This window comes from Cydia fagiglandana, chromosome 26, assembly GCF_963556715.1.
Source record: "Cydia fagiglandana chromosome 26, ilCydFagi1.1, whole genome shotgun sequence".
Lineage (NCBI taxonomy): Eukaryota > Metazoa > Arthropoda > Insecta > Lepidoptera > Tortricidae > Cydia > Cydia fagiglandana.
In genome coordinates this window covers 7,939,800-8,464,963 of record NC_085957.1, presented here as the reverse complement: position 1 = coordinate 8,464,963, position 525,164 = coordinate 7,939,800, and the positions used below count along the sequence as shown (strand labels likewise).

At 39.9% G+C, this 525,164-nt stretch overlaps 13 protein-coding genes, 1 long non-coding RNA gene and 1 pseudogene across 16 annotated transcripts; 8 read left to right on the top strand and 7 right to left on the bottom strand.

Moving 5' to 3' along the window:
* Positions 1–36,408: 36,408 nt before the first annotated feature.
* Positions 36,409–51,314, bottom strand: LOC134677349 (filaggrin-like). Its single transcript, XM_063535784.1, has 3 exons — positions 51,285–51,314; positions 49,346–49,373; positions 36,409–47,351 (listed from the first exon to the last, which is right to left on the bottom strand). The coding sequence occupies exons 1-3, from the start codon at positions 51,312–51,314 to the stop codon at positions 36,409–36,411; spliced, it is 11,001 nt and encodes a 3,666-aa protein (XP_063391854.1).
* Positions 51,315–63,859: 12,545 nt separating this feature from the next.
* Positions 63,860–91,299, bottom strand: LOC134677446 (transcription factor 15). 2 transcript variants are annotated; one of them, XM_063535918.1, is made up of 7 exons: positions 91,215–91,299; positions 89,827–89,928; positions 88,346–88,426; positions 87,518–87,699; positions 85,864–85,953; positions 84,603–84,734; positions 63,860–63,989 (listed from the first exon to the last, which is right to left on the bottom strand). In XM_063535918.1, exons 1-7 carry the CDS (start codon positions 91,297–91,299, stop codon positions 63,897–63,899), a joined length of 765 nt encoding a protein of 254 aa, XP_063391988.1. In that variant the 3' UTR covers positions 63,860–63,896. The 2 variants fall into 2 exon arrangements, with proteins under 2 accessions (XP_063391988.1, XP_063391989.1); XM_063535919.1 differs by lacking the exon at positions 85,864–85,953.
* Positions 91,300–110,779: 19,480 nt separating this feature from the next.
* LOC134677348 (endoribonuclease Dcr-1) lies at positions 110,780–166,196 on the bottom strand. The gene is made up of 43 exons (XM_063535783.1): positions 166,172–166,196; positions 165,850–166,027; positions 164,596–164,755; positions 163,487–163,612; positions 162,500–162,623; positions 161,534–161,693; positions 160,784–160,924; positions 160,346–160,464; positions 158,733–159,565; positions 157,649–157,770; positions 156,888–156,992; positions 156,298–156,424; positions 155,179–155,723; positions 154,133–154,286; positions 151,891–151,996; positions 151,284–151,378; positions 150,664–150,757; positions 149,261–149,402; positions 148,542–148,658; positions 147,471–147,580; positions 146,246–146,433; positions 145,052–145,189; positions 142,560–142,738; positions 141,422–141,592; positions 139,395–139,521; positions 138,266–138,439; positions 137,442–137,559; positions 136,339–136,438; positions 133,670–133,755; positions 132,509–132,672; positions 128,841–129,380; positions 128,115–128,267; positions 127,106–127,237; positions 125,832–125,913; positions 124,823–124,989; positions 123,779–123,907; positions 122,965–123,052; positions 122,121–122,264; positions 120,903–121,032; positions 119,702–119,792; positions 115,603–115,711; positions 113,781–113,913; positions 110,780–111,583 (listed from the first exon to the last, which is right to left on the bottom strand). The coding sequence occupies exons 1-43, from the start codon at positions 166,194–166,196 to the stop codon at positions 111,427–111,429; spliced, it is 7,083 nt and encodes a 2,360-aa protein (XP_063391853.1). The 3' UTR covers positions 110,780–111,426.
* Positions 166,197–171,877: 5,681 nt separating this feature from the next.
* Positions 171,878–205,070, top strand: LOC134677473 (adenylyltransferase and sulfurtransferase MOCS3). The gene is made up of 11 exons (XM_063535955.1): positions 171,878–172,057; positions 174,051–174,139; positions 175,220–175,353; positions 176,204–176,324; positions 177,235–177,385; positions 178,782–178,868; positions 180,088–180,199; positions 187,248–187,358; positions 201,549–201,655; positions 203,379–203,659; positions 204,260–205,070. The coding sequence occupies exons 1-11, from the start codon at positions 171,956–171,958 to the stop codon at positions 204,843–204,845; spliced, it is 1,881 nt and encodes a 626-aa protein (XP_063392025.1). The 5' UTR covers positions 171,878–171,955; the 3' UTR covers positions 204,846–205,070.
* Positions 205,071–213,009: 7,939 nt separating this feature from the next.
* LOC134677388 (uncharacterized) lies at positions 213,010–220,021 on the bottom strand. The gene is made up of 2 exons (XM_063535834.1): positions 219,922–220,021; positions 213,010–216,473 (listed from the first exon to the last, which is right to left on the bottom strand). Exon 2 carries the CDS (start codon positions 216,465–216,467, stop codon positions 213,315–213,317), a length of 3,153 nt encoding a protein of 1,050 aa, XP_063391904.1. The 5' UTR covers positions 216,468–216,473; positions 219,922–220,021; the 3' UTR covers positions 213,010–213,314.
* Positions 220,022–225,207: 5,186 nt separating this feature from the next.
* On the bottom strand, positions 225,208–242,069 carry LOC134677420 (large ribosomal subunit protein uL4). Its single transcript, XM_063535877.1, has 11 exons — positions 241,949–242,069; positions 240,102–240,282; positions 239,072–239,153; positions 238,084–238,247; positions 237,543–237,667; positions 235,562–235,660; positions 233,769–233,904; positions 233,440–233,575; positions 231,349–231,508; positions 226,561–226,632; positions 225,208–225,359 (listed from the first exon to the last, which is right to left on the bottom strand). Exons 1-11 carry the CDS (start codon positions 241,949–241,951, stop codon positions 225,231–225,233), a joined length of 1,287 nt encoding a protein of 428 aa, XP_063391947.1. The 5' UTR covers positions 241,952–242,069; the 3' UTR covers positions 225,208–225,230.
* Positions 242,070–242,514: 445 nt separating this feature from the next.
* On the top strand, positions 242,515–244,235 carry LOC134677723 (uncharacterized). The gene is made up of 2 exons (XM_063536186.1): positions 242,515–242,647; positions 243,070–244,235. The coding sequence occupies exon 2, from the start codon at positions 243,074–243,076 to the stop codon at positions 244,043–244,045; it is 972 nt and encodes a 323-aa protein (XP_063392256.1). The 5' UTR covers positions 242,515–242,647; positions 243,070–243,073; the 3' UTR covers positions 244,046–244,235.
* A 391-nt stretch (positions 244,236–244,626) lies between these two features.
* Positions 244,627–419,783, top strand: LOC134677469 (la-related protein 1). The gene is made up of 28 exons (XM_063535951.1): positions 244,627–245,502; positions 289,154–289,283; positions 290,367–290,434; positions 337,123–337,245; positions 337,750–337,873; positions 375,442–375,558; positions 378,010–378,200; positions 382,624–382,811; positions 383,850–384,039; positions 385,778–386,044; positions 386,619–386,806; positions 387,247–387,354; positions 389,275–389,363; positions 390,622–390,716; positions 392,479–392,636; positions 393,192–393,345; positions 393,893–393,955; positions 394,903–395,034; positions 405,325–405,419; positions 406,921–407,028; positions 407,590–407,741; positions 408,263–408,371; positions 408,987–409,132; positions 409,963–410,096; positions 410,650–410,777; positions 411,249–411,340; positions 411,793–412,034; positions 413,449–419,783. The coding sequence occupies exons 1-27, from the start codon at positions 245,137–245,139 to the stop codon at positions 411,852–411,854; spliced, it is 3,777 nt and encodes a 1,258-aa protein (XP_063392021.1). The 5' UTR covers positions 244,627–245,136; the 3' UTR covers positions 411,855–412,034; positions 413,449–419,783.
* Positions 358,563–374,341, bottom strand: LOC134677499 (uncharacterized). Its single transcript, XR_010100027.1, has 3 exons — positions 373,855–374,341; positions 371,378–371,566; positions 358,563–358,898 (listed from the first exon to the last, which is right to left on the bottom strand). It is a non-coding gene; the product is annotated as an uncharacterized LOC134677499 (long non-coding RNA).
* A 3,485-nt stretch (positions 419,784–423,268) lies between the features above and the next one.
* On the bottom strand, positions 423,269–505,346 carry LOC134677383 (uncharacterized). 2 transcript variants are annotated; one of them, XM_063535825.1, is made up of 10 exons: positions 505,117–505,346; positions 504,267–504,485; positions 441,423–442,757; positions 440,029–440,083; positions 439,081–439,167; positions 436,465–437,733; positions 435,128–435,507; positions 433,763–433,878; positions 428,382–428,532; positions 423,269–423,734 (listed from the first exon to the last, which is right to left on the bottom strand). In XM_063535825.1, the coding sequence occupies exons 2-10, from the start codon at positions 504,267–504,269 to the stop codon at positions 423,546–423,548; spliced, it is 3,585 nt and encodes a 1,194-aa protein (XP_063391895.1). In that variant the 5' UTR covers positions 504,270–504,485; positions 505,117–505,346; the 3' UTR covers positions 423,269–423,545. The 2 variants fall into 2 exon arrangements, with proteins under 2 accessions (XP_063391895.1, XP_063391894.1); XM_063535824.1 differs by lacking the exons at positions 504,267–504,485; positions 505,117–505,346 and adding an exon at positions 444,150–444,629 and having other exon boundaries at positions 423,270–423,734.
* LOC134677706 (small ribosomal subunit protein mS35) lies at positions 445,449–446,920 on the top strand. The gene is made up of 2 exons (XM_063536170.1): positions 445,449–445,748; positions 446,092–446,920. The coding sequence occupies exons 1-2, from the start codon at positions 445,521–445,523 to the stop codon at positions 446,887–446,889; spliced, it is 1,026 nt and encodes a 341-aa protein (XP_063392240.1). The 5' UTR covers positions 445,449–445,520; the 3' UTR covers positions 446,890–446,920.
* On the top strand, positions 454,135–503,057 carry LOC134677479 (uncharacterized). The gene is made up of 15 exons (XM_063535961.1): positions 454,135–454,243; positions 458,680–458,748; positions 461,316–461,497; positions 463,501–463,639; positions 469,208–469,341; positions 470,916–471,712; positions 473,111–473,206; positions 473,691–473,786; positions 474,528–474,632; positions 475,560–475,670; positions 476,186–476,292; positions 488,624–488,793; positions 497,213–497,360; positions 497,590–497,735; positions 502,903–503,057. The coding sequence occupies exons 1-15, from the start codon at positions 454,150–454,152 to the stop codon at positions 503,053–503,055; spliced, it is 2,547 nt and encodes an 848-aa protein (XP_063392031.1). The 5' UTR covers positions 454,135–454,149; the 3' UTR covers positions 503,056–503,057.
* LOC134677358 (putative aminopeptidase W07G4.4) lies at positions 464,555–466,343 on the top strand. The gene has a single exon (XM_063535793.1). The coding sequence runs from the start codon at positions 464,793–464,795 to the stop codon at positions 466,326–466,328; it is 1,536 nt and encodes a 511-aa protein (XP_063391863.1). The 5' UTR covers positions 464,555–464,792; the 3' UTR covers positions 466,329–466,343.
* Positions 491,868–494,044, top strand: LOC134677696 (heat shock protein 70 B2-like; annotated as a pseudogene).
* Positions 505,347–522,772: 17,426 nt separating the features above from the next.
* Positions 522,773–524,536, top strand: LOC134677450 (uncharacterized). The gene is made up of 3 exons (XM_063535924.1): positions 522,773–522,896; positions 523,311–523,436; positions 524,021–524,536. The coding sequence occupies exons 1-3, from the start codon at positions 522,783–522,785 to the stop codon at positions 524,474–524,476; spliced, it is 696 nt and encodes a 231-aa protein (XP_063391994.1). The 5' UTR covers positions 522,773–522,782; the 3' UTR covers positions 524,477–524,536.
* The last annotated feature ends 628 nt before the right edge of the window (positions 524,537–525,164 follow it).

Here is a 525,164-nt window from a genome sequence, read left to right as displayed (position 1 = left end):
ATACATTTGATGTGCCCCTCCCCCGCAAAAAACGGCAGACTATTTTGTACCGAAAATTATAGATATGGCGTCTCCGTTGGTTATATCCTCTAAGGCTACAAACCTCAATTAGCTAATAATCGTTTGTCCTTATCTGCCATTTTGACTTATGTATTTGTAAGATAGGGATAAAACATAATTAAACTAAATAGGAGCGCTATGATGGATTTGTCACCATACCTATCATTAATCATTTAATGCGTGATATGACGACTATCTGATAAATGATATAATTCGGTATAAAGTCGCGAGGATAACGTATAAGTGACTAATGATAGCGTGACATGTTTTGAGGTTTTTAAAAATCAATTTTAAACTCAATGCCTTAAGGTGTATTTTAAAGAAAAGATGGTTAAATCACATTCTACCACTTATCCACATGTCATTGAGAGTTAAAAATTACTAGAGATGCAACGGATAGTTGTTTGGCCGGATACCGGATACCGGATATTCGGCCTGATCATCGGCCGGATATCCGGTATCCGGCCGCCGAATATTCGGCCAGCGGAACTATACCTACATTTCGGTTTTTCAGGTGCGCATTCTGCCGGTTTGACCTGTTTCCTAGTAAACGTTCGCGCGGACTCATTTCTAGGGTTGAAATGAGTGTGCGTGCAAGTCAGTGGAATGATTAAATTGTTTTAAAATAATAAACAAGTACGATTATGACCATATCTGTTTCTTAAATCCAATTTGTTTACTCCCAAATCAAGCAATGTTACTATCCGGTATCCGGCCGGATAATTAAATAATGGCCGGATAGGCCGGATACCGGATAGTAACCAGATATCCGGTGCATCTCTAAAAATTACCCACGGTTTGAGCTTTTTTTTGAGAAAAATCAATTCTAATTCTAAACAATTATAATAAAGCGTATTTTAATGAATAATTTAATTAATTGACATCCTATCACCACTTATCCATATGTATCATTGATAGTTAAAAGTTATCCATGGTTTAAGAGTTTGAAAAATAAATTCTAATTGAGTGTATTATAATACTTAAAAATATTATAAGGCGCTTTTAAAGTGAAACTTTTATTCCATCGCCTCAAATTTAACCGTCTTTAGCATGTTGCATTACAGCATTCTAAAGTTAGACCGTAAAAAGTCTGCAGCGATTTTGATAGCCCACGCAGTGAAAGTATCATTTTCAAACGTCAAACTTCTATGAAATTATGTCGTTTAAATAACACTTACACTGCGTGGGCTATCAAATCCACTGCAGACTTTTATTGGTGTGACTATACTTTATTTCTAGTACCTACTTAGAGTTCATAGTCTTTGAAATAAACTACATCATCGGACTAAAGTAGACTCGGCTACAATACTTAATTCAAGAAGGCTGATATTTGCTTGTAATGTCATACAAAATATTAAGGACAGTAGACCTTATTAACCTTAAATACGCTGATCTATCAAAATCAAATAAATAATTGTAGGTACAATCGCCCACACTGCTAAATGTACATCGGGATTATTACAAAAGGCATAAGGTCCACCGATGTACAGTCAGGAGTGTTTAGAAAAAGAAATAGTTTATTTGAAAATAAAACATGACCTAAACTGCAAAACGTAATTCAAGACCAAAAAAAGTAAGAAAATGTTGCCACTGCAATAATTTAAATAGTAAATTACTTTTGATAAATAATCACGCTAAGATAATTTATTTATTAGTAATTTTACTCCTACGATTTAAAAAAATACTTTTATTTGCTTTTTTTTACATAAATACAAGCCGCGCTAGTAAAAAGTGGCAACATTTTCTTACATTTTTTGGTATTGAATTACGTTTTGCAGTATACCTATAATAAATAAATAAATAAAAAGCCATTTATTGTCCCAACAAAACTTACAGCAACAAATCGAACAAAGAGAAAACAAAAAAGGTTACAGGTTACATAATAAGGTTAAAGTCCAATAGGGTTGTTGACTGTATATAAAATATAGAATATATGTAATATATTTAATTAACGAGATATACAAGGAGAAAATACTCCACCGACAAGAGGATACCTCTTAAATTGAAGAAGAAGAAGGGACAAGGAGAATATGTACATCTTATAGGTATGTACATCTTATTTTAATAAATAATTAGTAACACTAACTGTAGTGGTCGAGGCTTCCTAAACGCCAAAGATCTCCACAACCGAGAGGTGTACAATCTCAGGAATCATTTCCTCAACAACGAGTGTGGGGTGCATCGTGATGTGGTGGCAGTAGACAGGAACTCCTCTCCTTGGCAAACGAGAACTGGCACAAACCTGGTGGTACTAGGTACTCCGCAAGGCGGCATGGGAGAGTAACTGTCGTATTCGAACTTCAAGTTAGTCACAAGAGACGACACGTACTAGATCCATTCTCGATACGTTATAGTTTAGATATCAACTAGTTCTCTTTTGCAGCAATTCGGGCAACCAATGTCACTTTTACGTTAGATAGAGTAAGATAAGATATTTATTAGATGTGAATTAGATCTCTAAGTCATATCTTGTGGAAATCGTTCAAGAGTATCTCTAGAATCGCGCAAATGTCAAATTTGACAGGTTAGATCTTAAACAAATCGTTATCGTATCATGGTGATGTCAAAAGATGTCTATGGTGCTACACGGGCGGTTCTACAAGGCCCTCACGGGACCCGATGCGGACCTGGCCTATAACCGCGAACATCGAAGTTCGCAAATTGCGGGCATTTTTCTCTGTCACTCTAATTACGCCTTCTTTGGAGTAAAAGAGAAAGATCCCCGCAATTTGCGAATTTCGGTTTTCGCGGTAGCCCTTCTGCTCTTCGGCGAAATCGAGGGTTTTGCCTGTGCAATTGCGGACGAAGTTATCATGACGAATAACTACCGGAGATATATCCTGAAGGACGGTACGGTCGACATCTGTCGGGCATGCCGCCGTCCCGGAGAGTCACTCAGGCATATCATTTCGGGTAGTTCTCATCTTGCTAACATAATCTCGTAGGCCCCTAAAGTTTTATGAAAAACCGGCCAAGTGCAAGTCTAACTCACGTTTCTAGGGTTCCGTACATAAGTCCGACTCACGCTTGACTGCACATTTCTAATAGGTTTTCCTGTCATCTATAGGTAAAGAACTATTTTGTGTATTTTTTCAAAATTGTAGACCCAGTAGTTTCGTAAATAAGGGGAAATGGTCATATTTTGGTTATTTTCTTGAATAACTTCGAACCTATGTATTTTAAAATTATAAAAAAAAAACATGTCCATGTTGGGTTACTAACTTACATATATGTACCAAATTTCAACTTAATTGGTCCAATAGTTTCCGAGAAAATAGGCTGTGACAGACGGACAGACAGACAGACGCACGAGTGATCCTATAAGGGTTCCGTTTTTTCCTTTTGAGGTACGGAACTCTAAAAAGGAGGTCCCTGAGCAAGAAGTGGGGAGTTTATCTTTCCAGAGTTAGACCAAGAAAAGTCTGCAGCGATTTTTATAGCCCACGCAGTGCACGCGTACATAAGGTTACGGCTAGTGAAAATAGCTTACTGTGGGGAATTTATTATAATACCGGGTGCGGGTGTGGCCTGTAACACGAGCAAATAATTAAAACATAGATTGTACTCCTCAAACGGTGACACTTTTGTTTAACAACTTTTAAAAATTATGAAGTATTTAGACTCCCTATTTTTCATACAAATTAAATATTATCTTCATGGACGCCATTGCCACGCCATATCATTCTGATTGACGTTGCTTGTCACGCCTTAAACATAACAAAATTCGCAATACATTGCGTCTTAGAATAAACTTTAAAGTGAATTAAAAATCAAACCACAAGTTATTTTTAAAAGTCGTTGAACAAATGTTGGTAAGTATGAGGAGTAGGTACAGCCTACAAATTAATTTTTTGCTCATATTACATGCCACACCCGGTATAACACAATTAATTAATTAAACTATATATAATCTATGTATAAACTTTACTGTTAAATACTTAAATATGTCGGAGAGTAACTGTAATAATCTCTCGCACGAAATATTACGTGGACGTGAAAATTACGTAGAATCACAGAATAAATAATAGTACTAACTACAGAAGACTCACTCTATAACAAAACGCGTCTGTTACTGCTGTGTCTGTCAGCACAGATATAGCCGCTAGGTGGCGACAGCGCCACGCGCGGCTTATGGCAAACCCCAAAATTGGGGCCGAACGGATGGACTTTTAGCTACCTGTAGCAAAGCGACGAAATCGCGGAGTGAGACACGCCGTAGAATGGAGATTTGTTATGAAAAATGCCTTAATTGATACCTACAATTTATGGACCTGTGCAAGCGGCTAAGGCGAGGACGACTCAACAACGTCCGAGGCAAGAAATAGTCGTGACGAAAAAGCAAAATCGATAATAGAGAATATTACGCGAAAATCTGCGTAGGGGGCGCCACTATCACTATCTGTCATATTCTGCGGGTCTACCGCGAAACAAGGAAATCAATATTTTGTTATTGACTCTCTATGACTCTTAAATATTCGAGCGGTAAAGAGGCAGATAAATAAATTTAGATTTTCGCGTTTCCCGGTAGGCCCTTGTTAACAAGCCGCCTTGATGCATCAATGTAATGTTTTATTGTCTGTGAAAACTTGTCAAAAAGCAGTTTAAGGCACGCTTGTCTATGAATTTACTAGAGTCGGTAGTGCTGCACTCTGGCGGCAGAACGTTGCAGTAATATCCCCTATTTGTTTGAAAGTCGAGTAAGTAGTCTTCTTCCGTACATTTGATGTCGGCGGAAACGGTGAAAGACGCAGGGCCTAACCGCGAACCACGATCGACGTGTTGCCTCTTTGGCGCACTTGTAAATTCGTACGTAAGTGTGACAGGGAGGCAACACGTCGAACGTAGTTCGCGGTAGGCCTTTAAATGCACTGGAACGTTTAATTATACAGGGTAATTTTTGGACCGTTAGCCATATTGTGCGAGGTGATTCGGTAGGCCATACTAAACAACATTTTCTATGGGACCAACTCCGAAATCACAATTTCTTTTTGCCGTTTCGTAGATTTTGACCGTGTGGATGTCGACGTTTTCTATGGGGAGGCCAAATTTTTTTTTTGGGATTTCGGGGTTGGTCCCATAGAAAAAGTTGTTCAGTCTACCTAATCACTTCGCACAATATGGCTAACGGTCCAAAAATTACCCTGTAAAAGAAAAGTCAGCAACGATTTTGATAGCACACGCAGTGCAAGTGTTATTTTAAACGTCTAACTTCAAAATTATGACGTACATAACTAAGACTTCCACTGCCGTGTGCTATCAAAATCGTTACAGACTTCTCTTAGTGATATAATACGGGGTGTGGCCTGTAACATGAGCAAAAAATTAAACTGTAGGCTCATATTGACCAACATTTGTTCAGCGACTTTTATAAATAACTTGTGGTTTGATTTTTAATACACTTTAAAGTTTATTCTAAGACGCAATGTATTGCGAATTTTGTTATTTTTAAGGCGTGACAAGCAACGTCAATCACAATGATATGGCGTGGCGATGGCGTCAATTGAAGATACGAGTAATATTTGTTTTGTATGAAAAATAGGGAGTCTGAATACTTCATAATTTTTAAAAGTTGTAGAACAAAAGTGTCACCGTTTGAGGAGTACAATCTATGTTTTAATTATTTGCTCGTGTTACAGGCCACACCCGGTATATCACCTCTCTCTAAGTCTCTATGATGATAAAGATCTTGGCACGGGTGCGAAAATCCTGACTTCGGGCAAACTCGGCTCCGTTCGGCTCAGCATTGCTCCGAGAAATTATTAGGGTTGACACAACTTGACGTCCCTTTGCGTGCACGACCACAGATAAAATAATGGCTTGAATTTTGACAACCCCAAATAGCCGAAAGGGCTACGTCAGAAAGGGACAGCATGATCGACCTTGAACCGCTGTCAAACTTAGGTTTTGTAGGAAGATTCCCTTCTGTACGGCAGTACTATTAGTTATTCTGTGGTTTCGGTTCTAGAGTGCGACCACTTCGGCTATAACCGCGAAAATCGAAGTTCGCAAATTGTGGGGATTTTTCTCTGTCACTCTAATTACGCCTTCATTGGAGTAAAAGAGAAAGATCCCCGCAATTCGCGAATTACATTTTTCGCGGCAGCCGCTCTGAAGCCCCCTCCAGACTATGCGCGTGAATCGCAGGCGAAGCCGCGAACGCGAGTGTGGAGTCGATTTCGCTGTCTGCGAAAATCGACGCCACACTCGCGTTCGCGGCTTCGCCCGCGATTCACGCGCATAGTCTGGAGGGGGCTTGAGCTTGTGTGCTGTCAAACTTGAGAACTTCAACAGCATGAAAGCTATGTTTTCCTAGCATAGGGGTGCCATATATGGGGTCCCTTTGTTTCCCATAAAGTTTTAAGTCATAATGTATTGTTTGCCATATTATCGTTAGTCATAAAACTGAAACCGTTAACTTTTCAGGATTTTCGTAAGGTTATGCTGTAGATGGGTTAGGTTAGGTTAGGTTTGTTTTATGGCAATCCTGAAAAGTTACGCGTTTCTGAGAAAAACCAATTATGACTAACGAAAATTCGGACAAACAATACATTATGACTTAAAACTTTATGGGAAACAAAGGGACCCCATATATGGCACCCCTATGCTAGGAAAACATAGCTTTCATGCTGTTGAAGTTCTCAAGTTTGACAGCACACAAGCTCAAGCCCCCTCCAGACTATGCGCGTGAATCGCGGGCGAAGCCGCGAACGCGAGTGTGGCGTCGATTTTCGCAGACAGCGAAAAGTTACGCGTTTCTGAGAAAAACCAATTATGACTAACGAAAATTCGGACAAACAATACATTATGACTTAAAACTATTTGGGAAACAATAGAGACCCGCCATATATATATAGCGGCCGTATGGGGATACAAAATACTTGATAGTATTATAGTTCGTAGATTCGTAACTGAGCCCGGCGGCTAATCCTATTGTCTATTGTTAAGTAAAACCGCACGTGCTACTTGTTGGAACGTCTGTGTAGCCCTTAAGTAATTAATGTCTATGACATGATGCATTTTATGTAGGTCTGCGTTATCTATGATTCCGCCCTTTTTTGGCTCCGACCTTTGCCGAGCACACAACCCATGATGTGACAATTTTGATAATTTATTTCACCAAGTGAAAACTGATAATACACGATGTGAGTACTCGCTATCTGTTTATTTAATTGCCCTCCAACAATCGATCGCAGATGCTGTTTTTTCCTAGATTTATTTATTATTTATTTATTTATTTATTTATTATTTCAAATAACAAATTGCACCTAGATGACCTAGAAGCGGTCGAGTGACAATCTGTCACACTACTTACGTGCAAAAAAGGGTCATCCTTATTCTATTTGGCACCTGAGCGCAGGCTAGTCCAACGCTCAAAAAACCAGTGTAGGTGCGCTCTCCGATAACGCGCCTTTGTTACGCATCTCGATGACACATTTTAGACTGGTTCTGTAGTGTTCGACTCGCCGGCACTCAGTAACCGAAGTACGCAGGTTTTTATGCAGGTGGTGGTGGCACGTGGCACGAGCGGTTTTACTTAACAATAGACAATAGGATTAGCTCGGGCTCAGTTACGAACCTACGAACTATACACACATATTACTAGATCACTACTTGTAATAATGCAGGCAATGCCGCACACTTTGGGCATAACGCAGTTACGTGGGCGTTGCGCGACGGCCGTTAACCTGACAGAACACACACACTCATACATAATACTATCACTATTTGTAATGCAGAGAGTCCCTTGTGAATAAAATAGTTATTTACGATACAAGTGCGAAAAGAGGAAATTCGAAACAAGTGGCGATAAATTAAAACACGACCGAAGGGAGTGTTTTAAATCGACTCGAGTTGCGAATTACCTATTCGCACGTGTATCGTACAACGTTTTACAGTACATATGGCCCTTTAAACTTTTGACATCGCACGAAAAGTGGTATTTTACGCACTAGTGCGGGAAAATAGGACCATATGTACTGTAAAAGTTATTAAGGTGGTTCTATTTGCTCAAAAACAATACATCGGCAAAGAACAAAATGCAGACAGTTACGCAGCATGACATTTTTTTTAACAGTTATGGCATGGCATGACACTTGATAGAAGAGTATTTTTAAAACACAATTTAATATGAAATTACAGAATACAAAGTACGGCCAATACTCTGGCGCCAAACCTCTTTTGACACTTCTAACAATACTACTCCATCCATACCCTAGTGAGTATTATATTCTTTGATCCATACCATATTATTTTGTATGACTGGCATGACGGGTATGGAATGCCTTCTCATGAATGGTCAACTGCGTTGGTGTGGACACCTTGTACGCATGCCACCATCAAGATTGCCTAAAGTTGTGTTTTACTCCGAACTAGCTTCGGGTAAACGCAAGGCCGGTGGACAATATCTACGGTACAAGGACGTCCTGAAACGCCATCTGTCGGCCACCGGCATATCGTGTGAGTCGTGGGAGGAGCTTGCAACTCGGAGATCGGACTGGCAAACTGCGGTCAACACTGGTCTCAACGACTTCGAAAGTGCACGCCTCGAAGATCTTGACGCTAAGCGCCAGTTTCGAAAATCTCGGCCCAAGCCCTCCTACACATACACTTACGATTCAAATGGCGAGTTTCACGTTCGAGCCCATGCACGTCAGGCTTTACTGAATACCTGATACTGATATGTCCGGGTGTCGCCGTCGACGGATACGTCTGGGAGGACATCATCATCATCATCATCATCATTTTGTATAGAGATAAGGCCGTTATTAAAGTGTTTATTACGACAAATGTATAGTTAGATATCTATTTATTTGAAACTAGCTGTGCCCGCGGCTCCGCCCGCGTGGAATTCGATCTGTGTCAGTAAGCGGCTAATTTCTAATCCTAATTTCTCTCCCTCTCCCCTGGAGGCGGAACTTGAAGTAAAGATGACAGATGGATATTATGCTAGATGGATATGCAGTCAGATACAATATTTTACAATTACGTACTTTTACCACTAAATAAAACTACAATCCAAAATCAATAGTTTCGATATAAAAAAAATTCGGTATAAAAACGCAATTTGACAGACAGTTGTACATTTTTACTTTTAGTATGGAAATCGGTCACATCATTTTATCACGAAAATTGACAGTGCTACAGTAGTAACGTTGCAACAGAGTAATGCTGTTGTAGTCGCCATACATATTATTAGAAAGTGATTAAAAACGCGAGCGAAGCGAGAGCGAAAATATTTCGATATAAAAACGCAATTTGATAGATAGTTGTACATTTTTACTTTTAATATGGGAATCAGTCACATCATTTTATCACGAAAATTGACAGTGCTACAGCAGTAACGTTGCGACAGAGTAATGCTGCTGTAGTCGCCATACATTAGAAAGTTATTGAAAACGCGAGCGAAGCGAGCGCGAAAACTTTTCGATATAAAAACGCAATTTGATAGATAGTTGTGCATTTTTACTTTTAGTGTGGTAATCAGTTACATCATTTTATCACGAAAATCGACAGTGCTACAGCAGTAACGTTGCGACAGAGTAATGCTGCTGTAGCCGCCATACATTAGAAAGTTATTGAAAACGCGAGCGAAGCGAGCGCGAAAATATTTCGATATAATCACGCAATTTGATAGATATAGTTGTACATTTTTACTTTTAATATGGGAATCAGTCACATCATTTTATCACGAAAATCGACAGTGCTACAGCATTAACGTTGCGACAGAGTAATGCTACTGTCGTCGCCATACATCAGAAAGATATTGAAAACGCGAGCGAAGCGAGCGCGAAAATATTTCGATAGGTATAAAAACGCAATTTGACAGACAGTTGTACATTTTTACTTTTAATATGGGAATCAGTCACATCATTTTATCACGAAAATCGACAGTGCTACAGCAGTAACGTTGCGACGGAGTAATGCTACTGTAGTCGCCATACATTAGAAAGTGATTGAAAACGCGAGCGAAGCGAGCGCGAACTTTTTTCGATATAAAAACGCAATTAAGCTTGGATTTGGATCCACGTCCAAGTTTAATTAAGGTAGAAGATCAACTAAAGGCAGAAGACGTCGCGTAAGACCTTACGCCGAACTGCAAAAGAGTGGCTTGAAATCGAATCTATGCATGTAATCACGACTCTTCTACTGCTCGCTCTTTGGCTTCACTCGAAAGTGCTACTTCATAGGATGCTTTTAGTTTTCGGATATCACGGGGCCCCTTATAACACTTTGACAGTTAGGTCTCAGGATCGCGGCTAAGGAGCAACTCGGCTTGGCCGACAAATCTGGCGTGCATGAGAGCAAAATTCGCTATAAAATCGGTAACCTATGTCGAGAAAATCGGCTGGCCGCAAGCCCGAAAGCAAGATTTTTTTCCATGAGTTTAAGGGCCTCCGCGTAAGGTCAAATCGAAAGCCTACGTTGGAGATGTTCTTACGTACCCTCACTCTCTTACTTGATCCCTACGGCCCTTCGTTATTAGATGGGTACTTGTATGTACACGTATAAAAGTTTCATGTAGGTACCTACTCCAGGACGACTGCAGTGCTGATGCAGCCTGCGCTTTTTTTGCCTACGGTTTTGGTGCCCTAAGCAAGTGCTTATTTTGCTTAAAAGGGTTAATCCGGCACTGCAAATGACAGAGGTCAATGTTTTTTTTTCAAAGTACCCTAGTTGCATCTGTACGGTAAATTATACGGCTATTGCTGAACCAAAGATTTCCTTTGGTAGGATTGGTCCTTAAGGCCTAAGGATGGATTTAAAGCGCCCTCCAGACTATGCGCGTGAATCGCGGGCGAAGCCGCGAACGCGAGTGTGGAGTCTAGTTCGCTGATATGCGAAATCGACTCCAGACTCGCGTTCGCGGCTTCGCGCCGCGATTCGCGCACGAGTGTGGAGCGGGCTTAAGAAGTGGAGCCACCGCGATTTTTGATGTTAGTTTTTTGAGGTTTTGGCAGCTTCTGCTCTGGAGGAAAATAGGGTCTCAATCTTTATAGAGGCATTAATTATGCTACTATTCCAAGTTTGGTACCATATTCGTATGACTTAAGGATGCCAAATTCATTTTAGGACTCATATTTGCACGATAAAGATGTTAAACTACGTAAAATGAAATAAAAAAGTAAACATTAGAGTATTTATTTAAAAAAAATCTAACACAAAAAATAAAAAAAATGGCACAATGATTCCTAGCCCTCGTCCTCCAATACCTCTGGATCCAATTCTAATCATCTTCGATGAGTGCTTCGCGGTTCATTACACTGTAAAAAATATAAAACAATGATTACCCAAAAAAGTAGAAACAAACAAGCAAGCAAACTAAAAGCGAAAGTTATTCGAACATAAATGGGCGATTCTCAGAGATGACATTCGGTGCCTGACTTCGGTGCCAAAAATTTTTTTTAACTTATATAATATGCGAGTTTATTTCCTAAAATCTACCCTTAATATAAAAAAATATTGGTAGTGGAGGCCTCCATTAGAACCTTATAGTTTTCAAGATATTTGTGATTTAGAAAACACCGAAATCATGTGCAGGCACTGAAATCAATTTGCGTCACCGAATTCAATAATGCTTACACCAAAATCACATTTAGGTTTTATATCTCAATTATATAACTATTTTAATCATGTTTTTCAATCCTATTTGTTGATAAGTGATGTAACAAGGCTAATGATCTAGAAAGTTTACATAAATTTAATATATATAGACTAATAGATTTTTGGATTTTAAAATAACCAAATTACGGCTTGTAAATCAACATCTCTAGAAGATATCCCACACTATATGACTGGCCTCATATAATAGGGTGATGTGTGGTCCTGAAACGAGTTTCAGACATGTCGACATTGTCGGCCACAAATTCGCACATTATAATCATTTATTCATTGCATTATTATATCCATGAAGGAGAAGATGTTTGTTTCACGCAATTCGACCGCACACGCATCTAAAAAAAACTTATGTTACCTGCACCCGATAAACAAATACACTCTTGAGTGGTGTTCAATGCTCATTAAATATTTAATGTACTTATAAAGCAATGTGATGCAATACGGAAAACAAGTATTTTTTAATAAAAGAGTTTAAAAGCGTGAACTCCATCAATTTAAAACTATAATATTTGAAGTAGTCGAGTAATGCTTGAAGATCCAACTACCAATTAATTATGATCTCCAGCACCCTCAAACACTTGAGCTAAATTGTAACAAAGTTGTTGACAAAGACATAAGACATTGAGGATTGTTAAAACATTTGCTGTGTTCAATTTGTGTCTATGGCTATCCTTTAGAAATATCGATCAGTAGGTACGGAGGGGGGGGGGGGTTTCGGGGCCCTACCACCATCCTCTGGGCCCAAGTCAACCTCACCTGCTCGCGGTCCCCCTGCTGACAAACGGACGAGGCTATGGCGAAACGGCTTCTCCCGGCTCTGCCCGGGTTGCGCGGGTCAGATGGTAGTCGCCGCGTGTAAAAAGCCAAAACACCAAACAAAAATGGAAAGTCGAAGAAGAAAACGCACCACGGATAGGGCGCCGCCGCATAACGGCGCGCAGGGGGATCGCCCTACCCCTGCGATAAGTGGGCGAGGGCTACCGGGTCAAGGGCGGGCTCGGCCAAAGACGTTAGCCCGAAAGGTCCGCTTTGCCACGTGGAACCTTGGCACGCTGTCCGGGCGTTCCCGCGAGCTAGCCGACGTACTCGCCAGGCGGAGGGTGGCAGTGGCATTCCTGCAGGAGACTCGATGGAAAGGCAACAGGTCCCGGAACATCGGGAATGGATACAAGCTGATGTACACGGGCTCTCCGAGTGGGGACAACGGAGTGGGGGTGGTGCTCTCTGAGGAGTTCAGGGATAGCGTTTTGGACGTAAAGCGTATAAGCGACCGCCTTATGGTTGTGGAGGTGCTTATCGAAGGGGTCGTGACCAATTTGATAAGTGCCTACGCCCCACAGGCCGGTTGTAGCGATGCGGACAAGGCGATGTTCTGGGAGCATTTCGGGGAACTGCTGCAAAGCATCCCGTTGTCGCAGAGTGTTGTTGTGGGTGGCGACCTGAACGGTCATGTGGGTGAGAAGTGTGAGGAGTTTGGGCGTGTCCACGGTGGTTTTGGTTTCGGGAGCCGTAACCCCGAAGGGGAAGAAATTCTCCGGACGTGTACGGCTGCTGATCTAGCCGTCGTGAACACGTTTTTCAAAAAGAAATCCGAGCATCTGATCACCTACAGGAGCGGGAGGAGCGCCACTCAGATCGACTACTTTCTCACTCGGAGAGACTATATCGGCAAAGTAGCCACCTGTAAAGTCATACCGGGAGAGAGTCTCACTGCCCAACACCGTCCTTGTGATGGACCTGCTCGTCAAGCCCCGAGGCACATACCGGGAGCAGTGCCGCCCCCAAACCCGGTGGTGGCTGCTTGAAGGAACCAAGTCCCATGAGTTTGCTGCCGCTGTCAACGACCTCAGTGTTGTGACGGATGGCCATTCCGTACAGCAAATCTGGGATAGAACTCAGGCAGCCATCACACGGGCGGCGAAGGCGGTGCTGGGGGTGTCTAAAGGGGGTCGCAGGCTTGACAAGGAGACTTGGTGGTGGGACGCCACAGTCCAGAGGGAGACTAGGGAGAAAAAAGCCCTCTTTAAAAAGTGGCAAGCGTCCAGATCTCCTGAAGACCACGCGGCATACAGGGCTGCCAAACGTGCCACTAAACAAGCTGTAGCCAGAGCCAGACATAACCACTTGCGTCCTCTGTACGATAAGTTGGAGACGTCTGAGGGGCAGAAGTTCATTTATAAGTTGGCACGATCGAGGGTCAAAGCGGCGCAGGACATCTCCAAGTGCCGCTGCGTAAATGACCCTCACGGTAACCTGCTATGCGAGGATCGCGCGGTAAAGGAGAGATGGCGCTCTTACTTCCACAACCTGCTGAATAACCAGCACAAAGAGGTGCAACCTCCGGATCTCCCTCCGAATCAAGGACTAGTGCCACCGATAACGCCGGAGGAAGTCGAGGCGGCTCTTCGCCGCATGAAGAATCGGAAAGCTGTCGGAGCCGACGGAATCGCTATAGAGGTGTGGAAGTCGATGGGCTCTCAGGGTGTGAGCATACTCACTGATATTTATAACCGCATACTCCTCACCGGGAAGATACCCAACCAGTGGAGGCTGAGTATCATTACTCCAGTATTCAAAGGTAAGGGCTCGGTGCGGGAGTGTAGCAAGTATCGCGGTATAAAGGTTATGTCTCACACCATGAAGCTCTTTGAGCGCATAATCGATGCTCGGCTCCGACAGGAGTGTACAGTCTCGGAGTGTCAATATGGGTTTCGGCCAGGGTGCGGAACGATGGACCCTGTATTTGCCCTTAGGACCCTCATGGAGGGATACAGAGCAAAGAACACGCCTCTACATTTCCTGTTTCTGGACATGGAAAAGGCCTTTGACTGTGTCCCTCGTGAGATGATCTGGTGGGCGCTGCGGTCCAAGGCTGTACCTGAGGCCTATATTGACACTATCCGGGACATGTACCACGATTCTGATTCAATAGTCAGGACCGCTGTTGGTGACACCAACCCCTTCTCTGTCACTGTTGGAGTACATCAGGGCTCTGTGCTCAGCCCGTTTCTGTTTAGCGTGATATTAGACGCCCTGTCAGCCAGCATCCGAGACTACCATGAGCAGCCACCGTGGCTATTCATGTATGCTGATGATATCGCGCTGACAGACTCTGATAAGGGCCGACTTGTCCAGCGTGTGAACAGATGGAGGGGGTCGCTGGAGAACGGTGGTCTTAAACTAAATGTGGCGAAGACAGAGTACATGGCCTGCAATAGTACAGATCCTCTACCCGTCCGCATAGGCGTGGACATGGTCGAGCGCACGGATCAAGTTAAGTACCTAGGATCTGTACTTAGCACTACCGGGGACATCGACAGCGACGTCAAAGCCCGAATTTCCGCTGCTTGGGTCAAATGGCGGGAGATGACTGGGGTTATTTGTGACCCCAAAATGCCGATTAAGTTGAAGGGACAGGTCTATAAGACCATCATTAGACCTGCCCTTCTGTACGGCAGCGAGACTTGGCCTTTACTAGAGCGGCACAAGCAGGAACTGCGTGTCACGGAAATGAAGATGTTACGGTGGATGTGCGGAGTTTCACGCAAGGATCGCGTCCGAAACGCCCACATTCGGGGTAGTCTTGGCGTCCGTGACATCGCAGACAAACTGCAAGAGTGTCGCCTTCGTTGGTATGGCCACGTCTCGCGCAGACCGGCAAGTTACGTGGGTAACAAATGCCTGGCCATGCCGCCTCCTCCCGGTACGGGAAGAAGAGGCCGGCCCAAGAAGCGATGGCTTGATGTCGTCAAGGAGGACATGCGTGCCAACGGACTCACTACCAGGGATGCCGAAGATCGGGCAAAGTGGTCACGAAGGAGTCGGAAGGCGGACCCCGGGTCCTCGCGCCCCGCGCGGGGGCACAGCCGGGATTGACGCCAGGATGATGATGATGAGGTACGCTCAGTGCCTTTGAAGCGATCTCGACATTAGAATGCTATTTTATTTTTAATCCCTTGTTCTGCACATCGTGTCCCTTGGGTTCACCTTGCATAGTACTTACATACACACAAGTTATTTTAAAAGAAGTGGGATCTAATTGACTACATTTATTTAACATGGCTGACATGTTTAAAGGTATCGATGTGTAGGGCCTCCGGTGATACAGAGGACAACGAACATAATTTACTTAATTGGTTGGAAAAGAATATCAAGACAGGGAAAGAAACATTGGGTCTATACGTCTGGTTTAAAAAACTACTCATAGTGAACTAGTGATTTTGTGTACCTGTAACTAGCCGTAAGCCCTATCTATAAATATAAAACATTTAAGTAGTAAAAAGCCTTTAAAATTGAATTAGTTTTTATTCACATTTCAATATAAATATCAAAGTTAAAACGTTTGATAACAACGCCATCTGAGGGCTGCGAAGGGAATTAAGTACATAACACGTTACGCATTGACCGTCGAAGCATTATCAACAAGACACCTAACGTTCAAGTAAGTTACGTAAGAAATTCATAGATGGCGCTAAGATGTGGCATCAATCAAAAGTAAATCTTAAGTATGAGGCACAAGGTCTACATAGAGAATGGGTCGTTACGACTTTTGGTTCTGAAGTACCAAATGTCTGAGCTATGAAGCGTGTCTGAACTACTTCGTCAGGCCAAAATAAGCCTTGAGTAAAAGATGTAAGGTTAATTTTTATACATAATTTGTTGAACGTAGTCGTAAGTCGGACATGATTCTTGGAAGAAATGTCGGGATTAGGTATTTTACGCAGGTGCAGCGCAGGTGTGCTCGTAACTCGGACATAATTCTTGGAGGAAATGTCGGGGATACGCAGGTGCGACACAGGTGCTATGTCCGTATTAGCGTGTCCGAGATAGGGAAAAATCATATAAAAAGGCTGAGAGGAGAGGTCGCAAGTTAGTTTTATCTTCAGCATCCGGACCGACACCTGACTTTGGTTTTCATAAAGTGCGTCAAAATTACTGGTGAGTGGAAAAACTCTGTTCAATTTTCTAAGTGTTTGGCTTTATCGAGGGAAAGACTATGTCTTTGACTCATAGAGTTAATATTTGGAATTCGTATCTTTGTTTGGCATTGTGGAGGCAATGTTTTGTTTTCATAATGTTTAAACTTGGGTATTATTCGAGCGGAGTGTTTTCACTTTGCTATTAATTTTTAATAGGAGTTTTGTAACGAAGGTTTAGAGTCTAGTGAATACTCTGGTTATCTATCGTTGGCTTTCGAGGACGAATGTTTTCGAAAGGCTAGAGTTAGAAGATGTGTTATTGTTCGGACAGTGCGGGGTCAATACTTCGTAACGTTGGAATTTAATGCATCTGTACTGAGTATTTCACTATCATTTTGGGCCTTCTTGACATAGTAATCAATTAGATTCAGTTTAGTTATTTGTTTTAAATATAATGTCTATTATATGGCATTATTATTGAATAATTAAGGTTAATTGTTTCAAAATTGTACCTGAAAACTCCTAGACTATTTTTATATATTTCGAAACCAAATCAGTGTCTAGACAGACAGTTTGTCTAGCCTTTCATCTGTTATCCTAACGGTGACAAACGACAGATGGAAGGAGGTTTTTCCTATTTACCAAGATGAGGGTTGTCTTGGGGCTTATCTTTTTACCTACATAGAAAGCCAAATATCTCTCCCTCCTTGGTCTACCGATGTCCAGCTGTAGCTAGTAAAATGGGAGATTTCACGTGTGAATCATCTGGAGTAATCCGGGCTCATTTGAAACCTACAGTATTCGGGGACCTCGTATATTAAATATATTTATTTATACCATTCTTAGACACAATAGGGTCGTCCTACCCGAGTTGCCACCCGGTCTTTGTACCAAATGCCTCGGGGGGGGACAATAATACGAGCCTATAGGTTGAAATTCTCAGAATCGCTCGCTGAATGATTACAGCTTCTCGTAGGGACTACACTTGCGTATATTCCAAAGTACCAGGTCAATGGTAAGAATGAACTGTGCTTTGGTTATACTAGATTAGGGACAGTGGCTAGAGTTAGGGTAGAATCACACACTCATTAGTTGTTTTTTTAGGGTTCTTTTTAGTTCTAGTCTATAAAATTGATATGGTTGATATAATAATAATATATTTCTCTTTAAGGGTTTAAAAATATGGTTTCTTTATCCTAAAATATGTGTGTTTTAAAGGTGAAGGTTCTACTGTCTAAATCTTCCTATTTTCTAATTTATATGAGGATCATTAACGGTTTTATGGAATTTCTATTTTATATTTCTGGTTTTCTGGTGTGGAGGCGAGGTACTGAGTGGTTCAATCAGGTTTTCATGATCAATACTTAAATATCAAGCTGGGTTTAGGAGTACAGGCTGGTCTGAGATGGAAGGATCAAAGATTAGTTCTGTTTTAGGGACCCCTTTGGCAAGACAAGAGTAGTTCAATGGGAAAAGTTGAGTGAAATAATGCTCATCTTGATATTTCAGTTTTAATAAACATAATAATTAGCAAATAAACTCGGTACTTTGTTTAAACATCTAGATGACTAGGAATTCTGTTCAGATTATCAGTTCTGGGGAATGGGACTAAGGGATCAGTATCCCTAGCTTTTGAATATAAAAAGATATCAATCGGCGGGGTCCCCGGTAGCCCTCGGAGTGCCTCAAGGTTCAATTCTTGGTCCCTTCCTGTTTTTGGTATACATTAATGACTTACCAAAAGTTGTGCAAGATAGACATGATATAGTGTTATTTGCAGATGACACTTCCCTTATATTTAAAGTGGACAGAAAGGAAAATAGCTTCGAGAGCATTAATGACGCGCTATCTACCATTGTAAACTGGTTTACGGCAAACAATTTGCTTTTGAACGCCAAGAAAACCAAATGCATCAAGTTTACGCTACCTAACGTCAAGCAGGTAAATAACAGCAAGATTAAAATAAAAGGTGATACGCTGGAATTTGAGGACCGAACTGTTTTCCTGGGAGTCACTTTAGACTCCAAACTGCAATGGCATGCACATATAGGCACTCTAGCCGGAAAACTTAGTTCAGCAGCCTATGCAGTGAGGAGAATCAAACAGCTGACAAACGTAGAGACGGCCAGGCTGGTATACTTTAGTTACTTCCATAGTGTTATGTCTTATGGAATTCTGTTGTGGGGAAAAGCGGCAGATATTCAGACAATATTTGTGCTGCAAAAACGAGCTGTACGTTCCATCTATGGACTGGGCGCTCGAGTATCCCTAAGAGAGAAATTCAAAGAAGTTAACATTCTTACCGTTGCATCTCAATACATACTAGAGAATATTATGTATGTTCGGAAAAACATCCACGAATTCAAGGTTAACAGTGATATCCATAACTATAACACTAGAAACAAACATAAACTTGCTGTGCCCGCCCACCGCCTCCGTAAGGTTAGTACGTCTTTCGTCGGGAACTGTACACGTTTTTATAACAAAGTCCCCACTGATGTAGTGAATTTACCACTTCATAAATTTAAGTCGCACATTAAGCACTCCTTGTTACGTAAGGCGTACTACACTGTAAATGATTTTATAAACGATAGAGATGCTTTTAAGCCGGTAGCTTGATTTCATTAGTATAATAAGAATTAAATAAATATTGTTTTTTTTTTTTACATTGTGAATTAAATATGCTAGTGTCCAGTAGAATTGACACATGAGACAATGATGTTCTCGCTTGATTATATAATTTAATTTAATTTTAGTTTTGGACACTTGGAGACCTTATACATCTCTAAGTACATATTTATTTATTTGATTTTAATTTTTGATTGTACATACCTATATTTTTAATGTTTCTGACACTTAGAGACCTTTACATCTCTAAGTCAACTTAGGCTAGTAATTATGTGAAGCTATATTACTGTCTTTTTATGTAACATATGAGCACAAAATGCCGTGCCTTACAGCTACATGTTATTCCTATTTTAATATTAATATAGGCCGGTAGCTTGAACATGTCATGCTCGCTTAAAAGTCTTTGCTTACGGTGGCGTTGTTGATCGGGTCGCCACTTTCCCGAATGAAGGTTGAGGGAGGCGATGGCTGAGATACGCGTCATACTCGTGAACGGGTGCTGTTTGTGGAGACTGGTCTGTTAAGCTAACACGAGCTATTATACTTAGTAACTTTTATTAATTAATTACAGTGAGACGCCTCATTCTGTTCTCGTATGTTTCTTTTCTTTTAATGAATGTATTAATTATACAGGATATTGACTTTTGGAGACCCTATACATCTCTAAGGATAACTTAAACTATATAATCTTATAGTTCTGACACCTAGAGACATTTACTTACACCTCTAAATATTATAGATTTTTTTTGTGTGTTTTTTTATCTGTATTTTGTATGTAATTTGACATTAAGAGACCATATACATCTCTTAGTAATTGTAATACGTTAGATTGAATTGTTAGTTTTAATTTATAAAATTGTTGATGTTATTATTTTTGCTTTTATGTAAATTCAATGTTGACGTGTAAAAGTGCCCTTGTGGCCTATTTGCTGAATAAATGTTGATATTTGATATTTGATATTTGATATAAGTAATTTTGATGACTGATGGATACTTTGGCACTTCTCTTCATCATCATCTAGGTGCGCATAGGTTCCGGAGTGCTGGTCAAAGCCCGTCTGGCTAAAATGGTAGGCTAGGTGATCCGATTGATATTGTTATCGGACTAAGAGCTCCCAGACCTGTATCGAAATATGGAGGTAGTATGTGTGAGTAAATCACACGTCGTTTAGAAGATGTTAGTTAAATATAATTATCCTTAAAATGCTAGGGAGTAAATGAGCTTACCTCAGGAGTGCTGCCTCTATAGTACCCCGGGAGCTTAATAGGCGTAGCAGGATTTTACCAAAAACATTTTTAAATTCATATTATATTCATACCATTCGTATATTTATCAATAACGACAATACCTTGCCTTGAGATTTGTTGAATTTACTGTGTCTGAGACTCAATTAAAATACCCTTCAAATTATTCTTTAATACCATAATAAAACATATCTTCAGTACCATAATCATCTTTTTTTTACAATCTAGGTAAAGTAAAATAAATTGGAGTCCAAAATATAGCTGTTACTCATTAAAGAATCTAGGGTATCTCGGTTCACTTCAGAGGGGTCCTAACTACTAGACTAGACGATCACGTGGCCAATTATTAGTGTAATTAGGGAATTATGTATTTATATATTTATTTATATAGGTTAAGAGAGGGTGGAGAGTGACATACCTACTATGACATAATTTACTTACAAACATAATTTTACGTTTGTACAACGTAAATTAGTACAACAAACTAGTTTACAAAGCAGGATTTGAATTCAGTGATCACTTTTTTGATATCGGTGGTCAAAAAATCCACCGAAACCAGGGAAATCAACACCAGCGATATCAAAATTAATCGCTTTTTAGCAATTACAGAAATAGCATGAACGATACAGAGCAGATGTAATAATGGTGGATTTACGTACTTTCGATGACTTCTTAATCACTTACATAACGATAATTGCACTACAACTTTCGGAGTAAATTGCACCACCGATCTCAAAAAAACATAGGACCAAACCCAGCGAAGGACGGAGAAACGTTTAAAAAATCACTTTATTGTACTGTGACTGTACCTCTACTTTATTCAACGGTTAAGGCACAACTAAAGCATACTATGTTTGAGACACTGAGTTCCTGGTCTACAACTTTGAAGGAGTCCTGACATGTTTTGCAAATTACACCGATATCAGTCACTAGCCCGGGACACATCGTAAATTTGGTTTTATTCAATGTGTTGAGCAAACACATTATTGTGATATAAAGAATATGATAAGCTAACTAATACCCTATGCGTGAATACCCATAATAACTCCGATCTAATGCCCCATCTTGAGTAATATTTTTTTATTTCATAAAATCTGGGTGCGGGACACGCCCACCGAACATCATTTTTGGCATTTGAATTTCTTTTTCTTGTATTATATAAATAATAAATAAATAATTTGATAGTGTCCCAGACAGAATATAAGCTGAAGATCATGCCTAAATTAATTCAGATTTATTGAACAGTAAATTCAATCAATTACTGCCCCGGACACGTAAAAACGACCCTCCTGAGAAATGTCCAAATATACTTGGAATTATCGCAGTTGCCATTACAGGTCTTGCATAGGAGTGTGCATGGCATTCCTTCTCGCCTACAAGAACAACGGCCTCTACAGCTGTTCTTACATCCACATTTTACCAGCTCTCGCGCCGCATCCCAGATACTGTGCTGGGTTGTCCATATTGGCTGCCATTGTGCTTCCTTTTCAGTCCATCCCCAGTTTGATGGGGAGGGAATGTCGGGTGAGGAGTCAAAAGCTTGTCCCCATATATAACCTGGTTTACCAAGCAGGTTATATATGGGGACAAGCTTTTGACTCCTGCCTACCGGCTGCCCTAAGTGTATGCATTTTAACACATTCAACACCAAGAACCCGACTGTCGGGTACACTGTTCGTAGCGACTACGCGCTACATACGACGAAACCGTGGCTACGCGCTACGAGCGTAACCCGTAGCACTTAGTGGTATTGAATGTGTTAAGAGCATCTCTTGTGGGGGGGATATTCTTATTCTGTAAAGCCTTATTCTTTGCGGCACTGCAAAGCCCAATCAGTGCGAGTGCGAGGCAATGTGGTATATAACTACATACCTAAATATAATTGCGTATTATTTAAAATTCATATTACAACTAGCTGTTGCCCGCGACTTCGTCCGCGTGGAATGTTATCTTCAACATTTTACATCTTTAGTACCTATAATTTTCATATCCAAGCAATGTTGAAATTACTTTTCTTTTTTAGCAAGTTGTATGAAGTTTTAAGTCAAGTGGATTTTAATGTTGGTTGCTGAAATTACTTTTCTTATATTCTAATAATAGGTATGCCCTTATACAAAGATTCAAGTTCCACACTCACAAAATATCTGATCTTCATACAAACTTTCAACCCCTTTCTCACCACCTTAGGGGATGAATTTTCTAAAACGCTGAAATTAGTTTTCTTGTATTTTAATTTAATACCTTTTTACAAAGTTTCAAGTTCCAAGCTTAAAATTAAATTTGCACCCGAAGACGAACTTTCATTTCCTTTTTAACCCCCTTAGGGGTTAAAATTCCAAAAACGTTGCAATTACTTTTTTTGTAATCGGCTATTATGCCTTTTTAAGAAGTTTCAAAGCATTTGTAATGGAATCAAACATTCAACCCCTTTTTAACCCTGTTAAGGAATGAATTTTACAAAACGCTGAAATTACTTTTCCTGTCTTCTAATAATAGCCCTAAAAGTCCCGCGCTCGAAAAAAATTTTGATATCCATACAAACTTTCAACCCCTTTTTCACCACTTTAAGGGATGAATTTTCAAAAACGCTGAAATTAGTTTTCTTGTATTTTAATAATATATCTTTTTACGAAGTTTCGAATTCCTAGCTTAAAAGAAAACTTTAACCCCATACAAACTGTCATCCCCTTTTTAACCCCCTTAGGGATTGAATTTCTCAAAATCGCTTCTTATCTCTTGTACACTTTATAAATGTAATCTGGTGTGCAAATTTCAACTTTCTGGCTTTTGTAGTTTCGGCTCTGCGTTGATGAATCAGTCAGTCAGTCAGTCAGGACACTTGCATTTATATATATATAGAAGATTTATTTTTATTTTTTATTTTTACTATCTATTGACCTAAATATTATTTCAGAACTGACATTTAGACATTCGATTTAATCGAAAATGATACCAAACTTGACTTGTATACCTAAACCCTACGCAGTTATTAACCTCAGACTTTGTTAAGGCTAAACCCCCCCTCCCCCCACCTGCATGAAAAATTCAGGTGGATCCACTTCGTAAACCTATCTTAGGGATCCAAAGATCAATCCTGCCAAAGGAAATCTTTGGTTCAGCAAAAGCCGTATTCTTCGTTTTTTTGTAGTGTACCATTTCCACTAATCGGAATATACCTAATCATTTATGCTCTGGTTTAACTTATAATTAATTATTTAATATTTAGATTTTCTTTTATTTCACTCCTCTGTTTAAGTAGGTATTTATTTATCATTTCTAAGCGTCGGCAACCCTAGCTTTCTGCGGTGCGGGGAGCGGAGCGGCTCGCAGAAGGTCACTCCAATGTATTTTTGTGTAGGTATCAAAACGGTAGGTATTTGCGTTTTCTTTGAGAGATAAGTATCTGGGGCCCGATTTTTGAATTTCGAGCGTTGGATTTCGTCACTCGAAAATCGGTGGAAAACAGCGAAATGCTAATTCTTGAAATACGAGCGATAGAAATTGGGAATCGAGTGGTATTGACCACTCGTTTTCAATTCTATTAGTAGAATTTAAATGCCGGGTGCTGGAGATATTATTGAACGAAATACACGAAATCGAGCGGTCGAAATTCAAAAATCGGCCCCCTGTTCGTAAAAACTATTATATAATCTGTGGCTATAGTAAGGTGGTGGTACTAGTGCTTGACGTGCTAATGCCCAATAGATGACACCCTGCTATCTCTATTGACAATTACTTAAGTTTCAAGAATACATGTACAGGGACCGCGTCGAGCCCCAGTACCACCATTTTAGTTGCCGGGCACCGCTACAGAACGGACGCCTACGCCTGCTCGCGCTTGCGCCACCTAGCGGTCATATCTGTCGTAATGGACGAGTTTTGTAAATAGTGAACCTTCTGTACCTAGTAGTCCTAGTACTATTCTTGGCGAAATTAAATTTAGTACAATAAGGTCTGTTCCATATAGGGTTGCCAACTTTTTTTGAGTGAAATATAGTATTTTGCAAAATTACATATAAAATATATAGTACACTGAAAGAAAATATAGTACAGTCAAGGAGATGGTTTAAAATAAATGAAAAGTATACCAAATCTCGCGCGTGTCAGTAGGCGTGTGTAAAATCATGGGTTGGACTAGCAAAGGGGTTGCAGCCCTTAGAAAAAAAATTATGCGAGTGATGTTATTACGACACCTATTTTTCATGACGTTATCGTAGATTTCTACGTTAAAATAAGCATCTTTTATTTGAAACTTTTCTCTAAAATCAAAAATGGCCGAGATATTTAACCCGGAAGTTGAGAAAAATCTAGGACATTAAAATTACGATGGATGTTGTGTCATCATAATACCTATTTTTTGTTGTGTTATTCTAGAGAATACGCTAAAATAAGCATGTTTTGTAGGAAAAACTTTTCTTTAAAATCAAAAAAGGCCGAGTTGTTGGACTTTATATTTTAATATTTGAAGCCAGAGGCAACGAGCGAGCGAAACGAGCGAGCAAGACCTTCCTGGGCAGAGCCGACTTGGATATGGTTAGGTTAGAAGACTAAGGCGGGAGCAATGCTTAGTCTTCGAGGTAATTTTTTTCGACAACCCAAAAAACGTAATAGCACACATTACACAGCAACTTTCGTGTCAATATCCCAACTTTCGGGTCAAATATCTCGGCCATTTTTGACTTATTTTTCCTACAAAACATGCATATTTTAGCGTATTCTCTACGATAACACATTAAAAAAATAAGCGTTATAATGACACATCATCCATCGAAATTTTCCAAGTCCTAGACTTTTACCAACTTTCGGGTGAAATATCTTGGCCATTTTCGATTTTAGAGAAAAGTTTTTCCTACATAACATGCTTATTTTAGCGTTTTGATTGAAATTTTCCTACGATTCCTATACATTTTGCACTTTTGGTCTAAAATTTTCTTTTTTTGCACCCCCTTTGCTTTAGGCCGACCCATTGTTCCTATTATAATCCTTATTACTTTGATCATTATCAGATTATCATTTTGGTCATCCATTTCAATTAAGTAGTTTGACATATTATTTCAATTTACTTCGTCGATGCAAAGTTACAAAATTCTGAAACTTCATATCACAAGATGAAAAAATCGTTGACAGTTGGCTGAGCGATGTATATGAGGACGTGACAGTGACACTGTTAGATATGTACACTATGCATGTGTGAGTGCGCGCCGCTGTGTTTGTATTAACTTGTTCTGTAATGCATAAAATAAATGAGTGTTAAACTAGCTCGCTTGTTTGATGGTCGTGCACCCTCCCGTAGCACCCCCTTGCGCAGATCTAACACGTGGCGACGTTCGGACTCGCGTTTAAAATATAATTATGGCCACGGGAGCAACGTTTGGCGTTCTTTCGACCTTTGATCACACTTCGCAGGACTGGGTCAGCTATAAATCTCGGTTAAGTCAGTGGTTTATTGCCAACGACATAAATGAGCAGACCGATAAGTCCGCGGTCAGGCGAAGAGCGATTTTATTAAGTGCATTAAGCGAATCGTCGTTTAAGTTAGCTAGTGACCTGGCATTGCCCAGCAAAGTGGAAGAATTGGAGTACGTAAAATTAATCAAAATCCTCGACGATCACTTCACTCCAAAGCGACTCGGCTTCGCGGAGAAGTCTACCTTCTATTCGGCAACGCAACGGCCAGGTGAAAGTCACACTTAGTGGGCAGCCAGGATTAGAGGATTGGCGGCACATTGCGGGTTTAAGAATTTGGAAGAAGCCTTGCTGGATAAATTTATCATGGGCATGGTGGCGGGACACGAAAAGGATAAGCTGTTCGCACAGAATCAACTGGAGCTGACCCTGGCCAAGGCTATCGACTTGGCAGAGAGCGTACGGTGCGCGCGCCGCGCCACCGCCGCGCAGGCTCCGGGGGCGAGCGCAACGGGCGCCAGCGCTGACGCAGCGGCAGCGGGCTCGGACTCCGTGTTCAACATCTCCAAAAAAGAAAAGTGCAATGTTTGCGGGTTTACCAATCATAAATCTAATCAATGCGGCTACAAAAACTATAAGTGCAAAAAATGTAATAGAAAAGGACATTTGCGTAAAATGTGCACGTTCAAGGACACAGTGAAATTCGTCGAAGAAGGGTTTGAGGACGAAGGAGATGACGGTAAGCAATTTTACAATATTCGGTGCGTAAAGGGCAAGCCCATGACGGAGCGGGTCCGGATCGGTGATCTGTTTTTGGAGTTCGAAATAGATAGTGGAGCAGGGGGCCCCTTGTTTCCCATAAAGTTTTAAGCCATAATGTATTGTTTGACATATTATCGTTAGTCATAAAACTAAAACCGTTAACTTTTCAGGGTTTTCCTAAGGTTATGCTATAGATGGGTTAGGTTAGGTTAGGTTTGTTTTGTGGCAATCCTGAAAAGTTACGCGTTTCTGAGAAAAACCAATTATGACTAACGAAAATTCGGACAAACAATACATTATGACTTAAAAATATTTGGGAAACAATAGAGACCCGTGGAGCAGCGGTAAGCGTGATTACTGAAAGTTTTTATAATTCCCATTTTAAAGAATTGCCATTGTCGAACCCAAGCAAAAAATTATATAATTATTCGATCCAGGTTATTACAACGTTAGGTGTTATTACTGTACCTATTTCGTATAACGAAGAAACCCATTTGATATCCATATATGTGGTTAAGAAGGGGGGGCCGCCTATTCTTGGCAGGAATTTTATTCGCGCATTTAACTTGGAGCTGGCGCGGGCGGACCGCGCCGTGCACGCCGTGAACGCCGTAACCGCGCCGCCTGGGCGCACCGAGCAACATTGTGACCAAAATATTATTGATGAATTGTCTTTAAAGTTCCCGCAGGTCTTTTCAGGCAATCTAGGGAAATTTAATAAGTACACCGTCGATTTGCACCTAAAACCGGACGCTAAGCCGATCTTCTTCAAAGCTAGACAGGTGCCTTATGCTTTAAAGGAAAAGATAGATAAAGAGTTAGATAGGTTAATTGGGTTAGGTATTTTAGAACCCATTCAACACTCAGACTATGCGTCACCGATAGTACCAGCTTTGAAGAAAGACGGTAGCATAAGGTTATGTGCCGACTACTCCGTCACTATTAATAAACAGTTATTAATAGATCAATATCCTTTGCCTTTGTCACTCCACCCCCCCGACTTACTTAACCTTACCTAACCTTACATAAACACCCCCCTTTATATTTACCCCTAAAATATGGCCATGTGATCGTCTAGTTAGTAGTTAGGACCCCTCGAAGCGAACCGCAGTAACCTCAAATTCTTTAATGAGTATCAGCTAAATTTTGGACTCAGATTCTATTTATTACTACCTAGGGTTTTATTAACAGCTATTTATGATAATGAAATAACTAATAATGAAAGTGAGAAATAATTTAAGGAAGATCAAGTTATGGAATAATTCAATAAAATTTATTAGTGTAATGTAAATGGAGTTGTAATTTTATATAATGTATTTAAGTATTGCAGCGTATATGATGATATAAATATATAAAAATGTTGTTGGTAAAATCCTGCTACGCCTATTAAGTTCCCGGGATAACATAGAAGTAGCACTCCTGAGATAAGCTCATTTACACCCTAGGATTTTAAGGATAATTACAGTTAACTAACTATCAACTTCTAAACGATGTGTGATTTATTCACACGTGCTACTCCGTATGCCCGATACAGGTCTGGGAACTCCTAGTCCGATTTGCAAGTATTAATCGGAACACCTACCCTATCATTTTAGCCGGAAGGGCTATGACCATCACTTCGTTACCTAAGCGCACCTAGATGATGATGAAAAGAAGTGACAAAGTATCCATCAGTCATCAATTTTACTATCTTTTTTATATTCAAAAGCTAGGGATGCTAATCCCTTAGTCCCATTCCCCAAAACTGTTAAATTAGACAGAATTCCTAGTTCTCTAGATGTATAAACAAAGTGCCGAGTTTATTTGCTATCTATTATGTCTAATCGAGGCCGAAATTGAGTATTCACTCAATTATATCCTTTGTACTGCTCCTGCCTGACAAAGGTTCCCTAAAGCAAACCGTTCTTTAATACCAGAATAGACTGCGTTCCTAAATCCAGCTGTTAAAAGAGTTTATGTTATATTACTCAGTACCTCATTCCTACACCAGACAACCAGAAATAAAAAATAGAAATAAAATTTTATAAAAACATTAATTATTTCCCCATATAAATTAGAATTTATGAAGATTTAGACAGTTAAACCCTTTGCCTTTTAAACACATATTTTAGGATAAGGAAACCATATTTTTAACCCTTAAGGAGAAATAAGTATATAACAACCATATCAATTTTATAGACCAGAACTAAAAAAAGAACGTTGATAGACAACAAAAAGTGTGTGATTCTACCCTAATCCTACCCTTTGTCCCTAATCTAGTACATTCAAAGCATAGTTCGTTCTTACCATAGACCTAATGCTTTGTTATATACGCAAGTGTAGTCCCTACGAGAAGCTGTAAAGTTCGGCAGGCGAAACCGATGAGGCAACCTACAGGCCGGTGTATTTGGCTCCCCCTCCTACGCCCGCGGGCATGGTGGTAGGAAGTAAGCCGCCCTATTCCATGTATATAAGTGGATCGGTACCCTAGGACACACACGCACCAATCAAGAGGAAAACTCTGCCGCAACAAAGACCGTAAGTGTAATACGACAGAAACCTCTCTCCGTAACCAGCACTAGTATGAACCAGAGCACCGAAATATATAAATATATTTAATAGGAGACCTAGTCTCAATTACTGTCGACTTCAGTGGGCAGGATTTACACCCAATGACGCGCACGTGACGTCCCCACATCCGTCTAAACAGCTGGACCTTGAGACTAGTGAGATAATTCGTCTCTTATGTTGATATAAAAGAGACGCCAAGTCCTCTCAAACTTGGAACAAAAGACTCCCAACCATCCAATCCTTTGGCACCGTTAGGCGGAGTGAATGATTAGCAGGACAAACTGTCAGTCCAAACAATGATCTGGCTTTAAAATAGCAAAAAGACCCCATAATAAAACACTAAAATAACTAAGTTTTCACAAAATCAAACTAACTAAACAAAGAAGTGAAATTCCCTTAAACACTGTTATCCATATTTAATGTTACGAGAATTTCTTCCCGTAAAATCAAACACAAACACTATTCCAAGAACCAGCTATGCAACGATATTGTCCCTGCATAACGTGACGGCACTTAGAAGACACAGTGTAGGAAACTTCACAATAACTAAAACCCCATACATGGCAGTAAAGAAACTCCACAAAAGTCTATGTCTAGCGTTACGACGATATTGTCCCCGCAAAACCAAACACAGACACAAATTCTAAGTTTCAATTTACCCGGATAGTTCCAAGTAAAAACAAACACATAGAAAAAGTAGCAGAGTAACTTCACTTACCAGTATTACGTTACGCCCGAAAACCAGAGTCACTGCTAGTCCGATGGTTGAAGAATGAATAATAATCCCGCTCGTTGGCTCGCTCCGGCCTTTTATACCTTTTTAATAGCGACAGGCGACTGGCGACTGGCGACTGGCGACTGGCGACTAGCGACTGGCGACTGGCGACAGGCGACTGGCGACATAACAATGGAATATTGGCGACAGGCGACTGGCGACTGGCGACTTAACAATGGAATATTAGCGACAGGCGACTGGCGACTGGCGACCAGCGACTGGCGACTAGCGACTGGCGACCGGCGACTGGCGACAGGCGACAGGCGACTGGCGACATAACAATGGAATATTGGCGACAGGCGACTGGCGACTGGCGACATAACAATGGAATATTGGCGACAGGCGACAGGCGACTGGCGACTAGCGACTGGCGACTGGCGACTGGCGACAGGCGACTGGCGACTGGCGACTAGCGACTGGCGACAGGCGACTGGCGACATAACAATGGAATATTGGCGACTGGCGACTGGCGACTGGCGACTGGCGACTAGCGACTGGTGACTGGCGACTGGCGACAGGCGACTGGCGACTAGCGACTGGCGACTGGCGACAGGCGACTGGCGACTGGCGACAGGCGACTGGCGACTGGCGACAGGCGACTGGCGACTGGCGACAGGCGACTGGCGACTGGCGACAGGCGACTGGCGACATAACAATGGAATATTGGCGACAGGCGACTGGCGACTGGCGACTAGCGACTGGCGACAGGCGACTGGCGACATAACAATGGAATATTGGCGACAGGCGACTGGCGACTGGCGACATAACAATGGAATATTGGTGACAGGCGACTGGCGACTGGCGACTAGCGACTGGCGACTGGCGACTGGCGACTGGCGACAGGCGACTGGCGACATAACAATGGAATATTGGCGACAGGCGACTGACGACTGGCGACTGGCGACTAGCGACTGGCGACAGGCGACTGGCGACATAACAATGGAATATTGGCGACAGGCGACTGGCGACTGGCGACTTAACAATGGAATATTGGCGACAGGCGACTGGCGACTGACGACTGGCGACTGGCGACTAGCGACTGGCGACTGGCGACTAGCGACTGGCGACCAGCGACTAGCGACTGGCGACTGGCGACAGGCGACTTATTAAGACAAACGTAAACCAAAAAGTACCAGGATACCAGAACTAAGGAAGAGGTCGTTTGCCTCGAAACCTATTAGCGACATGCAACGGACAACAGGTGATTTGTGTTTACCAAAAGTACCAGGATACCATAACTGAGGAAGAGGTCATTTGCCTCGAGGCTCGTAACGACACTCGATTCAAGAAGAAAGATCATAAACTCCATTTTATTTACTAAGCCATATTCCTTAAATATTACCGTTCACAATTGCTTACTGCAAAATAGAAATCATGTCCTTTTCGCTCACGCAGTTTAGAGAAAGACGGAACTATTTTCATTGACATTTACGCACACATAGACAGTAGCCGAGTAGATTGAACAGACTAAGCAATAATAAAAGAGAACGTTCGAAAACTCATCACGTACGAATTTGTAAGCATTAGTTTACTTTGAGATATTTTTAGTTTATTTCTGAAAAACGTTCCTGTATTGTAGTGTTTTATGTTTATTAGTATGAAATATATTATTTAAGACATCGGAAATTTACAGGATTAATTATTATAATATTTTACTTATCTTACGAATTTTAGATTTAATGTTTCGAAATCGTACTAAAGCATCAGCGTAACGGAACGTCGAGCTGTCATTAATGTCATTTGTCAACTTGAATATCAATTATTATTGTGGATAACTTTCCGATGGTTTATTTTGTTTATTTCTAACTTAAAATAAAGTTTAATAAAAAAAAATGTATGTGATAAGTAATAAACCATGGAATTAAATGCTTTAAGTTACAATTGTTCGAATATTTGATGGAATTATGAATGAAATATGCAACTCAAGAGAACTTTAGTACTACATGATATTTCTTTTTATTTTCATTGTTTTTTAATTAAAAATGAGGTCAAAACTAGGTAATAGACATACGACTAGTCACACCTTCGGTTAACGATTTGTTATCTAAACTACACGGGGGCGTCCAATTTAGTAAGATAGATTTATCTATGGCGTACAATCAATTCGTCCTTGGGGAAAAATCGCAAAATCTGACATGTATTAACACACACCGGGGGTTATTTAAATATACCAGGTTAGTTTTTGGGTTAGCGTGTGCACCTGCTATATTCCAGCGTGCCATGGAGTGCGTACTAGCGGGAATAGATGGAATCATTTTTTTATTAGATGATATTTTAATTACGGGCACAAATAAAACTCAACATAAAGAAAGGTTAACTGCGGTGTTGCAGCGTTTAGAAGACGCACAGTTAACTGTACAGATGAGCAAGTGCGAATTCTTCAAGGACGAAGTTGCTTATCTAGGTCACGTCATAGATAAACACGGGGTAAGGAAATCACCGGATAAGGTTAAGGCTATTTTAGAGGCGCCTAAACCCTTGAACGTAGCTCAGTTACAGTCTTTCTTAGGTCTAGCCAATTATTACCGAAATTTTGTACCGTCGGCATCCTCAATTTTAAGCCCATTGTACGATTTATTAAAAAAGAATACAAAATGGGACTGGACTTCTATCCACGATAACGCGTTTAACAAGGTAAAAACTATTCTTGCCTCTGATAGTACTTTAGCCCATTTTGACCCTAATGCTACTTTAATTTTGACAGTAGACGCCTCACCAGTGGGCTTGGGGTCCATTCTTTCACAACTGGGTCCCGACGGAGTGGAAAGACCTATATCTTACGCTTCCCGAACGCTTACGTCAGCAGAAAAAAAGTATGCGCAAATTCAGAAGGAAGCCACTGCCATTATTTTTGGAATTAGGCGGTTCCATCAGTACTTGTATGACACTGATTTAAACTTTCACGATTATTAAACAAAACGCCGGAGGTAAATCTTAAAACTTAAATACGCGATTAAGTCCCGTTGTGCAGTTTGATAGTACTTGTATGGTCGGTCAATTCCATTTGTGTTGCGAACGGACCACAAGCCCCTACTCTCAATATTCGGTCCGCATAAAGGCATCCCCGAAATATCCGCTAACAGACTGCAACGCTATGCGATATTTTTATCAGCCTATAATTATACTATTGAGTATATAACTAGTAAACAAAATAGTGCTGATTATCTATCGCGAGCGTGCCTTCCGACGCGGACGGCGGCAGGGGCGGGGGAAGCGGGGGAGGCGGGGCAGGCCGAGACTGAGGAATGTGAGGTAAGAACCGCTTACGTCAATTTTGTGGTTGAGGGTAGCTTGCCCGTGACGTTGACCGACCTGCAGCGCGAAACCGGCCGCGATAAGGTACTTAGCACGGTCAAGCATTATGTTATGAATGGGTGGCCTAGGAAGACTAATGATACAGAAATAAAACCATATTATTATTGTCGATCACAGTTATCGTATGAAAATGGATGTCTAATGCGAGGGCACAAGGTTGTCATTCCTTCGTCATTAAGGGATGTTATTTGTAAAGAATTACACAGCTCTCACTTCGGTATAGTGAAAATGAAAGCCGAGGCGCGTAAGCGATTGTGGTTCCCTGGCGTGGACGCCGCGCTGGAGCGGCTGGCGGGCGCGTGCACCGTGTGCGCCGCGTTGCGCGGCGCGCCGCCGCACGCGCCGCTGGCCAGCTGGCCGGTGCCCCCGCACCCATTTTATCGACTTCACATTGATTTTTTGGGCCCGTTCAATAATCACGTTTACCTTATTGTTGTTGACGCGTATAGCAAATGGGTCGAATGTTACAATATGTGTTCGTCATACGGGTCAAAAGCGGTTATTGAGCGGCTATGTGATTTTATGTCACGATTTGGCGTACCTCACACCTTAGTGAGCGACAATGGCACTTCTTTTACTTCTCACGACTTTAAATTGTTTTCCGATGCTAACGGTATAAAACATGTGTTCTCACCTGTTTATCATCCATCGAGTAACGGACAAGCGGAATCTTTTGTCAAGATAGTAAAAAAGGGGCCTTAAGGGAATTATATTAAGCAGTCAGAATAATAAACTCTTACAGGTAAAAATATGTAAATTTTTATTTGACTACAGGAACTCCAAAAACAGTACCACGGGTAAATCACCCGCCGAGTTACGCTACGTCTTACGTAGGCGAACAACGCGCGAACGCGGCGCGGCGAAAGCGGCCGCCGCCGCGCCGCGCCGCGCCGCGCCGCCTGACATTCGCGTGCAAATCGCGCCGCACCGCGTTCGCAACGAGATCGCTTACGTAGGACACTTCTATGGGCATCAAAGGATTGATTTCGCCGCGCCGCGCCGCGCCGCGTTCGCGCGTTGTTCGCCTACGTAAGACGTAGCGTTAGTATACGGCCGAGAGTTACGATCAAGATTAGATTTGATAAATCCGTTCGCACCGTCTCCTTCGTCCACAGACCTCATTGAAAATGTGGAACAACGTCAGTCCTTACAGGCTAAATATTACAAAGGAGTTCAGAGACCGTATTTTAAAATTAATGATAACGTGTGGCTAACTAAATACACGCATAATAATAAGAAAATCACTTGGATCGATGGTATCGTAAAAAAACAGATTGGAAAAGTTATGTACCAAATTTATGTACCAGAACTGGACTGCGAGGTAACCAGACACATCGATCAATTGAGGGCGCATCCATTCCCCATACAAAGCGTCAACTCGCAGTGGGATCCCGACGTCGTGCCGGACATACCGTCGTCATCGTCGTCGGAAGCCAATGCGCAGGCCGCTACTGCCGCGCCCGCGACTACGAGCCTTGGCGCTGCGACGCCTGCTGCTGGCGAGCACCCACCATCACAGCCAGAAGAGGGAGAGGGACTGGATGTAACTGCCAGACCAGTAGACCCAGACCCGGTTCAGGCCGGAGGTCCAACAACGCCAACTGCCGATTACGTCGCTAGGCGAAGATATGCGATCAGTCCTCAGTTCACCACTCCCCCGCAAGGGCAGGACACTAATAATTACGATACCGAGTGAATTACTAGTTTTAGGTTAAGGTCATTGTAATTGTAGTTTAGGTTAAGGTGATTGTAGTTGTAGGTACCTACTAAGGTATATTCCTAGCTATAAGGTGGAGGGATGTTAGATATGTACACTATGCATGTGTGAGTGCGCGCTGTGTTTGTATTAACTTGTTCTGTAATGCATAAAATAAATGAGTGTTAAACTAGCTCGCTTGTTTGATGGTCGTGCACCCTCCCGTAGCACCCCCTTGCGCAGATCTAACAGACACTGACAGTGTCACTTTTGACATATCACTCTTGACAGTAACATTGACATGTAGGTTCACGTTCAAGCATGCAACACTCGCGCTTGTTCAGTTTAAGAACTTTGAGTTATGTTGTTATTTCATATTTATAAAAAAAAAGCACAGCGTAAGGACCCATCGAAATATAGTATTTTTGCGTACTATATAGTATCCTAAAAATATATAGTACGCAAGGCCGAAATATAGTACAATACTATATTATACAATAGTACGGTTGGCAACCCTAGTTCCATATGAAATTGCAACAGAAAATCAGATAAAAAGGTCCTTATTGCACGTGAAGCATAAATTTGATAATAGCTAGTTTTTTAAAAGAAGGTGTATATATATTAAGACTTGTAAGATGACATCACGGGGTGGGGATTCTACCATAAGGTTTTATGAAAACAACAAAAGTCAAAAACATAATTTTATTTCCATAAGCAAATTAACGTTGAAGTTTTCTGACGATCGTGAACCGGATTATATTTGAACAGTCAATTATATAAGTATAAAAAACTCTAAACATATGTTGCAACAACTGGGTGTCATTCTGAATCCCTAAGAACTTTGTCCTAAAGTCACTTGCCCTAACTGGTTTGTCCTAATGGGCACATGCCCTAACAATCAATTGTCATAATGATTATTTTCCAGAATGTAAGGTTATGAAAAATGGTTAGGGTTTAGAACTTGCTGCCACAAAAGTAGGTTAGGTTAGGGTTAGAACTGCGATCCTCGCAAAAAAGAAAATATCCTTAATAACATTAGGATAAGTAATCAATAATTAGGGAAACCAAAAGTAGGGTTTTTAGTGTTAGGACAACTGATCATTATGTCAAACAATATTAGGGAATGTAAAGATAGGAGAATAGACTTTAGGGATTCAGATATAGATCCGCAACAACTAAACTCTGTATCTTTAGGTATTTACTAAATGAAAGTAAACAAAATCCACCCTCAAATGGCTCCTTAAGCCAGTTGAGGGTAGATGAAAATATAACACGATCAAATAATGTAGGTTAAAGTTAGGCCGTTCAGTGACTGATCCAGGCGGTTTTGTAATTGGTCGGTTAACCAATAAATGTTATAACTACCCGAAAATTTACAAATTATTTTTATTTAAATACCTATGTAGGTGCAGACTATAATCTTTAATTTAATATTTCTAGGAATTAATGACTTCCACTGTTTCAGAAGAACTAGATGAGGCAGAAGTCTTGCTGGCGTTTGAAGATTTAGAGTTGACGCTAGTCGTGCTACCATCGGCTCCAACGGAAGTCCTGCTTGACTGGTTGTCGGAAGAGCTGCCATCATCCACGCTGGCGTTCGCTGTTTCTGAAGTCTTCAGTCTTGAGGAACCGTCCGGGTTCTTCTCGATTAAAACTGACTTGTTGCTGTCAGATGCGGCTTTGTGAGCCGTCGCGGCGTTGTCTTTTATATTCCAGGATTCTGAGCTACCGTCAGCGTTATTTGAAGTGCCTTGGTTTTTGTTGTTACTGGAACTGCCGCTGCTTTCGGAAGCAGCGTCACCAGTGTTACGAATGTAAGTGTACTTTCCATCTTTTCCGATAGACTCGTATGATTGGTCGCGTGACTTCGATGCCGCGTCGCTCGCCGAAGCGTAGTCGCCGGTTGATCTCGAGCTACTTGAGCTACCATCATTGTTATTGTTGGTCATTTGGTTACGGTAGGAACCTGAGTTTCCACTTTGTTTAGAAGCTGCTGATCCGGTATCATTTGTTCTTAATACTGATTTCCCACCTTTCCCTATGGATTCATAATGTTTGTTGTGGGAGTTTGAAGCCTGTTTATCGGCTGAAGCGTTGGTGCCTTCAGAACTAGATTTACCGGAACCTTGAGGACCTTTGTAAGCGCTTTGGCCAATGTAGGTGCCTGAGTACCCGCTTTCTTTGGACGCGCCCGCTCTCTGGTCCGTACTTCTGACTGATTCTCCCGATTTTCCTACTGATTGATATTCCCGGTTATGGAAATCTGATGCCTGTTTATCTGCTGAAGCGTAGTTGCCTTCATTACTGGAGGTACCAGACCCATTTGGACCATCGTACTTGTTATTGTTATTATAGTTACCAGAATTGCGGTTTTCTGTCGACGCCCGTGCTCTTCTATCTAATGATTTGACGGATTCCCCGTTTTCCCCCACTGATTGGTACTCTTGGTTATGAGAGTCGGAAGCCTGTTTAGATATGCCAGCATTCTTTCCTCTGGAGCCCCAACGATTGTGGGACCCGTCCTTGCCTGAGCTAGTACCCTGGTCATTATGAGTACCCGAATATTGATTTTCTCGTGACGCGCTGGCTCGCTGGTCTACTGTTGTGACCGATTCTCCCTTTCTCCCTACAGATTTATATTTCTTGTCATGGGAGTCTGATGCCTGTTTATCAACAGAAGCATGTGTGCCTTTAGAATTATAGGTTCCAGATCCATATTTATTTGAGTAGGTGTTTTGGTTAACGTAATCACCAGAATTTCGAGTTTCTTTGGACGCGCCCGCTCTCTGGTCCGTACTTCTGACTAATTCTCCCGATTTTCCTACCGATTGATATTCCCGGTTATGGGAATCTGATGCTTGTTTATCTGCTGAAGCGTAGTTGCCTTCATTACTAGAGGTACCAGACCCATTTGGAGCATCGTACTTGTTGTTGTTATTGTAGTTACCAGAATTGCGGTTTTCTGTCGACGCCCGTTCCCCCGTATCTACTGATTTGACGGATTCGCCGTTTTCCCCCACTGATTGGTACTCTTGGTTGTGAGAGTCGGAAGCCTGTTTAGATATGCCAGCATTCTTTCCTCTGGAGCCCCAACTATTGTGGGACCCGTCCTTGCCTGAGCTAGTACCCTGGTCATTATGAGTACCCGAATATTGATTTTCTCGTGACGCGCTGGCTCGCTGGTCTACTGTTGTGACCGATTCTCCCTTTCTCCCTACAGATTTATATTTCTTGTCATGGGAGTCTGATGCCTGTTTATCAATAGAAGCATGTGTGCCTTTAGAATTATAGGTTCCAGATCCATATTTATTTGAGTAGGTGTTTTGGTTAATGTAATCACCAGAATTTCGAGTTTCTTTGGACGCTGCTGCTCCCTCATCTGATATTGTAACTGATTCTCTTTTATTTCCTACTAATTGATATTCTTTCTTATGGGAGTTTGACGCTGCACGGTCAGATGCCAAATCTTTAGAGTAGGTGTTGGAAGATTCATAGCCATCAGCATTAAGTTTAGTTTTCTGTTGCGAATGTGATTTCTCACTGCTATTATCCCGTGAGGCACTCGCGGCTTGCTCTTTGGCTCTGATCGAGGAATTGTGCTTATTTACTATCTTTACAACCTTGTCAATATATGCGGATACACCTTGGGAATTTCCTACTTGCTTATCAACGTGTCTATCGCTTTCGTATCCACCCTTACCGTCGACCACGGTCTTGTATCCCTTGTGAACGTCTTCGTAAGCAGATTTATCTGAAGCACTGCTTCCGTGTTCCTTCTGCACACGCGTTCCGCTCTTATCTTTTACGACTGATTTTGTATCTATCTCTGCAGATTTGCCCTCGCTTTCGCTGCGATGGTCTCCTTCTAAGCCCCAGCTGGAGTGGCCACCATGGCCGTCTGATGAAATCCCGTGGTCACCGTGGGTATACTGATGGCTGTCCTTCCTTGCAGCACTTTTAGCCGCTTCACTGGATCTAACCCAGGTTCCATCGTTTTTTGTTATCTTTAAAACCTTGTCACTGGCTGCGGATGAACCTTGGGATTTTCCTACTTGCCTTTCATGGCTTGTATCGCTTTTATATCCACCCTTGCCATCGGCCACGGTCTTGTATCGCTTGTGAGCGACGTCGTAAGCAGATTTATCTGAAGCACTGCTTCCCCTTTCCTTCTGCACACGCGTTCCTCTCTTATCTTTTACGACTATTTTTTTATCAAACTCTGCAGATTTGCCCTCGCTTTTGCTACGATGGTCTCCTTCTAAGCCCCAGCTGGAGTGGCCACCATGGCTGTCTGATGAAATCCCGTGGTCACCGTGGGTATACTGATGGCTGTCCTTCCTTGCAGCACTTTTAGCCGCTTCACTGGATCTAACCCAGGTTCCATCGTTTTTTGTTATCTTTAAAACCTTGTCACTGGCTGCGGATGAAACTTGGGATTTTCCTACTTTCCTTTCATGGCTTGTATCGCTTTTATATCCACCCTTGCCATCGGCCACGGTCTTGTATCGCTTGTGAGCGACGTCGTAAGCAGATTTATCTGAAGCACTGCTTCCCCTTTCCTTCTGCACACGCGTTCCTCTCTTATCTTTTACGACTATTTTTTTATCAAACTCTGCAGATTTGCCCTCGCTTTTGCTACGATGGTCTCCTTCTAAGCCCCAGCTGGAGTGGCCACCATGGCTGTCTGATGAAATCCCGTGGTCACCGTGGGTATACTGATGGCTGTCCTTCCTTGCAGCACTTTTAGCCGCTTCACTGGATCTAACCCAGGTTCCATCGTTTTTTGTTATCTTTAAAACCTTGTCACTGGCTGCGGATGAACCTGTGGATTTCCCTACATGCCTTTCATGGCTTGTATCGCTTTTATATCCACCCTTGCCATCGGCCACGGTCTTGTATCGCTTGTGAGCGACGTCGTAAGCAGATTTATCTGAAGCACTGCTTCCTCTTTCCTTCTGCACACGCGTTCCTCTCTTATCTTTTACGACTGATTTTTTATCAAACTCTGCAGATTTGCCCTCGCTTTTGCTACGATGGTCTCCTTCTAAGCCCCAGCTGGAGTGGCCACCATGGCTGTCTGATGAAATCCCGTGGTCACCGTGGGTATACTGATGGCTGTCCTTCCTTGCAGCACTTTTAGCCGCTTCACTGGATCTAACCCAGGTTCCATCGTTTTTTGTTATTTTCAAAACCATGTCACTGGCTGCGGATGATCCTTCTGTTTTTCCTACATGCCTTTCATGGCTTGTATCGCTTTTATATCCGCCCTTGCCATCGGCCACGGTCTTGTATCGCTTGTGAGCGACGTCGTAAGCAGATTTATCTGAAGCACTGCTTCCTCTTTCCTTCTGCACACGCGTTCCTCTCTTATCTTTTACGACTGATTTTTTATCTATCTCTGCAGATTTGCCCTCGCTTTCGCTGCGATGGTCTCCTTCTAAGCCCCAGCTGGAGTGGCCACCATGGCTGTCTGATGAAATCCCGTGGTCACCGTGGGTATACTGATGGCTGTCCTTCCTTGCAGCACTTTTAGCCGCTTCACTGGATCTAACCCAGGTTCCATCGTTTTTTGTTATCTTTAAAACCTTGTCACTGGCTGCGGATGAACCTTGGGATTTTCCTACTTTCCTTTCATGGCTTGTATCGCTTTTATATCCACCCTTGCCATCGGCCACGGTCTTGTATCGCTTGTGAGCGACGTCGTAAGCAGATTTATCTGAAGCACTGCTTCCCCTTTCCTTCTGCACACGCCTTCCTCTCTTATCTTTTACGACTATTTTTTTATCAAACTCTGCAGATTTGCCCTCGCTTTTGCTACGATGGTCTCCTTCTAAGCCCCAGCTGGAGTGGCCACCATGGCTGTCTGATGAAATCCCGTGGTCACCGTGGGTATACTGATGGCTGTCCTTCCTTGCAGCACTTTTAGCCGCTTCACTGGATCTAACCCAGGTTCCATCGTTTTTTGTTATCTTTAAAACCTTGTCACTGGCTGCGGATGAACCTGTGGATTTCCCTACATGCCTTTCATGGCTTGTATCGCTTTTATATCCACCCTTGCCATCGGCCACGGTCTTGTATCGCTTGTGAGCGACGTCGTAAGCAGATTTATCTGAAGCACTGCTTCCTCTTTCCTTCTGCACACGCGCTCCTCTCTTATCTTTTACGACTGATTTTTTATCAAACTCTGCAGATTTGCCCTCGCTTTCGCTGCGATGGTCTCCTTCTAATCCCCAGCTGGAGTGGCCACCATGGCTGTCTGATGAAATCCCGTGGTCACCGTGGGTATACTGATGGCTGTCCTTCCTTGCAGCACTTTTAGCCGCTTCACTGGATCTAACCCAGGTTCCATCGTTTTTTGTTATCTTTAAAACCTTGTCACTGGCTGCGGATGAACCTTGGGATTTTCCTACTTTCCTTTCATGGCTTGTATCGCTTTTATATCCACCCTTGCCATCGGCCACGGTCTTGTATCGCTTGTGAGCGACGTCGTAAGCAGATTTATCTGAAGCACTGCTTCCTCTTTCCTTCTGCACACGCGTTCCTCTCTTATCTTTTACGACTGATTTTTTATCAAACTCTGCAGATTTGCCCTCGCTTTCGCTGCGATGGTCTCCTTCTAATCCCCAGCTGGAGTGGCCACCATGGCTGTCTGATGAAATCCCGTGGTCACCGTGGGTATACTGATGGCTGTCCTTCCTTGCAGCACTTTTAGCCGCTTCACTGGATCTAACCCAGGTTCCATCGTTTTTTGTTATCTTTAAAACCTTGTCACTGGCTGCGGATGAACCTTGGGATTTTCCTACTTTCCTTTCATGGCTTGTATCGCTTTTATATCCACCCTTGCCATCGGCCACGGTCTTGTATCGCTTGTGAGCGACGTCGTAAGCAGATTTATCTGAAGCACTGCTTCCTCTTTCCTTCTGCACACGCGTTCCTCTCTTATCTTTTACGACTGATTTTTTATCAAACTCTGCAGATTTGCCCTCGCTTTTGCTACGATGGTCTCCTTCTAAGCCCCAGCTGGAGTGGCCACCATGGCTGTCTGATGAAATCCCGTGGTCACCGTGGGTATACTGATGGCTGTCCTTCCTTGCAGCACTTTTAGCCGCTTCACTGGATCTAACCCAGGTTCCATCGTTTTTTGTTATCTTTAAAACCTTGTCACTGGCTGCGGATGAACCTGTGGATTTCCCTACATGCCTTTCATGGCTTGTATCGCTTTTATATCCACCCTTGCCATCGGCCACGGTCTTGTATCGCTTGTGAGCGACGTCGTAAGCAGATTTATCTGAAGCACTGCTTCCTCTTTCCTTCTGCACACGCGTTCCTCTCTTATCTTTTACGACTGATTTTTTATCAAACTCTGCAGATTTGCCCTCGCTTTTGCTACGATGGTCTCCTTCTAAGCCCCAGCTGGAGTGGCCACCATGGCTGTCTGATGAAATCCCGTGGTCACCGTGGGTATACTGATGGCTGTCCTTCCTTGCAGCACTTTTAGCCGCTTCACTGGATCTAACCCAGGTTCCATCGTTTTTTGTTATCTTTAAAACCTTGTCACTGGCTGCGGATGAACCTGTGGATTTCCCTACATGCCTTTCATGGCTTGTATCGCTTTTATATCCACCCTTGCCATCGGCCACGGTCTTGTATCGCTTGTGAGCGACGTCGTAAGCAGATTTATCTGAAGCACTGCTTCCTCTTTCCTTCTGCACACGCGTTCCTCTCTTATCTTTTACGACTGATTTTTTATCAAACTCTGCAGATTTGCCCTCGCTTTCGCTGCGATGGTCTCCTTCTAATCCCCAGCTGGAGTGGCCACCATGGCTGTCTGATGAAATCCCGTGGTCACCGTGGGTATACTGATGGCTGTCCTTCCTTGCAGCACTTTTAGCCGCTTCACTGGATCTAACCCAGGTTCCATCGTTTTTTGTTATCTTTAAAACCTTGTCACTGGCTGCGGATGAACCTTGGGATTTTCCTACTTTCCTTTCATGGCTTGTATCGCTTTTATATCCACCCTTGCCATCGGCCACGGTCTTGTATCGCTTGTGAGCGACGTCGTAAGCAGATTTATCTGAAGCACTGCTTCCTCTTTCCTTCTGCACACGCGTTCCTCTCTTATCTTTTACGACTGATTTTTTATCAAACTCTGCAGATTTGCCCTCGCTTTCGCTGCGATGGTCTCCTTCTAATCCCCAGCTGGAGTGGCCACCATGGCTGTCTGATGAAATCCCGTGGTCACCGTGGGTATACTGATGGCTGTCCTTCCTTGCAGCACTTTTAGCCGCTTCACTGGATCTAACCCAGGTTCCATCGTTTTTTGTTATCTTTAAAACCTTGTCACTGGCTGCGGATGAACCTTGGGATTTTCCTACTTTCCTTTCATGGCTTGTATCGCTTTTATATCCACCCTTGCCATCGGCCACGGTCTTGTATCGCTTGTGAGCGACGTCGTAAGCAGATTTATCTGAAGCACTGCTTCCCCTTTCCTTCTGCACACGCGTTCCTCTCTTATCTTTTACGACTATTTTTTTATCAAACTCTGCAGATTTGCCCTCGCTTTTGCTACGATGGTCTCCTTCTAAGCCCCAGCTGGAGTGGCCACCATGGCTGTCTGATGAAATCCCGTGGTCGCCGTGGGTATACTGATGGCTGTCCTTCTTTGCAGCACTTTTAGCCGTTTCACTGGATCTAACCCAGGTTCCATCGTTTTTTCTTATCTTTAAAACCTTGTCACTGGCTGCGGATGAACCTTGGGATTTTCCTACTTGCCTTTCATGGCTTGTATCGCTTTTATATCCACCCTTGCCATCGGCCACGGTCTTGTATCGCTTGTGAGCGACGTCGTAAGCAGATTTATCTGAAGCACTGCTTCCCCTTTCCTTCTGCACACGCCTTCCTCTCTTATCTTTTACGACTATTTTTTTATCAAACTCTGCAGATTTGCCCTCGCTTTTGCTACGATGGTCTCCTTCTAAGCCCCAGCTGGAGTGGCCACCATGGCTGTCTGATGAAATCCCGTGGTCACCGTGGGTATACTGATGGCTGTCCTTCCTTGCAGCACTTTTAGCCGCTTCACTGGATCTAACCCAGGTTCCATCGTTTTTTGTTATCTTTAAAACCTTGTCACTGGCTGCGGATGAACCTGTGGATTTCCCTACATGCCTTTCATGGCTTGTATCGCTTTTATATCCACCCTTGCCATCGGCCACGGTCTTGTATCGCTTGTGAGCGACGTCGTAAGCAGATTTATCTGAAGCACTGCTTCCTCTTTCCTTCTGCACACGCGCTCCTCTCTTATCTTTTACGACTGATTTTTTATCAAACTCTGCAGATTTGCCCTCGCTTTCGCTGCGATGGTCTCCTTCTAATCCCCAGCTGGAGTGGCCACCATGGCTGTCTGATGAAATCCCGTGGTCACCGTGGGTATACTGATGGCTGTCCTTCCTTGCAGCACTTTTAGCCGCTTCACTGGATCTAACCCAGGTTCCATCGTTTTTTGTTATCTTTAAAACCTTGTCACTGGCTGCGGATGAACCTTGGGATTTTCCTACTTTCCTTTCATGGCTTGTATCGCTTTTATATCCACCCTTGCCATCGGCCACGGTCTTGTATCGCTTGTGAGCGACGTCGTAAGCAGATTTATCTGAAGCACTGCTTCCTCTTTCCTTCTGCACACGCGTTCCTCTCTTATCTTTTACGACTGATTTTTTATCAAACTCTGCAGATTTGCCCTCGCTTTCGCTGCGATGGTCTCCTTCTAATCCCCAGCTGGAGTGGCCACCATGGCTGTCTGATGAAATCCCGTGGTCACCGTGGGTATACTGATGGCTGTCCTTCCTTGCAGCACTTTTAGCCGCTTCACTGGATCTAACCCAGGTTCCATCGTTTTTTGTTATCTTTAAAACCTTGTCACTGGCTGCGGATGAACCTTGGGATTTTCCTACTTTCCTTTCATGGCTTGTATCGCTTTTATATCCACCCTTGCCATCGGCCACGGTCTTGTATCGCTTGTGAGCGACGTCGTAAGCAGATTTATCTGAAGCACTGCTTCCTCTTTCCTTCTGCACACGCGTTCCTCTCTTATCTTTTACGACTGATTTTTTATCAAACTCTGCAGATTTGCCCTCGCTTTTGCTACGATGGTCTCCTTCTAAGCCCCAGCTGGAGTGGCCACCATGGCTGTCTGATGAAATCCCGTGGTCACCGTGGGTATACTGATGGCTGTCCTTCCTTGCAGCACTTTTAGCCGCTTCACTGGATCTAACCCAGGTTCCATCGTTTTTTGTTATCTTTAAAACCTTGTCACTGGCTGCGGATGAACCTGTGGATTTCCCTACATGCCTTTCATGGCTTGTATCGCTTTTATATCCACCCTTGCCATCGGCCACGGTCTTGTATCGCTTGTGAGCGACGTCGTAAGCAGATTTATCTGAAGCACTGCTTCCTCTTTCCTTCTGCACACGCGTTCCTCTCTTATCTTTTACGACTGATTTTTTATCAAACTCTGCAGATTTGCCCTCGCTTTTGCTACGATGGTCTCCTTCTAAGCCCCAGCTGGAGTGGCCACCATGGCTGTCTGATGAAATCCCGTGGTCACCGTGGGTATACTGATGGCTGTCCTTCCTTGCAGCACTTTTAGCCGCTTCACTGGATCTAACCCAGGTTCCATCGTTTTTTGTTATCTTTAAAACCTTGTCACTGGCTGCGGATGAACCTGTGGATTTCCCTACATGCCTTTCATGGCTTGTATCGCTTTTATATCCACCCTTGCCATCGGCCACGGTCTTGTATCGCTTGTGAGCGACGTCGTAAGCAGATTTATCTGAAGCACTGCTTCCTCTTTCCTTCTGCACACGCGTTCCTCTCTTATCTTTTACGACTGATTTTTTATCAAACTCTGCAGATTTGCCCTCGCTTTCGCTGCGATGGTCTCCTTCTAATCCCCAGCTGGAGTGGCCACCATGGCTGTCTGATGAAATCCCGTGGTCACCGTGGGTATACTGATGGCTGTCCTTCCTTGCAGCACTTTTAGCCGCTTCACTGGATCTAACCCAGGTTCCATCGTTTTTTGTTATCTTTAAAACCTTGTCACTGGCTGCGGATGAACCTTGGGATTTTCCTACTTTCCTTTCATGGCTTGTATCGCTTTTATATCCACCCTTGCCATCGGCCACGGTCTTGTATCGCTTGTGAGCGACGTCGTAAGCAGATTTATCTGAAGCACTGCTTCCTCTTTCCTTCTGCACACGCGTTCCTCTCTTATCTTTTACGACTGATTTTTTATCAAACTCTGCAGATTTGCCCTCGCTTTCGCTGCGATGGTCTCCTTCTAATCCCCAGCTGGAGTGGCCACCATGGCTGTCTGATGAAATCCCGTGGTCACCGTGGGTATACTGATGGCTGTCCTTCCTTGCAGCACTTTTAGCCGCTTCACTGGATCTAACCCAGGTTCCATCGTTTTTTGTTATCTTTAAAACCTTGTCACTGGCTGCGGATGAACCTTGGGATTTTCCTACTTTCCTTTCATGGCTTGTATCGCTTTTATATCCACCCTTGCCATCGGCCACGGTCTTGTATCGCTTGTGAGCGACGTCGTAAGCAGATTTATCTGAAGCACTGCTTCCCCTTTCCTTCTGCACACGCGTTCCTCTCTTATCTTTTACGACTATTTTTTTATCAAACTCTGCAGATTTGCCCTCGCTTTTGCTACGATGGTCTCCTTCTAAGCCCCAGCTGGAGTGGCCACCATGGCTGTCTGATGAAATCCCGTGGTCGCCGTGGGTATACTGATGGCTGTCCTTCTTTGCAGCACTTTTAGCCGTTTCACTGGATCTAACCCAGGTTCCATCGTTTTTTCTTATCTTTAAAACCTTGTCACTGGCTGCGGATGAACCTTGGGATTTTCCTACTTGCCTTTCATGGCTTGTATCGCTTTTATATCCACCCTTGCCATCGGCCACGGTCTTGTATCGCTTGTGAGAGACGTCGTAAGCAGATTTATCTGAAGCACTGCTTCCCCTTTCCTTCTGCACACGCGTTCCTCTCTTATCTTTTACGACAATTTTTTTATCTATCTCTGCAGATTTGCCCTCGCTTTCGCTGCGATGGTCTCCGTCTAAGCCCCAGCTGGAGTGGCCACCATGGCCGTCTGATGAAATCCCGTGGTCGCCGTGGGTATACTGATGGCCTTCTTTCTCTTCAGCACTACTAAGTTTCTCATTGGATGTAACCCTGGTTCCATCTGGTCCGATTGAGGAGTAGCCTTTGTCTGACTGAGCAGACGCAAAATGACAGCTGGCTGCGTGGGTCCTGCTCGAGTGAGTGATCGTTGACCTCGGTCTGGGGAGCGGGATCAACGGGGGCAGGACCGGTGAGGCTGCAAAAATTCATTGTTCATTATTTAATTCCCTTTGAGTTCCAGGAATATAGAAGTCAGCCAAAAACTGCCTTGAGGTCTTAGTTAAGATTTAAATGGACAGCCTCTTTCGTTTGCCATTCGAAAGCTCTAGATTTGCCTGGACTTGAGGGAATGGAGTTCAAAACTCTTTTAAAGTGCGACACAAATATGTAGTGCACCTACTCGAGAAACTGAAAACGGAAAAAAATATAGATAGGTGCATACTACTTTTAAAAATACGTGTGATATCTCATTAGATTCGTCATGATGCCTAGAAAGATGTGTTCGAAGCGTGTATTATGTAGCACACTAAAAATATCAAAAGTCTTTAGATCTTTTTTGAAAGTACATATTTTTTATTTTCCTAATATCTCAAAATATTAATATTTAATACAACAGAATTAATATTACAAAAGAGGATGATATTTCCAATAAAACATTCCTTGCAGAACTGTATCTCGATTATTTATATTTTTTTATTCAACGCTCAGCACAGCCCTCCACGCCTAATTTTCGGGAAAAGCGCGCGGCACGATAAAGCGATTACGTAATATGAAATATAATTTTATTTTTTAGATTTAGTTTAAGTTTTGTAGGTTAGTTATTTAATTATGTTTTTTTAAGTATGTATATTATGTTCGTATGCACTAATAAATTAATAAAAGCTTGTAATAAAGTTTTAAAAGTATTAAATAATCATTGAAAATTAAAAAAAAAACATATGGTGTATTTAAAATATGTCAACAAATGTACTACTTGTAGATTTGTAGAAATTTATCTTAGTTATTATTTCAACAAGTTAGCAATAATTGTTAATTAACTTAGGAAGTTCGAGAAAATTTTGTTTATTAACAATTGCTTATTGGGAATATATTTGAAAATGAAATGAAAATGAAAATGAAAATGAAAAATTATTTATTTCCTTATTAAGCTTTTACAAATTGCCATCAGTGGTTGGGACTTCCTTTTAGGTGAGTGAACCTGTATCAGGGTGCCCCGCTCCTCCATAACTAAACAGTCTTGTTATTACTTATAGGAAATCTTATACATAAGCAAGTAACTTATTTTTATTTTATTTATAAACTACTTATAACTAATATATTCTATTTTATTTTATTTTTAAAGATTGTTTTAGGATTTTATGCTATTATTTAGTATTCTAAATTAACTACTAAGTTTATGATGAGGATATAACTATGAATGAATGAATGAGTGTATGTGTGTGTGTGTGTGTGTGTGTGTGTGTGTGTGTGTGTGTGTGTGTGTGTGTGTGTGTGTGTGTTTGTGTGTGTGTGTATGTGTGTGTATTTGATACATTTGATATATTATTGTATGTTTACTGTCGTAAATCTCGTTTAGGTTAATTATGTTTGGGTTAATTCTCTAACAGCTGTAATATAAACAAAAAAAAACAATTATAAATAAATAAATAAATAAATATTATAGGACATTCTTACACAGATTGACTAAGTCCCACGGTAAGCTCAAGAAGGCTTGTGTTGTGGGTACTCAGACAACGATACATATAATACACAAATACTTAAATACATAGAAAACACCCATGACTCAGGAACAAATATCTGTATCATCATACAAATAAATGCCCTTACTGCGATTCGAACCCAGTAAGGGCATTTATTTGTAATTATAAACTAAAATTAAAAACTACAATAAATCTACAACTAAAATAACTACTAAACTAAAATAACCTATAAATAAATTGCTTATTGTATTGTAATACGTGTTGAAATTAGGTCAACCCACTTCGCGAATTTCGATTGAGCTGAAATATTGCAATTTGCAATTATCATTACATTACGGTATATGATAAAACTTTTGAATGCAGTTTACCTTAGTAGTCCGCAATGTAACGTAGATTGCATGCAAGTAAGAAACATGCATAAGAATTAAATTTTCTTATGAAGGTTTTTAGAATGTTTTTAATTGGTTATCTCGGTGAAATAAACACTTACTTGGAAATGCACCAACAGCCACGAAAACCTGAAAAAAAAACTTTTTTATTTAATTATAAGTTTATTTATGTTTCTTTATTTTATTAGATTTAGTTTTGACAGTTTATATTTATTCATATTATAATTATTTTATGCTGTGATCTGCGGGGTAGGTAACGAGATAGGTACTTTATAATAATTGAAAATTAGACAGTATTTCGGGATTTTTTAGGGTTCCGTAGGTACCTCAAAAGGAAAAAAACGGAACCCTTATAGGATCACTCGTGCGTCTGTCGGTCTGTCCGTCTGTCACAGCCTATTTTCTCCGAAACTACTGAACCAATTAAGTTGAAATTTGGTACACATATGTAAGTTTGTGACCCAAAGACGGACATGTAACGTAAATAAGTGAATTTTAAACATGGGGGCCACTTTTGGGGGGTAAATGAGAAAATCAAAAAATTAAGTTTTTCAAACTATATCGTGTTACATATCAAATGAAAGAGCTCAATGTGAGAATCTCAAACATATTTTTTTTTAGAATAAACAGTTTAGAAGTAATTCAAGAAAATAGGCAAAAAATGACCATTCCCCCCCCCCTCTATCTCCGAAACTACTGGGTCTAAAATTTTGAAAAAAATACATACAATAGGTCTTTACCTATAGATGACAGGAAAACCTATTAGAAATATGTAGTCAAGCGTGAGTCGGACCAATTACTTAGTTTTTGATCCGACCCCTACGGGTTTTTTAAAGGCAATTACTCGCGTTTCACATATATATAAAAAATATATTGTTAAAAATTTAGTAATGTACGGAACCCTTGGAACGCGAGTCCGACTCGCACTTGGCCGGTTTTTTTTGAGTTAAGCGTCTGCGACGTTTGAGGTTAATATTTTTTTAAGTTTAGGTTCTAAGTCAATTTTATCATGATTAGAGCACTTTTTCCGACGGACATACCGTTTTCGAACTACAAGCAAAAAACTGAAAAATCAAATTAAATCATTTATTTACATACAATATATATACAGGGGTACAACTAAACGAAATTAATAACTAACTAACTAAAATCAAATATTTTTCCACACCTAGAATCGAGCTAACTCGCATTACACGAATTTAGAACCAAATGAAGGTAGGTTGATGTTATCCAGCTTGCTGGAAATTACTTAATTCCTGAAAATGATGATTAATTATGACTTTTGGACAAATTCGGCAAAAAAATGTGTGTAATTATAGTCCGATTTTAGGGTTCCGTACCCAAAGGGTAAAACGGGAACCTATTATACTAAGACTCCGCTGTCCGTCCGTCCGTCCGTCTGTCACCAGGCTGTATCTCACGAACCGTGAGAGAGTTGAAATTTTCACAGATGATGTATTTCTGTTGCCGCTATAACAACAAATTACTAAAAACAGAATAAAATAAAGATTTAAGTGGGGCTCCCATACAACAAACGTGATTTTTGACCGAAGTTAAGCAACGTCGGGCGGGGTCAGTACTTGGATGGGTAACCGATTTTTTTTCCTTTTTTTGCATTATGGTACGGAACCCTTCGTGCGCGAGCCCGATTCGCACTTGCCCGGTTTTTATTAGCATTAGAAAGAACTTCGCAGAAGTAAGCTTATGGTTCCAAATCCGGCACTTTTAGCGGCACTTTATGTATTGACCATGCTACATTAGATAATTAATAATTATTTAACAAATAACGAGCCTGATAATAACTGCACGCTTGCTTCTGTGGAGTTCTTTCTAATGCTAATAAAAACGAACTGTTGTAGGCTCGAAATACCCGAGTTTCAAAACGGAGATACACATAATAATAATTTCAGCCTATATACGTCCCACTGCTGGGCTCGGCACAGGCCTCTCATGCGCGAGAGGGCTTGGGCTATAGTCCCCACGAACCCCATGTGGATTGGGGATTCTATAAATATATAGATTAGTAAAATGAAAACTTACCACAGCCAATAAAGCCACCTCAGCCTTCATTTTGTGGACTGGAGTGCACCTTGTGGCCCTTACAATAGCTTTTTATACTAAATATAACAATGCAATTTACAGACAATAACAAGCATAAGTACCTATAAAACGAAATCTAATAAATGATAGCAAATAATATAATTCAATCCAAGTCAACAGGTTTCTTTGCAATGTCTGTTAAACACATTTTCTTTTGTAAGTTGTTGTTCTGAACAATTATGATTTATATTGTGTCTGACTTTATAGCTTTTTATAAATCTATTTAATTAATAAATGGTGATTACTTATAAGTCTAAACCTAAATTACTTAGCCTGAGGCATTGTTCCCAGGACACTTGCCGCGTTCCCCCTCTGTATAATGTTACACTATTAGGCTGACTCGTCATCATCTCAGCCTATATACGTCCCACTGCTGGGCACAGGCCTCCTCTCGAGCGCGAGAGGGCTTGGGCTATAGTCCCCACGCTAGCCCAATGCGGATTGGGGACTTCACATACACCTTTTGAATTTCTTCGCAGATGTATGCAGGTTTCCTCACGATGTTTTCCTTCACCGAAAAGCGACTGGTAAATATCAAATGATATTTCGTACATAAGTTCCGAAAAACTCATTGGTACGAGCCGGGGTTTGAACCCGCGACCTCCGGATTGCAAGTCGCACGCTCTTACCGCTAGGCCACCAGCGCTCTCATTAGGCTGACTGCCCGATTCGAACTTTGAGATACGTCAGTTAATAGATCGAGAAACGATATGGATTAGATATGTCAGTCTCAAAAGGGACGTTTTTGTTAGAAGAAACATCACATCTGACACTGACATATCTAATCCATATCGTTTCTCGATCTAATGACTGGCGTATCTTAAAGTTCAAATTGGGTCGTGAGTTTTTGCGCAAAAAATGCGCCTACTCGTAGGCCGCCAGACACCCAGACTATTGGTAGAAATTTCTTTTACGAGTTTTTAGGTGTCTGACGACCGAATGTTTCAAGTGCCGCAAATATATCATTCGTTTTCAAAAATGGATATTTGCGACACTTGTCTGCTTGGAGGATATAACCAACGGAGACGCCATGTCTAAAATTTTCGGTACAAAATAGTCTGCCGTTTTTTGCGGGGGAGGGGCACATCAAATGTATAGGTACGTCATGTCAGATAAACGTCAGTCCATACATATGGTTGACATGAGGTTGACCATTGGCCGCCTATTTTCGACAGAGGGGAACGCCTGTTAATGGCGGCTCCACTTGTCTGTCTTTTACTTATGTATGTATGTATGTATGTAAACACTTTATTGTACCATAAGACAGGTTAAACAAAACAGGATAAAAAAATTTCAGGACCATGGGGTCCCGGACATTTGGAAGGCGGAACCGAAGCTAAGCTTGCATGAGAATTTCTCCTGGAAATTTCCCATAATTGTGTAATTTTTGGGAATATTCTCCAATTTGCACATTGCTTGGGAAGGCTTGGGAAGTGATTTTCCGATGTCAAACATACTATGTACTCTTTGAAGGACGCATAAATATGTGACAACCTATTATTCTATGGCTCGATATCTACAAATAAGATTGTGTCAAAATGGTGTCAAATATTTTTGCGGCCCGAAGGCCATTATACTATTAAACGCCATTACTAGGTTTTTGGGTTTTTTTTTTCTAAGACAAAATAAAGATTGATAAGAAAAAATGATTTAATTCCCGAAAGGAAGTACAAGTCACCTGCAATAATATCTTATTCTTACACAATTGTGTAAAAAATTAAATCTTCGGGAATTAAATCATTTTTTCTTATCAATCTTTATTTTGTCTTAGAAAAAAAAATCCCTAAAACCTAGTAATGGCTTTTAATATTTTAAATCAATCAAATATGCATTTTTGCAAATATAAATAAATATATATATATATATATATTGGTAAATATGCATTATGTATAAGTACCACCTGTATTTATTACCTATGTTATACAAATAAATTTCTGATTCTGATTCTGATTCTGATGGGTCACCAGAATATTAGTCAACCGTGGCTCTTCTGATATATTGTGTCAGTGTTGTCTCCTGGCTGACGGGAAAAAATAATAACAATACTTGATTTAATCTAGGGTGACTGCTAGTTATTGGCCACTACATTAATTGGCCACTCTTAACAATAAGACTTCAATTGGCTTGTCTCTTTCTGATTTGTTAGGAGTGGCCATTCACTATAGCAGTCACCCTGCCTATTATAGGTCTATTTTGTGCAGATATAAAGTTAAATTGTGATGAATTAAATTAATTGTTTCCTTGTAAATGAGTAAAAACTTCAAAGACGCAGGTTAGTGTCTGGATCTGGTCCCGTAGAGCGCTATAAAACAAATTAGGAGGTTATTTTTGTACGGAGTAGGGTGACCATGCCGCAGGAGCATTCCGCGGGACTTTCCCGTGATAAATGCAAGTTTTATTTTAGCGATATTTCCGTATTATTAATTGTTGACGCATTTATGTAATCATTTCAAGTCCCTTTTCCAATATACAACGATATCTGATAAGTACATAACTTTCCTATGTACACTCTAGATAACAACTCTAGGTATACATAATACGAGTTTGTATAGGGGATTGGACTGTTCTCACGTTACTGACTCACGTTAGACCGGGTCGTGAACTTTCGGAGCTTCCGGCGCATCGTTTTCTAAGGAAACTTTCACGTGATCGCCTGTCATGTCATAGAAAAGTAACCTCCGGAAGCTCCGGCCCGGACACGGCCCGGTCTTACGTCAGTCATCCTTTAACATATCACAGCCATTCATCACTCGTAGTTCGTAACTATATGAATGACCTATGACTATGTATATGATGTCATATACGAAGTTAAAATCTTTCTCATACATTTTTGTCCCAAAATCTGTCAATAAAATCTGTTTATTCACAACTACATAAAAGCAAAATTACACACAATCACACAAGCTTACAGTAAAGACACTAAATGCATAGGTCAAACCAAACCCTACATGGGCTACATGGCGTATATTCGCAATGAGTGCAATGACAAAGTGTTGTAATGACATCGATAATGAGCAATTTCAACGAAAATATAATGTTTCTTTATGACACTCGCTCGCTCTTGTATCCACGTTGATGCAAAGTTAGCTTGGATTTACTCAACTCAACTCAACGCAATTCAACTCAATTCAAATAAATATAAACTATGTTACTGACTCAAAAGAACCAATATAATAATAACAGCATACTTAGGTACCTTCAGATCCACAGCGCAGGCTTCGTCATCATACAGCTAGCTCATCCACCTCAGGTCGAATTGAGGAATGTCCCGGGGAAAGCTGCGTGATGGTCACAGTAGCCAGCACGAGCCACATGGCCCCCGTGTCGAGGAAATCTTGTAAACAGGTACAGTCTGCGCTAATATCCGGCACACGATGGTACAGTCAATATAAAAAGGTAACCAAATAAACTATAGTGGCTCTGTGACGACCATAACTGTTAAGTGAATAATTTAAATGTAGGACGCCGCCATGTTTAAATTTTTCAAAAATGGAATCGACGAAAAAAATCAATTTAATCATTGCTCACAAAATTTCGGGGTATCCGGGCGTACAAAAGCATTTTTACCCTTGCTGAAATAAAGACCTTGGCTTTCGCTCGGTCAATAAAATATGCAATTGATATCCGCTAGGATTTTTCATATTTTTTTAAACGTATTTACATACGTTTGTTATAAATGCAAAATAAATAGAACTTTGTACCGATTAACTTGGTAAATTATCTTATTGACCCATTTAAAAATTACCCTGTATGTTTAATACACTTGTGCTAGTAATTGGTTTCGTAAACAGATGTCTATATCCGTCAGTGGTTTCCGCCGCGGGCCATGTGGTGCGGCACGGGAACCGAACCTGCACTTCAGCAGGCAATGGCCGCTAAAAATATAATAAATAAATAACCAGCCAAGTGCGAGTCGGACTCGCCCACCGAGGGTTCCGTACTTTTTAGTATTTGTTATAGCGGCTGCAGAAATACATCATCTGTGAAAATTTCAACTGTCTAGCTATCACGGTTCGTGAGATACAGCCTGGTGACAGACGGACGGACGCACGGACGGACAGCGGAGTCTTAGTAATAGGGTCCCGTTTTACCCTTTTGGTACGGAACTCTAAAAAACCGGGCAAGTGCGAGTCGGACTCGCGCACGAAGGGTTCCGTACCATAATGCAAAAAAAACAAACAAAAAAAAAAGCAAAAAAAAATACGGTCACCCATCCAAGTACTGACCACTCCCGACGTTGCTTAACTTTGGTCAAAAAGTAGTCTGCAATAGACTGAAAGGCCTATGAATGAATGTATGGGAGCCCCATTTAAATCTTTATTTTATTCTGTTTTTAGTATTTGTTGTTATAGCGGCAACAGAAATACATCATCTGTGAAAATTTCAACTATCTAGCTATCACGGTTCGTGAGATACAGCCTGGTGACAGACGGACGGACGGACGGACAGCGAAGTCTTAGAATAGGGTCCCGTTTTACCCTTTGGGTACGGAACCCTAAAAACGGTAAAAAATCACGCTCACATGTACAGAATCAAATTTTAGATTTATGGCGTCAACCGATCGAGCTCTTGAAATAAACAACTTGCCCCCAAACCTGCATACTAACATCGAAATTTGTCAATTTCGCATCCGCACGATCTGATGATTTGTCGATAAAATGATATCGATAAGTATATGCATATCTTAAGTACTATTTATTCTTTAATATTCCTGGTATCATTTTATTTGTCAATCTTATGTCAAGTTCGCAAGATTCTGGAGATCATGGTTCACGATATACAGGTGACAGACAGACGGACAGTGAAGTCTTATTGTTAGTAATATGGTCCCGTTTTTACCCTTTGGGTACGGAACCTTAAAAAAAAGAAATAATGGCTATCATCAACGACCGGTCTGGCCTAGTGGGTAGTGACTCTGCCTGTGAAGCCGATGGTCCTGGGTTCGAATCCCAGTAAGAGCATTTATTTGTGACGTACTATAATATTTATTTATTTATTATCTTCTATCATAAATGCGAAAGTAACTGTTTGTTCCCGCTTCGTGCATAAACCACTAAACCGATTTAGATGAAATTTGGTATGGAAATCGTTTGAGGTTCGGGGAATATCTAGGGTACTTTTTAGGGTTCCGTACCCAAAGGGTAAAACGGGACCCTATAACTAAGACTTCGCTGTCCGTCCGTCCGTCCGTCTGTCTGTCTGTCACCAGGCTGTATCTCACGAACCGTGATAGCTAGACAGTGAAATTTTCACAGATGATGTATTTCTGTTGCCGCTATAACAACAAATACTAAAAACTTCTGTTTTAAATAAATATTTAAATGGGGCTCCCATACAACAAACGTGATTTTTGACCAAAGTTAAGCAACGTCGGGCGTGGTCAGTACTTGGATGGGTGACCGATTTTTTTTTTGCTTTTTTTCGTTTTTTTGCATTATGGTACGGAACCCTTCGTGCGCGAGTCCGACTCGCACTTGCCCGGTTTTTTATCAATCCTCTAGATCAGCGGTCGCAACCTGCGGGCCGCATGCGGCTCGTGAACCTGTCACTTGCGGCCTGCGAGCCTCCCTGGCTATGTAACGGCAATGTCTGATAAAGTCATAAATATTAACAAAATGCGGCCCGCGTCAACTTACTCGCCGTTACCTACTATGTGGCCCTTGGCTGCTAAAAGGTTGCCGACCGCTGCTCTACATCATCAACATTATTCTGAAGCATAAGTGCGGAACTAGAACTAAACTGGGTCAAAAACATTCTGTGTTCGCGTCTTTCCTGTAGACATACACATGAGTTAAGGGCTATAAAGGTTAATTTTCTTATTTAACCCTTATCCACGTGAAAAAGTCCTCTTTTTATTTAGAGAACTATCCTCCTGAGGCCCAACGTCCTACCTATAGTACTTATTCAGTTCAATTAAATTTTAATAATATTCGATTGGAACAGAGTTGCTTTTGCCGTGTTTCGTTCAGTTCTTGAACAACGGAAAACGAGCTCTATTTCCTGCATTGTAGGTTCAAATTTCTGTGAAAAATTTTGCATTTTTCATTTGTATGGCTGGGCCTTAGGAGGCTATGATAAAATCATTACTTACATGCCCACAAGCTGTTAACTATTGCCCACAGGAGAGAAAACTAGCGTGTTCGCGCGAACTGTACATTTTTCTCTCCTGTGGGTGTATGTCTACAGGAAAGACGCGAACACAGAATGTTTTTGACCCAACCAAGTACTAAGGAAATCGGTAAATAAGAAACAACAAGGACTTGAAATATGTAGTAGGTATTTTATTTTATTATTTGGCACATCATTGCGAGATTCTTTGGTAAAACATTTGTATCTTCTTCTTCCTGGCGTTATCCCGGCATTTTGCCACGGCTCATAGGAGCCTGGGGTCCGCTTGACAACTAATCCCATGATTTGACGTAGGCACTAGTTTTTACGAAAGCGACTGCCATCTGACCTTCCAACCCAGAGGGGAAACTAGGCCTTATTAGGATTAGTCCGGTTTCCTCACGATGTTTTCCTTCACCGAAAAGCGACTGGCAAATATCAATTGATATTTCGTACATAAGTTCCGAAAAACTCATTGGTACGAGCCGGGGTTTGAACCCGCGACCTCCGGATTGAAAGTCGCACGCTCTTACCGCTAGGCCACCAGCGCTTCAAAAAGGTAAAACATTTACATCGAGACATTAAAAGAAAACTTAATTATACTCCCATCAACATTACATACACATACACGAGTTGGTACCTACACATTACTAATAGTTACTTAATACCCCCTTATTCATAAAACTTAACGGGCCTGATTTAGTTAAATCAAAGACATACCTATATGTAACTTCGTACTAGCAAAAAGAATAGATAGTATAGAGGGGTCCTGTCATTGTCAATTTTGTAGTCACGGTACATTTACTGCAGATGGCATACGATTAAAACTTAAAATAAAATTGAAAATATATAAAATAATCAAAATATGTTTACGGATAAATGATTCTTAATTTTTATTGTTCCATACTGACCCATGTTCTTTCACTGATATGTGTTAAAATTGTTAAATACCAAACGGTGTCGTTACCGCCATCTAACCGAGAATAGGCCAAAGGTAATGGCGCCATCTATTCGAGAATGACTTTTTCTTGGCCGTCCGAGGCACGTTTTTTTCTTAGACTTTATTTATCTTATACGGAGTTATATATATATCTGGTACTAGTATAAGATGAATAAAGTCTAAGGAAAAAAACGTGCCTCGGAAATCAAGAAAAAGTCATTCTCGGATAGACGCCGCACACACCTTTAGCCTATTCTCGGCTAGATGGCGTGGCGACACCGTTTTACATTTAACAATTTTAACACATAGATATCGGTGAATGAATATGGATCAAAATGATATAAAAATAATAAAATCATTTATCCACATATATACATTGTTTTTGATAAGTTTATACGTTCTCATTTTGAGTTTTAGGCGTGTGTCGATAGATGGCAGTAAATTTACTGTGACAGGACCCCTCTATACTATTCTTTTTGGTTAAATTATGTTTTATTCCTTTCTTACAAATACATAAGTCAAAATGACAGATAAGGACAAACGATTATTAGCTAATTGAGGCTTGTAGCGCGTTTATGAATAGGGGGGGTAAAGTTTAACTCTATTAAATCTAAAGTAAGGATGCTAAGCACTAAGAATTTCGGACAATGACCGGCCGTCTCGCATCTCTATCGCACGCGCATAATTACTGTCTTGCCCATGACACAGAATAAATAATAGTACTAGGTACAGAAGACTCACTCTCTAACAAAATGCGTCTGTTACGATCAGGACAGATATGGCCGCTAGGTGGCGACAGCACCACGCGCGGCTTATGGCTAGCCACCAAAATTGGTGTGGAACGGATGTACTGTTAGCTACCTGTAGCAAAGCGACGAAATCGAGGAGTGAGCCACGCCTGAGGGCCTACCGCGAACCACGTTCGACGTGTTGCCTCTCTATCGCACTTGTAAATTTGTACGTAAGTGTGACAGGGAGGCAACACGTCGAACGTGGTTCGCGGTAAGCCCTCTGTCCATGATGCCGGCGCGGCGGTCAATGTCACTGTGCGAGCGGGACAGCAATATAATTAATCGCGTACGATAGAGAAAGGACGTCGTGTCAATGTACGAAATTCTTCATGCTTTAGCATTCTTACTTTAAAGCAATCTTTTAGAGTTAGACCAAAAAAAGTCTGCAGCGACTTTGATAGCAGACGCAGTACAAGTATTATTTTAAACGTCAAACTTCTATGAATTTTTTTTTTAAACCATAATAAGTAACCTTTATTCAGAGACCAAACTTTTATATCCGCAACGCAGGCTTCGTCAGGGGTCTATGAAATTATAACTAGAGATGCCACGAATATTCGGCAACTATTCGGTATTCGGCCTATTCGGCCACTTTGCCGAATATTCGGTATTCGGCCGAATACCGAATATCTGTTACACCTACCTAAAAAGAAAAATTTCACAAAAAAATAACCAAAAACTTGTATATTTAATATCTAAAATGTATTTTTGGAAAGTGGTTATATAAGAAAGCAAGTTTTTGTACATTTGTTGATTCCAAAATATTTAATTTTTTATCATGGGTCTAATTTGATTGATTCTAACTACATGAATTAATTCTGTAATATAAAAGCCTCGGTAGAGAGTACCATTTTGTACCATTTGGAGTTGAAACTCTAGGTCCATGGGGTCCCAGCGCGCGTAAGTTGTTCGCAGAAATCGCGAAGCGTCTGGTTGACGTAACTGGTGACCGAAGAGCTGGCGGCTACCTCGCACAACGTATCAGTATTGCGATACAGCGGGGAAATGCCGCCAGCATCCTTGGTACAATGCCTCAGGGGCCTATTTTAGATTTAAGCTAGTTATTAATTTCGTTTAGTTGTACCACTGTATATAATAATATACCCAACTAGCAAATCTATGTGCTATAAAAGTTGAGAGCACGTTTTTATTTTCGCTTTTTGGTGCTATAAACGGTGTAAAAACAGTCGAATAAAAGTCCTGTAAGCGTTTACTCAACGCGAAAAGGCGCACTTATACAGACTAGAAGTGTTATAAAAATAGAGTAAGCGCTGTATAAGAAGCAAATCGATGCTGTAAGAGTTGAGTAAAAGTTGATATAAAGCGCTTCTAGTGTTTTAATAGCAACGATAGTGCTTTTATTCGATTATTTGTTCTATAAACATTATCAATTTGCTATTACTCAGTGAAAGTGTTCTATAAAAGCAGCCGCACTGCTTTTTCTCGGCAAAAATGTTTCGTAAAAGTAGCCGAATTGCTTTTACTCGGCATTTTAAATGTGTAAGAGTGCAGTAAATGCTTTTATTCAACAAATATGTGCTAAAAACGATCTCAGGTAAGCGATTATATTTCAATTATTTGATTAAGTTTGAGGCCTAATCGTCTTCACGTTATCTAATAAAACAAAAAGATACTTAAGTATTTTTTTACTGCTGTCATCCATGACATTTATTTTTACCGTGATTGTGTACATAAGTTTTTACTGTCTGTAAGTACACTTAATACAGTAAAACCTAGCGCGAAAAATACTTTATTGATAAAACCAAAGGCACTGGTTCATATATATTCATGGGCCGCCTATTTTCTTAAATTTCAATAAAAAAATATTAATTAAAATAAGTAAAAATTTGCTTACACGATCTAGTTTCTGTTATATCTCATTAATTCGACTATAAGTCGAGTAACTGCGTTTACTGCTACACTTATAGCACATGTTGTCGCCATGTTTATGGATTTATAGTCCGGTGGCCGACTGCATGAAACCCTACCTGATAAAAAAATAGAATAATCCTACTCTGTGGGGGTAGCTGACTTTTAGCAGCTTCAACTGCTCTTGGTCGGCCGTGGCTTAACTTGGCAAATTTTGCGCAAATGGCAAAAAAGTGGTACAAATATTCATCAAAAAAACAAAAGTGGTCAGCTACATCCTGTGTTGGCAGGTTCCTGTGTCCGACCGAATTTGTGGTACCACGTGAGCTACAATTTACTTCATAGAAAAATAGAATGTCACTTGTATGGTAAGATTGCTGCCATTCACATTTTTTTTAATGCGGACGGACTGCAAAAGCTATCACGCTAAGGTGAGGCCGACCAAGACATACGTCAACAAATTTAATGTAGGTATTACAATCAGTTTTTTTCATTCTATTTTTCGATGAGGTAAATTGTAGTTGTCACGTGGTACCACAAATTCGGTCGAACACAGGAACCTGCCAACACAGGATGTAGCTGACCACTTTTGTTTTGCTGTCCTCAAAGGCAGCTATCCTACCCTGCAAGTTTCATTCTATTATACGATGGGGTTTTTTTTTTTTGATGAATTTTTGTGCCACTATTTTGCCATTTACGCAAAATTTGCGAAATTAAGCCGTGGCCGACCAAGAGCAGTTGATGCTACTAAAAGTCAGCTACCCCTACAGAGTAGGATTTTCTATTTTTTTATCAGGTAGGGTTTCATGCAGTTGGCCACCGGACTATATTGAAACGTACAACATGGCTGACTTGTGCTGTTAATGTAGTTCAAAACTCTTTAAAAGTACTCTAAGCTGAATACATTTTGAATAAAACCTGTAAATACACTTCAGCTCCTATAACAGCGGTTTGAGCCCCATTACCCGAATTATGATATAAGCGCGCTGTTACAGCAGCATTGTTGCCAAATGGTTATTGGATTGCTTTTAATAGGCTTTTATAGCAACAGAGAAGAGAGTTGAGTAACAGTTGTATTAAAGCGCCTTATTCAGACAATTAGCTATTCTATAGCTGTTATATGATTTTAATAGAACAATTATGCTGAATAAAAGTGATTTAGTAGCGCTAATTCAGCATTTATTAAAAGGTGGAATAAAAGTGCTAAAAGATAGTGCTATAAACGTTTATACGACATGATTATAGCACTAATTAGCGAAAATTGCTAAATAGTCGAGTTAACCGCTATTATACGATATATTGGTGTTTCAACAACCGTAACTCGGCTGTTATACGATTACAGGCTGAGTAAATCAATTCTTATACGACTATTTTGCTAGTTGGGTATTGTTTGTAAATAAATGATTTCCATTCTGTTCAACATAAACATATATCTTAGCAAACATTGTGCTTTGTTGGCGAACAGTTTTCGTAATAATTGTGACTCATTAAGTACGCATGTTATGCCGAATATTCGGTCGCCGAATATTCGGTATTCGGCCGAGAGAGGGGGCCGAATATTCGGTATTCCGCCGAGAGAGGGGGCCGAATATTCGGTATTCGGTATTCGGCCAAATTCACTATTCGGGGCATCTCTAATTATAACGTATACAATGACACTTGCACTGCGTATGGTATCAAAATCGCTGCAGACTTTTGTTGCTCTAGATGCAGAGGGTCTACCGCGAACCATGTTCGACGAGTTGCCTCTCTGTCGCACTTGTAAATTCGTACGTAAGTGTGACAGAGAGGCTCAACTTCGAACGTGGTTCGCGGTAGGCTCTCTGCTCACAAACAAAATGAAAGGCGGAACTTTTTCCGTGTGTGTGTGTGTCCGTGCGTGTGTGCGTGATGTCTAGCTATTATACTAATTAATTTAAACTCAACTACTTACTTAATTAACAATAATATTTAATTTAACATTGCATTTCATAATTATACTATTTTTCAAACAGCTTGGTTACGGTGACAGATGTCGTCTCTGTACAATTTATAACCTTAAAATAAAACTCAAAATCTCGCAAAATTATTTTGAAATGTCACTTGTCACCGTAGGTACCCAATAAATTTGAAATATGTGTATGTACTATTATTTGCTTATTATATAGCTTATAAATAACATAAGTACGTTTCGAATACATTGCAAGTGACTAAAGTGAAAACATGCTAAATGTTTTTTGGCAAAAAGTGGCCTCAATTCCATTTTTTTTTCTTTAAAAAAAATATGAGATGTGTCACGTCGACACCCCTAATGAAACAGTAGGTATGTTGTATGATGTAGGTGTATTTGAGTGATTCCAAAAAGTTCAGTATGTCGGACATTTCCAAAAATGGATTCTAATGCGATGGAATTACCTCTATAGCCTCCTCCACACTCGTGCGCGAATCGCGGCGCGAAGCCGCGAACGTGAGTGTGGAGTCGATTTTCGCAGACAGCGAAATCGACTCCACACTCGCGTTCGCGGCTTCGCCCGCGATTCACGCGCATAGTCTGGAGGGGGCTAAAGGGTGATTTTCAGAATTAGCCGACAGGTTGAAGTAGTCAGAAACCTAAATATTTTTTATTACAATGCAAAAGATGACAGTTAAAAATACTACTGGGCAACAACATTTGGTATTACAATAAATTTATTTATTTAGAAATGTAACATTTAAGTAAGTAAAACGCGGCAAAAAAATATTTCTTCAATTATTTTTCAAAATATATAAAGAATTTTGAAGGAAATGTCATAGGGGCCCTCATTCGACGCGATTATAGTAACGTCGGAATCGTCTCAAGCTCTGGGTCTAGACCTAGGCCTAGAGCTAGGTCTTCAGGTTCTGTTCTGTTTTAAGCTCCAGCGCCCACACGTGCTGCGGCCAGCCCGTTCGACCGTTCCCTCTCTTCTCTGCTGTGCTCTGAAACAAAAGTAGCATGTTAGTTACACAGATCATTAGATAAGTTTTACAATAGACAAATACAAGGAGGAGGCCTATCACATATATACTTGGTCAAGCAGATCTAGTCAGTAGAAAAAGGCGGCAAATTTGAAAAATGTAGGCGCGAAGGGATATCGTCTCATAGAAAATTTGAATTTCGCGCCTTTTTCTACTGACAAGATTTGCTTGACCATCTATACTTTTTAAAACTATATTTCCATAGACAATGATTGGTCGGAAAACATTTAATTTCTTTTTAAAACGTATGCAAAGTTTCAGCTCAATCTCCACCCACACTAACACACTGACTAACTACTTAACCAACTCATACTATTGTTTTTCAAACCCGAAGGGTAGGATGACACCTCTTGTTTCAATTCAATTTTGCGAGATTTGATGTTTTTAATAGGTTATAAATTATATGGAAATGACAGGTGTCATCCTACCCTTCGAGTTTGAAAAATATTAGAACAGGGCAAGTTAAATTCAAATTCAAAATATATTTATTTCAATTTTTTTTTAATTTATTCAGAAACAAACAGTCATACATGGATTATGAACAAAATTTCAGAGACAATAAGAATAGACCTATAGTTTCATAACAAAAAAACATATAGATAGATAGGTTCGTGGCTATTACCTACATAAGAGAAAGACTTAATTTGTATTATTACAATTACTATACTAGAAATTTGTGAATCTATGATTTGATATTTCTGTCAAAAATACATTTTAAGTGCGTTAAGCAAGTTATAAATTTAGTTTAATTCAATATTTAAAAGCATTCATAAGTTGTGTTAGTGTACACTTAAAGAAGTCTACATCATTAAGTTTAAGGTTTTCATTAAATAGTTTACATGCGCGTTTGATGAATACGTTTCTACCGTAGCCAGTCCTGCAGAATGGTATAGAAAATTAATACTACAGGAGAGGCAGTATAGTGATCCCCTAGTGTGGCTCAGCCTGTGACGTGGGGATCTAAGCGAAATACAGAGTACCGACATGTCGCGGCTATTATTTTAACAGAATATATTATAATTATTATTAAAGTTACTAGATTAAAACTAAGAATACTACATTAAAACATCAAACATCAACATTTATTCAGCAAATAGGCCACAAGGGCACTTTTACACGTCAACATTGAATTTACATAAAAGCAAAAATAATAACATCAACAATTTTATAAAATAAAACTAACATAAATAAAAGCATGTAAAGAACAGCACCGACCATATTTCCCGTTTTCCACTAATAGATTTACGACCGTACCTGCAGCGTCTGCGCAGCGTCAAGCACGCGCGATTGTTTATTATAAAACCTGGGTGTTCTCATGCAGAGTGATTTCGTTATGACCTTATTTATGTCTGACGATACTCTGAAGAATACCTTTGACTATGGACCGAACTTTTTTTTTTCGAACGAATTTTTTTTAACCAATTCGGGGCTGGCTATATACAATTTCCAACATGACCTATTAGATACGTATTCAATTCACCCCTCAGAGTTTGTTCATGCAGACATAAAACAAGTATACCTAACCGGTTAAATATTTTTTTATGAACTCTTTTATTGCCGATTTTACTTTTTGCATGTCCACCAAGAACTTCTCGAGACCTTTCAATGGGCCTAAACTCAATGTGTCAATCGAAGAGTTCCTTTGGCTACCTTCCGACCGCATCATCAGATCAGCTCGCTCCATGTTAGCATATTATTGCATTGTCATCGGTAATATGCGAAATCTCAGCTCAGTCGGACAACCTTGTACTTAGTTCAAATTAAAGTTTGGCCGGGGACGGCAGCAAACGACGCCCAAATTACCAAGTGTCGCAAATACGTATTTTTGCAACCGAATTATGTATTTGCGGCACTTGCAATTGAAACTCTCGGTCCTTGGTCGTCAGACACCAAAAAACTAGTTAAAGAAATTTCTACCAAACTGGTCTGGGTGTCTGGCGACCTACGAGCTGCCCCTTTTTTTGCACAAAAACTCAGCCTCGCTATGCAGAGGGGGAACGCGGCCAGCGTCCTGGGAACAATGCCTCAGGCTAATTTAGGGCTAGATTTATGATTAATTTATTTTGTTATTTTAGTTGTAATACAATAAATGGCGGAATTAAAGTTACAATATTTGAATCACCATATATGTATGCACAGATGTATAGACGCACTGCGCAGTAAAGCTTAATAAAAGTGTGTAAAAATCAACATAACTACCTATTCATTTGATGCTTATTGAATTATATTTTCTACACGGTGTAACATGAGGAAACCGAATATTTTTAACCACGCATTTCTGAGGTCAAAAGAAGTAAAAAATGTAATATAAGTTTAGGTCAATTTCGCCAAAAAAAATTTTTTTTTTGTTTTTTTCAATTTTTTTAAATGTATTTGTACATAAATAATAAATGTTATTGGTAAACTTGTCACTTAAAATTGATTTTTAATTTTTTTTTCGTAGAACCTACTTTTTGCAAAGTGTTACTTGTCAGTTTTTGACATCTATCAATAAGGATATTTAGACTACGTCCCTTAAGCAGCAACATCACCATAAAAAAGGCCTTTTACACCATGTATTAAAGGTCATCTGCTTCCAGAAATATATACAGCCTTTGATTTGTAAATCAATGTATTCTGCTTTTCCAATTAATTAAACTTATATTATTTTAACAAAGAACCAGCCGTTACATCTCGATCATCTTTTTTTCTCTCGAATACCCGCCTGTTATTTTTTTATTAAAAATCAATTCTTACCTACATTTTATTTGTTTTATTTTTAAAGATCGCCAGTGTTGCTAACAGACGGCCATTCTGTTGTAGGAATGTCCCCATTCCGGTTAATGCTCGGCCATTCTACACAAGGCGTATGGCCTCATACAATTATTTTATATCTGTTAACAATCAAGAATTTATTTACAATAAACACGTTAACAAAACTAGTATTCCAAAATGTAACTTTAATCTTATACAATAAATCATTAATAAGCATATAAAAAAACTAAAATGAAATAAAACTTTCTATGGCAATGTATCACTTTGATATAACATAACGTTCATTATGCAAGCAATTATTTCAGAAATTGCACTCAATTTAATCACACAATTCTTCAGCGTAGACGTCGCTTCTTTGCGAGTGTGCACGTCACCGTCGACGAGATCACGCACTCCTTCTTATGTGTACACGTCACCGTAGACGAGATCACACACTCCTTATGTGTACACGTCACCGTAGACGAGATCACACACTCCTTCTTATGTGTACACGTCACCGTAGACGAGATCACACACTCCTTATGTGTACACGTCACCGTAGACGAGATCACACACTCCTTCTTATGTGTACACGTCACCGTAGACGAGATCACACACTCCTTATCTCATGTGTATCCGTCACCGTAGACAAGATCACACATACCTTCTTTGTTTTTAATGTGTATCCGTCACCGTAGACAAGATTACACATACCTTCTTTTTTTTAATGTGTGTCCGTCACCGTAGACAAGATCACACATACCTTCTTTTTTTTTTTATGTGTATCCGTCACCGTAGACAAGATCACACATTCCTTCTTACTCACGTCACCGTAGACGAGATCACACATTCCGTCTTATGTGTACACGTCGCCGTAGACGTGAGGACACACTCCAAACACTGAAAATAAACTCATGTCAGTTACAACTGGTAATACAATTAGTAGCAGACAACTAACAATTTCTTTTTCGTCACTTCTTCACTCAAAAGTAAATAATTATTTCATACCGAACAATAAAAATGAGGATAAGGTTATGATTCCACATTTAGCGTCAAACTTCTACTTTAATTTGCCTCACTAAACCTTTTTCATTTTCATTTTTAAATGTTGCGGCATTGATACAACTAGCATTTACTGCATAACAATTACAATTTATAGAATACCATAAAAACTCAGTCCCATTACTGTGTTTTTCCTCACAAGCTTGATAATAATTTACTTCAATTTTTAACACTCAAATAGAGAAATATTGTTGTTTATGGTGATCGGAATATAGACACTCTAAAAGATAATTCATCTACAAAGGAGCTATCAAGTATAATGAGAAGTTTTAACATGGCAATGCACATAAAAGCACCAACTAGGATTTATGTATTAATGTGTGCGTAATGCTAACTGACACCCACCAACTTGAATTATCAGATTATGACCTGTCACCTTAAACATTAATGAAATCAAGACTGGTACGACCTGGATTGAACTGAAAAGGATTTATTGTTGATTTAACATTCGAAAGTTTCATGATAGTATAAAGGCTCTGAGGCTCTCTTCTTTTGTGAAGTTATTAGCTCGAACAACGCTCAGGAAGCGTTTAATTATCCTGTGTCTTATTCAGACTTTTTTCGATCTGTGTTTTCCCATCATTATCATCATCATCATCATCGACAAAAGGGAATTAAGAGATTATCTGCCAAACAATAAACTCTTCAAAATTATGGTAAGATATTTAAAAAAGGTATACACAAATTGCAATAGCAAATATATATGTATCTTCTAATAATAATATATAAATGTAAAGCAACCTGGAATGTCATATACCCACGCAGGTACCAAATTTAGATCAGACAACAGATATAATTACTTTAAAAATGAATTATAAGATCTACCAATAATAATTAGTAAGATATAGGTAATGTACTATCCTACATTAATCATTTTATCGATTAAGTAATTTTAATAAGTTAACAACCAAACTAAATGTTGAGAATAGTCCATAATACGATGTTCTTAATGCCAACAGTAGTTGAGTAATAGTAAAACTTTTGGTATTGACGATATTTCAAGCGAACTAGTGAAGTTAAGTAGGTTATTTTTAAGCAGACCTCTTGCTCATGTACATTTATCCTTCAGTCAAGGCTTTTTCCCAGAACAGCTTAAAGCTTCGTTTGACGATCTTAAAGTAACGATCCCAATAATTACAGATCGTAGTTTTACAGTGTAATTACAGCACAATAGTGATTGTCCCAATAATATCAAAATTAATAGAAAAAGCTTTTTATTAACAAAAGACAATAATAACTTCCTTACTAAACATGATATTTTACACCCTGACCAATTTGGGTTCCGTAAAGGACTAAATCCAGAATTGGCTTATTTTGAATGTGTCAAATTTGTGACTCAAAACTTTAATAAGTCACCGATTATGGAAATTTTCCTCGACATGACAAAAGTATTTGACTTAATTGATCATGCCGAGCATCTCAATAAATTATATGCTAATGAAATTTAGAGGCCAGGCAAATGATTGACTTAAATCTTACTTAGCCAACAGAATGCAGTGTACGCAAATCAGTAAATTTGTTAAAACTAACAACCAAATTAATTACTAAAGTAGGTGCTACACTTATTTATTACTTAAGGGGGGAAGGGGATTTTTTTTCATTAATGATATTCAGATGGCGATACAACTATAATTTCAGTTAGTGGTCAAGATCAAAGTATGTATAAAACAGATATTTATAATGCCTTATCTGATACTAAATATTGGATAGAAAAATTAATAAGCTTCTTATTTAGCTCAGAAAACACAATTTATGCAATTCACTCATATGGAACAATACCTCGACAGCTCAACATTCATATAAATGACTATGCATTTCATAAAACAGGTAACATAAATTAAGTTCTTTGGTTTAAATTTCGATTCATTTTTAAATTGGAAGGACCATAACCACTCTGTCATAATGTTCAAGAATTGACCATTTCGTCTTGGCCTGCAAAAATTACGACTATCTGTTTCCTACGAAGCAGTCCTTATGGCTTATCACGGCTACGTCTCATCATACTTTAGCAAATGCTCCTATGGGGATCAGTTGTAAACCACTATTTAAATATTACTGTAAATCTGGCTTGTATGTATGTATATACTCAAAATCTGTAATTATCAAAAATCATATCCAAAACATTTCCAAGACCTTATGATATGTGCTCCGTCAACCCAAGAGCACAATATCTTACACCATCCACGCTGTATGACAGACATGCAGAAAAAATGCTTATATAAAGATATACAATAACTATACCTGTTCACATAATCACTTGGAGCCATAAGTTTAACAAACTTCCATTGGACTGGCTTCTAGATCACTGCTTTTATAATACTCGTAACATTACCTACTGATTATGTTGCTCATAAGGAGCGAACCAATTTTTTTTTTTTTTTTTTACTATTTGTAGGTACTCGCTGTGTGATATCTAAATGTTACTTTGTTTTAATTACTGTTGTCTATGATATACCTTGGTGGTATAGTTATTAAGTATACCTATTCTTTAATGTTCATTTATGTTTGCCATTTTGGCTCATGTACCTCGTAGTTTTATAAATGTAACTATGTTAATTTCTTATTAACGGTGTACTGCATGCTGCTTATAAACAGCTGAAGAAGGTGAAACGATTACACACTTAACCCAAGACACTTATTGTACCCTTTTTCTGCTAATAAATCATTTCTATTTGTACTCTCTTTTACTACTACGTTCGAACGTCTCATTTAACCTGTCAGCGTCATTTCGATAAGTAGTATGATGGGAAGATCATGAGTATTTTATTTTCCATTTTTGTATTATCGTTCGTAAGGCTACCCTGTGACAGCTTGAAGCGAAATCCAATGGAGAAATAAAAAGAAACATTATAGTGCTCATCAGCGTCATCAGCAGACTTATGATATCGGAACCAATCATACCGTCAATAACTAGATACATACATGTACCATTAACAAAACTTTACAGGACCTGATACTGGACCATACTGGGCATATCTATCCAAAAAAATAACAGTCTTCTAATTGTGGTCCACCGCATGTAATTTCCGAAAATCAAATTACATTCGTGAAGTTCGGTTTTAAGTACTTATGGTGCTAACATTCGTTCAAAATTGAGTAAAGCTATGCATTTTTATTCAGTATTTACGTCCTAATTTACATGGCGCTATAGGTTCAGCTTGTAAGTTAGTCTCTAATAACATATAAGGTGTACTAAGGTACTGGACTGGACAGCGCTCGTCCGCGACTACGTGACCCACAACCGCGACTAACAACTTCTCTATTCAACTGCAAGTGACACAAAGGAGCCAAGCAACGATTGCAATACAAGGAGCTACAAAAGACTTTTTATCGCCCGCTCAGAAGCCAAAGTGCAAATTGCAGCCGCCTACAACTCACTTAGAGCCACAACACCAGCTGCCCAACACGCATTATACGAGTAGCAGCAAAAACAGCTACTGTAAGTTAAAGCTATAGCTGAACCTCTTAACCAGTTTTATGTCACCTCAGCCTGGCTAAGCTAAGACTATGCAACCATTTTACAGCCATTCTATGTCTAAAGGTTATAAAGTAGGTGCTGAGTGTCGCCTGATTGTCTGCTGGGTTTGTATTTACACATTTGATCCTCAAAACAAACCTGATCGACTGATACATTAATTAAAAATTGTCATCCCCATTACTAAATTATTCATTGAAATATCAGCTTTATTGTGCAGACAAACGATGCAAGTTGTAATGAACTTACTGTATAAGATGTAACGTTAGTCTACCATACATTTCTATATTAATCAAGCTCACCGATCGCTGCATCACGGAAAACCCAAATAATGCTGATCCTCATTCACGTGTAATGGCCGTATATCACATGGGGTCAATTAACATTGGACCGGGCGTGAAAGCGAAAACAAGCGTTTCGTAAATTGCTAATATCTTGTAGTCTGCACTTGATATTTAGTGGGTAGTTTTCTTTTTAGCTTACTCGTAAATAATCTTACTAAAATCACTGAATGATATAAACAATCTATAATAGTCTATATACCTATCTTAAAACTTAGTCGTGTTTGTTATATTACAACACATAACTCGAGAACAGCTGACCCATTTTCATGGTTTTACTGTTTGATTTGTCTCCATCGGAATATCAGATAAACTATTTAAACAGTTAGAAATATTAGAACAAATTAAATTATTTTACTGAAAATATTTTAATTTGTTTTTATGTAGGCCTTGGTAACTTTCTCAGTATATGACATTTATTTCAGTTAATACCTATTAAAATAGACGTAAACAAAATTATAAAAGTAATTCATTGCCATAAGATTGCTCCTAGGGTAGTCCGACACGAAATTGTAGAAAATGATTGAGGGCGCCACTGCGCTTTAACAGACAACACATGATGCAACACGGGTCCATCCATCTCCTTTTGCCGCATAAGTTCGTCCTTCTTGTTGTTTGACGTTGACATATATAACTTTACATCGTAATTCAAACATGTACAATAGATAAATTTGATCATAAAATCACGTATTTCATTAATTGTACATCATCTCTGCGTGATTTATCAATATAAAATTATTTATTAAGAAATACTTTTCCAAAAATATCTTGAATTCAGATCACAATCCATCAACATGCAATTTCGGGCCAATCGCCTATAAAACATGTTTAATGTTATCTTCCGAGTTTAATTACATTTTGTTTTATTGAATTTGATGCTTACTATTTCTTTTCTTCATTTAATTAACTAAGTTGACACAGAAATATTTTAAAATAAAAATAATTATTTACACTGTTAGTCGGTGCGAAGTTTGCCGGGTCAGCTATAAAAGCCGAAACTAAGTTCACCTGAAAGGTAGCACGAACAGTCGAACACGACATTCACTGACAACGACATACGAAGTCGCCGGGTCAGCTAGTTAAATCATATTGTGGTACTTTATGCTGATAAAAGAAATACTTACCCATAACACCATCATCATTATAAAATGAATACTTACTTTTAATAAAATCAGGATAGCCAAGGGGGAACCTTAAATGATTTTATAATAACATAATTATGTACCTATTGCAAAATGTACCAGTTATCTGTTTAAGTGAAGAAATCCCAAATCATTTGAGCCCATTTTACAGAAGTATTTACTGGATAAGAGTTACCGTTCACTGCAAGAGTTTTTTTTTTTGGTGATCCTCCCGGAATAAACAGTACTTGAAACTGCATAATTATTAACTCTTTTTTTTTATACATAGTTTATTAAAATGTCTGTACAGTGTAGTTTATAAGGATAATACTTAATACTTATGTATAATTATGTAAAAGACAAATTGCTGTGCCCTTACAGGGTACTTAAGTCATATAACTATTGGCAATAAAATTGTTTGAAGTTGAAGTTAATCGCTTATCAAAAACGTCAATTCGTAAAATAGGTAACAAATATTAATCAGAAACACCTTTATTCCTTTATTTTTGTAATCTCAATACTTGTACCCTGTACAATGATTGTATATATTTTTTTATAATTTACTGGCACTACTTACATATGCCACTAATATTGTATTAGTGTATAGTTATTTTACACTACTCCAATATTATTTAATACAAGTGATATTCCTAATTGTAGGCGTGTAGTTGTTAAAATTTGTATGTAATCAAAATTAACACATACCTGAGGTTGTCTAAACGTTCTTACCACTTCGGATATATTAAAGGTCATCTGCTTCCAGAAATATATACAGCCTTTGATTTGTAAATCAATGTATTCTGCTTTTCCAATTAATTAAACTTATATTATTTTAACAAAGAACCAGCCGTTACATCTCGATCATCTTTTTTTCTCTCGAATACCCGCCTGTTATTTTTTTATTAAAAATCAATTCTTACCTACATTTTATTTGTTTTATTTTTAAAGATCGCCAGTGTTGCTAACACATGTAACAATAAAAACTTATTTTTTTTTTAATTAATAATATCTCTGAAACTAGGCGAATAGTTATCAAAAAAGTTTATAGGACATTTTTGTCTTTAAATATGATCAGGAATACACTGTTAAAATTATTCGGTTTACTCATGTTACACCGTGTATGTATACACAGATGTATAGGTGCGCACTGCGCAGTAAAGCTTAATAAAAGTGTGTAAAAATCAACATAACTACCTACTCGTTTGATGCTTATTGAATTATATTTTCTAGATAATAAGGGTGACAGCTGGCTACCAAACGCAAGTCAGAAAATTAGTAAAAATACACCGGTAACAGGAGGCCGATTAGGTTGGTGAGCATGTTTTCTGTTGACAGCGTCTATGCACCCCAAATGTCCTCCTTTATAAAACATATGGCAGAAACCATATCTTAACGGTGGAACCGTTCTCTAAGCACCATACTGGGCTGGCTGAGATGTAAGATCAGTATCGCCGTTATACGCGCCACCAGCATGTGTATCCGAGGCACACGCCACCGTTTTAAGTCGACCGCCAGGTGGCTTGGGTTCGACGACGGTGCCACCCTTCCACACATCGATTGAAACCACTTTTCTACCCTACCCACATATGTATTACCTAACCCTTTGCCTATGTACTTATGATTGTTTTAATGTAATAAATTTTTGTTGGAGAAATGTTTTCGTTTTGATCTTATTTAGATATGTTGTACATTTGAAAATAGCACTGTGATTCTATATCGATTCATAGAAAATCTTGTTAGAGTTAGACCAAGACAAGTTTGCAGCGATTTTGATAGCACACGCAGTGCAAGTGTTATTGTAATCGTCAAACTTCTATGAAATTAGGTATATATGAAGTATTAATAGGACTTAATTGTACTGCGTATGCTATCAAAATCGTTACAGTTTTTTTTTTGGTCTAACTCGAACCATATTATTGGAACCATTGTGTCTCCATATCGGTTGATAGAAAATCATGTTGCATGTTGTGTTTGACGACCGGTCTGGCCTAGTGGGTAGTGACCCTGCCTGCGAAGCCGATGGTCCTGGGTTCGAATCCCAGTAAGGGCATTTATTTGTATGATGATACCAGGTATTATTGTTCCTGAGTCATGGGTGTTTTCTATGTATTTAAGTATTTGTATATTATATATATCGTTGTCTGAGTACCCACAACACAAGCCTTCTTGAGCTTACTGTGGGACAATCTGTGTAAGAATGTCCTATAATATTTATTTATTTATTTATTTATGTCGTCAGAGAAATTGCAAGTTTATTTATTTAGCGCAAATACTAACACAGCTTTACAAGTCTTGTCAAAAGTAAAATGCGCATATCATATGAGCATGTGTCATCAAGTGCGTCATAGAACATATGTTGGCATTCGATATGCCATTATGTTATTTGTTAAATTAATTAGATACCTACCTAGAGGTACCTAACTACCTACTGCATCTGAACAACATTAAAATAGAATAGAAATTCATTTAATCAAGTAGGTAGGTTTTTAGTTTTACAATCTCTTTTGAATCGTCAAAAGCAGGTATACCTGCATACAAAAAAAGTATATTTCGTACATAAGTTCCGAAAAACTCATTGGCACAAGCCGGGGTTTGAATCCGCGACCTCCGGATTAAAAGACGTACGATCTTACCGCTAGGCCATACTTTTCCAAACTACTACCTACTACAAACATCTCAATTATCATAAAGCAACATATCAAATCACCTAACAACCAAAACCCCTGTTCCAATAAGCCACGTGCCTCCAATTTTAAAACGATTACACGCCTCATAAACAAAGCATTTAAAAAAAACGTGTAACCAAATCTATGGACAAAAACTTTTACACAAACAGTTTAGAAATTGCTTACACATGTTGGCTGTGTACGCACGACCGTAGTCTAGAAAAAGTAGTGTAAAAAAATGGCTCCCGTTTCGGTATCGGTCTTTTGGGAGTCGACGTATTTTTGGATAGATTTTACTATTGTTTTAATTGATAACGATACAACAGTATGAATACCCCTGTGTCCCTTCTTTAAAAATAGTCTTACCGCTATGATTATGATAATTATTTGCGTTAATTTTGAGTCCCTTCTTTACATAAGTACTTATCTACTTACTATACGGTCAATTTTAATTTCTGAGCCGCTACGTACCTACCTTAGGGGTCATCCATTAATTACGTCACACGTTTAGGGGGAGGGAGGGGGTCAAGAAAATGTGACATATTGTGACATGGGGGAGGGGGGAGACACAAACTTTGTGACGTCACTTTAACTTCATCAGTAACCGAACATTTATTTAAATTATTTAGTTCGCTGTACATTTAAATAACAAGTTTTTAAAACGAAAATAGTTTTTAATCGTTTAATTTTCTTTCCTAAGCAGTTTTGGGTTATAAAATTACTAATATTTATATCGTTAAAAATATTTTGATAAAATATTAATAATACTTAGGTACTTACTTAATTCGATTTGGCGATTTCGTAGAAAAAATGTGACGTCACACTAGGGGGGGAGGGGTTTGCCAAATGTGACCAAGTGTGACAAGGGGGGGGGAGGGGTCAAAAAACCTAGAAATTGGTGTGACGTAATTAATGGATGACCCCTTATCACATTAATATCAAGAAGTATGTAGAATATCAAAAATCCGTTACAAAAGTGATTGTTAACCAAGGGGTAAGTAAAAATCACTCATTCCAATCGGGGTAATAGTCCAAGGCTGAAATTGTGCCTTTCACCCGAGTTAAGCACTCTACTTTTCATTTCGAATACAAGAAAAATCCAATCCTATCATGTTTTGGCAATAGTGTTTTTTTTTAAATGTATAATTTATTTACATGCAATATATATACAGTGGTACTACTAAACGAAATTAATAACTAGCTTAAATCTAAAATAGGCCCCTGAGGCATTGTACCAACGATAGTGATTTGAAGTTTGAAGTTCCAAATGCCTATAATTTCTTGACTACTGTTGAATAATATTACTTATTATTAGTTATTACTTTCATATCATCGTTGAGGTAATAAAGAAAATGTGGTTATTGTTAGCAATTGCGCCATTTGTGCAATAATCCAATTGTTCCCTTACACACACGTTTGTAAACATCCCTTATGTTTACAAAAACAACATAACTGCTGAAATGATAACTGCTTATAATGGTACGTGACGTATGTGGACTAAGATGCAACTGTGTAAACCAGGGATCGGACTCGCACTGAGAGAAAAGTACAACAAAAACACACTTAAAATGACAAAAATAAACTTAATCCGGGGACAAGGAGAGTTAACTAATAGGAACAAATTGACTTTTGCAATTTCTATTAGTTCTTGCAGTTTCTATTATCTGTTTGTTGAAATTATATTTGGGATGACTGAGCTGTTTGTAGAAATAAATAAACTTTACAGATATAGTGAAACGTCCATAATTATTACTTGAACTTCATTTTTTCCCCTGTTCGTTTTTTTTAGCATTAGAAAGAACTTGCAAGAAGGTAAGCGATCTTGACATGTCTTTTAATTGAAAAACGCTTTTTAAAAATCAAAAACTATTACTAATGAAAGCAGAAGAATATAAATGATCGTATTAGATTCATAATTGTTACACATTTGCCGTAATTTATTTTTAAAATGTGTTTTTCAATTAAAAGACACATCAAGATTGTTTACCTTATTTCTAATGCTAAAAAAAACGAATTATAGTACCTACAGAACTGTTTTTAGGGTTCCGTACCCAAAGGGTAAAACGGGACCCTATTACTAAGACTTCGCTGTCCGTCCGTCCGTCCGTCCGTCCGTCCGTCCGTTCGTCCGTCTGTCTGTCACCAGGCTGTATCTCACGAACCGTGATAGCTAGACAGTTGAAATTTTCACAGATGATGTATTTCTGTTGCCGCTATAACAACAAATACTAAAACAGAATAAAATAAAGATTTAAATGGGGCTCCCATACAACAAACGTGATTTTTGACCAAAGTTAAGCAACGTCGGGAGTGGTCAGTACTGGGATGGGTGACCGTTTTTTTTTGTATATGGTACGGAACCCTTCGTGCGCGAGTCCGACTCGCACTTGCCCGGTTTTTTTTTTAATTCCTGGTGATGATTTTTCTCTCAGTGCGGTTTTTTGCAAAATCTTCGAAATAATCAGATTTTTCGATTATTTCATACTCGAAAATGTAGGACTCAGTTGTTGAACCTAATTACTCCAATTAGAAATGAAAATGTCTAGGAGGGATTAAAAGACAAAAATGCGCGTTTTCCCAGAGATAAGACCTATTAGCTAGATCGATTTATCGTCATAAAATATACCTATGTCAAATTTCATCGAAATCGTTAGAGCCGTTTCCGAGATCCCCGAAATATATATAAATGTATATAAATAAACAAGAATTGCTCGTTAAAGGTATAAGGTAAATAACAAAGAACGAAATAATACAATTTTCGTTCCCATACAAAAAATACTAGTATCCGATCCCTGGGGTAAACTATGTAGGTGTGTGTGTGTGTGTTTGCACAATGGAAACTTACTTACATTTTAATGAAATATGAGTTTGAACTGTTTTATTCTTTGGTATAAGTATAGTATTATGACGTCAGCCATTTTGCAATGTGTTATCAAATTAGTTGCTTTGCGTTTGTCCTCGCAGATTGTTAACCAAGGGATGAAAGGCACTGATATCTGTCGAGGTAGTTTGACGCTCGAAAGCAGTGAGAGCCAATAGTCCGGGGCTGAAATGATGTCTTTCACCCGAGTTTTAAACACTCTACTTTTCATTTCGAATACGAAAAAAGTAAAATGCATGTGTTTTTTTTAAAAACAAGACTAACTATACATTTTCATAGTATTTTTTTAGGGTACTTTCAATTAACAATTTAGGCAAAAGTATCGGTATTTATGGAATGGGGAGTCAAATATCAGAATGGAAATTTGTTAACAAATCCATTTACACCCAAATTTTAATTGATAATCGTAAAACAAATTTATAAAATCGTACTTGGAACCTAAAATGCAGAAACATATCATTTTCTGCACACCTTTTAGAACAACAATGACCCTCTTTCAGAGCATGAGAAATGAAAAATCCATTTTCCACATTATTAGTGAATTTTCCGAACAGGAAGGATAAAAATACATTTCACAACGAGTGAAATAGTCCAAACGCGATATAATTACGGCGATTGGTAATAAAGTTCCGAGGCCATGTGGCTTCGTTATTATATTAGATTAGATAGCAGGGGCGTCTGGTTTGCGCACTCTCGCGATTGCTACCGCAGACAAATAGGAATGATGAAAAATTCCCGGTACCGTAAAACTATAATACTTTGCCCTTTAACATAACTTTGCCCACCGCGTCACAATTCAGTAAAAGAGAAATATCTTAAAAGTAGTTATTTTATGGTACGATTTCCTCTTGAAAGTATTGTTTAAGGTAAAGGCACCTATTACCGTGCTAGTTAAGGAACTTTTCAAAAGAGATCCAAAAATTAAGGGTATCAATGCTGTCTAACAGCCAGGAATATTTTTTTTACATCAGAGCATTTAATGAACTTTCCGTTTCACACGTTTTTGGATTCATTTTGGCTTATTATATGTATTAAAATATTTTTTGAAGCCAAAATGACCCAATCTTCTATTACCGTGGCAAGGGACAGGCAGTGATTCTATTATCGTGAATTGAGCTTTCATTACCGAGGGTACAATTGGCATGATTTTTCTGCACTCGTTAATAGAAACCAAACTCAAAATTCGAAACCTAATACCGAGGGTTAAAACAATAATAATGACGTGGGTTCTGTATATTATGTTTGTGCCATTAAGTTTAATAATGACACATAAATAAAAAATAAAACTATAGGAGTATGTTTAAAAATACCAAAAATACAATACCAAATAGTCACTCGGTAATAAATAACTCTTTAAGAGCCTATTACCGACCCATTCGATATTTGTCTGGGTCGGTAATAGATTTCTATACATTCTATCACCGAGGGTAATCTGATCATACCATCGGTAATAGGCTTAATTTGGAGTTTGATTAAACCTATTCCGACCCATAAAAAGAATAAAACACAGATGGTTCTTCAAATAAAATCAAACACGTATATTACAAGCTTCTTGTAAAGAGAAAATCACATAACAAGTAAATTTTAGGGTTTATCTCATAATAAAAAAAAGTTGACAGATTAAGGGTTCCCATAGAAACAAGGAAATCGGTGCTGAAGTTTTTGTTAAAAATTAAGGGTTAGTTGAATACTTACCATACCACGGAAATAGCTCTTTAATAGCGTGAATAGATCAAGATTGGAATAAATAAAAGAAATTATAAAACTGATAATTTGTACCAAAACTAAAGAGTAAATAACAAAACTACCACTTTTTCTATTACCGTGGCATACCACGGAATTACTTACCACAGAAGTAATTGGCGCCTATCACCGCTGTATTTTATTTTCCATTTTAAACGTATTTCCCGGTCAAAAACTAAGTTAAAAGTAATTCAAAATCGTGTAGAAAACAATACACAACCTCTTAAAAGGCATTGCACTAGTTTATTTGCCATAACTATTACGTAAAACACTAAGTAAGATTGGAGTGCACTTAACTGCGGTGTCACGCGTCTGTATGGAATAACCGGCTCTTGCGCCGCCGTCGCACAAACTGACGAATCGCGAGTTTTTGTTACCCTCACACAAATGCACACTAATGGGCACGATAGACCAATGAATGAGCTTGTTTTGTGTATGCTTTATTTCTTAGGGAATAAATCTGTTTGCTTGCAAAATGCGTATTTGTAAACACCGCGGTGTTAGACGTCGATTTTGATACCCGCGTTAATAGCCGCCGTTACCTTAATATTTTAGATAGTTTTGCCCCTTAGGCTATTCCACTTATTTTGTTTGGCCTAATATTTATTTACTTCATATTTGTTTTTAGGATTCCGTAGTCAACTAGGAACCCTTATAGTTTCGCCATGTCAGTTTGTCTGTCTCTCCGAGGTTGTGCTCCGTGATCGTTACTGCTAGAAAGCTGTGGCATGGATATATATACTCGTATAAATCAACCAATCCGAAAAGGTCGTAAAATAAAATCTAAAAAACATTGTAGGAAGTACATTGTTACGAATTTCAGGGCGATTCTCAGAGATGACATTCGGTGCCTGACTTCGGTGCCAAATTTTTTTTTAACTTATATAATATGCAAGTTTATTTCCTAAAATCTACCCTTAATATAAAAAATATTGGTAGTGGAGGCCTCCATTAGAACCTTATAGTTATCAAGATATTTGAGATTTAAAAAACACCGAAATCATGTGCAGGCACTGAAATCAATTTGCGTCACCGAATTCAATAATGCTTACACCAAAATCACATTTAGGTTTTATATATCAATTATATAATTATTTTAATCATATTTTTCAATCCTATTTGTTGATAAGCGATGTAACAAGGCTAATGATCTTGAAAGCTTACATAAATTTAATAGATATAGACTCAAGAATTTAAAATAACCAAATTATGGCTTGTAAATCAACATCTCTAGAAGATATCCCACACTATATGACTGGCCTCATATAATAGGGTGATGTGTGGCCCTGAAACGAGTTTCAGACATGTCGACATTGTCGACCACAAATTCGCACATTAGGTATAATCATTTATTCATTGCATTATTATATCCATGAAGGAGAAGATGTTTGTTTCACGCAATCCGACCGCACACGCATCTAAAAAAAACTTATGTTACCTGCACCCGATAAACAATACACTCTTGAGTGATATTCAATGCTCATTAAATATTTAATGTACTTATAAAGCAATGTGACGCAATACGGAAAACAAGTATTTTTTTAATAAAAGAGTTTAAAAGCGTGAACTCCGTCAATTTAAAACTATAATATTTGAAGTAGTCGAGTAATGCTTGAAGATCCAATTACCAATAAATTATGATCTCCAGCAGCCTCAAACACTTGAGCTAAATTGTAACAAAGTTGTTGACAAAGACATAAGACATTGAGGACTGATAAAACATTTGCTGTGTTCAATTTGTGTCTATGGCTATCCTTTAGAAATATCGATCAGTAGGTACGCTCAGTGCCTTTGAAGCGATCTCGACATTAGAATGCTATTTTATTTTTAATCCCTTGTTCTGTACATCCTGTCCCTTGGGTTCACCTTGCATAGTACTTTACATACACAAGTTATTTTAAAAGAAGTGGGATCTAATTGACTACATTTATTTAACATGGCTGACATGTTTAAATGTGTAAAGGTCGAGGTGTAGGGCCTCCGGTGATACAGAGGACGACGAACATAATTTACTTAATTGGTTGGAAAAGAATATCAAGACAGAGAAAGAAACATTGGGTCTATACGTCTGGTTTAAAAAACTACTCATGGTGAACTAGTGATTTTGTGTACCTACTATGACATAATTTACTTACGAACATAATTTTACGTTTGTACAACGTATCTTTCACTTTTTAGACATGATAAATTAGTACAACAAACTAGTTTACAAAGCAGGATTTGAATTCAGTGATCACTTTTTTGATATCGGTGGTCAAAAAATCCACCGAAACCAGGGAAATCAACACCAGCGATATCAAAATTAATCGCTTTTTAGTGATTACAGAAATAGCATGAACGATACAGAGGAGATGTAATAATGGTGGATTTACGTACTTTCGATGACTTCTTAATCACTTACATAACGATAATTGCACTAAAACTTTCGGAGTAAATTGCACCACCGATCTCAAAAAAACATAGGACCAAACCCAGCGAAGGACGGAGAAACGTTTAAAAAATCACTTTATTGTACTGTGACTGTACCTCTACTTTATTCAACGGTTAAGGCACAACTAAAGCATACTATGTTTGAGACACTGAGTTCCTGGTCTACAACTTTGAAGGAGTACTGACATGTTTTGCAAATTACACCGATATCAGTCACTAGCCCGGGACACATCGTAAATTTGGATTTATTCAATGTGTTGAGCAAACACATTATTGTGATATAAAGAATATGATAAGCTAACTAATACCCTATGCGTGAATACCTATAATAACTCCGATCTAATGCCCCATCTTGAGTAATATTTTTTTGTTTCATAAAATCTGGGTGCGGGACACGCCCACCGAACATCATTTTTGGCATTTGGATTTCTTTTTCTTGTATTATATAAATAATAAATAAATAATTTGATAGTGTTCCAGACAGAATATAAGCTGAAGATCATGCCTAAATTAATTCAGATTTATTGAACAGTAAATTCAATCAATTACTGCCCCGGACACGTAAAAACGGCCCTCCTGAGAAATGCCCTTCAACGGTTTCTCATCATTTTAGCCAAGTTTTACCCCCTCTCTTCTAGTGGCTCACCATAAAAGAAATATTGGCAGTCTTTTTTTTTCGAAGTACCCGTAATTTCGCCCCTTAGGAACCGAGGTGAAGCGATGTTTCACGTATCATCCGATATAGACAGACTACAGGAATGTACGTATATACCTAAATATGTACTTACTCGTATATAGGAAGTTGACCAACTTTTGTTTAAAAATCTGTGTTTAACCTACAATAATCCCAGCGACGCCGCGTGCGCCGAAGCGGCGCCGCCTACACTTGAGCCGCGCATGTGCAAGATAACGGTTCCCGAGAGAAACACTCTCAATTACTGCGCCAGATTTATACTTATATGTAGCATAAGTGCGGTAAGGTCGATTATTTCAAATAGCTTCGATAATGACTTAAAATACAATAATTTTAAAACACCATGGAAAATTTAATTACCCTGACACGCTCTTATTCTCTTAACAATAAAGTCGCATCAAGATCATTTTGAACACCTGGCCCGCTTAGCAACTTCTGTTGCTGACTGTACCTACTTGCCAAACAGTCGTAGACGAAAAGAATACTGAACTTAAGAGCCAACAGGAGTGGTCACTTCTCCATACAAACGTACTCCTCGTTTTCCTCCGTGGTTTTTGAAGCTAGAGCAATGTTTTTTTCAACACAGATTAATATTGTCAATATCTGTGTCGGACCGTTTTGCATTTTTTTATGTTTTTGTTTTTTAAGGCGCTAGAGCCCTTCAAAAATGGCCAATATGGCCTAATTGACTATGCCGCAATGAGAGGCGTGGCGTTCAAAACTGATATCAATTAGCCAAAAAAGCAAAACGGTCCGACACAGATAATTTCATAATCATTAAATTTAGATTTCCAAATTTGGTTACGATTGGTTAAGTTTTGGAGGAGGAAACAGAGGAGTACGAAACCTCGATTTTTGAGATTTTTACGCAGGATTTTTCGCCTTGTCCTTATCGCACTACTTTTAGGTGCCGCTTCCGTTAGCGAGACGGGTATATTTACCTAAAATATTTAAAACTCAGCTCCTGTTTCGTCTTAAGTACCTAATAAGGGAATAAAGGATGGCCCACGCTAGACGGGCCGGGACCGGGCCGTATCTTCCGGCGCTTCATTTTCTATGGAAAACACCACGTGATCACCGATCAGCAGTCTATATCTATATCCTAAAACCGATTTTGTAATATTACAGGTAACACACACGATCGACACGAGTTGCGAAGCTCAGCCCTGAAGCCTCCTGCCAGCTCCCAGTCTGTCTGCCGGACCGGACCCTAATCTCCTTGAGGAGGTAGGAGAAGTAGGAGGATAGGATGACCATCCGAAGCGTTGTGTCAGGATAAACATTTTTCTATGTGACTCGGGCTCACACGAGACGACGCCCAGGATCGCAATCGGAAAAGCAAGTAGGAAAGCGGACCCTGGCAAAAGCCGGGATAAAGCTAGGTAGAAGAAGACTCTGGGTAAGGAATCCAAGAAATCATCAAGTCACCTGTGCATCAGCTCTCCGGCGCGGTGGCGCGTGATGCAGCTCAGCTCTGAAGCCTCCAGCAGGCTCCCCATCCGTCTCCAGGACCTTGAGGAGGTAGGAGATATAGGAGGTGGCCAGCCGAAGCGTTTTGATCTGAAAAGAGGGGGGATGTTAGTGGCGGGCGATTAAAACATGAATAAATCGGGAGCACAGCGTTTTTAAAAACGCTCTTCTAGTGAATTAGGCCGCGTAGCCAACATGGCAATCGATTACGCTCCGTAGCGATCGAAATGCAACTGTCACTGTCGCACTAATATAGAAGAGTGATAGAGAGACAAAAAGCGATTGTCACTTTGGCTAGGCCGGCAGCATTGCATGCCATTAATAGACCTGTTTGTGTAAATTGGTGTACGAACGCGAGAGTTTAAAGTGTTATAAAAATACGTACTTAATTGAAAATTAACTGATAGCAAAAAAAATAACCTCATCGATAGTTGCATGGGATAATTTACGTTACATTGCGGCATTTGATTGATCGATTGAATTTGTTGCATGTCCTTAGCCGGCAATTATCTAAAATGACATTCTATTTGTTGATAGGTCGATAGAGGCCTAAATAGCAATGCACCGAGGAGAAGTTTCTGTTGCGAAACGTCTATGAAGAATATTCTCTGGAACTTAAATTTAATAAACAATCTAATCGTGTCAAGACCGACGTAGACACATGCCGTTTTATATATTTCGCCTGCGCGCTTTACTGTTATGTGGCGTGTAATATTATATATTACACAAAACGTTAAAGTTCTCATGGGAACATTCTCACAGAGAACTTTCTAAATTTCTTTCATTTAATTTCTCTGAAATTTCCGAGAACATTTCTGCAATTTGTACATTGCTAGGCCTAAAGCGCCACTTTCTCGCCAAGATTTAGACCAGCGGTCGGCCACCAGCGGCCCGCGGGCCGCATGCGTCCCGCCAACCTCTCGCTTGCGGCCCGCGAGCCTCCCTGGCTATTTTGTATGTAGTCTGACGATCGACAATGTCTGCTAAAGTCACAAAAATTTCCAAAGTGCGGCCCGCGTCATCTTCGTTAACTACTATGTGGCCCTTGGCTGCTAAAAGGTTGCCGACCGCTGATTTAGACCATCTATTACCATATTTCCGAGCAGTGGCTAAAATAGCTAATTTTCTAGCTTTTGCTTACAATCGAGCGAAAACGCTGCGTTCGTATCATCCGCATATGAACTTAAATCTCATTACAATAAGGTTGATATTGACCAACCTTGGATAGCTTAGTGTCGGGCGCGACGCGCGGGATGCGTGCGCGTAGCAGCGAGAACGCAGCGTTCACGCCGGCCGATCGCACTGCCGTCTGCCAGAGAGGTCATAATCACTGATTTAAACTTTCACGATTTATCACATTATTAAATTGTAGAACGGTACTTAATCGCGTGTTTAAGTTTTAAGATTTACCTCCGACGTTTCGAGGGCGTTGTCCCTGTGGTCTCGGAGAAGACTGGCTCAAGTTGACATCAACATCTAGCCGCGCGAGTGTTTCGAACTACCCGCACTTGGTCTTGTTTATCTTGGTTTTGCGCACTATTAGGGATGTTACTCTGACGACAGACAACGCTAACGATATTCGATTTAGCCAGTCTTCTCCGAGACCACGGGGACAACGCTGTCGTCGAAACGTCGGAGGCAAATCTTAAAACTTAAATACGTTATTAAGTCCCGTTGTACAATTTAATAAGGTCATAATCAGACACAGCGAAGAGCTGGAGTCCGTCTAAAGCGCTTCATACACCTTTAAGTAAGGTGTGTGAAAGGCTTAAGCCAACTGTGCACAGACTTTGCAGCGATAAAGTGTGAAAATGCTATTATACACGTGATTATTTCATTAAAATTTGATTTTTATAGTAGCGCTCCCACACTTTGTGGCTGCCAAGTTGGTGTAGAGTTAGCTGAGACGGATTCTAGCTCTAGTATACAAACACAAACACAACACAAGAAGACGTATTACCAATAAATAACAAAAAAAAATCTGATAGATCACTGTACAGTATTTAATTTTTTTTCTGAAAACGCACTTGTGTTGTGTCAGCCTTTATAAAACAGTAGGATAAATAACTTGGATGTAATAAAGTAACATTTGGCAGACGGCAGTTGCAGAGCGTAGTTTTATTATATTAACGGAAGAGTGAACTTGGGGCCTTAAAAGACATTGATAACTTCAGAATAGTTATTTACGGTACAAATACGAAAAATAGGAAATTAGCAATGAGTTGCGAATTTTAAAACACGACCGAAGGGATGTTTAAAATCGAATTATACGAGTTGCGAATTATCTATTCGCACGTTGCGTATAATACGTTTACAGTACATATAAATTTTCGACGTAGTTACAAATCCACAGGCTATACTAGCTTTATACAACACTTTAAACTCTCGCGTTTTGTACACATATTAAATTACACAAACGGGTCTACCGCGATATAATTTCATTGTTTTTACCTTTAATTCCGACGTTTCAGCTGAGTTGCACCAGCTGTGGTCACGGAAAGACTGACGTCCCAACAAATGTCAATGGAGATATTAATTAAATTAAATATTCCTTTAATAAAACACCACCAACCACCATTACCATTAAGTCACAATTAAGTCTTTCCGTGACCACAGCTGGTACAACTCAGCTGAAACGTCGGAATTAAAGGTAAAAACAATGAAACACTTTAAACTCTCGCGTTTTGTACACATCTTTAATTACACAAACGGGTCTACCGCGATATAATTTCATAGTTTTTACCTTTAATTCCGTTCCCGTTCGTTCTTTAATTTTGTTTTTTTCAGCTGAAACGTCGGAATTAAAGGTAAAAACAAAGAAATTATATAGCGGTAGACCCGATTGTGTAATTAAATATATATACTAGCTTTACCTTAGATAGCTTGGTGTCAGGCGGCACATTCGGTATACACTCCCGTAGATCCGTAAAGGCGGTGTTGATGCTCTGCGTGCGCCGGCGCTCCTTCTTGTTGGCCGTGCTGCGGCGCTTGACGACGCGGACGAAGGAGGGGGCCGAGGGGCGGGGGTAGCGGGGGAGCTGGAGCTCGCAGTCCACTGTATAAAAGAGTCAATATTTTTTCACTATGAAAAAAAAATGTTTTGTAATGATCACCCGAGGCAGAGGCGGGTTACTTCATTCAACTTCAGTACTTTTTGTACCGAAGGTTACTGAAATAGCAAGACACGTTCGTACGTTTCCGCGAAGATACGATGGACAATAATTATCCACTAGATACCTACAACTACATCTGTATCAAAATGCTTCTTCTTTCCTTATGCGCACTGCCAAGGAATGGAATTCCTTGCCGGCGTCTATATTTCCGTGTTCTTATAACCCGGCAACCTTCAAATCAAGAGTGAACAGGCACCTTCTGGGCGAGCTCGCTCCATCGTAGGCCACGTCTACGCCTCGGCTAGTCTGTGGCCATGAGTAAGCCCATTCATAATAATAAATAAAAAATCCCAAATACAGGCGTGGTTCACTCCGCGATTTCGTCGCTTTGCTACAGCTAGCTAAAAGTACATCCATTCCACCCCAATTTTGGGGAAAGCCATAAGCCGCGCGTGGCGTTGTCGCCACCTAGCGGCCATATCTGTGCTGATCGTAACAGACGCGTTTTGTTAGAGAGTGAGTCTTCTGTACCTAGTACTATTATTTATTCTGTGCCAAATATGAAACGTATGTATGTTGACAGCTCACCTGTATTGTTCTGAATGTAGTTCTGATGTATGTTCTGGAAACCGTCGTATGGCTCGTTTGACATGTTCACGTCGTCGTAACCTGTCAAACATGTTTGTTTTGGGGTTACTTTGGATACAGAGGTCATTGACCGCGACCGATGTCTTTTGGAATTGTACAGTCAGAGTCAAAAGTAAAGGATGAGACTACGCGTCAAAATTATCTACCATTCTCCGATAGCTTAACCCTTTTCCAGGCCGCACCAATCTACAAGATTTTCAAAAATCCAAATATATATTAGACTCTAATAATTCAGAGTATTACATAGAGTATTGTTCTTTTGGTGGTGGTTTGTTATATTTATTTGCGTATTTATTTTTGCGGTGGGAGGGTGGGAACATTAATTGCATGTAAAAAATACGCAAGTAAGTATAACGGGTTAGCACTGATTGACTAGCACGTTATCTTTTGCGCGGATTAGCAAAGTAATATTTTGGTTTTAATCCAAATATATTCCAATTAGTCCACCTTTGATGATTCATTTGAAAACAAGACACATTTCCCGAAAGTACAACCTGATTTGAATCTTAAATCGGAATGCTAAATTTGAAATTCTAGTAGCCCGTATGTGGCCGATAAATCGTACTATACCTGGAGAAGGGATAACAAAATGAAACATGCCTCTATGCGTAGAACAATTGCAGGAAATAATTTTGAACGATAACTATAAAACCCAATGTCTTAGGGCCTACCGCATACACGGTGTAACATGAGGAAACCGAATAATTTTAACCACGCATTTCTGAGGTCAAAAATGTAATATGAGTTTAGGTCAATTTCGCCAAAAAATAATTTTTTTTTGTTTTGTTTTATCATTTTTTTAAATGTATTTGTACATAAAAATTAATGTTATTGGTAAACTTGTCACTTAAAATTGTTTAAGTGACAAGTTTACCAATAACATTAAAATTGATTTTTACTTTTTTTTTTTTCGTAAAACCTACTTTTTGCAAAGTGTTACTTGTCACTTTTTGACATCAATCAATAAGGATAGGTATTTAAACTACGTCCTATAGCAGTAACATCACCATCAAAAAGGCCTTTTACACTATGTAACAATAAAAACTTGTTTTTTTTTTTAATTAATATTATCTCTGAAACTACGTGAATTTCAAAAAAGTTTATAGGACATTTATGTCTCTAAATATGATCAGGAATACGCTGTTAAAATTATTCGGTTTCCTCATGTTACACCGTGTATATTGAAAAACGTTATACTCTGGCGGATCCACTTTGTCAGTAGAAAAAATCTCAAAATTCGTTTTTTTATGGAAGGTCAGGGTTGTCCTAGATGTCCTAGGGTTTCCCGCCTACATTTTATAAGCCGCGTTTTTATGGCTCTACATATAAGATCGTGTCAGACGTTTTATCGGCCTTCGTCGTGTAACATATTATTGCAGGCGACTGTTCCAAACGTAATGATGTATGTATGTCAGTCTTACCGTAGCTCCTGGAGATGTAGTGCTGGTTATCGTGGTACACGTCCCGGGCGTCGAACTCGGGCTCCACCCCGGGCCAGTACACTCCGCCGTCCATGGGGCTTCCTACAACAACAGTTAAGACGAAACAGGAGCTGAGTTTTAAATATTTTAGGTAAATATACCCGTCTCGCTAACGGAAGCGGCACCTAAAAGTAGTGCGATAAGGACAAGGCGAAAAATCCTGCGTAAAAATCTCAAAAATCGAGGTTTCGTATTCCTCTGTTTCCTCCTCCAAAACTTAACCAATCGTAACCAAATTTGGAAATCTAAATAATTATGAAATTATATGTGTCGGACCGTTTTGCTTTTTTGGCTAATTGATATCACTTTTGAATGCCACGCCTCTCATTGCGGCATAGTCAATTAGGCCATTTTGGCCATTTTTGAAGGGCTCTAGCGCCTTAAAAAACAAAAATATCAAAAAAAACAAAACGGTCCAACACAGATATTGACAATATTAATCTGTGTTAAAAAAATCATTGCTCTAGCTTCAAAAACCACGGAGGAAAACGAGGAGGACGTTTGTATGGAGAAATGACCACTCCTGTTGGCTCTTAAACGTCAATACTCGGTGGTGGTGCCGCCGCCGTACAATCGAAATTACGTCAGTGGGGAGACACTCCTGACTTCGGGAAAACTCGGCTCCGTTCGGCTCAGCATTGCTCAGCATTGGTTGACACAACTTGACGTCCCCTTGCGTGCACGACCACAAATAAGATAATTTCTTGAATTTTGACAAACCTAAATAGTCGAAAGGGATAGTGCCATAAGTTAGGGATATCATGATTCGTCCCTGAACCGCTGTCAAACTTCGGTTTTGTAGGAACTGTCCTTTCTGTACGGTAGAACTATTATTTATTCTGTGGTTTCGTTGTTTAAGATGGGACACTCTCGCAACACACCGATTCTCGAATGTGTACATATACATATGTAGTGCATAATTGTTTTCCATCGTATTTTCTCGGAAACGTTCGTATTCGTCATGCTACTTCAGTCAACCTCAGTACTTTTTGTACCGAGACTGACTGAAGTAGAAAGACACGTTCGTAATCTAATTATGCATTACATATGTACCAAGTTTCAGGTAATTTAAGCATGCAGTTTTAAAATGAGAACGTAACTTGGACTGTATGGCGGCGGCTAGGTTCGTGCGACTCTCAAGTGTGTACCTATATGTTTTCATTTCTTCATTATTCATAAAATACATCACTATACCATAAAACAAAAATGTTTGTTTGCATTACTTTGTATGTTCACGATAAACTCAAAAACTACTGAACGGATTTTCATGCGGTTTTCACCTATTAATAGAGTGTTTCATGAGGAAGGTTTAGGTATAATTTTATTACCTTGATGACTAGGCGGACAATAGAAGGGAGGCTCATATCGGTCGAAGCCTTCGTCCGAGGGAGAGATGCTACCGTAGCTCGACATCCTGTGAACAAAAACAACTATTACAGTCCATCTACATTACGACACCGGGTGCTATAATAAGCACATTACGTAACTACGTCGAAAATGTAAAGGGTATGTACTGTAAAACGTTGTACGATACACGTGCGAATAGTTAATTCGCAAGTCTTGTAGATTTATAACACTCTACGGTCGTGTTTTAAAATTCACCACTCGTTGCGAATTTCCTATTTTTCGCACTTTTGTGGATAAAATGCAACTTTCATCAGTTTTTGTCAAATAAAGAGAGCCTTTACGAACTAGGGTAGTGAAAAAAAATTCACGCTAAGAGAATGATAAATTTTTTCGACGATACACGAACGACGCCCAAGTAACACACAAGCAGGATAATAGAGTAAAATTATCATCTTATTCAAATTAAGATTGCATAAATTTTGTGTATATGCGGTGGAAATTACTAAATTCGGAATAAGAAAATATGTGGGCCTAGTGGGGCCTTTATACCAATAAATGCTGAATAAATTTTGCATAGTATCGGTTTTGCATATTAAAGCTGAATAATACTTATTTCTTACACAGTTACTCAGACATTATTCAGCTTAAAGCATTTGTGGTTACTAAAAGCTGCATAATAGCAGCATTAGCAGCAATTAGCTGTATATATTCTGTGTTGTATGATTTTAAGCAGACAATATTAAGAAAAATGTGATAGTGGCTACTAAATGCTGAAAAGAAGCGTCGGTGAAGACTTTCAACTGTATAAAAGCGGTTGCAGTTTCTGTTTTAACGCTAGTTTTTGAATAAAGGTGGACGCTATTACTGGAAGCTGTAATAAAATCCACATATTATTTGTTATTCAGTAGCTGCATATATGGGTTCATTATGGCTTTTATTGACATAACGTCTGAATAATAAATACTAAAACAACACTTATACTTCAGTTATAGCGATTTTAGTACACATATACTATATTTTCTTGCTAAAAGCTGCAAAATGAACGCAATGAGAAGCGCTATTCAAACTACTGCTTAGTATCAACAAGTGCGCAGTGGAGAGGGTTCCGCAGCTTTATACACGGTCAACAGTGCTACTTGAGTCTGATTGCTTTGAGCTTGAGCGTGTTTTTATTTTATTTTGAACGCATCAAGAATAAATACGCATATTCTTTAATCCAACCATTATTTAAAAAATCGAGGTCTAGTTTTCTTAACAATTCTCTTCGATTGGTTATTTTACACAAGATGCATTGTCCTTTTAATTAGAGATGCACCGGATATCTGGTTACTATCCGGCCTATCCGGCCACTATTTCACTATCCGGCCGGATACCGGATAGTGACCTTCTATTCGGCCGGATACCGGATAGTAACATTGCATGATTTCGGAGTAAACAAATTGGATTTAAGAAACAGACACGGTCATAATCGTACTTGTTTATTATTTTAAAACAATTTAATCATTCCACTGACTTGCACGCGCACTCATTTCGAACCTAGAAATGAGTCCGCGCGAACGTTTACTAGGAAACAGGTCAAACCTGCAGAATGCGCACCTGAAAAACCGAAATGTAGGTATAGTTCCGCCGGCCGAATATCCGGCGGCCGGATACCGGATATTCGGCCAGTGTCCAGGCCGGATATCCGGTATCTGGCCAAACAACTATCCGTTGCATCTCTACTTTTAATGACGTAAAACAATTGCTAGTTACCATCGTAAACACTGTTAACTGACCATTTTCATACCTTACTGCAACGAGATAAAGTTTACCAATGGCCATTTAAGGTTGTTGTTAGTTGGCAAACAATGTGTCAAATGCTAGTTATTCATATTGTTGCATTAAAAAGTTGTAGACTGGACTGGGTATGAGAAAAATAAAATAATCACCCTCATAGCGAAATCGATTCTCCTGTCGATTTTGAACAGACTGTTTTTAGTTTTCAAGTGGGTCTACTCATACCCATCCCACACTATACTCGTACTCATACCTAAACAATACTGCCCATATCAAACTATACTTAATTGTACTCATACCCGTGATACCCGCTACTAATATGAATGAATGAATGATATACCCTCACCTTCGCACCTATACCATATTCATATTCATGCCATACTCGTAACCATACCATACTCATACTATATACATCTTCGTACTCACGTCGTACATCGTTGCGTTACCTTTACCTACTACATATGTGTCGGAACTGATAACGGAAAAAATAACTGTGTAAACTGCCGTGCCCCCAGATTTATCATATAACTTATATATTATATCGCGTTTATAATATTAGTGGGAAGTAGGATTGAATATTGCCCGTGTTACATACCTATAATGTTTTATCATCAAAGTAGTGAGGACCTATGTGGTTTTTACTATTTGTGTATAGAACCCTAATAGGCTTTAAGATTGAGAAAACAATTACTATTATACTGATGTTATTCAAAACTTGTTGTGTTAAGACCATTATTATCTAACATGTTGCTTAGTAACGCGAATAATGTGAATGCTTATTCAGAAATTAGCACAATAATAGCTGTGGCAGCAGCTTATATTCAGCACAGTCGGACGCCATTACGGTTGCTCACTTTCTAACCTCTACAATTATATAGGAATTGAAAATGAACTGAAAAACCCATTTTATTCATTTATAAAACTAGTTTTATCGTAGCATAACTTGTTAAAGTACATTTTCTATCACTAAAACATCTAAACACCGCAGAAAAATTACAAATTTAAATGTGGAGTAGTAAATTTTGTATATTTACTTTTGAAACGGTGCATTATTGTATATATATATTAACAGTAAAGTCGCATGCGCAATGAAATTTAAGTTATGTAAACATCAAATAAATATATGGGTGATGTCTTCCTTATTTTGTAAGTTTTCACTGCAGAAACTACACTTTGACACGAGTTCACAAATTAAAATGGAAGACAAATCATTGATTTAACACAAATATCTGAATATATTTTCTGTAAAAATGCACTTTGGAACCAAAAGCTTCATAACGTGTGAATAACTGATTCATTGTGTACAAAGCTGGATAACTTTGGTTTAAAAGCGGTATATAAGCTTTTGACAGCCTCTATACAAGTGTTATTCAGCGATTCAATGTGTGGGCACACACTTATATAGCTATTACATTACTGTTATTCAGAAATAAGCGGCGTGGGCACTGCCCACTTTGCGCCCAAACCTTCTGTATAACGTCTGTATTAGCGCTTATTCAGCTGTTATACAGCTACCTTATTCAGCATTAAGTACGGCATTCTCTATTATTCAAACAATATTCAGCTACGTTGTGTTACTTGGTATCGATTGTAAGGTTAAAATAAAGTACCGTAAAATGGGGTGAGTTGGGTGAAATTTGACTTTCAAACCTCGATAAAATTTTATTTTTACATGTAAAAACTGAATGGTGTATATAATAAGTGGTTCGGACGTTTGTATTTTAGTTTGTATTTTATTTTGGGTAGTTCCATTTCATAACTTTGACGATAAAGAGGAAAACCCCCCTCACCCCGTAGTGCCTCGTATCAAAATCACAATCAAAAGTATTTATTGCAAACATATTACATAATATTAGGGGTGAGAGGGTTTTTCATACAAAGGTGATTTTGGAAGATTGTTGGATCGATTTTTTTTTATGCGTATTACTATAGCCCCATTTTAAATTGGAATACATTATTTTTGTAGCAGTAGCTTTAAAATCCCTTCTCACCCCCCTCTCAAACCTTCTCTCCCCATTCATAACCCAACTCTCCCCGCGAAACTTACCCCGTTTTACGGTAGTAAAACTTAAATAAAAAATGATGCGTTTAAAAAGTAATTTACAGCAGCCTAGTGTACCATGAGTAGCAGTTACAAGTGGCACTTGAAACAGCTGAGATACTAATTATAAACTACGGCGCCACGGTATCAGTCAAGAGCTGCGTTCATCTCCATCCATTTAGTTTTTTAACCAACTACGACAAAGGCAAAAGGGTTATGATTTAAGATAGATAAGATATATTTGGACAGTGGGACACCAAAGTAAGCTATAGGAAAAAAAAAGATATATTTGGGTCAAACAGAAAACTGTGTTACGTCTTTCCTGTAGACATACACAAGAGTTAAGGGCTATAAAGGTTAAAAAGGAGTGAAAAACGTCCAGTTCGCGCTAACACACTAGTTTTCTCCCCTGTGGACAATAGTTAACAGCTTGTGGGCATGTAAGTAATGATTTTATCATAGTTCTCTAAATAAAAGGAGGACCTTTTCACGTGGATAAGGGTTAAATAAGAAAATTAACCTTTATAGCCCTTAACAGTTAAGGGTTACTCTTGTGTATGTCTACAGGAAAGACGTAACACAGTTTTCTGGTTGGCCCATTTAGTCGTGAAGGCACAGGCGTCATCGGGCTGGTAGCCTGGTCTCAGATCCAGAGGCTCAACCAATTCACACATGCGACTTATGCGGCAAGAAATGCTGTGCAGCTATAGGCTTGTATAGCCATAGCACAGAATAATTAATAGAGATGAAACGGATAGTTGTTTGGCCGGATACCGGATATCCGGCCAGGGCACTGGCCGAATATCCGGTATCCGGCCGCCGGATATTCGGCCGGCGGAACTATACCTACATTTCGGTTTTTCAGGTGCGCATTCTGTAGGTTTGACCTGTTTCCTAGTAAACGTTCGCGCGGACTCATTTCTAGGTTCAAAATGAGTGCGCGTGCAAGTCAGTGGAATGGTTAAATTGTTTTAAAATAATAAACAAGTACGATTAAGACCGTGTCTGTTTCTTAAATCCAATTTGTTTTCTCCGAAATCAAGCAATGTTACTATCCGGTATCCGGCCGGATAGAAGTTCACTATCATGTATCCGGCCGGATAGTAAAATACAGGCCGAATACCGGATAGTAACCGGATATCCGGTGCATCTCTAATAATTAATAGTATAGTCCGACAACGGCGACCTTTACAAATTCCTCTGATGAGCACGTATATGGCTCGCAAAACCGAACTTAGTTTTAAACGTCCTAAATGTCCGTACTGCCGTACAGAAAGGAAACTTCCTACAAAAACGAAGTTTGACAGCGGTTCAGGGTTGACTCATGCTGTCCCTTTCTAATATACCTATGGCAGTATCCCTTTCGGCTATTTGGGGTTGATCAAGTGATTATCTTATCTGTGGTCGTGCACGCAAAAGGAAGTCATGTGGTGCCAACCCTAATAATGCTCGGAGCAATGCTGAGCCGAGCGGAGCCGAGTTTGACCGAAGTTAGGAGTTTCGCACCCCTGGCCATAGACGGAAATGCATGGGCCGTCGCAACCGCTCTTGACACAGCGTTCCAACAATCATCCGTCAGGGATGCAGTGCCCATTCATGATGATTCGTGACGATCACAAAACATGTACGAACATGTACAGACAACAACAGCAAGAAAAGAATAAATCATTAAGTGTGCATCACGAAATGGACCCAACTGATATTGCCGGGCTGAAAACTGATGCTGTGACCCCACCAGCCCTTATTATTATGCTTTACAATCCTCATACATTGCTTTACATGCGATTCGGGAAATGAATTAGAGATGCTCTAGATATGATATAGTAAAGATACATATGTGACGTTCCACGGCAAAAGGTACCTGGCGGTTGGCGCTTACGCTATTATTAACGCCGCTCCAATATTATTGCGGCTGCCATAAGGTACCTTTTCCCGTGGAACGTCACGTATCTTTACTATTTCATATCTAGTGCATCTCTAATTCATTTCCTGAATCGAGCCGATACGCCGTAGAAAAATCACACATTTTGATCTTTTTTAGCGAATTTTTACTACTGTAGTTGAATGTTTTTGTTTTAAAAAATCCAGGAAACTTAGTAGGTCATGTGTTGAACTGACCATCAGATTCATATTTTTTATATAGGTAGGTATAACTACTGTATTTTTCAAATATATATTTCACAGACTTCATTAAAATCGTCCTAGAGGAATATTTGTTTCATTAGGTTATGGGCCCAGGGTGAGCAGTGTCGTGGTCTTCAAAAACGCAAAGATGTGTGAGCCCTTCGACGACCCAGGCAGAATTTGATGTACCAGACTAGCAGAGCAATATACATATTATACAATGTTTTATTCTAAACAGAAAATAATTTATTTCATAGGAAAGAGACAGTAGAAAAACAAATAAATAACTTATGAACTAAATACATCTATAAATAATACTAAATTAAAACTAACAACCCTAAATATATCTAAAATAAAATAAGGAATATAAAAGTACTCAAAGAGGCCTCCCCGCGCTACCCCTGGCGCAAAGGTGCCCATCACACTCGCTGCGTTACCGCGTTGAATTGCGAATTTATTATTCTAAATCATATCACTACACCTTATAGTTAAAACAAAGCAAAGTCCTCCGCCACGTCTGTCTGCGTGTTTGTTTGGTCGCGATAAACTCAAAAACTACTGAACCGATTTTCATGCGGTTTTCACTAATCGATAGAATGATTCTTGAAGAAGATTTGTGTAATTTTTTAACCCGTGCAAAGCCGGGGGAGGTCGCTAGTATGTATTTAAATCCCAGGAAGTAACAATATTATGGCCGCCAACATGTCAAATGTAAACACACAAATATTTTATAAAACGTGGCTCACACGTGTGACAGTCCATGGCACAACGAACTTGAACCTTATGGTTATGACGTTAAAGACTAATTTCCTTCAAATGACAAGATTATATGTGATGTATCCAGTTTTGGCCAAAAGGGCGTATTTTGTAAGATAAAACGAGATGCTTATTACGTTTCTTTTCCATTCTTTTCTTACGTCAGTGTTTAGATCATAAAGATTTTTAGGCAGCATAGTTTTTAGAGGAATAGTTCATTTGAATCGAGACAAAAATTATACATATAATATAGTTAGACCGTAAAAAGTCTGCAGCGATTTTGAAAGCCCACGCAGTGGAAGTGTCATTTTAAACGTCAAACTTCTATGAAATTATGACGTATATATAACACTTCCACTGCGTGGGCTATCAAATCCGCTGCAGACTTTTATTGGTGCGACTATATATACATACATACGCATAGGTTCTAACTACGAACACGTGCATTTTTAGTTTAGTTAAAGATTGGAGACGAAAAAAAGAAAAAAATTATGTATCTAACCAGGTAATAAATAAATATTTTTTGCACACACACACACACACACGCATTTTTGCACATAGTGCTACTTTCCCCCACTAGTGCGGGAAAGAGCACTTTCCGTGCGTATGTCGAAAGTTTCAAGGACTATATGTACTACTGTAAAACGTTGTACAGTAAGCCAAGAAAGTAGTTTACCACTTTTCGACTCTATCAATTAGATAATAGAATCGAAAAGTGGTAAACTACTTTCTTGGCTGACCGTACGATACACGTACGGATAGGTAATTCGCAACTCGTATTAATTTAAACTCCACACACACACACACACACACACACACGCACACGGACGCACGCGCACACACACACACACACACACACACACACACACACACACACACACACACACACACACACACACACACACACACGCACACAACACACACCTTTTGGTCATGTTAAATAAATTAAATAATAAGGTGCATTAACTCACTCGACTCTGCCCACTTAGGTATTCTACCTCCTTATAATGCAAAACGTAAGTAATTCAAGACCAAAAAAAGTAAACATTGATGCCACTTTTTACTAGAGTGTCTTGTATTTATGTAAAAATAAGTAAATAAAAGTACTTTTTTTAAATAGTAGGAGTAAAATTACGAATAAATAATTTATCTTATAGCGTGATTATTTATCAAAAGGAATTTACTGTTTTACAAACAAATTATTGCAATGGCAACATTGTCTTACTTTTTTTGGTCTTGAATACGTATTGCAGTGCAATAATAACGTGATTTAATAGTCAATCAGTGCTAACCCATCATACTATTTTGCGTATTTTTACATGAAATTAATGTTAGCCCACGCCGAAAATAAAATACGCAAATAATTGACTAGCACGTTATTATTTCCCGGATTAGCAAAGCGATGAGCTTTTTTGTTTTAATTAATATGAATTAAGAGTAGCAACCCCTTATTCCATTAATTACTATAGTTCGTTTTTTTAGCATTAGAAATAAGGTAAACAATCTTGATGTGTATTTTAATTGAAAAACACATTTTAAAAATAAGTTACGGCAAATATGTAACAATTATGAATCTAATACGATCATTTATATACTTCTGCTTTCATAAGTAAATAGTTTTTGATTTTTAAAAAGCTTTTTTGAATTAAAAGACATGTCAAGATCGCTTAATACCTTCTTTCGAGTTCTTTCTAATGCTAAAAAAAAACGAACTATTATAGTACTTAGGTATCTGGGTATAAGTTAACATATAAAAAAAATGATACCTACTAAAGAAAATTGCTTACCTCGATTGAAAGCACAATCTGGGCCAAAAAATATATTCACCAACCCAACCACATTTTTACCACATCACTATTAAAACACAATCACTTTCAAATTTTGGAACACCAGTTTTCATAAATTATAAAGCGACTCACACACGCACCCACAAACTTTTTAAAATTTTTTGTTTCGAAAATCGTAGCGCGGTTATAGGCGGATAGTTTGACAGGTATTTTTTTTAAATCGTAGCGCAGCGATCTGCCAGTTTGACAGGTAACTCGGTGACCGCGGATTCGGGACTGGCTGGATTTTTTGGCCCACTCTCTGGAGGCGGGGCGTAGATAACCAAGTTAATAGAATGCGGGAACGAAACGCTTTAAGCGCCATTTGTGATTAGCAATGGGCGGTGAGATTGGGAGGGGAATAATCTATGTAAAACCTTCCAACTATAGAGATCCCTTATAGGGATAAGTAAGTTTGCCTTTGCACTTCCATTACCTACTGTATATTTTTGTAATCCTGTTTATTTTTGTAAAATTGTGGTGTGTAGGTACTATAAAGTGATTAATTACTACTATAGTCCAATATTGCAACTATGGTCCACAAGTTTAAAAGGAAATTAAGTATCAATACCAATGTTCCTTTTGGTTTACTGCGACTTTTTTCTTCCATTTACAAACATACCTTGTCTTATAGTTCGTGTTTTAGCATTATAATCCACTAACTTTGTCGATTTTTGTAACCTGGCTCTTTTGCGTCAAATCCGGTAGTTCTGATTTTTTGCAGGCTTGTTTATGATGTTGGTCCAATGAATAATCCAAGTTTGTGACTTCAAGCGCCGAACGCAATTTTGTCAAAAATCGAATAAACTGCAATTATTTTTAGATTTGGGCGATTGTAACCCTAAAGTACTCATAAGACCGTGTCAAGGTTGTCATCATCATCATCTCAGCCATAAGACGTCCACTGCTGAACATAGGCCTCCCACTTGAACCTCCATTCGTACCGGTTGGAAGCGACCCGCATCCAGCGTCCTCCGGCGACCTTAACAAGGTCGTCTGTCCATCTTTGTGGTGTCCTACGCTACACTTGCTAGTGCGTGGTCTCCACTCGAGCACTTTTTGACCCCATCGGCCATCTTCTCTGCGCGCAATGTCTGCGTCAAGGTTGTGTGTGTGTGTGTGTGTGTGTGTGTATGTGTGTGTGTGTGTGTGTGTGTGTGTGTGTGTGTGTGTGTGTGTGTGTGTGTAAATACCTACTCTTAACAATAAAGTCGCGCCAAGATCATTTTGAACACCTCGCCCGCTTAGCAACTTCTGCTGCTGAATATACATACCTACAGAGATACACTAGGTCCCTGTATATTGTCAAAAACATACAATTGGTACACGAACTTAGAAATCAGCATCCCCCTTTCTCCCACTTTTGTGCCTTTTACAACATTTTAAGTTACAACTTAAAAATAGAGGGCCTACCGCGACCCACGTTCAACGTGTTGCCTCTCTGTCGCACTTGTAAATTCGTACGTAAGTGTGACAGGGAGGCAACACGTCGAATGTGCTTCGCGGTAGGCCCTGAATCCCGCCCCATACCTAATATCTTCTATTGGTCAAACTCTTATCCCTTCCTTACAAAACTGCTCTTCAAACCAATCTGAACTCTAATACTACCAACATTAGATCGAAAATAAATTCCTAAGGTCTTGTATATAATTCTAAAAGTCACTTTGCAATCTAACGTGACATTTGAATTTGAACCGTAAAGTGTAACGAATAGGGATACATTTGCAACTACTTGGTAAAGTGAGATACGCGTTTGCGGAAGTTATTTGTTGATGTCTAATGAGCGAGTTGGATTGTGCGGCAAGTGATTTTGAACTTTAAAGCGCTAAGATTATGGTAGGTTTTAAAATAAAAGATAAGTATAGTAAGAGAGATATGAGGACAGAGGCAACCACGAACCATGAACGATGTTTTGCTACTCTGTCTCTGTCGCACTTACGAATGAATTTACAGGTGCGATAGAGGCTAAACTTCGTAAGTGGTTTGCATTAGGGTTTGTTTTGACGTGAAACGTTTTACACATCAACAAAATAATAGAAGTAAGTATATTATAATATAACTGTGGGCAGAGAATAAATAATAGTACTACCGTACAGAAAGGACACTTCCTACAAAACCGAAGTTTGACAGCGGTTCAGGGTCGAATCATGCTATCTAATGTATGACACTATCCCTTTCGGCTATTTAGGGTTGTCAAAATTCAAGTCATTATATTATCTGTGTTCGTTCACGCAAAAGGACGTTAAGTGGTCTCATCCCTAATAAATCTAATAATTGCTCGGAGCAATGCTGAGCCGAACGGAGCCGAGTTTGCCCGAAAGCACGGAATAAATAATAGTACTAGGTATAGAAGACTCACTCTCCAACAAAATGCGCCTGTTACGATCAGCACAGATATGGCCGCTAGGTGGCGACAGCGCCACGCGCGGCTTATGGCTTTACCCAAAATTGATGTGGAACGGATGTACTTTTAGCTACCTGTAGCAAAGCGACGAAATCGCGGAGTGAGCCACGCCTGCCGAAAGGGGGACTGTCTCCCCACTGGTGTGGATGTAAATGTAAAAAAAAAATGAAAAATTATATATTTAGGTAAAGGTTTCGTTTTAACAATACAGTTAATGGAGTCTCCTAGTAAGTATAATATACCTGTGACAGGAGACCCCGCTCTTCCCAGCTAACATTTTTGTTCTAACAATTTATTCGTTATACATTAAAAATTTTATTTAGTTTAGTGTAATCTAATCTAAAAACTACCTTACTTACACTAACTTAAGCTAAAATATAATCATTTTTATTATTATTAAGTGTGTGCGTGTGTGTATGTGTGTGTGTGTGTGTGTGTGTGTGTGTGTGTGTGTGTGTGTGTGTGTGTGTGTGTGTGTGTGTGTGTGTGTGTATAGATAGATACATAATTATTTATAGCATTGTAAAGTCTGGCAGATTGTAAAGTCTGGCAGAATGTAAAGTCTGGCAGAATGTAAACCTCGATGATTGCAATGGATTCTTCGTATTTTCATATACCTACTTGGTATTTCGTAATCGCTTTATTTTAAAGAACAAATATGGTTCACTATACAATATATGTACAGTCGCCATCAGATATATCGGAGCGGCCAAGGCGCTCACAAATATCTATACACGCCTCTACTTTCGAGGCGTGTTCAGATATTGTGAACACCTTGGCCGCTCAGATATATCTGATAGAGACTGTACACAAACAAATATCTATACACGCCTCTACTGTCGAGGCGTGTTCAGATATTGTGAACACCTTGGCCGCTCAGATATATCTGATAGAGACTGTACAGTACTTCTAAATAATAATTATTAAATTATCCTACCGCAGTAATTTCACTCTAAATCAAATTGTGTGGCTATCATCCAGATCATTAACACGATAACTCCATCGAGTGATTGTCCCTAGCTCAAGGGTTCCCAATCTTTTGTTTATGGTGCCCCTTTATTTATTTTTTCTGCGAGACGCACGCAGCTCTTTTGCATGTGTGTGCGCACAGTTTATCACACAGTTTAGGGCATTTCTCAGGAGGGCCGTTTTTACGTGTCCGGGGCAATAATTGATTGAATTTACTGTTCAATAATTCTGAATTAATTTAGGCATGATCTTCAGCTTATATTCTGTCTGGGACACTATCAAATTATTTATTTATTATTTATATAATACAAGAAAAAGAAATTCAAATGCCAAAAATGATGTTCGGTGGGCGTGTCCCGCACCCAGATTTTATGAAACAAAAAATTATTACTCAAGATGGGGCATTAGATCGGAGTTATTATGGGTATTCACGCATAGGGTATTAGTTAGCTTATCATATTCTTTATATCACCATAATGTGTTTGCTCAACACATTAATAAAACCAAATTTACGATGTGTCCCGGGCTAGTGACTGATATCGGTGTAATTTGCAAAACATGTTAGTACTCCTTCAAAGTTGTAGACCAGGAACTCAGTGTCTCATACATAGTATGCTTTAGTTGTGCCTTAACCGTTGAATAAAGTAGAGGTACAGCTCCAGTACAATAAAGTGATTTTTTAAACGTTTCTCCGTCCTTCGCTGGGTTTGGTCCTATGTTTTTTTGAGATCGGTGGTGCAATTTACTCCGAAAGTTTTAGTGCAATTATCGTTATGTAAGTGATTAAGAAGTCATCGAAAGTACGTAAATCCACCATTATTACATCTCCTCTGTATCGTTCATGCTATTTCTGTAATTGCTAAAAAGCGATTAATTTTGATATCGCTGGTGTTGATTTCCCTGGCTTCGGTGGATTTTTTGACCACCGATATCAAAAAAGTGATCACTGAATTCAAATCCTGCTTTGTAAACTAGTTTGTTGTACTAATTTATAATGTCTAAAAGTGAAAGATACGTTGTACAATCGTAAAAATATTTTTGTAAGTAAATTATGTCATAGTAGGTATAGGTGAACCAGGATCTATTGAGGGTGCGCCATGTTACGGAAATTTGTTGGTACTAATTTCTAGCAATGGCAACAATTTTAATAATAGACAACATCTACCCTCTATGATAGTTGTCAATATTGACAATGTAAACATTGCTTTGTCTAGTTTCGTGTGAATTATTATTAGACTGCAATAATCATGCCGAAAGTTTTAGATTTTACAGAGAAAAAAGTTGTAAATAGTGTATATAGTTATTTATTGGAAGAAAAAACGTGCGGGAGAGGAATTTCTTCCATTAGAAAACATAACGAAATTAGCATCTGAATTGACGGGTAAGTTTCAAACTTATGGACAAATGTCACTATAGTCAGGTCGTCACGATTTGGTTGATGTCTTGTAATAATTTGATTTGTGTGTTAGGTGTATCGCATGCATCGGTATCACGGATTGCTTTTGTTCCAAACGCACTGTTGTCATATAATGACAAAGAAAAAAAAAGTGACTACCACGAGTTCTTGAATAAAGATAATTTAAAAAAGTGGGTCACAGAAAAACTTATTCCCAATCTCGACAAAAATGCCTGTGTTGTCATGGACAACGCAAGATATCTTTCTTTTCAGGTCAATAAAGCACCTAACACTCAATGGAAGAAGGGAACAATTGTCAAATGGCACGATGACAATAATATTAGTGATCCGCGAAAAGCAACTATAGCCACTTTGCTAGTTATCGTGAGGAAAAATAAGCCCGATTCGCACTTATTAAAGTTGTCGGAATAAAACAAAAATCATCGGCCAATTTCCATTGTCCCCACTTTACAAATTGTTGCTATATAAAATTCAAAACGAGCGCCCTCTTGACAATACTCCCAAAGTTCTGGTTTACCTTTACACAAAATCACTAGTTCACTATGAGTAGTTTTTTAAACCAGACGTATAGACCCAATGTTTCTTTCTCTGTCTTGATATTCTTTTCCAACCAATTAAGTAAATTATGTTCGTTCGTTCCTCTGTATCACCGGAGGTCCTACACCTCGATACCTTTAAACATGTCAGCCATGTTAAATAAATGTAGTCAATTAGATTCCACTTCTTTTATAATAACTTGTGTATGTAAGTACTATGCAAGGTGAACCCAAGGGATAGGATGTACAGAACAAGGGATTAAAAATAAAATAGCATTCTAATGTCGAGATCGCTTCAAAGGCACTGAGCGTACCTACTGATCGATATTTCTAAAGGATAGCCATAGACACAAATTGAAGACAGCAAATGTTTTAACAATCCTCAATGTCTTATGTCTTTGTCAACAACTTTGTTACAATTTAGCTCAAGTGTTTGAGGGTGCTGGAGATCATAATTAATTGGTAATTAGATCTTCAAGCATTACTCGACTACTTCAAATATTATAGTTTTAAATTGACGGAGTTCACGCTTTTAAACTCTTTTATTAAAAAAATACTTGTTTTCCGTATTGCATCATATTGCTTTATAAGTACATTAAATATTTAATGAGCATTGAACACCACTCAAGAGTGTATTGTTTATCGGGTGCAGGTAACATAAGTTTTTTTTAGATGCGTGTGCGGTCGGATTGCGTGAAACAAACATCTTCTCCTTCATGGATATAATAATGCAATGAATAAATGATTATAATGTGCGAATTTGTGGTCGACAATGTCGACATGTCTGAAACTCGTTTCAAGACCACACATCATCCTATTATATGAGGCCAGTCATATAGTGTGGGATATCTTCTAGAGATGTTGATTTAGTCATATAGACGTAATTTGGTTATTTTAAAATCTTGAGTCTATATCTATTAAATTTATGTAAGCTTTCGAGATCATTAGCATTGTTACATCGCTTATCAACAAATAGGATTGAAAAATATGATTAAAATAATTATATAATTGAGATATAAAACCTAAATGTGATTTTGGTGTTAGCATTATTGAATTCGGTGACGCAAATTGATTTCAGTGCCTGCACATGATTTCGGTGTTTTTTAAAATATCTTGAAAACTATAAGGTTCTAATGGAGGCCTCCACTACCAATATTTTTTATATTAAGGGTAGATTTTAGGAAATAAACTAGCATATTATATAAGTTAAAAAAAAATTTTGGCACCGAAGTCAGGCACCGAATGTCATCTCTGAGAATCGCCCTTTACAAAAATACGTTACTTAATCTTGGGGGGAAAACCACGGTCTCGGTGCCGAATACAGGCAAATAGTTTACACTCACATGATTCATGCAACTGTGGCTGCGAGCTGTCACCCTTATTTTCACATAATAATAGAGGTCACTGAAAAATAGCAATCATGTGAGTGGTTATGGTTGGTACCTAAATGTAGTACATATTTACAAGTTCTCCATATTCTATGTAGACGAGCATAGTATAGTTTTGTTCTTTTCGGCGTCGAGAGCCTGGGCCCGTGTGGTCCCGGCGATCTGAGTCTCTTTGGAGACCTTTCAAAGAGCTCAGGGACGCAACTGGGGACCAGAAAGCCGGCAGTTACCTCGCTCAACGCATCAGTCTGACGGTTCAGCCACAGATTATATAATAGTTCTTACGAATAGATACTTATCTCTCAAACAAAACGCAAATACCTACCGTTTTGATACCTACACAAAAAATACAATGGAGTGCCTTCAACGCGCCGCTCCCCGCACCGCGCGCACCGGCACAACGCTAGGGTTGCTGACGCTTAGAAATGATAAATAAATACCTACTTAAACAGCGGAGTGGAATAAAAGGAAAGCTAAATCTTAAATTATACATAATATTCCGATTATGCGTGTTTGTGAAATAGTCATTTTAAAAGGTCATATGTCCCTGCAGTAACCGCAGTGTTTACGCCGTTTTATAAACCGCGCAATAATCCCAGCAAGAATTAGTTTTAAAACTTCGTGTAATTTAAAACCAGATAGAGATTAATGTTACACAATAAAGAAAAATAATAGAAACCCCATGAATACAGGTAATTAATTATAAGTTAAACAGAGCAAAAATGAGTAGGCACTTTCCGGTGTAAAGTTAACTTACTGTCGTTAAAATAAACATTTACCAAAATAAATTATAAATTTGCTACCTATTTCAAATAGATAGTTATCTAAAACTATACATTTGTCATACATAATAAACATTACATTTTTTTTTACAATTACATGTTTAATTAAAGAAATTCAATAGTAGGTACTACGTAGCTTGTAACTATCGTAAAAATTGACAGTGCGGCGCGCGGTGACGTGCGTACGCGAGCGCGTGTGGCAACCAACAACCAACTGGCTTGCTTTTCTACCGTGAACGGGAGCAGATTCGTAGGTATTAAACCGAGCTCGCGCGGAGAGTTCCATAGGCCTGGTTCAGCGTGGTAACACAGCCAGCATCTTCGGGACCTAGCCGCAGGAGCCTTTTTAGGATTCCGTAGCAAAATGGCAAAAAACGGAACCCTTATAGATTCGTCATGTCTGTCTGTCTGTCTGTCTGTCTGTCCGTCCGTATGTCACAGCCACTTTTTTCCGAAACTATAAGAACTATACTGTTGAAACTTGGTAAGTAGATGTATTCTGTGAACCGCAGTAAGATTTTCAGACAAAAATAGAAAAAAAACAATAAATTTTTGGGGTTCCCCATACTTAGAACTGAAACTCAATTTTTTTTTTTCATCAAACCCATACGTGTGGGGTATCTATGGATAGGTCTTCAAAAATGATATTGAGGTTTCTAATATCATTTTTTTTCTAAACTGAAAACTGTTTGCGCGAGAGACAACTTCCAAAGTGGTAAAAAGTGTGTGTAATTTCTAAAAGAGGGGAAATGATAAAACTAAAAAAAATATATGATATACATTACCATGCAAACTTCCACCGAAAATTGGTTTGAACGAGATCTAGTCAGTAGCTTTTTTTTTAACGTCATAAATCGTAAACCGCAATTTTATTATGTTACTTGCTGCTACGGAACCCTTCATGGGCGAGTCCGACTCGCACTTGGCCGCTGTTTTAGATTTAGTTTAGTTTTATTTTGGAATAGTATTTAGATTAATTGTAATTTTAAGTTGTTTTTATTTATTGTTTTTGACATGTTTTTGTACCTAACCTATGATATGAAACTTCTGCGACTTGCACATTACTAGTTGTGACACACAGTTTGGGAACCCCTGCCCTAACTCGATTATTGCAGAGCGTAACTCAATAACGACGATAACTTAAAAATGAGCGCGGTGTCGAATTAGGGGGAGGGTTTGTTATGACAGTATACCCAGGGGTTAGATTGACTGTCATTAGTTTAGCAATTATCAGACGCCCACAGATAAGATTCCAGTTTTAATAATCATAAGTAACTTATTATCTTATTTTCTAAAAAAAATACTAATATCTATATATATAGTTAGTTTTTTTAGCAATTAGAAAGAAGGTAAGCGATCTTGACATGTCTTTTAATTGAAAAACGCTTTTTAAAAATCAGTAGCTATTTCTTATGAAAGCAGAAGATTACAAATGATCGTATTAGATTCATAATAGTTACATATTTGCCGTGACTTATTTTTAAAATGTGTTTTTCAATTAAAAGACACATCAAGATTGTTTACCTTATTCCTACGTCAAAATTACGTCATTGTTTTTATGACGATTTTTTTTTACCCTTTTCGAAAACTTTTGGCTGTGCTGTGGCGGCGAACAATTATTTCATAACACGACAGGCGTGCCTTACGCCATATAATATTTTTTATTTATTTTATTTATTTAACCAACTTACATTTACAGCAAATTGCCAAACATGAAAGTTATAGGTCACAGTACAAAAATATAAAATGATTAATTACATAAATAGCATTTTGTTAAATTATAAGATAAACACGTATACATTTCAGTTTATAGGTAGGTCAATTTAAATTTTAATATACTTACATTAATTTTGATACACATATTGAGCACATATTACACCTAACATGACATGCACAGGTAAAAAGTAATCTAATACTGTATTGTGGTAGGAGTGTTAATTGACTCCAATATGGTGGCACGCCTGTCGTGTCATACGCCACACGTTAAAAACATTGACACGCCTGTTGTGCTATCGGCACCGAAACGGTTCATGATTCGGTCAAATTGTGTTTTTTGAAAAACTAATTATAGCCAGCATTCTATGAATGTAGTATGATACCTTTGGGTATGGTGCTTTACGCAGGCTAGCGTCCCGTCCCCTCCCCCTGACGCAACCCCCCCCTTTTAGCATAAATATGTCCCGATTGGGAGTTTTTTTTTTGTTTTTTGGGGAAAGTATACAATATAGGAAAAAAGTGTCAATGAAAGAAATGTTCCCTATTAAATTCTAAACAAAAAAGGTTATATTCATTTTTTTGATACGACGCACCATATTCATGTTATGGCTAGATGAACTTCGACAAAATTTAACCGTTGCAAAACTTGCAGAAGATCAATATGACATAGTACGTGATAGTACTAAAAGAAATCATACAGGACAGTAACCTTGCAAGCCTATTTTCCGTATAAGATTTTTTTCAGTACTATCACGTACTAACTTATAATGAACTTCAACAAGTTAATACATGAATATGGTGAGTCTTACTAAAAAGTTGTATATAACCTTTTTTGTTTAAAATTTATTAAGGATTATTTCTTACCTTGACACTTATTTCCTAACTCTAATACTTTTCTCAAAAATAAAAAAAACCGTAAACCGGGACATATTTCATGCTAAAAGGGGGGGTTGCGTCAGGGGGAGGGGGAGGGACGCTAGTGTGCGTAAAGCACCATACCCAAAGGTATCATACTACATTCATAGAATGCTGGCTATAATTAGTTTATCTTGCCCATACATTAGAACATAATTTAACCGAATCATCAAATCTAATGCCATGAAAAAACAACACGGAAACTAGACAATAGCAGGGATGCGAAACTCCTGACTTCGGGCAAACTCGACTCCGTTCGGTTTGGCATTGCTTCGAGCAATTATTAGGGTTGACACAACTTGACGTCCCTTAGCGTGCACGACCACTGTTAAGATAATGACCTGAATTTTGACAATCCTAAATAGCCGGATAGTACCATACATAAACAAGTTTTTGGCAAAAATTTCATTTTTGATACAAGCTTTTATCGCTGACTGTACTTTTCTTTCCACAGGGAACTAATACTCATAGAGACAATTCTAAAAACCCCAAACACAATTAGGTTTCGTTGTTTTATCACAGAGTTTCTATGGCCACCTCCGGTCTCCATCATCAGATCAGCTCGATGACACCATAATATTGCATTTTCACCCGACTTACTACGTATGTATGCAAAATTTCAGGAAGTGGATCAAATTTAACTTGCAAGATTTGATTACACACAGACAGACAGACAACGGTCAGGTGAAAGTAAATAAAAGCTTGTAAAAAAGGGATATCACGATTCGACCCTGAACCGCTGTCAAACTTCGGTTTTGTAGGAAATTTCTTTTCTGTACGGTAGTACTATTACTTTTTCTGTCGTTACACCTGATTCTACGCAAAGACCTCTCTCCGCTCGGTTGATAAATAAAACTCTTAATACATTACACAATTTATTTACATTTCATATTCATATAAACGCACACGTTACAAAAATTAGTTACAGCAATATTTATAAAAGTTACAATATTATAAATTTTATTATAATTACAATACTTCGAAAAATAATAATGTTACCCCTCCTAAGGCCATACAAATGGAAAATGCAAAATTTGCCACTGAAATTTGAACTTACAATAGCTATTTGTTTTACAAGGGGGCAAAGTTGTTGTTTAACCGCTCGTGCTAATATTGATACCTGAGCAAGAGAAAGATTCCAAAATTGACCTACGAGCGTAGCGAGTGGTTCGGAAATGGAGTCGAGCGTTGTGAGGGTTTCAACGCACGAGGGTTAAACAAAATTTGCCCCCGAGTGACACACAATAATTTTCACCACACTAACCCGAAGCAATTACATATTAAATGTAAAATATCAAACAAAATCAAATCCAAATGAATGTTATTGAATATTTATCATCCAAAGTCATCATTTAAAAGTCAATTCTACCCAGCAAACATAAGACAACAACTCAAAATATTTCAAAACATTTGATTTGATTAAAATGCAACTTTGCTATCAGTTTTTGAAGTGCAAAGTAAGCCTCCGAGCTTCCGAGCTGGTGTGGTGAAAATAGTGTTGATAGGTTTTCTGCCTTGAAAGTTTCACGCTCTAAAACAAGTTTCAGTGTTGTTTATGCCTCTTAAGGTGCCTTAGGGCGCACCTGGCCGCCGTGCCCTTGGCGATCCGGTAGTTGCGCCCTACGCCCTTGAAGGCGCCTCGACCGAATACTTCCACACACACCCGGACTCGCCTCCCGTCGGCGAGACGCTCTGGTTTGCTGTAATTATAAAAACATGAGGTTACTGTAGGCAAAGAGAATATATAGTATAGGGGTCCACTAAAAAAATAAACACGTATAAAATTATTAAAAAAATTTATATATATATGGATAAATGATTTTATTTTATATCATTTTGACCCATGTTCTGACTGATATCTATGTGTTAAAATTGTTAAATATGAAACGGTGTCGTCACGCCATCTAGCCGAGCATAGGCCAAAGGTGTGTGCGCCATCTATGCGAGAATGACTATTTCTTGATTTCCGAGGCACGTTTTTTCCTTAGACTTTATTCATCTTCTACGAAGTTACATATGTCTCAATTAGGGTTTCCGCGATCGAGTTTTTGACTAGATGGCAGCACCGTGGCGAGAGGTCTAGCTGTCAATCCACCAGTCATGTTTAACCATGTTTTTAGGGTTCCGTACCCAAAGGGTAAAACGGGACCCTATTACTAAGACTTCGCTGTCCGTCCGTCCGTCCGTCCGTCCGTCCGTCCGTCCGTCCGTCCGTCCGTCCGTCCGTCTGTCCGTCTGTCCGTCTGTCTGTCACCAGGCTGTATCCCACGAACCGTGATAGCTAGACAGTTGAAATTTTCACAGATGATGTATTTCTGTTGCCGCTATAACAACAAATACTAAAAATAGAATAAAATAAAGATTTAAGCGGGGCTCCCATACAGCAAACGTGATTTTTGACCAATGTTAAGCAACGTCGGGCGTGGTCAGTACTTGGATGGGTGACCGTTTTCTTTTTGCATTTTATTCCGTTTTTTTTTTTGGTTTATGGTACGGAACCTTTCGTGCGCGAGTCCGACTCGCACTTACCCGGTTTTTTTTTATTGGTGGATTTTGACAGCAGCTGTCAAAAAGACCTCTCATTAGCCACTTTCAGAGTTTAACAATAACACTTTGGTTTACTGCGACATAAAAGCATATTGCTTGTGTCAGCGCAACCTAACGTGTATACACGGTGGCTGAAAAATAACTGCATTCCCGTTGCCAGGGAGGTTTTGGAATTATACTGAGCAACTTTTACTATGGAACCAGCCTCTAAATCATGAAAGAAAATCACCCTTCCATAGAAAATACCTAACCTAAGAACTGATGTAAAAAGTAATGAAATAAATGCATTACAATTGTATTTTTCATGACAAAAAAATCATCCTTTCTTAGAAAATACCTATAGTTCGTTTTTTTAGCATTAGAAAGAACTTGCAAGAAGGTAAGCGATCTTCATGTCTTTTAATTGAAAAAACGCTTTTTAAAAATCAAAAACGATTAATTATGAAAGCAGAAGAATATAAATGATCGTATTAGATTCATAATTGTTACATAAATGCCGTAACTTATTTTTAAAACGTGTTTTTTAATTAAAAGACACATCAAGATTGTTTACCTTATTTTTAATGCTAAAAAAACGAACTATAACCTAAGAACTGATGTTAAAAGTAATGAAATAAATGCATTTGTATTGTATTGTATTGAAAATGGACCAGCCAAAATGCGTGAAATAGCCAAATTTTCACATCGATCTCCGTGTTGGTGTCATAGTTAGTAAAAGTCTCATATTATTTATTCGACCGAAGACCGGTCTGGCCTAGTGGGTAGTGACCCTGCCTGCGAAGCCGATGGTCCTGGGTTCGAATCCCAGTAAGGGCATTTATTTGTGTGATGAACACTAATATTTGTTCCTGAGTCATGGGTGTTTTCTATGTATATAAGTATGTATTTATCTATATAAGTATGTATATCGTCGCCTAGCACCCATAGTACAAGCTTTGCTTAGTTTGGGGCTAGGTTGATCTGTGTAAGATGTCCACCAATATTTATTATTATTTATTTTATTCATCATCTTTCTTAGGCTAGGGTTTTTATAATATGAATATAAAAGTAAAATATAAAAACACTTACAAAACAACAAAAATACATATAAACACATTATAAAAAACCTAACCTAGGGTGCCGCCAGCAGCGGGGCAAGGCCCAAGCTACCGGTGGTCAGGGCTGCAGAGAGAGGAACCGACGTACTATCCGCGCCGTGTCCAAGATCACCGCCTTCTGCATCTGTCCCTTGATCCAACCACCTAGCGAGAGTCTCTCGAGATGTTTGTCGAGACTCTTCGCTATTAAACCGTTCACTTTATTATTATTATTATTTATTATTCTGTAGTTGGGGGGAGGGGGGGGTCTTACCCGAACTTGGCGGTGTCGGGCTCCGCCTCGAGCAGCTCCCGCACGGGGGACTTGGGCGCGGCCGCGGAGAACGCCTCCAGCTCCGCGCCCATCAGCCGCTCGTACGAGCCCCACACCGCCGCCAGCGACATGCCTGCCGACAACAAACAACATTAAACAATTAAAAAAAAAAATTATTCATAATAATAATAACTCCACGGCCGACTTCGGCCACGGCGACTGCTGTCAACTCCGTTGCTGTCGTTGGTGTGCTCGCAAGTGGCTGATGTAGCCGATCTTGTTAGTAAAAGTTCGCGAACATTGCGGGCATGTGAGCACACCGTTAACATAGTTATACGGTATTGCCGCAGGTGGTCTGGCTTTTATTCTATCGCGCTTGGCGTCAAGCTCTAAGCGCCGCCGAGATTCATAATCTGTTATCTTGGCATTTATTGCAGCCCGCCATTCCGTACGCATGGCTGCCTGCTGCTCCCATCGCGAGGGCTCTACGCCACACTTCTTCATGTGACGCTTAAGCACATCTTTGTACCTGAGGAATTGGCCGCCCTGTTTCCGCTTGCCCTCCTCAAGCTCAGAATAAAAGATGTGCTTAGCCACACGCTGGTCGTTCATCCGCGACACGACAAATAAGAGCCCATTAGGGATCATCCATTAATTACGTCACACGAATTTCTGGGTTTTTTGACCCCTCCCCCCCTCCTTGTCACACTTGGTCACATTTTACAAATCCCTCCCCACCTGGTGTGATGTCACATTTTAAACAATTTTTTTTTCTATTTGTTTTCAACGAAATCTACAATACTAACTCGGCATTATTTTTTTAATAAAAAAATATTTTTGGTAAAAGAAATATTAGTAATTTTATAACACAAAACCAATTAGGAACGAAAATTACCTACTTCCAAAACCTCAATATTTAAATGTACCTACAGCGAATAAAAAAATATAAATTAATTTTCGGTTACTGATGAATAGTGATGAAGTTAAAATGACGTCACAATGTTTGTGACTCCCCCCTCCCCCATGTCACAACATGTCACATTTTCCTGACCCCCTCCCACCCCCTAAACGTGTGACGTAATTAATGGATGACCCCTTAACGTGCACACTAGCGCCACTGCCAAATAATCGTGAATGTTTAAATTTAACGACAGGCCGCGTAGCTAAGACGCCGATTGCTTACGCTCCGTAGCGATCGAAACGCAACTGTCACTGTCGCACTAATATGGAAGAGTGATATATGTAGAGCAGCGGTCGGCAACCAGCGGCCCGCGGGCCGCTCACTCGTGGCCCGCGAGCCTCCTTGGCTATTTTGTTTGTAATATTGACAAACGACAATGACTGACAAAGTCATAAATACTAACAAAGTGCGGCCCGCGTCCACTTCGTTAACTGATATGTGACCCTTGGCTGCTAAAAGGTTGCCGACCGCTGATATAGAGACATAATGCTTTTCGTCATAAATCGTAAACCGCAATTTCATTATGTTACTTGCTGCTACGGAACCCTTCATGGGCGAGCCCGACTCGCACTTGGCCGCTTTTTATGTTGCTGGATTCGTCAATCTGTGCGTACAAAGTTAAAACGGCCGATTTTGATTTGAGTTCATATTCGTAGGTATGATGTGACAAATCATACAACTGCGAAGTATGCTACTTACCAGAATCTAGAATTATGCACCTGCTTATAGACTCGAGGAGCTCTTCTAGAGCCTTGGGGACCTCCACATCGGCTATACCTTAACACCTCATTAGTAGCTTCTACAAAATATTTGTATAGGTGTGACGTGAAAAATCATACAGCTGCGAAGTATGCTACTTACCGGAGTCAAGAAATATGGCGCCCGCTATGGACTCGAAGAGGTCTCCTAGAGCCTTGGGGACCTCCACATCTTCAGCTTGCTCCAGCTCGTCCTCGTGAATCAGGTAGTGCTGCAAATACGTCATAAATTATAATCAAAAAACCTATTTATTGTAGAATGTATGTGTATGCTTACTATAGCATAAGAAATGGTATCGTCTTGGGTCGTCCCATTCGTTTTTCGTCAAGTTCTTAAATTAGTCCTATTCTGCTTTCGTCACTCATTCTACATTCGTCACAATCGTCGGTGGCTTTCAATGTAGAATGAGTGACGAAAGCAGAACAGGACTAATTTAAGAACTTGACGAAAAACGAATGGGACGACCCAAGACGATACCTAAGAAATAATCGTGACCACAAATTTGACAGCCTTATATTTCGTGTGGTAAGTAAAAGTAAGTAAGTAGTATAGTAGAATTAGGATTGTTCATTTTTTTTCAAATGTTCTCTTTCGAAAACCATTTCGAGATATAAGGTTTTTAAACAGTTTCCGACATTTGCTGCGATATAATAATTGAGGATTGAAGATATTTCAACAAATATCCTTATGACCTTAGTTTGACCTTCTGTCGGGCTGAATGTAAAGTCATTGCATAATAAAAGTTATCGAACCGTAGTAAATAAATCCGTCACTCACGTATTGTCAAAGTTATCATTGTCATCGATTGTCATAACAAAATTTTTCAGTTAAACCGCTGCGCTTGTTTGTTACAATTTGATTTATAACTAATACCTAAACAGTAAATTTCATTGCTTAATAATACTTATATCAAAAACCTTGTTCCTATGTGTGGGAATGATTCACAAAAATAATAGTTCGAATCCACGAAGACCTACGACGTGAAAGATGGTGCCGTGAATTAAACTTGGAATACCTACCTACTTCCCGTGTTACACACAGTATTGCTGTGAGAATCACGTTGATGTAAGTATAAAATTAATATTAATTTACTACAATTAAGTATTTAAAAGCTCACTTTATTGGTAGGGTCGTGGTATCTATTTATTTTCTGTGGTAATGTAGCCAGAGTATCTAAAGGCAAACCGTTAAACAGAGATGGTGCCTACTGGAAAGAAGGAATATACAAGAATACATAGCCATACTCAAAATTCAGCCTGAAACTGCTTTAAAAAGATATAATTTCTAATTTCCAGGTACATGTTGCAGTTCAAGCTGCTGATATCATGGTGGACAAGACTTAATAAAGAGTTGTGAATAATAAAACATGTTTTTGTTTACCTACTTTTTTATTAATTTGGGAAATATGTTATATATGTTTCCAAAAAAAAATAGTAACTTTACATTAAATGTATGTTTATCATGTTCTGCACGAGCATCTGACAATGATGGCTTCTTGTTGACCATCCAGAAGAGAAGTGTATGGTTTGTTATTTACTCTGTTCCCAGGCATTATTTACGGTCGTAAAGTATTACGACGATTAATAATTAATATGACGTTCGTTTCAATATAAAATGCTCAACTTTGTTCTGGGCCCAAGTGCAGTTACATATATCACAGCTGTATCTAAATAGGAATCACGATGACCTGAAATAATAGGATATAATTAGCAAAATTGGCATGTTCCTAATATAGTAGTATAAGTATGTAGTACAATATCCAAACAATGGTGACAAGCCGGCAGAAAGCACCCACTGGGTGCTAAGTTACCTTTAGCAATGGACGCTTGTAACGATTTTATGAATCCAATCTTCTTACAAATCGAATCAGTTAAAATATATATGATGTAGGTAACTTACATTTGTATTTTTGCTCCCTTGATTTCAGCCAAGTTATGGTTGGAGTTGGATGCTATATGGATACATACTCCAATAAAACTAAGTTATATTATATAACTTAGGCAGATTTCTGGAATCAGCTTTCTCAAATTTATAGCGTAGGTATTTTGAAATTAATGATTCAAAATAAACGAGTTTTCCATTCCAGACGATTGTTATTTATAAAAACTCGTGACACTGACATTGTCGACAGGTGACATTACAATCAATTGACAATGACAACTATTTTTTTAATGCTTGTTGTTGCTTGTGCATTATCCTAATCAGCCGACGACATGTAATTTACGAGAAGTCGTATCTCATATTTTCAATAAATTATAAATATTCAACCGAGCCACGAATAACTAAATCATTCAAATTGGTATCTTAAATTAACCTATATTTTCAGAAAATAAAATAAAAATGGGGGTCTAAAAAAAATGAACAATCCTAATTGGCTGGAAGTAACAGTTATATTGTATGTATGTATGTATGTATGTATGTAAAAACTTTATTGTACATAAGACAGGTTAAGATACAATTAAAAGAAAGTATACAATGTACAAAGGCGAACTTATCCCTAAAAGGGATCTCTTCCAGTCAACCTTTGAGCAATTGAGAGTAGACAAATGAAAATGACAGACAAACGAACACATGTACAGAAAAGTAAATTATGGTTCATTTTTTACCCAAGTAAATAATTAAAACCTATTGTCCCATTTTAAAACAAAAATGGCAAGAAAGCAGGTTAATTGGGTAATCAAGGTGTAATTTAAGTGTCTAGAAGTTAAAAAGTTTAATTTCGAATATCAGTATAACCACAGAATAAGTAATAGTACTACCATACAGAAATAACACTTCCTACAAAACCGGTTTGACAGCGATTCAAGGACAAATCATACTGTCCCTTTCTATCCCATTCGGATATTTAGGGTTGTCAAAATTCAAGTCATTATCTTATCTGTGGTCAAACACACAAAGGGACGTTGAGTGGTGCAAACCCTAATAATTGCTCGGAGCAATGCTGAGCCGAACGGAGCCGAGAAGGCCCAAAAGGTGTTCCTTTCAGGCCCCCCTGGGGCTGTTTGGGACCTAAACTGAATCGCAATAAGGGCATCATGGTAAGGCCCCTGTGCGCTGTTTATCAAAAGCTTGTAACTTGTAATACAAGTGAAAGTCCCTTTTTGACAGCTTTAGTTAGAACTTTCACTAGTATTACAAGTTACAAGCTTTTGATAAACAATGCACTGGTATAATCTGGTAATGCATCGGCATACAAACCTCCTCAAGGTTTTGCCCACGATGGGTCTTGTAATAATAATTTACTTTATTTAGCTTATTGCTCAATAAAAAAAAAAAAAAAAACCAAAGATGTTTCTACTTCGCCCTCCTCATCGTCACCGGCTAGCATGAGTCGCATTCTCGCGCGCGTTTCCATACATCTAGCGCGACTTGAATTATGGACTCGCGCGAGAACGCAAATCATGCTAGCCGGTCTGGTATAACCAGGGGTGCGAACTCGGCTCCGTTCGGCTCAGCATTGCTCCGAGCCTTAGCCGAGCCTTACCCAATAATCTCACGGTCCACAACGTTAAGCTTGCTAAAAATGATAACTACCGTCTAATTTAAGTTCATTTTTTGTTGTAGTTTCCCTCTTTTATTGTATGATTGTATTTTGTAATCTGTGTTGAAGTGCGTGTTGTCACTCGTCTAGTTTTAGTTTAGATGTAGATTAGTTTTAAGTCAGGTACCCACTGAAAATCAGCGTCATGGCTTGCCGTGGCATTATGCTGAGTGGGGGGGATCCTGTTTAGCATCTAAGTAGTTTATGTAACTTGTTCTGTGTGTTATTCTATACCCAGATGTTAAATAAATGTATTTCTTCTTCTTCTTCTTCAATTATTAGGGTTGACACCACTTGACGTCCCTTTGTACCCCAACCACAGATAAGATAATAGCTCGAATTTTGACAACCCTAAATAGCCGAAAGGGATAGTGCCATACATTATAGAGGGACAGCATGATTCGACCCTGAACCGCTGTCAAACTTCGGTTGTGTAGGAAGTTTCCTTTCTGTACGGTAGTAGTATTACTTAGGCCCCCCCCCCCCCCACATCTAGCGTCTTTCGAGCGTCGACGTCTGGTCAGCGCTATGGAAAATGACGTCGCCGCGCAGTTGCGTCGACGTTGCGTCGACGTTCCGCCATAGAGTTGTAGACGCCGACGCTCGAAAGACGCTAGATGTGGGGGGGGCCTTATTCTCTGGTATAACCAAAGATTGTACCTCCTCGCTGATGGAGTGCCCATTTTCCTCCTGTATCCTGACGTAGCGCGTCAGCACCTCGTTAAGCCCGGGTGACATGTGGCGGAAGTACCTGTGACAACAATTAATTTAACCTCTAGCCGCCCATACGTCAAACCTTGCCAAGCAAAATGAAATTTTATTTTGTCAACACAAAGTTCAAATTAGAATGGAACAGGAGACCTTTTTATAGGTCTCTGGGCGGCTATAGGTTAAGGTGGTATGGTAGTATTCGAATCCTGGTAAGGGCATTTATTTGTGATGAACACAAATATTGTTTCTGAGTCATGGGTGTATAGGGTATTTGACTACTAGTCAAATCAGTTTCTTTTTTCGGACTCTCAAAATTATTTGCTACTATGGAATTTATATGAAACACTAACATGTGACGTCACAATCAAATTACCTACTCTTTATTTGACGACCGGTCTGGCCTAGTGGGTAGTGACCCTGCCTGCGAAGCCGATGGTCCTGGGTTCGAATCCCAGTAAGGGCATTTATTTGTATGATGATACAGATATTTGTTCCTGAGTCATGGGTGTTTTCTATGTATTTAAGTATTTGTATATTATATATATCGTTGTCTGAGTACCCACAACACAAGCCTTCTTGAGCTTACTGTGGGACTTAGTCAATCTGTGTAAGAATGTCCTATAATATTTATTTATTTATTTATAGTTTTATACGGGTTTTAAAATAGAAATTGTGTCTAAAAATAACTGCTGTCTACGTTTCTCTATTAATCTTCTGGTGCTTTATTTCATGCATGGTGTAAAATAATTTATTTTAAATACAGTCAAATACCCTATTCTAATATGTATATAGGTATGTATTTATCTATATACCTATATATGTATATCGTCGCCGAGCACCCATAGTACAAGCTTTGCTTAGTCTGGGGCTAGGTTTATCTGTTAAAAAAACCGGCCAGGTGCGAGTCGCACTCGTCCACCGAGGGTTCCGTACTTTTTAGTCTTTGTTGTTACAGCGGCAACAGAAATGCATCATCTGTAAAAATGACAACTAGCAAGTGTCTATTATAGTTCATTAGATACAGCCTGGTGACAGACGGACGGATAGTGGAGTCTTAGTAATAGGGTCTCTTTGGGAACGGAGCTCTAAAAACCGGCCAGGTGCGAGTCGGACTCGCCCACCGAGGGTTCTACACAGATTAGTAGCTCACTTGTGGAAGCCGTGTCGGGCGGCGAGAGTGGCGAAGATGGTGTTGTTGACGAGCGCCGAGCGCAGGTCGGTCAGGGCGCCGGGCGAGTGCCGGCGCGGGTCCTCATACAGGTGCCGCGTTATCAGGTAGTCTGCGAACAAACCACATTAAGACGAAACAGGAGTTGAGTTTTAAATATTTTAAGTAAATATAGGTACCCGTCTCGCTAACGGATGCGGCTCCTAAAACTAGTGCGATAAGGACAAGGCGAAAAATCCTGCGTAAAAATCTCAAAAATCTAGGTTTCGTACTCGACTGTTTCCTCCTCCAAAACTTAATCTGTGTTGAAAAAATCATTGCTCTAGAATCAAAACCCACGCAGGAAACAGTCGAGTACGTTTGTATGGAGAAATGACCACTCCTGTTGGCCCTTAACAATATACTCTGTCAAGCCATTTCCGTCATCATCATAAATTATTTATTTGCGTGAATAGGGTCAGATTACAGTTGTTATATAGGGTACATCGCCAATTATTAGCCAGTTTTCAATTACTGGCCACCTATACTAAAATGAATTCTGTGTATAGGTGAATAGAACTCATTTTTGTAAGAGGCGGCCAGTTATTGAACGAGTGGGTTGTGGATAAATTTCAGTTACTGGCCATTTTCCTTATACTGAAAATGAGTTTTATTTATCTGTAAATAGAATTCATTTTTGGAATAGGTGGCCAGTAATTGAAAACTGGCTAATAATTGGATTTTCGTACCTTATATACTAAAATGAACTTTGTTCACCTATAAATAGAAATCAAATTAAGTGGCCAGTAATTGGGGGGTGGCTAGTAATTGGCGATGTACCCTATACATAAAGTTTCTCCTAATTCAACCGTCCACAAACAGCATGCAAATATTTGTTATATTTCTTAAGCTAAGTATTTATTACATTATATACGTTATATCCTACATTATAGTAGTTTGTCAGTAGGAAAGAGCGACAAATTTACAGAACCGGACAATTGCGAGTCGGACTCGCCTACCGAGGGTTCCGGTTTTTGTTTACTAAGTTCCAAGGTTTCTCTACCGAATCAAAAGGTATTAAAGATAGAACTTATAAGGTTGTCTAGAAGAGATCGCTCTTTAGCGATAAGACCGCCTGTTGTCTGCCTCTACACTTAATCAATTGTTCTGTTCTTTTGTATCTCTTTACTGAGATGTGCCAATAAATATCTATCAACTTACCCAAAATGGCGTCACCTAGGAACTCGAGTCTCTGGTAACAGTCGGTGAGTCTGTTTCTCTGGTGTGACGCGTGTGTGAGCGCCTGCAGTAGGAGCGAGCGATCTTTGAAGCGGTACTGAAGGGTCCGCTCTAATGCGTCGTAGCCTGAAAAAAAAAACAATTATGAGATTCATGAAGATGGCCGATGGGGTCGAAAAGTGCTCGGGTGGAGACCACGGACTAGCAAGCGCAGCGTAGGACGTCCACCCACAAGATAGACGGACGACCTTGTTAAGGCCGTCGGAAGACGCTGGATGCGGGTCGCTTCCAACCGGTACGAATGGAGGTCCAAGGGGGAGGCCTATGTTCAGCAGTGGACGTCTTATGGCTGAGATAATGATGATGATGATGAGATTCATGCTAAAAATGTGGCGTCACTCAGAGCTTGAAGGATATTTCGCAGTTGAATGGTTTGTCCCTCGTGTGTTGTGTAGCGTGGCTTAATGACAGCATCCAGCTGGGCGATATATCACAGTAACGAACATGTATGTAGCACGGTGGGCGTAATCCACTGAACATCGGCTACAGTGCAGCGCGAGTTTTTTTTTTCTATCATATTTCGCATTTATATGATTTGTCCCTTTTGTATAGACAGCAAGTGGAAGAGTTAGCCCTATTCGTCATAAAGTATGCAGTTTTGCCTCTTCCTGTGAAGAGACTTATCGGACGTAGGATTACCGGATGTAACTAAGCAACGGCGAGGGCGGCCGCAGTGCTCCCAATATCGCATGCAGTGTCACACTGTCACTCAGTATGTAGCATATTTCACAGTTGCATGGGTTGTCCCTCATATGGCAAGACTTACCGGACAACATCTGCTCCAGCTCACTCTCGGGGTCGGCGATATAGCGCAGCAACGGCGAGGGCGGCGCCCGTAGCGCTCCAAACATCGGCTGCAAAAAAACAACCGTGATGAACAAAGTAATGACATGACAGAATCCGTAGTTTTCTTGGGAATACAATGACAAAAATTATAATGGGTATATAGAGCTCGAACGTTATAGAAAACTGCTAATAAATTTAAAAAGACAGACGACACGTTCTAGATTCTCGAAAGCGCTGCTAAGTATCATCGTTATTAATCCAATGTTAAAGTACTTAAAGTACAGTCACGGACTTTAATTGTTGAGTCATTTAGGGTCTACTTTACTTTGGATTGTTCATACCGTTAGTATTGACAGCCAAATTAGCTTGAACCTTAGATGGATCAACAGTTAAAGTGTGCGAACGTACGTATCAGTTCATTCTGTAAACTCTTTGTTTTTTCCGGAAAAAGTTTTGGGTATAGTGATAACTGCGGACTTAATGCATTATTCATAAAACGCCTGTTAACCATATATGGTTATAACACCAACTTACCAAAAAAACACTATGCCTTCCCATACTTCGCAGTCGCGTGACTTCTCTCTCGTGTGAACACAGCGGTCTTACAGGAAACATCTAACTTACCAGAAACCACTATCTATTATATTTTTAGGGCGCCAGCGAGCCGACTAGCCTAGTCGTTTTCATATGACTTAGAGTCTGTCTCTCGACGTCTTGCTCGTGACATACTTCGCAGTTGTATGGTTTGTCTCGCGTGTGATCACTGCAGAATTGTAAAACAATATCGAACTCACCAGAAACCACTGTCCGTTCTCTTTGTAGGGCGTCAGCGAGCCGACAGGCCGAGGAAGTTCATCATCATCATCTTCTTCTGATGACTCTGAGTCTGACTCACGCCGTGTTTTGCGGGCAGACTGTTTCTTCTGTTGGACAAAAAAAATACTACTATACGAATGTAACTCTTATCTGTTGCATTATACTAAACTAATGTGAACTGCTAAACTAATGAATGAATTAATGAAATGAATGATTTTTTTTATTTCAGGCCTATACATAAATACCTTAAAACTAGCATACATATTATATGAAAATATATTTTAAAACTAAACACTATAAATCACACTATGGTTGCGATGCATTACGTAATCCCGCAGTGTCAGCGAGCCGGCCGCGAAACCGCCGAAACTTGACATCCTTCGGCCAAAACTCCTCCTTAGTGAATGTCGCTAGATGTTCAGTCGGAACACACACCACAAACGAAATAAAATTCGCATTGTGTCGAGATTCCAACTTCGCGACCCTCAGGATAGATGACTAATGTGTACTATGTGTACTAATGTGTAACGAACACTAAAGATATTGTGTAAATAACTTAAGGGGTCATCCATTAATTACGTCACACGAATTTCTAGGTTTTTGACCCCTCCCCCCTCCTTGTCACACTTGGTCACATTTGGCAAACCCCTCCCCCCTAGTGTGTCGTCACATTTTTTCTACGAAATCGCCAAATCGAATTGAGTAAGTACCTAAGTATTATTAATATTTTATCAAAATATTTTTTACGATATAAATATTACTAATTTTATAACCCAAAACTGCTTAGGAAAGAAAATTAAACGAATAAAAATGATTATAGTTTTAAAAACTTGTTATTTAAATGTACAGCGAATAAAATAATTTAAATAAATTTTCGGTTACTGATGAAGTTAAAGTGACGTCACAAAGTTTGTGCCTCCCCCCTCCCCCATGTCACAATATGTCACATTTTCTTGACCCCCTCCCACCCCCTAAACGTGTGATGTAATTAATGGATGACCCCTAAGGCGCACACACATTACCTGCCAATCCTCTAGCTTCTCGACGGTGCCGTGGTCTGTGACCGGCACGGCATGTCGCGGCAGCACCCGGATCCCGAGCCAGGCCATGAAGAGCAGGGCTCCGCGGGGACCGCACTCCAGGAGGTACGCCCCTATTAGGGCTTCTACGCAGTCCGCTATTGATTTGTCTGCACAAAATAGCCACTAACGTAATTTAAGGACGTTTAATGGCCGCTTGCGGCTGCTAGCCGCTAACTGGTGAAGTTTGAAGATTTATGGCGTTCACAAACAAATTGCAAGCCTGAATCAGCTATGAATCATTCGTCTCTATGTAGTCATACCCCGAACACACCCCGAACGAAGGGCAAGAAAGACTGGTATTGAAATATGTTTAGGTATCCGCGTATTGAAATATGTTTAGATATCCGCGGTATATTATGCGCGCTTAATGCCGCGCCACGATATGATCCGACCGGACCGGTACAAGTTCGATCGATTGATCCGTGTAATTCTACTGTAACTTTAGTGTCATGTATTTACTTGTGTCGTCATCTTGTTTCTCTTTTTTGTATTGGGTGTATAAACTGTGTGTGTGTGTGTGTGTATTTTTGGCTTATTTTATGTTTCTTTCCTTTATGTTTTTTTTTGTCTGTTACCTTCCGAGATTATTTCTCACTTGATGGTCTCATCGGAAGGTCAGCGCAGTCGCCAGCAACATGCTGAGATGGGGCCATTTCGTGACACTTTATTTTTCACTATGTTTTTATCTATGTATGTCCATTGTCTGTGTGTTTACGAATAAAAAACTATTCTATTCTCTCTTGCTTGTGACCAGTTAGAACTGTTTGACCAGATGACGAATAGAAAACGAAAGTTTTTTGCAAATACGTTGTGACTTAATAGAACTTAAATATACTTGTGACGAATTGAAATAAATAATTTTGCTTTTGCCAGTGTGACCAGTTAGAACAACATTTTGGTGTGACGAGTTGATGCCTGAATCAAGTTGTATAATACGCCGTCGGGTTACCTGGGATGCTGTGCTGCGTGATGAGATTGTATGGGATGAAGCAGCCAGCCGGAGGTGCCTCCTGCACGCCCTCCGAGTCCACCTGTGAGGCAAGAAATAAACATAGCCATACCCTTGCTTAATTAATCACTAGAGTTAGATCCAGAGAAGTCTGCAGCGATTTTGATAGCACACGCAGTGCAAAAGTGTTCTTTTTAACGTCAAAATATGAAATTATGAGCAGATTTTGTAAACATTTTTCTGTTATGATCTTCTATTTATTATGGGTAATGAAATATACTGTTATTATCTGTCGTTCGGGGCCCTCTGAGGATGGGGCCCTGGGCACGGGCCCCGTGTGCCGTTTGGTAAAGACGGTACTGAGTATGGATCGTCATTTAGCTACGCACGCTGCATCGTAAAGACGTTTCATACTTTACAAAATCTGCGCTGCGTGAACTGCGTCGCCTGAGTCTCAACATACGCATGATTATGGCGACAATCCCAGTGTGGCCTTATGATAAGTAACCATTATCGCGTTAATCAACGGCGTTTCCCGTTAATGCGACCCCGGCTTTAAAAGGTTATACCCTTATACCAAAGAGAATTTGATATAGAGGCGGATTGTGAAAGTAATTTTTATAGCCACAGTAAATTTACACGAGCGATGGCGCCATACCTTTCGCCAATACTCGAGTAGATGGCGACACTTTTTGACATTTAACAAATTTAACACATATCAGTGAAAGAACAAGGATCAAAGTCAAATGGCGTTCTAAAAGTTTTAATCATGTGTCGAAAGTTGGCATTAAATTTACTGTGACTACAAAAATTACTTTGACAATCCGCCTCTATATTATGTATGTGTATGTATGTAGGTATATGTATTTTTATTAGGTTTGGTTATTTTATTTGCATGGTAACTTGTATGTTTTCTATGTATTTAGTGATAGGTTTCTTTCATTGTATTTGCAACACCTACTGACATATGTAAATTTATTAATTTCCGCTACCCAAAGGTTGTCTGGAAGAGATCGCTTTTTAGCGATAAGACCGCCTGTTGTTTACCTCTGCTCGTATTTCTGTTTTCTTTTGTATTGTCTTATTTAATTGAGGTGTGCAATAAAGAGTATTTGTATTGTATTGCGTTGCGCTGTGTTGCGTTGTGTTGCGTTGCGTTGCGTTGCGTTGCGTTGCGTTGCGTTGCGTTGCATTGCATTGTATTGCATTGCATTGCATTTTATTGCATTGCATTGTATTGTATTGTATATTACATTCTCTTTGGTTATACTTACAGGTGCGTGTGCCGCGGGCGGGGCTTTGTGGCAGGGCGGCAACCAGTTGTCGTGGGGTTCGAACTTGGACGCGATCATTCGCGCGCCGAGACGCTTGCGCAGGCCCAATCGGTATAGATTCAAGTTTGACACCTGACAAAGAATGTTAACGGTTAGTTTCAAAATAACAAATAATAACAGATGTTACAATACAGTATATTATACCAAAGATAATTTGAAATAGAGAGTTACTGTCATGGTAAATTATGTAGCTACAGTACATTTACTGCCATCTTTCGACAGAAGATTAAAACTGTTAGAACGCCATTTGACTTTGATCATTATTCGTTCACTGATGTGTGTTAACTTGTTAAATATTAATATTAACGCCATCTACTCGAGAGTAGGCTGAAGGTTATAACGCCATCGCTCGAAAAGATTGCACCATACCTTTGGCCTAGTGTGATTTAGAGCACTAAAGCGCCATCTATCGACCAGTGTGAACACTATCCCACCTGTTTACTCCTCATATGGCTCAGTTTCCCCTCATGCACGGTAGGGTGCGCGCAGTACGGAGCCGTGATGGCGAACTGCAGTCGTTCAAGTATAAACCGCCATCTATCGGCCAGTGTGAACACTATCCCACCTGTTTACTCCTCATATGGCTCAGTTTCCCCTCGTGCACGGTAGGGTGCGCGCAGTAGAGCCGTGATGGCGAACTGCAGTCGTTCAAGTATAAACCGCCATCTATCGGCCAGTGTGAACACTATCCCACCTGTTTACTCCTCATATGGTTCATTTCCCCTCGTGCACGGTAGGGTGCGCGCAGTACAGAGCCGTGATGAACTGCAGTCGTTCAAGTATAAACCGCCATCTATCGGGCAGTGTGAACACTATCCCACCTGTTTACTCTTCATATGGCTCAGTTTCCCCTCGTGCACGGTAGGGTGCGCGCAGTACAGAGCCATGATGGCGAACTGCAGTCGTTCAAGTATGAACCGCCATCTATCGGCCAGCGTGAACATTATACCTGTTTACTCCTCATATGGCTCAGTTTCCCCTCGTGCACGGTAGGGTGCGCGCAGTACAAGTAAGCCGTGATAGCGAACTTTAGGAAACTGTCTCCGATGGTCTCCAGTCGTTCAAGGTTGATGCCATCGTTCGCGTTAGACATCGTCAGCGCCTTAAAATAAATACATTCAAATATAGCCCGACAACAAATTGTAGAAATTAAAAACCGGTCAAGTGCGTGTCGGACTCGCCCACCGAGGGTTCCGTACTGTTTAGTATTTGTTGTAATAGCGGCAACAGAAATACATCATGTGTGAAAATTTCAACTGTCTAGCTATCACGGTTCGTGAGATACAGCCTGGTGACAGACGGACGGACAGCAGAGTCTTAGTAATAGGGTCCCATTTTACCCTTAGGGTGCGGAACCCTAAAAAGACATTCAAATATAGACCGACAAGAAATCGTAGAAATTAAAAAGTGGCAACGTCGTAGTGTCGTCCCGTTCCTTAGATTGATTCAAAATCATCATTTAAAAGTCAATTCAACCAGTAAACATAAGAAAACAACTCAAAATTGCATTTTATTAATTTGCCTCACGTGTGAATAAGATGCAACTTTGCTATCAGTTTTTGAGGTGCAAAATAAGCCTTTCCAAGCTGGTGTGGTGAAAAAAAACTTTTTTTGTAATTTGATAAATACTTTCAGCAATAAGCACAGTCTATTAAATGATTGTAAAATAAAATACCTGTAAAATAACACTAGGACTCGGCCCCGGATGTCCCTCCAGATTCGGCTGAAAATCAAAATCGAACTCCTTCCCATTCTGCCCCTTACTATCCTCATAATACGGCTTGAATTCCCTCACACCGACACGCTGCACTCTCTCCGCATAACTCTCCATAGTATCAAAACCTATATTCGAAACTTTCTCATTCATATACTCTGGCGAATCAATGTCAACATCTGTCATAGAGAAGCAGGTATATTTTTTAATTTCTTCCTCTGATAAACTATTTTTAAATTCGGCCAGTAACGATCGCTTGTTTTTCTCGATAGCTTCTAAGGTTATGGGTCCGTTTTCGATGTTTAAAAAGTCGTTTTTGTACGGGAATAGTTGGTCGAATCTGGTTTTTACTTCGTCGTCCGGTATTGGTTCGGTTTTTCGGCAATCCTTCAAAGGGTCGGGTAGGACGTCTGTGATTGGCTGATCTTGTGGTATTAAAAGGCCTTTTTGGATGATTTCTTGTTCGTGTTCGGCGACTGATTGTTGGAACTGTTGTAGGCACTGTAAGAAAAAAAGTTAGCTTTTAACCGTCGTATTTATACAAAAACATTATGCTGACGAAAAGGTGCAGTCAGCAGCAGAAGTTGCTAAGCGGGCGACGTGTTCAAAACATAGATATATATAATATGCAAAGATTACGTCTAAGCGAGCTGTCACTGTTACCACTTTTGTTTAGTGTACGATTAACAATGTGGCCCACCTTGCTGTAGCCATGTCGATAAACTATCGACATTTCTTGCAATTATTAAGTTACATAAACTGCTATTATAAAGCCATAATTTCGATAATAAGACTGCGCTTATCAAGCGCTGGTAGCCTAGCGGTAAGAGCGTGCGACTTTCAATTCGGAGGTTACAGTTTTAAACGTCGGCTCCTACCAATGAGTTTTTCGGAACTTATGTACGAAATATCATTTGATATTTACCGGTCGCGAAAACATCGTGAGGAAACCGGACTAGTCCCAATAAGGCCTAGTTTACCCTCTGGGTTGGAAGGTCAGATGGCAGTCGCTTTCGTAAAAACTAGTCATCGTCTAAATGAGCCCTTATTATTATTCTAAAATATACTAGTAACCTCTGTTACAACTTTCCATCCAAGGTTGAAGATTTGGGCAGATTGGACAATTCAGTATTCAGTAATTTATTGCTTTCTAAGGTACATTACATAAGGTGGTACATCAAAACAAGATCAGCTATGAGCCCTGCAAGGGCACTGCAATTTACACACTTAATAATTAGCTTAATAGCTAACAAGATGGAAGGATGTAGTGCTAAAGGACATGAGTGAGTGCAAGTTATCTGAGGACGATGTCGTGGACCGATTTTTGAATTTGGGCCACTCGGTTTCGTGTATTTCATTAAATAATATCTTTAATATTTGGCATTTAAATTCTACTAATAGAAATAAAATCGAGTGGTTAATACCATTAGATTCCAAATTTCGATCGTACGTATTTCAAACATTAGCATTTCGCCGTATTCCACCGACTTTCGAGTGACGAAATCGAGCGATCGATATTCAAAAAATCGGTTCCAGGGCGAAGTGGAGAAGGTTAAGGAGGAAAGCTGTTTACTCGCTCATTAAACTGTATAAGACTACTTCTGCCGATACGAATTTGTAATTGCATCCAAAAACCTATTTTGTAATCTTATCTTTGTTAAGTTTACTTTTACATACATCATTTATATTGTTATCTCGCGCTATATACATTATAGATTTATCAGGAGGTAATCTAGTAATCTGTGGATAATGTTGTCGGTCTCACACTTTATTATACTCTGTACTCTATTTCTGTGTTCGAACCATGCCAGGCCTATGGAACTCTCCGCGCGAGCTCGGATTTATACCTACGAATCTGCTCCCGTTCACGGTAGAAAAGCGAGCCAGTTGGTTGCCACACGCGCTCACGTACGCACGTCACCGCGCGCCGCACTGTCAATTTTTACGATAGTTACAAGCTACGTAGTTGGTACCTAATACCTACTATTGAATTTCTTTAATTAAACATGTAATGTTTGTTATGTATGACAAATGGATGGATGGATGGAATAAATGATTATGATTATTAATGTATAGTTTTAGATATCCATCTATTTGAAATAGGTAGCAAATTTTTAATTTATTTTGGTAAATGTTTATTTTAACGACAGTAAGTTAACTTTACACCGGAAAGTGCCTACTCATTTTTGCTCTGGTTAACTTATAATTAATTACCTGCATTCATGGGGTTTCTATTATCGAAGTTTTAAAACTAATTCTTGCTGGGATTATTGCGCGGTTTATAAAACGTCGTAAACACTGCGGTTACTGCAGGGACATATGACCTTTTAAAATGACTATTTCGCAAACACTAACGCATAATCGGAATATTAGGTATAATTTAAGATTTAGCTTTCCCATTATTTCACTCCGCTGTTTAAGTAGGTATTTATTTATCATTTCTAAGCGTCAGCAACCCTAGCGTTGTGCCGGTGCGCACGGTGCGGGGAGCGGCGGGTTGAAGGTCACTCCATTGTATTTTTGTGTAGGTATCATAACAGTAGGTATTTGCGTTTTGTTTGAGAGATAAGTATCTGTTCGTAAGAACTATTATATAATCTGTGACCCTGCGTGTTACTGTTTTTTGTCCCGAATAAATTGAAAAAAAATTGAAAAGCTGACCCCACCACCATGCGGGATGGATAGCTAGGAAGAGAGAGAGTAACCTCAGTGGGCGCGTCCCCGGCGCGCATGGCTCGCTGGTGCGCGGCGCGGTCCCGCGCGTCGTCCTCCGCGTCGGGCGCCGGCGCCGGCCGCGCCGCGCGCCGCTCCACGTCCACCGTGCGGGATGGATAGCTAGGTAGAGAGAGAGAGAGTAACCTCAGTGGGCGCGTCCCCGGCGCGCATGGCTCGCTTGTGCGCGGCGCGGTCCCGCGCGTCGTCCTCCGCGTCGGGCGCCGGCGCCGGCCGCGCCGCGCGCCGCTCCACGTCCACCGTGCGGGATGGATAGCTAGGTAGAGAGAGAGAGAGTAACCTCAGTGGGCGCGTCCCCGGCGCGCATGGCTCGCTTGTGCGCGGCGCGGTCCCGCGCGTCGTCCTCCGCGTCGGGCGCCGGCGCCGGCCGCGCCGCGCGCCGCTCCACGTCCACCGTGCGGGATGGATAGCTAGGTAGAGAGAGAGAGAGTAACCTCAGTGGGCGCGTCCCCGGCGCGCATGGCTCGCTTGTGCGCGGCGCGGTCCCGCGCGTCGTCCTCCGCGTCGGGCGCCGGCGCCGGCCGCGCCGCGCGCCGCTCCACGTCCACCGTGCGGGATGGATAGCTAGGTAGAGAGAGAGAGAGTAACCTCAGTGGGCGCGTCCCCGGCGCGCATGGCTCGCTTGTGCGCGGCGCGGTCCCGCGCGTCGTCCTCCGCGTCGGGCGCCGGCGCCGGCCGCGCCGCGCGCCGCTCCACGTCCACCGTGCGGGATGGATAGCTAGGTAGAGAGAGAGAGAGTAACCTCAGTGGGCGCGTCCCCGGCGCGCATGGCTCGCTTGTGCGCGGCGCGGTCCCGCGCGTCGTCCTCCGCGTCGGGCGCCGGCGCCGGCCGCGCCGCGCGCCGCTCCACGTCCACCGTGCGGGATGGATAGCTAGGTAGAGAGAGAGAGAGTAACCTCAGTGGGCGCGTCCCCGGCGCGCATGGCTCGCTTGTGCGCGGCGCGGTCCCGCGCGTCGTCCTCCGCGTCGGGCGCCGGCGCCGGCCGCGCCGCGCGCCGCTCCACGTCCACCGCCTCCGCCTCGTGCGCCGTCTTGTACTCTATGCGCACGCCCATCGCCGCTGGAAAAGAAGGCCCCTAAGCATAAACAGGCGTGGCTCGCTCCGCGATCTCGTCGCTTCGCTACAGGTAGCTAAAAGCACATCCGTTCGGCCCCAATTTTGGGGTTTGCCATAAGCCGCGCGTGGCGCTGTCGCCACCTAGCGGCCTATCTGTGCTGATCGTAACAGACGCGTTTTGTTAGAGAGTGAGTCTTCTGTACCTAGTACTATTATTTATTCTGTGGTATAAGGCCTAAGTGGACGCTCAAATTGGGCATGCATCGGGGCGAGGCGTGCGGCGTGCATGTTAAACAAATGCTCACGTATAAGAGCGACCTTAAACTACAAAACGTAATTCAAGACCAAAAAAAATAAGATAATGTTGCCACTGTAATAATTTGTTTGTAAAATAGTAAATTCCCTTTAATAAATAATCACGCTAAGATAATTTATTCATTAGTAATTTTACTCCTACGATTTAAAAAAGTACTTTTATTTACTTAGTTTTACATAAATACAAGACGCGCTAGTAAAAAGTGGCAACATTATCTTACATTTTTTGGTCTTGAATTACGTTTTGCAGTATAGTGCACGCTGCTCATATCACTTGTGAGCCCGACGCCACGCTGCACGCCCCGCCGAACGCTCCGCTCCGAGCGTCCATTCAGGCCTTACACTTCATAAAACTTTACGGGCCTGATTTAGCTAAATAATGTTTTATCTCTTTCTTACAAATACATAAGTCAAAATGACAGATAAAAACAAACAATTCATAACTAATTCAGGCCAATAATACATTTAATGAACTATGGGACTTTTACTATGGGACTCTCCCATAGGAAATTTCAACATCAGACCAGCAAAATGTATGAAACATCCAATTTTTTTTCGCGATTTCGGAGTTGGTCTCGTAGTTAAAGTTGCTCAGTATGACCCAAACATTAATGGGTCTCTTTCTTTGCCTTTCGTGCTGATACATACTGTATTTAATAAAGCAGACAATTATCAAACGCCATACCATTGCTTTTACTGCTACAGAACCCGCTTGTGTCCGTGTCGTCGCTATCTTCAGAGTTCAGATCTGAATCGTCTGTGTCAAAATCACTGAAAAATATTAAAACATTACGTACAACTGAAAATAAAAACCAGGCAAGTGCGAGTCGGACTCGCGCGCGAAGGGTTCCGTACCATAAAGCACAAAGAAAACGGAAAAAATGCAAAAAGATAACGGTCACCCATCCAAGTACTGACCACGCCCGACGTTGCTTAACTTTGGTCAAAAATGACGTTTGCTGTATGGGAGCCCCATTTAAATCTTTATTTTATTCTGTTTTTAGTATTTGTTGTTATAGCGGCAACAGAAATACATCATCTGTGAAAATTTCAACTGACTAGCTATATCTTCTTTCTATATCTTTTTTATGTTTCTCTGTTTAGTATAAGTTTTTATTTTGTGTTTGTGCTTACGAATAAAATTATTTCTATTTCTATTTCTATTTCTATTTCTATCACGGTTCGTGAGATACAGCCTGGTGACAGACAGACGGACGGACGGACAGCGAAGTCTTAGTAATAGGGTCCCGTTTTACCTTTTGGGTACGGAACCCTAAAAATTGGGTTATATACAGACATAGAAGTTTGGATGGATTGTGTGAAAGAGGATATGAGAAAGAAAAGAGTGAGTGCTGAGGACACGAAAGACAGAGGAGAATGGAAGAGAAAAACATGTTGTGCCGACCCCACATGACGTGGGACATGTTGGGGCAGGGGAAAGAAGAAGAAGATACAGACATAGAAGTTTTATTTTGTGGCAAAATAAAGTGATTGGCAAAACGAAATATCGACAAGTCTATTGTGGATATTCCCGTAACGTTATACTTAGGTATTTATTACATTTTATAAGAAGCTAGCTACCGCGAAATACACAACACATTTGATATCTTCTTCTCTTTTGATATATTGGTAGTTTTCTATTCTTTTGGCATTGTATACCACAGTTTATGTTATAATTTTTAAGTACTCAATATATGTAATCAAGTAATGATGTACCGCTTTGTGACTAATCTACAGCAAGTAGAATTTACTTACATATTTTTAATATGAATCTACCTTATCGATAACAGATTTATCGATGTTCCGTTTTCTTAAACACTCGTTTTTGCCACAAAAACTTTTATGTCTGGATATATATATATTGAATAAATCTCTTGAGGTGGGCTGCACCAAATCATATGTGATCACAATTTCCTCTTCCCTCCCCTCCGCTAGAGCTTTATACTACAGAATGTGTCATACTTATCTCCTAAGTTACCTTAAGTTATTATAATATAAAATAGCGCAGAATACAACTCTATTATGCTTCTCGATTCGTAGCATTTTATAAGTAAAATTGTACATATGTGTGGTGACCTCGCGCTCTTTGTAAACACTTCGTAATGCGGTGTATGCGTAGTCTGTGGTTATTTACATGATAGGACAAGTAAGGATGAATACAATAGTGTATAGTGTATTCATCCTTACTTGTCCTATCATGTAAACAACCACAGACTACGCAGACACCGCATTACGAAGTGTTACACGTGAATCATAAACAATACAATACAAATACTCTTTATTGCACACCTCAATAAAAGAAGACAATACAAAAGAAAACAGAAATACAGGCAGAGGTAAACAACAGGCGGTCTTATCGCTAAGAAGCGATCTCTTCCAGACAACCTTTGGGTAGCGGAAATTAATAAATTTACATATGTCAGTAGGTGTTGCAAATGCAATGAAAGAAACTTATCACTAAATACATCGAAAACAGACAAATTACCATGCAAAAAAAAAAAGAAACAGAATAAAAATACATATACAATACATAAACATACTTACATAGACATACATAAATAAATACATATATTATATATAATATAATAAAACAATGTTCTTGAACTGGATGACACCATTTGGTACCGATTTCACACGACAAGATGGTTTGGACACGTGGAAAGAATGTGTGAAAGAAGTCTAACAAAGACAGTGTATGAGGGAGAAGTAGAAGTGGGAGTTGGAAGGGGTAGACCTCGGCGGACTTTCTCTGATCAGATCGGGAAAATCCTGAAGGAAGGCCAGGTCAAGAGCACCCTAAACCGGCGAGCGTGTATGAGGAATGTTATGAAAGTGAAGGAAGCGAAAAGACGTATGTCAGGATCGTAGCAAGTGGAAATCCGTGGTCTCTGCCTACCCCTCCGGGAAATAGGCGTGATTACATGTATGTATGTATGTATATACAAAGATTACAGCCATGACTAGAATAGAATAGAATATCATTTAATCAAGTAGGATTTTACAATCGCTTTTGCATCGTCAAAGTACATTATAATTAATAAATTAAATTAAAAAATAAATAACAGCTTACACAATACGCAATTCAACAATTACAATTTACTACTGATAATACATTTCATAATAATTAATTCATTTATTAATAGACGGCCATGCGTGTTTATCATTAACATAATCTTCGACTGTGTAGGTAATATTATGCCTTATGCAGTAGACTAGTTTTGACATATTTTTTAAGTCCAGGAAATGGTAAATCCAGTGCCTCCCTTGGTAATTTATTAGTAAAAATAGTATAGTATAGTATTGGTAGTGTAGTTTTAGAAGTGGTAGTGTAGTATTTGTTATGAAGCGGTTTACCTCGACATGTAGGAACAGTCGCTGTCAGCCATGGAGAACGTTCGCGAAGGATTGAACTGGCTTTTCGGCTTCTGGACTGGGTCGCACCAGTTCGCACCGCCTATACACAACATAAATATATGTTATACGGGTACATGAAAAACTCCATAGTCTGTATCTTTAGGTCTTCGAGCAACACGGAAGGGAGGCGGCATTCGCACTATTTCCCCTCTGCCGAGGTACAAGATTAGCGCGTCAATCTAATCTAGCGCGGGTAATAAAACTAGTTGCACTTGGATTTTTCACTAGACCGAGTCCAGACGCGCGCGTGCACACTGCTGCACAAAAATGCCTGTTTGCTCGGTTTTTTGTTATAAAAAGAGGTCGGGGACATCAAATTTACAAAAAGAAAGTGTTACATTTCACATGTAATTGTTTTTTACATATCATACGTTAAATTACATTTAATACAATTATTATATTTTAGTCTCAAGTAATTTTTTTTTTGTGTTGCAATAAACGGTTTCCTATCTTATCTTATCTTAATTGTTGGATTTATCGATTTTGCTCGCTCAGTACAAATTGCGGATCGGTCGACCGACAAATCCGACTTCTCATCTCTCAGAATACAATGACATACTTCAACGAAAATGTGTTAGTGTGCGTGTTGTGACACTAGTCACTCGTCCGTACATACATAAAAAGAGATCGAGGTTTGCAAGATTTGTCTTTGACGTGTGTCATTTTCTATGTATTTGTGTCGTCATTACAGATTGGATTTTGTACGTAAGTGTGTGAGAAATGCGACTGTGTGCACCTTTCCCCCTGCGAAAAATGGCAGAAAGATTTGTACGGCGAGATATCGCTTGGGCCCCTCCCTTCCGACGTGTCGGAAGCCGGTGTTGCTCAAAGCTTTAGGTAATTAAATAAAAGTAAACAAACAATTTGTAAATTTTCGGTTAGTTATAACATTTAGGAGCACTTGCACCATCCCACTAACCCGGGGTTAAGTGGTTAAACCGTTAGCCCAGTGTCAAATTGTATTGGTAACCATGGTAACTCCAGGTTTAACCGGTTAGCACCGGGTTAGTGGTGCAAGTGGCCCTTAGTGGATCAGTACTCACCGGAAGCGGAAGTACAGAAGGTCAGGTTAGGAGGCAGCGGTTCCATAAACTCGTCGAACTCTGGCGGTTCCGGAATGGAGGACGCCATGTTGTTGTCCCACGTGCCGATCTCGAAGCCCTAAAACATACCAACACGGTGGAACCTCGGCAACGCGAATACGGAAGTGAAATAAATGTTAAGAGCCCATCAACGCGCACACTAGCGCCACTGCTAAATAATCGTGATTATTAATTTTAACGACAGGTATTTAAAAAAGAAGGCCGCTTCGCACTTTATTGTGTATTTCAGTACCTTTTGAATACATCAAACTAGTTTTTACGTTGCTGGATTCGTCAATCTATGTGTCGAAAGTTAAAACGTCCGTTTTTAGGGTTCCGTAGCCAAATGGCAAAAAACGGAACCCTTATAGATTCGTCATGTCTGTCTGTGTGTCTGTCCGTCCGTATGTCACAGCCACTTTTTGTTTTGAGTTCACATACTAGACTATTTCTGGGGTTTACCTGAACTTTTTTGGGGTTCCGTAGCCAAAGGGTAAATACGGGACCCTTTTATTAAGACTCTGCGATTACGGGGATTACTAAGACTCTGCTGTCCGTCTGTCTGTCACCACGCTGTAACCCATGAACGGTGATAGCTAGACAGATGAAATTTTCACAGAAGAAGCATTTCTGTTGCCGCTATAATAAAAAATACTAAAAACAATAAAATAAATATTTAAATGAAGCTCCCACACAACAAACGTGATTTTTAGCCGTTGTTTGCGTAATGGTACGGAACCCTCCGTGCGCGAGTCCGACTCGCACTTGTCCAGTTTTTAACTTACGCTCTCAGCATCCTCCTTCTCTTGCAGAATATCGTTGATAGTCTTCTCCTTGGGTTCTTCCGTCTCTCTCTGCTCCTCGTGTTCTCTCTCCCTCAGTTCGACTTCGTCTTCGTCTTTCGGTTCCACTTCGTTTTCTTTCCTTTTTTCGTTCTTCTCACAGTCAGCGCTTAGCACCTAAAAGTCGGTAATTAAATTATTTTTAATATTTATTGTATACTTCGTTTTTTTTAGCATTAGAAATAAGGTAAACAATCTTGATGAGTCTTTTTATTGAAAAACTCGTTTTAAAAATAAGTCACGGCAAATATGTAACAATTATGAATCTAATACGATCATTTATATTCTTCTGCTTTCATAAGTAATAGTTACTGATTTTTAAAAAGGGTTTTTCAATTAAAAGACATGTCAAGATAGCTTTTTTTTAGCATTAGAAAGAAGGCTTTCTAATGCTAAAAAAAACGAAATATTGGAAAGACATATCAGAAATAGAACAATAATAATCTAATTATTTCTGAAAGTTTTCTGAGAGAGTTGCGCCCTTATAAAAAAAACGGCCAAGTGCGAGTCGGACTCGCGTTTCTAGGGCTCCGTACATAAGTCCGCCTCACGCTTGACTGCACATTTGTAATAGGTTCTAAGGAATTATCTGACTGTTTTTTGCGGGCTCATTTATTTTTGTGAATTTCGAGGTTAGTTCGTTGTGGCAGTGGGGAGACACTCCTCACTTCGGTCGAACTCGGCTCCGCTCGGCTCAGCATTGCTCCGAGCAACTATTAGGGTTGGCACCACTTGACTTCCTTTTGCGTGCACGAGCACAGATAAGATAATCGGTTGAATTTTGACAACCCTAAGGGCCAGTTGCACCAACCACATTTGACAGACTGATCAACGTCAGCCTGCGCGCCCCGGCGCTTTACTATGAAACTTTCCATACATAACAATTTAGCGAACTCTTTAACGATACGAACAGTTTGGTGCAACCGACCCTAAATAGCCGAAAGGGATAGTGCCATATATTAGAAAGGGATATCATGATTCGACCTTGAACCGCTATCAAACTTCGGGTTTGTAGGAACTGTCCTTTCTGTACGGTAGTACTATTGTTTATTCCGTGGTTGTGGTGTCTTACCTCAGCTAGACTCCATCCGAAGTCAAGCGGTGGCCACTGGAACCCCGGCCCCACTCTCGGGACCCCTAGAGCGACCCCGGCCGCCACGCCACGACGTATCTCGTCCGCTATTAGCAGTGCGTTGATTCTGAGGACATAAATAATAATAACAAGATTTATTAGGGATCTCAAAACTACGACACGCAAGCTTGTGTGTGCTAACGTTTAGGTCATATCAGAGATATATATATAACTCCGTATAAGATAAATAAAGTCTAAGAAAAAAACGTGCCTCGGAAATCAAGAAAAAGTCATTCTCGAATAGATGGCGCACACACCTTTGGCCTATTCTCGGCTAGATGGCGTTGACGACACCGTTTGATATTTAACAATTTTAACACATATCAGTGAAAGAACATGGGTCAGTATGGAACAATAAAAATTAAAAATCATTTATCCGTAAACATATTTTGAATAATTTATAACTTTAAGTTTTAATCGTGTGTCGATAGATGGCAGTAAATGTACCGTGACTACAAAATTTACTTTGGCAATAGCCCTCTATACAATCTATTCTCTTTGGTCATATTAAGCAACTTTTACTATGGGACGTGTATGGGACCAACCCCGAAATCGCGAAAATAAAAATTAGGAAATTTCAACATCAGACCAGCAAAATGTATGAAAATCTAATTTATTTTCCGCGTTTTCGGGGATGGTCCCACAGTAAAAGTTGCTCAGTATAACCTAAACATTTGTATGTTTTGGTTTGTACGTTTGGGTTTGAGTAATTGCTTTTCGTTCAGTTACATACTGTATACATTTCTTTTATATTTTTATTTATTTTTTTAGTTTTAATCCTGTGTCGATAGATGGCAGTAAATTGACTGTGACTACAAAATATACTATGACAATAAGCCTCTATACACTTTATTATCTTTGCCTTAACTGACCTGACGGGCAGGGCTACGCCCTTGCGTGCGTGCGTGCGTGCGTGCTCAGCGTGCGTGCGTACTCAGCAATGGGCGCCTGAAGGCTAGAATGATGATGATGATATGTGTGTAGATATTAACCGACCTGTAGAGCACGCAGGGGAGGGCTACAGTGGCGCCGCGAAGGGGTGCACGGTGCACAGTTCTGGAACTAATATCTGCTTCTGGTCCAGTCGGTCGCGCTTGGCGCGCCGGGTGCGCTCTGACGACACGGGCAGGGCTACGCCCTTGCGTGCGTGCGTGCTCAGCGTGCGTGCATACTCAGCAATGGGCGACTGAAGGCTAGAATGATGATGATGTGTGTAGATATTAACCGACCTGTAGAGCACGCACGGTAGGGCTACAGTGGCGAACCACAGTGGCGCCGCGAAGGGGTGCACGGTGCACAGTTCTGGAACTAATATCTGCTTCTGGTCCAGTCGGTCGCGCTTGGCGCGCCGGGTGCGCTCTGACGACACGGGCAGGGCTACGCCCTTGCGTGCGTGCGTGCTCAGCGTGCGTGCATACTCAGCAATGGGCGACTGAAGGCTAGAATGATGATGATGTGTGTAGATATTAACCGACCTGTAGAGCACGCACGGTAGGGCTACAGTGGCGAACCACAGTGGCGCCGCGAAGGGGTGCACGGTGCACAGTTCTGGAACTAATATCTGCTTCTGGTCCAGTCGGTCGCGCTTGGCGCGCCGGGTGCGCTCTGACGACACGGGCAGGGCTACGCCCTTGCGTGCGTGCGTGCTCAGCGTGCGTGCATACTCAGCAATGGGCGACTGAAGGCTAGAATGATGATGATGTGTGTAGATATTAACCGACCTGTAGAGCACGCACGGTAGGGCTACAGTGGCGAACCGCAGTGGCGCCGCGAAGGGGTGCACGGTGCACAGTTCTGGAACTAATATCTGCTTCTGGTCCAGTCGGTCGCGCTTGGCGCGCCGGGTGCGCTCTGACGACACGGGCAGGGCTACGCCCTTGCGTGCGTGCGTGCTCAGCGTGCGTGCATACTCAGCAATGGGCGACTGAAGGCTAGAATGATGATGATGTGTGTAGATATTAACCGACCTGTAGAGCACGCACGGTAGGGCTACAGTGGCGAACCACAGTGGCGCCGCGAAGGGGTGCACGGTGCACAGTTCTGGAACTAATATCTGCTTCTGGTCCAGTCGGTCGCGCTTGGCGCGCCGGGTGCGTTCTGACGACACGGGCAGGGCTACGCCCTTGCGGTTCACGTATCTGAAAATAAATACTAATTAATATTTAAACTGATATGTAACGTCCCTGGGGTAAAGGTACCTTATGGCGGTTGGCGCTTACGCTATAATTAACGTCGCTCCAACATTATTGCAGCGCTATGCGACGTGAGGGCCAGCCGCCAAAAGGTACCTTTTTCCGTGGAACGTCACATATACTTAGATGGCATGAGATGTCGAAGCGCTCCGGAGGTCGCGGGTTCAAATCCCGGCTCGTACCAATGAGTTTTTCGGAACTTATGTACGAAATATCATTTGATATTTACCAACCGCTTTTCGGTGAAGGAAAACATCGTGAGGAAACCGGACTTATCCCAGTAAGGCCTAGTTTACCCTCTGGGTTGGCCGGTCAGATGGCAGTCGCTTTCGTAAAAAACTAGTGCCTCCAATTCTTGAGATTAATTGTCAAGCGGACCCCAGGCTCCCATGAGCCGTGGCAAAATGCCGGGATAACGCGAGGAACAAGAAGAATAGTCTCCGAAGCTTGTGTGTTGAACAGAATCTAGAGTCTGGGGTCAATCTTATCTTTATCTTACAGCTATCTTATCTTATCTTTGTCCTATCTTTGTCTTATTTACCTGGGCGTGAGCAGATTGAGCCGGGCACTAGTGTGGTCCACGTCCAACAGCGGCTGGTGCGGCTGTGTGAGTGTGACGCCATATTTGCTCTTGTAATAGTCACGGAAGCTTGTGTGCGTGTCCGATGGGAACTCAGAGTCTGGGGTCAATCTTATCTTATCTTTGTCCTATCTTTGTCTTATTTACCTGGGCGTGAGCAGATTGAGCCTGGCACTAGTGTGATCCACGTCCAACAGCGGCTGGTGCGGCTGTGTGAGTGTGACGCCATATTTGCTCTTGTAATAGTCACGGAAGCTTGTGTGCGTGTCCGACGGGAACTCAGAGTCTGGGGTCAATCTTATCTTTATCTTATCTTATCTTTATCTTATTTACCTGGGCGTGAGCAGATTGAGCCTGGCACTAGTGTGGTCCACGTCCAACAGAGGCTGGTGCGGCTGTGTGAGTGTGACGCCATATTTGCTCTTGTAATAGTCACGGAAGCTTGTGTGCGTGTCCGAAGGGAACTCAGAGTCTGGGGTCAGGTTGGAGCATATTTCGGCTACTAGGAAGAACTGGAAGAGATTTAAAAATAAATTAATAACATAAGTATAAAATAATAAATATTAGCTTTTAATCTTAGGGGTCATCCATTAATTACGTCACACGTTTAGGGGGAGGGAGGGGGTCAAGAAAATGTGACATATTGTGACATGGGGGAGGGGGGAGACACAAACTTTGTGACGTCACTATAACTTCATCAGTAACCGAAAATTTATTTAAATTATTTAGTTCGCTGTACATTTAAATAACAAGTTTTTAAAACGAAAATGGTTTTTATTCGTTTAATTTTCTTTCCTAAGCAGTTTTGGGTTATAAAATTACTAATATTTATATCGCCAAAAATATTTTAATAAATATGTAAAGGTGGTTGGATCAAGGGACAGATGCAGAAGGCGGTGATCTTGGACACGGCGCGGATAGTACGTCGGTTCCTCCCTCTGCAGCCCTGACCACCGGTAGCTTGGGCCTTGCCCCGCTGCTGGCGGCACCCTAGGTTAGGTTTTTTATAATGTGTTTATATGTATTTTTTATTGTTTTGTAAGTGTTTTTATATTTTACTTTTATATTCATATTATAAAAACCCTAGCCTAAGAAAAATGATGAATAAAGATTAATAATACTTATGTAGGTATTTACTTAATTCCATTTGGCGATTTCGTAGAAAAAATGTGACGTCACACTAGGGGGGGAGGGGTTTGCCAAATGTGACCAAGTGTGACAAGGGGGGCGAGGGGTCAAAAAACCTAGAAATTGGTGTGACGTAATTAATGGATGACCCCATTATGCCTTGAACATAAGTATCAAAATGCGTTTATTTCAAATTATGTATACATGTGCCTGCACTGCACGTCCTAGTTATAGTTTAGTTTTAAGAAACATTTGCTGTGCCCTAACAGGGTTCATGTGAGAACTTAACCTAATGTAATATCTGTCTTGTACCTACCACATGATTATTATGCAATAAATTATGAATTATGAGTTATGAGAAGACACAGTGATAAGCCTATTATTAACATTGCCTGTTCAATATATACATTTTGACCGCTTTATACTATGCAAGCTACTATACTCACTATGATCTCATAAAAATGCTACGATTATTATTCTCTGACATTTTACTTTACTGTATTTAATTTTTAATTTTTGTTATGATTGTTTTATATTTTCTATTTAATGCTTAATTATTATAATGAATTTTCTCTTTATTTATGTCAACTATAATTAATTATATATTACAATCTGACGATCTTTTTTTGCGATCATGTTATTTAGAAACATTTTGACGTTGATAATATTATTATTTTATTCTCAATAAGAAATAAATTAATCTACTTATATATCTTTAATCGATTGTTTTTTTTAAGTTGTATCTTTTACTGAGGTGTGCCGATAATCCATCCTGACTAGGGCATGCAGTACCGGTCCCGGTACCAAGAATTTCATTTCCCGGTTCTGGGCATGGCCGGAACCGGGATTCCCGGTTCTTCCCGGTTCTCAAGGCATCTTTTGATTACTTTTAAGAAATTGTTTCTGTTAGCGTACAATCTTTATGAATGACTTATTTTCATATAAATAATTGCATAAGAATTAATAAATGACTTATTTTATTATAAACAAACACTTAATTGGCGTTCCAACCTATTTTACGAAATTAACCGGCACACATAGGCTCCGCCTGGGCCGAGCCACACGGCCGTAGCGTAGTCGATGCACTCAACACTATATGACGGCACGGCCTGCCTTCACGAATGCCTACTTTACTAGGTTAATTTATCGGGTTATTTGGGTCCCCCGTTTCATAGCACCATTATTAAATGTTATATAATGTCCCGAGCTAAAGTACTAATACATTACTACTATTGAAATGGGAATAAATAGTCATATGATGAGAACCGGGAAGTACCGGTACCGGGTCTTCAGTACCGGTTCTTTTGATACCATAAAATTCCCGGGAATTCCCGGGAATATGAGAACCGGGAATTCCCGGGAGCATGCCCTAATCCTGACTATGCACGTCCTCACCTCGTTAACCTCGACCTACATTTTATTTAAATACCTAAAGATACAGTCCCTAGGCTTGTACGGGTCGAAAAGTGCTCGAGTGGAGACCACGGACTAGCAAGCGCAGCGTAGGACGTCCACCCACAAGATGGACAGACGACCTTGTTAAGGTCGCCGGAAGACGCTGGATGCGGGACGCTTCCAACCGGCACGTATGGAGGTCCAAGGGGGAGCCTATGTTCAGCAGTGGACGTCTTATGGCTGAGATGATGATGATGATGACAGTCCCTAGATGGCGCAACAATCGCGGAGCGTGGTGGTACCTGGGGTTGGTCCTGGTTGCGGTACCACGGTGTGACGACCGCCTCCCTGTATTTTTCAGGGTCAAACACGAAGGTTTCGCCGGGCTTCAGCAGTGGGTTGTCCATCTTCTTCACTTTTCTCTTGTCCTGGTTTTCTGACTGAAAACAAAAACGATATAATTTTTGTGCTCATCAGAGCTGTGTAGTGTGTAGTACACATGGTATAATAATATACTCCGCCTGGTACTCTCTTCCCGTCTTTTCTAGGTCACGTGACTGACACAAGCCTACGTCATCATGCGACAGCGCTGTAGGATAATATGCAATAGCGCTATACAAAGTGGCAATGTTATTGTGACGTAGACTTGTGTCACTCTGGGAAGAGAAGACCATATTTTATTAGACTATGGTAGTACAAAAACAACATTTTTTTTTAAATATACGAGTAGAAAACATCTGTTATTATACTTAGTGTCATCGTCTTTCCTCGCCCACACTTCGCCTTCCCCGGGCCGTTTTTCTTCGTTCTTCCCTGTTTCCGTCCATAGCACCGGTTTCTACATAAATACCATCTTAATAATATAAATACTCACTTTAGCGTCATCCTCCTTACTCGCCCACACTTCGCCTTCCCCGGGCCGTTTTTGGTCGTTCTTCCCTGTTTCCGTCCATAGCACCGGCTTCTACATAAATACCACCTTAATAATATAATAACTTTAGCGTCATCCTCCTTCCTCGTCCATACTTCGCCTTCCACAGGCCGTTTTTATTTGCCTCCACTTCGTTCTTCCCTGTTTCCGTCCATAGCACCGGCTTCTACATAAATACCACCTTAATAATATAATAACTTTAGCGTCATCCTCCGTCCTCGTCCACACTTCGCCTTCCCCTGGCCGTTTTTTCGTTCTTCCCTTCTTCCATCTTCTCTCCCATGTACTGCTAATATTTGTTATTAAACTACTGGCTTTGAATAATTTTACGGTTTAGACTCACTTGTTTTTGTCACTTGGTGTTGTTTGAATTCGATGAAAACTACTGGCTTCTACATGTTTAATAAAAAACAATAATAATTTAAACGTAATTTCTTACTTTCGTGTCATCGTCTTTCCTCGCCCAAACTTCGCCTACCCCGGGCCGTTTTTCTTCGTTCTTCCCTTCTTCCGTCCACAGCACGGGCTTCTACATAAACACCTTCTTAATAATATAAATACTCACTTTAGTGTCATCGTCTTTCCTCGCCCATACTTCGCCTTCCCCGGGCCGTTTTTCTTCGTTCTTCCCTTCTTCCGCCCACAGCACCGGTTTCTCTAGCTCGGCGTGCGCCTTTTCTTCTGTGTACTGATATATCTGCTCCAGGAACTTCCAGTCGATGTCCACTTTAGTGCTGCCGTCTGGTTTGTTTACTGTTACATTTTAATAGTATTTTGGTTTTTTTTTTATTATGAATGGGCTTACTCATGGCCACAGACTAGCCAAAGGCGTAGACGTGGCCTACGATGGAGCTCGCCCAGAAGGTGCCTGTTCACTTTTGATTTGAAGGTAACAGAATAGAGAAATATAGTAAAAATAGAGTGCTCACTACATACGAAGCGCTGGTGGCCTAGCGGTAAGAGCGTGCGACTTTGTTCGCGTTCAAATCCCGGCTCGTACCAATGAGTTTTTTTTTCATTTGATATTTACTAGTCACTTTTCGGTGAAGAAAAACATCGTGAGGAAACCGGACTAATCCCAATAAGGCCTAGTTTCCCCCCTGAGTTGGAAGGTCAAATGGCGGTGGATTTTTAAAAACTAGTGTTTACGTCAAATCCTGGGATTAGTTGTGAAGCGGACCCCAGGCTCCCATGAGCCGTGGCAAAATGCCGGGATGACGCGAGGAAGAAGAAGAAGAGTGCTCACTCCATATACACGGTGCAACATGAGGATACCGAATAATTTTAACCACGCATTTCTGAGGTCAAAAGTAGGAAAAAATGTAATATGAGTTTAAGTCAATTTCGCCAAAAAAAATTGTTATTTTGTTTTTTCAATTTTTTAAATGTATTTGTACATAAAAAATAAATGTTATTGGTAACGTTGTCACTTAAAATTGATTTTTACATTTTTTTTTTCGTAAAACCTACTTTTTGCAAAGTGTTACTTGTCACTTTTTGACATCTATCAATAAGGATATTTAGACTACGTCCCATAGCAGCAACATCACCATCAAACAGGCCTTTTACACTATGTAACAATAAAAACTTGTTTTTTTTTAATTAATATTATCTCTGAAACTAGGCGAATCTCAAAAAAGTTTATAGGACATTTTGTCTCTAAATATGATCAGGAATACGCTGTTAAAATTATTCGATTTCCTCATGTTACACCGTGTATCAGTTTTGGTACCAACACGACTATTATTTTCGCAGTGGACATCTAGCGTCGAGTAGCGGAATTATCGTACCTTTAACAGTGGGCACTACGTAGTAGTTGTTGTGTGTGCAGGCCTCCGGCTCGAGCGTCATGCCGCGCCGGCGCACGCGCAGCACGTCCGCGAACACGAAACGCATGAACCTGCGCACCATAGAAATAAAACCGGTCAAGTGCGAGTCGGACTCGCGTGCCAAAAGGGTTCCGTACATAAGTCCGACTCACGCTTGACTGCACATTTGAAAATTTTAAGCTCTTTTATTGTTATCCAAAATGAAATCAAAATGTTGTATTCGGTCACTTTTTCTTGTCGATAAATCGTATAGGTGCCGTGGACGAACACGGGAAACTATAAAAGCGCCCAATCCATTTGATAAAAATATAAATAAAAAAATATAAAATAATTTACAGTACAGTAAACTGTAAAAATAAGGGTGCACAAATCATCTCAAAAATATGTCCTATAGCTCTTATGTCAGTGAATTAAGGACATATTTTCGAATAAGTTGGCTACACCCATATTTTTACAGTTGACTGTACATATGCTGCTACTTTATCGCCCTAGCGCGGTAATTGGCATAAATTTAAAGGGTCATATGTACTGTATCTTCTCCGCCCTGGTTCCTGCGTATCTTCCACGAGCCATGGCATACGCCGGAACCAGGAAATCGAAGATCTAGTGGCCGAACCCAATATAGTAGGAGAAACGAAAGCCTCAAGACTCAGATGGCTCGGGCACGTGGTCCGTATGGGTGAAGATCGAGCGGTTTGGAGAGCGTACTCGGGCCGTCCGGATGGTCGACGACCGGTTGGGCGTCCTAGGTATCGCTGGTGCGATGAGGTCGTGAAAGATCTGAACGAGCTCGGTGCCGTCGATTGGACAGAAACGGCGCTAGACAGAGAAGCATGGCGTTCCTTAGTGTCAGAGGCCAAGATCCACTTCGGATCGCTGCGCCACGGCAGTAAGTAAGTATGTACTGTATAACATTGCACGATATATGTGCGAATAGATAATTCGCAACTCCCTTCGGTCGTGTTTCAATACTTTCAATTTAAAGCCACTCGTTGCGAATTTCCTACTTTTCGCACTTGTATCTTAATGTACCTCGTGATGAGTAGCTTCCTGCGCGGGCTGAGCCTGGTGTCGGCGTGCGCGGCGGGCGCCACGGTCACGCGCACCTCGCCGGACCGCGTGTACACCGGGAACGATGGGATCTGCAATCTGCGGAACATAAATAAATAAATAAATAAATATTATAGGACATTCTTACACAGATTGACTAAGTCCCACAGTAAGCTCAAGAAGGCTTGTGTTGTGGGTACTCAGACAACGATATATATAATACACAAATACTTAAATACATAGAAAACACCCATGACTCAGGAACAAATATCTGTATCATTATACAAATAAATGCCCTTACTGGGGTTCGAACCCAGGACCATCGGCTTCGCAGGCAGGGTCACTACCCACTAGGCCAGACCGGTCGTCAATATAACATATGCTGGTTTTATACTCTGTATCTTTAGGTATTTAAATAAAAGTAAACAAAATCTACCGATCAAGAGCTAGAACGAGACACGATCAAATAATGTAGGTTAAAGTCAGGTCGTTCAGTGACAGATCCAGGCGGTTTTGTATTTGGTTGGTTAACCAATAATGTTATAACTACCCGAAAATGTGGCTTAACTGTTACCTCGCTTGGAAGAGAACAATCTCACACCTGAGGGTGCCGAAGGCCGGGCAAAGTGGAGAAGATTGAGCAGGAAAGCGGACCCTGGCTCTAGGTCGGGACAACGCCAGGTTGAACAAGTAGAAGATACCTGTCCGGTTGTTGTACTCGCATGAGCACACCGCACGCTTGTCTCGCTAGCTGTGGCGCGTGGAGCCGCCTGCCCCTTGTGTTATACCGCTCGGGTAGCGCGCACCAGAGCGTGCAGGCTATAGCGTATAGCACGTTGCTACCTGTAACAAGTATTCAGAATAATCATTAACAAAACGAATAAGTACAGTCAAGTGTAAAAATATGGGTGTAGACAACTTCATTAACTCACATTATTGTAGACGGGTCTAACGCGGATTTCATTCAATTACCTCGATTTACCGACGTTTCGACACAGGTTTCACTGGTCGTGGTCGCGGCTGACTGATGTCCCAGCAAAATGTCAAAACATCGGTAAATCAAGGTGATTGAATAAAATTCGCGTTAGACCCGTCTATAGATGTGAGTTGATATGTGTTCAAAACGCGAAAGTTTAAAATATTATATGTAGACAATTTATTCAAAAATATGTCCCATAGTTCCCATTTCGTTGACATAAGAGCTAAGAGACATACATTCACAAGAGACATTCGCTGACATAAGAGACATACATTTTTTAGATAATTTGTGCACCCATATTTTTACATTTGACTGTACCACCGTACGGAATAAAAGGGTTCTGAGTTTGTATGGCGAGAACCGGGAATTACCGGTTCCGGTTCTGTATTTGTATAGAAAACCGGTACCGGAAGCACTCCCTACTTCCTACAACCTTCCTTAGAGAGCGATTCAGGAATCATGCTGTCCTTTTCTTATGTATGGCACTATCCCTTTCGGCTATTTAGGGTTGTCAAAATTCAGGTCATTATCTTATCTGTGGGCACGCAAAGGGACGTCAACTTGTGCCAACCTTAATAATTGCTCGGAGCAATGCTGAACCGATGAAATAGTGATGACTTACGGCTCCGAAACGTGGTCTTTCACTATCGGCCTCATCTCAAAATTCAAAGTCGCTCAACGAGCTATGGAGAGGGCTATGCTCGGAGTTTCTCTGCGTGATCGAATCAGAAATGAGGTGATACGTAGACGAACTAAACCGACATAGCCCACCGGATTAGCAAGCTGAAGTGGCAATGGGCAGGCCACATTGCGCGCAGAGAAGATGGCCGATGGGGTCGAAAAGTGCTCGAGTGGAGACCACGGACTAGCAAGCGCAGCGTAGGACGTCCACCCACAAGATGGACGGACGACCTTGTTAAGGTCGCCGGAAGACGCTGGATGCGGGTCGCTTCCAACCGGTACGAATGGAGGTCCAAGGGGGAGGCCTATGTTCAGCAGTGGACGTCTTGTGGCTGAGATGATGATGAATGCTGAACCGAACGGAGCCGAGAATGCCCGGAAGAATGAGTGTCGCCCTACTGCCATAACTTTGCGTGTTGAGAAAATATCGAACTGTAAACTTACTGGCAATTGGCTCTGTCTGTCCGTCTGTCTCTTCGGCCAGCTGCTCGTCCGTGGTGTCTACAATTGGCTCGCAGTTTGTGAAGGCTCGCGCTGTCTGAAATAAGAGGCATTCCTGTAATATCTCAAAGATATACGTCAATGATAGATAACTTTAAACCGACATTTTGCATTAACATAAGTACAGTCACCTGCAATAATATGTTACTCTTCGAACGCCGCAAAAATATGTGACACGCTCTTATGGCTCTACAAATAAGATCGTGTCAGATATTTATGCGGCCTTCGTTGTGTAACATATTATTGGAGGTGACTGTACCCATACCTTGTCTACATTCTTATTGATATGTACTCTAAAAGTTAAAAAAATACGAACGAACTTATCCCGATAGTTTTATCAAACCTGAGGGGTACTGTGACTGGTGTCACACTATACAATTTATAAACTTAAGGCGCCAAATCTCGCAAAATTGTATTGATTAGACATCTGTCAGCGTACCCTGTCTGTTTGATAAGATAAGATAAGATTTCTTTATTGTAAAAATACTAAACAATCAATAACTGTTTCCTCCCTTTAACAAATCAAAGAATTTTAACAAAAATCTATGTAAAACAATAGTTACCCTTTTATAATAGTATTGCCGCCTCTTCGTGGTGCCAGGCCTCGCGTCGGCCTCGGCGCAAGCTTCTAACTCACCCGCCTTGAAGTTCTCCTTGCCTAAAATAAAACAACAACATATTACAAATTAATCAAATCAATATAATCAATCTCTCTGCTTTGCCTAAAGGTTGACTGGTAGAGAATGCCTCATGGCATTAAGTCCGCCTTTTGTACTGTAAAGTTTTTTTTGTGCAATAAAGGTTAAATAAATATAACATTTTTGATAAAAGATTAGATGAAAACCGCATGAAAGTCAGTAGTTTTGGAGTTTATCGCGAGCATACAAAAAGACAGACGGTCGGAGGACTTTGTTTTATAACAGTGGTTCCTAAACTGGGGGTAATTACCCCCCGGGGGGGGGGGGTTAAAACTGGTATTTTACGGGGGTAATAAGCTAACCTAATTTAACAATACAATAAACGTACACGTTTCATGTTTTATTACCATTGGGAGGAGGGGTAAAATCAGGTTCCCTAGTTAATCATAGGGGTGACCGGACTGAAAAGGAACCACGAACCACTGTTTTATAAGGTGTAGTGATATTAGCCAACATGCCGCTATATAATTACCTATAGGCATCAGATGATCGTCGAGTTCCCCAGATTTGTGTAGTATCCTACACGCTTGCAACGCCGCCATTCTTCGCGCCAGCACTCGTGTCGGCATTGGGTGACCCTGTAACAAGTATAAATATTCAATTAAATTCAATTATTTATTTATTTTGAATCATAGATATCCATATAGTGTTAGTAGTACAACAAATATTGAAATTAATTAAGGTTAGTGACACACAATTACAATTTGCAAAATAATTTAATATACAAGTGACACAAAGATAGATAACACACAATACAATAAAATGGCAACTGGTCTGGTATAGCAGGTGCCTGTGAAGCCGGTGGTCCTGGGATCGAATCCCGGTAAGGGCATTTAGTTGTGTGATGAACACAAATATTAAAATTTGTTCCTGAGTCATAGTTGTTTTGAATGTATATAAGTATGTATAACGTCGCTTAGCACCCATAGTACAAGTTGGTACAAGTTGGTACAAGCCACGCGGGCTGCACGCCCGAGGCGGTGCGTATGTGGACTCGCTCGGTGCGGTATGAGAGAGCGAGGCGGATGTAGCGATTATAGCGAGTCTCACTAATGCAGCGATACTGACCACGATGTTGTATTTGACGGGGCAGTTGAGCGGCAGTCGCAGAGTGCACACCCACGCGGGCTGCACGCCCGAGGCGGTCTGTATGTGGACTCGCTCGGTGCGGTATGAGAGAGCGAGGCGGATGTAGCGATTATAGCGAGTCTCACTAATGCAGCGATACTGACCACGATGTTGTATTTGACGGGGCAGTTGAGCGGCAGTCGCAGAGTGCACACCCACGCGGGCTGCACGCCCGAGGCGGTCCGTATGTGGACTCGCTCGGTGCGGTATGAGAGAGCGAGGCGGATGTAGCGATTATAGCGAGTCTCACTAATGCAGCGATACTGACCACGATGTTGTATTTGACGGGGCAGTTGAGCGGCAGTCGCAGAGTGCACACCCACGCGGGCTGCACGCCCGAGGCGGTCCGTATGTGGACTCACTCGGTGCGGTATGAGAGAGCGAGGCGGATGTAGCGATTATAGCGAGTCTCACTAATGCAGCGATACTGACCACGATGTTGTATTTGACGGGGCAGTTGAGCGGCAGTCGCAGAGTGCACACCCACGCGGGCTGCACGCCCGAGGCGGTCCGTATGTGGACTCGCTCGGTGCGGTATGAGAGAGCGAGGCGGATGTAGCGATTATAGCGAGTCTCACTAATGCAGCGATACTGACCACGATGTTGTATTTGACGGGGCAGTTGAGCGGCAGTCGCAGAGTGCACACCCACGCGGGCTGCACGCCCGAGGCGGTCCGTATGTGGACTCGCTCGGTGCGGTATGAGAGAGCGAGGCGGATGTAGCGATTATAGCGAGTCTCACTAATGCAGCGATACTGACCACGATGTTGTATTTGACGGGGCAGTTGAGCGGCAGTCGCAGAGTGCACACCCACGCGGGCTGCACGCCCGAGGCGGTCCGTATGTGGACTCGCTCGGTGCGGTATGAGAGAGCGAGGCGGATGTAGCGATTATAGCGAGTCTCACTAATGCAGCGATACTGACCACGATGTTGTATTTGACGGGGCAGTTGAGCGGCAGTCGCAGAGTGCACACCCACGCGGGCTGCACGCCCGAGGCGGTCCGTATGTGGACTCGCTCGGTGCGGTAAGAGAGAGCGAGGCGAATGTAGCGATTATAGCGAGTCTCACTAATGCAGCGATACTGACCACGATGTTGTATTTGACGGGGCAGTTGAGCGGCAGTCGCAGAGTGCACACCCACGCGGGCTGCACGCCCGAGGCGGTGCGTATGTGGACTCGCTCGGTGCGGTATGAGAGAGCGAGGCGGATGTAGCGATTATAGCGAGTCTCACTAATGTAGCGATAGTGATACTGACCACGATGTTGTATTTGACGGGGCAGTTGAGCGGCAGTCGCAGAGTGCACACCCACGCGGGCTGCACGCCCGAGGCGGTGCGTATGTGGACTCGCTCGGTGCGGTATGAGAGAGCGAGGCGGATGTAGCGATTATAGCGAGTCTCACTAATGCAGCGATACTGACCACGATGTTGTATTTGACGGGGCAGTTGAGCGGCAGTCGCAGAGTGCACACCCACGCGGGCTGCACGCCCGAGGCGGTCCGTATGTGGACTCGCTCGGTGCGGTATGAGAGAGCGAGGCGGATGTAGCGATTATAGCGAGTCTCACTAATGCAGCGATACTGACCACGATGTTGTATTTGACGGGGCAGTTGAGCGGCAGTCGCAGAGTGCACACCCACGCGGGCTGCACGCCCGAGGCGGTGCGTATGTGGACGCGCTCGGTGCGGTATGAGGGAGCGAGACGGGTGAATGTGTCGGAGGGCAGTTTGCCGCAGTATCTAAAAAAGTTTGAGATGTGATGAGGAAAAAATCGAAAATAAGGAAATTATTAAGCTAATTATACGGCCAATTATTATTGATTGAAAATTCAAGTGAGTTGAAACTTTGGGGCCATGGGGGCCAACTGCGCGTCGACTGAACAAATACTTGTAGGGCCGCCTAATAGAGGCTTCTGGTGACCAGAGGGCTGGCCCCTATTTCGCACAGCGTATTATAGGTCGTTTTTTTAGCATTAGAAAGAACTTGTATGAAGGTAAGCGATCTTGACATGTCTTTTAATTGAAAAACGCTTTTTAAAAATCAGTAACTATTACTTATAAAAGCAGAAGAATATAGCTACACGAGCTTATTCCACCGTCCCCATTCTACCATCGGACTTTCAGACGCACGGCCGGTTTCCATCCTTACATGGTAGATATTCCACCAATTCGCACGAAGCGCTTTGCTTCTACTTTCCTTATGCGCACTGCCAAGGAATGGAATTCCTCGCCGGCGTCTATATTTCCGTGTTCTTATAACCCGGCAATCTTCAAATCAAGAGTGAACAGGCACCTTCTGGGCGAGCTCGCTCCATCGTAGGCCACGTCTACGCCTCGGCTAGTCTGTGGCCATGAGTAAGCCCATTCATAATAAAAAAAAATTAAAAAAAATGATCGTATTAGATTCATGATTGTTTCATATTTGCCGTAACTTATTTTTAAAATGTGTTTTTCAATTAAAAGACACATCAAGATTGTTTACTGAGCGATTGCGTAAACGAGCTATAGCATCGCCATACAGCGAGGAAATACGGCCAGCCTTTTGGCCACCTTGCCCGTTGCAACGCGCAATTTTGAGTTTTTATGTGCCTCAGCAAAGCTCGGTCTCCCAGATATTATATAATTGACTTACCTATTTATCAAAGCTATAGCGGAACTGAGGTCCACGCTAGCCACATCCTCTTTCTTGACCTCCTCACCACAACACTCCTTATCCACACCACTCCTCTTTCTATTACACTTATTACACTCTAAATTAGTTTCACTTTCACTTTCACCACTAGTTCTTATTTCACTAACTTTCGATTCTACGCTATCTTCTTTGGACTTTTCCTTTGAATCGGCATTTGTAATATCTTCATTATTTTTTATAAAATCATTATCTTCAGTTATTTGACTAATTATCTCTATAGATGTTCCTTTCTTGCTTTTGACTAGATATTCTTCATTTTGATTTTCAATATCTTTACTTATTACATCTTTATTATAATATTTATCATTATTATCATTGTTTTCCTTAACTGAATCATTTTCTTTATCAACTTCAACTTCTGTATCTTTTTCTAGGTTGGCCGAGGGAGAGTAGGGAATCACGAGCGCAGTGAAGGCATCTGCGTGATCTTCCTCTTGCTGTGGCGGCTCGTCCTGGATGCCGCAGCCGCATTTGCGGCTTATGATCTAGAAAAAAAAAACAGTCGTTCAAATTTAACAAAAAGGACCTGACTTCACAAAACAATAATGAACAATCCGTCTTTGGCCTTGGACCTGCGATTCGGATATATCTGTCGGCGGCCGATCGTAAGATCAGGCAGATCGTAATGTTCCTGTGTATTGTTTTGAGGATAGTCACATTAAACCAATATACATATAGGTAAGATAGGTTCGTTAGGCTGCTTCAGATGCTTCAGGTTCCGTCGACTTAGGGAACGAGTCATAGATTTTCCGTTTCACGATATGCCTAGGAATTTCATGATATGCCTGATCCATAGACTAGGAATCCTCTAGACCGAGTTTAGAGCAATTATTTTATGCAACCGATGATGCCGAAAATGCGGGGGTGCGATCGAAGACACGGACGTCACACAAAGACACTTTCGACTCGAACATGGAGTAAAATTACCGTATGCGTGGCAGAGGGGTTAGCGCGACTATGCTCGGTCTAGAGGATTCCTAGTCTATGGCCTGATCTTACGATCGGCCGCCGACATATCCGTCGTTCGTGTAATAAAACATGACAAGACATGATGGAAACCTGGTCGAGCTCCCGGTAGACTGCGACGTGTTGCAGCAGCTGCTGCGCGCGCGCCGCGCCCGCCAGCAGCGCGCACGCCGCGCGCGGCGCGCGTGCGCGCCCGCGGCACAGCCCGTGAGACCGATACCTGTAAAAAATAGTTATTTGTTTTACAAGGGGGCAAAGTTGTTGTTTAACCGCTCGTGCTAATATTGATACCCGAGCAAGCAAAAGATTCCAAAATTGAAGTACGAGCGTAGCGAGTGGTTCGAAAAATGGAATCTTGAGCGATGCAAGGATTTCAAAGCACGAGGGTAAAACAAAATTTGCCCCCGAGTGAAACACAAAATTTTTCACCACATCAACCCGAAGCAAATATTAAAATGTAAAATATCAAACAAAATCAAATCCAAATGAATGTTATTAAATATTTATCATTCAAAATCGTCATTTAAAAGTCAATTCTACCAGCAAACATAAGAAAACAACTCAAAATTTGCATTTCTTTACTTTGCCTCACATGTGAATAAAATGCAACTTTGCTATCAATTTTTGAAGTGCAAAGTAAGCCTTTCCGAGCTGGTGTGGTGAAAAGAATATAATAAACTCACGAAGTCGGCACGTCCCACCGTAGCACGAGATTGCACCGCGGCAGGTCAATGCCCTCCTCTAGAGCTGACGTCGCCAGCAGCAGGTTACAGTCGTGCATACGAAACCTGAGATATAAAAAGCTTATTTAGATCACCATCTTTGGTTTTTGCAATTTATTGAGAGGAATGGAATTATGAATTGAACTAAGCACGCACATTTATTGTTCTTAAAATTAGTATATTATCTCTTTGCCTGAGATACAGGATCATATTCCTAGTTCAGGTACAGGTAACAATGTACGTAAATTGTAAAAGTTCATGCACAATGTAACATTAGCAATAGGGTTTTTCTAATACATTATTCATATTCTTATTCCACACTTCACACTTTGAACGCCACACATATGGATGGCGTTGCATTGCCGCGCGAGTTACTTGACGCCTTTGGCGATCATAGGCGTATGGGCTGAAAGTTTCATGTATGCTACTCGTTTTTGTGTCCATAACGTCGCTACGATTCAATATATATATACATTCTCTGTTACTTCTAGAAAACAGTGCAGGATGCCTTAAATTCATGTTTATTTTATAATTTAAAATATAGTTTCATGACTGCAATTAAAATTTTGGAATAAGAAAGTAATGTACTCTCAGTGCGTTTTAGATAAAGGAAAGATCAGTCTGAATTGCCACTCTAGGACGAAACGGGTTGGGGTCCCTTTTTCAAGTTTGATTGTTTTTTTAATCTTTACCACAGCTCAAAATTAATCAAATATACTTACTTTTTCAGCGCGTCCTCGCGTGCACGCGCATGTCTTCTCAGCTCCGCGGTATCCGCGGCACCACCGCACGCTACATACTGCGCGTTCACACCGGACAGACGGGGTTCGAACCGGGACAAATCCTGCAATACAATTAACTTGTTAGTAAGTTACACATTTCGCAGTTGTATGGTTTGTCCCTGATGTGATTTATTTAAATAAGCTCCGCGGTGACCGCGGCACTGCTACAAGCAACATACTGCGCGCTTAACCGGACAGACGGGGTCGAACCGAGATAGATCCTGCAATTCATGTTCTAAAAAGTTACAATGAACTTGTTGGTGACATATTCGCAGTGGTATGGTTTGTCTCTAGTGTGGATTTGTTAAATTAGCAATCCTTACGAATCATTTTGTACTTATTTTACAGAGATAAGTCTCAGAGGCCTCCGGTTTACCAAACAGACTTTGTATCTCAATGTACGAGCTAGAAGGTCGTGTATACATATTGTTGGCACTTTGTCCGTGTCGATATTATACCTTGACTGTACACAGTGAACACAGATGGTGCAACTCAGCTGATACTGAATTTAAGGTAAAAACAATGATATTATATCGCGATAAACCCGTTCGTGTAATTATATACAGGATCATTTTTGGACCGTTAGCCATATTGTGCGAGGTGATTAGGTAGGCCATACTGAACAACTTTTTCTATGGGACCAACTCCGAAATCACAAAAATTTTTTTGCCCGCTTCATAGTTGGTTGAGTGGATGTCGACGTTTTCTATGGGAAGGCCAAATTTTTTTTGGGATTTCGGGGTTGGTCCCATAGAAAAAGTTGTTCAGTATGGCCTACCTAATCACCTCGCACAATATGGCTAACGGTCCAAAAATGACCCTGTATGTGTACAGTCAACAACAGAGCTATGAATACAGGCAAAGTGCCAAAAATATGTATACACGACCTTAATGTACAGGCAATAAAGTACTGTATACATATTTTTGACACTTTGCCTGTATTCATAGCTCTGTTGTTGACTGTACAAAACGGGAGTGTTTAAAGTGTTTTATTGTACACAGTAAAGAAACCTGCAGTACTCACCACAACAACTAGGAACATAATCTTCGCCATGATAGGTTCATTCATGAACACGATGCCACACAACGCGTCAGGGTTCATCTGGGCCTGCTGGTTCCGTACCACGTTCCTTTGGACCCTCCCCCGGCCCCGAACCCTGGGCATCCGTCTAGGGAACAGGAGCGACCGGGGATCCGTAAGATCCATTTCAGTTTTAACTTCGGTTGTTTCAATTTTTGTGTTAGATTCTTTGTTAACATCAAGTTTATTCAAATCTATACTTAAATCGTGTATTTCCTTTAAGTTAGCCTCGTAAGTATTAACTTTATCTTCGATTTTATTGCTTAGTGCTACAAAATCGCATTCTTCTATATCGTCTAACATCTTTTTCGTTAAATTTTTACTATCATTCTCTTTTTCTACGTCAATGTCATTAGTATTTATTTTATTATCATTCTGCTTTTCTTCATCTTCATTACTATTTATAGTGGTATAACCATTTAAAGTAATTTTATCATTAATATCATCTTTAGTTACATTATCTGTCTTTTCAGTTTGATTTTCATCATTATTTTTATCAGTTATCGCTTTTTCATCAGTTTTATCATTTTCACCGTCATTATTTTCAAATTGAGCTAATATTTCAATAAATCTGAGTACTTTTGGTGTGGAAAAAGTGGTAATCCTATCTAACTCAGAGTATTTAGAGAAAATTAGATCAGCGTAGCACCGGATTTTAACTAATACTGTAGTACATAGACAGAGTAGCAGGAAATGCCTTTCGTATGGAACTTTGATTTTGAGTTTCTCTAATTTAGTTAGCAGGGAAAATGCAGCTTTGTCGGCACCGTATGGACCTGTAAAAAAATATTATCTTAAGCGATTATATCATATTTGCTCCATTATATCCATGCTGAGTCGGGACCATTTCGTGGCTATTTACTTGTTCTGTTATGTAATGATATATGTTGTAATGTTAAGTGTAATTTATTTATTTATTTTTGTTCCTCTTTTTTTCTCTTTTGTCTGTTACCTATTTTTATGCCACGAATAAACTATTTCTTTTTCTATATATTTTAGATTAAGTCATAGCAAATTCGTATAATATTATGTTAAACAAAGAATATTTACTGATTGAAATCGTCAAAAATCCGGATGATAAATTAAAAATGCCAACAATTCTACAAATAAAATAATGGCAATCGGATCAAAAATATAAAAAAAATAAGAAAAAAAACCCAAAGGTCGTCTGCAACAGATAGCTATTTAGTGATAATACGTCGTGATGTCTGCCTCTATAAATTTTTAATCAATTGTTTTTCCTGCTGCTATTTCTTTTACTGAGTCATGGTAATAAAGAATATTCTATTCTTTTTGAAATAATATATAGTATTTTTCAAACACGAAGTGTACGGTGACTGGTATCATTTCCATACAATTCATAACCTTAAAACGCCAAACCTCCCAAAGTTGAATTGTGATGACACCTGTCACCCTTCGTGTTTATAAAATACAATAAAAGACTTACTGCCCGATTCGAACTTCAATCCTAATCCATATCGTTTCTAGATCTATTAACTGGCGTATCTTAAAATTAGAATCGGGCAATACGCTTAAAAATCCTAAAATAAACTTACCCAGCTCGTCCAAAACGTAGAGAAACTGCTTGAATATCAGCTTAGGATCAATTGTCGGGTTAGGGATATTCATAAACTCCTCATATAAATCCTCGCCATAGATTTCCGTGGGGTCGTACCTATCAAGAAATAATCTCTTTTAAAAACAAAGTTGCCACACTGGGTACAAACCATATAACTGCGAAATATGTAACCAATGGCGAATTTATGGGTAAATGCACTGTTGTACAAACATGGCTTAGGGTGGTATTCCACCAGTCCAATGTGTATTTGCATCTCATCACACATCACAATTAAATAGAACATAGATAATGTATATGTTATTTAATTTTTAAGTAAATAAATATTACTGTATGTCGTCACAAAGCGATTGTAAAATTCTATTATGAAAATAAATGACATGATATGATAATTGGACAAGTAGAATACCACCATTACCTGTGCTCCTCTAAGAACTCTGTCACATTGTTCACTGCGTTTCTCATGAAGGTGTCCAACTCCTCATAGTCGGAGCAGACGGGCCGGCTCACGGCGTATGCCACTATCAGCTCTTTGGGTTTACAGGGGGCGCCAGTGAACCTATAACAAGAGTAATATTAGTTGTCCTATCCTAATATGTATTATCAATTCTTTCGCCGTCCAAGCTAGTGGTCTTTGGAGTTTACTCAGTTTATTATCAGATACATTGACTGATTGACATTGATTATGACTATTGTGTCATGCAATATCTACTATTATTTCAGTAGATTTTAAGAAATTATCATGTAAATGTCGTTTACGGTTATCCCTATTCACCCCGCTATCCTTATTAACCCCGGTTAACGGTAACTAATTATTTAACAAAGAACAATAACATAATAGCACAGCCAATTATTTATTCAATTTAAGTTTTAGTTAGAACGATAAATAGATAGAAGATTACACATGATCACACGGTCGACAAACCATACACCTGCGAAGAATGTTGACAAAAATGAAAACGTACCTTTTCCTGCCTTCCATGTCTTCAGCCAGATAAATCTGGCTGCACAGCCTCTCCTCCAGCTCCCTGATGTTCCACTCCAGCTTGCTGTACATCTCGAACTCGTCGCGACAAACCATGCACCCGCGAAACATGTCGCGAGAAATCATACAGCTGGGTGACAAACCATACACCTGCGAATCATGCTAACAAAAATGAAACCATACCTTTTCCCGCCGTCCATGTCTTCAGCCAGATCCATCTGGCTGCACAGCCTCTCCTCCAGCCTCCTGATGTTCCACTCCAGCTTGCTGTACATCTCGAAGTCGTCCACGTTCTCACAAACACCGAACTCTTGTAGGCTGCCTTCGGTGATTTGTTTGGCACCTGTTTGGAAAAATTACAACATAATATAGAACACAATATAGATTTCTACAGATTGACATGTGTTTAATGTCTTTTATGCCCGCATGCCTTTCTTTCTTTTTCATGTAATTAAATAAATTTTGGGGACATCTTACACAGATCGACCTAGCCCCAAACTAAGCATAGCTTGTACTATGGGTACTAGGCGACGATATAAACATACTTATATAGATAAATATATACTTATATACATAGAAAACAACCATGACTCAGGAACAAATATCTGTGTTCATCACACAAATAAATGCCCTTACCGGGATTCGAACCCGGGACCATCGGCTTCGCAGGCAAGGTCACTACCCACTAGGCCAGACTGGTCGTCAATCGTCGTCGTCATGTACTCTGTTGTAGCGTTAAAATAGATGTATTTCTTCTTCTAGTTTATACACAACATTTGAATACTTCTATGTTCTTTGAGTTGCCAATTTTGAGTTGTTTTCTTATGTTTGCTGGTAGATTTGACTGTTAAATGATGATTTTGGGTGATAAATACATATTTAATAACATTCATTTGGATTTGATTTTGTTTGATATTTTACATTTAATATTTGCTTCGAGTTGATGTGATGAAAAATTTTGTGTTTCACTCGGGGGCAATTTTTTGTTTAACCCTCGTGCTTTGAAGCCCTCGCAACGCTCAAGATTCCATTTTTTTATATTAGCACGAGCGGTTAAACAGCACCTTTGTAACCCCTTTGTAAACCCTTGTAAAACAAATAACTATTAAATACAGTCAAATACTCTATTGCAAAAGTGCGTATACAGACATGATTCCTCCTTCTCATCAGGCGTGTTCTCAGCACCAGGGTCCGATCTCTTGGCGGGGAAGAGGGGGTACGTCAGCCCCAGGACCCGCGGCTGAGATGGACTCGACTTGTAGAGGTCCATTATCTGTTGAAGAATTGGTTTATTAAAAATCTGGAGAAGTAAGTAAACACTTCATTGTACGAAATAGAGAAATAAAGGTACTTTGATTTCTGGGTTTACTTTGATAAAAACTTTACTTCATGTTCAAACTTCATTTCTGAATGCACCCTTTGGATTGTTTTTTTTTTACGGTTGGCATGATTGAACGTCACTGTCAGTTTGTGATTTATGTCCGTGGGATCAAGCACGTAGAATGATGGGAAAAAAATTAAAATATCATCATCATCATCATCTCAGCCTCTATACGTCCCACTGCTGGGCACAGGCCTCCTCTCGAGCGCGAGAGGGCTTGGGCTATAGTCCCCACGCTAGCCCAATGCGGATTGGGGACTTCACATACAACTTTGAATTTCTTCGCAGATATATGCAGGTTTCCTCACGATGTTTTCCTTCACCGAAAAGCGACTGGTAAATATCAAATGATATTTCGTACATAAGTTCCTAAAAACTCATTGGTACGAGCCGGGGTTTGAACCCGCGACCTCCGGATTGTAAGTCGCACGCTCTTACCGCTAGGCCACCAGCGCATGTTTAACTTCCAATGTACAATTCTATATAGCAAATACATAATTGTGAACGGATTTTTTTATAATGATTTGAAAATTTTTACTTTTTCATACATTTTGGCTGATCAGTAGTCGACGTTTTCTATGGAAAACCCAAAAAAAAATTCCCCGATTTTAGAGTTGGTCCCTTAGTAAAAGTAGCTCAATTTAGCTAGTAAAATCAAACCCTGGATTTGAAGTCCCATGGTCAGACACATACTGTATAAATAAATGATTACATTAGAGGCGTGTTCAGATATTTGTATTGGCGATTGTACTTACTGTTTGCAAGTCTGCGTCGGTGTGCACTAGATGGCAGCTGTCAACGACTAGCACGTTTACCCTGGTCATGGTGATGACGCCGTCTTCAAGTAGCTGACGGAACACGGGGGAAGTGCACACTATCACCTGGGAGACAGAACAGAATCAGATATCAACCCAAATAATAACAATAGGTATAAATAATAAAAACCGGAAGAGAGCGCTGGTGGCCTAGCGGTAAGAGCGTGCGTCTTACAATCCGGAGGTCGCGGGTTCAAACCCCGGCTCGTACCAATGAGTTTTTGGGAACTTATGTACGAAATATCATTTGATATTTACCAGTCGCTTTTCGGTGAAGGAAAACATCGTGAGGAAACCTGCATACATCAGCGAAGAAATTCAAAGGTGTATGTGAAGTCCCCAATCCGCATTGGCCTAGCGTGGGGACTATGGCCCAAGCCCTCTCGCGCTCGAGAGGAGGCCTGTGCCCAGCAGTGGGACGTATATAGGTTGAGATAATGATGATGATGATGATGAATAAAAACCGGACAAGTGCGAGTCGGACTCGCATACGAAGGGTTCCGTACCATAATGCAAAAAAAGGCAACAAAAAAAAACGGTCACCCATCCAAGTACTGACCCCGCCCGACGTTGCTTAACTTCGGACAAAAATCAAGTTTGTTGTATGGGAGCCCCACTTAAATCTTTATTTTATTCTGTTTTTAGTATTTGTTGTTATAGCGGCAACAGAAATACATCATCTGTGAAAATTTCAACTGTCTAGCTATCACGGTTCGTGAGATACAGGCTGGTATTTTATTTTTCAAAAAACGTGTTCACACTACTATAGTTTTAAAGTAAAAATAAATATATAAACACATTGTTTTATTTTTATGCTTAAAATATATGAAATCACCTTCCAAATACAAAAAGAATTGTTCCTATACAGGGTGTCCCAGAATTCGACGTCAAGCCGTAAACGGATGATAGACCAAGTCATAACAGTTATCATAAAAATACAAAAAAACTCATGTTCTTTAAAAATTATGGTCACTTTAAAAATTCACTAAAAAATCCACACCCTGTAATGGTTCTTAAAGCATAATGGTTCTCAATAAGCACGTTCTCACCTCGTTAACCTCGACCTCCTGCGTCCAGTCTTCAATATCTCCATAAACACTCGCACTGGCAACAGCCAGATCAGTCAATATGCGGAGCTCATACGCTGCACAAGCGACCCGCGAGGCACGGGTCACGAACACGGAGCGCTGCTTCCCGGCTGAGAATGGTCTGCAATAAATATAAATACACCAATTTAATTAACTTTGAATATGGAGTATTACTGCAATGTCCTGCCGCCAGAGTGCAGCACTAATTTGTTTAGTAAACCATAGAGTAACTTATACACACTAGGCCTTAAACAGTTTTTTGACAAGTTATCACTATGACATTGATGGACCAAGGCGGTTTGTTTACAGGTGGCCTACCGCGAAACGCTAAAGTCGTATTTTCTTTATCTGCCTCTCTATCGAGCGAATAAGCAAGAGTGATAGAAAGGCAGAAACCGAACTCTCCATTGTCGTGTTTCACGGTAGGCCATGTGATTGACCTAGTGACGCATGATGTGTCATTGATAATGTCAATGAGGTTTGTTTACTGCAAAAAGGATAGATAGTATAGAGGGGTCCTGTCATTGTAAATTTTGTAGTCACAGTAAATTTACTGCCTTCTATCGACACACGACTAAAACTCAAAATGAAAACGTATAAAATGATCCAAAAATTTATATATACTGATTTATGATTTTATTATTTTTATATCACTTTGATCCATGTTCATTCACTGATATCTGTGTTAAAATTGTTAAATATGAAACGGTGTCGTCACGCCATCTAGCCGAGCATAGGCTAAAGGTGTGTGCAGCCTCTATCCGAGAATGATTTTTTCTTGATTTCCGAGGCACGTTTTTTCCTCAGACTTTATTCATCTTATACGAAGTTACATATGTCTTTCGTTTACTGTATGTGCTAATGGTGCCACCTTACGCAGAGCTTTGCCTAATATTCCCTATTGAATTTAACTGTCATACTTACTAATGTGCCATTTTTCAACCAAAAGGATACTTATTATTAATCAGTAATCAGTGTATTTATTCTCAACGACGGGACTTACGCACGTGCACGTCTACACCCATCAGGTGTGTACAGGCCTTAAGGACGTAACACACTATCGCACCGCGACCTCGGTGCGTCGCACCCATAAGTGAGAGCGAGAAAGAGATATCTGTATCTCGCTCTCACTTATGGGTGCGACGCACCAAGGTCGCGGTGCGCTAGTGTGTTACCACCCTTACATCAGCCTTTTTCCGTCTCCGTTCCACTCACCCCCTGATCTCATGCGCCTCCTCATGCAGCAGCCGCGTGGCCGTGAACGCCGCCAGCTCGGCCGCTATGGTGTTGCGGGTGCGGGCCGCGGCCGCCAGCCGAGCCCCGCCCTCCGCCGCGGTGAACCGGGACCAGGTGCCTTCCGTCTCCGTTCCACTCACCCCCTGGTCTCGTGCGCCTCCTCATGCAGCAGCCGCGTGGCCGTGAACGCCGCCAGCTCGGCCGCTATGGTGTTGCGGGTGCGGGCCGCGGCCGCCAGCCGAGCCCCGCCCTCCGCCGCGGTGAACCGGGACCAGTTGCCTTCCGTCTCCGTTCCACTCACCCCCTGGTCTCGTGCGCCTCCTCATGCAGCAGCCGCATGGCCGTGAACGCCGCCAGCTCGGCCGCTATGGTGTTGCGGGTGCGGGCCGCGGCCGCCAGCCGAGCCCCGCCCTCCGCCGCGGTGAACCGGGACCAGTTGCCTTCCGTCTCCGTTCCACTCACCCCCTGGTCTCGTGCGCCTCCTCATGCAGCAGCCGCGTGGCCGTGAACGCCGCCAGCTCGGCCGCTATGGTGTTGCGGGTGCGGGCCGCGGCCGCCAGCCGAGCCCCGCCCTCCGCCGCGGTGAACCGGGACCAGGTGCCTTCCGTCTCCGTTCCACTCACCCCCTGGTCTCGTGCGCCTCCTCATGCAGCAGCCGCGTGGCCGTGAACGCCGCCAGCTCGGCCGCTATGGTGTTGCGGGTGCGGGCCGCGGCCGCCAGCCGAGCCCCGCCCTCCGCCGCGGTGAACCGGGACCAGTTGCCTTCCGTCTCCGTTCCACTCACCCCCTGGTCTCGTGCGCCTCCTCATGCAGCAGCCGCATGGCCGTGAACGCCGCCAGCTCGGCCGCTATGGTGTTGCGGGTGCGGGCCGCGGTCGCCAGCCGAGCCCCGCCCTCCATCGCTGTGAACCGGGACCAGTTGCCTTCCGTCTCCGTTCCACTCACCCCCTGATCCTGTGCGCCTCCTCATGCAGCAGCCGCGTGGCCGTGAACGCCGCCAGCTCGGCCGCTATGGTGTTCCGGGTGCGGGCCGCGGCCGCCAGCCGAGCCCCGCCCTCCGCCGCGGTGAACCGGGACCAGTTGCCTTCCGTCTCCGTTCCACTCACCCCCTGGTCTCGTGCGCCTCCTCATGCAGCAGCCGCGTGGCCGTGAACGCCGCCAGCTCGGCCGCTATGGTGTTGCGGGTGCGGGCCGCGGCCGCCAGCCGAGCCCCGCCCTCCATCGCGGTGAACCGGGACCAGTTGCCTTCCGCCATCTTAAAGTTCCACAATATTAGTTTTAATACCAAAACCTCCGTGAGACACAGACATATTAAATATATTAAGAATAGGTCACTCACGTATTTTAAGTCGAAAAACGCTCGACTTGAACCGTCAATGCAAGCTCCTGATGACACTACTCGGTACGGAGTAAAATATTTCGAGCGCTTTTCGACTTAAAATACGTGAGTGACCCGTTTTTAATATATGTATGTATTTAATATCAATTTAAATAAAAAAAGGACTGATAAATTTATTAAATCAATCAGGACTAGGGCTTTCATTCCCGGTATTTCTAGATCCCGCGCTTTTTGTCAGTCCCGCTTGTTGCGGGATGACGAGCGCGGGACCCGCGGGATTTCCGGGACTGCATGCTGGAAGTTGCAGAAGTTAACTATATCGTCAGCCAGCGTTGGCCGAAACGTTAATGCAATTGAAAGTGTTGGCTATTAACCATTATAAATTGAATCGTAAACTGTAATCGTCCGTTACGGTTTAAGGTTCAATTTATTCGTCAGCCGCAGCCGCCTACCTTATTTGGGGCTGTCCATAAATTACGTCATCGATTTTTGACGATTTTGGACCCCCCCCCCCCTAAAATCATCCAAAAATCATGCTTCAAATCACCCCATTTCCTCCTACGTCATGCTACCATCATCCGATGTCCAGACCCGCCCCCCCCCCCCCATTTGAAATGACGTAATTTATGGATAGCCCCTAGCTCATCACCATCTCAAGCTAAATACTCTTAAGTCCATCATCAAGAAAGATACTCTTCACGCAAAAGCTTATCTAATACCTTTAGCCAAGCAAATCTTGTTAATTTATATATATTTCGGGGATCTCGGAAACGGCATCTGCTATATCGGGGTTTTCATCATCATCATCATCATCTCAGCCATAAGACGTCCAATTATTCTCAACGACGGGACTTACGAACGCGCACGTCTACCCACACGCATCAGGTGTGCACAGGCCTTATGGACGTAACACACTATCGCACCGCGACCTCGGTGACCTCGGATAAGTGAGAGCGAGATACAGATGTCTCTTTCTCGCTCTCACTTATGGGTGCGACGCACCAAGGTCGCGGTACAATAGTGTGTTACCACTTTTACACTTACCGGGGTTTTCGGGGGCGATAAATTTATCTAGCTAGGTCTTATCTCTTAAGCGTGCATTTTTGAGTTTTTATATGATCTCCCAGATATTTACTATTAGGGTTAATCAACTTTTTCTTGTCACTCGTTGCCATGGCTACGGTCTCCTGGGTCACTCTTAAAATCGTATTTATATGAACCAAACTTGCATTTGTGGTAGTTAAGGCTTTTCAAGCATGTTTTTAGAACATGATACAGCAGTTTTTCTAGCAAACTATGCTACTATTGTCTTCTGGCTGATGGGACAGAATAATAAGAAATAGTTGATTGACCCATTATTATTAGTAAAGCAGGCAGGCAGTTGAAAAAACTGATAATGCCTGTGTAGGGATGAATTTATAGTTTATCCAAAATATATTTAAATCACACTTTAAACTCTCGCGTTTTGTACACATATTTAATTACACCCGTAGACCCGTTTGTGTAATTAAATATATGTTTTAATCACTCGCGGACAGAGCGACCGATTTTATTATTAGATAATATTCAGTTGTATGAAATCTGTTCTGTGTAAGTAATCCTAGGGCAGCTGTAAGCGCTACGCGCCGTGCTGAACGGTCTAACGATCCGCCCTCGGCTGCAGCGCTGACAGCGATGTATTGTGCCTGTTTTACACAGGCGCAGTGAGCCCTTAGATACGAATATTGTTATCGTGGCTGTCTCACTAAGTTGCTTTTTCTGTTAAATTTGTATTTCTAAATAATTGTTTGGCTTTCGCTCTTACTCCTTCTATTTTATATAGGTGTGTATTGTGTACCGTTACGGAGAATAAATCGGTGTGCGAAAACGAACGCTTGGTGCCTATTATTTGCTCCTGCATCTGCACCCGTTACCACGCCTAGCACAACTCTACCTTCCACATCTATACCTGTATCCAGATTCAACCAAGTTTTCAGTGTTGAGTAGAATTTGCATTGTGGTTAATCTTTAAAAGCAATTCCTGGTTTTGTACCAATAACATCATCCGCATGAATTGTTCGAGATCCTTACACACCTCACCTTGCACATTTCAGGCTTAGTCAATCAATTTGATGTTCATTCACAGTTAACTTATGACAAGGCAGTATGGCTTCGAGCTTTACCCAGTCCAGATGGACTAAAAAAAAATCACAGTCAATATTGCTTGAATACCTAATTAAATCACATTACAAATATTTTTTAATTAATAACTACTTTTCAGTAGACAATATCAAACAAAACAATAAATTTTAATCTGTAAAACTACTCTTTGTACAAATTAACACATAAACAAACTAATAACAGATAAATAACCCCAAAATTACTTACTCTTACTTGTAAAAACATTGTACTGTGATTCGAAGCTCACCTTGGTAGCTTAATTTCTCTCCTTCCACAGAATCGTAGCACCTAACACTTTGTTTATACTAAACAATGTATAAAAAAGCCATTGTTTTACAGAAAATAATGGCTTTCGTTTACTTTACATGGTTACCGAGTAATGTACTTGTTTACACGAAAATTATCAAATATAACATCGTAACAAGACGCACACAACCTAGAGAATTGTATTATTGAGAAAAAAAGCTCTGAAAAATACGTAATCCTTGTAGAAATTTTGGAAAACTTTACAAGTTTACGAGCAAGAAATGTAAAATCGTACCGTAGCGAAGTTCGATGACATTTCAATCGGCGTTTGGCATTAAATTTCATGTTCGGGACATGCTTTTAATAGCGTGCGTTGAAATTGACAAGAACGTAATGAAGATGAAATCAAGCGCTTAAATAGTTTAGAAGCGTTTGGGGCATGGATCTAGTATATAACTGGAACAGGCATGAGGGGTGACAGGAAATGACCGAACGGGATATAATACAGTAAAATTATACATTTTGCGTTTGCGTCAAATCCGGTAGTTCTGATTTTTTGCAGGTATGTTTATGATGTTGGCCCAATGAATAATCCAAGTTTGTGACTTCGAGCGCCGAACGCAACTTTGTTAAAAATCGAATAAACCGCAATTTTTTTTAGATTTGGGCGATTATAACCCTAAAGTACTAGTTTTTGATAGTAACTTCCTAAGGCGTTTTTAAAGTAGACTAGATTTGCTACAATAAGGCACTAGAATTGTCTTTGTACATCTAATATGACGGTCAAGCAAATCTTGTCAGTAGAAAAAGGCGCGAAATTCAAATTTTCTATGAGACGATAACCCTTCGTGCCTACATTTTTCAAATTTGCCGCCTTTTTCTACTGACAAGATCTGCTTGACCAAGTATAGTTTCCGAGATAAAGCCTTTCAAAATTTTATAATTTTTATCAGTTCTTAGCTATAATATAAGGGTTATAGATGGTCAAGCAAATCTTGTCAGTAGAAAAAGGCGCGAAATTCAAATGTTCTATGGGACGACAACCCTTCGCGCCTACATTTTTTGAAATTTGCCGCCTTTTTCTACTGACAAGATCTGCTTGACCCAGTTTATGTAGGTAATTTATATGGAGTTCATCACCGCCACGTTCTATAAAATATTAATTTTTCATAAAAAAAAATGTATGAGTGCCTATTTTGAAAAAAAAAAATTTTTTTGGGTAATAAATATTTTGTCGAACGTGGCGGTGACGAATTCCATATAAATTACCTACCTAACACTTATAATATACCTAAGAACTGATGTAAAATTATAAAATTTTGAAAGGCTTTATCTCGGAAAATATTAGATGTACAGAGACAATTCTAGTGTCTTATTATAGAAAATTTAGTCTACTTTAAAAACGCCCTAGGAAGTTATTACCAAAAACCGGGCAAGTGCGAGTCGGACTCGCGCACGAAGGGTTCCTTACCATAAAGCAAAACAAAAAAAAACAAAAAAAATGCAAAAAAAAAACGGTCACCCATCCAAGTACTGACCACTCCCGACGTTGCTTAACTTTGGTCAAAAATCACGTTTGTTGTATGGGAGCCCCATTTAAATCTTTATTTTATTCTGTTTTTAGTATTTGTTGTTATAGTGGCAACAGAAATACATCATCTGTGAAAATTTCAACTGTCTAGCTATCACGGTTCGTGAGATACAGCCTGGTGACAGACGGACGGACGGACAGCGAAGTCTTAGTAATAGGGTCCCGTTTTACCCTTTGGGTACGGAACCCTAAAAACTAACACTTTAAGGTTATAATCGCCCAAATCTAAAAAAAAGTGCGGTTTATTCGATTTTTGACAAAGTTGCGTTCGGCGCTCGATGTTACAAGCTTGGATTATTCATTGGGCCAACATCATAAACATGCCTGCAAAAAATCAGAAACACCGGATTTGACGCAAAAGAGCCAGGTTACAAAATTCGACAAATTTACTGGATTAATAGTCTTATAAAACTTTCAGTAGGAGTGGCAGCAAAAGCGCTATTATTGTTTGTCCTTGTCACAGTCCCATATTTTTTTTTTATACCTCACCGTAAATTTAGTATGGATTATAGTAGGCAAGAAATAAATTCGACAAATCATAGTGTAGCATTGCGTATGTTTTGTCCCTCACGGAGGCACGCGTATAGCACATCTATAGGATCCTACCATCTATCGCAAAGCTTTCAAATATAAAAAAAAAAGTGTTAAATGTCAAATTGACACCTGTCAAACTACAAGCAGCGAACTCATGCGGATTTTAGAATAATATGTTTATTATTTATTAATTTTAAGCTTAATTTAATCACATAATGGAGTGTATAAGCATATTAGAACGGGAAATTGCCGATTTGCGCAAGACCTTAGCCGAGAAAGAAACCGAGCTGTGCGAAATTAAGAAGAAATGGTTATCGGTTCGTATTGTTTCCTTTTTGCTAACCAGTAAGTTTGTCTATCTGACCTGACTGGAGTTTTCCCCTCATCTAGTCGAAGGTTAGCTGGAAGAGATCCCTTATAGGGATAAGTTAGCCTTTGTACTTCCATTACTGTAATTTATTTTTGTAAACCTGTGTTGTGTACAATTAAGTGATTTCTACTACTACTACTACCTATTACAGTATGACTACAATGCTGTTGTGATGATAATTATGACAACTTACTCATTACTTGTAGTAATAGATAAATTAAAGATGGCAATAGAAATCTTTATTGCACACCTCAATAAAAAAAACAGGCCGCATAGCCAAGATGCCAATTGCTTACGCTCCGTAGCTTTTGAAATGCAACTGTCACTGTCGCACTAATATGGAAGAGTGATAGAGAGATATAAAGCTTTTCGCTGTCGAAGGGATAGCGGTTGTAACCTTGGCTAGGCAGGCAGTACAGGAAGAAAACAGCAACAGAAGTAGGAAACACAACAGGCGGTTTTATTGCTATAGTTTGTTTTTTTTTAGCATTAGAAAGAACTTTGCAGAAGTAAGCTTGTGGTTCCAAATCCGGCACTTTTAGCGGTATTCTCTCTCTCTCTTTAGCCTTTTTCTACCCTTCGGGTGTAGGCCTCCTTCATTTTACGCCATTTGTCACGGTCTTTTGCAACCTGAAGCCACTTCTTCCCCGCAGTCCTTTTGATGTTGTCGTCCCAACGCATCTTGGGTCTACTTTGGGGACGCTGTAACGTAGATACGTTACGTAACCTAGGTTACATTTATAAAATTAAATTAGATTGTAAAATAACTTATATGGCATTAAAATATAAATACTTTAATAATAATCACTTGTCTTAAATACACTAAAATAATATCACTTTAATATTATTTATACAAAACTGTTCCCTCTAATTGCGACTCACTGTACTTCGAGCAACACTCTTTTGTTCGACGTAAACCGGCTAGCGGCGTCCCCGTCCCGCGGACCCTCTCTCCGCGCGGGCCCGCGCGCCAATCGATCAGGGGAGGACAGATCTAGCTTTCGTCGCCGGCGCACGCTCGCTTGCCTTCGCGCAGCGACGTCTGTCGTGCCCGGCGAGAATGAATTTGTACGATTATATTTATTCATTCCGTTCCTGCACTCATTTAGTGCAAATGGAATCATTTTTTTTAGTGTTTAAAATCCCCTTTGGGGAGCCTAGTTACGGCTAAGACCGTAGCCGTGAAGACCAGCCGGCAGTTCCTGAGCGGCCCAGCTGACGTCCCTCAGCTCGTCCGTCTCCGTCTCCAAACCCGCAGTGGCTCCGGCAGCTTCAGGGGAGTACTTGCGTGGTGGAACTGTCCTCGGAGCAAAATCAGTACCGGCCTAGAACCCTACCCTACGACCTATTCGCGTGCTTGCGGCGGAGAATAAATTAGTTACTTTTCTTAACTCTTTGTTTAATTTCCTCTCCGCCTACCCGTAGCAACGCTCTTCCCCCCATGGTCGTCACTCGAGTAGTCGTTTAGCGGTATTAATTTGAAGTAAATTATATGTATTGACCATGCTACATTAGATAATTCAATAATTATTAACAATTAAAGAGCCTGATAAAAACTGCACACTTGCTTCTGTGGAGTTCTTTCTAATGCTAAAAAAACGAACTATATAAGTATATTTTAAATTTAAAATATTGATTTATTTTCATAACAAGCCTCTATATACAACAATGTTAAAACAATACTTACACAAAACCTAAAACTAAATTTAAATGGCATTATTGGTTAGGATTTAGGATATGCCCAGTCCGTACTAGAATTTAACTGGGAGAGAATGCTTTTGGCATCAAGTCCGCCTTTTGTGTGATAACTTTTCATTTTGTACAATAATGATTAAATACATAAATAGTGGAAATCCGTGGCCACTGCCTACCCCTTCGGGAAATAGGCGTGATTATATGTATGTATGTATGTACATCAATAGATGCTTTTTTTGTTGCAGAAACCGCAAGACAATCAGATGCAAGCGAACCCCAACGGGTTTCATGGCCAGGCCCATGTAGAACGTCTGCCCCGATGGGCAATAGAAAGGTAAGTTATGACCACAGACAAAACACCTCTAGACTGAGCATAGTCGCGCTACCCCCTCTGCCACGCATATGGTAATTTTACTCCATGTTCGAGTCGAAAATGTATTTGTGTGACGTCCGTGTCTTTGAACGGACCAATCACGGCACGGGACTTCGCTCACCTCGTCCCGCGCACCCCCGCATTTTTGGCATCATCGTTTGCATGAAATAATTGCTCTAAACTCGGTCTAGAGGATTCCTAGTCTATGGTTATGACCAAACCCTATCAAGGTTGCAGTTATTTTATTTTATGGCATTTCAGTTACTGGATTCAATTTAGTGATTAATCTAGAGATTGAGGTTTGCACTCTTCAGATACTTGTTGGCCCATTCACTGATTTTGCATACCTTCTTTCTAATGTTAAAAAAAAACGAACTATAGTATTTACATAAAACCTACAAACTTGTTGATGGTGTCTTTATTCGGAGACTTCAGTTCTTTTAAGCTGAGCTTAAAATAAAATGCACTTTAAAAACCGGACAAGGGTGAGTCGGACTCGCCCACCGAGGGTTCCGTACTTTTTAGTACATATTTGTTGTTATAGCGGCAACAGAAATACATCATCTGTGAAAATTTCAACTGTCTAGCTAGCACGGTTCGTGAGATACAGCCTGGTGACAGACGGACGGACAGTGGAGTCTTAGCAATATGGTCCCACTTTTACCCTTTGAGTACGGAACCCTAAAAAGCGCTACGACAAAGGACTCGACTTGGAAGTATTTTTTCCGCAGTCTCGTAAAAACGCGTAGAATTCTTCAGGCTCTATAGGGACCGTGCGCGTTGGAGGGTCTGCCATCTTGTGGCCTGAATCGGAAACATATGTGCACATGTACATCGCCAAAGCAAGTGCTACCACCTACTGTTCTCGTCGGTATGTTTCCTTATGCATAGTAGGTTCTGCCATCTTGTGGGCTACATCGGAAGCATAAACGTCACATTTACGCCTGGCGCCAAACATCTGACGGCTCCTATGCTGCCCCCTATAGTTCATGCACGTGGCCTATGTCTCGACTGTAATGTAATTTGACATAATATATACAGGTACAGCCGACAAATCCTGCTGCCCGAGATTGGTGTAGAAGGGCAGGCGGCGCTGCTGGCTGCTAAGGTGCTCCTGGTCGGAGCTGGTGGACTTGGCTGCCCGGCTGCCGCGTACCTAGCAGGCGCCGGTGTTGGTACGTATGGTGTACAGATACAGACAGACTGATGGGTCAGGCGCTGCTAGCTGCTAAGGTGCTGGTCGGAGCTGGTGGGCTTGGCTGCCCTGCTGCTGCGTACCTAGCAGGCGCTGGTGTTGGTACGTATGGTGTACAGATACAGACAGACTGATGGAGGGTCAAGTGCTGCTAGCTGCTAAGGTGCTTCTAGTCGGTGCGGGGGGGGGGGGGGGGGCTTCAGCTGCTCCGCTGCATATGTTATGGATATGGATGTGTATTATATTTATCGTCATCTGGCACCCACAACAGAAGCCTTATGCTCGTTACTGTAGGATTAGGCCGATTTGTCTAAGATCATATTAATTTAACCTAAAACGATTTTAACTCATACTTTTGTAACACACACTTTAATCGCGTAAAACTTATTATGAACTGACATTTCAAACGTAACGTTACAGTCAGACCAAGAATAGTCTGCAGCGGATTTGATAGCGCACGCAGTGAAAGTGTTATTTTAAACGTCAAACTTCTATGGAATTATGACGTATAAATGACACTTGCACTGCGTGGGCTATCAAAACCGCTGCAGACTTTGTTTGGGCCTACTCTAAATGTTTATGAATAAGAGGTTACTGTGGGATTAGGTCGATTTGTGTAAGATCATCCTATACCTTTTTTTTTAATGGCCTATACTGTGTCCCACTGCTGGGCAAAGGCCTCCCCTGTCTTTCGCCACTCGTCACGGCTTTGTGCATGCTCCCGCCAGTCGCCACAGAATGAGTCCAGGTCGTTTCGCCATCTCATTTTTGGTCTGCCTCTGCCTCGGGTGATCCTATACCTAGAATATTTATTTATTAATTATTTGCAGGTGAAATAGGCCTTGTGGACTACGACACCGTGGATGTGACCAACATTCACCGGCAGCTGTTACACGGGGAAATAGATCAGGGCACCAGCAAAGTGCAGTCAGCCGCTGCCGCTTTAAGGAGGTAGGTTTAAAAAGCGGCCAAGTGCGAGTCGGACTCGCGCACGAAGGGTTCCGTACCGTACCATAAAGCAAAAAAAGGCAAAAAAAAACGGTCACCCATCCAAGTACTGACCCCGCCCGACGTTGCTTAACTTCGGTCAAAAATCACGTTTGTTGTATGGGAGCCCCACTTAAATCTTTATTTTATTCTGTTTTTAGTATTTGTTGTTATAGCGGCAACAGAAATAATATCACGCTTCGTGAGATGCAGCCTGGTGACAGACAGACAGATAGACAGACGGACAGCGGAGTCTTAGTAATAGGGTCCCGTTTTACCCTTTGGGTACGGAACCCTAAAAAGGGAGTATTACTGCAATGTTCTGCCGCCAGAGTGCAGCACTTATTTGTTTAGTAAACCATAGAGTAACTTATACATACTAGGCCTTAAACAGCTTTCTGACAAGTTTTCACTATGACATTGATGCACCAAGGCGGTTTGTTTACTGGTGCCCTACCGCGAAACGCGAAAATCGAAATTTCTTTATCTGCCTCTCTATCGATCGAATAAGCAAGAGTGATAGAGAGGCAGAAACCGAACTTTCGATTGTCGTGTTTCACGGCAGGCCATGTGATTGACACGTGATGTGTCATTGATGACGTCAATGTGGTTTGTTTACTGTATGTACTAATGGTGCCACCTACGCAGAGCTTTGCCTAATATTCCCTATTGTAGTGTGTGTACTACGCCTTACTCACACACGTGCATAGCTTAGTATATAACGGCTTATACTTGTTACTCAAGAATAAACCTATATTCCATACTCTCGAGTTCTCCTTTAACGCCCCACCTCACATGGCGATCCTGCCAGGATTAGTGAAGTTGTACTGTATATGTAAAACGCGACAAAAAATATATATAATATTTTATGCAGGATAAACTCTAACGTGACGGTGACCACACACGATACGCAGTTGTCCTCTACCAACGCGCTGGACATCGTGGGTCGGTACCATATGGTGCTGGACTGCTCGGACAATGTACCGACTAGGTACCTTTTGAATGACGCTTGCTCTCTTACTAAGGTCAGTATCATATCAACCTGATAAAGTAATTCATAACACTCATAACGCTGACCACACACAACTGCTGTCCTCTATGCGCTTGACATCGTGGGTCGGTACCATATGGTACTGGATATGGTATGGTATGGTACCATATGGTTGCTCTCTTACTAAGGTCAGTATCAAACTAATAACACGATGAACACACACGATGTCCTCTACCAACTCGCTGGATAAGGGCGATCCCCCCCCCCCCCCCCCGGCCATCGGCTATAATATAGCCGCTATATCACCTCCCCCCCCCCTTTTCCCATCAGCTGGCGACGTTGTAGGTGCTGGACATCGTGGGTCGGTACCATATGGTACTGGACTGCTCGGACAATGTACCGACTAGGTACCTTTTGAATGACGCTTGCTCTCTTACTAAGGTCAGTGTCAACCTAATACATAACGGTGACCATACACGGTGTCCTCTATCAACTCGCTGGATAAGGGAGACCCCCCCCCCCCTAGGCCATCGGCTATATCACCTCTCCCCCCCTCTGGTCCATCAGCTGGCGACGTTTTTGGTGCTGGACATCGTGGGCCGGTACCATATGGTACTGGACTGCTCGGACAATGTGCCGACTAGGTACCTTTTGAACGACGCTTGCTCTCTTACTAATGTCAGTGTCAACCTAATACATAACGGTGACCATACACGATTTCCTCTACCAACTCGTTGGATAAAGAGTGAGTCATACCTGTTTTTAGTACAAAATATTGTACACAAAATCAATGAACAAATTTAATGGCCAATTCTACAGTCCTCTAGCTGATTGACCTTATTATGTAACCTGTAACCTTTTTTGTTTTCTCTTTGTTCGATTTGTTGCTGTAAGTTTTGTTGCGACAATAAATGACTTTTTTTTTTATTGATCGGCGTCTTCAAATCCAAGAGCGGCTGAGGTGCTCAAAACTATCTTTAAGCACTAACGCCTTGATAAAAGTGGCGTGTTCAGATATTTATGATATTTGACGACCGGTCTGGCCTAGTGCGTAGTGACCCTGCCTATGAAGCCGATGGTCCCGGGTTCGAATCCTGGTAAGGGCATTTATTTGTATGTATTATGATACAGATATTCGTTCCTGAGTCATGGTTGTTTTCTATGTATTTAAGTATTTATATATTATATATATCGTGGTCTGAGTACCCACAACACAAGCCTTCTTGAGCTAACCGTGGGGCTTAGTCAATTTGTGTAAAAATGTCCTATAATATTTATTTGTTTAATTTATTTATGAGTACCTTGTCCGATATATCTGATGGCGACAGTATATACTTACATGAAAGGGCCAATGGTTAACGTTTTATTTCCTGTATTATTCTCAATTGAAATAAAAGTAATAAATAATTTAGCTTTGAATTTGTTTGCAGCTGCCCCTTATATCCGGAAGTGCCTTAAAAATGGAGGGACAGCTCACGATATACGGATATCGAGCGCCGAAGGATCCCAACGAAAAGGTAACATTTCACTGTTAGCACAGAATAAATAATAGTACTAAGTACAGAAGACTCACTCTCTAACAAAACGCGTCTGTTACCATCAGGACAGATGTGGCCGCTAGGTGGCGACAGCGCCACGCGCGGCTTATGGCTAGCCACCAAAATTGGTGTGGAACGGATGTACTTTTAGCTACCTGTAGCATAGCGACGAAATCGCTGAGTGAGCCACGCCTGGTGTAAGGATATTTAACGTAACGTCTGGTTTAAAACGAATGTTGAATTAAAAAAAACCGACCAAGTGCGAGTCGGACTCGCGCACGAAGGGTTCCGTACCATTATTATTATTATTTGTATCTCCGTTACAAACTCTCGGGTTTTTTTTTAAGCCCGGTCATGATTATTATTATAGCCTCATTTATTCCTTAATACATTAAAAATAAGTACATAACAATTCGTAGATAATTTCACGTGCAAAATTAATCTAGATCTACAATTCATTCTGACAGTAAGTAAATTAAATATTTATATAATTTAATTAATGAATACTCTTTTTTTTAATTATTATTACCATTAGCTTATCTTATAGTTTTCGGGGGCCCTTGTGGATACACTTCGACCCATAGGGATCTTTTGTGCAATTACCCCTAGGAAAGATCCGTCAACTACTTAAGAGCTTTTCCCACCATATCCGTACCATTACTTAAAAAACGGCCAAAAAAATTACGTTTGTTTATGTGAGTCCCACTTAAATATATATTTTATTCTGCTTTTAGTATTTGTCGAAAACTCACTGGTACGAGCCGGGGTTTGAACCCGCGACCTCCGGATTAAACATCGCACGCTCTTACCTCTCTCTGTTTACATAGTTTTGTTGCAAGACTAGGGTATTTGACTAGGTACTAGTCAAATCAGTTTCTTTTTTCGAACTGACAAAACGATTTTGATGCTATGCAATTTACATGAAACACTAGCATGTGACGTATACGCGATTTAAAATAGAAATTGTGTCTAAAAATAACTGCTGTCTACGTTTCTCTATGAATCTGCTGGTGCTTTATTTCATGCGTGGTGTAAAATAATTTATTTTAAATACAGTAAACTGCGGAATGCGGGTCGCTTCCAACCGGCACGTATGGAGATCCAAGGGGGAGGCCTATGTTCAGCAGTGGACGTCTTAGGGCTGAGATGATGATGATGATGACAGTAAAATACCCTATTTTGTATTGTTTCTTAGCAGGAGGCATACCAGGGCCCGTGCTATAGATGCCTCTTCCCGTCCCCCCCACCCCCCGAAACGGTCGGCAGTTGCTCCGCCAATGGGGTGGCAGGGCCCGTACCCGGACTAATAGGTGAGCTACATACAAATTACAAATACTTACAAATTATTAATTGTTTGAATATGAGTGGTTATAAATGGTGGTAGGGTTAGTATTTGGTTACATCACAATTAGCCAGAATTTGACCTCTGACGCTCAATATGCATGTCATTCAAACCAATTAAAAATTTTATAATTTATGAACCTCCAGGTCTTTTTTATTGTATCTTTTGTTGTAGTACATCTTGTATTGTATTTTTGATATGTTTATATGACTGTTTGGTTTTCTCAATAAATTAAAAAAAAAATTATAGTAATGGCGATCCAAAGACATATATAACTTCGTATAAGATGAACAAATTCTAAGGAAAAAACGTGCCTCGGAAATCAAGAAAAAGTCATTCTCGGATAGATGCCGCACACACCTTTAACCTATCCTCGGCTAGATGGCGTGACGACACCGTTTCATATTTAACAATTTTAACACATAGATATCACTGAATGAACATGGTTCAAAATGATATAAATATAATAAAGTCATTTATCCATATAATACATTTTTTGATAATTTGATACGTTTTCATTTTGAGTTTAGTGTGTCGATAGATGGCAGTAAATTTACTGTGACTACAAAATTTACTATGACAGGACCCCTCTATACTATCTATATCTATTCTTTTTGGTCAGACTAAACAATAAGGATTAATAATAATTTAAAAAATTATAATTACAGGTCAATGTCATGCATATAGTATCAAGTTTACACATGTAGTGTATAATTATTTTCCGTATATTATTATATATTATATTACTATTGTCTGTATATTTAGGTATTTAAATAAAAGTAAACAAACAATTTTTACATTTTCAGGCAGTTATAACATTTATTGGTTAACCAACCAAATACATAACCGCCTGGATCTGTCACTGAACGACCTGACTTTAACCTACATTATTTGATCGTGTAATGATTTCATCTACCCTCAACTGGCTTAAGGAGCCATTTGAGGGTAGATTTTGTGTACTTTTATTTATATACCTAAAGATACAGAGTATACGTCTGTACAGTCCACGTCAATAATATGTTTACAATTTTCGCCTTATACTTTACATAGGAGTAAGTGCAAAAGTGTAAACAAATATTTTCACCTCAGAAGCTCGAACAAGGGTACTTTGCTTCTTAAAAACAGTGAGAAAAATGCGATTTTGCTCACTGAGTCATTTTGTCTCACTCAGTGAGCAAAATCGCATTTTGCTCACTGATTGAGACAAAATGAGTGAGCAAAATCGCATTTTGCTCACTGAGTGAGACAAAATGTCATTCAAGTGACCTTTATAGTCAAATGTCAATTAAACATGCGGGGTCTAATACAAGTTCGATATACATGGGTTCTATTATCTCTGTCCCTCTAGGTATGTTCTCACTGCTTAGGGTGAAAAATTTTGTGTACTACACGAGATCAAAGTTATTTACATCTCGTGCGCTTTTGAATCCCTTACTACGCTCAAGATTCTATCATCATCATATCATTTCTATTATAGAATCTTTCGCTTGCACGGGACTCAAAATAAGCACTCGAAGAAATATCAAACTTTGATCTCTTGTTGTACAAATAACTATTGACGTCGACTGTATAGTATGAATTATCTCAGATGATTTTTTAGAGTTCGGGTGCTAATCCGTTAAACAAAAGCATTTGTTTCTTTTAAGAGCGGTCTACAGCTCGTGACAAAGCAAACATGTCGTTTAAAAAGCGACTATCGTGATAGTATTAAGGTTTAAATTCATATGACAGCTTGTTCAGAGAACAATCAGGGTGGTCTTGTTTTTTGAGATAACAAAAACGTGTTATCTCCGTATGGGCTGATTCAAGAATTTGAACCATATAATAAGTATGGTAAATTTGATTTTTAAATGGGTTTGTTCCCGTTACTTACGTCGGGGCTATTAGCAGTAAGCATTGTAACCACTGCATAAAGGAAACAATATCTTTTGTTTAACAGATTAGGTGATTAAGCTTAAGTGGGATTGGGCTGGACATGTCTGCCGCATGCACCCTGAAAGGTGGGCCAAAATGGTTACGGAGTGGGACCCACGGAACACCATAAATGGTGCTGGCCGGAGTGCAGGCAGACCGAAAAGGAGATGGCGGGACGACTTGGACGCATTTTATCCGGATTGGCGGGAAACTACAAAAAACAGGGTCGAGTGGAGGAAACGAGGGGAGGCCTTTGCTCAGCAGTCTAACAAAAAAAAAAAACAATAATCACCTGAAATAGTGAATAGAATCAGGCGTTACTTTGCGGAAATCCATATTAATTAAAACCAAAATATTACTTTGCTAATCCGCGTAATAAGATAACGTGCTAGTCAATCAGTGCTAACCCGTTATACTTACTTGCGTATTTTTTGCATGCAATTAATGTTCCCACCCTCCCACCGCAAAAATAAATACGCAAATAAATATAACAAACCACCACCAAAAGAATAATACTCGACACGTGTTTCGCCTCTCTACGAGGCATCCTCAGGAGCTGTTGACGGTCTGACGTCCGGCAACGGAATGACGTGTCCAGAATGGTCGGCCATATTTATACCTTGACCACTCCCCCTACTGTGCAAGTGTGAGTGAGATGGAAAAATTCGTAATAACGGCGATGACGCAACATTCAATTGTTCGTTAAGAATCATGCCCCTATTGTTGTACCTAGTTATTTCCAGTTGTTCCAGAACACCCAAACGCAATCCCTTCTCACAAACATGCAAAACATCAAAAGAATGATTCTCAGATAAAGTGTGGCCTGTATCTAATAAGTGCTTTGCAAAATTGGATTTTTCTGGATGGTTATGTCTATATGACGCAACATGCTCTTTATACCTAGTAGTGAAATTACGGCCCGTTTGCCCCACATACACTTTATTACAATCGTCACAGGTAAGCTTATAAACTCCAGACTTTTTCCCATTCTCGATCTTATCTTTGCCATTACAAAGCTTTGAGCGCAAAGTGTTATTTGTCTTAAAGGCCACAGGAATGTCGTTAGACTTTAAAATATTGTAAATTGCATCAGACAACTTGCCAACATAAGTTATGCTCGCTTTATATTTCTTAATCGGTTCAGAGGATCGTGCCGCATACAACATAGTGTTGACTATAGTATTCTGCTTCTTTCTGATGATACCATCCACCACAGACTTATTGTAACCATTCGAAACTGCTAAGTGATAAATATTATTTAATTCAATCTGATAGTGTTCATCAGAAAGAGGCACAGTCAACATTCTATGCACATAACAATGAAAAGCAGCCAACTTATGCTGCCACGGATGCGTGGAAGAAGCCGGGATAACTGTATCGGTATGTGTAGGCTTACGGTAAATTCGGAACTGATGCCTGTTGTTTACTTTAGTGATTGTCAAATCCAGAAAATTCAGTGAGTTGTCTTGCTCTAGTTCCTTTTTAAACTTAATTTTTGGATGCTTACTATTAATTTCAGCAATAAATGCATCCAGCAGGCCCATACTACCCATCCAACAAATAATTAGATCATCCACGTATCTAAAATAGTATAATATGTTACTGTTGCCCACAATATGCTGGTTCTCAAAATGGTCCATAAAAATATCTGCCATTAAAGGACTTAGTGGTGAACCCATAGCCAAACCATCACTTTGCAAATAATACTGTCCCTCAAATCTAAAATAATTTTGTTTCATACAAATCGCTGTTAGATCTATCAATTCGTCTATTTCCCCTGGATGTAAACGTTGCCTTTCAAAAAGACCCTTAAGAATCTCCAAAGTCTCTCCATATGGCACATTTGTAAACAAACTGTCTACATCCAATGAAAGAAGAACAGCATTCTCTGGTATGTTAATGTCCTTAATCTTTTCTATTAACTGCAAGCTATTTTTCAAGCAATATTTCGGCTGGAACTGGGACTTGTTTCTTATAATGCAATTCAACCTTTTTGCCAGATTATAAGTTGGCGCACCCAAGTATGAGACCACTGGACGAACTGGGATATTATCCTTATGAATTTTGGGAAGTCCATAAAGAATAGGAGCTCGTGGATTCATAGGCACAACCATACTCTTCTGATGTTCGGTTTCAAAAACAAACGAAGAATTCTTAACTGCTTGTCTAAGATCTTTCTGGAACCCTGGAGTTGGGTCTCTGTGCAATCTCGAAAATCCATCACCTTGAATAAGGTCTAGTACTTTCTGATTATATTGTCCCTTCTCCATAATCACAATGCAGTTACCTTTGTCTGCCTTTGAAACCACCAAATCACTGTCTTGCACTTTCCGTTGTATAGATCTCAGCAGCAAACCATCAGAATCAATACTCCCACTCTGTGCTAGACCAGTACTCTTAATAACATTAGCTACCATGGTCTTTGTATCTACATCACCACGGCCCCGCACTATTGCAACCTCAGAATCCACTGCCAAATTTTCTAACGTTCTCTGAGTAATTTTTGTCTGGAAATTATACTTCAAACCTTTACCTAAAAGCCCAATTTCATTTTCTGAGAACTCCACATTAGTTAAATTCTTGACTCGAGGATGGAAATCATGATGAGTTGTTGGTTGCACATCCCTTCTTCTTAAAAACGAACCAGAACTCGACTCTGTTAACCTACACACCACACCACCACCTTCTGAACTTGCACACCAGATGTATACTACCCAGCTTAACAAATTGCATAGGTTAACAGAGTCGAGTTCTGGTTCGTTTTTAAGAAGAAGGGATGTGCAACCAACAACTCATCATGATTTCCATCCTCGAGTCAAGAATTTAACTAATGTGGAGTTCTCAGAAAATGAAATTGGGCTTTTAGGTAAAGGTTTGAAGTATAATTTCCAGACAAAAATTACTCAGAGAACGTTAGAAAATTTGGCAGTGGATTCTGAGGTTGCAATAGTGCGGGGCCGTGGTGATGTAGATACAAAGACCATGGTAGCTAATGTTATTAAGAGTACTGGTCTAGCACAGAGTGGGAGTATTGATTCTGATGGTTTGCTGCTGAGATCTATACAACGGAAAGTGCAAGACAGTGATTTGGTGGTTTCAAAGGCAGACAAAGGTAACTGCATTGTGATTATGGAGAAGGGACAATATAATCAGAAAGTACTAGACCTTATTCAAGGTGATGGATTTTCGAGATTGCACAGAGACCCAACTCCAGGGTTCCAGAAAGATCTTAGACAAGCAGTTAAGAATTCTTCGTTTGTTTTTGAAACCGAACATCAGAAGAGTATGGTTGTGCCTATGAATCCACGAGCTCCTATTCTTTATGGACTTCCCAAAATTCATAAGGATAATATCCCAGTTCGTCCAGTGGTCTCATACTTGGGTGCGCCAACTTATAATCTGGCAAAAAGGTTGAATTGCATTATAAGAAACAAGTCCCAGTTCCAGCCGAAATATTGCTTGAAAAATAGCTTGCAGTTAATAGAAAAGATTAAGGACATTAACATACCAGAGAATGCTGTTCTTCTTTCATTGGATGTAGACAGTTTGTTTACAAATGTGCCATATGGAGAGACTTTGGAGATTCTTAAGGGTCTTTTTGAAAGGCAACGTTTACATCCAGGGGAAATAGACGAATTGATAGATCTAACAGCGATTTGTATGAAACAAAATTATTTTAGATTTGAGGGACAGTATTATTTGCAAAGTGATGGTTTGGCTATGGGTTCACCACTAAGTCCTTTAATGGCAGATATTTTTATGGACCATTTTGAGAACCAGCATATTGTGGGCAACAGTAACATATTATACTATTTTAGATACGTGGATGATCTAATTATTTGTTGGATGGGTAGTATGGGCCTGCTGGATGCATTTATTGCTGAAATTAATAGTAAGCATCCAAAAATTAAGTTTAAAAAGGAACTAGAGCAAGACAACTCACTGAATTTTCTGGATTTGACAATCACTAAAGTAAACAACAGGCATCAGTTCCGAATTTACCGTAAGCCTACACATACCGATACAGTTATCCCGGCTTCTTCCACGCATCCGTGGCAGCATAAGTTGGCTGCTTTTCATTGTTATGTGCATAGAATGTTGACTGTGCCTCTTTCTGATGAACACTATCAGATTGAATTAAATAATATTTATCACTTAGCAGTTTCGAATGGTTACAATAAGTCTGTGGTGGATGGTATCATCAGAAAGAAGCAGAATACTATAGTCAACACTATGTTGTATGCGGCACGATCCTCTGAACCGATTAAGAAATATAAAGCGAGCATAACTTATGTTGGCAAGTTGTCTGATGCAATTTACAATATTTTAAAGTCTAACGACATTCCTGTGGCCTTTAAGACAAATAACACTTTGCGCTCAAAGCTTTGTAATGGCAAAGATAAGATCGAGAATGGGAAAAAGTCTGGAGTTTATAAGCTTACCTGTGACGATTGTAATAAAGTGTATGTGGGGCAAACGGGCCGTAATTTCACTACTAGGTATAAAGAGCATGTTGCGTCATATAGACATAACCATCCAGAAAAATCCAATTTTGCAAAGCACTTATTAGATACAGGCCACACTTTATCTGAGAATCATTCTTTTGATGTTTTGCATGTTTGTGAGAAGGGATTGCGTTTGGGTGTTCTGGAACAACTGGAAATAACTAGGTACAACAATAGGGGCATGATTCTTAACGAACAATTGAATGTTGCGTCATCGCCGTTATTACGAATTTTTCCATCTCACTCACACTTGCACAGTAGGGGGAGTGGTCAAGGTATAAATATGGCCGACCATTCTGGACACGTCATTCCGTTGCCGGACGTCAGACCGTCAACAGCTCCTGAGGATGCCTCGTAGAGAGGCGAAACACGTGTCGAGTATTATTCTTTTGGTGGTGGTTTGTTATATTTATTTGCGTATTTATTTTTGCGGTGGGAGGGTGGGAACATTAATTGCATGCAAAAAATACGCAAGTAAGTATAACGGGTTAGCACTGATTGACTAGCACGTTATCTTATTACGCGGATTAGCAAAGTAATATTTTGGTTTTAATAATCACCTGAGATTATTCATACTATACCACTATTTCGTTTCAGGCGTGCTACAAGCGCTGGAGGCCATTAAGCTTATAGTGGGTTATCCTCACAATAAGCTGTTAGTCGAGCGTATGCTTATCTTCGACGGCGATGACTGTACCTTCAGAAATGGTAAGTTTTGTATCCCTTGGAAACTTGCCGCCTCCATACAATCATCATTTTCAAACTTGGAGCATTTAGTACTTAACTAGAGATATCATGGCTGTCATTTTCTGTACGAAACAGTCTGCCGTACTACTCTATATATCTAAGATGGACTAATTACCTACCTAACCCTTATATTATATTATACCTAAGAACAGATGTAAAAAAGTAATGAATTTTTATGTATTTTCACCACACCAGCTCGGAAAGGCTTACTTTGCACTTCGAAAACTGATAGCAAAGTTGCATTTTATTCACATGTGAGACAAAGTAATCAAATGCAAATTTTGAGTTAGTTTCTTATGTTTGCTGGTAGAATTGACTTTTAAATGATGATTTTGGATGACAAATTTTTAATAACATTGATTTGGATTTGATTTGGTTTGATTTTGTTTGATATTTTACATTTAAAATTTGCTTCAGGTTGGTGTGGTGAAAAATTTTGTGTTTCACTCGGGGGCAAATTTTGTTTAACCCTCGTGCTTTGAAACCCTCGCAACGCTCAAGATTCCATTTTTCGAACCACTCGCTACGCTCGTGGTTCAATTTTGGAATCTTTCGCTTGCTCGGGTATCAATATTAGCACGAGCGGTTAAACAACAACTTTGCCCTCTTGTAAAACAAATAACTATTGTATATTTTATATGGAATAAATATTTTTTCACCTCAGCAGCTCGAACAAGGGTACTTTGCTTCTTAAAAAGAGTGAGCAAAATGCGATTTTGCTCACTGAGTGAGACAAAATGGGTGAGCAAAATCGCATTTTGCTCACTGAGTGAGACAAAATGTAATTCAAGTGACTTTTATAGTCAAATGTCATTTCAACATGCGGGGTCTAATACAAGTTCGATATACTTGGGTTCTATTATCTCTGTCCCTCTAGGTATGTTCTCACTGCTTAGGGTGAAAAATTTTGTGTACTACACGAGATCAAAGTTATTTACATCTCGTGCGGTTTTGAATCCCTTACGACGCTCAAGATTCTAATTTAGATTCACTCGCTACGCTCGTGAATCTATTATAGAATCTTTCGCTTGCACGGGAATCAAAATAAGCACTCGAAGAAATATCAAACTTTGATCTCTTGTTGTACAAATAACTATTTCACCACACCAGCTCGGAAAGCCTTACTTTGCACTTCAAAAACTGATAGCAAAGTTGCATTTTATTCACATGTGAGACAAAGTAAATAAATGCAAATGTTGAGTTGTTTTCTTATGTTTGCTGGTAAAATTGGCTTTTAAATGATGATTTTGAATGATAAATATGTAATAACATTTATTTGGATTTGATTTGGTTTGATTTTGTTTGATATTTTACATTTAATATTTGCTTCGGGTTAGTGTGGTGAAAAATTTTGTGTTTCACTCGGGGGCAAATTTTGTTTAACCCTCGTGCTTTGACACCCTCGCAACGCTCAAGATTCCATTTTTCGAACCACTCGCTACGCTCGTGGTTCAATTTTGGAATCTTTCGCTTGCTCGGGTATCAATATTAGCACGAGCGGTTAAACAACAACTTTGCCCCCTTGTAAAACAAATAACTATTATTTATTTATTTATAATCCAAACAAAATTACAGTGAAGTTATTGCACTTATCTCCCAAACTGCAGAACAGTTTGTTGGCAGAAAAACTAAGTCTACCCTCCACCATATTTGTAATCGTATACTAGTGTTATAAATATTAAAAGCCGAGCCACACCGGCTTGCGTGTGCGTGACGTGCGCGTGTGCGTGCGCTAAAATTGTTGGAGCCGCACACGCACACGTCACGCAAGCGGTGTGCCATCTCTCATAAGGATCTGTATACTACAACGCCACACGCGCACGTGCACGTCACGCACACGCAGCCTTCACCACCTCTTGGGTTGTAGGTTGTGGTTGTGTTGTGTTGGTTAGGTGTGTGTCATCTGCCGAAATCTTCACCACCTCTTGGGTTGTAGGTTGTGGTTGTGTTGTGTTGGCTAGGTGTGTGTCATCTGCCGAAATCTTCACCACCTCTTGGGTTGTAGGTTGTGGTTGTGTTGTGTTGGCTAGGTGTGTGTCATCTGCCGAAATCTTCACCACCTCTTGGGTTGTAGGTTGTGGTTGTGTTGTGTTGGTTAGGTGTGTGTCATGTTGGGTGTAGTGTTATATAGTTATGACGTTGTGTTGATATTATTATTGATTTATGTGACGTGATATATTTGTATATGGTTTGGGTTTGTTTAGGTGTGTTTGGGTGTGGTCACGTGTTGAAGAAGTAAAGAAATAAATAAATGAATAAATAAATAAATGAATAAATAAATAAATGAATAAATAAATAAATGAATAAATAATAAATGAATAAATAAATAAATAAACGAATAAATAAATAAATGAATAAATAAATAAATGAATAAATAAATAAATGAATAAATAAATAAAATGAATAAATAAATGAGTAAATTGTTTTTTTTTTTTGTTATTTTTTAAAGTTTTAAAGGCATTTTTTTTCACGTGTAACGTAGTAGTAGTAGTAGTAGTAACCTTACCCCTTCTTCTTCTTCTTCTTCTTTATTAGGGGCTATATAAGGCTCCAAAGCCTATGTATCACTGCGACCATTCCTGATCTATTGTGATCGCCACCTACTACAACTCTCGATCCAACCCTGCAACTTCAAATAGCTGCAGGATCTTTTTGGTTTCGAGAGACTTTACCTCCTCCGGGCGTAATATGTGTCCGCCCAAGATTAGGTCACGAGTACGCATTAGGCAAGGGCACTCTGTGAGGATGTGTAAGGGCGTCTCCTCTGCCTCCATGCAGAGTCTGCACCGCCCTATGTCACATTTCCCCATGGTGTGCATGTGCTTATTTAGGCCGCAGTGCCCGGTAAGCACCCTTACCAAGTTGCGCAGTTGGTTCCTAGACAGCGTTAAGGCGTTCGAGGACGCCTTTTTGCTGAAGGCCTTGATAAGCGCTTTGGAATGGTTCAAACCTGTTGTTTCTCTCCAGAGTTGAATGGTTTTGTAGTGACAGTAGGTCTTTAGGCTTCTCTCTAGCCGCGTTAGGCTTTTGGGGATACCACAAAAGGGCTCAGGACTGTAGTTCTTCCCCTTAGCCCCTGCTCGCGCGAGTTCGTCGGCCTTCTCGTTTCCTACGACACCCGCATGCCCCGGGACCCAACGTAGAACAACCTTGTTCCTGGCTCCAAGGTTGTTCAATAGTTGCCTGCAGTTCTCAACCAGCCTCGATGTGGTGCCATCGGAGGTTAGGGCTAAGAGTGCCGCCTGGCTATCCGAATGGATATAGATAGTATGGTTGCCGTAGTTGCTTTGCAGATTGATTGACGCACATTCCAGAATGGCGTATACCTCTGCCTGGAATATAGAGCAAAAACGTCCTAGGTTTAAGCTGATACTTTTCCTAGGCGCTTCACCGTATACTCCGCAGCCTACTTCAGATCCGGATTTGGAGCCATCAGTGTACCACCTCAGGCTTCCTTCTTTCCACTTGATTTGACTGTTTGACCAGTCCTCCCGTTTGGGGATTTCCACTGAGTAAAGTTTGAGTGGACAAAATTTGGGTGACATAGTGTCGGATGGCATCCCAAGAACAGGAATATCGTACACTGATTCCTTAAACAGTCTCAGAGTTTGCGATAACCAATTACCTCTCCTCGCGCCCGCTATTCTAAGCATACTAGATCTCGCCTCCAATTCTAGATGTAAGTGGAGGGGCGGTAGATTTAGTATGGCTTCTAGGGTTGCCGTCGGGGAGGATGACATGGCCCCAGTGACGATGACACAGGCAGTTCTTTGAAGGCTGCCAAGCTTCATCACTGTTACCTTCTGCGTCGTTTTCCTGTACCATGCTACAGAGGCGTAAGACACTATCGGCCTCACTATGGATGTGTACAGCCATAAGGCAATTTTGGGTTTTAGACCCCATCTGTTGCCTGCTAAACGACAGCATATTGCCAAGGCTGATCTGGCCTTTTGTATGGTTCCGTCCACATGTTTGTTCCAGGTCAGTTTCTGGTCCAGTGTTACCCCCAGATATTTGACCTCTGTTGAGAACGGAATAGTTTTACCATTCATGACAAGCGGTTTAAGTTTGTCCAGTTTCCTCTTGTTCGTGAATGGTACTATAATTGTCTTATCTGCATTGATAGACAATTCATTCTCTCCGCACCATGTATTTATGGTGTTGAGAGCCCTCTGCATAAGGTCTGATAAAGTACTTTGGCAGTTGCCCCTCACCGTCACAACAAGGTCGTCTGCGTACCCCTGAGTGTCGATTCGGAGTTCCGCCATCTTGTGCAGAAGTCCATCCACCGCGAGAGTCCAGAGCAAGGGAGATAGGACACCTCCCTGCGGGCAGCCTCTCGCAGTGGCCACTTCGAGTGTAGTGTTAAGCAAGTCTAGCCTAACCACTCTGCTTGAGAGCATGCTTTGCACCCAGCGGACAGTGGTGGAATCCACCTCCTTGGCCCTAAGCCCTTCCACCAGTATCCGAATGGGTGTATTATCAAAGGCGCCCTCAATATCTAAGAAGGCCGACATGGCTATGTCCTTGTCTTCCAAGGCCCTTTCCACTCTGTCAACTAGCTCCAGCAAGGCAGTCTCTGTAGATCTGCCCCTGCGGTAAGCATGTTGGCTGTCGTGTATGGGTTTTCTCAGAAGACAGCTCTCCCTGATATACTTATCGATTACCTTTTCCAAGGTTTTAAGGAGGAACGAGGAGAGGCTGATCGGTCTGAAGGACTTGGCTAAAGCGTAATCCTTCCTCCCAGCCTTTGGTATAAATAATACCTTGACCTTGTTCCACTGTTCTGGCAAGTGTCCCCAGGCATAACTAGCTCTGAAGATTCTAACCAAATGCGGGATTAGGACTTCAGCTCCTCGCTGCATTAGCACAGGGCTTACTCCGTCCAGGCCGCACGTCTTGTAAGGTTTGAAAGAGTTTATAGCCCACTTCACTATCCCGGGCCTTATGACGAGGGCAGCCTGCCTCCAGTCCTCCGGGCGAGGCCTATGCAAGCCTCTGAACACCTGGGACTCGTGCGCCTGTCCTGCCCCTGGGAAGTGAGTTTCAGCTAAGAGCTCCAAAGTCTCCGTCTCACTAGCAGTGAAGGAGCCATCATGCCTCCTGAGAAGGCCTACCTGATTGCTTCTAGCTTTGGAGAGTATCCTGTGAAGTCTCGCTCCTTGAGGCGTATTTTCAATTTCCTCGCAGAACCTCCTCCATGACGCTCTCTTAGCTTTCCTAATCTCTTTACTGTATTCATTTAGGGCTTTCCGATAGACCTCCCACTCCCCTGTCCTCTTAGCCCTATTGAATAACTTGCGTGTTTTGTCCCTGAGCCTCCTAAGGTTGGAGTTCCACCATGGGACCACACGTTTGGTAGTTTTGACCTTGGGAGCACAGTTTTCTTCAAAGGCACTTACAATGCCATTTGAGACCACCTCTACCGCAAGTTCTAAACTCTCCCGCGTTTTTATTACCTTCCCTACGGATTCCAGATTACGTTCTAGGCAGCTCCTGTAGCCTTCCCAGTCAGTCCTCCGGGGATCCCTGAAGGTGACCGTTTGAACGCTGAGAGAAAAAGATATATTAAAACAGATGTGTTTATGATCTGACAACGATTCTACATCACTTACCCTCCAGTTCTGAATATGCCTGGCTAGATTTGAAGATGCAAAAGTCAAGTCCAAAACCTCCTTCCTAACCCTAGTGACAAAGGTGGGTGAACATCCTATGTTTAGAATTTGGAAGTTATTGCATAGAAGAAAGTCATGTAGTAACTCACCCCTATCATTGATGTCGGTGCTCCCCCAGTTGGTGTGGTGGGCGTTGGCATCACATCCCACCAGTATTTCTGCGTTGTGTTTGCGGGCATAGTCGGCCACGGCTGTGAGTTCCGCAGAGGGGTCGTTCCTATCTCCAGGGAGGTATGCCGAACAGAGTATAACTCTCTGCCCGCTCCATCCCTTGAAATTTACATACGCTGCTACCAGGTCGTCGAGTTCAGTCCTAGTATGGTTGAGTTCCGCACCCAAGGTTCTTGAAGTAGTGCGAGGTCGACGTGTCCTGCAAGCCGGCTTTCAACAATAGCCGTGGCTGCTGCCGCATGGTGGATGTTTGCTTGCAGGACCCTCGCGGGTGCCGTAGGGCCAGGGAATTTTATTTGGCCCTCTTGGTGACCCGTTGTGGCCCTCCCCTGCCTCTCGCAACAGGAGTCCTTTGAGGCCCTCCTGTCACCGAGGTTATGGGTCTGGCCCTACCGGGTACCATGCCCCTCGTCATGCCCCTTGTGCCTCTAGCTGCCGGTTGCCCGCCCCCACGGCCACGAGAGCCCTGGGGTATGGGAGTTCGGCCGCTAGGTACCATGGTACTTGGCCCGGGAGCAGATTCCGCGAGGGGCTGGGGTTGCTGTTCCATCTGCTGTGCTGGGGGAGCGTTTGGCCCCCCTTTTAGTCGGAACAGCACCTTCTTAAAGCCAATCGCTACCTCCCCACGATTGGCCTTAAGAGTTTCGGCGGAAGGCTCATCCAGAGCGAAGGTGACCACCTTGCCACCTTGCTCAGCCTTCTCCCCGAGAACTTTCCAGAGTTCTGTATTCAGGCCAAAGTTCTGGACCCTGATCAGCGCCAAGGCTTCCTCCACTGAGGCCGCCTCGGACTCTGGAATGAAGGTGATGGCCGTGGCTGGTTTGGGCAATTCACCCTCCGGGATGACGGAGAGTTTCGCCTCCGGCCACGGCTTTAGGTTCGGGACCTCACTCACAAGCCAGTCCCTGCTAACCTGGTTGACACAGGTCACCAGTATCCAGCCTGTCTTGTGAATGAAGCCCAGAAACTGTGGTGCACCGCCCTTCGCATTCGCCCATTGGCTAACCATGGCGAGATTTAGGTGACGGTGGACCAACTTCATCTGGTCCTCACTCATAGGGTCCGAATTACGGATCCCTACTCGTGAGGACCCCGCTACCTCCCTGAAGCTCGGTTGCCGAGGCTCCCCTGAGGTTTCAGCGCGGAGTTTCGGGGCCTTTTTCACTGATCCCTGTGGAGATTCGTCCTCGGAGCGGACCCTTTTTACAGGGCCTTTCTCTTTGGCCGGCTTCTCCACAGCGATGTCCACCCAAGGCTTACGGGCCAATGACAGGGCTTGCTCTTTGGCTACCCCGTCGCCCATTAGCCTGCGGAACCTCTTGCGAGCGGCACCCGACATGCGTTTGAAACGCGGCTCCTTGGTCGAGGAGGTGTCGCCGGGCGCACCAGAGACGATGTCGTCTCTGTCGACCTCAGCTTCCCTCTCCCCTCCCTCGGAGCAAACCTCGGGCGTGCCAGGGGCTTCTACAGCCTCCTTCGCTCCGATACTACCTTCAGCCTGGATCAAGTCCAGAGCTGAGGACATGGCGTCAAAACTTTCTAGATTGTTACTACTTTCCATAAACGTCCCACGAGTAGCAAGGGAAATATTGGTCGCAGAACGGCAGAGCCCCGCTTGCCGACTGAAGGACTATATACTACTACGATTCGTCCCGGTTTCGTAGAGACGCCGTTAGAGACTGGTCTCGCCACCAGCCACGCATCCATCGGCACGGTACGTATGACACCTTGGATTGGCGGAGAGGAAATGGAGTAGGAAAGGGGAGCAAAAGGGGAAATTGGGAAGGGGAGGGATTAGAGAGAGGAGGGATAAAGATAGGAGTAAAGACGGGAAATGACTATTTGGATCACAGGATGTTAAGACGGGAGATAAGGTAGGGGAGAAGGATTACCTGGCGGGTGGGACTGTCACACCAGGTATGGCCCTCATACTTAGCTGCTAGTGGCCCGAGGTTGTTGGTAAATAGTGCGACGCTCGTTAAGACCACTAGCATTTCCAGGGTGTACGACCCACCCAGCAGTGAACCCCGGGTGGGTTCAACCCTGGTCCGCGGCGGCAGATCCAGGGCTGACGGGGACGTGTATGAAGGACTTGAGTGAGCAGACCTGTAGCCCAGCGTCGCAAACCTGAGCGTGCCTACCCCCTCCTACACCCCACCTTACCCCTTACCCCGTTTACTGTATGGGGCATTTCATATGAAGCGGACAGGAAAAAAAAAGTGAGGTTCCCGAATTTGTTTATATTTGGTTTAGTTCTTCTTCTAGTAGGTATAAAACCGGACGCCAAATATTTTTTATATATGACGTTTATTTTAAAAATTATGAGCTTTTCAAAAATTACCGTAATTGAAATTCCGATTTTTTGAAACTCGAATATCGAATAATTAAAATATATAACTTATTATTAAACCAAGCGTTTTGTATAGAATTTTTAATGATCTTTTCAGCGAAGAAATCAATTTTGAAAAATAAAAAGAAAATAATGGTTAAAACCGGAAGTAAACTTTTCGAAACCATTTTTCGAAAACTTTGACCAGTTTTTTTTTATTTTTTTTTATCTCAAAATATAGCCCTAAGTATGTACAAAATACACTAGAAGTTGCAGAATGGGATCTCCATTGGTTAAGACAATAGGTCAATAAATGTACATACATGTCGCCCTGAGTGCGACGTACCGTACTGGTATACATACATATAGCAGCTGTTTAGCTTATAAGAACATGTATTCAGTAAGACTGCTGGTAAATTCTAATCATAACATAATGAAATAAGAAAGTCAACAATTCTAACCAGTTTATTTCATAATTTTTATTATTTTACAATAAGAATCTATGCTAGAGCTCGTTCTTTTTACAAGAAGACCGTCAGTTTTCGGAATAAACGCATGAAACTTTTTTGTTCCTGGAATCGTGACTGCGGAATCAAACCTGGCCTGCAAAAATATCCTCTGACGTTGAATATCGTCTTTAAAGAGCAATAGTAGATTGCCGTTTGCTTCAAAGATGATTTTGCCCAGTCATACAATCGCATTGGTGAAATTATTGATCTACTTGGAGGTAACTGCAAACTTGCACGCGTCGCCAAACGTTTCAGGTTCCCTCCGAGACCGTCGAGGCCCTTTACCGTGAGATGTTGCGTGAAAATGTGCCTCTGCATTCGTATTAAAATCATCCTTGTAATAAATAAGATTAACAAAGTTAAACCTATTTTTAAAATGTTGTGAGGCACCATCGGTTATGTATGTATATGATTTTAGATGCAACTATTTATTTTTCTGAAAGGTGCTTGTGTAGTAATATCTGGTAAGCATAATAGGTAGCTGTGTCATGTTTTAAGTCATCGGAAATCATGACAATGCTGCCGTGTTTTATTTCAGTGCCATCTCTATAGTAATAAACCGAAGTTATGAGTGTAGCTTGGTCGTTATTCCAATGAAACGATTGGGCAGAATCTTGGACTACGAAACTGTAATTTTCTGCAAAATCACACACACTGTACGATGATTTCCCCTTCATCGATAGTCTTTTTTTTTTCTTAAATAAATACATATTATAGGACATTTTTACACAAATTGACTAAGCTCCACGGTAAGCTCAAGAAGGCTTGTGTTGTGGGTACTCAGACAACGATATATATAATATATAAATACTTAAATACATAGAAAACAACCATGACTCAGGAACAAATATCTGTATCATAATACAAATAAATGCCCTTATACCAGGATTCGAACCCGGGACCATCGGCTTCATTAGGCAGGGTCACTACCCACTAGGCCAGACCGGTCGTCTACCAGACAAGCATAATAGGTAGCTGTGTCAAAACATGACACAGCTATCTATTATGCTTACCAGATATTACTACACAAGCACCTTTCAGAAAAATAAATAATTGCATCTAAAATCATATACATACATAACCGATGGTGCCTCACAACATTTTAAAAATAGGTTTAACTTTGTTAATCTTATTTATTACAAGGATGATTTTAATACGAATGCAGAGGCACATTTTCACGCAACATCTCACGGTAAAGGGCCTCGACGGTCTCGGAGGGAACCTGAAACGTTTGGCGACGCGTGCAAGTTTGCAGTTACCTCCAAGTAGATCAATAATTTCACCAATGCGATTGTATGACTGGGCAAAATCATCTTTGAAGCAAACGGCAATCTACTATTGCTCTAAAGACGATATTCAACGTCAGAGGATATTTTTGCAGGCCAGGTTTGATTCCGCAGTCACGATTCCAGGAACAAAAAAGTTTCATGCGTTTATTCCGAAAACTGACGGTCTTCTTGTAAAAAGAACGAGCTCTAGCATAGATTCTTATTGTAAAATAATAAAAATTATGAAATAAACTGGTTAGAATTGTTGACTTTCTTATTTCATTATGTTATGATTAGAATTTACCAGCAGTCTTACTGAATACATGTTCTTATAAGCTAAACAGCTGCTATATGTATGTATACCAGTACGGTACGTCGCACTCAGGGCGACATGTATGTACATTTATTGACCTATTGTCTTAACCAATGGAGATCCCATTCTGCAACTTCTAGTGTATTTTGTACATACTTAGGGCTATATTTTGAGATAAAAAAAAATAAAAAAAAACTGGTCAAAGTTTTCGAAAAATGGTTTCGAAAAGTTTACTTCCGGTTTTAACCATTATTTTATTTTTATTTTTCAAAATTGATTTCTTCGCTGAAAAGATCATTAAAAATTCTATACAAAACGCTTGGTTTAATAATAAGTTATATATTTTAATTATTCGATATTCGAGTTTCAAAAAATCGGAATTTCAATTACGGTAATTTTTGAAAAGCTCATAATTTTTAAAATAAACGTCATATATAAAAAATATTTGGCGTCCGGTTTTATACCTACTAGAAGAAGAACTAAACCAAATATAAACAAATTCGGGAACCTCACTTTTTTTTCCTGTCCGCTTCATATGAAATGCCCCGTATGCCATGCACGTGTAACGTAGTAGAACCTAACCTAACTCTAATCTGTTAATTTCAAAGTTCATTAACATTAACTCATACATCGTAATGGCAATGTATAAAAATATTCCAAGTGTCGTGTTGCTGTGCGCGCGCTCTTATCTCGAAAATGCATTCTATACCGGTTCGGTCGATACTAATTATGTGCATATTGATTAGGTTTCAACTTGTTTTTATATCAAACATCAAACCTGTTTCGCCGGATGCAATTTAAGTGTTTATCTCGAGAATGCATTTCCGTTCGTGTGCGTACTAATTATGTGCATATTGATTAGGTTTCAACTTGTTTTTATATCAAACATCAAACCTGTTTCGCCGGATGCAATTTAAGTGTTTATCTCGAGAATGCATTTCCGTTCGTGTGCGTACTAATTATGTGCATATTGATTAGTTTTCAACTTGTTTTTATATCAAACATCAAACCTGTTTCGCCGGATGCAATTTAAGTGTTTATCTCGAGAATGCATTTCCGTTCGTGTGCGTACTAATTATGTGCATATTGATTAGGTTTCAACTTGTTTTTATATCAAACATCAAACCTGTTTCGCCGGATGCAATTTAAGTGTTTATCTCGAGAATGCATTTCCGTTCGTGTGCGTACTAATTATGTGCATATTGATTAGGTTTCAACTTGTTTTTATATCAAACATCAAACCTGTTTCGCCGGATGCAATTTAAGTGTTTATCTCGAGAATGCATTTCCGTTCGTGTGCGTAATAATTATGTGCATATTGATTAGTTTTCAACTTGTTTTTATATCAAACATCAAACCTGTTTCGCCGGATGCAATTTAAGTGTTTATCTCGAGAATGCATTTCCGTTCGTGTGCGTACTAATTATGTGCATATTGATTAGGTTTCAACTTGTTTTTATATCAAACATCAAACCTGTTTCGCCGGATGCAATTTAAGTGTTTATCTCGAGAATGCATTTCCGTTCGTGTGCGTACTAATTATGTGCATATTGATTAGGTTTCAACTTGTTTTTATATCAAACATCAAACCTGTTTCGCCGGATGCAATTTAAGTGTTTATCTCGAGAATGCATTTCCGTTCGTGTGCGTACTAATTATGTGCATATTGATTAGTTTTCAACTTGTTTTTATATCAAACATCAAACCTGTTTCGCCGGATGCAATTTAAGTGTTTATCTCGAGAATGCATTTCCGTTCGTGTGCGTACTAATTATGTGCATATTGATTAGGTTTCAACTTGTTTTTATATCAAACATCAAACCTGTTTCGCCGGATGCAATTTAAGTGTTTATCTCGAGAATGCATTTCCGTTCGTGTGCGTACTAATTATGTGCATATTGATTAGGTTTCAACTTGTTTTTATATCAAACATCAAACCTGTTTCGCCGGATGCAATTTAAGTGTTTATCTCGAGAATGCATTTCCGTTCGTGTGCGTACTAATTATGTGCATATTGATTAGGTTTCAACTTGTTTTTATATCAAACATCAAACCTGTTTCGCCGGATGCAATTTAAGTGTTTATCTCGAGAATGCATTTCCGTTCGTGTGCGTACTAATTATGTGCATATTGATTAGGTTTCAACTTGTTTTTATATCAAACATTAAACCTGTTTCGCCGGATGTCGTGTTGCACTCTTATCGATACTAATTATGTGCATATTGATTAGGTTTCAATGTTTAAAACCTGTTTCGCCGGATGCAATTAAAGTGTCGTATTGCGCTCTTATCTAGAAACTGCATTTCCGTGTTGGTGTTTGCATACTAATTAAGTGCATCCGTTTGATTGGCGCGTTATCTCATCTAGACTCGTAAAGTGCATTACCCCTATTATTCATTCATTATCCTACATTTTCACACTACACTTCAATAAAAAAATTAAAGATGATTACACGTGCGCTTTATTAATTGATTATACATTGTGTTGATTATACATGGATTATACAAGCTCTTATATTACTAAAGTTCAAAGTTATGTTGTTTCCACAATTTTTCCCAAGTGTGCGGCGGTATATTGATGAATCCCTGTAACTTCCAGTTGAATTCAAACTTGAGTGTCCTCTCGTCGGTTGCCTGTTTTGCCTGCGGCACCTTAGGGTTCCCCTAGATATGTCGACGCGGAATCGGCAAAATACGATAGGAAAAAGCTTTATGTCCGCGCAATAAGAGCGAAAAAGTCGTCGTTTGGCTCGGCTCGCGACGGCCGACGACGCCGGACGCGTCGACCGGTTTTTCGCTCTTATTGCGCGGACATAAAGCTTTTTCCTATCGGCTTTTGCCGAATGCGCGTCGATATATTTGGGGAGACCCTTACAGTACATTTCGATCGGGTAATTACTGCATGTGTACAGGGTACAATTGTACACATCACATCGATCCTTGTACTTGGCATCAGTTGACATGGGTACACGGCCCGCGAGCAACTTCCATTGTTCAAATTGGTTCTCGGTTAATTTACATTCATCCATTAAATATGCGTTTGTGTGCAACAAACCGGAAAAATTGAATGACGAGCCCGGTGTCAGTCCTGTGAGTCTGCAATAATTAAAATGACATTCTACCAGACTGTTCATGATCATTGTCTTGCCGGTGGAGGGGGGGCAAGAAAAATAAATTGTTTCGTTTTCCCGTTTTTGATGTAAAATGCATATATGTCGCGTTTGCAAATAGCGATATTTCAATTTTGTTGTTTGTTATTTTTTTTTTAACCATTCATCACATTGGTCAAAGTATTCTTCATTATTCAGTGTGGAATGTTTATTTTCCCATTTTTCTTTTGCACGATAAAATCTCTGCTTTATCGGTTCTTGAAATACCAAAATTCTTGCAATGTGGATGTATGTTTTGATCCGGTCCCCGTACTGCCTGGAACACATGAATTCGATCCCTTCAGGTGTTCTTGCAAGTACTTCCATAGCACTTGATTCTGAGAAAGCACCGTCTTGGCATAAAAGTAATATAATATTTGCATTTCCACAATAAATGTTGCCATTTTTTCCTGACTCCATGGAATATTCTGTACCGTCTTCCCTTCCGCATAGAATTTTCCCGTCTTGGGATTGTATTTCAATTCCATATTGCCATGGTCGTTTACGTATGTTGTTTGTATAGGCTTGACAAGGCGCATCCACCATTCTCTCGTTCCCGTCTTTATGTGCTGTGCTTTGAAGGCAAAATATTGTATTTCCAATTTCGGTACAATCATCTTTGTATGTCGCCTCCGTCCATTGATCGAGCCGGTCCACTCCACATGAATGTCCTGCGCACTGACAAGTTTTAATAATTTCTTCAGCAGTCTTTTTCATATTCCATTTTGATTTGTACAGTGAAACTCCGTCCGCGCAACGCAGAGTGCGCCGCCTGTTCGGCCTCCCCGACCATCACTCGGTTGATCGACTACGAGGCCTACTGCAAGGCGAAGGCCTCAGATAAGGTACTTTATATCACACTAGCTTTGCCCGCGACTTCGTCTGCGTGGAATTAGTTCCAGCAGTTGAAGTATAACGCCTGGATAAAATTGAATGGCAATTATTTTGAGCATAATATGCTTAATTGCTTACACCAATGGGGTTGGCCGGTGGAAGTTTTTAGCAGATGGCGCCATCATAGCTTGCCCCGTCAATCCCTAGAATTATGTCAAATTTTTGTTTTTTTAATACCCTGGATACCAGCCCTATAAGCCAGATCTCATAGAAAAAGGGGCAAGCTATGATGGCGCCATCTATGCAAACCTTTGATAGTTGCCAACCCCATTAATAGACAGGGATAGGTGCCTAGGCCACTCGGTCTGATGATTAGCTTGCTCACCTTTTCGAAATTCGCATATTCAAAATAAAGATAATTCTATACGTTCGTGATTTTATTATAGAATATTACGGGTTATAGTTCGTTTTTTTTAACATTAGAAAGAAGGTAAACAATCTTGATGTGTCTTTTAATTGAAAAACACGTTTTAAAAATAAGTTACGGCAAATATGTAACAATTATGAATCTAATACGATCATTTATATTCTTCTGCTTTCATAAGTAATAGTTTTTGTATTTTAATAAGCGTTTTTCAATTAAAAGACATGTCAAGATCGCTTACGTTCTTGCAAGTTCTTTCTAATGCTAAAAAAACGAACTAAAAAATTGCTTTTTAAAAATCAGTACCTATTACTTATGAAAGCAGAAGAATATTAAATGATCATATTAGATTCATAATAGTTACATATTTGCCGTGACTAATTCATAAAACGTGTTTTTCAATTAAAAGACATATCATATCATGATTGTTTATCTTTTTTCTAATGCTAAAAAAACGAACTAAATATAGGTACTCGCAACTAAAGCTCGTTCTCATGTTGTGCACAATAACACAAATGGCCGGTTATTAGGTTTCTTATATCAGTTATATTTCACACCATATTACAAGCTACAAAGTGTTACCATATAAATACATATGTATGTATAATTAATTGAATGTGTGTGTGAGTGTGCAAAGCAGATGTTCAAAATCGCGAATGTCAAAGGTAAGCTGAGTTTTTATATTAAAAATGAAATCATTTTATAGTTTTTCGTCACATCACATTCGCGGTATTGAATTTACTGTTTCTATATATTCGTGTATTATCAAAGACTTTGTTCCTTTCCTTGACTGGTTTATGTTGTTATTTTTTTATTCCGTGACCCAAGAGACCATATTGATACTCGGAGTAATTAACAATGGAGCCGCCATTAACAGGCATTCCCCTCTGTCGAAAATAGGCGGCCAATGGTCAACCATATGTATGGACTGACGTTTATCTGACATGACGTACCTATACATTTGATGTGCCCCTCCCCCGCAAAAAACGGCAGACTATTTTGTACCGAAAATTTTAGACATGGCGTCTCCGTTGTTAATTACTCCGAGTATTGATACATTGAACACAGTTTAGCAATTCAGATACATTTTTTTATGAACAAGAGTATATTCTACGTTTTGGTTGTTTACTAATATAAGTAATATATTATGTTACGACAATCATAATTATAATAAATTTTATATGGTTTTTTATTTTTCAATGATTTACATATGTGACCCAGGAGACATCATAATTGCAAGTTCAAAAAGTTAAAATATATATTTTTCTACTAATATGACGTAATTGATTCAATGTGTTCTTTTTTTTTAGAAAAAAGCCGACGCCAAAATCAAATCGCAACGTAGAAAAGAAGAGAAAGAAAAACGCATGTCCGGCCAAAGCTACTACGGCTTCCGGAGAGACAGGGACAGAGCGAAATGGGTCCAGGACGTGTTGAAGCAGGAGAGAAAGATGGGTCCGGCCTGCTCATCGCCGTTCTGTAAGAAAGGGATGGCGAGAAAGTGCCCGAGCTTTAGCGAGGATGTTAGGATGAAGATATTTGATTATTTTTGGAACGAGTTGGATTGGGCGGGGAAGAAGAATTTTGTACGGTTAGTACGGAATACCACTCATTCCACCTGACCAATTTCATTGTCCAATGTGCACTGCGTCTCGGTCCCTCATTAAGCAAAATGTGAGACGCAAATACACATTGGACCAAGATATTGGACGGATGGAATACCTTAGTACATGTATAGGTATTATAATTATTTAAAATGTAAGTAATTACATTATTTAAAAAGTAGCATACATAAACTATTGGTAGGCAACGCACATATGACGCCTTCGAGGCCACTAGCGACTCTGCATTAAGGTAAGGACGCTAAACACATTACATTAGTACATTAACCCGCGTTTTCCTATCTCTATCGCACGCGCGTAATTATTATATTGCCGTCCGCCCATAATGCCGGCGGCCAAGGACACTGTGCGAGGGGGATAGCAATATAATTATGCGCGTGCGACAGAGATAGGAACAGGCGGGTCAACGTACGAATTCTTCGTCCGTACTTTCTTTAGTGCCATTGAAGGCGTCTGTGCGTTGCCTACCTATTATATGGGGCCTGTCTATTTGATTAATTCATTCAAAATATATTAAAAAATTTGACTACGTTTTTGTATTTTTCATAATAGAATAAAACCTATTCCAGATCTCTAGTGGACAATATACCCGCGAAACGAAGAAGACTGAAACACAAAGGCGAAATATCGAGAAAAGGCGACTCCAAATTGTACCACCTTGTATACAACGACCAAAAACTGCCCGTCTGCCGAACAACCTTCCTCAACACTCTAGGAGTCAAAGAGGCTATGATCAGATGCTGGCTCGTCAAAGAAGATAGACCTAAAGAACCCAAAAAGCCTCTAAAAGCTTTAAACGTAGAAACATATATAGATAGTTTACCTAAAGTCGAAATTAAATGTCCATATTGCAAATCTACACCTATGTACAGTGATTTATTCTACTTAGATTTAAGTAGCGTTAAAAATCAGTACCAATTATATAATCATTATGTAAAAGATATGAAATTAAAAGGCTTGGTGCCGGCGTCTAGAAAGACGTTCTCTAAAGTATTTTTGGCAAAGAATTTAAAGATTTTTAAGCCCAAAAATGAGAGTGATGTGTGTGATATAGTGAGCCAGCATAATGTTATGAACAGTAGTTACCAATTGGACAATTTGAATTTGGATTTGGGACAGAGTGTTATTAATATTAATTATACTACACAATGGTGAACAAAATAGACGTTTATAATTTATATGATTGCTACATAATGCCTTCTTTATTTATATTTATTTAAATACCGTATCACTGTTGTCTCCCGGGTCACGCGACAACACCTTTGTCTCCTGGGTCACGCGACAACACCAACTCAAAATATTTTTGACTTTTGTTGATTAATTTAAATATGTACCTATTTGTATTGTATTTAATTGTATATAAAATGTAAATGACTGTAATTATATGTAGTTTTCTTTTAAATTATTGAGAATTGCCTTGCCCAATGGCCTGCATAGCGATTCAAAGGGAAACGCAGCCAGCCTTATGGGAACCTTTTCGCAGGGGTCGGACCTCGGTGATCTAGCCTAATATACCTATGAACTGAAATAGATGGCATATACTAAGAAACTATAGATGGTCAAGCAAATCTAGTCAGTAGAAAAAGGCGCGAAATTAAAATTTTGTATGAAACGATACCCCTTCGCGCCTAAATTTTTTAAATTTGCCGCCTTTGTCTACTGACAAGATCTGCTTGACCAACTTTAGATGTCAATACCACTATAGATTCCCAATTTCTGGTGCTCATATTTCAAAAATAGCATTTCGCCGTTTTCCACAGATTATCGAGTGACATAGAGCGCTCGGTATTCAAAAATCGGCCTTCTGCTCGCTCTTAGAGAATACTAGCGACACACCCCGGCTTCGCACGGGTTAACAAATTATACACCTAAACATCCTCAAGAATCACTCTATTGATAGGTGAAAACCGCATGAAAATCCGTTCAGTAGTTTTTGAGTTTATCGCGGACAAACATACAAGCACACAAATAGACAGACGCGGCGGGGGATTTTGTTTTATATAAGGTGCAGTGATGGCATTAAGTACCTACATATACCACAGAATAAATAATAGTACTAGGTACCTACAAAAGACTAACAAAACGCGTCTGTTACGATCAGGACAGATATGGCCGCTAGGTGGCAACAGCGCCACGCGCGGCTCATGGCTAACGACCATAATAGATAGTCAAGCGAATCTTGTCAGTAGAAAAAGGCGCGAAATTCAAGTTATCTATGAGACGATATCCCGTCGCGCCTACATTTTTCAAATTTGCCGCCTTTTTCTACTGACAAGATTTGCTTGACCAACTTTAGATGTTATTTTTATTTATACCGACTATCGTTCCTTTTTTTAGCATTAGAATTTGACGTGTCTTTTAATTGAAAATTGCTTTTTTAAAATCCAGAACTATTACTTATAAAAGTAAATAATCTTACATGATTCATAATTGGCTTCATGCATGAAGTTTAAATTTCAATCAAATATTTTTTATTCGGATGATTGTTACTATTATATCATGTTACAAATGCATTTCCGTTATTAAATTATCATTTAATTGTTTAAAATAATAAATAAAAAGTACTAAAATTTGCCCGCGAAAAGCTAGTGAACGTTACGTATTTGCCTTGACTTTTTCAAAAGTGTTTTTTCAATAAAAAGACAGGTCACGGTTGTTTACTACTTTACACTAGGTACACCATTTTTCTAATGCTAAAAAACGAACTATAAGGTAGATGAGGCATGTAACCCTAATTTAAAATGAAATATTATTTAAAAAAATCAGGATATTCGAATTTAAACTATCATCAACATTAAGCTAATAGGGTATTTGACTGTATTTAAAATAAATTATTTTACACCATGCGCGGAATAAAGCGCCAGAAGATTAAAAAAGAAAAGTAGACAGCAGTTATTTTTAGACACAATTTCTATTTTAAAACCCGTATAAAACTATATAGAGTAGGTAATTTGATTGTATTATATGTGTACGAAATAATTTAAATCAATGCCAAATTTGGTTTGGTTAGCAACATAGACTAGGAATCCTCTAGACCGAGTTTAGAGCAATTATTTCATGCAACCGATGATGCCAAAAATGCGGGGGTGCGCGGGACGAGGTGAGCGAAGTCCCGTGCCGTGATTGGTCCGTTCAAAGACACGAACGTCACACAAAGACACTTTCGACTGGAACATGGAGTAAAATTACCGTATGCGCAGAGGGGGTAGCGCGACTATGCTCAGTCTGGAGGATGTTTTGTCTGTGGTTAGCAATTACCCTTTCTCTTTTCTTCCCAGGACCTTGACCTGAAGATCTTGCCTCCCTCGCACCGTATCTCCGCGAGCGAGCTGCCCTGTCTCCTATCTCGCTCGCTCCTGGTCGACGTGCGAAGCGCTTCCGAGTTCACGATGTGCCATATAGATGGCGCTGTTAATTATCCTATAGATTCTCTTAGAGGGAATGTATTGGGTAAGTTACTGGAGGAAATACGGCAGAGAGATGGTCAAGGTAAGCCTATCTTTACTATTATCAAAGATATATGTAACTCCGTAAATAAAATCTAAGGAAAAAACGTGCCTCGGAAATCAAGAAAAAGTCATTCGACAAAAGTCATTCGGCTAGATAGCGTTGATGACACCGTTTGATACTCGTATATAACAAATTTAATACATATCTGTTAGGCTCACTTGCACCTTCCCACTAACCCGGGGTTAACCGGTTAAACCTGGAGTTACCATGGTTACCAGTACAATGTGACACTGGATTGACGGTTAAACCGCTTAACCCCGGGTTAGTGGGATGGTGCAATTAAGTGAACCTTAAAGATTAAAGATCATGGGTCAAACTCATACGGCGTTTTAAAAAAAAAGAAATTACCCGTATTGTTCTGTAATTTAAAAGACAAATACAATTGTGACGACCGGTCTAGCCTAGTGGGTGACCCTGCCTGTGAAGCCGATGGTCCTGGGTTCGAATCCCGGTATGGGCATTTATTTGTGTGATGAACACAAATATTTGTTCTGTTTCTTCCTGAGTCATGGCTGTTTCCTAAGTTTATAAATATGTGACGTCCCACGCGTAAAGGTACCTTATGGCGGTTGACGCTTACGCTATTATTAACGCCGCTCCAATATTATTGCGGCGCTATGCGACGTAAGCGCCAGCCGCCATAAGGTACCTTTTGCCGTGGAACGTCACATATGTATATCGTCGCCTAGCAGCCATAGTACAAGCTTTGCTTAGTTTGGAGCTAGGTTGATCTGTGTAAGATGTGCCCTAATATTTATTTAATTATTTCCAGTGACATTCATCTGCCGTCGCGGCAACGACTCTCAGATAGCAGCCAAGCTGGTGCTGGACGCTCTGCCGGACGACGCTGGACGCATCCGCGACGTCATCGGCGGTCTGCACGCGTGGGCTAAATACGTCGATCACGACTTCCCTGTTTATTAAATGGCTATATAAACTACAAACTAAGTTTTATCATAGATAATTTGAAATATAGAGTTACTGTCATGGTAAATTATGTAGCTTAGCTACAGTACTTTTACTGCCAGCTTTCGACAGAAGATTAAAACTGTTAGAACGTCATTTGACTTTGATCATTATTCTTTCACTGATACAGTGGCGGATTTGCAGTATTTGCCACCCTAGGCCCCAGGCCCTGTAGCCGCCCCTTTCACAGCACTCATAATATTGACTTATTTCTTGTTAACATCATTGAATTTTTTGTCATAATTTGCCGCCCCTAACATCTTGCCGCCCTAGGCCCGGGCCTACTTGGCCTTAAGGCAAATCCGCCACTGCACTGATATGTGTTAGTGTTACTTGTTAAATATTAATATTAACGCCATCTACCGAAAGTAGGCTGAAGGTTATGGCGACATCGCTCGAAAAGATTGCCCCATACCTTTGGCGTACAGTCGAATATGGTTCACTGTTCACTATGGCTCTGAATTACTCTGCAAAACGTAATTCAAGACCAAAAAAAGTAAGACAATGTTGCCACTGCAATAATTTGTTTGTAAAATAGTAAATTCCTTTTGATAAATAATCACGCTAAGATAAATTATTTATTCGTAATTTTACTCCTACGATTTAAAAAGGTACTTTTATTTACTTATTTTGACATAAATACGAGTACAAGACGCGCTAGTAAAAAGTGGCAACATAGTCTTACTTTTTTTGGTCTTGAATTACGTTTTACAGTTTTTTTTATAGTGGTAGTAATTTCTGACAATACTGAGGTTTTGTTGTGACAAGGACGATATATTAAGTGTTGCTGATTTCCAACGTTGTTCATTATAAGAGTACCATTATTATAAGATATTATATTATGTACAGTCAGCCAAGAAAGTGGTCTACCATTTTTCGACTCTATTATCCGATTGATAGAGTCGAAAAGTGGTAGACCACTTTCGTGGCTGACCGTACCTACCTACATTCATATTTATATACGTTTATAATATATTTTTTATGTATTTAAAGATTGAAAGGATCATCTTTTAATATTCTACCTTCCCCTAGGCCCACTTGCACCATTCCACTAACCCGGGGTTAACCGGTTAAACCTGGAGTTGCCATGGTTACCAGTACAATTTGATGCTAGTTTTACGATTTAACCGCTTAACCCCGGGTTAGTGGGGTGGTGCAAGTGGGCCTAAGTAGTCAAAATATAACAATTTATAATAAATCACGATGTTTTATTTATACTATTAAATAATTCATTAATTAAAAACTTTTCGGTCCTTATTTAGTAAAATGTTTTATCCCTTTCTTACAAATACATAAGTCAAAATGGCAGATAAGGACAAACGATTATTAGCTAATTGAGGTTTGTAGCGCGTTTATGAATAAGGGAAGTGCATAATTATTTTCCATCGTTGTAAGAAAGGGATAAAACATCATCATCATCATTCATCATTTCAGCCTATATATGTCCCACTGCTGAGCACAGGCCTCCTCTCATGCGCGAGAGGGCTTGGGCTATAGTCCCCACGCTAGCCCAATGCGGATTGGGGACTTCACATACACCTTTGAATTTCTTCGCAGATGTATGCAGGTTTCCTCACGATGTTTTCCTTCACCGAAAAGCTAGTGGTAAATATCAAATGATATTTCGTACATAAGTTCCGAAAAACTCATTGGTACGAGCCAGGATTTGAACCCGCGACCTCCGGATTGAAAGTCAGACGTCATATCCACTCGGCCACCACTGCTTTTTTTTTTATAATTAAAACATAATTTAGTAAATTTTTATGAATAATGGCAGGCGTGGCTCACTCCGCGATTTCGTCGCTTTGCTACAGGTAGCTAAAAGTACCGTTCGACCCCAATTTTGGGGTTTGCCATAAGCCGCGCGTGGCGCTGTCGCCACCTAGCGGCCATATCTGTGCTGATCGTGACAGACTCGTTTTGTTAGAGAGCGAGTCTTCTGTACCTAGTACTATTATTTATTCTGTGATAAAGGGTACGAAGAGTATGAATAAATAGGTACATTTGTAGGTACACTGTCGTACGAATATTAATAAAATATCATCTCTCTCTCTCTCTCTCTTTAGCCTTTTTTAGGGTTCCGTACCCAAAGGGTAAAACGGGACCCTATTACTAAGACTTCGCTGTCCGTCCGTCCGTCTGTCACCAGGCTGTATCTCACGAACCGTGATAGCTAGACAGTTGAAATTTTCACAGATGATGTATTTCTGTTGCCGCTATAACAACAAATACTAAAAACAGAATAAAAATAAAGATTTAAGTGGGGTTCCCATACAACAAACGTGATTTTTGACCAAAGTTAAGCAATGTCGGGCGTGGTCAGTACTTGGATGGGTGACCGTTTTCTTTTTGCATTTTTTTCCGTTTTTTTTTTTGCTTTATGGTACGGAACCCTTCGTGCGCGAGGCCGACTCGCACTTGCCCGGTTTTTTTTCTACCCTTCGGGTGTAGGCCTCCTTCATTTTACGCCCTTTTTCACGGTCTTGTGCAACCTGGAGCCACTTCTTCCCCGCAGTCCTTTTGATGTCGTCGGCCCAACGCATCTTGGGTCTACTTTGAGGACAGAAAATATCATATAGTATTTAGTAAAACAACTGTTCGGACCAATGAGTGTTTTATTACTGATGGATGTAGGTACAGTCGCCATCAGATATATCGGAGCGGCCAAGGTGTTCACAATATCTGAACACGCGCTCTAACGCCTTGACAATAGAGGCGTGTTCAGATATTTGTGAGATCCCTAGCCGCTCCGATATATCTGATGGCGACTGTACAGCGTCAACAGTCAATACATATTGATATAAAGATAAAAACTTATAACATCTAATTTAATCAAATAGGTAATCAAAATAAATGCATTGTCTAGCAAATGCATATTATATTTTATATCATTAGAGGCTGAAATTTTAATCACCACCCATACTCTGCGTAGTGACTTTATAGGTGTATAGGATAATCCGATAGCCAGTTCAGTAAATGGCCACCCTAGCCTCCTAAGGGCCTATTCATAAATTACGTCATTTCAAATTAGGGGGGGGGGGGTCTGAATTTGGATGATGGTAGCATGACGTAGGAGGAAACGGGGTCACTCGAAGCATGATTTCTGGATGATTATAGGGGGGGGGGGGGCAAAAATCGATGACGTAATTTATGGACAGCCCCTAAGGCCCAAGGTCCTACCTATAGTACCTCTTCAGTTCGATGAAATTTAAATCCTATTCAATTGGAACATAGTCGCTTTCGCTTTGCTTCGTTAAATTTTCCAACAACGCGAATTCAACTTTAATTTATAGAATATAGATTCAAAATTCAATGGCAAATTTTTGTATTTTCATTTGTAAGACTGGGCTAAAAATGAATTCTATTCACCTATAAACAGAATTCATTTTAGTATAAGGTGGCTAATAATTATTGAAAGCCGGCCAGTTATTGAAACTTTATACTAAAATGAATTCTGTCTATAGGTGGATAGAATTCATTTTCAGTTTAGGGCGGCTAGTTATTGACCGGTGGCCAGTTACTGGCGCATTATCCTACTGAACAAACTTTTATTATGGGACCCACGCCTAAATCGCGGAAAAAAAATTTGGCTGTCTTATATGTAGAAATCATACGTATGAAACAGCCAAGATATAGCAGAGTATAGCTGGTGATTAATTCATCCTGTATAATCTACAATAATAGATAACACACACACATATAACAACTTTCAAAAATACATAATATACAGGGTGGCCAAAAAAAGTGCCAAAAATTACTGAGCAACTTTTACTCTGAACAACCTAGATATCGCAAAAAAAAATTTACCCTTCCATAGAAAATGGACCAGCCAAAATGTATGAAACAGCCAAAAATTTTTTCGCGATTTCGGGGTTGGGCCCATAGTAAATGTTGCTCAGTATAATCCCAAAAGCTCCCTGGCAACGGGAATGCACTTATTTTTTGGCCACCGTGTATTAAAAATGGTAAATCCTATTTCTAAATCAGGGGTCACATAATTCGGACTATGGCTTATACGTTTATAAATAATTTAAAAGGAATCTCCGTTTGGATTACATTATATAACTTTATATAATTTTGGTGCCTTTATTTACTGACTCCTGAGGGCCTAGCCAAGATTCCAATCGTTAGCGCCGTAGCGAAACGGTAAACTCTCTCTATCACTCTTCCTTTAGTGCGACAGAGAGCTACACGACGCAAACGATTGGCATCTTGGCTACTTTGGCTAAGCACCCTGATCATATACCGGCGAAAATCGAAAATCGCTCCAACAGAGTGATAGAGAGGCAAATAGACGAGACATACTTTCGATGGTCGCAGTATAGGCCTTGTATATACAGATGTAGTGCATAATTGTTTTCCATCGTATTTTCTCGGAAACGTTCGTATTTGTCATGCTACTTCAGTCAACCTCAGTACTTTTTGTACCGAGACTGACTGAAATAGCAACACACGTTCGTACGTTTCCGTGAAAATACGATGGAAAACAATTATACACTACATAGGTATGTATAACGAGTATGAAATACTTATAAAATAAAGCCTATGGTTCTATTTTTTTTACATAAATACTTTAAAGGCGGCAATATATGTACTTTTCAAATATAAATCTATGTACTGCCGAGCAATGCCATAAATAGATATAAAGGGACAAAAATCACTAGATACCTACACTTTACTCACTTGAGGAAAGAATTCCTGGTTACATACATATTTTTGTCCCTTTGCGACATTTTTAATTTAAATTGTACAATTTTGCAAAAAAGCACCACATTTGCCAAAATTAATCACAGTAAGTACCTATAACATCAATTAACATATTAATTAAAACATTAATAATAAGTAACTATACGTATCTAACCTATAGTTCGGTTTTTTATCATTAAAATAAAGGTAAACAATCTTGACGTGTATTTTTTATTGAAAATACCTTTCAAAATAAGTTACGGCAAATATATTATGTAACAATTATGAATCTTATACGATTATTTACATTATTTTGCTTTCATAAGTAATAGCATAAAGTAATGTATAGGTAATAGTTACTGATTAAAAAAAAGCGTTTTTCAATTAAAAGACGTCAAGATCGCGTACTCTTTTTCCAATGCCAAAAAAACGGACTATATTTTATTTTATTATTAATTGCTCTTAAATCTTATTCTTCTTTGGACTGGCCAACATTCTACTTAAAATGGCCCTTGACGATGGTTTAGCACCTGATTCTCGATGATCAGCTTGAAATTCTATTTCATCATCATCATCATCACTATCAGTATCATCAATTATTTCAATGACAATATCATCATTATCATTCGACTCGTTTGCATTTTCATTTGCATCATTAGTTTTATTGTTATTGGAATTTAATTCATTTTCTTTTTGATTTTCAGTTGTTTCAATCGATCTATCTTTATCATTAATACCCTGACCTTGACTATCATCACTTGTTTCTCCATTTTCCGTTGATTCACTCTTTCCGTCTAGCAAATCTTCATCTATGTTTTCATCTGGTATATAAGTCATACTGTCGCCACATACCTCAAGTCTCAGAAGTTGTATATCGTGTTTTAAATTACTTCCCATTCCTTCACTAAACTCGTCTAAAATATCTTGAAGTTCAAAATGATAGGTATCGTTATCTTCATGTTTCTGTACATGGACTTCTACACGGACATCAAAGGAAGATACAGGGGCTAACTGGCTGTTGTAAGAGTCAGTGTCGCTATTCCAGGGCTCCACTGTACCTCCTCCGTTGGTCACTCTATTATTTACGTCTTGTGGGGTAATATCAGAGTTATAACCCTCAACATTAGTCTCTACATTATTTCGCTCTTGTGACACTTCTTCAGTTATCTGATTCTCTTCATCGTTTACGTCAGATTGAGGGACAACTTCTCCCGTATGACCTGGAACGTTAGATTCTACACTACTTGGTTCTTCGGTTCTCTGATTCTCTTCACATTGCGAACTATCTGCGCTCTGCTTGTGAATGGCTGCATGAGCCTCAAACTCTGAATATATGATATATTTTTTACAATAATCACAAAAGACACTGACCACAGTATCTTCGAGAATTGTTATCTCTTTCCCACTATTCCTCTGCTGTGATTCTGTAATGTCTCGAGAAGTTTCCTTAGAATTGGAGTTCTTTTGGATGTTTTGCAAAGCTCTGTTTATAAGTTCATCCTGCATACAGTTGAAAGTAACTGTTCTAAAACAATCGGGTCCATAGTCTTTATGGTCTTTCTCATGTTCCGTCAGAGCTACGGATGTGAAGAAGTATATATCGCAATCCGAGCAAAAGTGGCCTGGAGTCTGATTGTCCATACAAATATTATTATGACAGTGGCCTTCAACTTCTTTCGGACGAACGTACAGTTCACATTTGCCGCATTTGTACAGAGGTATTCCTGAAGCCATATTCGAGTTCATTTTAACCTGTCTAGTGTGCTGATATGTACTGGAAGACTTAATTCTGTCCGCGTGAGTTTCGGACAGGCCTTCAAACATGTCAGACCAATTGTCCAGCAATTTAGAAGGATGGAACTTTACTATTTTGTACTCATTGTTGTTGAGATGGTTCGAAGAGTGATCAGCGAAGCACTGGGCTTCGAAGGAGAATTGGCAGACGGAGCAGGTCTGCGATATGGGCCTGTAGCTAGGAAAGTGGTGGAGTTGAGCGTGCTCGATGGAAGCGTCGCACGTGGTCGCGGCTACTCCGCATTCCGCGCACTGATATATGATCAGTCCAGACACATTTTGCTCTCTCTCCCCTGCTTTCGAATCAAGTTCAGCTTTAGGACCAGATTTGCGTTTGCTTTCATAGTTTCCTGGGTGAGATGTGCTTTGGAACGATGAAGCTCTCCGCTGGGGCTTGGCCTTCGTAATGCTCGTGGGCAAATCAGCCAAATGCGCCCTATTCTCAGCTCTAAACATGCACCGAAGATTATCCAGCCTTTTCCACGCATCCTGATCAATTTTATGTCCTTTCAAGTAATGTGTATCCAGGCTTACGTCGGCGCCCGAAAAATCAGCTTCACACAATCTACAAGTGTTCGGCGTATATTTATTCTCCGCCTTTTCTTTTTGACTTATAAACCACGGGGCCTGACCACATTTGGTGTCAATATCTGTACGCACTAGCACGTTTCCGTTGTTAAAAAGAATTTGCTCAGGATTATCAATGATGTGTACATTCCCGTAATGTTTATAAATGCCTACAACGTATTTGCTACACAAACAACATGGATACTTCTCATGTTTTGTCTTGTTTCCTGTTTTAGGAGCATGAATTTCGCTTTTATGTTTGTTTAAAAGCGCTTCCGTGGTATACACTTGAACGCATTCTTGACAAGGAAATCTACCACTCAGTTCGGGTTCGCTCGCTCGGTCATTTTTAGAGTTAACTTTACTGCCACGCTCATCTTCATTCCCTTCAATGGACACTTTTTTTCTAATTGGAGTTCTTATATCAGACTGCCTGCGTTTTGGAGGCTGCGATGCAGGCAAATCGATCAAATGAGCCCCCTTCTCTGCCCTGAATACGTGTTTAAGGTTCTCTAACATATTCGGGTCAACCATATGAGTCGTCACATAATGGGTTTCCAAAAACTCTCGATTATTAAACGTAGTTTCCGCTTCGCATAGTCGGCAGGTGACGTCAGTGTACAGACTCATTTTTTCTTTCTCTTTTAAAAACCACGGAGCCTTCCCTTTCTCTGGGTTTATTGAAGAATGGACCAGCACGTTCCCATTGTCAAACATAATTTGTTCTGGATATTCTATACGATGTTTCGAGATATAATGGTCATAAATTCCGACGCGTTCTTTGTCGCAAAAAGCGCACTTAGATCTCGGAGACTTTGTTTTTTCTGCAGAGTTATTATGCTTTTTCAAATGTGTTTCAAGTGCCGCTTGAGAAGCGCCCATATACTCACACTCTTCGCATTCATAAACTTCAGTCACCACAAGCCTTTTACGCTTAACCGGGTGGTGTTTTTCAACGTGTCTTTTTAAATTCCCTGTGCTGACGTAACTTCGAGGACAAAGTTCACATTGATAAGTATTTACTTTTTCCGGAGTTTTACGTTTCCCGTTTAGTTTTTCTCGATTGCGGGATGTCCCAGATTCGTCGGTTTGCTCGAATTGGAGGCTGGAGAGGAGCGTCTGAATTGCGTCTGTGGGGGGGTCAGGTAAGTTGGCCAGTTGGGACAAGCCCTGGACCATACCGAAGGCGTCCATCAGGACGTGGCCCGCGACGGAGCCCTTGACGCAGGGCTCCAATTCCATCGACGCACCCATCTTGAGCTGTGGACAAACAAGACATCACATGATAAAACGAATGAAGATCTCTTCTCATTCTCTTGAGTAGAATTTAATATAACCAAACAACACAAAACATTAATATAGATAAACATACTTAAATACGTATAACCATAAACATACATACACATACATAAAAAAGTATATATTAAACAAAGAAACTACAGTAATCCCTAGATATGTAACTGGTAGGTATAGTTTTATTATACATTTTAGATTTAGATATTTATATATTCTCTTAATATTAAATTACATTATAAATTATGCTCGTATGATTTATATTATAAAGTGGTTAACTTTGTTTAGTAATATTTAATTCCAATTCATTGTTCGTATTAAGTTAAAACACCACACTAAGCCACATTCGAATAACATAGAATCCCATCCTCAAACTGATAAGCAGCACTTGATGATTTCAAGGACATTTATTTATATTTACTAGTGATGTACCGACTATTGATTTGGCCGACTAGCCGACTAATCGGCGCTCGGATGGCCGATTAGTCGGGCAGATCATTAGTTACGTCTAATTTCGGCTCAGATGCACTTAAAAAACTATCGTTTTACTCATTTCGTCGAGCTATTCATCATATTATAGTAGCGCTAAAAAGTAAAATAAATAAAAAATATCCTTAGGCTATATTTAGTAGTAGTAGTAAACACTTTATTGCACAAAACAAGTACATAACATAGAGAGAATACAGTAAATGTGTACAAAGATGAGATGAGATGTGTGTAAAGGGTATTTCATACGAAAACCGGACAATCGGACATAAGAAAGCGACCACACGGTCGATAATTCGAACAAGAGTTTTCGTAAGCCCTTAAGGTGAAAAGCTTTTAGTAAATTATTTGCTGTTTAATTCTTTTTGCCCTGTTTTTCTGTCACTTATAAAGTGCTTACTAATCGGCCATTTTTGCCGACTAATCGCCGACTACCAATGAGGCCGAACAGTCGACTTTCCCGACTAGTCGGCACATCCCTAAGGGCTCGGTTACACGTACCGAGTAGAGTGGCGAGACAGTAAAACGAAGTATGGAATTTTTACTCAGCCGAGTAACAATTTCATACTTCGTATTACTGTCTCGCCACTCTACTCGGTACGTGAGATCCTGGCATAATATTGACTCCTACTTCCTGTGCTATAGATAAGAGACCACAATACTTATTTGTAGACAGTGGCGGATTTGCCCTAAGGCACAGTAGGCCCGGGCCTAGGGCGGCAAGATATTTAGGGGCGGCAAATTGTGACAAAAAATTCGCTGATGGTAACAAGAAATACTCGTAGCTCAAAATGTAGTCAATATTATGGGTGCCTTGAAAGGGGCGGCTACAGGGCCTGAGGCCTAGGGCGGCAAAGACTGCAAATCCGCCCCTGTTTGTAGACACAATGTTATACATTTATAGGGTCCGTGCGCGTTGGAGGGTCTGCCATCTTGTTGCTTGAATCGAAAACATAAACATGTACATTGCCAAAGTAAGTGCTGCCATCTACGGTAGATTCTATCGTACGTTTTCTTATGCATAGTAGGTTCTGCCATTTTGTGGGCTACGTCGGAAGCATAAGCTGAACATTTACGCCTCGCGCCAAAAATCTGACGGCTCCTATGCTGCCCCCTATAGTTCATGTACGCTCCCTATATCTGTTCGGGTAATTCAGAATCACTTTTGAGTGTCGGATGATTTAAAAACCGGCCAAGTGCGAGTCGGACTCGCGTTCCAAGGGTTCCGTACATTACACAATTTTTAAAAATGTATTTTTTATGTGAAACGTGAGTGAAATCTCTTTAAAAAATCCGTAGGGGTCGGATCAAAAACTAAGTAATTAAGTCCGACTCACGCTTGACTGTACATTTCTAATAGGTTTTCCTGTCATCTATAGGTATAGACCTATAAGATGTATTTTTTTCAAAATTTTAGACCCAGTAGTTTCGGAGATAAAGGGGGGGGGAATAGTCATATTTTGCCTATTCTCTTGAATTACTTCTAAACTGTTTATTCGAAAATTATAAAAAAATATATTTGAGATCCTTACAATAAGCTCTTTTATTTGATATGTAACATGATATAGTTTGAAAAACTTTATTTTTTAATTTTCTCATTTACCCCCCAAAAGTGGCCCCCATGTTTAAAATTCATTTGTTTACGTTACGATTTTGGTAAGAAAAATAATGCAAAAATATAGTCAAAGGTAATGTCCAGTATTTTGATGTTGTTGAAATAAAGGTTAAGAACTTAAAAATCGAATATCTGGGAGACCGAGCGTCGCTTCGCTCGGAAAACATATAAAAACTCAAAAATGGGCGTTTTCCCAGAGATAAGACCGGGCTAGATCGATTTATCACCTCGAAAACCCCCATATAGCAAATTTCATCGAAATCGATAGAGTCGTTTCTGAGGTCCCCAAAATTTAGATTCACCCAGAATCAATAATATTTTCATGCAGGAACAGTACATAAGTACCACACTAAAATTGTACAGAATTAATTTTTCATCCTCATCACTATACCTACTTGTTTTTTTTTAGCATTAGAAAGAACTTGCAAGAAGGTAAGCGATCTTGACATGTCTTTTAATTGAAAAACGCTTTTTAAAAATCAAAAACTATTACTTATGAAAGCAGAAGAATATAAATGATCGTATTAGATTCATAATTGTTACATATTTGCCGTGACTTATTTTTAAAATGTGATTTTTCAATTAAAAGACACATCAAGATTGTTTACCTTATTTCTAATGCTAAAAAAACGAACTTATATGTAAAGAATGAGTTAAAATGAGAGTCCAAAGAAGATAATAAGAAGTTATAAAACTTACAAATTACCTTTATAACTTATAAGGTAAGTATGAAAATATCAACAAGCCAACTAAATACGAATTAAAGCCAATAAGAACTGTTTTTCATAGATCCGGTGTATAATTTTGTATAATTCTACAAAAAAATATTACCATAAACATCGAACACTAATGAAAAGAATATTTTGAGTTTTAATCTATATTTCGTTTTTTTTTAGCATTAGAAATAATGTAAACAATCTTAATGTCTTTTAATTGAAAATCACATTTTAAAAATAAGTCACGGCAAATATGTAACAATTATGAATCTAATACGATCATTTATATTCTTTTGCTTTCATAAGTAATAGTTATTGATTTTTAAGAAGTGTTTTTCAATTAAAAGACATGTCAAGATCGCTTACCTTCTTTCAAGTTCTTTCTAATGCTAAAACAAAACGAACTATAAATACTATAATGGTGGATTGCACGTCCCACGTCCCGCCACTCCCGAGTTCCACACAACAATGTTTCTGTTTGTGTTATCTGACAAGTTCAGACATGTGCATTGTGCACACACTTATTACTAACTACGTAAATCTATTTTACAACATTTATGTGTTATTGCTACAAAATAGTAAAGCAAACTTTAGTTACCTTGGCTTATCTGGATACCGGTCACAACATATTATTTAGATGCATTTATTACCAATTACAAAAGTTCGTAGAGCGATAGCGTTTGATAACAACCAAAGTTTGCAACGAAATGACAGAACAGAATGACAATGACATTTGGGATATATTATAAGTCTATGGGTATAACAGTGACGTCATTTTGTCCAATATCTATGGCCGCTCACAATCCCTTCGGATTTTTGGGTTGGGCGACATTTGCTTGATCTAGCCGTAACAGACTACCGCACCGCACGATACTATTTCTCGCTCTCACTTATGGGTGCAGCGCACCAAGGTCACGTAGCGGCGCGGTAGTCTGTTATGGCTAGTAATGCCAAAGCCCCTGATCTGCGAAATAGACTCCACACTGGCGTTCGTGGCTTCACGCACGATTGTGGAGGGTGCTCGGAATCAAGCAAATGCTGACTAGCCCTAAAATTCGGGTGCAGTTGTCGCACATAGCGCAAGCGCCATGCGTGAACCCATAGAGAATTCTAATCACTACGTTTTTAATGAAAAAACAGTCGTGGAATATAATTATGGGGCACAATACATTTCACGACTCTTCTCTTTCCAGACTACCATCTACCATGAAGTCCATGAAGCTCCGTGGCGTGAAGTGCGAAAGGGGGACACAGTATTTTTGACTTTCAAAAAACGGTTTAAGAATCTTCAATGATATTTATTTCATACCTTTCTAATCATGTGCCACATGCTGTTATTATTTAAAAAAATATTTTCACCACACAGGTTATGCCAAAGAGTAAAGTAAGTATAATAGGTAAAGAGAGCCCTCTTGAAGCATTTTATGGAAACTCATTTGAAAGAGCCATCTCTGATTCTCCCCCGAAACTAAGTATGTATGTGTGCGTGTACAACTACATATGCATCCATACGTGTACTTTCGTCCCACATAATATTAGGTCTACTTGGTCGGTTTAAAAGTCCATTTTTTGATTGGTTTCTTGTAACAAATAACTGTAATTGTTTACAAGAAGTCAAACAAAAAATGTACTTGTAAACCGCCCAAGTAGACCTAATATTATATAGAAAAGGTTTTAAAGAGTGGAATATAATAGAAACATAATAGTAAGTAATAGTAAAGTATTTTATTGCCTTCAATTTGGTATATACAGATAGTACCTATTACTAGCAGGAATCTACCGCTTGCAGCTTCTGACTCTATATCCATTGTCTAAGCAGGTACCTCCATAATATGCGCTCCAGTTTCTCCCACGACGTGTCTTTAGCGGAATCAAGACGCACGATTTTTTGCAGAATGTCATAGAACATGTTTGTCGTGACCAAAATTAAAATTGCACTATTATAGTTTCGAACTTATACACAGGTCCTTTTCATCGCTATTTGCAGTGAGCGCTAACGATGGAATTTTTCATTTTTCGTTCGAGAATATCTAAACCTCCCGGCATTTTCTTGAGCACTATTAAAAAATTTAAACCTCCAGTGGCTTATTTTATAAAGCTACAAGTTACAATTTACAAGCGGAAGTCTTGTTCTAATACATAGGGTTAGAAAGAGACTTCCGCTTGTAAATTGTAATTTGTAGCTTTATAAAATAGGCCACAGGTAGATAGATAGATAGATAGATAAATCATTTATTTGACAGCTGCAATGACACACAATATAATTTTAAACACATCATAACAGAAAGAAAAAACAATAATTATTACACTAACAAAGAAAATTGAGTTACAAAGAAAATAGCATAGAAATGAGTAGGTACAAAAGTAAAATTTCATAAAAGTAGGTAGGTAGTACAAACTGTGTGCGTTGCAGCAGGACAAAAGGGTCACGGCTCAGTGGTACGCTTCGCTCTTTCGAGCAAAGCACTGATTTTCTGCCGGAACCCAGGTCACAACAAATATTATATTTATGTAGAAGTATTTACGTACGTCGGAAACAATCGTACAGTGTAAGTGTGATATGTGCATGTCGTGTGATAATTTTTTGATAAAATACTTAGTTAGTAGGTAAAATCGACCCGTGTGTACTGTGTAAGTCTCCCAGTTGTGTGACACCAGCCTCACCATGTTATATCCTAAAATCTGCAACCAAATAGCCGAATGGAATCCCAGCGGTTTGTTTTTCAAGGAGAAGTTTTTTAAAGTGGTTTTTAAATGTTTTTTTGGATTTAAGTTGTCTTAAAGGCGGAGGGATATCATTCCAGCATTTGGTCGCGAGATAACGGAAACAACCGGTAAAGGCAATCGTCCTATGAGGGTGTACTTCTAAAATGCAACGTCGAGTAGATCTCGTGGCATATCGGTTGTGAAAAGAAGAAATATTTATTTTAGAGAATAGATATTCGGGTGAGTTGCAATTTATAACGCCAAAGAGAAGACAAGCAAGATGTAAATGTCTACGTGATGCCATATTCAGAGTCGAAGATTTGTTCAAAAACGGTGTGATATGGCTCCTTGGAGGAACTTTGTAGCAATATCGATAACACGCGTTTTGAACTCGTTGTATTAATCGACGAGTCTTTTGTTGCAGACGAGGCCCGTACACCAGATCGCCGTAGTTCAACTTAGACAATACGAGCGATTCGCATAATGTCAAGCGAACTTTTTCATCTAGAAGGTTTCTTACTTGATACAATACTTTCAATCTAAAGAAACATGATTTGGCTAGCTCCGCTATGTGCTTTTCAAACCTTAACTGGTTGTCTATTATTATACCCAGGTTTCTGGCCTCCTCTACTCGCTCTATTAATGAGCCTCTAATATTTAGTTGAGGGCTACCATCTAAGATTCGCGAAATTTGAGTTTTACTACCCAAAATCATAAACTTTGACTTAATAGGGTTTAGCAACAGACTGTTTTGTTCAGCCCAAGCGGAGATACTTTCGAGGTCTTCATTAATTTTATTAATTGAGTCAGGAAAGTCACAAGGACGGGCCGAGTAGTACATCTGAACATCATCCGCATACAAGTGATATTGACAATGCTCAATATTGTTAACGATGTCAGCGCTATATATAATAAACAGTAAGGGCCCGAGAATGGAGCCTTGTGGGACTCCGCGATTTAGGGGTCTAGAGTCAGACACCAACATAGTGCCATCGTTTTTAGCAATTTTAACTGACTGCATACGCCCAGCAAGGTAACTTCTAAACCACGAGAGTGACCCTAAATCTACACCGTAATAGATTAACTTAGATAGAAGCAAGTCAATATTTATGCAGTCGAACGCACGAGAAAAATCCAACAACACTAAGCAAGTACCCTTGCCTGAGTCTAGGCCATAAATAATATTGTCAAGAACGTCAATAAGTGCAGTTACAGTACCCATACCCAGGCAGGTGTTGTAATATTGGGAGGCTAATTTCCCTATTTAATGCTTGCTCCATTTTTAATCGGTTACACTTTAAAATTAATAGAGAATAATTATCTTATATAATTTGTTTACGAAATTTATTTTGGTCTGACAAGTAAACAACAGTTGCTAAGTAACCAACATTATAAATAAAGAAAGGTCTTGACAAACTAGGTATGTAACCTTCTCAATGTTGTATTCATGCCTTAAAATTGTATCAATTTTAAGTAGCTAACACACTACCGCACCGCACCAAGGTCATTGTGGGACGCACCCATAAGTAAAAGGGAGAAAGCGATATCCCTTTCTCCCTCTTACTTATGGGTGCGTCCCACAATGACCTTGGTGCGGTGCGATAGTGTGTTAGCTACTTTATAGTGACACATCTAAAGCGCCCTCCAGACTATGCGCGTGAATCGCGGGCGAAGCCGCGAACGCGAGTGTGGAGTCTAGTTCGCTGATATGCGAAATCGACTCCAGACTCGCGTTCGCGGCTTCGCGCCGCGATTCGCGCACGAGTGTGGAGCGGGCTTAATGACGTAGTTTGCATAATCGGAAGTCTGCTTTACGCAATTTTTCTTTCTTTCTAAATTGACGCCATCATCCGCCATCTTTACTGACGTTAACTATGTTCCGAGTGTCCCCCCCCCTGCGCTATCCTAGGAAACTAGAGCATAACCCAGGACAAGGGTCCAACCTTTTCTGTTCTCTTTCAAGGCGCAGCAACTAGTATCATTTCTCTCTCGCTCGTTAAAAATGCCGTTTGTCAAAAAAGGACAACCATACTGTTGACAAGGTGGACTTCAAATCAAGTGTTGCCTTTCTTGATGCGCCCAGTCTGTATATGTGTGCGTAAAAGCGTATATGTGTGCTCTTTTAGGGATGCGAAAAGTCGATTTTAGTCATGTTATATATCGATAAACGCTACACAGCGGAACAAAATAGCGATTAATTGAAGCTTCAATATCTTCGTTAAACATAAACATAATTGAAATGCTAATGGATAATGAATATATTATAATATAATAATATAGTTCAATTATTGCGGAACACCTATTTTAGGAGGTATTTATGTATTTTAATTAAATATCGGAACTTTCCCTTGGTTCCCTGCTGGGGCGTGACTATAAAATTGTGATCTGATAACCACAATAAAGAATAAAAGCGTTTTTGGTCATTTTAGGTATCGTTAAGCCTTTGAAGTAAAATTAAAATTGCAAGAAATGTCGATAGTTTATCGATATGACTTTATCGACATGGCTACAGCAACGTGGGCCTCATTGTTAATCGTACACTAAACAAAAGTGGCAACAGTGACAGCTGGCTGAGACTACGTCTCTATATATCATAAGTCTATGTGGGATAGCGGTGCCGTCATATAGCGGCCGTCTCCATACAAATACTACATCCATATTATTTAGTATGGAGTATGGAGACGGCCGCTATATGACGGCACCGCTATCCTAGGAAAACCGATCTTTAGGGCTCAGTTTTTGCCAATTTGCAGTGTTGTGTTACGTGTTGTTTTATTTTGCCTCGAACATACGCCCTCTAGTCTATATTCTAAAAACCGGGCAAGTGCGAGTTGGACTCGCGCACGAAGGGTTCCGTACCATAATGCAAAAAAAAAACGGTCACCCATCCAAGTACTGACCACTCCCGACGTTGCTTAACTTTGGTCAAAAATCACGTTTGTTGTGTGGGAGCCCCATTTAAATCTTTATTTTATTCTGTTTTTAGTATTTGTTGTTATAGCGGCAACAGAAATACATCATCTGTGAAAATTTCAACTGTCTAGCTATCACGGTTCGTGAGATACAGCCTGGTGACAGACGGACGGACGGACGGACGGACAGCGAAGTCTTAGTAATAGGGTCCCGTTTTACCCTTTGGGGACGGAACCCTAAAAATGGTCAAAAATGAAACACATGGTAGGTCTATAAAACTTAATTTATTCACTTCTTGGGCGCCGGCTTGGCCGCGGGCTTCTTGGCTTTCTTGTCGTCCTTGGCGGCCTTCTTTTTGGGCGGCGGCGGCGCGGTCTTCTTGGCTACCGGCTTTTTGGGCTTCTTGGCTACGGCGGCCTGGGACAGACAGATATTTTTACTTATAAACTAAGTAAATGATAACAATGGAGGTAGTCACGCTTGCATCGGTTTCTGCAGTTAATCTGTATCTTTAAGTATTTAAAAAAAAAGTAAACAAACAATTTCAACATTTTCGGGTAGTTATAACAATTATTGGTTAACCAACCAAATAAAAAAACGCCTGGATCAAACATTACATGATCAAATAAAGGTCGTTCTGTGACACCTTTATTTGATCATGTAATGTTTTCATCCACCCTCAACTGACGTTGCGTCGACGTCGGCCATAGAATTGTAGACGCCGACGCTCGAAAGACGCCAGATGTGGGGGGGCCCTTAAGGAGCCATTTGAGGGTAGATTTTGTTTACCATTGTTTAAATACCTATCATCATCATCATCATCTCAGCCATAAAACGTCCACTGCTGAACATAGGCCTCCCCCTAAATACCTATAGATACAGAGTATAGCTTAGGCTGGTATTCCACCTGTCTGTCAGTGCATCTCTCTCTCATGAAAGCAAAATGTTTGACGCAATACACATGGACAAAGAAATTGGATAGGTGGAATACCACCCTTCGACAAACTCTTCGTACACCTTTCTTAAATCAGGCGAGTCCACACAAAACAAGCCGCCTTGCGAGGAAATCGCCGCGCGAGGCACATCTACATAGACCAACCTTCGCATGTCCTTGCGAGGCGGCTTATTCTGTGTAGACCATATTCAGCAACTGACGAAGGATGCAGACTCTAAATACTTTCTTAACTAGCCTAAAACTAAATTATTTGTCTTCCACACGTCGACACACCAACGGACTGGAGTCCAAGTTGGTGTTTCCTAAGGGAAGTTCGCTCTACCCTCGACATTCGTAACTCGAACCGCACTGGCATGAAGAGTAAGGCTTTCGAGGGCTTTCTTTGCTTTATACCAGCGGTCGGCAACCTTTTAGCAGCCAAGGGCCAGATAGCAGTTAACGAAGTGGACGCGGGCCGCACTTTGATAATATTTATGACTTTATCAGACATTGTTATTTGTCAATACTACATACAAAATAGCCAGGGAGGCTCGCGGGCCGCAAGTGCGAGGTTCGCGGGCCGCGGGCGGGTTGCCGACCGCTGCTTTATACCAACCAACAGAACGAAACTTAAAATCCTGCTTAGGACATTTTATTTTGACAAGTGGTTACAAAGAGACTTACCTTAATAGCTTTCGTCCTCTTCTCCCTCAGCTTTTGTGCCTTAACTGCCTCATCGTCTGCGGGCAGCTTGATCTGAAACCAAGCTACACTTGTAGAAGAGTCTCATCATAATCTAACATGATAATGATAGGATTATCATCAGGAAGTGTCAACGTGAGAGTAATCATGGTTTTCATAACCCAATGCTCTGAAAAGAGAGTATCATCATTTCAAAAAGTACTAGAACTACAAGTACTAAAAAAAAACAACACAACAACAACAATAGTGAGGATGTTAAGTGCAAACACCTTTTTTTTCTTGATTAAAGCATGAAACTTGGCACAGTTGTTCCTTATATCAAATAAAGCCGATTTCGATCGGTAGCCCGAAGGAGCCCCCCCTCTGGGGCCCGAGAGGGGGGGGCAAAGTACCGCTCCGCCCGGCTTCATTCTTAAAATTCTAACAGGCCCCGTTAAGCTAATAGGTCATATTTGGTATCAATTTCGGATAAATCAATAACGTAGAATTCATTTCTGATATAAAAAAATTGCAATTTGTAGAAATTTTTTAAAAAAAAATTAAAAAATCTAATTTTTCAAGTGTAATATTTATTTTTTATTTAGTATCAAAATTAAACTGCCTGGTTTTTCTACATATAAAAAATATGACAATAAAGCCTATTTAATGCAGATTTTAAAAACGTAACTTTTCCTTACCTTTATTAAAAGAAAATTGCATAAAAAAAATCTTATATCGTCTCGCGCGGTGAATATCTTTTTACCGACATCGGCATCGTTATGGACAACATCCGAAGTACACACTCTGGAGACCGATTAAATGTATTGTTTGTTGTTGTAGATCCTTTATAGATCCTATTATAAAGATAGAAAAGTGTACAAATACTATTTTTTATGTGTCGTTCAGTAAAAAAAGGGACCTAGGAATAAATTATCATAGAGCCTCGCGTTTGTATAGAAGCATACTCGTATTTAATTAGTGTAAACCACTCCATGGACTCCATGGTCGCTATTCTCAATGAATAAGAAGTAAACTGTAAGTATTAAATATTTTTATTACATTATACCACACTTTAGTTTTGCGACTTGTGTATTAAAAAATACAATTTCTTCCCCCGGCACATGAATGCGTACATTTCATCATTCACGTATATAATATATGTCAGTTTCAACCATATTCTGGCCACAGCAGGGTTGTCAGAACAGTTTGGAAACAGTCATCTGCTCCTTGCTTCCATTCCCAAGAAGACAGACTGAGCAAGTTTAAAGAGGAACTAACGTCTGACCCCCAAGCCCCAAACATATAATTCTATCCTGATAAGGCTGCTTCTGTTTCAATAGTCTGTTCAAGTAAAGAATTATTTCAGGCATTTTTTTTATTATTTAGCAACGGCTTTATCAGTAAGGTATTCACTTTACAAGGCTATTTCACATATCATCATATGAAGTTATAATAAACTTTTGGCGAATGTTATTTATTAAATTTACTGATATTGCTCTATCCTGTAGGAGCTTGAATCCTTGTATCGGCCAAGCTAAAAAGGGTCTATGCTTAGATCTCACTTTTATACACCATATATTAAATGGGGAACCCGGTTCAAATCCTAGAAGGCATATATTTGTGTTTATCGTGAAAGCTTGTTCCTGAATTACCTATGGATGTTTTGAGTGTATTTATCAAATACATATTATCATATATATATATCATCTAGTCTTATTATCACAAGTCTTATTGAGCTTACAGTATTACAAGGTCGATCGAGAGAATGCTTGGAATACGAGTAAGACTCCTGGTGTTTCAGAGCCCGATAGAAATAAGAGTTAAATTTACCATGATGATAAGCTTCACTTATAACCACTGATATTTTAGTGAAACTCATTTCTTTAGCACTAGGTAAATCATTTTGAGACACTGTGTTGACAAAACTTCGAAGAGTTATAAGTCCTTATTTATGCCATCGCGAAATTGTGTAGAGAAACATGTTATAAGTGATGTTCCTCGTGAGGTTCCGAATACTCCAAGAACCATGAAGAGTCCGATTCATTTCATATGATGGCCCTAGTTGCAGATGCTGTAAAACAGTCATTGCAAGGTATTGATAAGCACAGTAGACATAGACGATGTAGTTATAGCAGCTAGACTAGATTCATGCGTACGAATATTTCCCCAACTACAGGATTTGTGGGCTCACGTTGACACAGTGGAAAACTCAATTATATCACATGTCACTCCATTGCATCCACAATAGGCCAGGGAATTCTATTTTTAAGCCAATAAAATTATCTATTCTGTAAGCTACTTAACTAAACTCTTTTATTTACCCTAAAAGAGTTGAAGTCTTACCCCTGTTTCGAGCATTCAGCTGAAAGGGTAGAAAAAGTGAGTTCAAAACATGGAACCTGTTCAGAGTTCAGCCATGCTACTACAAGGATCCAAGCTCTTACAAGATGGAGCAATAGCGGTGGCTAAAAGCATTCCCCTAAAATACTAAAATGAGGTATTATATGTTCGGTAATAAGTGCAATATTGAAGAAGACAAGTTACACCGGGATATTGAAATGAAGAGTTGTATAATGTTATACCTGTTCAAAAGGGAGCCGTATAAATGCCTCATTACGCGCAGTGTACCGTGTGGTTGATGTTTGGGATCAGACATTAGTTCGTCGTCAAACTTGCTCAGTCCGTCTTCTTGGGAATGGAAGCAAGGAGCAGATGACTGTTTCCAAACTGTTCTGACAACCCTGCTGTGGCCAGAATATGGTTGAAACTGACATATATACGTGAATTATGAAATGTATCCATTCATGTGTCGGGGGAAGGAATTGCATTAATACACAAGACGCAACATTAAAGTGTGGTATAATGTAATAAGTAAGCAGATTAAATAATACTTATAGTTTACTTCTTATTAATAGGGAATATTACGCAAAACTCTGCGTAGGTAGCGCCACTACCACTATCTGTCAATCACTAACAATCTGGGGGTCTGCCGCGAAACAAGAAAATCGAAGTTTCGTTGTCTAATCCCTCTATCACTCTTGCATATTCGATAAAGAGGCAGATAACTTAATTTCGATTTTCGTTTTTACCGATAGGCCCTGGTTAACAAACCGCCTTGATGCATCAATGTCATATTTTATTGTCTGTGAAAACTTGTCAAAAAACAGTTTAAGGTACAGTATGTATAAGTTAGTTTATGAATGTACTAGAGTCGGTAGTGCGGCACTTTGGCGGCAGAACATTGCAGTAATATCCCCTATTGAGAACAGCGACCATGGAATCCATGGAGTGGTTGGCACTAACTAAATACCTACGAGTATGCTTCTATACAAACGCGAGGCTCTGTGATAATTTTTTCCAAGGTCCCTTTTTTCACTGAACGACACATAAGAAAATATTTGTACGCTTTTCTATCTTTATCTATCTACAACAATAAACAATACTTTTAATCGGTCTCCAGAGTGTGTACTTCGGATGTTGTCTATATCGATTCCGATGTCGGTAAAAAGATATTCACCGGCGCGAGACGATATAAGATTTTTTTTATGCAATTTCCTCTTAATGAAGATATGTAAAAGTTATGTTTTTAAAATCTGCATTAAATAGGCTTTATCATCATATTTTTTCAATGTAGAAAAACTAGGCAGTTTAATTCTGACAATAAATAAGAAACAAAAATTAAACTTGAAAAATTAGATATTTTGAGTTTTTTTTTATTTTTTTCTACAAATTGCTAATTTTTTATACCAGAAATGAATTCTACGTTATTGATTTATCCGAAATTGATACCAAATATGACCTATTAGCTAAACGGGGCCTGTTAGAATTTTAAGAATGAAGCCGGGCGAGCGGTACTTTGACCCCCCCCTCTCCGGCCCCAGAGGGGGGGCTCCTTCGGGCTACCGATCGAAATCGGCTTGGTTTGATATAAGGAACAACTGTGCCAAGTTTCATGCTTTAATCAAGAAAAAAAAGGTTCGACCTTTTTTTGTCACTTAGAACCCTAGCTACAAGTACTAAAGAGTACTAGAAGTACTGGTAGTAGAGAATTTCGTTTTAGGCCCCCCCACATCTAGCGTCTTTCGAGCGTCGGCGTCTGTTCAGCGCTATGGAAAATGACGTCGCTGAGCAGTTGCGTCGACGCTGCGTCGACGTTGCGTCGAGCAGCGGCCATAGAATTGTAGACGCCGACGCTCGAAAGACGCCAGATGTGGGGGGGCCCTTAAGTAAGAATAATATTAGTAGCCTTTACTTGATTGATTTTTGATTAGGTTGTAACCAAATTGTTTATTGACTTTGTTTTTAGTTTTTATTTCCATCTGCAACCAGACTTAAGGTATTTGACTGTATTTAAATCAAATGATTTCACACCATGCATGGAATAAAGCACCAGATAATTATTAGCAAAACATAGATAGCAGTTACCTTTTCTTTAAATACTAGTTCTATTTAATAAATCGGATAGAAATATAAAATGTAGGCGAGTTGACCGTGACGTCACGATGTAATGTATAATATAAATTCCATATTAGCAAATCGTTTTGACAGTTCTAAAAAAAATGGTTTTACTAGCAGGGGCCCTATTGTAGCCATTCTCAAAGTGTGTTCCGCGGAACCCTAGGGTAAGGGTAGGGCAAAGCCTCTGTTGGGGCTCCGCGAAAATACTTGTAATAATAAAAAAAAAACCAGCTCTTGTATAGGTATATCTGGTCGACAGTGACGAACGAAAATATTTAATTTGGGGCTCCGTCAAATATTTCGCTGCCGTATTGTATTGTATGCGATACTCACGCCTCGCTTCTCAGCAAGCGCCAGCGCCTTCTGGTTAGCGCGCCTCTGCTGATCCAGCACCGCCTTGCGACGCAGCACCGCCGAGAACGGGTTAAGCCGCAGCATGGCGCGCGTGTTCGTCAGCGGATTCAATTTGCGTGTGGCGCGGACTACGCGCTTGCTGCAACGGAATACGGGTTAGAATCGCTTGCTGGTGGTGTGTAAGGTTACATGTGTGATAGGTACGGTCAGAAAGTGTCAACGTGTGAGTAATCATGGTTTTCATAACCCAATGCTCTGAAAGAGAGTATCATCATGCTAGATAGATAGGGTAGGTGTCGCTAGGGTCCCCCATACCCATACCCATATGGTGGATAGATTGGTGAATACAATACAATACAAATACTCTTTATTGCACACCTCAATAAAACAGAAATACAGGCAGAGGTAAACAAAGGTTAGCTGGAAGAGATCCCTTAACGGGATAAGTTCGCCTTTGTACACATTTATTGTATTCTCTCTGTGTTATGTACTTGTTTTGTGCAATAAAGTGTTTACTACTACTACTACTACTACAACAGGCGGTCTTATCGCTAAAAAGCGATCTCTTCCAGACAACCTTTGGGTAGCGGAAATTAATAAATTTACATATGTCAGTAGGTGTTGCAAATGCAATGAAAGAAACTTATCACTAAATACATCGAAAACAGACAAATTACCATACAAAAAATAAAAAATGGATATGTCGGCGGCCGATCGTAAGATCAGGCATATCGTGAAAAAGCCAAAGATTTTCACGTTTCACGATATGCCTAGTATCGTGAAACGTGAAAATCTTTGGCTCGTTCCCCGAGTCGACGGAGCCCCGTTACGCGGGGCTCCTATTTCTGGGCAGTTTGCCCTTCGGGCGTCAGAAGCAACCTAACGAACCTATCTTACCTATATATTAGTTTAATGTGACTATCCTCAAAACAATACACAGGAACATTACGATCTGCCTGATCTTACGATCGGCCGCCGACAGATAGATGTCAACTACGAAATAACTCGCAATTTGTTAAAACGGATGTATGGAGTTTACCACTCTTTCCTTACTTATATCTTTTTAAACCTCTAAGAGCCATACAAATGAAAAATCCAATCTGCCACTGAAATTTGAATCTCTATAGTTTGTTTTTTTTAGCATTAGAAAGAACTTGCAAGAAGATAAGCGATCTTGACATGTCTTTTAATTGAAAAACGCTTTAAAAATCAAAAACCATTACTTATGAAAGAAGAAGAATTTAAATGATCATATTAGATTCAATTGTTACATATTTGCCTTTTTAAAATGTGTTTTTCAATTAAAAGACACATCAAGATTGTTTACCTTATTTCTAATGCAAAAAAACGAACTATAGTGCAGGAAATTTTTAAATTTTTGTAAATTATACGAAACAAAAGAACTTGTGAAGCTTGTGTTGGAGCTTGTGAAGACCCTTTGCACCCCTGGCGTGCCATAGGATAACAACAACAAAAGAAACCTCTGTTCCAATTAAATATGGTTTAAATTTCATTGAAGTGGGCAGGCGTGACTCACTCCGCGATTCCGTCGGTTTGCTACAGGTAGCTAAAAGTGCATCCGCTCGACCCCAATTTTGGGGTTTGCCATAAGCCGCGCGTGGCGCTGTCGCCACCTAGCGGCCATATCTGTGCTGATCGTAACAGACGCGTTTTGTTAGAGTGAGTCTTCTGTACCTAGTACTATTTTTTATTGTGCCTTGGGCCTCAGTGGTGGCCGAGTGGATATGACGTCTGACTTTCAATCCGGAGGTCGCGTATTCAAATCCTGGCTCGTACCAATGAGTTTTTCGGAACTTACGTACGAAATATCATTTGATATTTACCACTAGCTTTCCGGTGAACGAAAAACATCGCGAAGAAACCTGCATACATCTGCGAAGAAATTCAAAGGTGTATGTGAAGTCGCCAATCCGCATTGGGCTAGCGTGGGGACTATAGCTCAAGCCCTCTCGCGCATGAGAGGAGGCCTGTGCTCAGCAGTGGGACGTATATAGGCTGAAATGATTATGATGAATGATTGGGCCTCAGGAGGCTATGATGGATACATACTTGGGCGCGCGCAGCACCTTGCGGATCTCCTCAGACTTGAGCAGGCGGGACAGGTCGGTGTTGGCCATCTTGGGCTGCGGCAGGTTGAAGTTCTTCTTCTCCTTGGAAGGTGTCTTCCATGAGCCGAACAGGGCGTCTGCACAAATAAATAATAGATATAATAACGTGCTGATAGATCGATCGCAGCGCCGGGCCGTGCTCGTCGACGTCACCATCCCCCATGATGAGAATTTCGTGAAGGCCGAGAAGGACAAGTCCAGCAAGTACCTAGACTTAGCTCACGAGATAACAGTCAGACCCTGGACACAAATGTCACAAAATAATCTTACCAAGACGGTCGAAGGCGGACTGCGTCCAGATGATGAAGCGGCCGACGTGGCCGCCGGGCGCCAGCGCCAGCAGGTTCAGCTTGTCGATGTTGATGAGGTCCACGCCGGGGATGTTGCGGAACGCCTTCGTCAGGCCCTGGACACAAATGTCACTTTAGTATAGAGAATGTAAGGTACAATTGATGTCTGGGAGGTCGTAAAGAATCATGCCTATCCATTTAAAATCTTAATTGGTGAAAGTTCAAGCTAATAACACCTTATAACCTTTTGAAGCCGTAATGTGGTCTAACATTTTGAAGTTATGTTCTATAACAGCGGTCGGCAACCTTTTAGCAGCCAAGGGCCACATAGTGGTTAACGAAGTTGACGCGGGCCGCACTTTGTTAATATTTATGACTTTATCAGACATTGTAGTTTGTCAAAAATAGCCAGGGAGGCTCGCGGGCCGCAAGTGAGCGGGCCGCTTGTTGCCGACCGCTATTCTATAATATGGATAGTTAGACATATATTCTTAGTTGCTTTATAAAGAAAGAAACTTTATTTCATATTACAACAATACTTTATGCAACGCCATGAGCCCTCTCGCGCATGAGAGGAGGCCTGTGCTCAGCAGTGGGACGTATATAGGCTGAAATGATGATGATGACTTTATACAACAACAATATTTGACGACTTTCTTTAACTTGATCAAGTGGCAATAAATTAAAAACTATCTTTTTGGGGGTTAGTAATATAATAATTATTTGTCTTCCACACGTCGACACACCAACGGACTGGGGTCCAAGTTGGTGTTTCCTAAGGGAAGTTCGCTCTACCCTCGACATTCGTAACTCGAACCGCATCGGCAGAAAGAGTAAGGCTTTCGAGGGCCACCTTTGTTTTATAACAACCTAAGTAAGTTATTCTACCTTATCATACAAGAAATAGTTGTAGTGAAAGAATAATTAGTGAACGATTCAAAAACAATGCATGTTCCATGTTTAACCCTTTAACCGCCAGAGTCAGATATATAAGACATTACATATCCAGCTCATTTCGCCAAAGTCTGATAAATAAGACAAAGATCTGATTTGGTTTTTACAGCACATTTATAACTCCCGTAACTATGCCAACCTTACTCCGCGTGGTACAATTACTGTCGGTGGCGACACGAGCACGCTCGATCAAAAATTGCTGGCGGTTAAAAGGTTAAAATAAAGTGACAACAAAAATTTCTACTTTAACAGGGGTGTGACGCGTATGGCAGCTACTTTAATATTTTGTGGGTCCCCACGAAACGAGCCATCTCGCGAGGAAATTGCCGCGCGAAGCAGTTAGGTCGGTGGAGACGTGCCTCGCTCGAGGCAATGCGTCTGAGGCACGCCTACACTGACAAGCTGTTTCGCGAGGCAATTTCCTCGCGAGGCGGCTCTTTCAGTGTGGACCCGCATATTGATTGATAAAGAATATTTACTTACTTACTTGATCAATTTAGTATCGTAGATAGATAGATTGAACTGTCATTTTAGTATCTCAGATATAAAAACAGTCCCTATTCCACCTATCCAATTTCTTTGTCCATTGTGTACTGCGTCTCACATTTTACGAGAGTGAGACGCTATGAATTTGGACAGGTGGAATACCACCCTTAGGGCCACCCCACATCTAGCGTCTTTCGAGCGTCGGCGTCTGGTCAGCGCTATGGAAATTGACGTCGCTGCGCAGTTGCGTCGAGCAGCGGCCATAGTTGTGGCCGCCGCTCGAAAGACGCTAGATGTGGGGTCGCCCTTAGGTTACGATGGTAGTATAAGTACCTGGTCCTTGTGGTAGACGATGAGAGGTCCGCGCTTCTGCACGCGGCGGCGGTTGCGCATCTTGCCCTTGCCGGCGCGCAGGCGCTGCGACTTGTATACCTGCCAAACACATAACACTTGCTTGATGATCATTCTAAATTTATTGTGGAGATAGGCGACGTTGTAACTGACAATAATTGTACAATGACATAAGTCGGTTCTGGGGCACTGTTGGAACGCAGTCAACCAAACCACAGAATAAATAATAGTACTAAGGACTGTATCGTTTGTTATGAATACAACTTTACTTAGCCGTTTTTCCTGGTATTATATTTTTATTAAAAAATTACACATATAGTTTAATTTGTGCTTTAATAATAAGTAACATTTCGTCCTGGGAGATCACGTAAAGCATATGGTTTGGACAATATTTACCCAATCCTCCCGATTAACTACAACGATTTTGGACAAATACTACAAGAAAATTTACGGTTTACGAACAAGACGAGATATTACACAAAAAAATCGTACTATGTAAACAGCAATTACATATGAATCGTAAAGCGAAACATCTGGGCATAGTCTAATCATTTCTTTTAGTTGGAAAAAAAGTTTTGGATCTGTGCTTGGTGGCCTTTTAGAGAATATGGCATGTTACTTACGACAACCCCGACTTTGGTATACAATATAACCATCATGGAGCGTTTCTATCGACCTGTTCTAGCCATGGTTCAACGCCATGAATGTCCGTTAGGCTTTGGATTTCCGTAGATTCTTTTAGCTGTTTCCCTCATTTCGCTGGCGTCAGAATTTGACGGGAATCCAAAATGTTGCATAAAAAGTCGTTTTCATGTAAAGATAAAAATTCACCACATTTATTCTGTGGATGTTCAATTGAGCAATCATGAAAAGGACACTTAGATGGCATATTTTGGCAGCATATTAACCTTTTGTTTCTTTAAATCGGACCAAGGAATCGGTGAAATAGTCTCAAATTAAGTTCGATAGGCTTGTCCGAATTACATTTGCTAGAGGGTATTAAAATCATCATAAAGTCCCTAAAATAAAATAAATGTAAAACCTTCTTATATCAGATATGGCTTAAAAATACCTCCAGATTATACCTTAAGAACATAGTAATACAAAATAATACACAGGTCAACAGTTAGACCAGGTTTTATCTGTATTTATAATAAACGATACAGTCCTTAAGTACAGAAGACTCACTCTCTAACAAAACGCGTCTGTTACGATCAGCACAGATATGGCCGCTAGGTGGCGACAGCGCCACGCGCGGCTTATGGCAAACCCCAAAATTGGGGCCGAACGGATGTACTTTTAGCTACCTGTAGCAAAGTGACGAAATCGCGGAGTGAGACAAGCCTGACCAAACACACTGCTCCTCGCTTCGCTCGTCGTCGCACCTATCTTGCCTCTATTCCTAACGCATTTAAAAGTTGTCAATTACTACCCTTCATATCTCCATAAGGGTTGATCTTAGAGAAAAATGATGACAAAAGATACTTATATTAACATTTCTTACATGATGAAGTAATAAAAAGTAGGTGTTGTGTTCGAAAAAAAAATGACACTGAAATTTTTTAAGTCCCAAGAATGGCCCCCTTTCCTATACCAGAACCCTCACTACTCGTAATAACAATGAATTGTTTTCTAAAGTCTATGTCGGAGAAGAAATGATCCAATCCGATTGTTGTCAAAAGAAGTTTCATCTTCCAACAATCTTGAGCTCCCAGAAATACATCTAGATCTGGGAGAGGAAAGTGTTGGGACTAATAAACTAACTCGCTGGATGGCGCCTTTTACTGCAATAGCCAGGTCCTCATAGAGCGAGCATACGCGCGAGGCAATTTCCTTGCGCACAAAACTGCCAGTGTAGACGTGCCTCGCGCGCGCTGCCTCGGCCGAGGCACATCTACACTGGCCGTTTTATCTGGACCCGGTCTGTCTGATAGATGTAGAGGTGTATATTAGATTGGCTTACCTTGAGGACATCAGACCAGGCCTTGACGCGTCGGAGGAAGATCACAGCATTCTTGGTCTTGTTGATCTCTTGGATCTTGTCTGACACCACCAGGGGCATCTCGGGCACCTTCTCAATGATGTGGCCTGCAAATAAAAACGGTTTTAGTAATCAAATCGTCTAATACTGGTATGAATATAAATAATAAATATAGTATTATGTTATTAATAAAAATATTGTGTCTTCCACACGTCGACACACCAACGGACTGAAGTCCAAGTTGGTGTTTCCTAAGGGAAGTTTGCTCTACCCTCGACATTCGTAACTCGAACCGCACGGGCGGGAAGAGTAAGGCTTTCGAGGGATCACTAATATTTTATACTTTTATCGGTCTTCGACACTGCTGCTAAGCATCCACAGCAGGTTCATTCTGTGTATTTGTGGATGAAGTTGTGCTGTCCTGTCCCCTATTTCACCACGGTGACAGGTGTTTATACATTTGATTCAGTTCTGCAGCCTGTTGCCCGTTGGCGTTCAATTCTCGGACAGGAATGTGTCTCACCTCGGGCCTGCACTAGGGCGGGCACGCCGGCAGCGGCGACGGCGGCGGCGACGGCGGCGCGGCGCAGGCGCAGGTTGACGCGGCGGTGCCAGCGGCGCCACGGCTTCGTGGGCGCGAACATGCGCCCCCCGCGGCACATGTTACCGAACGCGCCCTGGCCCGATCTGGGAAGCAAATTATACGGTCACATGGTTCCGAGTCAATTGATTACAAGCTTAAGATCAAAGTTTAAACTTGGATTATGATTCTGATTAAGGCCGAGGAATGATGAGCAATTTAATGCTCGAAAATCTCTAATATAAATATGGTTGCCCGCTAAAGTCCAGACCGCAACCTAAATACTATATTATTTAGCGCATTTGACATTAACATTATTTGGAATGATTCCTATTAATGAGACAATAGTCAGGTCCACAGAGGGCGAGCATACGCGCGAGGCAATTTCAATTTGCCTCGTGGGTATACTCGCTGTGTCGACCCTGCTAATCAATTTTACTCTACGTTTCATCACGATCACAACAATCATACCCACTCACATAAAACATACTTTGTTAGAAATTGTAGTAACAACTCTGCACCCGTGTCTGCTACAGAGCGGACCCAGAACGCCATGTCGCTACGTTTCTGTTGCACTAATCCGCAGTAACACTCAGAAGCATGGAGAAAGCTCACTGAACGTGGACATTTAGTGCGAACCCCACAATTTTGTTTGTTATTGAAGTATGAACCTATGTAGAGGCACATAATGAAGGCCTATCTATATTTCAAACTGCAATTTAATGTATTCTTTCCTAGTAATAATATTTAACTACTATTACAAGCTTTTTTTTGTGTTTATAATTTCATTTCGACGTAAACTATATGGAGGAGACAGGAAAAGTTATAAAAAATATTTAGACTTTATTGCACAGTAAAAAATATAGTGATAAAAGGCGGACTTGCTACACCGCATTGTCCGCATTCTCTACCAGTCTACAGTGTATCTTACCTGTGGGTACCACCACCACGGACACGGGGGATACGCGCTACGGCGCGACCGGTACCCCATGACTCAGCGCTAGTTTGGTGACCTGAGAAGAAAAGAACATCATGAGCACTTACATCAAATAAATAAGTGGTAGGTGGATACCTAGCCACGGTGCATCGGACGAGGCACATCTACACAGACCAAGTTGCTTCGCGCGGCTATTTATTTGCGAGGCTACTCTATTAATTGAGGTTAATCCTAACTTAACGAATATTAGAGTAACGAGTAGCCTCGTAAAGATATTGCCGCGCGCAAGGCAACTTGGTCTGTGTAGACGTGCCTCGTCCAATGTACCGTGGCTAGGGCTGCGTTTGCCTCGGACTAAGAACATCTACACTTCTACACAGACCGAGTTGCTTCGCCTATTGAGTGATTTCTAATCGCATTGTTAAGCAATAACACCATATTAGCCGGGTCCAGCTGTAACGGCCAGTGTAGACGTGCCTCACCAGAGGCAAAGCGGACGAGGCACATCTACTTACATTTGGCTTGAAAACTGAATATGTTTATCAAAGAAAACTGTAGTAACAACTCTGCACCCGTGTCTGCTACAGAGCGGACCCAGAACGCCATGTCGCTACGTCGCTGTTGCACTAATCCGCAGTAACACTCAGAAGCATGGAGAATGCTCACTGAACGTGGACATTTAGTGCATATCATCAAGTTAGAACAGGGGTCACCAAACTAGCGGACGGCCAAGCTATTTTATTTTTTCTGCTTTTCCGCGATAGTCATTTTATTTCAAAAACTGGACCCCTGAAGAAACTAATGTGACCCCTGAATTAGAATGTGAACTTGTTAATAAAAGAGGAAAGATCGAGATACAATAGTCTTTACGACAACAGTTTCAGGGGCCCATCTAGTTAGCAGCAAGTCACCGCCTCATTAACGTGTACAAACATTGTTATGGCAGGTGTCCAGACCTCCCAAAGGTCCGAGACCCCATGGTCCCGAGATACGGAAAGACAGAAATAACAATAATTATACATACCAGCCTCCTTGTTCACACTGTAAGGCTGCCTCGCGTTCTTAGACATGGACACATGCACATTGTTGACGAGGTCCGGGCGGATGGGCGCCTTGAACACGAACGGGAGCGGCAGGGCAGCCCCGGCAACCACCTCACTCTTCTCAGAGTAGACCGACACAAGCGGTCGGGCGACTGATAGACTCTGGAATTTAGAAATATTTTATTCTGGACATGTTTTGCTAATGTTGGGTGAGCAGGAGCCATAGAGCTAAACGCGAATGATAGGGAGACACTAGTATGGGATGTTAGGCCTGGAATAATATGTTTGACAATGACAAAATATTTGCAGATAGGTGAAATTATGCAATTAGCCATATGAAATTATCCTAGTATCCAAACAGCCAGTGTAGACATGCCTCGCGTGCGCCGCCTCTGCCGAGGCCAATCTACACAGACCATTTTGAGCGCGAGGAAATTGCCTCCCCGAGGCAATTGGTGAACCCAGCAAATGAAATATTTTTTCAATTTTATAAAATATCCCATCCCTGGAGCTAAAATAATTTCCTTCTTTTAATTGCTGTAGAAAATTTCTTGTTTCGAAACTTATCCAATTAATTGGAATTTATCTTTCTGCAACTCTGTATTTCTAGGCATACATTAACCCTTTATAAGGCATAAGGGTGTCAGGAATTATGCAAAATAGAACTCTATCACTTTAAAATAAAGTTCAAAATCAGGTGGGAAATATATTCCCTCTGCCTTATAAAGGCTTAAAAAAAAGGTTGTTTGTAGTAATCATTACTAGTAATGTGTTCCACACGTCGACACACTGCCAGACAGTAGCCTGTGCAGTGGTTCCTAAGGGAACTTTACTGTCCCCCTACATGTACCTGAAAGGCCCAATGAGGCTCAGCCAGGAAGAGTTCGGGGTTTACACAATATAAAGGTTAAATGGATATTATTGAATATCTATAATTGATTTATATTAACTAAAATCAATGTTGTGAATATTGAAGCACTATGTCTATTCTATGATTTCTATGTCAGTTCTGATAGATAATATAAGATTGAATACATAGAAAGATTAAATTGTTGAATGTTAACACTATTAGGTTAAAATCATAAAATAAAATATTTTTTAATATAAATCAATTGTAGAGGTAATTAAATGTTTTAATATAGACATAATATCTTAAAATCCAGTGATTATAAGTCAGTTGTAACATCATTGAAAGTTTTGTTTGGTTTTCGTGTGGCTTATTTTAATATAAAAGTGCAAGGTTAGACAACAAAACAATTATTTACATGGTATAGAGTGCTCTCCAGAAAATATCTCGTAAAGAATATATTTAACTTGGAAGTCAATGTTTAACTGTCTTTTGTTTTGTTACAAAATATCTGAAAGTAACGAAATTAATGAAAGAACCCTAACCTAACCTCAAAATTTTCGACTCAACCTCAAAGTATAACAAGACTGTAATTTCAAATAAAACTATTGGAACTTTGGGTAAAACCAAAAATATATCAATTTAGATTCTTTATTACACCAAATAGACCGAAACAAGCGTTTATTGGACTCAATTTTGGGGTATCATGCCATGATCACGCTGTGGTGTATACTTCCATCTTCCAGATATGCAAGCCAGAAAACTGTCTTGATTATTGAAAATTAACCACTTTCACAACTTAATTATCGATTAGTAACCGTGAGACACAATTAGATTGATGATATTTACACGAAATGACTCTCAAACACGTGGACCACTCACCATAGAAATGCCTTATTAAAATATCACTTGCACTTGTTTATTTCGCCCACTTTACAAGTTTAGTGTATGCAATCCACTTTAATTTGATAATAAACTTACCATTTCGCTATTTAGCGAAGATTTTCCTCCAAAAAACACTATATGCGGCGGCTCAGACCGTCCGCCATGCCACGGAGGAGTAAAAAGACCGGAACTGGAAAATTTTGACAGAACCTTTAAAGGGCAGTTACCAGGTGACAAAATAGAAAATTCAAATATAGACGGTCAAGCAAATCTTGTCAGTAGAAAAAGGCGCGAAATTCAAATTTTATATGGGACGATAACCCTTCGCGCCTACATTTTTCAAATTTGCCGCCTTTTTCTACTGACAAGATCTGCTTGACGCAGTATAATTATGTATGCAAATATATAAAAAATAATCAATAATTAATTTTTCTAACGAAATATTTCCATAATTAAAGCAACTAACAAGTTACTCTTTCCAACTTTTAAAGGAAATTATTTTTGAAGTTAAATTTACGAAAGCAATCTTGTTCCATGTATTTAGCTTTACAAGAGACAAAGAAAAAGATTTTATTTTCTGACATTTCACAGAGCCGAAGGCAAATTTGTGTTTCAGCCTATTTCTTTTGAAATGTTTTGTCATATTATTTGACTAGGTAAATGTCATAATTATAGATATGTCATTACCCATTTCATTTGTAAACAATTACAATTAAGTAAATATTTATCTTTTCTTTAACGATTCTACTCTCGAAATTGATAGCTATAAATCTTTCTGATCCAACTTCGAAATGCGTACGTATTTTAGTTCTTGAAGCTGAATATTCAGCATAAATACCTAAAACCATAGATTATTAGTTTAAGCCTAAAACTACTACCACATGGCTACAACTACCCACTAGGTACCTACTACTAGAGTATTTAATACCAAATTGAATCCTACCTTCAAATACATAGTCTAATAAAACATGGTCTTCTCTTCCCAGAGTGACACAGGCCTACGTCACAATAACATGGCCGCTATATATAGCGCTATAGCATATTATCATATAGCGCTGTCGCATGATGACGTAGGCTTGTGTCAGTCAGGTGACCTAGAAAAGACGGGAAGAGAGTACCAGGCGGAGTATATTATTATACCATGTTCAAATACCTAAATATATTTTCCACGGCTACTATTCTTATCAATACCTATTTAATAACTTTTATTATTGCAGAACAATGGAGACAAATACTTCAAAAAGCAGTCGAGACGACGGTATTGACCGTCCTATACCCCCAAACATAGAACTCCAAATACCGAACACAGACTCTGTAACTTCTCGTGAAATTGCCTCGCATTCTTTAGAAGCAGCGTCAGATGTCCAATCTCCAAGAAGTACAACCAGTCACTCAAGCCCCGAGACAATTAATGAAGAAAGAGCTTCTGTGACCACTCCGAATTATTCTGTGCCTCTTCTTTTAATCAGTGCACCCCCGTCTGTGGTAATACCCGCCACACATGAGTCACGGAGATGTGCTCTTAAGATTCAATCTCCGATTTCTTCCCAGCCATTAAAATCATTAAATTCAGCGACATTTCGCCAAGCCGAGAATGTACCTCAATCTTTGTTCATCCAAGCTTTATCCCGTTTGACCAATAGCGACACAGTGAATATTTCAGTTTTAAGCAATATGATGGCTAAATCACAGTATAGTGTGTTTGGTCAGAACGTAAAGCAGAATAATGCTGGTCCCAGACCAGGCGATCTGTCACCCCCTGATTCTTTGACAAGTGCGCCTCCATCTTATTCTTACGTCTTGCGACAAATGACAGTCAGGAGAAGACCAAGATTGATGGGAACGTTTATACCATCACCATCCTTTGTGCCACATTGCCCGCCTCCGAATTACAACGCGGCTTTCGACTTATATGTAGATAATGCCATGCCACCGCCACCTCGACTGCGACATCTTGGTTTCGGCCCTTGTCCCATCGTCTGCCCCGAATGTGGGTACTCAGGCATGAGCGTGGTAGTTTGTAAAATAACTATGTGTACGCATTTATGTGCTATAGTTCTTTGTTTATTTTGTTGTTGGATATGTGCACCTTTACCCTACTTGATGAGTTCTTGCAAAGACGTTTACCACTATTGCAGTAGCTGTCGTTATTTTTTGGGTATGTACTGCCCTACTAATACCTACAGCAGTTAATATTTCCTAAAGGATATTAATATAGTTAAATTCCTACATAAGTTCAGAATCTATTTACATAGTAAAAAATAGTTTCATTTAAATAATTTGAAATGAATATATTTTTTTGAGTAGGTATTGGGCGCTCTTTCATGACTACCATAGACAATTCAAATCACACGACATGAATATATTGAAATATTTAAATAAAAGACTTATGATGACTAAAGGTATTTTATTTTATGTGTTTAGTACGTAGAAGATAATTAATTAAATCTAAATAGTTAGGTATTTCACCATAATTTGCGCATTTTGCTCTATTGAATGATCGGTCCAAAATGATTTTCTATGTGCTGCGTTCTAATCCAAGATTTTTCACAAAATGATGAAGGACATTTATTGATGTTTTATATATATTTGGTTTTGATGCGCAAGTAAACAATAAATAGCTTTGTAATGAATATGATGGTAAACATAGGACTTCAAATTAACGTATAGCGACACAAATAAATTATTAATGCAAGATAAAATGAACGTAGCTATAATATTTTGTGTTTTAACGCCATCTAGCGATGAAATGTCGTCGGTGTAAGATTAGAAGTCACAGCCTTCCGCAAGTTCCGTGTGTGTTGCGGAAAAATCCCTTTTTGGGCGTCCGACCACATGTGTGAATTATGAACAAAATATGGTTCTTTAGTGAATTATTGTTCTAAATAGCCGATTTCAAAGTGAATTATACTCGGTATCGATAGATAAAGTGCGTGCGGACCGTTCAGTGTCGAAAAAAAGTTGGAACTCGACGGCGGAAGTGCATTTTTTCGATGTAAATACGGGCCATCCAGGGTCAGTCTGGTGCGCCGCAAGGATTTCTTGAATATTTCCAAGCAGTGTGCTGTTGTGTCGCGCTCGAGAGTCTCGCGTGTGGTTAAAGTAAATCTCGACCTTCACCGCGGGTTCGATCGGGTCACGTCCTGTGGGGGAATCGGGTCGCGATCTGCGGTACAGACGGCAGCATGCCGTCGTGTTGAGCAGCATGGAGGCGCGCTCGTGATCGTCGTTCGGCGCGGAGCGCGCGCCCGGGCTTATATAACGAGGGCAGCGGCTGCGGCGGCATGGCCGCGCGCGTGTCCGTCGAGGGCGCCGGGCCCTCGTACGCATCCGTGCTAAACTTTCGGGGAGCCGAAAGTAATAAGGAGAACATTGAGGCGCCTCCGCCGGGGGAGGTGCCGGAGGTGGTGGTGCGGCAGGTGGAGGTGGAGGAGGAGGAGGGCTTCGTGCCCGTGATAGCGCACGGGCGGAGGCCGGGCAAGCCGCGGCGCGAGCGGGAGCGCCGGGCGCCGCCGCGGCCGCACAAGGCAGGGCCTCAGCCGCCCACAGACCCCCAGGCGCCGCCGAACCCTGACCAACCGCAGCAGGAAGACGATGACCAGCCTAAGAAGTTTGTAGAAGCACCCATCCCAAAGGTCAACCCCTGGCAGGTCAGTAACATGTAAACAAACATGTTGTTATGCAGGTATTATGCAACTGGCAAATCCTAACCACAAATTGAACAATGCAGTTCTGATAAGACTTAAACCTTTATTTCATGATTGCCGAACTGTACAATACTTGTGCAACGCAAACATTTCATACTATTTACTACTTTTGAAAGCCGGCTGTCATTATGTACTAAAATTTATTTGATGTTTGACTAAAATGTAGAACTTTTTTCTAGAATAAAATACTGATTCGCATCTCATAATCTCAGAAGGCTATGAAAGGTTAAAAGTTGAACAAAACAATTTAGTTTCAGTTCAGTTGTGGCTATAGCCATACAATTATGAACCTTGTACTATTACCACCATGGACACAGTGAAATATGAATCATTGTTACCAAAGGGCCTTAACTTGTTATTAAATGCACTTATAGATTATCGGCGCAGTAATCATAATATTCACAATCATAACAATGTTATTGTAACTATTATTCTGCCGTTCTGAATATAAAAGGCCGTTAAAGTCTTTAGTAGTAGTAGATGTTAGAAGCCTTGTAGTTTTATGACAGTATAGCGTTTATTCATTTCATGACTGAGAGTTAGATGTGATAATCTTTCCCAATATATTTATTTTTTTATAACCTTATATCGGAAATAATTTTATACTATAACTATCGGTTTCCTTAATTTACGATGACCAATTCTGTGTGCCTTTGGGCAAAGGCCTCCCCCGACCTTCTCCACTCTTCCTTATTTTGTAGTAATCTGGTCCATATTTTAGTCCTTCCAGCCATGTCTTTGATTTCATCGGACCGTCTTTTAAATTGGCTACCTCTGTTTCTTTTATTTATTTATTTAATCTTTATTACACAAAAGAAAAATCTTATAGTACAAAAGGCGGACTTAATGCCATAAGGCATTCTCTACCAGTCAACCTTAAGGCTTAAGCCTTAAGGCTTTTATGTCCTCTAGGGTGCCATAGTGTTACAATTTTTCTCCATTTATCCCAATTTAATGTTTCCCAACAGCTGTCTGCAGTCCATAGTGTAACCCTTTTTTTTTTTTAATTCTGGCTTTTACTCCCTGCAACTTAGTACAGGATGAATTTGCCAATGTCTGTTGACAAGACTCTGCTAGACCTTTCTTTCAATTATAAAATAAGCAGCATTGTTGTTATTGCTACTCTTAACAATGGTATTCACAAACTGAAGGTGCTACTGCTGTCAACAAAAACGTAAATGATAGAGGCAGAAAGCTAAATCTACATGGCATTTGCAGTGGCAATGTCAGGGGTGCGAAACTCCTGACTTTGGCCAAACTCTGCTCCGCTCGGCTCAGCATTGCTCCGAGCAATTTTTAGGGTTAACACCACTTGACTTCCTTTTGCGTGCACGACCACAGATAAGATAATCACTTTAATTTGGACAACCCTAAATAGCTGAAAGGGATAGTGCCATATGTTAGAAAGGGATAGCATGATTCGACTCTAAACTGCTGTCAAGCTTCGGTTTTGTAGGAAGTTTCCTTTCTGTACGGTAGTACTATTATTTATTCTGTGGCAATGTCATCATTCATATCAAATTTGTTTGAAAAATATCTGGGTGGCCAAGCTTTGCTCGGAAAACGTATAAAAACGCAAAAATGCGCGTTTTCCCAGAGATAACACCTACCTAGATCGATTTTTCGCCCCCGAAAACCCCCATGTAGCAAATTTCATTGAAAAGATCCGTTTCCGAGATCCCCGATATATATATATATATATATACAAGAATTCCTTGAGATAAGTTATGACTCTCACACTTTGTTCTGTACCATCGGCCACACTGTTAACTGTACATTGGCGGACCTTATGCCTTCTGTAATAAGGTCCACCGATGTACAGTTAGGACTGTTGCTGTTTGTACAAGTCAGTGCAAAGTTAACATATGCGCTGTGGTAATTCCCCTTACATAGAATAAAATGTGATGTTTTGATTCAAAATGAACCATATCTGTTGGCAATAAGGGTGAATTCTAATTGCATACAAATGGTATCAATGTCCTATTGACTACCTACAATAAGTTGCCTTTTCCTTGAAAACATTAAAAATCTTAAAGTGGCCACTGATGAGCCTTCCAACAGTCCATATAGCGTGGCTGCAATCCAAAATCGCTCCGTGAATGTCAAAAACGTACAATGTTTAATATTAGGATACCGTCCATTTGGATGAATCCATTGTAACGGCATCCATTTGGAAGGTTCTACAGTGGCCTGCTTTACTGATCCTTGAAAACTTGGCATAAAATCTAAAATTATCCAACCAAATACAAAACGGCCTGGGTCTGATAACAGTGATAACTGAACTGACTTTAACGTCTTTAACCTACATTATTTGATCATGTAATGTTTGAATCTACCCTCAACTGGCTTTAAGGAGTCATTTGAGGGTGGATTTTGTTTACTTTTATTTAAATACCTAAAGATACAGACTATGTAATATATATTTTGGATATTTAGCAAACAATCTCAAATAAGAAGAAATATAACCTTTGCACCCATGTTTAATTTAAATGCAGCATGGTATTGAAATTTAAGATGTGTTTCAATAATAATGCAATTCAAGGTTATGTCATGTTTAGTAAGTGCAAAATAACTATAACCTCTAGCCGCCCATACGTCAAACCTTGCCAAGCAAAATGAAATTTTATTTTGTCAACACAAAGTTCAAATTAGAACGGAACAAGGGACCCTTTTTATGGGTCTCTGGGCGGCTAGAGGATAATATTATTGTCCAGGTATATCTATCTTAAAGCAAAATGCTTTTTGTAAATAATTTAAATCCTAACCTAAAAATGCAATGAAAATACTACTTTAGGTTAGGTGGATAGTTAACATAGTCCATCTAATCTAAGCGGACTCTGCATTGACTTTGCAGTAGCAAAATGTGGAAGTGGCACTATAAGCATCATATTTTCATAGGAGCTTGATGTTTATTGTCAAATGAGTCGCTTAACTTCAAACTCGGGTAAATCCATCTGTCAGATTATGCGATTTTGGTATTAAGAAAACGTAATAGGGTAGATATTTGCTGAGAGGGTCCAATGGATTAACCCGAGTTTGAAGTTAAGCGACACAAATATTGTGTTCCATGCAGTCAAAGTTTGTACAAAGTTAGCTATTAACTTATTTTTTTGAAGAAGAATAATATTTATATTTGAGAAAACCTTATTAACAATAAATATCAATATCCTGTGGCCCCACACTATATTTCGTTTTTTTTTTAGCATTAGAAATAAGGTAAACAATCTTGATGTGTCTTTTAATTGAAAAACACATTTTAAAAATAAGTTACGGCAAATATGTAACAATTATGAATTTAATACGATCATTTATATTCTTCTGCTTTCATAAGTAATAGTTTTAGATTTTTAAAAAGCGTTTTTCAATTAAAAGACGCGACAAGATTGCTTACCTTCTTGCAAGTTATTTCTAATGCTAAAAAAAACGAACTATAGGCTATGCCTGTGACGTGGCAGCAAGGTTCACAATTCGTAGGCAAAAGATTAAGAAAAAAACTAATAGGTAATAATTAAGGAAATTATGAAATTCAAAGAAAGAAAAAAGGGATGAAAAAAGATTTTGTGTGTGTGTGTAATGTATTATTGTGTATTTACAGAGTAATTTGTCCAAGTTGGCATGAATGAGTGAATAAAAGTATAATTTGTGTGTATAGTGTATGTCAAATAGTTGCAAGGTGAGGTGACAGAATGATAAATGACTTTCATTTTGTGCGCGAGCTCTGATGAAAATTGTGTTAGTTCATTTGTCCTATTTGTAAGAGTTATATTGAACTGATTTTTTTTCTTATTGACAAAGGTGCTTATTGACAAACTGTCAGGCCATTTGAAATTAGAATTCTTATTTACATACTATTTGTAAATGTGTATGTGATTTGTGATTTACTGCGAAAAAATTTATAAACTCTACGACCAATGGTCCATACCAGTGGTGGGCAAAGTACGGCCCGCGGGCCAGGTCCGGCCCGCGAAAGGGCACTATCTGGCCCGCCGCCAGTCATTAAAATAAAAATTATAATTTGGCCAGCAATATAATAAAAATACATTTTTGCTGTAAATCTGGCCCTCCTCTGAAATTCCTTCAAGTTTTGGCCTCTCATGAAGAAAGTTTGCCCACCACTGGTCCATACAATGTATATGACACATTGTATGGACTGACATTTAACTGACAAGGCTACTTTTACGTTACGTATACATTTGATGTGCCCCTCCCCCGTAAAAATCGGCAGACTGTGTCGTACAGAAAATTACAGACAAGGTGTCTCCATTTGGTTATATCCTCCAAGCCATATAACAAGTTTTTATATTTTTCCCTAAGCATAATTTCTAGCACTATAAAGTGATAATGAGGCTTGAATTGAGTATTTGACTATTAAGGCCTGTGCACATCGGCTGCGTGTGCGTGACGTGCCCGTGCGCGTGCGGCGTTGTAGTATACAGATCCTTATGAGAGATGTCACACCGCATGCGTGACGTGTGCGTGTGCGGCTCCAACATTTTAGCGCACGCGCACGTCACGCACACGCAAGCCGGTGTGGCTCGGCCTTTAATTTAAAACCCGTATGAAACAATAAAGAGTAGGTAATTTGATTGTGACGTCACATGCTAGTGTTTCATATAAATTCCATAGTAGCAAAATCGTTTTGACAGTTCCAAAAAAGGAACTGATTTGACTAGTAGTCAAATACCCTATTGAGAATTTCTTAGTACAAATAGGAGGATTTGGCGGATAAATTATAGTCCGTTTTTTTTAGCATTAGAAAGAACTTCGCAGAAGTAAGCTTGTGGTTCCAAATCCGGCACTTTTAGCGGTAATAATTTGAAGTAAATTATATGTATTGATAATTAGATAATTCAATAATTATTAACAATTAAAGAGCCTGTTAAAAACTGCACGCTTGCTTCTGTGGAGTTCTTTCTAATGCTAAAAAAAACGAACTATAGACGTGAGTTGAGTTCAGATAATTTTGAACCCCTCATCTGCGTACCTATTTCTGCTGTTGACTGTCCACTCGTACTAATTATTTGTCACACTTGGGAAATAATGTTGCACATTGTAACTGCAACTCTAAATATTCCCACCATGAGATGACAGTGGGCATTCCTGCAAGTCATTTGTGACGTTCCACGGCAAAAGGTACCTAATGGCGGCTGGCGCTTACGTCACATAGCGCCGCAATAATATTGGAGCGGCGTTAATAATAGCGTAAGCGCCAAGCGCCATAAGGTACCTTCCGTGGGACGTCACATTTACTCACTAATTTTTGCCACGAATAGTTCTGTCTGCTGATAAGTGACGCGTGCGCATATGTGGCAGCATGTGGCCGACTTGGAGGTTATGTCGCTATCGCTATCATACACCTATCTATATAGTTTCATAACGCACGATAAGATAAAAATTTGCTTTAAATTTGGACTATTTTCAAGACTTCTTGTGATATCATATTGTCAAAGTAAATTATGTAGTCTGTACATTTACTGCCATCTTTCGACACAAATCATAAACAACTTTTAGAACGCCATTTGATTTTGATCTTTATTTTTTCACTGTTATGTGTTAAATTTGTTAAATGTCAAAAAGTATCGCCATCTAGTCGAGAGTAGGCCAAAAGTATGGCGCTATGGCTCGAAAAGATGGCACCACACCTTTGGCCGAGTCGCCATCAGGATATATACGATGGCAAATGTACTTTCATATACAGCATGGCAAAAAAGAGTAGAAATTAAAAAGTGGCAACACTGTAGTGTCATCCCTTTCAAACCTTTTATATGAGAAAACGGGACGACACTACTTTTTTTTTTTTAATTATGAATGGGCTTACTCATGGCCACAGACTACTGTGTTGCCACTTTTTAATTTCTACTCTTTTTTGCCAAGCTTTAAACTTAAATTATAAAATATTTTAAACCGACTTCTAAGGAAGAGGTTTCCAATCATTAAATACTAATTTAGTGAGATACAACCGATAATCAGATCATTAAGATTATATTAACATAATAAATTAAATAATTATATCTAATCACGGGTTTTACCGGTGATTATCGTAATTAATTTACGGTTTTACTGCTACTCGTAAAAGCTTGTGACATACAGACAGACTATTCTCAGATCTCATTAGATTCTCTGTATACGCTGACCAACGGTTGTCTGGAAGAGATCGCGCTTTAGCGTGGAAGACCTCGCTCTTTAGCGATAAGACTGCCAGTTGTTTGTCTTTGTTTAAATAAATTGTTTTTCCTAAATCAATATTTATTATCTTTTACTAAGGGGTGCCAATGAAGAGAATCGATCTACAGACTCATCATCATCTCAACCATAAGACGTCCACTGCTGAACATAGGCCTCCCCCTTTTTTGGGGGGTGGATGCCATAATCGCCACGCTTGGCAGGCGGGTTGGCGATCACAGTCGAGTACACCGAATTTGAGGGACGCTGCTGCCCGTCCGCCGGTAGTCTTGGACGTGGTTTAAGGACATACCCGGGTCCTGGACGTAGTTTAAGGACATACCCGGGTCCCTACACCGGGTCCCTGTCTACAGACTACATAGTCTGTAATTCTGTATCTATCTACCTATCTTGTACCTGCGTTGGAAACGCTTGGTGCTCGATTCACGCCCCAATTTGAACTTTAAGATACGTCAGTTAATAGATCTAGAAAAGATATGGATATGTCAGTGTCAAACCAGTGTCGAAAGCGACATTTCTTCAAACAAATACGTCACTTTTGACACTGACATATCTAATCTACATCGTTTCCATATTTATTATTTGACGTATCTTAAAGATGGAATATAGCTGTCAAACTCTTACGCCGCGGACTAGACGCACGCGGCCTTATTTGGTCATATTTCTTTCAAATATGTATGTAAAAAAACCAATATAACCATAATGCAAAAAAAAAAAGCAAAAAAAAAACGGTCACCCATCCAAGTACTGACCCCTCCCGACGTTGCTTAACTTTGGTCAAAAATCACGTTTGTTGTATGGGAGCCCTATTTAAATCATTATTTTATTCTGTTTTTAGTATTTGTTGTTATAGCGGCAACAGAAATACATCATCTGTGAAAATTTCAACTGTCTAGCTATCACGGTTCGTGAGATACAGCCTGGTGACAGACGGACGGACGGACGGACGGACAGCGAAGTCTTAGTAATAGGGTCCCGTTTTACCCTTTGGGTACGGAACCCTAAAAAAACCTTGTCTAAATCATCTAATATACGCATGTGACACGTTTATTTAGCATTATTTTAGCACATTGTTTGTTACATAATATGTGACGTCCCACGGGTAAAGGTACCTTATGGCCGTTGGCACTTACGCTATTATTGACGCCGCTCCAATATTATTGCGGCGCTATGTGACGTAAGCGCCAGCCGCCATTAGGTACCTTTTGCCGTGTAACGTCACTTATGAAGTGTGAGTCGAGCGAAGGACGCAGATAACGGAAGTTCTAGCATTTATGCAATATTCGGCCTTCCTTATTGCGGTGAGCCACTTTCACTGTCTCATTCTCACTTTTGTTTTCACACCGATCGTTGACCATAGACAAAATATTTTAGTAATAGAGTTAGATCAAGATAAGTCTGCGACGATTTTGATAGCACGCGCAGTGCAAATGTTATTTTTAACGTCAAAGTTCTATGAAATTATGACGTATAAATTGACGACCGGTCTGGCCTAGTGGGTAGTGACCCTGCCTATGAAGCCGATGGTCCCGGGTTCGAATCCTGGTAAGGGCATTTATTTGTATTATAATACAGATATTTGTTCTAGAGTCGTGGTTGTTTTCTATGTACTTAAGTATTTATATATTATATATATCGTTGTCTGAGTACCCACAACACAAGCCTTCTTGAGCTTACCGTGGGGCTTAGTCAATTTGTGTAAAAATGTCCTATTAGGGTGGTTCACGTTTGTATGGGAAAAATTCAAACTCTAGCTAGAAGAAGCGGCACCCTCCCATTTTGTTACACTTGTTTTATTGACTAAATATGCCAAGTTTTGTAATCTTATCTCAACTACAAGGGGGTGCTCAAACACTTTGAAATTTTTCAAAGTTGTATGAAATCCAAAAAAATTAAGTTATTATTTTTTTGAGTTTTATGTAAGTAGTAGTTTTCACATTATTTGAAAGTGTGATTTAAAAGTTATTTGGTGAAAAACCATTTTTATTTCTATTTTTTATGATTTTTTTAGGTGAAATTCAAAAAATGTTACTTTTGAAAAATTATAAAAAATTGAAATAAAAATGTTTTTCTACTTAAAAACTTATAAATCACATGTGCAAATAATGTGAAAACAGATACTTAAATAAAATTTTGAATAATAAATACTTGTTTTTTTTGGTTTTCATACAACATACAAAATTTTCAAAGTGGTTGAGCACCCCCTTGTAGTTGAGATAAAATTACGAAACTTGGTGTATTTTATCAGCATAATAAGTGTAACAAAATAAGGGGGTGGCCCGTCGGAAAATAAAAAAAAATGTTTTTTGAACCAGCCTAATGTCCTATAATAAAAAAAAGCACAAGTGTGCAGAGTGTGCTATCAAAATCGTTGCGGACTTGTCTTGGCCTAACTGTAACACTAGGGCACAGTCGACGTCACAGATATGGTTACATTTTTCGCCTTATTACAAAGGAGTAAGGTGCAACAGTGTAAACATATCTTTGGCGTCGACTGTACAATAATCTTCATAAGTCATAAAAAAACCGGACAAGTGCGAGTCGGACTCGCGCACGAAGGGTTCCGTACCATAATGCAAAAAAAAAGCAAAAAAAAACGGTCACCCATCCAAGTACTGACCACTCCCGACGTTGCTTAACTTTGGTCAAAAATCACGTTTGTTGTATGGGAGCCCCATTTAAATCTTTATTTTATTCTGTTTTTAGTATTTGTTGTTATAGCGGCAACAGAAATACATCATCTGTGAAAATTTCAACTGTCTAGCTATCACGGTTCGTGAGATACAGCCTGGTGACAGACGGACGGACGGACGGACGGACGGACGGACGGACGGATAGCGAAGTCTTAGTAATAGGGTCCCGTTTTACCCTTTGGGTGCGGAACCCTAAAAAGCCTCCACAAGTAAGATTGTGTCTAAAGAAAGGACGCTGAGCACAAGGAATTTCATACACTGACCCGCCTGTTCCTATCTCTATATTAAGAAAATTTAGACTAATTAAAAGTCACTCAGTATTATAGAAAACTAGCCGAATGTAATTCGAAAGTGTAATTTTCTAAGTTTCGCCGCTGCCGAAATATTCGGCAGTTTTTTGGCCGAAAACACACCTGTGGCGAAACATCATTTTTTTGCCCCCTGCCGGGTGAGATGAGGAATCAGTACATAGAATTAATAATTTGGCACTGTCAATAAGAGCTAGAATTATTTGGCTATGGAATGTCTATTGACCGAGGTAAGGGACGCAAGTAATAAGTACACAGCCAAATGTCTCAGTTGGGATGACGCACTAACCAGTGGTAGGACTACCGGCTAAAACCACAAACAAACGAAAGCCCTCTCTGCCTTGTGGTGGTGATGGAGCGCTGCGGGGTCTCACATTTATTTTATTCCCCACCGTAAATTTACTATTTAAAGTGTGATTCTATGGAACTTGCGAACTATGTAAACAAACCGCCATATTGAAATTGTCTCTGAATCATGAATTTACTAGTGATTGTTTACATAGTTAGGAAGTTCCATAGAATTACACTTTAGTATGTAATATGTATTATGGTGGGCAACAAATAAATTCGACCAATCATAGTGTCGCATTGCGTATGTTTTTGGTCCCTCACGGACATAGATTTATAATATAAAGAGATACCTTCCAAGCGAGCTGTCACTGTTGCCACTTTTGTTTAGTGTACGATTAACAATGAGGCCCACCTTGCTGTAGCTATGTCGATAAAGTTATATCGATAAACTATCGACATTTCTTGCAATTTTAATTTTACTTCAAGGGTTTAACGATACCTAAAATGAACAAAAACGCTTTTATTCTTTATTGTGGTTATCAGATCAGAATTTTACAGTCACGCCCCAGGAGGGAACCAAGGGAAAGTTCAGATATTTAATTAAAATACATAAATACCTACTAAAATAGGTGTTCCGCAATAATTGAATTATTTTATTACATTATAATATATTCATTATCCATTAGCATTTCAATAAAATTATGTTTATGTTTAACGAAGATATTGAAGCTTCAATTAATCGACTTTTCACATCCCTAAAAGAGCACACATATACGCTTTTACGCACACATACACAACCTGGGTCTACCTAAACAGGGGACACCTGGATTTGAAGTCCATCTTGTCAACAGTATGGTTGTCCTTTTTTGACAAACGGCATTTTTAAAAGAGCGAGGAGAGAGAAATGATACTAGTTGCTGCGCCGTCAAAGAGAACAGAAAACGTAGGGGCCTTGCTCACGGAGGCTCGCGTATACCACTTCTATAGGATCCTACCTTCTACGCTCCTAGCAAACGACCACTAAACCACAAGACAAAGAATGACAGGAATAAGATGACCAACAAGGTCGTGACGTCACAGAGGCGTTGACATTACGTGACGCGGCACTGGATCACAGCCAGATTTACAGGGCATAAATCATAATGACGCGCGTGCGCAGGCGGACGTCCTTCGGTTTCAAGGCTTCGATCTAGATCTTCTGAGAAATATCCTATGATCTTATGATTCTTAACACATTCATTGCCATATTAAATATATTAAGAACGGGTCACTCACGTATTTTAAGTCGAAAAACGCTCGACATGTTTCACTCCGTACCGAGGAGTGTCATCAGGACGGTGTCGGTACGGAGTGAAACATGTCGAGCGTTTTTCGACTTAAAATACGTGAGTGACCCGTTCTTAATATATTTAATATGTCTGTGTCTAACGGAAGTTTTGTTACATTTATTGCCACCCAGCCAAACAAGACGTCCGCGCCAGGCCACAGCATCATAACTTAACTTTCAATGCAACGGTATACAATAGATCGGTAGGTAGATCTGCACTTTCTGCAGGTTATTGGTTAGCTGCCATACGCGTCCCGACCTCCCGACAAAACAGTCATTTTTGTAAAATGCTCTAATAAACCACTTCATCAACTGTGGCCTACATTTTTAAAACTGGTTACAAAATTGTAACGAACTTGATAAAATTTCTCACTTTCGTTACGACACTTGTAATTAGGTAATTAAAAACAAGTTATTGGCCATAAATGAATTATTTTCCTTGGAAGTTATCGATCTTTATATCACAAATACCTGATAATTCACATACTACCCTTCTTCTTCCTCGCCTTATCCCGGCACAAAAAGCATAGATAGTATAGAGGGGTCCTGTCATAGTAAATGTTGTAGTCACTGTAAATTTACTGCCATCTATCGACACACGACTATAACTCAAAATAAACACGTATAAAATTATCAAAAAAAATATTATGATTAAATGATTTTATTATTTTTATATCATTTTGACCCATGTTTATTCACTGATATCTATGTGTTAAAATTGTTAAATATGAAACAAAGGTGTGTGCGCCATCTATCCGAGAATGACTTTTTCTTGATTTCCGAGGCACGTTTTTTTCTTAGACTTTATTAGCGGAAGCAGTTATAAAGTTGACCCAAAATTTTTTTATTAAGCTATGAGCTTCATCACATATGTTCCTTGAGTAAGTCTAAGCATTTCAAGCCTGGGAGGCAATAAGAAATGTGTGTCTACTCGGATTTGTAATGGATTCAAACTTTCAACCCCTTTTTAACCCTGTTAGGGGATGAATTTTACAAAACGCTGAAATTACTTTTCCTGTCTTTTAAAAATATCCCCAAATAAAAAGATTCAAGTCCCGCGTTCGAAAAATTTTTTGATGTCCATACAAACTTTCAACCCCTTTTTCACCACCTTAGGGGATGAATTTTCAAAAACGCTGAAATTAGTTTTCTCGTATTTTAATAATATATCGTTTTACGAAGTTTCAAATTCCTAGCTTAAAATAAAACTTGAACCCCATACAAACTTTCATCCCCTTTTTAACCCCCTTAGGGGTTGAATTTCTCAAAATCGCTTCTTATCTCTTGTACACTTTATAAATGTAATCTAGTGTGCAAATTTCAACTTTCTATCTTTTGTAGTTTTGGCTCCGCGTAGCAAAAATCTCCAACCAAATTTTTCACCTTTTTACGTTTTTCTTGTAAAATTACTATGAAACTGAAAAAAACAAATATCAGCAATGAATTCTACGTCTTTGGTTTATACGCAAATGATACCAAACTTGCCCTAGTACCCACCAGGATCAGAATAGATTTTTTTTAAAGATGGCGGGTGGCGGCCGTCTCTGTATCCCACCCTCCCCCCCACCCCAGGCTAGAAATGCTTAGATTTACTCAAATATCAGATGTGATGAAGCTCATAGCTTAATAAAAAATTTTTAGGTTATGTATGGCAGCGTTACATAACTGACTCCAGTATATTAATCTTATACGAAGTGACATATGTCTTTGCCCGGCATTTCGCCACGGCTCATGGGAGCCTGTGGTCCGCTTGACGACTAATCACAAGAACTGACGTTATGTTTTACGAAAGCGACTGCCATCTGACCTTCCAACCCAGAGGGAAAACTAGGCATTATTGGTATTAGTCCGGTTCCCTCACGATGTTTTCCTTCATCGAAAAGCATCTGGTAAATATCAAATCATATTTCGTACAGTTCCGAAAAAACTCATTGGTACGAGCCGGGATTTGAAACCGCGACCTCCGGAGTGAAAGTCGCACGCTCTCGCTAGGCTACCACCGCTTTACTACACAATTTTATTGATTATTTTTAGGGTTCCGTACCTCAAAAGGAAAAAACGGAATCCTTATAGGATCACTCGTGCGTCTTTCTGTCTGTCCGTCTGTCACAGCTCACAGCCTAATATTTTCTCGGAAACTAACTGGGCCAATTAAGTTGAAATTTGGTACACATATGTAAATTAGTGACCCAAAGATGGACATGTGTTTTTATAATTTTAAAATACATAGGTTCGAAGTTATTTAAGAAAATAGCCAACACATGACCAAGCTTCCCCCCCTTTATCTCCGAAACTACTAGGTATAAAATTGTGAAAAATATGTAAGTATACACTAAGTAGTTCTTTACCTGTAGATGACAGGAAAACCTATTAGAAATGTGCAGTCAAGCGTGAGTCGGACTTATGTACGGAACCCTAGAAACGCGACTCACTCGCACTTGGCCGGTTTTTTCCGTGATGAGTTATGACAATTTGATTATTGTTCTACAGTAAGCTGTTCAAGCTAAGTGATCATTATGTCATCATTGCCATCTCTTAACATCCTTATTATTAGATCCAGTGCGAATAGTGAGATCATAAGTGATGTGGATTTGACCACGATGATTTTCACAAACGAAAAGTCAGCTTTGAGATTTATTATGAAAGCTGAGGTCGGTACCATTACGCCTACATTGTGTATGATATTTAATGTTAATTTTCACTTATGTTGCCAAGATGCTCATTTTGGTTGGAGACTTGGCATTTTCATCAAGTCCAGTAATTTCGACCATACATAATGCACTGGCCTCTAAGACTTATGTTGATATGAAAATTACAATTTAAAATGTCAAGGAATGTATTTGCTTTTGTTATAATATGAAGCATTTTTGTGAAACAAACATCACTGCACCTTATAAAACAAAGTCCCCCGCCGCGTCTGTCTATTTGTGTGTTTGTATGTTGTTCGCGATAAACTCAAAAACTACTGAACGGATTTTCATGCGGTTTTCACCTATCAATAGAGTGATTCTTGAGGAAGGTTTAGGTGCATAATTTGTTAACCCGTGCGAAGCCGGGGCGGGTTGCTAGTCATTCATACAATTATGCCGACAACTAAGCGCCTCAGTGGTGCGTTTTTAACGTGGCCAGCACGTTAAAATAAGCTTTTGGCAAAAAATCATTTTTGGTATAAGCTTTTATCACTGACTGTACTTTTCTTACGATTGACAACTAATACTCATCGAGACAATTCTAAAAACCCCTAACACAATTAGGATGCGTTGTTTCATCACAGAGTTCCTATTCCTATGGCCACCTCCTGTCTCCATCATCAGATCAGCTCGATGGTACCATAATATTGCATTGTCATCCGATTTATACATGCATGCAAAATTTCAGCTCAATCGGAAACCGGGAAGTGGATCAAATTTAACTTGCAAGATTTGATTACACACAGACAGACAGACACACAGACAACGGTCAGGTGAAACTAAATAAAAGCTTGTAATAGGTATGTAAGTGCAAGAGTGACGTGTGTTGTGACGATAAAAGCGCGACCAAGTTTGTGTGTGTGTGTGGCTTTCCAACTGAGAAGGGTCCTTATGCGTAATCTGCGATAAGGACGTTTCTATCAGGAATTCCAATTCAATCGCCCTTGAAGCTTAACCTTCTTTGTGGAAAGGTACAAATTACGATTATAAGATTTATAAGGTGCCTTCATTGACAGGCAGGGAGACATTCGGTAGGGCGCACGTACAAATAATCCAAATAGACTATTGAAGTTCGTGTCGTGATAAGGCGAGTTCGTCGAGAAAAAACACCGTTGTATCCGTAAATAAATGTTATTTTAAAAAACCGGCCAAGTGCGAGTTAGACTCGCGTTCCAAGGGTTTCGTACATTACCCAATATTAACAATGTATTTGTTTATGTGGAACGTGAATGAAATGTTTTTAAAAACCCATTAGGGGTCGGATCAAAATATAAGTGAGTCTGACTCACGCTCGACTGCACATTTCTAATATTGCTTTATTGTCAAGTGTCATCTAATAGGTAAATACTTATTTTGTCTACTAGAGACGCACTAAACAAAGTCTGCAGCGGATTTGATAGCCCACGCAGTGTAAGTGTTATGTATACGTCATAATTTCATAGAAGTTTGACGTTTAAAATGACACTTGCACTGCGTGGGCTATCAAAATCGCTGCAGACTTTTTACGGTCTGACTATATCCCTTTCGGCTATTTAGGGTTGTCAAAATTCAAGTCACTATCTTATCTGTGGTCGTGCACGCAAAGGGACGTCAAGTGTCAACCATAATAATTGCCCGGAACAATGCTGAGCCGAACGGAACCGAGTTTGCCCGAAGTCAGGAGTGTTTCCCACTGATAGAAGTCCGTAGTCCGTGTCTTCTATTTGAATCTGCAGCTAACTTAACGTCGCTCAGTCAGTTCTATATGCGGACAAAAATACTGACAGTTGACAAAGCAGCGGCTGATTGTAAGCTTGGACGGGTGCCAAACTAACAGTTTATTCTATATAACGTTTCTTAAATGGGGCATTATCTATGAAAAGGGACCTTATTGTCGATGGCGCTTACGCCGCACAGCGTCGCGCGGCATTGTATTTATATCGGAGCATCGTTAATAATGGCGTTAGCGCCATCGACAATAAGGTCCCTTTTAATAGATAACGTCACAAATTACTTCTTTAACGTCCCATTATTTAGACAGACCTGCAGCAATGGACATTCACCGTTCCATCGGACCACTAATGTCAATAAGTTTTTGGCGAAAATTTCATTTTTGGTACAAGCTTTTATCGCTGACTGTACTTTTCTTACGACAGACAACTAATACTCATCGAGACAATTCTAAAAACCCCTAACACAATCAGGTTGCGCTGTTTCATCACAGAGTTCCTATGGCCACCTCCTGTCTCCATCATCAGATCAGCTCGATGGTACCATAATATTGCATTGTCATCCAATTTATACATATGCATGCAAAATTTCAGCTCAATCGGAAACCGGGAAGTGCATCAAATTTAACTTGCAAGATTTGATTACAGACAGACAGACAACGGTCAGGTGAAACTAAATAAAAGCTTGTAAAAAGGAACCTACTTAAAGGTGGCCACTAACGAGCCTTCCAACAGTCCAAATAGCGTGGCTCCAATCCAAAATCGGTCCGTGAATGTCAAAAACTTACAATGTTTAATATTAGGATGCCATCCATTTGGATGAATTCATTGTAACGGCATCCATTTGGAATCCATTAGGGCGGCACGTATTGCAACCAATTATGTACAGAAGATTACGGCCGAAAGAATTTCCTAGATTCAACGGGCATTAGTATTGAACTTAGGGCACAGAATAAATAATAGCACTACCGTACAGAAAGGACACTTCCTACAAAACCGAAGTTTGACAGCGATTCAGGGTCGAATCATGCTATCCCTTTGTAACTTATGACACTATCCCTTTCGGCTATTAAGGGTTGTCAAAATTCAAGCCGCTACGGTATCTGTGGTTGTGCACGCAAAGGGATGTCAAATTGTGTCAACCATACTATAGTTCGTTTTTTTAGCATTAGAAAGAACTTGAAAGAAGGTAAGCGATCTTACCATGTCTTTTAATTGAAAAAAGCTTTTTAAAAATCAGTAACTATTACTTATGAAAGCAGAATAATAAAAAATGATTGTATTATTAGATGCATAATTGCTACATATTTGCCATAACTCATTTTTAAAATGTGTATGTCAATTAAAAGACACATCAAGATTGTTTACCTTATTTCTAATGCTAAAAAAAACGAACTATAATCGCTCGAAGCAATGCTGAGCCAAGTTTGCCCGAAGGGAAGAATTTTGCACCACTGCTTAGGGCTGCCACAATAGATCACTGCTTGGTCGATGTGGCACTCAAAAAGGCCCACAATACCACAGTAATAAGCTTGGACGGATGCCAAACAACCAGTTTATTCTATGTAACGTTTCTTAAATTACTTCTTTAACGTCCCATTATTTCGACAGACCAGCAAGCCTATTATGGACCGCTTTATCCACATTTATCCACGTGATAAAACAACTGTCACTTTTTAACTCTGCGGGATAGAAAGAGACGGACACCGTTTTATCACGCTGTCACGTAGACAAATACGACCATCATATCCGTACTGCTTTGTTAATATTTTGTTTATATCTGCGTCGGCGAATACGGATTACGATCTTGCCAAAACTGTTAGATCTTTGTAATAGCGTTCAACGAATCGTCAGTTGACACTGTTGCCAGTGTAGACCGTGGTATTACAAATTACAATTATTTAGATAAGAGGGGGCTAATGTCGGCTACACACGTAACTTTAAATTAGAGATGCCCCGAATAGTGAATTTGGCCGAATACCGAATACCTAATATTCGGCCCCCCCTCTCGGCCGAATACCGAATATTCGGCGAACGAATATTCGGCATGACATGCGAACATTTTGAGTCACAATTATTACGAAAACTGTTCGCCAACAAAGCACAACGTTTGCTAAGATATATTTTTATGATGACCCATGATAAAAATAAAATATTTTGGAATCAACAAATGCTCAAAAACTTGCCTTCGTATTTAAACACTTTCCAAGAGTACATTTTAAATATTAAAGATACCTAGTTCTTGGTTCTCTTGTTGTGTAATTTTTCTTTTTATGTAGGTGCAACAGATATTCGGTATTCGGCCGAATAATAGGCAACATTCGGCCGAATACTGAATATTCGGCAAAGTGGCCGAATAGGCCGAATACCGAATAGTTGCCGAATATTCGTGGCATTACGATAATCGACAACGATTTGTCATACACACGGTAGATAAAACTGCGCAAATCGGACTGCACAGATTAATCGCTACGATTTAAAGTTAACGTGTGTAGCCGGCCGGGGTAAGGCTAACGCAAAACTGTGAATTTTAACACATTTTACCGTGGTATTCTAGATAATTGAAATTTTCACAGATGATGTATTTCTATTGTCGCTATAACAACAAATACTAAAAAGTAGGAACCCTCGGTGGGTGAGACCGACTCGCCTCGGCTTTGTAGTTAATCTGCCCCCAGTCTTCAATAGTGTTGTGTCTCTATGTTAAATGTCTTAGAGTTAGACCAATAAAAGCCTGCAGCGGTTTTGATAGCCCCCGCAGTGCAAGTGTTATTTACAAGTCTCAATTTCATAGAAGTTCGACGTTTAAAATAACACTTGCATTGCGTGGGCTATCAAAATCGCTGCAAACTTTTCTTGGTCTAACTCTATCTATCGAACTGGTCGACCGATTGCACCAGAGAGCATCAATTTTCATAATGATAGTGACTCCGAACAATGCGGACAGCCTTGACAGACCGTTCAAAATAACCATCCGGCTAAATATAATAATGTTCACTGTTTACACCCCGTGACTAGTTGGCTGCGCGGCCAAGAGTAAGGTTAGATCTGATCTGATTTTCGATTAATTTCTCTGTTGCGTTACCCAAAGCAGCGGGGAGACCTGACTTCGGGCAAACTCGGCTTTGTTCGGCTCAGCATTGCTCCGAGCAATTGGTTGGCACTTGACGTCCTTTTGCACGAACACAGAATAATGATTTTGACAACCCTCAATAGCTAGACGGATACCATGATTCGTCCTTGTATCGCTGTCAAACTTCGGTTTTGTAGGAAGTGTCTTTTCTGTGCGGTAGTATTATTATTTATTCTGTTATGTAGGTTAAAGTCAGGTCGTTCAGTCAGTGACTGATCCAGGTGGTTTCGTATTTTATTGGTTAAAGGCCTGTGCACACTGGCTGCGTGTGCGTGACGTGCACGTGCGCGTGCGGCGTTGTAGTATACAGATCCTTATGAGAGATGGCACACCGCTTGCGTGACGTGTGCGTGTGCGGCTCCAACATTTTAGCGCACGCACACGCGCACGTCACGCACACGCAAGCCGGTGTGGCTCGGCCTTAATCAATAAATGTTATAACTACCCGAAAAATTACAAATTGTTTACTTTTATTGAAATACCTAAAGATACAGAGTATTGTGCAAGTGTGAAAAGCTACCGTTTCCGATGTATGTGCTGACTATTGACAGAACAAACATCAAGTTAACTAGGTTTGTAAAACTTTGTTGAACAACAAACATACAACATACAAGACTTGTGACGTATTCTTACGTACAAGTCTTTAACTCTTTATGCTAATATGTATAGTATTGTACTATTACGTCAATGAGTGTTCGCTGATTTAAAGTGTTTTCGTTAGTTAGTATGTTTAGGGCAAGTTTATTTTTAACATAAATCGGTTATCCCAAATTACAAACATTTCAATCTGGAGGTCGCGGGTTCCAAGCCCGGCTCGTACCAATGAGTTTTTCGGAACTTATGTACGAAATATCATTTAATATTTACCAGTTGCTTTTCGGTGAAGGAAAACCATCGTGAGGAAACCGGACTAATCCCAATAACGCTTAGTTTCCCCTCTGGGTTGGAAGGTCAGATGGTAGTCGCTTTCGTAAAAACTAGCGCCTACGTCAATTCTTGGGATTAGTTGTCAAGCGGACCCCAGGCTCCCCGTGGCAAAATGTCGGGATAACGCGAGGAAGAACAACAAACCGGCATTTATTTGCAGTTGCCTGTGGAAAGAAAAGTACAGTCCGCGATAAAAGCTTAAACGAAAAACTAAGTTTCTGCCAAAAACTTGTTTAGCATACTTAAACACCAAGCTACTAAGTAGTGTCACGTTATTACGAAATCAACTTATAAAAGGCGTAATACCTTTTTACATATACGAAGTGACATGTTATCGCTTCAATCTTGTAACAAAAAAACGGTTAAAAAGTACGATTCGAACTTTAAAGATACCAGAAGAAGATCTAGAAACGATATGGATTAGATATGTCAGTATCAAATCGTCGGCTGACAAGCAAAAGTCACTAACTTACACCATTGAAATTATTGGACAATAAACCGTGTTACAAGTGTAATAAAGTGCATTGTTACTTTAATTTTTTTATAGTACTTAGTGAATTTTGCTTGTCACCCGACGAAATGTAACGTTTCTTCAAACAAAAACATCACTTTTGACACTGATCTAATCCATATCGTTTCTAGAGCTATTAATTGACGTATCTTTAAGTTCGAATCCGGCAGATAGTCGCCGAAAGGCATTTGACCGACAGTGGGACATTAAAAAAAAGACAAAATGACATAACACGAGATAAAATGATTAGCATAATTCGTTACGTTAACTAATGGAGGGATGACCCAAAGAACCACTTGTCTTGTTCTAATAATCTGAATAGGTAATTAGGTAGAAAAACTAGAATAACTATAGATGTAGATGTCTGACTAGATCTCAAAAGTCCCAAAACCGACCTCGCGCGCGATGGGTTCCGTACCATAGCGTAAAAAACGGCAAATAAAATCACGTATGGGAGCCCCGCTTAAATATTTATTTTATTCGGCTTTTAGTAATATTTGTTGTTATAGCGGCAACAGAAAAATGTATATTATCTGTGAAAATTTCAACCGTCTAGCTATCAGTGTTCATGAGATACAGCCTGGTGACAGACAGACGGACAGCGGAGTCTTAGTAATAGGGTCCCGTTTTTATCCTAAAAATTAGTCATCTAGACCGTTTTTTGAAGTCAAAAATGTACTAAAAGAGTTTGTCGTGTTGCTGAATAAAATGAGGCTATAACCTAACTTCTATGTACTTAGGTATTTTTAGGGTTCCGTAGCCAAATGGCAAAAAACGGAACCCTTATTGATTTGTCATGTCTGTCTGTCTGTCCATCCATCCGTATGTCACAGCCACTTTTTTCCGAAACTATAAGAACTATACTGTTGATACTTGTTAAGTAGATGTATTGTGTGAACCGCATGATTTTTACACAAAAATAGAAAAAAAAAACACATTTTGGGGGTTCCCCATACTTAACTGAAATTCAAAAAATTTAGGTCTCTAAAAATAATATTGAGGTTTCTAAAATAATTTTTATAGTTTACGCGAGAGACACTTCCAGAGTGGTAAAATGCGTGCCCCCCCCCCTGTAACTTCTAAAATAAGAGAATGATAAAACTAAAAAAAATATATGATGTACATTACCATGCAAACTTCCACCGAAAAGGTTTGAACGAGATCTAGTAAGTATAGTTTTTTTAATACGTCGTAAATCGTAAACCGCACTTTTATTATGTTACTTGCTGCTACGGAACCCTTCATGGGCGAGTCCGACTCGCACTTGGCCGCTTTTTTTAGTGTCTACACATTGTGTATTACACCTTTAGGAATTATATTAATTAATAATCACAGGTATAGAGCTTTAGCACGCTAGTCCATCACGCTATAGTACCGTTATTTCCATTAATCCATACTATACTGCAAAACGTAATTCAAGACCAAAAAACCGGGCAAGTGCGAGTCAGACTCGCGCACGAAGGGTTCCGTACCATAATGCAAAAAAAAACAAAAAAAAAGCAAAAAAAAAACGGTCACTCATCCAAGTACTGACCCCTCCCGACGTTGCTTAACTTTGGTCAAAAATCACGTTTGTTGTATGGGAGCCCCATTTAAATCTTTATTTTATTCTGTTTTTAGTATTTGTTGTTATAGCGGCACGGCAACAGAAATACATCATCTGTGAAAATTTCAACTGTCTAGCTATCACGGTTCGTGAGATACAGCCTGGTGACAGACGGACGGACGGACAGCGAAGTCTTAGTAATAGGGTCCCGTTTTACCCTTTGGGTACGGAACCCTAAAAAGTAAGAAATGTTGCCACTTTTTTACTAGCGCGTCTTGTATTTATGTACAAATAAATAAATAAAAGTACTTTTTTAAATAGTAGCAGTAAAATTACTAATGAATAAATTATCTTAGCGTGATTATTTATCAAAAGGAATTTACAATTTTAGAAACAAATTATTGCAATGGCAACATTGTCTCACTTTTTTTGGTCTTGAATTACGTTTTGCAGTATAATATCAAAGACATATATAATTATATAACTTCGTGTAAGATGAATAAAGTCTAAGAAAAAATAGATGGCGCACACACCTTTGGCCTATGCTCGGCTAGATGGCGTGACGACACCGTTTCATATTTAAAAATATTAACACATAGATATCAGGGAATGAACATGGGTCAAAATGATATAAAAATAATAAAATAATTTATCCATATATACACATTTTATTGATAACTTTATACGTGTTTATTTTGAGTTTTAGTCGTGTGTCGATAGATGGCAGTAATTTTACAGTGACTACAAAATTTACTATGAGAGGACCCCTCTATTATACTAAAGCTTGAACACGCCAAAACGTGGGCACATAAAATTACAAATAAATAGAAAATAAAGGTCTAATGGAGCGAAATATATATTGAATATAATTGAAAATATTATAGTTTATCATGCTAATATACTAGACCAGTGGTTCTTAACCTGGGGGTAATTACCCCCGTGGGGGTAAAACTGGTATTTTACGGGGGTAATAAGCTAACCTAATATAACAATACAACAAACGTACACGTTTTATTTTTTATTACCATTGGGAGGAGGGGTAAAATCAGGTTCCCTAGTTAGTCATAGGGGTGACCGGACTGAAAAGGTTAAGAACCACTGTACTAGACTATCATTTCAGCCTCAGGATTTGACATGTCACAGACTTCGTGATGACCAGGACACAGGCACTTTGCACGACATGATTACTGTATGTTTAAGTAGTCCAAGCCAGAGTTATTTGCGGATAAGTTGATAATATAACTTTAACAGGTGTCTTTTTCAAATATTCATTGATATGGGCCCAGTCCATTGCCATCCGCCTTCATTTATTACCATCCCCCCAAAAGTACCCTTTTGGCATTGTCAGCATGTCCATCATGTTAATACCCTTTCGTCACTGTTATAGTGTAATGATAACACGATGAATGCTACCAAAATAGTAACTGTGAGCTGTGGCTTCTTTAAAATAGGTTTAGGTCATTTTCGCAAATGTTTCTTGCATATATTTCTATAGTCAATGTCCCTTATGCGAATCAATTAACGGCATCGCTTGATGCAATCACAAGTAGCTGGCTCAACCATAAATAATGGGGATACTTAGCATTATTTTTATCTTGCAATCTTCGGGAATGTATTAGCAACTCATAGAAGTCAAACTTTTTATTTTGTGTATTGCTTGAAGTATGTATTTCTATAGAACCATCGTCTAACACCTAACACGCTCAAATACGTTAAAAATGATCAAACGTTTTAATATCCTACATTTTGCATACAAATTTCATTTAGCACCACTATTTTGGGAGCAGATAAGCTCTTGCTAGCTCTTAATCTAACTTGACTTCTCTTTTTGTACATAAATTTGAGATATTTGTCCGTTTTTTGTAACATAAGAAAAATTAGGTTTCGGTCTTTATGTAAGAACGCTGTATGTTCCTAGTTTCTTTTTTTTTCTCATTTGTATCTCGTGTTTTTCTGCTTTCTGGTTGTCTTTCCATTCATTGACGTCTCCGCAACATTTCAAAAACACAAAAACTAATCGATCCTCGATATATTAACATTTTCACAAGTTTCCTTAGCCTAATCGACTTTTCCAATGCTATTGGTGCAAAGTGATTTCGCTCCGTTATTGTTTAAAGCAGGGACCGTATAACCGGTTTTATTAAATACCTGTATATAAACTGTCAAACGAATACCGGTTAAAATGTTATACCTATATTCGAATTAGAGGTATTGCTGTCATTCCGTTTTTGTCTTTATCGCTAAACTACACTAATTGACATAATGAAATACCGGTATTCATTAATACCTCAATAATAACAGGTATTCAGTATACCGGTAATGGTTATCGTATTTAATACCGGTATTCATTGCACTTGATCAAGAGTAACCAAAAACTTTGCGACAAGAGGTTAAAGTTTTTGTTAAGTCCTCATGCTAATATTGATCGCTGTACAAGCGAAATATTTCATAATTTATGAGCGTAGCAAGTGGTTCGAAATTGCGACCGTTTCAAAGCACGAGGTTAATGAATGAATTAGTGAAAAGAATTAACCCCAGAAAACATTTCCATATGAAATATGAGCGCCGCGCCGGCGCGCCGCCGCCGCCATCAAAATTTTCGCACCGCCGCCGCCGCCAAAATTTTCGCGTCGCCGCTGCCGACACTGCGCTATCGCCGTGGCATCGGCGTGACCTTGTTAGATACTAGAGTCTGTCTAAGCTAACTTTGCACCGATTTGAACAGAACAAAGTGAGGGAGTGTTATTATAATATAAACGTCATATTTTCATAGAAATTTGACATTAACGATGTAAATATCATCGTTCATCGTTCACACGTTGTCGTTGCAAATGCTATGCAGATTAGTTTGATCGGGAATTTATTGCTTTTATATAAGGTGCTAACAAATTAGGTACCGATATTTTAAGAGATGGTACTTTATTATATAAAAACAATTAACTTTAAATAGAAATCAAGAAAACTTTTCATATCATATTTTTGTTTTATTTACCGAACAAAAAAATAAATTAGAATTATTTTTAAAAATTTAATTAAAAATAATCATTACGTGCATTTAACCACATAAAGAAAAAATACATAGAGTGCTCATGCTCACTCCATACATCAGTTTTGGTACCAAAAATACTATTCTTTTCGTAGTCAACATCTAGTATCGAGTAACGGAATTATCAGTACTGCTACTTGACAATAGATGTTGCACCGACCGAAATGTCTAATGCTCAACAACTTTCAGCGAATATTAAACAAGGATTAACTGGAACTTATTTTCAACTCCTTCTGCTTTAATATTAGTTGTAAATAGTTGTTCAATACAATTTTCGTGAGTCGCGACATTTGAGACATCTAGTATCAAGTAGCGGTACTGATAATCCCGCTACTCGATGCTAAATGTCAACTACGAAAATAATAGTCTTTTTGGTACCAAAACTGATGTACGGAGTGAGCACTCTATGCTTACTATATTTGTCTATGATTTAACTGACAAGATGTTTAACACCTTCTGTTTTGTCAACAATTGTTTGTGTTAAATGTCATTATCATCAACGTGTCATTTCATTTATCAACGTGAAGTGGCCAGTTAAAAAGAGGACTCATTTAATTATCTCATTAACAGGGTGTTTTTACGTAGCAAATTTGTTTTCCAATTTTCTCAAAAAAACATAAAACCTAAATGTTTCATACTTAAATATATTCCAGGAGTCGAGTATTATCAGCTGTAAAAATTTTGGTAGCTAATTTGTTAGCACCTTATATTAAGTTCGGATATATAAATTTTTTGGCTAATATATATTAGACTGCATGCTTTCTCTTGTCTATGCTTAAGCTAAACATGTGGCAGTAGTTAGCGATTCGGTGGCCAGGCAATGTCAATGAATAAGAAATTGGTGATATGGAGCCTAACCTACTACGTCTATTCCAGAACATATCCTCAACAATTGCATGTAAAGGTATGAGCACGATAGTTGAAGTCACGCACACAACAACAAAATCATGTAATGACAGTGAGATTTTGAAATTAATATTCTTTTTAGGGTTCCGTATTTCGTACCAATATCAAGTTGATATCAACTGTAAAAAAGTTTCTTGAAGGTTTTTTTTTATAGGCTTTTAATATCGTACGTTTAAGTCGCATTCACTCATTGATTCATTCATACTATTTTTGCGATTAGTAGGTACTCTGTGCGAGCAGTGTGTGTAATCATTCACCTCTCCTGGCGATACGTACATAACCCTAAATAACTATTATATTTGACTATAGCTACCCGCACTGACTTCGCACGGATAACACAAAACCTTAACAAATTGTACACCTAAACTAAAGCTTCCTCAAAAATCTTTCTATTGATAGCTGAAATCCGCATGAAAATCAGTTGAGTAGGTTTTGAGTTCATCGTGAACATACATTCATATAGTTACAGACAGACGCGGCGGGGGACTTTGTTTTATAAGGTGTAGTGAATTAGTGATAGATTCAATTAACAGTAACCTCACAATATAAAGATGTTCATTGTGCTGCTTATCTACAGTTCATGGCATGAAAAACTTTTTTCCTACCATAATTCAATAAATAATCCTTGAAATTAAAAGGTTTGAATTATCTTCGCATAAACCAAGTTTTCAAGGCTACGCCGCCGATTCGCCGCCACCGCCAACCAATTTTGACCGGCGAACCGTCGCCGGCTAAATGCCTATCGGGCGGCGCTAGACGTGCGCGCCGGTCGAAAATAATTGGGCAACGGCGCGCCACCTAAAAATCCACGGCGGCGGCGTGGAATTTTTCAACTTTTCAATATTAAGACGTATAATGAAAAGTCATGCTTAACCCTTAAATCGACAAGGGAAAAAAAAATCTTAAAAACTGTGTTAGTATCATTTTTTTGGTGTTATTATCTTATTAGGTATGTGGTTGTTTATTGTAGAAAAATCATGAAAAAAATTTATTTATAATAGTTTCGAAAAAAACATAGGTATGACAAATATGTTGGATGTTGCCAGGTTCGGTGTAAATAAAAAGATACGCCGCATAATGAAAAGACGTCTAGTATTTTGGAGGTTGCCGAATATACAGTACTTTATATGCATGAGGTTTTTTTTTGTCAATATCATGTTTTTTTTAAATTAATATAGAATAATTGCATTTTAATTATAAATACACTTACTGATAATGTCAACTTATAAACTAAAGTAAAACCTATTATTTTTATATTTTTCCAAAAAGTTTATAGCTCGTAGGTGGTAAAATTTTACCAGTCATTGGCGTCATTTTATTAACATTAAATCAAACTTAGCGGGGCATCGTAGGATGCAGCAACATCTGAACAATGGTATACAATAATGCATGTAATTTTATCAATATTTTCGTAAGAAATTTCTTAAATGAAATCGGGTCTGTCTCTTGATGTCTTGATGAACGCACAGGAAAAAAAATCCGTAATAATATTTTTTTATCTATTTGGTTCATTACGTTGTAATACGACAAATAATGACTTAGTATGGTGTTGGTGCGACATAAAATAGTAGAAATTCAATTATATAACCAGAAAAATTCCGTAAGTACGTAATTATTGCCATTTTTAAGTAAGTATTTTACGTCAATAATGTGAGAGTTACCTACGAGCCCTGATGCAAATGATTTCGTCTAGTTCCGCGCAACAATTTTGTTTATTTTAATAAATTTTACACATGAACATATAATGACCCAGTAATGGGAACCATAATAGCAATGTTTAATGTAGTTTATTATGATCGTATAATAAAATTGCATGAGACTTTTATTGCTGAAAAAAAGGAGTTTTCAAAAACGTTGTCCAAATCATATTGTCCTCTCTTACAGCACTGCTGCATGCATGGGCTCGAAACAAAATTTTCAGTACATTGGCAGAGCCCTATTGCTTTCTCTGGTAATAGCCCTTTTCACATATGTTGTAATCCTACCCGTCAAAAAAAAAATCATTATTTTTTTTCTTTCAGTACAAACGGTATTTCTTGTATTTGGATTTAGTTATTGCAGAGTATTACCATATAAAATTAAATTACATTAGTATAAGCATTAAATATTAGTAATTTTTAAACAAAAACATTATTTTTGAACAAACGCGAGAACCTCAAAAAGTGGGGTCACCTGACGAAAACATATGCATCGGGGCTCGTAGGAAGTGGGGCCCGCAATAATTTTCAACTATTTCTTATCGGACTATAACCTATTACATATTTTAACGCTGCATAATACTGTCTTATAAAAAAATATTCGGCGCGAATTTTAAACTACCGGCGGCGGCGGCGGCGCGCGGACTCCTTATGGCGGCGGCGCGCACGTCTAATCGGCGCTCATATCTTTGAGATTATAAACTACATACATAATAAAATACAATTAAATCAACAATAAAAAAACAATTAAAAGAATCAAATGAACGCTATTAAATATTTATCCATCAAAATCATCACTTAACAGCTAATTTCACCAGCAACATGAAAACGGGCATTCTAAGATCCGAATCTTAAGTATTTACAACTTTACAAGCGGGCCGGACAATGTCCTTGACGAGTAGCGAAGGAACGAATCGTGGTACTACTACAACCGGTATTGGGACTTACTTATTACCGGTAATAGCTTTAGGAGTAAACTATCAAATAGTGGTATTTGTTGTCAATTGGCTAAACCGATAACACTATTGAATACCGGTATTCGAATACCTCTATCGGAGCTTAAGTGATATAAATACCCAAATTCAAATTACACCGGTTATACCTCAATAATAACCTGTAGTCAGAATACCGGTAACGGTCCCTGGTTTAAAGCTCGTTATCATGAAAACGAATCATACAATTGACAACTATTGTGGTATCATATGTTCCTCATACTATAGCGATTTTAATTTAAGTAAAGAAATAAAATTTAACCACCCTTTACAAAATTTATAAGCAAAAATGTGTGCCCACGTTTTGGCGTGTTCAAGCTTTATCTATTTTCCTTGCTAATATTAATGCAAAAGTGTGTTTGTCTTTTATCTCTTCACCCTTAAACCGCTGAACAGATTTAGTTGAAATTTGGTACTTATAGAGATAGTTTGAGTCCCAGGAAGGATAAAGGATAGGATCAACTGTCTAGCTATCACGGTTCATGAGATACAACCTGGTGACAGACAGATGGACGGACAGACGGATGGCGAAGTCTTAGTAATAGGGTCCCGTTTATTTTATACCCTTTGGGTACGGAAAACGTATAACTTTATTAGAATCCCGCGAAATTCGCATTTCGCACACCTAATAAAAGTCTAAATAAACTAAATATTACATCACTCAGCAACCTTGACATTACCGATGTACGGGTGTCGCTAAACATAGAACTGCTACTCAAACTGTTTACTACCTTATTACTTGTGATATACGGTTGAAATTAGACTGAGTGAGGGAAGATTGGGATGCTACATACGATTAAACTGTTTACTACCTTATCACCTTTGCGATACGGTTGAAATTAGACTGAGTGAGGGAATATTGGGATGCTACATACGATTAGGAGGTTATCACAGTGACAGTGAGGAGACCTTTCGGGCAAATTCGGCTCCGTTCGGCCAGTGGGGACACTCCTGACTTCGGTCGAACTCGGCTCCGCTCGGCTCAGCATTGCTCCGAGCAATTATCAGGGTTGGCACCACTTGACGTCCCTTTGCGTGCACGACCACAGATAAGATAAATTGAATTTTGACAACCCTTAATAGCCGAAAGCGATACTGCCATATATTAGAAAGGGATAGCATGACTCGACCCTGAATCGCTGTCAAACTTCGGGTTTGTAGGAAGTGTCCTTTCTGTACGGTAGTACTATTATTTCTTCTTTGCTCCGAGCAATTATTAGGGTTAGCACCACTTGACGTCCCTTTGCGGGCACGAGCACAGATAAGATAAATTGAATTTTGACAACCCTGAATAGTATGGTTGACACAACTTGACGTAAGTTGTGTCCTTGTGTCAACCATAATAATTGCTCGGAGCATTGCTGAGCCTAACGGAGCCGAGTTCGACCGAAGCGAGGAGTGTCAACCCACTGATAATACGCACATAGTATTGTCTCGCTCGCATCCAGTGTGATAATAAATAAATAAATAAATATTTAGGGACAATCTTACACAAATCGACCTAGCCCCAAACTAAGCAAAGCTTGTACTATGGGTACTAGACGACGATATACATACGTATATAGATAAATACATACTTATATACATAGAAAACAGCCATGACTCAGGAACAAATATCTATGTTCATCACACAAATAAATGCCCTTACCGGGATTCGAACCCGGGACCATCGGCTTCATAGGCAGGGTTACCCACTAGGCCAGACCGGTCGTCAAACCCGGTCGTCGGTGTGGTAACCGCCTATGGTCTATTTTAAAGTCTTGCATTATGTACACAAGTGTTAACTGTCTTATTACGATGTACTTTAGGCTTCAATCGATATTAAACTTTCGTGAGACATATTTTAAATTGTTTATACGACAACGGTTTCACTCACTTGAATTTTTAGTCGCTATTGGCGACATGTTTCGGGCCCGTCGGGGGTCCTTCCTCAGGCTCGAGTTCAGTGCACGAGTTGCAGCCGCCGCGAGCACTCGAGCAAGCGAGCGAGAAAAATTCAAGTGAGTGAAACCGTTGTCGTATAAACTACTTTAGGCTTATTTTAGTTTTATCCGGGATGAATCGCGTAAACATCTAGTGACGTGTTATCTCTGGTAACATGAAAATTTATGTTTTTAATTATTACCCGTTAAATTTTGGAGTTCCGCCACAGAAGAAATATTACTACTACCGTACAGAAAGGACACTTCCTACAAACCCGAAGTTTGACAGGGTTTCAGGGTCGAATCATGCTATCTCTTTCTAATATATAGCACTATCCCTATCGGCTATTTAGGGTTGTCAAAATTCAAGCCATAATCTTATCTGTGGTCGTGCACGCAAAGGGACGTCAAGTGGTGCCAACCCTGATAATTGCTCGGAGAAATGCTGAGCCGAACGGAGCCGAGTTTGCCCGAAGTCAGGAGTTTCGCACGCCTGACATCGCTCCGATGTGCAAGCGGGACGTCGCTATAATACGCGCATAGTACGCTAAAAATATGCCAGATGCTAAATGGGAAATTTTGGTGCCAAAGCGAGTGAAAATATGCCATATCTGGCATCATTTATGCCAAGTTGGCAACACTGTACAAGTGTTAACTGTCTTATTACGATGTACTTTAGGCTTATTTTAGTTTTATCCGGGATGAATCGCGTAAACATGTAGTGACGTGTTATCTCTGGTAACATGAAAATTTATGTTTTTAATTATTACCCGTTAAATTTTGGAGTTCCGCCCTAAATGAAAAATAATGAAATACATATTTATTTTGCGCTCGAACTCAGAGGAATCAGGAGCTATATAAGTGAGGGTTCTTTTTTAGGGTTCCGTACCCAAAGGGTAATTAAAACGGGACCCTGTTACTAAGACTTCACTGTCTGTCACCAAACTCACGAACCGTGATAGCTAGACAGTTGAAATTTTCACAGATGATGTATTTCTGTTGCCGCTATAACAACAAATACTAAAAAGTACCCACGGAACCCTCGGTGAGCGAGCCCGACTCGCACTTAACCGGCTTTTCTTAAATCCATGGAATCTAGACACGCGGCAGCGTGTCAAGCCAAGTTCAAGCAAAGGAACTGGCTAGCCAGCGCCGAGTGTAATATTACACGAACCATAATATTACACGAACCACTTGGTGCCACTTTTGACCCTTCTATAACTCAAAACATCTTTGACGTAAACACATAAAACTACGTGTGTATTATATCCATAAGAATATCTAGAAGCCCAAATTTCATGAAGCTAGCTCAAACGGTTATAAAGGTATGAAGGTCAAAAAGTCGTAAATTTTAAGACTGACTTATGACTTATAGTACCTAAACCTAACCTACTTCCAGATGACCTAGAAGGATGAAATTTGGAATCCAGCTTGGTTATTGTGTGTAACCGTAGGAAAAAATCTAAAAATAAAATAAAGTTAAAAAATAGAGGGGGTCCCCATACAAAAAAACCATTTTTTATTGGGACTGACACATTGTAACGTAGTACATTTTTCTAAATTCAAAATAAGTATTTTGGGTCGATTGAAAATTAAAAGAAAAATACCTCTTCTTATTTCAACGTTTTTAACGGTGTCCAAAACAAACCTCATTGATTGCATTTCTATGCATAATCTGTTGCATTCAGATGCATCTCTCGATGCTTATCTGTTGTCGGGGTTGTCATATGACTAAAATTAATTAAAACTTGAGATATTTATGTTGTCACTCCAGGAAAACTTTGTATGAAGTAGGTAGGATTTATAAGATAAAAAACAATTCCGATTTAAAACAAAACATAGAAATTACAGACTTACAAAGTGGCTCTGGAATGAAACAATATTAGATTAAATGGTAAAAATATATTTCTTAGGCTCAGGAGTGATATTGTCTAAATAATTCAGACAGAATTTTCGTGGGATTTGTGTCTTCAAGGGACTGCCACCCTACCTTTTGTTAATAGGGCTCTCAGGGACTCCATATTGGAGATCATTCGAGAATGATAGGCACATTTGATTTGGGAACCCCTCTGGGGACACTCGCTCGCAAGAGCCCAATTTGTGGGAAGACCACACTTTCGGCATGGTGGTCTGAAAGATGGAAACTGCTTGAGTCCTTCGGAAGCTCCACTGAGTGAGTAGAAATTAAATTTCGTGGTGATCGACTCCACAATGGCGCGAAACGTTGTGGGTTTGTTCTTAACCAAATTTTGGTTCTTTGCAGAGAGACTCCTGCTCGAGGGAAGGGAGCGCTCCGCCAGAAGGCTTAGCAGCTACCAGTGCGGTGAGCCAAATTTCCAATGGTTTCATCTCTTTTCTAGCGGCCATAAAGGGCGTAGGCTAATATAACCTTTTCTCGGTTTTCAGGAGCCGGGATTTACTGATTTATTCATTCATTTATTTCATTCGTTGAGTAATTTATCTCAAAAGCTTCAAAAATCCTAGAAGTCAATTTAGTTTTGGAGACCTCCTGGAGCGAAGAATTTAAACACGCCATCTACCTCTGCCACGTCATTTTGGTACCACGTGCGCGGCCCCTGAGCTCTACGTCACAGCTCAGCATCTAGCATCACCGGGGAAAGCAGCCTGTCACCCCGCTGCATCTGAGGAACGTTTAAATTCTGAGGTCGGTCCTTTCCATGATTTAATTTAGTAAGGCATCAGCGCCAGCTGCAAAGTTAGAGTAAATTTAGAATTTTGAGCAACCACTAAAGTAAGATAAAGACATTTGAAAATCCTGGTACATAGTATTTAGTATAAAATAAATTAGTTCTTAAATAAGTAGAATTCTGTGTGAAGCTTTATCCTGGACCTGTTAAGCGGCCCAGCTTTCCACTGAGCTAAGTTCTGAAATTAGGTGTCGTCAAATCAAGTTAAAGGTTCACATAGAAGTCAACAAGTTTAGATTTATCAACTAACATTCCATAGGCAAGATATTTAGGCTTAAATAAAGTTTCTATAATATAATTTGTGTTCACCTTTTTCATCTCCCAAAATAGGTTCCTATAGCAAGCAATTTAGACACCACATTTTTTATTAAGATTTAATTTCATTTTTTTTGTGCTAACGTGCTATAGCTTTCTTTGAACAAGCCGGAGCTTTGCAATATTATTTAACCCCTATAAAATAGCACGTTTCAACATAAGTACCTAAACCTAACCTACTTCCAGATGACCTAGAAGGATGAAATTTGGAATCCAGCTCGGTTATTGTGTGTAACCGTAGGAAAAAATCTAAAAATAAAATAAAGTTTAAAAATAGGGGGGGTCCCCATACAAACAAAACATTTTTTATTGGGACTGACATATAAGTACCTAAACCTAACCTACTTCCAGATGACCTAGAAGGATGAAATTTGGAATCCAGCTCGGTTATTGTGTGTAAGCGTAGGAAAAAATCTAAAAATAAAAAAAAGTTAAAAAATAGGGGGGGTCCCCATACAAAAAAAATATTTTTTTATTGTAGCGTTGGAACCGTTACAAGCAGTTTTTTAAACTACCCCAATATATGTATTATTATATTTGCTATATTAAAATAAAGTTTAGTCAAAAAATAAGTGGTGTCCCCATACAAAAAACTTGTAATACGCTCTAAACAACCGGCCAACGGTGTGTCGTCGGCGGCGCGCGGCACCACATAATTATACAAAGAACAGAAGTAAAAACCATACAGCGGAAACACAAGAAAAAACATTAAATCTCAATACCTGCCTAGTTTTCTTTACAAAAAGTATTGATATCCCACCAAAAACATAAATGTAAAAAAGGAGAGCCAAGTTCAATACAAAAATTATGCTTGGCTGTGGGGCTCGCCGCAAAAAGAATGGAGATCTAAATGAGTGCCACTGCCAAGTTTTATGCAAAATCCAAATATGTATTTATAGGAACAAAATAACATTATAAACAAGTATTAAACTCTATTTATTTGCTTTATTGGATACCTATAACAATTGCTGTTATTTAAAAAAATGTGAGATCTTAAAGTAGGTTAGATTTGGCTTGGCCAGATTTTATCAGAATTACAATATATATAAAATGATTGATGTAATGAAAACTGGCCAAGTCAAATCTAACCTACTTTAAGATCTCACATTTTTTTAAATAACAGCAATTGTTATAGGTATCCAATAAAGCAAAGAAATAGAGTTTAATACTTGTTTATAATGTTATTTTGTTCCTATAAATACATATTTGGATTTTGCATAGAACTTGGCAGTGGCACTCATTTAGATCTCCATTCTTTTTGCGGCGAGCCCCACAGCCAAGCATAATTTTTGTATTGAACTTGGCTCTCCTTTTTTACATTTATGTTTTTGGTGGGATACGTGACTCCTAAGGCCCTTTGCACACTTGCCGCGGTAGCCCCCCTGAAAACTCTTAGAGTAAAAGTCTAGTAATAGGTATTAGGTTTCTACTACACACACACACACACACACACTCACTAAAGCTCAGTAAACCCGGCCCATTTTACAGTCCTGCAGGAACGAGATTTACATATATGCTAGAGTAAGATGGCAATAGCTGAGGGGAATAAACTTCAATGGCCGGCTTATGGTAGTTATAACGTTTTCGTTTGGTACAGTCCATAGCCGCCATCTTTGGCAAAATGCCAGCGACTAGACTAGAAATTGGAAAAGTTTGTGTGAATCGTTATTGGGATAGGTGTAATGGCTCTTCTACACGATGGCCCAGCGCCGGCCACTCCAAGGGACGCAGCCATGCGGTAGAATGAGATAGCAATATCACTTGCTCCCTCTAAAGGTGGAGGATCGTGCCGCGACAGAGACAAGCGACCGCGACCATCACTTGACCATAGGCAACATATAAGCGACAGTTCGCGGCGAGACAGAGACGCGAGAGGTCTCTGTCTCCTTGCGTAACTGTCACATTTTACGTCAAAAATGTGACAGTTACGTAGGAAGTGGCGCCCTCAATATTTTTCTACAATTTCTTCTAGGCTCAGGGGCTCAGGAGACCCTTTTGCCAAAAACTAATAACCCGTTTTCCAGAAATTAATAACTTGCAGCAAACGGTCCACTTTTGTCCATTCACATTTGGCTCGTCGCCAGAAAAACACATTTCATTTCAAAATTAAAACTGCTGTTTGTCAACAGATTGCTGCAGTTTAGATTTTATTTTACAGACGCGATGTGGGGCCATCCATTAAGGGCCACTCGCACCATTCACTAACCCGGGGTTAACCGGTTAAACCTTTTTTTTTATCTACGTATTTTAAAAGGAACCTTTATCAAACGGGACATGTCGGCTCCGTTGGGCCTCTACACTACCTACATCACACACACATTACATTATCTAGTTTGTAACCGGTTAAACCTGGGGTTACCATGGTTACCAGTACAATTTGACACTGGGTTAGCCTTTTCACCGGTTAACCCCGGGATGGTGCAAGTAGCCCTAATTACATCACACGAATTTCTAGGTGTTTGACCCTCCCCCCCTCATTGTCACATTTGGCAAACCCCTATTAGGTTGTACCTATTATTAATATTTTACCAAAATATAAAAAAAAACACCCACAAGATGGACAGACGACCTTGTTAAGGCCGCCGGAAGACGCTGGATGCGGGTCGCTTCCAACCGGTACGAATGGAGGTCCAAGGGGGAGGCCTATGTTCAGCAGTGGACGTCTTATGGCTGAGATGATGATGATGATGATGATAAAAAAAAGAAATATTTGTAATTTTTAAACCCAAAATTGATAAGAAAAAAATTAAACGGCTAATGAAATAATTTCAATTAGGTAAAGCGACGTCACAAAGTTTGTGACTCCCCTCTCCCCTGTCACAACATGTCACATTTTCTTGACCCACCACCCCCTCCCTAAACGTGTGATGTAATTAATGGATGACCCCTGTGTGTGTTTTTTTGTACAAAAACGCCGGATCAACGAAATCTGAACTTCTGTCAAAAAAGTCATTCACTTAAATGCCAAAATTTTTATGACAGATCCTTTACCACAGAAGAAATAATAGTACTAACGTACAAGAAGGACATTTCCTACAAACCCGAAGTTTGACAGCGGTTCAGGGTCGAATCATGCTATCCCTGCCTAACTTATGGCACTATCCCTTTCAGCTATTTAGGGTTGTCAAAACTCAAGCCATTATCTGTGGCCGTGCACGCAAAGGGACGTCAAGTTGTGTCAATCTTAATAATTGCTCGGAGCAATGCTGAGCCGAACGCAGCCGAGTTTGCCCGAAGTCAGGAGTTTCGCATTCGCACCCCTGCTTAAATGCCAAAATTTTAATGACAGGCCCTCAGCTAAACTTCGTCACCTTGGAAACATTGGTGTAAATGTAAATCATTTTTCGTGTTCACATTGTTTGGCCAGGTGTTAAATACACACATTTACATAACCTTGGGAACATACGGAGTACCTAATACCAGGGGTGCGAAACTCCTGACTTCGGTCAAACTCGGCTCCGCTCGGCTCAGCATTGCTCCGAGCAATTATTAGGGTTGGCACCACTTGACTTCCTTTGCGTGCACGACCACAGATAAGATAATCACTTGAATTTTGACAACCCTAAATAGCCGAAAGGGATTGTGCCATATATTAGAAAGGGACAGCATGATTCGACCCTGAACCGCTGTCAAACTTCGGTTTTGTAAGAAGTTTCCTTTCTTTTAATTTTTAACAAGCAGAAACGTCTGCGAACGATGCTATTAAGCTTAGAATAAATTTAAAAGTGGAAAAATTACTGTCTTGGGTGAGACTTGAACTCACGGCCTCTACACAGACAAGACAATAATTTTTCCACTTTTAAATTTATTCTAAGTTTCCTTTCTGTAAGGTAGTACTATTAATTATTCTGTGCTAATACCTATAGGTAATAGCGTATAATTGTATGGTTGTGATGTCACCGTCATTTATTTGACGTGCAAGACTTTCGAGCAGTTTGTGCGGATTACCTATATGGAGCGAGCAGGAACTATAGGGGGCAGCACAGGAGCCGTCAGATTATTAGCGCGAGGCGTAAATGTGAAGTTTATGCTTCCGGCGTAGCCCACAAGATGGCAGAACCTACTATGCACAAGAAAACGTACGAGAACGGTAGATGGCAGCACTTGCTTTGGCAATGTACATATTTATGTTTCCGATTCAGGCCACAAGATGGTAGGCCCTCCAATGCGCACGGTCCCTATACCTAGTCTAGTCTAGCCAAACGTCATTTTGACTTGTGAGCGAGTGGTATGCGCTTACATAGCGGATGTATATCTGAATCCCTAAAGTCTTTTCTCCTATCTTTGCATTTCATAATATTGTTTGTCATAATGATCAGTTGTCCTAACACTAAAAACCCTAATTTTGGTTTCCCTATTATTGATTACTTATTCTAATAGCATAATTTTTCTTTTTTGCGAAGGTCGCAGTTCTAACCTAACCCACTTTTGTGACAGCAAGTTCTAACCTAGCCATTTTTCAGAACCATTACATTATGGAAAATAATCGTTATGACAATTGATCGTTAGTAACGATCAATTGTCATAACGATTATTATATTAACGATTATCGTTAGTAACGATCAATTGTCATAACGATTATTTTCCATAATGTAATGGTTCTGAAAAATGGTTAGCCCGTTAGGGCATGTGCCCATTAGGACAAACCAGTTAGAGCAAGTGACTTTAGGACAAACGTTGTTAGGGATTCAAAAGCACTTCCTACATAGCGATATCCCGCTCGAGCACAATGATAAAAGCGCCATCATAGGCCCTTAGTTTAACCTCTTAAGACCCAGAGTAATTTTTGCAGTTCTGAATTTAGAACCTTCTTGTATTCCATTATAGTTCAAAATTCGACTGTAATTTGTTATTTTTAAAGGAACTCAGGACTTAGGAGCTGGGATGTTGCGGATGCAGATTTTTTGACATCCGCGGATGCGGATGCGGATGTCAAGATTTGGTACTTAAAAAACGTCAAATATTACATTTTTAGCATATTTTATTTTAAAAAAAACCAAACGTTTAGAGTTTGAGCAAGAATATAGGTGCGTTTTATTTAATAAACAGTAACTCGGCCGACTTTTCGGGATCTAGACGATTTCGTTATATACGTATATAATGACGAAATTACCTAGCACTTACGCCGCCGGCGCCGCCACTAACACGTTCCTGTTAGTTAGGCTGTTACCGACTTGGTCGACATCCGCATCGATTTTATGCGGATGCGGATGTTACGCGGATGCGGATGCGAATATCTGCAACATCCCTGCTTAGGAGGTAACTTTACAAACTCAGTAAACAACATGATCGATGCAGGCCGCCGTTATCAGGCCGCTATCGCCAAGGCCACATAATCAGTTAGTTACGATTTACTTATAACATTTTATACGATTCCAGCCGCAGCTTTAAGTAATAATGATTTAAAAAACCGGCCAAGTGCGAGTCGGACTCGCCCACCGAGGGTGGCGTGCTTTTTAGTATTTGTTGTTATAGCGGCAACAGAAATACATCATCTGTGAAAATGTCAACTGTCTATACTACGTTTTTTTTAGCATTAGAAATTAGGTAAACAATCTTGATGTGTCTTTTAATTGAAAAACACATTTTAAAAATAAGTTACGGCAAATATGTAACAATTATGAATCTAATACGATCATTTATATTCTTCTGCTTTCATAAGTAAGTAAGTAGTTTTATATTTTTATAAAGCGTTTTTCAATTAAAAGACATGTCAAGATCGCTTACCTTCTTGCAAGTTCTTTCTAATGCTAAAAAAAAACGAACTATAGCTATCACGGTTTATGTCAGCCTGTTTGGGAGACGCTAGTGTGAGGTGGCTATAAGTATCCTTTCACCAGCGTTCAAAGTGTATACTTTGATGCCTTTAATGACTCATTATTATATTATACAGTGTGGAAAGATAAGTCGGGCCCTGGAGGGAAACTACCTTAAATCCTTAAGCTGGCTCATCTTACTTAAAGGAGACTTCCTTCAAAAAAAGAAACAAAACTGCATTTAAAGATTTTTTTTTCTTCAATTTGGCTTGTCTAAAAAATCTTTAGTACTAAATATTAGATTTTATGGATATTTTATACGACAGACGAGTGTACGACCTAATGTTTCTTGGAGAAATGTTATCAGTAACATTAACTGTATCGATTAGTAGAATAAAATTGCGAGTGTTTATTTTTTGGAATTTTTAGTCGGTTCGAGTCCCGGGCGAGGCGAGGAGGAAAACGCGCATTTTCGAGTTTTTATATGTTTTCTCAGCAAAGCTTGGTCTCCCAGGGGGCTGTCCATAAATTACGTCATCGATTTTTGACGTGTTTTGCCCCCCCCCCCCTATAATCATCCAAAAATCATGCTTCAAATGACATGACCCCATTTCCTTCTACTTCATGCTACCGTCATCCGATGTCCAGACCCCCCCCCCTAATTTGAAATGACGTAATTTATGAATAGCCCCCAGATATTAATTCATAATTTGCCTACTCAATATATATAACCTATATTGTTTCCTTCGCAATATCACAGATGAACGAATAAGCGCGAGCGAGAAGTCTAGTCGGTATTTTGTCCCGTTCTAGCAATAAAAAACGCTATAGGAGTCTTAAAGTTTTTGTGCGAGCGATCGTGGGGCCATGAGATCGGCGATAAGAACCAAGTGACATTGACATTTATATCTCTCGATATAAATGCATTCCTTTTGACATTTGCGTAAGATTTATGAATCTAATAACTTTAAACGAGCAATTCTTGTATATATGTATATTTTATATAAAAATGTATTATGTCAAAATTACAATAATTCAAATTATTAAAAACTACATAAGATTTACACACCAATAAAAGTAACGAGCAATTCCTGTATATATATTTAATATAAAAGAATATTTATCATGTCAAAATTACAATAATTCAAATTACAGTATGCTTATCCTAAAAACTACATAAGATTTACACACCAATAAAAGTAACTTTAAAAATACTACTACTATTTAATACTACCACTTACGTAATGGCGCAGCGACCCAAAATGATTCTTGGCCTCCGGCACGAGTGAACGCCAGTTGTCTCGATCCAGCGCAATGTCCCGCCAGTTATCGGCTTGAAGATCGCGTAAGTCCGCTTCAACCTCATCGCCCCAGCGATACCTGAGACACAGTATAATAAAGAGTACTAACGTACAGTATGGACACTCCCTGCCTCCCGTTGAAAGTGCCGCCCACCCGCTCTCGGTTACCTCACAGTTACCGGCTGGCAAGGACGCGACGACGCGGTGCGCAGAGCGGAGGTCACGTAAAATATTCAAATATGTATTAAACAAATATTTACAAAACCTATCAGATCACACTGAAAACAACACAATATCTATATGAACAAAAAATCATGTTTTCAACTTACGTAATATTTTGGTGGCCTGATTTCGTTACAAAAATTTTGTTACTTCGTTTATACCGATTCAAAATAGGAAACTATTGTATAAATCGAGCTTAGATACCCACCTTACAGCATAATACGATTCTTATTTATTCCTAATTCGTGCAATAAGTTTTGAGTCACTGAGGTCATCGAACTTGACAACAAAATGGCGAGAACCCTCGCACGTTTTATCTCACTCACACAAGCATAGTACGCGTTCACCTACACGAGCTTAGCTGTCCGCGTAGGAACGCGTTTGTTTCATACATTTGATCGCCAGTGTCCGGGGTGTGCCTGAGACGTCCGATCGTTCTTCGCCCTACCAAGCGTACCAGATATAGCTTTTTAGCGCCGCGATCCTCATTCATCCTTAATACGTGGCCGAGCCAGCGGAGGCGGTGGGCTTTTGTCTCGCCGGTAAAGGGGCCCACTGATTAACAGTCCGCCGGACGGTATCGGCCTGTCAGTTGTTCGGAAGTGTCAAAATTATGTTCTAACTGCCAGGCCGATACCGTCCGGCGGACTGTTAATCAGTGGGCCCCTTAATATTGGCCCCGCAACAAGATCGGAAGTTTTTACGGACCCTGAAACTGTCATCTGCTGTTCTCACAGGGCCCAGGATCTTTCTGAGGATTCTCCTCACTTCTAACTTTAAAAATAAACAGAGAAATGTAACATCACGTAAATCGCCTTCTTTATGGCCACACCGAGATAGTACAGCCATTTCGGTCTACATTGATAAAAAAAAATCAAGATGGTTGCCGCTTTTTGCCCAATATTAAAAAGGTCGACGACTCGTTGCATGGGCGTTTAGTGTAAAGGATTAATATAATATGTTCGTGATGTAATCCGAACTGTGATATTCGCTCAGTGGCGCCGCCCTGGCGGGTACGGGACACATTAATTACTTGGGACAGTTGGGGCTCAAAATTTGCACTTGCAGTCATAACCAACTTAGCACTCTTAGTGCCACTTCACTAACGTCACCATCTACTAACCCGGGGTTAACCGGTTAAACCGTTAACCCAGTGTTAAATTGTACTGGTAACCATGGCAACTCCAGGTTTAGCCAGTGAACCCCGGGTTAATGAATGGTGCAAGTGCCCCTTTTTGCGCTGATAACAGTGATAACTAAAGGATCTCGCAAAAGTTTGATGGACCTTATTGACATAAAAAGGACTCTAAAGAAAGGACGCTAAGTCGCTAACATCATTATATTCATTATATTGCTGTCGCGCTCGCACAGTGACATTGACAGCCGGCATCATGGGCGGGCCAGGGGTGCGAAACTCCTGACTTCGGTCACACTCGGCTCCGCTCGGCTCAGCATTGCTCCGAGCAATTATTAGGGTTGGCACCGCTTGACTTCCTTTTGCGTGCACTACCACAGATAAGATAATCACTTGATTTTTGACAACCCTAAATAGCCGGGATAGTGCCATATATTAGAAAGGGACAGCATGATTCGACCCTGAACCGCTGTCAAACTTTGTTTTTGTAGGAAGTTTCCTTTCTGTACGGTAGTACTATTATTTATTCTGTGGGCGGGCATATAATTACGCGCGTGCGAGATAGGAACAGGCGTTTCAATGTACGAAATCCCACGTGATAACTTGATAAGAGTCCTTTCGTTAAAGTTGGACTCAGAACGTCAGCATAACGTCACTGCCTCACTACTTCCTTTAACGTCACAATCACAATAATTAAGTTTTTTCAACAAAATTGCTCAACTCCTTAAAGCAGTAGTAGGTGGTCAAGCGAATTTAGATCTTATTTAATAAGACACAGAGTTCAGTTGGAATACATTAAACTAATTTGGCTGTAGAACTGGATATCACAAATCGATACAAGGTGGCAGTGGGTATGGTGCAAAGATAACGTGGTAGCGATTTTGGTTTGGACTTTGGAGACATAGAGTCGCCATTAGATATATTGGGGCGAAGCAGTGGTGAGACACTGCTCCCTTCAGGCAAACTCGGCTCGGCAAATTATTAGGGTTGGCACCATTTGACGTCCTTTTGCGTGCACGACCACAGAGGAGATAATCAGAATCACTTGAATTTTGACAACCCTAAATAGCCGAAAGGGATAAGTGCCATACATTGTAAAGAGATAGCACGATTTCGTCCTTGAATCGCTCTCAAACTTCGGTTTTGCAGGAATTGTCCTTTCTGTACGGTAGCAGAGCACTTATTTATTCTGTGCTAAAATTAAATTCCTTGACCGTACCTGTACATATACCCCCTTATACATACTAAAATTGACAAGCCGATATTAATAGTTTGTCCCTTTCCGACGTATTGGTATGATGGAAAGGGACAAACGATTATTATCGGCTAGTCAACTTTAGTAGACGTTTATGAATTTATAACGGGGATAGACGTTAGTTCCTAAAATTATACCCGCTTTAACCTCATCACTTGTACCATGCGCAAAACCACTTTTTGATACAGTAAAGCGAACTGGTTTGCTAAAACTCGATTTCGGTGCAGCTATAATAATTGACATGAAGTATGGAACTGCATCGAATTGCCGAATGTTGCGATAGTACTCTACTTGCAGTATAGAGGGCGTTGATTGTTCATTACCTTAGAGCATTTAATAACTGGAGTCGCCTTTAAGAGCTTACTCCTCTGCCAAACCCTTGCACAATTGATGCAAACTTTTGTATGGAAAAAGATAAGGAAAACATTTATAAGGAAAAGCTATACTTGGTGTTATTAAAGTATTATCCATTCTGATGCACAGTTTGTTTATACTGTTCATAGCAATTTATGTCTCGTGTAGTCTAGTCTAGTATATGTCAAAATATAAAAAATATTTGTTTAAATTTGAACTTTAACAGATGCTAATAGAGTTCAATATTATAACTTAACGAATGTTAACGTCACGTTCACGTTTGTGACGTTCTCAGAAAAAGATAAACATTTTTTGATCCCTCTGTCTTATTAAGTATGTATCTTACTTTTACAGAGCTCGTAAATTGCCGTATTATTTCTCTATTTTTGCTCTTACGATATAGGATTATGATATTTTTGTCAATACAATGTCACTTTAATGTACAATTTGTAGGGCCTGTGCACACCGGCTGTGTGTGCGTGACGTGCACGTGCGGCGTTGTAGTATACAGATCCTTATGAGAGACGGCACACCGCTTGCGTGACCTGTGCGTGAGCGGCTCCAACATTTTAGCGCACTTCACGCACACGCAACACGCGGTGTGCACAGGCCTGTATAAGATAGGATGTTTACAAATGTGATATGACAAACCATATTCTTCACACAGGTGCGAGGGGGCAGCACCGGAGTCCCGCCGCCGGCGCCTCCTGCGTTAGAAGAGAAGAGGTCGCCGCTGCAGCCCCAGCAGCAGGGCAGGGCGCAGCCCCCGCCGCTACCGGCGCCGATTGTTCAACCAGGTAACCGTATGGCACAGAATAAGTAATAATATTTTCACCTCAGCAGCTCGAACAAGGGTACTTTGCTTCTTAAAAACAGTGAGCAAAATGCGATTTGACTCGCTGAGTGAGACAAAATGACAATTAAGTGACCTTTATAGTCAAATTTCATTTCACCATCCGGGGTCTAATACACACTGAGAGAAAAATCATCACCAGGAATAAAAAAACAGTTCTGTACTGGGGGAAAAAATGAAGTTTTAGTAATAATTATGGACGTTTCACTATTTCTGTAAAGTTTATTTATTTCTACAAACAGCTCAGTAATCCCAAATATAATTTCAACAAACAGATAATAGAAATTGCAAGAACTAATAGAAATTGCAAAAGTCAATTTGTTCCTATTAGTTAACTCTCCTTGTCCCCGGATTAAGTTTATTTTTGTAATTCTAAGTGTATTTTTGTTGTACTTTTCTCTCAGTGCAAGTTCGAAATACTTGGGTTCTATTGCTTTGTCCCTTTCACACTGTTAGCAAAGAGAAACAGACAAAAAAAACTTAAAACAACGTTCAACGGTATATTTGACGGTTTATAATAGACCCCCGAAAACTTCAGACCGCATCGTTCCAAACCACGTACGAGTATGAATTTTTAATAATTAATTATCAAAAATAAAGTTTAATATTTGATAAATACTATATTATAGATATTTTATTGTACAATTAAAATAATGAATTAAAAAAATACACAGATTATCACGCAAAATTAATCATTTTTCTTTTAAGAATTTCTACCACAGTTGACAAATAGTACGTACCCGCAATTCGGACCGTATCTTACTTATTGTATATGACCGAATGTGTAATCTTCTTATTCCTGTAACTTATTTCGTGCACTACCTGTTTTTAAAAGTTTTCTATTCTTTATATCCTGCTATCCCAAGGTTGTCTGGAAGAGATCGCTTACAGCGATAAGACCGCCTGTTGCTACCATTATTTACACTGTAAATCTGTTATTTTATTTTTCTTTGTGGTGCAATAAAGAGTATTTACTTACTTACTTACTTATCTGTGTTGTGTTGTAACAGCTGCGTATTGTCAACAGAGCCAGCGGTGGCGCCGCCCAAGCCAGCCATCGTGAAGGCGCCCAAGATGCCGAAGGTCAACCAAAAGGTAAGGTCAACCAAAGCCCATGTTCACTATTCCTCATAGAGGTACAACAATATCCAGTGTTGCCAACTTGGCATAAATGATGCCAGATCTGGCATATTTTCACTCGCTTTGGCACCAAAACTTTCCATTTAGCATCTGGCATAATTTTTAGCATAATTTAGTCTAAGCCAAGTTTGCACCAACTTGGTAGCAACAATATGCGCCATCGCCTTATGTGGTTCATATTTTCATATGAATTTTGACTTTTGTGGACGGATGGACGTCAACGGACTATATAAAGTTGGTCAAGCAGATCTTGTCAGTAGAAAAAGCCGGTAAATTTGAAAAATGTATGTGCTTTAAGTGTCTAATAATTTCAAGTGATATTTTAGCATTTTTTAGCATAGGTGTTTCAAAAATCTTTGGCATAATTTTGGCATAATCTAGACATTAGCCTAGCATTTTTTCAAAATCCGAGTTGGCAACACTGACAATATCTAGAAAACGGGGGAGGGGCCAAATGACCAAACGAGATACACTTATAGAACTTTCAGTAGGAGTAGCAGAGAAAGTGGCATTATTGCTTGTCCTTGTCACAGTCTCACTTTTTGTTTGTTCCCCACCATAAATGTAGTATGGGTTATGGTGGGCAACAAGTAACCCGACCGAATTACGTAGATTGTTTTTGGTATGTTGTCAGGAATGTTAAAACGTGTTTTTAATATTGTCGCATTGCGTATGTTTTGTCCCTCACGGAGGCACGCGCACACCACTTCTATAGGATGCTACCTTCTATGGTCACACACCAGTTTTGGTGTCTACCAGTAGTAGTTGCCGCGCACCGCTACGGAACGGATGTCAGCTCGCGCGCCATCTATCGGTCATGTCTGTCGTAACAGACGCGTTTTGTTAGAGACTGAACCTTCTATACCTTGGTACTATTATTTATTCTGGGCTTTGAGCTCGTCGCGCTTCAAAGGGTTTTAACATTATAACCGGGTGTATAGATGTGCCGTGTGGTGGCCGGCTTTAGAATAGCGCCAACCTTCACATAGGATAGGGTGTCGTACGAGGCGACTAAGTCCACAAACGAAGTAAGAAGCTATTTTGTCACAGGGGAGATGGTCCTCTTAGCATTGTTTTGCAATCCATCTAGGAGAAGGATACTCCAAAATAAAACCCGGAATGGAGTTTCCGTAAGGCGCGAGTAGGGTCCAACCTGAAATATGCGGCAGATTCCTGCAGCTGACCTGTCTCCACACGTATTGGCTCGCCTTTCCTGTGGCATAAGACAATGAAGCCGAGAGGGTAATGCAGGTGCTGGGCATCCCTGCGTTTCCTTAATTCCGTCCCAGGCGTTGTAATGTATGTTACACCATAAATCGTCTGCAATAGACGTAAAGGCCAATGATGAGATGTAGAACCTCCATTTTTGGAAAACGGTTAGAATTATCATAAGCCAACCCTCAACTTCACACCTGATAGCTTCAGACCAGTTTTCAATAGCAGTTCCTTCGCCGATAATAACGATTGTAATTAAAGGTAATGGTGCTGGCGGCTGCGGTGCGGAAGCCCAAACCATCCAGCATATTATCCAAGACTGCCCTATAACGCGCTATGTCGCCGGTCCTCCCGAAGACCTGATCACCCTGAGCGACGAAGCCATAAAGTGGCTGAATGGTCTTAGTGTAGACATCTGATTATATTTGTTTCTATTTTTAAAATATGTTAGCCATACGATTAAATAAATTAAAGGTAATTAATACAATTAACGAGCCGACTGGCCCGTTTTCGATGCGGTTTGTGCAGAACATCCTCGTTGCGAGGCGGATCGCTTCCGTCGTTAGTTGTTATCGGGTAACCGGTTCGATTCCCGACACAGGTACAAAATACCTAGAGTTAGACTAAGAAAAGTCTGCAACGATTTTGATAGCACACGCAGTCCAAGTGTTATTTTAAACGTCAAACTTCTATGAAATTATGACGTCGGCCTGTTGGCGAATCTCTCGCTTGCGGCCCGCGAGCCTCCCTGGCTATTTTGTATGTAATATTGACAAACGACAATGTCTGCTAAAGTCACAAATATTACCAAAGTGCGGCCCGCGTCAACTTCGTCAACTACTATGTGGCCCTTGGCTGCTAAAAGGTTGCCGACCGCTGCTATATAGAATAGGACAATGTGTAAGCGCTATAACATAGTTGTACTAAACTGTGAACTCGATCGCAATCCATCTCGCTCTGGCACTGATGTATTGTTACGATAGAAAGAGAATGCGATCGAGTTTACGCAGTCGCTAACGTAAATGTCAAATGCCAACTCGTGGTAGCCGTGCTGAGGACCTACCGCGGACGTTCGACGTGTTGCCTCCCTGTCACACTTACGTACGAATTTACAAGTGCAACAGATAGGCAACACGGCCCTCTGCTCTGATAAAGTGATAAACGTCGCTCACAGTAACTGTGGAATATGCCCGATACGCGTCAATTCAATTGTTACTGAATAGTGATGGGACACGCTCGAGCGATTTTTTGCGATATTTTTTTTTATCGATTCGTTCTATGGGAAATCGTTAACTTTTTTTCAGTAGTAAGAGAATCGACTTTAAATTGAAAGTTTTGATAAGTTCAGTGAACTTTTCTTTATGAGTCACTCTGATAGTAGATTTTTTTGGGTACTTGGAAAAAGTTGTTTTCTACACTTGTCAAAATGGTTAGTGAAGCATTTTTTGATTTATTACGATTGAAGAACTAATAGTATTACATACTTATAATAAAATAATGCGCTGTATATGTATTCAAGTGAATAAATCATTCATTCATTTAAAAAAAGAATAATTATTACTGCCGGCAGATTTACCGTTAAAAAAGCAATTGCGGATATATTATTCAAAAATTTTTTTTTACTAAACGCAAAATGATACCGAAGTGGGCAAAGTGCAGTTAAGAAACTTGGTGATGGTGTTCTGCCTTTTCGCAGAACTATTTTTGGCGGAATTTCATTTGCCAACCAACATTTCGCCGACGTTTCACTTTGACAACTAACGATTAGCAAATTTTTGTATGACAACCTTTCAATTGGCAGAATTATTGTAAAGCAGATTATTATAACGCCTCTAAACTTTTGGGAGACTTATCATTTGTCAAATCTTTCATTTGGTCGAACAACTCTTGGACGAATAACGTTTCGTTGAAGCTACAGTTCGCTTTTCATACATTAGGCAAGTTACAAATAAGAAAAAGATATATACATACCAAACAATCAAAAATGGCCGAGTTGTTGTACTTTTTATAATGTATAATTTTAATAGTTGAAGCCAGTGGCAGCGAGCGAGCGAAGCGAGCGAGCAAGACCTTCCTGGGCAGAACCGACTTGGATATGGTTAGGTTAGAAGACTAAGGCGGGAGCTTTGCTCCCGCCTTAGTCTTCGAGGTTATTTTTTTTTCAACAACCCAAAAAACGTAATTACACAGCAACTTTCGGGTCAAATATCCCAACGTACGTGTCAAATATCTCGGCCATTTTTGATTTTAGAGAAAAGTTTATTAAGAAAGAAGTGATTATTTCATCAAAATCTTGTAAATTATTCTAAGTGTTTTGAAACCCCTATGTTTTATTCATTAAAAAAATCTATGATCCAGAAACGGCCCCCCTTTGGTACAGTACAGTCTGACTAAATGAAACAATTGGTAAACAATAAACAACTAAGTGTATATTATGCCAACTAAAACATTCTACCACATGAAAGTTGGCATTTTGAAAATTGACATTATAAAACACAGACCAAACGTTTAGTTGGTAAGTGTGCGGTTGGCAAATGAAAAAAAAAGATTTGAAAAGTTGGGAAATGAAAATTCGGCGAAATAAAATTCCGCCAAACGTGAGTTGGGAAGTGATAATCGGCCATACCATTTTCGGCGATAAATAAGAGAACCGACGTTAACTATGAAAAGGGTCCTAATCGTCGATGGCGCTTACGCCATTATCAACGATGCTCCGATATTAATACAATGCCGCGCGACGCTGTGCGGCGTAAGCGCCATCGACAATAAGGTCCCTTTTCATAGATAATGCCCCATATAATTATAATTAGTCATTAAAATACCTTTTGGCATGTATCACCAAGGGTTCTCTTATTTATCGCCGAAAATGGTATGGCCGATTATCACTTCCCAACTCACGTTTGGCGGAATTTTATTTCGCCAAATTTTCATTTCCCAACTTTTCAAATCTTTTTTTTTCATTTGCCAACCGCACACTTACCAACTAAACGTTTGGTCTGTGTTTTATAATGTCAATTTTCAAAATGCCAACTTTCATGTGGTAGAATGTTTTAGTTGGCATAATATACACTTAGTTGTTTATTGTTTACCAATTGTTTCATTTAGTCAGACTGTACTGTACCAAAGGGGGGCCGTTTCTGGATCATAGATTTTTTTAATGAATAAAACATAGGGGTTTCAAAACACTTAGAATAATTTACAAGATTTTGATGAAATAATCACTTCTTTCTTAATAAACTTTTCTCTAAAATCAAAAATGGCCGAGATATTTGACACGTACGTTGGGATATTTGACCCGAAAGTTGCTGTGTAATTACGTTTTTTGGGTTGTTGAAAAAAAAATAACCTCGAAGACTAAGGCGGGAGCAAAGCTCCCGCCTTAGTCTTCTAACCTAACCATATCCAAGTCGGTTCTGCCCAGGAAGGTCTTGCTCGCTCGCTTCGCTCGCTCGCTGCCACTGGCTTCAACTATTAAAATTATACATTATAAAAAGTACAACAACTCGGCCATTTTTGATTGTTTGGTATGTATATATCTTTTTCTTATTTGTAACTTGCCTAATGTATGAAAAGCGAACTGTAGCTTCAACGAAACGTTATTCGTCCAAGAGTTGTTCGACCAAATGAAAGATTTGACAAATGATAAGTCTCCCAAAAGTTTAGAGGCGTTATAATAATCTGCTTTACAATAATTCTGCCAATTGAAAGGTTGTCATACAAAAATTTGCTAATCGTTAGTTGTCAAAGTGAAACGTCGGCGAAATGTTGGTTGGCAAATGAAATTCCGCCAAAAATAGTTCTGCGAAAAGGCAGAACACCATCACGGTTCTCTTATTTATCGCCGAAAATGGTATGGCCGATTATCACTTCCCAACTCACGTTTGGCGGAATTTTATTTCGCCGAATTTTCATTTCCCAACTTTTCAAATCTTTTTTTTTCATTTGCCAACCGCACACTTACCAACTAAACGTTTGGTCTGTGTTTTATAATGTCAATTTTCAAAATGCCAACTTTCATGTGGTAGAATGTTTTAGTTGGCATAATATACACTTAGTTGTTTATTGTTTACCAATTGTTTCATTTAGTCAGACTGTACTGTACCAAAGGGGGGCCGTTTCTGGATCATAGATTTTTTTAATGAATAAAACATAGGGGTTTCAAAACACTTAGAATAATTTACAAGATTTTGATGAAATAATCACTTCTTTCTTAATAAACTTTTCTCTAAAATCAAAAATGGCCGAGATATTTGACACGTACGTTGGGATATTTGACCCGAAAGTTGCTGTGTAATTACGTTTTTTGGGTTGTTGAAAAAAAAATAACCTCGAAGACTAAGGCGGGAGCAAAGCTCCCGCCTTAGTCTTCTAACCTAACCATATCCAAGTCGGTTCTGCCCAGGAAGGTCTTGCTCGCTCGCTTCGCTCGCTCGCTGCCACTGGCTTCAACTATTAAAATTATACATTATAAAAAGTACAACAACTCGGCCATTTTTGATTGTTTGGTATGTATATATCTTTTTCTTATTTGTAACTTGCCTAATGTATGAAAAGCGAACTGTAGCTTCAACGAAACGTTATTCGTCCAAGAGTTGTTCGACCAAATGAAAGATTTGACAAATGATAAGTCTCCCAAAAGTTTAGAGGCGTTATAATAATCTGCTTTACAATAATTCTGCCAATTGAAAGGTTGTCATACAAAAATTTGCTAATCGTTAGTTGTCAAAGTGAAACGTCGGCGAAATGTTGGTTGGCAAATGAAATTCCGCCAAAAATAGTTCTGCGAAAAGGCAGAACACCATCACCAAGTTTCTTAACTGCACTTTGCCCACTTCGGTATCATTTTGCGTTTAGTAAAAAAAAATTTTTGAATAATATATCCGCAATTGCTTTTTTAACGGTAAATCTGCCGGCAGTAATAATTATTCTTTTTTTAAATGAATGAATGATTTATTCACTTGAATACATATACAGCGCATTATTTTATTATAAGTATGTAATACTATTAGTTCTTCAATCGTAATAAATCAAAAAATGCTTCACTAACCATTTTGACAAGTGTAGAAAACAACTTTTTCCAAGTACCCAAAAAAATCTACTATCAGAGTGACTCATAAAGAAAAGTTCACTGAACTTATCAAAACTTTCAATTTAAAGTCGATTCTCTTACTACTGAAAAAAAGTTAACGATTTCCCATAGAACGAATCGATAAAAAAAAATATCGCAAAAAATCGCTCGAGCGTGTCCCATCACTATTCAGTAACAATTGAATTGACGCGTATCGGGCATATTCCACAGTTACTGTGAGCGACGTTTATCACTTTATCAGAGCAGAGGGCCGTGTTGCCTATCTGTTGCACTTGTAAATTCGTACGTAAGTGTGACAGGGAGGCAACACGTCGAACGTCCGCGGTAGGTCCTCAGCACGGCTACCACGAGTTGGCATTTGACATTTACGTTAGCGACTGCGTAAACTCGATCGCATTCTCTTTCTATCGTAACAATACATCAGTGCCAGAGCGAGATGGATTGCGATCGAGTTCACAGTTTAGTACAACTATGTTATAGCGCTTACACATTGTCCTATTCTATATAGCAGCGGTCGGCAACCTTTTAGCAGCCAAGGGCCACATAGTAGTTGACGAAGTTGACGCGGGCCGCACTTTGGTAATATTTGTGACTTTAGCAGACATTGTCGTTTGTCAATATTACATACAAAATAGCCAGGGAGGCTCGCGGGCCGCAAGCGAGAGATTCGCCAACAGGCCGACGTCATAATTTCATAGAAGTTTGACGTTTAAAATAACACTTGGACTGCGTGTGCTATCAAAATCGTTGCAGACTTTTCTTAGTCTAACTCTAGGTATTTTGTACCTGTGTCGGGAATCGAACCGGTTACCCGATAACAACTAACGACGGAAGCGATCCGCCTCGCAACGAGGATGTTCTGCACAAACCGCATCGAAAACGGGCCAGTCGGCTCGTTAATTGTATTAATTACCTTTAATTACAATCGTTATTATCGGCGAAGGAACTGCTATTGAAAACTGGTCTGAAGCTATCAGGTGTGAAGTTGAGGGTTGGCTTATGATAATTCTAACCGTTTTCCAAAAATGGAGGTTCTACATCTCATCATTGGCCTTTACGTCTATTGCAGACGATTTATGGTGTAACATACATTACAACGCCTGGGACGGAATTAAGGAAACGCAGGGATGCCCAGCACCTGCATTACCCTCTCGGCTTCATTGTCTTATGCCACAGGAAAGGCGAGCCAATACGTGTGGAGACAGGTCAGCTGCAGGAATCTGCCGCATATTTCAGGTTGGACCCTACTCGCGCCTTACGGAAACTCCATTCCGGGTTTTATTTTGGAGTATCCTTCTCCTAGATGGATTGCAAAACAATGCTAAGAGGACCATCTCCCCTGTGACAAAATAGCTTCTTACTTCGTTTGTGGACTTAGTCGCCTCGTACGACACCCTATCCTATGTGAAGGTTGGCGCTATTCTAAAGCCGGCCACCACACGGCACATCTATACACCCGGTTATAATGTTAAAACCCTTTGAAGCGCTATGAAAAGGGACCTTATTGTCGATGGCGCTTACGCCGCACAGCGTCGCGCGGCATTGTATTAATATCGGAGCATCGTTGATAATGGCGTAAGCGCCATCGACGATTAGGACCCTTTTCATAGTTAACGTCACATATGTTTATTTACTGTCGCTGTGTTTTAACGACTTTTACTAATTCCATTTGACACAAGTTATTTGACAACATCAACTTTTAATTTCTTTTTTAAGAGAAAACTCATCAAGCTAATACTATCATAATTAAAACTTGCTCTCATGGCAGTTCAATTAAATTCTTATTATAATTCAATAAAGCCAACTTACTCGTAAATTCGTAATGTAAAATATAATGTTACAGAAATTAGCGTTATTGATAAAGTAATCTAATGCAAATTCACATTCGCGACGACCGGTCTGGCCTAGTGGGTAGTGACCCTGCCTATGAAGCCGATGGTTACGGGTTCGAATCCTGGTAAGGGCATTTATTTGTATGATGATACAGATATTATTTGTTCCTGAGTCATGGTTGTTTTCTATGTATTCTAAGTATTTATATATTATATATATCGTTGTCTGAGTACCCACAACACAAGCCTTGAGCTTACCGTGGGGCTTAGTCAATTTGTGTCAAAAATGTGTAATAATATTTATTTATTTATACATAATATCTTATTTTTTGAACCCTGGTAAGTGGTAAATTCTTTAGTACGTAGCGGCCTTGTGGGTTCAAATTCTAGTTCATAGTATATTTGCTAATGACGAAGCGCTGGTGGCCTAGCGGTGAGAGCGTGCGACTTGTAATATGGAGGTCGCGGGTTCAAATTCAAACCCCTGCTCGTACCAATGAGTTTTTCGGAACTTATGTGCGAAATATCATTTGATATTTACCAGTCGCTTTTCGGTGAAGGAAAATATCGTGAGGAAACCGGACTAGTCCCAATAAGGCCTAGTTTACCCTCTGGGTTGGAAGGTCAGATGGCAGGCGCTTTCGTAAAAACTAGTGCCTACGTCAAATCATGGGATTAGTTGTCAAGCGGACCCCAGGCTCTCATGAGCCGTGGCGAAATGCCGGGATAACGCGAGGAAGGAGAAGAGTATAACTGCTAATGTTTTTAGTTATATGGTTAACTTTCGACTATTTCGATATCTGTATGTTTGTCAATTTCTTTCTATACTGTAGAAGAGAACTTCTTCAATACAAAATTCACTTAGTGATTGCAAGTCCAGTGTTAAAGATAGTTTATCAGCTATATATTACGTCATCCTTGCATATCTGTAAAGGTTAAAATTACAATAAATTACTGTGTATCACATAACATATGATTGTCACATATAACATTTTCATTTAATTATGTTAATTATCATTAACGCCTTATTAGCGTTCGTCGTACGTGATATAAGTGAATTTTTAATTTTTTATACCAATAAAAGCTCACCGTAGCATATGGCCGCCTGAAATTCCAGAGGTCACATGCGCGTTTCCGACTCTTTATATAACCATTAGAAAATAAAATATAAACGAAACTAAATTTGACATTATTTCAAATATAGAGGAAATATTAATATGATAGTTTTTCATTATCATACTTAAATAATATAAGTGATGTTTGAAATTGAAGTTGATTAATTGTGACTTCCCACGGGTAAAAGTGGCTTATGGCGGTTGGCGCTTACGCTATTATTAACGCCGCTCCAATATTATTACGGGGCTATGCGAAGTAAGTGCCAGCCGCCACAAGGTACCTTTTGCCGTGGAACGTCACAATTATGAATGTTAACATATTTTCTCATTGAAATTCCTTTATTAATGTTAAGAAATTCGATATCATGTCTAATATCGAGGCACCTAAAGTAACAAATTTTAATAATAATCTTTAGTGTTCGTTAAGCTTAGAATAAAATTTAAAAGTGGAAAAATTACTGTCATGGTTGAGACTTGAACTCACGGCCTCTGGATCGATACTCCAGCGCACTACCATCTGAGCCACCAAGACCTCATCCCTAGTCCTCATCTTTTTTTTTTCCACTTTTAAATTTTATTCTAAGCCCCCCCCCCCCCACATCTGGCGTCTTTCGAGCGTCGGCGTCTACAATTCTATGACCGACGTCGACGCAACTGCGCAGCGACGTCATTTTCCATAGCGCTGACTAGACGCCGACAGACGCCGACGCTCGAAAGACGCTAGATGTGGGGGGCCCTAAGCTTAATATCATCGTTTGCAGACGTTTCTGCTTGTTAAAAATTAAAATAAATTCAGTGTTCGTGTCCCGATGTAGCACACGTATGTTCATTATACTTACTTACTTACTCCTCTGGCGCAGCGACCCAAAGTGTGTCTTGGCCTCCAACACGACTGCTCGCCACTGATCCCGGTCTTGTGCCGTGTCTCGCCATTATACATATATATTACGTGTATATTATTACGTGTATGTTCATTATACATATATATTATATATACTATTACATTTACTGTACTTATGTTATTAAATTGATCCTACACATAATCCGAATTAATTGATTTAATCTACATGTTGATTGTGAGTTTATATCCGATTTAGGTTTATTGACATTAACATATAACATAACACATAATAATAACATAATAATGCATAACGTATAATAAGATTAATAAGGGTAGGTTTAGGAGGTTAGTAATAGATGATTAATAAAAAATAAACTAACACACAAGCGATTGAATAAATTATATAAGCTGCTTTTAAATTAAAATAAACGCTTTCTAATCCGATTCACCCGTTTTAAGAGTTACGGTGCGACAGACAGACATACAAAGCAATCAAACTTATTTATCGATATAAAACCCCTCTTTTTGCGTTGGTGGTTAAAAACGCAATTAGTTTACGTATTTACTCGTCATATATTAATGAGTTAAACCTAGATTACAAAGAAGAGATTTTATGTGGCATTTTCCGCAAAATGTACCACAATAAGGGCCGATACAGACGGACTGCAACCCGACTGCCATTTGTATGGTATAACTGTGCTGTGCAGTCAGCCCCTAGGATGGGGATTAGGGCCCTAAGATGCAAAGAGATGTAATATATAAATATGGCTCTAATGAACAAATGATACCTTTGTATATCTAACCGTATTGAACCTCATTATGTTTGAGTAAAAAAAAACTTTATATTACCAGCTGGGTAACCATCAGATTCCTATGCTAAGTAGCTGAACTTTGTTATATTTAAATTACAAGTACTTTGATATATTTAAATTACATTCTATTCTTGAGGGGTACAATGCTTTAGTACCTTAGCTTTCGTCTCGTCCCGATTATATATTACTTCAAGTGTCGATTATATTAATATAAACCGGTAATCCATAACTTTTTGTTAAACCAGTCAGCGTGTCACATCACTACCAGTCGAGCGCCCAGCGCCACAGCAGACGGTCGCGCCGCGCGCCATTTTTAATTTCCCAAATTCGAATTCTTTTTAAAAACAAACAGTTCTATTTTCAAATCCGTCGCGTCCGAAGTTTGGGTGTTTTATAGTGCACGCGTTGGAATCCAGATTTGTTTTTGTGTTGTGTTTGTGAGTTTTATAGCGATAATAGTTCTTGTGACACAAATTGGATGGCAGTTTCATGGTTTTTAAATGCGCAGCGCTGAGTTTACATCAATATCCTTACGAAATGCGATAGAAGTTACGGTCGAGGTGTTTTATGTTGTTGTGTTTACTGGCGTGAAAAGTGTTTTTTAATCTCGAACTGTCGATCTAGCTTCGGCGGAGCGAAGTCGCTCCGTTATATTTGATTTTTTTAAATTGTGACACTAGCTGTGCCCGCGGTTTCGAATATGTAGCCAATACCCCTCACCCTTAGGGGTTGTAATGAAAAAAGGCTATGATGTGAGGAAGATGATCGCTTTAAAAATTGAAACGCGACAAAAGACGATATACTATAATTAATGTCTTGAAAACACTCTTTGTGTAGATATTTGTGAATACCTTGGCCGCTCCGATTTATTAGATGGCGAGTGTATATGCATATGCTAGGTGAACTTCAATGCAATACAACCTGCATTGATTACAGCAGCGGTTCTCAAACTTTTTTGGTGACGGAACCCTTTTGGATAGCGTAATGTTTGACACCGCCCCAAACAAAAAAAAATCGTTCGTCACTATTTAACTGTGGACCAGAGATATAGACGAGTTGGTTCATCATCCTCCTCGCGTTATCTCGGCATTTTTGCCACGGCTCATCGGAGCCTGGGGTCTGCTTGACAACTAATCCCAAGAATTGACGTAGGCACTGGTTTTTACGAAAGCTACTACCATCTGACCTTCCAACCCAAAGAGTAAACTAGGCCTCATTAGGATCAGCCCCATTTCCTCACGATGTTTTCTTTCACCAAAAAGCGACTGGTAAATATCAAATATTTCGTACATAAGTTCCGAAAAACTCATTGGTACGAGCCGGGGTTTGAACACGCGACCTCCGGATTGAAAGTCGCACGCTCTTACCGTTAGGCCACCAGCGCTCGATATAGAAGAGCTGATTATTGATTTGTTTTCGCTATTTCTTGTGGAGCCCCCACAGAGGCTTTGTAAAGCCCTACACTGAGAGAAAAATCATCACCAGGAATTAAAAAATAGTTCTGTACTGGGGGAAAAAATATAAAAATTTTACCTTCCAATAAAATTATTATTATGTTTCCTATCCACATCGGATATCTTCATTGAGAGAGTAACGCGATCGTTGACCAATGATGCCGCTAGCGTCTATGTAGTCGCTCCGCCCCACGCCGTGACGTAGTTCCGCTTCCACTTCCTGCGAACCGTTGCTCGCTTCCCGCCACTCGCCACCGCCATGTCATTGTTGAGGAGAAGTACCGTCGGCATAAAAGTAGCCTAGTAGCCTGCCAGGAAGGCATTACTCAGATATCCGATGTGGATAGGAAACATAATAATAATTTTATTGGAAGGTAAAATTTTTATATTATGTGTTCCGTACTCCACATCGGATATCTTCATTGAGACCTGTTTATTATCTCCTGGTGGCGAGTTAGCGGGCGCGCAAGCGATAGGGCTACACCTACTGTCATAGAACTCAGAGAACGAATAAATATGTATACACCATATTGCAACCCATGAAATCACAGTGACTCGTTATAATGTGAATTACAGGAAATTGAGAATTGAAATTGTAATCTCAGGTTCGAATCTGACTTAAACTGGTTTAAGAGAATTCTCATTCGAAATCGCATCCGATCCGCAGAATCTCGGCGAGTCATGTTCCCAATTAACATAAGCGAAAATATCGCTAAGTGAATAGCTTTCCAGCCAATTTAGTTATTAAGTACATCGTGGATCAAAAGCAATCGTAGGCGAGGCCGGCTTGGATGAGACTGTGGCTGAAAGAAATAAGCGAAGTGTCCCCTAACATTTTGTGTAATTCTCGCAAGGTGACGTACCCAGACTACCTACTTATACTGGGTCTATACTTTATTCCGGAGCTTCTAAGAGTCCAGTCGGTAAGACACGTTATCTGGTTTAGAGCCGAATTTCGGACACAAAATAATAGCGTTAAAGTTATCTATATAATTGCCCGGGCTACAGTGTAGTAGAGTAAGGTCATTGACCCTGCGGCCTGATGCTAACAGCAAAAGTGCGGCAGCTATTCTATCGTACTTCTTCTAACGTACCTAACGTTGTAGGGCTATTTAAATTAGGGCAAGTAGATGTCTCGCGTCCCAAGCTGGTGCTTTGGGAGGCGCTGGTCTCGCTATTAATGGCGTTGGAAGAAGGCATAGTGTCCGATAGTGGTTCATACACAGCACTTGTGAGAGGCTTATGAACGAGTATCGTTCTGAAAGCTAACATGGATAATAGAAATAGACGTCTGAGATAGCTCGCTACTTCACTGGATAGAGGTACCTGGCAGTTGATCTTATTTTTGATGCACCACAAATACCGTTTCTACATTGTGGCCGTACATGCAGCCTAGACAAGCGGACGATCTAGGGGCTCCCGTTACTGTTTTCTATACAAACACAGTACCGGAATCGGGAATATCCGGTTCTTCCATATTAGTGAGACAGTGACAGTTACGTTTCGTTCGCTACGTAGCGTTAGACCTTGGCATGTTATATGCATGCGCCAGTCACGCCAGTAGCGGACGTCACTCCTGATCCCGCCAGCTCGGTGTTGGAGCGTCCTATCTGACAGGAGGTACGCCTCATTCTTAAGGTCGTTGACTCGTAAGGGAGGGCGGTCTGACGTTGTGTTCACTAGGACCGCCAGTAAATTGCAAGCTTACCACAGCTGCTTTAAGACTCCTTATCACGCCGTCGCAGTACACAGACTAGGCTGGGAGGTGGAGACATCCATGCCAAGTCTCACAGGCAGCTGTCAAAGGTCGTGGTAGCAGTTCAATGAGTCTGTTAAGAAATACCGTGGCACAGTGCGAGGGCTCTCGAAAGCGGAGGCCGGCCAACAAGGCGCCTGTCAGGTGAAGACAGTCTCGGCGGCTGCTGGGCGCAGCTGCCACTCGGGCGCGCAGTGACTTCTTGATAAACCGTTGCCCTCGGGGGTTGTACCGACCTGGCAAGTAGCAAGCAACCAGCGCGACCAGTAGACGATCTGCTGGCATCAGCAGTTTTTGCGACAGCCGTAGTAACGGAAGGGATGTAGTGTCGCCGTCGTTTTATGTATACTGTACCGGTGCGGTTGTATGTTTACACTTCTGTCGTCAGCGCTGCAGATGCGGCCCGTTAACGGTTACTCTTCGCTGAAAGGGCCTTACCTCGTACATTGTCTACCAATATTGGAGATTGTAACGGACTGCTTGCATAAGATGAGGAAGAAAGTGGTGCGAGGCTTTCGGCAGCTCCGTGTTGCTGGGGACTGCGAAGGCTTCACCTTCCTCCATGAACTAAAGTTTGCGAATTTGAGACTGAACAGAAGGCATTGAGTCTCATTTCTGCGAGAAACTCTGCAGCAAGGCAGGCCTGTATGTCGCGAAAAAGAAAACTTTCAATCGGTGTGTTGTGCCGCGTGTCCCACGTGATGTCTAGGAGCGTGATGGTCTAATTCGCTTTATCCGAAGAGACACCCTATATCGAGTTAGTATAGGGCATCGAGTTAGTAGCATGCTTTTAAGGAAATCGAACTGATGAAATCAAGTCTAAAATCGATTTTGGCGCTTTGCGTAACAAAACTGTTTCGATAAAGTCGAATACAGACAGATGGAAACTGCTGGAGTCCTCCTGGCCCCTTTCTCTTAGCACCGGAAACTCAAGCTTGTTCAGGCGCAGCGGGTTTATTTGTCCCATTTTGTTTATTATGGCTTTTCGCACGAGTTCGTCTTTGTAAGACGGAACTTAAGCTGGAGAGCGCGAGCAAGTAGAGATAATTATGTGAAGTCTGCAGACCTTTTCGATGCCTTTCACCTCGGTTTCGAGCGGTCGCACAGGGCCTTGTCGCTAGCTGTTCTCCGGTTGGACCACTCCATGGCCTCGAGAAGTCGTAGGAGCTTCGAAGCGACACAGCGAAGTCGATCAGCACCTTTATGAAGCCCGGGAACACGACGTATTTTCCTCTGAGTATCGACATATCTTACCGCTTTCAACTCCGGGCAGTCGAGCCGCGCTAGGACGGGGCTCTTTACGACCTCGTCTGCCGTCGCCGGAGGATTCTTTAACCGAAACCAAGAGCTTAGCGGTCTGTTCGTGCTGTACCATACCATACCTATACCTGCACCATAGCTATAGGCGCCTGCGTACCTCAATGGAACCATGTGGACAGGACAAAACTGATACTGTGGCGCCCAGCGAGCAAGGGACGACATCGTCGTAGTTGCAGCATCGGTGGACAGCATCGGCGTGATTGTGGCAACCGCCGCCGCTCGGGAGGCGCCGGTGCGTGAAGCTAGGGGCGCCATCGTGGCGGCCGGCTCGGGGGGGGGGGGGTGGGGCACCGGTGCCTGAGGCCGGGCGGCTCATGGCGGCCGCCACTGGTTCGGGAAGCGCTGGTGCGTGAGGCGAGGACCCATAGTGGCGGCCCGCTCTAGAGGCGTTGTCGCGTGAGGCGGGCGGCTCCATCGTGGCGGCCGCCGCCACCGGCTCGGGAGGCGCCGGTGCGTGCGGCGAGAGGCGCCATCGTGGCGGCCAGCTCGGGAGGCACCGGTGCATGAGGCGGTCGCCGTCTGGCTGGCTGGTCTGGGAGGCACTGCTGTGAGGCGAGAGGCGCCATCGTGGCGGCCAGCTCGAGAGGCGCCAGTGCGCAGGTGGTGGTGCCATCGTGGCGGGCGGCATCATCGTGGCGGGCAGCGCCATTGTGGCAGCCGCCGCCGCCGCGTCGATGCGTAATGCGAGAGGCGCCATCGTGGCGGCCAGCTCGGGGGGCAGGCGGTGTCATCGAGCGGGCGGCGCCATCATGGCGGCCACCGTCGCCAGGCTCAGGTGCGAGAGGCGCCGTCGTGGCGGCCAGCTCGACAGGCGCCGGTGCGCGTGACGGACGTTACCGGCACGGGAGGCGCCGATGGCTAGGCTCGTAGTTGCACGCATCATCACGGCGACGCTGTTGCCCTCGGCGGTGCCATCGTGGTGGCCACCACCGGCGCGTAGGTCACCAGCGACGTCATGACGGCCGGCAACCAACGCGGCGATCGTCGCTGTACTCGTAGCCTTTCCACTGCTTACACGTAACTTACCTTCCTTCCGCTCGAGCAGTCGGGACGCAGAAGCGGTCCGCCTTCACCTTGGCGCGATCCACCCGCGATGCGCCCGCAGCTGCAGGAGCGGGCGTGTGACGCGCAGAGCCACGCGGATCTCTCGGAGTCCCGCTGGACTGGAAGCGTCCGCACCGCAACTGCAGCAATAGGAGCGGGCGTGTAACGTCTCGCGGAGTCCCGCGGACTGGAGGCGTACGCACCGTGACTGCAGCAACAGGAGCGGGCGTGTGACGTCTCTCGGAGTCCCGCGGACTGGAGGCGTCCGCACAGCGACTGCAGCAGCAGGAGCGGGCGTGTGACGCCTCTCGGAGTCCCGCGGACTGGAGGCGTCCGCACCGCGACTGCAGCAACAGGAGCGGGCGTGTGACGTCTCTCGGAGTCCCGCGGACTGGAGGCGTCCGCACCGCGACTGCAGCAACAGGAGCGGGCGTGTGACGTCTCTCGGAGTCCCGCGGACTGGAGGCGTCCACACCGCGACTGCAGCAACAGGAGCGGGCGTGTGACGTCTCTCGGAGTCCCGCGGACTGGAGGCGTCCGCACCGCGACTGCAGCAACAGGAGCGGGCGTGTGACGTCTCTCGGAGTCCCGCGGACTGGAGGCGTCCGCACCGCGACTGGAGGCGTCCGCACCGCGACTGCAGCAACAGGAGCGGGCGTGTGACGTCTCTCCGAGTCCTGCGGACTGGAGGCGTCCACCGTGGCCCGCAGCGGCGCGGTGTCTCGGAGTCACCTTGGACGACAGCAGAAGACGCGGCGCGCGCGGGCGGGGGCGGGCGCCGGGCCCGCGCCCCCGCGCCGGGGGACGGGGCGCCCCGGTCGCGCCGCAACTAACAACACGAGGTACTCCCAGGCTACTGCCTGAGAACCCTCCTTTAGTGACGAAGTAACTTCTGAACGCCAATAAAATTAGAATATCTTAAACTGGCTCACCGGATGGTTCGAGACAATCCAAACCTCCTTATCAGCGAAGCGCGGCGCCCGAAAGCAGCGCGCGCAGGCCGTCCGCCGCCGCGCCGCCGCCGCCGCCGCAGGCACGATGACCGCACGTTCCCTCTCCGATGCGGAGCGACTTGTTACGTCTTGTTAACAAAAACCACTGACGCACTTCCTACTTCGATCTCGAAAATGCGAGTTAACGGTAACGATTTTAGCAGCATGGAATGTGAAAATTAATTTAGCAAGAAAAAAGTGGGTAGAATCGAAAAGCACCGTTCGATGACTTCGATCGCGAGACCGCCAAAAGACTAATAGTGGCGATCTCTGCCATATCTCACTATTTAATCGACCGAGCTTTGGATCGGAAATGTTAAAGCACCATGCTGCAAAAATATACGCAAAAAATATTTGCGGACCATCGGTCAAGACGGTCGACGAAACAATGACATGGCGGTGGCGAGTGGCGGGAAGCGAGCAACGGTTCGCAGGAAGTGGAAGCGGAACTACGTCACGGCGTGGGGCGGAGCGACTACATAGACGCTAGCGGCATCATTGGTCAACGATCGCGTTACTCTCTCAATGAAGATATCCGATGTGGAGTACGGAACACATAATAAAGTTTTAGTAATAATTATGGACGATTCAGTATTTCTGTAAAGTTTATTTATTTCTACAAACAGCTCAGTAATCCCAAATATAATTTCAACAAACAGTTAATAGAAATTGCAAGAACTAATAGAAATTGCAAAAGTCAATTTGTTCCTATTAGTTAACTCTCCTTGTCCCCGGATTAAGTTTATTTTTGTAATTCTAAGTGTGTTTTTGTTGTACTTTTCTCTCAGTGTAGGGGTGCCGCGGAGCACACTTTGAGAATGGCTGGATTACAATATGTCACGTATTGCTATAGGAACACATTAGTAGTTCAGTCGTATCTGGACTATCAGGTTAAACCAGACATTTGCAGTTAGATTCGCTATCATTTGACGACCGGTCTGGCCTAGTGGGTCCTTGGGTAGTGATCCTGCTTATGAAGCCGATGGTCCCGGGTTCGAATCCCGGTAAGGGCCGCCATACACGGACTGCTTTGAGCAGTCGGTGCCAACAGCTTCAAGCGGTCGCCGTTGGGTGATCTGCAGTTTCAATACAAAATCGTCATTCGCAATACGCGAACCGCTCAAGCAGTTGCAAGTTGCAACTGCTTCGGGTGCGGTGAAATTTCATCATGCGGTCAAACTGCAAAAGCAGTCCGTGTATGTTGATCACTGGGTTACTGCTCGAGCAGTCCGTGTATGGCGGCTATAAGGGCATTTATTTGTTGTGACTAAAGCCGACCACGATATCGGCCTGTCAGTTAGAACAAAAATTTGACAGTTCCGAACAACTGACCGGCCGATATCGTCCGGCGGACTGTTAGTCAGTGGTCGGCTTAACATAGGTGTAGATTGAGAGTTTAAGAAACGCCCGTCAGTCGGACATTATTCTTGCTCGTTACTATAATTGCCGTATTTTCACGTAGTCATTAAAACGTAACGCCTCAGTACCTCGTGCATCCGTTGGTCACGTAACACAGGTATAAACTATACTCATTTTTGGCCGAACTAAAGAAAGATGACTGATTTGCTCTGTATAATCCTTCGTGTATGAATGAATTGCCAGACTTAAGGGGGTACCTGCCTGAGGATACAAGTTATGAATCGTATCTCCTACTTTTGCACAACAGATAGAATTATTTTAAGGCAAACGACTATCGTATCTTCAATCTTTTATCTCCTTTAGTGTCTACCGGATTTTGAAGGAAATGAATACTTGTTTTTTTTTTATGATTTTTTAAACATTGTCTAAAAACACTTTTGTATCTCGATTGCTGAGAAAGATAATTATACGAAATCTACTTATTTGGGTTCGTCTTTGACGTATTTAAAAATTTGTGTAGGGTTTCAATTTAAACTAATTAACACAAAAGTTATAGCCAGGAAACCAAACTAAAAAACTTTGGTCTAAAATTGTTCAACTTTGATGCCAAATATCTCGAAGACAATGAACTGTGAAGTAAATATGGTCATAGTCATAGTCATAGTCATAGTCATTTATTCATAGAACAATATACATTGCGTTTGAATTGGTATACTATAATATAATGCTTAAAGCCGTTGTTGTTATATGATAAGCTACAAAAAACATTAGAAAACTAAGGGATTCAGATCGAAGGTCATTGGGGCATGGGATACCCTTAAGTGGCAGTGGGCGAGCCACATTGCTCGCAGAACCAATGGCCGATGGGGCAAAAAGGTCCTCGAGTGGTGACCACGTAGACGTCTTTCGGTAGAGATGATGGACCCTCGCGTAATACAAATAGTGGAAGGAAGGCTTTTTAGGGTTCCGTACCCAAAGGGTAAAACGGGACCCTATTACTGAGACTTCGCTGTCCGTCCGTCCGTCCGTCTGTCTGTCACCAGGCTGTATCTCACGAACCGTGATAGCTAGACAGTTGAAATTTTCACAGATGATGTATTTCTGTTGCCGCTATAACAACAAATACTAAAAACAGAATAAAATAAAGATTTAAATGGGGCTCCCATACAACAAACGTGATTTTTGACCAAAGTTAAGCAACGTCGGGCGTGGTCAGTACTTGGATGGGTGACCGTTTTTTTTTTTGCTTTTTTTTGGGTTTTTTTTGGTACGGAACCCTTGGTGCGCGAGTCCGACTCGCACTTGCCCGGTTTTTTGGTAGGTCTTCCTGCACAACGTTTATCAAGAACGATGACATAAAACAAACAGGCCCACTAACATTGGCCAGTGTGATGGCCATATGGGAACCTCCGTAAATTGGTAAAGAATTGCTCTGTGGTATCAACCGTGACTAGACAAGCTTTGTGTATAAATAGTGTTGGCGTGCAACCAAACTCTCAAACATTCTATATTATTGGGCTACAATCTACAATACAACGGGATTTAACCTCGTGAGACCCAGAATATACAATTTGCACGATTATGTACAGTCGCCATCAGATATATCGGAGCGGCCAAGGTGTTCACAATATCTGAACACGCACTCTATAACGCCTTGACAATAAAGGCGTGTTCAGATATTTGTGAGCACCTTGGCCGCCCCGATATATCTGATGGTGACTGTACATTGTAATGTACATTCAGTCTCAGGAGGTTAATACAAACAGCAACACTGTTAACTGTCCATCGGTGGACCTTAAGGCTTGGCCACACACAGAGCGCGACGCAGCGCCGCGTCCGCGCCGCGTGATGCCGACGCGAAGCCTGGTCAAACAGGGCGCGCGCCGATCGCGCCGGCCTCACGCTCTCAACACGCCCTCAAGGCGCGCGTGAACGCGGCGCACCGCTCGCTGCCTAACGTCCGATCCTACTGATGTGACCTTGCGCGACGCGGCGGGCCGCCGCGTTCGCTCGGCGCAGCGCTGCGCACGCGCCGCGCGGACGCAAGGGGCCGCGCGGCGCGGGGCGCGACAGAAGCGGGGCGTGATACCGGCGGGACGCAGTAGCGATGTGACGAGTCCACTTTTTTTCGATTCGAATCATTCGAATCGATTCGGCCACTGATCCGAGTTGAAATTCGAACTGACTCGACTCGACGGTTTGCGTGGTTCGCGACAAGGTCACGGGCCGCGGAGCCGCAAACGAGTCAAGCGGCAGTTGTTGTAAACAGAACCTTCAGGACACCGAATTAAGGTTTATTTTTCAATGGCCATACTACCAGTGAACTCGACTCGGGATGCCGAATCAAGCGGCAGTTGTTGTAAAAAGAACCTTCGGGCTACGGAATTAAGGTTTATTTTTGAATGGTCATAGTACCACTCAACTCGAATTGAAACGGCGAATCAAGCGGCAGTTGTTGTAAAAAGAACCTTCGGGCTATCGAATTAAGGTTTATTTTTGAATGGCCTTAGCGTAGCGTTGACTCGGCTCGGAGAGTTGGTGAATTGGCGATTCATTCGCCGAGTCAGCGGATCGGATACCAAGTTACCAGTCAGTTTAGTGGCCGAGTTGATTCGGATTGCCAATAGTCTTGATTCGAATCAACTCATCTGTAGGTTGATTCGGATTATTCGAATCAGATAACTCGACTCGCCCATCGCTAGGACGCAGTCTGTTTGACGTCGGTAACCTGTTAGCATGTGCCGCGGTCGCGCGGCGTGGACGCGGCGCGGACGCGGCGCTGCGTCGCGCTCTGTATGTGGCCAAGCCTTTATGCCTTTTGTGATAAGGTTTACGAACGGTCAGTTAACAGTGTGGGCGCGATCGTGCTATCATAAAATTTATGATACGATCAAGACTATTTAATAGTCTTGATCGTTTAACTAATTAATTTATTAGTTTATCGTAACTTTTTTGCAAAAAATAAAAGCAAAGTCAGGCGTGGCTCACTCCGCGATTTCGTCGCTTTGCTACGGGTAGCTAAAAGTACATCCGTTCCACACCAATTTTACTGGTGGACTGGCAAATATTGAACGATATTTAGTACATAAGTTCCGAAAACTCATTGGTACAAGCAGGGGTTTGAACCCGCGACCTCCGGATTGAAAGTCGCACGCTCTTACCGCTAGGCCACCAGTGCTTCGTTAGTTAGTAGTTAAGTACAGTCGCCATCAGATATATCGGAGCGTCCAAGGTGTGCACAATATCTGAACACGCACTCTAACGCCTTGACAATAGAGGCGTGCTCAGATATTAATGACCACCTTGGCCGCTCCGATATATCTGATGGCGACTGTAATATGTATAAACCTGCTAGCACTAATTCATACACTAAATTAATGTTATGAATATTAGTCTATCAGATTTCGCAACACCCAATTGAAGGCCAACAAATTTTATACATTACTTGTTGCGCAATATTAACGGTTATAATGTCGATTTTAAGGCCAATACACCATGCTACAAAATAGAAAATACAGACAAGTGGTGTCACAGTTTTTTTAGCATTAGAAAGAAGTACAAAGAAGGTAAGCGATCTTGACATGTTTTTTAATTGAAAAACGCTTTTGAAAAATCAGTAACTATTTAAACTATTACTTATGAAAGCAGAAGAATATAAATGATCGTATTAGATTCATAATTGTTACATATTTGCAGAAACATATTTACAAAACGTGTTTTTCAATTAAAAGACACATCAAGGAGCATTCCACGGGCTGTCCAGTACAAACGCATTTTATTTCCTGTGTTGCGACTTTTTTCTAGGCATTTAAAGCAGGCGATTATTTTTCTGTGCATGGTTTTGACCATTTGTCATAGAAAAGGAAACTCTTATACCTTTAAATCTTCAGAAACTTCGCGTTTGTACGGGACAACGGTAGACAATTTCATGGAATGCTCCTCAAGATTGTTTACCTTTTTTCTCATGCTAAAAAAAAACAAATTATAATAACTGGAGTCGCCTTTAAGAGCTTACCCCTCTGCCGAAAAACTTGCACAATTGTGCAAACTTTTGTATGGACTGACATGGCTATTTGTACTTACGTACAAATCATGTAGAAATAGCGATACATTTTATTGCCCCTCCACTGCAAAAATCGGCAGATTGTTTCGCACAGAAAATGATAGCGATGACATCTCCAGTTACCACACTAAATGCTCTAAGTCTAAGGTCACATTAGACATAGAATTCAGTACATAGAGTCAGACCAAGAAAAGTCTGCAGCGGATTTGATTGCCCACACAGTGCAAGTATTATTTTAAACGTCAAACTTCATTGAAATTATGACGTATAAATAACACTGGCACTGCGAGGGCTATCAAAATCGCTGCAGACTTTTCGTGGCTTAACTTTATTCGAAGTGGTCTGGACACGCGTTTGTGTCGAGACACATATTAGTGCGAGCATTAGCGTATATGTCAGTTTTGACACTGTCAGCGACTCATGGCACGGGTACCACGCTACCACGTACCGTTTGTTGCACCTTTGCGTGTTGTTTGTGCCAATCGCCCTAAGGTCCCTTTTTTCTGAGGAATTTCAATGTCGTTAAAAAACGTTATGCAGGTGTGTCAGCCAATTGCAAATTAAAAAGTAGCTGTTGTTTATACTTTTATTAATAATGCTGTGTACAGTCTCGTAATGTTAATAATGGAAAAGGTCTTGACGATCTTGGGTCGTCCCATTCGTTTTTCGTCAAGTTCTTCAATTAGTCCTATTCTGCTTTCGTCACTCATTCTACATTCAAAGCCACCGACGATTGTGACGAATGTAGAATGAGTGACGAAAGCAGAATAGGACTTATTTAAGAACTTGACGAAAAACGAATGGGACGACCCAAGACGATACCATGGAAAAATGTAAAGTCAAAAAACTCAGACGATCCATATTTAGAACTTGTAATATGACGTATAATTATTTACCTATGTTAAGTACATTTGTGAGACCGAGTTTCGCTCGGAAAACTTAGTGACTCAAAAATGCACGTTTTCCCAGAGATAAGACCCGGCTAGATCGATTTTTCGCCCCCGAAAACCCCCATATCGACGCTTATCATGAATAGTGACACAAAACAAAATGAAATGCCATTCGACTTTAAATCTTACCAGTAAAAGATAGAATATTAAATGCAATAGCATTTCATTTTTAGTTGTACCACTGTTCATAAGCAACGATATGGCAAATTTCATTGAAATCGTTAGCGCCGTTTCCGAGATCCCCGAAATTTATAAATCGTCGGGTGATAAGCAAAAGTCACTAAGTACTATCAAAAAATTAAAGTAACAATGCACTTTATTACACTTGTAACACGGTTTATTGTCCAATAATTTCAATGGTGTTAGTGACTTTTGCTTGTCACCCGACGAAATGTACTTACAAGAATTTACTCGTTTGAGAGCCCATCAACGTGCACACTAGCGCCACAGCTAGATAATTGTGATTATTTAAATTTACGCTACGTACTGCATTCTGTATTTAACTACCTCTCGAATACATCAAACTAGTTTTTATGTTGCTGGATTCGTCAATCTATGCGTTCGAAGCTAAAACGGCCGTTTTTGTTTTAAGTTCCTCGAATCCAGCAACATAAAAACTAGTTTGATGTATTCAAAAGGTACTTAAATACACAATACAGTACGTAGCGGCCTCCTTTTTTCAATATCTTTCGTTAAATTTAAATAATTACGATTATTTAGCTGTGGCGCTAGTGTGCACGTTGAAGGGCTCTTAACTACCTCTCGAATACATCAAACTAGTTTTTATGTTGCTGGATTCGTCAATCTATGCGTCCGAAGCTAAAACGGCCGTTTTTGTTTTAAGTTCATAGATCGACGAATCCAGCAACATAAAAACTAGTTTGATGTATTCAAAAGGTACTTAAGGCGCTCTTATATTGGAGTTTTACGTTTCCGAGGGGGTGAAGCAGACGAGTGGTAGAACAGGCGGGCGGGCGCCCCGCGCGCCCCGCCGCACCATTCTCGCGCAGCACGTCTACGTCCTTATTCTGGCGCCATCGGTATTCTGAATATTCTGATTTGTCAGTTCCGGGATTTTTTCCGGCAATTAATATCGAATAAGGTTTATTAGCAAATTCGTATTTTAATGAGTATTTAATGAAATTATATACAATATGAGAGTATACCCCGACAAACTAAGAAACTAATCAAATTATACCCAATTATTATGAGGCAGAAATTTGTACTTACTTACCTTAAAAATATAATAGAGTTAGACCAAGAAAATTCTGCAACGAGTTTGATTGCACACGCAGTGCAAGTGTTATTTTGAACGACAAACCTTTATGAAATTATGATTAACACTTGCACTGCGTGTGCAATCAAAATCGTCGTAGACTTGGTCTAATTCCAGAAGTCAATTTCGGGCAAGTAGGTATTGAAAATAAGGAAGAATACTGTAGTTCGTTTTTTTAGCATTAGAAAGTACTTGAAAGAAGGTAAGCGATCTTGACATGTCTTTTAATTGAATAGCGCTTTTTAAAAATCAGTAACTATTACTTATGAAAGCTTATTTTATATATTAGGACTTTTATTTTATATAAAATCAATCAACATTTGCATGATGTGTCGCATCCCCGTAGCTGCAGGCGTCCATAGGCTATGGTGAATGCGGGTCGTATGCTTGCTTGCCACCAGTGTGGTATATAAAAACAGCATTTTTTGGAATAAATTTCCATATAGCACGGTACGGACTTGGCGGAAATAAGGTAGAAGTACCAGTGCTCAACGCTGCACTAGTATTCGACACGGGCACTTTATGTCAAAGTGACAAGAATTAAATTTGAATACAGAAAGATCGTCGCCGTTCAAATTTAACCTATATTACTTTGACATAAAGTATAGTGTGTAGCTTTCAATTAGAGCTCAACGGCTAATCCTATTGTCTATTGTTAAGTAAAACCGCACGTGCTACTTACCTGCAAAAAAGGGTCTTAATTATTTTATTTGGCACCTGAGCGCGGGCTAAGCCAACGCTAAAAAAACCAGTGTAGGTGCGCTCTCCGATAACGCGCCTTTGTTACGCATCTCGATGACACATTTTAGACTGGTTCTGTAGCGTTCGACTCGCCGGCATTCAGTAACTGAAGTACGTATTTTTTATGCAGGTGGTGGGATAAGGGCAGGGGAAAGAAGAAGGTTGTAGCACGTGGCATTAGCGGTTTTACTTAACAAAAGGATTATCCGTCGAGTTATATTTGAAAGCTACACACTATACCCATGTCGAATACTAGTGCAGCGTCGAGCACTAGTACTTCTACCTTACCCAATCATCATTCATCATTCTCTTGCCCTTGTCCCATTCACTTGGGGTCGGCGCAGCATGTCTTTTACTTCCACACCTCTCTGTCGCCCGTCATTTCATCATTCACTTGCATTCGTTTCATATCATCTCTCACACAGTCCATCCATCTTTTCCTCGGTTTTCCTTTCCTCGTACTTCCCTCCACATTCATTCGTAATACCTTTCTCGTCACATGACTTTCATCCCTCCGCATCACATGGCCGTACCACGCTAGGCGATTTGCCCTTACTTTTTCTGTTATGGGTGCAACTTTCAGGCTTCCTCTTATATATTCATTCCTAATCCTATCCATTCTCGTCACGCCACACATCCATCTCATCATTCTCATCTCCGCTACATGCAATCTACCTTACCCAATATTAAACAGAAAACCATTTTAGGCATTTTTCGACCACTTCCCTTAAAACGCATGTAGGTAACTCGGAAACTAAAAGCGGTGAAATGATGGTGGTAACCATACACTAAACACTCCCACATATGTATTTGAAATCCGTACACATATGTTTAAAAATGATTAAATTTGATTAATTTAATAGCCTTTAATAAAATATGTTTACACAATTTATCAATCGTGACTGAATTCCGGATTGGTTAGATGGGTGTGTGCCTTTGCTTCCCAACTTGTTATAAAATGACAATATGATGGGCGAATGTCTGAAATGTCACAGTAATTAAGAATCATTTTGCTTTTCTTCGTAAGCATGTTGAAAAACATTGTGTGTATAACATTATTTGCATATTTATACAGTGATTACCCATTTTATGAAACGTCCACTAAACTAGCATAGGTCCGACGCTGGCAGTGGCCACGGGCGTACTGGCGCGGGGAATGGGCGCAAGGTATTGCCGCGTAGGGTGTAATTTAGTAGGCAAAAGTTGAATTCATAAAATTATGAATGAAAAGATTAACGTATCGATAAAAGGACCAGCAATAACGAAGATTTACTTAAAAGCTATCGAATGAGGTAAGTTTCATATCCATTTTCGTCGTAGTACTTCTAAAATATGGATCAAAAGACAGCTTTAAGCATGTTTTCAACTTAAGATTCTATCGAGAAAATAATGAGCCGTTGTGTTTCTGACAAGCAATAACGTAGTTCAAGGACGAAAGTTATACATACTAGAAAATAAAGCATGAAATCCTTGTAAAAGTCTGTAAATATGTTTACAAAAAAGCGCATTTTACTACACACCGCGCCTTAAATACAAAATGCAGTACGTAGCGGCCCCCTTTATTAAATTCTTCTTCTTCTTAGTCGGTACACTCTTGCCAAACTGGTCGTGGTCATCATTGTGAATCTAAATGAGTGATGATCTTGCCAATACGGCGCCATTCGTCGCGGACTGCAGCTTTCCGGGTACATTCGTAAACCGAGCACTTAGTTGCGGCCTTGATCTGGTCTGTCCATCTCATTGGTGATCTACCACGTGGCCTGGTGCCTTCAACTTTTCCCTGCACTACGAGACGCTCTATGGAGTCATTACCACGAGGTTATTTATTAAATATCTTTCGTTAAATTTAAATAATCACGATTATTCAGCAGTGGCGCTAGTGTGCACGTTGATGGGCTCTTAAACGTATAAGATTACAACATACCTAACCTACTAACATTTTTTCATGATAATAACCTTATGTTTACTTTGCTCGGATGACGCACGCGCACATTGTTACATCCACAATGGCCGCGAGGATGTACCGACGATTGCGTATACGCAACATTTTGTTCCACACTGACTTCTGCCCGCGACCAGGCGTGGCTCACTCCTTGATTTCGTCGTTTTGCTACAGGTAGCTAAAAGTACATCCGTTCCACACCAATTTTGGTGGCTAGCCATAAGCCGTGCGTGGCGCTGTCGCCACCTAGCGGCCATATCTGTCCTGATCGAAACAGACGCGTTTTGTTAGAGAGTGAGTCTTCGGTACCTAGTACTATTATTTATTCTGTGCCGCGACTTCGTCCGAAGAAGTGCCCATATAACCTTCTTACCTTAGTACAGAGCAGCAGAAGTTGCTACGCGAGCGAGGTGTTCAAAATTACCTTGACACGCTCTTATTCTTTTAACAATAAAGTCGCGTCAAGATAATTTTGAACACCTGGCCCGCTTAGCAACTTCTGCTGCTGACTACTCTTGTATCCTCTTTTTAGGAGAGGGGATGATGTCTGTGATAAACTGATCTATTTCCTTTTCTAGGTTAGATTCCGTTTAAGCTAACTTTTCACTCACTAGAACACAAACAGAACAAAGTGAGGGCGTGTCATTATAAACGCCATATTCTCATAGAATTTTGACATTAATCATGACATGTCCAGACTTTGTCATTGCAAATGGCATGCAATCCGACGCTAGATATTTTTACCACGTGCCTCGACTCTCCATGTGGTAGCCGCTGCCGTGCTTTATCCTATAAACGGAGCGGCAGCTGACGTTTACGATGTTTCACGACACACTCAGAGAAACTGATAATAAGAAATCTTCTGTAGACTCGTGGTCTATTAGCGAGACAGAATAACGAGCATGAAAAGTGGCTCAAAAGCAGTACAATTTACAATCGCCATTAGATATATCGAAGCGGCCAGGGTTCTCACAAATAGCTGAACACACCTCTATTTTCAAGGCCTTAAAGTTCGTGTTCAGATATTTTTTAGCACGTCGGGCGCTCCGATATATCTGATGGCAACTGTATTGGCGACTTGGCGAGCTGTTCAGTCGTCGCCTTTCGCCGTAGACCTTCACCCGGCCATGGCATACTACTCTCGCTTCCTTCACATTCGTCATATCTGCTACAGATATGCGGCTCAAATGTCTGGCTGAATATAGCACTAGACTTCGCCGGCGTAGTTGGTATGAACTTTTAAGCTCTGCACACGTGCGTATGCACCGCTCTATAGTCCGGTTTTTTTAGCATTAGAAAGAACTTCGCAGAAGTAAGCTTGTGATTCTAAATCCGGCACTTTTAGCGGCAATAATTTGAAGTAAATTATATGTATTGACCAGGCTACATTAGATAATTCATTATTAACAATTAACGAGCCTGATAAAAACTGCACGCTTGCTTCTGTGGAGTTCTTTCTAATGCTAAAAAAAAAAGAACTATAGGAATGTTCCACCGTATATTGCAATACGCTTCGTAATAAAGTTCCCGGAAAGCGTAACATTGAAGAAATGTATCAAAAGTGAGAACAATAGTTGCAGGGACAGGGACCAGTGTGAAATTCGTAAACCGGTGGAAATCGTATTAAACGGGATGCTACTGTACTTGTTATAATCATACAATTTTAATTTGATTGTTCTCCATTATACACGCCATCCTCCATGCAATGTAACATTCACTATCACTTTGATAAGGCTATATATAGCGGACACGTGAAGAGTTCAAGGTCGGACCTACTATGTTAGCAGTGGCGGCGCGTCCATAAAAGCCGATTACCACCGGCTTGCCTGTTTTTGGACGTTTGAGCAGAGTTGTAAGGGAAATATGTAAGGCTTGCCTATGGATATGTTTGACGCGCCGCCACTACAGATGTTAGTATAACTATTTGACTAAGGTTAAGCAGCTTGACAAGCATAATTTATGTAATCATGTACAGTCTGCAGCAGAAGTTGATAAGCGGCCGAGGTGTTCAAAATTACTTTGACATGCTCTTATTCTTTTAACAATAAAGTTGCGTTAAGATCATTTTGAACATCTCGCCCGCTTAGCAACTTCTGCTGCTGACTGTGCAGTCAAAGAATTGGTTTTTCAGCACCATTTCGTACCTTGTCACAGTGGTAGATAATCATTATAATCAATATGAAATACTAAAAACAAATTAAAATATTTATAACAAATTAAATATTTAAGTGGGGATCCCATAAAACAACCGTGATTTTTTTGTCGTTTTTTGCGTAATGGCACGGAACCCTTCGTGCGCGAGTCCGACTCGCACTTGGCCGGTTTTTAGTACCTATTAGTTGTTATAGCGACAAACAACACAAATACATCATCTGTGAAAATTTCAACTGTCTAGCTATCACGGTTCATGAGATACAGCCTGGTGACAGACAGACGGCCAAACGGACAGTGGACTCTTAGCAATAGGGTCCCGTTTTTACCCTTTAGGTATGGAACCCTAAAAACGCCTGTTAGGTTTCATCTCTATATTCTATCTCTAAAATCAACTCTATTTCCTACGCAACAGGTTCATATTACAGTGGCAAATTTAGAATTTTTCATTTGTATGGCTGGGCCTTAAAGGCTTGCTACACGGTCGCCGACAAGCCCCCAGACCGCGTGGCCTTGGCCGGTCCCGGACCGTGTAGACAGTTGTTAGCAACAAAATTTGACCAAAACTGACCAAGGACAGACCAAGGTCAGACGGTTAGAAGGCTTGTCGGCGACCGTGTAGCAAGCCTTTTAATTTTACATCAAGTGGGTGACCCTGAACTCTAACGTATGTTGGTTCATCCTAAAAGGCTTGCTACACGGTCGCCGACAAGCCTTCTAACCGTCTGACCTTGGTCTGTCCTTGGTCAGTTTTGGTAAAATTTTGTTGGTAACAACTGTCTACACGGTCCGGGACCGGCCAAGGCCACGCGGTCTGGGGGCTTGTCGGCGACCGTGTAGCAAGCCTTTTAGGATGAACCAACATACGTTAGAGTTCAGGGTCACCCACTGTCTGTGTGATGTAACATTAGAGCAAGCTTTGCAAAGGTCACGTGGAAGTCATGCAACGTCTGGATAGGGGTCTTTTATACACTGAATCGATGCCCTTTTGATTCTTGCGTGTCTTGTCAAGTGAAAACTACAGGGGGAAAAGTTAACCGTCAACAAAACAAAAAAAATGTACATTTAAATTGCCATAAGTTTTGCAATAGTGGGTACATTCCTATACAGTGTGGCTAAAATATAACTGCCTTCCAACGGGTTGCCTGCCAACGGCCAGGGAGGTTTTGGGATCATACTGAAGAACAACCCAGATATCGCGAAAAAAAATTTGGCTAATGCATTTATTATGGATTTATGCATTTTCTATGGGATTGTATTTTTTTCGCGATTTCGTTTTTTAATAAAGCACACAAAGTATAATAAAAGTGAAAATATGACCTTGGATGAGGTACAATATTCAATCTAAGTATTTCATAAATAATGCAAGTAAATTAGGTATATTTCGTTATTAAAGTACACTATTTACACGAATGACAAAAGTTATTAGTCACGGCCAAAAAAGGCAGGATTTTGTAGTCATTAGAAGATCAATTTATAGAATTTAATAGTCAAAAGGGCATCTACGTGTTGGCTTCGGCTCCGCGCACGCCTCCCTAATGTCCGGAACACCATTGTTCCGAGATGGGTAAAGACTAAAGGTATACATACATATATAACTAACTTATACTGGCCAATAAGAAGCTATTTGTGCTCTAGGTTTCGAAAATGGTCTTGGCCGAGAGCCAATGTAAACTCTCCTATTATAAAGTTAACTACAACGGTTATAGAACGGTACTGATGTAATTTGGTATAAAAGATGATTTATTGAGCCAAATGACGTATTACTTTTTAAATATGTATGTAAATTCTTGTAATATTTGCATTAAAATGACTTTTTGCTTTATAATCACTAATTTGTCATAGGTAAATAGGTATTTGAACCCAGTTTTGTTGATAGCAGTAGAATAAATTATGGAGACCTAAAGACCTATACATACTTTACCCCTCTACGCAAATAAGTATAAGTAAATAAGTAATAAGTAAATAAGTGTAAGTTGTAAATACTCAAGTAAGTATAACGGGTTAGCACTGATTGACTAGCACGTTATCTTTTACGCGGATTAGCAAAGTAATATTTTGGTTTTGATGACTTAAAAAGTTAAAACTTTATGGGAAACAATAGAGACCCGTTTCGTATGACGTAATCGACATTTTTATTTCGGCCCTAATGATTGTCCCACCCTGTATATGGAATATGGCACGTCTATAGACTGCATAATAAGTGAGGCATCGTCACAGACGGAAATTAAAAATGTGCGCGCTACGCAGTTAGCGGCCTTGGGCGAGAGGGACGGGTATACTGGTAGATGTAAAGGTGTGGCTACAATGTCAACTTCATTATTTATGGTAAATTTCTTTGGTGATATTTATTGCAATGTTTAGCTATCACGGTTCATGAGTTACAGCCAGGTGACAGACAGACGGACAGTGGAGTTTTAGTAATAGGGTCCCGTTTTTACCCTTTGGGTGCCGAACCCTAAAAATGTGCGCTACGCAGTTAGCGGCCTTGGGCGAGAGGGACGGGTATACTGGTAGATGTAAAGATGTGGCTACAATGTCAACTTCATTATTTAGGTAGATTTCTTTGGTGATATTTATTGCACTGTTTAGCTATCACGGTTCATGAGTTACAGCCTGGTGGCAGACAGACGGACAGTGGAGTGTTAATAATAGGGTCCCGTTTTTAGGGTTCCGTACCCAAAGGGTAAAGCGGGACCCTATTACTGAGACTCCGCTGTCCGTCCGTCCGTCCGTCTGTCACCAGGCTGTATCTCACGAACCGTGATAGCTAGACAGTTGAACTTTTCACAGATGATGTTTTTCTGTTGCCGTTATAACAACAAATACTAAAAAGTACGGAACCCTAGGTGGGCGAGTCCGACTCGCACTTGTCCGGTTTTTACCCTTTACGGAACCCTAAAAATGTGCGCTACGCAGTTGGCGGCCTTGGGCGAGAGGGACGGGTATACTCGCAGATGTAAAGGTGTGGCTATACAATGTCAACTTCATTATTTAGGTAGATTTAGTTGGTGATGTTTATTGCACTCTTTAGCTATCACGGTTCATGAGTTACAGCCTGGTGGCAGACAGACGGACAGTGGTGTCTTAGTAATAGGGTCCCGTTTTTACCCTTTACGGAACCCTAAAAATGTGCGCTACGCAGTTAGCGGCCTTGGGCGAGAGGGACGGGTATACTCGATATAGATTTCGTTGGTGAAATGGTGATATTTATTGAAATATCGCTTTGGGTTTAGGGTTCCGTACCCAAAGGGTAAAAACGGGACCCTATTACTAAGACTCCGCTATCCGTCTGTCTGTCACCACTCCAGGCTGTATCTCATGAACCGTGATAGCTAGACAGTTGAAATTTTCTCAGATGATTGTATTCCTATTGCTGCTATAACTACAGATGCTAAAAACAGAATAAAATAAATATTTGAGTCAGGCTCCTATACAACAAACGTGATTTTTTTGCGTAATGTAGTCCGACTCGCACTTGGCCGGTTTTTTTACTTTAGTGTAATCTTACCTTTATTCCAATAGGTCTGTCCTTGTCGCAGCCTATTGTGAATAGTGAATATTATGAGAAATGCCGGTATTGTAATGTTAATGTAATGTCAGTGGGGAGACACTCCTGACTTCGGTCAAACTCGGCTCCGCTCGGCTCAGCATTGCTCCGAGCAATTATTAGGGTTGGCACCACTTGACTTCCTTGTGCGTGCACGACCACAGATAAGATAATGACTTGAATTTTGACAACCCTAAATAGCCGAAAGGGATAGTGTCATATATTAGAAAGAGATAGCGTGATTCGACCCTGAATCGCTGTCAAACTTCGGTTTTGTAGGAAGTTTCCTTTCTGTGCGGTAGTACTATTAATTATTCTGTGCCTTTATTCCAATAGGTCCGTCCTCGTCGCAGCCTATTGTGAATAGTGGATATTATGAGAAATGCCGTTATTGTAATGTTAATGTAATGTGACATGACATATTGTAAACATGTTTTACATGTGAATGTTTCTCGTCTCCAACTGTTCTAGTTCATTCATTGTCACTTCAAATATCTACAAGTGTATGTCATTGTCGTTTATTGTATTCCTCATCTCGTCCCGGCATTTTATTTCTAATCTTATACTAAGGAGCAATTCTTGTACATTTATATATTTCAAGGATTTCGGAAACTGCTGTAACGATTTCGGTGAAATTTGCTATAAGGGGGTTTTCGAGGGCGACAAATCGATCTAGCTAGGTCTTGTCTTTGGTAAAACGCGTGTTTTTTGAGTTTTTATGTTGTAATGCGTGTATTAAAAAAGAATTTAGATACAAGAAGAAGACGAAGATAGAATACTCTTTATTGGCATTTTGGCACACCTCAGTAAAAGATACAACATTAGGAAAAAACAATTGTATAAAGATAGAGGCAGACAATCGGCGGTCTTACCCCTAAATAGCGATCTCTTCTAGACAGCGCTTGGGTAGCGGAAACACAGAATTTAATAAAAAAACCGGGCAAGTCGAGTCGGACTCGCGCACGAAGGGTTCCGTACCAAAAAGCAAAAAAAAAAACCGACGTTGCTTAACTTTGGTCAAAATCACGTTTGTTGTATGGGAGCCCCATTTAAATCTTTATTTTATTCTGTTTTTAGTATTTGTTGTTATAGCGGCAACAGAAATACATTATCTGTGAAAATTTCAACTGTCTAGCTATCACGGTTCGTGAGATACAGCCTGGTGACAGACGGACGGACGGACGGACGGACGGACAGCGAAGTCTTAGTAATAGGGTCCCGTTTTACCCTTTGGGTACGGAACCCTAAAAAGTAGATGTTGAAAAAATATAGCATTTATTCGATTATGTAACGTAGGTATGTCTTCGTCGTGTTCAATTTGAATAAGATCTAAATGTATGTAAATGTATTTTTAAGTAACATGATCTTATGCAATTAGAAACTTTAGTTGTGTTAGTACTTTCTATATGTATAAAAGATAGTATCTAACTATCTGATGCCTTTAAGCTATATTATCTAATATAAAATACAGTGTGAATATAAATTATTATGCCAGTATCAAAAGAAAATAAAATTTAGCCAGCAGTACCGTAATAGTACATTATTGCAGAGGCCGGGAAAGGGCAATTCGTGGATGAGTTTCGATTTTGTCGGACGACGCGAAGCGGAGTCCGACAAAGAAGACGAATCCACGAATTGCTATTCCTGCCGAGGCATATATAGTGCTTTTCTCCAAACATGCGAGGAAATAAGCTAAAATAATTATTATTTAAGCATCAAGCTTCACTCAAATCAAACCTTCACATCCAAAATGTCAAAAACAATTTCCCTCTTTAATTAATTTTTAAAAGTTAAAGGCACAAACTTATTCTGCCATTCAGTACCATTCAATATTCGTTCATTCAATATAATTGCGCAATATAGTTTGTCAAACCAACTTTTCAGTCAGTAAGAACCAGGAAAACTACACCCATCCTTTTCTTTTGGGTGCTAGTACTAGTGTAAGACAAAGATAGTATGATTCTCTTTGTCTATGTTTGAAATGAGAAAGTCCTTTGACAAACTGTAAGCTTTATGAACACGGATGAGATTTAAAAAAAATATAAAAATAATCTTTGATTTTATTAAGCAGTATTCGCACGATCATACACGTGAAATGATAGCTGATCGCGTCGTGTAGAAGCGGCTCGCGGCAATAATAATTGGCTGTTTGCGTTTTTTATTATTAAAAAGTAAAAAACACTACAGTAATAAGTTATTACTGTAGTGTTTTTTTACTTCCCGTCCGCTAGAACAGGACAGCGATAGTTTGATGTTTTTTAGTTAGAGTTTGACATTAACGAAGAACTTCCCGTACTATTTTTGCTACAGTAAGGTGTACATTTCCGAGCATATTGGAGAAAAAGTATATAACTTTGCCCTTTAACATAAGTTTGCCCACCGCGTCACAGTTCAGTAAACTACTTTTAAGTTATTTCGCTTTTACTGAACTGCGACGTGGTGGGCAAAGTTATGTTAAAGGGTAAAATTTTATACTTTTACGGCACCAGCAAAGTACATGAAATCTCGTTTTGTTTGGGTTGAAAAAAAAGCGAAAAAATAAAATCATATAAATTTATCATCTACTTTCAAGTGACAGATACAAGTATGCTTAAAAACTCAATTATTATTTTGCAAAATGTGTTGATTTTGTAATTTATAATACCACATTTTTTATTGCCAACCTTATCAGCCAATATAACGTAACAATGTAACATGATACCATAAAATTAAACAATAATCAAACATTCCTCACAGATTCACTAACTCGAAAGTGTTCCTATAAAAACACCCTAAGGAATGAGACGGCAACAAACACAGCGCGCGTTAGAGCGGGACGGCGGTACCGGCGCGCGCAACGTGTCCACCACGAGGCGGCCATGTTTTTCCAACTCACGTTTTGAGGTTATGTCATACGGGGACGCTATAACTTATTTACGAAGTGCGTAGTGCGATTGATAATACGAATAGTGTGTGAAAGTGTTTAAAATTGGTGTTTTAGTGAGTAAAATTAAGTCACGGTTGGCATGGCAATTAGGGTTGAGTAAATAACAACATATAAAGTAATGGTTTTATCTGAGTATTGGTTCAGTATTAAGATACGAGGGCTTCAGCATTCATAAAATACTACGTACGAGTTATAGTTCGTTTTTTTAGGATTAGAAAGAACTTGCAAGAAGGTAAGCGATCTTGACATGTCTTTTAATTGAAAAACGCTTTAAAAATCAAAAACTATTACTTATGATAGCAGAAGAATATAAATGATCGTATTAAATTCATAATTGTTACATATTTGCCGTAATTTATTTGTTTACAAATGTGTTTTTCAATTAAAAGACACATCAAGATTGTTTACCTTATTTCTAATGCTAAAAAAAGCGAACTATAGAGTTAGTTAGAGTAGTATATACACAACGATTCTGATAGCACATGCAGTGAAAGTGTTATTCTAAACGTCAAACTTCTATTAATTTATCACTTATAAATAACACTTTGTACTACGTGTGCTATTTTTTACCAATATAGTATTAGCTCATTGGTTGGATATGGGCATAAAATCAGTCATTTTAGTATTTGTCATATAAACACAAGCGCTCTCACTTTAAAATCTTAACTTCGTCTTTCGTTTCTTCTTCATCTTCCTCGCGTTAACCCAGCATTTTTGGCAGGGCTCATGGGAGCCTGGGGTCCGCTTGACAACTAATCCCAAGTGTCTTCTTTTGCATAAGGTGCAGTGGCGCAATTTCAACTAATAGAAATATCTTTCATTTTTACATAAATAACTAGAGTCACACAACACATCTTTTTCGCTATCTGAACATAATTAATTATATGGCACTCTAGTTAATATGTAATGTAAAACATGAAAATTATCCGGCAGTCGGAATTGCCCCGCTACACCTTATGTAATATTATGTTGTGGCGTTAAATAATAGTTATTTACGATACAAGTGCGGAAAAGAGGAAATTCGAAACGAGTGGCGATAAATTAAAACACGACCGAATGGAGTGTTTTAAATCGACACGAGTTGCGAATTATCTATTCGCACGTGTATCGTACAACGTTTTACAGTACATATGGCCCTTTAAACTCGACATCGCACGAAAAGTGCTATTTTACGCACTAGTGCGGAAAAATAGGACCCTATGTACTGTAATAGTACATTGTGTATTAAGGGCGGGAAATAAGAAATTACGAACGAGTGTCAATTTTAAGCCCGACGCGAAGCGAGGGCTTAAAATGTTCACGAGTTCGGAATTTCTTTACCGCCCGTGGCACACACAATGTTTTTCATCACACTTGTAAGGAAAAAAAGGAGAATTAATAAAAACAAACTTCTGTATAAAACACTTTTCCGCCCTAGGGCGAAAATTTCAATTTCCCGCCCGCAAGCCCTACGTGTAAATAAGTGTTTTTCATCACACTTGCTCGGAAAAGATTTTTTCCGCCCTAGGGCGAAAATTTCAATTTCCCGCCCGCAAGCCCTACGTGTAAATACATCTTTTCCGAGCAAGTGTGATGAAATAGTACATTGTGTATTAAGGGCGGGAAATAAGAAATTACGAACGAGTGTCAATTTTAAGCCCGACGCGAAGCGAGGGCTTAAAATGTTCACGAGTTCGGAATTTCTTTACCGCCCGTGGCACACACAATGTTTTTCATCACACTTGTAAGGAAAAAAAGGAGAATTAATAAAAACAAACTTCTGTATAAAACACTTTTCCGCCCTAGGGCGAAAATTTCAATTTCCCGCCCGCAAGCCCTACGTGTAAATAAGTGTTTTTCATCACACTTGCTCGGAAAAGATTTTTTCCGCCCTAGGGCGAAAATTTCAATTTCCCGCCCGCAAGCCCTACGTGTAAATACATCTTTTCCGAGCAAGTGTGATGAAAATGTATTTTCTTTCTTTTCTAATGCGATGAAATATTCTCGTTTTCCAAGTGCAAGTGTAAGTGTATTTATCAGTGACGAGTGACGTGGTCGACCTTGGGTTTTTTATTATCGCGTAATCGCGATATTGTTTGATAGTTTTAAATTGAATTCCTTGTTGGCGAGATGTTTAAGTTTTTGTAGACTGTTTTTTAGTATAGAAATAATAACGAAGCGTTGGTGTCTTAGCGTTAAAGATCGGTTTTCCTAGGATAGCGGTGCCGTCATATAGCGGCCGTCTCCATACTAAATAATACGGCTACATATGGATGTCGTAATAGTATTTGTATGGAGACGGCCGCAATATGACGTCACCGCTATCCTAGGAAACCAGAGCATAAGAGCATGCAATCCGGTGGTCGCGGGTTCAAACCCCGGCTCGTACCAAAGAGTTTTTCGGAAGTTATGTATAATATCATTTGATATTTACCAGTCGCTTCTCGGTGAAGGAAAACATCGTGAGGAAACCGGACTAATCCCAATAAGGCTTAATTTCCCCTCTGGGTTGGAAGGTCAGATGGCAGTCGTTTTGGTAAAAACTAGTGCCTACGTCAATTCATGGGAATTAGTTGTATCCCAGGTTCCTAATATGAGCCGTGGCGAAATGCCGGGATAACGCGAGGAAGAAGAGTTTTAGTATAAATTAAATTCAAAAGGCACTTTATTTACAGTTAGGTACAGTCGCCATCAGATATATCGTAGCGGTGAAGGTGTTCATAATATCTGAACACGCACTCTAACGCCTTGACAATAGAGGCGTGTTCAGATATTTGTGAGCACCTTGGCTGCTCCGATATATCTGATGGCGACTGTACATAGCGGACTCCTTTTTTAAATAATTATGTATCGATCGATAGATTTAAATAAGCACGATTATTTAGCAGTTGCGCTAGTCACTTTGATTTGACGGGCTCTGTTTTTTGTGTATTAGATCTATAATGCAAATTTAATATTTACTCGCGGTTGGTACAGTCAACTGTAAAAATATGGGTGCACAAACCGTCTCAAAAATATGTCCCATAGCTCTTGTCAGCGAATTAAAAACTATGGGACATATTTTTGAATAAATTGGCTACACCCAGTGTTGCCAACTCGGATTTTGAAAAAATGCTAGACTAAAGTCTAGATTATAATGCCAAAGCTTTTTGAAATATGCTAAATTGTCACTTGAAATTAGACACTTAAAACACATACATTATTCAAATTTGCCGCCTTTTTCTACTGACAAGATCTGCTTGATCAACTTTAAAGGCTTGCTACACGGTCGCCGACGAGCCTTCTAACCGTCTGACCTTGGTCTGTCCTTGGACAGTTTTGGTCAAATTTTGTTGGTAACAACTGTCTACACGGTCCGGGACCGGCCAAGGCCACGCGGTTGGGGGGCTTGTCGGCGACCGTGTAGCAAGCCTTTTATATAGTCCGTCGACGTCCATTCGTCCACAAAAGTCAAAATTCAATTGAAAATATGAACCACATAAGGTGATGGCGCATATTGTTGCTGCCAAGTTTGGCTTACCGTTTGGTTTGCAAACTTGGCTTAGACTAAATTATGCTAAAAAATATGCCAGATGCTAAATGGAAAATTTAAAAAATTTTGGTGCCAAAGCGAGTAAAAATATGACGGATCTGGCATCATTTATGCCAAGTTGGCAACACTGGCTACACCCATAGTTTTACACTGTACTTGTATTACATATGCTCTAAAAATATGTGGATACCTAATTAATTCCAAGGCCGTAACGCAATGTGTTATATGGAATTGATGTATTTAATTGATTACGTACGGTTGCATTCTACAATAATTCGCGTATGTTCCTGACATTATTTTATTTTCATTGCTATTGAGATAAAGAAATTCTTGTTAATCGCGATTTGATACAGAGCCGTTGTGTCAGTTATAAATATGTACGGACAGCAGCAGAAGTTGCTAAGTGGGCGAGGTGTTCAAAATTACCTTTACACGCTCTTATTCTCTCAGTCAAGATATTTTTGGAAACCTGGCCCGCTTAGCAACTTCTGCTGCTGACTGTACCTACACAATTCGAAAGCTCATTTTATTCAAATCAATGCGTGATACCTGACGATGTCTCGTAGCAAAGCAATACTTTTTTTTTTTAACTAAGAAGATTTGAGAATTTTAGGTAAATATCTCCGCCGCGCTGACGGGGACGGCTCCTAAAATTAGTGCGATACGGACAACGAGGTTTCGTTCTCGACAACTGAACCAGTACGGTTACCATCAGTTTGTCACTGACATAAACGCCGTCGAGAACGTAATTTACTTTCTATACATCTCGCTCGCACTCGCATATTAGTGCAAACGGGACGTATCGAAAGTAAATTACGTTCTCGACGGCGTTTATGTCAGTGACAAACTGATGGTAACCGTACTGCTCACAAAATTTCACGAGAATCGGTTGTGAATTGCAACCCATAGAGGATAATATCCAGACATACGAAAACGGATTGCCCGAGTCAAAGCGGAGACCTTCGCTCGATCAAAAATGTCTCCTGGTATAGTACGTACATACCATGGTATAATAATATACTCCGCCTGGTACTCTCTTCCCGTCTTTTCGTGGTCACGTGACTGACACAAGCCTGCGTCATCATGCGACAGCGCTATATGATAATATGCGACAGCGCTATATAAAGTGGCAATGTTATTGTGACGTAGGCTTGTGTCACTCTGGGAAGAGAAGACCATGTTTTATTAGACTATGGTACATACATGCAATCACGGCTATTTCCCGGAGGGGTTAGTAGGCAGAGACCACGGATTTCCACTTGCTACGATCCTGACTAGGGTTGCCAACTTTTTTTTAGTGAAATATAGTATTTTACAAAATGACATATAAAATATATAGTACACTGAAAGAAAATATAGTACAGTCAAGGAGATGGTTTAAAATAAATGAAAAGTATGCGAAATATGGCGCGTGTCAGTAGGCGTGTGTAAAATCATGGGTTGGACTAAGGGCAAAGGGGTTGCAGCACTTAGAAAAAAAATCATGCGAGTGATGTTATTAGCACATCAATCACATCATCCATCGAAATTTGACTTGTCCCAACTTTCGGGTCAAATATCTTGGCCATTTTCGATTTTAGGGCAAAGTTTTTCCTACATAACATGCTTATTTTAGCGTTTTGATTGAATTTTTTCTACGATTCCTATACATTTTGCACTTTTGGTCAATTTTTTTCTTTTTTTTGCACCCCCTTTGCTTTAGGCCGACCCATTGTTCCTATTATAATCCTTATTACTTTGATCATTATCAGATTATCATTTTGGTCATTCATTTCACAAGTAGTTTGAAATATTATTTCAATTTATTTCGTTGATGCAAAGTTACAAACTTCTGAAACTTCACATCACAAGATGAAAAAACCGTTGACTGTTGGGTTGGCTGAGTGCTGTATATAAGGACGTGACAGTGACACTGATAGTGTCACTTTTGACATAACACTCTTGACAGTAACGCTACGTCTTACGTAGGCGAACAACGCGCGAACGCGGCGCGGCGCGGCGCGGCGAAAGCGGCCGCCGCCGCGCCGCGCCGCGCCGCGCCGCCTGACATTCGCGTGCAAATCGCGCCGCACCGCGTTCGCAACGAGATCGCTTACGTAGGACACTTCTATGGGCATCAAAGGATTGATTTCGCCGCGCCGCGCCGCGCCGCGTTCGCGCGTTGTTCGCCTACGTAAGACGTAGCGTTACATTGACATGTAGGTTCTCGTTAAAGCATGCAACACTCGCGCTTGTTCAGTTTAAGAACTTTGAGTTATGTTGTTATTTCATATTTATGAAAAAAAAAAGCACAGCGTAAGGACCCATCGAAATATAGTATTTTTGCGTACTATATAGTATCCTAAAAATATATAGTACGCAAGGCCGAAATATAGTACAATACTATATTATACACCGTGAAATTTTAGTGGTTGTTTTCCCGCGGCAGGGCGATTTGCTATCGGTAGTACTTTCGAATTATGATAGACAAACTTATAAATAAACTGTTTTCCAAAAAAAAATATTACAAAAAAATAACCTAAACTCGAACAAGCGAAAAACAATAGTAACACACTAAAACTGCAAGTCGACGACAGTTCCCGATATTGTAAACAGATAAACAAATAAACAAGCACATGTTAGAGTCTGTGCGGAAAGAGAAGAGTCGTGGCAGAAACGGGAACTAACATTTTAAATTTTATATGGCAATCAAACCTTTGACACCTGTCTTGTAAAAAGTAAACAAACTTCTGTCAATGTATATTTTTATTAACAAAAACCGCAAGTTTTATGTATAAAATATTTTCAAAACACGATAAAACTGTACATAAAACCACAAGGAAAATTATATTTAACATTGTTCGGTTTTGTCAGCGGGAAGAAAACGGCTAAAAGCCGACTATCGACTTACAAAAAGTCGCGGAACGTGTTTCCGCAATTCGCGGGTATTGATGTTGTAGGTATTTAATATTAAATAATTACCTATTTAATAAGCCCCCTAAGTAACTTGTCTCCGGTACATAATCGGTAAGTATATTCATTCAAAATATATTAATTTTCATAAATCTGCAGGTCATTGCATGATCATGGTCATGATCTTTAAAATAACTGACAAATGGTCTTGATACTTGCCATTTTATGCATATTTATATTTAATTTCTTTTTCAGTATTGTGTAAAAGTACCTACGGTATCTCGAATAAGAGACCGCTAAGCAGGTGATATGCAAGAATTCGTAATCTACGTGCCGGATTCAAGAACATCCAGTTCAGATGAAGATAGTTCTATGAGTGTCCCTGGTTGTTTTGAAGCTAGTTCAAACATAAGTGACATTGAATATTTTAATTCAGACTTCGATTACAAAGAATAAAACTTTTTCTAATAAAATATTTCTTTATTTGTAGGTTCTGTTAGTTACGAAATTATATTTCATATTTAGCAGTGACTTTTCGGCGAAGTAAAATATCGTGAGATGAGAGAACCGGACATACCCAATAAGGCCTACCTACTTATGCACTATTTTTATTCATATTCATATTTATTATTAATAATGTACACATACATTACAAATCAAGTTTACAATGGGTGAAATATATCCCAGATAAAATTACAGTTCTATTGCCCAATTTCTACCCGATCTACCCGGTTTTAATAACTGTTGGACTGCACAGATTAGGCAGTACATAAATGAGACTCGTATCTTGTTTGGTACTAAAATTACAGTTGTATTGGGCAGATTCTTAAATAGTTTTAGCAGTTTTGTCAATCGCAGTCACTTTTTAGTATCTGAGATATAAAAACAAGTGTGTTTTAAAAAGAAAACTAGTGCCTGCGCTAAATCAGAGGATTGAGTTGACGAGCCGACACCACCACCAGGCTCCGTTTAGTAAGCCGTGGTAAAAAACCGGAACAAAAGGGATTCAAGTATCATGACCTTTAGTGTCGTACTATAATCACGTGACCAGTGTTGTCAGCATAGCAAAAACCATAAAATAGCACTGGCGCGCCCTCAAATCCCACGACTCTTCTCTTTCCGCACAGACTCTACTTTTTTTAAACTGTGTAACAAGGCTAGAGTGCTTTACTGTTTGACAACTGAAATTAAAATTTACTTAGACTGTTCCTTCACGATTAACAGTTGAAATAAAACCTTTTTATTAGTTTGATCGTTGTGTCAACTTCGGTAAATCGAATAATTACATCCTCTTCGCTTATTAAACTAATGTGATAACAGATACTGTCAATGTCATCACTGCTATTTCTAGTAAAATGGATCGACATTACGAATATTCTAATTTAGAGTACGTCGCGATGGTGCAGCTGTACGCTAGGGCTAACTACGACTCCCACGCCGCCCGGCGACTTTACGCGGAACCGGACCATTTACAGTCGCTGCGTCTTCGGGGGATTTTAAACCCCCAAGTTCCACACGGACGAACAATTGTCGCCGCAACACAGCGGCTGCTTAACCACGGGCAGTTTCAAACGCCACCACATGCACAGGGCAGAGGTGATTGTGTATTGAACGTGGCGGATTGCAGTTCGAACAATTAATTGCGGTATCGGGAAGTTTAAGTGTTTGTTTAAGTTTTTGATCATTAAAAGCTTGATATTAACTTGTTATGTTTACTTTTAAGGATCTGCAAACTAACTGCACGTAAAATGTGTGAAGGAAAAATAGATGGAACTACTTTTCAGGTTATTTTGTTTCATTCACTCAAAAGAATTAGTTAGGTACTACTGCAGTGCTACTACTGGTGTTAGGTCACTTTCGAGTTTCGTTCGACACATTTATAAATCTGGCATTTCTTAACATTATTTAAAAAAAAGATTACACATCGACTGTATATCGATAGCAGAATCATTTCGTTGCGGGAAAACAACCACTAAAATTTCACGGTGTATAGTACGGTTGGCAACCCTAATCCTGACATACCTCTTTCGCTTCCTTCACTTTCATAACATTCCTCATACACCCAGTATAGTATCATTGCATAAATTAGAAATACGTAAGAATGCGCCTCAGTCTGACGACTTTACTATTTGAGATTTCGGCATGGTTACGCCATAGAGAAATAAATATACATAGAGTGCTCACTCCATACATTAGTTGTAGTACCGAAACTACTATTATTTTCGTAGTCGACATCTAGCATCGAGTAGCGGAATTATCAGTACTGCTATACTTGACATAGATGTTGCAACGACTCAAAACTCTATTTTCAACTCCTTCTGCTTTTAATATTAGTTGTATATTGTTGTTCAATACAATTTTCGTGAGTTGCGACACTAGAAAATTGTAGTATCGAGGAACTGATAATTCCGCTACGCGATGCTAGATGTCGACTGTGAAAATGATAGTCTTTTTGGTACCAAAACTGATGTATGGAATGAGTCTATTCTTACTATATTTCTCTATGGTTAAATCAGACGATCTTCTGGCATAAGTTGGGTTCTCGAGCGCGAGTCCATACTTGAAGTCGATGATGTATGGAGTCGCGCGCGAGAACGCAACTCGTGCTTGACCGTCAGGTGTGACATTATTTCGTGCAGGAAGGGCGACCGGTTCGATTATTAACCCGTCTCAAATATCAACTGGGCTCTTAATCTGACTGCGACATTTGTGGAACGGAATATTTACTTCATTGTAATGTAATAAAACAAAATCTATGCGGAACTTGCAAGGTTTATATCTACACCCGTAAATAATAGAAACGGGTCAAGTTTATTCGCTCAAGCAACGGAAACGGGTCTATTTACAATATATGGAGATTTCGCATAGACGGACGAGTAAGTGCTTTTATATGTAGAATATATAATTCCTATAATATGGATTCGAATAAGTTATATTATGGTTGTTAAATTTAATCATTGAGTTTATTTCTGGCCTCATTTTATCTATTGACTTGTAAAATGATTGCCTTTTATCAATAAAACGATCAGCGGAATCTGAATAACTCATTTTTTAGGCCTCCCTGTACAAGTGTACATCGAAACTATGTTTAGGTTCTCAAATCAAAAACTCAAGCAAGTGACATAACTATGATGCCAATCCAAATGTGACATTAGAACTTAAATCGAAATTGTATACTTAGTGCTAGTGAAAAAATTGAAACCATAAACATGAGGTCACAGTGAAAGTGAAAAGCACGAGTGACAGGTGTCACGTTAGCATGACAGCTGGCATATCGGCCAGACGCAAGAGCAGGAGTCGCAGGAGCTGGGCCAAGGTCGAGCAGTATGGACAGGTAACGATTTGTTGGTCTAAGAATCGTAGAGACTAGATGCCGCGCGAGGCAACTCGGCTTGTGCAGACGTGCCTCGCCTGAGACATCGCGGTGTATGCGTTTGCCTCGAGCGAGGCTCGTCAACACGGATCGAGATGCTTTGCGCGGCAATTTTCTCGCGAGGCGGCTCATTTTGGGGAAGGTTTTGATGTGTTAATCTTTCTTGAGTCATACTCTGCTAGTAATAATGTTACGGCCACATCTACGCGAGGCGGTCATATAGGTGGAAACGATGGAAACAAAAAGTCGGATCGCGCTGCTGCCGCCACCGGCCGAAGTCGTGGTCGGGCCGTATATGGCTATTATGTGGGCAAAATCTAAACATGGCGTCTTATAGTGTTTATCAAAATAAACTCGCATACGTTGTAGGCCCATTTTCCCACATATTTCCAGATTCTACCAACGTATATGTCTAAAGTACGTCATTGGTTGTCCACAGGCATCAGACTTCACGGATATCGGCGACTGGCCGACGCTAGGCGCGGCGGTGGCCGGCGCGGCGCGGTGCCACTCGACCCCCCCGCCCTCTGAGGCCGAGACGTCGCACCACAACGGCAACGCGGTGAGTACTCTCCTGGTGTCTGATTCAGCTTAAATTTGGAGTACTTTCTTAATTCCGATGGCAATGCAATACAATAACACTAACATAATTAATACTAACATGGAGCTGACTTGATGATATAGCCGGAAAGACAGAACGGAACTCCTCAATGGAAAACAAACACCGATTTTAGGGAAGTACAAAAGGAGGTGTGTGAACAAGTAAAATTGGCAGTAACTTGTTTAATAGACATAACAAAAGGATCGTTGTTTGATTAGGCGTGTCCGCACAGAACGAGCCGCCTCGTGAGGTAATTGCCTCGTGAAGCAGCTCGGTCGATAGTGTCGTGCCTCACCCGAGGCAATACGGCTGAAGCACGTCTCGCGCGGCAATTTCCTCGCGAGGCGGCTCTTTCTGTATGGACCCGCCTAATCACAAACAAACCCATCCCCACCACATGACGACCCTGCCAATAAAATTCACATTTATACTTGGATTTAGTTTGACAAAGCCAATTTGTTCCAGGACCAGGAGCGCAAACCTCTAGAAGAGCAACAAGCCAAGGTGGAGAAGGTGGAGCCCACGCAGAACCACCAGCAGAACCACGACAAACACCACGACAAGCACAACGACAAGTCTAAGGCCGCAGGTATGTTATAGACCGCGGGCCAGGAGCAAATATCCGCTGACAAAGTATCAAACGAGAGGCGATTACAAAAATTATTAATTTTTTTACATGTTTCGGTGGCTGCTATTCCTCAACCCACCAACGGGTCGGCAGCTGACGTCCATGAGTTAACCACTATACGAGTTATCACCCGGGAGGCGATTGGACACGTGGCTCGCGGTCCATTAGCGTACCTCTAAATTGAACTTTACATCGGATTTGTGCGCGTTCTAATATACGGACGGATCCTTATGAGAGACGGCGCACCTCTTGTGCCACAGCTCCAACATTTTAGCGGACGCACACGTGCACAATTATGCACACGCAGGCGGTGTGCTCTGACTCTAGTCCTGGATAGCTTTTGGAGTGACAAAGTGCGAGTCCGGTTAATACACGACCAAATAATGTACAGCCCAATAATAGGCGTCCACTTTTTTGGATGCGTATTATTGGGTTGTACACTACTGCCCTGTTCAAAGAGTGGCTTCGTATTATTGGCACGGACCGAGCTTGTTCACCCTGATAACGCTCAACCCAATAATACACGACCCAATAATACGAATCCATTTAGTGGACGCCGAATATTGGTCGCATATTATTGGCCCGTACCGATAATGTTCGACCCGGGATTGCTCAACCCAAGAATGTACAGCCCAATAATTGGCGTCCACTTTTCGCTCCACACCACAGACTATAAATATTTGACACATAGAGTGATATTCTAGGGATGGGGCGACGATTTTTAAGTTTACGATTCAGTAATGTTGCCATGCGCAAAAAATAAGCAGATAATGGTAAGGTTGTAGCTAACATATTATCGCACCGCACCGCGATCTTGGTGCGTCGCGCCCATAAGTAAGAGCGAGAAAGAGATATATTTTTCTTCAGCCCGCTCCAGACTATGCGCGTGAATCGCGGGCGAAGCCGCGAACGCGAGTGTGGAGTCGATTTCGCTGTCTGCGAACATCGACGCCACACTTGCGTTCGCGGCTTCGCGCCGCAATTCGCGCACGAGTGTGGAGGGGGCTTTCCAGACGGAAACAATTGTTCGATCCATGAAATGTATACTTGGTCAAGCAGATCTGGTCAGTAGAAAAAGGCGGCAAATTTGAAAAATTTAGGCGCGTAGGGATCTCTTCCCATAGAAAATTTGAATTTCTCGCCTTTTTTTATTGATATGATTTGCAAAACCAGCTATAATTAGAATAGAATGACAGAGAAAGGTGCCTGCAATTTGCACGCACCGCGACCCTTCGCACCGGTAAGTGAGGGCGAGAAAAATATATCTGTTTCTCGCTCTCATTCATGAGTGCGACGCACCAGGGTCGCGGTGCGGTGCGATAGTGTGTTAGCTACTTTAAATGAGTATAGTTTTCCTGATTCTTAGGCCCCGTTCGCACGACAGCTTTTTCAACGCGCGTTAAAAAAAGCGTTTGAATGACACAAATGGATAACCATTTATGTATTCACACGACAACGGTGACGCTTTTATTCAGTGTTGTTGGATTTTAGACTTTAAGCTTTGGTCGTTAAGTCGAATTTAGAGTGCGACCAGATTCAAGCGCTTTTTTAACGCGCGTTGAAAAAGCTGTCGTGCGAATGGGGGCTTACTGACTGTCAAATTGGTTTGACCAGAGATACATATGTTTGACGAACTATAATTAAGTCTTCGTCACACAGGCGCGTTTTACGGGTGGCGCGCGAGCGGGGCGTGAGCGTTTTATATGTAAAGTAGCTATAGGTGGTCAAGCAAATCTTGTCAGTAAAAAAAGGCGTGAAATTAAAATTTTCTATGGGACGATATCCCTTCGCGCCTACATTTTTCCAATTTGCCGCCTTTTTCTACTAACAAAGAAAAGAGATATACGTTTCTCGCTCTCACTTATGGGTGCGACACTCCAAGGTCACGGTGCGGTGCGATAGTCTGTTAAGCCCCCCATTCACACTCTACCTTGTAGTTCGCCTCGTAATCCGCCTCGTTGGGTAGGATCGTGTATGGGGGTTGCGGACTACGAGCCGTCCTACAAACTCAAGTAGGATGCCATAGTACTGGTGATGGACGGCAAAACAGAGGGCCTACCGCGAACCACGTTCGACGTGTTGCCCCTCCGTCGCGCGTGTAAATTCGTACGTAAGTGTGACAGGGCAGGGGTGCTGCCTAGCACGTCCAACATGGTTCGCGGTAGGCCCTTAGTACCGTGTGTAAGCTTTTCTTGCTCCGTAGTCCTGTGAGGCGGACTACAAAGTAGGATGGTGTGTGAGCTATATCTTACACCGTAGTCCTGCGAGGCGGACGACAAGGTAGGAGTGTGAATGAGGGGCTTTAGTTACGCGGCGCGCCCCGCTCACGCGCCGCCCGGAAAACGCGCCTGTGTGACGAAGCCTTTACAGAGAATTCTTATTAATAGTTTTTAACAGAAGTAGACCGTTGGATCTGACCTAAGTTTCTGAGTTACACACTCTCTTTTTGTATTATTTAACGAAGACTTCCTTATTCCTTCGGGACTGATCGAATCGGTCGATTTGATCAGTAATGAAATTGGCGTCAATCTCCAATTTTAGATTTATGGTGATATTAGAGCCCTCTTAATTGAATAAACGGGTATGTCCTTAAACCACGTCCAAGACCACCGGTGGACAGGCAGCAGCGTCCCTCAAATTCGGTGTACTCGACTGCGATCGCCAACCCGCCTGCCAAGCGTGGCGATTATGGCATTCACCCCCCAAAAAAGGGGGAGGCCTATGTTCAGCAGTGGACGTCTTATGGCTGAGATGACGATGATGATGATGAAATTGAATAAATGCCCCAGAACGAAAATACTAACCTCACAAATTGGTATTCTTGCGTCCGCACCTCATTTTATCGGTAATATCGGTCATTATCGGTCATTATCGGTGGTTGAATTCGGTGAGCCAAATTGGTATTTGCGTCCGCACCTCCTGATTCGATCGGGCAATTGAATCAGATTGGCGAAAAATTGACTAATCTGGATATGCCTTTAATTGACAAGAGTTTAAAGGATATCATACAAATACGACGGAATTAAAATAAAAGGTAACTTGCTTATACTGTTGTGTATTGCTATTGAATATAGTTCGTTTTTTTTAGCATTAGAAAGAACTCCACAGAAGCAAGCGTGCAGTCTTTATCGGGCTCTTTAATTGTTAATAATTATTGAATTATCTAATGTAGCATGGTCAATACATATAATTTACTTCAAATTATTACCGCTGAAAGTGCCGGATTTGGAACCAGAAGCTTACTTCTGCGAAGTTCTTTCTAATGCTAAAAAAACGGACTATAGCTTGGATTGCTCATGATAAAATTAATCTTGATTGAATTTCTTTCAGATCAAAAATCAAGCCTCAACATCGCAATCCCTCAACTCAAAAAAAAGATTCCGATTGTTGACGCCAGAGATATAATTATTTCCAAAAAGCGTGCACAAATAACAGATGCACGTGAAATATTAGCTGAACTAGCTCACAGATTAATAATATGTGTCTACAGATTAGTATAGCCGCCCGTCATACTTTTTTTTTCTATTTATTTTTAGAGCTTGTCACTGAGGTAAACATGTCGCTCCATAAAAAACTACAAATTTATACATTCTTACAACTAACTTATTCTATATACTAAAGCCTTTAGTACAAGCTGCAATAGCATCCGACGAAGGAGCAGCCAGGACACTATTGCAGCCCCCAACATAGCATTATGGCTTACGCCCGTCATACTGGGTCATACTGAACAACTTTTTCTATCGGACCAACCCCGAAATCCCAAAAAAAAATATTGGCCTTCCCATAGAAAACGTCGACATCCACTCGATCAAAATGTATGAAACGGCCAAAAAAGCTTAAGTGATTACGAAGTTGGTCCCATTATAAATGTCATAACTGAAAAATTTTAATTTGATTAGCCTAGTAGCCAATCAGGTAGCGGTGATTGCTAAAGGGGCTTATACATAGAACACGGACCTAATGTAAAGCGCCCTCCAGACTATGCGCGTGAATCGCGGGCGAAGCCGCGAACGCGAGTGTGGAGTCTAGTTCGCTGATATGCGAAATCGACTCCAGACTCGGCTTCGCGCCGCGATTCGCGCACGAGTGTGGAGCGGGCTTAACGATGCATTTTTACAAATCGGTCGTTACAGCCGGTCGCAACGACGGACTCTAAGCCCCCATTCGCACGAGAGCTTTTTCAACGCGCGTTAAAAAGCGCTTGAATCTGTCCGCACTCTAAATTCGATTTAATGACCAAGGCTTAGGTAAGTCGAAAATCTAACAACGCGTGATAAATTATTTAGCGCCACCGCTGTCGTGTGAATAAATACACATGTATCTATTGGTGTCATTCAAACGCTTTTTTAACGCGCGTTGTAAAAGCGTCGTGGGAATGGGGGCTAAAGGCGTATCCTGACCAGATCCTGACTAGTAAATTTTTCGCCAATCTGATTAAATTGCCCAATCGAATCAGGAGGTGCGGATGCAAACACCAACTTGGTTCGCCGAATTCAACCGCCGATATTGACCGATATTACCGATAAAATGAGGTGCGGATGGTTGAATACCAATTTGTGAGGACTGACGCCACACTGTGGGCTGAAATTAGGCTGTCATTGACATAGAAACCGAAGTTATTTTTATGTTTTCTTGATTGAAATCGGTTTTGCTAGGCATTGTTATAGTAACCTATGAATTTTAGACGATTAGGTATGAAAGTTGTGGAATGAGAGTTACGAATTAAAAAAAAAATCGGGGTGCACTCCTGGGGGCCGATTTTTTAAATTCGATTACTCGATTTCGTGTATTAAATTTCGTTCAATAATATCTCTACTACTAGGCATTTAAATTCTACTAATAGAATTGAAAACGAGTGGTCAATACCACTCGATTCCCAATTTCTATCGCTAGTATTTCAAAAATTAGCATTTCGCCGTTTTCCGAACGATCGAACGATCGAATTTCAAAAATCGGCCCCCTGGAGTGCCGACAGAAGTGAAAACTCAATGACTAGTCCAAAATGTCTGCAGCACTACCTATGTATAATTGACCCATCCTCCTTACTATTGAAAAACTTTAGTTCCGAAATTGCTGGCTAGTGAGCTTAAATTTGTAGCGTTAATTGTTTAAAATTCGAATAGAAATTGTAAAGTTACCTTGCAGACCTCGCATCTAAATATATTTGGTCATGATATTCTGAGTTTTCACTTTTATTAGCGATTTTATCAAGATGCAGCTTTATTGAATTATATTTGAATAAAGTTAGAATGTAACTGAGATTCTCGTATTTCAGCCCGTACAAGATTAGAACATTGAGCTTTATTGCTTAAATAATATAAAAGTTCCAGTTTTAAATAATTCACCTGATTATGATACGTGATTCACGTGATTATGACCTGGTTATGACTAAAGTTCTTTGGTGAATAACATTGTGCGTGACACATGACGTCAGCCGTCGTCGTCGTCGTTACGCGTTATGTGTTACGCTGTATCGAGTTTATCATTTTTTCCCCACCTCAAAAAGTGCTCAGCGCCGCTAAAGAAGTTTTCACTTCAAAAAAATGTATGGAGCAGGAACAAAAAATCATTATTACTTAGTCAAGAAACAAAACAAACCGTAATATCTTCGCAGGTGGTTATACTACGAATTATTTGTGATTTTTTGGCATACTACATATTATTATATCCGTCACGGGTGCGGCTTTTTTTAAAATCATTAATTGTTTCTATGGGAAAAGCACAAAAACCAAAGTCAACATAATATATATTAAGATTTTTTTTGACTGAAATGGGTCTTGCCCAGTATGTTTATGCTAAGTTGTAAGTTTCAGACGATTTGAGTCGAAAATACTAGTTATGATTTTATTTCAAACAAAATGTATTTAGCCGGTACAAAAAATCAAAATATCTCACAACAGTTGACTTTGGTTTTCGTGCTTTTTCCATAGAAACAATTAATGTTTTTTTTTTAAAAAGCTGCACCCGTGACGGATATATGTAATATGCCAAAAAATCACAAATAATTCGTAGTATAACCATCTGCGAGAATATTACGGTTTGTTTTGCGGTTCTTGAGTAGGTACTTAATAATGATTTCTTGTTTCTGCACCATACATTTTTTTGAAAAAAATTCGTAACTCGACAATTTTCATTCCAAAGCGTGTAAAATTCATAGAGTCGGACCAAAAAAAGTCTGCAGCGGATTTGATAGCCCACGCAGTGCAAGTGTCATTTAAACGTCATAATTTCATAGAAGTTTGACGTTTAAAATAACACTTTCACTGCGTGGGCTATCAAATCCGCTGCAGACTTGTATAGTACGATAGCTGCCTTTTAGGACAGTAAAAAAAAAAGTGGTCGGCCAAATCCTGTGTTGGCAGGTTAATGTGTCCGACCAATTTTGTGGTACCACGTAAGAGCTACAATTTACCTCATCGAAAAATAGAATGAAACAAACGGATTATAATAGCTCAAATAAGCCTGTTGACTTATGGCTTAGTCGGCCTCACCTAACGCTACGTCTTACGTAGGCGAACAACGCGCGAACGCGGCGCGGCGCGGCGCGGCGAAAGCGGCCGCCGCCGCGCCGCGCCGCGCCGCGCCGCCTGACATTCGCGTGCAAATCGCGCCGCACCGCGTTCGCAACGAGATCGCTTACGTAGGACACTTCTATGGGCATCAAAGGATTGATTTCGCCGCGCCGCGCCGCGCCGCGTTCGCGCGTTGTTCGCCTACGTAAGACGTAGCGTTAGCCGGGCAGTTTTTGCAGTCCGACCACATTTATAAAGAATAATAATTTCTTTATTGAAAATATGGTTTCTTCGCAGCTTGAACTTAACTTAATAATGCTAACTGAAAAAAGTCATAAGTAAATGAGCCCATGGAGGTCTTAGAGGGCTTTAAAAAAAAAGAAAACATTCAGTTCAAATTTTATTCATAAATCTATCTACTTAATATCTAAATAACGTTTTCTAACTACCGACGTGGTTTCAGAGTAACACTTACTTTTCCACTACAGATAGAATGAGGAGGCATAACTGACATTTTATCACGCCAGGTGGCGCCTCCATAGTGGAGTTGCTGTCACTGTCAAATCACATACATTGTTTCCAATAAATTGTAAACATTCTCCTTTTTTAACCGACTTCCAAATCCCAAAGGAAGAGGTTATCAATGCGGTTGTATGTTTTTTTTTTCTCCACAATACTGCAATAGTGTGCGACAAATTGTGGAAATATACCTATAGGATCTCCCTTTTTTCCCAAGGACCCGATATGCATAAATCGGTGAGAAGAAGCTTTGAGTACCAAAAACTAAGGCAAATGACAAAGACCGTTTGTGTAGGCTGCAATTTAAGGAAGATAAATATTTTGGAAAGAGTAAATACACAGGTAAGCTAAGTTTTAACGAAGTAGTACATAATTTAGGGCATAATGGCTTGGCTACACATGCTGTATTCCATACGCATCATGACTTTGTGTACCTATCTGATGGGCGGGCGTATATGAAACGCCTTCTTGTACATGCAGGTGATCTAGGTATACACCAAAGCTTAGTTTTCAATCGAACACTTGTAATATAACAGGAAAAACTGCACGTGAGCCTTCCAAAATTTTAATAAATGGTAAAATACACAAGATAACCTCACATATATTAAGTGATTATCTTTGTATCAAATCAGCCTTTTTTCCATCAACTGTAGCATTTCTCCTTCGAAGCTCGGTTAGTAGAAAAAAAATTCCCACCTTTTACCAGTGGTAACTACTGGGAATAAAAATTCCCAGTAGGTACCACCAAACCGAGTTGGTGGTAACTACTAGGATTTTTTTTTCTCAGTAGTTACCAGTGGTAAAAGGTGGGAACTAGTGGAAATAACCCTTTTATTGTTAATAATTACTGTTAATCATAATCATCTTGTTATTTCTTCGACTCGCAAAGGCGTTATGTACCCTTCAAACCATTTTATCTTATACATTTCATCTCTTAATGTCCAGTCACAATGTGTGGCATCAAATTTGATGCAAGTGGATTCTGCCGCACACCGCCACATTGAATTTGTGAAAGCCATCCGTAACAAGCCATACGTCAACAGGTTTATTTTAGCTATTATAATCCGTTTGTTTCATTCTATTTTTCGATGAGGTAAATTGTAGCTCTCACGTGGTACCACAAAATTGGTCGGACACAGGAACCTGCCAACACAGGATTTGGCCGACCACTTTTTTTTTACTGTCCTCAAAGGCAGCTATAGTACCATACAAGTTTCATACGATTTTTCGATAAAAAATTTTTGATGATTTTTTTATAATTTTGGTCGGACTGCAAAAACTGCCAGGTTAAGGTGAGGCCGACCAAGACATACGTTAACAGGCTTATTTTAGCTATTATAATCCGTTTGTTTCATTCTATTTTTCGATGAGGTAAATTGTAGCTCTCACGTGGTACCACAAAATTGGTCGGACACAGGAACCTGCCAACACAGGATTTGGCCGACCACTTTTTTTTTCCTGTCCTTTTGAGGCAGCTATCGTACCATACAAGTTTCATACGATTATTCGATAAAAATTTTTGATGATTTTTTAATAAATTTGGTCGGACTGCAAAAACTGCCAGGTTAAGGTGAGGCCGACCAAGACATACGTTAACAGGCTTATTTTAGCTATTATAATCCGTTTGTTTCATTCTATTTTTCGATGAGGTAAATTGTAGCTCTCACGTGGTACCACAAAATTGGTCGGACACAGGAACCTGCCAACACAGGATTTGGCCGACCACTTTTTTTTTACTGTCCTCAAAGGCAGCTATCGTACCATACAAGTTTCATACGATTTTTCGATAAAAAATTTTTGATGATTTTTTAATAAATTTGGTCGGACTGCAAAAACTGCCAGGTTAAGGTGAGGCCGACCAAGACATACGTCAACAGGCTTATTTTAGCTATTATAATCCGTTTGTTTCATTCTATTTTTCGATGAGGTAAATTGTAGCTCTCACGTGACCCAATAAATCTGGTCGGACTGCAAAAACTGCCAGGCTAAGGTGAGGCCGACCACTTTTTTTTTACTGTCCTCAAGGTCAGGTATCCTACCATACAAGTTTCATTCTATTTTTCGATGAGGTTTTTTTTGATGAATTTTTGTCCAACGTTTTTGCCATTTGTACAAAATCTGCCAGGTTAAGCCTAGGCCGACCAAGTGCGTTGGAAGCTACTAAATGTCAGGTACCTCTACAGGGTAGGTATATTCTATTTTTTGATGAGGTTTGTTTCATGCAGCCGGCCACCGGACTATTATTAAACGTCAAAACTTCTATGAAATTATGACGTATAAATAACATTTGCACTAGTTGCACTGCACTGCTTATAATGCTATCAAAATCATTGCAGAATTTTCTTGGTCTAACTCTATTCATTCACCAGTCAAGCTAACATGTAGATACAGGGTCAACCAAAACAGCCAAAAACGCGAGCGCAGCGAGCCCCAAATTTTTTGTTGACAATATCGCAAGGCTGGGTATCGATCTTCACCTGGGCCTAAAAGTCTGAAGTGCCCCCGTGAGGGGAACTTTCATGTGGAGTCAAAGCCGTGCTTCAGGCTTCAGGATAAGTAGTTGAGCACAGACTCCAACCTTCGGTCGGACACTAGTTTTGTGTGAGGAGAGAGATTAAACAACGATGCTGGCGGAACCGACGCTTCTATGACGTTACAAATACAAACCCGTAACGGTTCTTGCGGCCCTCAATTTACCGGATTTTTCTTTGATTTACCGGTATTATTGATTGACATTTCGGGCTTTTACCGATCAGCATCGGTAAAACTTGGGGTTTTCCGGTAAATCCTAGGTTTTACCGTACTTCGGGCTTATGTACAATTAAACGACGTGTGGCGGGTACGGTTGCGCGCGCACTCGCGCATGCCTGTACCTCGCTCTATGTCATCGTCTCGGCACGTCAATAAGAAATGTCGATCTATTTTGCTTAGCCGTTGAATTTAATATTGTAAATACTGTTGTGCATCATTTGAACGTATGAGTGCTGTGCTCTGAAATATAACATTTGGTGTTTACATCAAAGACTTTCATTTCGTCTGTTACGAAGATCATAACCGGGCACTGCATCTCCTACACTGGTGACCCCGCCGAACACGAAGCAAAGAAAATAAAACCTCGCGGAAAATGACCGACGACGGCGACGACACAACAAAAGCACCGCCCCAAGGCAACGCGCCCGAGCAACCTGCAGCATTTGGAGAGCCGGTCCCTACTACACCCGCTCCCGAAGTATGTCGCGTAAGCGTCAAAGTTCCACCTTTTTGGCCGGAGGAGCCCGAGATATGGTTTGCTCAGATAGAAGGGCAATTTAGCTTGTCGAATATCACGGCAGACCAGACTAAATTCAACTATGTGATCAGTCATCTAGATCAACAACACTGCAAAGAAGTTAAAGATTTGATTGTTTCACCACCTGCCGAAAATAAATACAAAAAACTGAAAGAAGAGCTAATCAAACGACTCTCCGCCTCTAAAGATAAGAAGGTGAAACAACTGCTGATGCATGAAGAACTTGGAGACCGCAAACCATCGCAGTTCCTCAGGCACCTCAGAGACCTAGGCGGGCCAACGCTGGCTGAAGATCTGTTGCTGTCAATTTGGAGGTCACGCCTGCCCCACAACATTCAAACGGTTATCGCTGTGCAATCTGACGCTTCCCCTGACGTACTAGCAGATTTAGCGGACAAAGTCCATGACATCGCACCTTCAACTCCACAAGTTGCGTCAACGTCATCAGAATTTCCTGGCTCTTCCCTAGGTGAACTAAAAACCGAAATCGCAGAACTAAGGAAAGAAATGGAAAGCTTGAAAACTAACTTAAATAGATCTCGCTCACCGTATCGTTCCGGGTCAACACGCCGTCAACGCAGCAAGTCCGTCAAGCGTTCATCATCGAACTATCAAAGATTTCCCGTATGTTGGTATCACGCCAAGTTCGGGAAAAATGCAACAAGATGTGACAAGCCATGTGATTTTCCGTCGGAAAACTTGCCGGGCAGTCAGTGATGGCGACGGACGATTGCCACGGCACTTCAGGTCGCCTGTTTGTAACTGAGCGCAATACCAAGATGCAGTTTCTCATTGACACGGGCAGTGATCTCTGCGTCTTCCCGCACACATTACTTAAACAGCGCCGCTCTAAAACAAATTACCAGCTGTCAGCCGCCAACGGTTCCCCCATCGACACCTACGGCTACGCGCACCTAATCCTAGACCTGGGCCTACGCCGCGAATACCCCTGGCGTTTCATCGTTGCCGATGTTAGTAAAGCAATTATCGGAGCTGACTTTCTAGGACATTACAACCTTATGGTTTACATCCGTCAAAAACGATTGGTCGATGCTACCACTACAATTTTCACAACAGGCAGAGTCGCACCCTCGTCAGACAAGATATTTTCAGTTAAAATAATGACTGGCGATTCAAAATGGCACAGCTTGTTAAAAGAGTATCCGGAGATAACCCATCCCGCAGGTGTCCGAAGTCACGCCAAACACAACACCGTCCATTATATCAAAACCATTCCTGGACCACCTGTCTCATCGTCCCCACGACGCCTAGCCCCGGACAAATTGGTAATTGCCAAAAAAGAGTTCGAAGCCATGCTTAAAGACGGAACTGCTAGGCCATCAAAAAGTCCATGGGCATCACCTCTACATCTAGCTCCAAAAAAGGATAACGGCTGGCGCCCTTGTGGGGATTACCGTATGTTAAATGCGCGGACCATACCCGATAAATACCCAATACGCCATATTCATGACTTTGCTCAGGGCATTGCAGGCTGTACCGTTTTCTCTAAACTAGACCTCGTTAAGGCATATAATCAAATCCCTGTCAGTGAAGAGGACATCCCAAAGACCGCCATAACGACCCCGTTCGGATTGTTTGAATTTCCCTACATGACGTTTGGATTGCGCAACGCCGGACAGACTTTCCAACGTTTTGTGGATGAGATGACGAGGGGTCTGGATTTCTGTTATACCTATCTCGACGACTTCTTGATATTTTCTAAAAATATCGAAGAACACGAGGTACACCTTCGTTCTGTTTTTTCCAGACTTAAAGAATACGGAATGATAATTAATACGGCTAAATGTATATTCGCAGTTCCAGAAATCACCTTTCTAGGATATTCCATCTCAGCTAACGGAACCAAGCCACTGGATACGAAGGTAGAAGCGATTAAGAACTTCCCAGCACCCAAGACCATTAAGGAGCTCAGAAGATTCTTAGGAATGCTCAATTTCTATCGACGATTCATTCCTAGCGCCGCGCGTATTCAAGCTCCCTTAAATGCTTTGCTCGGAGGTCCTGTTAAAAACTCGCAGCCTGTAGATATATCAAGTAGCAAACTGGAAGCATTCAACAAGTGTAAGGAGGCGCTTTGCAACGCCGCCATGCTAGCCCATCCAGTCTGCCAAGCAAAGCTCGCACTTGTATGTGACGCATCTGACACCGCCTTAGGCGCGGTTTTACAACAACAGCAACATGGTTTATGGCAACCTCTAGCCTTCTTCTCTAAAAAGCTCAGCCCAGCTCAACAGAAATACTCGCCATATGACAGGGAACTCCTTGCAGTGTACGAAGCTGTAAAATACTTCCGATATATGGTCGAGGCTAGAGATTTCACAATATACACTGATCATAAGCCGCTAAGTTTCGCATTCCACAATAGAAAAGAAAAGTGCTCTCCCCGCCAGTTCCGACATTTAGATTATGTGTCTCAATTTACCACTGATATACGCCACATTGCTGGCCAAGACAATGTAGTGGCAGATACCCTATCGCGCATAGAAGAAATTCATGCACCAATTGATTTTACGCAACTAGCTAAAGCTCAACACGAAGATCTAGAAATTAAAGAACTTCTCAATAATAGCACATCGCTGCGACTAACAAAAGTGATGCTTCCTGGTTCCAATACTGAAGTGTACTGTGACATCAGTACATCGAAGCCTAGACCCTTCGTTACGCAAGCGATGCGAAAACAAGTTTTTGACAGCCTGCATATGTTGAGTCACCCCGGGGCAAACGCATCAGCGCAACTAGTCGCAACACGCTACGTGTGGCCAGGGATTCGAAAAGATTGTCGTGATTGGGCACGCGCCTGTATTCCTTGCCAACGCGCGAAGATAACGAGGCACGTCACAGCACCTCTAAGCACTTTCGAACTGCCACGCGCAAGATTCGCGCACGTCCATATAGATCTCATAGGACCCCTTCCTCCGTCCAATGAGTTCCGTTATTGCCTAACTGCCGTGGACCGATTCTCAAGATGGCCTGAAGCGATACCAATCGTCGACGCAACGGCTGAAACGGTTGCAAAGGCTCTATTGTCTGGATGGATAGCAAGATTTGGATGTCCTTTATCAATCGTCACAGATCGCGGACGACAATTCGAATCAAACTTATTTCAACACCTTGCTAAAATATCTGGATTCCATCACAAAAAGACGACAGCATATCACCCAGCCTGTAACGGTCTTGTGGAACGCTTTCACAGGCAACTTAAAGCCGCTATCACCTGCCACTCATCGGAGAACTGGACTGAATCACTTCCTTTAGTCCTGCTAGGGATCAGGAGTGCTTTTAAGGAAGATCTGCAAACTTCGTCAGCTGAGATCGTTTATGGAGAGAGTCTCAGACTACCTGGCGAATTCTTTCATTCAAGCTCAACTTGTACGACTGATGTGACGAACTATATAGCTCGTCTTCGGTCGCTTACTGAGAAGCTTCAGCCAAAGCCAGCATCGAGACACAGTCACCCATCAATCTTTGTTTTTAAGGACCTAGCCACTGCCAGTCACGTGTTCCTAAGAGAAGACGCTCTGCGCGGTGCTCTGCAACCAGCATACACCGGCCCACACTTGGTGCTGGAAAGAACTGAAAAGGTCTTTAAACTGTCCATTAAGGGGAAACCCGTCACGGTGTCGATTGATCGTCTCAAGCCGGCTTATACAGTAGAAGATAGCACCTGTGCTAGAGGACATACTCCCCAAGAGAGTATTAACCCTGAAAGAAGAAAAATCATCACTACACGTTCAGGTCGTATAGTGAGATTTCCTGATTATACTCGCCCGTAGTGACGGTCTCTGGAGGGGAGCCATGTGGCGGGTACGGTTGCGCGCGCACTCGCGCATGCCTGTACCTCGCTCTATGTCATCGTCTCGGCACGTCAATAAGAAATGTCGATCTATTTTGCTTAGCCGTTGAATTTAATATTGTAAATACTGTTGTGCATCATTTGAACGTATGAGTGATGTGCTCTGAAATATAACATTTGGTGTTTACATCAAAGACTTTCATTTCGTCTGTTACGAAGATCATAACCGGGCACTGCATCTCCTACAGACGCATTAACACGGCAGGTGCACTTCGCCCCCCTCATCTTGGCAATGGCCGCGTAAAGCATCATCATCAGGCCTTTTATATATTTACAGATGATTAAAATAATTAAGCAGCATCTGTGATCTAGCGACAGGACCGCTCGTGGCTAGAGTCTGGCTAGCCAAAATTTGTTGACAGATATTTCGTTGTTGTATCACCAATTGTCTATGATTTAAAAAAAAGCCAAAAGACAGTTGTCAATTTATGTCATTCATTCAAATTGTTTGCGGTTTATAAGGGGTTTATTTTAAATAATATTAATAATTTCTATACTGAGTGAGGTTCGCAAACTATTATTCAAGCTCGTAAATAATTACGACAATGTGCGAAGTCGACGTGTAGCGTTATATAACGAAAAACTGCAATGTTTACAACTCCTAACCAAATGTAAACAAATTAGGAGGTTGGTGCTCTATAAATATTTTGATACTTTAAGTACTATTTCTAACATTTGCCTATTACTTTGATTAAGTACGTGAATTTATTAATGCCTGAATCTCATAAATAGGACAAGTGTATAAAGAAACGGATAAACTAAACGTTCTGAAAAATTACTATAAAATCTAAATATTGGAACGTAAACATATGTGTTTGTCGTTGACTGTACTTTAAATAGTGGTAGAAATTATGTGAGCTGACTTTGAGTGCACGTAAACGTTTATTTAACTTATTTCCTTAGGTACCTTACTTATGCACAGAATATTAAAAATATTGTCTAGTATCAAAACTATAATTCCTACTACACAAAGTGTGACCAGCCCAAGATTTTTTGAGTTTCCCGCCAAAAATTTAGGTAAAATTTCAGTAGCCAGACTCTATATATATATATGACACAATTTTTGAACGGCATAATCGTCCACATTTCTGTCAAGTAATACGAGGGTCCGCACCAGGGATGTTGCGAATATTCGCATCCGCATCCGCGGAACATCCGCATTATTTTCAACATCCGCATTCGCATAAAATCGATGCGGAGCATCCGCATGATGCGGATGTCGACCAAGTAGGTAACAGGAACGTATTAGAGACGGCACCGCTGGCGTAAGTGTAAAGGCTCCAGTACACAGTGGTCAAGGATGGTCCATGCCAAGCCATGCTTTGCAATGCGCAACAGTAGGCCTATATCACGTAGGTGTTCACACAATGGTGCATCAAAAAAAAAAAATTGCAGGCTCTGATTCATATAAATCTATAATAAACTGATAAGTCTCTTCATTGCTCCACAATGATGACATTTTGTGCTATTAACATTGAATCAAGCGGTCAAAAATTCAAGAAACTAAACAAACAATGGCGACTGTGTGAACACCACAGGCCACGGTACGCCACGATTCCTTTGAAGTGTGCCAAAAAACCGACAACTCCCCGATTGCTCACCACGGCTGATACAACTGACGGCAGTCGTCCGCCATTGCATACCATAGCATAGCCCCCTGTACACAATGGCCAGGGTGTGGCATGGCCCATCCTTCACTGTGTACTGGGGCCTTTAGGTAATTTCGTCATTATATATAACGAAATCGTCTAGATCCCGAAAAACCGGCCAAGTTATTGTTTATTAAATAAAACACACCTATGTGACGTCCCACAGGTAAAGGTACCTTATGGCGGTTGGCGCTTACGCTATTATTAACGCCGCTCCAATATTATTGCGGCGCCATGCGACGTAAGCGCCAGCCGCCATAAGGTACCTTTTGCCGTGGAACGTCACCTATATTCTTGTTCAAATACTAAACGGTTCGTTTTTTTTTAAATAAAAAATACTAAATATGTAACATTTGACGTTTTTTGAGTACCAAATCTTGACATCCGCATCCGCATCCGCGGATGTGAGGCTTTAAATATCCGCATCCGCGGATGTCATAAAAAATCTGCATCCGCAACATACCTGGTTCGCATTAAGGCGACCCTCATCGCACATATATGTCTTATTGCTCGTTTTCGGGCCAAGTCTTGAAACCAGGACCTAACATTGGTTACGCGACCTCTTAAAAGGTGTTCTTCCACTTAACGCGGTGTGTTGCTAGGTCTTTCCATGAGTTGCAGTGCTTTATTGTTAAACGCAATCATATTACGCTTTACGCAGTCTTTAAAGCGGAGTAATGACGTCTTACGTTGCACTTGCCTAATAGCACTGTCCATTCGTTAAACATGCCCTAGCCGCCGCAAACGTCTCTGTTTGAGTAGCGCGGTCTCAGATTATAAGCGCGGTGATACTAGGAAGCTTAGCAAACTCCAGCGCACTTTCGTTGGTAACCAGTAACCCTGTCTTTCCATGTTATGTTTAGTATACCATACCTACCTACTCCGAAGGCAGCGCACGTGGAAGGTGTTAATTAAGTCTTCGTTCCTGATTAGCTTACGACGTCCAGGTTTCGGCCCCCTACAAGAGTATTCTCTAAAGACACAAGTTTGGTAGACAGTTATTATGGTCTTTGTCGTAAGGTGTTTGTTATTCCATACGAGTACTCTTGCATATAGCCCTTCGGTTTGCATTATAAGAATTCAGCTGTGACCCAGTTACACCTATACAAACTCTTTAGATAGAAATAGGTTTTTTTACCTTTTATTTTAGCATAGGTTTTTTTACGGTAAGTACCCTAAAAAGGGCAGCAAAATTAAGCCTACCAAAAATAAACGAAGTATTAAACACATTGGCTGCCCACCATCCTTCACCTAAAGTGTATCTCCCACGCCCCTTACAAATTTAGTGATCCCAGCATCTGACTATACATTTATTACTGAGGTCAATAAAGAGGTAACGAGCTTTCGATTCCACTGGTGATGCTCATGGGCACACAGAGAAGATTACGTGATCGCAACGGTGATGTTTAATGTTCATGGCAGCCAACGTGTTAAAAGATTAGCCTGCCAGGCTTTCCAGTTATATTAGGCTATATTGGTGTGCATATAAGTGAAACAACGACATATGTGCAACGTCTTGTAATATATTGATAATGATAGTAAATGTATTTATGGAAGCATAGATTAAGTACATTTAATGTAGGCAATGACTAATGACATTCATTTATACAAATTAATAATAAAAATATCATTTAAAGTATATAATTATGGTCCTATTTTCCCGCACTAGTGCGTAAAATTGCACTTTTCGTGCGTATGTCAAAAGCTTAAAGGGCCATGTACTGTAAAACGTTGTACGATACACGTGCGAATAGGTAATTTGCAAATCGTGTGGATTTAAAACACTCCCTTCGGTCGTGTTTTAATTTATCGCCACTCGTTCGAATTTCCGCTTTTCCGCACTTGTATCGTAAATAACTATTCGCCGCCCTAGGCCCCAGGCCCTGTATAGCCGCCTCTTTCAATAGCACTTGAAAGAGGGTTCTATGAGGTTCATGTTGTTCTAACTAAACAGTGATAGTGATACGTTTCAGCATTAGAACATTATATTTTTCACCACACCTACTCGGAAAGGCTTTCTTAGCACTTCAAAAACTGATAGCAAAGTTGCATTTTATTCACATGTGAGGCAAAGTAATCAAATGCAAATTTTGAGTTGTTTTCTTATGTTTGCCGGTAGAACTGACTTTTATGATGATTTTGGATGATAAATATTTAATAGGTAACATTAATTTGGATTTGATTTTGTTTGATATTTTACATTTAATATTTGCTTCGGGTCGGTGTGGTGAAACATTTTGTGTTTCACTCGGGAGCAAATTTTGTTTAACCCTCGCGCTTTGAAACCCTCGCAACGCTCAAGATTCCATTTTTTTAACCACTCGCTACGCTATCGGTTCAATTTTGGAATCTTTCGCTTGCTCGGGTATCAATATTAGCACGAGCGATTGAACAACAACTTTGCCCCCGAGGGAAACAGATAACTATTACTGCGGGGCGGGGGCGGGGGCGGGCGCGGGGGGCGGCTGCTCGCGCGGCGGGCGGGGGCCTGACACTGGCTGTCGACATGAATCGCGAATATATAACATGTTATATGTTTACCATACCATAATATTAGAATGCTGCAAGTGTATATTTGCAAGTGTAAATATGCTTAACAAATTATTTAAAAATATTAATCAATAATTATCATGATAGTATTAAGGTTCAAATCTTACAAATCTATGTAACGGCTCATACGAGTTAACATGTTTTGGTAATGTATTTAGGACGATCGACCACCTCGATGTAGACGAGTTGAATCTTAATACTATCACGATACGGGATACGGATTTAAAGGACATTGTTGCTTTAGCACGTGGCTAGGTATAATAGAGGTAGGTACGGGAGCTAAACCGCCCGTAGGTATAAAAGAAATAATGGTTTTTGTTAAAAACTTAGGGTCTTAGGCGTAAAAATAAGGCATAGGTATATACTATAATAGTAGATGCAAATAATCCAATTAGCTCCAGGATGGTAGTGTAATATGTGGTTCGTATACTTCGTATGCGTGCATGTGCCTCCATCAATTGGTTGAACAAGACAGATTCGAACTGTCGACCTCCGTCTGTGGTGATGTGAAGAGCATCAAGCATGCCAAACCGAGAAATCTACCAAAACCAAACCAATCTACTAAAAATTTGCAAAGCTCACCGTTTCTACTACTGTTTTAACATTGTTCTATTAATAAATTACTTGGCTATCGGCTACCATAGTATTTGCGGATTCCTGAATTCGACGCCACTTTTATTCTACGTCGTGAAAAATATTGCGTGACGTAACACAAAAAAAAACACATACATTTTCTTCATTTTGTGTTACATTCTTTCATATTTTTGTGAATATTCCATTGTGTTACCTACACTTTTTTGCAATTCACTCGTTTACGGGTTTTACTAGTGCTGCACTCTGGCAACAGAACATTGTATTCTCTATCGCCATAATTTGTGACGTTTTCAACCAAAAGGTTAACATTGTCGGTTGTCGACGAGGCTGATTTCAAATTGAAGCTTTATGGAAATAGCGCCTTATTGACAACAGATAATAAGAACCCATTTGGTTGAAAATGATACATTTGTCCCTATTAACATAATTTAGCCATAATTTCATGAAAGCATTTTTCAGCTTTAGATGTGCATATGCAGTCATGCACATCTAAAGCTGTAAAATACAGACTTATAATTCGAAATGTAATAAGTGACTTAGGAACATATTCCGATTGATCAAACTTTAATTATTCTATGTGCGGCAATTAGCACTGTACGTAAATACATACCTATTTCGAAAATTTAACCGGCCATATGTAAGTACTTACTGCAACTACAAAACGTTGTGCGAATAGTTAAGGTGGTTCGCTTTCCATACAAAAAACAATTGCGTTATATTAAGTAATTACACACTATTAGGTACTTATGTAATTGTTTTTTTTTGTATGGAAAGCGAACCACCTTAATTGCCAACGAGAGGCGATAAATTGAAACACGATCTATAGGTCAGGAAATGAATGCTCAAAAAACGTTGTAGAGGGAAATGCTAGGAACACAGTTTTTGACTCCGTAACTTTGTTTGGACTATAACTAGTCTACCCCCCAGCACCGGGGCTACAGCCGGGGACTTTTGATATGTTCACCTCCTAACTAGTCCAAACAAAGTTACGTAGTCAAAAATTGTGTTCCTAGCATTTCCCTCTATAACTTCTTATTGCTTGGCCTACTAAGGGAGTTCTACTTTTCGAACATGTATGTTTGGGACTGCTTCTAACTCGACCTAGCAGAGATACTATTTTCTTGCGCATGATTGCCAGAAAACTTCTAGCTTCGCAAAACATGCCAGATGCACTACATCTACGAGGTAAGCCCAACAGCATTCTGAATGCATTGTTATACTGCACTTTTAATGCATCGTAGGCTCGCTTCGTATAGTTAACCCACAGGCCACTCAAGTAAAAGGAATGGCAATATGCTCTAAAGAGCGTTGTACCTTGACATTACTGATATTATTAACATAAAAGGTTTACATTTGCTCCATGTGAAGCTGTTGGAGGAAAGAAAATAATAAAACTCATGAACTTTCCTTTTCAATATTTTACTGACAGGTGAATAGGTTCTAAAAATGTAGTGCAATTTCCTTTACCTTCGTATTTTCACGGATACGTCCGAACGTCTCATATATGCTACTTGTATTTCAGTCAATACAAACAGTACTAAGGCGAGGTTGACTAAAGTAGCTTTTATACCTAACTATTCGTAATTTCCCCTGCAATTGGCGACTCACACGAAGACGTCAGTCGCCCGAGGCGCGCGACGCACGTCCGGCTAGGGTTGCCAGATGGTCGGGATTTGGCGGGATTCTCCCGATTTTTAGCATGTGTTCCCGATTCCCGACAAAGTGTAAATTGTCCCGAAAAACAGCTACGCGTTATAAAACAACAATTTCAAGTTCCGAACTGTCGTCGAGCGAGCGAGCTGACGTAGTGCCAAAAATGTAAAATATCGTTGTTTTTAACACAATTACTTTAATTTGAATGTATTTTTTTTCCCGACTTAAGTCCCAAAATCCCGAAAAATTTATATTATTTCCCGATAATAGCGCCTTTCGATCTGGCAACCCTACGTCCGGCGCCGGCGACTCAGCAGAGACTCATTCTGGCTGCTTGTATCAGCTCCTGAAATTTGAGAATAATTATATTTAGAATATTTGTTTAAAATGATTCTATCAGTGCAACATGAACTTTAATTCACTTTCATAAATTTCCTGGCTTATTTTATATAGGCCCTACATACATAGATGTCGGTAGAAATAGGTACGTAACTTTTCTGAAAACCTAAATGTTAAATGTTTTAAAATTATGCCTGCTTATATGACCTTGTATTATCGTAGTTTATATAAACTGATATGTCGTTTTTACAAACACTCCCTCAGTGGACTTGTTGTACAAAGTAGCAACAAAGGTCTTTCAAATTCTGAAAGTGTCATTACGGGATTGTCCATATGAGTATGACACCAACGAAACGGCCAAGCCGTACTGTTTGACCAAGATGTTGGCTTTATACTGTTAGAGCTTATAAAGTTAGGAATGACAGAGTAAAAGTCTTGGTACCTACTACGGATCTGATAACTTTTTTAGTGTAAAAGCTTTATGCAACTAGTCTTGGCAACACTTTACATTAAATGTTTTCGTGGGTTGTTCTAACCTCAAAAGTAGTAAGGTTGTCTGGAAGAGATCGCTTTTTAGCGATAAGACCGCCTGTTGTTTAATCTCTTCTTCCTGTATTATTTGTATTGTTTTCTGTAATGAGGTGTGCAATAAAGAGTATTTGAATTGTATTGTAGTATACTGTAATTGAGGTAATCTGAAAAAAAAACCGGCCAAGTGCGAGTCGGGCTTGCGTTCCAAGGGTTCCGTATATTACACAATTTTTAACAATCAGTGCCGGATTAAGATATTTTGATGCTTTAAGCATTTCTAGACCATGGTGCCCCCTCTCCCTAGGGTCATCAAGATTACATTGATTTTTTTTTGTAAATTGAGAGAAGTTCAATGCCGCATTACAGCTGAGAATGGAAATCAGTCACATCATTTTATCACGAAAATTGACAGTGCCGTTGCAGTAATGTTGCAACAGAGTACCTAATACTGCTGCAGTCGCCACCCGAATGTCACCTTTATCATATCTAAGAAAGTGATTGAAACGCGAGCGAAGCGAGCGCGAAAATTTTTCGATATAAAAACGCAATATGATAGACAGTTGTACATTTTTACTTTTAGTATGGAAATCAGTCACATCATTTTATCACGGAAGTTTTAATCATTTTTTATCATTTTATTTGCGATAAAAAGGGTTATATACAAGTTGTTTCTGTAAAATTATACATTTTTAAGTCCCATCTTTCTTAACTGATTATGCAGCATGCAAATTTTAGTGTAATATATACCTAACTTAACCTACTTAAACTAGTTTAATACAAATTAATTATCAACAACAATAGAAATAAAAATACACTGTCAATTATGAAATAATAATATATCATGTATCTATCTCAAACAAAACCACTTCAATTAACATAATTTAAAAACTAGATTGTTGATTTACAAGGTATTCATTAATAGAATAAAATGTCGAAGACAGCAGCCATTGAAAAAGTGCTCTTTTAAATTTACTATTGGGCAATTCTCTTATGTTGTTGGGTAACTTATTAAATATATTGACACACATAGCATAACAATTTTTCTTAAAAGTGGCAGTTCTTTGCATTTTATTTATGACCAGCCTGTTAGTGTTCCTAGTATTTCTTAGGAATACTTCGTTGGCTGTTTTAAACAGGTCTATATTTAACTTAACTAAGTTGACAGTACTTTGCAACAGAGTAATGTTGCTGCAGTCGTCACCCGAATGTCACCTTTGTCATACCTTAGAAAGTTATTGAAAAGGCGAGCGAAGCGAGCGCGAAAATGTTTCGATATAAAAAACGCAATTTTACTTTTAGGCCGAACCAGGCCCGAATCCTGGCATTTTGGTGCTCCCCCCTGAACGTGGTGCCCTAAGCACGTGCTTGTTTTGCTTATTGGTTAATCCGGCACTGTTAACAATGTATTTTTTATGTGAAACGTGAGTGAAATCTAACACTTTAAACTCTCGCGTTTTGTACATATATTTAATTACACAAACGGGTCTACCGCGTTTGGACGCGCGTTTGGTTGGCGTTTGTGGGTTTGTTGGGACGTCAGTCTTTCCGTGACCACAGCTAGTGCAACTCAGCTGAAACGTCGGAATTAAAGGTAAAAACAATGAAATTATATTAGACTGGTCATATTTTTCATCAAAACGATTTCGACTGGCAAAGCATATTACTTTTTGGCAACTGGGTTTTTTAACCTAATTAGACCCCCCTGAATCCGAATTTGCCGGTTGCTCGATCGAAATCTTGACCGGAAGTGAGATATTTGACATTAAAGGTCCCTTTTTTTAGTTTTTCGTAAATAACTCTTAAACGGAGGCGCATGGCAAAAAATGTTCTATTACATAAGTAATCTGCATAAAATTGCCTACAAGAAAGATTCAGTACAATTTTTCGCTAGGATCAATATTCAAAGATATATTAACGCGGGAAATTTAATTATAATCATTTCTAAGGTCCCTTTTTTTAGTTATTCGTAAATAACTCATAAACGGTGGCCAATATCAAAAAATGTTGTTAAACGATAATAATCTACACAAAATTTTGAACAAAACAGATTCAGTACACTTTTCGCAGGGATCAATATTTAAAAAGATAATAAAGAGGGAAAGTTCTAGTATAATGAATTCTAAGTTTCCTTGTTTTTATTTATTCGTTAATAATTTGAAAAGTATGACTCATAGCAAAAAAAATCTGATACCTAAATAATAAACATAAAATTTCCTACTAGAAACATGTAGAACACTTTTCGCTAGGATCAATATTTAAAAAGATAAAGCAGCGGGTAAGTTAATTATAAATAATTTTACAGTCCCTTTTTAGTTATTTGTAAATAACTCGTAAACGGTGTCCCATAACAAAATAGGTTTTTAAAAATAAATTATCTACATAAAATTTCCTCCAAAAAATATCTGGAACACTTTTCTCTAGGATCAATATTTAAAGCGATATTAATGGAAGAAAGTTAATTACAATCAGTTCACAGGTCACTTTTTATTAGTTTTTCTTAAATAACTCGTAAACAGTGGCCCTTTGCAAAATAATATTCTACATAAATATTAAGCATAAAATTGTCCACAAAAAAGGTTCTGTACACTTTTTCGCTACGATCAATATTTAAAGAGGTATTAAAGGGGGTAAGTTCAATAATCAATAATAATTAATTTCCAAGTCCCTATTTTCAGGTTTTCGTAATTGGCTCGTAAACGGATAAATGGGGGGGGGGGGGGGAATGGTCATTGTTTGGCTATGAGGGGGGGGCTTTATCTCCGAAACTACTGGGTTTACCTATAGATGACAGGAAGACCTATTAGATATGCAAGTGCGAGTCGCACATTACTTAGTTTTTGAACGGGTTTTTTAATGGCAATTCACTCGCGTTTCACATATAAAAAATACGTTGTTGAAATTTGGGTAATGTACGGAACCCTTGCAACGCGAGTCCGACTCGCGCTTGGCCGGTTTTTTCCTTTTGAGGTACGGAACCCTAAAAACTAAAAAGAAGTGACATGTGAATTGATCGTAATGAACTTTCTTTAATATGGTTTCAAATATTGATCCCAGAGAAAAGTGTGTGTGTGTGTGTGTGGTATTCATTATATTTTCGTAGAAAATTTTATGCCGATTTTTTATTTACAAGAACATTAAGGACTTATTTTGCTATGAGCCTTACTTTACGAGTCAGTTACGAAAACCTAAAAATATGGACCTGGAAATTGATTATAATTAAATAATAAATAAATAAATAAATATTATAGGACATTTTTTTTTTACACGAATTGACTAAGCCCCACGGTAAGCCCATGAAGGCTTGTGTTGTGGGTACTTAGACAACGATATATATAATTTATATAAATACTTATATACATAGAAAACAACCATGACTCAGGAACAAATATCTGTGTCATCACACAAATAAATGCCCTTACCGGGATTCGAACCCGGGACCCAGTGCCGGATTTAGACATTTGCCGCCGGTAGGCTATGCCGATTTTGCCGCCCCTATCCGCCTCGCTTATAGGTTTTTTTAAATTACTTTCCTATCAGAGGCGTTTAATTTTTTAGTACAACACACCATACTTACTTACTCACTTACTCCGTTGGCTCAGCGACCCCAAATGAGACTTGGCCTCCGACACAATACAGCGCCACTTTTCTCGGTCCTGTGCGACCTCTCGATATCTGGAGCGTCCGATAGGACGTCTTCCTGCTGGACGGCCCAGGTATGCTCTTTTGCTCTAAGCTATGCTCCCGTTGAAAGTGCCGCCCACCCGCTCTCGGTTACCTCACAGTTACCGGCTGGCAAGGACGCGACGATGCGGTGCGCAGAGCGGAGGCGACGTAAAATATTCAAATATTAAAGAAATATTTACAAAACCTATCAGATCACACTGAAAACAACACAATATCTATGTGAACAAAAATCATGTTTTCAACTTACGTAATATTTTGGTGGCCTGAATATTCTTACAAAAATTTTGTTACTTCGTTTATACTGATTCAAAATAGGAAACTATAGTTAGACCGTAAAAAGTCTGCAGCGATTTTGATAGCCCACGCAGTGCAAGTGTCATTTTAAACGTCATACTTCTATGAAATTATTACGTATAAATAACACTTCCACTGCGTGGGCTATCAAATCTGCTGCAGACTTTTTAATACCCACCTTACAACATAATACGATTCTTATTTCTTCCTAATTCGCGCAATGAGTTTTGAGTAATTGAGGTCATCGAACTTGACAACAAAATGGCGGGAACCCTAGCACGTCTTATCTCACTCACACAAGTATGGTACGCTTTCACCTACACGAGCTTAGTTAGACTGTGTGCGTAGGAACGAGTTTGTTTCATACATTTGGTCGCCAGTGCAGGTGTGGTAGTAGGGATACGTATTAGACAGGCCGTGCTAATAATATCCCTCATTCTGTGGTGCTGGAAAGTCATGAAAAGCTTGTATCTGATATCGAGAGCTCTCTATCCATCCTGAGTTTCGGCATGGGATCGGAACAATTTAGTGAGATTTAATACCACGAATACACAAGAATCGACGATGATCCCAAACTCACAATGTAGTCAGATGGTGGTCAGATAGGTCACAAAAAATGCAGTTAATTAAATAAAAAGCGAGCGTAGCGAGCGCGAAATTTTTTCGAGAATATAGTAGGTACTGTAGGTAGGTACATTTTTAAGGTTCCGTACTTCAAAAGGAAAAAAACGGAACCCAGCATTATACTACCAGGACACAAGAATCGACGACCATCCCAAGCTGTGGTCAGATGGGTCACAAATAATATGTAGGTACTTAAATGAAAGCGCGAATTTTTTTTCGAGAAAATAGTAGGTATATACCTACATTTTTAGGGTTCCGTACTTGAAAAGGAAAAAACGGAACCCATATAGGATCACTTTGTTGTCCGACTGGCCGTCTGTCTGTCTCAATATAAAGGGTCTTGACATGACAGAGGGCGGCAAAATCGTCAAATAATGTTTGTTATTTAAATTTTACAAATAAATTCTGGTCGACCCTATCTGAACGGCACGTACAATATTTTTTTGACCCAAATTTGCCGCCCCCTAAAATCTGCCGCCCTAGGCTTCAGCCTACTCAGCCTAGTGGTAAATCCGGCACTGCCGGGACCATCGGCTTCATAGGTAGGGTCACTACCCACTAGGCCAGACCGGTCGTCAAACTAATAACAATTAACTTACACCCTTTAATACCTCTTTAAATATTGAACGTAGCAAAAAAGTGTACAGAACCTTTTTTGTGGACAATTTTATGTTTAATATTTATGTAGAATATTATTTTGCAAAGGGCCACCGTTTACGAGTTATTTACGAAAAACTAATAAAAGGTGACCTGTGAACTGATTGTAATTGACTTTCTTCCATTAATATCGCTTTAAATATTGATCCTAGAGAAAAGTGTTCCAGATGTTTTTTGGAGGAAATTTTATGTAGATAATTTATTTTTAAAAACCTATTTTGTTATGGGACACCGTTTACGAGTTATTTACAAATAACTAAAAAGGGACTTTAAAATTATTTATAATTAACTTACCCGCTGCTTTGTCTTTTTAAATATTGATCCTAGCCAAAAGTGTTCTACATGTTTCTTGTAGGAAATTTTATGTTTATTATTTAAGTGTAAGATTTTTTTTGCTGTGAGTCATACTTTTCAAATTATTAACGAATAAACAAAAACAAGGAAACTTAGAATTCATTATACTAGAATTTTCCCTCTTTATTATCTTTTTAAATATTGATCCCTGCGAAAAGTGTACTGAATCTATTTTGTTCAAAATTTTGTGTAGATTATTATCGTTTAACAACATTTTTTGATATTGGCCACCGTTTATGAGTTATTTACGAAAAACTAAAAAAAGGGACCTTAGAAGTGATTATAATTAAATTTCCCGCGTTAATATCTCTTTGAATATTGATCCTAGCGAAAAATTGTACTGAATCTTTCTTGTATGCAATTTTATGCAGATTACTTATGTAATAAAACATTTTATGCTATGCGCCTCCGTTTAAGAGTTATTTACGAAAAACTAAAAAAAGGGACCTTTAATGTCAAATATCTCACTTCCGGTCATGATTTCGATCGAGCAACCGGCAAATTCGGATTCAGCGGGGTCTAATTAGGTTAAAAAACCCGGTTGCCAAAAAGTAATATGATTTGCCAGTCGAATCAAGAAGGAGAACGATTTTGAATTTTTATGTCTAGTCTATACGGGTAATAATGGATTTCATTATTTTCTAAAAAACTGCTTTGCACAAACATAACTACACAGAATACTTCAAGGAATCACTTTAAATCAAACATAAACGTCATCATATACGTTGCCATAATTTTCATATTAAGTACTTAAATCCATTATTTCACGAGGCAGTTAGGTACTTAGGTGTTACATAAACCAATCAATCGTCTTATCCAACAATCCTAAGCATTTCAGATTAATGAAATTATTACTTGAAGTTACCCACTTAACTATTCGAACGCCTCTTCAAAATGATCACGTCACGACATCGGCACGGGTCTCTATAGAAAGGCCTGTAATAATATCTCACTTCCGGTCATGATTTCGATCGAGCAACCGGAAAATTCGGATTCAGCGGGGTCTAATTAGGTTAAAAAACCCGGTTGCCAAAAAATAATATGATTTGCCAGTCGAATCAAGAAGGAGAACGATTTTGAATTTTTATGTCTAGTCTATACGGGTAATTATGGATTTCATTATTTTCTAAAAAACTGCTTTGCACAAACATAACTACACAGAATACTTCAAGGAATCACTTTAAATCAAACATAAACGTCATCATATACGTTGCCATAATTTTCATATTAAGTACTTAAATCCATTATTTCACGAGGCAGTTAGGTACTTAGGTGTTACATAAACCAATCAATCGTCTTATCCAACAATCCTAAGCATTTCAGATTAATGAAATTATTACTTGAAGTTACCCACTTAACTATTCGAACGCCTCTTCAAAATGATCACGTCACGACATCGGCACGGGTCTCTATAGAAAGGCCTGTAATAATATCTCACTTCCGGTCATGATTTCGATCGAGCAACCGGCAAATTCGGATTCAGCGGGGTCTAATTAGGTTAAAAAACCCGGTTGCCAAAAAATAATATGATTTGCCAGTCGAATCAAGAAGGAGAACGATTTTGAATTTTTATGTCTAGTCTATACGGGTAATTATGGATTTCATTATTTTCTAAAAAACTGCTTTGCACAAACATAACTACACAGAATACTTCAAGGAATCACTTTAAATCAAACATAAACGTCATCATATACGTTGCCATAATTTTCATATTAAGTACTTAAATTCATTACTTCACCAGGCAGTTAGGTATTACATAAACCAATCAATCGTCTTATCCAACAATCCTAAGCTTTTCAGATTAATGAAATTATTACTTGTAGTTACCCACTTAACTATTCGAACGCCTCTTCAAAATGATCACGTCACGACATCGGCACGGGTCTCTATAGAAAGGCCTGTAATAATATCTCACTTCCGGTCATGATTTCGATCGAGCAACCGGCAAATTCGGATTCAGCGGGGTCTAATTAGGTTAAAAAACCCGGTTGCCAAAAAGTAATATGATTTGCCAGTCGAATCAAGAAGGAGAACGATTTTGAATTTTTATGTCTAGTCTATACGGGTAATTATGGATTTCATTATTTTCTAAAAAACTGCTTTGCACAAACATAACTACACAGAATACTTCAAGGAATCACTTTAAATCAAACATAAACGTCATCATATACGTTGCCATAATTTTCATATTAAGTACTTAAATTCATTACTTCACCAGGCAGTTAGGTATTACACAAACCAATCAATCGTCTTATCCAACAATCCTAAGCTTTTCAGATTAATGAAATTATTACTTGAAGTTACCCACTTAACTATTCGAACGCCTCTTCAAAATGATCACGTCACGACGTCGGCACGGGTCTCTATAGAAAGGCCTGTAATAATGCAGGTATTAATTTCGAGATTAAACTTAACGTTGAGCTTCATTCTCTCAGGGATTCGCGATACATTGTACAGAAGACTTACGTCATATTCAGTTCCTAAAGCTATTTATCTAAGAGAGGATTTACTTTATTCTTCAAGTCGATGATGTTTGCAACATGGTTATGTTTTATGGCACAATTAAGAATGTAATAACAAGTTGGAAGTTTAATTACTTTTCTTATGTTCATATCGTTATTCGTTTACTTACTCTTACTCGCTTACTCGTTTTTATAACTGCCGGCAACAACTCTTCTTATTCTCTCTGAGAAACTTACATACGAAGTGCTTATTTTATACTTTGTAAAGGTAGAGCACTTCACAGGAATAAATAGTAACGAAAGATATTTCAGAGAAAATATATTTTCTCGCTATGTTGATTATTATTTGATGTTTCTAAAAATTGTTCACCAACATAAAAGTCCAGCTCAGACGTCAAAGTAGGTTTTTGACGTTTGAGCTGGACGTTTCGCAATTTATTTCATTCCTGTTTTTAAATATGTATTTTTAGTGGTATATACCTAATAAATATGGTTCACTAGTTTTATTTTTCTTGATAAAGATAATTTTGACATCCTACTACATAGTGTAGGTACGTGAACCCTGAATAAAACATGATATATGTTATCAACGTACCCCTCTTTCATGTAAATGTTAGAAGATATATGGGGCGGCACGTACATTGGGCAAGCATAATGACACATCACAGATTATGATAATTTTGTCCACTCCAGCAGAATATTTCTCATAGGTAGAATATTTTACCAATTTGAGATCCAAAAATACCGTGGGACTAGGTATATTAATGATATATATAAAATATTAAGTACTTAATGAAATTTTTATGTAAAAACTCGTAAATATGTTGGGGTAATTTTAATAATATGTTCTGGCAGAGTTGTCTTTCTCTTTACATATATGAAGTGTGACTTTATTATATTTCAATATATGTAATTATGTAAGTACCTAAAGTATTAAGTGGTTATAAGTTAAGTGTGCGCTCACCAAAAAAAATGTATTTTGCATGAAAAAAAAATCTCGTGTAAGTGAATATTATGTATTCTTATGAGAAATAAAGGTCATTAAATCTAATATTAGTCTATGATACCCAGATAACATAAGAGATGACTCCGTAATTTTCAGCGTTTTCTGCAGGATCTAGTCTTCACGCATGACTTGCGTTCTGCAGTAAAATTGCCATACTACGAAGCTAGGTTGAAAAGCTGATGAAGTTTAATAAAAATGGAAAATTGCATTGACTATTTCGTAATTAAATACAACACATTTATCATAAATTTGTTTTCATCGCTATATATACGAATATAGTTTGTCAAAGGTAACTTGTCACTAAGTCATAGGCAGAGAGAATCAGACTGTCTTTTTCTTATGCTAGTTTTACCGCCCCAAAAAAAAATGTTATTATTTATTTAACTTTATTGTTGATTTGCCAGACTATTGGCATTATTCATAAATGCGCTGGAAGCTATTATTCGTTCATTATCTGGATGTATCATTTTGATATTTTTTATTTGATATTTTGATATTGTGGGTTAAAAACAATGCCTAATCAGATTGCCCTACTTACAAACAAAAGAAATATAAGCTACTTAGGTATAGCACCTAAATAAACTCTTGTGTCTCTTGTACAGACAAAGATAAAAGAAACATCGTAAGCGAACGTAAATAATGCTAGTGTGTCACACACCAGTCTCTAATAGAATAGAGTAGATATAAAACATGGCCCTCGCTTCAGTGGTCCGTGACGTTTACTTAGGGGAGCCGAACTTGCAAAAAGCTACGATAATAAAGCTGAACGTTGACGCTGCATTACCATACATTACGGTAATGAATCGGTCAAGTAGAAACGTGTGTGGGATGTTATACTGGCGAGGACATGTACATAATAGTCATTCTGCATTTCACATGCATTCTTTGTTTGTTCAGAAAATTTTATGAGTTGGCTGTACGAGTAGTTTGTCTATTTATTTTTAACCAACTTCAAAATTCCAATAGGAAAAGTCTTTCATCTTCTTAGACTAGACATAAAAATTCAAAATCGTTCTCCTTCTTGATTCGACTGGCAAATCATATTACTTTTTGGCAACCGGGTTTTTTAACCTAATTAGACCCCGCTGAATCCGAATTTGCCGGTTGCTCGATCGAAATCATGACCGGAAGTGAGATATTATTACAGGCCTTTCTATAGAGACCCGTGCCGATGTCGTGACGTGATCATTTTGAAGAGGCGTTCGAATAGTTAAGTGGGTAACTTCAAGTAATAATTTCATTAATCTGAAATGCTTAGGATTGTTGGATAAGACGATTGATTGGTTTATGTAACACCTAAGTACCTAACTGCCTCGTGAAATAATGGATTTAAGTACTTAATATGAAAATTATGGCAACGGAGGAAATTTTATGTAGATAATTTATTTTTAAAAACCTATTTTGTTATGGGACACCGTTTACGAGTTATTTACAAATAACTAAAAAGGGACTTTAAAATTATTTATAATTAACTTACCCGCTGCTTTGTCTTTTTAAATATTGATCCTAGCCAAAAGTGTTCTACATGTTTCTTGTAGGAAATTTTATGTTTATTATTTAAGTGTAAGATTTTTTTTGCTGTGAGTCATACTTTTCAAATTATTAACGAATAAACAAAAACAAGGAAACTTAGAATTCATTATACTAGAATTTTCCCTCTTTATTATCTTTTTAAATATTGATCCCTGCGAAAAGTGTACTGAATCTATTTTGTTCAAAATTTTGTGTAGATTATTATCGTTTAACAACATTTTTTGATATTGGCCACCGTTTATGAGTTATTTACGAAAAACTAAAAAAAGGGACCTTAGAAGTGATTATAATTAAATTTCCCGCATTAATATCTCTTTGAATATTGATCCTAGCGAAAAATTGTACTGAATCTTTCTTGTATGCAATTTTATGCAGATTACTTATGTAATAAAACATTTTATGCTATGCGCCTCCGTTTAAGAGTTATTTACGAAAAACTAAAAAAAGGGACCTTTAATGTCAAATATCTCACTTCCGGTCATGATTTCGATCGAGCAACCGGCAAATTCGGATTCAGCGGGGTCTAATTAGGTTAAAAAACCCGGTTGCCAAAAAGTAATATGATTTGCCAGTCGAATCAAGAAGGAGAACGATTTTGAATTTTTATGTCTAGTCTATATCGCGGTAGACCCGTTTGTGTAATTAAATATGTGATTGAAATCTCTTAAAAAAATCCGTAGGGGTCGGATCTAAAACTGTAATTAAGTCCGACTCACGCTTGACTGTACATTTATAATAGGTTTTCCTGTCATCTATAGGTATAGACCTATTTTATGTATTTTTTTCAAAATTGTAGACTTAGTAGTTTCGGAGATAAAGGGGGGGGGGGGGGAATGGTCATTTTTTGCCTATTTTCTTGAATAACTTCTAAACTGTTTATTCGAAAATTATAAAAAAATATATTTGAGATCCTTACAATAAGCTCTTTAATTTGATATGTAACATGATATAATTTGAAAAAATTTTTTTTAATTTTTTCATTTACCCCCCAAAAGTGGCCCCCATGTTTAAAATTAATTTGTTTACGTTACATGTCCATATTTGGGTCACAAACTTACATATGTGTACCAAATTTCAACTTGATTGGTCCAGTAGTTCCGGAGAAAATCGGCTGTGACAGACGGACAGACAGACAGACAGACAGACAGACTGACTGACAGACAGACGCACGAGTGATCCTATAAGGGTTCCGTTTTTTCCTTTTGAGGTACGGAACCCTAAAAAGGACTATAATTATTAAAATCATTTAAATTAATTAAGGTAAATGTGTGGAAGACTGTCAGGTAAGACGACAAGCTCTTTCAATCCTTCAACTCTTGCACTTGTGCATTCTCTACTTACAGAAGTTTTGTAGAGCAGAATAAGCGAATCCATGTAGATGTAGCGTAGGGACGCTCGGCAGGAAGCAGGTGGGCTGTCGATCACGTGTTGCGTTCATTCAGCCCAATTCCCTAGAGTTGGAGCTGCAGCTAGGTTACTGTCCCGGCGGCATTAAGTGCCACACCATTCTCCTCGAATCTTCTTGTTTTCCTGCAGAACAGAAGAACATCTTTAAGTTCGTTTTCTTTCAGTGTGTCTTTACCGAATGTATTATATCGCGGTGCCGCATACATGAATTACATGATAAGTTCGCCTTTGTACTAATGATGTGTGTTCTTTCATGTTTTATGTTTCTTTTTGTACAAGGACTATACCAAACAAATTTAAGAATATCCACAGATGGCTCAAAAACAAATGAAGGGACCGGATGTGGTGTCTTCTCGGAGGACCTGAACATATACATCTCAAAACCCCTGGGTTACACTGGGAACACAATACGGGATTCCAAGCTGAATGTGTAGGAATAATGGAAGCTTGCAAAGCGATAAAAAGACGAGAAGTAAAACAAGAAAATATACTAATACTGTCAGACAGTAAATCAGTACTGCAAGCACTAGGTAGCTACAAACTTACATCGGAACTCATACTTGAATGACATCGAGGCCTCACTGAAGTGAGCAAAGAAGGCAACAAAGTAACAGTATAATGGATAAAGGGGCATAGTGGATCAAGAGGAAACGATGCAGCGGATGAACTGGCCAGGAAAGGTTCAGAAACCAGCTTCACAATAAGTTGTTGTTGTTGTTGTCCTAAGGCACCCCAGAGGTGCAAAAGGGCCTTCACAAGCTCGCGCCACGCCTTCCTATCTTCAGCGACCACTCTGGCCTCGCTCCAGCTCAACCCGACCGCTCGTATTTCATTTGTGACGGACTGCTGCCAAGAGTGTCACAATAAGTACTGGACTAAAATGAACACCTGTAGGCAGACCAAAGAACAAAACTACAAGCTTACACCAAAATATTACTAAAAACACCCAGACACGTTTTACGATTACAGTGAGTTTTTTAATATTCCACTAGTAATTTAATAATTAATACAGGCGTGACATTTGTATAGTACCGATATAAATTACATTCTCATTGTTAATAATAATTTCGATATATTGCAAATTTTAACGATTAATTTTATTTATATAATTTGGATTATGTTTACAGGTATATGCACATAGAATACTAGACCAATACTAGTACTTATATGGAAAAAAAGACATGTAACAAATTGTTATCAATAAATTTTTCATTTCATTTCATTTCATTTCATTTCACACCAACTACGCAAAATAGTAGGATTAATCACAGGTCATAACAGACTAATCCAGCGGTCGGCAACCTTTTAGCAGCCAAGGACCAAATAGTAGTTACCGAAGTTGATGCGGGCCGCACTTTGTTAATATTTATGACTTTATCAGACATTGTTGTTTGTCAATATTACATACAAAATAGCCTAGGAGGCACGCGGAGTGCAAGTGAGAGGTTCGCGGGCCGCTTGTTGCCGACCGCTGCACTAATCAAACACCTACATAATATGGGTAAAACAGACAGCCCCATGTGCAGAGTGTGCATGGAAGAAGAAGAAACAGTAAAGCATATTCTCCTACACTGTAGGTAGAAGGTAGAAGTATACAGGAACCAATACCTAGGGACTCCGTGCACATTGAAGGAGGCAGTTAGCGACCTGAAGACACTGCTAGGTGTCATGGAGGAGCTGGGGCCACCCCATAAACACAATTTTTTTGCTCTTAAGTAGTAGTTTTTGATGGTGTTTGACCCATTGATCAGTGACCCAGTCTCAGTTTTTCTGATAAACAGCTGTCTTAATGGACTCACCAATATGTTTTGCAGAAACCTCCACCTTGTAGCATACACCTTGTTTTCTCAGTCAATCTCAATATAAATAAATATATTGGGACATTTTTACACAAATTGACCAAGTCCCACGGTAAGCTCAAGAAGGCTTGTGTTGTGGGCACCCAGACAACAATATAATTATTCAATATACAAATATCTGTCTCATCAAACAAATAAATTCCCTAACCAGGATTTGAACCCAGAACCATCAGCTTCACCAGCAGGGTCACTAGGCTAGGCACCCACTAGGCCAGACTGGTTGTCAAATATAACCAAGATATTCTTTTGAACAAACTGCCATGTCACTGCTGTCTGTCTCTCATGCAGTCTAAAAAAATTAAGTGTGGGGTACAAACTTTGTGTCGGTCGAAAGTCGAAACCCTCTTGCCTTATCTCCTGATCCACCTTTCAATACTGGTCATCACTCAAGTAATTTTCCAAATTTCTGGGAATACTTCTAGCTCGAGACAGAGGTTAAATATGTGCCATAGCGGCTCCGCCAGCACCATGCTGTACAGTCCATACGCACGAGGGAATACCATGCGGACACGAAGATTTTTTTAGCTTAAGTTGTTGAATTGCGGCACTTACCTCCAACTTCGGCTTCTCCATTAATTAATATTTTTTCAGTACCTCGTACCTCTACTGAGTCTACTGTTTCTTTTATTAGAATTCATTTTATTGTATTTGTAAACCAACAAGTGTCAATACAATACTGTCAGTGTCAATGTCACTGAAAGATGGCACTAGAAAAAACCGATTATTTTTAAATTGTCAAGAGCTAATGTCAGAACGTCCCTACTAATTTTGACAGCTCCCTTAAAAAAAAGAATCTCTCTGGTTTTTGGCTTCCTATTATTGGGTCGTACATTATTGGGTCGGGCTTTCTCGACCTGTACCAATAATGCGCAGCCCAATAATTGAAAGCCAAGGGACTCAAATTATTGGACGCGAATTATGGGGTCGTACATTATTGCCCTGTGAAAAGAGTGGCTTCGTATTATCGCCCCGGACCAATATTGCGCGGCCCGAGAATGCTCAACCCAGGAATGTACAGCCCAATAATACGCGTCCACCATGGACGCCTATTATTGGGCTGTACATTCTTGGGTTGAGCATTATTTGGTCGTACATTAGTGGCTCCCCAAAGTGCGGAGGTGCTAATATAAATGTCATTATTTTCGTAGGAATTTAACATTGCAAATTCGCGAAATGTTCACTTAAATTCGGGGAACTTCTCATTATTATTGTACAGTCGCCATCAGATATATCGGAACGGCCAAGGTGTTCACAAATATCTGAACACGCACTCTAACGCCCTGACAATAGAGGCGTGTTCAGATATTTGTGAACACCTTGGCTGCTCCGATATAGTTGATGGCGACTGTATAGAAATCGAAATTTTCCACTTCCATCAAAATGATAGTTTCCTTTGTTTTCTGTGGATTGAAATTTTCGAGTACTTTTCCAACTTTCAGATAACTTTCCGTAACTTGCACATTTGTAGCACGCGCAGCACACTGCAAAGTCAACGCACAGGCATCAAAGTGTCAAAGAAAGAGGTCCTTAATTCATCAAACGGTTCTCGATTTCTTTTGTGTCTACTTGCCTACATGCCTCGTAAAAGGCACCTCGAGACTCGTAAATATCGACATACCTTACATTAAAATGTACTATTTGTCGACGACCGGTCTGGCCTAGTGGGTAGTGACCCTGCCTATGAAGCCGATGGTCCGGGGTTCGAATCCTGGTAAGGGCATTTATTTGTATGATGATACAGATATTTGTTCCTGAGTCATGGTTGTTTTCTATGTATTTAAGTATTTATATATTATATCTACTGATCATCTAGCGACCTTCACCAAGGAGGAGTTTTGGCCGAAGGGTGTCAAGTTTCGGCGGTTCCGCGGCCGGCTCCCTGACACTGCGGGGTTGCGTAATGCATCGCAGCCATAATGTGATTTGTAGTGTTTAGTTTTAAAATATATTTTTATAATATGTATGCTAGTTTTAAGGTATTTATGTATGGGCCACTAGTTGCCTGAAATAAAGATTTTCATTCATTCATTCATATATATCGTTGTCTGAGTACCCACAACACAAGCCTTCTTGAGCTTACCGTGGGGCTTAGTCAATTTGTGTAAAAAAGGTCCTATAATATTTATTTATTTGTTTCAGGAGGTGGCAAGGGTCCACACAAGTCCGGCAAGCACAAATGGGTGCCCCTCGATATCGACGTCAAGGCGGCGCGGCCGGGCAAGCACGGTCCGCCGCACGCCGCCAGGCCTGATAATGGTAAGCAAATATCTATACCAAAAACATATGTAACTTCGTATAAGATGAATAAAGTCTAAGGAAAAAACGTGCCTCGGAAATCAAGAAAAAGTCATTCTCGGGTAGATGCCGCACACACCTTTAGCCTATACTCGGCTAGATGGCGTGACGACACCGTTTCATATTTAACAATTTTAACACATAGATATCAGTGAATGAACATGGATCAAAATGAAATAAAAATAATAAAATCATTTATCCATATACCTATATACATTTTTTTGATAATTTTATACGTTTTCATTTTGAGTTTTAGTCGTGTGTCGATAGATGGCAGTAAATTTACTGTGACTACAAAATTTACAATGACAGGACCCCTCTATACTGTCTATTATTTTTGTCTATAGTCTATACTATGTAAATAACTATAGACTATGAAAAACAAACGTGATTTTATTGCGGTTTTTTTACGTAATGGTACGGAACCCTTCGTGCGCGAGTCCAACTCGGACTGACCGATTTTTCCTTTAATATATAGGTAGAAGTTTATGGAATATGGCAGCGAATTAAAGATATATTTTTTTTTAAATTAAACCTTGGCATGTCCCGTATTTTAGGCCTCTTTTCTCTGTTCAATAGAGACATTGGGTTACGCAATACGGGAACAGTATATCTTTAAAGGTATGTTAAACAAATGTGTTTTTACAAGTTTGTTTACTTTTGGAGATACATTTCTTTTGTATTACTCATATGATTGACCGAGATTTAGCGAAGGTTTCCGTTTCAGCTTGTGCAAAAATGCTTGTATGTCCGGGTGTTCTCCTGGGCAAGTCGTATTTCTCAACCGATTCTCGTGAAATTTTGTGAGCCAGACAGATTTTTTCTGTCGTTTCGTTTTTAGGGTTCCGTACCCATAAGACTCCGCTGTCCGTATGTCCGTCCTTCTGTCTGTCACCAGGCTGTATCTCATGAACCGTGATAGTTGAAATTTTCACAGATGATGTATTTCTGTTGCCGCTATGCCAACAAAATAAAAAAATAAGTATATTTAAGTGGGGCTCCCATACAACGAACGTGATTTTTATGCCGTTTTTTGCGTAATGGTACGGAATCCTTCGTGCGCGATTAATTCTCACTTGGCCGGATTTTTAGCATTAATTTCAAAATGGCGGAATATGGCGTAATTGAGCCACTAGTTTTAGATTATTTTGCGCACTTACGATGGATGGAACTAATGTAATGTCACACTGATTCCTTATCGCCAAGCAAAGACTAATTATAGTAGAAAACCGGGCAAGTGCGAGTCGGACTCGCGCACGAAGGGTTCCGTACCATAATGCAAAAAAAAAAACAAAAAAAGCAAAAGAAAAACGGTCACCCATCCAAGTACTGACCACTCCCGACGTAGCTTAACTTTGGTCAAAAATCACGTTTGTTGTATGGGAGCCCCATTTAAATCTTTATTTTATTCTGTTTTTAGTATTTGTTGTTATAGCGGCAACAGAAATACATCATCTGTGAAAATTTCAACTGTCTAGCTATCACGGTTCGTGAGATACAGCCTGGTGACAGACGGACGGACGGACAGCGAAGTCTTAGTAATAGGGTCCCGTTTTACCCTTTGGGTACGGAACCCTAAAAACTGTAAAATCCAAGACAAAATGTAGCTAACTCTCGTTTTCAAAAGTTTACGTTTGTCAAATACAGCTCAAAATATATGGCAAATTATAGCGCTATTTATAATCTTCAGGTATTGAAATAAAAGTAAATAAACTACATTTTCGATTAGAAGATTAAAATTGTTAGAACGCCATTTGAATTTTATCACTGATATGTGTCAATTTGTTAAATTTTGAAATTAACGCTATGTACTCGACAGTAGGCCAAAGGTATGGTGCAAACGTTTCGAGCGACTGCGGCATAGCCTTTGGCCTACTGTCGAGTAGATGGCGTTTTAATCTTCTGTCTATAGCTACATAATGTGCCATGACAGTAACTCTATACACTCTATTTTTTTTTTATACCACCTATTCGGAAAAGATGTTTTTCTTCCCTGCTAGGAGGGATCAAAGTGGCACTTTGCCTCCCTGCTAGGAGGGATCAAAGTGATACTTTTCTGTTCAAGCACACTATTTTTACATTTTTTTGTACATAATTTTTTTAGGTTAAATAATCTGTTTAAGCATCAGATTGTGTCAACACTAAAATTTTTTATTTTCCTCAGCATAGTTGGTGTGAAAAGCAGTATGTGTCACACGGTATCAAAATTATTTCGTCTCGGGCGTTAAGACTTGAATCCCTCATTACGCTCAGGATTCTACTTTAGAATGCTTCACTACGTTCGGGATTCTATTGTAGAACCCATCGCTTCATGTACGCCCTTGACGGAAATATATAATTTTGATCCCTTGTAACACAAACTACTATTGGTTACATACAGCATTTGGATTTGACATTGATCTCGTCCCACAGACACCGTATCCCTGAACGGCGAGGAGCGGCGCGGGTCGCTGCGCGCGCGCGGGGCGGGCGGCGCGGGGGCGGGGGCGGGCGCGGGGCGCGGCGCGGCGCGCGGGGGCCGGCGCGCGGCGCCGCGGCCCGCCTCCGCGCTGCCCGCGCCCGTGCACGTCTTCCACCACGACTACCACCACGACCTGCAGCAGGTAACACGGAACGCTACGCTACTAGGGCAACAGAGCTTCCAGAGTAGATCAGTCATTGACAATCGTCTCATATACTCTAGCCGCCCATACGGCAAACCTTGCCAAGCAAAATGAAATTTTATTTTGGTCAACACAAAGGTCAAATTAGAATGGAACAGGAGACCTTTATATAGGTCTCTGGGCGGCTAGAGGATATACTAGAATCCACAAACTTTCAGTATGGCCCACGTAACACACACTAACAAACGTGGAAAAAAATCGAACATTGGCGGTAGTATGGGCGCGTTTTTATGGCCTGTCACGTTCACTAAAGTCTATTTCAATAGAACTTGCTAACTATGTAAACGAACCGCCATATTGAAATTGTCTCTTAATGATGAATTTACTAGTGATGGGCAAGATTTTTAATTCTGGTATTTTATTATTCGATATAGTTTGACGTTAGTAAAGTAGTAAGTAGGAGTATTTACTACTTTACTAATGTCAAACTATATCGAATAATAAAATACCAGAATTAAAAACAAGTAGTTACTTATTTTTTATTTGTTTAATCATGATCAGAAGACAAATTAGTACTTAAGAATGATGTATTGATGTATTTTACAACCGCAGCGGTAGGTACAGAGCGTGGGTTGGGTAGTGTGTAGCGGGTTTATATCACAAACTTTAGTCACAACACTACCCATCATAGACAATTGTAGAATTTAAAAGAAACAAAACCGCCATTCCATCAGGTCCTAATAACCTAACTTATGAACCCATTTTAACTTTAAATTAAATATCCAAGATACAGTTATATATTTATGTATTTTACGGAACGGACCGTTTCAATAGTGTATATGTGTGTGGTTTCAATAATATTTGATAAGGTGGTGTGAAAATTCAAAGAGAAACAGTGATAAAACAAAGTTACGTTGTTTGTTTACATAGTTAGCAAGTTCTATTGGAATAGACTTTACCGAGCAAGCAAAAGTATGTACGTATTATGTATACTTTATTGTACAAAACACTTGACACAGGATGGGCAGTACAAGACGAACTTGTCCCTTTAAGGGATTTCTTCCAGTTAACCTTTGAGTAAATGAGAATTGACGAAGAACAAAAAGACGGAGTACAAAAAGTGACGCATGACCCGACAGGTGACAGAAGCGCGACCATGCTACCGCCGCATATATTATGTTGATCGATAACAATGGAACCCCTGAAAGTCCAAGGTCACATCTTCGTAGTGCTCTGTACGTTTTGGTTGCCTACCTCCTATCAGACGGTCGGAAACTACCAAGCAGTCGTGGGAAGACTGGGTAGCCTCCTTTCTGTGCAATAGGAGCTTAACACTAAATCCTGTAGAAAGTTACTCGGTCAACAAAGCTTCCCAAGGTGACCTTGCTGAATTCCAACTATGTAAAACATTGCCCTTCAAATTACGGCCCGCGGACCGGATACGACCCGACCTGCGAAAAGTGCCAAATTCCATACAATCCTTGGTTCAAAGTTAGGAGATTCTTGGTATAAGGCGGCTTGATTGAGTTGTTTCATTTGCCACCATTATCTTGCGTCCCGACTAAGGCGACCTTGGACCGTCGGAAGCCTGTTAAATTTTTTAATTAAATTAAATTTTTGTTGCCCCATTGGACATTTCATTTATCAATTTTTCTTTCAATATTTTTTTGGCACTAAAGTAATAAAAATACACAAAAACTTTAAAATGTTAATATTAATAATTGTATTTTTTTTTGTATGAGGTACGGTCAAAAACTTATTTATTACTTATAAATTTGATATTAGTACATTATTGTCGAGGCTTGGAAGTAGCTACTTGCAGGCTGAGGATTCGTTTTAAACGGACGACCTTGGGAGTCCGTTTAATTGAATCCGAAGCCAGCAAGTAGCCTTCCAGCCGAGTCATATATAGTGCTTTTCTCAAAAATGGTGCAAGACATATAAATATTATAGAACTATTTTACAAAAGCAACGTTCTTACGTATATATTTTCACAGAAAAAAGCCCTTGCCGCCTTTTTATTTTTTTAATAAAAAAATAGAAGTGTATTTTTCTGCCGAAAATGCGCCAACCTATTTGAGACACCTAAATAGTCGCGGTACTAATCATCTGTTTGGCTGTTTAATGGGCCTGTGCCTTCATTTGATATGGCCATTTCAACTTTTAAAAAGTTTGGAACTCGACAAATAATGGAATTTGTATGTAACATTGCAGTCCCAAAATCGAGACTGCAATGTTTTTATCTTTTTAATTTTTGACTGACCATAAACTACGCGCTTCGCGACCTATTTTTTAGACGGCAAAGTCGACTTTGCCGTCCATTTTTGAGAAAAATTATTTTACCTAAGAGTAAATAACTGTAAACAACATTTTTCGACTACAATATGTCAAAGTACACACAAGTTTTTGATCGTACCTACTCCAAAGACACTTTTTTTTGGGGCAAACCCAATGGCTGAGTGGGTTTGTCCTTGGTATATACATTTTCCTTCACAATAAAAGGTAAATTATGCATAAAATCATTTTTTTTCTAGTATAGATTCTTAAGTCCTGGTAGCCATTTTACTTTCACCATATTTTAATATAAATAAGCCATAAAAGTATCAGTTGAAGTAACTATTTTCTTAGTGAAATACTAGATAAAATTACTATATGCGAAATTTTACCTCTAAAAGGAGAATGCATATACCTAAACTTGTCCCAATCCAAAACATTTGGCTTCACTATATCTCATTTTTGGGTGCCACCACTTCACGCATGGGTTATTGCAGTTTTTATAGAGTCAGACCAAGAAAAGTCTGCTGCGGATTTGATAGCCTACGCAATGCACGTGTTATTTTAAACGTCAAGCTTCTATGAAATTATGACGTATAAATAACACTTACACTGCGTGGGCTATCAAATCCGCTGCAGACTTTTCTTGGTCCGACTCTATATGCCTCGGTCGAGGCACGTCTACACGGGCCGAGCTGCCTCGAGCGGCAGTTTCCTCGCGAGGCGGCTCATGCTGTGTGGACCTGCCTAATTATAACACTTGGTTTAATCTGATTTTCATTTGCAACACATGCCACGTGCTTATAACCTCAAAAACATGACCTAAGCACTTTATTTTTTTTTTGACAATAGTGTTTATTTTTAATCTTTTGTATAATTTTTACTATCCATTATTCTCATTCTATCATTTATGTAGTTAGAGACTGTATATTCAACCCTTCGTCAATCTATTCAAGGGCTGTTTTCCATGTAACGCTTTAAAGTGTAATTCTATGGAACTTTCTAACTATGTAAACAGACTGCCACATTGAAATAGGCTAAAAATAAAACAATATAATATGGTGTAAAATACTACTGTATTTAAAATAAATTATTTTACACCATGCATGAAATAAAGCACCAGACAATTATTTTCTAATAATTATCTGGTGCTTTATTTCATGCATGGTTATAATTATTAGAAAATAATTGTCTGGTGCTTTATTTCATGTATGGTGTAAAATAATTTATTTTAAATACAGAATAATACCCTATTATGTAGCAATAGCAATAAAGTAATTCCCTTATTTATTGCCCTATATTATATCAAGAAATAATTGAGCTTACTGTGGGACTTAGTCAATCTGTGTAAGAATGTCCTATAATATTTATACTTATTTATTTATAATATTTATTTAAAATGTGCATGTTTATTAGCTTTATATTTCATCTAACGAGTGGTGCTCAAAACGAATCAAAATTCTTTCATGGGACATATTAATATAAATATGATATGACTATTAATTTACATATGAAATGTACCAATATATATTTATGACATTGGGATCATTTACTAATTGATGGTGATCCTTTCATTACATGGTTTTCATTAGTAGAGAATGACATGGAAAAAAGAGTTTGACATTTTCAGTTCCCTCTTTTATTTGTTTTAATGACAGAAATCAATTTCACAACATTTATCAAATAAACACTTCATTCCAGTAACAAACATGGTAATTACCTAATTACAAAAGAAAAGCGGTATTTTGTTCAGTTGTTCAGTCATTTTACAGATGATGTATTTCTGTTCCGGCTATAACAACAAATACTAAAAAAGTACGGAACCCTCGGTGGGCGAGTCCGACTCGCACTTCTCTGGTTTTTTGTACTAATAAGTAAAATGTCATGTATTCTCTACTATAATAGAAATGGGTTAATGTGTACAAGAACTTTTGATCCGAATATTTCTTATTATGTAACGACTCTTTTCAATTTTTAACGATATCGGAGAAATTTAAAAATTGTCACGGCAAGACTGACATATCACGAAGAAAAACATTTAATTAAATTTATGAGGAGGAGAAGAGTCGAACGTTAAATAGTTGATGTCATAAATTCGGATCACAGTTCACTATCATCGTCATTCACCATTCCCCCCTCCCCCTCCCAGCTCCGCGTGGCTCAGCCGGCAGTCGCACAGGGCCTGGTGCTGCACTACGGGGGCATAGGGCTCCCGCCGCCGCCGCTGGCGGCCCCGCTGGCGCAGGCCTTCTACTACGGCGCCGCGCATGCCACCAGCGCGCCATACGGACTAGGGCTCGACCAAGCCACGTTGAAGGACCTTATTAAGAAGCAGATGTGAGTATACTTTAGCCAGAAAAGCTATAGGTATCGTCAATATCTAGACTATAAAAACAGTCATAGAAAGTATGTAGTATTCTAAGCGTAGATACAGTTATAGGAAAAGATAGTAAAATATCCAGTTTTTACAGGCTTTTAAAGAGCCACGAATAGAAAATTAATTGAAATCTAAATAATAGTTTTTTGGAAACTATAGTTCGTTTTTTTTAGCATTAGAAAGAACTTCGCAGAAGTAAGCTTGTGGTTCCAAATCCGGCACTTTTAACGGTAATAAATTGAAGTAAATTATATGTATTGACCGTGCTACATTAGATAATTCAATAATTATTAAGAATTAAAGAGGCTGATAGAAACTGTACGCTTACTTCTGTGGAGTTCTTTCTAATGCTAAAAAAAACGAACTATAGAGAAGTCGCACGCGGCTCGCAAGATGACGCTCCTAAATCCAATATGAAGCTCTAGACTCTAAAAAGTATGGGCTATGAGTCTATGACTGTTATCAGTTTTGCTCAGAAAAATTAAACCAAATCTGGTATCCGAAAACAAAACACTATTAGTTCAGAACTACCAAAAGTGTTATTCTAATTTGAATAGAGTTAGACCATGAAAAACTACAGCAATTTTGATAGTCATCGTGTTATTTTAAACGTCAAACTACTATGAAATTATGACGTATATATAACACCTGGAATGCGCGGGCTATCAAAATCGCTGCAGACTTTTCTTGGTCTAACCAGGCGTGGCTCACTCCGCGATTTCGTCGCTTTACTAGCTAGGTAGCTAAAAGTCCATCCGTTCGGCCCCAATTTTGGGGTTTGCCATAAGCCGCGCGTGGCGCTGTCGCCACCTAGCGGCCATATCCGTGCTGATCGTGACAGACGCGTTTTGTTAGAGAGTGAGTCTTCTGTACCTAGTACTATTATTTATTCTGTGGTCTAACTCTAGTCCGAGTCCATTCAAACTCTTGTTGAAACTCGAGTAGAAAAATAAATCGATTATTAAAACATCAGCAACTGACCAATATTGTTTCCGCAGCGAATACTACTTCAGCCCTGACAACTTGGCGCGAGACTTCTTCCTCCGACGCAAGATGGCCGCCGACGGCACCATTCCCGTCACGCTCATCGCCTCCTTCCACCGCGTGCGAGCGCTGACGCCAGACGTGGCGCTCGTGCTGGACGCCATCCGAGACTCCGACAAGCTGCAGCTCGTCAACGGGTTCAAGGTAACACGAGATGGCGCCACCGTCCCCGTCACACCGCTTCCTTCCACCGCGTGCGAGCGCTGACGCCAGACGTGGCGCTCGTGCTGGACGCCATCCGCGACTCCGACAAGCTGCAGCTCGTCAACGGGTTCAAGGTAACACGAGATGGCGCCACCGGCCCCGTCACACCGCCTCCTTCCACCGCGTGCGAGCGCTGACGCCAGACGTGGCGCTCGTGCTGGACGCCATCCGCGACTCCGACAAGCTGCAGCTCGTCAACGGGTTCAAGGTAACACGAGATGGCGCCACCGTCCCCGTCACACCGCTTCCTTCCACCGCGTGCGAGCGCTGACGCCAGACGTGGCGCTCGTGCTGGACGCCATCCGCGACTCCGACAAGCTGCAGCTCGTCAACGGGTTCAAGGTAACACGAGATGGCGCCACCGTCCCCGTCACACCGCCTCCTCTCACCGCGTGCGAGCGCTGACGCCAGACGTGGCGCTCGTGCTGGACGCCATCCGCGACTCCGACAAGCTGCAGCTCGTCAACGGGTTCAAGGTAACACGAGATGGCGCCACCGTGCCCGTCACACCGCGTCCTTCCACCGCGTGCGAGCGCTGACGCCAGACGTGGCGCTCGTGCTGGACGCCATCCGCGACTCCGACAAGCTGCAGCTCGTCAACGGGTTCAAGGTAACACGAGATGGCGCCACCGTCCCCGTCACACCGCCTCCTCTCACCGCGTGCGAGCGCTGACGCCAGACGTGGCGCTCGTGCTGGACGCCATCCGCGACTCCGACAAGCTGCAGCTCGTCAACGGGTTCAAGGTAACACGAGATGGCGCCACCGTCCCCGTCACACCGCTTCCTTCCACCGCGTGCGAGCGCTGACGCCAGACGTGGCGCTCGTGCTGGACGCCATCCGCGACTCCGACAAGCTGCAGCTCGTCAACGGGTTCAAGGTAACACGAGATGGCGCCACCGTGCCCGTCACACCGCCTCCTCTCACCGCGTGCGAGCGCTGACGCCAGACGTGGCGCTCGTGCTGGACGCCATCCGCGACTCCGACAAGCTGCAGCTCGTCAACGGGTTCAAGGTAACACGAGATGGCGCCACCGTGCCCGTCACACCGCGTCCTTCCACCGCGTGCGAGCGCTGACGCCAGACGTGGCGCTCGTGCTGGACGCCATCCGCGACTCCGACAAGCTGCAGCTCGTCAACGGGTTCAAGGTAACACGAGATGGCGCCACCGTCCCCGTCACACCGCCTCCTCTCACCGCGTGCGAGCGCTGACGCCAGACGTGGCGCTCGTGCTGGACGCCATCCGCGACTCCGACAAGCTGCAGCTCGTCAACGGGTTCAAGGTAACACGAGATGGCGCCACCGTGCCCGTCACATCGCCTCCCTCCACTGTCTGTCACGCTGTCCGTCTGTCTGTCTGACTGTCTGTCCGTCGCGTCTGTCTGTCACCAGGTTGTATCTCATGAACCGTGATAGCTGAAATTTTCACAGATAATGTATTTCTGTTGCCGCTATAACAACAAATACTAAATACAGAATAAGATAAATATTTAAGTGTGGCTCCCATACAACAAACATGATATATTTGCCATTTTTTGCGTAATGGTACGGAACCCTTCGTGCGCGAGTCTCAATACTTAATACTCAATCATTTATTGCACATAATGGTTACACAGTCTAACTCGCACTTCTCCGGTTTTTATCCTTGACATGCCATATGAAACGTATTTTTCTGTCACAGGTCCGAACAGCGTTCGAACCGACAAAATGGCCGCTGCTCGACATAATGATGAACGAGGACACAGACAAGAAGTTCCCCGACGACAACAAACAGAAGGAGGACAATCAGCCAAAGGAAGCGCAGAAGGGCGTAGAAGAGAAGGAGGCGCAGAAGAGCGTAGAAGAGGAAGCGCAGAAGAACGTAGAAGAGAAGGAAGCGCAGAAGGGCGTAGAAGAGAAAGAAGCGCAGAAGGCGCCCAGTATAGGTGGGCAGGCAGAGAAGGTTGAGGTAAGTGTAAGATTCTTCTACTATAGTTCGTTTTTTTAGCATTAGAAAAAACTTGCAAGAAGGTAAGCGATCTTGACATGTCTTTTAATTGAAAAACGCTTTTTAAAAATCAAAAACTATTACTTTAGGTCAGTAAATGAATGCTCAAAAAACGTTGTAGAGGGAAATGCTTGGAACACAATTTTTGACTCCGTAACTTTGTTTGGACTAGTTAGGAGGTGAACATATCAAAAGTCCCCGGTTGTAGCCCCGGTGCTGGGGGGTAGAGGGGGGTAAGAAGGTCGAATTTTTCGGTTTTTCATTGATATCTTGGAAACTTTGCGTCTTAGCGACATGACTACTAAGACAAACCGAAAGCTGATAAAATTAGTTACAAGTTTTATCCATTTTAATTAAATGCTTTTTTTTTAAATTGAATTTTATACTCTGGATACCAGTCCTTTAAGCCTAATGATGTCGTAGAAAAAGGGGCAAGCTATGATGGCGCCATCTATGCAAACCTTTGACTGTTGCCAATCATATTCACAAATTATACACAAAACTTCTGTAAACTTAAACCCAACTTATTCCACAGATTAAAAAACCAGAACCAGCGCCTGAAATCAAACCAGAGCCCTCTCCAGAAACTGAGAAGGCTGCTGAGGAAACGAGAGAGAAGCAAGCTAAAGAGAGCGAGACGGAGGATAAGGACAAAGACGATAAGCGGGACAACGAGGATCCGCCGCTGCAGCACGAGGGAGAGGACAAACCGGGGGAGAAACGGTAAATATGGCTTTTTCACATCACCTATTCGAAAAAGGGCTTTTTCTTCCCCGCTAGGAGGGCTTAAAGTGGCACTTTTATTCCCTGCTAGGAGGGATCAAAGTGGCACTTTTCTGTTAAGACACGTGTTTTTAATAAAATGTGTGATGCATTGTTATTGGGGATCTTTAGTATTTAAACTAACCCCGTGTACTACACATAAAAAAAAAAAATTGAAAATTGAGTTGTTCTCAATGTGAACTTTAATAGCTGTCAATAGAGTTGAATATTATATCCGCCATATAATGGCTTCGTGGGCGGTAAAGGGTTAAATAAAACAAAATACCTGTATAATTTTAGTATATCTATGTAAGTACAATTAACCTAGTTTATAAGTAGCAGATTAACAAATGTGGACTCTATTTGTCTGAATAAAGAAATTATTTATTTATTTATTGCAGCCGCAAGAAGCAGATGGTGGGCATCTTCCCGCTGGCCACGATGGGCGGCCCGCTGGTGGCGCCCGTCTCCAGCCTGCTGCGGGCCGTGCCGCCGCCTCCTCTACCCAGGTACTCTTCTTTTTCTTCAGCGTGTGTTCGCCCACCGTTGGGCAAACGCCTCTCCAATCTCTCTCCATTTTGAGCGGTTGTTGGTCACCCTTATCCCGACTGGTCCCGCAGTCTCCTTTATGTCATCGGACCAGCGGGCGGGTGGTCTGCCTACACATCTTCTGCCTAGCTGGGGTCTCCACTCCAAAACGCACTTGCTATACCGTTCGTCGTGAAGTCGGCACATATGGGCCCAGGCCCATTTTAACCGGGCGACCCTGTGACCTATGTCGACGACTTTTGTGCGTTTTCGGATGAGCTCGTTTCGTTTCTACCCAGGTACATTTATATCTATTCAACTTTCACCCTCTTTACGGATGATTTCCGGCATAAAAACTATCTTATAGAAACCCCGGGACTCAAACTACGAAATTTCAACTAAATCGGATCAGCGCTTTAAGTGTAAAGAGTTAACAGACAGATATACACACTTTGAGACATATTGGTATGGATTAATCCTTTTTTATTACTCATCTTTGAATATATAGAAAGCGAGACTTTGTTTTTAAAAAAGCTTAAAGATTTCCTTGTTACCAATTGCTTTTATGATATTAACGAATATTACAACTTTATGGAGTCTAAATAATATTAAGAGCCTATACACATGTAAACCTTCTGCATGTATATGTTGTAAATATTGCATGCTATTTTTAATAGTTTATAAGTACATAATAATGCGGTGCCCTAACAGGGTTTGTGGTAAACGTACTGATTTTTAGTTATAAGACCTATTGTAAACCCACAAAAGCAATAAATAAATGAATGAATGAATATAAGTTGGTGGCGTAAAGAATTACTTTCCTAAAAAACATTATTCGGCGGGCCACACAGAACGAGCCGCCTCGCGAGGAATTTGCCGCGCGAAGCAGCTCGGTCTATGACGACTTACCTCGCCCGAGGCATTGCCATTTTCATGTTTCGCGGTAGACCCCCAGATTGCGATGGATTGTGGGAGTAGCGCCCCCTACGCAGTTATAAGTTAATACGTACTTCGACGACCAGTCTGGCCTAGTGGGTAGTGACCCTGCCTGCGAAGCCGATGGTCCCGGGTTCGAATCCCAGTAAGGGCATTTATTTGTGTGATAACACAGATATTTGTTCCTGAGTCATGGTTGTTTTCTATGTATTTAAGAACATATTTATATATATTATATACACGGTGTAACATGAGTAAACCGAATAATTTTAACCACGCATTTCTGAGGTCAAAAGAAGTAAAAAATGTAATATGAGTTTAGGTCAATTTCGCCAAAAAAAAAATTTTTTTTTTGTTTTGTTTTTTCAATTTTTTGAGTGTATTTGTACATAAAAAATAAATGTTATTGGCAAACTTGTTACTTAAAATTGATTTTAAAATTTTTTTTGTAGAACCTACTTTTTACAGTGTTACTTGTCACTTTTTGACATCTATCAATAAGGATATTTAGACTACGTCCCATAGCAGCAACATCACCATCAAGAAGGCCTTTTACACTATGTAACAATAAAAACTTGTTTTTTTTTTAATTAATAATATCTCTGAAACTAGGCGAAAATCAAAAAAGTATATAGGACATTTTTGTCTCTAAATATGATCAGGAATACGCTGTTAAAATTATTCGGTTTACTCATGTTACACCGTGTATATCGTTGTCTGAGTACCCACAACACAAGCCTTCTTGAGCTTACTGTGGGACTTAGGGCCAGTTGCACCAACCACGTTTGACAGACTGATCATCGTCAGCCGGCGCGCCCCGGCGCTTTACTATGAAACTTTCCATAGATAAAAATTTTACGAACTCTTTAACGATACGAACAGTTTGGTGCAACCGACTCTTAGTCAATCTGTGTAAGAATGTCCTATAATATTTATGTACTTATACATATGTGTCCTTGGTACAGGATGTTCCGGACGCGCGGCGCGGGCTCGCCGCCGGCGCACGACCCCCTCAACCCGGACGTGGCCGAATTCGTGCCCCAGCGCAAGACAGGTAACCCCCCCCCCCCCCTAAACGTAGTACGTAGATGTCGTGAAATTTATTGAAACATTGCGCTTTTTCAACCGCTCTCGTGTCTGAACGAGAAAAAGAGCTGAATTCATTTCAGGGCCTTCGCCGAATTGAGCGATTGCACGGGTTATTCCCACTAGTCACCACTAAGTTCTTACCAGTGGTAACTACTGGGATTTTTTTTCCCACCTTTTATTTCCCAGTTGTTACCACAAAAATACCTACTAATAAAGACAGTTTAAATATAGAGTGCTTTAATAAATAATTAGGGGTCATCCATTAATTACGTCACACCAATTTCTAGGTTTTTTGACCCCTCCCCCCTCCTTGTCACACTTGGTCACATTTGGCAAACCCCTCCCCCCCTAGTGTGACGTCACATTTTTTCTACGAAATCGCCAAATCGAATTAAGTAAATACCTAAGTATTATTAATATTTTATCAAAATATTTTTGACGATATAAATATTAGTAATTTTATAATCCAAAACCGCTTAGGAAAGAAAATTAAACGATTAAAAACTATTTTCGTTTTAAAAACTTGTTATTTAAATGTACAGCGAACTAAATAATTTAAATAAATTTTCGGTTACTGATGAAGTTAAAGTGACGTCACAAAGTTTCTGTCTCCCCCCTCCCCCATGTCACAATATGTCACATTTTCTTGACCCCCTCCCTCCCCCTAAACGTGTGACGTAATTAATGGATGACCCCTTATAAGTAGTTACCAGTGGTATAAAGTGGGAAAAAAAATCCCAGTGGTTACTGGTAACAACTTGGTGGTAATTAGCGGGAATAGCCCGATTGAGCGAAAAATAGTATGAGCAAAGCTAACTGGCGCGGACGCGTGCGAAGGATTTTACCTATTATCGTTCCCGCGGGCTTGCACCCGCTCAAGTTGGCGAGGGCTTTAGGAAAATATTTTTTAGACTAAGGGCCAGTTGCACCAACCACATTTGACAGACTGATCAACGTAAGCCGGCGCGCCCCGGCGCCTTACTATGAAACTCTCCATTAGGGAATGCAAATCGGTTATTTTTTGTATGGAAATAACCGCGGTTTCGGTTAATAACCGATTATTTCCATACAAAAAATAACCGAAAATAACCGATTTGTATTCCCTACTCTCCATACATAAGAATTTAGCGAACTGTTTAACGATACGAATAGTTTGGTGCAACCGACCCTAAGTAAATTGTATCTAACAGTTACTCTTAAACTTTTTTTTTGGTGCTTTTCAGAAGAACCAAGCGAGAAACCGGAAGGCGAATCGAGACAGACCTCCGGAGCCGGCAGCCCCAGCTCCGAGAGAAGCGGCCCCGACGTGTGGACCGAGGTACAGTCGCCATCAAATATATCGGAGCGGCCAAGGTGTTCACAATATCTGAACACGCACTCTAACGCCTTTACAATAGAGGCGTGTACAGATACAGATATATGTGAGAACCTTGACCGCTCCGATATATCTGATGGTAACTGTACGTATAATGTTTCATGGAATATAGCGGTCGGCAACAGGCGGCCGGCGAACCTCTCACTTGCGGTCCGCGAGGCTCAGGAGACAAACGACAATGTCTGATAAAGTCATAAATATTAATAAAGTGTGGCCCGCGTCAACTTGGTTAGCTACTATGTTATGTGGCTCTTGGCTGTTAAAAGGTTGCCGACCGCTGATGTAATTAATAGTTCGCCCTCGACGAGATCTTGTGACTCGCATAGCACATGAAACAACGAATTGTTGTCCCCATTTTCACCCAACTAACAAGAATGCCATAAATAGGCCAAGAACAGAACAAGCCGCCTCGCGGGGAAAATGCCGCGCGAGGCAGGTCAGTCAGTGGAGACGTGCCTCGGCCGAGGTATTGCGGCATTTGCGGCCGCGAGTGAGTTAGCTTCGTCCGGCAATTTCTGTGTGGACCCGTCTAATAAGCATTTTAATTCATTATCCAGCGCTTTATCGAGAGAGTCGATAGTTATTTACCTATACTGCAAAACGTAATTCAAGACCAAAAAAAGTAAGACAATGTTGCCACTGCAATAATTTGTTTGTAAAATAGTAAATTCCTTTTGATAAATAATCACGCTAAAATAATTAATTCATTAGTAATTTTACTCCTACTATTTTAAAAAGTACTTTTATTTATTTATTTTCTCCAATATGCTCGGAAATGTTCACCTTACTGTAGCAAAAATACTACGGGAAGTTCTTCGTTAATGTCAAACTCTAATTAAAAAACATCAAACTATCGCTGTCCTGTTCTAGCGGACGGGAAGTAAAAAAACACTACAGTAATAACTTATTACTGTAGTGTTTTTTACTTTTTAATAATAAAAAACGCAAACGGCCAATTATTATTGCCGCGAGCCGCTTCTACACGACCCGATCAGCTATCATTTCACGTGTATGATCGTGCGAATACTGCTTAATAAAATCAAAGATTATTTTTATATTTTTTTTAAATCTCATCCGTGTTCATAAAGCTTATATAGTTTGTCAAAGGACTTTCTCATTTCAAACATAGACAAAGAGAATCATACTGTCTTTGTCTTACACTAGTACTAGCACCCAAAAGAAAAGGATGGGTATAGTTTTCCTGGTTCTTACTGACTGAAAAGTTGGTTTGACCAACTATATTGCACAATTATATTGAATGAACGAATACTGAATGGCAGAATAAGTTTGTAACTTTAACTTTTAAAAATTAATTAAAGAGGGAAATTGTTTTTGACATTTTGGATGTGAAGGTTTGATTTGAGTGATGCTTGATGGTTAAATAATAATTATTTTAGTTTATTTCCTCGCATGTTTATCCTCGCATATATGCCTCGGCAGGAATAGCAATTCGTGGATTCGTCTTCTTTGTCGGACTCCGCTTCGCGTCGTCCGACAAAATCGAAACTCATCCGCGAATTGCCCTTTCCCGGCCTCTGCAATAATGTACTATTGTACATAAATACCAAGACGCCCCAGTAAAAAAGTGGCAACATTTCTTACTTTTTTTTGGTCTTGAATTACGTGTTGCAGTTTAAACCTGTTTACCGAACGGCAGTCATAAGCGCTTTTTCCTCGGTTTTCACACGTTTGATGTTGATGGCAGGTGAAACGGAGGACGAAGGCCGGCAGCCGCGAGCGCTCGGCGCCGGCGCCGCTGCCCGCCGACGAGGCCCCGCAGCGCGAGGAGCTGCACTTCCAGCTCGACGAGGAGCTGGACCTGCCGCCGCCGCGGCACAACACCTTCACCGACGGAGACGCCTGGTCAGTACCTTCTACCAAAGATAATTTGAAGTAGAGAGTTACTGTCATGGTAAATTATGTAGCTACAGTTCATTTACTGCCATCTTACGACAGAAGATTAACACTGTTTGAACGCCATTTGACTTTGCTCCTTATTCTTCAACCGATATGTGTTAACTTGTTAAATATTAATATTAACTCGAGAGTAGGCTGAAGAATATGGCGCCATCGCTCGAAATTGCACCATACCTTTGGCCTATAGTCGAAAGATGGCAGTAAATTTACAGTAGCTACATAATTTGCTTTGACAATAGACTCTATATTCTCTTTACTTCTATCAAAGAGAATAGTGTATAGAGAGTTAAAGAGTTATATCGACTGGGACCAGGACCGGAAGTGTTCACGGGTCACCCGTGAACAAGATGCATGTAACTGCGTAGAAATATCGGGAACTCGAAAACAATATAAAAGATAATCGTAGTTTATATCCCGGTCGATATAAGTCTAGTAAAACTACCCGTGAATCATAAACTGTGAGTGTACTCGTAGTTATCAATCTCATTTGTATTAATTCAGGTCGGATTCCGAATCGGACTTCGAGCTGTCGGACCGCGACGTGGGCCGGCTGCTGATCGTGACGCAGACGGGCGGCCGCGCGGTCAAGCACGACGGCCACGACCGCCAGGGCGACTGGAACACCCGCACCAAGATCTCGCAAGATCTCGAACAGGTACAACACACTCGGCTGCACCGCCACGTGGGCCGGCTGCTGATCGTGACGCAGACGGGCGGCCGCGCGGTCAAGCACGACGGCCACGACCGCCAGGGCGACTGTAACACCCGCACCAAGATCTCGCAAGATCTCGAACAGGTACAACACACTCAACTGTACCGCCACGTGGGCCGGCTGCTGATCGTGACGCAGACGGGCGGCCGCGCGGTCAAGCACGACGGCCACGACCGCCAGGGCGACTGGAACACCCGCACCAAGATCTCGCAAGATCACGAACAGGTACAACACACTCAGCTGTACCGCCATGTGGGCCGGCTGCTGATCCTGACGCAGACGGGCGGCCGCGCGGTCAAGCACGACCGCCAGGGCGACTGGAACACCCGCACGAAGATCTCGCAAGATCTCGAACAGGTATTGTACAGATTCAACCATGCATTTACTCTCTCAACATCGTCACACTTAACATTCTCAGCAACGTATTCACACGTTTAACTAAAGAAATACTTAATCAACAAAAAAAATCATTCGTTTATTTTAATTACAGGTCATAACTGACGGATTGAGGCGGTACGAGGAGGACTTGTGGAACGACACGGATTATACTACGGTTAGTAAATATTTAGAATAACTTATGTTTAAGTATAAGTTTACATATATCTTAAAAAAGAAAAGTACAATACAATTTTATAGCTACTTTTTAGATCGTGGTCTAGTGGAACCGCAGAACGAGTTGCCTCTGGAGGAAATTGCCGCGCGAACCAGCTCGGTCTACGTAAATGTGCCTCGCTCGGCCGCTTTGCCTCAGGCGAGGCACTTTACCAACCGAGCTGCTTAGCGTGACCATTTCCTCGCGAGGCGACTCGTTCTGTGTGGACCCGCCTAATAGTGTCTACACGAAATGAGTTGCCTCTGAAGGAAGTTGCCGCGCGAAGCAGCTCGGTCCGTGCAAGAGCTAAACTCATGCGCGACCACCATGCTTCCGACTTGGTTATCCACAGAACAACCTGGTATGCGGGGCAATTTCCTCGCGAGGCGACTAGGAGCTGATTTAGACGGCGCGTGAACTCGCATGCGATTTTAGTTACATTGCGGACTGTTGGTTACGTCCAATTCAACGGACCGATTAAAACCCGCAATGTAATGTATGTGTATGTATGTGTGTGTATGTGTATTCGCATGCGAGTACTCGCATCGTCTAAATGAGCCCTAACTCTAGTTGGCCCGCCTATAGTTCGTTTTTTTTAGCATTAGAAAGAACTTTCAAGAAGGTAAGCGATCTTGACATGTCTTTTAATTGAAAAACGCTTTTTAAAAATCAAAAACTATTATTTATGAAAGCAGAAGAATATAAATGATCGTATTAGATTCATCATTGTTACATATTTGCCGTAACTTATTTTTAAAATGCGTTTTTCAATTAAAAGACATATCAAGATTGTTTACCTTATTTCTAATGCTAGAAAAAACGAACTATAGTGAGTGTAGAAAATGGATTTTTGTGTACTATTACATACTGATAAACATGTATTAATTCCATTATTTTTTTGTGATCAGTCGCACGGCAGTCTGGGCTCGCACTACCGCACCGTGTCGCTGATATCCCGCGAACAGTTCGAGGCCACGCAGCCCAACGAGCGGCATTCCAATCCCGACCAGCCGCCGCCGCCACCGCCGAGGCCGCAGATGGTATGTTCACACCAATGGGCATTTCTATTTAAAGTTGTACCCCCAACTTGCATTTTAGATTTTGGAATTTTTAAATTATTTCCACTCAGAATCAAGCTCTTTCGATCCTAATACAAATAATAAATAAATAAATAAATATTATAGGACATTCTTACACAGATTGACTAAGTCCCACAGTAAGCTCAAGAAGACTTGTGTTGTGGGTACTCAGACAACGATATATATAATATTTAAATACTTAAGAGTGCTATTACATTTCGGGGTTGAGCGAGTTTAGGTATTTTACGCGCTGCGGCAGGCCGTGCGAGCTCAGTATTCCGATCCCTTCTACCACACTCGCACTACAATGATGGATTAAACATTCTTGATCCTTCGCGAAGCATATTGAAATCAACCATAACAACACTAACTGTAACTTATAAAGTCCTAAAACTGTTATTTGGTAAGTACGAAAATACTAAATGCAGTGCAAATGTACATAGGGGCTGTTCATAAATTACGTCATCTATTTTTGACCCCCCCCCATTCCTCAAATCATCCAAAAATCATGCTTCGGATGACTCTGTTTCCTCCTACGTCATGCTACCATCATCCGATGTCCAGACCCCCCCCCCTTCTCCCATTTGAAACGACGTAATTTATGAATAGCCCCATACTCGTACTTATGAACGTATATTACTCGAAAGAAATTATAGGTACTCGCTTATTTACATATTTCGTCATTGCATTTGGTACCTATAGGTTGTAAAGTTTGTATCAACGAGGGTTTAAAAACGAACTGGTACTGAGGATCTGATGATAATGATGATTATTACGGTGGTCACGGATACCAATCAACCATGTAGTACCATGATTAGGCTCGTTTGATTAGTCTCAACACGATCTTTGACACTGAAGATACACAGGGTCTGATGATGGAGCTGGAAGGTGGCCACGGGTACCAGTCTATCATGTAACTAAACCACTTCGTGTTTGGGCTCGTTTGATTCGTCTCAACAAGATCTTTGACACTGAAGATACACAGGGTCTGATGATGGAGCTGGAAGGTGGCCACGGGTACCAGTCTATCGTGTAACTAAACAATTTCGTGTTTGGGCTCGTTTGATTCGTCTCAACAAGATCTTTGGCACAAGACAGTGCTCAGGGTCTGATGATGGAGCTGGAAGGTGGTCACCATTACCAATCAACCATACAACTAAACCACATCGTGTTTAGGCTCGTTTTATTGGTCTCAACAAGATCTTTGACACTAGGTGATACTCAGAGTCTGATGATGGAGCCGGAAGGTGGTCACCAGTACCAATCAACCATGCAAGTAAACCACTTCATGTTTAGGCTCGTTTGATTAGTCTCAACAAGATCTTTGACACTAGGTGATACTCAGAGTCTGATGATGGAGCTGGAAGGTGGTCACCGGTACCAATCAACCATGCAACTAAACCACTTCGTGTTTAGGCTCGTTTGATTCGTCTCAACAAGATCTTTGACACTAGGTGATAAACCAAACACGAAGCCCAAACACGAAGTGGTTCAGTTACGTGATAGACTGGTACCCGTCGCCACCTTCGAGCTCCATCATCAGACCCTGAGTAGTATCTTGTGTCAAAGATCTTGTTGCGACGAATCAAACGAGCCCAAACACGAAGTGGTTCAGTTACATGGTAGACTGCAGGTACCCGTGGCCACAGTCCAGCACCATCATCAGACCCTGAGTACTAACTTGTGTCCAAGGTCTTGTTGAGACGAATCAAACGAGCCCAAACATGAAGTGGTTCAGTTACATGATAGCAGTGTTGGCAAAAAATCAATTCGAATTGACGATTGACGAAACTAATTCTAAATCTACTGATTGAAGATTGACGATTACTAATCGTTAATTCGAATTGATCGGTCAATCCTCAATCGTCAATTCGGATTGACGATTACTTTGTATGTACCTAATGCCCTTTTTATTTAGGCCATTTTTGTGAAACTGACCAAATGCGTTCAAAAGCGGTATCTGAGTTTACCAAAGGTTCCGAAACATGTTTCCGACGGCTATATGAAGGATGTCCTTTTTGGAACATTTTCGGGACTTTCCATGAAATTAACCGATAGCGTTCAAAATCGATATCTGAGGTGCCCAAAGGTTTCGAAACTTGTTTCCGAGGGAAATATTGAGAGATGTCCTTTTTTGGGACATTTTAGAATTACCCGATTGCGTTTAAAATCGATATCTGAGGTAAACAGAGGTTTCTAAACATCTTTTCAACTGCAATATTGAAAGGTGTCCTGTTTTGGGACATTTTAGTGACATTCTTTGAAAGTGACTGATTGCATTCAAAATCGATATCTGAGGTGCAAAATATGGTTTCAACGGCAATATTTAGATTCTACACTTTAGCCGCGTACTTACTTTACTACCTGCATTACGCCACCCTGCTGAAAAAAGGTCATTTCTCGGTATTGCCGTCAGAAACATGTTACGAAACCTTTGGGCACTTCAGATATCGATTTTAAACGCAATCGGTTAATTTGAAGAAATGTCCCATAAATGTCCAGAAAAAAAGGAAACTCCGTCTGTATTGCCGTCGGAAACATGTTACGGAACCTTTGGAAATCTCAGATATCGTTTTAAAGTGCCAACGATCAATTTAAAAAAATGTCCCGAAATGGAAGACATTGGACATCCTTCAATACTGACGTCAGAAACATTTTTCGGGACCTATGGTCGACATCGATTACGAATATGAACGTAATTGGCCAATTTCGAAAAATGTCCCTAAAAGGGACATCAGTCAATACTGACATCAGGAACATGTATTCGAACCTCTGGGAACCTCAGATATCGACTTTAAGTCCAGTAAGTAAGTCCCTAAAAAGGACACCTTTGAAAACAAATCTTAGGGAAGGGAAAGGGACCCTAGGTTAATCTAGATTGAGAATTGATTTAATCCGAATTGAGGATTGATGCGTTAATTCCAATTGATTCAATCGGATTTACGCGTCAATCAGAATTAAATCAATTCGAATTGATCAATTCGGATTGATCAATTCGGATTGACGCGTCAATTCAATTGATCAATCCGGATTGATTTAGTTCAGATTGATGCCAACACTGCATGATAGACAGGTACCCGTCGCCACCTTCGAGCTCCATCATCAGATCCTGAGTACTATCTTGTGTCAAAGATCTTGTTGAGATGAATAAAACGTGCCTAAACACGAAGTGGTTCAGTAACATGGTAGCCTGGTACCCGTGGCCACAGTCCAGCTCCATCATCAGACCCTGAGTACTAACTTGTGTCAAAGATCTTATTGCGACGAAACAAACGAGCCCAAACACGAAGTGGTTTAGTTACATGATAGATAATTAATTGCATGGTTGATTAGTACCGGTGACCACATTCCAGCTCCATCATCAGACCCTGAGTACTATCTTGTGTCAAAGATCTTGTTGAGACGAATAAAACGAGCCTAAACACGAAGTGGTTTAGTTGCATGGTTGATTGGTACTGGTGACCACCTTCCGGCTCCATCATCAGACCCTGAGTACTATCTTAAGCCAAAGATCTTGTTGAGCCGAATCAAACGAGCCCAAACACGAAGTGGTTTAGTTGCATGGTTGATTGGTACCGGTGACCACCTTCCGGCTCCATCATCAGACCCTGAGTACTATCTTGTGTCAAAGATCTTGTTGAGGCGAATAAAACGAGCCTAAACACGAAGTGGTTTCGTTGCACGGTTGATTGGTACCGGTGACCACCTTCCGGCTCCATCATCAGACCCTGAGTACTATCTTGTGTCAAAGATCTTGTTGAGACGAATAAAACGAGCCTAAACACGAAGTGGTTTAGTTGCATGGTTGATTGGTACCGGTGACCACCTTCCAGCTCCATCATCAGACCTTGAGTACTATCTTGTGTCAAAGATCTTGTTGAGACGAATCAAACGAGCCCAAACACGAAGTGGTTTAGTTGCATGGTTGATTGGTACCGGTGACCACCTTCCGGCTCCATCATCAGACCCTGAGTACTATCTTGTGTCAAAGATCTTGTTGAGACGAATAAAACGAGCCTAAACACGAAGTGGTTTCGTTGCACGGTTGATTGGTACCGGTGACCACCTTCCGGCTCCATCATCAGACCCTGAGTACTATCTTGTGTCAAAGATCTTGTTGAGACGAATAAAACGAGCCTAAACACGAAGTGGTTTAGTTGCATGGTTGACTGGTACTGGTGACCACCTTCCGGCTCCATCATCAGACCCTGAGTACTATCTTAAGTCAAAGATCTTGTTGAGCCGAATCAAACGAGCCCAAACACGAAGTGGCTTAGTTGCATGGTTGATTGGTACCGGTGACCACCTTCCGGCTCCATCATCAGACCCTGAGTACTATCTTGTGTCAAAGATCTTGTTGAGACGAATAAAACGAGCCTAAACACGAAGTGGTTTAGTTGCATGGTTGACTGGTACTGGTGACCACCTTCCGGCTCCATCATCAGACCCTGAGTACTATCTTAAGTCAAAGATCTTGTTGAGCCGAATCAAACGAGCCCAAACACGAAGTGGTTTAGTTGCATGGTTGATTGGTACCGGTGACCACCTTCCGGCTCCATCATCAGACCCTGAGTACTATCTTGTGTCAAAGATCTTGTTGAGACGAATAAAACGAGCCTAAACACGAAGTGGTTTAGTTGCATGGTTGATTGGTACCGGTGACCACCTTCCGGCTCCATCATCAGACCCTGAGTACTATCTTGTGTCAAAGATCTTGTTGAGACGAATAAAACGAGCCTAAACACGAAGTGGTTTAGTTGCATGGTTGATTGGTACCGGTGACCACCTTCCGGCTCCATCATCAGACCCTGAGTACTATCTTGTGTCAAAGATCTTGTTGAGACGAATCAAACGAGCCCAAACACGAAGTGGTTTAGTTGCATGGTTGATTGGTACCGGTGACCACCTTCCGGCTCCATCATCAGACCTTGAGTACTATCTTGTGTCGAAGATCTTGTTGAGACGAATAAAACGAGCCTAAACACGAAGTGGTTTAGTTGCATGGTTGACTGGTACTGGTGACCACCTTCCGGCTCCATCATCAGACCCTGAGTACTATCTTAAGTCAAAGATCTTGTTGAGCCGAATCAAACGAGCCCAAACACGAAGTGGTTTAGTTGCATGGTTGATTGGTACCGGTGACCACCTTCCGGCTCCATCATCAGACCCTGAGTACTATCTTGTGTCAAAGATCTTGTTGAGGCGAATAAAACGAGCCTAAACACGAAGTGGTTTCGTTGCACGGTTGATTGGTACCGGTGACCACCTTCCGGCTCCATCATCAGACCCTGAGTACTATCTTGTGTCAAAGATCTTGTTGAGACGAATAAAACGAGCCTAAACACGAAGTGGTTTAGTTGCATGGTTGATTGGTACCGGTGACCACCTTCCAGCTCCATCATCAGACCTTGAGTACTATCTTGTGTCAAAGATCTTGTTGAGACGAATCAAACGAGCCCAAACACGAAGTGGTTTAGTTGCATGGTTGATTGGTACCGGTGACCACCTTCCGGCTCCATCATCAGACCCTGAGTACTATCTTGTGTCAAAGATCTTGTTGAGACGAATAAAACGAGCCTAAACACGAAGTGGTTTCGTTGCACGGTTGATTGGTACCGGTGACCACCTTCCGGCTCCATCATCAGACCCTGAGTACTATCTTGTGTCAAAGATCTTGTTGAGACGAATAAAACGAGCCTAAACACGAAGTGGTTTAGTTGCATGGTTGACTGGTACTGGTGACCACCTTCCGGCTCCATCATCAGACCCTGAGTACTATCTTAAGTCAAAGATCTTGTTGAGCCGAATCAAACGAGCCCAAACACGAAGTGGCTTAGTTGCATGGTTGATTGGTACCGGTGACCACCTTCCGGCTCCATCATCAGACCCTGAGTACTATCTTGTGTCAAAGATCTTGTTGAGACGAATAAAACGAGCCTAAACACGAAGTGGTTTAGTTGCATGGTTGACTGGTACTGGTGACCACCTTCCGGCTCCATCATCAGACCCTGAGTACTATCTTAAGTCAAAGATCTTGTTGAGCCGAATCAAACGAGCCCAAACACGAAGTGGTTTAGTTGCATGGTTGATTGGTACCGGTGACCACCTTCCGGCTCCATCATCAGACCCTGAGTACTATCTTGTGTCAAAGATCTTGTTGAGACGAACAAAACGAGCCTAAACACGAAGTGGTTTAGTTGCATGGTTGATTGGTACCGGTGACCACCTTCCGGCTCCATCATCAGACCCTGAGTACTATCTTGTGTCAAAGATCTTGTTGAGACGAATAAAACGAGCCTAAACACGAAGTGGTTTAGTTGCATGGTTGATTGGTACCGGTGACCACCTTCCGGCTCCATCATCAGACCCTGAGTACTATCTTGTGTCAAAGATCTTGTTGAGACGAATCAAACGAGCCCAAACACGAAGTGGTTTAGTTGCATGGTTGATTGGTACCGGTGACCACCTTCCGGCTCCATCATCAGACCTTGAGTACTATCTTGTGTCGAAGATCTTGTTGAGACGAATAAAACGAGCCTAAACACGAAGTGGTTTAGTTGCATGGTTGACTGGTACTGGTGACCACCTTCCGGCTCCATCATCAGACCCTGAGTACTATCTTAAGTCAAAGATCTTGTTGAGCCGAATCAAACGTGCCCAAACACGAAGTGGTTTAGTTGCATGGTTGATTGGTACCGGTGACCACCTTCCGGCTCCATCATCAGACCCTGAGTACTATCTTGAGTCAAATAAATACATATAGAATGTCAGGTCGTTTCAAATATTTTTAATCCTGTCCGGTAGTTTATTAAACTGTACCATTATAAATTATAATACTATAAAAACAGTGCTAAGGACTGTTCAGTTTACTAAGCGGACACTCTTACACCTCTTTTAATCGGCGAATTTAAAATCAATTGACGTACAGCTCATAACAATATAATCAACAATCCCTTATTTATCAATTGCTATATATTTGTTCCCATAATAGTCTAATAAGTATTTTTCCCGAAGGACCGAACAAATTTGGAACATAGCAAGTTAGTTCTGCAATTAGGATGCACAGGCTAGTATTCACTGCGAAAAATCGTAAATATGTACAAATTTTCCAAGTTAAACGTAAATAAAATAATTAAAACATTTGGAGAGCATCATATGCTTGAAGATTTTACAAAATCCCGGCACAGAAGCGGCCCGGCCAATCCAGAAACAAAAGTATTGTCATGCGGCTGTTAAAATCAATAAATTACTTATCGGTTCGCGAAATTCCTAAGATAGCAGGCGTTAGAGTAGGCACAGATTAAAATATAAGAAGTATGTACAATAAATGGACCCATAAAAAGAAAAAAATGGACAAAAGAATTACAGAGCAGCGAAAGCAATCGAAAAAAAGAAGCGTCAAACTGTACTACATTTTACATTAAGATAAATTTCGTAGCATTTTAATGGACAACGGAAAATGCGTAAAATGTTGCTGTAGTACGTTACCAATGGCCCTGATGCTACCATGCCGTTGTAGAAGATCATATATTCGACGAGGAGAGTAACATGAAAATTGACCAATTCATGAAGAAAGTCCTTGTCTGGCAGGCAATTGGTTCCTGTGGCCTTAAAAAGTTTGTTCTATTTTGCGACATGAACTTTGGTTGCGACATTTACAGAAAATAATGCATCTAATAACGAGTACTTTCCGTCTATCAGACGCATAATGTCACCTCTTCATTTCGGCCTGATTTGGCAAGTGCCCACTATGCTGGTCAGAAAGTGAAGCTACTGAATTTGAAAAACATTGATTTCGTTCAAAAACAAGTCAACTCATCTAATTGCCCGGAGCTCCACTCCATCGAGTGGCACTAGACCAATGTGAAGATGCGCTTAAAAAAGGGTAGATGAGAAGCTAAAACATTGAAAGAATTCAAACGAATGTTGTTTACAACTTGTCAAAAAGTGTCAAAAATTGATGTGCAGGCACTTGAACGACGCAACCGTGTAAAAAGTACGAAAATCTTACCGATGTTATTATATTATACTATATTTATATTAAAATGTTTTGCGTTGGTTTCCGTTTTTATTATATTTATCTAAATAAAGCGATTCCAGAATTAGAAAAATGTAATTTATACTTTTTTGTGTGTCCGCTTAATAAAATGAACAGTCCTTAGGATCAAAGTCTCTCGTTGCGGTTTACACGCACACAGTATAGCGTTTTACACGGCGCCCGCCGCACACAATGATAAAAAACCTCGTCGTCGCCGTTGAAAATGTGCGGAGCCGACCGACACACGTCCTGCCTGTACAAGCTCTGCCGCGGCACTGAGCTGGCGAGCGCGCGTCATCGGTAATTTAGAGTAGTTTTCAAAAAATTGCCAAAAAATTATAGTAGAATTTCATAAACACTAATGTATACCAACAGTATAAGCAAACGTTGCAGATTGCTTGAGTAAGAAAATGACTTCGATATTAAGTAGATTTTCGTAGGAATTGACACTTGTTTCGGAGCGAAAATTGAGTTCGTTTTACTTTGATTTTCTCTTTCTCAAAGGTATGTAGGAAAATTATCGTTTGATATGCCTAAAGTACAGGGTATTAGTAATACAAAATAGCCAGGTTTAGCAGAGTAAACTTCTCAACATTTCCAAATAAGAGCTTCCCATTCAGTGCTTCACGGGGTTTTTCGGAAACGACCATCAGAAAAAAAATCATTACTCATTTAATAAGTGTTTTTTCTAATATTTACAACGATATTTAAAAAGATAAGAAGACGCTTTTACTGGAACAAGTACTCATTGCTTCTAATAATGAGCACAAAGTCCTGAATTTCGTCGACTACTTAGTATCATCAATTTTGCATTATTTCGACTTTTCTTGTAAGAGCGCTCTTAAATACATAGAAAACAACCATGGTTCAGGAACAAATATCCGTATCATCACACAAATAAATGCCCTTACTGGGATTCGAACCCAGGACCATCGGCTTCGCAGGCAGGGTCACTACCCACTAGGCTAGACCGGTCGTCAATAATACAAGAAAAGAAGTGTAATCAAAATTTCATACAAATTTTTGTTGTCCGTTTTGTTACGGTCAGAGAAGGTCGTATTGAAAACCGTTACCAAACGGACTAAAAATTTTGGGCACACGTTTTTTTTCAGTAAAAATGGTAAAAGCTCACGATTCTTAGTAGAAATAGTATAGAAATTCCCAATTCTAACAAAAAAAAATTTGGTACAACTTTAAATAGAATTGCCCTGATAATTTCACATCATCATCATCATTTCAGCCTTTTGCCGGTCACTTATGCATAGGCCTCTCTTCGCCATTCATCCCGTCCCTGAGCGATCTTTCGAACGTCGTCCACTCAACGAACGTCAGTTGCTTAAGGGGCCCACTGATTAACAGTCCGCCGGACGGTATCGGCCTGTCAGTTGTTCTTAACTGTCAAAATTTAGTTCTAACTGACAGGCCGATACCGTCCGGTGGACTGTTAATCAGTGGGCCCCTTTAGTCTTTTATCCGAAAGCGGCCACTAAATATTTTGGTCAGTCTGCGTGGTAACACTGGTAACATGTCTCGCTGGATTCCATTTAAGTTTGCTAATGATCGCACGCCTCGCACTTTGGTTGTGGCGTCATTCCTTATTCGGTCTTGAAATTTAATGACACTCGAGTTACCACAAAACAGCGCCGAATGGCACGAATCTAAGGTGAATGATTTTGCAACCAGTAATTATTTGATCCTATAAAGATACATACATATTATCATGCCGCGATCAGAAAGGGATTAGAAATGACAGATTTCCATACACTTACGTCTAAATCAATATGGATTGACAGCTATCTCAATCCCTTTTTAATTGCGATTCAGTAATACTAGTGGCGGCGCGTCCATAAAAGCCGATTCCCACCGGCTTGCCTGTTTTTGGACGTTTGAGCAGAGTTGTAAAGGAAATATGACTTGCTTATGGATAAGTTTGACGCGCCGCCACTGATACATACATATAATCACGCCTATTTCCCGGAGGGGTAGGCAGAGACCATAAAATTCCTCATACACGCTCGCCGGTTTAGGGTGCTCTTGACCTAGTCTTCAGAATTTCCTTGATCTGATCAGAGAAAGGCCGCCGAGGTCTACCCCTTCCAACTCCAACTTCCACTTTTCCCTTATACACTGTCTTTGTTAGCTTTCTTTCACTCATTCATTCCTATAAATTTTCGTTTATTTTCTGTGCTCACGTTATAAAATGATATTGTCAGGTGGAGCAACAAGAGCAAGGCAGCAAAGCGAAGAGGCCGCGCCGCACGGCCCGGTTCTACGCCGCCAACAAGGACCCACACGCCACCGATGTTATGTACGTATTGACTGTATTGTCGCACATACTTATAGTTCGTTTTTTTAGCATTAGAAATAAGGTAAACAATCTTGATGTGTCTTTTAATTGAAAACCACATTTTAAAAATAAGTTAAGGCAAATATGTAACAATTATGAATCTAATACGATCATTTATATTCTTCTGCTTTCAAAAGTAAAAGTTACTGATTTAAAAAAAAACGTTTATCAATTAAAATACGTGTCAAGATCGCTTACCTTCTCGCAAGTTCTATCTAATGCTAAAAAAAACGAACTATAACAGGGCATTTAACTGTATTTATAATAAATTATTTTACACAATGCAAGAAATAAAGCACAAGATTAATGGAGAAACATAGACAGCAGTTATTTTTAAATACAATTTCTATTTTTAAACCCGTATAAAAATATATTGAGAAGGTAATTTGAATGTGACGTCACATGCTAGTGTTTCATATAACTTCCATAGTAGCAAAATCGTTTTGTCAGTTCGAAAAAAGAAACTGATTTGTCTAGTATACTTCGTTTTTTTTAGCATTAGAAATTAGGTAAACAATCTTGATGTGTCTTTTAATTGACGAACACATTTTAAAAATAAGTTACGGCAAATATGTAACAATTATGAATCTAATACGATCATTTATATTCTTCGGCTTTCATAAGTAATCGTTTTTGATTTTTAAAAAGCGTTTTTCAATTAAAAGACATGTCAAAATCGCTTACCTTCTGGCAAGTTCTTTCTAATGCTAAAAAAAACGAACTTTAGTCAAATACCCTATTGACCATTTCTAAAACTCTGTAGATAAGAAACAACTTGAGAAACATGGATACATTATAGTATTGCGAGAGAACCCTTTTTAATACTTGTATCAGATAATTGAAATTAAAACTTAGGTACGTAGTATCTTATCTTATTGTTTTCGGGGGCCCTTGCGGATCCACTTCGACCCATAGGGATCTTTTGTGAAATTACCCCCTAGAGAAGATCCGTTAACTACTCAAGAGCTTCCCCACCATATCCATGTGTCGAATGATGGAGCTTATAGGTACCTAGCGTTTTAAAGTCCTTTGGTTCCAGATATCCTGCTCCAAAGTCCTTCATTCTTTATCTGGCGAGGGCGTGACATTCACACATTAGGTGTTTTACTGTCTCTTCCTCTTCGCCACACATACGACAATCGGTATTCTCAGAGTGTCCCATCTTGGCCACAATTCCTTTGACCCCGTAATGGCCAGTAAACACCCCCGTTATGATTTGGAGTTGTCTTTTGCTAAGTTTCCAAAGCTTTTTGCTCTAGCCGGAGTCTAGGTACAGTCGCCATCAGATATATCGGAGGGGCCAAGGTGTTCACAATATCTGAACACGCACTCTAACGCCCTGACAATAGAGGCGTGTTCAGATGATTGTGAGCACCTTGGCCGCTCCGATATATCTGATGGCGACTGTACGTAATACATAGATATATTATCGTATATTTATGCTATGTATTGTATATTTCAGCACTAGCCGCAAGCACAAGACCCGGCACAGCCTGAACCCGCCCGTGGAGCACCACGTCGGCTGGATCATGGACATCCGCGAGCACCGCGCCCGGACACACAGCACCGGGTATGTATCATCATCAGTCTGTGTCAGTCCACTGCTGGACATAGGCCTGAAGTATTTGTCTTACTCGTCGACATTGTCGACTCGTCGACAGAGCGGACCATTGCAAGAGCGAAGGACATACTTCGCTCTTGCAATGGTCCGCTCTGTTCCTGATGTGACCGAGCTCCTTACAGGCCATACAGTTTAGTTCATTTTTTTTAGCATTAGAGATAAGGTAAACAATCTTGATGTGTCTTTTAATTGAAAACACATTTTAAAAATAAGTCACGGCAAATATGTAACAATTATGAATCTAACACGATCATTTATGTTCTTATACTTTCATAAGTAATCGTTTTTGATTTTTTTAAAGCGTTTTTCAATTAAAAGACATGTCAAGATCGCTTACCTTCTTGCAAGTTCTTTCTAATGCTAAAAAACCGTACTATAGAAGCGGTAGGGTATTGGAAATATGTGTTCTGTCCTCTTCCTAACTATAATCAAGCTTATTGCAGTAAGTCAACTTACCTGTCTTACAAAGTACCTCTTCTCTTCTCTAATAATATGTTGTAAACGTTTCAGATCGTCATTGGGCACGTCACCGACGCTGGGGTCCTCCTGCGGGTCCGTGCCGCAGTCGCTGCCGACCTTCCACCACCCGAGCCACGGCCTGCTCCGCGAGAACCACTTCACCCAGCAGGCCTACCACAAGTACCACTCGCGCTGTCTCAAAGGTGAACTTCCATCATTCTTGCCCAAGCTATAGGTATCAGCAACAGAGTTGAGGCCAAGCACACAATATGTAACATAATTACAGGGCTTGGGCACTTTTTCTTATAGCTAGTTTTTTTAGCATTAGAAAAAAGGTAAAAATTTCGATGTGTCTTTTAATTGAAAAACACGTTTTAAAAATAAGTCACGGCAAATATGCAACAATTATGGATGTAATACGATCATTTATATTCTTCTGCTTTCATCAGTAATAGTTACTGATTTAAAAAAAGCGTTTTTTAATTAAAAGACATGTCAAGATCGCTTACCTTCTTTCTAATGCTAAAAAAAACGAACTATAAGTATATGACCCATGAGTAATGAGTCATGAGGGAACGACGAAGAAGAAGAAGATGACATTCATTTCAGTTTATAATCACAGCGAGATTTTGAAATTAAATGTTACCATACCATAGATTCGTTTTATGATTTATGAATAAGGGGGTTAGTGTCCAGATGCTAATACAAAGTGTTGTTTGGACAGAGCGCAAGAAGCTTGGCATCGGGCAGTCGCAGGAGATGAACACGCTGTTCAGATTCTGGTCGTTCTTCCTCAGGGACCACTTCAACAGGACCATGTATAACGAATTCAGGTCAGTTCTACCTATAACTAAAGATCGGTTGTCCTAGGATAGCGGTGCCGTCATATAGCGGCCGTCTCCACACCACAGAATAAATAATAGTACTAGGTACAGAAGACTCACTCTGTAACAGAACGCGTCTGTTACGATCAGGACAGTTATGACCTGGCGACAGCGCCACGCGCAGATTATGGCTAGCCACCAAAATTGGTGTGGAACAGATGTAGTTTTAGCTACCTGCTGCAAAGCGACGAAATCGCGATATGAGCCACGCATGTCCATACTAAATAATACGGCTAAATATGGATGTTGCAGTATTTGTATAGAGACGGCCGCTATATGACGGCACCGCTATCCTAGGAAACCAGTGCATAACTAACTATGTTGTGGTGTATGTGTTTGTATGTCGATCTATGAACTCAAAACAAAAACGGCCGTTTTAACTTTGGACGCATAGATTGACATACAGCATAAAAACTAGTTTGATGTATTCAAAAGGTACTTAAATACAAAATATCCTTTTTTAAATATCTGTCGTTAAATTTAAATAATCACGATTATTTAGCAGTGGCGCTAGTGTGCACGTTGATGGGCTGAAAAAGTGACAAGTATTATTGAACATTCCAGGACGCTAGCGAACGAGGACGCCGCTGCCGGCTTCCGGTACGGTCTGGAGTGCCTCTTCCGGTTCTACTCGTACGGGCTGGAGCGCAAGTTCCGCCCCGAGCTGTACCAGCACTTCCAGCAGGAGACCGCCACCGACTACGAGCGAGGTTAGACCTGGTTATCTCAGGGTGTTCCAGCTGCAGGTTCTACTGGTACGGACTGGAGCGCAAGTTCCGCCCCGAGCTGTACCAGCACTTCCAGCAGGAGACCGCCACCGACTACGAGCGAGGTTAGACCTGGTTATCTCAGGGTGTTCCAGCTGCAGGTTCTACTGGTACGGGCTGGAGCGCAAGTTCCGCCCCGAGCTGTACCAGCACTTCCAGCAGGAGACCGCCACCGACTACGAGCGAGGTTAGACCTGGGCTGTCTTAAACTATGCTGGGGCCCTTGGGCACATAGTAATTAGGGACCTGGTTATTTCAAAAGTCCAATCTAGATTCTGAAAAGTCCTTTTCTTCCGAAAGCCATAAGTACAGATATAGTGCTTAATTATTTTCCATCGTATTTTCACGGAAACGTTCGTTATTTCAGTCAGTCTCGGTACAAAAAGTACTGAGGTTGACTCAAGCAGCATGACCAATACGAACGTCTCGGAGAAAATACGATGGAAATAATTACGCACTACGTCTGTACTTATGGCTTTCGGAATGAGAGCATGAACATGAAACCTAAAGTCAGTTGGGCTATATTAAGTTTCTGATTTAGGTCACACACTGGCTCATTTGACAAAAGTGCTTATCCACAAGTGTTTTTTTTTAAGTGAAAACTTCTTCAGCGGTCCTTTGCACTTTTTGTGACGGGGAAAAAATGGTAAACTCGCGACAGGTCACGTGACCGTAAGACGGACACGTGACCTTATCGAAAAACTGTTACAATGTCATTGAGTTTTCACCCGTTTTTAACTGACAATTTGTTTTAATTTTAATGTGTTGTGCAGGTCAACTGTACGGCCTGGAGAAGTTCTGGGCGTTCCTGAAGTACTACAAGCACGCCGGAGCCCTACAGGTGGAGCCCAAGCTGCAGGGCTACCTCGCCAAGTTCAAGAGCATCGAGGACTTCCGCGTGCTGGAGGTAGGTTTATTGTATTTTTAAGTAGATGGGTATTAATAAAACGATTGCATTTAATACGATGCGGTTGTACGGGGTGGCATATCGACAATCAAGGTGTTCCCATAATAGGGACTGTGCGCGTTGGAGGGCCTGCCATCTTGTGGCCTGAATCGGAAACATATGTGCACACGTACATTGCCAAAACAAGTGCTGCCATCTACCGTTCTCGTCGGTACGTGTCCTTGTGCATAGGTTCTGCCATCTTGTGGGCTACATCGGAAGCATAAACGTCACATTTACGCCTCGCGCCAAAAATCTGACTGCTCCTATGCTGCCCCCTATAGTCATGCACGGGGCCTATATTATTAGGGCTGATTTAGACGGCGCGCGAACTCGCATGCGATTTTAGTTATATTGCGGGCTGTTAGTTACGTCCAATTGAACCGACCGATCAAAAACCGCAATGTAATGAAACTCGCATACGAGTTATGGCATCGTCTAAATGAGCCCTTAATGAAGTAGGTATGTGAAGGAAGTTGTGAATTAGAGTATAATTGTTGTGTTGGGTGTGCAGCCGCAGCTGAACGAGCTGCTGGCGGCGCAGGGCCCGCTGGCGCCGGGCCGCGGGCCGCACGCGCGCCCCTACGACCGCCACCGCTCCGTGTCCGAGAGCGAGCGCAACCACGCCGCCCGCCCCTTCAGGTTACTATTACTATTACCTTTATCTTCCTATTTCTAGTCAGCCCTTTACCCATTTCCTACCCGATAGGCTCTTTAGGCCCACTTGCACCATCCCACTAACCCGGGGTTAGGCGGTTAAACCGTCAACTAAGTGTCGAATTGTACTGGTAACCCCATGGAATTACCATTAACTCCAGATTTAACCGGTTGACCCCGGGTTAGTGGAATGGTGCATGTGGGCCTTAGAATTGTTGTTAATATTATACTTTTTTATATTGTATAATTATAGCTATATTATCAATTATATTAAATGAATCAACTTAAGGTTTTAGGGCACTATCCTTCAAGGGCCCATTAATTTTTTCCACACTGTATACTGTCGACGTCAAAGATATGTTTACACTTTCTGCCTTATTACAAAGTAGTAAGGTGCAAATGTGTAAACATATCTTTGACATCGGCTGTACACTGAAACACATTATTTGTCTCCAGCCGACCAGCGCCGGCCAACAATAGCAACAACAACCGCGGCCGCGCCGGCTCGTGCGGCTCGCAGAGCGTCGTCGCCAACGCGCGCCCCAGACGTGAGTAACACACACACACGCACGCACGCACGCACGCACGCACGCACGCACACGCACACACACACACACACACACACACACACACACACACACACACAGAGACATACACACACACACACACACACACACACAATCGATCCGATATCGGATGTCGGAAGGAAGTAAAATGTAAGAAATATGTGTTTCTCTGTATTTAAATACACATTTAATAAATCATTATTATTAAAATACGATAGACAACACAAAAAGGCTTAATGCCAATGGCACTCTCCAACAGCTGTTCTTGTCATAGGCGCCATCCGATATCCGCTGGATAGCCATGCTGATCTGTTGGGCAAAATATTGGCCAGCCCTCTGGTCTGGCGCTTTGACAGCTACCACCAAGCGTGACATATTTGCGGCGTTTCAGGCTTTGTAACTTATATATTTAACATATTAAATTGTTTCCACAGCGCCGCCAAAAAGCAAACCCGACTCCGTGCCTCCCCCCGCCGCCCCGGCCGCCCCGCAGTGATGGCGCCGCGCACATGTACACACGAGTGCGCACACGACCCAATGCATTTGTTACTGACTATATAGTGCACAGACACACAGTCGATTTAGTGTTATTGATAAGAGAAGAGTGTAGTGTTGCCGGGTTATTGTGGCGAGGGCCGGTCTCTGGGTTGCAGGCGAAATGGTGTATAGAGCCTAGGTGAGTTATATTCTTCTATTCGTTCACTTTAATGCTTGAATTTAAACTGAACCAATCTGTAACTGCATACTTTCCCCATGCGGTCCCGACTCCATTATAATGACTTCATTATAAAACAGTTTAGGGGACTATAATGAATTTGACCAATAACGTTCCGCCGCGGACCACACGATAAAACATCAAGCTTTCAGTTTTTTTCTTTTTTCTACTGGGAATCATGAAAATTATTGATATATCAATATATAAAAAAAGGAATAAATTACAATTTTATGAATGCAAACTCAAATCCAAAATTAGAAAGAAAAATTAAGGACACTTTTTTCTTAGTTTTAATCAATTTTATTTTTTTATTTTTATTTTATTTTATTGGTGTTCAACTCTTGCGGGCTTACAGGTGGCCCCAAAACGCTCACAAGATAGTACAACATAAAATTACCATATAAACAATGTCAAGTTACCTAATAAATAAATTGAATAACACAATTATATAAAATTAAATTATACCAAATTACAATTGAATAAATGTGAAATTACAATTGAATTAAATTATGTCAAATAACAGAAGAACAAATAATGAATTACGTCAAAATAAACTGAATTATACAATTAAATTAAAATAAATGTCAATATAACAACGCAAGAACATAACTATCGGACTAAAAGGTTTGCAAAATGAACTATTTTTGTTCTTAAAAGTGCCATGTTATCGGCAAATACATCAGCGTCCTGGATCTGTGCAAGAAACTCGTTCAGCAGTGCAATAGCTCTGGCAGTAGGAGCGTTGAAGGCTTGACGAGTTCGAGTTTTACCGGCTGCAATGGCAAAAAGATTTCGCGCGCGTCTCCCTTTGCGGCCTACCGCGTTCGTGAAGTTATCCGGCACAAATAAACTTAGCCTACTCAGAACAAGCGGATTGTTCACCCTATGGCGCAAGAGTGAGCAGTAATGCGACAATATCGCAACTTTCCGGCGTAGCTCGAGGGTATCTAAACCGACCATACCATTCACGAACAGCGATGGAAATAGAGTTGGGTAGTACCCGTAGTACCGCTTGTAAAGGAACCGTGTGAATTTGCGTTGCACCCTTTCTATCATCAACACGTACTTCTTTTCGCACGGATCCCACACGATTGCATTATACTCCAGTTTGCTTCTGACGTATGCATTATACAATAGTAGGGCAATTTTGACGTCGCTAAATTGTGCGGCTGTTCAAATAGTTTTATTGTAAAATAAAAAAAATAAGATCTTAGTTTTATTGTAAAATCCTACTTGATTCAACGAGATTCTATTCTAGTCCTCGCGATTCTGAATAATCCAAGAGTTATTCATTTTTCAAAAAAAAGTAAAAGGTAACCTTTTGGTAAAATTCGCCATAAATATTATAATAATATGTGCGTCATTCTTGTTGCAGCTTGTACGCATCGACAATAAACAACGCTACGCGACAAACGCGCGACAGACGCGCGACAACCGCGCGACAAACGCGCGTCACGGCTTATAGTGTAAGCTACATATTAACAAACATATATTATATTTTTGACATTGTAACATATTCGAGCCGAACTTCAAATTGCAGTCATCTTAGTTATATTAATTTTCCTAGTATATAATTAATAATATATATAAAACAATAGTTAAGTTTTTTTGTTCGCTTGTGTAGTTAAGGATTTTTTTGTCATGGCAACACTGTGTCGGTTTTGATTCTGACACTACCGGCCGGATTCGAACTTTAAGATACGTCAATTAATTGATTTAGGAACGATATGGACGATATGGATATGGATATGGATGGTATGGAAGTGACGGTTTTGGTTGAAGTAACGTCACATTTGACACTGACATATCTAATCCATATCATTTCTGGATCTATTAATTGACGTATCTTAAAGTTCGAATTGGGCATTTTATTTGTAGGTTCTCTTAGGCAATGTAAAATGTACAGTTGTTGATATTTCGCCGATAGTCTAATCAAAACTAGATAAAAAATGTAGTCTTTTTTTTTGAGAAACGAAATTGTAAATTATCTCAAGACTGGCCTTGCTCGTGTGAAGCGTTGCAGGCTTTTATGTAAGCTCTGGTTTTGAATAGTGTGATTTTTCTGATGTATATTTGACTATGAGTTTTGCGGGTCCCGAATGAACATATTGATTTGCAAACATTTCTTAACTGTTACAGACTAGAGTCGGTCCAAGCTAACTGTTCACCGAATTTGATGTGAAATAGTATAAAAGCCGTTATAAACGACATATTTTCATTTTGACGTTTGTGGTGATAACGCTTGCATGCTTTTTCACGTTAAAGTTGGTGCAGAATTAGCTTAGACAGACTAACGAGAAATTGTATGATTTAAATGTCAAAAGTATTTTTTTATTTGGGAAATTTTATGCTATTTCCACATAGAATCACGAGCTCTTTCGATCCTAGTAAGAAAAAAAAAGTGTCTTTAGATTTTCATTCCGTTCCGACGGTAACGGAATGGAAAATTTTGGGATATTTTTTTTTCCAATTAGGATCGAGCTCATGATTCTGAGTGGGAATAACATAAAAAAATATAGTGTACTTACTGTCTAGGAATTTTGATTTCAGTACCATTCCGTACCTTGTCACAGTGCAAATAGTATGAGGTCCTTTGCGACTTTCATATTAATTGTCACTGTGACAAGATATGAGAATTACATTGTTTGACTTATAAAATGACCTCAAAATAGGTCTGTTTTGTCATAGAGAAATATAGTAAGAATAGAGTGCTTCTAGTATCGAGTAGTAGAACTGATAATTCTGCTATTCGATGCTAGATGACGGAAGATAATCGTCGTTTTGGTACCAAAACTGATGGGATGAGTAAGCACTCTATGTATTTTTTTCTCTATGGTTTTGTATTTGACACGAAGAATACTAAACTCAGATTATAAGGTGTGTTTTGTATTTGACACAAATAATACTAAACTCAGATTTTGAATACCAGCAGCACAGTTCAGAAATGTCTGTATGTCTGTCAGTGCGTTCCGGGTCTGTCGTATACTGCCACGTATCATTTATGACACAACACAGCACACATTAATCTAAACTCCGCATATAATATGAGATAGCATTGAGATGAAATGCGTATGTATATAATAATAAAAAAAAACTGTTAAATATTGTAATCGTGCTATTTTATATTATATTATATATAAATGCCAATTGAACGTTCAAACGAAGCATTTTATGAAATATATTTTGTTTAATTGGTGTTTTTACTAGCATTTGATTTAAACTGCTGACAAGCAATCATAAAATACTACAGCATACTAAGATAAACATACTTTTATCCTAGTCTTTTTTTAATGCAAATAAGACGGACAGAGTCAAAACCGTGTGTTATCTTTTCATATAGATTAACACTTTCGCAACCGGGCAAAAAACGGCGCACTACCCCAGAAACCGGTCGTCTATATCTGCGTACAAAACAACCCGCTGGGCGGGTTGTCCGGCATCTGAGCAAACATTACGAGTGCCTACCAGACGAGTTCTCGGTAGTCAGTGTTAAAAAATGACTCTCTAGAACGGCCCGGGCCCGGGCCGAGACGTACGACACTTCTTTTTCTATGACGGGTGATCACGTGATGCCTTCAATAGAAAACGGAGTGTCGGGCGACTCGGCCCGGACGCGGATTGTGCTAGCGCGAATAATTTTTTAATCTATAGAAAATGTAATAGGTTTTGACTCTGTCTGCCTTATTTGAATGAAATAGGACTTGGATAAAAGTATGTTTCTGTAGTGATGCTAGAATGTGACGTTCACAAGAAAAAGGTAACACATTGTCGCTTACCATAAGGATGAAATTTGCTCGCATCTTAATACGAATGACCGACCTGTCAGTGTACATAGGAAAAGCGTGAAAGCACCTTTTGCTTGTGAACTTCACAAATAATAATTTCTAGTTATCGGCCTTGACATGTGTGCATTTTTATGCTTGTCAGTAAAAAGTTTTCGTATGCTAGTAATTTTCGATTTTTTTTTGTATCGTAATAATTAACTTGCTCAATAAACTTGAACGACGAAAAATGACGTGACGGTGCGAGTGCGTCATCCGACATGAATGACGTACGTCATGACTTGTTTTTGAAAAGTTGACATACTTGTTATACAGAGTGTTTCTCCAACACTTAGGGCCACTTGCAATAGCCCGCTAACCCAGGGTTAACCGCTTAAACCGTTAACCAAGTATCATATTGTACTGGTAACTATGGTAACTCTAGATTTAACCGGTTAAACCCGGGTTAGTGGGATGGTGCAAGTGGCACTTAGTCATATTTTGCGGGATGAGTTTAAATGTCATACTGAGCTATTTTTACTGTGGCACAAACACCGAAATGGCGAAAGAAAACGTCGACATCTGATTCGCCAAAATGTATGAAAGACATACATTTTGGCTCATCAGATGTCGACGTTTTCTATGAGAGAGATATCATTTTATTTGATTTCGGCGTATGTCTCGTAGTAAAAGTTTATCATTGTGACCTCTTTTATGCACCTTGTAAAATTTCGCTAAAGTTTGAAAAAACATCCTGTATAATAAATGCAATACAAGTCAATAGTTTCGATTGGTGCCTTTAAAAATAATCTTAATATAATTTCTAGCTTTGAAATAGTCATAGGACTTGCATGCAAGGCACTTGGAATTGATATAATTCCACATTTAGTTGATAAATATTTTTATAATAATGTCAGCGTATGTTAGATTCATTGGCTGTTATCACTAATAGACTAATTTTGGGGTTGATAACAAGGTTAACATTATTCTAGATAAATTTAGTATAGGCCAAAACAACATACAGATGTAGTGCATAATTGTTTTCCATCGTATTTTCTCGGAAACGTTCGTATTTGTCATGCTACTTCAGTCAACCACAGTACTTTTTGTATGTATCGAGACTGACTGAAATAGCAAGACACGTTCGTACGTCCTGAAAATACAATGGAAAATAATTGTGCACTACATATGTACGTGTTTGTAGTAAATTTTTCAATAAAATTATGGATGTTGTTAGCACATAAATTCAAATAAATAGGTTTTTAAATTATTCATCTTGGATAATGCACTCGAAATCCCGGATACTTAAAAAAAAAAACTGTAGAGAGCACTAAAATCCAGTGTGCGTTTTTTCTTAGTTAATAAGTGTGCTTTTTAAACATAGTTTTTATTTTTCCATTGCCGCAAACTTGATGGTTACAATTTTCTAAAAAGGCAGTCACTACTAAATTGTTTGTCATTTTAGAATAGCCGTCGTCTATACACAGTGAAAACGATGTTTACTTTGATATCCTGGTCATGGCACCAATTGTAAAAGTTTGCGGCATCAGGTGCGTTTAGTTTTCGACTATAATAGGACCCGTCAAACGGGTGCATGTTTCAGTTTCGACTCACAACTAGCGCACCATACTCCGGTGTTGTTTTTAGAAAATACTTCAACACGTGTTTTTTTATATTAACGATTGTTCCCCGCGAAATCATATTTTAATTACCAATTAGTTATGATTTTAACTTAGAGTATGATTTGATTACTACATGCGTATCATTTACATTAAGAGCCACGCTAGCGTCTCTTGAGCGTTGGCGTCTAGTCAACTCTACGCAACGACACCATTTTCCATAGCGCTGACTAGACGCCGACGCTTAAAAGACGCTAGTTTGAGACCTTAAGAAGCTACTGGCACATATATGCAATTAAAAAATGCCCTTATTGACATAAAATAGTAATTACAACCTTAACCTGTTGAGTTTACGGTCGAAATTCGTACAAAGACTTGTCATCGGGCATTCGTAAATTTATATTAATGTGCCTTTAATTATTTTTCTAAAAACAACACAGGAGAATAATAATTATTCGTATATAGTTGTATGTCGTAAAGACAGCTTCGATCGCTTCTACATTTACTTATATAATAGTTCCTATATCGTAGTAAAGTGACACAGGAATCGTTTATGCAATTTTCGTAAAGTTTGTTCCAAATTACCGCGTATTTTTAGCAATAATAATGTTAGCTGTATGCACTGTTAGTTTATTTTGTCGATTTCTGTGTCTAAAATGACTGTCGGCATGATTCTTGAGCGATACTGTCGTATATATACGACAGCATATACTCAGATTGACGTCTATACACGACAGCGTATATTATGCTAACTTAGACATAGATTTGCGTGGTGTAATATTGAAAATTATTCTTACACTGAATGAGATGAGTCTATTTGAATTTATATCTAGTTTTAGACTATACGTTGATTGATATTGATTGGATTTCGTGTTATTCGGCGTAAGTTGTATGAATAAAAACGAAAGGCACATAAGGTGCACCCGGGAATCAATGCCAAATTTAAGTTTGAAAGACGAAAGTTCAAGACTCCTGCCGGCAGCATTTCTTTGATTTGCCGTCCCCAGATGGTGTTTTAGCTTAGTTTTGACCAAGTAAAGTATGACTAAAACTTAGTTTGAAGCGGTCCAGCGTAAGACCTAGACTTTTTGGACGAGTTCTCTAAACACAGCTAGACTATTTAGTAAAAGATTTTTTGACAGAACACGAATAAAAATGGTGTTTTTTGATTTATATGCATGCATGAGTTTTAAATAGAGACTCGTCCGAAATCAAAGTCTACACTTAAGTCTTATGACATTATTGTTAAGTTGTTTTTAATTGTTGCTATTTTCTTTCGTAAGTACGCCAAAGGAGACGACGTTAAATGCTGATGTTAAATCATAGGATTATTGTATAAATGGAAAATATACAAAAAAAAAATATCTTGCTGTAACTTTAAGTGATATTGTACATTAAGGTCGGAGCCGGTTGTTGTTTTTTCATTTCAAATTCAGTTTGGTTGTAATATAGAGTAGTCGCTGAGGTGCGGATAGTATTCTGTGCAAACTAGTTTTCTCAGTGGTCGATTCTATTTAGATTTTGAATCAAAAGCCGTTGTAAAAAAAGTTGTAATACGTTACAGTCAGCTGCAGAATTAGCTAAGCGGATCTGGTCTATGAAATATTTGTACTTGTGTTCAGATCATTTTGTAGACTCACTTAGTTTATGCTGGTGATCTTACGTCGCGTCAGAGCCATCTAGCGAAACTGCATATACAATTATACATTTACCTAAACCTTTGTACTTGCGTAGTCATCAAGACAGTCTGAAAGCCTTATATCACTCGAGTAACACGGGTAGTCGTATATAGTGAAGATTAACAACTCTTCAAACCGTGTTGAGTTTCGCTTGGCTTGGCAACCAAAAATACTGTCGTGACAGATTTAGTTTGCTTGTAAATTCGCCATCAGATGGGAGCGGCCAAGGTATTCACAAGTATCTGAAAACGCCTCTATTGTCAACGCGTGTTCAGATATTATTAGCACCCCTGCCGCTCCGATATATCCGATGACCACTAATAATTTTGCACGTTTTATACCACTGAATAAACTGGTTCGTTGTATGAATACTTTCTGTTCGAAAATACCTGACAATTATTGGTAACTGAGTCGGTTTTGAACTCTGCGGTAGTCCTGTAGTCAGTATAGTAATTAAATTTAGATTTCGACGCTTGCTTCGGCGGGCTACGAATGATGGTGTAAGTTTTTTATTGGAATTTTCGCAAAGATTTTTCGGTATCTTGTTTGATTTTGTTTCGTATCGCCGTCGCCGACGCTCCATATGGCTGTAAGTTATACATTATATACATATTATTATTATATTGATAAAATAAATTAATAATAAAAGCATTGCGTCGTTTTATTTCGTTACCTAAACGTAAAACTATATTATACGTGGGCCATACTTTTCTGAAAGTTTCTGACGACTTATTTTTTCTAAGTGGCCAGTTCCAGGAATTTTGAGTATGCCCTAAGTATCTACCTTGTGGCAGTGGGGAGACACTCCTGACTTCGGTCGAACTCGGCTCCGTTCGGTTCAGCATTGCTCCGAGCAATTATTAGGGTTGGCACCACTTGACTTCCTTTTGCGTGCACGGCCACAGACCATCAGTTTTAACTGTTCAGTCAAACTGTTCAGTTAAAACTTTATCTAATGAAATTTCGATTAGATCGTCAGTTCAACTGCACAGTTCAAGATTTGCCTACACACGTACGTTTTAACTGAACAGTTTGACTGAACAGTTAAAACTGTGCAGTTAAAACTGATGGTCTGTGGCCCGCTTAAGATAATCACTTGAATTTTGACAACCCTAAATAGTTGAAAGGGATAGTGCCATATATTAGAAAAGGATAGCATGATTCGACCCTGAACCGCTGTCAAACTTCGGGTTTGTAGGAAGTGTCCTTTCTGTACGGTAGTATGTACTATTATGTCTTCTGGGTTGTGCGAATGGCCTTTATGTTGTATCTTAACATAAATATAATATTATAACGACACCCGTAACATAAAGGTCCGCCCAGACGGGATGATCAAATGGGGTTGGCAACTGTCAAAGGTTTGCATAGATGGCGCCATCATAGCTTGCCCCTTTTTCTGTGATCCAGTGCATAAAAATTCCTTAAAAAACAAAAAAAAAACAATTTTAGGGATTGGCAGGGCGAGCTCTGTTGGCGCCATCTGTTAAAAAAACACAATTTAAGAAAAGTATACATTTATTGACCTTCATAATATAACAGATCGTACATAATTTTATGTAACAACTCTCATGTCCATGTAAAAATCATTGAATACCATCCTTAGGTCAAGTAGTACATAACAGAATATACAGGAATCATTCAAAATAAGCCACTCATACGAAAAAGATACAACAACAATTTTCAAAACCCTATACGAGCTTAAAACCAAAAGATTCATCCACTTCAAATGTCACAACATTCAAAAACCGTATAAGTTCAAAGTATATCTGGGCACATAGGGTAAATCGTCAATAACTGGCCACCTTATACTAAAAATTAATATATTCACCCATAAACAGAATTTATTTTTGTATAAGGTTTCATTAACTAGCCACCTTATACTAAAACAAATTCTGTTTATAGCTGAATAGAATTAATTTTTAGTATATTTGGTGCCAGTTATTAAACAGTGTCCAGTAATTGTCAATTTACCCTATGAAAGTATTAACTGTATTACAGCGGATTACATAAAAAAAGCATGCAAATTAAAATAAAAGGGGCACCTTTTTTGAAACGACTACAATAAATAATATACGATAATTATACGGTACAGTCGCCATCAGATATATCGGAGCGGTCAAGGTGATCACAAATATCTGAACACGCCTCTATTGTCATGGCGTTAGAGTGCGTGTTCAGATTTTGTGAACACCTTGGCCGCTCCGATATATCTGATGGCGACTGTACGGACCTGTAAAAAAGGAGGTTCTGTAAAAAACATCTTAGTCTGGTTAGTTTATCAAAAAACACATAATTTAAAGTAAAAACTATTTTACACACATTATTCCATAACCTGACAAACGATTTTTGACAAAAAAAATCCATATATTGGCGTCTAGCATTTCAAATAAAAATAAAAACCGGGCAAGTGCGAGTCGGACTCGCGCACGAAGGGTTCCGTACCATAATGCAAAAAAAAAACAAAAAAAAAGCAAATAAAAAACGGTCACCCATCCAAGTACTGACCACTCCCGACGTTGCTTAACTTTGGTCAAAAATCACGTTTGTTGTATGGGAGCCCCATTTAAATCTTTATTTTATTCTGTTTTTAGTATTTGTTGTTATAGCGGCAACAGAAAATACATCATCTGTGAGAATTTCAACTGTCTAGCTATCACGGTTCGTGAGATACAGCTTGGTGACAGACGGACGGACGGACGGACAGACGGACGGACGGACGGACAGTGAAGTCTTAGTAATAGGGTCCTGTTTTACCCTTTGGGTACGGAACCCTAAAAAAGATAGAATTTTTAGTATGTTTCAAATATTCTTGATCATTAGATAATTAAGATCATACAATACACCTTCTAGGCGGAAAATATCGTCATATTAATAACAAGTAGGTATTTACCTACATTTAATTTCCAAATTACCGGTACTAAAATACTTAACTACCATAAAGTTAGTTTTAACAATAAAAAAACACTTTACAAAAACATTCGTTCATCAATTCATGTCAACATAATACTAAACTGATTTCGATGCCATTTTTCAAACAGTCACAAAATAAGACAACTAATTTCCATACTTTTCTATAGGGGGCAGCACAGGAGCAGTCAGATTATTGGCGCGAGGCGTAAATGTGAAGTTCATGCTTCCAATGTAGCCCACGAGATGGCAGAACCTACTATGCACAAGAAACTACCGAGACCGATAGAGCACTTGCTTTGGCAATGTACAAGTGCACATATATTTCCGATTCCGGCCACAAGATGGCAGAGTCCGACGCGCACGATCCCTATATCGCGCTGGTCCATTATTACATGGTTATATGTTACATTTTCAAGATAGTCGAAATTCGACTTAATGCCACTGTGACAATGTTCAAATTTCAGTTCGATAAAAGTGAAACATAGAACCCTGTAATATTGGGCTAGCGACCTACACAAGTCATACCGGGTGTGGCCTGTAACACGAGCAAATAATTAAAACATAGATGATTGTACTCTTTCAACGATGTCACTTTTGTTCAACAACTTTTAAAAATTATGAAGTACAAGGTGTCCAGAAAGGGTATCGGGTATTTGTTTTAGCGCCATATTCGAAACGGGGCCACGAAAGGGAGCGGGGAGGGGTTCGTGGCGTGCGCCATTTAGTGGAGTTTTAGCCACGATGGAACAGTACTCGGGACTCATCGCGCATTTTGCGTACGAGCGTATTATCGCAATGGTGATTCAATAGTGACTGCTCAACGTCTGTATCGTGCGGAATATCATACACGCCACGCACCAAGTGACGATAGCATTAGGAAACGGATCAGGATGTTCGAGAATACAGGTGCGACGATTAAAATTCAAAACTGTATTCTCGAACATCCTGATCCATTACGTCACTTGGCGCGTGGCGTGTACGATATTCCGCACGATAGAGACGTTGAGCAGTCACTATTGAATCACCGTTACGATAATACGCTCGTACGCAAAATGCGCGATGCATCCCCGAGTACTGTTCCATCGTGGCTAAAACTCCACTAAATGGCGCACGCCACGAACCCCTCCCCGCTCCCTTTCGTGGCCCCGTTTCGAATATGGCGCTAAAACAAATACCCGATACCCTTTCTGGACACCTTGTATTTAGACTCCCTATTTTTCATACAAAATAAATATTATCTTCAATGGACGCCATCGCCACGCCATATCATTGTGATTGACGTTGCTTGTCACGCCTTAAACATAACAAAATTCGCAATACATTGCGTCTTAGATTAAACTTTAAAGTGTATTAAAAATCAAACTACAAGTTATTATTAAAAGTTGCTGAACAAATGTTGGTCAGTATTAGGCTTTACCTACAGTTGAATTTTTTGCTCATATTACAGGCCACACCCGGTATATCATCATCATCATCATCATCATATATACAAGTCATATAAAATCAGTCATAAACAACTAGAGTTTCATGCTCCTCCTCTATCAACAGACAGTCATCATCACTACTCGCTTCCTCTTTGACCTGACCCTTGCTCCCCTCCCCTTTCCCCTCCAACAACCCCAAGCCCTCTGAACCCCTAATCTTACTGAGCAAACTCCACAGACTGGAGAGAGTGATGGACTTGCCATGTACCTGAAAGTAAATTGTAGTGATTAATAATATTATATCGTCGGGTGGCAAGCAAAAGTCACTAACACCATTGAAATCATTGGACAATAAACCGTGTTACAAGTGTAAAAACCGGGCAAGTGCGAGTCGGACTCGCGCACGATGGGTTCCGTACCATAATGCAAAAAAATGCAAAAAAAAAAACGGTCACCCATCCAAGTACTGACCCCGCCCGACGTTGTTGTATGGGAGCCCCACTTAAATCTTTATTTTATTCTGTTTTTACCCGACTACGGCAACGCAAAAGGAGGGTTATGATTTTGACCGGTATGTATGTGGGTATGTATGTATGTATGTATGTATGTATGTATGTATGTATGTATGTTCATCTGTTCCCTCATAACTTCTAAAGTACTTATTATAATTTAACAAACGATGTGTCATTCGAATCGTCTTAATCGTCCGCTGGTTATAGGCTATATGGCATCACAAAAAAATGAACATTGCGCCCTCTAGAGGTCATAAAGTCACGAACCAAAAAACTAAAATTAAGTAGTAGTAGTAGTAGTAAACTCTTTATTGTACAAAAAGACATATTAAAAATAACATACAATTAGCAAGAAGTACAAAGGCGAACTAAGTAATGATGATGTGTTATACATCATTGGAAAGAGCTCAATTAGCACATTTCAAATATATAAATATTGTTAGCTTTTGCACCCGGCTTTGCTTGCATGCGCCAGATAAAACATTAATTTATCGGTTAGGTGATTCGAACTATGAATCTACAAGCGCTCTGGATTCTATCCGCGTGTTACTCGACTACGGCGATACAAGAAGGTTTTTGCAAAAGAAATTTGTTTGGCCGCTATACATGGTGTTTTTTTAATGTCCTGCAACATTTTATAACGTGAACAGGTATAGAAGTCCTGATCAGCCAAAATGTATGAAACAGTCAATTTTTTTACACGATACAAGGTACGTGTTCCGAAGCCAAAATTGTCGGGCGTAGCCCGACGTACGCGTTCCAGAGCCGGGCGCCTTCGGCGTCCTCATACTAAAAGAGTCGGGCGGAGCCCGACGTACACGTTCCAAAGCCGGGCGCCTTCGGCGCCCTCATACTAAAAGAGTCGGGCGGAGCCCGACGTACGCGTTCCAAAGCCGGGCGCCGTCGGCGCCCTCATACTAAAAGTGTCGGGCGTAGCCCGACGTACGCGTTCCAAAGCCGGGCGCCTTCGGCGCCCTCATACTAAAAGAGTCGGGCGGAGCCCGACGTATGCGTTCCGAAGCCGGGCGCCGTCGGCGCCCTCATACTAAAAGTGTCGGGCGTAGCCCGACGTACGCATTCCAAAGCCGGGCGCCCTCATACTAAAAGAGTCGGGCGGAGCCCGACGTACGCGTTGCAAAGCCGGGCGCCTTCGGCGCCCTCATACTAAAAGAGTCGGGCGGAGCCCGACGTACGCGTTGCAAAGCCGGGCGCCGAATACTAAAAGAGTCGGGCGGAGCCCGACGTATGCGTACCAAAGCCGGGCGCCGTCGGCGCCCTCATACTAAAAGAATCGGGCGTAGCCCGACGTACGCATTCCAGAGCCGGGCGCCATCGGCGCCCTCATACTAAAAGAGTCGGGCGTAGCCCGACATAAGCGTTCCAAAGCCGGGCGCCGAAGGCGCCCTCATACTAAAAGACTCGGGCGGAGCCCGACGTACGCGTTCGAAATCCGGGCGCCGAAGGCGCCCTCATACTAAAAGAGTCGGGCGTAGCCCGACATACGCGTTCCAAAGCCGGGCGCCGAAGGCGCCCTCATACTAAAAGACTCGGGCGGAGCCCGACGTACGCGTTCGAAATCCGGGCGCCTTCGGCGCCCTCATACTAAAAGAGTCGGGCGTAGCCCGACATACGCGTTCCAAAGCCGGGCGCCTTCGGCGTCCTCATACTAAAAGAGTCGGGCGTAGCCCGACGTACGCGTTCCAAATCCTCCTCATACTAAAAGAGTTGAGCGTAACTCGACGTACGCGTTCCAAAGCCGGGCGCCTTCGGCGCCCTCATACTAAAAGAGTCGAGCGTAACCCGACGCACGCGTTCCAAATCCGGGCGCCCTCGGCGCCTTCATACTAAAAGAGTCGGGCGTAGCCCGACGTACGCATTCCAAAGCCGGGCGCCTTCGGCGCCCTCATACTAAAAGAGTCGGGCGGAGCCCGACGTACGCGTTGCAAAGCCGGGCGCCTTCGGCGCCCTCATACTAAAAGAGTCGGGCGGAGCCCGACGTACGCGTTGCAAAGCCGGGCGCCTTCGGCGCCCTCATACTAAAAGAGTCGGGCGGAGCCCGACGTATGCGTTCGAAAGCCGGGCGCCTTCGGCGCCCTCATACCAAAAGAGTCGGGCGTAGCCCGACATAAGCGTTCCAAAGCCGGGCGCCGAAGGCGCCCTCATACTAAAAGACTCGGGCGGAGCCCGACGTACGCGTTCGAAAGCCGGGCGCCTTCGGCGCCCTCATACTAAAAGAGTCGGGCGTAGCCCGACATACGCGTTCCAAAGCCGGGCGCCTTCGGCGTCCTCATACTAAAAGAGTCGGGCGTAGCCCGACGTACGCGTTCCAAAGCCGGGCGCCTTCGGCGCCCTCATACTAAAAGAGTTGAGCGTAACTCGACGTACGCGTTCCAAAGCCGGGCGCCTTCGGCGCCCTCATACTAAAAGAGTCGAGCGTAACCCGACGCACGCGTTCCAAATCCGGGCGCCCTCGGCGCCTTCATACTAAAAGAGTCGGGCGTAGCCCGACGTACGCGTTCCAAAACCGGGCGCCTGCGGCGCCCTCATACTAAAGTGTCGAGCGTAACCCGACGTACGCGTTCCAAAGACGGCCGCCATCGGCGCCCTCATAGGCACTAAAGGAGTCGGGCGTAGCCCGATATAGGCGGCGCTCTGCGTACATTTCTGTACTGAGGACGCCCGCGCAAAAGTAATATAAAGTGACTTCAAAAAGTTAGTAACGAAATCATGACCCCAAAATTAACTAAATAAAAAATAAGTTCAAAAACTAAAACCCGACTACTGCAAATCGCGCTCTAAAAAGTATGAAACAAGATAGAATTCTTATCTACAATTATCAAGCAGGAAATATTATAAATGTTACCATTTTTTTATATAAAAATACAACGTTATATAATTTACTGATTTTTTTTATATATTTACAGAGATTCAGAGGATAGCCGTGGTCGTATGCCACATTACTTTTAAGTTTATAAACGTGGCATACGACCACGGCGATCCTCTGAATCTCTGTAAATATATAAAAAAAATCAGTAAATTATATAACGTTGTATTTTTATATAAAAAAATGGTAACATTTATAATATTTCCTGCTTGATAATTGTAGATAAGAATTCTATCTTGTTTCATACTTTTTAGAGCGCGATTTGCAGTAGTCGGGTTTTAGTTTTTGAACTTATTAGTATTTGTTGTTACAGCGGCAACAGAAATACATCATCTGTGAAAATTTCAACTGTCTAGCTATCACGGTTCGTGAGATACAGCCTGGTGACAGACAGACGGACGGACGGACAGCAGAGTCTTAGTAATAGGGTCCCGTTTTACCCTTTGGGTACGGAACCCTAATAAAGTGCATTGTTACTTTATTTTTTTGATAGTACTTAGTGACTTTTGCTTGTCACCCGACGATATTATATTATAATTATAGCAAAGGCAATTTAAAATAGAGAGTTACTGTCATGGTAAATTATGTAGCCGCAGTACATAGTACATTTACTGCCATCTTTCGACAGACGATTAAAACTGCTAGAACGCCATTTGACTTTGATCCTTATTCTTTCACTGATATGTGTTAACTTGTTAAATATTAATATTAACGCCATCTACTCGAGAGTAGGCTGAAGGTTATGGCGACATTGCTCGAAAAGACTGCACCATACCTTTGGCCTACAGTCGAGTAGATGGCGTTAATATTAGTATTTAACAAGTTAACACATATCAGTGAAAGAATAAGGATCAAAGTCAAATGGCGTTCTAACAGTTTTAATCGTATGTCGAAAGATGGCAGTTAATTTACAGTGGCTACATAATTGACTTTGATAATCCGTCTCTATACACTATTCTCTTTGGTGTTATGGTATATTATATAGTATGTATCAGAACGAAAGGCAAAGAGACCCATTAATGTTTAGGTCATACTGAGCAACTTTTACTATGGGGCCAACCCCGAAATCGCGAAAATAGGAATAGGAATTCTCTTCCATAGGAAATTTCAACATCAGACCAGCAAAATGTATGAAACATCCAATTTTTTCCTCGTTTTCGGGGTTGGTACCATAGTAAAAGTTGCTCAGTATCACCTAAACATTAATGGGGCCATAATGGGGCCTTTCGTTCTGACACATACTGCATAATTGGATACTTTCCTACTAGTCAAATCAGCAACTTTTTTAGAACTGTCAAAACGATTTCCTAATATGGAATTTATATGAAAACGTGTAGAGTGACGTCACGTTCAACTCACTTTTCACATTTCAATCCGATTTATTAAATACAAATTGTGTTTAAAAATAACTGCTGCCTATGTTTTTCTAATAATTATCTGGTGCTTTATGTCGTGCGCGATGTGAAATAAGAAATTTGAAGTAGAGGAAAGTACTCGTTTACAAATAAATCTCACCCACCTGAAAGGCGTGTTTCTTCACATCGATGAACTTCCTGTAGGAGACGCCGCATATGGGGCAGTCTGCCTTCTCCTTGCGCTGTTTGTGCACCTCCCACAGGTGGTCCCATTTCTCGCGGAGCGACGGGAACTTCTCGCGGCAGAGCATGCATCTAGAAAAACAGGAATAGTTAAATTATATTATTATATTATATTATTATTATATCAATATCTGGGAGACCTAGCTTTGCTCGGAAAACATATAAAAACTCAAAAATGCACGTTTTCCCAGAGATAAGACCTAGTTAGACCGATTTTTCGCCCCCCATAACCCGTTCCAAATCGTTTGAGCCGTTTCCCCGAAATATATATAAATAAATAATTATTCCGTTTCAAGGTATAGGAATTATATTTCAGGACATAAGTATACACGTTCTATATCACTACACCTTATATTATAAAACAATGTCCCCCGCCGCGTGTCTGTTTGTGTGTTTGTATGTTTGTTTGTGATAAACTCAAAAACTACTGAACGGATTTTCATGCGGTTTTCACCTATCAATAGAGTGATTCTTGAGGAAGGTTTAGGTGTATTTGTTAACCCGTGCGAAGCCGGGGCGGGTCGCTAGTTACTCTATATACATAATGCTGAAATAGTAAGCGCTATTTAACATTACCAAATACACACAATACACAAGGAAACGTACGTGAACTATATCTATAGAGGGCAGCACTTGCTTTGGCGTGAAATGACAATGTACAGTCGCCATCAGATATATCGGAGCGGCCAATGTGTTCACAATATCTGAACACGCTCTCTAACGCCCTGACAATAGAGGCGTGTTATAGTTATTTGTACAACAAGAGATCAAAGTTTGATATTTCTTCGAGTGCTTATTTTGAGTCCCGTGGAAGCGAAAGATTCTATAAGAGATGTAAATAAGTTTGATCTCGTGTAGTACACAAAATGTTTCACCCTAAGCAGTGAGAACATACCTAGAGGGACAGAGATAATAGAACCCAAGTATATAGAACTTGTATTAGACCCCGCATGTTGAAATGACATTTGACTATAAAGGTCACTTGAATGACATTTTGTCTCACTCAGTGAGCAAAATGCGATTTTGCTTACTGTTTTTAAGAAGCAAAGTACCCTTGTTCGAGCTACTGAGGTGAAAAGATATTTGTGCTTCGATATATCTGGGCCCCCCCACATCTGGCGTCTTTCGAGCGTCGGCGTCTGTCGGCGTCGGTCCAGCGCTATGGAAAATGACGTCGCTGCGCAGTTGCGTCGACGCTGCGTCGACGTTGCGTCGACGTCGGTCATAGAATTGTAGACGCCGACGCTCGAAAGACGCCAGATGTGGGGGGGCCCTAAGATAGCAGTCCCTCCAACGCACACGGCCGCTAGTGCTGAACGCCACGCCACAACATAAATAATAGTACTACCGTACAGAAAGGAAACTTCCTACACAACCGAAGTTTGACAGCGGTTCAGGGTCGAATCATGTTGTCCCTTTCTAATATATCGCACTATCCTCTTCGGCTATTTAGGGTTGTCAAAATTCAACCCATTATCTTATCTGTGGTCGTGCACGCAAAGGGACGTCAAGTGTTGCCAACCCTAATGATTGCTCGGAGCAATGCTAAGCCGAACGGACGGTTCCGTTTACATTTGCCCGTTACCGTTTGCCCGAAGGGAGGAATTTCGCCCCGCTGGCAACGCGTATCGCGAACCTTGTCGGGATACACAAAGGGAGCATTCCACGGGCTGTCCCGTACAAACGCATTTTATTTCATGTGTTGCGACTATGTTTTCGGCATTTAAAGCAGGCGATTATTTTTCTGTGCATATTTTTGATTCTCTTATAGCTGCAAATCTTCAGAAACTTCGCGTTTGTACGGGACAATTTCATGGAATGCTCCAAAGATCGATATTGGGCGGTGAAAGGGTTAAAAGGCCACATACCTTTATATGTATGTATATATATATATATATATATAAATAAAAATCGTTTATTTCAGACTAAGTCCATAAAAATGTTAGTTATATTATATTACAAAACTTAAAAAAGGCTATGTTAGTTAAGAAATAATCAAAAACACACAAAAAAAAAAAAACAAAATTAATTTAAAAAAAGAAAAGGTTCCACTGACAGGAGCAGGTAGTAAATATTTTTATTCACTACCTGGTCCTGCCAATGACAACCTCCACCCAGTACTTGGTTAGCGGACAGTCCAGGCGTTCCGCTAACACCCTCAGCATACTGTTGCTGCTGCCACGCACCCTCCTTAGCATCGAGGCAATTCTTTTCCGCCTTATAGCGAAAAAGTCATCCGCCCGCGCCTCGGCAAACATGGCTGATGCACTGCAGTGCTTCGGCAGCCTCAGCAGCATCCTGAGGATGTTATTGTACTGCACCCTTAAGGTGTTATAGGACCTCTGCGTAAAGCTTACCCACAGGCTGCACGTGTAAAAAGTTTGACAATATGCTTTAAAGAGCGTTAACTTGACTTGATCGTTACAACGTGCAAACCTGCGGGCAAGCATATTTCCCCTCACTGCCATCGCCCTTCTTTCCCTCTCCAGGTCCAGATCGTCATTTAGTTCCGCAGTTAGCATGTGGCCCAAATACTTAAACTGGTTCACTATCTTAAGGGGCTCGCCCCCCAGCATGATCTTAGGCGGGGTGTTTGGGTTATATTTTTTTGCCTTAAAAATAAGCACCTCGCTTTTATTCGCATTATATTTAAGACCATGCTGTAGAGCGTAGCCCTCGCATACTCTAAGTAATCTCCTAATGGAGTCAACCGACGGTCCCAGCAGGACCATGTCGTCTGCATAACTTATGTTATTGAAACAGATATCACCTATATGACAGCCGACATGCGTCCTGCTGAGCCGTACTATCAGCTCATTCACATATAGGCTAAATAGGACGGGGGATGACAACCCCCCCTGCCGTACACCACATTTCAGTCTATACACCTCAGAGTCTACCCCAGCCCATCTTACGCGATTGACCTGGCTGCTGTACCAATATTTTAATAAAGCCACGCACTCCCTAGGTAGATCGGTTTTCTGCAGCTTGTCCCACAATATGTCGTACACAACCAGCTCAAAAGCTTTGGACAAGTCCAGAAAACACGCATAAATAGGCGTGTTTCTGTCCTTGTAGTACTTGACAGCCTGCTTAACGCACAAAATCGCACTCTCCGTCGACAGACCTGGCCTGAAGCCGAATTGAGCGTCGTGAATTTTAATATGTTTACAAAGCTGCGCGTTAATCAGGCTGTCAAGCACCTTCGCTAGTACAGTGGCCAGAGAAATAGGTCTGTAATTCCCCATGTCCGAAAGATCACCCGTCTTGTTTTTGACCAACGGAATTACCACTGTACTAGTAAGTTGCTGGGGCAGATAGGCGTGCCTCATACACAGCGTGAAGAACATTGCCAGCACCCGCGGCAAGTGTACCCCAGCGTACCTGAGGTGCTCGATGCTGAGCCCGTCATGTCCCGGTGATTTACCCCTTTGCATGCTTTTAATGATTTTATCAACCTCACTAGCTGTAAATCTCAGGGAGCATTCACCCGTTCCAGTCTCAGCATCTCTCACCTCCCCCACAGTTGAACACAGCAAGGGACTTACGCCAAATATCCTGCTGAAATTATCTGCGATAGCCTTTCTGTCACTCTCTCCCCCCACGCTCACAGGGACCCCTGGCTTCGTGTTAAGTTTATTTGTGTTTTTCCAAAAAGCTTTAAAGTCCTTAGCTGTCCGGTTAGAGGCAAGAATATCACACTTAATTTGTTCTTGCCTGTCCTGACACCATTTCAGCTTGGACTTAAAAAGCTTCCTGGCTTCACACATGTCCCGGTAGACTGGACCTATTTTAGGTCTGTTCGCAGACACCCACACTAGAAATTTCTCTCTGGCATCCCTGTGAGCATGAGCCACGTACCTGTTCCATCCGGCCACCTGTCTACAGTGTTTCCCCTGCTTTTTCTTGCTAGACTTTTTCGCTGCCTCCGTCAGGGTATTCACTATATAACTATGCATATTATCTAGTACTACTTTATGATTAGAGTCGCTACATAGCTTATCCGCGCATGACGTTAGCTCAGCAGGAAAGTCCAGCAATTTTAACTTCCTGTGACAGATTGCCTGGTAGAGCTCCACTTGAGCTGCTTCTCTTTCACCCCAAAATACGCCCTCATTCCGTGACGTAGAACTATCGCATACAATTTCAACTTTTTCCAGGTCACACTCTATTATAAGCGGCAGATGATCGGACCAATACACGTCGTATTCAACCCTGACATTTCGCACAGTTTTTCTCGCTGCCTCAATATATATATGTATGTATTATTAATCTATATTTATGTATTAATGCCATATTTATTAAAGAATCGTGTGATATATGTATGTATGTACATTGTATATATTTTGTTTCTAGATAAGTTCTCTTTTGGTTTTCTAATGCACCGCCTACAATATTTTCTGCTTGGCCTTAAGGTTGACTGGTAGAGAATGCCTCATGGCATTAAGTTCGCCTTTTGTACATTAAGTTATTCTTTTGTGCAATAAAGTTTTAAATAAATAAATAAATAAATACAGTGAAACCTGGTTAATTGGCACCTGGATAAATGGAAAACCTCAATAATTGCAACCAAAAGTCCGGTCCCGGTCCCTTGAGACCAAAAGGCCTCTATAATTGAAATTTTGGAGCCTCTATAATTGCAATTTAGATTTTAGTGCTTTTCGTAATTTTGCCTCTATAATTGACCACATCGCAACTTAAGACCTCTATAATTGACACTGTGCTAAAAAAATCCGTTATTTTTGCTCTTGTTTTTACCTCTATTATTGAAACGAGTCTTGCTTATTACCTCTGGAATTGAAATAATGTAGTTGTATACAGCAGAAACAATATTTTAATAGCAATGATCATTTTATTTATATCTCCATCCAGAATTTAATGTATTTATTGGGTATCTATCACAGCCTGTAGGTGTAGGTGTAGGTGAAATAGTTTTGATCAATAAAAAACAAAGTATGCTTTTTACATTCTAATAAAACTTTCTTCTACAATTCAAGGGAATTTTTTAAACCCAAATGATAAGAAAATAAAGTGGTAATTAATGTAGTGTAAAAGTGCAAGTATAGACGGAAGCAATATATTATAGAATGTAAGCGTGTAAATCTACTTAAAATGGTTATTTGCACCTCCATAAAAGAAATTTGTCAGAACGCAACCTCTATTAATGAAAACCTCTATAATTGACACAACGATTTTTTGAACCTCGTTAATTGACACGACCTGCTTAAATGAAAAACCTGGTTAATTGACAAAAATTGGCCGGTCCCTTGAGATTGCAATTATCCAGGTTCCACTGTAATACCTGAATTTGGTGAGTATCTTGTCGTGGTGCTGTCGGTAGTGGCGGTTGTAGAAGGAGCGGTCGTGGAACACTCGCTGGCACTGGTCGCAGGTTATAGGGTCTGTTTCCATGTGCATCTGCAATAACACGACCGATTAGTGGGTGTCTGGCAGCTGTTCGTTGGTGGTCGACAGTAGCACGATATACACGGTGGCTAAAAAATAACTGCATTCCCTTTGCTAGGTTTTGGGATTATACTGAGCAACTTTTACTATTAACTAAAAAAAAACATAGAAAATGGACCGTCTAAAATGTATGATACGCCCAATTATTTTTTCGTGATTTCGGGTTTGGTCCCATAGTAAAAGTTGCTCAGTTGGGTACTTTGAAACCCAAAGTTGCCCAAAACCTCCCTGGCAACGGGAATGCACTTATTTTTTAGCCACCCTGTATAAATATAACATACATCCACAACTGTCCTCATTTGTTCCTAAAAATATTTGTTACAAACACACAAATAAATGCTTTTACCAGGATTTGAACCCGGGACCTCCTGGTTCATAGGTAGGATCACTACCGACTAGTAACTAGGGACCGTGCACGTTGGAGGGTCTGCCACCTTGTGGCCTGAATCGGAAACATGCGCACATGTATGCCAAAGCAAGTGCTACCATCTACCGTTCTCGTCGGTACGTTTCCTCGTGCTTAGTAGGTTCTGCCATCTTGTGGGCTACATCGGAAGCATAAACGACACATTTACGCCTCGCGCCAAAAATGTGATGGCTCCTATGCTGCCCTCTATAGCTCATACACGGCATTCTCTCCTTCCTCGCGTTATCCCTGCATTTCGCCACGGCTCATGAGAGCCTGGGGTCCGCTTGACAACTAATCCCATGATTTGACGTAGGCACTAGCTTTTACGAAAGCAGCTGCCATCTGACCTTCCAACCCAGAGGGTAAACTAGGCCTTATTGGGATTAGTCCGGTTTCCTCACGATGTTTTCCTTCACCGAAAAGCGACTGGTAAATATCAAATGATGTTTCGTACATAAGTTCCGAAAAACTCATTGGTACGAGCCGGGGTTTGAACCCGCGACCTCCGGATTGCAAGTCGCACGCTCTCACCGCTGGGCCACCAGCGCTTCTTCTTCTTGCACGGCCACAGAATAAATAATAGTACTAAGTACAGAAGACTCACTCTCTAACAAAACGCGTCTGTCACGATCAGCACAGATATGCCGCTAGGTGGCGACAGCGCCACGCGCGGCTTATGGCAAACACCAAGATTGGGGTCGAACGGATGTACTTTTAGCTAGCTACCTGTAGCCAAGCGACGAAATCGCGGAGTGAGCCACGCCTGGCACGGCATTATAAATTATAACTAACCTGTATATGTTTCTCCAGAGAGACCTTCGCTTGGAACTTCTTACTGCATATATCACATATATACGCCTTCAAATTATGTATCTTCTTATGTTTAGTGAAATTGCTCGAATCACTGAACGTCTTATTACATAACCCGCATTTATATATAGGTAAATTCGCATGATCCCTCATATGTTTCTTGTAATTATCAGGCTTTTTATGTAAATCTCCGCATATCTGGCATTTGAGCATCTGGTTGGTCAGTAGGTTGGCGTAAGCGTCTTCTAGAAGATGCTCGATGAGATGGCGTTTTGTGTCGTTCTTGCGTTCAAAGACTCGGGCACAGACGATGCAGGCTTTGGCTCGGCGGTTCTCGTTGGTGTATTGTTTGGTGAGCGTCTCTGGGAATTGGAGAAGATAATTAAAAACCGAAGTGCGAGTCGGACTCGCGTACGCAGGGTTCCGTACCATTACGTAAAAAAAAACCGGACAAGTGCGAGTCGAACTCGCGTTCCTAGGTTTCCGTAGGTACATTACAAAATTTTTAACAATGTTTTTTTTTTTAATGTGGAACGTGAATGAAATGGTCGGACAGACAGACGCACGAGTGATCCTATAAGGGTTCCGTTTTTTCCTTTTGAGGTACGGAACCCTAGAAACGGCAAAAAAATCACGTTAGTTGTATGGGAGCCCCACTAACATTTTTTTTTGTATTTTGTAGACTTTCAATTTCAGTATTTGTTGTTATAGTTATAGTTAGCAGCAACAGAAATACATCATCTGTGAAAATTTCAACTGGATACAGCCTGGTGACAGACAGACGAACGGGCAAACAGACAGACAGTGGAATCTTTGTAATAGGGTCCCGTTTTTACCCTTTAGGTACGGACCCTAAAACCTATGTATTAAATTAAAAAAAAAACCCTATGCTATATGTCAAAAAGCCTTGACAGGTGAAAACCGCATGAAAATCCGTTCAGTAGTTTTTACAGCGAACATACATACACACACAGACAGACGCGGCGGGAGACTGTGTTTTATACAGGGTGTTACTGACCATGGGGCTTTAATTCCAGGGCTCGATTCTACTCGCTAAACTGAGCTACTTTTATTATGGCACCAACCCCAAAATCCCGATTTTTTTTTTACTTTTTCATACATTTTGGCTGATCAGATGTCGACGTTTTCTATGGAAAAGCCAAAATTTTTTCCCCGATTTTAGGGTTGGTCCCATAGTAAAAGTAGCTCAGTTTAGCGAGTAAAGTCAAGCCCTGGATTTAAAGCCCCATGGTCAGACACATACTGTATTAAGGTGTAGTGATACGGTTCTTTATGCTATAATAAATAAGCGAACATACCTAAGACTTCTTTCAGCGAGCCCGCATTAAGAGACCGTTCTCCGTTCTCTCCAATCTTTATAGTCTCCTGCGGAGCTTTCTCCGCTGGCTCCAGCAGCTGCAGGTGCCTCTCCCAGTGCTCGAACCACTTCTCCTGACCCACCACCTCCTTACAGTTCTTACACTCGTACACTTTACAATTATCAACATCTTCGCAGCTCTTAATAAGCTGCAGCTTAAAAAACTGCGTCTTCAAATGACTGTTCAAATGCGGCATCAGTTTAGTCACACTTTCAAAAACTTGCCCGCATTGGGGGCAAGACATATACCGGTAACCATGCTTATCGAAATGTAACGCGTACTTTTTTAAAGTAGAAAATCCTCTGTCGCATTTAGTGCAGTTATAGTAGACGTCAGAGATGAATTCTTGGGCGATTGGCTTACTGCAATGATTGTTAATATGCTCTTTGTATTCTCTGTGGAATCCTGAGAAATCACATTTATTACATTTGTAGGTTTTCCTCTTTCTATAACCGGCTTTAAGTATAACTTCTGGCTCTAAGTTTAAAGCGCTTAAATCTGATTCACTGACACTTAGACTTGAAGCGTTAGGGCTCACGGCTATTGGGTCTTCGTCTACTTTCTCTTGTTTCACTGTTTCTAACACTGTTTTAGATATCTGGAATACTGTAGAATGCTCCGAGTTATCTGTTATTTCTTCAGCAAAAGCGCTTGAAGCTTTGAATACCTTAGAAATATCGGTTTCCGTGTTAGACATTTGAAGTAAATTGGTGAGTTGTTTCGTAGCTTGCGTGGCTTCGTCATCGGACAGTTTTTCCTCTTTGATATCAGGTTTGATATCTAGAAACTCTGTTAATTCCGCCATTATGTTAATCATGTCTTTACCAGCCTCATTTTCTTCTGTAACTTTTTCATTGCTAACTTCTTTTTCTGTAGTATCTTCTTTTTCCTTACTAACTGTTTTTTGAGCGTCTGGTGCGACTTCTGTTATCTTTTCTTCATCGATATCAATTTTTTCTACTTTAATATCTTTTTCACTGATTTCTGTTACTTTTTCAGGTACAGTTGTATTTATAGGCACCAGTGCCGGTATAATTACAGTGATATCTTCTTTTTCTTGTTTTATCTGTACGGGAGTGATATCTTCAGGCGTAGCGTCTGGTCTCATAGTGATTGTATCGTCGTGAGCTATCGTAGTATTTTTGATTTGAGATTCATCATTGGTTTGATTAAGTTTGTTTTTATGTACTGGCACGTAGACTCGAACTTCTGTAAAGACAAATGTTATTTTACAAAATAGGTTGTACTGTGATATATTCTCGTGCCGCCCATCATATAAAATTATAGCCAAGGAAGTTAGAATCTTGTTGTATTTACAATTATAGTTCGTTATTTTTGGCATTAGAAATTAGGTAAACAATCTTGATGTGTCTTTTAATTGAAAAAGACATTTTAAAAATAAGTTACGGCAAATAAGTAACAATTATGAATCTAATACGATCATTTATATGCTTCTGCTTTCATAAGTAATAGTTTTTGAATTTTAAAAAGCATTTTTCAATTAAAAGACTTGTCAAGATCGCTTACCTTCTTGCAAGTTCTTTCTAATGCTAAAAAAAACGAACTATAGGTTGAATTTTAGTTGTTCGAATATTTTAAGAGTTAAATGCAATGTTACCTACTTTATTTTTAATTAAGGTTGGCATTCCATCGAAACTGAAATGTACATAAGAGATATAAGAGTGGCGAGAGGATATAAGAGGCCTATTCTTCTTCTTCCTCGCGTTATCCCGGCATTTTGCTACGACTCATGGGAGTTTGGTGTCAGCTTGACAACTAATCCCAACAATTGACGTAGGCACTAGTTTTAAAGCGATTGCCATCTGACCTTCTAACCAAGAGGGGAAACTAGGCCTTACTGGGATTAGTCCGGTTCCCTCACGATCTTTCCTTCATCGAAAAGCGACTGGCAGCTATCAAAATGATATTTCGTACAAAGTTCCGAAATACATGGTACGAGCCGGGGTTTGAACCCGCGATCTCCGGATTCAAAGTCGCATGCTCTTACCGCTATGCCACCAGCGCTTATATACAGGGTGGCTAAAAATAACTGCATTCCCGTTGCCAGGGAGGTTTTGGAATTATACTGAGCAACTTTTACTATGGGAGTGAACGCGTTAATATTTTTAGGGGTTAGGGTTAAAGGAAAAACGGAACCCTTATAGGATCACTCGTGCGTCTGTCTGTCTGTCTGTCCGTCTGTTACCGGCTATTTTCTCGAAAACTACTGGACAAAATTAAGTTGAAATTTGGTACACACATGTAAATTAGTGACCCAAAGATGGACATGTTTTTGTTATAATTTTAAAATACATAGGTTCGAAGTTATGTAAGAAAATAGCCAGAAAAAGGCCATTCACCCCTTTATCTCCGAAACTACTGGGTCTAAAATTTTGAAAAAAATACACAAAATAGTTCTTTACCTATAAATGACAGTAAAACCTATTACAAATGTGCAGTCAAGCGTGAGTCGGACTTATGTACGGAACCCTAGAAACGCGAGTCCGACTCGCCCTTGGCCGGTTTTTTCTTATGATAAACATTAGATGTGCTTACGTGGTACAGTCTCGCCTCGAGTGAGTTTGAAGCCCTCCTTACTCGTTGCTTTAGCAGTGGTGGATTTTACCACGGCCTTCGGAGGATCTGAAATATATGAAATTTCATAGGTACAGTGTAGGGAATGCAAATCGGTTATTTTCGGTTATTTTTTGTATGGAAATAATCGGTTATTAACCGAAACCGCGGTTATTTCCATACAAAAAATAACCGATTTGCATTCCCTAGTACAGTGAGCAGAAGTCGTTAAGCGGGCAAGGTTTTCAAAATAGTCTTGACGCGACTTTATTGCTTAGGGGCCCCACTGATTAACAGTCCGCCGGACGGTGTCATCCTGTCAGTTAGAACCAAATTTTGGCAGTTCTGTACTACTGACAGGCCGATATCGTCCGGTGGACTGTTAATCAGTGGGTCCCTTAAGAGAATAAGACCGTGCCAAGGTAATTTTGAACACCTCGCCCGCTTAGCAACTTCTGCTTAGCAAGTTCCAGCGCCCACTCAATATTCGCTCGCCACCCACCAATGGGTCACGACCCATAGTTGGGAATTGCTGCGTTACAGAGTTTTTACATATAGAAAACTTATACCGGGTGTGGCCTGTAATATGAGCAAAAATTTAAACTGTAGGCTGTACTCCTCATACTGACCAACATTTGTTCAGTGTTTTTTAAAAATAACTTGTGGTTTGATTTTTAATACACTTTAAAGTTTATTCTAAGACGCAATGTATTGCGAATTTTGTTATGTTTAAGGCGTGACAAGCTATGATATGGCGTGGCGATGGCAAACTAGCAAACTGTTGATGAGTACAATCTATGTTTTAATTATTTGCTCGTGTTACAGGCCACACCCGGTATAGTATGAAAGGTAACCACAGTTAGCCGCCGACGTAAAGGCAGACCTAATACGTAAATTTTTTTTTTTATAAATAATTAATATTTAACTTACTTTTTTTCACTTGGTCGACCATACACTGCTGCAGCATTATAGTCGGCATAATAATCTGGAATTAAAAACAAACCTTTTTATCACAATATTAGCGTAAAAACGGGATCCTATTACTAAGACTCCACTGTCCGTCTGTCTGTCGCCAGGCTATATCTCATGAACCGTGATAGTGATACCTAGACAGTTGAAATTTTCACAGATGATGTATTTCTGTTGCCGCTATAACAACAAATACTAAAAATAGAATAAAATAAATATTGAAGTGGGGCTCCCATAGAACAAACGCTGAAATTTTTACAGATTATGTATTTCTGTTGCTGCTATAATAACAAATACTAAAAAGTACGGAACCCTCGGTGGGCGCGTGCGACTCACGCTTGTCGGGGTTTTATTAGTTTTTTTTATGGTATAGATAGACTATAGAGTTATGTTTAAGAAGGGAGCGGCTAACGCAAAATTATAGTCTCTAGATTGATTATAAAAACTCGCGCGATCGTCAAATCTTCGTCTGTAAATGCTAATAATTTTGCTCTAAAAAGTAAGATAGAGAAGGTCTCCAGCAGGGGACCCAAATAACCCGACAAACTAACCTAGTAAAGTAGGCATTCGTGCAGGCAGGCCGTGCCGTCATAGTGATGAGTGCATCGACTATACGCTACGGCCGTGTGGCTCGGTCCAGGCGGAGAAAGAGTGCCGGTTAATTTCGTAAAATAGGTTGAAACAATTTATTAATTCTTATGCAATTATTTATATGAAAATAAGTAATTCATAAAGATTGTACGCTAACACAAACAATTTCTTAAAAGTAATCAAAAAATGCCTTGAGAACCGGGAAGAACCGGGAATCCCGGTTCCGGCCATGCCCAGAACCGGGATATGAAATTCAAGAATTTCGGTACCAAGGTACTGCATCCCCTAAAAGCCGATTCCCACCGGCTTGTCTGTTTTTGGACGTTTGAGCAGAGTTGTAAAGGAAATATGTACGCCAAAGTAACTCCGGCTTGCCAATGGATATGTTTGACGCGCCGCCATAGCTGCTCTCCGTGCCTCATTTAAAAATTTTATTATTTTATTATTAGAGCTTTCATTTTCCATAGAGAATTGTAATTTTTATGTTATTTATAATCAGACTATAGGAATCCGCGGGGCAAATTTTGAATTAAGACTTTATGTTTGTGCACTTATAGTACTAATTACAACAATTCTGTTTATAATACATATTTGATTCATATATTTTTAAGTTTTTATTTTCCTCTTGTAGGCCTTCTGGGTAAAAGCATTTAACATATTTTTTATTTAGTCAATCACATTTAATCAAACATTTAATGATATTTCAATTTTCATATGTCATCAATTGAAAGAAAGAAAATACATTGCTTAAACTGTGTGCTTACCTTGTCAGTTTTCGGCCGCCTCGCATCAAACCTCTTATGATACTTGTTAACGTGATTCCTCATTGCCTCATCGCTCGAAAACACCTTGATCTTCTTACACACCAGACACCGATGCATCAATAGGAACTCTTCGCTATGCAACGCATAGTGCTCCGCTGCCATGCAACTTTTGACCAAATATTTATCGCATATCCTACACTGCGCTATTTTGTCCCACATCTTATAATGATGCTCAAGCATTTGTTTATTCTGAAACTTTCTAAAGCAATGCTTGCATTCCGTGACAAAGTTTTTCTTTAAACACACATGGAAGTAGAAGTTGTAGTAGATCTGCTCGCAATCTTTGCATGCCTTGAATACGGTGACTATAGGCTCGTCTGAACGGACTTTGTGGCATATGATCATATGCTCTTCCAAGTCCGGGTTACTTAAGAAAAGAGTCTTACATACATTGCAGGAGAAATCAGAGAATGAGTATTCTTTCCCTAGTTTCGAGATAGCTAAGACTCTTATAGGATTTCTAGGACATCCGCCTTCATGCTTGGTCAAAGTTCTACAGGTTTGGAATCTCTCATCACAATAGTTGCAATAGTAATACGCGTCCGTTGCTCTCTTGTTAGTCAAATGATGGTTATAAGTTTTAGCGCATTTAGTGCATTTGCCATGTATTTCGACGTCTTTAACGCCTGGCGTGTCCCCTTCATACGCAACTATGTCACACTCTAAGTTTCTAGTTTGAATTTGCAGTTTACATGTCGTATGCTGATTTATATGTGTAGCGAAGTCCGTGTATGTCCACCAACCGTTGTCGCAAATATAGCATTTGTAGCAGTAGGGACTCTCTCTAGCTCTAGTAACTATGGTCCACTGCTTCCACCTACCAAGTACATCTTGTAAGAGGATTTCTTGAGGAGTTTTCTTGAATTCAGTAGGAGATTTCTCATGGAACGCCCGCCCCCATTGATTCCTGCAATGCATCACGACTTCTAGCTCCTTTGGGTACTTCCTATGTAGTATAACTAGCATTTTCTGCAATTTCTTCACATCTACATTGCAATTTTTCTCTTCTTCCGTCACCGGTATGGTAAGTTTTTGCTCTAATAGTAAACTATTATCAGCGAAATCTAAGTTTTGTGTATTCTCCGTTTCTTCTGATTCTTTGGACAGACTGAAGAGGTACTTCATGTAGTCAGGAGCATCCTCGTCGGGGGCTGCGGTGTCCATGCCCTCGATTTCCACTTCCACGGAGAATTTATGCGGGTTGGGTTCATGTGGGATGTAGTCTTCTGGTTCTTTCTTGATTTTTTCTAGAAGCAGCTTCTTTTGGGCGGGCTCCTGGAATATAGAGACGGAATAGTTTATAAATGTGTATAAAAAATTGGATACATCACCTAAGCAGAGCCACAGGTGCCCACATACCCTATTTCTGTGTTTCTCAAATAAAGAAAGTAAAATAAATGTCATTAAAAAAAGCTTGCAGGCTTTTAACTTTAGTTTTGGTAAATAAAAAAAAATTAATATATTATTTATAGTTCGTTTTTTTAGCATTAGAAATAAGGTAAACAACCTTGATGTGTCTTTTAATTAAAAACTGAACTGTATCACATAGGAATTCCCCTCTGGTTCGTTCTTTGCTCCTTTTGAATGCGCTCCTCGCATCAGCCTCTCAGTGTGATTTGTTTGCAAGCAGACTGGTGGTTGTGCGTGATGAATGTTTGAGGTTCTGTGAGAAGATGGATGCATGTCCTTCTACTGTTTAAAATGTGTTAATTTATGTCTTTGTAACTTGTGTTGAATTGTATATATATTGTATTCATGTTCTTTAATCTTTAAGTTAGCAGTGGTTTGGTATTTTTACTGTTATGCTGTTTAACTTGTTTTGAAATAAATAAAATAAATAAAAACACATTTTAAAAATAAGTTACAGCAAATATGTAACAATTATGAATCTAATACGATCATTTACATTCTTTTGCTTTCATAAGTAATAATTTTTGATTTTTAAAAAGCGTTTTTCAATTAAAAGACATGTCAAGATTTCTTACCTTCTTGCAAGTTCTTTCTAATGCTAAAAAAAACGAACTATAAACCATAATCATATTAATCATTCTCTAACTCGGATTAGCTTGCTCTAAATGGGGCTGCTAGAGAAAACCTACTATTAAACAACTAAATTGAACATGCATGCAATGGAACCTATCAGTTGAATTTGCCATAGTAAATAAAATACTTCATTTTCATCTTCAATGTTATAATATACTCAGGAATTCCATAAATATCTCTGATCATGAAACCTCACGAAAAAATTGGAAAATTTAGAAGGTATATACGTGTTCTTCATCACGCATGCGTAATAAGCGTGTAAAACTTAAAATCGTTAATTTATTAAGAAAAACAACGATCTAAATTACTAATAATACGAATTCTGTTTAATGTTAGTTGTTATTATGCCTCCTACATGGTTAGAATGTACTTTATTTAATAAAATAATGTATGTACATCGTAACTTGAATCTATGACGTCTACCCACATCCGAGTACTTGACATATCTTTGTGAATGTAGTAATTTATTTAAATGTTACGTAAAAATGGGGGTACTGATACTACTGATGTTTAAACATAAACCATTCTTATTCAAAAATTCATTCAAATCCGTATAGTAAAATAACATGTGTCACAGCAATTATTTCGCGTACCCACATACTGCATTCTTACAAAATGGCCTACCTGCAAAACAGATTCATCTTCGACGTAGTCCACACATTCCCTCGGCACTAGTTTAGATTTTCTGCACCTTTTTCGATTGTTTTCAGCCATTTTTAACCACTCATATTTATTTCTCAAACTATTTACCGTGAGATTTAGAGAGAAAATTTAACGAAATTCTCAAATAAGTACACGCAATACAGCTTTTTGTGAACTTGTGAAGTGAATGACATTTGTTATGGTTTAACCGAATTTGTTTCTATTGTCCTTAATTATCGGAAGAAATAATCAGATCTCTCTTTCTTTTCCGGAATATTTGCGTTGATACTAGCGCCACGTGACAGTTAACAAATAATGCATCTTATTTCAGTCGCATAGTAATTGAGGTGACTCCACGCGGGTAGTTGGTGAGAAAGTACTATACGTTTTGAAACTACATAATATGTATGATAGCGTATGTAGATCACAATTTAGAAACAGATTTTTAGACTGAATTAACGTTTCTATCACGAGTCGGACACTCCATAAGATTCAAACGTTTACTTTTTGTATAGAATGTCTATGTGTACTATACTCTCATTCTAGTTTGGCAGACGAGTGTTGCATAGAAGAAAAAATAAAATCACAGTATTATAATATTTAGTGTTTCATTTATTATTCAATAGGTTTATATGATGAGATTGATGAGTAAATTACGAATAAATAAATGTATGTTATATTGTATAGAAAAGAGTTATGAAAGTGTTTATGTATGTAAGTAGAGGCTAGCAACACCAGCCATGGGCCATTAAAAAAAAAGAAAATGGCCGATCGGGCCGATCTAGCGATGTGACGAGTCGACTTTTTTTCGATTCGAATCATTCGAATCGATTCGGCCACTGATCCGGGTTGAAATTCGAACTGACTCGACTCGACGGTTTGCGTGGTTCGCGACAAGGTCACGGGCCGCGGAGCCGCAAACGAGTCAAGCGGCAGTTGTTGTAAACAGAACCTTCAGGGCACCGAATTAAGGTTTATTTTTCAATGGCCATACTAGCAGTGAACTCGACTCGGGATGGCGAATTAAGCGGCAGTTGTTGTAAAAAGAACCTTCGGGCTATCGAATTAAGGTTTATTTTTGAATGGCCTTAGCGTAGCGTTGACTCGGCTCGGAGAGTTGGTGAATTGGCGATTCATTCGCCGAGTCAGCGGATCGGATACCAAGTTACCAGTCAGTTTAGTGGCCGAGTTGATTCGGATTGCCAATAGTCTTGATTCGAATCAACTCATCTGTAGGTTGATTCGGATTATTCGAATCAGATAACTCGACTCGCCCATCGCTAGGCCGATCATAACCTAATAAAAATGGCACTTCTATAATAACAATAGAATTTGTTTAAAATAAGCTTAAACATGAGTGTATTTATTAAGCATTACAAGCCTAACAACCTTGTAACTGTATTTAACGCGAAAATATGGCGGTCGAGCTCCACTGCAGCCGATGTAACCTTAAAAAAGGATGAAGAGGAGGAAGAGTTTAGAGTTTTAGATATTATGCGGAAAACGCAAAGACAACAGCGTAAAGTTGCCCGGAGAGCCGATGTACAGCCTGACAGAGGAGATAGGATGTCCACTGACCAGGTATTTGAAACAAAAATTCACAAATGTAACCTAACCTTACCACAGAATAAATAATAGTACTATGTACAGAAGACTCACTCTAACAAAACGCGTCTGTTACGATCAGCACAGATATGGCCGCTAGGTGGCGACAGTGCGACGTGCGGCTTATGGCTTTCCCCAAAATTGGGGTGGAACGGATATACTTTTATAACCTGTAGCGAAGCGACGAAATCGCGGAGTGAGCCACGCCTGACCTTACATAGTTACATCTATTTTCTTATTTCGACTAAATACACACTCAATCTGAGTACATTTTAACTGTTGATGGCATAACTATTTAATTTGAATAAACTTATTTCAGAACTGGGGTAACGTCTGGCCGGGTCCTAAAACCTTTCACCCGTCGTCAGTGCCTCTGCCGCTTCGGCAGGGCTACGTGCCCAAAGGAATGGCGCCACCAGGCAAGAAGGCAAACGCAGAACTCATGAAGATACCTAACTTCCTCCACCTTACTCCGCCAGTCATCAAAGCTCAATGTGAAGCAATCAAAACCTTCTGTACTGAATGGCCGAAACAACTGAACTGCGAAGAAGCTATTGAAAATCATTATCCGCAAGAGATTATAACTTCGGATTACTGCCATGCCAGTCCGTCGATCCGTAACCCATTGGCTAGGATAGTCACTCTAAGAATAAAGCTGTCTTCATTAAACTTGGACAAGCATGCTCGGGACAAGTTCCTCCGGCTCGTCGGAGACCGCTATGATGACAAGACAGACTTAGTCACGATCACCGCTGACCGATGTCCGCTCCGCAAACAGAACTTGGATTACGTTAACTATCTTTTAACGGCGCTCTATCACGAGTCATGGAACGTTGAAGATTGGGAGAAGACTAAAACGGAATCGGATATGGAATATTATGATTTTAACTTAAATAAATCTAAGAAGAATTTGATTAATTGGCATTTAAGATCAAATAATGAGAAGGTTAATTTATCTGAAGATGATTATAACAATTTTGATGTTTCGAAGATCCCGAATGGTCCTGGATACGTTGAAGCGTTATCAAACTTGATGAATGGGGGTGAAAGTGATGCCACGTTGAAGCAGTATGGATCATCGGTCCGGAAACTTTTGGGGTTGCCTGAGAAAGTGTAGAATTTGTAAAAATAAATTGTAATTTAGTGTTTTGGTATCATTTTATATGTTCAATCATGGAAATGCACCTTTCAACTAAAATAGTCATTGATTTAGGGCAGTGGTGGGCAAACTTTCTTCATGGGGGGCCAGAAAGTTTAGGAAATTTAAGTGGAGGGCCAGAATTGTAGCCAAAAATTATTTTGTTTTGCTATAATCGTGGGCCAAAGCCATATACTAATTATTTCATAGGACCGCCGGCGGGCCGGATAAAATCCATTGGCGGGCCGGAGATGGCCCGCGGGCCGTACTTTGCCCACCACTGATTTAGGGTGGTACTGACACAGAATAAGTAATTACCGTAGAGAAAGGACACTTCCTACAAAACTAAGTTTGACAGCGATTCAGGGTCGAATCATGCTATCACTTTCTAAACTTATGGCACTATCCCTTTCGGCTATTAAGGGTTGTCAGAATTCAAGTAATTATCTGTGGTTGTGCACGCAAAGGAACGTCAAGTTACGATCAGCACATATACAGGGTGTCCCAGAATTCGACGTCAAGCCGTAAACGGATGATAGACCAAGTCTTAACAGTTATCATAAAAATACAAAAAAAAAACCAACTCATGTTTTTTAAAAATTATAGTCACTTTAAAAATTCACTAAAATATCCACACCATGTAATGGTTCTTTAACTCTTGTTACTACAAATTCCATAATTTATTCTAATTTTTGTATTATTGTGTAATCTTGAATAATTACAGGGTGTGGATTTTTTAGTGAATTTTTAAAGTGACCATAATTTTTAAAGAACATGAGTTCGTTTTTTTTTTTAATTTTATGATAACTGTTATGACTTGGTCTATCATCCGTTTACGGCTTGACGTCGAATTCTGGGACACCCTGTATGGCCGCTAGGTGGCGAAAGCGCCACGCGCGGCTTATGGCAAACCCCAAAATTGGGGCCGAACGGATGTACTTTTAGCTATCTGTAGCAAAGCGACGAAATCGCGGAGTGAGCCACGCCTGGCAAATGCGAGCCGAACGGAGCCGAGTTTGCCTGAAGTTTGGACTGTCTTCCCACTGGTACTGGTATTCCACCTGTCTAATTTTTGGTCCAATGTGCATTGCGTTTCACTCTCTTAGTAAGCAAAATGTGAGACGCAAATACACATTGGAATTAAATTGGACAGTTGGTACCCTTAGTTACAATAGGGTTATCTTTAGTAGAAAGTAGCTTGATGTGGGACTACCTATAAATATCTATTTGTGACGTTCCACGGAAAAAGGTATTACCTTATGGCGGCTGGCGCTTACGTCGCATAGCGCCGCAAAAATATTGGAGCGACTTTAATAATTGTGTAAGCGCCAACCGCCATATTTAAGGTATCTTTACCCCTGGGACGTCACATTTTAATAAAGATCGGTTTTCCTAGGATAGCGGCCGTCTCCATACTAAATAATTCGGCTAAATATAGATTTCGTAGTATTTGTATGGAGACGGCCGCTATATGACGGCACCGCTATCCTAGGAAACTAGAGCATACGTATGTAACTTCACAATCATCTTCATCATCAGCCCGTTGCAGTCCACTGCTGGACATAGGCCTCTCCCAAGGTACGCCACGTGGCCCGGTCTGCCGCTTTATGCACCCAGTCGCTGCCGGCCCTCCTGTGCAAGTCATCCCGCCATCTGGCCAGAGGGCGTCCCACGCTACATTTGCCCAGACGCGGTCTCCACTCCAGGGCTATAACCGCGAAAATCGAAGTTCGCAAATTGCGGGGATTTTTCTCTGTCACTCTAATTACGCCTTCATTGGAGTAAAAGAGAAAGATCCCCGCAATTTGCGAATTTCGGTTTTCGCGGTAGCCCCTCAGACGCGACTCCACTCCAGAACACACTAATAAAGATCGATTTTCCTAGCATAGCGGTGCCGTCATATAGCGGCCGTCTCCATACTAATTAATACGGCTAAATATTGGATGTCGTCGTATTTGTATAGAGACGGCCGCTATATGACGGCACCGCTATCCTAGGAAACTAGAGTATTACTCCAGCGCTTATCGGTTCTGCGACTTAGGGCCACCCCACATCTAGCGTCCCTCGAGCGTCGGCGTCTGGTCAGCGCCACTCAGCGCTATGGAAAATGACGTCGCTGCGCAGTTGCGTCGACTTTGCGTCGACGTTGCGTCGAGCACAGCGGCCATATAATTGTAGACGCCGACGCTCGAAAGACGCCAGATGTGGGGGGGGGGGGCTAAATAGTACGGCTAAATATGGATGTAGTATTTGTATAGAGACGGCCGCTATATGACGGCACCACTATCCTAGGAAACTAGAGCATTACTCCAGCGGTTATCGGTTCTGTGACTTGCGTAGCCAGCCCATTGCCACTTCGACGTACCCACTGAGTTTGAAAGTTGAAAATTAATTATTATTTGAAACTACCTACAAAACTAAAACTGTTGTAGGTAGTTTTAATTTTAGGTTACTTTTTATTCTAAGTTTGTTATTGAAATAAGTAAATAGTTATGGAAGCGAAAAAAAAAGATATTATTATTTGTGGAGTATGTGAGGTGTGCAATAATAGAGTATTGTATTGTATTTCGTATTATACCTATTGTTAAAGTGTTAAGATGAATGATTGTTTAGTAATAAGATCCTGTGCTAGATGTCGCTGTACCAGCCACAAACTGGCGCGTACAATGTATATCCCTGCCCTTATCGTTCGCTAGATGTCGCTGTTCCCACGGCAAACTAGCTAACGACCTGTTATCGAAAAATGTACCAGCATGCTTAATATTATTTTTAATGTTCTAATTTCTCGCTAGATGTCGTTGTACCGGTTACAAACTAGATAACGACATTACTTTGTTAATTATATATAACAAGATTGTACTTTTCTTTTGGGTAAGTGATATAATATATACCAATTATTAATATAACATTCACAAGATATACGCTCACTTTGTATAATTTTACAATTTGGGTTTTATACAATGCAAAACTTATATTATTCAAAATTATACAAAGTGAGCGTATATCTTGTGAATGTTATATTAATAATTGGTATATATTATATTACTTACCCAAAAGAAAGATATCTATTAAAAGTACAATCTTGTTATATATAATTAACAAAGTAATGTCGTTATCTAGTTTGTAACCGGTACAACGGGGTAAGTAATATAATATACAGGGTGGAAAGGCACGACGATCCTTTCCGCAAAAGGGGGATTGTTTAGCCTAAGCCCTATATTTTCTCCATAGAAACTATGTTAATATGGGCAGCGGTTTCAAAATTATGACCTTTTAAACATCCATGCAAAAAACTACTTTGTTCTAACCCTAACAGGTGACAGGGCCAATGAACTTACTTGTAAACAATCAGTATACGACAGGAAATTATACTAATTTATTGCCATACAACCATTCTTAGGTCTGCTTACAACACGGTAAGAATCGTTGCAGGATTTTCGCTTTCTTAGTGGTTCCACTTGTTCAATACTTGAATGAAGAAGTTATGTTATTCCTTAATATTAATAATACTAACCACAACATTGTTTACAACGACAGTTCAAATGACAACAATTGTGACATTGACAACCACTCAAAAGTACGCAATCGTCTTATCTCTGGTTTCTGTGATTGATAAAAAGGTTTTAGCTTCTTAACACGTTTCACAAAATTAATTTCGAATAATTGGAAACTATCTAAAATAAAAAAAAATACAAGTAGGTTGTTTTGATGCACCAAATGAACTTGCAAAAATGAAATACTAAGAATAAATCAAGAATAAATACTTCTTAAATACCTAACTAACAAACCTTCTTGCGTGGTAGGAAATAGACAAAACGTCTGATGTTTGAAATTAAATTGTCATTGAATTTTACTTCATATTTACTTTATTTCATATTCTCCAAATAAAAATGCCGTTGTTAGATAGATGCTCGTGGTTATTTAAATTTGTCTGTGTAAAGATATGGTGTACCAAACGGAATGTGAAACTGCGGACGAAATGAGACATTAAAGGCTAATTGCTGCTTTTGACAATCTGCGGAGGAAAAATGACGAAGAGCGAACGAAGAATGATGTGCACGGGCTCGGGTGCGGGCTGCGGCGTACATTATAAGACACGGAGGTACATTTGAAAACCGTATGTGAAGAGAAGATAGTGTTAAATATTGGCAAAAAGTAATTATCTAAGAAAGTAATTAAATTGTTTGTAATATTTTTGCATTCATTTGATTTATTTGTCATTTATGCGTCATTCATCATTGCGATTCTGTCAACGATCGGAAAAAAGCGTAAAGTCCCGAGCTTTCCAGACCGAGATCCTTAACCTAGCCGTCATGTGCACAGCTATAGGGTTATCACCACAGTTAAAAAGTAGAAAATTTGGTATTTTTATATTTTACTCTATTAACGATTCTTACCATTACCAATCTGCTCTGTATCTCTTAAACGACCTCATACTTCCGGGAAGGATCGTCGTGCCTTTCCACCCTGTATACCAATTATTAATATAACATTCACAAGATATACGCTCACTTTGTATAATTTTGAATAATATAAGTTTTGCATTGTATAAAACCCAAATTGTATAATATCAAAATGGCTAATTTGTTTTTGTATAACATTCAATGTAGATATAGTTGGTCAAGCAGATCTTGTCAGTAGAAAAAGGCGGCAAATTTGAAAAATGTAGGCGCGAAGGGATATCGTCCCATAGAAAATTTGAATTTAGCGCCTTTTTTTACTGACAAGATCTGCTTGACCAGCTATAATTTCATATTGTATAAAACTTGAATTTCATAAAAATTATATAGTCGAACGATCAAAAACTATATCAGTTACTAGATCTAAGATAAATAAATATATAATATAATAAATAAATAATAAATTCCGGTAAGTTATTAAACCATGGACCAATTTCGTTCTGGCGCTTTGCCGGCCGCTGCCGCGGCACGCTCGCTTCGCTCGCTCGGCTCGCGCACTGTTTGTTCGCGGTTCAACCTAACACTCCTCCTCGCTTCGCTCGTCGTCGTACCTAAACGGAGACCTGCTTTAGTAAAGAGCAACCGGCAGAAGATACTAATTACTTTGTTACATGTATGATCATATATTTTGGAAGGTATTTTTCTCATGTAATGATTATGTTATAATATATTTAAGATATTTCAAATAAGCTTTATTTGTAATAATTCCTATAAGTTTTGAATGTTATATAAAAAATAATTAGCCAATACAAATTTTATATTATTTATTAATATATACGAAGTATGTTAGAGAATTTGTACCATATATGTTATAAACATATATTTTTTGTTGGTAGCCCCAACGTGTGTTATATGTTGCGAATGATATTAAAATTAGATTATATCAAATGTTGGTATACATATATTATACGACGCACACCTTTCTTTTTTTGGCAAATAAATTGTGTTGAAAAATTGCATTTGCGTTTTCGTTGAATGTGAACAACACGGAAGTTTAACACCTATCATCATTATCATCATCATCATCATCTCAGCCATAAGACGTCCACTGCTGAACATAGGCCTCCCCCTTGGATCTCCATTCGTACCGGTTGGTAGCGACCCGCATCCAGCGGTTTATGCGTCGTTGGACTAAAAGTAAATATGGCGATGTATAAAAATGTCTACTTGCATAAGTTCGTGCGTATATAATTTCGACGAAGTATAAAAATGTGCATCTGTATATTAGACCAAATATAAATATGTTGCGGCACTAGACTAAAAGTAAATATGACGATGTATAAAAATGTCCACTTACATAAGTTCGGGCGTATATAATTTTACGAGGGGATGAATTTGTTCCGTATATGTATTATTATAATCCTGGACCTATGTAAAGAAAGTAGTCATTTTTATATTCCGACTTGATAAGACTTAGACATTTGTATACTTTGAAAGTAGTCATTTTTATATTCCGACTTGATAAGACTTAAGACAACATTTTGAAATATTGGCTTTCTAATACTCGGACCAATTTTTATTTTATATGTAGACATTTTTATACATCGCCATATTTACTTTTAGTCCAACGACGCATAAACCCATCCAGCGTCTTCCGGCGACCTTAACAAGTTCGTCTGTCCACTTGTGGGTGGACGTCCTACGCTGCGCTGGTATCGTCTTGGGTCGTCCCATTCGTTTTTCGTCAAGTTCTTAAATTAGTCCTATTCTGCTTTCGTCACTTAATCTACATTGAAAGCCAACGACGATTGTGACGCATGTAGAATGAGTGACGAAAGTAGAATAGGACTAATTTAAGAACTTGACGAAAAACGAATGGGACGACCCAAGACGATACCGGCCTCCCCCTTGGATCTCTATTCGTACCGGTTGGTAGCGACCCGCATCCAGCGGTTTATGCGTCGTTGGACTAAAAGTAAATATGGCGATGTATAAAAATGTCTACTTGCATAAGTTCGTGCGTATATAATTTCGACGAAGTATAAAAATGTGCATCTGTATATTAGACCAAATATAAATATGTTGCGGCACTAGACTAAAAGTAAATATGACGATGTATAAAAATGTCCACTTACATAAGTTCGGGCGTATATAATTTTACGAGGGGATGAATTTGTTCCGTATATGTATTATTATAATCCTGGACCTATGTAAAGAAAGTAGTCATTTTTATATTCCGACTTGATAAGACTTAGACATTTGTATACTTTGAAAGTAGTCATTTTTATATTCCGACTTGATAAGACTTAAGACAACATTTTGAAATATTGGCTTTCTAATACTCGGACCAATTTTTATTTTATATGTAGACATTTTTATACATCGCCATATTTACTTTTAGTCCAACGACGCATAAACCCATCCAGCGTCTTCCGGCGACCTTAACAAGTTCGTCTGTCCACTTGTGGGTGGACGTCCTACGCTGCGCTGGTATCGTCTTGGGTCGTCCCATTCGTTTTTCGTCAAGTTCTTAAATTAGTCCTATTCTGCTTTCGTCACTCAATCTACATTGAAAGCCAACGACGATTGTGACGCATGTAGAATGAGTGACGATAGCAGAATAGGACTAATTTAAGAACTTGACGAAAAACGAATGGGACGACCCAAGACGATACCGCTGCGCTTGCTAGTCCTACGTATAATTGCATAAAAATAAGGAACCCTAAAAAGCTTATCGGTTTTGTAACTTTTCCATTTTCATTATCAAGTGTTTCTTCACACATCGATAAATGTAAAATACAGTTAGCAATAAAATTGTTACTGTTATTGCCCGCCCAAAATGGAGCACAGAGGCTTCAAAATATTAGTTTTATTTTATTATATTAATTTTATATTGTGTATAGATGAGTATTTCGTGCGTACAGTACCTCCGAGTAAGTCATATTTCTATTTATTATCCAGACCGAGATTTGCTCGGAAAACATATAAAAACTCAAAAATACCTAGCCTTGTCCCAGAGATAAGACTTAGAGCTAGATCGATTTTTCACCCCCGAAAACCCCCATATAGCAAATTTTATCGAAATCGTTAGAGCCGATTCCGAGATCCCCGACCTATATATAAATAAATTAATAAACAAGAATTGCTCGTTTAAAAGTATTAAGATATGCTTATTAGTTATTAAAGTACCGGAAAGTTGCATACATTTACGCTGGTCGATCGGTACCTATAAATTTATAATTTTTCCGGGGCTGTGAAACCCGCCGCCAAAAAGCCGCTTCCATACAACGTAACATACATCTTCTTCTTCTTCTTCCTCGCGTTATCCCGGCATTTTGCCACGGCTCACATAGGAGCCTGGGGTCCGCTTGACAACTAATCCCATGATTTGACGTAGGCACTAGTTTTTACGAAAGCGACTGCCGTCGGACCTTCCAACCCAGAGGGGAAACTAGGCCTTATTGGGATTAGTCTGGTTTCCTCACGATGTTTTATCCTTCACCGAAAAGCGACTAGTAAATATCAAATGATATTTCGTACATAAGTTCCGAAAAACTCATTGGTACGAGCCGGGGTTTGAACCCGCGACCTCCGGATTGTAAGTCGCACGCTCTTACCGCTAGGCCACCAACAACACACATATACAACGTAACATACATACTAGTAGTTCGCCCCGAACTGTGAACTCGCCGTTCGCCAAAAAGATCAATTGAATGCAGTGCTACTTAGTCCGAGATGGGCATTTCGTAATTGATTCCTGATTCCACGATTACTGGAAATTACTTTGTAATCTGATTACCGATTCCCAGATTACTTTGTTATCTAACAATACCGAATTACCTACTAAGTACAATTCCATTTGAGGAATCAGGAATCAATTTTCGAATACTACAATTACTAGTAATTGGAATCAATGTAGATTCTTCATTACAGGAATATATTACTTGACTCCTTTCAGATTACATTTCGTACTACTATCAAAAGTACAATTCGATAGTAGATATAGATGTTGTTGACTTACTAGGATGCATCTACCTATACCTTATTTGAAACAGGTGTGTAGATTTCGAAAATGATGATCATGACCAATAAAACGACATCCATGACGACTTTTATGACATACTGCATGGCATTGGATTCTAAAATGATCATCATTTTCGAAATCAGGGCCCCCTAAAACCTACAAAGTGACATCCATGACGACTTTTATGACATAGTGCATGGCCGCCATCTTGGATTCCAAAATAGTCATCATTTTCGAAATCGGGGCCCCCTAAAACCTATAAAACGATATCCATGACGACTTTTATGACATAGTGCATGGCCGCCATCTTGGATTCCAAAATAATCATCATTTTCGAAATCTGCGCCCCCCAAAACCTATAAAACGACATCCATGACGACTTTTATGACATAGTGCATGGCCGCCATTTTGCAATCCAGAATGGTCATCATTTTCGAAATCTGCGCCCCCCAAAACCTGTAAAACGACATCCATGACGACTTTTATGACATAGTGCATGGCCGCCATTTTGGAATCCAAAATGGTCATCATTTTCGAAATGTGCGCCCCCCAAAACCTGTAAAACGACATCCATGACGACTTTTATGACATAGTGCATGGCCGCCATTTTGGAATCCAAAATGGTCATCATTTTCGAAATCTGTGCCCCCTAAAACCTATAAAACGACAACCATGACGACTTTTATGACATAGTGCATGGCCGCCATGTTAGATTCCAAAATGGTCATCATTTTCGAAATCTGCGCCCCCAAAAACCTATAAAACGACATATATGACGACTTTTATAACATAGTGGACGGCCGCCATTTTGGAATCCAAAATGATCATCATTATCGAAATCTGCGCCCCCCGAAACTTATAAAACGACATCCATGACGACTTTTATGACATAGTGCATGACCGCCATCTTGGAATCCAAAATGGTCATCATTATCGAAATCTGCGCCCCCCAAAACCGATAAAACGACATCCATGACGACTTTTATGACATAGTGCATGGCCGCCATTTTGGAATTCAAAAAGGTCATCATTTTCGAAATCGGGGCCCCCTAAAACCTATAAAACGACATCCATGACGACTTTTATGACATAGTGCATGGCCGCCATGTTGGATTCCAAAATGGTCATCATTTTCGAAATCCGCGCCCCCTAAAACCTATAAAACAACACATATGACGACTTTTATAACATAATGAATGGCCGCCATTTTGGAATCCAAAATGGTCATCATTTTCGAAGTCTGTGCCCCCCTAAAACCTACAAAACGACACCCATGACGACTTTTATGACATAGTGCATGGCCGCCATTTTGGATTCCAAAATGGTCATCATTTTCGAAATCGGGGCCCCCTAAAACCTATAAAACGACATCCATGACGACTTTTATGACATAGTGCATGGCCGCCATCTTCATCTATATTTTGTTGCACACTTACCTTGGCCGCAGACGTTCGGAATTTTCATTCAGTTTCCGTACGGAATGACAGGTAGGAACGGGACGTCGCTCTACAAATGTCATTCCGTTCGGAAAATGGGGTGGGCCGGTCGAAGTATTTTGAAGATGGCGCCAGCATAGCTTGCCCTGTCAATCCCTAGAATTGTGTCAATTTTTTGTTTGTAATGAATATTTATGTCCTGGATGCCAGTCATTTAAGCCAAATCTCATAGACAAAGAGGCAAGCTATGATGGCGCCATCTATGCAAACCTTTGACAGTTGCCAACCCCATTTCGAACGTCTGTGGCCTTGTGGCGAGGCTAAAGTCGACAATGGATTGAAAACGTGTGCGAATATAGTTGTCAAATCAAATTTGTCAGTAAATAAGAACAAAAAATCTATACTCGTCCTTTTCTTTCGGGTGCTAGTACTGGTGTAAGACAAAGATAGTATCATTCTCTCTGTCTGTGTTTGAAACGAGACAGTCCTTTGACAAACTATAATTGTAAGCTCTGTGGAGCCTTTAACTGATTCACCATAGAGATTAAAATAAACTGTATCTGTGGTAAGCCGTATTGTTTCTGGTATCTATGGAGTGTAGAACCTCTACCTTCCATAGTTTCTTGCCAAATGTCAAATACCTATACTATGTTTATTTTTATCTTGCTAATTATTCCAAAATGGTAAATTTAAAGACGATATTATAAAAGTGCAAGGCGAGCGCTTTCATTTGATACCAAACTCGACCATACTTTCTTACAAAAAAGATGACCAGAAATGCATGACCCCTCACAAATAGCTTTTTAGCATTTTAAGCTCTTCTAGCTTAATAACCTCTTGATAAAGCCTGCTCATAATTTAATGACTAAAATTTACTGCCCTCAACTACACGTTTACCCGATTTCATTTAAATTAGGACAAATTTACTTAAGTTCTTGAGTATCAAACTATCTTCTGACAGTTCAGCTTAAAACATCGAAATGCCGGGACGTGCCGCTAGCCGGCCGCGTGTCTGAAGTCGAATGTAAGAACTTCGCTTCGCTTCGCTCGCTCGTTCGATTAGGTATAAAATCTGTCTGGTTACCTACTTGGTACTAAAATTCGTTGCTAAAATTAGGGTTGCCAGATCGAAAGGCGCTAGTATCGGGAAACAATATAAATTTTTCGGGATTTTGGGACTTAAGTCGGGAAAAAAAAACATTCAAATTAAAGTAAATGTATTAAAACAACGATATTTTACATTATTGGCACTACGTCAGCTGCGCTGCCCATAGACGTATTTAAATCAAAATAGTATACATTCTTTGAGATCTTGAGTCGCTCGCTCGCTCGTCGACAGTTCGGTACTCGAAATTATTGTTTTATAACGTGAAGCTGTTTTTCGGGACGGTTTACACTTTGTCGGGAATCGGGAACACGTGCTAAAAATCGGGAGAATCCCGCCAAATCCCGACCATCTGGCAACCCTAGCTAAAATTGTTAACACTGTTAACATATGAGAAAATAGAGTAAGTAGAATTCGAGTAGAAGATGTTTTAGGGTCAAACAGGAAACTGTGTTACGTCTTTCCTGTAGACATACACAAGAGTTAAGAGCTATAAAGGTTAATTTTCTTATTTAACCCTTGTCCACGTGAAAAGGTCCTCCTTTTATTTAGAGAACTATGAAAAATCATTACTTACATCCACAAGCTGTTAACTATTGTCCACAGGAGAGAAAACTAGTGTGTTCGCGCGAACTGTACATTTTTGTAATGATTTTATCATAGTTCTGTAAATAAATAAAGGAGCTTTTCACGTGGATAAAGGGTTAAATAAGAAAATTAACCTTTATAGCCCTTAACTCTTGTGTATGTCTACAGGAAAGACGTAACACAGTTTTCTGTTTGACCCTTTATGTAATTTTACAGTCACGCCTCCGAACTTTATGGCCTGGCCGAATGGGTCCGTACCGTTTTTCATCAATACCGAACACTTTGGTAAGTCATCTCCCAAATACCTACAGTGGTAATGTCATAATGTGCTAAGGGCGAAACTTCTATTAAATTATGACGTTTAAATAACACTTGCACAGTCTGCGCTATCAATATCGCTGCTTTACTAGCTTAGCTTGGTCTGTCTAATTTTTGTCAAAAAATTATTAAGATTAAGGTAGAGTCTGTGCGGAAAGAGAAGTTTCGTGGAATGTACAGTCGCTATCAGATATATCGGAGCGGCCAACGTATTCACAATATCTGAACACGCACTCTAACGCCCTGACAATAGAGGCGTGCTCAGATATTTGTGAGCACCTTGGCCGCTCCAATACATATGATGGCGACTGTATGGAGCCCGATACATTCCACGACTCTTCTCTTTCCGAACAGACTCTAGAATAAATTGATAGGCGTTTCGGATTGATTCAAAATAATAAGAAATAGGTATTAACAAACTTACAGTCTGTATCTTTAGGTATTTATATAAAAGTAAACAAAATCTACCCTCAAACGGCTCCTTAAGCCAGTTGAGGGTAGATGAAAACATTACATGATCAAACAATGTAGGTTAAAGTCAGGTCGCTCATTGTCAGATCCAGGCGATTTTGTATTTGGTTGGTTAACCAATAAATGTTTTTAACTACCCGAAAATGTTTTTTTTTTTACAATTATGGCCTGGATGCGAGTCCTTTAACCTTTTGGCCGCCGGACCTAGTCCGCAAAGACGCTCACTCACACGCCAGAGCAAATTTTAAGTAAACAACTAATAAAAAGTTTAGGGATTGCAAATAGTGATATCGATATTTAAAATATTATGGTAAAAATCTTTTTAATTTAGCTTTGTTCTTATCCTGTTTTAATTTCATTCCAAATTGCCAAAATTAAACATATGTTTTACACCCGAAAATGTTTAAAATATGGGGATTTAACATAAAAAACAACCACTAAACAATGTCGATTCAAGACGTGATATCGCCGCACTAGGCTGTACGAGAAGTCTTTTATACAAGACAACGGCGCCCATGGACTGCCCGCAATGCAGACCGACAAGGACTGTTTCCGCGCGGATCAAGTAATAATAGTCTCTAGGTCAACGGCGTAAGCGCTTGTCGGTACGTAAACTTTATTGGCGTAACGTTAAAGCTGCGCATCATGTGTCGATAAAGTCAATATACCGGAACTGTTTTAGTGAAAATTACACGTGGGTTGAATTTTTAATGAGTGAAGATATTATTCCGGAATTAGAATCTATCATTATAATTTCAGTTTGGTTTACATTAATCTGTAGGTAAACTCTTATCAAAAAAACGTTCAACGACTTGTTACAAAAAAATTACACATTAACTTCAATGTTATAACAATAAAAGTAAAGTCTGATAAACAGGTATGTCCCTGTACAACACTTGTGCGAAGCGGTCGCTGCGGTGTATCCCTTCCCACTAAGCTATAAAATAACATCAATTATTTTTTTTATTTATCTCTTCTGCAATTAAATAGTCCACAATCTACAATGGCAAATTTACTTGTCTGGCTCTACTTTATAGAGCTAAAGAAGCTACCTGAACTTTAAATATAGTTATGCCTATCTGACTCTCGTTCTACGTATTCTAGTAAGTAGTTACCTACTATTCGTTAAAAAAAATTGGCGATTAACAAGTGTTCAAATACTTAGATAAAAACATATTTCTGACTTTATATTTACTTTAAAAATTCCCATATCGAGTTAACATTCCCATCCCTAGCTGTCTTTTATACAAGACAACGGCGACGAGGAACATGAAAAATGTTGAAAATTGGAGCAATTTTTTTAAATGCCTTATTATAAAAGAAGGGATTTATATAGCGGCTTAAAAAGCAAATAAATGAAAAAACAAAGACCTTAAATATGAACACGAGTGTAAATGAAATTGCAATTGTTATTATTTTCACATTAACTCAGTGGTTGAATTTGTGTCTTGTATACAAGACGACGGCGCCAGCGTTAGTTCTATCGTTGTCTTCTATACCGGACAACGGCGGTCAAAGGGTTAAGCCACCCGAAAATGTTAAAATTGTTTGTTTACTTTTATTTAAATAGGTACCTAAAGATACAGACTGCATGTAGTTAACTTCAAAGTACTTATATATAGTTTGTCAAGCCGATCTTGTCCGTAGTAAAAGGCGGAAAAATTTAAAAAATGTACGCGCGAAGGGTTGTCGTCCCATAGAAAATTTGAAATCGCGCCTTTTTCTACTGACAAGATTTGCTTCACCAACTATAACCAGAAAATGTAAAAATTGTTTACTTTTATTTAAATACCTAAAGATACAGACTGTATACCTAGTTCGTTTTTTTAGCATTAGAAAGAACTCCACAGAAGCAAGCGTGCAGTTTTTATCAGGCTCTTTAATTGTTAATAATTAATGAATTATCTAATGTAGCATGGTCAATACATACATATTGATTTATACTTCAAATTATTACCGCTAAAAGTGCCGGATTTGGAACCACAAGCTTACTTCTGCGAAGTTCTTTCTAATGCTAAAAAAAAAACGAGCTATAGTTCAAAGTATTCATAATTTTCCCATAGACAACGAGCAGACGCTGATTATAATGACGTCTCTCTCCCTCGTCGCGTTCAAGACGTGTCTGAAGTTCGCGCCGGTGATGGTGCCGCCGGCGGGCCGCGAGCACGTGCTCACGTTCGAGAACCCGCGCGGCACGAGGAAGTGCGAGATACACGTGCACGGACACTCGAAGGAGGAGCCGCATGTAAGCGCCATCACACTATAAATAGCGTCTCCCGAGCGTCCGCATCCAGTCAATATATAAGGCGGTTTACATTCGCGGCTCGTGGCTCGTCTCGCGTCTCGACGATTTTAAACACTAACGGCAGGGTAAGGTAAGTGTCCCTGTGAATGACACTATTAGGAGGAAATTAAGACATTTATCCGGAAAACTACTTAACTATGACCCATACAGACTATTGGTGTATACAGATTTATAAACCAGTTCTTCCTTAATATCAGCGGAACAATACATTGTATAATAGTAATAACAATTATTAATTATTTCAGTTTTCCTCGACATCTAAATTTGTACCAGTGGATAACTGGCGAAATTTCGAATGTCCCATTGTATGACTATGAAAAAAAAATGTCGTTGACCCAGTGTATGACATGGAGGTGCATCAAGTTTACATGATAGCTGTAACCAATGTATGACACTAGTTACGACCCAATGAATGACACCTCAATACGTAACTGTCATTCACTCCACCACCATAGTAAAACAGTGTATGACACTCATGTCAGATACTACTCACATGATCGAAAAATAATTGGTTTTTACAGAGTATATTAAAACTATGTCTTTCTTCCTTACAACATGGTCAATATTAAATTTCATAAAATAGTAATTTGTGCGAGTGAATGACATAGATGTCATACACTACTAAACGCTAAATTTTTTTACCAGTGTATGACATGTCTTCTAAATACTAACGTAAGGAAAATAATCTACTTTTAATATACAATATCAATCGTTTGGTTTATTATGTAACAATATGAATAAGCACTTACTGATTACTTATAAAGTCCTGTTTTTTATTCACACTTTTAAGATGCAATGTCTTAACAGATGTACTAAGAAACCCGACGCACAACTAAATCGATGCACCTCCTAGCAAAAACTACCTCACAAAGTGAAAAATATTTAACGTATTAATGACAGCTTCGGAACAAAATTCATAGATAAAAAATGCAATCGATTAAGTCCTGTTTTATGTTTATATTAAAAACCGTTTTCTTGTTTTTCAAAATAAACTGCGTAAAAGTCATACATTAGGTCAGTGTCATCCATACGGACGTTTACCTTAAGTATAACGTTTGTAACTGAATGACAAGTCGAACGCGAGTGTAGATGCAAGCGCCCCTCCCGCGTGAGTCCATCGCGAGCCCTTCTGACTCGTGCCAGGCGTGGCCCACTCCGCGATTTCGTCGCTTTGCTACAGGTAGCTAAAAGGGTCTCATCGCCTTCAAGACGTGTCTGAAGTTCGCGCCGGTGATGGTGCCGCCGGCGGGCCGCGAGCACGTGCTCACGTTCGAGAACCCGCGCGGCACGAGGAAGTGCGAGATACACGTGCACGGACACTCGAAGGAGGAGCCGCATGTAAGCGCCACCACACTATAAATAGCGTCTCCCGAGCGTCCGTATCTAGTCAATCTATAAGGCGGTTTACATTCGCGGCTCGTGGCTCGTCTCGTGTCTCATCGTCATCACACTAGCGTCTCCCAAGCGTCGCGCCGCGTCTATATAAGGGTCTCCCCAGATATAGTAGTAGTAGTAAAACACTTTATTGTACAAAAAACAAAACAAAACAGGAAAAATAACATTCGTCATTAGTACAAAGGCGAACTTATCCCTTTAAGGGATCTCTTCCAGTTAACCTTTGAGCAATTGAGGGAGAATATATATATATATCGACGCAGAATCGGCAAAAGCCGATAGGAAAAAGCTTTACGTCTGCGCAATAGTTAAGAGCAAAAAAGCCGTCAACAAAGCGCAGAGATAAAGCTTTTTCCTATATGTTTCCTAAATGTCGATATATCTGGGGAGACGGTTGCGGTTGGAAATGGACTGTCACCTTTAGTCAACTCTATGGCTGCTCATTGGCTGCTGCTAGACGCAACGTCGGCGCAACTATGTAGCGACGCCACGCCATTTTTCATAGCGCTAAGTCATAAGTTTTCTCACATCCTCCGTGCTTGTTTTAGATCGTGACGCTTGGCTATGACTGCTTACAATCCCCGTGGATGGATCGCATCGTGTTGAGAGCCCTAGGGCTCCCCTTCGAGCACAACCGACAGTCCCGAGACAGCTACATCGACGTGCAGTTCGAAAATATAGAACAACGTAAGTTCTACCTACATTTTGTTAATTGCTCACTCCCTACGAGTATAGTTTTGGTACCAAAAATACTATTATTTTCATAGTCGACATCTAGCATCGAGTAGCGGAATTATCAGTACCTACTGCCAAAGACATATGTAACTTCGTATAAGACGAATAAAGTCTAAGGAAAAAACGTAACTCGGAAATCAAGAAAAAGTCATTCTCGAATAGATTCCACACACACCTTTAGCCTATTCTCGGCTAGGTGGCGTTGACGACAGCGTTTGATATTTAACAATTTTAACACATATCAGTGAAAGAACATGGGTCAGTATGGAACAATAAACATTAAAAATAATTTATCCGTAAACATAATTATTTTGATTAATTTATACATTTTCAATTTTATTTTAAGTTTTAATCGTATGTCGATAGATGGCAGTAAATGTACCGTGACTACAAAATTTACTTTGGCAATAGCCCTCTATACTATCTACTCTCTTTGCTACTGTTAAGTAGCAGTATTAGTATTGTCAGTGACAATAGATGTAGCACGGACTGGAAAGTCTAATGCTCATCAACATAAGACGAATGAAAACATTAGGGGTAAATAAAAACATTGTAAGTGCAACCAAAGTACACATCATTGTAATTATGGGACTTTATCATGTGATTGTATTTCCATATTATATTTGACAAACAACAACTAGTCTACTACAGGTACACCTTTCGCTGTAGATCCGTTAAGCAACACAAAGATAAGATTGCAGCTATAAATCTTGCCGCAGTTCGCTCGCACAATGTGAGACGCAACACATTCATTGAAAAAAATATTGATTAGGAACGATACCTGAAACGACAAATAATATAATATACTTTCTAGTGTAAGCATCTATCATACTTCACAGGTACTAGGTACATTCACCTGCAATAATAATCCCGAAAAAAAAAACATTATTGCGAATATTTCAAATGCTACATCAGTTTTAATTGGTTATTATGAAACCAGTATTTGAACAAATGCAGAAATAAGTTGGTTTTCAATATCTATATCAAACATATCTTGCAGTCACTGATAATTAACTAGATCGTGACAGAGTTATCATCAACATAATTTATTGTTAATAATTAACATCAGATATCAGTTGTTTCGAAGTCGTTTCGAAGAGAAGACATGGCGCTGAGCCCGTATAAGTTAGAGACGAATATATTTATTGAAACCAACGTCCAGTCAATCGACTACGATGGTGTCATACTCATCTTGTATCCGGAAGAAAATAATGTACCCCTAACAAGAGACATCGGCAGTTTTGTCAAAGAAATAACTAAATTAGACAAGCATGTGTATAAGGAGTGTACCCTTTGGAACTGTGAGCATGTCAGTGGTAGAAGACTCATATTGGCACCTACCGGAAAAATTACACCGTATCATGATGTGAGAGTCTTGAAGGAAGCGGCTAAGAAAGGAGTTTTGAGAGCATTAAACGCCGGTATTAAGAAACCACTATTGATTATACCTTATTGTGTGGACTATCCTGATGGACAACTAGTATCAATTCTTGGTGCCTTTGAAGCTTTGTACCAACCTCTACACGTAGTTGACCGCGGAGAAATTAATAACTTCTACAAAATCGGGTTTTATGCCGAAGAGAAAAACACGGACGCATTTAAAAAGGTTGTAAGCAACGCTATAGCTTTGGAAACAGCCAGGATTGTCGCTAGAGATATCGCAGGAGGAGATCCTGAAAGGATGTCACCAGTAAAAATAGTTGACTATGTAAAAAAGACCTTCGCTGGTTGCAGTAACGTTGTCATAACTGTCTTTGATGATGAGAAATACATTGCTGAGGAATATCCGCTTTTGGCAGCTGTTTCTAGAGCATCCAGTCGCGTAGAGAGGCATAAACCATGTGTGCTACAAATAGTATACACTCCTACAAACGAAGCCAGAGTCACTGAAACTCTAATGCTGGTTGGTAAAGGAGTAACTTACGACACAGGCGGCGCCGACATCAAAATATCAGGTAAAATGGCTGGCATGTCTAGGGACAAAAGCGGAGCAGCAGCCGTAGCTGGGTTCCTAAAGGCCTGCTCCATACTTAAACCACCACATCTTAAGGTCATTGGGACCCTCTGTCTCTGCAGGAACTCTATTGGGGCTGATTCTTACGTGGCTGATGAATTACTAGTCTCCAGAAGCGGTAAAACTGTTCGAGTGACGAATACAGACGCGGAAGGTCGATTCGCGATGGCTGATGCACTTTTCAAGATGGGCGAAGTCGCTAATAAGCATATAAATCCACATATCTACACTATAGCAACATTGACAGGGCATGCCAGAGCTTGTTACGGAGGATATGTAGCTGCAATGGATAACTACGCAGCTAGAGCGACGAACCATTCGAACCGACTTCAGTTTAGCGGTACTAGGGTCGCAGAAGGCATAGAACTGTCCGTGATACGACCAGAAGATCTATCAGTCAACGATGGTAAATGCAAAGGCGATGATCTGATTCAGGTGGACATGGACGCGAAGGCTCGTCATCATCAGCTCGCCGCCGGGTTTCTGATTAAAGTAGGGGGTCTAGAGGATATGAATGTCAAGTATACTCATCTGGATATTGCAGGAGCTGCCGGATACCCTCCTGAGGAGCCTACGGCTGTACCTATTCTCTCTTTATGCCTTTTGCACAAAGTTACGACACTGTAAGGTTATTTTTTAACTATTACCTGACCTGCTAACGTGAGTTTCGTTCTTGCGCGCGACTCCATACATCTAGCGCGACTTCAACGAGAACGCAACAAAGTATAATTTTAAAAATATATTTTTTTATGATCATGTGTATTTATTTTTTTAATTCATCAATAATATAATAATAAATAATAACTGATAATCAGATGTCAAAGTCTCTTACTTAACTATTTGTAAACGTTGGTGTCCTGGAAGATAAGATAATTTTTGTCTGTTAAGATTATGTTGTTATACTTAAAGGAATTATAATTGATGTAATAAAATGTTATCTAGTACCGGTTGTATATTTGATTTTACCTATTTTCTTTGTCGAAGTCCGCCATTTGTACAACTTATTATGTTTTGTAATATGCAGACATCGTAAATTTTATAGCTTTTTTGGTGCAGCGGAGTGGTGTTAAAGGAATTGGGATATTTTCAATGTTTGATTTCGAATTCATATTATTTTTCGGATCCTCAGATGTTAATTTCTATCATGATTAAAGCAAATTTTCCGTCGGACGTACCTACAGTTTTTGAACTACAAGAAAAAAACTGAAAAAGAGCAAAATTGTTTCCACAACTCCTGGAATGGATTGGCAAACTAGGATTACACTAATTTAGAACCAAATGAAGGAAAAAAAGGGGAATTAATGAATGGCCTATGAAGGTAGCTAGTTCAAATCTTACCCAAAGCGGTGAACTTATCAGCTTGATAATAAAATAATTTGGCCAAGCCCGAGATAGCTCGAGGCATTTAGTGTTCCGTATTACGGCTACCATCAGTTTGGCATTGGCATAAACGATATCGTGAACGTAATTTACTTCCTATATATATCTCTCTTTCGCACTAATATGTCAGTACGAGCGAGATGCATAGAAAGTAAATTACGTTCACGGTAATAGCGTTTATCAGGGACACAGCCGCTATGGTTGACGTGAAACGTGACGTGGTTGAAGTGGTGTAGACAGCTAATGCGAAGGCCGAAGGCCGAGCTCCGCGTAGGGCCGAAGGCCCGAAGCATCCAGGATGACTGTGCTTAAACACAGAACAATAGTACAAGTGTCTAAGTGCGAAGGCCGAAAGCCGAGCTTTAGCAAAATGTCAGTACTTTAGCACAGAGCAATAGTACAAGTGTCTAAATGCGAAGGCCAAAGGCCGAGCTCCACGTAGCTCGAAAGCCCGAAGCGTCCAGGATGTCAATGCTTTCACACAGAACTATTGTTCTGTGTGAAAGCATTTAGACACTTGTACTATTGTACAAGTGTCTAAATGCGAAAGCCGAAGGCCGAGCTCTGCGTACGGCCGAAGGCCCGAAGCGTCCAGGATGTTAGTACTTAAACACAGAACAATAGTATAAGATAAGTGACTACGAGTAAGTGCGAAGGCCGAAGGCCGAGCTCCGCGTAGCCCGAAGGCCCGAAGCGTCCAGGATGTCAGTGCTTTAGCACAGAACAATAGTACAAGTGTCTAAATGCGAAGGCCAAAGGCCGAGCTCCGCGTAGGGCCGAAGGCCCGAAGCGTCCAGGATGTTAGTGCTGTAACACAACACAATATTACAAGTGTCTAAATGCGAAGGCCGAGCTCCGCGTAGGGCCGAAGGCCCGAAGCGTCCAGGCTGTCAGTTCTGCGTTTAACCACTGACATCTTGCGATTGCTTGATGTATTATAATAATTTTGAGTAATATTTTAAATGTATACTCCTTCAATTTGAATTTAGAACTCATTTTTTTTTATTTGGTTTTGTTTCTAGTTCCATGCCATATATATAGACTTTACCCAGCAAACATTTTTGGTCAATATTCCGAAAAAGGCACCTATTTTAGGTCGCACAATTTAGGGGACCAAAATGAGGCACGTCGAATCGACGTCGTCGGCACGTCGAGTCGACATAAATGGGGAAAAAACGCACGTGCCGGCGACGTATTTATTGACGGTAAATTAGTGATTACAACCATTAGGTCAACACTAGGTCATGTTTCCGACGTGGATTCGACGTCGCCACGACGTGCCGCGTAGTTGGAATGTACTAATTTGGTAATCTTTACCATCTTTAGACGTGATAGTGACATATTTCTATCCATATAATTACTCTGCGAGGCAATATTTAGATGAGACGCGATGAAGAGAAAAAGAGACACAAATATTACGCTTATATATTCTTTTCACTCAGAAACAAAATGTCTAACAAGAAAACAACTTTAAGTTGTGCAATGATAATGGCGGACACTAAGTCATGTAAAACAATTTAGGGCTTGTACAAGTACAAACTGAATTCGAGTTTTGAACTCGTATAGAAATAAAAGAAAATTCTAAATTCAAAAGCGTCAGAATTGCCCTGGGTCTTACGAGGTTTGGTGGACAATAGAGATGGTACAGCAAATCTTGTCAGTACAATAAGGCGTGAAATTCAAATTTTCTATGAGACGATATCCCTTCGCGCCTATATATACGTTTTTAGGGTTCCGTACCCAAAGGGTAAAACGGGATCCTATTACTAAGACTCTGCTGTCCGTCCGTCCGTCCGTCCGTCTGTCACCAGGCTGTATCTCACGAACCGTGATAGCTAGACAGTTGAAATTTTCAAAGATGATGTGTTTCTGTTGCCGCTATAACAACAAATACTAAAAACAGAATAAAATAAAAATTTAAGTGGGGCTCCCATACAACAAACGTTTTGACTTTTTTTTGCCTTTTTTTGCATTATGATACGGAACCCTTCGTGCGCGAGTCCGACTCGCACTTGCCTGGTTTTTTTCAAATTGGCCGCCTTTTTCTACTGACAAGATCTGCTCGACCAAGATTTATTATTGATGGAAAATATAAAGAATATTGTAGGTACCTATTTTTATTTTAGACGCTATCCCGCTGTTCACCAAAGACATAGCGCTGCCCGCGGCGCTTCGCGCTCTACCCTACGACGTGAACAGTGTGATGCACTTCGGGGACCGGGACTATAGTAAGAACGGACACCGGACCATCATATTTAAGGTAATTATAGGGTTAGCCGATCGAAGTATTCAACAGATGGCGCCATGATCATCTATGATCAGCTATGATCATTGAGGGCGCCATAAGTCTTCAGTAAGAAGTGCATATACATATACTTGGAAAAATTCGACCTATGCCTGGCCCGGTTGCCGAATGACACAGGCAACTGCCGCGATAGCAGAGGACGCTGGCAGCCGGGACACTGGATGCCTTGGTCACTTTTTCTTAGTATATGACATTTATTTCAGTTAATAAGCTATGATCAATTCATAGATAGTAGGATCCTATATGTGCTATATGCGTGCGTCCGTGACGGACAAAATATACTCAGAAAATGTAGCTTAAAAGGTTTTGAGGATTCACTTCACATTAGTGCACATGCAGAGGGAAATTATTGTTGCGCCATTTAGGGCCAGCTAAATTGGTTTTTCAATACTTACGCTATTAGAATTTCCAATTTAGCAAAAACCCTACAGGTTTGGCCACACACAGAGCGCGACACAGCGCCGCGTCCGCGACCGCGGCACATGCTAACAGGTTACCGACGTCAAACAGACTGCGTCCCGCCGGTATCACGCCCCGCTTCTGTCGCGCCCCGCGCCGCACGGCCCCTTGCGCGCTGCGCCGAGCGAAAAGGCTTGCTAAAAGGCTTGCTACACGGTCGCCGACAAGCCTGCTAACCGTCTGACCTTGATCTGTCCTTGGTCAGTTTTGGTCAAATTTTGTTGGTAACAACTGTCTACACGGTCCGGGACCGGCCAAGGCCACCCGGTCTGGGGGCTTGTCGGCGACCGTGTAGCAAGCCTTTAAGTTGCTACACGGTCGCCGACAAGCCTACTAACCGTCTGACCCTGGTCTGTCCTTAAAGGCTTGCTACACGGTCGCCGACAAGCCTACTAACCGTCTGACCCTGGTCTGTCCTTAAAGGCTTGCTACACGGTCGCCGACAAGCCTTCTAACCGTCTGACCTTGGTCTGTCCTTGATCAGTTTTGGTCAAATTTTGTTGGTAACAACTGTCTACACGGTCCGGGACCGGCCAAGGTCACATCAGTAGGATCGGACGTTAGGCAGCGAGCGGTGCGCCGCGTTCCCGCGCGGCCGCGCCGCGTTCACGCGCGCGATGAGGGCGTGTTGAGAGCGTGAGGCCGGCGCGATCGGCGCGCGCCCTGTTTGACCAGGCATCGCGTCGGCATCACGCGGCGCGGACGCGGCGCTGCGTCGCGCTCTGTGTTTGGCCAGGCCTTACATCGTATTACAATCACGTGTGGTGACTGTACAGACTGTACCCACGTTTCCATAAACATACAAGAGTTAAATCATCACTATCATCAGTAGGTTAGGTATAGAATAGACTAACATACATAAAAAACACTGAACAATAGCGAATAGGTACCTATATAAAAAGGTGCTTACTAAAGCGAATGATCTTTGAGAAGCAGCGTGGGTGAACTTAAAGAAATAACTTAATTTGTACCCAGATTTGTACCCAATTAGCAAAAATTTTAATGCGTGTCGTTTGAGGTACGATAACATTTTAATGTATACGAGTGTACGAGCGAAACTCTCTTTTAAGGATCGTGGCACGAGGCAAAAATGGGACGGTCCCAGCGAGCTCGACTTTCGCAAGATAGAGATAATATACGGCGAAGAGTGCAGGGAGAGAGATCGCCAAGAGAAGATAGAACTATGCCACTTGTACCCAGGCGTCCCTCTAGTAAGAAAGAAAAGATCTGTAGACTTAGAAACCACAAGAAGCTTAAGAGTCAATCCTGACATAACACCTCCACCATCGACAAAGCCGACAAACGTACCTAAAGAAATACAAGACACTTTGAAAAACTTGGACATTGAAGCTGATGTCCAAAAAATTGTTGACGAAGTCTTTAAGCTGTCAAACAAGGCGTTGATAAATGCTAGAGGGAAATACTGCAATGCTTCTAAAGATGGCCTAAGATCGGCAGGAGAGCCTGTAGATATCCATGGAATTATTCAGCTTGTAGCGGATCATACGCAGGATATTGTAGACCATGCCGTTAGTAATATAACCTCCTTCTGCGTCGAGTCAGATTCCATTGAAAAATATCAAAGACAGAGATGCAGAGGTTGTCAAAAGAGTTACTATTCAACTAATATCTACAGTCCATATGCAAGCACCAAGCACCGACCAGTTACCCCACAGTCTACTAGGCATGAAGGTGGTTATAAGAAGCGTCCTTATGACCGGCCGACGTATTACTTGAGGGCACAAGTCACTCCCAAGTCTCAAAATGATACAAAAGATGCCAAAGATGCAAAAGATGATTCCAAAAGCTCGAAGGACGGTGGAGAGCGCATGAAACGGTCCAAACGCGAGGTCACTGAACCAAACAGGTGAGATTTAAATCAACATCAATAAATCATTCATGTAAAATATTAGTTTTATTTCTAAGTAAAGCTGTCTTTATATCTAGCAAAGAGAATTTGGTATAGAGGCGGATAGTCAAAGTAATATATGTAGCCACAGTAAATTTAGCGCCATCTTTCGCCCGCCTGCCAAAATATTAGAACGCCATCTATGGCAGCCTATGCTTGTGAAGATGGCGACACTTCTTGACATTTAACAAAAACACATATCAGTGAAAGAACAAGGATCAAAGTCAAATGGCGTTCTAAAAGTTTTGGCAGGCGGGCGAAAGATGGCAGTTTTACTGTGATTACAAAAATTACCTACTTTGACAATCTGCCTCTACTTTATCTTAATGAATTACTTTATTTTATCTTTGTATCTTAATGAAGTAAATTAGGTACTCACTATTGCAAGTATTAGGTGTAAACAGAGACAAAAAGCTTTATATGGTGGTTTTGGCCTCACTTTGAAAACGGTATGCTAGATTAGAGTTGAATAGAAATAACAAGATGGTAGAGATTGTGAGTTTTTTAATATAAAGTCTGTTTTTCATATTCCAGTTAATACCTCAATAATAAACTGATAGTTCGATTAGGATATTCTGTAATAAATTAGCACTGTAGGTACAATAGGTAGGTGCATTGTATGTAGAGTTAGACCAAGAAAAGTCAGCAACGATTTTGATAGCCCACGCAGTGCAAGTGTTATTTAGACGTCATAATTTCATAGAAGTTTGACGTTTAAAATGACACTTGCACTGCGTGGGCTATAAAGATCGCTGCAGACTTCTTGTTCTAACTCTAGAGACCCAAACTGCCCTCCTAACAAGTGCAACAACTCATATTAAATTATCATTAAATAATATACTTTGTTCTCATACAATATATCACACAAGCGACTGAGATTTCAAAATTATACTGCAAAACGTAATTCAAGACCAAAAAAAGTAAGAAATGTTGCCACTTTTTTACTAGCGCGTCTTGTATTTATGTACAAATAAATAAATAAAAGTACTTTTTTAAATAGTAGGAGTAAAATTACTAATGAATAAATTATCTTAGCGTGATTATTTATCAAAAGGAATTTACAATTTTACAAACAAATTATTGCAATGGCAACATTGTCTCACTTTTTTTGGTCTTGAATTACGTTAATTACAGTATAGTTATTGCACTTATCGTTAGGAGGGCAGCAAAGAGTAAGTATAATTTTGAGACCTCATACTGTTGTCACTGTGACAAAGTACAAAAAGGGTAAAAAATTAAATTCTTTAACTGTACTTATATATATGGTAGGAAAATTTTAAAGGCCTTTAAGAGTTTCACATGCCTTTTGTGTCGGACAGTCCTCTAGTTTTGTACTGATAATATGTTTGATAAAAGGGAGGGTAGGAGGCGAAGACAGAAGAGTAAGTCGAACGCGAACCCCCGAACATACTCTGAGACAGAGGAGGATGAAACGCAGAGTAGCGAGGAATGGTGAGCTTATTTTAACTCTTTGCACGCCACGGATCCAGTGGCAGATTAGCTCTGAGGCCAATTAGGCTCGTGCCTAGGGCGGCAAAATAATAGAGGCGGCAAATTGTGACAAAATATCGCTGATGATGACAAGAAATAACTCAAAATGTAGTCAATATGATGGGTGCTGAGAAAGGGGCGGCTACAGGGCCTGGGCCTAGGGCGGCAAAGACTGCAAATCCGCCACTGTACGGATCGTGTGCGGCGCATCATCGTGAACCTTCTCGGATATTGGTACTAGCGACTCGCCCCGGCTTCGCACAGGTAAACCTTAACAAATTATATAGGTACCTAAACCTTCCTCAAGAATCCCTCGGTTGATGAACCGAGAGAGACGTGTTCAATAGTTTTTGAGTTTATTGCGAACATACAAACAGACAGGCGCGGAGGACTTTGTTTTATAAGTTGTAGTGATTATTAATTAACGTGCTGTTCTTTGTAAAAGGGGTAAGAGAAAGAAAAAACAGCCGGTGGTTGATCCTGAAGAAAACCATGACGACTTCGAGGGTAAGGAGTCACGTAAGCCAAAGAATAATGATAGGTAAGTAAAGTAGAACAAATAGCAAGAAATGTTCAATGTTAAACCCTATTGAACGCCATGCTATCGTGCGAAGCGCGTCAGGCGGCCTAGCCAAGGTGGCAATCGCTATCGCTTCGCCATCGAATCGCTTTGTGTCTCTCTATCACTCTTCCATATTAGTGCGACAGTGACAGTTGCGTTTCGATCGCTACGAAGCGTAAGCGATTGGCACGTTGGCTACGGGACCAGGTGACCAGAGGGCTGCCCACTATTTCGCCCAGCCAAGCCCAGCGTATTAGTATCGCCAAAGAGCGAGGAAATACGGCCAGCCTTCTGGGCACCTTGCCCGTTTACGGGGATCTGGGCCAAATTTTATATCCGTAGTTTTTTTACTTAAATAGTAAGTTTTATTATGTATACCTATGTTTATTTCTTTGATTTTATGAATAAATTAATTTTATTAATCAGAATATTATAGTCTGTATTTTTAGGTACTTATTTAAAGAAAGTAAACAATTTGTACATTTTCGGGAAGTTATAACATTTATTAATTAACCAAATACAAAATCGCCTGGATCTGTCACTGAACGACCTCACTTTAACCTACATTATTCGATCATGCAATGTTTTCAATGTTTTCATCTACCCTCAACTGGCTTAAGGAGCCATTTGAGGGTAGATTGTGTTTACTTTTATTTAAACACCTAAAGATACAGAGTATACGAACTAAAATTTGAGCTTAAAATGCGATTGTGTCGGTAGAGAACGTATGAAACACCGAGAACAACCGATGAAGAAAGATTCTGAGGAGTCATTTGAAGAATATTCCGATGATAACGAGGGAAGTGAAGAAAAGAGCGATGAAGGGTGAGAAATTAAAATGGGTCCACTAAAGCACTAGAGTCCGTCCAAGAAAAGTCTGCAGCGATTTTCATAGGGGGCTGTCCATAAATTACGTCATCGATTTATGACGATTTTTGACCCCCCCAAATCATCCAAAAATCATGCTTCGAATGACCCCGTTTCCTCCTGCGTCATGCTACCATCATCCGATGTCCAGACCCCCCCCCCCCCCTAATTTGAATTGACGTAATTTATGAATAGCCCCTAGCACACTCAGTGCAAGTGTTATTTTAGACGTCAAACTTCTATGAAATTATGACGTGTAAATCACTTGCACTGCGTGGGCTATCAAAGTCGCTTCAGACTTTTCTTGGTTTAGCTACGAGATTTTCGTCAGACTATTATAGTGCGATTATTATTATATAAAGTCTGTCAAGCCATTTCTGTTAGTAGAAAAAAGCACAAATTAAAAAAAAATTAGGCGCGAAGTCGTAGTCGATAGTTCCATAGAAAATGTGAATTACTGGCCTTTTATTTCTGACAAAGTTGGCTAGATGGTACAGACGTAGTGCATAATTGTTTTCCATCGTATTTTCTCGGGAACGTTCGTATTTCTGAGGGTACTTCAGTCGACCTCAGTACACTTTGTACCGAGACCAAAGAATGCCTAGCTTCATCCTGATCAGTAACGCCATCTAGTTTCTTAGTAAGTAACTAAAGGTACCGGCGACGATAATATTTTTTAAGTGAGGTTAAAAACTGACTATGAAGAGAACACTCTATTCTATTTATCTAATAATCTTTGCCGAGACTGACTGAAACATAGATTTAGTGTATGTTATGACTAAAATAGCAATACACGTTCGTACCTACGTTTCCGTGAGAATTATAATTATGCACTAAGTACATCTGTAATGTATCTGGCTTGTAATAATATTTTTTACTCCCAAGAAATCATAAACAGAAAAAGCCATTAAAAGAGACCAGGGGCTTAAAACAGCCAAGTGACGAAGCACCCTCTGACGTGGAGTCTTTTGTAAAGAAACGGAGACCTGTCAAAAGGTAAGCTTAACTGCACAGTCATTTGCAATAACATGATTAATATGTTAATAGGTACAGTCAGGCAAGAAAGTGGTTTACCACTTTTCGACTCTATCATCTGATTGATTAGAGTCGAAAAGTGGTAAACCACTTTCTTGGCTGACTGTACTTAACCAGGGATAAGGAAACTAGAGCGTTCCGGCTTTTTCGGTTCCGTTCGGCTTAGCATTGCTCCGAGCAATTATAAGGGTTGACACAACATGACGACTATGCGTGCACGACCACAGATTAGATAATTACTTGAATTTTGACAACCCTAAATAGCCGGAAGTTAGAAATGATGACATGATTCGACCCTGAATCGCTGTCAAACATAGCCGGAAGTTAGAAATGATGACGTGATTCGACCCTGAATCGACTGTCAAACTTCGGTTTTGTAGGAAGTTTCCTTTCTGTACGGTAGTACATTATTTAGTTGTACTATTATTATTTATTCTGTCTGTGCTAATAGTTTAAGGTTTTAATGTCCGTTTCAGGACCCCCAAGACCGTGACCTTATCAAAAGAGAATGAGGAGTTTTACAAGCAACGCAAGTGGCCGCAGGGCGTCGTCAGATATCTGATAAATAAAACCAGTACTAATTGTAAGTTAAATCCAGTGTGTGACGGTCAAGAATGACGCTCCCTATAATATACTACACTCAAACCCTCCTATCCCATATATCTAAGGCAACCCTCAAAGAAAACCTACTTTACCTAAGAATATAATTTGTCTCTATCTTGCATTTAAAACTTTTGGCCATAAAAGTGATGTGATCGTCTAGGAAATGGTAGGACCTCGTAGCTGTACGTAATAACCCCTGGTTCTTTTACAAAGAGAAGAGTTACAAACCTGTAAACTAACCTAGCTAAATGAAAAGGACAATAATAAAATGATATTAACCCATAGAAATCAAACAGTAGTATAATAAGGGAGGTTACTAATAAAAGTAGGTAAATGAGAAATACATTGTACTAAACAACATATTTTAATAAAGGTAAGATAACAAACACAATGATAATTTATTTTAGAATTAAAGTATTGTAATACTGCTTTCAATTGATAATGACGTTTCTGGATACTAGTGAGTAGCAATGAGAAGTTCTGCCTCGCTGAAGTCCTCACAGTCCATCTATATTCAGTGGAGTGAATAGTAGAATATATAAATAAATAAAAATATTGTTTTGGTAAAAATCCCCTACTCCTATTGGACTCCGGATAACATTGAGGAGCATTTTTCCTGGGATAAGCCCTTTAAGTCACTTCTTAAGGGAAACTTAATATTTATAACCTAACAACATCTGAATGCTATTCTAGATGCCACCTCAATGCTTGATGGGGTTTGGAGTCATCCTAAACCAATCCCTGTGGGAGATCCCGTCGATTGGGCTTCCTTCCCCTACCTCCCTATTCCTAGGAGTTTAAGACTCAGCGAAAGGCTAGATACGTTTCACAAACCCTAAGTGGTATCTGAGGAAAAGAAACGTCAAGTATTCCATCAGCCACTCTACCTACTTCTTTTCACACTAAGCTAAGAATACTGAATCCCTAAACCCATCCCAAAATCTGTAAGCTATAATTAATGGCAGGTCCATAGATAATTTAACCTTTAAATATAATATAATAAATGTGATAGGCCTTGGCCTAATTTATAATCATGACCTTAGTCAGGAATACAATTCATTAGGTTCAAGTTGCGTGAATCGACTGCGTTCCAAGTATACAGTACGACTCCTAACTTTACGTTGCGATCAGTTAGTGCAAAATTAACCATAAAAATGTTCACCTGAACAATTTGTCAATAACCAATAAATATATAGTATAGATCGTATCTACTTCATGCCATCAATAGGAATCAAATACTTCAAAATGTTAATAATTCTTTAGGAATGTCGATAATAATATTTCTTTTCATGTAAATACATTCAATAGGTAGTATATCAATCTCTATTAAATCGAGAACAGATAAATAATATAAGTTGTAATTATTTCCACCTTTGAGCCATAATTACCAATATCGCACTACTAATTCAATAAAATCATTATAACTTCATAAAAATAATGGCTTGTAAACATATCCTCCCCCACATTAAGTATTTCTTTTTCTTCCACCAAAACATCAATTTTCAATATAATTAGGTTCAGTAAGTATCAAACTAATTTAGTTCAACATCTATTCATAATATGTAGGTAGGTACTTGCGTCGCATTGCGGCATGAAACATGAACGTTCCCTTTTTCTATGTAGGGATCTTTATACTTCATTTACTCTCACATCGTAATCTTCATATAAAAATATATCACTGATAGGTATTTTAACAAGTAAACACTATTCTCATAAATACGCAAGCGTTGGTACAGAATACCATCCCTTTCAATAAAGATCGAACCAATTTATTTCCATTACTAAATTACGGTAAAACTCGATGGCACGACACATTCACTAAAGATCCTTCCAAATTACTTTCTGTTATTGAAATACACTAGGAAAATATCGTGTTTGTACTTTATAATTAATAAAACTCTGACGCACGTATTATTTGATAAATAAAGCTAAATAAAATATCTATCGCCACGTACACACTCGCGCGATCATCTCACAATGCCGCCATCTTGTCTCCTTGCCACGAACGGAAGCGCGCGCGGATTTGTTAGTGAGAAATCTTCGTAAATTAAAACAAACTATAGCGACACTGACTTCAGAGAACATTAAAGGTAGGTATTATGTTTTTACTGTGTTATTGTGTTTTAAGCGGTAAACTAGGATTATTATTTGTTAGTTATCCACGCGTACGTAATTCGAACAACTAGCTAACACAAAATCGGCACTGAGAAAAAGCTTCAAGTAATTACGCACTCAAATGATAAAGGCACTGTACTTAGCTTGGGTTTAGATGTCCTAGATCTTCTATTATCTGACGCTGCCTATTTCAAACTCCTTTTTATAACTTCTTCTAGTAAATCACTCCGTCCACAGACAAACTTCGAACGTACTCTTACGAAAGTCAGACAACGAATGCCCCGAGGCCCCCGCGCTACTGCTTTTTGTCAACCTATGTGGCTCGCGCCTGCGCAGAACAAACTCACGCCGCGTTCCTCATTGCTACAAACCGACTAGCAAACTATGGTGCAACTTTTGTATAAAAATATGTTGACTTCTATTGATTTTTAACTATCTCTTGATTATATTATATTTTGTTCTAAGTATTTTTCCTTTATCGTCATGTATGTCTATAGATATCAATAATATTCCCCACGGTTGTTAGCTTTTAGGGCTGTCGTAATTTACTCACCCTAATTTAGTGAAAGTACTTTAACTCCCTATCGCGCTTTTATTTCCTTATATGGCCATGCGTCCTGCGCTCGCACTTTTATTACCTTATATGGCCACAAATCATGCTCTAAGCTTCCTGGCTTATGATTGGTCTGCGGTTAATATGGTGCAATTTGACTGCGCGACCGAGCATCGACATGTTTTGTGTTATTTAATTTCAAAATAGTATTAATTTGATGATTTGATGAATAGTAAGTGTTCCTGTAATAAATCAATATATCATGAACTCCTGCAATGCATAATTCATTATATAGATAAAACCATATTAATATTATATGTATATAGATTTGTACGGAACGGTAATACCGTACCGTCACAATTGCCCCCCCATTTGAGCATAGAGTAAAGGTTTAGTAAACCTGGCTCGGAGCTCAAATGTTCATATTCAAAACCAGGTATTGTTATTTTAACCCTTTGATGTAAATGTGGTGTGTAAAATGACCATTACTAGAAAGGAAACAAATTATCCAGCATGAATTATAAACCCACAGAATTATGACCCATGAGTCCAATTGTTTTCAGACAGAATTTCCACCCTCATTGAGACACTTGGTTGTGAGGCAAATGAGCCCTAAGTAGCAAAGTCTTCGCGCTTCATCCGGAATCTGTAGCCACATTGCCCGGCAGGCGATTCCACCGCTCACATTGCCCGAACGTCCAGAACCAACGAAAACCTCCTCATATCGAATGGAAAGACCTTTGCGGTAACCTCCAACACTTTTTCCCAGTGGTCATAATCCCAGTCCACAACCCATACAGAACAACCGGTTCCTTCCTTTCTTGGCGAATGTAGTACTCTATTTCCAAGCAAGAATGCTAGCAGTATTTTGAACTCTTATTTTACGTTATAGCTCAGATGCTTTCTACTCGATTCCTTTTTTTTATACTCGTGTAGAACCCAACCAAACTCTCCATGCACCATCTGAAGTTCACATCAGAGAAGTCGGTCGATAGAAGTAATCAAACATGTGGCTTCACATATTTAACCAAAGCTAACAACCTCACAAACCAAAAAGGTAACCGGGAAGCGGCCCGACACAATTAAGAGTATAGAAGACACCCCTAAAGATATCGAACGGGTTCGAACGGCGTGGCAAGTACTATATACGGACAGTAAGGTACACCTGGACAGACTCAGCTACGCTACTACAACAATAATAACTTTTGTTTTATTATGTTTCAAGTTATTATTGTATTTTATAAGACTCTAATTTACAAAATGATGTTTAAATTCATTAACTCAACAAATATAAACGTACAGTTTATATTGGCTAAAGCGCCCTACATTGTAATATGCCAACTTTCAAATACGTTATGCAATAATTCTCTATCGTTAATTAGCATAAACCAAGACTCTCAATCAGATGCACACTGTACTCTCAATAGATAGGACTGCATCGGACATACAACAAACGCATAGTTTTTTTTTTCACGCGCTTGTATGCAGACACGCGCTCCCGATCCCCCCAGACAGGCTTAGGCAAACTATATCAAAACACTACTTCTGCAATCCCACGCGTTCATAGAGGTGTAACCGTCGATTAGTGATAGCTTCTTGTTGAGTGTTGTGTTATCAAAAAGAATTTACCTATAAAAGGTATGACTTTAACCTAACACCTATATTCTTTTGATAACACATTATTGTTCCCCATTGCCCCGTATGCAAATAACAATAACTGTTGTCAATATTCCAAGATAAGCAACTTTTAAGAAACTCAATCATACACAAACATACTTCCACTCATTCATTCATCTCCTTTTATCAACACATAACATTCATCAACTGATTCATAAACATACTATATCTTTTTTCATACAATCATCTTTCATCATTCCTCACTCGCTTTTCCATACAGTTTCATACAAAATTGCAAATCATATTTGAACACTGACGGTGAATAACAAATTGTCCCATTTTAAGTTATATTTTTATACGAAATACGCTTTGCTATGTTATCGAAAACATTGACATGATGTTATACTACGCTATAATAATTCGTAATTTACGCTTGACTCTAATATTTACGCTTAGTGCAAAACTAATTGAATGTAACATGCTGATAAATAATTACGCTGAATATTCATAAGGTCAGAGCAATCGCAAGAATTGATCCCCGACAGCCATGAATCAAACCCTACACATACGAAACCAAGACTTGCCGTTTAACAGAAAGCCCTAGCCCCATACATGCATGAGCAACCCACAACCACCAACAACCAACCCACGCTACTCCAACTATTGTAGATTACGCCTTATATGCTTTGAAATTTTACGCTAAATAAATTACGCCAAATATGTTTTTAAATTTACGCTAAATAAATTACGCCAAATATGTTTTTAAATTTACGCTAAATAAATTACGCCAAATATTTTTAAAATTTACGCCAAATTGCCTTAACTAAAACTACTCTAATGAAAATCATTACGCATTATGCCACTTAAATTTAATATTCTAACTACGATAAGAATCTGATGTTCTACTTACAGTCAACCGGCCACTAATTCCCTTAACTTGACTACAAACCGCTCTCTCTCTCTGTCTCTCTCTTCGATTCCTCTTGTAATAAGTTGAACTTGCTTAATAGTTCCTTCCCGTACATATTTTATTGTAGAGGTAGCTCTTCTGTTTCACCAAAACCTGTTCATTATAAATTAGACTTGGATTGACAGTATTATGTTTTATTTTATAAACAGTAATTGTAAATCTACCCAGCAATACTGATAAGTATACCCTAGTCATATGAATATCTATAAAATGTAGATCTTTTGAATGTTATTCTTTATTTTTCCAACTTAAGTACTTCACTAGCATTGCAAGTATTGTAACATTGACATCAGTAAAAACTATTGAAACCTGTTGATTCGTAAAGTGAAACTTCTTGGAACGCTTAGTTAAACTTATTTTTGGCATACAAATCTGTAAGTTAAGTTAAAAGAATATATGATAACAACATACATACGTACACCTACATTACAACTGAACTTTGAAAAAAAAACTAATTTATTACCAATATCTATAAACACTTGCATACATGCCCCCCTGCTAATTAGACTTAACTACAGCCGTCGAATATTTGGCTTAAATATGAACTACGATTTTCAAATCATTCGCTAAACTGAGAGGGTTAATAAACAGAAATACTCTACTTTCTCTATCCTTTAGTTATGTTTAATGTTATTCCAAGATTTTGATGAAATTCTGTAATTCCTAAAGCCTGTGCAGTTTATTTCATACATACAAACATACCTACATACATACAACTATTGTAATTTCAAACTTGATTAGAACTATACTTTAAGTATCAGAAACTAATTTGAATTAAAATAATTATTATTTTATTTTAGTTCAATATTAATATGTCACGAGAGTTTAAATTCGATTGTGGTTTAAGTACCAAATAAACATCTATGAAGAATGCAACTTTTAATTTTGTTATAATACGAATATCGACGTATTTTGTTAAGATTCTACTGGTCCACTATTATATGTACTTACTGCTACTACTCCTTGCTGACAGTAAGATTGAGTTGAAATTTGACAAAACTATATTTTCCTATTTCAACAAATTACGATTATATGAGCAAACGAAAGCAATACAACTAGGGATTGCAATTGCTGGATCCAGCATCCAGCAATCCAGCTGGATCCAGCGCATTTTTCGGTCTGCTGGATCCAGCAGGCAGCGCTGGATCCAGCGCCGCGGATCCGCAATAAAAAAACATCAAAAAACTCCACACTTAACTTTACAAGAACATATAAAACCGTTGGTTTAAGCGTTCCAGCGCTTAGCCCATCCCAAATCTACTAGTGTAGGTAAATTTGCTTATAGCTATACTCGTCCGTATATATATGTTTTCTTATAGTTTACTGTTACGCGCCATCTACACTTTGTGTTATTGACATTACCCGTATTGTTATGCAATACGCCGTTAGCCAACATTTTTTAATGTGTGTATTACCTATATTAGTTTTTTTTTTTGTTTTGTCTAATATAATATTTTGTCGGGTCCTTATCGGCGTGAGAATGCGATGCCATCTGCTTGGCCGTTATGGACTACGGAGTGCAAGCTATCGCTCCCAGGTTTTTTTTGCAGTCAGTTACTCCACGACTTTCTAGCTCCTATCGTTAGTATTTCTATATTATTTAACCGCATGTGAACTTTCGTTTAAGATTTAAGTTTTGTGTATGTATACAAAAAAACATTTAATATAAACGTTAAAATGGACGAGGATGGTGATAAAAAACTATGGGATTACCTACTTTTAAAAAATATATGAGAGCTGGAGTGCTAAGTGTCTGCTATGCTCAAAGATTCTAATGATATGTAACATGTAACCGTTCAACCACAGGCTTCAATAAAAGGTTATTTACAGAAGATTCACTGCGTCAATTTTACACCATGCAGCACCAGCAACAGTTACAAATAAATTACGAGCTATCACTTTCAGAGTTCTCAAAAGAAATAAACCTTCGCAAGAAATGACCTTAAGAAAAGAGTTTTAAGTTTAAATTACGCCCTATTATCCTCCCTTTGTTTGGTTTATTTCATTTTAATGAAAAAAAATTGCACCGTGTGTTTTTTTTTGGAAAATCGGTAAACTGCTGGATCCGCGCTGGATCCAGCTGGATTGATACCGATCCAGCAAAAATCCAGCTGGATTGAAAACACTGCTGGATTGCAATCCCTAAATACAACATAAAAGTATGAACAAACTAATGAAGTTACTGATAAGTAAACTAAATCAAAACTATATATGCACTTGAAAGTTAAAGGTAAAACTTCTAGATATGGAATCCTATGTTTTATATACATTTTGTTTTTGTACATGAAATGTACCGAAAAAAATACAGAAACTTTTCTATCAAATAATTTACCGTTAGTTGAAATTTGAAACACGTCGATTATGCAGCAATATAAACCACGAAATGAATCTAATTTACTTTAATATAGCAATATTAACCCTGTAGAAAAACAAATTAACACACAAAGTTACAAATCAAATTGAAATTATTTCTAACATGCGCACATACCTTTTTATGATATTAAAAAAATACTATACAACTCTTTCTTCATCTAGTCTTACCAATCCAATCATCTCTTATACTCTTCGAAACAATTGTAATGCTAGTTTCACTTCTTGACATTACTCACAGTTTGCCTTGAATCATGCCTGATAGGCTTCTATCTTTCCTACGCTTTAAAAGAAGAAACAAATTAAAGAAAAACATAATTAAATATAACAAAAGTAAATAACATAGAACAATAAGAGTAAAAACAACACAAATAAATCCCGTTTATATATTGCAACTTCATTCGTCAAATTCGCCGCTCTTTCACGTGCCCCCCCTTTCAGTAAAGTTTTGACCCACATTTATACACACAACAAGTAATTACGATAAACTGAAAATTAAAGATTATAATTTAACATAATAAACATGTAACTCTCAACTCCTTGCATCCATAACACGGCAACAAATTGTGGCACTCGCGTGCCACTAGCAAGACAGAAACAATTAAATACATGGTGAAGCTAGTTTTATCCTGGTGAATCTAAATTTATCCTGGTCACGGCACCAAATTGTGACGGTCAAGAATGACGCTCCCTATAATATACTACACTCAAACCCTCCTATCCCATATATCTAAGGCAACCCTCAAAGAAAACCTACTTTACCTAAGAATATAATTTGTCTCTATCTTGCATTTAAAACTTTTGGCCATAAAAGTGATGTGATCGTCTAGGAAATGGTAGGACCTCGTAGCTGTACGTAATAACCCCTGGTTCTTTTACAAAGAGAAGAGTTACAAACCTGTAAACTAACCTAGCTAAATGAAAAGGACAATAATAAAATGATATTAACCCATAGAAATCAAACAGTAGTATAATAAGGGAGGTTACTAATAAAAGTAGGTAAATGAGAAATACATTGTACTAAACAACATATTTTAATAAAGGTAAGATAACAAACACAATGATAATTTATTTTAGAATTAAAGTATTGTAATACTGCTTTCAATTGATAATGACGTTTCTGGATACTAGTGAGTAGCAATGAGAAGTTCTGCCTCGCTGAAGTCCTCACAGTCCATCTATATTCAGTGGAGTGAATAGTAGAATATATAAATAAATAAAAATATTGTTTTGGTAAAAATCCCCTACTCCTATTGGACTCCGGATAACATTGAGGAGCATTTTTCCTGGGATAAGCCCTTTAAGTCACTTCTTAAGGGAAACTTAATATTTATAACCTAACAACATCTGAATGCTATTCTAGATGCCACCTCAATGCTTGATGGGGTTTGGAGTCATCCTAAACCAATCCCTGTGGGAGATCCCGTCGATTGGGCTTCCTTCCCCTACCTCCCTATTCCTAGGAGTTTAAGACTCAGCGAAAGGCTAGATACGTTTCACAAACCCTAAGTGGTATCTGAGGAAAAGAAACGTCAAGTATTCCATCAGCCACTCTACCTACTTCTTTTCACACTAAGCTAAGAATACTGAATCCCTAAACCCATCCCAAAATCTGTAAGCTATAATTAATGGCAGGTCCATAGATAATTTAACCTTTAAATATAATATAATAAATGTGATAGGCCTTGGCCTAATTTATAATCATGACCTTAGTCAGGAATACAATTCATTAGGTTCAAGTTGCGTGAATCGACTGCGTTCCAAGTATACAGTACGACTCCTAACTTTACGTTGCGATCAGTTAGTGCAAAATTAACCATAAAAATGTTCACCTGAACAATTTGTCAATAACCAATAAATATATAGTATAGATCGTATCTACTTCATGCCATCAATAGGAATCAAATACTTCAAAATGTTAATAATTCTTTAGGAATGTCGATAATAATATTTCTTTTCATGTAAATACATTCAATAGGTAGTATATCAATCTCTATTAAATCGAGAACAGATAAATAATATAAGTTGTAATTATTTCCACCTTTGAGCCATAATTACCAATATCGCACTACTAATTCAATAAAATCATTATAACTTCATAAAAATAATGGCTTGTAAACATATCCTCCCCCACATTAAGTATTTCTTTTTCTTCCACCAAAACATCAATTTTCAATATAATTAGGTTCAGTAAGTATCAAACTAATTTAGTTCAACATCTATTCATAATATGTAGGTAGGTACTTGCGTCGCATTGCGGCATGAAACATGAACGTTCCCTTTTTCTATGTAGGGATCTTTATACTTCATTTACTCTCACATCGTAATCTTCATATAAAAATATATCACTGATAGGTATTTTAACAAGTAAACACTATTCTCATAAATACGCAAGCGTTGGTACAGAATACCATCCCTTTCAATAAAGATCGAACCAATTTATTTCCATTACTAAATTACGGTAAAACTCGATGGCACGACACATTCACTAAAGATCCTTCCAAATTACTTTCTGTTATTGAAATACACTAGGAAAATATCGTGTTTGTACTTTATAATTAATAAAACTCTGACGCACGTATTATTTGATAAATAAAGCTAAATAAAATATCTATCGCCACGTACACACTCGCGCGATCATCTCACAATGCCGCCATCTTGTCTCCTTGCCACGAACGGAAGCGCGCGCGGATTTGTTAGTGAGAAATCTTCGTAAATTAAAACAAACTATAGCGACACTGACTTCAGAGAACATTAAAGGTAGGTATTATGTTTTTACTGTGTTATTGTGTTTTAAGCGGTAAACTAGGATTATTATTTGTTAGTTATCCACGCGTACGTAATTCGAACAACTAGCTAACACAAAATCGGCACTGAGAAAAAGCTTCAAGTAATTACGCACTCAAATGATAAAGGCACTGTACTTAGCTTGGGTTTAGATGTCCTAGATCTTCTATTATCTGACGCTGCCTATTTCAAACTCCTTTTTATAACTTCTTCTAGTAAATCACTCCGTCCACAGACAAACTTCGAACGTACTCTTACGAAAGTCAGACAACGAATGCCCCGAGGCCCCCGCGCTACTGCTTTTTGTCAACCTATGTGGCTCGCGCCTGCGCAGAACAAACTCACGCCGCGTTCCTCATTGCTACAAACCGACTAGCAAACTATGGTGCAACTTTTGTATAAAAATATGTTGACTTCTATTGATTTTTAACTATCTCTTGATTATATTATATTTTGTTCTAAGTATTTTTCCTTTATCGTCATGTATGTCTATAGATATCAATAATATTCCCCACGGTTGTTAGCTTTTAGGGCTGTCGTAATTTACTCACCCTAATTTAGTGAAAGTACTTTAACTCCCTATCGCGCTTTTATTTCCTTATATGGCCATGCGTCCTGCGCTCGCACTTTTATTACCTTATATGGCCACAAATCATGCTCTAAGCTTCCTGGCTTATGATTGGTCTGCGGTTAATATGGTGCAATTTGACTGCGCGACCGAGCATCGACATGTTTTGTGTTATTTAATTTCAAAATAGTATTAATTTGATGATTTGATGAATAGTAAGTGTTCCTGTAATAAATCAATATATCATGAACTCCTGCAATGCATAATTCATTATATAGATAAAACCATATTAATATTATATGTATATAGATTTGTACGGAACGGTAATACCGTACCGTCACAAGTGGCGTAGCTATAGTCAGAAAAGATGCAATTATTATTTCACCATCCTCATGTCGGTGTGCCGCAACATTGTAAATAAAAAATATAGCAATTATACTGCAAAACGTAATTCAAGACCAAAAAAAGCATCGAGCGGATTGTAGGTCTATTCTGAAAAAAAGCAAGACAATGTTGCCACTGCAATAATTTGTTTGTAAAATAGTAATTTTGATAAATAATCACGATAAGATAATTTATTCATTAGTAATTTTACTCCTACTATTTAAAAAAGTACTTTTACAGTACATATGGTCCTATTTTCTCGCACTAGTGCGTAAAATGCACTTTTCGTGCGATGTCAAAAGTTTAAAGGGCCATATGTACTGTAAAACGTTGTACGATACACGTGCAAATAGGTAATTCGCAACTCGTGTCGATTTAAAACACTCCCTTCGGTCGTGTTTTAATTTATCGCCACTCGTTTCGAATTTCCTCTTTTCCGCACTTGTATCGTAAATAACTCTATTATTTACTTATTTGTACATAAATCCAAGACGCGCTATAAAAAAAGTGGCCACATGTCTTACTTTTTTGGACTTGAATTACGTTTGCAGTTTAACTATAGATGGTCAAGCAAATCTTGTCAGTAGAAAAAGGCGCAAAATTCAAATTTTCTATGGGACGATATCCTTTCGCGCCTACATTTTTCAAATTTGCCGCCTTTTTCTACTGACAAGATCTGCTTGACGCAGTATATTTAACTTGTTTTACTTTGCTTTTGTTTTATTTTAGTTTTAAGTTTTTATGTTTAGTTTGATATGGGTTTACTATTATTTACTGTACAGTCAAGGAATTTAAATTCCGACCCATTTCGTATACTTTGTCACAGTGACAATCAATATGAAAGCCGCTAGAGACCTCATACGGTTGTCACTGTGACAAAGTACGAAATGGGTCGGAATTTAAATTCCTTGACTGTACGTGATGCCTGAAAATATATTTTTTTCTAGTCGATGTCAAAGACCTGCGCCAGCGCCTAGGCCAAATAAACGCCATCTTGTCACTGGAAACCTGCGTTCAGATCGAAGAGATACGAGAGGGCGACACTAGCAAACATGAGGATTATCTGGTGTTGGACAACAGTCCAGACTTCGTCACGGGCCGGGTTGGCGGGAGGCAGGTGAGTGCGGATGAACCGATTTTGATAAAATACAATACAATACTCTTTATTGCACACCTCATGTAGTTTACAATAAATGTACAGTAACATAAACAATGACAATAAAGGTAACAGCGGGCGGTCTTATCGCTTAAAAGAATATACGGTAGGTGGCGCAAAGAAAAAAATTAATATGAAGAGTCGAATTATCGAATCGAAAATATATTTAAAAAAACCGGACAAGTGCGAGTCGGACTCGCCCACCGAGGGTTCCGTCATTTTTAGTATTTGTTGTTATAGCGGCAACAGAAATACATCATCTGTGAAAATTTCAACTGTCTAGCTATCACGGTGACGGACAGGCGGACGGACGGACGGACAGTGGTGTTTTAGTAATAGGGGTCCCGTTATATGTTACTCAATAAAACCTCAAAATGGAATGTGGTTAATCCACATTACAAAAAATTGGACGAAGGGTCTCAGGGGGTTAGGTTGTGATTTATTTTAGGGCCACGTTTTTATAACTACATCAAATTTTCTACCTTCACACAAACAGAATAAAGTTGATATTTAAACACGCAAGCAGTACAGTATTCTATTACATGCAACAATATATTAAGTAGTAGATTGTATTGCCTAACTCTACCACGCGCGCCAAATCGAAATCATACGCTTGATACGCTCTAGTTCATCACAAACATCTTTACAAGCCAATGTTCCAAAAATATATTTACACGACCTTACTGACTGTACGGTCGCCACCAGATATATCGGAGCGTCCGAGGTGCTCACAAATATCTGAACATGAGGGTCTATATAGTGTATGTTTGGGTATTTAAATAAAAGTAAGCAAAATCTACCCTCAAATGGCTTCTTAATCCCTCGTATGCGGCCTGTCCAATATAATCATTAAAAACCGGGCAAGTGCGAGTCGGACTCGCGCACGAAGGGTTCCGTACCATAATAAAAAAAAACAAAAAAAAAAACGGTCACCCATCCAAGTACTGACCACTCCCGACGTTGCTTAACTTTGGTCAAAAATCACGTTTGTTGTATGGGAGCCCCATTTAAATCTTTATTTTATTCTGTTTTTAGTATTTGTTGTTATATATAGCGGCAACAGAAATACATCATCTGTGAAAATTTCAACTGTCTAGCTATCACGGTTCGTGAGATACAGCCTGGTGACAGACGGACGGACGGACGGACGGACAGCGAAGCCTTAGTAATAGGGTCCCGTTTTACCCTTTGGGTACGGAACCCTAAAAAGTGACCTTGACATTTAAAACAATAGATTTAAATTCACACGCACGGGTCCGTGTCTAAGCATACAAGAGATTAAACCAGTTGAGGGTAGATGAAAACGTTATATGATCAAATAATGTAGGTTAAAGGCAGGTCGTTCAGTGACTGATCCAGGCGGTTTTGTATTCGGCCGGTTAACCAATTTATGTTATAACGACCCGAAAATTTACAAATTGTTTACTTTTATTTTAATACCTAAAGATACAGAACTATAGCTAAGATAGGTATGCCAATTGATAGTGCCGTAGCGAACGAAAATTTTTCACATATGATGTATACCGCTATGATGTTTGCCGCTATAACAACAAATACTTACTGAAAACAGAATGTACCTAATAAATAAAGATGGTCAAGCAAATCTTCTCAGTAGAAAGGCGCGAAACTCAATATTTTCTATGATACGATATCCCTTCGCGCCTACAATTTTCATATTTGCCGCCTTTTTCTACTGACAAGATCTGCTTAACCAACTTTATTTAGGTTGGGTTCCCATACAACATTAACGTGATTTTTTTGTCGTTTTTTGCGTAATGGTACGGAACCCTTCGTGCGCGAGTCCGTCTCGCACGTGGTCGGTTTTTCTCTAAGAACACTACCTTTTCGTCACACTAGTTTGCTCGTTTTATTACACACACTCGATGCGGACCGTAAATCCTAACTTTCGACCTATAATGTCTGTAATGTATTTTTACAAATTAAAATATTCCATTCAAACGTATCCCATCCCATTTCTCGTAAACACTACAAATTTCTAGTAAGTTCCTTTTCATTTAAATTAAACAAAATGAAACCGTAAATTCCTCGCAATAAGATCGTTACAGAACGTATTCCAGATAAGGATGTTTTGCACAAAGTTGGCCTTGAACGCGTCCATTCGATTAGTGCGAGCGAGATAGCAAGCAAACAAATGAACTCGATCGTTACGAGTGTGAGCAGGACAAGAGATACACGTGGTTTTTGACGGGATGAATGAACTGGGTGGCCAGTATATAAAATTAATCTTGAATTCTGTAATTTTATTATAGTTCGTTTCTTTTAGCATTAAAAATAAGGTAAACACTCTTGATGGGTCTTTTAATTGAATAACACATTTTAGAAATAAGTTAAGGCAAATATGTAACAATAATGACCCTAATACGATCATTTATATTCTTCTGCTTTCGTAAGTAATAGTTAAAAAGCGTTTTTCAATTAAAAGACATGTCAAGATCGCTTACCTTCTTTCAAGTTCTTTCTAATGCTAAAAAAACGAACTATAGTGTGTTTATCAAAAAATGTTTAATAAAATAAATTACGAATAGCTTAATAAATATATTTGTTAAGCTTAATAAATATATTTAATAAATGTATTTATGGTAATTATAATTATAAATAACTATTTGGGTGATATTAAAAATGGAAACTGGGTGCTGAAATTTTAGTTTAGTATTTACATTAATGTTTATTTTTAATCTTTCAAATTAAAAATTTATTATTTTTTGGAAGATAGTGTTTTCTAGAAATCAGTATAACGAAGCACAGACAATAAATGCCTATACTAGGTCAATCTAGGTTTATTTAATTACTATTATTGAAAAATCAAGCAATAACTAAAATATACAGAGGTTACTTAAGTTGAGGTTCCCTAAATTAATACACTTTGCAACAAATATACTTTATTTACATAAAATCCGTAAAGTAACAACTTATCATGTAATTTTTATTGTTACGTGGCTCACTTATTTAATTAATTAATCATTATTTACAATACCATGTTCAAAATTAATACGTTCATTCAATTCTAAATAAAACACAATTTTGGTAAATCTTGTTTCATTGATCTGGTAACCCAACACTAGAAGTTTCTACCCCGTCTGCTCTCTGATTGGCCGGAACATTCTAGAAAGCGTAAATTCTCGATACCCATTGGCCGAGGGTATATATACAAGGACCGCGCGCCGCCGGCTCTCAGTTTAAATTTCGAAGGACGTTTGGATACTTTGTGTAATGAAATCCGTTGAAACTTTTTCGCGGTTTTTTTAAGTTCGCGTATTAAATATGGTGGCTATAGGTATCGATTTGGGTACGACGTATTCTTGTGTAGCGATATGGAGAGAAGGTTTAGTGGAAGTGATAGCGAACGACCAAGGGAACAGGACAACGCCTTCTTACGTGTCTTTTACGAAGAACCAGCGCCTCATAGGAGAAGCAGCGAAGAACCAAGCACCTTTTAACCACTGGAACACGGTTTTCGGCACGAAACGCCTCATCGGACGTCGCTACGATGACATTGGCGTACAAATGGATTTACACAACTGGCCATACGTAGTTTTAAATAGCAATGGTAAGCCAAAGATCCTAGTAGAGTATAAAGGTCAGAAAAAACAGTTTGCGCCGGAGGAAATAAGTAGTATGATAATTTGCAGGATGAAGGAGTTTGCCGAGGCGTATTTGGGAGAGAAAATTAAGGATGCCGTTGTGACTGTTCCTGCTTATTTCAACGACGCTCAGCGACAAGCGACCAGGGCTGCAGGAGTCATAGCAGGCCTTAATGTACTGAAAATAATAAACGAGCCTACAGCAGCAGCGTTAGCATATGGATTAGACCAGAACTTAAAGGAAGCAACGAATGTACTCATCTACGATCTAGGAGGCGGAACGTTGGACGTATCAGTTTTGAGCATAAACGAAAAATCTATATACAAAGTTAAAGCGACCGTCGGAAATACACGATTAGGTGGAGAGGATTTTGACAACAGATTAGTATCTTATTTTGCAGAGGATTTTCGTAAAAGATACCACACGGATATAGTAGCTAAAGCTAAAACTATGAGGAGATTGAAAACGGCAGCTGAACGTGCGAAAAGGGCTTTGACTTCGGCTTCGGAGGCCTACGTGGAGATAGAGTGTCTGTGCAACGATATTGACTATCAGGGAAAAATAACCAGAAATCAGTTTGAAGAATTATGCTCAGATTTGTTCAGAGATACGCTCAAACCAGTACAGAAAGCTCTAGATAACGCTAAGGTTAACAAACACGATATAGAACATGTTATTCTCGTCGGAGGAAGTACTAGGATACCAAAGCTAAGGAGTATGTTGATTGAATTCTTCGATGGAAAGGCATTGACGTCATCTGTCAATCCTGACGAAGCTATAGCTTGCGGTGCAGCTATACAGGCCGCTATCCTCAGTGGAAACGAGCATGAAAGGTTACAGGATCTACTTCTAGTTGACGTAGTGCCATTAACATTAGGAGTGGAAGCGGCTAGAGGCATGATGTTCCGAGTTATAGATAGGAATACTCCAATACCTTGCAGAGTTACCAAAGAACTAACCACATTGGAAGACTATCAGACATCTATGACTATAGAAATATTTGAAGGAGAAAGAACGCAAACCAAAGATAACAATCTATTGGGTTCTTTTGATCTTAATGGGATACCTCCCGCCCCGCGAGGCGTAGCTAAGATAGATGTAACTTTCGACATAGATTTTAATGGAGTTCTCAGTGTATCTGCTCAAGATCGAAGCACGGGCAACGTGGAAAGTTTAATCATAAAAAATAACGATAGACTGAAGCAGCAGGAAATCGAGAAGATGGTGGTAGATGCTGAGATATTCAAAGAAGATGATAAAGAGGATCGCAAGAGAATAGAAGCCAGAAATCAATTAGAAAGTTATATTTATAGCGTCAAATAATCCGTAATCGATAAAATTGGAAATTTGACACCTGTAGAAGCGACAACGATGGTGACAGAATGCCAAGAAGCATTGACGTGGTTGGAAGGCAACATGGACTGTCTGCGAGAGGAGTTTGAGAGGAAGATATCAGAGCTGTTGAAGAGATGGTCAGGGATTATGAAGAAGATTTATGGACAGAGATGGAGAGGTTCCAAGAGGCAGAGAACGGACTCTGGTGCGTCGGATGGAGTTCCACCAGCTACTATTGAAGAGATATTTGATCTAAATCTGTAGTAGAATCTTACTTTTTCTTTTAAGTAAGATTGCAAATATATTTAGTATGATACGTGCTCAAACGTTATAAATACGAGATCTCAACTGTAGCACATTTTTATGTAGAATTAGAGGCTTACAAGACTCAAGTAGAAATTTGGGGTAGTGATTAGTGCATATACAAGTAGATTGATATTCAATCTACTGAAGATTTCTATTGCCAAAGTATCTATGAATTTAGAAAATGTAGTTTAGTTCTAAAAATAACTACCATTTAGTAGCAAAAAATCATGAAATGTGAAATATGAAGATGGGATAAAAAACGAGAGTTGGGTGCCAAGTTTTTTACTCTGTATGTTTAGTGCTTGTTTTGTTACTGAAATTAGTTTTATGTGTTTGTGATTTTATCTGCAAGACTTGGCTGTGAGTGAAATGTGATATGAATAGTTAGGATTGTTGTCATAAACACAAATTAAAGCAAATAGTATAAATACTATTAGAAGTATTAGAACAAATTAAATTATATTCAGAAAATGTTAAATATTTTCTTAGTATACATATGACATTTATTTCAGTTTATAATAGTAATATAAATATTAGAAAAACAAACCTTCTCAAATAAATTGTATAAATAGAAGTAGCAAGAGAGGATATAAATAATAATAAAAAAATATAATGAATTAATGATATTGTAATGATACTGTTACTATTATTACAATAAAATATTTCGTTCTGCTGGTTGTTTTATTTAATATCCCCCCTCTTCGTTTACCTCTTCCTGCAGTCTTTTGGAATACAGAAACAGTTATTTATGCAAAAAAAGAGAGTTAAAATTTACAGTTAGTTGGACGCAAGTGCTGATTTTGAGTTTTTTTTACAGGCGGTTTTCCTCACATTATAAAAAAACCGGCCAAGTGTGAGTCTGACTTGCGCACGAAGGGTTCCGTACCATTACGCAAAAAACGGCAAAAAAATCACGTTTGTTGTATGTGGGAGCCCCACTTAAATATTTTTTATATGTCGTTTTTTGTATTAGTATATTAGTTTTTAGTATTATACTGCAAAACGTAATTCAAGACCAAAAAAAGTAAGACAATGTTGCCACTGCAATAATTCGTTTGCAAAATCGTAAATTCGTTTTGATAATTGATCACGCTAAGATAATATTCATTACTTTCATTAGTAATTTTACTCCTACAATTTAAAAAAAAGTACTTTTATTTACATAAATACAAGGCGCGCTAGTAATAAAGTGGCAACATTTCTTACTTTTTTTGGTCTTGAATTACGTTTTGCAGTTTAGTTGTTAACTATTAGCTAATAGTAGCTATCACGGTTCATGAGGTACAGCCTGGTGACAGACAGACGGACGGACACAGAAGGACAGCGGAGTCTTAGTAATAGGGTCCCTTTTTTACCCTTTGGGTTGTGGTGTGTGTGCAACGCCACACTCACACTGTCTTAGCGCATAGCCTTATATATATAATTATACAGTCAGCACAGCAGCAGAAGTTGATAAGCGGGCGGGGTGTTCAAAATGATCTTGACGCGACTTTATTGTTAAGAGAATAAGACCGTGTCAAGGTAATTTTGAACACCTCGCCCGCTTAGTCACTTCTGCTTATGACTGTATAAGGACTGTTCATTTTATTAAGCGGACACACAAAAAAGTATAAATTACATTTTTCTAATTCTGGAATCGCTTTATTTAGATAAATATAATAAAAACGGAAACCAACGCAAAACATTTTAATGTAAATATAGTATAATATAATAACATCGGTAAGATTTTCGTACTTTTACACGGTTGCGCCGTTCAAGTGCCTGCACATCAGTTTTTGACACTTTTTGACAAGTTGTAAACAACATTCGTTTGAATTCTTTCAATGTTTTAGCTTCTCATCTACCCTTTTTTAAGCGCATCTTCACATTGGTCTAGTGCCACTCGATGGAGTGGAGTTCCGGGCAATTAGATGAGTTGACTTGTTTTTGAACGAAATCAATGTTTTTCAAATTCAGTAGCTTCACTTTCTGACCAGCATAGTGGGCACTTGCCAAATCAGGCCGAAATGAAGAGGTGACATTATGCGTCTGATAGACGGAAAGTACTCGTTATTAGATGCATTATTTTCTGTAAATGTCGCAACCAAAGTTCATGTCGTAAAATAGAACAAACTTTTTAAGGCCACAGGAACCAATTGCCTGCCAGACAAGGACTTTCTTCATGAATTGGTCAATTTTGATGTTACTCTCCTCGTCGAATATATGATCTTCTACAACGGCATGGTAGCATCAGGGCCATTGGTAACGTACTACAGCAACATTTTACGCATTTTCCGTTGTCCATTAAAATGCTACGAAATTTATCTTAATGTAAAATGTAGTACAGTTTGACGCTTCTTTTTTTCGATTGCTTTCGCTGCTCTGTAATTCTTTTGTCCATTTTTTTCTTTTTATGGGTCCATTTATTGTACATACTTCTTATATTTTAATCTGTGCCTACTCTAACGCCTGCTGTCTTAGGAATTTCGCGAACCGATAAGTAATTTATTGATTTTAACAGCCGCATGACAATACTTTTGTTTCTGGATTGGCCGGGCCGCTTCTGTGCCGGGATTTTGTAAAATCTTCAAGCATATGATGCTCTCCAAATGTTTTAATTATTTTATTCACGTTTAACTTGGAAAATATGTACATATTTACGATTTTTCGCAGTGAATACTAGCCTGTGCATCCTTATTGCAGAACTAACTTGCTATGTTCCAAATTTGTTCGGTCCTTCGGGAAAAATATTTGACTATTATGGGAACAAATATGTAGCAATTGATAAATAAGGGATTGTTGATTATATTGTTATGAGCTTTACGTCAATTGATTTTAAATTCGCCGATTAAAAGAGGTGTAAGAGTGTCCGCTTAGTAAACTGAACAGTCCTTAGGTACAATAAGTGCTATGTTATATTATCCAGAGTAAAGCCTTACTTATAACCTATCGGTTGTATCATTAACGTCCAACCTCACATGGCGATCCTGCCAGGATCTCACAGGGTACGGAAGCTGTAATTTTAGTAGTAGTAGTAAAATTATTGTAAAAAAAACATAAAACATGAAAGAACGGTATACACATCATTAAAAGGCGGACTTATCCCTTTCAGGGATCTCTTCCAGTTATTAACCCTTGAGCATTTGAATTTTTTCAGATATTCGGCACCCCCGAGCTGCTAGCCGGGGGGCAGCACCGCCAGCACACTGCCATGATGGTGATGGCGATGCTCGGCTTCTACTTCGAGCTGTCGCGCCACGACCGCGACCAGTACGTCAAGGTCCACCAGCGCCATATTAGAGCCGGTTAGTTAGCAACTGCAATGTTCTGCCGCCAGAGTGCAGCACTGGCTAAGCTATACTCTGTATCTTTAAGGGGTATCCAGACGGGACTGATGAAACCAGTCGATTTGTTCAGGAAAATAATTGGTCAATCTCATCTAGTGTCCACACGTACACAAATTAAATTACCAATTTGCATTCTACTATGAAAATTGGCATTCATAATAATATTATCCAGTATGAATGTTGCCAGATAAACTGCACCACTTCGAGAAAATAGGCGCGGATGCGACGCTGCCGCTGCCCTATGACTACGAAAGCGCCACACACCCGCCGTGGATGTACTGGAGGAAGCTCGGCAAGAAGGGGATCTCTACCGTCGCTACTTATAAAGATAAGGTAGTTAAAATAATGATATATACACGATGTTTGGTACATCGTTTGCCAAATTAAAACGGCAGATAGGTTGAGTCATTTGCTATCTTCTCAGGCCTAGAAATTTTTAATATGGTGCAAAAAAAAATTTTCACTTCTATCACAGTTTTACGTAAATTTTTACTTGCGTAGTAGTAAAAAAAACATGGTAAATTTTGTTTTTCTAGGCATGAGAAGATAGCAAATGACTCAAGCTATCTGCCGTTTTAATTTGGCAAACGATGTACCAAACACCCTGTATATAAGTCAAATTGTATATAACCGAAATGATAGCTAATTTGCACCTGAAATCACATGTTCACATGCCATTTAAAGTAAAAACGTCCACCTAGCCCAGTCAGTAGGTACTTAGTGACCTGGTGACCCTGCCTACGAAACAGGAGGTCCCGGGTTCGAATCCTGGTATGGGATTTATATTTGTGTGTTCATCAAAAATTGTTCCTGAATTATGGATGTTTTCTATGTATTTTATACACCGTGTTTTTATTGAATTCCGTTAACTTCGGGGTTGTTTTTTTGCTTTAAAAAAAAAAAAAAAAAAAAAAAAAAAAAAAAAAAAAAAAAAAAAAAAAAAAAAAAAAAAAAAAAAAAAAAAAAAAAAAAAAAAAAAAAAAAAAAACATTCTTACACAGATTGACTAAGTCCCACAGTAAGCTCAAGAAGGCTTGTGTTGTGGGTACTCAGACAACGATATATATAATACACAAATACTTAAATACATAGAAAACACCCATGACTCAGAAACAAATATCTGTATCATCATACAAATAAATGCCCTTACTGGGATTCGAACCCAGGACCATCGGCTTCGCAGGCAGGGTCACTACCCACTAGGCCAGACCGGTCGTCAAAAATAATAAATAATTTTAAAAATTAAGTAAATGTAGCATATAGCGTTGTTGTAACACGGGCATTACATTTAACTCAACCAAACAATTGAAATCTGTGACATATCAATGTCATTTCGAACATCGATCGACCGAGATTGTACTTACCCAGCAAACATTTTTGGTCAATATTCCGAAAAAGGCACCTATTTTAGGTCGCACAATTTAGGGGACCATACCCAAGTAGCACAGATTAGCTGTATAGCAGCCGCATAATGAAGTACGAATACGCTTGAAGCTGTAATAAAAAAGCTGCATAAGAGCTGTATAAGCCTCTTTTCAGCTTTTATAACTCTTAAATGGGCACAAATTATGCAGCCTTAAGTTCACATAGCTGTTTAAGAGCATTGTAGCAGCAATTTAATGGAATTATAAGGGGTAACAGGAGTTATAAGAGGTGTATATTGACTGGGTAAGAGATCACCAGTTACCCTTTATTCAGTTAATATGTCACATGTGCGCCCTAATACCGGGAAAGATTGACGTTGGGCTGAATAAAAGATAATTATTAACATACTTTTACACCTCTGCCTTAAAAAACATATTTATATTGAAGCAAAAACCTTTAGCGCAACAACACCATAAGTCATTTTGTTAAAGTGTTTAGTTAAATGTTAGTACATGATCTTTTATATATTAATGTGAGAAAGATGTTTGGGAATGCAAGTTTATTGACATTATATATATACATTATCTAAGAAAATTTCAATGCGCCACGAGAATAATCAGGATTTATTTAAATTAATGATATAAATAAGCTATTGTGTAAAAACTACTTTAGTGGTTTGGACGGAATTATGAGATAAAAAGTTAATAATACGTTATAGGAAGTGCTAAACTAGTGATTTAGGTTAAGAACTCATGCACAAAACGTTATTGTTGCCCTTAAAAGTTGGAAAAGTAATTTAAATTTTGTAGGTTATATACAATAAAATGGCGGTCAATGTTAAAAAGCAACGTGAACCGTTAAAATTCTAATATGCAGCATACGACTGTTATATATCTGATTAAGATACTTAAGTGAACCACTATAAAGTCCAAGTCGTTCTTTCGATACACTAGTGAACCTCTAAACAGTTATAAGGCATCTTGTGAACGTTTAAATAGCCGCTATACACACAGTCTCAATGGTAGTATAATAGGCTGCTTAGCGGTAAACATGTTCAGCGCTAAGCCGTATTATGCGCCACATGTGTTCGATTATACGTCTATTGGTTTCATAACAGTTCACTCGTTCTCCCTTATAATAAGTCAGCAAAATAAAAGCTGCTTTAGCGGTAAACATCTTCAGTGATAAGCAGTATTATGCGCCACATGTGTTTCATTTATAGGTCTATTGGCTTCATATTAGTTCACTCGTGCTCCCTTAAAAGTCAGCGTAATAAAAGCTGCTTAGCGGTAAACATGTTCAGCGATAAGCTGTATTATGCGCCACGTATGTTCCATTATACGTCTATTGGCTTCATAATAGTTCATTCGTGCTTCCTTAAAAAGTCAGCGTAATAAAAGCTGCTTAGCGGTAAACACGTTCAGCGATAAGCTGTATTATGCGCCACAGGTGTTCCATTATGCGTCTATTGGCTTCATATTAGTTCACTCGTGGTCCCTTAAAAGTCAGCGTAATAAAAGCTGCTTAGCGGTAAACATGTTAAGCGAAAAGCTGTATAATGTGCCACATGTTTTCCATTATACATCTATTAGCTTCATAATAGTTCACTTGTGCTCCCTTAATAAGTCAACGTAATAAAAGTCCACAATTACCTCCTTATACAGCACATGGCGTAATTTTATCCACTAAACAGACCTTATAACGGTTAAAGCATTTGATAACCCTTAAAGCTGTATAGGTTCGTAGCAAATATACCTTTATATCACTCTTTGCGTATTAATGGTAGTTTTCAGAGCCGTAATGCAGCTTTTAATCAGCCCTAAGCTATATAAATATCACTGAAATCTATTATACAGCTGTAGGACCACGAGTGTGCTGTTATAAGTGTCTTAATACGCACAGAGCGTTAGATAGAACTAAAAGTGAGTAGTTATAGAGCTATCTGTGCTACTTGGGTAATGAGGCACGTCGAATCGACGTCGTGGGCACGTCGAGTCGACATAAATGGGGAAAAAACGCACGTGCCGGCGACGTATTTATTGACGGTAAATTAGTAATTACAACCATTAGGTCAACACTAGGTCATGTTTCCGACGTGGATTCTACGTCGCCACGACGTGACGCGTAGTTGAAATGTACTAATTTGGTAATCTTTACCACCTTTAGACGTGATGGTGACATATTTTTATCCATATAATTACTCTGCGAGGCACTATTAGATGAGACGCGATGAAGAGAAAGAGACACAAACATTACGCTTATATATATTCTCTTCACTCAGAAACAAAATGTCTAACAAGAAAACAACTCAAAGTTGTGCAATTATAATGGCGGCCACTAAGTCATGTAAAATAATTTAGGCCGATTACGCAGATGCAGAACGGTGAAATCTAGTGCGCAGAAAATTTTTTCGTGCAGTACGTTAGGTTTACATACAAAACTATCGATGGGCTTTTGAAATATTAAAGATTTCAACATTTTCTAAAATCAAAATGCATATATTTGCTTGTAATTGAGTGTTGTAATTGAATATTTGTGTGTGTGAGTGTATTGACTCGATCAAAAATATTGTTTTATTTTGAATATTAGCACAATGAAGTACCGTGTGATGGCACCATTCAAGATATAAAACAACTTAAATTATGCAATTTATATTTAGCATCTCGTTATAATGAAAGAAAATGGCGGCACAACCTTATGGTATTGATAGTAATTTACAAGTGTTTTAACTATATGGTCGCAATTTGTGGTCTATTTTAAGTAACATTTACCTAAAATTAGTAGCTAAATCGACACAAAATCGACGACCTAAAGGTCTCCGTATAAGAAATAATTACGTCGCAAATACACTTAAAATGTCTTATTAGTACATTTGACCTATTGGTCAAACTTTGAAGTTAATTTACCTAATATTTTGACTTATTTTCAACCATTAAGTCCCTGACTTCATGGTACCCGTATAAGAAATAATTACGTCGCATATACACCTAAAATGCCTTATTAGTACATTTGACCTACTGATCAGGGTTCGAAGTTAATTTTACCTAATATTTCGACCGATTTTCAACCAATAAGTCCCTGACTTTATGGTCTCCGTATAAGAAATAATTACGTCGCATATACACCTAAAATGCCTTATTAGTACATATGGCCTATTGGTCAGGGTTCGAAGTTAATTTAACCTAATAATTCGACTTATTTTCAACCATTAAGTCCGTGACTTTATAGTCCCCGTATAAGAAATAATTACGTCGCAAATACACCTAAAATGCCTTATTAGTAGATTTGACCTATTGGTCAGGGTTCAAGGTTAATTTTACCTGATATTTCACCTTATTTTCGACTCATAAGTCCCTGACTTCATGGTGTATTTATGAAGTGAAATTTACGTTTTATTGTCCCTATATTTTGACTTGAAAGTAAAAGTGTACAATACGTAAAATTATTGGTGACTTAGGACGTAATTTTTACTTAAATTGGTAAAATCTTCTTCGAGCCTAGGATTCTTAGGAAAAAATACTTAAAATTTTTGCTGGGTAAGTTTAGTAGCAAATATATGAACTCATTCTAAACACTAATCAATATGTAAACCGGCCTTAAGGCAAGTGTACACGCTTGTAGAGGCCTTATAGGAAAAAAAAAATTATTGATTATCTCCGAAATGGAGTTAATTAAAATATCGCTGTCTTTGAGAAAGTTACTTGATGTAAGTTCAGGAATGCACCCTTGAAATTAACGGAAATCAAAAAAAACACGGTGTATACATATTGAGCTTACTGTAGCACTAGGTCGATCTGTGTAAAATTGTCCTATAATATTTATTTATTAGTTCCAAAGTTTGTAGAAGCCTTATTTATGTTTAATGTAGATAGATCTATCCTATCCTCAATCTATCGGTGATGCAGATCGACCCCACTTGCATCATCCCACTAACCCGGAGTTATGCGGGTAAATCGTTAACTAAGTGTCAAATTGTACTGGTAACCATGGTAACTCCAAGTTTAACTGGTTAACTCCGGGTTAGTGGAATGATGCAAGTGGGCCTTAAGCTTTACGATATTCTAGTGCTTTTTGAATTACAGCGCTGGCAACTCCAATTTTTCTTTTTCATAGACATTCAAACTTTTTTTTTCAGGACCCAGACGGCAGCATCATGAGGTCATTGGGCCAACATAAAAACCTGTTATCGGAGTCGGATATCATTAAAATAAACAGTGTGTATGGAGCTAAATGTATGGTTGTAGACCCAAATGTTAATGAGCCTAAGAGCGATTGGGACGAGGAATAGGGGACTAAGTAACACAACTTACTGCAAAATAATTATGGAAAAGTCAACTAAATACTTTTTAGGCGATGTATTGAAAAAATAGGTTCTTTAAAGGGAGTCTTTTGTTAATTGTAACTGAAGATAATAAACAACATTAATAAAATTGTTTAATTTTATTTTATTTGATTGCCTATCGATATAATTACTTATGTACAGTCAGCAGCAGAAGAAGGGGTCATTCAAAATAAAATTATGTTCAGAAACGATGATGATATTATTAGGTACCTAAACTAGGTTTAACTATAACTTTAAAATGAATTAAGTTAAACAAAATCAGAGCATGTGCAGATAATTTTGAAAACTCCGTCCGCGAACATTGGAGTCAAAGAAATTGCAGACGAATAAAATCATTACAACTTTTTTAGATCTCTATGAATATAGATTTTAACTTTGTGGGGCTTAGATGCGAACCGCAGACGCAGCTCTAAGTGTCTGATCTGCTGCAAACATATTCAATATTTTTCATTAGACATCGAAATTTCGTTATCTACCTCTTTATCACTCTTGCATAATGCATATGTATATTCCAACGACAGAGATGCAGATAAAGAAATATCTATTTCCGCGGCAGACCCTTTGTTTGCTTCTCTATTTCGCTTGCATGAGCGATAGAGAGACAAAGAGATACCTATACCTAAAAAAATTACACGTAAAAACATATTTAGGTACCTACCTTAATAACAAAACTTCGTCTAGAATTATATCAAATATATTGAAATAGTCTCTCACGTTTCTGAAGTCGAAATTTGCACATGTTTCGCTCCACAACGACTTACACTGAAGCGGACGTTGGCTGACATTTTAATATATTTAATGTACCATGATCTTAAGCGGTATCCAGGCGGGACTGATCAAATCGGTCGATATGATCGGAAATGAATTTGGCGTCAATCTCCAATTTTAGATTTATGGTGATATTAGAGCCCTCATTGAATAAATACTGGTGAAAATACTGGGCGTGACAAATTGGTATTCTTGCGTCCGCACCTCATTTTATGGGTAATACCGGTCATTATTGGCGAGCCTAATCGGCGTTTGCGTCCGCACTTGATCCGCACGTCCTGATTCGATCGGGCAATTTAATCAGATTGGCGAAAAAATTACTAGTCTGGATACGCCTTTCAGAGGACGTTAACTGACGTTTATATATTTAAATTATTTAAGGTAGGTACCATGATCTTAAGGTTGATTAGACTTTTCCGCCACTGGTTCTATAGTTTCTAACGGCCGAGTCTCAGGTGTGTCTGAAGCTTGCGACGGCGGTGCATCAGGATCGTCATCCTTAGTCAGGCTCATGTCGCTCTTGGTGATGATATCGAAGACTGAGAGATTATCGGCAAACGTACGACGGCGGAACACGCACTTGTCGCATATTATTATAACACTGACCGCTGTAAAAAGCAAATAAGATTTGGCAAAAATTTCATTTTCGGTACAAGCTTTCATCGGTGACTGTACTTTTCTTTTCACAGGCAACTATACTCATCGAGACAATGGGGTTGGCAACTGTCAAAAGTTTGCATAGATGGCGCCATCATAGCTTCCCGCTTTTTCTATGAGATTTGGCTTAAAGGGCTGGCATCCAGGGTATTAAAAAAACAAAAATTTGACATAATTCTAGGGATTAACGGGGCAAGCTATGATGGCGCCATCTGCTAAAAACTTCCACCGGCCAATCCTATTCTAAAAATTTTAGGTTTCGTTGTTTTATCACAGAGTTCCTATGGCTACCTTCTGTTTCCATCATCAGATCAGCTCGATAGCACCATAATATTGCATTGTCATTCGACTTACTTATATAGGTATATGCAAATTTTCAGCTTCATTGGAAGTCGGGAAGTGGGTCAAATTTAATAACGTGCAATATTTGACCCGTACAAATACTAAAAAAACATGTAACAAATGTAGTACCTATAACTACCTACCGTCAGGTGGGGAACTGGGGACTAACAGCAGTTTATACAAAGGAAATATTCCCCAATTATATGAATGTGATTGACAACTGTGTATAAAAATACTAACTGGGATGTTCCATATAATTTGGCACCATCATTGTTTCGATTTTGTGCTCCTCTTTCCAATGAAAGAACATTTTCTTGATTATAGCTGACACCAAAGCTATTAAAAATATGCTCACTCCAAAAAGAATGGTGTAAAGTGCCATTTAAAATGTGTTTATGGGGTAATAAGGCAATTAAATACATAATTATAAGTTAAAAATTCCTGCTACAAATTAGCATGGCAGATGTAAATAATTCAAAAATAGTTTGATTGAATTTGACGTGTTGTCAATATTTTCTGGCTAGCTATACATGTAAAAAGGTTAAATACATTAAAGATAAGAAATAATATTTTGCGTGATAAATTAGCGTTCTAATTTAATTATTTTGGCAGTACGATGAAGATATGTCCACGGAAGAAAGAATGAGCGCGCCACGCTATTAAATGTAGTATAGATAGTCTATCGTGGTTACTTAATAAAACACCTTTTACCATGGCTGTTTCGTTTGCTTCCAATGTCTGAGTCTAGTGCATGAAATAAAAAAAAAACTTCTGGCGCGAAGCGAAGCGTGTTGAACTTTGAACTTTATTGAAGTTTTTATCTGACGCGGCAATAATGGGATTATTTATTATTTAATCAAATTCCTAATTACTTTACCGATATTAGCATTATGTTTTTGATTTATAACTATAACAACAAAACAGTGACGTGGACAACAAACTAAACATGGATTTTGATAAATATGGTAAGTTTTTCTTTTATTTTCAAAGTGGAATAGTAGTTTCAAATTTAGGCAAATTTATAAACGTGTATAATTATGATTTTTAGTGCACCATATTTCACAAAAATATCGCCTCGCCGTCGCTATTTCGGTGATAAAAACCAAACCGGCGAATTTATCAAACGAAGAGTATTTAATACAACTTCAAAACAAAATACGGGATATGGAAACTGACCCAAACGAAACAGTGTGTAGCGAAGATTTCAATTTTGATGACGATGATATTTGGAACGAAAAACAACATGACACACAAATGCATTGCACTGAAATTTATATTGCAAATGAAAATCGGGTAGACTGTTCAGTAGTAGGAAATGATAGCCAGGGTAGTCAAACGATTCTAAATGATTCTGTTTTCAACAATGATTGCTATCCGCAAAGAGATAATTCTTTAGGAGATACGATAAGGTTGCTGAAAGAAGTGTCTACAGTTCAGGCACAGGTATGTTACCTAATTATTTTATTTCTGTGGGTAGAAAAATATTAATGTTATTATTCTACTTACTTACTCAGTTCTTAACTTGTTTCTACTGATGTCTAGGTCAGGAAATGAATGCTCAAAAAACGTTCTAGAGGGAAATGCTAGGAACACAATTTTTGACTCCGTAACTTTGTTTGGACTAGTTAGGAGGTGAACATATCAAAAGTCCCCGGCTGTAGCCCCGCTGCTGGGGAGTAGAGGGGGGTAAGAAGGTCGAATTTTTCGGTTTTTCATTGATATCTTGGAAACTTTGCGTCTTAGCGACATGACTACTAAGACAAACCGAAAGCTGATAAAATTAGTTACAAGTTTTATCCAGTCAAGTTTTTCGATATCATGAATAGTTTTTGAGATACCCGCTCTTGAAAGTTTATTTAGGGATTTTAATTTTATCTTGATATCTACGTCAGTGAAGCTGTTAGGCCATGTTTGGTATCATTTTCGTATAAATCGGGGGTGCTGAATTCATTTATGGTATCACATTGACACTTACTTACTTACTGCCGTGGCGCAGCGACCCGAGGTGGATCTTGGCCTCTGACACTAAGGAACGCCATGCTTCTCTGTCTAGCGCCGTTTCTGTCCAATCGACGGCACCGAGCTCGTTCAGATCTTTCACGACCTCATCGCACCAGCGATACCTAGGACGCCCAACCGGCTGCTGGTGGCTGAACGGAGGATCTACCGGAAGATACTGGGACCCACTCGCGGAGAAGATGGCTCGTGGAGGATACGCAGGAACCAGGAAATCGAAGATCTAGTGGCCGAGCCCAATATAGTAGGAGAAACGAAAGCCTCAAGACTCCGATGGCTCGGGCACGTGGTCCGTATGGGTGAAGATCGAGCGGTTTGGAGAGCGTACTCGGGCCGTCCGGATCACATTGACACTATTCCGAAGTAAAACCAAAATTTAAAAAAATATTTTTTTTTAAATCCCTCTTCACGCTTAAACTGCTGAACCAATTTCATTGAAATTTGGTATAGAAATAGTTTCAGTCTCGACACAGAACATAGGATAGTTTTAATAACCAAAAGCATCTTTTGAGGGTGTGAAAAGTGGGGTGGAAGTTTGTATGGGGAGTCAATAACCGCTGAACCGGTTTAGATGAAATTTACCACGGAATACATCTGTGATTTAGATGAAAGTGATACCAAACATGACTTCAAACCTTACCTTGAGCAGTATTAACCTCAGGAATTCAGTTTCGTCGACGAAGTTGAATTCCCCCCATACTCCATTTCACAACTTTAAAGGATGATTATTGAGATAAAAAGTATCTTATGTCCTGTCTTGGGACTCGAAATATCTGTATACCAAATTTCAATTAAATCGGTTGAGCGGTTTAAGCGTGAAGAGGAATTAAAAAAAAAGGTATTTGTTTAAAGTTTATATGTTTTTTCTTAGGAATGGTGTCAATGTGATACCAAAACTGAATTCAGCACCCCCAATTTATACGCAGCAGTCTAGCAGCGTCACTAATGTAGATATCAAGATAAAATTGAAAGCCCTAAATAAACTTTCAAGAGCGGATATCTCAAAAACTATTCAAGATATCGAATAACTTGACTGAATATAATTTTTAAGAAAAAAAAACCGACTTCTATGGGGCCCGGTGAAAAATTATGGTAGATGGTGCACTATGTAGAAAAGGAGGTAAAACCAGTACTTTCTAGTAGCATTTCGTTTCCGTAAGGGTCGTAGTTCTAGCCTAACCTAACCCACTTCTCTGATTGCAGTTCGGTTCTGTGAGGATCGTAGTTCGAACCTAATCAAACCCACTTTTCTAGTAGCATTTCGTTTCTGTAAAGCCCGCAGTGCTAACCAAACCTAACCCACTTTTGTTTGGTCTGTGAGGATCGCAGTTCAAACCTAACCTAATAGCTCAATAGTGGGACCGGATTTTTGCACGAAAAGTTTTGATAATTCTAAAGTTGAAAAAGTGATACTTATCTGATATAGGACATATTTTTAAGCATATATGCTATATATGATGAAAAGTTAGAACGAGCGTTAGATATAAATTAGGTATTTATATATTTTTAGTAATGATTTTTTAATATTGATATAAAGTGCAATGTTTAAGTTCCATTGTTTATAATATGTATGACGCTTTATAATGTAAAATTATTAGAAATTTTTTTAACGTGCTTCTTTGTCAAACTACAATTAGCTTATTATTTTGTCGATATTGAATTAAAGTTTAATAAATCCACAACAACATATCTAAATTTATAAGTTAATAGGCAAGCTAAAAAGCTAGAAGAATAAGATATATGCTTTAGAATTAATATGCGTTTTTTGTCCTATAAGACCTAATATTGAATTAGAGTCTGTAAAAATAAGTCTATTACTATAAAATAATATATGCAGCGTATATATGGAAAGTAAGAAATTTCTGTGTGTAGCTTGCATTGTAATAGTAAAATCTAGTTAAAAAGGCGCGAAATTCATAGATACGCCGCGCTGGTCCGTCCGTCACCGGCGCGGCGCTCGAGAGCCTATCATAGCCTACCTATACCTCGCCCCTCGCCCCACCTCCCGCTCAGTAACACTGTCTGTCTTTTCTTATCATTCATTTGTTTGTTTACCGTGCACATATATAAATTATATGCGGACATTACGTGAAATTAAAATATCTTATTAAGTAAAAATACCTACAGCTGGTCAATCGGATCTTGTCAGTAGAAAGAGGCGGCAAATTTAAAAATGTAGGCGCGAAGGGATATCGTTCCATAGAAAATTTGAATTTCGCGCCTTTTTTTAGTGACAAGATTTGCTTGACCAGCTATATTTCATTATCTTGACTAATATTGTAATAAAAATGTACAAGATATTCACAACTATTTTTTACTATAAAATAAAATAAAATAAAATAAAATAATCTTTATTGCAACTTTGAGTTGTTACATAACATTGGTTCCTGGCTCTCAAAGTAGGTTTCCCTGTGTCTCAAGAGCCAGTTCCTTCCCAATTACAAGCGTAGGTAATGTTACAATGTTAGACATTTTATATGACATATTAACAATATTAAAATTAATTTTAAAGAAAGATGAAACTGTGATGTGTGTGTACGCGCGCGTGTGTGAGTATTCTGTGTCTGATTTTTAGAATATGTGTGTGTTTCTGTGTGTTTACGTGCGTGTGTGTCTGGTTATTTTAGAATGTATGTACTAGAACACGCATCGTAATAGCTCTTCTGCTTCAGTATAACTTAATGATTTTAACCAAATCTTAATTTTGTTTTTTAATTGAAAATTACTAATGTTGTTTATATTAAGGGTTTTGTGTGCTTTGTTATATAAGTATGGTGCCAAAAATGAAAAATGCCTTTTAGACCATGCACTATTACAGCGAGGTACGGGGTAGTGAGCTATGCGTTTGTTGCCAAATGTGATTGTAGGGGCTATTAGTCTGTGGTATCTGCATAATGTTTGATAAATGATAAAACTATACATAGTTTGTCAAAGGACTGTCTCATTTCAAACATAGACAGGGAGAATCATCATACTATCTTTGACTTACACTAGTACTAGCACCCAAAAGAAAAGGATGAATATAGTTTTTTGTTTTTATTTACTGACAAATTGGTTTGACCAACTATACCTATTTCTGGTTCCTATTGTCATGTCCTGTCCTATTCAACGTCAATATCATAATATGTATATTATAAACCAACTGCTCAATATTACACGGTATACATCCTGAATATACAATAAGGTAAGTGGCCTCACTTACCTTATTATATATTCCGTGTGGGCCGTATATGCCTATACGGCCCACACGGAATACGTATGCCTCACCTTAAATTAAAATGGTTTTTTTTTAATAAACAGGACATGAAGTATGAAAAACTCACTCAAATAGGTTTCTCATTTATTTAAGTTTCTTCATTATACCAAAATAGTTATAAAAATATTACGATACTCTTGGAAAATATACCTTTTATAAAAGTCCTATTATGGGCCTTATTGAACACTACCAGAGTATTACTTAATCCCGCAAAAAATAATCATTTTGACAGTAGGTAATAACAGATTTTATTGTTTTTAACTTAAGAGTTATACATATACAAATAACAATATTTGATACTTCATAACAGGAGGATTTATTTATAATAAGTGAAAATAATTATTTTGGGTCTTAATAACTAAAGATATAAAAATTGTCTATTTTACGCGAAAATAGTAGGTAACTAAACATAAATCTTTATTAGTTACAGTAGTCTCATCCTTTAACATCTGGGGGCACGGCAGTGCCCCCGCCAAGACGAGAAAAGCGCAAGGGCACTATCTACCTTTTCTCGAAGCGCTTTGTCGTTTTTTGGAACCCTCATAACTTGGGGTTGGATTATACCAGATAAACAAAGTTCTCGGACTTATTAAGCATATCAATTGCATAGCTCTTATACTTTAGATTTTATTCATATCTAAAAACTTCGATTTCGTCACTGACTCACTCACTTGATGATCATCAATACCGGGTACTTCCTGAAGTCCTCTAAGAAGCTGAAATTTGGTATGTAAGATAGTTTTAGTACACAAACAATAAATAAATTCAAAAAAAATTTATCCCTAAGGGGATGAAGATGGGGTTTAATTTTGTATGGGAAATCAATAATCACTGAACCGATTTAGTTGAAATTTGGTATGTAGATAGGTATTGTTATGGGGAAGGATATAGAATAGATTTCAACCTCAAAGTTTACCCTTACGGGGTGAAGGCAGATTTCAACCCCAAAGTTTACCCTTACGGGGTGAAGGGTTTATATGGGGAATCAGTAAGAAGTACATTGTGTAACAGATTCCCCCAGATACTTATTTCATTTTTAATATTAAATCACCCCCAACCCTTTAAATAAGGGGATGGAAGATTGTCATAAACAACTTACAAAAAGAAGTGAAATCCCATCAAAAACATTTTGATGTAAAATGTTGCCCAAACGAAACCATAAGGCTCGCACTGTCAAAAAGTAATCAGATCTCTTGCTAAGCTTCTAACTCTACAAGCCCTCTAACTTTACTAGCTTTACACCAAAAGTGAGTGGCTTGGCCGTTTCGTTTCTACAAGAACTATTGTATGTAAGTATAATACAAAAATCGCCCAAATGCGAGTCGCACTCGCGTTCCAAGGGTTCTGTACATTACACAATTTTTAACAATATATTTTTTTTAGAGAAAAGTGAGTAAAATGTCTTTAAAAAACCCGTAGGGATCGGAAAACTAGGTACTTAAGTCCGACTCACGCTTGACTGCACATTTCTAATAGGGTTTCCTGTCATCTATAGGAAAAGAGCTAATATGTGTATTTTTTTCATAATTTTAGACCCAGTAGATTCGGAGATAAGGGGGGGGGGGACGGAATGGTAATTTTTTGCGTATTTTCTTAAATAACTTCTAAACTATTTATTTTAAAATTATGAATAAATATATCTGACATTCTTATAATGAGCCCCTTCATTTGATATATATATATTTTTTTTTGAATTTCTATTATTTACTTTACATGTATGTCCTTGGGCTATAGACTTACATGTGTATACCAAATTTCAACTTATTGGTGCAGTAGTTGCGGAGCAAATAGGCTGTGACAGACGGACAGCCAGACACACGAGTGATCCTATAAGGGTTCAGTATTTTTCCTTTTGAGGTGCGGAACCCTAAAAATAATGAATTTAATAAATTTTTCACCTTATGCCCATGTGGCGGTAGCGAAACAGTCAAGCCACATATTTTGACTAAGGTGTAGAGTTAGTGAAGTTAGGGCTTGTAGAGTTTGAAGCTTGGCTCGACAAGAGATCTGACAACTTTTTGACAGTGCTAGTCTTATGGTTTCGTCTTAGCAACAAAATTTACATGAAAATGTGTTTGGTGGGATATTTTTTTACAGTATAAATATTTATTCGTAACAGTAAGTATTATCTTTTAACATAATTTTTACAGTACATCTGGTGCTACATTACGACACCGGTGCTATAATAAGCACGTTAAAACACTCCCTTTGACCGTGTTTTAAAATTCGTCACTTGTTGCAAAATATCGATTTTTCGCAATTCTATCGTAAAAGAAAAGAAAACTAACGAAGAGGTTTTACGCATACTGAAAGTTTTGCGTAACTTTTGAATAAAACCATTTATAACCATAATAATACATTTATTGCTTCTCAAAATGTTTCCCTTTACATTCTATGCACATATATTCACTCGCTCGGACCATTTTTGGAAGCATGAGGCCCAATCACTTGACTGCAATTTTTCGACGTGGTGATGAAACGTAGTAACTGCCTTATCCGGGGTCTTAAATGTCAAACCCCAAATTAAATCCTTAATTTTGGGAAATAGATAGAAGTCACAGGGTGCAATGTCTGGATTATAATCCGTATAAGAGACATTTTCCACGTTTTCGTAATTAAAAAATGTTTTTGCCTTTATTGCGGTATCGGTGGACGCATTATTATGACGCAGGAGGATGCGGCTTCTCGGTCGTCTCTCGCGGTCTTTTTCAATGACAGCGAGCACACAAATGGTAGTGTACTGCTCAGTATTTAACGTTCTTTTATTATTTAAAAGTACGGTACAAAAATGTCGCGTTTAAAAAAAACAGACGATCAAAATGTTTGGCAACGCTTTTGGCTTGTTGAACTTGTATGGGCCTCCTGTCACCTTCGAAAGACCCATTGACTGGACTAATGCCTTGTTTCCGGATCGTAGCAGTAAATCCAGGTTTCATCTCCTGTAACGATGTTATATACAGCATTTGAACTTCCTTGCATATACTTACGCAGCATTTCTCGGCACCAGTCAAAAAGTACCTGTTTTTGGACTGAAGTTAATTCGTGAGGAATCCAAAGACAACAAGGCTTCCTGACTTTTAAATATTCTTGTAAAATCTTTTGTATTTGTCTGAACCTATCCCTAATTGTCCTCAAATTTCGTCATAGGTGATTCGTGGGTTTTCTTCAATGAGTCGTCTCACAGTAGCCACGTTTCCTTGAATGATCGCCGTGGACGGTCGACCATCACGAAAATCATTACCTAGAATAATAATGTCTCTACTGAATTCACCATACCAACGCCTCACGATGCTCAGATGTGGTGCTTCAATCCCAAAAGCATTTTGAAGGCAAGCACTACACTCTTGCGGAGTAAGCGAACTTTTAAAATCATAACAAAATCATAGCTCTAAAAATATTTTCGCGTTAACCCTTATCTTGGCAAGGCTCGAAATATCTTAAATAGAAACATTTTTTTAGTTTTTTGTCACCTATTGAGCATACTAGACTATTAAAAAATAAGAGGAAAAATCCAGGATTTTCCAGTTTCGGAAAATCATATGTATCATATTTGATACAATGCCAATAACTCGACAAAATAGTTACCTACTTTTTAACAGAACTACTTTTTATTGAAATCTTCATTTTTCTTTTTAGAAGAAAAATGAAGATTTCAATAAAAATAAAACATATAATGCAACAGAAATTTGCATTTACTGCTAATTAAACGCAATCTAAACCATCAGATGACTATTAAACCTGTAAAAATAAATTATATCTACGAATACCTGATCACATGGGCGGAAAATTAGATCCCGTAAAGTTTCAAAAAAGTCGTCAGCAAAAAGTTGAGTAAAATATGAAAAGTAAACAAATAATTAAAAGTAAACAAAATATATTTTTTTTTTACTTTGGGGCCATTTTTTGCCATACACATATTTTTCCGTGCTACGGGCTACGGCGTAGCAATAATGCTACAGCGTACGAATATATATTTAAATAACATCTAGTACTTAAAAAAATCAAAGTTTAATAACTAAATAATACGACAACTAATATTAAATAATTGAAGCATGTTTTGTAAACCCACAAAAATAAAAAAATAAAAAAAATCATGTAAAAATATTTTGACGATAACTTGGCAATGTATTAAATGTAATACAATCCTTTCGATATGTACATTTCTGAGTTCTTGGCAGTGTATCAAATATAATACATAACAGTTTCATGTAAGGTTCTGTGTATTAAATGTTTTTAAATTCGAAGGCATTGTAAATATGTATGCACTAAGAGACAGTAAAGATATCAAAATGTAGATTATGGAAAAATATATACTAACATAAGAAATAAATGCAAAACTTCCAATACGAACCGAAATCTATTGTTTCCGCGGCGCCATGTTGATTATTACTAATTAATTTACAATGACACTCGTGTCAATTATTTTTTTCTATAAGTAAGGAGGGTAGCTCGACATATTGATGGCAGAATTATTGTGTTAGGTAATAAAGTGAACCTGTTAGATTTTTTTAAGTTCCATGTATCACGGGTGTTACGATGCCAAGATAAGGGTTAAAGCCACGTTCAACGCACTGACTTACTTTGACAAGCCATTAAAAACAAAAGACGATCGATTTGTCGCCAACATTTGTCACATTCCATAATCAAAATCCTGTATTTTTTTTGAAATATACAATTCATAATTTAAATGTTTACCAGTGGCCAATAGTGCAAAACATTCAGTGTGGCCTATGTAGTAGGAGAGAGGGGGAGTTTGTTAAGAACTATAGACAATAGAAGAGGAAGGATGCTTGGGCACCTGATACGACACGACGAATTTATCAAAAATATCATAGAAGGGAAAGTTGAAGCAAACAGGAAGAGGGGAAGACCAAGGAGAGCGTACATGGATCAAATAAAGGAAAAGATCAACGTCGTGTCGTATCGGGCTGTCAAAGAGAAGGCGGAGGACCGCCAAACATGGAAATTCCACCGACCTATGTATTAACAAAAAAAGTCACTTGTAATTAGTTACTGCCTTTAAAAAGTATAAGTGCCTCAATGTTATTAGACTTTTTGATTCTTTAAAACGTCTTTAGGTCAATAAAGCAAGTGAAAAAATATTAGAGTTAGACCAAGAAAAGTCTGCAGCAATTTTGACAGCCCACACAGTGCAAGTGTTATTTATAAGTCATAATTTCATAGAAGTTTCTTCAAATCGACCTTATTAATAAGAGATTAAAAATATTGAAAATTATCTTAAAATATTTTAATCTAATATTTCATCTCATACGTTCAATAAGGCCCGGGACTAGACCTTTTTACCTGCACTGACAGTGGGCCTTCTTAGCAACAAGTACAAATTCAGAATAATTGGGAATAATAGGGAGCAACTGCTATTTTTGAATGCTGGGCCTTGTTACCCGCCGGGCCTCATATGCCTGCACCTCACCTACCTTATTTATTTGTTTTACAAGGGGAAAAGTTGTTGATTAACCGCTCGTGCTAATATTGATACCCAAACAAGCGAAACAATTTTTTTTATTAAATAGGAGGCAAACGAGCAGACGGATCACCTGGTGGTTAGCGATTACCGCCGCCCATGGACACCCGCAACACCAGAAGGGTTGCAAGCACGTTGCCGACCTTTAAGATGGGGGTCTTTGAAGGTTTGAAGGTCGTATCGGACAGTTCATTCCACAGTTTGGCTGTGCGAGGCAGGAAGCACATTCACAAATTCAAACATTCTAAAATTGAACCACGAGCGGAGCGAGTGGTTCGTAAAGTTGAACCTTGAGCGTAGTGAAGGTTTCAAGGGACGAAGGTTAAATAAAATTTTCACCACATCAGCTCGTAAAGGCCCTCTTGATTGTTCGAAACGGATAAGAAAAGTGGCATTTAATTTGATGCAAATTTTGAGTTGTTACCGTAGGTAAATTGGATCAGTTGGTTGGTAATATTGACTTTAAAATGATAAATATTGAATAACGTTAGTTTGAAATTGATTTTATGATAAAGTAAATATTATCGGAGATGATCGCTCTTATAAAATGTATGTCGCTAGTCATTTATAACCTAAAAGCGCCAAATTACGCAAAATTATATTGAAATGACACCTGTGTATTGAATTTGAAGAATACTTTAACAAGGGTAGTTATCTGTATGACAATGCACCTAAAATAATTTTCAAATGTATCTATTATTTCTATACTTAACACGATAACGAATTCTACGTAAACGAAACCGCGGGCAATCCCTAGTACATATAGAAATAAATAAGGGAAGGTAAGTTTCCATTAGTGTACTGTGTAAAATAACTAATTACCATTGATAATAATTTTATAAACGCTTTGCGTATTTTTAAGGGCACCGCGCTAACCGCTAGCCCGCGACCGTCGATCGCTGCCTCCTGCCACGGCGCACAGCGCGGCGCGCGCAAACGCCGCGCGTTTGAAATGTAACTTAATATAAGCTCGGAATGCATACTTACGTATCAGTATTTAGTGTCGCCGTGATTTTATATTTCTAATCTTTTGTGGGAGAAGTAAGATCTTTATTATGACCGTGTAATATTAACTCTACAAACTTTAATTCAATATTGGCTATACTGCTTAACGAGAAATCAATATCTAGACAAGCACATTGTCTACATTTCTAACTTTTTACATGTATACTAAGTTGATAGATAATATCGTAATTTTGCAATATCAGCTACTCTAATTCTGTATTTACATAATAATTCCTGTTTTTACGTTCACCAGAAAGCAGCTATTCCAGATTTCTAAAAACCGAATATTGTGAATAAATTAAAGTGTTATTGAATATGTTAAAGTTTTTTGTAACTTTAATTTTATATTTACATAGTTATTTAGCAAAAATTGAAAATTTAAATATGGCCGAACGCTCCACCTAAAATTTTCTAACTTTTTACATGAATGTTATTTAACATGCTTACAATAACATATCAAAAAAGAAAAAACTTTAATGTTATCAAAACCCATTTTTGTTCCACCGCTGGTCTATAACCTACTTAACGGCGCATGCCGTGCGGTGTACGGGGGTATGAGCGGGAGGGGTTTCGCATCATCATACTATATACCTACATTTTATGGTAGGTAATCATAGCGGTTTATTTAGTTTAGGTATCATAGTGATTTTCCGGGTCAAGGTCCAGGTCTCTGAGTCCGAGTCCGGGTCTGAGTCTGGGTCCGAGTCCGGGTCCGAGTCCGGGTCCGAGTCCGGGTCCGAGTCCGGGTCCGAGTCCGGGTCCGAGTCCGGGTCAGAGTCCGGGTCCGAGTCCGGGTCCAAGTCCGAGTCCAAGTCCAGGTCCGGTTCCGATCCGGGTACGAGTCCGGGTCCCAGTCCAAGTCAAAATCGAAATTCGAAATCACCAAACGTGTACTATGCGTCGTTGAAGAGTTCTGTTCTGATCATCATCAGCAGTTCCACTTCATCAAATGCGACAGTTTTTAATGTAAATGCTTGATTTTATGATGAAAATACAGAAAATTCTATACGTATGCCTTTAAGATTTGAGGAGTTCCCTCGATTCCTTATGGATCCCATCATCAGAACTCGAGCTTGACAGAAATGTGGCTTAAAAACTAAACTTGCTTAGCAAACATAACGAAGAGGACAAATCGCCAAACGTGAACTATGCGTCGTTGAAGAGTTCCGTTCTGATAATCATCAGCAGTTCCACTCCATCAAATGCGACAGTTTTTAATGAAAAAGCTTGATTTCCTGATGAAAATACAAAAACCTCTATACGCATGCCTTTAAAATTTGAGGAGTTCCCTCGATTTCTCATGGATCCCATCATCAGAACTCAAGCTTCACAAAAATGTTGCTTAAAAACTTAACTTGCTTAACAAACATAAGGAAGAGGACAAATCGCCAAAGGTGAACTATGCGTCGTTGAAGAGTTCCGTTCTGATCTTCATCAGCAGTTCCACTTCATCAAATGTCACGTTTTTGAATGTACGAGGGTCGCACTGAAATATTCGGGAATGGGACACTTAGAAATAACATAATAGAAAGAGGCATATAATTTATAAAAATGTAACTCTTTATAAAACTTTTAAGGTATATTCCATTTGGTTGTCATTTGTATTTAAGAATTACTGGCAATTTGAAAATTGTATGTCGAACATTATTTGAATTTTTGGCCAAGTGATTTTTCGGATCATATTTTTAAACGGTTTTCAATATACCCTCAGCGAATAAATAAAAGTTACAATGGGCTTCTGTTATTTTTTTATGAACTAGAGTTCATCGTACGCTCGTTTGCAGTTAAAAATAAATATGAAAGTCACTTTCATTTTATCCCATGGGTGATCTTAAAGAAGCATGTCATTCCAAAGCGACGTCAAAAATTAAAATCGCATTTGTGCTGTTAATTAAAAAGACTGCCAAAAAAGTTGCATATCGGCAGATTTCGACATTCCTAAATATTCATATGACAACAGTAAAAAAATCTTTTATATATATATACATTTAAAAAAAACTTCAATTCCGTTGGCTACTCCACGAATTTCATACAAAACCACTAAGGCCCCAAAATCGCCATACAAAAAGGACTTTGGGATTATGAGCCGTGTGCATTACAGAATGATTACTTTCAAAAGAAAATTTATATGCGTGGTCAGTTTGAGTTTAAGTATGCATTAAAATAAAGATTGACTGTCTAGATGCGACAGATTTCTCTATTCCCGACATTTTCAGTGCAACCCTCGTATATGCTTGATTTGTTGATAAAAACACAAAAATCACTATATATATGCCTTTAAGATTTAATTAATTAATTCATTTATTCATATAAACAATTACAATGATACATTTTTACAATAAATGCGCCAAACTGGAGTAACCAGTTTGTTGGCGCGCCGCCCTTAACTCTAATTATTGAGGAGTTCCGTCGATTCCTCATGGATACCATCATCAGAACTGGATTTTGACAAAAACGGGACCAATCTGTATGCATATACATGCAATCAAAAAAATAATTTTTAAAATCGGTCCAGTAATGACGGAGATATGGAGTAACAAACATAAAAAATAAAAAAAATAAAAAAAAAAAAATAAAAAAAAATAAAAAAAAACATACAACCGAATTGATAACCTCCTTCTTTGGGATTTGGAAGTCGGTTAAAAACTTGTAACAAATTTTATCAGCTTTTGGTTTGTTTTAGTAGTCATGTCGCTAAGACGCAAAATTTCCAAGATATAAGTGAAAAACCGAAAAATGAGACCTTCTTTCCCCCCTCTACCCCCCAGCACCGGGGCTTCGGCCGGGGACTTTTGATATGTTCACCTCCTAACTAGTCCAAACAAAGTTACGTAGTCAAAAATTGTGTTCCTAGCATTTCCCTCTATAACTTCTTATTGCTTGGCCTAGTCGGAAAGTTTGCAAAATTAAGAAATTTCCAGTGAAATTATCGGAATTTTTTCATATTTTTGTATGGGGATCGACATAGTGATAGGCGATAATCGGCAGGATCAAAAGCTTTTTCGAGACCGATCCAGTAAAGGGCACTATAGTCTGTATCTTTAGGTATTTAAATAAACGTAAACAATTTGTAATTTTTCGGGTAGTTAAAAGCGCCTGGATCTGTCATTGAACGATCTGATTTTAACCTACATTGTTTGATCGTGTAATGTTTTCATCTACCCTCAACTGGCTCAAGGAGCCATTTATCTTTAGGTATTTAAATGAAAGTAAACAAAATCTACCCTCAACTACTGGCTTAAGGAGCCATTTGAGGGTAGATTTTGTTTACTTTTATTTAAATACCTAAAGATACAGACAATAGGAAAGCCACAAATGAAATGTTTTTTTATTTAAATGTTTTTAAAAACAAAGGAAAGTCTCCTTTAAACAAAATGTGCTATTTACAATATTTAAGGTAGTTGCCATCCATGTGGCACTCGATTTTTCCACACTGTTATATATATGTCGGCGGTCGATCGTAAGATCAGGCATATCGTGAAATTCCTAGGCATATCGTGAAATGTGAAAATCTTTGACTCGTTCCCTGAGTCGACGGAGCCCCGCGTAGCGGGGCTCCTATTTCTGGGCAGTTTACCCTTCGGGCATCTGAAGCAACCTAACGAACCTATCCTACCTATATATTGGTTTAATGTGACTAATCGTCAAAACATTACACAGGAACATTACGATCTGCCTGATCTTACGATCGGCCGCCGACATATATACAACGACACCCAATTCAATCCAGGAGCACCTTCTCATTTCGATATATCCGATGGCGACTGTACTTCCATAATGTTTCTCTTACCTCAATTACTCATTCGTTGAAACTATTTCAGCCCGACGGTGACCAAATGTTTAGTCAACTGACGTTTTGCGAAAGTCAAATAAACCCAAATAACACTGTCACAAATTGCTATAACAAACCAAATGAAATACAAAATAATTTTGAGCACCCTAACTATATTGAAAATGATAAAATGGACTCTCAAGAAACTCAACTATATACCCTGTATGGTTTTACACAAGACTACTCTCATGTCAGTCAAACTCAGGACGAATATTTCATCATATCTGATAAATATATAAGAAATAACGCTAATGGTGCACAATATAATGTAATGGAAGTAAACGAACAAAACAGAGATGTTAATGATAGTCAAAATGTGCCGACAGAAAATACAATGCATGATAAAGAAAGAGAAAGTATTGAAAACACAATTCATCAAAATCAGACAGCTACTAACTTAGAAAAGTTTACTAACGTAGAAAAGGATCTTGGAAACACACAACTACAGTATAACTATCATAATGATACAGAAATTACTCGCAAGACTGGAGCAGTATTTAAAGATGACATCATTAATGTAACTAATAATATTGTGAAACATATAGAAAATGAAAATATCCGTGACACAACGACATTTCAAAACGATATTGCCAATGCATTGGATACAGATAAAAACATACACGGTATCAATAAAACCATAAACAATACCAAATATGGAAATATGACTGAAACGTATGTAACAAATACTGTAAAAGAAACAAACGATAGCACTTTTTGTAGCCAAAATGCAGTAACCAATGAATTTACAAACACCAGTGACAAAAACCAAAATCTTAAACAAGATGGTCAATGTAATAGTGACATTAACAAAGAAAAGACAGAAAATAATAACACCGATGATATGGAACGCGGAATAAATGAAAATATTGAAATAGCAATGGATGTAGATGAATCAGAAAGTGATGAAAATGTACAAGAAAGAGTACCGTTCAAAGTTATTGAGGAATTGAACAGAGTTAAGACGTATTTGAACAGGAAAGACAAGAAATACGATGGTTATTCCACTGATTCTGGGTACAGAAGCGATTCGCAGCACAGGAGTTCGCTGAGAAGTTGTAAGTATCCATACATGTACATGTACAGTCACCTGCAATAATATGTTATACAACGAAGGCCGCAAAAATATCTGACACGATCTTATGTGTAGAGCCATAAGAGCGTGTCACATATTTTTGCTGCCTTCGAAGAGTAACATATTATTGCAGTTGACCGTACATATGTAGTTGTGTGATCCATACATGGGTATTCAAACATTTGGCGGTCAAGGCGTTAAAAATTTCAAAAATTTCATTTCAAATTTTGGGGGTCAGGATGAACAAGAAAATGGATAATATTATTTTTAGGGTTCCGCACCCAAAGGGTAAAAACGGGGCCCTATTACTGACTGCGCTGTCCGTCTGTCTGTCGCCAGGCTGTATCTCGTGAAACGTGATAGCTAGGCAGTTGAAATTTTCACAGATGATGTATTTCTGTTGGCGCTTTAACAACGAATACTAAAAACAGAATAAAATAAATATCTAAAAAGGGCTCCCATACAACAAACGTGATATTTTGATTATGGTACGCAACCCTTCGTGCAAATAAAATAAGAGTGAACAGGCACCTTCTGGGCGAGCTCGCTACATCGTAGGCCACGTCTACGCCTCGGCTAGTCTGTGGCCATGAGTAAGCCCATACATAATAAAAATAAAAATGGAATTGGTCGGGGCAATGGAGGCCGCTTTCGGATGAAAGAAGCGCCGGGCGTCCGTGGCTCGTTGGGTGGACGACATCCGGAAAATTACTGATCACTTCTGGATGAGATTAGCTCAGGTCCGGGACAAGTAGCGTAGGTACCATAGTTCGTTTTTTTAGCATTAGAAAGAACTCCACAGAAGCAAGCGTGCAGTTTTTATCAGGCTGTTTAATTGTTAATAATGATTGAATTATCTATGTAGCATGGTCAATACATATAATTTACTTCAAATTATTACCGCTAAAAGTGCTGGATTTGGAACCACACGCTTACTTCTGCGAAGTTCTTTCTAATGCTATAAAAAACGGACTATAGGAGAGAGGCTAATGTAATGTGTGTCAGCAGTGGGCGATAAAAGGTTGATATGATGATGATGATCAACCCTTCGTGCGCAACTCCGACTCGCACTTGTCCCGTTTTTTTTCTAAAGTCTAATATGTGACGTCCCACGGGTAAAGGTACCTTATGACGGTGGGCGCTTACGCTATTATTAACGCCACTCCAATATTATTGCGGCACTATGCGACGTAAGCGCTAGCCGCCATAAGGTACCTTTTGCCGTGGAACGTCACATATTATTATGTTTTCAGCATCTCAGCCGTCAGGGGGTTGGTTGAACCAGTCTGCCTACTGTCTGTTCAACTACATCATGCAAGCCATACCGACAGACGAGATAGTCAAAGAAATTTCACAGGTACCTTAAGGTTTTTGAGCCTAGTTTGTAGTGACCCTGCTTATGAAGCAGGAGGTCCAAGGTTCGAATCCCAATAAAGGCATTTATTTCTGTCTTTATCACGAATATTTGACCCTGACTTATGGATGTTATCTATGTATCTATCTATATAAGTATGTATAATTGTCGCTTAGTACCCATAGTACAAGCATTGCTTATACTTTGTATCTTTTTGTATTTAAATAAAAGAAAATAAAATCTACCCTCAAAATGGCTCGCTCTGTGATGAAACAACGTAACCTAATTGTGTTAGGGGATTTTAGAATTGTCTCGATGAGTATTAGTTACCTGTCGTAAGAAAAGTACAGTCAGCGATAAAAGCTTGTACCAAAAATGAAATTTTTGCCAAAAACTTATACCTGCAGTTTTTTGTAGGTGTTAGGCAAACTGATAGACAATTTACACGAAGAGGAAAACTACCCTCCGTTTTTGGAAGAACTACTCGAGACGGTCGACGCCACGCTTCGCGACATACACACGGACGGATGCACAGACAACTTGGTAAGTAAGGATATACAGGATGGATTTTTATTAGGGTACTAAGGGTAGTTAAATATTATACAGTGCTGCTACGTGAAGATGGTCTTAGGAGACCTTCTCTAACTTTTTATTTAAGAACGATTTAGATTTTACGATTTTGGAAAAAAAATTATAAGAAATATTTTTGATGCCCATTTCTATTCGTGATCAGAAGCTTCTTAGAAACCAACCTAGGTTAGGGCACTAGAAAAGCCAGAAATTAAAAGACAATGTTTTTTTTATTTTAACGGCCTCCTAGTTGTGACTATAGTGTAGACTTGGCCGATCTGTGTAAAATTCCTATAATATTTATTTATTTATTTATTCGGCAAAATTTATAAAAGCAGATTTTTGTCGCCTTTTTTGGGTTCGTTGCTAAGTAATAGTTTTTCAGTATGACCTACATATTCATTTGTAAGAGTCCATACCCGTCAGACATGACAAAATCATCCTGTTTAATATAAGGCGAAACTTCGTCGAAAAGTTGTATACCTACACAAGTTATTTTAAATTTTATGTTATGTATTTAGGAAGTTCTGATATTAAAAATTATTTATTTATTTCAGATTTTAACCAAAGACGAAAAGATCCAACGTTTGATCCTACTCAACAAATCAAAACACATACTAAAATATAGCATAGGAAAAATAACAGCTATACTAGAAAATCTACATACAAATTTAACACAAGAAAATCTATACGAATGCACAAATATAGTCGAATTAGAAAACATATGCTACATATTTCATATGTTAGAAAAATTCTTAAAAAGATATAAGAAAGTTAAAGATACGAACCAAAGTCAGAATTCACAAGATACTTTACCAAAAAGAAGTTCTTTAACAGAATTATGGAGGAAAAAATGGAATCCGAATTGTAAGGAAGTAATAAGAAATGAGAATAAAATTTGTATTTTGAAAAGATGTAGTGAGATTTTGAATAAAATTATCGTAGAGTGCATGAATGGTTACAGTTTGGTGGCTTATGCTGCTTTGCAATGTTTTAATTTGATTCAAGACTAACCCTTTCAGTGATTATGTGTTTTTAAGCCCCCCCCCCCCCCCACATCTAGCGTCTTTCGAGCGTCGGCGTCTGTCGGCGTCTGGTCAGCGCTATGGAAAATGACGTCGCTGCGCAGTTGCGTCGACGTTGCGTCGAGCAGCGGCCATAGAGTTGTAGACGCCGACGCTCGAAAGACGCTAGATGTGGGGGGGGCCCCAACTTACAAATGCGTTTCGGTATAAAAACATCTTGTATTCGTGTTTAACCTTTTCGACGCCGTGTCAAACACAAAAGCTGTCACTCGGACGCCACGTCAGCGAAGTGTCAAAACTGAAATTGAACTTTATGCATATGCACGTAGGTCTATGTTGCTTTGTGGTCTGTGACCGATTAATCAGTCTTTGGCGTTGAAGCTGCGGTACGGATATATCGGTCATTGGCGTCCAAAAGGTTAATAGGGGGTATCACTGCAATGTTCTGCCGCCAGAGTGCAGCACTAAGCTAACTAGTGAGCCATAGAGTAACTTATACATACTGTGCCTTAAACTGTTCTTTTGACAAGTTTTAACAGACAATAAAATATGACATTGATGCATCAAGGCGGTTTGTTCACAAGGGCCTACCGGGAAACGCGAAAATCGAAATTTAGTTATCTGCCTCTTTATCGCTCGAATACGCAAGAGTGATAGAGAGGTTAGATAACGAAAT

Excerpts from the sequence above, each read along its gene's own strand:
- LOC134677349 (XM_063535784.1), bottom strand. The coding sequence starts at position 51,314 with ATGAAGGCTGAGGTGGCTTTATTGGCTGTG. Across the intron at positions 49,374-51,284 it reads AGGTGGCTTTATTGGCTGTG|GTTTTCGTGGCTGTTGGTGC; the intron begins GTAAGTTTTCAT and ends TTTTTTTTTCAG. Across the intron at positions 47,352-49,345 it reads GGCTGTTGGTGCATTTCCAA|CCTCACCGGTCCTGCCCCCG; the intron begins GTAAGTGTTTAT and ends GAATTTTTGCAG.
- LOC134677446 (XM_063535918.1), bottom strand. The coding sequence starts at position 91,299 with ATGTCGAGCTACGGTAGCATCTCTCCCTCGGACGAAGGCTTCGACCGA. Across the intron at positions 88,427-89,826 it reads CTACATCTCCAGGAGCTACG|GTTACGACGACGTGAACATG; the intron begins GTAAGACTGACA and ends CATGTTTGACAG. Across the intron at positions 87,700-88,345 it reads CTACATTCAGAACAATACAG|TGGACTGCGAGCTCCAGCTC; the intron begins GTGAGCTGTCAA and ends TCTTTTATACAG.
- LOC134677348 (XM_063535783.1), bottom strand. The coding sequence starts at position 166,196 with ATGAGGAGGCGCACGAGACCAGGGG. Across the intron at positions 151,997-154,132 it reads CCGTCAAATACAACATCGTG|GGTCACCCAATGCCGACACG; the intron begins GTCAGTATCGCT and ends TACTTGTTACAG. Across the intron at positions 138,440-139,394 it reads TCGGATGGAGTCTAGCTGAG|GTGCTAAGCGCTGACTGTGA; the intron begins GTAAGACACCAC and ends ACCGACTTTTAG.
- LOC134677473 (XM_063535955.1), top strand. The coding sequence starts at position 171,956 with ATGGAGTGTATAAGCATATTAGAACGGGAAATTGCCGATTTGCGCAAG. Across the intron at positions 174,140-175,219 it reads CCCCGATGGGCAATAGAAAG|GTACAGCCGACAAATCCTGC; the intron begins GTAAGTTATGAC and ends TAATATATACAG. Across the intron at positions 175,354-176,203 it reads CCTAGCAGGCGCCGGTGTTG|GTGAAATAGGCCTTGTGGAC; the intron begins GTACGTATGGTG and ends AATTATTTGCAG.
- LOC134677388 (XM_063535834.1), bottom strand. The coding sequence starts at position 216,467 with ATGGGTGCGTCGATGGAATTGGAGCCCTGCGTCAAGGGCTCCGTCGCG.
- LOC134677420 (XM_063535877.1), bottom strand. Across the intron at positions 238,248-239,071 it reads CGTGGTGGTGGTACCCACAG|ATCGGGCCAGGGCGCGTTCG; the intron begins GTAAGATACACT and ends TTTGCTTCCCAG. Across the intron at positions 231,509-233,439 it reads AAGGTGCTGCGCGCGCCCAA|CAAGCGCGTAGTCCGCGCCA; the intron begins GTATGTATCCAT and ends ATTCCGTTGCAG.
- LOC134677723 (XM_063536186.1), top strand. The coding sequence starts at position 243,074 with ATGGAGACAAATACTTCAAAAAGCAGTCGAGACGACGGTATTGACCGT.
- LOC134677469 (XM_063535951.1), top strand. The coding sequence starts at position 245,137 with ATGGCCGCGCGCGTGTCCGTCGAGGGCGCCGGGCCCTCGTACGCATCC. Across the intron at positions 378,201-382,623 it reads ACCACCACGACCTGCAGCAG|CTCCGCGTGGCTCAGCCGGC; the intron begins GTAACACGGAAC and ends TCCCCCTCCCAG. Across the intron at positions 386,045-386,618 it reads GGCAGGCAGAGAAGGTTGAG|ATTAAAAAACCAGAACCAGC; the intron begins GTAAGTGTAAGA and ends CTTATTCCACAG.
- LOC134677383 (XM_063535824.1), bottom strand. The coding sequence starts at position 444,239 with ATGGCTGAAAACAATCGAAAAAGGTGCAGAAAATCTAAACTAGTGCCG. Across the intron at positions 437,734-439,080 it reads TCGAGGCGAGACTGTACCAC|AAGTTCGAGTCTACGTGCCA; the intron begins GTAAGCACATCT and ends TTGTCTTTACAG. Across the intron at positions 423,735-428,381 it reads TGAAGAAACACGCCTTTCAG|GTACATGGCAAGTCCATCAC; the intron begins GTGGGTGAGATT and ends ATTTACTTTCAG.
- LOC134677706 (XM_063536170.1), top strand. The coding sequence starts at position 445,521 with ATGAGTGTATTTATTAAGCATTACAAGCCTAACAACCTTGTAACTGTA. Across the intron at positions 445,749-446,091 it reads ATAGGATGTCCACTGACCAG|AACTGGGGTAACGTCTGGCC; the intron begins GTATTTGAAACA and ends AACTTATTTCAG.
- LOC134677479 (XM_063535961.1), top strand. The coding sequence starts at position 454,150 with ATGGAGCACAGAGGCTTCAAAATATTAGTTTTATTTTATTATATTAAT. Across the intron at positions 463,640-469,207 it reads GTTCGAAAATATAGAACAAC|ACGCTATCCCGCTGTTCACC; the intron begins GTAAGTTCTACC and ends TTTTTATTTTAG. Across the intron at positions 476,293-488,623 it reads AAATAAAACCAGTACTAATT|TCGATGTCAAAGACCTGCGC; the intron begins GTAAGTTAAATC and ends ATTTTTTTCTAG.
- LOC134677358 (XM_063535793.1), top strand. The coding sequence starts at position 464,793 with ATGGCGCTGAGCCCGTATAAGTTAGAGACGAATATATTTATTGAAACC.
- LOC134677450 (XM_063535924.1), top strand. The coding sequence starts at position 522,783 with ATGTTTTCAGCATCTCAGCCGTCAGGGGGTTGGTTGAACCAGTCTGCC. Across the intron at positions 522,897-523,310 it reads TAGTCAAAGAAATTTCACAG|GTGTTAGGCAAACTGATAGA; the intron begins GTACCTTAAGGT and ends AGTTTTTTGTAG. Across the intron at positions 523,437-524,020 it reads ACGGATGCACAGACAACTTG|ATTTTAACCAAAGACGAAAA; the intron begins GTAAGTAAGGAT and ends TATTTATTTCAG.